The sequence below is a fragment of the Heterocephalus glaber genome, unplaced genomic scaffold (assembly GCF_053883595.1).
Source record: "Heterocephalus glaber isolate CG9 unplaced genomic scaffold, H.glaber_assembly_v1.0 deba00001553, whole genome shotgun sequence".
Taxonomy (NCBI): Eukaryota; Metazoa; Chordata; class Mammalia; order Rodentia; family Bathyergidae; genus Heterocephalus; species Heterocephalus glaber.
The window spans coordinates 16,931,885-17,451,944 of NW_028258344.1; the positions used below are offsets into that span (position 1 = coordinate 16,931,885).

General features: G+C 37.1%; 1 protein-coding gene and 3 pseudogenes across 2 annotated transcripts; 3 read left to right on the top strand and 1 right to left on the bottom strand.

Moving 5' to 3' along the window:
• Positions 1 to 21,803: 21,803 nt before the first annotated feature.
• On the top strand, positions 21,804 to 465,064 carry Kcnb2 (potassium voltage-gated channel subfamily B member 2). Its single transcript, XM_004842056.3, has 3 exons — positions 21,804 to 23,049; positions 49,063 to 49,733; positions 457,900 to 465,064. The coding sequence occupies exons 2-3, from the start codon at positions 49,155 to 49,157 to the stop codon at positions 460,054 to 460,056; spliced, it is 2,736 nt and encodes a 911-aa protein (XP_004842113.1). The 5' UTR covers positions 21,804 to 23,049; positions 49,063 to 49,154; the 3' UTR covers positions 460,057 to 465,064.
• On the top strand, positions 49,743 to 97,490 carry LOC147824149 (phosphatidylinositol N-acetylglucosaminyltransferase subunit C-like; annotated as a pseudogene). Its single transcript, XR_015442732.1, has one exon. The product of XR_015442732.1 is annotated as a phosphatidylinositol N-acetylglucosaminyltransferase subunit C-like (transcript).
• On the bottom strand, positions 162,975 to 167,711 carry LOC106009181 (small ribosomal subunit protein uS5 pseudogene; annotated as a pseudogene).
• A 49,690-nt stretch (positions 465,065 to 514,754) lies between the features above and the next one.
• On the top strand, positions 514,755 to 515,200 carry LOC101722390 (cAMP-responsive element modulator pseudogene; annotated as a pseudogene).
• The last annotated feature ends 4,860 nt before the right edge of the window (positions 515,201 to 520,060 follow it).

The following is a 520,060-nucleotide window of genomic DNA, read 5'->3' on the forward strand; positions in this document are numbered from 1 at the left end:
ATGTATATGGGGATGAATATGCTAAATATGTGATTTGATTATTATACAATGTATACAGGTATCAAAATATCATGTGTACCTCATAAGAGTGTACAATTGTGGTCCAATTAAAACAAATACAAAAGATCAATTAACTATTAGGATTCCAACAAGTCAAAAAGCGGGGAAAAGGCAATTGTCACTCTAAAATTTTCCACGGACAAAATAGCCATTGGCCCAGGACGATCTATACAGAAGCTTTAGGAGTTAAAATTTTTCTAACTCACAATTTGACCTCATATAATATTGCTATTTGGAGATATTTCATTAAATATCAAGAGTAGTCCAGAAGAGAAAAGAAATTATTCAAAGTTAAAGCTGGGGATTTAGCTCAGTGGTTCCACTGCCTGCCTTGCAAGCACAAGGCCCTGAGTTTTATCCCCAGTACAAAAAAAAAAAATACCCAACATGAATAGTGAGGGGAAAAAAGCAATCTCTCCAACTTAGGGTGACACTGACAGAAAGATGACACCTAATTTGTACATATACATGAACATCTGGTCTTTTAATACACAGCCTGTGGAAACCACCTGCAATTCAGATTAATCTGAATTCAAGAGCATACTCATCAAGTCGCAGCAGCCCCTTCTCACAGGCTGAGAGCAAAAAAACGTTTATCCTAACTTTCCACAATCTAATGTGGCCTCTGTGCTTACAGAACTGATAGTTATGTCCAATTATATCCAATCCCTTTTTATCCATTGGGAATTTATTCCAGAACCTCTCCGGGATACCAAAATCTGCAGATGCTCAAGGCCTGGATATAAATGTTGTAGCATTGGGGTATTACTTATACACATATCCCCATATGCTTTAAATCGTCTCTACTTATACTATCTAGTAAAAATTTAAATGCTATTATATGTAATACAATTTAATAAGCATAGTATTATTTTGGGAAAACTGACAAGAAATAAAAGTCTGTGAATGTTTAGTGGAGGCTCAGAGTTTTTCCTAATATTTTCAGTCAGGAATTGGTTGAATCCACACATGTGGAATTTGTGGTATAGAAGGCCCATATATTCTCAAAGTCTATCAAGTCTGTGAAGAACATAATGGCTTAGTAAGACTCAGTAGCATTTGGGAGATTAGAAGATGCATTGGGAATGGGAGAAAAGGGAAAGGAAGGAAGAATCACTTTTCAAAGGGCCAGAGCCTTAAAGTCAACTTCTTCATCTTTTTAGCAACAGCATTTCTACCACATGATTTAATAACCTATGTAAAAACAAAAAATACAGTGACACATGTTGAAATATCCCTCTTAATTTACTGTCAAATCTGTTTTAGGATACACCTTTCCCAAAGAAATAAAATTCATACACAAGTGCTAGTTTTTAACCTTTTGATTACAACTTACTTCTCAGTAAAGTCTGTCCTTTGGCCCCAATTTGACCATTCAAGCCCATCCAAAATTTAATCTCTATTTAACATGATGGTTCTTTAAATATTTAAAAACAGATTTTATATCCTTAATGTACTACTTATTGCTCTAAGTGGAAATAATGTGGAACTTGTTTATTAAAATAAAATATAACTAAGATACTGGTTTGCAAATACTAAAAGAATGTGTTTTTAATTTCTTTGTATACATTTTCCTGGCAACTATTCATTGGCGATGCCTCAGAGAAAGGGAGAAGAGAATGCCACCTAAAGAGAGGGAATGCTACAGAAGAGGAAATTGGAAATCTACACCTGGTTGCCAAGAGATTGCTGAAAGGAGAAAGGGACTAAAGTAGGAGAAGCTGGCCTGTGAGGCATACATGGTCTCATCCTGCCTTTCTGGCACCCACCCAGAATGTTCTAGAGTAGGAAAGAATTTTAGGTAGAGAAAAGCCCACCGCTGGGGAAGGCAGCCCTCATAATTTGGCTGACAGACTAAAGTGGCAGTGAGGGGGATATTCCTTGGCCACACTTTAACTGTATGTTTTTGTTTTTTTGGTTTTTTGGTACCGGGGATCAAACTCGGGACCTTGTGCTTTCCAGGCAGGCACATGAACCACTGAGCTAAATCCCCAGCCCACAGCTAAATCCGTGCCCCACACATTTTAACTGTATGTGAGAAGCAGCAGGCTATGACGATCTGCAGAACTTCCAATCCAGAGTCTGTGTGGCCAGAGGCTGTCACAGCAATGGGGAAAAATGATTCCACATTGGAGACTACAAGAGGTAAAGTCAAGTCTGGGACCAAAGTGACTCACAGCAAAACCTCAAGAGTCTGCAGCCCCAAGGAGGACCAACTTTGTGCCTAGCCCTCAAAGGGAGGCCCCTAGGCCCACATGAACCAGAAGTATAGAGTCTGAGCTCACCAGCCACGTGCATCAGCACCACCTCGCAGCTGAGACCTAAGGAGCTAAAGGACAATTATGAATATTTAATACTTACCGTGTTCCGGGTCTCGCACCAAATATTGCACATACAATTCATTTACTCTTGAGAACAGCTCCATGAGATAGATACCTTCTCCTAACATGCTCATTTTCCACATGAAGAAACTGAACTCAGAGAAGTTAAGCACTACAGCCTCTAAATTTAAACAACAGTTTATCATCTGAAATTACAATCTGGAGAACAGTGCTGTATTCACTTGGGGAAGGGTTAGATTAGCATTCTAAAGTATTCATTCCTCTGCATCTCGATAGGTGGAGGATAATCCTCTTCCCCCTTGCCTTTGGGTTTATCCAGGTCACTGTGGACAATGGAAGATTAGTGGACAGCCTATAACAAAAGATTCAAAATTACTATGACAAAAGATTCAAAAAGTGTTTATTTACCTGGGTTTACTCTTCTCAGCTTTTGCCTTTGCCATAAGAAGACAATCTCCAGAACCTGTCCAAGGAACACGCACGACACAAGTATCAGACATGCTGTGCCAACAGGAAGACTTTCTCCTGACTGTGCAATGTTTTTCTGCCAATACCTCTCCTTCGGGAAGTGATAAGAAGCTGGGAGTACATTTTAAAAGTCTGATCCATGTATCAGTGACTCTGAAATGCATATTAAGGAAATAATCACAAGAAAAATCAGTGTCCCAAATTAACTCCAATCTGAGAAAACAAATTGGAGGCCCAGTCAAAGTTCAATGCACAACCATTGTGCAACTTCAATGCAAAATAATATGTTTCTCAAGAAAAATAATCCCTATTAAGGATAAATTCACCTCCCAAATTATGAAATGTACAAGAAAATCATCTACCTTATGAAAATTAACTGAAATAAGGAACTGCCAAGTTAGACTTTTAGAATATTAGTACGTAAGAAATCAGAAAAATAATTCTATCTAGAGTGTTAAAGACTTTCTTAAAAATGGAAACACTACAGAAGAAAAAACTCAAGCCATTTTGAAAAAGAACAGAAAATTTTCTTAAATAATGAAAAAATAATAGCTATAAATAAAAATTGAATTATTTTGAATTTAGAATCTCAGTTGAACTTCAGATAAGACAAAGTAGAAAAAGAATTAGTGAACCAGAATATCAAAGAAAATTAATGTGGTAGAGCACAGTGAAAAAAATAGATGAAAATATAATTGATAAGATACAAGGAAGATAGCCGCACAATTTGTAATAGCTAAAACTTGAAAGCAGCCCAATTCCCCAGCAACTGGAGTCTGGATAAAGAAATTTTTTTTTAATAAAATGGAGTGCTAATCAGCCATAAAAAATGAGAAATAAGCGACATTTATAGCTAAATAGATGCACATTGAGGGGATACTCTTAAGTGAAATAGATAGGACATACATGTATAAATACCAAATAGTTTCTCTAGTGTGAGAAACTGAAAGTATAAATAAGGACTAAAAGGTATAATAGATAATATGAAATAGGAAGAAAAGGGGCAAAGGGGAAGGGGAAGTGGGAGGGTTAGGGGAAAGGAAAGAAGGGGATGGAATTAATATGAAAAAATGGAAACAAAAGTCTTTGTAAGTAGGGAGGGATGGACCGGGTGAAGGGAGAGCAGGGGAATGGGGAAAAATAAGAACCAAGAGAGATTATGCAAAGGTGCAAATTTCCAATGATGAATGTCCTTATATTGTATACCTAAAATGTACCAATAAAATTAATAAAAAAAGAGAGAAAAGGAAGAAAAAAGGAAGGTAAATTTATAAAAATAAGACTATTACAGGATAAGACTGATAAGTTTTCAGAGCTTACATTAAAAATTCTTTATATTATAAGAAAACTTCTTAGCCTAGTTAAGATAAATAAAAATAAATTCACACCTCAGATAATAATAGTAAAATTTTGATACACTGGTAACAGTGAGGAAATTGTGATAAACTACCTACAGATGAAAACTAAATCATTAACACAGGAAGCCTTGTGCTGATAGTTGTCTTCTCAATGACAGCAATAAAGGTAGAAGACAAGATGATATTAATCCAACTGCTGACAGAAGAGAATTGTCATCTTGAATTTTAAAAGTAAGCTCTTGCTTAAGAATTATACAAAAATACATTCTTAAATAAACATTTTTAAAATACTAACAGATGTACTTTAGGATTATGAAGTAAACAACATGAAAGGAAGAAGGAAGATGTGAGCAGCAGAGGTGAACAAAATAAATAGAAAACAGGGACTGGGGATTTAGCTCAGTAGTTTCACCGCCTGCTGCGCAAGCGCAAGGACCCGAGTTCGATCAACGGTACCAAAAAAAAAAAGAAAAAGAAATAGAAAACAGCCACATAAATCTAAACAAACATTGACTATAAACATGAGTAAAGACTAATTAGGAGAGAGAGAGCATTCAAAAATAAGGTGAAATCAAGATAACTCCTAGCCATGGCATGGAAGACAGAAGATAAGAAGAGGGATAATTTGAGTTCAAGTGTTCTAATTTGCTACTAATATTCAAAATGAAGTCAGACTTATTGAAAGTAATCAAAGTTCCCTAGGGTAAATCTATTAATTAGTCCTTTAGAGTTAAACACCCTTGTTAAAAATGTAAAGATAATCCCTAAACAAATAAAAACTATAGCTAAACTAGTTGACTGAGGATTAGAGCGGTGAGGAATAAATAAAACTTGACTAATCTAAGAACAATGCCCTGTAATCCACAATTCTGCTTCTAACTACCAAACCTGGAAAAACTGCAACATATTCCCATAACAAGATAAAGACAACAGTATTCATTGCATCATTCATTTCCATCAATAACGAGGTAAGATTATACGAATAGAACACAATAGGTAACTAAAATGAATTAATTACATTGACATGGACAATGCTAGCATAATGTTGAATACAAAAAACAGGTAGAAGAATGCTAGGTGAAAATGCTATCAATTATCTAAACTTGAAAAAAAGAGACCCCTGTTGCTGATGAATGCATATGTACACATACACAAATTATAAAATCATGCACAAAAGGATTCATCTTCATGTTAAGATAGCGGTTACCTCTGGGGAGAGTGGGAGGGAGATTGAGAACAGGGATGTGGGTGAATCAACTTTAGCTTTATCTGTGACACTTATTCCCTTTTAAAACAGGGAGTTGAAACAAATATATCAAAACGTTGATATTTGATGTATCTAACTGATAGATAGGTAGACAGGTGTTTTAGATGGTCTGTATTTTTTCATGTATTATACAGTTATTTATTTGAAAATATTTTTTTAAAATTCAAATAATTTACAAATATGTAAAACAAAATAAGTCCCCTCTCCTCTGGCAGTTTTTATGTTTCCATATTTCTTTTGTTCTTTAATATATATATATATATATATATATATATATGAATCAAAATATGAAGATAGATCAAGAAGAGTAGTTGTTGTATCTAAAGGAGAAAAGGGATGAGACTATATATATATATATATATATATATATGTCCTATATGTACACATAATATATAGGACATATATGTCATGACACATATTATCCTGTAATTTACTTTTTGACTCATTGTATTATAGAAGTTCTTCCAAGTCAATATACATAGATACACTCCATTCTTTGCATTTTTCCACAGTGTGGATGTGCCATAATTTTATACACTGATAACGCTTAGGTTTCTGAGAGTGTTTGTGTCCATTGTTTTGTGTGTTTGGGGAGAAATGCTGATGAAACAATTCTGTACTAAACAACCTTGCACATTTATATACTCTGAAGCTTTATTTCTGTCAGATAAAATCTCAGAAATGAGGTTTCTGGATCAAAGGTAATGACTATTACCAAATTTCTTGCAATAACAAATAAAATAATTTAGAGTTCCACCAATTGTGTATGAAAATTATAGTTTCATATATTTTGTATGAGGATGTCAATCTTCATCTTCATAATTCTTTATTTTTTGTGTATTTTATTTCATTTTCCCAACAACTTGTAAAGATGGGCATCTTTCTTATGTTAACTGGATATTTGTGTTTCCTCCTCTGAGAACTGCCTGTTAGTATTTTTTGCAATTATTAAATATAACTAAATGTCTAACTGAGTGTGGTGGTGCATGCCTTTAATCCCAGTACTCTAGGGGGCTAAGGCAGGAGGATCACAAGTTTGAGCCCAGCTTGGGAACTTATCAACCTTGTCTTGAAATAAAATACATTTTTTAAAAAACTTGATATTTGCTGCATGACACATTAATTTGTTCAATAAAAATTTATACAGCAGATAGTAGATGCCTTGGACTAACTTAAATACTGAATGGACAATAGCAACTGAGATTCAGAATGTACCTTCAAGGGGCTTGCATTCCAATAGAGACATGCAAATCTCAGTGATGTGTCAGGTGGTAAAAATTTTGTGTCTACACCAAGCATGATGAACTGCTTTTGGAGACCCAGAAAGGTCAGGGAAATCCTAATGCAGCCATGTGATGCCTTAGCTACTGGGTCTTGCAAATGAGTAGACATTTGCCAGGTGCTTTCTGCAGCTGAGGATTTGTACAAAAGGAAAAAAAAGGCAATTCAAGTAGAAGAAAGTGTGTATAAAACCATGAAGATACGGAAAATATAGATTAGCACTCAGGAATCAAAATGCAAGGATGGAAGATCAAGAAGAGTAGTTTTCACCTTTTTTTGGTACCAGGGATCGAACTTGGGACCTTGTGCTTGCGAGGCAGGCACTAGAACTACTGAGCTAAATCCCCAGAGTTTTCACTTCTAAAGGAGAAAAAAGATGAGGAATTTGAGAAACCTGTGGAATATCCAGCTGCAGACATTCTGTAGGCAGTTTGACAAATGTGTCTGGAGCAAGAAAGAACAGTCCTAGGAAGATTTGAGAGTCCTTAGCATGCAGAAGCAATTTGTCATTAATCACACCCATGTTGAACTGCATCAACTTTTAGGGCTTTCCAGAGTGTGGACAAGTTTGTCAGCAAACTAAATGGCCTCCAACTGCTTTCTTTTAAAACGCTTGTGCCTGCTTTGTTTTCTAATGTCTCTTCCCTTGCTTTTAGTAGTTATGTCTTGATGCTGTCAAGTACCTATTACACTCTCTCATTTTTTGAATGCTCTGTACATAAAAATTGGCTAACCAAAAATGTAGAAGGTTATGTGTAAGTAATATCAATAGCTATTAATATATCTTACAAGAAAGGGGTAGTAATCTGTTTTGGTAAAATACTGAGACATGAACTTTATCTCATTTAAAAAGTTTGTGATTTGTATTGATTCTGGTGTGTTTTTCAGGACAGGAGTCAAATCTTTAGTTCTAGCTCAATAAAACTTTTCTATGTAAAGACTCAGATGTAATCTCAGTATAAACTCAGACATAATTTCAGCATAATTATCTTCACTTTACAAATAAGCTACTTACAAACTGAAGTTTTAAAGAAAAACATTTAACCAAATGATTTCCACGTGGATTTCTGGAATACTCAAAGATGATTTTGCAGTAGCTCTATTTGGATGGAATGCACATAGTGCCTTCACTATTTAAGGAGACCCATCACTGCCTCCTGGCGAACTGAATAACATTGTGTAATCACATCCTTAACTCAAATTATTCTGATTTATGAATGCTAATCTGATCTTGTATTTTAATTTGTCCTTGCACTGTGTATTTTATTTTGCAATATGAAAACAAGATGTGCTTGAAAAAAATCCAACAGAAAGGCATGTAATGAAGTCTGTTTCTCCATCTTTCCAATCTACCAGTTTGCCCTTCATAGGGAACCCTTTAAAAATGTCTGCTACTAGTTACTTTGAGGTACTTCAACCATCCCTTAACTTGCTCATTAATGCTTATTACTTATTGGTGTTTGTGGTTTTGCAATTTTTTAGACCATGTATACTAACTTTCTACTATGATAGAAGAGGATATATCAAATCTATACCTCTTCACTTTGCCTTCTCTATTTCTTTACCTTTCTATGTTGTTTCAAAACAATTTATACTTCTATCAGATACTTTGCAATTTCAAATAATTTAGTTAATCTCTATTTCCTAGCCTAACAACCATAGCCAGTGTTTCTTGACATCCACTATAATAGACCTTCTTATCAAGGCAGATAATCTCTATATTCTTTATTATATTTCAGTTATGTCCGTGATTTGTCTGTGAGGTAATGAACAATTCAAAGTTTATAGAATTCTGAGTATGTAAATTCTGTCTCATGTATATTCAATGTCACAGTTTTTGTGCCACTCAAAGGAAATACTTCCAGTATTAAATTCAAATGGACACTGCTTTTCTTTGCTCCATCATGTCTTTACCATATTTATCAACAGAATCCCATTCTAGTCCTAAGACCTGTATTGAGATACCTCTGATTCCTTTCTCCAATTGGACTGATTGCCCTTTGGCATCAGGAAAATTACCATTCAGGGATTGTCTACCATTATTCTGGTTTGGTACTTCTGTCTCTTAAAGCTTACCTGATCTTTTTTCTTAGTTTCATTGGAACATTTCTTTAAGTAACTGTTTAAGAAATGATGAGCATCATAAGACAGACAAATAAATCAATGGAACAGAATAGAGATTCCAGAAGTAAAAACTCACATATAGAGTCAAACGATTTTTGACAAGGTTTGTAAGACCATTCATTGGTAAAAAGATAGTCTTTTCAATAAATGGTGCTAAGAAAATTGTACAACCACATGCTAAATAATGGAGTTGTATTCTTATATGATATGCAAAAATAGATTCAAAATGGCTCAAAGACTTAAATATAAGTTGAGACTATAAAAATATTTAGAAGAAAATACTAGGAAAATATTCAGGCGTTGAATTTAACAATAATTTTTCTTGGCTAAGTCACCAAAATATAGGCAGCAGAATAAAAAAATAAATAAATTAGACTTCATTAAAATCTGAAACTCTACTTCAGTCATGGCAAACCTATGGCACTCAAACTGCAGCAGGCACTCAGAGCCCTCTCTGTTAGCATGCAAGCCAAGTTACCGTAGCAACTAAAGCATCTGATAACAGTTGTTTTTTCTAAACTAAAACTTAAGTGTTCAGGTTTAATTGCAGTGTTGGTACTTTGCAATAAACAAGTGGGATTGGGGTTACAGTTACAGCACTCTATCCGTAAAAGGTTCACCATCATTACTTTCGACCATCAAAGGACTCTATCAAGAGATTGAAAAGATGACCCACAGAAAGGGAGAAACTGCATATTACATATCCAGTGAGGAACAATATATTAATATATAAAGAACTCCTACAACTCAACAATGGAAAAACAACCACTTTCTTTTAAAAAGGGCAAAGAATTTAAACATTTCTCTAAGAAAATGCCATGTGTATAAGATGATCAATACCACTAATCATTAGGGAAATGTAGATCAAAACCATAAAATGATATCACTTTACATCTGTTAAGATTGCTACTGTAGGAGGAAAAATAAAACCAAAGTAATACATGTTGATGAGGATGTAGGGAAACTGGAGCCCTTGGGTAGTGCTGGTCAAAATGCAAAATAATGCAACTACTGTGAAAAATGGTATGGAAATTCCTAAAAAATTGAACATAAATACCATATGATCCAGTTTTTCCATCCCTGAGTATATACCGAAAAGAATTCAAAGAACTAGAATAAATATTTATACACCAAGGTTCAGAGTAATGTAATTCACAGCCAAAAGAAATAAAACAAACGTCCATTGATGGATGAGTGGATAAATACAATCTAGTACTATATATACATACAAAGGAATATTTGTGGCTATAAAAGAATGCAGTTTGATACATGTTGCAACATAAATGGGCCTTGAAAACATACTAACTGAAATAAGCCAAACACAGAAATTCAAATATTTTCTGATTCCACTTACATGAGGTACCTAAAAGAGTCAAATTTGTAGAAACAGAAAGGTAAATGGTGGACTAACCTGGGCTACAAGGAGGGGAATGATAGGTGGCTATTGTTTAATGTATATGGAAGTTTTGTTTGGGATGATAAAATCATTCTGGCAGTGGTGTTGGAAATATAAATAATGCTACTGAAGTGTACACTTAAAAATGGTTAAAATGGTAAATTTGATTATATATATATATATATATTTTTTTTTTTTTTAAAACCACAGTAACATTTACAGGAATATGGAGGACTAAATTAAACTATTTGGAATATATTTTTATTTTTATTTTTCTATTTTTTTGGAATATATTTTTAAATGATGAAAGGAAGAAAATGTTTTGTTTTTGAAAGTCCAAAACTCTCTTTAATTTTTTGTCAGACTTTATTTATAGCTCAGGTTGGAATTGTTTTTACTCAGATACCTAAAGACTCTGTCTTCTCAAATCTGATGACAGTTTGATTTTTTTTTTCATTTCTCTTCAAAGTTCCTAGGATTTGAGCATATTTTCTAGAGGAACACATGCCTCCAAAACACCTAAAATATTAAAGGGGACTTTTATCTTATATTTTCAACAAAAGATAAAACCTCAAACTTAACTTACAGATATTTAATCTATTAGGAAATACAAAGACCAGTTCTGGTATTTAAAAATAATTCAACTCCATAAACTTCAGATCTCTACAGCTAATTGGCCATGCATAGTGAATTAAGATAGGATTTTCCATCTCTATTCCAGTAAGGAGTTTAAGTCTTATATGGACATTTTTCTCCCTTTTTATGCTAGGCTTAGAAAAACTTACAAAAAATAAAATCCTAGCTCCTAATCAACCACTATAGATCCTAATATAAGAAATAGCATGGAAAATCATTAAATTAATCATTAACTTCAAAGACAAGAGCACTGTTGGGACCTATTTTATCAGGGGAGACTGCTCAATACCTTTTGATATTAGAGTTTTAATTAACAGTGATATGTGTTTCGATTTTTCATTTCCTTCCCTTGAATGAGAAGACTGCCAAGCCTGAAGGCTTAAATACTAAGCAGAAATAATTAAAATATATAATAAAGGCTATACATTTTTCTAAACTTTTTTTCACGTATGTCCTTATGCTGAGTTCATTTTCAGTAGCTAGTGATATTAACTTCACTGAATTGTCCTCTAAGTAGTGCATATACAGAATAGACATTACAACCTTGACATCTATAGCTTACTTCTTCATACAATATGTTTTTATGTTATTTATTGTTACCAGACAAACACATTCTTCTTCCTGCAACTAGAAAGTCAATGTTAAATGCTCCTCAAATAGTATCAAGGAATACTATAAGCAACATTAATGATTATTACTTGCTTCTTAATTCAGTTTACAATTTTCTGGGCTGATTTCTGAATTTGAATTGAATTATCTTTGTTCTTTCAAACCAGGCAAGATCTGGGAGCTAATTACCTTTGTATCCAGCATCACAGAAGCACAGATAGCTAGGGTGCTGCCTAACAGTTCTTGTACCTAAATATACAAACATAAGTTTCCACAGGGAAGCTTCATCACTACCATTCCCTTATTGGTCTTTAGGGCTTAAAACAAAATACATGCTTTTGTTTTGCAACATTCTATTGAATTTTCCACCTACTGGATTGAGTTTAACTTGACGTAATGCTATTACTTTTTTCCAGTAGTCGATGTTGTCTTATACATTTAGTAAGCAGTTAAATTACATTATTTTGTTTTATGGAGTTTCAGCTTGCTTTTGAAATCCTGCAGCAGTAATACAAGAAAAAGACAAATAACAGTTGAATGAATCCATGTTACAGTGATCATTGCCTTTGGTACTGTTATTTTCCTCAGAGCTATAGCTGTCCTCTGAAATGAGTCAATTCCATCATTACTCCATTGTTAAGCTCCCATTGCACCATAAACAAAGAACTGCCTCTCAATTATCATTATAAAGTTATAAACCGTCCAGTATATCTCACCAAATCTAACTCTAATAATACTACAATCTATGAAACAGGACACATTATTTTTAATATTCCACATTCGTGTATTTTGTGTCTTATGGATTGTATTCTGTATATTTAATATCGCTGAATCCTCAAAGAAATTATATAAGAAGGGAATTGTGAGTCATATTTTATAGATGAGAAAATAAAAGTTCAGGGGTTATAGGTATTTGCCTGTGATCACACACTCATTGCCTAGGCCAGGAGAGTATTGCAGTCTTCTGAAACCAAATCCAAGTACTTACTCTTGTTGTTTTCCACATATTGCCAATGGAACAAATTAAAATGAGAGCAGCAATTCACACGATTCTTTCTTCAGGTGTTTCAGTGTGTCTTTCTTCAGATTAAGTGAACAAAATAGTGTTAACAGTCAAGGTCTCTTCAGTTTGCATCAACCTACATTTTTAACCCTTTTTCTCTCTACTCTCCTATAGGTGCTTTTGATGGAGTGAGGCTGAACAAAGCATTTTCTAAGAAATAGAATTTCAACCAAGTTCCCATGTGAGTGAGCCACTTAAAGTACACAAAGGAAAAGAATTCACCTTTTATGGTTGGTATCTTTACATAAGTTATTTTAATGAACATTGAAGATAAACTTTTCAAGTGAGTGTTTCCTTATCCTTTTTACTAGAATCTGAGACTTCCCCATTCTCACTGCAATATTTTTAGCTGATTTTGAGGTCTAAAGATGGTTGCGATTTCAAAGCCAGTGTTTTTCAATATTTTCTCCACCAAATTTCTGTCAAAATATTGATCATTTAGAGAAACAGATGACACTCGAAAGTATAACAATAATTATGAGATCATATTTAATGTGTATTATATAATATACAATAGAAAAGATAATTCTAACCATTATCATTTACTGAACTAAATCAATAGCATATAATGTGTTATAGTTTAGGAATGAAGAAAAACTCTTTTGCCTATAACAGTCAAGGAAGCCTTTAGGAAGTAAGTGAAATTTAAATTGATCTTTTCAGAATTTTGACTGATGAAGAATGAAAGAAAGGGTATTTCAAGGTAAATGCACAGGGCTATTGAAATTATCTGAGGGATGAGAACTACAGGAATATGTGTAGATGATGGGGGTGAAAACATGGGCTAGAGTCGAAATCATGGAAACATTTGAACCTCAGACTAACAGATTGGGGATTTATCCAAGGTGCAATAGGGAATCATTCTTAAATTCAGCCAAGTTGTTCTTAAAACACTTAGTAATATTTTGTTGGGGTGAGATGAAGAGAGTTCCTATAGAGGGAACCATGGGTATAAGGCAATGTAAGAGACTGTGTATGCGTGTGTACCTGTATGCACATGTAGACATATATGTACACATGTGCATGCATGCAAGCATATGTTAACAGGCATTATGAAAGAAAAATCAAGACCTAGTAAGTAACTGAATACGTGTAGGAGCAAATGCTGGGTTAAGACAAGCTGCCAAAAGTGTAATACTGGGGAATGGACAAAGAGTAGTATATGACTATCGAGAGAAGGAACTATTTCAGAGGAATTAATTTGAGGTGATGGCATAATATTGGAGTGGAAGAATCCAACAGACTGTTGGAAATATAGCACTAATTACAATTATGAAGGGTCAGAAGATATGACTTTGGAATTCATCTCCATGTAGATAAAAATTCTAGGAGATGCGATGGTCACCAAGGTAGAAAAGGTGGAGACATCAGGGAAGAGACTATGGTTATCACTCTTCTGGCTTTCCTAATTTTATCATTTCCATGCAACTTTTCAAGGAGCAACCCAACTTGTGGCAGAATTGATTACATGCTTTTTAGCTACTAAAGCTGCAACTCTATCTGTGATAGATTTAAATTGTTCAAGTGTGGTTGTGTGAAGGAAATGGAAAAAATATCAAAAAGGAAAGCTGAAAACTGCTAAGTCCACAAATTTCTTAGGGAAAAATGCAGCGCTTTGTACAGAAAACATTTACTGAGGTAGCCTAATGAATTTCCACTTTGACATAAAACTTACTAGACTTTTAATTCTTTAAATTATAAATTATTAAAGGATATGGTAATTGGTATCCTTGTATTTAATATTACTATATTACATAACTATACATATTGAAAATAAAAGAGGTCCCAAGATATACAATATGCCTTATTATTTAAATAAGGAAAATATCACATTTCTCAGCTGCTCCTTATATTGGCAGATAAGATCCGGAAAAATTATAATAAATTGATTTTTCTTGACAGTATGAGGAAATAATTCTTTACTATAAGTTACCTTAACTTTTTTGTTTTGTTTTAAAAGGGGTTATAATATTTGATTATCTGGAGAAGAAAAATATTTTACAATAACTTTTCATATCTTGAAGAGTGGATGTTTTAAAATTAGAAGGTTTATGGGGTTTATAGGTGTTGAGAATATATACTTAAGCATGCACAAGGCCCTAGGTTCAATCCCCGTCCCTCAAAATTAAGTTTAGTTACTTTTAATGTTTATTATATTTATTTTAAGGTACTGAATATTATCTTTATATTACATCCATATACACATCATTCTTTGGGCAGTGTATTTCTACATTCTCTTTTCCATTTATTCTAGTAGTACAATTTTAATATTCCTCTTCCTGTTTTTCTCTTTAATTGTTTGTGTTATTGTTTTCCAACTCTTTCGAATCTGGTCACATTCCTCTGGTAATAAAGTTCACAGTGTCAACTGTAATTTTCCAGGTCAAATCTAAACAGAGTCATTTAAATGTCAACAGCCACATTTTTCCAATGGGAATGTCAAGGGTATTTTATAGCTCTACAAGCCAAACAATAATATCATCTATGGTCACTCAAATCTCATGCTTCAGGGAATAAACTGGAGAATTTGTAAAGAGAGGTCTTTCTTCTTTCCTCAGCATTCACTATTTAACTAATTCAATTTAACCACTCTGCTTTTTAGTTAAATTTTTTTTGCATTAGTTTCTAGATCTATAGCTATTGGCAATTGCCACAGGCAATATAGAAAATTACATAAACCAATAACCTGGCACTGTATTAAAAGTCTTGTGCCTGGGTATTCTCTTGAGCTTATAAGTATTAATGAGTAAATTTCATTTTGTTATTTTATAGAGGTAATTTTTTCCAAACAATAATTTTATGATATATAGTGCCCTTCAAATTTCCAAATGAATTTTGTGCAAAATACTGAACTTTAAAGATTTCTCACAGGAATACAAGTATTAGACATTTTAAATTAATGCAACTTACAATAAAGTATATGGAAGGATTATATTAGCCTTTTGTGTCATCTGTTAATGAAGTCATTATGATTATTGCATTCAAAAATTTTAAAGCCATCTAAGAGAGTGACACACTTTTGTATGCACTACAGGTAGCCACACCTACTGGACCAGTGATGCCCATTCCCAGATACCATATCAAGTTCTAATTTGGTAGTAAAATAGGTAGTTCAAGAGGGACAAGAGAAATCCTCCAATTCAAGTGAGATTTCATCTTCATACTCCAATTAGCATTAACTGCAGCAGGACGTGTTTTTGACATTCGTTGCTGTTCTCTGGAGAGGTTAATTTTCTGTTGCGCTTTCTCATGCCAAAGAATGGAATGTGATGGAATGAGCCATGGCTGACCTAGAGCTCATGAAGATTTGCTTCTTTAATGAGACAAGTAACTCTGTCAACACAGTACCACGTGACCTGATCTACTGCTGGCGCAGTTGGAGAACTTCTTCCATAGCAGCAGCAGAAAGTCAAATTAGATGGCTTTCATGCTAATTAAATTCATTTAACAGGCCGCCTTTCCATATTTGATTTTCTTCAATGTCTTAGTATCTCTATAAGCAATGTGATTAGCTAAATCAAATATGAAATGTACAGATGTGAAAGTCTGGTTGGTCTTGTTCAGCCCTGCATAAAGTAGAAGAGGTGATGGTGGGGTAAAATAGTTATTTACAGATCTTTTTTAAAAGTTTTTTTTTTTTATTTCGGTATTTTAAACTTCAGACAAAATCACTTGTTCTTGTATGCTAAAATTTGTCTGTTGAAACAAATCTTCATTTTTAAATTAAAAAGTACTAGACTATTTTACTTCAAATAATACATACAATACACAACACAGTAATATACATGAAATAAAATGTTGAATAGTAGTGCCATTATGGGGATATATATTAAATTCCATAAATTGAAAATGTTAGGAGTAATGAAGCAACCTAACCAGTGATTTTAAAAGCAACTATTTCACTTGTGGTAGGGTTGTACTTGCACTACTGTTGGAGATAATTCTATTCCCTTCTTCTCCTGAGCACATTAAGTGCTTTAAATTTACTTTTTCTAAGAGCCTCAGGTTTCTGATCCATTGTGCTGATGGTATGTTGATTGTCTCAAGTTAGTATTCTGAGTGGACCATGATTTATTCAGATACCTTTCCTATGGAAGCCTGAAAGCGTCATCCTAGTCCATGCCAGCGTGCCTCTTCCCCCAGTCTTGTCGTACCAAATCTACAGAGGATAGCCATGCAGTCAACTGATGAGTCATGTGGAGAGATCAGCATCAATCTACCTGTTAGAAAACAAGAAGCTCATATCCTACTTCCACCCCCTTTAGGATCAGCAACAAATTCTTTTCTTGAAGTAGCTTGTGTTTCAAAACTCCTACATTTATTGTAACTAGATTACATTCCGAAAAATTAAAAATATTTTATACATTTACCACATTAACTTGGAGTAATCTAGTGAAACATCCATAAAGATGTCATCAATATGGAGTGAAGGGGGGAATACAGCTCTAGGTCAAATTCCAATTCTGTCATTTAACAGTATGATCTTGGGCTAGTAATTTAAATTCTCTAGTTGTTACCTCCATTATTAACTGAATAATAACCATAGTGACTACTTTAAACATCTATGATAGGGATTAAATTAGTCAACAGCTATGAGAGGGATTAGTCAACATCTGAAAAGAATTTAGACCAAGTCTCACATGTAATAAGGCTTGGGTAAAATTTGACTGTTACTACACAGCATAAATACATAACAGAAATAAAATTCAAATCTGACTAAGAATTTATGCTCTACCTTGCTCCTAAGTGGTACATTTTGAAAATTTCCAGTTCACTGGCCCCTAGAAATTCCTCACCCTAAGCAAGATCCCCAAATAAATCTGACTATTAGACACAGTCTGGAAGTAGATGTAAGGGTGAATTCAAACTATTACAGGGCAGGAAAATGTGTTTAAGCATCTGGTATTTTGTTTTTTCAAAAAAGTTCATGCTCAGAACAAGAATGTGTTAAAACAACAACAAATAAGTACTGTCAATCTGAAATGTATCTCTCCCTTTAAATCTTCAAAGGACAGTCAAAACTCAATCAATGAGGTAGTACTTATCTCCTCAATGAAACACACAGAAGGTGCATTCATTTTTCAAGCCTTTATTGAAATGTGTGAGTGTGGGATTTCAGAGGCTGCTGAGATTCTGTGAGTTGCTCAGAACTGCCCATGTTTTCCGACATTTTTATTTAGAAGAGCAGAAGAGTAAAAGAAAGCAAATTAGGTCTAAGAATATGGTTAATTCTAATTATTCTTCAGTGGCTGCTTTCTTGTATAACAATAAAAGCCATAGTAGTATTTGCCCTTATGTTTTTAAAAATTGTAGTCACGATCTATTTATAAACTGGTTTATGATTAAGTAGTATTCTCATGTTTGAAGAGGATTAATAGCCACTCATCTTTTGGTATAACTAGATTAAACCAAATAAAACAAAGCTTAACTTCTAACTTAGAGATAACTCTTTTCAATATATACCCTTCCAGAATTTAGACACATGCACAGGTGCACAAGTGCACACACATACACACACACACACACATACACCTCATATGTTTGTATATTTTCCCCTTTAGTGGGGCTCACATCATTTATAAATATTCTTCTTTTAGAATTTGCTTTTGTTTTTGCTTTGTTTTATTCAATGTCTTACACTTTCTTCCATGTGATTTTTTAAAAATTAAATTAAGTTCTTTATTAGCCAAAACTTGTAATTACCCTGATGCTTTTAAAATTTTAAAAATGTTACTCCTCCAGCCTTCACTACTTTATTCTAATCTATACAAACTCTGTAAGTCAGTTTGTCAATACAAATTCTAATGATAAAGTGTAGCCCATAATATTACTGAGATTATACTAAATGTTTTCAAATACTACATTAAACAACAAAAAAGCCAATAACTTTTTATGCTTTATGTTGTGTACATATACACATTCTTGTATATTCCTATATATCAGCATTATGATGTAGGAGGAAATACGTTTTTATTTAAATTATATTTACTGATATGCATAAGGTTATTTCAGGTTAAACTCATATTAGTTATTTATCTTACTAAGCTTTATAAGGGAAGCATTTTGATACACTAAGCAGGCATTTCTCTGCCTTAATATGATTTCATCATATCACAAGATAAATCTGAGAAATTAAAAGCAAAAAGAACATTTCTATAAATTTCAATAAAAGTTTAAAAAAGACGAGTTAAGGAGCAATCTGAAAACACGTCTGATTTTAGCTACATCCTTTTAATTCATCCTTGAAGAAGTGAAGAAAATCCAAATTGTATCTACTAAAGAGGTGAAGCCATATAATAAGAAACAACTGCTATTCAGAATTAAAGCTGTGCGTATAAAGAACTCTGCTATTCCAAACAATCTATATACAATGGGTTATTCTAACTCATTTGGACCATGAGTAACTTAGCAAAATTAGATTTTTTTCCCCCAGAGATTTTTTTCTTATAATTGGATGCTCAGGGACACTTCTCTGGCTGGAGGGATAACTTACTCCTAGCCCCCTGCCTGCCAGAAATGGAGATGGTATTTTACCCAATAGATAAATTACTCTCTTGACTAATGACCACTTATATAGTTGGTAAATGGATTCAGATTTCTCAAATCTAGTTGAGATTTAAGGTAAAACTTTAAAAACAAATATTTATCAAATAATTAAATTCTTACCAAGGTGACCAGTAATATTAATGTTGGGCTAATAAAGTAAGCAGATTTTTACCATCCCTAAATTTATGAAAGATCATGATACCATTTAAATATAGGCATATCTAAAACAAATTCTAAGACATCTTTTTAGACTTATGAGTATTTTATCAATTCTGTTCAATTAGCAAATATAGAGTGCCAGACCAAATCTACAAAATAAATGTTTATTGACTGGGTGAATACCATATTTCCCTGAAAAATAAGACCTAAATGGAAAATAAGACTTAGACTGATTTTTCGGGTATAAGCCCCACCTCCCCAAATTAGCCCCAGTTAATACCTTCCACTAGACAGGCACATTTAGTGTGCCTGTTGCAATACACTGCAGATGTATTGAATTATAAAACTATAATATTAACATATAATTAAATATAAGTAATATTGTTGACATTAATACTTAAATGATGATATAAATTATAATTAAGCACTTGTAAATACCCAAACAGGTGGAAGAGAGGTAAACACCTATGTAAACAGATGAACTGCAGACCTATTGCTGAATGACCAATCAGAGTACAGACACAACACAGGAACAATGGGCACAACTGATAACTAACAGATGTAGCTGGGTCTCATATGAATTTTCATAATTCAATACATTGTGTTATAATGGACATACTTAATGCACTCATGTGAAATAAAGAAGCATTTTCTTAATTTTGGTGCCTGCAATTTTTCATCGCTTTTATGTGGCTCAGCATTCTTAACTGTCATCGTTTTTGTTGCCAGTCCTGTCTTGTAAGTCTTTAATCAACACCTGATTTTATAGAAACTTTGCAAAGCCTAGTCTCCAAGAGATTGTGACTTGGGTGAAGTATTCACAGGATAAAATCACTTACAGCTGTGTTGCCAATGCACTATGAGCAGGCTACATAGACAAGAAGTGCTCTTTTAAGGACAGCTCTACTGCTACACATGAGAGATTGAGACCAATGATTCTACAGGAAATGGAGTTGCAAGAAATTCAGGATGAAATTCAGGGTTCAGTGTTGTGACAATGTTCCAGAAGAAGATGACATGACTATATTTGAATAAATGTAGAATTTTGTACATAAATAAATGTATATTTTTGTACATGAAAATAAATCCTATTGCATCTTTAGGAGCAAAAATTAAGTAAGTTCTGGTCTTATTTGGGGGGAAACATGGTAGATATCTCTCTGGAGTCCTATGTGTGGCTTTGGGTTAGATGAAAAATCCAAATGATAAAGGAATATGATATCAGCCTTCAAGGACCTTATAATTTAAAATGGTAAGATATGTACATAGGAAGTATGTATATGCTATAAGAAGGTGATAGGTATCTTTTAAGAGAACAGAGACAATGTGCTGTGGATGTCAAAGGAGAGAACTCACAGAAGAGGTAGAGTTTCAAGTGGGCCTGGAAGAGGGTACAATGATTTGAATCTGAACCCAGAAAGGAACCTGTAAGAACAGACACAGGTATGCGATGGCACAGAGGCGTGCAGATGCTGATTGATGGGAAATGGGAAGTCAAGAAATATTTCAGAATAGAGAAACAATAACTTCAGGGTTGTGGTTGGGGGCAGAGCCAACTGTAGTGTATGAACTGCACTGGAGGATGGAGGGACTAGGGACAAGGGAGTGGTCTTCCTACTGATTTTTGGAAATGTGGAGCCTGGAGCTGGGAACAGGCTAGATTGTAATAAAGGCTTGAGATCCTGGACTTTTCTTCCTAGTGTTCATACCTGAGAAGCCCTAAGAAGAGAAGAGCACCAGAGGGCCAAAGCAGTTTCTGTTGGAGAACTTCCTGTAACAGAAAGGCCAATTCCATACTAAACATCCCCTCAATGCCTGAACCCAAAAAAGACCGCTCAGGACAAAGTAGGGCCCACAAGGAGGCAGGAAGTTAAGGTGTGGAGAATCTGAAGGAACAGTGCATCCCTGTATGCATCAAGATTAAAACAAAAGCAATTATTAAGTGGAGTACATTTAAAACCGAATGTATCTGAACCCTCTTTAACTGCCATATTTCTTGGTCTAAAGAAATTCTGGGGCCCTAGGTTTAAATATTATCATGGCCTGTTCTTTCCTTTCTTTTTCTTTTCCTTCCTTCCTTTCTTTCTTTCTTTCTTCCTTCCTTTCTTTTTTTTTCTTTTTGAAGTTTTAAAATATTTTGTTTCCCTAAAGCCCTGTAGCTGTGCAGGCTATTTCCACCTGTCTAGGAGCACCAAACCCAGAAGTTGTAAGGCCCAATGACAGCTCAAGTTCAGCGTCTTTACTGCACCCTGAATTTGAGGAAGGAGTTAGGTGTCCATCCTAAAGGCTCCACTAAACAAATATTTTGCATAGGTGAAGCTGCTAAGATGGCCAAAGAAAGCAAGCCAGGGTTTTAATAGCGCCCCCCATGGGAAGCACGAGTTAAGGCGGCCGCCGACCCTGCTTCACCCTCAAACCTAGAAAAGCGAGGTTACTCTGGGCTAGAGATGGCCCCCAAGTGGAGCTAGAGGTGCCAGGAAGAAAGTCTGATCTTATCTGCGCTCTAGTTATCCCCAAAGCTCCTTCTCCGGGAACACATGTCTGGGCCCATCATTCAGGGCCATCTGTCTTCACCCCAGTTTTCCGGAATCCAGCAGCGAGCGCTGGGTCACGGCCGTGTAGGGGCCAGACGGAGGGAGAGCCCTGAAGCGGGGAGCAGAAGGCGGAGGGAATCCCGCGAAGCCTCCGGCGCGCGTCCCGGGGCTTTCCCCGACGTCGGAAGCGTGGCGGCCGGGTGCGAGCAGGTTGAGCCACAGAGCGAAGCAGGTGGGTGTGGAGCCGGGCCGCGGCGGCAGGGAGCGGCGGGCGCGCTGGAGCAGAGAGGGAGGCGCCCGTGAGGTGTGGGAGGTGCGCGCCCGGCCGCGCCCTGAGCTCCGGGGCTACCTCCGGCGGAAGGCTGAGCTCCAGCGCCGCGAGGCCGAGTCCGGGGGTCCCCTCAGGTGCCTGCCAGCTACACTGCCCGTCACCCCACCAGGCCGCCCACCTCGAAAGCTGCGAGCGCCGAGAAGGAGGCGGAAGAGGAGGAGGAGGAGGAGCAGAGAAAGAGGAGGCGCCGACCGCCTCTCCTGGGCGCGCGAGGTGCGGCCGAAGGCTGGGGTGACCGCGGGCGAGTGTGCGCGCGGGGTCGGAGAGCCGCGGGGCGGGGGACGGCGCCCGTGAGCGCCCCGCCTCGCCTCCGGCGCGCAGCCTCTCGCGGCTCCTCACAGACACACACACCCACCGGGCACCCACCGCCGCCCCCGCCCGCTGCGGCCGCCGCGCCTCGGGCTGCCGAGCAAGCGGCAACTCCCGGGCCAGCGAGGCGCGCCTTTCCGGCTCCTTCGGCGCGGCGAGCTCAGCCCCGCTCGATTTTTCCTGCTCTCTTCCAACGCTCTCCTGTCTGAGTGACGGCGGCGGCAGGGAGATGGGGGCCCCGCGCGGGGAAGGGGGTGAAGATCGATGAAGATTATTGTTCTTTTAGAGGATGCCTTAGCTTCTTCCCGCCGCCTCTCCTTTGAGCTTTGCTCCTAGAGACTGTGCACCAGAGTCAGGGATGTAAGGAGAGGGGGAAAAACAAACGCCAGGAGCTCCAGCCAGCCTGGGAGACCCTCCTCTCGGTGGAGGGGAGGGGGATTTCCAGCGACAGATCATTGGCGAAGGGACCGTCGCAGGGAGAGCAGCCTTGGAGGGAGCGGGGAATCCCACATCCCTTTGTGGCACCCGAGCCAGTGCCGCCGCTGAGCGGGGTCTCTGGGAGCTAGGTAAGTGGCGGGGAGCTTTGCTGCTCTCCGAAGGGGCTTCCTATAATGTAAGGACGATTCACCGCGGCAGCCTAGCCAGACTGGAGTTGCTGAAGGAATTGGAAACTGCCATATGGCGCTGAGTGGACTTACACACAAAGCGGACTTAACCCTGACAAGGTTATTAATGTAAGGCTCCCTCTCGGTGCGGAGCACTCGAGTGTTAGCCCCCCGAAAAGATTCCCAGCAGCCTGACTGGGAAGGGATGGGAAATGCTTATTTCTAGGAGAGGAGCTCGTTGCCTTCTGTTTATTTGTTGGTAAATGCCACACTCACATGCACACACTTGTGGGACTGGATTTAGGGAGTGTGATGTCTCCAGTGCTTGTAGAGTCCTCAGAACACAAACATGCATGCGTTTTATTCTTCAAGAGGTGCGCGGTTTTGGTTCTGTAGCATGGTTCCTGAGAGAGAAGAGCAGGTCTCTAAGGAAAGCTTCATGGCTGTTTCCAACACACTCTGCTGGGGGACTTGGGAATAGTTGCCCTGAATGGCTCCAAAAGACACCTAGCATTTGCCTCATCATTTGCTCCCAACGCTTAATGACCTTTTCCAAAATATTATGCTGCTGTCAGTTTTGTCAAATTATGAGCATTTATTTATGGGTATCCATTCATAAAAATTGTGGGAGTGCAGCATGCACAAACATGGCATTAATGCAACATTTATGACTGCATGAATGTTTTGAAAATAAGTAATAATAAAGACAAGATTATACTGGAAAAATGTAGCAGGCATAGATATACACTGGATTAATTTCATGCAGGTCCACCATTCCCTTTAATCAAGTTATGCAATGATTTTAATATTTTAAATAGCTTTTCACATTTCTAATTTTGCATTAAGTGGCATCTGGATTTTATGGGGAATCTTTCTTTTTAAACCCCAGCTCAAAAGAAAAGCATTTTAGTGTTACTATCTTTAAATGTGTAGTATTGTATGGGACAGAGGCCTCTTGGTTTATTTACCAGTCAACATCAATCAAGATATATTACATTTCATAGGACAAGTGCAAGATTTCTGTCAAAGATCTAGTCTGACCTGTCAGTGTTGAATAACTTACAGGAAAAATTTTGAAAGAGAGTAACAATTTAAAAACTGGATAGATAGATAGAACTATGTACACACATATATAAAGTTTTATCTGTTTCACTCTAGGTATGTGTGGGTGTGTGGGTGTATGTGTGCATGCATATCAATGAAGTTGTCCAAAGTTTAACTTGTGATACTTGAATAAAACCTTAGACATCTAGAGAGTTCTTTGACCTTGAATTAACTAAAACTTCACCCAGAAGTTGGCACATTATGCATGTGTATGTGCATTTCATTGCTGTCTGAGCTGGTGTTTTTAATGTAGAGTGTGAATAAAGTGCTTATTGGTGTGGCTACATGGACTTTCTGAGAATATTGAAGACCCAGTGTAACTTTTCCTCTCAATACATGTGGAAGTGTTCTTGTCACCCAAAAGTTAATATGCCCCCCCAAAGCAAATCCTATAATCCCCTCTCTCATTGGGTTGCACAGGGGTCAGACCAATTGTTTGTCACAAATAGGATTCTGTCTAATGCACTCTTCTCCCTTGTCTGGCACTCTTCAGGCTTTTGGAAAAAGGAGTGAATCATTTGGCAGTTCTCTTTGCTTCCTTCCTTCCTTAACCTTCACTTTTCCCTCCCCATGTTAGTGTTCCCAAATATACCTCATACACAAACACATACTCTGACTCCAGAAAATAACTCTCCTGCCTGCCGCTTTGAGAGTTCTCATTCTCACTCCTTATTTTCAATATTGCCTCCTTTTTCTCCTGTTATTCTGAGAGAATCAGTGCATGAGTCAGTTGAAACTATTTCCAAATTCACTTTTGCCTAAATCCCAAAGTTCAGTTTTTCAGGCATACTTGTCTACTAAATATTCAGATGAGATTGGTAGAAATTATTATTTTCTCCGATGCATTTTATTTTGCTTTTAAAACTTTCTTGTTGATGCCATAAGGTAATTGTGACTATGAGCCTGCCTTTATGATTTTCAGTATGATAATAAAAGTAAGAATGCTAGCAGAAAAGAAATGGCAGGATATGGTTTTGGTCACATTTCTTGGCAATTTAAAAGCACATCTGAGCAGATTTTTTTTTTTTTTTCCGTACTGGGGATCAAACTCGGGACCTTGCGCTTTCGAGGCAGGCGGCGGAACCACTGAGCTAAATCCCCAGCCCATGAGCAGATTTTTGATATACCTAACTGTGTATTTGTAAATGTGTGTTTGTGGAGCATTGAAAAAATATTTTTTCTTCAATGAGTTTTGTGACACTTTGAAATGATGTTCTAGAAAGACTAGTGTGTATATGTGTGTGTGTGTGTGTGTGTATATCTATATATATATATATATATAGAGAGAGAGAGAGAGAGAGAGAGAGAGAAAACGTATTATGAAGATCAAATGCTGGTAAAATCTATGAAACTTATGCTTCATTCTGCCCTAATGCATATTTTCCTTGATAAGGAAATAATTAGTTCCTGAAAATGTGCTATCTCTTAGAGATTAATTCCTAAGGAAAATCCTTAAAGTTGAAAATAAATCTTCTTGTGTGCATTTAAATATATAATATTAAGATATTGCTTATTTCTGAACATGATATCATTTAAGTTTTGCTTATATTCATCAAGTGGAATTTGCATAAAAGTATGAGGCTTGTTATTTTCACAAGGGCTTCAGAGGACTGGAGAGTACAAGTGGGTTATATGTGAGGGTTTTTTTTTTTAAAGTTCTGAGTATTTTTTTAAGGTTTAGTCTTTATGGCCTTGTTACTCCCAAAGTGATAAATTTTGTAGAGCAGAGCAGTCTTAAATTTTTTTGGTCCAGCCTAGAAGTATCTTCATAGTCCAGATCTATAGCCCATTCTCTTTTATTGCTTATTCCCTCCCTGTGCCTCTTAGATATATGTCCCGCAGCTCTTAGAAAATAAGTATATGAGACCCTTGACCAGTACAAGCCAAAACCTCCTGTATTGTCTTGAAAAATGACCATTCCTAAAGGTTGAATTGTACCTGTCTCTATTATCTGATTTAATGCATGGAGCCACTCACAAATTCATTCACTAATTTATTTATCAGTTATTAAATAGGCATAAGAAGAATGCTGGAAGGTACAGAAGACAGTCCTTTCCCTCAAGGATTTTTCTATAGTGTAGACAGTCAGAAACACTTTGAATTACTAAGTGAAAAATTGTGGTTACAGTTCAAAATGAGAGTTCTCTTTCATACAGAAACACATTTAACAATTTTATATTGAATAAATTAATTAAGATAAATTCATGGAGAGGATGATGGAAATTTGTTCCAGATTATACATTTAGGGATTGTTAGAAAGATCAACAACAACCATAGTACTCCATTTTACTAAAATATTTAATTTTAGATTTAAGATAAATTAGAATATTATAAATCAAAATATTTATATTATTTTATTTACATAATATTATAGCCAACACTTCAGACAAGTACTATTTTAAGCATTTTTTTCAAATAGTACTTTTATTTGCACAACCACTCTGATACAATAAATATACCTTTATTATATAGATATGAAAAATAATGTTCAGAGACATTTGTTATTTTCTCTAAGATCACATAGGAAGTAAGTGGTAAGAGGAAGTAAGTGGAAGTAAGTGAACCCAGGTGTTCTGGCTGCGCTTGAATCACTGTGATATCAAGAAGTATTAGGAAGCATGAGCCTAAGCACAAGAAGAAAAGATGTTTGCAGTTCCTAGATTTACTTGGGAGTTACATTTTCTTGCTAAAGGAGGCCGTGTTTATCACTACAGGGGCTTGCTTGGGAATGCCCAAAAGGAGTTACTTTTTTTTTTTTTTTTTGGTACCAGCGATCCAGCTTGGGACCTTGCAGGTACAAGGCAGGCGGGGCAGAACCACTGAGCTAAATCCCCAGCACAGGAATTACTTTTTTTAAGTAGGAGAAAACCCCCAAGTTTTCAACATGAATTTAAAATAAGAAGGTAGTTTAGAGACTGGTTTTTTGGGGGCTTTTTTTGGTACTGGGGATCGAACTCGGGTCCTTGCACTGAGACTAATTTTTAAAATGTGGGATTTCATCAGAATTCTAACACATTAGAGAATTACTATCCTTACTTCGACCCTACGAATGAGGCTGTCTGACTCAGATGACCTGACTGGTAAATTTCTGATGCTAGTTTTCTTCAGTTACGGTTTTTGTTTTAAGTTTTTTGAAATATAGTGTAGTATTAGAAATATTATAGAATTATATGTCTTATTTTAGAAGAAAATTATTAGATTTGGAATTTAGTTTTCTTTTATTCATGTCCTCATTCTTTAACTGTAAAATATAATCCCAGTGTTTTAGTGGAAATTGAAATATAGTCACTTAGATTTACTTTCTTGTATACTTTTAGAATGCATTTAATTTATAAAGTAGCAAATAACTAATAAAATCATGAAAGCATAAATCAAATCATATATGGAGATTTTCATCAAGAAAATTCTATATAATATTTGAAGTAAAGCTTTTTCTGAACAGCTACTGCTTCTGTTTATGTGAAAAATACCATCTGAATTATTGCCTACAGAATGCCATAGAATTAAATGCTTAAGACACATTGTCATGATCAGTTGATATTTTTGTTTTTCACACAGATATTAGTTCTCATCGACTTAGTGACATTGTATGCCAACTTTCAACCTACACTTGGCTTGTAGTATAAAAGTTCACTTTAAAGCTTGCATATATTTCCTTATAAAAACAGGGCTTTAAATGGTATTTAGTTCCTCAGACTAATCAACCGAGGCCCTTTTAATCAATAATATACTTGTTGTACTGTTAATACTTTTAAAAAAAGACCACTGTGTCTACTAATATTCCTTGGGAATCATTTGATCTAAATGTTTTTTAACTCCCTCTGGGCGAGTCTCATGGGATGCATAGGTGGATGCAATACTTCCTAGGTCCACAAGGAGGACAGGAAATAGGGAGAGTCACACACAAGTAACTCAAATGTTAGGCAGAATGAAGAAAACTTCGTAAGACTGTTATAGGCAAAATGTTGAATAATTGATTCAGAGTTCTATCCTGAGAGTCAGGGACTGCATATTCCCTACTTAGGATTCTCATTTGATATTTCATCTTAAAGGAATCTACTGAGCTCCTCTGTGCCAAGCCCAACGATACTTGTTAGGGACATAAATATGAGTAAGACATTGTGTACTCACAGCCTATAGATGTGGACAGAAATGCTAATACAATACTATAAATGTTTTTGGTGGGGTGGCATGACTAGTCAGCTGAGTAGCTGCATGACAGAAGGATCCCAAGACAAAAATACATTTGTTTTGAGTTCCTGGTTTATGTAAAACCATGATTCTATAATCAGTCAGACCCAATGTCCCCTTTTTATAAGTGATGTTTTGAAATTGCTTACCTGAAATGACATTTATAGATAATATCACTGAATTACACATATAATATTTTAAAGATTGTTAATTCTTTAATTGAAATAAAACAAATAAAAGAAAAGTAGCTTCAGAGAAAATAATAGGTATATCAACATGAATATGCTAAGTTATAACTATACTATATGACATAAAATAGATGCTTGCTCCTGAAAATTCATAAGTTTGGATAAGAAGATAATTTAGGATAAGATAAAAATATATATTTGGATAAGAAGATTATATTCTATTGAAAATTGGTGATACTTTTGTATACTTGGCATTTTGAAATAAGAGTAAAATGACTATATTCACTGAGTGTGACATCTATAACTGCAAGGCGTGGGTCTACTGTAGTAGTGAATCAGTTAATATAAACAGTATTACAGAGTGACATCATTTTCCAAAATGATGAACAAATCTTGGTGAAATTCCAACTATGGTAGTTACATCACTAGAAAATTCCTATATAAAAATATGCTATGTACAATATGGTTAAGATCTAACTGCAGATAGTAGAAGCAAGTTCTTCATATACACAAGTGTCTTATGAAAAGTATAAAAATTACGGCAGGCTTTTTCGCTTTTCTGGGTCTTGCCTTTAAAATACTTGACACGTTTAGAAAACTCACTATTCAAAAAAAGACTATATTAATTGTATTCAGCATCACTGATGATAGCTATATTTTCCCATTAAAGAAATCCATCCAATTCTAATACATGACTGACTGATTCTTTTTAAACAAAGCAATATTCTCTAGGTTTTTTTCTTTATTCTCTAAGTTTTTAGTGAGAGAGTAAGTTTAGTAGCTGACTAACAAAACAAATTGCAAGAAAATCAAACCATGTAGATTGCTAAACATTGGAGACATCCTAATAGTAGACACAGTATATAAAGCTGGCTGATAGAGGTAATCTGATCATAAACTGTCAGTGTTTCCTTTTGTGCGTGGGAGTGTCAGACAAGACTTCACAGATGAAGTGATCATCTTAAACTCATTTTTAAAAGATGAGTATGCATTTTCCAGTCCGAAAGGGAGGCAGATGGAGTATACTCTCTCTGAGGGAACAGCATTTCCAAAGTAGTATTGTAAAAAGGGCCAAGCTGGTGATTGGGACTCAGCTTTGCCAGTTGTAGGAAAGTGATGGAAGATGAAGCTGGAGAAGAAGATTGAGGATTAGATTTGAAAGGTGTTGTATGCCACCCTAAATCATTTGGACTTTGTTCTGTAGGTCAGGCAGTCAGGGGTCAACTACAGTTCTACAAAGTGACATAGTTCACTTCAATCTTGAAGACAAATTTCTGTGCTAACATGAGGAGCATGGACTACAAGAAGGGGGGAAATTGGTGCCTAGGGACCTAATTAAGAGTCTGTTGTAGAATACAGGAATAAGGTCCAGAGCTTAACCTTAAATAGGGCTGGTGAAGTCAGAGAGGAGATTTGGGTTCCTGATGGCAGACTCTTGCAATCCAAGTGTCTCCAGGTATTGCAGCTTTCAACACAGGTCATAATAGTAGGTATTCACTTTTCTCTTATTTCTTTCAAAATTATTGTATTAGAGGTAATCTGAGCTGTGATGGACCTTCCTGTTTCAATGGTCAATAGAATAGTCCATCATTTTTCACTTGCATGAGACTGCAATGTGTGTATTCAATACACTGATTTAGGGACCCAGACTTTTTGTATCTATACTAGAAACATGGAGCTCTCTGCATGTAACTGGTAGTTGTGGAAGAGACTGAATATAGAGAAGGCATACCCAGTAGGTGACACACCTTGCTTCAATTTTCATTCTTTTGGTGAGATAATCACATTGGTCACCTGCGTACAGAGGCGTGGAATATGCAACTCCAAGCTGAGCAGCCACTTTCAGCAACATTTCCATATCAAGGAAGCAGAAATACATTTTTTAAATAGCTATTTCTGCCATATCTGCCTCTTTGGCTACATGTAAGAAAACCTCAGCTTTACTACGCCTTGCCATTAAGTCTGGATAGGATCCTTCATTGGCCAGAAATCTTTGGACTAAAGTCAGGTAGTTGGCCTCCTCATAAACAATGATAGATCAGGTTTGGAATAATTGCTTTCAAAGTTCTCATTTGGAAAAAGAAAGAATGAACAGTTATTGGCCTATACTCTGGAAGAAATCCTAGCAGATGTTGTTAAAGAACTCCTGATCCATCCAGCAGTGGAGGAAGTTCCTTTATTAGACCCTGGATTCCCTGTCTTGGAAGAACCTTGTCATTGTTTTCTGTAGTCCTGGGTCTTTATTATCCATTTATCTCCCTGGCCATATCCAATATGGGTGTTGGGAAGTATGCCCTTCCTGGACTTACATTATCAGTCTGATATTTCTTGATTTATGTCTGGATGCTTGGAAGATGTTTTATAGTCACTGTTTCCCCTCCCTCCCTCCGTCCCTCCTTCCCTCCCTCTCTCCCTGCCTCCCTCCTTCCTTTCCTCTTCCTTCTCTTCCTCCCCCCACCCCGCTTTGATTCTTAATACCTATGACAATACAATTTCCTCAAAAATCTTCATTGTTACTCATCTATTTGTCCTTGTTAGTGGTGTTAACTACAAGGAAAGCTTTTTTCTAGTCATATATCTTGATCTTAATTAATTTCTTTGCTTATTTCTCAATCATATCTCAAGTGGTTACTTTTGGGTAATCTGAAAAATAGCCTTGGGGTGTTAGATAACTTCATTAGTCAGATATTTACAGTAGGGGTAAGTCACTTTGTCAAGTAGGAAATCATAATGGGCATCAGTTACTCAAAGTTGTTTTTCCTTGTTGTTTCTCACCTTTATTGTCCTTGAAACAGTGAGCTGTTCCAGTATGAGGTCTTAAAGTTCTAAATGTTGGCTACTCCCCATTGTCTCTCTTTTCAAACTACCAATACTTTCCTAAGGTTATCAATTCTTTTTTAATGACTTGCTGTAGGTAGTAAGGTGCAACTCTCATACATTAACATTTCCAGCCACTTCCGCTAGCACTTGAAGTTAATGCCCTTTTGTAAGGGGATAATAAGGTTCTAAGTTTCCTGACTTCTATATCTGTTTCCTGGCTGATGGCCATTGTTACATGTTTAAATTATTATAAAGGCAGGACTCCTTCAAGGTATCACTTTTTCAGAATAAGTTAGGATCATGCTAACTGCTGCAATTAACCCTAGAATATTAGCAATTTGACATAGAAAAATATATTTGCCAACCACATAATCCAATGAAGAGAGCAAGAGCACAGAAAAGGCAAAACCACTTTGACATCTTGGCTCAGATAGCAAAAGCACCTCTACTTATATTCCACTGGTGAGTGAAATATAGTTCAGTTTAACTTATAGGCCCACCTAGATGCAGGGGAATTGAGAAATGGAATCCCTAGTTCAACAGGAACTTCTCAGTGACAGTTCTCCTAATTAAAGTAAGTCATAAATTTAGATAGACAATTAACCATCCCTGATATAGTAATCTTCTTTTAAAATAAATAAGGGGGCTGGGGGAAAGGATGTGAGTTAAATTCACTTACTAGTTAACCCATGCTATAGATGGCATCTTCCCCACCTCACTCCTGTCTTTTCTTTGGCTTTCTTCCCAGACCTCTGGGACTTACTCCTCTCAGACACATCTTCCTTCATTCTCTGAAGTATCACTATTGTAAGGCTTATGTATATAACAGACCCTTTAAGAGTGCTTTAAGATACAGGATGGTAATTATGGCACAGTCAAGAAACTAATTCGCATTAAATGCTAGATGCCACTGCTCCTGGAATGTATTCACCATTTTTCACCACAAGGTTTTCTTTCCTGCTTATTTCTCACTGGGTTCCAAATAGCCGGCCATCTGTTAGACCTCTCCTTCCTCTAGAACTGTCTCCCATTTCTTCATCCAGAACTTTCAAGATGTCCTTGGGGAGGGTTCAGGGTGACAGGGGATGAATCCAAAAGTCAAAGGTAGTTCCTTTTGCAGAAGTGTTTAACTCGTTTGTCTCTGACTTCAAGAGCACTTGCCTGTAATAGCCAAATAGTCCATTATAGTGTTTTGTTGTTTTTTTCTGAAACAAGCAATTCTTATAACTTCACATTGTCTAACTGGTTTGAAATTGTAGCCAGCTTTTTAGAGACATGCACTCAGCAAATATTCATTAAGCTCTTTTCAGATGTAAAGCATTTTGCTGGGTCAAGAGGTTAAATAAGCTTAGTCCTTACCCTCATGGGGCTTATAGTCTATCTGAAAGCAAATATGGAACACCCAGGTCTCCTCTAGTGCTAGTGCAGTGAGTCTGCCCTGGGTCCAAAGTACTGACAGTTCTTTAGTATTTTGAAAGGAAAGGTAAGGAGCTGCATGTGGGCTGTACTGTGCTAAACTGGCAGAGTTGAGACATTCTGCCATTCTTTCTCAGATATAATTTTTTATTCTGATACCTGCTTTATTTTTTTCCAGACACTATAGGACTTATGCTATTTTTTTAAATACTCTCCTTATTTTTCTAACAGTATAAGCTGATCCTTAAAGGAGATAAGCCAGTAGATCATGACATCTGGAAAGAATGAAGCACATGTCAAATGGCTGTCCACATAGGCAGGAAGTTAGATTAAGGGATACTGGAGCATGCCCTACCTGAACATAGGAAAGGGTGTCTGTGAGCCGGCATATTGGAGATTCACCCAGGGTTAAAATGGCGTGGCCTTGTAAGTTCAGAATGCCATGGTTTGTGAAGACTTAGAATTGAAGAGGTCTATCCTAAGTATCTAGCAAGGGTGAACCCATTTATATCTCCATTCTCAGAAGAATCAGATGATGACTATTACTCCTTTTACTAACGGACATTCAGGTACAATGAGAAGGACCATTTCTTATACCATCACCCATCTTTCCTGGACTTCCGCTGCAGCTCCTTAACAGAGCTTTCAGTTTGTTTTCTTGTCCTTTTAAATAATTTGGCATTTTCCTTTTTTTCTTTTAACAAAAGGCAAATCTGATCATGCTATTCTGCTGCTTAAAATTCTTACATGATTTCTGATTTTTCTTTTCTTTTTTGTTCTTTTTCCCTGCGATGTTTATACTCAAATGCTCTACATTCCTCTTGACAAGGGCCAAGATGTTCTAGGGTCAGGAGCCACAAGAACCTGCAGATAGAGGCCCAGGTTCTTCCACTGGTGGGAATGGAGATGTTTACTATATAGAAATATAGATAAGACAAAATATAGTACATCTAGTAAATTGTCTTCTCGTCTTTATTAAGGACAGAACTTATTTCTTATTTAAGAACAGGAAGGTTTCCAGCAGAACTTGATGTGATGATGAAAATGTTTTATAACCTGTACTCTCCAATATAGTAACCACTAGCTACAAAAGCTATTGAACACACCTTGAATATGATTTTTGACACAGAAATTTAGTTTTATATTTATATATATAAAGTTGATTTAAATTTAAGTAGCCACATATGACTATTGGTTATTATACTAGAGATAATGCAGGTCAGAACTATTATTAGCATGAACTAATAAAGGAAACCATAAATTTCAAAAGCAGTATGGTATGGTTTAAATTCTAGAAGTAGCCATTTACATCAGTATTGGCCTCCAATATGTAAATTTGTCAGCAGTCTCTGTCACCCAATGCCTACACTGACTCTGATGAATGTCCTCCAGGTACATTATGCTAAAGGGACTTGAATGCACTGTCTCATGTTTCTGTCCATAGAAGTTGTTCTTTATTGGTGACATTTCTTTTTTTATATGAGCTGCACAAAACATAAAGCATTATACAAACGTAGAGCATTATCTTTGTAATATAACCTTATATGCTTTCTCATTCCCACTTGTCCTGAACAGAACTTTTCTACTCTCCACTCTCCCTCCTTTCTCTATTTTCAGTTCCTTTCTAACCTTTAAAATGACACAGACACACCAGTGTCCTTTAACAAGTTCCTTTTGTTTTGCATATCGATTTCTTTTTCTTTGTGCCTATTTACAAAAGCTGTTTTATCAGTTCAGTTCAATAAAAAAGAATAACAAAATGAAATGGACACTCCAAAAAAATTTAGATTTAAATCATTAACACACATGCACAGAAAATTTCTGAATTGATGGTAACCCTTGGAGGCCAATTAATACATTTTGATGTGCATATTAGATATATTATTTCAATATGAATTATATGAAGAATGTGAGGTACAGTACTGACCTGGAATTTTCCCATTTATCACCTAGATAATATTATAGTTCCTTTTGATCCTTTCAAAGTGCCCATTTGACTGACTGTTGAATTCTTTTTCCTGCTCCTCACCTATACAAAGCTTTCCAGTGAAGGAATCATGGAATGAGAATGTGGTGTTTAGACGGGAAAATTCTGAAATATGATAGTAAAGTAACACTTACAAAAAGATAATCTATCTTGACTTCTTTTTCCCTAGTCTGAATAGCTCAGAACACGTGGGTCCAGGGGCTTTCATGCTAAATGTCTCCAGTTCATAAAATCATGATTATTAATCAGACTATCATTAAATATTAACTTATTTTTGAGATAAATGTCACTTTAAATTTGGAATCCTAGGTTTTTCTAAATCTAAGGAGAGCATTTTCATTAGGCCTTATAGAAAGAGTGCACATAAAAATCTTAAAGCTGTTAAAAAGCTACTTCTTACACTTGGCTTCTGGTTTGATTCAGACCCAGTAAAATACTTGCTTTCCAGTATAATAAATATAGTTTGTAATCATATTTACTAAAGTAGAATACTATAGTAGGAGTTTTTGCTATTTCTTTTTAATCCAGGGAGCCATTTTCTTCAAGTATTTTATAACATTTGGAACACAGTACTTTATAGGTAGTGGTTGCTCAACAAATCCTTGTTGAATGAGCTAACAAATTAATACAAACTCAAAGTGTTTTTAAAATTTTAAACTGTGATTTAGGCTATAATTCCCATAAATTAAGATTATACTCCACAAAGACTCACAAATGAAAATATTAGTATCATTTGCTGAAATTTTATATTAGCTCCCCTTCTTTTGAAACAATATATTTAAATCAGGTAGAAAACTTAAACTAGGTGCTAAATAAATATTCAGATCTATATTATCCAGACCCAAAGAATATATGCTAAAAATACAACTACAAAAATTTCTGTAATACTGTTTGTAGTAATCCTTTGGGTTTCTTGAGTGCAGTGATACGTTACCCAATTTTGTCTCCTTTGTATTTAATATATAGTCATAGTCAAGCAACATATGTTTTGCAAGGAAAAGAAATTAGAAAAGAATAATGCATCTAAACCTGTATTTCTTATTTATATGTTATGCTCTTTTCCATTCTATTACTGGAATAGTAGAAATTATAGGTATACAGTGTAGCCAGGAATCATCAATAATTAGATTCAGCTTGTCAGTGTTTATAGTTTTAGCTGTATATGAGATAGATTACTCTTCATGTTTTTTTCTCTTTACTGTTTTAATTTTATGTTTATTTTTGATTCTCTGAGGTAATGAAGTCTAATAAAAAGAATTTGGGCCCAGGAGCCTTGGGTACTGAATAAATCCTAGAAAGATTAAGTCCACTGGTGTTCTCCCAGTCAGAGTGGGCCCCTTCCAAATACAGTGACTTTATTTTTAACATTTAAAAAATATTTATGAGAGTTGATAGAGAGTTGGTCATAAATCTTGAATACTAAGACTAATAGTGTTACTTCTGAAATTTACATACTACAATAGATTTAGTTTTTAACATTTATATAAAATATAAAAACACATGCCGATCTTCTTTTCTCTATCCACAAGAAAATTGTAACATTATGGAGTCTATACATGCTAGTTAGGCTGGGAGTAGTAGGAATTGTGTGGTATCCTCTCCTTCTGTACCATGTTAGGGAGTACTGCTTAGTATCGATCTTGTATTTCCATTTATTTATCATTCTGAAACATTTAGACTCCTGCCATTTATGGAAAATTCACAGTGTCTAATAAAGGGAAATATGTGGTTGGGGTTTAGATAATGCTAAGTTGGAATCCTGGTGCCAACGTTTCCCAGTTGTGTCACTGTGGACCAGAAGCTTGCTTTTCTGAGCCTCAATATATCCATAAATAAAAGATACACAAACCTACCCCATGGTCGTCTGAGAAATAATTAAAAAATCTTATTATCAGAAATAAATGGAATAGGTACAATGACTGCATGAAATAATTACACAGATTTTGGTAGATGATGAAAATGATACTCATTAACAAAGTTTCACAAAGCAAATGAAATCATAACGTTGGCTATCCTTCAGATACAAATCCAAGAATATCCCTATCTCCTAGGAAGTGTAAATTCTCCTTGTGGACATTTCAATCATAAGCAGGAATAAAATCTAAATTGTATATCTGGATCCTATTGCAGTAGCTTATTTTACAGTGACACTGTCTTGCATTATAATCCTGTTCTACATGAGACTTGCACAGGTGAAGAGTGTTTCAAAGAACACCATATTTAAATCTAGGAAAATCAATTTTTTCCTTAAGTAAAAAGAGAAAATAATTTGGCAATAATAAAGAATTTAAGACAGAAAAATATTCCACAGTTTCACCAGCCTTAACCACACTACCCCTTTCCATGGGAACCCTAGCTATCATTTATTTCTGAATGTTCTCTCCCTTGGTTCAAAGTAAAATTTCCTATTTTACTGTTGCAACCATAATTTTTGTGATGTTTTTCCACACTATTTTTTTCAAATTATTTATTTCAAGACTGTATCATCTGGTACAAATCACATGAACTCTAGGCTTCGTCAGTCCATCTGTAGTCCCTAATTTTCACATTTTTATTTTAGAAACTGTTGATGGAAATTGATGAGTTCATTTTTCTCATCAAGTGCTTTGATATTATCTTATCAGATTGTGCCAAACTGTGTTATTGGCAGTAAATTTAACATCCCAAAATTCATAGATGCTAGTGGGTCACCTCATCCATCTGCCTTATGTTCATACCATTAATTATATAAATTGTTATAGATCCCTAGCTTTCTGCACAACAGAGACACATGGTAGAGTTAAGAGAGAGAGCAGGGGCAAGGGGAGGGATATTTATATAGTGCCACACACAGATGGATGCTTAAAAATGCTGCTTAATGATCCTCACTGATGACAAGGGTGGATGGGAAATAGTATTGACAAGTGATGATGGTGCCGACAGCTGAGGGAATCACTTCCCTTTTCTGCTTAAAAAAATCAAGCAGATATTTGTGATAATTTCTTATATTAAAATCAGTTTCATTAATACTATTGATTTGTTGCATTTTTATGCTAAAATCTAAAATACATCATTTAAATATATTCTTTCAGCCAGAAAGAAAGCATATGGCCACCTATCCATTATACATAAGGAAAGATATTCTACATTGTTCCTTAAATTATTTTTCCAAATCAGATACTTTTCTGGATCTTTCTGCTATTATAGGGTTATTCTTTTGAGTCTTCACTCATTACATTAAATTATTTTAAAAGGATCATTGTTAAAGAGGATAGGCTTATCTTTTGAAAAATATCAGAGTCAGTATCTTTGATACTTTCTTTTATTTTTCCTTATTCTTGTATTCATGGAAAGTTCATCATATTGAGGTTCTTTTTCTGGCCTGAATGTCTTTTCTACAAATGGGTGAGTGTAAGCTGTGAAATAGAACATTCACTTTCATAAAACTTTAAACTTAAGCAATTAGTCAAAGAACTTTTTTTCCATTCCTCAAATGTCCAGTGGAAAATGTAGATGAGAAGTATGCACACAGAAATCTCATAGAACCATAGCATCTCCATGATAGAAGGGACTTTGGAGGCCATCCTTCTTGTCAACCTCACCATGAGGTAAGAGTTTGACCTATGCATCCATGACCAGTGGTCACCTGGGGTCTGGATGAACATTGCCAGGTAATGGGCCCTATATTTCCTGAAATAGCACATTCTATTGTTGATCAGCTTATTAGAGAGTAATTGTTGGAGAGTCTTAGTTATTTATAATTTATTCTCTACCTAGTTCTGGAAAATCTAGCCTGCTCCTTGAACCCATATCTTATTAGAATTGGCAAATCAGCAGAATTCTCAAATAAATTGAAAGTTATTATAATAAACTACTTTTAATGTTATTCAAAACATTTGATCAAAACAAAAAAATCCCCTAAACACACACACATATACACAAGATAATCATGGTTGAAATTCATTATTTACCCATTTATTCATTCTTTGAGTGGTCCACAAACATTTGTTAAGCACTCTTATCAGGTGACACACTAGCTAGGTAGCCAAGATGCAAATATTGTAAAAGATATCTGTCACTTTTAAGTAACTCACAATCAAAGTAGTATATTCAGTTATAAACTCACATGGTACCCTCCTCTTTATTGTACTTTTATCACAATTATAGTTAGTTGCTTACATATTTGTTTATGCAGTACTGCCTACCTGCACTAGAATGTAATTTCCATGATGGTAGACTGTGCCTTAAGCAGAGTAGGGCCTCATAAATATCAGAGGCTAAGAAATAATTCTAACTAAATAGCAATGATACAAACAAAGCATTATAATAGATAAAACAAATTGCTAACTCATTGAGGCAAGGGAGATTAATTTTTCTTGGAGGAGGTATTGCTATTGACCTTGAATAGTGAATAAGGGTTTCTCAGAGTGTGGAAAAAAGCATGTCATACACGGAAGTCATATTGGATTTGGGGAGTGGCAGGTAATATGAAATGGCTGGAATGAAGGAAGATGATTTATAAATAAATACAATTTATGAATCTGATCATTTACTTTTTCAGTCAACTAATATTTGTTGTATGACACTTAGAATACAAGGATTAATAAGATCAGACATGATCACGGGCCTCAAGGAAATTGGAGAGGATGGGTATTAGTCAAATAATTAATTATCCCAACAAATATGAAATTTAGTCTGACAAGTACTGCTGTGGATGAAAGTTACCTGATTCAAGAGATTTTAAAAATAAGATTATTGGAGAATTCGGAGGCCAGAGGGAGCTCAGACATGAACCTTGAGTTGATGTCTGAAGGTGAAGATGGGAAAGAAAAGATGTGTACTTCTGTGTGATAGAGGAAGATGTTTCATTAAAGGCAATGAAAGAAGATTCTAGAACCTACTAGGGAGACTAGAAGGCAGCAAGATACATGATAGAAGGGCAGAAATAAGCAGAGTTCAGGTGTTCTGATCTTTGTGTTGTGTCCCTTCTCTTTCTTGAGAGCTGGGGAGACATGGAAGTATCTTTTACAGGAAGTGACCCTGACCTGCTGGTGTGGGCTGGCAGTGTACAGAACCAGCAGGAGAGGTCCAGAGCAGATGGAGACAGTTACCATTAAAGCTAGTGCCAGGGAAGCAGGGGTAAGGAGAAGTTCTGTGGGATGCATCTCTCTTTATCAGCACAATCAAGCTTTCTCACTGCAGCCGTTACCCTTCACTGAAATGAACAATCTGTAGGAGATAACACAGCACAGCTTGGTGTAGTCTGAATCAATATTTTGATGGGGAGGGGGAGACAGAAATAAAAGTTTTTTAAAACTTCGACTGAAAGGTGAAAAGCAAAAAAAAAAAAATGAAGTAGGGTGTGATGGCAAGAGACTCATCTAGACACATACACACCTGGTTGTAGTTCAAGCTCAGCTAAGTGATGTCACTTGTCACATGACCTCATTGGATCTCAGTGTTAAAAGGTATAAATAAAGAAATTGGACCAGATCATAACCAAGCTCCCTTCTTCCACATTCTGTGATTTCAGTCTCAAAACATTGGAGTGCATAAAGCATGGTGTAATATTGTAGCCAAGCCAAGTGTGGTGGCTTATCATGTAGTCTCAGTACTCTAGAAGGCTGAGGTAGGAGGATCACAATTCAAGGCCAGCCTGGAAAACTTAGTGACTTAGCAAGACTCTATCTCAAAAAAAAAAAGATTTTGCTTGTGCAAAGGCCGTAGTTTCTATCTCTAATTCTCAGTATTTGAGCTTTTAAGAGAGCCATATTATCTATCCTATATTGTATTATGGAGAAATAGGAACAAGAAAATAATTTGGAGGTATGTTTTTCTACTAAATAGAGCCCAAATGAGGCACATCCCTTGTGCAAGAACCTTACCCCTAAACATTTCAGACTGATCATTACATCATCTATGACCTTAAATTACTAGAATAAACTTAATAGAATGTTTAACTCATCCAAAATTCATGGAAATTTTTTGATTTGGTTTCAGAGAGGCTACATCTGCCTTATGCCAAATGTCGAAATGGAATATGAAATTAAAGTCAGTTACTCAAAAAAGCTGATGATATTAACCATGCAGAACACCTGGTAGCAACTGAAGTTTGTGGTTCTTTTATTTTTGAGTTACTACAGTGATCTATTGTTTGCCATTCCTTTTAGTGGTATCAAGAGTTCTCTGTTGACAGTCTTGTGCCTTTTTCTTATCACCTTTCCTCTTTGCCCCATTTACTTCATTGTGAGTCTGGGAAGATGTTTGCAAAAGGAGACATTTAAAAGAACACATATCAGGCCCCAACAAAAATGGGTAACATCATAACCATAATAGAAAATCCACTACCTGAACGGCTGGATGCTCCAATATAAATTGAGCTCTTTTTTGCATTTGTTTTGAAACGGATTGAAATTCTCAGCCATGACTATACTTTTTAGCTTATAAAAGGTCTAAGATGCTTTGTAACTCACTATTTCATTTTTCAGAATAAGAATTTTTTTGGTCAACTATTCTTATAAAATTTTCTAAAAGAAAGCCCAGTATATTTTCTAGTAATAGTAAATATATATGTAAATATCTATATGTGGTCTAATTCTTTAAGTAATTATATATTCTGATGAAGAAAATGGTACCTAAATAGAATATTTATAAATTTAGTGACATCTATGATATTGAAAGATGCTCATATTACATATTCTTGTTACTTGTCTTTTCCTCTTCTTGCTGCAACACAATGCCTCCTTTGACCACTGAAAGCAAAGCTTTTAGGATTTCATTTGAGTGTATCTAAAAAAAGCATCGGTTATATCAAGGATGAAAGTCCTGGGTGTTTTTAAACTAAGGAGTAAATAGTTGTGCTAAAATTGAGGAATATATTGACATTAGCAGTCTTTGATTGCAGAAAAGAAATGCCACCATTTACTTTTCTGAGAATGAGGGCAATATTTCAGTTATTACCAGAACTTGACATTGAAAACCAATAGACAATATGAAATTCATGAATATTTCTAAATCCTAAAGCAATCCAAGTATGTTCAATTTCTTAGAATAGCTGAAAGTTTCCAGGAACTTTCTTTAAAGTATCATATCTACATAATAATACATTTGATTTGTTTTCACCTGTTATAACTTCATTGTTTTTCATTAGTATGTTTTGGAGCTCCTTTTTAAAATTTCAGGTGATGAAAACATTGATTACATTTTATCTGATAGTTGTGATTCCTTTGTCTTCCTCTATCAACTGCAAATCTCCGTGACTCTCTGAAACAGAAATAGCTCCTATAAAAATTTGTTACTAAATATCACACATGAAAACTTAAGATTTCATGATAGCAGCCATTCTTTCTGGGGTGAGGTGGAATCTCAGCATTGTTTTCATTTGCATCTCTCCAATGACCAGTGATGTTGAACATTTTTTCATGTATTTGTTTGCTATTTCTACTTCTTTGTCTGAGAAATGTCTGTTCATTTCAGACGCCCATTTTCTGATTGGATTTTAAATTTGGGAGGTCTGATCCTTTTAAGTTCTTTGTAGATTCGAGATAGTAGACCTTTGTCTGAGGAAAAGCAGGTGAAGATTTTTTCCCCCATTGTGGGTTGTCTCTTTACACTGCTGGTGGTTTCTCTTGCTGTGCAGAAGCCTTTTAACAAGAAGAGATCCCACTTGTTGATTGTTTGTGCTAGTTCACGGGCAACTGAGGTTTTTTTTCAAAAAATCTTTTCCTACACCGATGTCTTCAAGAGTTCTACCTAACCTCTGTTCCAACTGGTTCAGAGTTTCTATTTTAATATTTAGATCTTTAATCCATTTTGATTTTAGTTTAGTGCATGGCGAGAGATATAGGTCTAGTTTTAATCTTTGGGAAGTTGAAACCCAATTTTTCCAGCACCATTTAATAAAGAGGCTATGGGGAAAGAGAAACCCTGCTCCACTGCTGGTGGGAGTGTAGACTGGTGCAAGCACTGTGGAAATCAGTATGGAGATACCTCAAAGAACTAGGACTGGAAGTTCCATTTGACCCTGCTATTCCCCTGCTGGGGATCTTCCCCAAAGAATTAAAAGAATCATACTACAGTGATATATCTGCACCCATGTTCATAGCAGCACAGTTTGTGATAGCTAAAACTTGGAAACAGCCCAAATGCCCATCAACTGGAGACTGGATAAAGAAAATGTGGGTTTTTTTAAATAAAATGAAGTACTACTCAACCATAAAAAAATGAGAAATTAGAGACATTTATAGCTAAATGGATGCACATTGAGGCAATACTCTTAAGTGAAATAAATAGGACACATGTATAAATACTGAATAGTTTCTCTGGTGTGAGAAACTGAAAGTGTAAATAAGGACTAAAACGTATAATAAGTAATGTGAAATAGGAAGAAAAGGGGCAAAGGGGAAGGAAGTGAGAGAGGTAGGGAAAGGAAAGAAGGGAATGGAATTAATATGAGAAAATGGAACAATAGGAACGAAATCTTTGTAAATAGGGAGGAATGGAGGGGTTGAAGGGAGGGCAAGGAAAGGGGGAAAAATAAGAACCAAGAGAGATTATGTAAAGGTGAAAATTTCCAATGATGAGTGTCATTATATTGTATACCTAAAATGTACCAATGATTAGAATGAATAATCGATAATGCAAAATAGGAAGTAAAGGTCCAAAGGGGTAGGGGTAGTGGGAGGGGCAGGGGAAACGAAAGAAGGGAAAGGAAAAATGATGAGAAATGGAAAAAAATGGAAATAAAAGCTTTGTAAATAAGGAAGGGTGGAGGGGGTGAAGGGAGGACTAGGAATGGGGAAAAAATAAGATCCAAGATGCATCATGTAAAGGTACAAGTTCCCAATGAGAAATGTAAATGTGTTGTATACCTAAAATGTACCAATAAAACAATTTAAGGAAAAACAAACTTAAGGAAAAACAAACTTAAGAAAATGCTATGGAGCAATACCCAGAGTGATGTGAACTTAAAGGTCTCAGAGCAGCTTGTTTGCAAATGCCTGCTCAGTGTGTACTACCAACCCAAAAATGAAACATTAAACATCACTTAGACCTTTAGGAAAACTGGCTTTTTATCTTCACAGGATTGCACATGTGACACCCTGCTTGGCTACACTAAAGAAGTGCCAAGTGTCTGACATAATGCTAGTATTTTTGAGACTACAGTAAAAAAATTCACCCCCCTCCCCAACTCAGAGCCTGAAGCTGTAATTACGATGCTATGATCAGAAAGTTGTGTTTGTCAGGTTTGGTACTGAATGGGTGGCAGCATAATTCCACGCTGCTGGTAGAGGATCAGGGTGCAGCTGTGCAAAACTCAAATGTTTGTTGTTGTTTATTGTTTAAAAATCACTTTTATCTCTAACAGACTAAGGAAGGGATGGTTAGTACATTTGCACTGCCAACTGATTTGTTGCAGGCTTGACTTTCAGTTATACCAAGGGGGTGAAGTAAATCAACCAATTGGCAAGAGAAAATAGCCACTGAGATTTCACTCATTACATAAAATACATGTCTTTGGTTTGTAACTGGCCATATGTATGTATAAATTCTAACCAGCTGCATAGCATCTACACAGTTTGAGCATTGGGCTATTAAATTTTTATTATACTTACATACTAAATTGATATACTTATATACTAATATGATTAATTCTTATGGGGTAAAATGAGTGTGATAGACACAATTTCACTTATAAAATTATATATGAGAAAACATAGCATTGTATCCACTTTCATTACTAAAATTAAAAACATAAATTTTGCAAACACTGTGCAGTGGTAAAACACAATACCTAACCTAGAGGGAACCGACAGATTCATTGTTAGAAGTAAAATTAATATTGCAGAACAGAACATAGATTAAAAATGAAAAGTTACAGTATAAGAAAATCAACTAAACACTAAATAAAAGAAATGAAAATTGTATAATGTTCTGAAGGTAGCTGAAGATAGTCTGGTTCAAACCATGATAAAAATTAAAGGGCTCTTGAAGTGAAATATGAAAATCACTTTTTCTTAAGAATCTAGACATAAAAAATGCTTTCACTGTAAGTGAGGTAGTATATGTCTATGTCTATGTAAAATAAGGATGGTGATTGGAAGGAGTAGGGTGGTAAAGGCCACTTCATAACAGGAAGAAGTTAATCCAGTGTTACAAGAAATCAAATAATTGTAGACATGGAAATGTGATTGTTTAATGGGTGAGGAAATTAAAGTCAAGTCAGAAATGTGAAAGAGATGAAGAAATTCAACTGAACTACACCTAGGTATCCGGAGTTTTACACAACCTCCCTTAAAAAAAAACAACTGTCGTGGTTGATGCACATCATGGTCCCAGTTACTTGGGAGGCTGAGGCAGGAGAACTGCTTGAGCCCAAGAGTTTGAGACTAGCCTAGGCAGCAAAGTGAGACCACATCTCAAAAAAGAAAAAATAAAAGAAGTAATTGTTGGGGCTGAGTGTAGCTCAGTCGTAGATAATGTGCTTAGTATGTGAGAGGTCCTGGGTTCAACCTACAGCAACACGCAGTATCTTGTTCTAGATTTCTTTCTCTTCTTATGGAGGACTTTTATTTTCAGCTCAGGAGGATTTTATATTCAGATAGAATATAGGATATAGAAAACTTTAAGTATGTACAAGCTTCAAAATACATAATCTGGTTTTGTGGTTTATGCAACGTTTTAAGAATGGAAAGATCTAGAGAACAGAATGGGAAGAGAAGAAATGGCATAGCAGAAAGATACACAATGTGCAGGATAAGAGAGACAGGAAAGTATGAAAAATCCACAGAGGAAGAAAGAGAATGGAGAATAACAAGTGGGCAGAGAAAAAGCCTCAGTTTCAATGGCATAGTTGATCCAGGATTATGCTGCACAGTTTAGCTGAATTGTTTTATTCTGAAAGCTCAATTATAACTTTCTAAACACTCTTCACAGCTTTTCAACTACTCAAGAACTTACACCTTTGAACCTGCACTCTTTACTGAGTAATATGCAGGATGTTATGCCAAGGAAAAAATTAAAATTTTAACCACAGCAACAAATAATGAGAGTAGATAATTAAGTTACAGAAATCAAATTAACAGACCATTCTCTAACCCTGAATTTCTACTTTCCTGGATACTTAAAGGGGAGTAAATTTCAGTTTGTCTTTTATTGTGGGGTTTGTAATCAACACTGAATTTCCTATAATAGAAAGTTCTTGATCAGTGAAGAAGATATTTTGAAATTTAAGTCTTATGACCTCCCTTCATGAGACACATACCCTAAAAAAAAAGGGAAATCACTATACGTCATAGGTGTGAAATTATTTTAGACAAGTGGTGCCCTACCAGTGACTTTGGTGTGGCATTTGCTTTTAGTGATGACTTTTACATGATAGCGAGGCACACTATGCCCTTGGCCATAAACATGAGATATTTCTTTCATTTTGGAATTAGCTCTCTTTCTGGAAAATCTCATATCCAATGTCATAATCAAGTAAACAACTATTTACCTTCTTCACTTTTGTACAATGCATGGTTTTCCAAAAAAGTAAGTTCACTTTACACTTATATCCAGATTAAAAGTGAGTTGGTCTTACTGTCTCATTCATGTGGACTAATCACATAATCTAAACAGATTGTTGAGATATAAATGCACGTACAGCTAAGCTAGTAAGTGGAGACTAGACATTCAGATTCACCACTGGAATTGCCCATCTCTAATATTTTTAGCTTTTTTTTTTAGCTTTTTGCCTGATCTTGATATTGCTACTTAATGTTTTAAATATTTATAGTTCACTGTCAGCATGAATACAAAATTCAGACATGAACATCAATGACACCAAAATGTATGTTATGGGTGCCTATTATGTTGTGGGTACAATGCTTTGTAAAGAAAAAGTGGGTCCATGATTCCAAGTCCTATAGACATATAATCTTACCAGGGCATCCAGAAGATATGCAGAAGGAAAAAAATTGAAAGCTAAAACTTATTTAATAGACACAAAAATAGCATTTATTGTTCATTTTCTTTCAGTGGTTAGAAACCAAACTCCAGGGAGAAATATGAAGATTCTTATTCTCTTCAGAGATATCTTCTTGTAGTGAGATATTTTGCATAAACTCTTTTAATTGTTGAAACACTACCTATGAAGCAGATACTATTTCCCCATTTTGTAGATTAAGAAATTGAAGCTCAGAGAGTTTAAGTTACTTGATAAATCATTATATCTCCTCTTCATTTTTATAAAAATAGTCATTTTTTCATCTGTGAGGAAAGTGTATATGTATATGCCTAAAATATTCCTGTAACTACATAGTTGAAAAAAAATCCCAATTCAAATATATTTACTGGCCATATTTAAAATACTTCTTATATAGTCCATCTATATTTTTTCATAAACTTAACATATTCATTTGAGAGGATACTTGCCCTCCAGATGGAGAAATAAATTTAACTTTCAGGATAGAGAAACCAGAGGCATGCAGAAATTGGTGCGCATTTTTAAAAGATTGCTAATTATAAAGACTTCTCAAATCTAAAAGTTCTTTCCTTTGGTATAAGCCATTGACTTGTGAAACATGGTGTTTTACATTAAAGGTAGTGTTTTGGATGAATTGCTTGAAGCTCATGTTTTTCTGCAAAAGCATTTAAGGAGAAGATAAAAGATTCTTGCTGCTACAGATCAGAATAATAAATCAATAGAGGAGTACTAAAGCAATAATGTTTTAAATAATTAGCACATAGGAGAAAAAAACTTGGAAGCAAAAGAATAGAATGACACATACACACGTTGTGGTATACATTGTACGCACATAGCATATAAACATGGATTTTAGGCACATGATTCCAGTAACTCCACTTATGCATTTTCTTGGCATATATATTTAAAGAATTGATTTGCTATTTAACATCTATTAAACACATAAAGCATTGTTCTCCTTGATAGAGTCTTGGTCCTCAAGAGCTTCCTGGATGCTGTGGGAAAGATGTTATTGCAGTGGTGTGGTGAAATAGAAGAGACATTCACGGACAGTTTCATGCTCCCAGAGGGGATGTATCACGGAAGACTTGGAGGAGTGGAGCGTGTGACCTGAGTCATGAAGAGCAAGCAGCAGTTAGTCAAAAAGAAACAGAAGAAGTGGTCATTCTTCCAGGACATAACATGAACAAGCCAGACACTTGATACAATGATGTGTGTGGTATGGGATTGTTGGTGTGCAGAAGTCTCCCCTTAATGTGTTATACTTCCTGAGGTTTTACTTGCTCAAGGTCAAAAAGGTCCAAAAAAAATTAAATGGAAAGTTTCAGAAATTCATGAGTTAAATAATTTTTATTATAGTGTATATTATTACATGTAATTGTGCTAGTTTATTATTAGTCATTATTACTCTTTTACTGTGCCTAATTTATACAATAAACTATATCATAGTTATGCATGTACAAGAAAGAACATAACATTTACAGGGTTCAACACTCCCTGCACTTTCAAGTCTTGTGGTGTTACTGATGGTCAATGCCTTCTGTGAGGATAAGGGGGGATTATTACAGAATAAGGGAGAGATGAGAGGTGAGGGTACAGAGGCAGGTAGAGAGGTGCCTCTAAGATAGCTATAGAGTTTATAGTGAGATTTTATACTTACAGTAACAGTGAGTCTTCACTGGGTTTAAAGGACATGAGTGGCAATGTCAAACTTGTATCTTAGTAGACCATTTTAGTGCCTGTTTAGAAAATACTTTATAGATGGCCAAAACCAGAGTTGGATACCCCGTTAAGGGACTGTTGCAGAGATGTAGCTGAAAGGTGATGAGGGTATAAGTCAGTGCTTTGGATGGGAACTGGCTAATTTTGGTGGACTTAAGAATTGGTTAGGAGATATCATTGGTAAGACTTTGTGCTTGTTTGGATGTTGATGGATGGATCAGAATTTCTCAGACTTTGAGCCTGGGGTGGGAAAATCAATAATATGAGGTGTAGAATGAACAGGAACTGACCAAGTTGGTTGGAAGGATGGTCAGTTAAACCATTCATCAGCACACATGTATCATAGTCTGCAACTTGAGAAAGAGGTATCTGGTGACTTCTTTGAGAATTGTTAACTTACAGATACATAGGGCTGAATACACAGCGTCTGTGCAATAGTATGTTGTGTTGCCTCCTATGTCGTAAAGCAAAGACTTGTATCTCCAAAAAGAAAGCAGTCATTAATATTATACCTCCTGTTTTTAACAGCAGAATGATCCTATAGAACAGGAAGTGCTCTAGGAAAAAATGCAAGTAACCGAAGGATGGTTGTTTTCTTCCAGGGGTCAGTGGACATGCCTGCCTCAGAGAAATACGGCTACAGCTGACCACGTTATTTTAAGGGCCCTGGCTCTGCAGCTTCGTCCAGTTCAAAATGGCAGAAAAGGCTCCCCCGGGTTTAAATAGAAAGACTTCAAGGTCAACACTTTCCCTCCCTCCAGAACCTGTGGACATTATCAGAAGCAAGACGTGCTCCCGGAGAGTGAAGATCAATGTGGGGGGCCTCAACCACGAAGTGCTGTGGAGAACGCTGGACAGGCTGCCCAGGACACGCTTGGGGAAGCTGCGGGACTGCAACACGCACGAGAGCCTCCTGGAGGTGTGCGATGACTATAACCTCAGTGAGAACGAATACTTCTTTGATCGACATCCTGGAGCCTTCACGTCCATTTTAAATTTCTACCGGACAGGGAAGCTGCACATGATGGAAGAAATGTGTGCGCTCTCTTTTGGCCAAGAGCTTGATTATTGGGGGATTGATGAGATCTACTTAGAGTCCTGCTGCCAAGCCAGATACCATCAGAAGAAAGAACAGATGAATGAAGAACTGAGGCGAGAGGCAGAGACCATGCGCGAGCGAGAGGGAGAAGAGTTTGATAATACCTGCTGCCCCGAGAAACGGAAGAAACTTTGGGACTTGCTGGAGAAACCCAACTCATCAGTGGCCGCAAAGGTATGGAAATCGTGGTATTTCTGCATGGTAGGCAGAAAGGGTGATCCCTACATTCCAGAGGGTGTCGTTTTCTTCATTGTTTTCCTAAGGCAGAACCAAACGTGGCTGCACAGATGGTGAAAAAATCCTTTCCAAGATCCAATTTAGGCAAACGTAGCCATTCTTCCTGTGTGATGCCATAAAATGGTATTATGTTTGTAAATAAAATTATCTGTAGGAACAGGCCTGCACAACAAAGTACAGAAGAGAGTTCTGGTGCCATATGATGTTGGTGACTGATGTTGGGCTGGAGGGTGAGGAGAAAGCCCTAGCTCATGCTCATCAGGCACAGAGTCTTACAGAAGAGCTGGACCTGGGCACCATCTTGTGTAAAGGGAAAGTGCTGCCATTAGAAGCAGAGCAGGTGCTGCCTGGCATGGTTTATGGAAGTCCAGGGAAAGAGAGAAAAGCATTCCTCTCCCCAGTGGCTCAGAGGGTTGAGAAACCATGAGCACGGGGGAGGGTAGTCTAGTAAGTCAGAGTCCAGGATGCATTCGTTTATCTCTCCTTGTGAGGTATACTTTAACAATGATGTGTCCGATTGTTCATGCCTGTTTTTGATATCTGAAGCATTACCACATCCCAGAGTTCATAAAGTACTCTCTTGAAATGAAGGTAAATTCATATTTTTCCTTTGTGCCTGTATATATCTAAGTCTCAGACTAAAGTTTTGGCCACAAATTTCAATATTTAATTCAACCGCATGATTGTTTATCTAATTTTATCTAGAGCTTTGGGGATTAGTGCAAACTGATCTTCATTCCATATATTTAATTCTGTATTGCGGTATGAATGATAATTTAAAAAGTCAAAAGAGTCATCTTTTGCTGCAGGAGGCTTATATCGATGTTTTTTGCATAATAGAGGAAACGGTATATGGAATGGAAAAGAGAACAGTATGTCACCGTATGAATTCTTTTCATTGCTTACAGCTTTTTCAAATATTTTTTCCCTTATAACAATAATAGTTATAGAAATATAATAGACCATTTGAACCTTTTAACTAGAAATTAAGATTCTACATGATAATTCTGAACATAAATTATTGTGAGATGCAGATGATCATAAAACTGCTTCTTGCATTGTTTGATCTTTGGTTTTGTTGCTGGTTGACTTCTAAAGGCATTTTGCTTTCTGGCTAGGACATGTACCTAAATGAAATAAAATATCTTTCTCTTCTCCATAAAGAAGAAATATGTATTTGTGGCAATGGAAGATTTCAGCTAGGTTGTTTTGTAGTTATGAATCAATGCTTTTGTTTATATTTGTTTTACTGGTAAGAGAAATAGATGTGCAACATGTGGATTTTACCGGGGAGAGACTGTTGCTTTATTCTATGTCAAATGTTGACTTACATATTTGAGTTACTGCTAAAATTATAGAGTGAACTTCAAAAGTGAATGAGCTAGACTAGATTTAAGGGAGTATTGTGGGTAGTAAAGTAACTTTTTTAAGATTTGAGACAACTGAGGAATAAGTCATTGTTTAATTAGAAGTTCCAGAAGTACTTAACCAATGATGTAAAGATAAGCATCAAAATCAAATAAAGTTTGAAAGTTTAATGTGATGTATTTGTTTATAACAACATTATTAACATATATCTAAAGTCAAATACTGCCACATAAAAATGATTCAAATATATATGATTTTTTTCTGATGAATTTTCAGTAAAACTGGAATAAGGTCAATAATCTGATTTCCCATGTAGGGTAGTGTATTTAATCTCTAAATTTTAGAAGTAGCAGCCCTCCCTTGATCTCTAAGAATGTGATGTTGATAGTGACCTATTCTAATATACCATTATATAACCCTGTGCATCTCCAGATTATTTAAACTTGCTTCAAATTATGTATGTGTATATAGATAAGATTTCTGCCTATAAACAGCAGCTAAGGACACAAGTTTTGAAAATTTCTATGAAGTTATCAATAGTAAATTTGTCTCCCAATTCTTAATGAAGCTAAGTCTTCGTTACTTTAAGTAGATTCTTTATTAAATTTTCAGAATGTATTTATATTCGTTTATTTAAATGTCTATACTATCCTCTTTGAATGATGGAATATTATGGAAATTATTTTCCTTTGATTATATAGTAGATTAGTGAAAATATTGCACATTTGTGTGAGGTTTGGAGCCTTTTAAATTTGCTCTCTATGATGTTTTATATAAACTACTGCCTTTTCCTTCGTGCTTCTCAAATCATGTAACTTGTTACTTTTCTGGCGTAAATGTTGGTGAAGAGCGTGCTAATGCAGGTATGTGTGAATATAGTATTTTTTTAAAACTTAAAAATGAGTAAGTTTATTACTGCTGCTGTAAAATGATACTCCAGCCCTCACTGTGTACTTTACATTATGGGTACATCAGGCTCTTACATATGCATGAAGCTCTTGTGTAAGAATGTGGAATCTCTGTGTTCTTTCTTCCTGGCTTAGGAGGTGAAGTATCTTTGGAGGAAGATATCTGTTTACCTTACCTTTTCAAAGACCACTATTCAGTTTGGTTATTCAGCTGAACATATGTTGTGCATGTGCTATACAGTGTACACATGAAAGTAGATACTTAGGAAGACACTTAATTCTTCCCAGAATTTAAAAAATATTCTATTATCTTCAATAGGAATTTCATACCATTGCTAATATTTGTTTTTTCTCTTTTGGTTTTTCTATATTTTCTAATATACTTATAATATTTCTGCAATAAAGCAAAAAAAGTTTTTTCTTTTCCCCAGTACCAGGGATCAAACTCAGGAACTTGCACTTGCCAGTCAGGCATGGCACCACTAAGCTACATCCTGGCTCCTAAAAGTTATAAAACTATTGGTCAAATTCCTAATATAGAAGTAAAAACTTTTTCTATCAGATATTTTATAAGTATCTACTTATTGATATAGCTTATACTCAATAACTAGTTAAATAATAATTATATAGCTGATACCATGTGTATCCACTTTAATTATTGCACAAAATTATTGCAAGGCCTGTTGATCTGTCATACTCTGTCTTAGGATATGATCCTGACAACAACAGTTCAGTTGTAGAGAACTGGCTCCCTGGTGTCACAAAAAGAACCAATGTAATTAAATTTTCTGGTGAATTAATAACTGGAAAAAAAGCCAAAACAAGACTTAAGAAGGTGGCATATTTGAAATGTCTATATTTGACAAATTAATATTTATATACATACACAGAAGACTATGAAATATAATTGTACTTTTTACAAACTCTGATAAGACTAATGGAAATTGTTATTTCCTTGTTCTCATGGGTATGGTATAATCTCGTAATGGGACCCAAGTTCTGTCTGTAAGATAGATATTTGACTTCTTTCAGTCCCATCGGTGTTTCTTGGTGCTTATATACACTCTCATGTCAACAGTTCAAATGTGAGGCTGTTGTTAATATGTGACTCGGCAACATGGGCCTGGGGAATGGCTGGGACAAGACTCTGAATTACCACCGTGAGGGATTGCTTGCTGTGGTATCTTTCACAGGAAAGTGAAAGGCCAGGGGATCTGCTTAACTGGCTGCCATTTCCTAGGCAGTGACTTGGACTAAGACTTGATCCTGCATCTCTTCCAGGCCGGGGTCATTTAGTCAGTCTCTGGGTCTGAAATCATTTTTCTCTCTTTTCTTGGCCTCTTCCCAAAAGAACTGCAATAGCCATTCCCCTGTAACTACTGCATGCAGTGACTTCAGCCTGAGAGGTGTTTAAAAGCTTTGAAGGGAAATGGGTCCTGTGGCATGTGGTAATCACAGGCTTTGGATAAACGAGTTAGCAGGTAGTACAGCCCACCTGAGACCCGAGAGAAACTAGGCTCACCCGTGCCATACAGGCTCTCATTCTGGGCATTTGAAGGTCAAGGACTAAGGAAATCAGTGAGGCATAACTTAACCTGACAGCATGGATGGACAGAGTATGAAGACAGTTGCTGACAGCAGACTGATCTTGGGGCGGGAGTTGGTGGGGAAACTAGGTTCTAAGCAGCCTTTATTTGATGAGAACAACAGAAGGCAAAATCTTCAGAAACACATTTTTTGTTCATCAGAACCAGACAACAAAAGCCCTCTAGCACCTTTACTGGGCAGGATGTGGAGTCACACGGGACACTGTGTGCTGTCTCTGTTATGGGTTCTATCTAGATGCCCACCCCTCAAGCCTTGTGATCATAGGTGGCACTTTTGGGAGATGACTGGATTAGTGGATTAGTTAAGATTGGTCACTGGGGCCATTGCCTGGAAAGCTGTATCTCCCCGCCTTGACCACTCTCTATTTCCAACCCCCGTGCCATGAGCTATTTCTTCTCTGCCATGTGATCCTGCCCTGGAGCCAGCTGACTATGAGCTGAAACTTCTATAAACTGTGAGCCAAAATAAACTTTTCCTTCTTAGAGTTGTGGGTGTCAGGTATTGTCTCAGTGATAGAGAAGTAACTAAAACAATCTCCTTCTTTCTCTGTTTTCCCATGATTCCACAGCTGCCACTTCCTCTTAATTTTCTCCATTTTCCTCTTCCTTCCCTTTCTCTTTGTCTACCTTCTCTTCCTGTCATTGTCTGCTTCCTCTCTTGTTCCTTCTCCTCCTTCTTCCCCCTTTTCTTCTCACTCTTTCTCCTTTCTTCTTTATATCTTCAGGAAATGACTCCATTTTCCTGAATGGCTCTGCCTCCTCCTCCTCCTCCTCCCTACCTCATCCTGCTCTTTTTTTCTACCTTCTTCTCCTACTTCTTCTGTGCCCACTTCCATCTTTCATCCCCAGGAATCGGCTCTAGGCTAGCTTGATTGACTGGAAAAATGTTTCTCAGTTTATTTTTATTACTAAACCCTAAAGAGAAAAATTAAGTTAAATTTAAATTCTAATGAAAGAAGAGGAGCTAAATACTAAATAATAAGGTGGAATAAGATATTGTCAGGCAGAATAGAAGTAAAAGGGCCACAAATGGTTGTAATATTTGTTTGCTCACCCCTCTCCCTAGAACCAATAAATGGCACAGAGGTAAGGAGATGACCATGTGCCCCTGCCTCATCCCTCCACACATCTGCATGACCATCAGCATTGGTGTGGTGCACTATAGCACTAAGCGAGCTTGAGAAGGGACCAGGAGACCTCTGTCATCCCTGGATCCATGGAGGGTCTGGTGGTGGCAGAGGTACAGAGTCTGAACCTGGACCCCTCTCTCCCTGGAGAGCCAGGGGTCAAAGTCACCAGCTTTCCACACTTGGGTTGCCCTGCTGATGATAACTCCTTAAGAACCACACTCTGTCTTCCAACTAGAGTGTGAGCCTTTGAAGCCATGGAAATATTACAGAAAAATAAATCAGAATGAAATAAAAATGCCTGTGAGCTGACCAAGGAGGAAGAATGCATAACTCTCTAGTTCTTCTCTAGGGTTGGCAGTGGGCTAACCGGCATGCCAATCTTAATGTTTCGGCGTGGATTGTTAGCCTCTCTCCTTTCTTCTCCTTTCCCTCTTCATCCAAGCTGCACCGATTAAGCTGTTTGTGCTCCTCTGGTAACTGCAGAAGTTCAGGGTGCTAACAGCAATGAAATTTAAAAGAACTTGGCTAGTCTGTGGAGGTTGAGCTTGGAGATTTATTTTTTCCTTTTTAAAAATATATCATCCATGCAGATGGAGAGGCCAAAAGCATGGAAGAAATTAGGCATAGAAGAAAAATAGATAAGTTTCAAAACAAGATACAGCCAGTCCTGATTTTCAAGCAGCTTTCTATTTCTTTTGAAAAATTACTGGTTCCCACTAATATCAAGGGAAAACATTCAGATTTATTTCAAACTTGATTATTAAACCTCAGTAAGTAATTATCATTTTCAAAGTAAAGAAAAAAAACTGAGGAGATTTTTCTACATTACTTAATGTTATCACAAACCAAAGTACATTGACAGTGTTTAAATATTCTGGCTTTGAAAATCCTTGTACACTGCTTTGGCTAATAACAGATTTGTTTTCTTTATTTCAAGTGAGAGACTTTGTGAAGTGAATGATCTTCTATTTTAGGTAAGCCTAAGTATTATGAAGGAATGGTCACAATATTTAATACTCTTCATTTTGGTAGATGCTAGAAGGGTTTGAATATTGTTTTTGAGTAAGTGTTGTTATCTGAGTCCTATCTCCAATTAAAAAAGGAGGAAGAAAAATAAATACATTGTAAATGTTAAGAGTTTGTAAGAAAATTCTCATGGTACATGTGCCTTGACCTCTGATAGCTTCTTCATATTGTTTATTTTTTTCCCAGTTGAACTTTGCTCTTGAATGAAACTGCTTTGGTTTTTCTAGAATGTGATTGTTTCATCTACATTTATTTATATTGTTACCATGTGGCTCCCCCCCCACAACATGTTAGAATCCAGGTCATCCTTTATAAGGACTGATATATTAATATGTAATATATATTGATATACTGATACTGACCCTGTTGATCAGCACCATGATGTGGTGCAGATGTGACAGCTGGTTACATTGAAACTAAACATGGAAAGATACTGTCTTAAATGTTATTGATATTTCCCCTTAGTTTAGTCACTTTTATATTTTACTGAAATATTTGGCATATAGCAGAAAGTGAAATATCTTCCCTGAGGACCTGTTAATATGATTATTATTGCACTAGTTTTTTTATTGAATGTTACATATTATATATAAAATAATGAATATTTTATCAAGTGTTAAATATTGCATAAATTGAATCATCAAAAATAAAAAGTTTTGGATATCTTATTTATTTTTAATTCTTCTATCTTTCTATCTTTTTGCACAAAAGAGGCAGCCCATTGGAAACATATATACTAATTGATTGAATAAAATAACAGCAAAAAATCCAAAGCAAAAAATAGAACTGGCTGAAATATATTTTGAATTGCCATAGTAACACCAGGGAATGCTTAATTTTCTGTAAAATGTTTTAAATGATTTCAATTAAAAATGACAATCTTACAATTTTTAAATGGAGTTCAAAATTCATAAACAATATTTGTATTCATGATTAGGAAAACTGACTTCTGTGACCCTAGTGAACATTGTTAACTGACCCAAAATAAGAACTGTTCTTAACACAAAGACCTGTCTATGTACCCATTTGAATTGACCATTCTGATAAAGGAAGATATTTTCAAAATAATTAACAAAGTTGATTCTAAAAAAATTAGTTGAATAAAATTAATTGAATAAGTTAAGAATTAGTTGAATAAAATATTCTGTTGTAATCAAAATGTAGCTACATGGAAAAAGATAGCTGCTAAGATATAATTCATAAAGTAACCATAGGTTACAAAATAAAGTTTTCTTTTGGGTGCTGACTTAGCAATGGTGATTTTATCATATTTGAAAATCCCAGAGTTCTATGATATCTAATGATCTATAGTGTGCTGAGGAGCTGGGGAATTAGCTCAGTGGTTCTGGCGCTTGCCTGGCAAGCGCAAGGTCCCGAGTTCGATCCCCGGTACCAAAAAATAAAAATATTTATAGTGTGCTGAGGCATAATTCTGAATTATGTGTAATGTGAACATGGTCTGTAGAAGTTAATGACTTTGATAGTGAGTGAGCTTAGCTGGCAACCCAACATTGTCAGCTTAATCAAATTATTTTTTCCCTAATGGTTGCATATACTGTCATTAAATGTTACTATATTTTTAATAGGAGATCATATGTAATAGTAGATATTTATAAAGCTGTCATATCTCACTTCAGCTGTCCTAAGTATTCTAAAAGGTCATAGGAGCTCTTAAAGGAATATTCAGCCTGGCAATTATTTTTGCTCAACAGTAGCCTAGATTAAAGCCCTTCCTTACATCTGTAGTGGGACAGAGAAGAATGAAAGGTCTCCAAGCCATGACAGCAAGAATGTTCCACATAGCGTGTAGACATTGGAGGCAAGGCACACGTTTTGTATCTATCAGCAACATCCAGCCCCTATCCTTCCCTCCTCCCTTCTTAGACTACCATGGATGGTCATTTTATAATTTAAAATCAGAATTTTGAAGAACTTAAAGAGACTGATACTCCCTTGCAATTGCTACTCTACTTGTGTTAGATTTTCATCACTGTGACAAAATACTTGACATATTTAACATAAAATGAGGAAAGATTCATTTTGCTTTACAGTTTCAGAGGTTTCAGTCCATGGACAGGTGGCTCCATTGCTATGGACCTTGGTTTGGCAGAGCATCAGGGCAGAGAGTGCACAGTGGAGCAGAGCCACTCACCTCATGTAGCCTGAAAGCAGGGAGTCTGGGCTAGTGAGCACCCTCCTTCTACTTTTGTTCCATCTGGGCCCACAGCCTACTGGACGGTGCCACCACATTCAGGGTTGGTCTCTCCCTCAGTTTGCTGTCCCACATGCCAGTCATCGATGGAAGCATCTGTAGACACACTCAGAACTGTGTTTAATTAATTTATTTCCTAGGTATTTCTCAATACAATTAACTTGACAATTAAGATTAACCATTACACTAGCCTTAACCTTAACCCAGAAATAACCAATTTTGAATAAAGCAGCTAGACATGGACCTACAGAGAACAGAGAAGTGTAGTACCTGACTCAGAGAAATAATGGAAAAGTAGAAAAAGATGATGTTTGCTTTCATCTCTAAGGTTTTTCCAGGAGGAATTAAAAAGTAACACCAGAACCATATCATACTTAGTACTTATATACATATTATTTATTTTTGGCTATGTCTATATCTAAGTTTAATGCATAAAGCATATAGAATTTTTCATCTTTAAATCACCATTAGTGTCTTTATGAATCTTAAGTAAAAGAACTCCTCTATAAAAGAGTTACATGCTAAGAAACTTATTTAAACTCAGATACTGCAAGTAGAGAGATCCAACTGATGTTTGTATTTAAGTTTCTGTGTCTCAGGAAAGGAAACCAGGTGGCAGCAGCCCTCAGTGAATGGTACCTGAACTGTGCGCTTGTGTGTGTGTGTGCGTGTGTGTGTGTGTGTGTATTACACACTGCTGCCTCCCCATTAGAACATGTTATATTATGTACTTGCAGAAAAATATAATGAACTTCTACATACATTTGGTTATTTGGTGTAAATGGAACTTTGTCATTCAAGTAAGACAGCCCATTCAGAATATAAATTCTTCTGATAATTTGATCAGGTATGAAAATCCATGGGAAGTGTGCTAATGGTCCAAGAATAGAAGGAAGATGTATTTTTATCATTCTATCAGGATTTTGTTTCAGGACACTAGAGGTCATTGCCACCCTGACTGTCATATTTTAACTTCCCTCTCATTGAGTCACTCCTGACTCAACCACAAGTGTTAAATACCACTTTAAATAGATGCCTCAAGCCTATGCCCCAGCAGTGCCAAGGACAGCCAAGTGATCCCAGCACAGCTCTGGTAGGGGGTTGCTTGGATGCAGCATCCTTCACTGCAGTGAACCTCAGGTTATATAACCAAGTGGAAGAACTTGTGGCCTTCAAGTCATCGTTTTAGCTCTAATCAATATAAAACCTAGAGTACAATTTTGAGTATTGAACTACAGTTGTCTTACTGGCATTGTCTAAGTTAGGTAGTCAACTAAGTGGATTTTTCAAATACAGATTTCTGTTTAACATTCAAATGTTAGTTTATATCCTAGAGTTACATCTGCCTCTGGCAACATTTTGTATGGGATTACCTAAATTGCACATTGGTGTCATAACATGTAGTTTCAACTAGAATTTGGTTGAATTGAAAAATAAATCAGTGCCACTATCTATGATATACAGCAATAGATTTGTGCTATGACGTGTTACATGTGTTTCATTTGTGCAGTGGAAAAGTTCACTTTGGGAAACTAGCAGAGACCCTGGATAATAAATATCCTTGAGTTGAGCAACCTGTTTAACTTCAGTGAAGATTTTAGTTTAGAAGCAGAAAAACATGGGTAGGCAGTTTTGTTTTTTAAAAAGGTGATAATTTGCTATACTGCAGATGGAATGAAGTACATATGCAATAAAAGAAAATATGAAGTAGTAGACTAGAATCTAGGATAACATGAATTTGCCATTTCATATTTGCATTTTCAAAAGCTAGCACATTTTATTACATTTCTTAAATTCTGCAGATGTGAAAATTATTGTATTATATGAGTGAAGTAATGACATTACAAGTAATATTAAATTTCAAAGCAAAAATCCATTTTAAGCATTGGTCTTTATTTTTCAATCTAGTTCATATGCTGTTATAAATATTTTAAATCATGTAAAATGTTTACAAACACATGCACATGGACACATACACTTAAGTTTTATGTACAGAGTAGCAGACTTTCAGTAGGCCTAATTTAACAATATATCAGGTACAATTATTTGCTTAAAAAAAGGAAATGTTCTATTATGATGAAAGCATTGTCTTGGATTCTGAGTTTACCTGTTTTTGTAATTTAGAAGATGCCAAAGCCTTGGTAAACTTTTCTTTTCTGTGCATATTGCTGCATATATAAAAATCAGTGAGTCTGAAGATTGTATGACAAGCCTCTGCTCTTTATCAGACTTTCAGCCCTCCCTGGACTGGGGTGATCTCTTGGTGTTCTTTCACTGCAGAAGAGGTTGTTCAAGGCACCATATGCCACTCATGATTACTTGGAAAATATTGAGATGTCTTTCTCATTGCAGCTCAAATAAGGAAATTTCTTTATTACTTCCTTCAAGCTTTTATTTTCTCTCTGCCTGAGGAGACACAGCACATCTATATTTCTTCTCTGCCTACCTCAACTCTTTCACATAGGTCAAGCCTTCAGTAGAAACTCCAAAACAATATCCTGTCCTGCCCACTCCACATACAGCCCCACTTAGCTGAGCCTTGAAAGATCCCAGGACTGTTTGATTATACTTTATTGAGCAATTATTCATTCTCCATTTAATTTCTTCAGCTCCAGTTAGATGTGACATTTATGTTTAGTCTGTTCCTAAATCTTTTTGTGGGATGATGCCTCATTAAGTATCAATGACATTGAATATAGTGAAGATTCTAAATTAAAGAAGCTAGATAACACCCCCCCCATCTGGATTTTATTTTGTCCTTAACTACAAAGAAGTTTTTTAAAATCCTAAGACATCAGGGGCTGAGAACAGGTGGAGTTTTCTCTCCTTGACTCTTTGAAACCGGCACCTAAACAATTCTCTTCTTTTTCCTTTAAGAGGAAGAGATACTTCACTCACCCTGTACTTTCCCTTCATCCTTGAACTCTGTACAAATTAAGTTGGGTTTGCTTTCAACTCCTGTGTAGCTGCCGTTCTACTCAACCTTCCATTGTGATCAGAAGTTTAATCAGAGGGGTAGAGACTGTGGTTATTTCATACCAAAAAGTAACAGATGCTTTTCACAAAGGCATATTAGCTTCTGGTTTGGTTTTTTTTTTTAATCTTTATTGGTACATTTTAGGTATACAATACATTTACATTTATCACTGGGTGCTTGTACCTGTACATGATGTATCTTGGTTCTTATTTTTTCCCCCATTACCTGTGCGCCCTTCACCCCCTCCACCCTTCCCTATTTACATAGACTTTGTTTCCTTTTTTTTTCTCTCTCTCATAATTTTTCCTTTTGGAAACAGCCCAAGTGCCCATCAACTGGAAACTGGATAAAGAAGATGTGGGTTTTTTATAAAATGGAGTACTACTCAGCCATAAAGAACGAGAAACTAGAGTCATTTATAGCTAAATGGATGCATGTTGAGGCCATACTCTTAAGTGAAATAAATAGGACACACGTGTAAATACCGAATAGTTTCTCTAGTGTGAGTGTAAATAAGGATGAAAATGATTAAAATGAATGACTGATAATTTGAAATAGGAATAGCTTCTGTTTTTAATGTCTTCTGTGAGATATAGATACAACTTCCTGCTTCAGGTCATAGTAGCCTTGCAGCAATTACTCTGTCTTCTTACTCTGAGGATAGTTTCTGTCTCACAACCTGAGGAAGTGAACCTTGTTCCCTGCAGTCCAGGGTAATGAAGTGAAGGCCATGTTCTCTTGTTCCCTCAATAATCAGTATTATCTTCAGGAAAGAGCAGGAAGGAAGGAATTTATATAGAGCACCTGCTGTGTGCCATACCTGGAGATTGGGGATTTTTCATGTTGACGTTTGACATCAGAATAGGCAAATGTTTTCTGTGAAGGGCTAGATAGTCAACATTTGCAGCTCTCTGGCTGTGAGGTCTCTGTTGTGACTACTCAGTTCTGCCACTGTTGTGAGAAAGCAGCCATAGACAATATGTAAACAAATGGGCATCATGGGTGCCAATAAAACTTGACAAGCTGGCTAGATTTGCCCCTGGGTCATGTTTTGCCAACTGCTACTTTATGTCAGCACTATGAGAAGATATCACATATCCCATTATAGAGACTAGAGATGTGAAACTCAAAAATAGCAAATTCATGTTGTTGTAGTCAGGGTTTGCAAGGGAAATAGATTTAACACAGGACACATAATTTATAGGATTACTTTATAATATTCACCTAAAAAGTCAAATGAAGAGAGATCTAACTGTACACTAGAGACCCAAAGAATGCAGCCAAGGGCCTGGGTCCCACAGCAATGTCCCACACAAGTCCAGTTAAAGGCCTAAAGTCCTAGGTAATGTCCTCCCCTCCATGAGACCAGCCAGTGGCCTGGAGCCCACAACAGTGTCTCATGCTTGTCTGTATGTAGGATCTGCACTCGGAAGGCCCAAAGGCTGGTGGTGGAAGCTAGAAAACCTGTGCTGGTGGGTGAAGTATTTGTGGCACCAGGCTGAAGGATCTATACTGGAGCCAGAAAGATGCTCACAATGAAGATCAGAGCTCCCCTGAGGTAACAGCCATTCCCAGCAACAGAAAAGACCTGAGCACCTCCTCTGATGAAAACACCCAAGTTCACATCAGGAAAACCAACCGCAGCAAGCTTCTCCTAGAAAATGAACGGCCCTCAATCTTCCCCTCCAGTTCTCTTTTAATGCCATTAGCAACAGTCCTCAGGTGGGTCTTCCACGCTCAAACCATGCTGATTCAGTTCAGCAGGGCGTTCCAAGTTGAACATTAGTTAATCCACCACACATGTCTAACATCCCATACTAAATAGGTTATCAGCATTCATGTCCATCACCCACCCAAAGCCTGGTTTCCTCACAGTGCTTCTTTCTGTTCAGTTGTATTTTTCATCCCTTTCTTGTCATTGTCCAGTATCTTTGTCACTCCCCGATATCACTGAAAACATTAGTTCATGATTTAAAATTGTCTAGCCACTGTACCCCCTTGCTGTGCTGCAGTGCCCTACTCTCAGTGCTCCCCATGGATGAAACTGCTATACCTCTTGAACTCTGATTACACCACTGTGCCTTCCATGCCCTGCTAAATCATGCTTTGTCCCTACTGCATGCTCTTTTGCCTTTACTTGTCCCATTCATTTTCAGTGGGGACCACTGGAAGACACTACTGAGTCTAGGCATTGACTATCTCATACCTGAACTGTCATGGTAAATCATTAACTGAACATTCATACCGCACCCCTCAGTTATAATCCACTTTTCATTTAGCCAACAGAATTAGCTCTTTAAAACATGTCCCTGATCAATTCTAAAGGCTCCGCTACTAACCTTAAAAACTTCAGTGATTTCCCATTGCCCGCAGTCCAGTTCAAAGTCATCGGCATTCCATTGAAGATCTCTGCCACCTTCCTGTCCAGGTGCATGCCTTAGTCCTCCTAAAGTGCAGTGTTCCTGTAATCCCAGACTGCCAACCACATCTGAATACAGAGCTCTGATCAGGACAGATGTCCAGGCACTCAAAAAGCAGTGTTCCCACATGGCCGCTTCCATCCCGGGAGAGCAGCCTTTTTCTGTTTGCACAGGGGTGGTTGTACAGGAGCTGCAGCCTCTTCATACCTCTGCCACCACCGTTGCTTCCTAGGCCTGGAGCATTCTTGGCCATTTCTCTGTCTTTGCTCATCTGTCAGCTCATCATTTCTGTGACGTCCATCTACCTCTCTCCCTTTCTGTTTTCTCCTAATTCTCAGTTCTTGGAACCCAGAGATTCTCTGTGTTCTGTGCCTTTCTTCAACTAGGCTATGGCATGGGAGGGATCAGACCACCCCTCTTATCTTCCTTTTCCGATACTGCTCTAACTTCTGACAGAGAGGAAGCACTCACCTACTACTACCACGGCACTCAAGGACAGAAATAACAGCATGGCTACATGTTTCACAGCATTTCTATTTCCTCTGTAAAGGTGAAATAACAGATAGAGGTCGAATGCCTTATCCTAGTGATGAGTCCTGGGTATTACTGTGTTTGTTTCTGACAATTTAAGAAAGCTAGAAGTCTTATCGGTTTTAAATGGCTTTATGTTTTTAAAATAGGTGGAATGCCACAGATGTCTTGTACACAATTTTAACATTGTATAAATTCTCTGTCTAGAATAGCAATGTAGACTACTGTCTGTTCAAAGAAAGGATTCAGGTGCTGTTGAGAGGAGGTTTTCAGATGCTTTACCTTGCTAGGGTTGCTCATTTTGTTATCAGAACTGTAGGTTCTTGGGACTCTTGTCACAGGCAAAATGAAGACTTTGTGTAGATGGCAGGAGAGCTGGGACCAAAGATGGGCAGCCCTTCAGCGACATTAGAGAATAAGTAGATCATTTCTTTATATTTGATCACTCACGTTTTGAAGGACCTCAGGCCCAAGTGAAGTTTGTGAAGCCAGTTCAATATGCACCAGGGCCAATTTGTCTGAGTATGTTGAGGTAGAAAACAACAGGTTACATGGGACATATAGATTACTTATACGTAGACGGCAAAGTAGAGTAGAAGCCTGGAATTTGGGATGAACTGGTCCTCCAAGGCTCAGGAAAGCTGCCCAAGGTTCATGGAGTGCAAGTGCCTCCTTTGCTCCATAGCTGAGGGTACTGAGAAGGCAGCCTGCCTTTGGTTGCATAATCCCAAGGCCAAATTACTGAAGGACTTGTGTCTCTAGGGGACAGTGGACCAGAGCCTGTCTTGAGCTATTGTCTTGCTCATTCCACAGCTGAGAATCATAAGCAAGAAAAAAGGAAGTCTGGGTAGATCCAAGGCCACTCAGAACTATCCAGCAAGAGAAGTCACAAACATGGATAAATCCAGGATATGAAATGAGACAGTCCTCCACTCTGATGCCTTTTTGTGTGTATTTGAATAGTCAGAAAAATTCTTAATGGTACAGTGTGAAAAAGGAAGGGCAGGAGTCCTTATTTTTACTACACAGATTGAAACATCATAAGGTTAGAAGTTCAGGGAAACTGGCTTTTATTGTAATCCATCAGAAAAATTTTCTAGAAACATGTAGCTTGAATTTTTAAAATACAAATTAGACATTTCTCTTTATCTCAGAAATTTTTACTATTGGCATGCCACTTAGTCATCAAGTACATTCAAATATTATTCAGATATTTTCGGTAATGACAATGGGGTTTTCTTTTTTTATTAATTTTATTGGTACATTTTAGGTATACAGTATAATGACATTCATCATTGGAAATTTGCACCTTTACATAGTCTCTCTTGGTTCTTATTTTTTCCCCATTCCCCCACCCTCCTTTCAACCCCTCCAATCCCTCCCTATTTACAAAGACTTTGTTTCCATTTTTTCATTTTCTCATATTAATTCCATTCCCTTCTTTCCTTTCCCCTACCCCTCCCACTTCCCCTTCCCCTTTGCCCCTTTTCTTCCTATTTCACATTATCTATTATACGTTTGAGTCCTTATTTACACTTTCAGTTTCTCACTCTAGAGAAACTATTCAGTATTTACATGTGTGTCCTATTTATTTCACTTAAAGAGTATTGCCTCAGTGTGTATCCATTTAGCTATAAATGTCTCTAATTTCTCATTTGACTATGGGGTTTTCTAATTTAGCTTTATAGGAGAATCCTCAGTCAACTTCATTAAAAATTTCATCACTTAAGAAGTGATTTTGTCTAGTTTAATTTAATAATTCATAAAATTACTGTCTGAGAAGTTACTTTCTATGTAAGAAACACTTAAGCCTAAATATTTTCTAAGAATTTTAATGCAATAGTTGTCAAGAGTAAAATAATTTTTATTTGTTAAGACCTTTGACACATCATGTTTCAGTTTTTGAATTTTAGTAGCACCATATTATAATGTAATTATTAGAGAATTCTGCTACGAAAGTGACAAAAGTAAACTGTAGAGTTTGTTCCCAGTTTTGCTGTTAACAATTTGTTTACTGATCAAAGAAAAACAATCTTTGAAGAAATCACAAGCTTTTATGGGAGACAACATTGATAGATACAAAATGACTGAAATATGATCTTTATACAAAAACAAACTCAAATAGACCTCTATTTTGCATGGTATTTGGTGTTTCAGGGAAGGGATTCAATTATGTGAATTTTTACAGGCAGAGAAAGCTAAGTGCACAAGAAGAAGTCAAATAGGGACAACAAAATAATGTCTGGAGAAGTGGGAGAAAGTAAACACAAAGCAAGAGGAAAGGGATTCAGGTGCCGGATGAGTGCAAAGACATTAGGGAAACTGTCCGTAGTAGGGGGCAGATAGGCGGGCCAGGGAGGGCTGTCTGTGCACTGCCCTAACTTGAGCCTACCTGAGAGTCTGCAGTCCCACAAAAGGTCATCACTAGATGGGGTTCGTCCTTGTACATGTCAGCCACTGTTGGGAAGCTGGGAGGGAAGAGGACAATATGCTGGTTAAGGCCACAGGCTCAGGGATAAGGCACACTTGGAATGCAGGGCTGGCTCTGCTCCTCAGCCAGTGTGGTGACCTCGCCAAGCCTTAGATTCTTGAGTGAACATTAAAGAGGATGGTAATATTTACCAAAAACAGTTACTGTGAAGATGAAATGAGCTAGTTAGCAGAATCCCTAGTATACATATCAGCTAGAATATATTACTATTGTTGCTCAAAATAATCATCACAAAGAATTTTCTGTATTTAGTATTTCTGTTCCAATTTGAGAAATTTTATTAGACCATGAAAGACAACATCTGTGTATAAGTAATAAGCTATTTTCATCTTATTTTAGAACTAAACCCTTTAAGAGCAGCTAATTGAATTAGTGTTTATTGATTTGTCTAAATTTTCATGAAAATGAGACTTTAGATAAGTGGAACCTGGAATACAAATTAAAATTTAAATCTTGAACGTATTTTGTTTTTTTAAATTATTTTTTGAGTAAATAGATCATATTAATGGAAAAATATGAAAATAAAAAAAATGAACTGACCATCCAAAGTTTGATTGCAGTATAGCATTTGTATTCAGGTGTTCTGTTTCCCTGATGATCACCATCATGTTAATCACCAATATTAATATAACTGTCCGGAAGTTGGACAGCTATAAATAATTCTATTTTTGTTCACAAATAGTGCCTTTGCTTTGAGAGCAGTAAGTGATAAGTCTATCACTTTGCACTTTCTGCTTGGACTCTTTGGGTCATATTTCTTATCTAAATATCTGTTAGTAGGGGGTGATATTTAACACAGACCATTCACCTAAAACCTTGTCATTATGATACATTAACATTAATATGTTTTTATTGCAAATAATTATTTGACTAAGGAAGAATTGGATTTAGTGTAAACGTAGTCTCAGCCATAAAATTGTCTATGTTGAACCTCAAAACTCTTGAGTTTCTTCAGAAATACTATAATGATGGAGTATTTAGAACACTAGAAATTAGTTTTTGGTTTAGGTTTTCACACAGAACCACATTTTCTGAATTTAAGATTAAGATAGGTATTTGGCATAGCATTTGTTTCCTTATCCATAAATTTATTTAAATAAAACATTCAAAATATAAGATTTTAAAGTTTAGCATTTAATAAATCATCTTCTTGACTAAGAGCATGCATTACTGGGATTCATTTCCCCAAATTATTTAAAGCAGCTTACAGAGACATATAACATTATATATTGTGGATAAAGAAATAATACGTATAATAAATAAATTAGACAAAAAGATAGGGTAGATAGAAAGATTTACTAGAAAGATAGAAAAATGGATGAATAGATAGATAAAAGGGACACGTGGATAGCAAAGTAAAGAGAAAACTGGGGAGACCGGCATATAAAAATTCATGATGCAAGTGCCTCCCATAATTGGAAGACAACAGACTTTGAGCATTCTTAGTGCTAAAGCAAACAAGAAAAAACAAGTTAAAAAGAATAAAATTCTATAAAATCTGGACTTTTCTGGCAGGACTTATGGGCCCTTCCTAACTCAAGTCCTTTGGAAAGAGAGGAGAAATATGGTGTCAGCTCTTCAGATGACAGTTCATTTATTGAACAGATATTACTGAACACGTCCTGGGGATCTAGCTCAAATAAAACAGACAGAACTCAATATCACTATGAAAGGAGGAGACAAGTAATAAATGAACACATATGCAGTCAACCCATTATATCTGTGGGTTTCACCTCTGTGATTCAACCAACTATTGATCAAACATATTGGAAGAAAAATTGCATCTGTACTGCACATGCACAAGCTTTTTTTCCTTGTTATTTCCTAAAGAATACAGTGAAGCACATACTTACCTAACATTTATATTGTAGTAAGTATTATAAGTAAGCTAGAGATGATGTGGGAGATATGCACAAGTTATATGCAAATACTATGACATCATATAGGCGATTTGTTATTTAGAATTGCACAACTATGGATTTTGATATCCATAGTGGGTCCTGAACCAATTTATCAGCAATGCTGGGGGCAGACTATATAACATAGTAAAAAGAGATCAATGATATAGTGGAAAGTAAAGCAAGAAGCAGAGATGGGGAGTTTCATTTTAAACCAGCTTTGGAAAAAAACCTTCACTGAAAAGGTCATATTTCATCAAAATTCTAATGAAGTGAAGAAATCCTGTGATGTGGAAGAGAGGAGGTCCCAGAAAGGAATAAGAGCATGAGTGGCAGCTATGGTTCCAAATCAGGGTCATTTCCCACTTCAGGGAACATTTGCTGTAACAGGAGAAGCTTTTGGCTTTCAACTTTGAGGAAGGGATGTTACTGTCGTCTGGTGTGGGATGGTCAGGATGCCACCAAATTTTCCACAATGCACAGGAGACACCGCCACCCTCCCACACACACACACAAGAATTGCCTAGATGAAACTGTCAGTTCCAAAGTTGAAAGCCCAGGTCTACTGCGAAGTAAGCCTTGGAGACCATAGTATTCCAAGACCTCAAAGGGGTCCACATCCTATAGGACCCTAGAAGATCTTATCAGGGTCTTTGCTGTTGCCCCTAGGAAATCAGGGAGCAGTAGGCATGTTCTGAGCAGAAGTTACTTGCCTCTCACTGTAATCTTACACCACCTTCTATGTTGAAAGTAGACTTTAGCAAGGGGGAAAAAAATAAAGGGGGACACTATTGTATAATTCTGGAGAGATACTGAGTTACATTCAGTATAAAACCATACACAATGAGTAAGCATATTATTTATTCCATTAAAATCATTTAGAATATTTTCCTTTTCTCATATTAAGTCAATTCCCTTCTTTCCTTTCCCAAACCCCTCCCACTTCCCCTTTTGCCCCTTTTCTTCCTATTTCACAATATATATTATCCGTTTTGATCCTTATTTACACTTTCAGTTTCTCACACCAGAGAAACTATTCGGTATTTACACGTCTGTCCTATTTATTTCACTGAAGAGTATCACCTCAATGTGCAGCCATTCAGCTATAAATGTCTCTAATTTCTCATTCTTTAAGGCTGAATAGTACTCCATTTTAAAACACATTTTCTTTATCCAGATTCCAGTTGATGGACAATTGGACTGTTTCCAAGTTTTAGCTATTACAAACTGTGCCATTATGAACATGGGTCCACATATACTGCTGTGGTATGATTCTTTTAGTTATTTAGGGAAGATACCCAGTAAGGGAATAGCTTGGTCAAACGGGACCTCTAGTCCTAGTTCTTTGAGGTATGTCCATACTGATTTCCACAGTGGTTGCACCAGTCTACACTCCCACCAACAATGGAGAAGGGTTCCTTTTTCCCCACAGCCCCGCCATTGTTTGTTATTGGTTGATTTCATGATAGCAGCCATTCTTTCTGGGGTGAGGTGGAATCTCAGCTTTGCTTTCGTTTGGATCTTTTGAATGAGAAAAGGAAAAAAATGGAAACAAAGTCTTTGTAAATAGGGAGGGGTGGAGGGGTTGAAGAGAGGGCAGAGGAATGGGGAAAAAGATAAGAACCAAGATATATTATGTAAAGGTACAAATTTCCAGTGATGAACGTCATTATATTGTATACCCAAAATGTACCAATAAAACTAATTTATAAAAAAAAATTTAGAGTAGATTCTGTATTGTTAATCTTAAAATTGGCATGTATGGGGACAATGTCTTAGTTACCCATCTTTTAAACTATGGGTGAAAAGTGCTGTCGAAAGTTAGATTTTAATAGTTACAGCAAAGGAAAACCTCAAAAAAAAAAAAGCACCCTTTCATAGATATAAACCAGCTTAAGAATGCCACCAGTAGTAGATTTGTCTTCAGTAATCCTTTTAATTAGTTAACCTTGTTTAGTGCTTTCTAAAAAAAGGAACATCTAGAAAAATATAAAACCGAGCTTAGACAAATCCAAATATCTTTCTTAGTGAGATCTGAAGAGGATTGTTTTTGTTTTTTAAAGGTCTGTCGGAGAATACAAGTAGACAAATGTGAGTCCCCAAAAGACAAATCTAGTATGAATAAACATGAGGGACTCCATGAAAGCAGGAAACTCCAGTCAAGAAAATGTGTACCTTTATTTGGCTGTGGTGCCAGGAGAAAGGCTCAGAGCTGATGCTGATAAAGGCCTGTTTCCACCTCAGCTCCCTATAAACTAGTTTGATTTAAATGAAGGATGTGGTCCTTTTAGTTGTTGCTGAATCTGTAATATAATAATTTTTCCCTTACTTTTTTTATCCCCTTAACCATAAATGTCAGTAATGAGTTATGGGAAGAGAAAAATATTTCTAAAAATTTAGACCAAAATTCACTTAGTGATATTCTAAGCTACTACCCACCCCCTCTGCAGGAACAAGGATTGCCCCTCGGGAGGTATCTTTGTAATCATGATTCATTGAGCAAGTAATAAAACAGTGCTGTGTTTATTGTATGAGAAGACATGGTTTTATGCATTTATGATGTTTAAAATCATGGGAAACACTTTGGTATTTGCTTAGTAGTAATATGCTGCTGGCAAAAACTACCATCTGGAGCCTAGATTTGAAACTGTCAGAGATGGAAAAAACAAAAACAAACACCTTTTCTCCCTTCTCTATCCCCATCTCTCTTGACTCTCTGCTTCAGATTATTACAAGGAGTTTGAAGTGGTTAAAAGGGAGCCTCAAGGGCCTCGCCCCTGCCAATCATGGCTCCAGATCAGTGACAGACCTACTTCCTGTGCTTTTTGTTCCTCATCTCCAATGTGGAGTGGTTCAGTCCGTCTCATAGGCCTTATTGAGGATTGAGTTGGTTAATAGATGTATTTGGGCATACCATAATACTTGGAATGTAGTGAGCACTTTTAGATAAAGGGGTTTATTGTTAATATTATTATACTGTAAAGATTTATAATAATACCTGTCCCTGGCCAAGTGGCATAGTATAGGTAAGGGATGCAGTCAGCTTTGACTCATAAGGAACATGAAGAAAAATTTCAAGTATTTCCTTAAGAACTATTTATAATATATCAGTTAATAAAGTTTTCTTTTAAAAAATAATCATGCATTTATTTGCTTCCTTTTAAGTGTATTTTCTGTAAATGTTTTAATTTCCCCAGTTAAATCTTAAACTCCACCATTTCTATATTTTTCCCTTTTTCTAATACTCAGATGATTGTTGTATTTTTGTGTATAACTTTAAACATATGATCAGTAATACTTAGGCTTTGACTGTTTTCTTTAAAAACAGAAATTATCAATAGTGAAAAAGAGGAAAAATACCTTAAGCTTTTATGTATAAACATTTATGACAACATTTTTCTAAGCAGGTTTGGAAACTATCTTATTTCAGCCAAATAATGGCAGCTGACATTTGTTTGAGTTTGTCATTTGATTTTTTTAAATCTATATTTTCAAAAAAGAAAGGAAACTGACAGTTTGAAAAGGCATAGTTTGAGAAATTTCAAAGGGTATGGCATTTCTTTCTAGTCAGATCTTTTCCAAAAATTAATTGCTATTTCTTATGTTCTCTTTCGCTGTTAAAGGCTCCTATTAACCCACCAGCATTCCTGAAAAGTGACATAGTGATGTTTCTCCATGTGGAGGAGAAAAATGTCCACACTGCCAGATGCCTTAAACTCACCAGAAGGAACTCCTACATTGCCTTCCCGTAGTTCCCTACCTTCCAACTGCAGAAGAGAAAAACTTTTACAAAATGAACCATTTAGGAATATATGGAGCTCATTAGGAACGTGGAACCCATGGCTGTGAATTTCACTCTGCTATGAAACTGTGAAATTTTGAAACTGTGAATACTGAAAAGGTTCCACTAGTAGTTAGGTTAGGTTTGTTTGTTTGTTTGCAGTATTGAAGGATGGAATCGAGGGTGTTTTGCATGCTAGGAAAGCTATATCCCTCGTCCTTTTTATTTTATTTTTTTAAGACAGGGTCTCTCTCTCTCTGTGTACCACTTTTTTATTATTGAGGTTTTAGATGGAGTTTCTGGTGATAATTTAGTTAGGATTTCTCTCTTATATACACAATGCCTAAGATATTTGAACTAGTTCATCAAAGAGCCAATAAAATTTATCCATTGAATTTTTGGAAACCAATGTGTGGAATTTTTTGTAGTCTTCTAGTTACAGATGAAGAAAAACTCAATAGAAAAGAACTAAACAAATTGAGCAGCATAATATGATCACACAGAAGGCTGAGTTGTGTGAGGAGAGACAAGTGTTAATTGTCTACCATAGTATTTTCCATGTTATTCAGCCACACGGGAAACTGACAAGTTGAGTGCTCTTGTTTTGACTTTGGAGGATGAACATCTAGAGCTCAGAGGTTAAGTAACAAAACTAGGGGCACTTCCAAACTTCTTATTCTGCTTTGAGTAATTCCATCACCCATGCTGTCAAGACAGTATAAATAATCCCTGAAAAAGGAAGGCAAACTGCTGTCAACAGTCCAACCACATCATATTTATTAAAAGCCTCCTCAGTTCCTATGACTGGGGTCACTTCCAGCAGTCATTTATTTAATTTTCTGGCTGTCAGAAAATACCATTCTTAAGCTCTACAGAGTAGATAACATATATTATCTTTTCCAAGGTTGCTCAGTACTCTCCATCTTGGTTTTAGCATTCCTGAATTCTTTTTTAAAAATATGATCAGTAGAAAGCAAAGATGAAATCTTAAATTTCCTATTTGACTAGTATTATAGTGCATTGCTATCAAGAAGTAGTATACACAGACTAGACAATGGAGAAATAGAGAATCTTGACGTTGTAACCTTGAACACACTTCATCACAGCATGGGTGCCTTAGCTCCTTGCTTTCTTTCTTGACATGGCTTGTCACACTGACAAATCACATTGGGCTGCCTGTCTACCTAGAGACAGAAAGCTTCTTAAAGACAGAGAAAAGATCTCTTAGTCCACTGTTTACACCTTATAGTATAGTTATAAGAATGATAGGCTCTCTGTGAATAGTGTCTCAGTTTAAGAAAGAGTGAATGAATTTGTTGCATCTAGATACAGCTTTTAATATAAACCAATACTATAAATATTAAAAATATGTAACTTTTAGTGCATATATTGAAAATATAAACTCCATGAAGGGCAAAAAGGGTGAAACTTCATTCTTTAAGTAGCTTTCTATCTTTAAAGTTGTTACAACATTGTGGTTACATGAAGAAAAAGAGGGTTCCTTTTCATTGGGCATGTGTACATGAGCTAGAGCCAGAGTCAATGTTATTAAAGTAATTCACTGAAAAGCCAAAGGAGAATCAATTTAAGTATTATTATTGTGTGTTATCATATCATGCTCCTCAAGGAAAAAATATTAGTGTTGTGCTCTTCGTGCAGCTTTTTCATGGAACACATTTACTGAAAATTCATTTTCCTGGATTTTGGACTAAAACAGGATGGCTCTGGAAACATGGTCTTCCTAATAAGTTAGTTCAGACTTATTTATTTTAAGTTTCTAGATTTTTTTCTAAATTTTCTAAGACTGTTTTTTTTAACCTTAAAAGAGACTCTCCAATATCATTCCTGTATCAACTTGAACCCAGGATGAATGATAACAGCCAACACTTAGTGAGCACATATTCTACACTGGGCATTGTAAAGAATTTAATGGATTAACTCAGTCTTCACAATAGGTCTATGAGATTGGTATTTTTTTTCATCCCACTTTACAGTTGAGGAATCAGAGGCAGAGATAAATTAAGAAATATGCCCTGGATCACATAGCTGGTCAATAGCCAAGCTGGAGATTGAACCCATAGTCTGATTCTAGATCCTATGGATTGAATCACCATGAGCACTGTTTTACTTGAAAGGAGCACATGGTGAAGACACATACCCACAGGGAGAGGACACCAGCGCTGGAAAGGAGGGGGAGCTAAACTGAACGTTCACACAGGACCAGCACCAAGAGTTCATATCTCACAGTCCAAAACAATACTAGGTGAGTCCGGACTTGTGAGTGGAGGTTGACACTTCCTCAGAACCTACAGAACAGATGATGGCAAATAAATAAATTAGTTTGACTCATTCAGAAGGTTTATTTGTAGTTTTGGACTTCTGTCTATTGTCTGCCTTGAGTCAAAGTTTGTGTGTATGAGAGACATTTGAAATATATATGTTATATATATATATATATATGTATCTTTATATATGTGTATGTATATTTATGTATATAAGTATATATTTAGCCTTTCAACATTTGCTTTTCTTTCAGCCTTATACACAGGTTAGAACAGTGGTTCTCCATAGGGGTAGTGTCACTTTTTAAGGAAGCAGGGAGAGGAGAGGAAGGCTGCCTCCATGATTGTGACACACTGCTTCCTGTTGTGCGTGCAGCCATCCCACAGAGGAAGAGAGAATGTGGAAAAGCTTTTTAAATTCTCTGAGCCTAGAATTGAATTCTGTGGACATTGGGTTTTAAAACCCAGTCTTAATAAACACTGAATTTTTCTGGAATGCAACCGAAGTGATAATCAAAAGATGAATACATTTTATTTTGCTCTGAATTTTACAGGGTGTTTAACATTTCTGAAAGTCATGCATGGGTTGCAGCACTGCCCGTGGCATTTGAGTTATTAATAACACATATTTGCAAATACTAGATATTGCTTTCCTGGTGATGATCCAAGTAAGGGCAGGCATGTGACTACTTTATTCTCATCAGTCTGAGCATTTATTTTATGGACATACAGATTATTTTATGATGAATTATTTTCCTTTTACCACTTTTAGTTAGGCTTTTATAATGATTTTTAAAGTGTAAATGTAGATAAGTTACATTATCAATGAGTTTCATCTGGGTATAGTAGATGAGTCCACACAAAATGATATTTTTCAAAGAAGATGTTACTATTGATAGAATTGAGAGTCTCTAGACAAAATGCTATTTGGAGTAATAAAATTGGAGCCAGAATTATTAATTTTACTCTGTATAATTTTGCATCAGTTTAATCATTCATAATTTAATCACCTCAAAATTACTTCTTTCCTAGGTATCATGTGGTATAATTAAATTATATGTATGTATATTAGCTAGTTCAGTGATAATGAAACTTTTAGAGACTAGTGCCCAAACTGCAGCCAAAAACCCACTTATTTATTGCAAAGCCCCAACACTGCAATTAAACCTGAATACGGAGGTTTTAGTTTAGAAAAATCAACTCATAGAGTAACATTTTTTGTCTTAAAAGAAAAACAACATGCATGCCATAGGTTTGCCACCATTGATCTAGCTGCTTTATAATTTGTTTAAATTTCACTAAATCTAGAAGCAGTGTAAGAATGAAAGTGTTTTGCTGAAATGGTGTTCCTCATTTCCCAGCTTCTTTTATTTATACATTTTAGTTCTTCTCTGACAAAACATTGGAATAAGAAAGGAGCTAAAACATGGAGAAAAGGGCAGAGTTACTTCTTATAAAAGAAAAGCTCATTTTTCATCGTGATAACCAGCATATCACATGACATACATACCAGATGGCCCATGAAATATGAATTCTTTCAGAAATAAATTTCTATCAGAACATAATGAGAATTTCTGCTAGTGAAGAAAGAGCTACAATAAGATGACACCTTAGGTTGATTTGAGTCAGGTAATTCCTGAGAAATCTTGTAATGTTTTACTTGCAGTTTGCAAGAGATGACACTAACATTTCATTTTTTAAAACTTAATGAAAGTGAACTATATGCTCTGACTTCAAGGTAAATGCATCAAATTGAGCCCTAGAAATGGCACATTCCCACTTCCTGTGCATGTCAGGACCAAGGGAGGAAAATCCTAGGACTTGTTCAGTCTTCGTTCTGTTTCTTGGACTATGTATTTACAGTTGCTAATGTATTTAAGTTAAAACAAAAGCAAAAGTTAGAAAGGTAAAAACTTTGGTTCTGATTTTAACATATAATATTTGACAAACGACTAATAAAAGAAGGGAAGAGACCAGCCTCCTATAAAGTACTCTGCCTTACATCTTTGGAGAGGTCAAAATGAATACTGTGAAAGTTATTTCAACTCCTTTTAATATCCTTTACCCTTTTCACTTGGAAACAACTTTGTGCAGTCAGCATTTTTTAGCCAACTTCTCTGAAAGTCTCTTGTAATTGTTACTTCTGAGGTGTACTTTCTTAATGCCAGTCACTTTACATTCAGTGGCTCTCATTTCTTAGGCATTCAGATAATGAGCTGGCCTCTTAAGGCTTTATGAAGCTTCAGATCCCATGGCTCAAATAAGCACAGATTTTTATAGCCAGACATTGATCTGCTGCTTTTGGGGCATCCAAAGAGGTAGTTTACTAAGGGGATAGATTTGAGAGCTAAAAAGTTTCTTTATAAGTATATATTTCAATATATAAATAAATATTTATAAATACAAAATATATAAATCATCCTAATTTACTTTGATAGTCTGAGATTAATGTGGAATCTGACGAGTGCATAGAACAAGGTGGACTTCTAGAAGTAATTGAAAAATGTGTTACCTACTATGAGGGTGGAAATTATTTATTCTAATAATCCAATGGCAAAAATCATAGAATCTCATAATATGTTTAATTTTCAGTGAAAAGTCAGGAGTTATATTTCTACTTCTTAATCCCATTCTTCATCCTCCTCCAATTTTTCTGTTATATAGACCTTACTTCTCCGGACTTTAAGGAGAGGAGGTGTGTTAGCTACTTTTCTCATTGCTGAGATAAAATAACTGACACTCAAAGTTAGAGAAGAAAGGTTTATTTTGGCTCACAATTTGTAGAGGTTTCAGTTCATAGTTGGCTGGCTCCAAGGCAAGCTGGCATGGCAGAGGGGTATCACAGCGGAGAAACAGTTCATGGCAAGCAAAAGGTAGGAGGGCAGCAAAGCAGTGAAGTATCAGCAATAGCAGCAGCCTGCCTCTGCCTTTTATCCCTGTCAGTCTTCCTGCCCTTTGAGTGGTGACATTCACATGCAGGATGGGCCTTCCCAATATCTACACCCAGAACTATGTTAAACTAATCAGTAGACTAATTTAGTAATCACACACCTTTAATCCAAGCATCACACACACTAGAGCCAACCACCTCTGAAAAGCCCCACCTATGACTGCATAAGGCTTTGCAGGGACATAGAGACACAAGCCAGAACAGGAGGGAAGGAAGGTAAGATTCTTATGCATAACGGTGCAAGTTCACTGAAAGATAGTCAGGCCCAACTACTAGTGGACTGAAGATCATAGTCATAGCTCATTCAGTTTTGTATCCTTTGTAGACAACATGGGGCTTTGTGGAAACTCGAGATGTTTAGTGAATTTAAATTATTTTGATTATTATTTTATATAAAGCTTTTCATATTATGTTAGCCCTTTGAAGTATAAGAATGGCATTACTGAGAATAATCTTATGTAAGTTTATATAACTAAGAACTAGATAATCTCTTGAAATGAATATTTAGCTACATGAAGTATACATCTAAAACTTAAAGCATGAGAAATTTACATTTTGGCTTGGGAGATTCATATTATTACTGAATTATGCTATGTCCATCTGCTCAAGTACTGGATGTATTTAGGTTCCAGTGAGCCAAAATGAAAGATTCAATGGATTATTCATCTGCCTCATTCTCTGATACATAGAAACCTTCTGATTTGTAAATTTCAACCAAAAATCTCTTTATTTCATAAGAATATTGTGAAATTCATACATGTGTTAAAAATGACTTGATAATTTTCCTTTTCATCCTGAAAGAGAGAAAATAGAGTTAAATACACTAGACTAATTGCTTGTACTAGGACTAGATTTGAAAATGACATTTCTTTTTTTTTTGTGATATCTGAAACAACACATTACAATTTAATCGCATGTTGTTGAGAGTAGCTGAAAGCAATTAAGATGGGTTAAAAAAATGTGATTTACAGGGGAAATAATTATCAGTGTGTGTGTGTGTGTGTGTGTGTGTGTGTGTATGTATGTGTAAGTGGTTTATTTATGGGTGCAAACTCTCCCTAAAATTGTAGTAGTCATCATTAGAACAGCTCATAAATATTTCTGTCATACAAGGGTTGACCACAAGACTTGCACTGGCCAGTGAATGTGAACATTGTTGCTGCTGAAGCTTCTTATTAGGCACTTTAAAATTCATTGTTGGGCTGGGGATTTAGCTCAGTGGTTCCACCACCTGCCTCGCAAGTGCAAGGTCCTGAGTTTGATCCCCGGTACCAAAAAAAAAAAAAAAGAAAGATTCAGTGTGAAATTGTACGTTTGCTCTTTAATATCTTGCTGAATGTGAAAAAGTATGTTGAGGTTGGTCTTTTATCAGCCAGGGTTTCTTAGTGACTGTTGAACAGGACACCCTGATGTTATGTATTTATGCAGTGAGAATAAGAAAGATACTTTTGTGTATTAAGCTTATGACACTGGGATATTTTTGTGGTAGCAGCATAACCAAAAGTAGCCAAATGTACCTCTGCAAACCTAAATTACCCATACAGACCATTTGTCTTGTCTTCCTGAAAAGAAATGCAAATTTACCTGATGTAAGCACTTATAAGAGAATCTGGGGGAATAAAAATAAATAAAGGATTTTTGAATTTGAACTACTTTAAAATATGTAGACTTTTACCTTAAGGTTCTTTTGTAAAGTTATTAGAAGAGAATATTTAGTGAAAAAGTTTACTTTGATTACATATGGTATTTAGCGTGCTTGATAGTTGGTAGTTGAAATTGGAAACTAACAACACTGTACTGTAGTATTCATGATTGTTTATAGATACCTTAGGAAATTTATGTAGTATTTATATTTAGGATGATATATTAAGCCCTAAATCTCTATCTGAGGAGAAATACATTAAAGTGCAAAAAAATTTAAAAGAAATAAGACTTACATAAACAGTTTTATTAAATTCTTTATGTCCTTGAAATAATATGGGGTTGGAGGGACTGCAGACCCATTACCTTAAGATGTGTTCTATGGTTCTCTCTGGCACCTGTAGGTTCTTCAGCAACTAAAAATTCCTGCAATAAAAGAGAAGAAGACATGCTTTTAAAGAATGTGTCGCTGTAGGGAGGTGGATATTGGGGAAACTAGTATAAATGTTTTTCTCTCATTTCTGACTTACTTCTTAGGCAACTCCTGGGAGACAGTTTAGAACTCATGTGGTATCTGGGTAGGGCTCTGATGACCTTCTTATCTTGTGACCTTTCAGAAAGCTGAGTTGGATATGGTACAACAGAAATCAGGTCCACAAGAGGGTCTGGGTAAACTTTCAATAACCTCTTCCTGATCTAGGACCATAATCTGCCGCTATGGCTAAATTGATTTTGAGATGATCAATTGTTAAGACCACTGTTATGGCATCTGAAATTATTAGAAGTGCTGGGTTATGGTTAATTTCATAAATATTAAATGAGAGTGTCTGCCAAATGGCTTTGCTCTATTTATTGGGCTTATAGGAAACAAATAGGAATATGCTCTTTTTTGTTTAGATTGAAGGGAAAAGAAAACCTCTGTTTAGAATGTCAGTTAATACAAAAGCTCAGTAAGTTTCAGTGAGGGTTGCTTCATTTACCTCTACTCAACAGTAATTAATTTAGCACTGTATTGTGCTAGACACTGTAGGAAACAGAAAGATGAATAAAACTAGCTTTAATTTCAAGGAATTTAGAGTCTAACAGAGAAAATTATAACCTAGTTATATACTTCATCTGGATTTTGCATATGACTCAGCTTCATTGATATTTATGATGGCCTTTAAAGGATTTGAAAATGGAAATAGAATAAAACAAGTTTCTTATCATAAGAATTTAAGGCACTTAAATTTAACTCTAAAATTTTAAAAGTTAAAAATTCAACTCTACTGCATGAAATAAAGCAATTTGCTTCCCATCCACCCCTGCTGTCTGTCATCATTCAAGTGCATGTCTACTTATTTCTGTGGTCCAGGTCACTAAGAATATGTTTTCCAAGCAAAATACAGTCATGGAGGAGATTTTTATACGGCCTTGGTTTGTGATAAGTAGTCTTGGAGATGTGACTGAGTGGGAGAGGGGTGTAGATGGGAAGTGACATTTCGGATACACTTTGATAGTTATGGAAATAAGGAGGTAGACTTATTTATTTTGGTTGCTGTAGCCTAGGCTTTTTTTTTGGCAATGACCACAATTTTGGTAAAAAAGAGAGAAAGAAAGAAAGAAAGAAAGAAAGAAAGAAAGAAAGAAAGAAAGAAAGAAAGAAAGAAAGAAAGAAAGAAAGAAAGAAAGAGAAAGAAAGGGACAGCAAGCAAGCGACACGAATTTCAGCAATGTGTTCATAACACAGCAGTGCTTTTCTTTACCTGAGAGTCCTTGACTCAGTCATGAAACTCAGCTACTGAAAGAGTACAGACACCCTCCAGTCCTTCCCTGTTTCTTACTTATAAGAGAGTTTCCTTGGCCAATTTAATTACTCTTTTTCAAAAAACAAAATAAACAATTTGAATAGCTTTAGCTATTTAGTACATTAAAAGCACCAAGTTAGAAGATCAGAAAAAATGTTTCCTCAGTGTACTTACACCAGGCAGAAGTGATGTTTGACCCACATCTAGATGGCAGTGGATACACAAAAACTATGAAAAGCTGGTACAAGAACAAAAAGCTCAGCAACTTGGGACCAATTAGAATAAGGCTGTGTTCTTTCTGATTCAGAAGTCCCTGATGGTGCCACTGTTTTACAGAGCAGTGATGTGGTTTGATCCTACCACTCACCGGGGTATAATTAGCAAATTTCTCTGAGCATTATGTTAGTTAGCTTTCTGGCACTGTGACAAAATCCCTGAGATAAACAACTTAGAAGGAGAGAATGTTTATTTTGGTTCACAGTTTCAGAGGCTTCAGTCCATACTTCCTTGGCACTGTTGCTTTAGGTCTGTAGCTGTGCAGTACATCACAGTGGGAGCATGTGGGAGAGGAGACGGATTCACTTCCTTGCAGCCAATAAATACAAAGAGACAGGAAAGACTCTTCAAGGCAGGTCTACAGTGACCTGACCTTCTCAACTTGGCCCCATTTCCTAAAAGTTTCACCACCTTCAGGTAGCATCACAGCCCAGGGACCAGGCCTTCAACACATGAGCCTTTGGGGGCATTTAAGGTGAAAACCATAATGAGCATTAACTCCAAACTCCTTAACAGAGCTCTTCCTGTTCAGGCACCTGCTTATCCCACAGCTTCTTCCTGCCCACCATAGTTGTCCACTATGCTCCAGCCCTGAGCCTTTCATGAGGTCCCTTTCAGATGGGTTATGTACATCTCTGACCTTTGGGCCTTCTGGTTTCTTGTTCCTGAAATCTTTTTGATAATTCCTAGTTGTACTTGGATTGTCACTTCATATGTCACTAGCATTCAGAAGCCTTCTATGATCCTGCTAGTGAATAGGAAGAGCGGGGTCTGGGGATTTAGCTCAGTGGTTCCACCACCTGCCTCTCAAGCTCAAGGTCCCCAGTTTGATCCTTGGTACCGAAAAAAAAAAAAAAAAAGGAAGGGGTGGTGGGGAGGGTTGAAGGGAAAAAATAAGAACCAGGACATATCATGTACAGGTACAAATTCCCAATAATGAATGTTATATTGTGTACCTAAAATGTACCAATAAATTTAATGAATTTTTTAAAAAAGAAAAGCACCATGCTAGAGCTTACTGTTGCTACAATTTCCTGCCTTTAATCCATTACGCATGATGTAATTTCTTGCTTAATGGTCTTGAGAAGATATTGATCAGCTATGGCCCAAAGAGCAAATCTAGCACCTATTATTTCTGAAAATAAAGTTTCAGTGGAACATAGCTATGTCCATTTCTATGACTCCTTTTACACCATCCTGGCAGAGTTCAGTATTTGAGATTGAGACTTTATGTCCCACAAGACCAAAAATGTTTACCATCTAAGATTTTCTAGGATAAGTTTACTGATTCTGAGTCTTAAGAACAAACAATGTGGGTACAATGTTCACCACCAAATTTCATAGTGTTTGTACCATATAGATATTTCATGTATTTTGAAGAAATCAATTAAAGATAAATTCAATAGATTAATTTTAAAAACTGGTTAATATAATACTAAGATTATTATTTCGCATCTGTAATATGCTAAACAACATTGTAGGTACTATTGGGTATGCTTATGTAATCCTCACAGCAACCTATGATAAAAGTTTTACTATGTCCAGTTTACAATTGAGACACTGATGGGTAGAATGAATAAATGATTTTCTGAAACACTGTAAAGCAAGAAAAATGGCTTACCTGGAGTTTGAACTCAGATTTCCCTCTTAGTAAGACATAGAGACTATGTAATATACTGTGACTATGAAGAGCAGCACTTGACATTAGAATACAAGATTTAAGACTATTTGTAAATTACACTTTACCTAATTACGGCATAGGTTTTCAATGGTATTTTGCCTTTTGTTCTTTATATAAAGGTAAGAAAGTGGTTCTAGAAATAGCCATATTAAAAGCAACACAGAGTATTATATCTTACTTTTTGTGTTGGACTAAGGAAATCGTCTGTTTTTGCAATTGGCACGAACTATGCCTACTTCTGGGAGTTTTCCAGATGGAATATTCATGATGTCAAAATGTAGTTCTGCAATCAGCATTTTGTTTACTTCCTAAGGATTTTCTACTGGTGCTCTTTCCCTTGTTATTGGCCCCAACAATGCAGGAGCATAGTGATGCAGCCCATTAGTTTCTATTTCACACTGGCCAAAGCTGGCATATTTTCCATTTTATAAATGACAACATCAAACACTACATAAAGAAATGCAGAAATCTAGACTCTAATTATAGTGTAGGATTTTGAGTATTTGTTGTTGTCTTCAGTTACAACATCAGTATGTCATCAGGGAATCATTGAAAGTGTAATTAATTAAAAAATAAAAATATGCCTACTTGGTGAAAATATCTTTGTCCAGGCAATATAGAAATTGGCTCTGTAGTCTTGTTTCAAATCTGTTCAATTTCTGTTAAACCAGATAGAATAGCATACTACTTTCTTCTCACTGTTACAAGAATTAACTTTATTGAATAGATGAGTAGAGCTCATCCCTAATAAGATAGTTAAGATTGATTGTTCGTTCTGACCCCATTTGGGGATATTGTGTTATCAAGGATCCAAGGTTCTAAAATTCATCCCTAACTTTGTTACCATTAGTTACTAACCCAAAAATACTAAGAAAGAGAAATAAAAATAATATGTTCTAGTCATAGTAAATTCTATGTTTTGTCTTAAAATTATATTACCACTGATAAAAGTTATCAGCAAATTTGTTAATTATCCTTTGTCTATCTTAGCTGGCAAGTTAAGAGCATTTCATGTAATGGTGTCTTAATCATAATTTTAACTCTTAATAGGAGCTGATATACTTGAATTTCACCATTTGTGTCAAATACTATGGCTTTATATTTGCTAGCAAGAGATTATCCTTAATCACAATTTTTTTCATAAACTGATTTTGAAGATAAAACTTTAGCAATTAAATTGTTAATATATTTTCCAGTGGAGAATATGGAAACTACTGTCATCAGACACCTAGCTACTAGCATTTTGCTTCGTGTTACTTAGGGGCGAATCATGAGCCTTCTGAGTTTAGAAAAGGAGACAAAATTGGAGGTACAAAATTACTTCCAAGCAGTAATATAGAAGGTTCTGATTATGTACTTTGTTGGCTTCTTTCTAGCTATGATATATATGTGGCAAACTAACCTGTAAATGGAGAATCTAACCCTTTTTGTGTGGATGGTAGGTTAATTTGCTATAACTTGATTGATGGTTTAAATTCCACTGTTAAGTGTTTAAGGGAAAAATATTCAGGTACTTGTCACTGTGGTACTAGAAATACATCTATTTTCCTAGCAAGGTAAATCTTAACTCTTGAAATAAAAACTGATGCAGTTTCTTGACCTGAGTGGGCTGAAATGCCAGTTCAGTACAGGACATTCTTAACAGAAAACCAGTCTGTTGAGAATATCACTGAAACATTACTTTTAAATATCTAAATGATGTTGGCTGGCAACTAATGAGGACAAGAAGTTACAATGTAAAGCTCACAGATATGCACAGATTTATGGATATATTTGAACTTGCTTAAGTCCTCAGAATGCAACTCAAATTTGATCAGCGAGCAAGTAGTTGAAAGCCTATGCTTCTGTAAACATGTTCTATTTATTTTCACTGTGGTGAAGGGCAGAAGAGAAGGATGTAGGCTGCACCCTGGGAAATCTTTGTTATCATTCCTAGAAAGCAAAGTATTCTACTTACTTGGTGCTTGGTGCAGCTCCAGTGTTTTGAAAACTATTCAGAGAAATTGAACTTGAGTACTTAATTCTCAAAATATCACAGTTAGTGAGTGTTCTGTTCTGATTGTACCACGCTAAACTCGGGGACATGGCCTCAATTTTATCTTTACCCTTCTTCTTTTGAGTTACATAATACAAATAGAATTTTCCCACAGATATCCATACTGAATCATAACTTGAATTTTTAACTATCTTACTGAATTTTAATCAAAGGATGACTGTGTTTTTAAAACTATTTTAATTTTTATCACTCTGATCAATATTTGTTTTCTAAGCTTTACAAAATTTCTGAATAAAAGATTAAATGAATCATGCTGCCTCATTCTATGGGTGGGTTCCAGTTATTATTTGCATACTACCCAAAAATGTAATGGCTTCAGCAACAACCATTTTATTATGACTCACAATTTTCTGGGCTGGGAATTCATGCCAAGTGTACCTTGGCAGTTCTTCAGTTGACCTTCATCTGAGGTCAGTGGGTAGATTTCAGGCAACGGCTGCTGGGTCTTTGCTCATGAGCCTGGTACATTCGTGGGAGGAGCTGAAAAGATGAGCTTATACAGGTTCCTCTCTCTTTTCATATCATTTCCATGTCGTACCACATCATCTCTCTAGTAGGGTTTCTAGTTGGATTTCTTAAATGACAGCTCAGAATTCCCACAGGAAGCCTTCAAAGAAGCCCAGGTGGGAGCTTGAAGATTCTAGAGATTAAGCTCTAGAAGTGCCAGAACACCACGGAGACCCCACTTGAAACCAAGGAAAAGAGACATTGGTATTGCCTCTCTAGATGGAAGATAAGTCTAAGAATTCACGGTCATCTTTAATATGCCATGGTTGGGTCAACCAACTTAGTTTCCTTTGAGGTTGAGCACTCAAAAAAGAAACAACAGTTAAAAAAAAAGAAGAAGAGGAAGAGGACGGGGAAGGGGAACAAAAAGAGGAAGAAGAAAGGGAAGAGAATAAAGAAGAGGAAGAAGGAGGAGGAGGAGAAGGAGAAAAAGAAGGAGAAGAAGACCCAACATGCTAGTGGGTGAATACCAAGACATATCTCCTATAAAACTAATGTGTACTCCATCCTTTCTTTACTCCATACACCAAATTAAATTATACTGTTTTACCTCTCATTTTTAGCCTTGGTCATCCCTTGACTAGCTCCCTAAGTGGTATTCCTATTTGTTGTTTGTTATTTTTTTCTGAATACTTTACTCTAAAGCCAAAAGTAAACTAAAGCACATGTATGATGTGTCACTTGTCATTCATGCTCTTGATGATCTATAAAGCAACGTCCTAATACCTAATCCTGGTACTCAAGGCCCTCCATCCTTTGTTACCAGTTTTCTTTTTAAATATAGCACCCACCATTTCCTTTCCAACTCTCTCTCCATTCCTGTCCATCTTCCATGTTCTAGTATGCTTTGGCCACACAATTTCCTAATCACAGAATGCCTGCTAGTGACTACATACTAGCAACTCTTCTCCTTGAGTGCCCCCCACCCCATCTGCCTACTAAAAATGAATGTACCAATAATCTTTCAAGATTCCATTCAAATGTTACCTGCTGAGCACTGCCACTGCAGAAGCATATCACTCTTTTATAGATACTCATTTATTATGTGTCAGAGAAACACCAGAGCACCATGGTTAAGAGCACAGAGGTCAGAAGCCCCGACTGAGCCAGGCTGTACCAGAAGGAACCCCAGTTTCACTGCTTACTAATTGTATTGGGTTGATTAGCATCCTCTCAGAATTTGTGTTCTTCTGGAACCTCAAAAGGAAACATTATGTGGAAGTAAGGGCATTGCAGATGAAATTAATTAAATTAAAATTAGGCCATACTGAACTGGGGTGGGCTCCTAATCCAAAATGATGGTGTCCTTATAAGAAAAGAAGATGCAGAGACAGACAAGCACAAGGGGAGATGATGTGAAGAGACACATGGAGAATACTATATGACAGTGGAGGTAGAGATTGGAGCAAGGTTTGTATAAGCCAAGAAATGCCAAGGATTGTGGGAACACAAAAATCTAGGAGAAAGACACAGAATAAATTCTCCTCTCTTTCACAGAAGCCTCTGGCATCTTGGTTTTGGATTTCTAGCCTCCAGAAATGTGAGAGAATACATCTTGCTGTTTTAAGCCACCAAATTTGTGGTAATTTGTTATGGAAAACTTACAAAATTTATATACTAGCTGGATGACTATGAACAAATTATTTATCCTCACTGTGCCTCACTTTTCTCATCTGTGAAATTGTCATAGCAAGGGCATTTCATAGAGTTTTTGTGTGCTTTTGTGTGAATCAAGATGCAATAATGATCTCAAGTACCATCTGTGTACAATAAATGCTTCTGTCAATAAGCTGTCACTCAGATTTGTGTACGTCCTCTACTAGGGAAGAGATAAGATCCTGTCTCTTTGTTTTTTATGGGTTTTTTGGTTGTTTTGTTTTGTTTTGAGAAGCAGTGTGACATAGCCAAGAAAAACAAAAACCATGAGTTCAAGTTCCAGATATGCTATTTAAGAACCACTGTAATTCTGAGAAAATTGCTTAACCTTGGGCCTCAATCTCCTTATCTGTAGTATATTCAAGTAATGCATACTATATCAGGCTCTTTTGAAAATTAAAGTGAATATGTGCCAGACACAGAGCAGGTACTCAGATAATGAGAAATGTATTCTTTTTCTTACTTATTGCTCAAAAACTTGAGTGTATAAATCAGTCCCCTGGTACTTATTTAAACAAACTTTTGTGGAAATTAATTCTTTATGATTCCCAAGGTATTTTTGTAACTTTGAATTTTGTGTCCTTTGACTTAGATTCCAAAGGTTACCCCTCTCTTGGATTAGAATGCTGAATAGAAGCACATGGTCTTTCAAAAATGTATGTTTCATTATTTTATGAACTGTCTATCAATCATACCTTCTGCTGTGCTTTGTGAAGGAGAAAATGATTTTAATATTCCTTACAAGCTTTTCATGACTGAATTTTGATCCCAAGTTGGTTTTTTCTCATAACTTTGTCAGCAGCTTTGCTTAGAATATTGTATTTTGTTCCTGTTTTGCTGTCACTTTTGAGACAACCAGTCAGCCTAAGAATGGTTGACCATGGTGTGTGTCACTCATATATGCAATAAGAAAGTCGTTGTAGCACAGACCTAGAAGAAGAAGTTAATTAATAGAAGTGGGCTATAAAAAATAGCTCAGGAAAAATGCCATGAAGAAATGCGATGTCCCATTGCACACTGCTGCTATGCTTGTTACCAAGCCTGGGGTTGACAGTGGTATCACTGAGGCCATCTTGCTTCTTGGCAGCAGCTGGTTAGTGTCATGGCTACACTTGGGGCCCGCCAAAAGACATCATTAAGAGTTTTGTGGTTTTATCAGCTTTTGAATTTGTTCCTTGGGGCCATTTGTGTCATTACTACCAGTCTGTGGATGTGGAGATTTTTAACTATGGGGAAAATCATTGTGTGGCTTTAAAACATTTTCTTAGGAGAAGAAGATTTCAAGAGAACCATGTGGTTTTATAAGACAACTTTTTAAGTCATTATGAGAGAAAAGAAAAAAAGTCTTTCAACAGTTGGATGTATATATATAAAAAGGGATGTATTTAAGTAAATAGTTTTAAATATTGTGGAAAATGCTTCAAGAAGATTGTGGCAAGCCTTTGATGTTACACTAAAAATAATTTAGTTGCAGACCAATTTCATTAGAAAGAAAATGTTCCAAATGAGCCTTTTTTCACAATTTCAACTTTGTCTCTGTCAAGACATGTGACTCAATAAATTGCTAATAATGGCAGGAGAGCACACCATTATAGACAAAATGCTAATTTAGTGCATTTTATTTTTATAGAAATATAAAATCATATTTTAGATGAACTTTTCAATAGAAACTACAAAAATATGATGTTCTATTCTTATTATTTTCAGAAAAATGAGAGGAATACTACCCCAACAATTGAAATAAAAGGACAAATGGCAGGAGAAAATTTACAAATTGACCAAAGTAGTACTAAAGACATATGAATTAAAATAGTAACCTATTTTTCAAATTGTACAGTGGCAAAGATTATAAAGAGTTTTTTAAAACCTCAATGATGAGTGTACAATAAAGGAAATCTCCTAGAATAAGTCAAATTGGTATAATTTTTTGCAAAACATTTTAACAGCTTATTCGTATCCCTTGGCTTAGCAGTTATATTTTTCAAAGCCAACCGTAAGAAATGATAAGAAATATATTCAGTATTAAGTATAGTGTTGTGGAGATTGGGTCTGAGGCACCAGTTTTGGGGACTGAAGTGGGGTCATACAGCCAAGAGTGCAGATTTGTCTTGAGAAGAGACCTGGGTAAAATCAATTACAGAGCAATGCACCACATCCTGCATTGATGTAGGAAGGAAGCTGAAGAACTGGATACCTGCCTCAATCATTTGCTGGGTCTTTAATGAGACACTTCCAACACAATGTGGGAGGCATCATGTGCAGTGGTGATGCTACAGAGTGTGACAGAGGTCCAAAGAAACCAGAGGTGTGGAAAGAGGAATGAAGTTGTGGAACACGGATGAGGACCAGTGGAGGGGCTGGTGAGGAGTAAGGAGAAGGAAGGTGGGCTTCTTAATTTGGAAAAGACTACCTTTCTCAACAAGGGCTGCAAAGCTCTCCACGGATCCCTTACTTCAGAATGCAGTGATTTTAAGGAGAGAGACGGAGAGTGGGAACTTTAGCAATGTATTTATTGAAGACTGAGCTAGAGAATTTAATTGTATTACTGTTACAATGACTCATTTTCACTGCTACCTTCCCAGGCTGGCATGTCCTGACAAATGTAAACATATTGAAATGTATGAAGAATAATGACTATAAAACACTTAAGTGTTTCTCTATCTAGCACTAATATAGTGAGGTTTTGTGATTTATATTTTATGATTTATTTAGAAAATGATCAAGTTTTTTTAAACCTTCAGGTATAACTATAGAAAATTAATCTTCTTTAGTCTCTGAAGATTTTATTATTTTCACATTGGAACTTATGAGAGAAAGTTTATTTACTATGAAATAGAGAAGATCCATAGATACATTTCATTCAGGAATGAAACAAGCTTGGATGAAATATTAAATACTATAAATATAATTTAATATATCTCACCCATTTTGAACATTATGTATTTGTAAAATTATCATTGTGAAATAAGTGACAATTTAGATTGGATCAGTAAATAAAGTACAAGAATTCATTCATTCACTCCTTATTAAGTAAGCAATTGTCAAGGATGTGGTATATGTCAGGCAGTAGTCAAAGAACCATTGTTTCATTATAAAACGAGCCGACAAGATTCTAGGGTATATGTTCTCCTGGAGGCTAAGAGACAGTAGTCTGAACATTTCTCAGAGGGTAAGTAGCTCTTCAGAAGTTTTAGAGGAACGTGATGTGATAGAGACTTGCCAGTGATGACTGTAGTTCGTGGTTGTGAAGAGAGCCCTTTGGAGGAGGATCCTGCCTCCCTGTGCATGTTTACAGCAGGGTGGGATGGACCTCCTCAGGAGAGAGGGAGTGACTAGGTGGGATAGGAGTGTAAGGGTGATCAGAGATGTGCATGAGCCGGGGACAGATTAGTACTGGCCAGGGAAGAGGTGGTTGTACTTAGTTTTGATTGTTGGCCAGGCATTGGAGTGGATGGACAGAGAAGTGTGATGTGATCTGTGATCTAATGTATTTTTTTAAACTGCTCTGGTTTCTGTGTGGAAAGGGTTCTGAGGTAGCAAAAGAGGAAGCAGAGAGAATGTTAGAAAGCTGTTGAAATAGCCACGTGAGAAGTGGAGATGCCTTGGATGAGAGTAGTGCAACTGGAGGTTCAGAGCAAGAGGAGGTGAGTTAGAGTCTCCTGTTGGCGTCAACGTGGCAAGATGTACAAACAGATGATTTTACTCAACAGCTTAATAATTTGATGCCATTTTGTATAACAAGTCATTTTCTATGATGGAGTTATAACTTTGAATAAGAATGATATGGTGGAGAGCCGCAGTGACCACCTGGCTGCCCTGGACAGGGAAGGGGTGGGGTGACCGCCTTCACCCACCAATGCGCCCCTAGGAACTGGTGGGCAGGAACTTGGCTGTGTTGTCCTGCCACAGAGAATAAACCTATCTATTGCAAGCCTCCCCTAGGTTGCTGCCCTTGGTAGCTTTCCAAAGATGTCTTATTTCAAAACTTCATAAAGAACAAGAGCCACATGAACATTTTTGAGGGAGATTGACCTGGCCTAAGTTTGAGGGAAAGGATAAGATAATGTGTGACCAACCTGTAAGTAACACCAAGAAGCTCAAATGGCAAAAGGTGCTGTATAAGTGACAGCCCTTCCCTGATAACTATGTAGACCATTGGTTCCTGGAAGAGCTCCAGAAAAACATTTACGCCTGGAAATACCAGTACTGGGCTGTGGTATTTGAGTCTAGTGTGGTGATACAACAGCTGTGTAGCGTCTGTGTTTTTGTGGTTATCTGGTAGTATATGGCTGAGGGTCTTTTGGCCCCTCATTGACTTTTAGGGACTGTTCTGGCATCTTCATTGATTGGATATGTCCTATTGGATCTCACTGATGGAGGCGAAGGGCAAAGAAGAGTGTCTGGACCCACTGGGCTGACCTGAAGAGTGGACTTGTCTTCATTACTTTCACTTACAGTCTTTCATCAGTGCTGAAGACCCTGACCGAGTCTGTCAGGACAGACACCATCTATGCCATGTCAGTCTTCATGCTGTTAGACCACCTCTTCTCTGACTATGGTGTCAATGTTGCCATCGTAGACAGTACACTGTCCTTGAACTTGGCCATTTTTGCTTCTGTCTGCCTGGCTTCACGTCTTCCTCAGTCTCTGCATGCCTTCATTATGGAGATGTTTTCCATCCAGATTTTTGCCTTGTGGCCCATGTTACAGAAGAAACTGAAGGCATGTACTTCCCCACAGCTATATGGGGGTTACACTGCTTTTTGTGTTTTCAGCCTTTGGAGGCCTACTATCCATCAGCACTGTGGGAGCTATACTCTACCCTTCTGCTGGTTTTTATCTCATGTATCTGCTTTTTAAGGAAAACATTCATGGGCCTTGGGATGAAACTGAAATCAAAGAAGACTTGTCCAGGTTCCTCAGCTAATTTAGGAACTTCCACAATACTAGGGCAGGCTGATAGACCAGCATCCTGCCAGTATAAAATGTGAAGGTAGAGTTCCATTCTGGAAGCAGCAGGCTGATGTGGATGGGGGAATGGAGATCAGAAGAAAAACAAGTTAACAAAAGGCTTGTGTGGTGAAGATGCTTGTCCTTTTTGCTATTTTGAGGATGGAAAAGCTTTCTGGTTCCCTCTTAAATTACTGTCCCCAGTCATTTATTATTTGCAGCAACAAATGAAGTGATATGGTTTCTACATATTAGAAAAATAACACCACAAAAAAAAGAATGATATGGTGGAGAGTGAGAGAACTGTTTCATGGAGTATTAGAATGAAAAGAAAACTTATAGGTTATGTTCTAACACTCCCTTTATTTTATGAGGAAATTGAGACCCAGAACATTGAATAGAACTTGTTCAGTATCGTGTAGTAATTAATGAGAGTCAAAGCTAGAGCTATGGTTCGTGTTTCTTGGTCCAAGTATATAAACATGTTTACACATACACAGAAGTGCGTACAAACATGTGATCATACAGCACTAGGTGATAATTATTTGCTTTCCGAAATGACTTGAAAGAGTAATGCTGAAAAATAAACTCTTCTGGAGCATTTTTGAAGGTTACTTTGAGTTATAAAAAATCCAGTTAATATTCTTTTTCCAAGAAGTTCCTTTAAGGTGAAATGCATTACCATCTGAAAGGAAAAAAAAATATTTCTGAATAAAACATGTTAGCATTAGGGCTTTGAATTCTATTCTGTTTTTTTCTTAGGGACAAGATATTTTTCCTCAATAAATATTAATATTTTCTATTGTCCTTTCATTTGTGCTTGATCATAAACTGAAGTAAGTACATATAAAATCAGATTTGGAAAATACTATAGACTCTTGTATCAGGCATAAAGACCAAGAAAGACATATTTAATATTTTATGCTATCATGTCAATTAAGATCAATTTTGAGTAATTTTATTTGTGGTTCTTGGAATATCTGCAAAACATTTCAGGCCACTGAACATTATGCTGGAGTGTTCATGTGGCTAGAGTGTTCTTCATTATGGCCCCTAAATGAATGAACTGTATGATATGGATATCTTCAGTTCTGTCCCATTATGCAGCTCCAGAGTGCTGTTCCCACTGAACTCTGCTATCCACAGGAAGTATGTTCCTGGCTCTCCCTGGAGTTGTACAAAGTATAGCCTGGGATACTGTCTTTTCTTATGTAAAGGATTCTAAAACTTTAAAATTGCCTTTTCTTGACCCTAATAAAGTATAATAAACTAAGAATATTTGAAAAGGATTTGGTGACCTTTGGAACACAGTGTTGAGGTAAGACAGCAGGGAAAGATGAACACATCAGTGAACAGAAAAGGATTAGACCATCAATCAAGTTGAGGAGAGAAAAGATAATGACTCTTAAAGCACTTAAATCACATCTCTTGAAAAGTAGATGTGCTGAAATATAATCCCCTTAGCACCAAGGGTTTACTGTTCTAGTCTCCTGCTTAAATCAGTAGGATTTCTTTCTTTGACTGATGTGCATATAAACTGTATTCTTAGTTAGGAAAAAAGTTTAAAACAGAATCTATACTTTAAGCAATCTAATTTTTGTTGTTATAATGATTTACTTCATAACTTTTCTACTTATATTCAACAAATTCTATTTTTTAAATGTAGGTATGCAATGTTTGTCTATATCTGAAATTCCAGAGACAAATCATACCAAACAAAAGGATTTTGATATGATTTCCTGTTATGTACCCAATAAAAGTAACACTAATATGCTATCAACTGATAATCAAATAGTACTTCTATGGAAGGCACTGTTCTAAGTACTTTAAATTATATTAACTCATTAGTTTTTAACCAATCCTATGATGAAGGTTATATTATTGCCCTCATTATAAACGTGAGTGAGGAATTAAGATATCAATAATTTAAAAGTGGAACCATTCTTTTTTTTTTTGTACCAGCGATTGAACTCAGGACCTTGCACTTGTGAGGCATGTGCTGTGCCACTGAGCTAAATCCCGGGCCAAATATGGAATCATTCTAAAGGGAAATGAAGGCAAATCAGCCATTAGAGTGAATATGTTCAGAACTCAAGTAGTTTGCATAATACACAGGAAGTAGGTAATTAAAAACATGTAAGAATTAGAGGGCAGCTTATCTCATAGAAGGAGTAACAGGATGACTCAGGTCAAATACAATGAGACCAGATATATAAGAAAAATGATTTTGTCTCCAAATGACTTTGCAATTCTGACCTTGAGTTGAGGGACCATCTTCAGCATATAATCTTCATCACTGATTCTGATTAATAACAATTGTGCTTATTCAAGGAATCAAGAAATACATATTGAGATTATTCTAAATTCATAAATCCTTAAATTTATGGAGTAAGGAGTGAAGAAAATTGATAAAAGGGAAAATTTTTTTTTAGAACTCAGACATTTTAATTCTCAGAATACTTAACTGTTTGCTTGAAGATTCCTGAAAAGTGCACACATGGGCGATATTAAAACATCATTATTAAAGTTAATTGGTATTCCAAAATAAAGAGCTGTATTAATCATGTCAATATCTTTTATGAAAGGTCTGTTGTAATAAAAATTACATAAACAAGTCTTTTAAATGTGGATGATGTCACCCCATTTCCAGAGGTTCCCCTGGGATTACAGTTGGGCTCACTGCTTTTTCAAGCTTGCAACTCTTGGCGTTGTGAGATCCTGGCATACTGAAGACCCTCACAATTACATCTGTTGACAACTCCTTTGCTATTTTAACCACCTGTAATGTTATGCTGGGCAATATGGACTTTCAAAGATACATGTTTTCTATGATAAGGACTCCCTTACTAGAGAACTGTCCATGATCTGCTCGGGAGCACTGATACAGAAGCAGAGAGGATGTGTGTAGCAGCTGGCTTTGCTGCTTGCTGCGTGGCACACTGTGCTCCTGACAAAGTACTGTAGGAAGCAAGCAACACATAACTGTGGCATTGTTCTTCCAACTGCAACTTTTTCTTTTGTATTTGTATGAAATATTAGGCATTTGCTCACTCTGATTTGGCTGAAAATCCTAGATAGTCCACTTATTGCCTAATCTTGAGAAATCTTATTTTTTGTCATATCCTCACTTTCTTATTTGCAAATAAGGAGAATAGAATTGTGATAAGACTTAAAGAGTTATTAGTCAATTAATTAATACTTACGTCTGAAACATGTTAAAACTTTGCTAAATGTTAACTGTCATTTAAAGTAGAAAAAATGCCAGTTCACTTATAATTGAATTTAAATGAAATAGTGATTGTAGACTTTAAGAGCACTATGCAAACATCAGTTACTCTCAAATAGTATACCTATGCAATGTCAATATCAGCATATTACTTAAAATTTGATATTAATAAATTCTGTGACTTAGCAAGTCCAGCTATTCGACAACACTAACATTGTAAGCCTGATGCTTGCCATATTCCAACTTCTTTCACCTACAAACATAAATTTATGTATTGTTCCAAGATTGAAGGATTCGGTAATGCTGTGTTCTCATTGGAAAGGAGACTTAAACTACCTACAAGTGACTAGAAATTTGTTATACTTAAACTTTGGCAAACACAAATATCAACAGCTTAATATTTAAAAACACAAAGAAACAAAACCTAGTTGAAGGTTTGCTGGTGAATTTCTGGAACCCTGTGATCACTTCCAGTTCTTTGTCTTTCATACTGATGACATTCCTGCCCTATTTTCTCTTTCCCTTAAAATTTCCATCTCTTAAGGAAATTACATCATGGAAGAGGCTATGGGAATCAGAAATGCTTGCCCCAGAAAATCTGGTTCTACTTCAAATCTTTGTAGTAAAGCTTGACACACTGAAGCAGTGCTGAGAAAGCAGATATCAGGGCCAAAGTCTAGAGCAAAAAAGTAGAAACAGTTGCCTTGGGCACTGTGGAGTTAGAATGGGTGTCTGTCTCAATGCTACTGAATGAAATAATTGGTTTTTCCTGAGGCAAGTATGATTTCACTCCCCAGAACTCCTAAGGGTGCACAAGTCTTAACTTGCTAGGAAGGGTTTTTTTAATATAAAGTACAATAGGTGAAAATAAAATAGAATGTTCCTTTTGGTAGAGTTAGATTCTTTGTATTTAAACACTTTTTTGGAAAATGAAGCAAGGTGATATTGTTAGGAGATATGATTGCCCACTGAAATAATGTCTATATAGAGTTAGCATTATTTTATTCATAGCCATGTGCATGTGTGTGCACAGATGCGCGCACACACCCGTATGAGCTCACAAATAAATGTAGAGTAAAAGAAAACTAGAAAGCAGTGGATCAAGAATTGCTCCGTAGTTACATAAAGACTGATTTATTTCTGCCTAACTGTATCATTACAGTGTTTTCCACACTATGGCCAGAGAGAGTGAATCTGAATTTAGAAAGATAAAATGAAAACAGTGGATTTCAGTGCACAATTATCTTTCAGCTGAATTTGGTAATAACAAGCAAAAAACAAAACAAAAAAAAGGCTATCACATTTGGCTTCAATTCTCATGGAATCTGCAACTATGCTACTATCTCTAGGATAACTATAAATTTATGTTCCTCAAAAATAAAATTTCAAGTATTTTTCACACTATTATCCAATATCTATTAAGTTACTCACATACTCTGGAAGTTTGTGTTACAAAGTTATAAAAATATTTCTAATTAGTTCCATATTTCTGCAGCTTTTCACTTAGAAGAAAAATTACCTAAAAATAAGATCCCTTTTAAATTGAATCAATGTTTTTTGCCAGATATTAAGATCTGACCGTCTGTAGACTGCACCCAACTGGTGACACACCATTCTGCAGCCTAAGCTGTACTCTCAGAAGTAAACTTCAACCCATGTTGGCCTGTCCTAACCTTTCAGGGACATCTGATAACAGTATTCACACTTCTCATGTAGTCACACTGTAACTCCCTAATGTGGCTCAGCACTGGACTTAGTTGCTGTTGCTTGGAGCATTGAATTCTCAATTAGCAAACATTCCATTCCTCTGCTGGAAATTCAGAAGGGTTCCCATTTAAAATTCATCACCAGAAGGAAGTAATATGGAAGAGTGAATTTCTCAAGCTCTTGCAATTATTCAGATCGGGTCGGATCTGTTCTCAATATGCAGAGATTATGGGTTTAAACTCCCACACTGCAGCTGAGATAATGACACCAACTCAAAGCATAAATGTGGACGATCTAAATTTAGTCAGGTGGCAGTGGATTCTCCTGGAGAAATGCTGCCTGTCTTCCTGCTAGGAAGGATGGGGAAACATAGTCACACATTTGAGCAAACTGGTTTAGCTCTTGTTAAAAGTGTGTAATGTACAATCTGCATGAAGCAGCACTTGTTTCTGATAACATAGCGGGCTCTTCTTCCAGTGCTGATTTTTGGGTAGAAATAATTGTATTACATATTGACTAAATACCAAATAAGAAAGAAATACCTTTTAATTTTAAAGGCATTTTACACACATTAAGGGGGGGGAAATATATATATATATATATATATATATATATAGGTCCTGCCATTGAAGGATTTGATTTTGTTCTGATGGGCAAATGATGATGATAAATGTAAGATCAGGTAGGACTTGGGTTCTAAATCTGCTTCAGCACTGTAGTCCTGACAGGTTTCTTAGTTTGGAAACTTGAGTTCTTCTGTTGTTAGATAAATATCCCCCACTTGACTGTATAGTTCTTATAGCTAAACGAAAACACACAATAAAATGCAGAATGAGGCACCTGGTTAGGTGAAATGTTTGCTTCTGCTTTGAATGCTGGGGTGTGGCTATTTATAAAGATTCCTGCTCTTGTATGAATTGTGTGACTTTTCCAATGACAATTGCTTCATGATACTTAAAATTTGTCAGGATATAACTAGCTTCTCAGTCTTTGTCTTCACCTTTCTGAAAACATCTTCCTTCATTTTGCCTATAATTTCCTGTCCTTACTCCATCCTGATAGAAAAATTCGGAAGTGACCCACCAGAGACACTGTCACTTATTGATGTTCTAGGTCATTAGATGCTAAAATACTTTTGATAGATGAAACACATAAAGGATCAGGGGATATGTAGTATCACTGAGAGGCCCCCATGCCTGGCTAATAGAGGTGGCCAGGGAAACAGCCATACACGAGCCAGACCTCTCTCCATACAGCCCCAGCTGCCTGGCTAACCATTGCACAGCACGTTAGCAGCAAGTGGAGAGAAAAAAGTTCATTCATAAAACAGGAGCATGGAGCTTCTTGGAAGGCCGGAAATCAAGACTCAGTCTGCCTTTTACTCATTATGTCCAGAAGACACATCGTTTTTTCCCTCTGAATCTCAGCTTTCTTAGCTGCATTAGAAAAATCACAAGACTTGTTTCTTCTGCCTCCCTTATAAGGCAGTTGTGAGAATGAAATAAGATGTATGTGAAAGTAGTTAGCAATCTGTGGTCCTGTTTAATATCTTTAAATGGCTATGATGTCACGTACTGAGGAGCATATGAGGCTCAAAATGGAGCATACAACTCACCTTAATGCTGTGGAATTTGGATTCTCAGTCGTGTGCAAATTATTTGGATGCTGGTTTAAAGTGCAGTTTCAGAGCCTCATCCCACGAGTTTCTCATTTATTTGGTCCATGATGGAACCTGGTATCTGCCTGTTAACACACATACAATTGGTTGTTTGGAAAGAGCTGACCCTTGGCCAAAATACTGCTCTGTCCCCTGTGAGGCCAGATCATTGGGGATGGCTGTGTTTGGGGAACTTAACAAGGAACAATTGAGTGGAAGAGTATATAGTGTAGACTGTAAACTTTGATTCCTGTACTGAAAGTTTATAAAAAATTAACATGAAAAATAATCCTCTCAGCCTATAAATTGGCTTTTGTTTGCCCAAATGAGGCACAATTTTTAAACGTGAATGAAATGAATGGATAAAGAAAGTCAGATAAGCAGATTTACCATCAGAGTATGTACAATCGGTTACAAGGATCATAATTTGCTTTAATACGTTTATAAAATTGATAAGCAAATGACAATTTAAGTTTAAGCCATACAGACAATAATTTAGTGCTTTTGAAATATCACCTTCCCTGGGCAAGATTAGCCCAAAGAATTAACTATCCCAAGTTCATGAAACTCAAGGCTGCCTATTATGACAAAAGAAAAAAGCTTTTCTGAGCTTCCAAAGACATTCAGACTGTTCAGAATTCTAAACATACTGGCATGTTAATTTTTCCAAATTTTTCAATTAAAGGATTGTTTTTCAATTTATACATTTTGTTGAAACTAAGTAAAAGATATTTATTGTCATCTTCTAGTTCTTATCCACTGAATCTTTTATTTAGAATGGTTATAAAATCAATCCAGGATAATAACTACAGCTATGAGTTTTGTTGTATAAATGACATGTTTATGGAGAGTGGAAGTTAACAACAAAATAATGTTATGTTGAACCTCATGAGTGTTAAGAGTCACATACACAACAGACTTCTATGCCCACGTTTATAGAATTTTTTATACCAAAGTCAGATCTGTTCCACTATGTCTCAATGTGAAATGCTCTAGTTCTTGGGCCTTTTTGTTTCATTCACTTTTCAGTTCTAAGTATTGTTCATCTCAAACCACTCATATAAAGGAGCCTCTTCCTACTCTACCACATTTAGTTTCACTTTTACAGAATATAACCAGAAATTTTTTGAAATATTTCTGTCTATATATTTGTTTACTATCTTCTACTTCTAACTAGAATGGAGTTTATGAGAGCAAGGATTTATGTCTGTCTAGGCTGCCATTCTTTCTAGTTTCTCAAGCTATACCTGAGGTACAGAGAGAAAACTAATAAATATTTGTTGGAAACTAGTAAATACTTTCATATATATGTACATATATACATACACACACACACACACACACACACACACACACACATAGAGAGAGAGAGAGAAATAATGGGCAGTATTCCTCAGGGCTCTGCCTTCTGTCCTTTGCTTACCCATGAAATCTGATGGAGGAGGTTTGGAGGAGCTTGAAGGAGTCTTACAGTTCTTATGAATTCCTTAAGTAAATGGCCTCTAGAATTCCTCCTTTCATTACATTGTATTGACTTGGCTAGGTTTCTGCTATGTGATTTATACAGACCAGTTCAAAGTAGTCAGTCAGCTAGTGACAATAATTAAAGATCTGTTATAAAAATGTCAACTAATCAAGAGGAGCCATGATTCGCTGTCTGTTTTTGCATTTTATGACACTAGCTATATTAATCAAATAGACCAATTTCCATACTACTCTGACTAGGTGAGAACCAAATGGAAAATTCAGGACATGGAAACAGACTGTACTATTGAAAGAGTTGACTTTCTTGGGTCAGATGGAACAAGCAATATGCCTGATTTGGGCCCTAGACCCCTGCTTTCAAAAAATGATATTCCTCCCTTATGTTTCAAGCCCTGTCCTTGCCATCTTCCTCTTCCATCTCAAACATACATCACTGAATTCGTATGTTTATATTGATAACGGAAATAAGAGTTTTCTTCTGTAATGTTGTTCAGATGCCAGGGAGAAACCGTTATCTTGGAAAGCCTGTGGGGTTAGAGCAGTATTAGGTCATTAGATTACTGCCTGTCAGTTGACAAGTTGGTCAGTGGCTTAGTGAATGGAGCTTTATGCTAAGTCACAACTGGGCAGGGAGAAGAAAGGTTTGGAAAAGTTGGAAAACCAAGAGATATCTACAGAATTGATGCACAATAGGGTATACAGGTTGCATGCAGAAGGTGTCATAAGGACACCTCTTAAGGAAACTGGAGGAAAGGGAAGAGAGGGGAACAGACCTTTGCTTCTAGCCTCACAGAGGCTTTCAGAACCAGTCTTGCTTGTCTTGGTTGTCCATGTTATGTGCCTTCCCCTTCTAAATTCTTCATCTAGTGATTTTCCCAGGCACTAAATTTCTCCCCACCCCTCAAAAATAAATAAATAAGCAACAAATTAAAAATAGAGTGACTTCTGGCAAATGCTGTCTACAGACTATTTTAGAAAACACACACCATAACATTATCTAAGCAGCATCTCTGGCTCTTTAACGAAGGATATAAATATGTGGTGGAACAACTTCAGGGCTCCCGGTATTGAACATCAGCAGTGACATTTGGAGTCCTTCATTATGCAGTCGCTGGTGCAGTGCAGCCACCCACTCACCTTGGTACCTACACACACACTGCTGTTTCTCATACAGTCCTTGTGTTGCTGCATCTGGATGATGAAGAAGCTAAAAATACCTGTGGAGATGGTAGCGTAAACTGATGTTATCTTATAATCCTTGCAAGCTGCACAATGTGTTAAAAAAGTGATCCTAAAGACTTAGCTTCTCAAATGCCTCAAGTTTATGTGGGACCTAAAGACAGAAGTAGGTCCAAGATCAAAACCAGATCGTGCCTCCAGGTTATTTTTAGGTCATATGCCCTTAGAATCAGAGAAATTTTCCCTCATTTATCTTGCCAATCAGTTCACCCTAGTCCAAATATAAGAATTTTGTTGTGTTGTCAGGCTTCTTTCTCATTGATAAAACTAGAATATTTTAAAAGGCAATTCTAATAAACATAGTTTTTTATTATTTTTCAGGTAATATTGAGATAGAGTAGTAGTGGAAGGATTTTGTTTACTCACCTTCATTTTAAGAATTTAGTCTTCAAATTATCTTTCATCTAATCTTATTTTTTAAAAAAGACTTGTTATATATTTCATTGTGCACAGACATGGTCAGTTTTGAGCAATAACTAAAAATAGTCCTCAAAACTGCAAAAAATTGAGATGTAAACAAATTTTGAAACAACTTGGTTGATCTGATTTACTAAATGATGTAATTATCCTTTATTGAATGGATAGGGCCATGCTGTCTAATATGGTATTGAGCACTTCAAAAGTAACTGGTCTGAGCTGAGATGTGCCACAAGTGTAAAATACACACCAAATTTGTTTTGAAGACTAGAACAAAATAATTTTAAGAAGAATACAGAATATGCTATTCATACATTTTTCTATTGATTGCATACCTAAATAAAGATATTTTGGATATACCCTGGTAACAAACATGTATTATAAAAATTTCCATTTTTAAACTACAGCATAAATAAAAAGTAGTGTCTATTAATGTTGAGTTAGAGAAACTACATTTTCTAGTTACTTTACTGGAAAACAGCTAAAATAGTGCTGCCCAGCAATATCAAATGCAACAGGACATTTCAGTGTTCTTCCCAGGTAACCTCACTGGAAAGTTACCTTGGAAAGGAACAGGCGGTTTTATTGTCTGTACTAATTCAATCCTGGGTCCTCTTTGTAATCTCAACCAAAATCAATTAGTGGTATCTTGAGGGAGTTAATGGATCTTAAGTTACTGGAAAGAAGGGGTTCCAATAAATTAACATGGGCAGTAGAAGCATTTCAGTGCCCTTTTACATTTGTCTGTGTCCCTTTCTAGCCTAACCGTTTCTCTTAGAAGCCTTGTGATCTCAGGTGGCTGGGACTCCTGGTCCTACATTTTAGATACATTAATTCAAGGATGATGTTTTAAGCCCTTAGACACAGAAGTGATCATCATCTCTGGGTTTCTTTCAGAGATTTGTTTTTCCATAAAAGCTAACTATCTGTCACCTGAACATCCTAAAATATGAAATGATATATGTGATTCTGTTCAGACTAATCTTTTGACATGAGAAATAAAACTGCAAATTTACACAAATATATTTTTCAAAAAAATTTCAGGAGATATATACATTTGATCTCTTTGCCCTTTCTGACCTGAATTTGTAAAATTTGATCCCAGCACTTAATCCCAAATATGCTGGTAGCAACCTCTCATACATACCAAGGGGCTTCTGTCATCTGGTGGTGTACCTGGAGTTCATGGCCATCAAGATGCCCAACAGGATCAACTCACCCCATCTAGATCCCAGCTTCCAGATCTTTCTACTGGAAAAACTTGAAAGATGGAATGGACCATAATTACTTAATACTGATATCAGTTCAGCTAATGGCTCTTTCTGTTGCTTCCCAGGAAGCTTGTTTGTTTGCTTTGTCTTTTTGTTCCAACATTACTTAACTTATATATTTCCCTTCATTTATTCTAATGAGCAATAATATTTTTTAAACTATGGAAATAAGAAATAATTCACTAATAAGAAATAAGAAAATGTTCCACTAATTATATAAATAAGTACCTAATGAAATTTGTAGCACAATTTCATTGTCTTTTAAAATTTATTTTGTAAAGTTTTTTCCAGTTAATATATGGGAAGGGCTCATCATGCATCTAATGAATGTTCATATAAACCCAAGCATATACAAAGGCATTGATTCCCTTTTGAATGTTATTTCATCTGCTTTACTTAACCTTTAGGCAAATTATTTGTAGTTTGACTGTTTGCCTTTTAAAATATAAATTGGTATTCATTATCTATAAACTATTTTTCTCATTATTTTATGCATATTTTTTGAGTTTCTGCAATGTGCCATACCCTATGTGAATTATTTTGTTTCATGCACAAAATTATTTTAAAATATTCTATGAAACTTTCTTTCTGCACAATTACCTTCAGACTACATGTGTAAGGTATATGAATTTTGTGTTTAGACTGGGTTCCATACCCAAGTATCTCATTGTGCATATTCAAGTGTTCCAAAATAATTTTTAAAAAGCCCGAAACCAAAAATCTGAAATACTTCTGGTCCCAAGCATTTTGGATAAGGGAATTTCAACTTGGAATGTGATGTTAATGTCAGGATCTACTAGAAAATCTTACGGTAAATAATACCTTGATTGATTGAATAAACATCTTCCTAAACATGCAAAGTAAAATGGAGTTGAGAATTATTTTCTGTATATGATGCTTCCCTAAATGGTTGACTTATTAGAATGAATACATTTGACAGTTTTTTTGAAAAATACATAGGAACCTAATGAAGGGATGTTAATAGACTAGATAATTAAATTTTACTGTGCAAATTCTTTCAATTGGTCGTGGTTATGTCATAAGGACTATCTAAGCATCTGTAAAAATAACCCTAATGTTTTATTGCACTGCAATGTAAAGGGATGTTAACTAAGACGTAATTTATGTCCAGCAGAATTTGAAGTGGGTTCATCTTGGATTCCTATCTACTGAAGGGTTCAGTACATCCTCCTCATGTATAAGAGACCCTGCAACCAGACCGACAGCCCCAGGAAACCAGCACTTGAGTGGGATCCATTCCAGCTTATACTTGAACTGATCGTGTGAGCTTGTGACAGACACTTTATTTTCCTGAGTTTGAGTTCTCCCATCTATAAAACAAGAGGTGGCTTCGATCAGAATAGGATAAAAAGGCAACGGGAGGTTTGTCCATGTTATTTTTAGTTGTCTTCATTGACTGGACTGTTCATCATGAGGCCATTCGCTGCAGCATTTTTGGTGTAGACTTTTGTTCCAGTCAGCCAGAGTCAATCAATGTTGAGGTTAACTTTCTCTGGCTGTATTGATCTGGTGAAATAGTTATCCTCAAAGTCAGAAGAAAGAAAGAAATTCCTTCTCCCAGCTTAGAGCACAGAGATGCCTGAAACAATTAAAGGGCATTTCTCATCATTTGCCCTTTTGAAGTTGACATGATCCCAGTGGTACAGATACTCAGGTTTAGCTGAGGGTTTATAGATACTCAGGTTTAGATGGGGACAGGTGTGGCACTCTGGGCCTGAGGAAGAATTAAGTATCTAGAACTAAGTATCATTTTCAGAAAGAAGATGGAGACAGAAGAGGCAGGAAAGTCAAGGCTGTGATTGGAGAGCTCCAGTTTATGTTAATAGAGGACTTTGGAACCTGAACTACTTAGACACATTTCAGGAGACAATGAAGATCCAAAAAAAGAAAAAAAAAAGTTTATACATATACTAGAAGGAAAGTAGGTAAGTTGTCAGCAGAAAGATAGGAGACATGAACTTGTGAACTAGTTGAAAGGAACCAGGCTTCCAGCACACAAGAGATCTTTACAGGATTATAGGATTACAAAAATGTTACCACTCATAACATCTTAGCACATGGAGCCTACTTTGCCAAGCTGGTTTGCAAAGAAAAGGAAGAGGGCTTTTCATGATGTTCTGTTATCCCCTTCATATTACTTCTAAGTATATCAGAGTGAATTTATAAACATTTTCCTGTTTTTAATGTCTCTATGAAAGAAGCTATCTGGATCCATTATCAGTTAGACATGTTCAAATCTGTTCTGTAATACTAAATCTTACAGCCAACATTTGTCTTCCTGGCTACATTCTAAATCCTTTAGCTACATTAACATAATTCTCACAAACCTTGGAGGTGACTCTCCCACTACACCTGTTCAGTAGATGAGAAGATGGATTCACTGAAAAGTCATGTCCCCCCAATCTCAGCAGTGAACCATCTGATCCACCCTGGCTGGCCCCAGAGACTCATTATCATTTGCATCTAGAGGGCTCTCTAGCTGCAGCTTCCTTGGTTACCTCAGGATCACCCCTTCCTTTCATGGGCCCTACAAATATTTAATGGCTTCTTCATCAATACTTAAGGATATGTCCATTAGGCAAAGTAGCTATCCTGGTAAGTACATTATCTATAAATCATTAGTAGGCAAAAGACTAGAAACCATAGCTCTTTCATTTTTCTGTTCACTCTGCTCTGCTGTTTAAATCATCTAGTCCTCATGATATTTATATTAATAAATACATTCTAAATTTTTGAACGTCTTTATTTTGCCTGATGAGTGCTTGGCTTTCTGTGCTAGTGTCTCAATGAAAGCAAGTAGAGTTAGATAATTCTGAGGGAAATCCTCCCCACTTGCCTTGTGCCCAAAAAATCTGGGAAAACAGCCTAGAGGCAGCACTTATTAAGTGCCTTTTCCCTGACAGATTTTAGTCTGCTATAGGATGTCACTGCTTTATCTGTGTGGTTTTGCCATTGGTTTCTTCAATAAAAAAGATGATGTTACCCTTCACTATCTCTCCCAACAGTTTATAGGCCTGAGGTGCCTTTTAACAAGTCATTTTTGTCTGAGGTTTTTTTTAACCTAAAAATGGATTGAAAATCTACTAACTGTGGTTGAATAAAGGATTCAAAATTTAAACTTGCTCCATCTGATCATAGTAACAATATACTGCTATTCTGCATCTTATGTGGATGGCAGTGAGAGGATTCTTAGGGTGGTCCCCATGGCTCCTGCCCTCTAGTGTTCACTCCTTTGTCATCCTGTTTCCTTGAGTATGGGCAGGGCCTCTGATTTGCTTGTAAGCAACAGAACAAGACAAAAATGATAGGATGCATATGATTACACATACTCATATATGTGCATTATATAACATTGCAGCCCCCAGAAAGCTGCAGTCTTTCTCTCTCCTGACTGGCCATGTTGTGGGCTGCCTATGTTGGGAGCCTGGCAGCAAGGAGCTAAGGCTGTCCTCCGAGCTGAGCACACCCTCCATGGGATACTTACTAAGAAATAGAAGCCTCTAGCATCACAACCAGAAAGGGCTGAATTCTCCTAACAAATAGAGACAAACCAGTCAAACCTCAAACAAGACTGCAGCATCAGCCAAGAGGCAACCTTATTACAGCCTTGTGAGACCCTAACCAAAGATCCAGTCAAGCTATGTCCAGACTCTCCATCCACAGAAGCTGTGAAATGCCAAGTGTCTGCTGCATGGTGATTTGTTACACTGAATCAGGAAACTAACACAAGCATCTACAATATCCCAGACATGCTTTGAGGTGTTGTGGGTAGAGCAGTGGACAAGACAAAGCAGTTTTCCCCAGAGAGAGAGCAATTTTGCTCAGATACACCTAGAATACACACATTTTAGAATGTTAATTCATCTACATTATAATTTTAAAGGTAAAAATTTGAGTAGCCCTAAAATGGGAAAGAAAAGACAAAATTGCTTAACATCTTTATTTCTAATAATGTGATATTTCACATTTAAAGATTTTATTTCTGATCCAAAGAATGAAAAGAATATGTCGATCACATCACAGCACTGACCTAGCAGGTGATCTTATTTCAGGGAGAGAGGTAAGGGCAGCACTGCTGGCTGCAGAATAAGAGTTCTCCATGGCCTCTATCATCAAAATCAGAACTTTTCAGTGCCCTGCTTATGCGGTCACACATAAGATAGCTAAAAGTTTAAATATCTAATATCTCAAAGGTTCCAGGAAACAAAAACAATTTCAAAATAAGTCTTGCAATTCCATTCCTATAGGAAGCCTTCTTTAAAAGAGAACCTAGAACTTATTCTGCATCTTCAAAAGACTGTAGTCAAATTTATGAAGATGGAATGAATATACATTAGTCCTGGTGTCCAAATTGGAGAGCCCAGGCGGGCAATGTCTTGAACTGAATTTCTGTATAATCTTCCTGGCTTTAGGTGGAAACCCTGAATCCCTGGGCACACAGACCACAGCCTGCCCCTGGCCACATGTCCAGCGGTCTGAGCTGATACTCGTGGAGGGGACCAGCAGCATCTACATTATTCAGCACACAGCAAAGCTAAAGCTGCATTTTATGAGATAAGCTTTAGTGTTTCTTGAAATTTGTATGTAACCAGTTATATATTTGGGCAGCTTATCTGTGTAGTTGCATGCCATTAAATGAGTAACATTTCTGTTGTGATACACATAAGGTATCCATGTAACTTGTTCTTATTAATTTCCTATGTTATTAATAAACACGTATTGAGTATATCTAGACATTGTGCTGAGAACTTTGTCATTTATTTTATTTTCTTTAGAGGATAATCATTCCTATTGAATGGATGAAGAAACTGAACCTTAGAGAATCTGAGATACTTATCTAAGCTCCAAGGATGAGGAAGTGCAGGGCTGAGATTTTAATTTAGCCACTGTGACTGCTTCCCATTTACATGCTACCTCCTGTTGGCATGATGAGCATGGTGCCAGGCACAATGTCCTTTCATTTGTATCTCATAACAGTTCTCTGAAAGATATTTAAAGGTGCCAGGATAGGCCCTGAAAACCTCTTCCAAACAATGAGTTAACAAGGAACAAAATAAAAACACATGTTTTCTGATGCTACAACTATTCCTTACACAACCAGGATAAATGAGGACACTGAAAGTTCTAGTAAGTGACCATTGAGTGCTATTGTTTGTGAGCTATAGAAGATCATTTTATCTTCAGTAGCTCACCCATCAGTTTAATAGGGGCTAACATCCTAAAAGTTCATGCTGAATACCTTTACCATGTAGCTTTACTATAAAATTAATCCTAGTCATTTAACCTTATCAGTCTTGTATAGTTTAGTAAGAATATGTTCATCTCACTCTTTAGTGAAAGCAGATAGTTATGGAGAAAAGGATGCAAAACTAGGAGGATCCCAGGTGCTAAATCTTTTCCAGACAAGGAGGTTACTAAGGAAAACAGCAGAAGAGATTTAGTCTAATAGATATCAGACATTCTAAAGATAAACTTTCTGGAGGTTTTGAATTTAGATGTTTTTACATATCTAATTATATTTTTGGTCACAGACAACCTGATTTATAACCTAGAAATAATAAAAAAGTATATAGTCAACAAGCAAAGTACAATCTGTTCTGCTGTACATTCATTTTAAAATCCTGAAGTTGTTCCAACACAATTTTGATACATTAGAGGGCAATTTGAGCATAATGTAAATTTCTTGTTTTCTTATGCATGATTCTTGCCCTTGAAAAACATTAGGTGAACACAGAAAACTACACCCAGCTGAACAGAGCCATGTGGGAATGCACCAATGACACACTTGCATACACTTCAGTGGTCTGCCAGCTACCTTTGTTCACTGTGTGTTATTGCCATGTTATGAGCCACCTCCAATCATGTCATGTGTCACATCTTCCCTTCTGATTCCATATCATCCTCTTCCCTCCTCTTCACAATAACTCAGATGCCTTTCTGACATCCACTTCCGCAAGCAAACCCCAAGTCTTTTTCAAGATAAAGTGTATCTGCGCATGTCTGTAACTTTAGCTACTCTAGAGACTGACACAGGAGAATCACAAGTTTGGGCAGTTTAATGAGAACTTGAAATTAAAAAAAAAGAAAAAGAAAGGGGGCTGAGGATGTGGCTTAGTGGTAGATATACTGGATTATATCCCCAAGTACCAAACAAACAAACAAACATTAAATAAAATGTAATATTTACTGCAGAATTCATACTGTTTCTTAAAAATTTAGCATGGTAAAACACTGCTACAGTTTTTTTTTTTATTAGGTTTTGTTTTCTCTTAAATTCTTTTACTGGTACATTTTAGGTATACAACACAATTACATTTCTCATTGGGAACTTGTACCATTACATGATGCATCTTGGTTCTTATTTTTTCCCCATTCCTAGCCCTCCCTTCACCCCCTCCACCCTTCCCTATTTACAAAGACTTTATTTCCATTTTTTCCATTTCTCATCATTTTTCCTTTCCCTTCTTTCCTTTCCCCTGCCCCTCCCACTACCCCTACCCCTTTGGACCTTTTCTTCCTATTTTGCATTATCGATTATTCATTCTAATCATTGGTACATTTTAGGTATACAATATAATGACATTCATCATTGGAAATTTACACCTATACATAGACTCTCTTGGTTCTTATTTATCACCCTTGCCCAGCTCTCGCTTCAACCCCTCCAGTCCTCCCTATTGATAAAGAGTTTATTCCTATTTTTCCATTTTTTCATATTAAGCCCATTCCCTTCTATCCTTTCCCTTAACCCTCCCACTTCCTTCCCCTTTGCCCCTTTTCTTCCTATTTCACATTATGTATTAGACATTCAGTACTTATTTACACTTTCAGTTTCTCACACCAGAGAAACTATTCAGTATTTATACATGTGTGTCCTATTTATTTCACTTAAGAGTATCACCTCAATGTGCATCCATTTAGCTATAAATGTCTCTAATTTCTCATTTTTTATAGCGGACTAGTACTCCATTTTATAAAAAGAACACATTTTCTTTATCCAGTCTCCAGTTGATGGGCATTTGGGCTGTTTCCAAGTTTTAGCTATCACAAACTGTGCTGCTGTGAACATGGGTGCACATATATCACTGTGGTATGATTCTTTTAATTCTTTGGGGAAGATCCCCAGCAGTGGAATAGCAGGGTCAAATGGGACTTCCAGTCCTAGTTCTTTGAGGTATCTCCATACTGATTTCCACAGTGGTTGCACCAGTCTACACTCCCACCAGCTGTACAGCAGGGTTCCTCTTTCCCCAGAGCACCACCAGCATTTGTTATTGGTTGATTTCATGATAGCAGCCATTCTTTCTGGAGTGAGGTGGAAACTCAGCATTGTTTTCATTTGTGTCTCTCGAATGACCAGTGATGTTGAACATTTTTTCATGTATTTGTTTGCTATTTCTACTTCTTTGTCTGAGAAATGTCTGTTCATTTCACATGTCCATTTTCGGATTTGGTCTTTAAATTTGGGAGGTCTGATCTTTTTAAGTTCTTTATAGATTTGAGATAGTAGACCTTTGTCTGAGGAAAAGCAGGTGAAGATTTTTTTCCCACATTGTGGGTTGTCTCTTCACATTGCTGGTGGTTTCTCTTGCTGTGCAGAAGCTTTTTAATAAGAAGAGATCACACTTGTTTATTGTTTATGCTAGTTCATGGACAACTGAGGTTTTGTTCATAAAATCTTTTCCTACACTGATGTCTTCAAGAGTTTTACCTAACCTCTGTTCTAACTGGTTCAGTGTTTCTATTTTAATATTTAGATCTTTAATCCATTTTGATTTTAGTTTAGTGCATGGTGAGAGATATAGGTCTAGTTTTAATCTTTGGGAAGTTGAAACTAAATTTTTCCAGCACCATTTATTAAAGAGGCTATCTTTCCTCCAGTGACGGTGTTTGGCACCTTTATCGAAGATGAGATGGCTGAGTGTGTCTGGCGTTGTTCCTGCATCTTCTAATCTGTTCCACTGGTGCTCAGGTCTGTTTCTTTGCCAGTACCATGCTGTTTTTATCACAATAGCTTTGTAGTATAGTTGCAGGTTGGGGATTGTGATACCCCCTGCCATGTCTCTGTTACCTAGAATTGCTTTTGCTATTCTGGGTCTCTTCTTGTTCCAAGTGAATTTTTGGATTGTTTTCTCAAGGTCTATGAAGTATGCTGCTGGGATCTCAATTGGCATTGCATTGAATCTATATAGCAGTTTTGGAAGTATGGCCATTTTCACTATATTAATATTTCCTACCCAGGAGCAGGGGATGTCTGTCCATTTTCTGATATCATCTTCAATCTCTCTTTTCAGAGTGCTATAGTTTTCAGAGAAGAGGTCTTTGATTTCTTTCATTAGGATGATTCCTAGGTATTTCAGTTTTTTGGATGCTATTGTGAAAGGAATTGTTTGCCCTATTTCTCTCTCAGTGAGTCTGTTGTTCGTGTAGTGGAAAACTATTGATTTTTGTTTGTTGAGTTTGTAACCAGCGACTTGACTGAATTTGGTTATTAAGTCTAGAAGACTTTTGGTGGAGTTCTTGGGATCTTCTATATACAGTATCATGTCATCTGCAAATAATGACAATTTGACTTCTTCATTTCCTATCTTTATTCCTTTTATTTCTTTCTCTTGTCTAATTGCCGTGGCTAAAGTTTCCAAAACTATATTGAACAAGAGTGGTGATAGTGGACATCCTTGTTTTGTTTCTGATTTTAGTGTGAAGGATTTCACTTTTTAACCGTTTAGTATGATACTGGCTCATGGTTTTTCATAGATGGCTTCTATCAGTTTGAGGTAGAGACCATCTATTCCAATTTTTTGTTGGGTTTTTATAATAAATTCATGTTGGATTTTGTCAAATGCTTTTTCTGCATCTATGGAGATAATCATGTGGTTTTTGTCCTTGGCTCTATTGATATAGTGTATTACATTGATTGACTTGAGTGTGTTGAACGATCCCTGCATCCCTGGGATGAGTCCCACTTGATCAGGGTGGATGATCTTCTGCATTCTATTTGCCAGTATCTTATTAAGGATTTTTACATCTGTGTTCATCAGCGAGATTGGCCTATAGTTCTCCTTTTTGGTTGGGTCTTTCTCTGCTTTGGGGATCAAGGTGATGGTTGCTTTCAGGAATGAATTTGGGAGTATTGCTTCCCTTTCAATTTCATTGAAGAGTTTAAACAGTAGTGGCAGTAGTTTCTCTCTACATGTCTTGTACAATTCAGCAGTGATGCCATCAGGGCCCGGGCTTTTCTTAGTTGATAAGTTTTTAATTATGTTTTCAAGTTCATTGGTTGATATTAGGTTGTTTAGAATTTTTAGGTCTTCTTCGTTCAACTTTGGTAATTCATATGTATCTAGGAATCTGTCCATTTCTTCTGTGTTGTCCATCTTATTGGTGTATAGGTTCTGGAAGTAGGTATTGATGATCCTCTGGATTTCTGCTGGATCTGTTGTAATTTCACCCTTTTCATTCCTAATTGCATGGATTTGGGCCTTTTCTTTCCTTTTTCTGATAAGGTTGGCTAAGGGTTTGTCAATTTTGTTGATTCTTTCAAAGAACCGACTCTTGGCTTCATTGATTTTTTTGTATCATTTTCTTAGTCTCCATTGCATTGATTTCTCCTCTGATCTTTATAATTTCCTCCCCTGTAAGAACTCTGCTCTTCTTTTTCTAGAAGCTTGAGGTTGAGCATCAGGTTGTTTAATTGGGCTTGTTCTGTTTTCCTAATATGCGTATTCACTGCTATGAATTTCCCTTGTAAGACTGCTTTCATTGTGTCCCATAAATTCTGATATGTTGTATTGTCATTATCATTTAATTGAAGGAACTGTCTGATTTCTTCTTTAATTTCCTCTGTGACCCATTGATTATTCAGAAGTGTGTTGTTCCATTTCCATGTGTTTATGAAATTTTTTGAGTTTCTTTTGCTATGGATCTCCAATTTCATTTCACTATGGTCTGTTAATATACAGGGGATAACTTCAGTTCCTTTGCACTTACTTAAACATGTTCTGTATGTGAGTATGTGGTCTGTTTTGGAGAAGGACCCATGTGCAGCTGAAAAGAATGTGTGTTCTAGTTTTGTGGGTTGGAAGACTCTGTAAACACCTGTTAAGTTCATTTGTTCAAGAGTTTGATTGAGTTCTAGTATTTCCTTACTTATTTTTTGTCTAGTTGATCTATCTATTTGTGACAGTGGGGTGTTGAGGTCCCCCACTACAATTGTATTAGTGCATATATGACTTTTCATGTCCGTTAGTATTTGTTTTATATAGTTGGGTCCACTAGTGTTTGGTGCATAGATATTTATGATTGTCATCTCTTTCTCTTGGATTGTTCCCTTTACACGGATGTAGTGTCCTTCTTCATCTCTCTTAATCAGTGTTGGTTTAAAATCTATTTGATCTGCAAAGAGGATAGGTACTCCTCCCTTTTTTCGGGTTCCTGTCACATGGAGTATTGTTTTCCACCCTTTAACTTTCAGTCTGTGAGTTTCCTTTTGCATTAAGTGTGTTTCTTGTATGCAGCATATTGTTGGATTTTGCTTCTTGACCCATTCTGCCAGTCTATTTCTTTTGATTGGAGAATTGAGACCATTAATGTTGAAGGTTATAACTGAAACGTATTGACTTATCATTGCCATGACTTTTTCTTTTTGTTGGGTTCATTCTGCTTTGCTTCCTGAGGTTTTGATCCTCAATGTCTGTTCCTAGGATATTGTGTAAAAGTTTTTGGAGTGCTGGTTTGGTATTCACGACGTTCCTAAGGTGCTCTTTGTCATGAAAGTATCTTATCTCTCCATCCATTTTGAAAGATAGTTTTGAAGGATACATCAATCTGGGTTGGAGGCTGTTTTCTTTCAGAGCTTGGAATATGTCACTCCAAGCTCTTCTTTCCTTTAGGGTTTGCATGGAGAAGTCTGCTGTGATTCTGATGGGCTTTCCTTTGTATGTGATTTGTTTCTTTTCTCTAACTGCTTGTAGAACTTTGTTCCTCTGTTGAGTTTCTGGAATCTTAACAATTATATGCCTATGTGTAGATTTTTTTTTATCAAGGCTAGTTAGAGTCCTATATGCCTCACTTATCTGTATCTCAAGTTCTTTTTCCCTGCTTGGGAAGTTTTCTGCCATTATTTCTGTGAAGAGATTTTTTATGTCATCTCTGCTCTCTCCTGTTTCTTCATTGAGCCCAATCAGTCTTATGTTATTCTTCTTTGCATCACCTAGCAGCTGCTGGATTGATTTCTCATGTTCCCTTCTAATTTTGAAGCAATTTTTCTTTTCCTGGTCACTAATTGCAATCTTATCTTCTATATCTGAAATTCTGTCCTCACATTGGCTCATTCTGCTGTGTAGACTTTCAATGGAGTTTTTCATGTCCTGGAAATCTAGTCACATCTGTTTTATCGATTCCATTTGTTTCTTATGTTGGGATTCCATCATGTTCCTGAGCTCCTCTCTAGATTTATTAATCATGTCTTGCTCTAGGGGCACAATTTCTCCTGTTATCTGAGAAATTATTTCTGATTTCATTTTTTCCAGATCCCCTTTTGTTGCCAGTTCAGTGGGTCCAGGTGGTTGAGTATCAGAGCATTCCATCTCATTTCCCTTTGTGGTTGCTGTAGGTGATCTGGAAGTCTGTTTTTGAGACTTATTTACGTATTTTCTCATTTCGACTCAGGGGCAGGGGGAGTTCTGTTGGCACCCGCGGGGCTCACCTCCTCTGAGCTGGGAGAGGTGGGACGGGGTGGGAGTGGTGTTAGGAATGGTGGCCCAGAAGCCCCTTCCTCTGGGCCAGGAGTGGCGGGATGGATGGCAGCCCAAAAGCCCTTTCCTCTGGGCTGGGAGTGGCGGGAGGGATGGTGGCCGGGAAGCCCCTTCCTCTGTACCAGGAGCAGTGGGACAGCAGCTCAGAAGCCCCTACCTCTCGGCCAGGAGCAGCAGGACGGATGGTCTCGTTTTTTTTATTTTAATATTTCAGTGCTGAATTTTGTAGTGTCTATTTTTCCATTGAGACTTGTAGGGTTTATCGCAATTTTGCATTGCACAGTGACTTTCAAAAATGTGTGCAATGTTTTCACAGAATTAACTGTATTTTCCTTCACTGTGAAGACTGTGACCTTGTTGGGGTGTTATGTACATGTTGCATTTGGAGTTATGGCTGATAATTATTTGAAGTATTTCTTTTCATAGTGGTTTAGCAGGTTGGCCCACTTCTTCCATGAAAGAAGAGCTAACCAGGCTTCAATGTAATACTTTTTAGAAGAGTTCCTAGAAGAGTTCCCCCAGAATGATGTCCGCTGTGTCTTTCCTAGTGCATTATCAAGGTGGTGTCCAGATCGCAAGGTTCTCCTCCTTGCAACACCATTTATCCTTAAATATAGCTAATATTATGTGTTGGTAGATTTCAGTTAAGGTCACGCTTCAGGAACAGGCCTAGTCCTGCTCCCTGCACACATTTGCTCTTAAATAACATCCAAATGAGAGCCTTTTATGAGATAAAGCCTTGGCCGGGTGGCCATGCTGGTCTCTGCTTACCTTTGCAAATTTTTATATCTCTGTCTTCCTTTACAAAGCTTTAGTAGACTTGTACTTTTTTTTTTTTTTTTGGTTGTGGGGATCAAACTTGGGACCTTGCTCTTGCGAGGCAGGCAGCAGAACCACTGAGCTAAATCCTCGGCCCAGACATGTACTTTTTAACTATGCACATCCCCAGAATTTATTATACCTACCTATATAAAGAATTTACATTTTAGGCACTAAGTAAATGATGATGTAACTGAGAAGAGTCCAACCAATTGCCAATGAACTGATTTCAAGATAGTAACATTAGGGACAAAAATGAGTACATTTGATCCATTTGTGTCACACAACAGTTCTGACGTAATTCACGCTCAAAGAAATGCTGAAAATAAGACTCAGGTGTTACGAGTGGGAAGAATCCCATTAGCAGGAGGAATAGACTTGTGGTGGATGATAATTTCCTTGAGGACATTTCCTGAAATTAATCCCAATGCTATCCCCATCGGTCTTAGGCAAACTCCTGGTAGAGAGTTTAACGGCTTCCAGAAACTCCAAGTTCACAATTTGTCCTCTCAGCAATCCCAATAGAAAAAGCAAACTTTTCTTTTCTTATGTTATATTTCCCCAAAATAAAAATTATAGCTAATACCCAACATTGAACCTTGTTGGTCTCACTTGAGTCTTCTGCCAGCCCCTGAACCAGTTCAGATTCCCAGTATGGCACGAGAAATGAGCCTCTGATTGGCCAGTCTTGATTCACATGCTCACTTTGGAGCCAGGAAAAAAATCACTTTCCTTGAATCCTATGAATTGTGGGTGGAAGTTTAGTCATTTCTCAAGGAAAAGCAGGATGCTGTCATCAGAATCCATTCTGGACTCTGGACAGGCAAGAATACCAGGTCACCACCCTAAGAATTCCCTAAGAAGACTCCGACTAGGCTCTGGGCCTAATAGCAAGCAAAAGACCGAATCTGTGCTTTCCTTTAGTTCACAGTGTTTGGGGCATGGGTCCACTATACCTAGAAACTAAGGATCTGAAGCCTAGAGAAATAAAGTCACATTTTTCAATGACACACAGCTAATTAAAGGCAACATAGTGTCTAGAAACTATAGGATCCTTCCAATATCAAGATGTTACCTTGCCCTCTTTCTGTAGCAAGGTAACCTATGGAAGCATGATTGTCAGGCATACAGTTGTGTAAATTATTGTTGTTGTTTCCATGCTAGACCTGGCTGACCCCAGCTGCTGAGAAATTGTTATGCACATCTGTTCTCTACTAAGCAGTCAATGAACCATTGTTGGTGGCTTGAAATCAGTTATGACAGGGATATTTGCACCATAGAAATTGGCACATGTGACAGAGCAGAGTTCCCCCATCACCACCACCAAGAACTGGTTGTTGCACACGCATCAGATCAGCACACCAGTAGTTATCATAGTTACAAGAGTAACTCAAATTCACACAATTATTTATACAGATGAAGTGATATGAAAAACAGAAAGTTAAGGAAGAACCATAGAATTTTTTATTTTTCCTTCCATTCTACTCCAAATCTAAATCTTCAGTTTTATACAGTTAGTGTATATATATTTATACATTTAGTAAATATATATTTACATTGATTGCATGTTGATCAAACTGCTACTGTTAGCAAGGCATCTGTACGTAGTGTATGGATTTCTAGCTACAGACTTGAATTTACTAATATTGGTTTTAACATAACAGATAAAGAGGCTAGATATTAGATATGTTTTTCTTAAATGCCCAAACTGATAACAAATCTCCCACACCCTCATTTTTCAGATATTATATTCATTAGCATTTCCTCTTCTACCAGTATGCAGTTATTTTGGTCAAAGAGAGAAAGAAGATACAGATACCACTTTGTAGGCCTAACTTTAAAAGGGATAAAGGCATCTGTATTAGTTTCCTGTGGCTGCCATAACAAAATACTACAAATTGAGTGGCTTAAACAATGGAAAAATTTTGTCTCAGAGTTAGAGAAGCAAGAAGTGCTAGGTCAAGGTGCTGCCAGGGTTAGTTCCTTCTGAGGAATGTTGGGGAGAAATCTGTCCCACATCCTTTTCCAACTTCCAGTGCTTTGCTGGCCTCCTTGAAATTCTTTGGCTTCTGCTGCATCACTCTGGTTCTGCCTTCATCATCACATGGTGTTCTTTTTGTTTGTGTCTCTGCATCCAAATTTCTCCTTTTTATAAGAACATCAGTCATTGAATCAGAGCCCATGTTAATGACCTCATTTAAACTTAATTATATCTATCAAGATGTTATTTCCAAATAAAGTCACATTCTGAGGTACTGAGGATTAGGGCTTCCACATATCTTTTTTGGGGGGACATGATTTAATCTCTACCAGCATTGTCATTGAATTATTAAATGATCACACATTAATATCAGTATGTTAATGTCCTTTCTTAAGCTAGAGTTCAAACAAATAAATGTTTCTTTTGAAAAACAGGTGTTCCTACTGATTTCAATATTACTTGGAATATCTTGAAGTTTTTCCATTTACCCTGATCTATCCAATTGTATCTACATCTGTACTTTCACCCTGTATCTCCTTTGTACAAGTATGACAGGAGTCAGACAACTCAGCCCACTGCCTTTTTGGAGGGAGAGGGATAATTGCAATCATAGAATATTTTTTACATTTTAACGGTCAGAAAAATCAAAAGAATAATATCTCATGGCATGTAAAATTTATATGAAATTCAGGTTTCAGTGTCCAATAAGTAAAGTTTAATACCCACACATTCATTTATTCATTTGTATCTTGTCTACTCTGTCTGCTTTCCTACTGCATAAGCAGACTTGAGGAGTTGAAAAAGAGACCATTTGGTCTGCAAAGCATAAAATACTAACTACCCACCCACTTACAGGTAAGACTTGCCTATCTCTGTTTTAGGATTCTAATTTTTTAAACTATATCTCACTCACAGCTAATTGCTGCTGCTCTCAATGATTACATACAGCCCAGTAACCAAGCCAAATGAGTATGATGTTGACAGTCTCCCTGCTGTGAGGGAATGTCTTCATTCATAAATATTAACGTCCCCATGATTTGGTGTAATCTGTTAATATAAGAAGAATCATGCAGCTAGTTAGTAAGCACTTAATTAAAAAACTGCATCACTGCTCTTAATAGACAGCTTAATATTCCATTGATAAAATTAGCTGCTGGGATCAAAGGTTTGTGTTCACTACCTCTAGTCTTGGCCCAATGTAGCAGTGTTACAGTACTTTATATCTATTTGCTAAACATAACCTCCCTGTGTAACTTTCATCTTGTAGTAATTTGACTCACTTAAATTCAGTAGGTTTGCATTTGATCCTTTTTGTGTTAGTTTTCTATTGCTGTCAAAACAAATCACCTCATATTTAGTTGCGTGAGACACCCCAAATTTACTATCACAGAGTTCTGTAGGTTAGGGGTTCACATGACTTGGCCAGTTTTTCTGCGCCAGATCTCAACAGCTGAAATCAAGCAAGGCTACATCACTTTCTGGGAGCTCTAAGGAAGAACTTATTTCCTTGCTTTTTCACATTTTGGCAGAAATACTATCTTCTGGTGGTAGAGCTGAGGTCCCTGCTTCTGTGCTGGCTGTAAATGGGTGCCTCTCTTATGGCTGCCTGCATTACAGTGTCGTTGCTCCCTCCGTCCTTCAACCACAAAAAGCACATCAAATCCCTGTCATATTTTGAATTAGTCTTCTCCTTGTGCCTCATCTCTCCTGTCTCTTGCTGGAGAACACTGGTTGTTTTAAAGAGCTCATGTGATTAGATTCATCCCTTTCTGATAATTTAGGTTAGATTTAAGGTGCAAAATCTTCATCATTTCTTTGAAGTCTCATTTGCCACGTAATTTAACATGTTCAAGTTCTGGGAATTAAGGTATGGACCCTGCCTGCTCTCCTTTCTGTGGGTTCTTTTTGTGTTCTTCTTGGAACCCTAGGGCATCAGCCCTTGGCCTTGAGGGCTCCCTTTTCCATTTTTGGAGCCACTTTTGGTGGGTAATCTCTTTTGGCTACAGAGTCAGACTTTCATCTTTCATCTGTACATACATCACCATGTTATTCCCATGCAACAGTTAAACAGCTAAGTCACAATATCTCAGAACATTTATACTTTGTCACTTCATAGAGCCAGTTACAAAACCACAGCATACATAAACTGTGATGTGAACATGGCCCACTGGGGTTGTGCAATTCATAACTTGCTCAGCTTGGTGCTGTGACCCTAATTAAACATTCAAGCTACCCATACTTTCTCTCCTATAGTCAAATGCCAACAAATCAGATTGGAAAAATTGGTAGTCTTTGAAATTTGAAATATGGAATATATTTGAAATATATCCATTTATTTATTATTTATGATAATTTTGGGTAAATTATCATTTTGCTTTTGCTGTACAATCCGATGTTTCTGGTTACTCATCTAAATCTGGTTGATATCCAGATTTGGAATAATTCTTGAACTTAACCCAAGTGTTAAGCATTCTGGAAATGTGGACTCAATTATATTGCACTTAGTAAGTGACAGATAACTAGTAACTAAAGGGATTTCCCAGCTAAATGGAAGGGGAGATAGACTGGATCTTTCTGTTTATGGACTATTGTCACAGTGGTGGTAGACCGGGGCTTCCTAACCTCTAACAAGCTCATGAGTCACCATGACTCCCATTCAGATCTTCCTGTCATTTTCATACACTAATTATCTGGGTTTGACCTGTGAGCTTGGGTTTCACATTTCTAACCACCTCTCAGGTGACACAAACTCTGCAAGTCCATGGGCCACACTTTGAATTGTCAGTTTACACTATAAACGAAATGAAGGAGTTTCTTTTCCAAGGCCTATTGTTTTCATACTATTACTGGGAAGTTGAATAACTTAGCATCCCTTTCTTTCTGGTGTTGGGATTTAAGTAATATGTTAACGATGATGCTTTCAATAAGCTGGACGACTATGAAGAATGACATTAATTCTAATCAACTCAAATCTAATTAAAGAGAATGACAAGAGGATGTAAGAGAATACATTGAGTTAAAATTTGGACCCAAATAGAATCTTGTTGACAGGTTTAGCATAAGGAAGATAATTTCTGGGCCAGGGATTTAGTTCAGTGGCACAGCACCTGCCCGGTAAGCACAAGGTCCTGAGTTCGATCCCCAGTACCAAAAAAAAAAAAAGGATATTTTAAATATAATTCAAGAATGAGACAGTGTGGTCTAAAGATTTTCGTTGATGGGGAAACATTTAGGGTTTGAAGTAAATCTTCCCTTCCTACTTTCCTTCCTCTACATCTCTTTTGACCCATCTGGAATTCTTTGGGAAACCCAGAAAAGTTCTAGTTTCTGTCATGTTTGGAGCTGAACTGGGCAATCTAAATCCGAAATCTTAGTAGCATTTGTGTAACTGCCCCTGATCTGGTCTGAATTTACAGAGCAAGCTCCACTTCCAGATTTGGGAGCACACCGTCCCTCATGATGCTTTATGATTGAAGCTGGGTGTGAGGTCTAAGCATTCCTGGGTTGGAAGCTGCCTCAGTCACACCAATGCGTGTGTTTTGGCAAGGCTAAGTCTCAATAGAAGCCTTCTTCTCCCTTGGGGTGAATCACGAAGGGAGGCAGAGAAGGGCAACATCCTCGACGTGCGTATCTTGTCTTTCACTTGCAAAGATCAGCAAGTTTTAGAGTGCCGTTAAAGCAACACAGTCCGATTCATAGGAGATTCTGAATCATCAAGATTAGATCTGGCAACTGTAAAAATGGGGGAATTATCTTCTTAGGGTATTTTAAATCTTTTTACTTGGCTGAGTTTGCCTGATAGAAAAATCCCTAAAGAAACTCCATGTGATGCTTCTGTGGAATATGTAGCCCAGAATTGAGAGATGAATGTCCCTATCTCTGTCTGTGAGATCTCATTGTGTAATGAAAGAAAATGTTTCAGGCTTTGATTTTGTTTCCTCAAACTGAAAACCTGTAATCTGTGATTCAGAGAGGTTAAGAAATTTGCCTAAGATCATCCAGCTATTAAGAAGCAGAAGCAAGGCTGTTACTAGTTCTTTTTGACTCCAAAGACAATGGAATATCATATTTCAGTTTTAAAATAAGAAACAAAGTGGTCAAATGAGAGGAAAGAACAAGGAGCCACAAAAACCAGGAATTAGCCCATTTTTGCCACAACCATACTAGAAGACTGAATCACTGCCTTATGATTTCAGTCCTGAAATATCTGTTCCCCAAATCAAAGGAGGAGCATAGGGGCAATAGTGAGTTGAAAAGGAAGAGTGATAGTTGATGCTCTTGCCCTGAATGTAGAGTTGCTTAGCAAGCATATGGCTTGTATTAAGATACTACGCTTGTTGAAGTGGCTTGACATTTCTGAAAGAGACTATGGAAGCATTTCATAACCTTTACTGTCTAACACCCTGGACTCAGTTTCCACTAACAGTAACAAAAATGTGTGAGGGTGAAATACTTTACTGCATCGTGTGGCCTGTTTTAATCTGCTATTTAGTAGTATTGCTGAATTAAACCAAGCAACAGAGAACAGTCTTATTCTAAACTGTTTATTATGATGGCCTGGTTGGGAAATTTCATCTTATTTTTTGTGTGACACTTTGTATTATGGGATTTTGCAGTTTAGTTCATTGCTAAAGAGTGCTTTTGCTCTTCTTCCTAAATAGACTCTTTGGAGGGTAATTGGAGTTATTGATCTGTTTAGCCTGATGTGGTCATTTCAGCCCTTTCCATAAGATGATCCTTAGTAGAGAAGCATGAAGCATGCAAGTGAGCTGGGAGATAGGAGGGAGAAGAGAAGAATGTAGAATAAGACAATGTATGCGGCATTGCTGGTGATGCTAACACAGCAATGAGATGCCCCATTGCATACTGTCACTATTAGGCTCTCTCTGTCACAAAAGTAATTAATTCTTGGAAACCTTGGCAGAACTCTCTGATTCCCTTTTCTCTCATCTCTTTTCCATATAAATCTCATTTAACAGATGAGTTGCACTAATAAATATACTGTTGACTAGTGATTGTTAAACCCACAGTCACCAAAGATTTCCTGTCAAAGAATTACATAACCTCATATGAAAACCTGTGATGAGGCACAGTAGAGTAGGTGCCAGAAAGCCTTAGTGGCTACACTTGAGGCTAAGTTAAAGGAGAGAAAAATACATGAACAAGCTGTGGATTGAGAAGTAAATAGGGGGCAAAAACTAACAGGCCATATGTTGGTATTTCCTCACTCTTCCCCTTACCAACTCCGAGACTTAGACTAGCTCAGCCTTTGTATTCTCATCTGCAAAATGGGAAAATAACAATAATGCCAATCTCATATAATTGCAAAAATCAATTTTATCAAAGGCACTGGCTGCCAAACTTCATAACTGTTGCTAATTCTTTGACCTCTCTCAAAAATAACCAGTTTCCTTCACCACTCAGGCCACTCTAGAAAACCCCTAGCCTTTTATAGCTAGGAATAACTCAGAAGTCCTGTGATGCCACTTTCTCCATTTTATGGTTGAAGAAACTCTCTTTGAAAGGTTAGATAACCTGCTAAGACACCTAGTTATGCCAGAAAAGCCTGGAATCTTTCCTTCTACCCTGCATCCGTTCCCATCAACAAATGGAAAAGCTTCAAATAAAAACACCCTTCTTGCCTTTTAGAGGCTAAGTGCCTGAAGGAAGTGCTTCCAAGAACTCCAGACAACATTAAATCCATCACCTAGCTTCTGGAGACATTTTGGGACTTATTTCAATTCTCATTATTGGCTTCTATGTATGTTCACTGTACCTAAATCATCAGCTTTTAGAAAGCACCTTTTTCCTATTTCTAGTGATGGCATAAGCTGAAAATATAAACTGAGATTTAAATTGTTAGAAAATCTTTGTGGTTAATAAATACATCATAGTACTCAAGGAAGCTAGAATTGCCAGGGTAGTGTATCCCTAACATTTGAGGTACCTGAATGCATATGTCTTAGTTACTTTCTCATTGCTGGGACAAAATATCTGTCACTCACAAGTTAAAGGAGGAAAGGTTTATTTTAGCTCAGGCTTTGTAGAGGTTTAAGTCTTTACTCAGCTGGTTTCAAGGCAGAGCAGCATGGCAGAGGGGCATGGCAGAGGTGAAAGAGCTGTGGTATGGCAGGCAGGGAGCAGAGTGGGATGAAGGAAGTGGAAATATATACTGTTCCAGGCCATGCCCATGTGCTTCTCGACAGGCTCTACCTCCCAGCATCACACCCAGCTATATGATCATCAGTAGACTAATCCAGTATCACATACCCATGATCCAGTCACTTTCTGAAGGCCCCACCTATGGGTGCATGAAGCTTTGTGGACTTTGTGGGCCATTCTACCTTTGGCTCTCAAAAGACTGATGAACATCCTTTTATCCAAAATGTATTTAGTCCATCTCTGAGAGTTGCCAAAGTCCTGACAGTTTCAGCATTGCTGAAAAATCCAAGTCCAAACTCTTCTCTGAGATTTAAGGCAAACTCTTAGCTTCAAGCCTCTGTAAAAATGAAAAGAAAGTTAAACAGATCCAACATACAATGGCACAGGATAAACATTCCCATTCCAAAAGATAGAAATAGAAGGATAGAAAGGAATGCGACCAAAGCAAGACCAAAATCCAGCAGAGCAAGCATTAAATCTTGTAGTTCCATGTCCAGCACCTTGGGCAATCTGTGGAGAGATACGAACTCCAAAGGGCTTGGGGGCCCACCCCTATGCACTGCTGGTGGTTGTAGCCCTCATGGCCTCTCCTTCTCTCTTGAGCTCTCTCTTTGCTCCCTCCTCACAGCTTTCCTCAGATATTCCACATTCCTGGCTTCTCCAACATCCTTGGGTCTCCATTGCACTGGCTTCACCCTCACAACTTCACAAACTCTCTTCTCAGAAGCACATTATCTGGCCTCCCAGGCCTTCTTCTGAAATCTAGGAGGAAGCATTCCTAACCCCACAACTCTTGCATTCATGGTGTTGATTATTTAAGATCTGCTGCTGGAGCAGTAGCCAGGCTTCCTTCTCTCTTGGCTGTAGGGGTCTAATGCCTGGATGGCTGAGCACTATGAATCCAATCCTGGGGAACAAATTCCCTAGACCACTGCCATTCTGGAACATGGTGACCTGGGGCTTTCTTCTCAAAGCAAAGTTTTTCACCTTTGCAATTTTGAGCCTGCAAAATGTGAAGATCCACTGGTTCTTGTGATGCCTTCAGCCCATTTTTTGTATTGTCCTATTCCAAAATACTTGGCTTTTTGATGCTAATGTTTTCAACAACCAAGTTTTCTTCTGCTCTGTTTTTGTAGGCTGCAGCTTTTTGACCAAACTCAAAACTTGTTAAAACTTGTTAAATCATTCTACAGTGCCATTTACAATGTAGAGCTAGCTAAAGGCCCCCAGTAGTAACCATACCACTACCTCAACACTAGACTACCTCGAAACTTCTTCCACCAGATTAATTAGCCCACTGCACTTAATCTCAGCCTCCTGCAATGGCTCTGGACATGAGCAAAATGCAGACGGATTTTCTGCCAGAGCATAACAAACATGATATGGAGTCCAACTATCAATGCAGTACTTCTTCCAAACTGAAACCTCTTGAGCCTGGTCTTTTCCATTTGCATTTCTATCAGCATTCTGGTTATCTGAGCTCCAACCAGAATCTCCCATCAAGCTTGGCTTACAGCATCCTAGGACTGCTTCTCCAGCCATCATCTCCAAACTTTTCCAAGCTCCCCCAACTAGCCAGTTCTAAAGGCTTCTGAACCACATGATCGGGTAGCATCCCATCAATGACCCCACTTCTCTCTTACCAAAATCTGTATCAGTCAATGTTCAAATAGCCTCCTGCAGAGTCAGGTGTAGGAGATTGCAAAAGGGCCATCTGGGTGCTAGAGATCTGAAGGGTCCAGTCAGAAGTCAAAGGCCTGGAGCTCACTGTAAATTCCTGTGGGAGTCTCTGTCAGCAAGGCAAAGGGTCAGTGCCGCAAGGCTGAAGAGTGTGTGGTGGAAGACTGGAGATGGATGTTCAAAGGCTATGGTGAGGACTGGAGCTTTTCCCAAGAAACAGAAATGAGACTTCTTTCTTTCCCTTTATATTCCATTTAGGCTACAAGCCTATTGGTGCCACTCACACTCAGGGTGCACCTTCTCTCTTTAGTAAGTCCATCATTCAGTTACGCCCAGAAGTATACCAAGGCAATCAACTGGGTGTTTCTTATCCAAATAGACCTAGCAGTTAACTATCCCAATATACCCCTTGCCAATTTGACAACAGACACATTTCCTTAACATATTCATGACAGGGCTGTAATGCATATATCTACTGCCAGGCAACTTGAACCACCAGTGGTACATATATGACTCTCCCATTGGGCAACTTTTTAAAAGTTTTATTAGTAGAAAGGCTGGTAAAAGTGATTAGATCTGTTTGTACTAGCAATGGTATAAGCCACCTGATGTGACAATCATGCATGTACCACTTGTGGTTCAAGCTGGTGGGAACATATTAAACCATACTCAGTCTCCAGATACAAAGAGAAGTTCATAATTGTGCCTAATATGGTACAACTATCCTATGTACACATGGAAATTCACAAATTCCCTCCCTAGAATAGAAGCCAAGGTTTTCTTTGGGTAATGCTTACTCCTAACATTTCATAAATTAAATATTGTAACATAGGTTTAATAGCACTTAAGGGTCAATATTAAGTCTACCAACATATTATAAAGGAAACATATTAGGAGAGAACAATTACAGTCCTTGTTTCTATAAGTGATCAAGGGGTTGTAGCTGGTATTTATAACTACCTTCTGCTACCCATTCTGTATTCCCTTAGCCTTCAACAAGTACCTCAGTAGGTCTTGGTTCTTTCTTTGGTGGGGTAACCATACCTTCATTCTTGAAAGTGCTGGGCCATTTGTCATCCTGCCTCGATTGGGTTGTTGTAGTTTCCCACTGACCTTAGTAACAGGGTACGGTAATACTAGGAGGCACCCTACTTATTCTGAAGCCTTAGGTGCCAAACTTGGACAAAGAACCATACTTCCTGGATGTGCTGCTCAGACCTATATAAGAAAGAGCATACACTCCTCCTGAAAACTATTCAGTATTACATCTGGGTGGGAGGCAGGAAAGAGGCCAGAATAAGAAGACTCTGGAGGTAAAACAGTAACACAAAGCAACTTTCATAGCCAGAGGTAGAAAAGCCTAAAACCAATGAAAGAAGATGTGATACTACGAAGTTTAAAAATAAAAGAGGGCCAGGGATTTAGCTCAGTGGTACTGTGCCTGCCTCGCAAATGCAAGGTCCTGAGTTTGATCCTTGGTACTGAAAAAAAAAAGGAAAGAAAAGAGTGTATAGAGCTGACAATGTGTTACACGAAGTTACATGAAGAAGTTGTCCAAAAGACCATTGTTCCTACTTCTGGTATACTGCCTTCTATCTCCCAGAATGTACCTGAGGCCCCATGGGTATACCATATGGTCAGCTGACAGAGGAAGAGAAGGCTAGGGCCTGGTTTGTGGATGGTTCTGCATGTTATGCAGTCACCACCCATAAGTAGACAGCTGCAGGATTCCAGTCCCTTTCCATGAAGGATTGGAATGTACAATTGTGAGGGGAAATCTTCACAGTGGGCAGAACTGCTGGCAGTGCACCTGGTCATATATTTTGCCTGGAAGAAAAAATGGCCAGATATGCAACTCTGTATGGATTCACGGGGTATAGCCAATGGTCTGGCTGGATGATCAGGAACTTGGAAAAAACATGACTTGAAAATTGATGACAAATATATTTGGGGAAGAGATATGTGAATAGACTTCCTTTAATGGGTAAAGAATGTAAAGATTTTTGTGTCCCATGGAAATGCTCACCAGAAAGTCACCTCAGCAGAAGATTTTAATACTCAAGTGGGAAAGATGACCTGTTCTGTAGATACCAATCAACCTTTTTCCCTGTCATAGCCCAGTGGGCTCATGAACAAAGTGGCCACGGAAGAAGTGATGGAGGTTATATATGGGATCAGCAACATGGACTTTCACTCACCAAGGCTGATATGGCTATAGCCACTGGTGAATGCCCAATATGCCAGCAGCAGGAACCAATGCTGGGTCCTTGATATGGCACCATTCCCAGAGGCAGTCAGTCTGTGACCTGGTGGCAGGTTGATTACATTGAACCATTTCCATTATGGAAAGGGCAGTGCTTTGTCTTTACTGGCATAGACACTAATTCAGAATATGGATTTGCCTTCTCTACTTATAGATACCTATCCATTTTCTCACATCCCTAAAGTTCCATTTTACAAAGCACTTTCCAATAAAATGTATCTCTGTGTAACTATTTAGATAGGTTAAAATAAGTTCCTAACATAAATTCTATACTGTCCACTCATTGTGTGTTCTGTGTTGTACAAAAGAAATGGACATTTTAGATGCCCTTTCCTATAACTCCTTTCTTCCTTGCCTAGCTAATGTCTCATTATTAATATTTGCAGTGTTTTTAACCTTTGTTTTTATATCACATTAAATTAGAAACCAGCAAGATCAGAGACCTTTGGCATTCATTGGCACATCTGAAAACAGAATGTGTGTGATCGAGCACCAGAACTCTGTGACTAGACTGTCTGGCCTTGGATTTTGACACTGCTTCTTTTTTTCCCATTAAGTTTATTGGTACATTTTAGGTATAAAATACAGTTACATTCATCATTGGGATCTTGTACCATTACATGAGTCTCTTGCTTCTTTTTTTTTCCCCTTCCCTTGCTCTCCCTTCACCCCCTCCACCCTTCCCTATTTACAAAGACTTTGTTTCCATATTTTTCCTTTTCTCATATTTTTTCTTTTCCCTTTTTTCCTTTGCCCTACCCCTCCCACCTCCCCTGCTCCTTTAGACCTTTCTTCCTATTACACAATATCAATTATACATTTTTAAATTACAATATCAAGATCTAGGAGACATTACCACAGATTTTACAGAATTTCAAAGGATATAGAAAGCATATTACAAAAATCTGTTTTGAAATAAATTTGACAACTTCTAAGAAGTACCTTGGAAGACAAATTAATGAAACTAACTCTGGAGGAAATATAAAATTGGATAGCACCTATTAAGGAAAGTATATTCCTAGCTTGAAAACCTACCTGTATGACAACAGCAGGCTCATATACATTCTAACTGATAAATTATATCAAATAATTAAAGCAGAAAAAAGAAGGAACACTTCTCCCCTCATTTTAGGAACTCAACATTGTGCTAATCCTAAAACTGGATAAAGATAATAGAAGAAAAAAGTATGAACATAGATAGAAATTTGTTTAACAAAACAAGCTATTAGAAGTCAGATCTGGCAGTATGTAGAAAGTGGTTTTGTTATAGGAATGGCAGTGTTGGTTCAGCATTGGAAGATCCACTCCCAAAAGTCATCATTTAAACAGAGGAAAGGAAAAAGCCATGTGATCCTGTCACTAGTTGGAGAAAAAGTATTGGACTAAATTCTACAGCTGTCCATAGTAAAAGCTATCAGGAGACTAGAAGCAGAACAGAACCTTCTCAACAGATTAAAAACATGTACTCCATACTTCCAGCGAGAATGCCTTATATGAATGGAGAAGATACAATGCTTTCTCCTTAAGATGGGGAACTAGGGCAGATATGCTTACTCTTTATCTGTCCATTAAACTTTGAAACCTAGTCCCCACCAAAATAGTCTGGCAATAAAATGACACAACTAGGATAGGATTGGCATGGCAGAAGCAAAATCTTTATATGTAGATGAAATGATCATCTACAGAGAAAACAGTAAGAAATCTCTAGGAGCCCCTAGAACTTGTACTTGAATTTAGCATGATTAGAAAACACAAGGTATATATAAACATTTAGGTCTGTGTGTACTTGCTATAAATGAAGAACTGGATATTGAAATTTAAAAGTTATGTAGGAGTACAAAGGACCCAGAAAAGCCAAAGCCAAAAACAAAAACAAAAACAGTGTTGGAAGACATTTAGCACCCAATTTTAAGACTTCTTCTAAAGCTACGGTAATCAAGGCAGTGTTGGTGTAAGGAAAGACATATAGATCATTTGAATAAAACAGAGAATCTAGAAATAGAACCACACATATATGGTCCACTGAGTTTTGAAAGATTATTTAACATTAGCATTTTATAGAATATAAACTCAATTCAAGAGCCGAGGAAGAGATAGTGTCTTCAGCAAAAGGCACTAGAACACCTGGTATCCGAATATAAAAAATTAACCTCAACCCTTTATTTCCATACATGAAAATAACTTGAAGGGATCTATGAACCTAAATAAGGAAGCCTAAAAGTATAAAACTTTAAGAAGAAATTATAAGGGAAAATGTTTATGAATTCAGGGTAGGCAGGAAGTACCTAGGACACAAAAGACATGATGTATAAAAGAAAAAAAGTGATAAATGAGATTCCATCAAAATTTAGAACCTTAAATGACATCATTAAAATGAAAAGTAGTCCTTAAACAGACCATATTAACAATGCATATAACCTATGAGCAGAAAATATAAAGAATTCTTAGAGCTCATTAATAGACAACCCAATTAAAAAGTAGACATAAGAAGATGATAAATAGCCAGTATAGCACAAGGAAAGTTGTGAAACTCTAGAATCAGAAAAATACTAATCAGTACAATAACAAGATTGAATTATACACTCATTAGGGAGATGAAGTTAAAAGTTTTAAAAGCCTTGTCATGACTTTTTTTATTTTGTTGGATTCTCCCCCTTTGCATTTAATTTGTCACACCCAATGGATTCATTCTGCTGGGTTTCCTGGGGTTGTGATCCTCATTGTCTTTTCCTAGGGTATTGTCTAAAATTTTTTGGAGTGTCAGTTTGATATTCATGAAGTTCCTGAGGTGCTCTCTATCCTTAAAGTATCTTATTTCTCCATCAATTTTGAAAGATAGTTTTGCAGGGTACATCAATCTGTGTTGGAGGCTGTTTTCCTTTAGGGCTTGAAATACATCACTCCAAGCTCTTCTTGCCTTGATGGTTTGCATTGAGAAGTCAGCTGTGATTCTGATGGGCTTTCCTTTGTATGTGATTTATTTCTTTTCTCTCACTACTTGTAGAATTTTGTTCTGTTGGATTTCTGGAATCCTAACTATTATATGCCTATGTGTATATACTTTTTTTTAATCAAGGCTAGCTGGAGTCCTATATGCCACACTTATCTATATGTCAAGTTCTTTTCCCCTGCTTGGGAAGTTTTCTGCCATCACTTCTGTGAACAGTATTTTTATGTCATCTGCACTCTCTCCTCTTTCTTCATTGACTCCAATCAGTCTTATGTTATTCTTCTTTGCATTGTCTAGCAGCTGCTGGATTGATTTCTCATGGTCCTTTACAATTTTAAAGCAATTTTTCTTTTCCTGGTCACTAATTGCAGTCTTATCTTCTATATGTGAAATTCTATCCTCACATTGGCTCATTCTGCTGTGCAGACTTTCGATGGAGTTTTTAATCTCCTGTAAATCTGTTTCCATCTGTTTTATGGATTTCATTTGTTTCCTATGTTGGGCTTCCATCATGTTCCTCAGATCCTCTATTTTTTTATCTGTGTCCTCTCTAGATTTATTAATCATGTCTTGCACCATGAGCACAATCTTTGCTGTTATCTGAGTAATTATTTCCGATTTCATTTTTCCTGGATCCTCTTTTGTTGCTAGTTCAGAGAGTCCAGGTAGTAGTTGAGTATCAGATTGTCCCACCTTGTTTCCCTTTGGGGTTGCTGTAGGTGATCCGGAAGTCTGTTTTTGAGGCTTATTTACGTTTCTTCTCATTTCCACAGTGGGGGGGTGGGTGCTTCTGGTGCCCATGCGGCTCACCTTCTGTGCCCTAGGAGCTTGGGATGGCGGCGGGGGAGCTTCCTTCTGGGTGCTGGGACCGGCTCAGCTTCTTTGCCCTAGGAGCTTGGGATGGCGGCAGGGGAGCTTCCTTCTGGGTGCTGGGACTGGCTCACCTTCTCTGCCCTAGGAGCTTGGGATGGTGGCGGGGGAGCTTCCTTCTGGGTGCTGGGACCGGCTCAGCTTCTCTGCCCAAGGAGTGTGGAATGGTGGCTGGGGAGCTTCCTGACACTGCTTCTTATTAGCAGCATGGCCTTTGGCATACTACTTAACTAAGACTCAGTTTCCTCATCTATAAAATAAGTGTTATCATATTCCCTCACTAATAGGAAGTCATGAGGATTAATAAAATAATGTGTGTTCCTGGGACAAGTGTGCAGTGCTAACTGCAATGCTAGTTATTTCACATGACACCTACGAGCTATGCACACAGGGCTCTGCAAGCCAGAAACACTCATTCAGTGAATTGTCAACTACTTATTAATCACATCCTCTGAATACAGGTGTGTGTTAAGCTCAGGATTTGAACTGAGCCTTTGCCAAAGTAGGATTTACTTAAATAAGCAAAGAAAAAGGATTAGCTACACTGTCTTGTATGATAGCCTCTAGCTATATGTGGTTATTGAGCACTCAAAATGTGGCCAGTCTAAATTGAGATATCCTGTCACCTGAGTGAAACTTAGTGCACAAAAAGAAAATGTAAAATATCTCATTAATAATTTTATATAGATTATATGTTGAACTGATAATATTTTGGATAAACTGTGTAAAACAAGTACATTACAATCAATTTCACCTAGGACTTTTTAATCTTAAAATTTTTTTAAATAAAAATTTTTAAATTTCATATGTAGCTCATACTGTCTTTCCAGTAAACAGCACTGTTTTACAGAGCACAGTCCATCTTAAAAAGAAAACAGTGACCATAGTATATAGGTGCAAAGAACTTATAGTGTAGTTGTGCGAGACAGAACAAGAGCTCCTAAAACTTTATATGGCAGGGCTCATAACACTAGGGGCTTTAAGGTCACTCAATTATCTTCTATACAGAGCAATTGAAGGTGAGGGAATTTTAACTATTATCCACTGAAAACCCACCAAAATAACAGAGGGATTTTCCTAACCAGTTTTGAGATCTTAAAGGAATCCTGTTTGTCTTTGACAAAGTCAGATAGATATCAAAAGAGAAAAATGAAAGTAGCTCATTGGTGGTTGCAGTCTTCACAGCCTTTTTTTTTTTTTTTTAAGAAAAAAATTTTACATTGTTTTGTGTAGTATTTTGGTCAATAGAGCTGAGATATATTTTGTAGAGTATTTTGTTGAAATAATATAAGATGTGAAATAAGCCTGAGTGCAGAGGGTTTGAAACGAGAATAAAAAAGGCACATTTTGAAGCTTTTAGCCTTGTCAACAAATTGCTGTTTTGACTTTCAGAGAGATGGCTTTTGAGCTTGCCAAGTAAAAGAAATGAAATTTCAACTAGCCTACCAGAACTTTATTTTTCTTTTCATATATGCCAAATGTGAAGTGACTGTTCTGTCTTGTAGTTCCAGAGCATGCTTTGATGGTGTTTCTGGTGCCACACAATGGACACCCTCCAGGTGCCTTTTCCACACAAAACTCAACATAAAATGTCTTGCATATTAATTTTGGAAATAAAGAAAGGAAAGCTGGAAAGGAAGTGGCCGTTTTTGTTTTTGTTTGTTTTTTTTGTACCGGGGATCGACCTGGGGTCCTTGTGCTTGCGCAGCAGGCAGCAAAACTGCTGAGCTAAATCCCCGGCCAAAGTGGCCGTTTTTGAGCTACCCCTGTCTGTGAGGCACTGTCCTAGGCATTGTCAAGGGTAATGGAGGATGCATGGGGCAGGCCAGAACTCTGGCAAATAATTTATCCTGTGCTACTGGCAGCTTCCGGGTCATCCCAGAATATCAGTGGCAGCATGACACACCTCAAACCCTGCATCTATCCCTAATCTAACCTGAAACTATTTAATGTTTACCATAATTGCTTTCTGCCTGTTTTGTATGTGTGACTCAGAGTAGCCTGAAATACAAGATATGCCATGGGAGGTAGAGCACTTCACAGCATGAGGTATGGACATATTCTGCCTGTTGTGAGAATGCAGTGCTTCTGTTTGAGGCCAAATCACCTTTTCCTTCTGAACATGTACCACTTTTGATCATTGCTAGGTTTTCCCTTCTAGAAGATGCTTTTTAATGCTGTGAGTCCCTGATGGGAAGTATAAAATGCTTGAACATTTCTCATACAGATCCTTTTTTTTTTTGTGGTACCAGGGATTGAACTTGGGACCTTGTGCTTTCGAGGCAGGTGCCGGAACCACTGAGCTAAATCCCGGGCCCCAGATCCATTTTTTCGGTTTTTTTTTTTTTTTTTTTTTTTTTTGTACTGGGGGTCGAACTCCAGACCTTGCGCTTGTGAGGCAGGCGACAGCACCACTGAGCTAAATCCCTGGCCCAATTATTATTATTTTTTTTTTTTTGGTACCAGGGATCAAACTGCAGGTACTTGTGCTTGCACAGCAGGCGGTGAAACCACTGAGCTAAATCCCCAGCCCCAGATCCATTTTTTCAAAGATTAGTGGACTTAAGCATGAGCAAGGGAAAATAAACATCTAATGGACAGATTTCTCTTTGCTCTGAGTAGAAGCCCATGGAGAAAATTAAGGTGAAAAAGTAGTAACCTTAAAGAGATGTGCAAACAAGAGTTTAAGTAAATTTTTCTCAGATATTCCCAGTACTTTGAAAGTGACTTAAATGTAACAAATCAAAGGAAATAACTTTGCTAATCAAGAAGTGATAGTGCTTTGCAACATTTGGGGAAAGAAATACCCTTCATTTATTGAAATGAGTGTGTAATGAACAAGTAAAGATAACATTATGATCAGCAACCTAAATTTGTACATAAAATACCATGTTCTTTGAAAGTGGATTTTATACTGTACATGAACCAATTGTTTTCATACTCTGAAAACAATAATTCATACCAGAAACTTAATTACCCATGTGCACTGTAACTATGCCAACCACATTACATGTGATTTTTAAAGATCTCACACCCCCTACTCTTCAGATGAATGCTATCTGGAAATGAACCAGTGTTTTTTTGTTTTGTTTTGTTTAGTTTTGCCCTGAATTATGCTGCTTGATAGTGTTAACTACCAGACCTGATGATGTGATTTGGGTCTTTATAACGAAAAGAAAAAAAAGTTGAGTTTCATTCAACCTGCAGTGTAATGTGGTAGTGCCACATACTGGAACTCATAAGTAATGATAGCATTGCTCCTGAGGCATTAGGACAAGCTTTGCCAAATTGGAGCTGCTATATTAGAAAGCCTACACATTTTTCTATAGAGTGTAAACATATCCTCAAACTAATATATTACTTCTAGAACGATGGTTATCAAGTAGATAGTCATCACTTTAAATGCCATTTTAAATATGTTGAGTGTTTACTTGGGTCTCAGTTGTATTATCTTACCATTCAATTATGATCTCTGGAGTACTTTCCCATGGCAGGTACTCACTGAACTATTCATATACATTACCTCATTTAGTCCTTGCAGAAGCCTATGAGTTTATTCCTCTTGCATTACAAATAAAGAAATTGATATTTAAGACATTTTTAAAAATCAAAGGCAAGACCCAAATCTAGGTTGATCAACTCCAAGTCTGGTGATAGATGCATTGGTTTTTCAGTAGGCCAGGAGTCTGTGCCGAAACATAGAGAAAACAATGACCCAACTTCCAGGAGAGAAAATCAAACATTGCCAGAGTTTCCTATATGATCATCTTTTTGGAAATTAGAAAGCTTGTATTTGCAATTTCTGTGGAAAATAACTGAGTCATTGGTCCATGATATGTAATTGTAACTGAAAACTCAAAACCCTAACCAATAGCACAACAGCGATGACCACATTCACTATGCATTGATACAAAATGCTAAAGCTCATCTCATACCTAAGAACTGTATCCCACAGAGGTGAAAATTCACCCCCAGGACTTGGAATTTAGGTACTAGGTATATATACCAGATCCCTAGGCCATTTACTTTGTGGTTGGAATATATTGCATCTTGGTGTCAGGCTACTTTTATACTCTACATGAGCAGTCCATGTAGAACATGTTAACATGGATGGTAGTAGTCCATTATATGTTCTCAGGTGCATATAATTAGTGTGTGTATACACATAAATACAAATATAGTACACAAATATAAATGCATTATAATGTAATAGAAATTCACAAATTATATATATATATATATATATATATATTTATCACAGCCTTGTGTTTTAGCTAGGCATAGTAACAAAGCTGCTTTCTTCCCATGCTGCTGAAGGCAGCCCCAGGAAAGATATTATATAGTTCACTTTGATTCACTTGGCTCAGCTTTTACTGGTGTCAAAGCACCTAGGCTCTTATTTGAGAGTAACTTTTGGGTGTCTGTGTTCTGCTAGAGCTTTAGAGGGACTGCTCCAAAATCTGTTCACTAAAACTTCTTAGTGATCTCAAAAAGAAACTACATTATACTCCTTTCCTTCTAGTTGCCTGTCTTAAGCAGTCATGAATTAAATCACACCTACTTCAGAATGAAACTTCAAGTGGAAACATCAACACTTCTTCTGCCATTGTCAATTTTAGATACTGATCCTTTAATAATGCCACATTCTTGATAAGAATAGAGGGAATTAGTGAGTCCTTTTTGTCGTTGGTATTCAATACATGTTCCATTTCATAGATTGCAAATTGGTACCTTAGGTCACCTGCCACTGAAGTGTCTGTTGTTATGTTTTTCTTATCTTCAGTTTTTTCATTAATATTTGCAGCAGAATTTCTCACTTTTTATTTTAAAACGTGGATGAAAGATCTAGCATATTGACCTGGGGAGTGTTTGGGATGTGTCTCAATATTATATTTATTATTTTTCTTGAATACAAATTTACTACATATATGTATATATTCTGATATAAACATATCAGAAATCATATATATCTATATCAGAACATATACATATATGTAGTAAACTATTCAAATGTAGCATGTTAAATATATATAAGATTACCATTTGAATTATATATTACTTTGTGTGTTTGTGTTTATTGATATTTAATGCTCTATGTTTTATAGTTCAATATTATGAAAAATCTAGGTAAGAAATATATCTTTGCTAAAGTCTTTATTTCCTATGGGTGAATATAGTGATATTCTCTCAGAACAAAGCTCTTTAAAGAACTGAAGAATTACCTCAAAAATATTCCAGCATCTCTTTAGTTGTATAATGAAAACCCGAATGATAATATTCAGACAAGGACTATAAAATGGACCCTTGACTTACAAACTGAATCAGTTCCCAAGGGCTGGTTGCAACTCAAGTGGGTTGTAAGTCAATACAGCTGAGATCTGGGTACCTGGGTACATGCTATAGATAATAAGAGGCAGATGAATCTTCCATTAGCCTGATTAACCCAAATTGTTTGTATGTCAGGCCAGTCCTAACTTGAAGGTGCACTGTACTTCTGAAAAACTAGATTAAAAAGTAATTCTGTATTCAGTTTTAAGGAAGTTTGCCACACACACCTGTTAACAAGAATGAACCTTGAGAACAATATACTAATTGAAACAAGACAGACACAAAAGGACAAATATTGCATGGTTCAACTGCATTTATATGAGTTACATAGAGCAGGCAAATTCATAGAGATGGAATGTAGGATGGTGGTTACCAAGGGCTGGGAGGGAGGTGTGGAGGTTGAGTTGCTTAAGCAAAGGTGTCTGAGAAGATGAAAAAGTTCTGGAGATAGATAATGATGGGGATTGTACAGCTATGTGAGTGTGCTCAATACCACTGGATTATATACTTAGAAATAACTAAACCGATAAATTTTGTTATGTGTATTTTACCATCATTTAAAAAAATTAATCACTCCTATATGGCTTTCTTGAGAGTATGGTTCCCCAATTCTAAACCAAAGAGAGTGAATTTAAAGAATTTCAAGCACATATGTAGTAATCTTTGGTTTAGGGATATATCTTTTCATATGAGTGGGTGCAGAAGTAAAGCAAACAAACAAACAAAAATGATACCTTTTTCTATTTTCAACCACATCTCAACACTACCTACCAGGGGTTCTGAAATTCTGAGAGAGATCACAGAGATACAAAATAAGAAAAACAATTACGAGAAAGCATTTTTTACTGAAATCCTCTAAGGAAAGTTATGATTCTATTTTCTGGACAAAGTTCCAAAGTAGAGAGAGGTTAAGTAACCTCAAAAATCACTCAGTAGATAAATGGAAGGGCTAAAAATGGAGCTGAGGATTCCCCGACTCTCACCCTGTGTCTTGATAAACACACTCACATCCTTTCCTGTACCAGCGAGGTTGGCAGGAGACATGGGGGGCTGGCAGCCTGAAGAGAATCTTCCATTCCTTAAAATAGTTTTTGAATTCTAAGAACCTCTGATGGCACAGCAAACCTTGTTACAAATGCTGACTCCTCATCCCAGCCTCGGCACTATCTGCTAAGGGAAAAGAACTGGAGAAAATAGATTTCTTTCTCTTTGCTGCATTGTCATTGCCTGATGAATTCTTACTATTTACATATTTCTTTGGCTAATTTTTAGCCTTGTTTTTCCTCTTTTTAAAAAATAGTGCTCATCATTTTTGCTAGAACTCTTTTGGTTCCAGGGAAACTAACAGAAATTTTAAAATCATTTCAGCTTCATCATATATAGGTCTCTTCGATGTACTTTAGAAGTTATATACATTAATTGAAATTCTTTGGACATCTACCCAGATATATACATATAAAGTTATATTTCAGCGAGAAAGTGTGAGCTCAACACTCTCAAAGATAAACACAGGTGAACGTTAGATTTTATTTAGCCACTGACGGTAGGGGACAGAAGTGAGCTCTTTTCAGTTTGTGCAGAGGTGACTGAGCATTTCAAAAGGAGACTGAGGGAGAACAGAGGGGATGAGCAGGGGGATTCAAGCAATCAAGAAGTGACAAATTACAAAAACTGGTCAATGTAAATGTGATTAGTCCAGCCGTGTCTGCTACCTGAAAGTTATCTAAGTCAGGATTCTATCCTCCCACAGAAACTGGGAGACAGAGTCTCCAGGTGCTTGAGAAAGACACTCCAGAGTTTTAGGAGATACTTATAAATCTCCAAGGGACAGACAAGGATTCACTATTGTAAGTTCTTTTTCTTTCCTTTTCTTTTCTATTTTGTGTTTGTGGTAGGACTTGCTGGTGATGCACCCCCAGGCATCATGCATGTTAGGTGAGTGCTTGCTCCATCACTGACCTGCACGCCCAGCCTTTGTTAAGCCCTTTTTAGTAAATGCTCCTATAAAGCAAAGTCAGGGGCTATGTCAGGTATGGGCTAGAAAGAACAATAAATTTTTGAGTTTTTCCAAATAGAAACTCAAAGGGGCTGGGCCATCCCAAGAGGCAGCCTTAGGCTATTAGAAGCTGTGCCAAAGTTTAGTCAGGTCTTAGTGAATTGTGTGAAGGGAACATCCCTGAAAAGAGTTCTTTTGATTCTTAGTACTTGATGCTGTTTCTCTATAGAAAAGAAAATATTATCTAATTTGGAGATAGCAACCAGAAGCTTGATTTTAAGCTACCCTATAGTTTTTCTGTGGTATATTAGATATGAGAAAAAGATTTGACTTGTCTTTGATAAACACCTTGTCTGTGGTTGCCTGTCTTTGAGGAAAAAGTGTTAGTGGTTTACTTCAGGATGAAAGGAATGAGATTTAGCTTTTAAACTGTATAGTAATGTTTTTGTATCAAAATATATTAGAAGTCTCAATAAATGTATCCTTAATTTATATATTTTTCACTTTTGCAGAATAGAAATTCATAGTTTGAGTAAGTTTTAACAATGAATGGGTGTCTGTTAATATATTCAGTGTTCACCTAGTTTCAGCTTTTAAACTGAATTTTCCTGACTAAGTGGAATATGAGATTTGTTGATCTAGTTAGAGAAATCTATATAGAATAATCCATACCAGAAATGGAGGAGGAAATTACTGATTCAATAATGATACCCTAACTAAATAATTTTGTAAACAGATAGATTAGAGTTTTTACTAAGCCAGGTAGTAATATTTAAGGACTAATAGATGATACTTCTAAATTAGAAACTGTTTGAAAAAAATATTTGCTACTATATTTACGTTATCTCTCCTGTGAAATCTTATATGTGAAAGGAGGATTTTTTGAAATTTACTTCTTGCATTGCATACTTTTCTTGATTTTTACAGATCTGTGCAAAATACAAAACTATGCCTGCTATGTTTTTCTATTAAAGACATTTTTGTTGTCTACTTTTAAAAGAAGATATTTTCATTATGGCTGATAACCTAAGAAACTATTTTGTTCCTATTATTCCTTGTATTTTACAGAATGGAATAAATTGTGCTTTTAAAGTTCTTTTTCATATCTTCTCACTCATAGTTTCCCAAACTGTTCCACTTAGGATTAATGGATATGGGTTTCTGTTTTCAAGTTATGCATCAACCTATGTCCTGGTCTAAACTTCCCTGTGACAGATGCTAGACCACCACCTCCTGTTCACTTGAAGGATTCTCTGGCATTCAGTTTTCAAAGGGGAGATAGGAAGATGAGTCCTTTAAAGGTTGATTTTCCTATAATCATCCATGAGAATAGATGCTTTAGTAATGGAGACATGGGGTCAAAAGATCCAGCAGTGTACTCTAAAAATGTGTCAGGCCTCCATCTTAGCCTGGATTCTTTCAAGGTCTCATCAGACCTCTAAACATTATGATCTTTTCCTTCTTGAAGGGATTCTGAAAAGTTCTAAATATGACATGATCAAATGACGTGATTAATAGTAGAGCTACCTGGAATGACTACAACAGGGACAGTCATTAAATTATAACTAAAGGGATGACATTTGCATCTCACTAAACAGATGGTTCTTCTGTAGTGACTGGTCTCTTGGCAGTAAACCTGGAAAGCCCATCAAAAGAGGGACAAGATAAGGGTTGTAACTCACGTCGTGTTAACACAGATCATAAAGGAATAAACAACCGTTAAATGGAAAGACAATTATACCTAGAAACCTGTGTAGTCATATACATATTTAAACGTTTAAATTTAAAATAAAATATAGTCTTGTGGGGAAAATAGTTAAGTAACATCTTGTAGCTGCCCAGAAACAGTTTTTATATATAGACTGATTTTATTTTCACCAGTACATTCAACCAATTTGGATTTCTAAGATACCTTAGATGCTTTTCTAAATTTTCAGCCTGGGATTTTCAATCTGCTACAAAGCCCCAAATCCATTCTCTAGCTCACACTTTGTCACTGCCTTTTTCTCATCACTCTGTTTCTATTCACCTGCCCTTGCCTAGAACAAAAAGAGACAGGAAATGACCCCAGAAGAGGCTTGGTTTTGAGTGAGTCACTTTGCAAAGGAAAGATTCTCACAGTTGCTCTTCTCAACAATTTCCATTTTACTGATGAAGAAAATAAGGTTTAGAGAGGTTAAGTAATTTTCTCAAGATCATTTGGACAGTGGAACCAGATATTCACACCAGGTACCTTGGAAGCTACCTATACTCTTCTCATTCTGCATCCCACATTGCAGGATCTCTAAGCTGTGATAAAGAGATAAACATAAAGACATGGATATTGATAGAGATTCTTTCTTTAGTAAAAAATGACCCTTAGTCTCTTCATAGTTACTTTTATATTCACTATATGATAGCCAAGACCTATTTCGTAGACTGATACATTTGAGATCTTCCAGATAGCACTGAGTGTCAAAATTGACATTCTTTTTCTAAACCCTGGAATTACCATGCCACAAGGCTGTGGGAAGCTTTGGAGAAAATGGCTTCTCCTGTACTCTACAGCATTCATTGAGAAACCTCAGTAAAGAGAGACTAGGGAATGAAAAAAAGATAAAACTTACTCTAATACTTTTCTTTCAATATGAAAACATTTAGATTTTATGCACAAGGCATAGTTATATGTCATATTTAATTCTCTACAAGCCTTGTAAAATAATTACAGTAAAATTTTCTCATTTTATTAATATCCAATTTTACCTACAGTTGATTAAAGTCATTATTTCTATAAGTAAATAAGTCTCAGAGAGGCTATTTGGAAAAAAGAATAATAAATAATTTTCTCTTGGGAGTTCTTTAAAAAGCTGTGTTTCAATTAAGATGGTGTTGGATAACAAAAGGAGCTGAGGTGGAATTATGGATCTGAAGTATTTAGCATCTAACACTAAAACAACTCATTAAACCCCCACTGTTAAATATTACTTAATGTTAACATCCACAGAGACTTTCTGCCTCCCAAAGTCAATGAAGGCAGCACTGAGCCACACAAACCAGAGATAAAATGTTCAGCAATGAGCTGGCTAGAGGCCCAGATGTGGTTCTTCCACTGTAAATTTTACATGATAATCATAGTCAATGCTGAGCACCTTTTGGAAAATGCTTTTATTTGTTGTCTTTGAGCACTAGATCTACAGCCAGTTTACCTAATCAAACTTAGACCATTATCCAATGTAACTTCCATTTATTGCATTGTTTCTGGATATAATAATGCTGGAGAAGAACTTTTAAGAAATTAATTCCTAATTTGAGATACACAACCGTCTACTTGATCTCTTTACTTAGATGTTTAATGGGCATCTGAGAAGTAACAGGAAGAAGTAGAACCCTTGAGTCCATCTTTTCCTGCCTCCTGCATGAAATAATCAGTCCATCTGTGCCATCTTGTTAAATGATACACCACCAGTGGCTTAAGTGAAAAAAAGTAATGTTTCATCTTGACTCTTATCTCCATCATAATCTCTACAACAACATGTCTACTGATTCTACCTTTATAGTCAATTTTGAATTTGATCTTTTTTTCGATATCTTCTTACCATTTGTCCATAGTTTAAGTATCATTAGTCCATACAGGACCTTGGTGTAAATTTTTAAAGAGCATTCCTTTCTCAAAACATAACTATCAATTGAAGTATTGCTGTAATATGTTTTCCTGAAGGCACATCACTACCTGTCTGGTGGAAAGCTATTACCAAAAAAAATGTACAAGTCCATGATGTTCACACTCTGAGCTACACCCTGGGACTGTGTTGTGGAAGCCCTGAGCAGGACTATCATCCTCCAATGTCTTAAATACTGCAAGAGCTCTCTAATTTTCCTAATTCTTCTCTTTCTCTCTCACTATGGTCATTTTTTTCACAGAACTTTTAGAATAATCTTTTTGAAATCATACATCAAATCTGTCCTACCTTAATGCCTTCCAATGATATCCATTTGCAGTTAGAGTAGAACACAAACTCCCTTTTTAGGTCACAAATCTATATAAGATCTAGCCCTTGCCTATCTCTTCAGGCTTCTTTCTGACCTCTCAGGGCAATATTTAATCAATATGCATTGGGAAAAATTAATGACTAGGGTCTCTTCTGATTGGTGGGTACTCTTGCCATGTCTGCCTTTAAATATTTTAACCGTCTCAGCTGACTATCTGTTTTGGATCTGCCAATATGACTTATTTTGCTGTTACTAGAGCATTCCATGCTTATTTCCATCTGTATTAGTTTCCTACGGCTGCCTTAACAAATCATCACAATGTGAGTGGCTTAAAATAAACACTCTTGATGGTTCTATTTCTGTGAGGAAAAATTTATTCCCTCACAAGTGAAACCAGAAGTTTGAAATCAAGACATAGGTAGGATTGATTACTTTTGGAGGGAGAATCTATTCCATGCTTTCCCCTCCCTTCTGGGGGCTGTCAGCAATCCTTGGCGTTCCTTGGTTTGTAGCTGTGGGGAGCTGTCTGTCTTCATGTGGCCTTCTCCTCTCTTCTGTTTGTTTCCTCTTTTCTTTCGAGGGCTTGTCATTGGATTTAAGGCACATCCTAGTCCAGGATGATCTCATCTCAAGATCCTTAGCCTGATTTCATTTGCAAAGACTCTTAATTCCAAGTAGGATCATCTTCTAAATTTCCAGATGTATATATCATTTGGAGGGCTACTGTTCAACTCACTGCACTGTATAACAGCTTTTACTCCTGTAGATTCTACCCTAAATCTTTTCCACTTGGCAGGCTCAGCATCACTTCTTCACTTTATTCATTTCTTTTCAGTTACAGTACTAATTTCTCAGAGAGGCCATCCATTTGTTCCCTGTCTAAAATAGTGTCCTTCTCTCCTTTATTATTTTTTATTCTCCTATTCTGCTTTCTTTTTCTTCATGGAAATTTAATACCACTTGCCCGTTTCATTGAGTATTATTTTTCGTTTGTTTATTGACTGTTCTCCCCACTAGAACATGATAAGCTCCATGAAGCCAGAGAGTTTGTCTTCTTCATCGCAGTGTCAACTATAATAGGAGTCAGCAAACTACCCACTGGACAGATCTTACCTGTTACCTGTCAAATAAAAACATTATTGTGACATTTCATCCACCTAATTCACTGGATTTGGCACTGCAAGCTTCTAGCTCTTCCCCAAAATAAAAATGACCATAAAAGGTAAACATTTTGAATCAATTAAGGTCACTGAGGCAGCCCATGGAAGTGCAACTAAAAGCACTCACGAAAAAGGACTCCTAGAACTGTTTCACAGTTGGCAGAAATGATGAGATAAGTGTGTTTGAAGTGAGGGGGGAGTATTTTGAAGAAGATTAATGGCAATGTGTCTTTTACTATAATACATTTTTTTTTAGTACCGGGGATCGAACTTGGGACCTTGTGCTTGCGAGGCAGGCACCGGAACCACTTAGCTAAATACCTGGCCCTATAATACATTTTTTAAAAACCATTTATCATATAATTTGATCACACCTTGTAAGCATTATCTTACATTTCACTTTAAAAAGTAATGATTAAGGAGTGTCACTTCAGAGTATAAAGAATGCCATATAATCTTTTTATCTATACTACCTCAGGGAAAGTGTACCATAGTCACTGAGGCAGACAACCAATGCCTAATAAATGTAGTGGGATTCTGATACACAATACAAATAAAGTAAAATTCTATCTGAAAGTCGGAGGGACTTAAAATATTTTGTTATGATCTCAGATGCTCATTTAATGGATGAAGACAATAGGTACATGGATTTGTTAATAAATTTAGGTTCTTTGTGTTATTAACTTTTTTATGTTCTTGAAGCTTTTGCTTTAAAAAAGGAATGTGAAATGAAAAAGTAGTTTATATAAGCAAGGATATTTTAAAAAAACAATTAGTGAATTTTAAAAAATTCTCTTACAGCATGAAACAAAAAGATAAGACAGAAATCTATGAGAAAAAGATACGGAAAAAAGAGTATTATGGCTTATATATAAAATATCCCCCAAAGCCTCATGTGCTCCCAGGTAGGGTTTTGGGAGGTGACTGGATCATGGGTGTGTGATACTCATCACTACATTAGTCCACTGATGGGTTTATAGCTGGATGTGATGTTGGGAGGTGAACCCTGGTGGGAAGAGGCGGGTCACTGTGGGTGTGGCCTGGAGATATACATATCTGTATCTATCTATATCTGTATCTATATCTTTATGTCTATATCTTCTCCCTCAAGTGCTCACTACTTTCTCCTTGTCATGCTGTAGACTATTTCTCTTCTGTGCTGCCTCTCTGCCATGCCACCCTGCCTTGGAACCAACCCACTATGGACTGAAACCTTTGTAAACTGTGAGCCAAAATAAGCTTCTCCTCCTTTTACTTGTGTGTGTTGGGTGTTTTTTTCCCAGTAACAAGGAAGTAACCAAGACCAGGAGAGACAGGGAGATTCTATGTCTATATGAGAGTGTCAGGGAATGATAACATTAATGAATAAAGAAAAGATGTAGATAAGATGAATAATAAATAGCAAACAAACCAAGATACCTTGGGCTTTCTGCTTATATTTGTAAGTTTACTTAAGGTGTAAAAAGTACTCATCATCATGGTTAAGACAATGAATTGAACTGGGGATGATAATATGTCATATAATTCTGAAAGATAATGTTGCCTCAGACTCAGTCTTTTTTTTTTAATTTATCTGTCCACTACCTGTCGTTGCTAAGTGCTCAGAGCTAGACATGGTGATTCACAGCTGAGTAAGACACACTCCGTGCCCTTGGGAGTGTGTAGTCCAGTGGGAAGGTCAAGGGAGGCTTCTAAGTGGCAGCCTTAATTTAATTCTTGGAGTCATGATCTTTATAACACCTCTTTGTTCCAGCTTTCAATTTTGCATCGCTGGAACCTCAGAACCAACTATTGTTTAGGAAAATTGAAATCGCCCTTGACTTTTTTTTTATTTTCCCATATTTATTCTTTTCTCTTCTTTCCTTTCCCCTATGCCTCCCACTTCCCCTTCCCCAAATGGATGCACATTGAGGCTATACCCTTAAGTGAAATAAATAGGACACACGTGTAAATACCAAATAGTTTCTCTGGTGTGAGAAACTGAAAGGGTAAATAAGAATCAAAATATATAATAGATAATGTTAAATAGAAAGAAAAGGTCCCTTCACTTTTTTAATGATCTCCAAGTTATACAGCACACAAATTAAGGCAAAAGATTAGAAAGGATTAAGAGGTAAAAACACAAATATTTTAAAGATAAAGATATTCACCTTTAAGAGTTAGCTATCTTCAGAGTTGAGTATTTTAATGTGAAATTTTTTCAGTCTAATTCATGCAGAAAGCCCCATGGCAGAAACCACATTTGCAACTCTGTGCCATATGAAGTGCTGAAGTGGCTGTCAACGTTCAATTATAAATGGTTATAATGGCATACAAAAGCCAGGAAATGCAAAAGTAAAAGCTTTCACATAATGTAACCCATCCAATTATACTATATAACATCTCACGATATCTAAATACATTTTCTAGGGTTGTTTTCTTATATGAAAAATGTACAATATAGGTAAGTTACTATTATGATGAGACTCTTAGATTTTCTTAATTATACCCTTTTCCAAGCATTATGGTTTAAAACCTTCACATTGTATTAACAGGAAGTTTTATATTAAGAAATAAAAGACTATAGCATATTTATATATAACCCTTCTCTATTGTTTCCATAAGGAACCACTGTAGTTTTTCAATAGAGGTATAGGTTTCATAGATTACAGTCATACTTTCTCATCAGATCCAGTTTTACTCCAGAGTCTCCATCGCTTTTCTCATCACTGGGACAAAATACTCAACATCTGCAACTTAAAGGAGAACTTCTTTTTTAACTCACAGCTTCAAAAGGTTCAGTCCATGTTTGGCAGGCTCAAAAGCAGAAATGACACGGAGGAATGGGCTGGCAAGGAGGAAAGCTGTTCAGTCATGGCAACCAGGAAGCAGAGCGTGAAGGGAGGAGCTAGGCAGGAACATATACCCTTAAAGGTCATACCTCCAGTAACCTGTCCCTTCTGACCAGACCCAGTCTCCTAACAGCACACTCAGCCTGGTGCCCCCACAACCCCACCTCTGAATATATGAAGATATGGGAAGCATTCCAAATCTAAACCATACATACAGCAACTCATATTACTGAAACAGGCCCATTTTGCCTGCCATGCAGTGTGTCAATCACTGAAACAATGAGTTTTGTAAAAGAGAATTTATTCACAAAGTGGTTGAATGTATGGGTAGGAAATAAAGTCTAGGGATAGGGTTTGGAGATATTTATATAAGAAATAAAGAAGCAAGGTGGTTTAAGGTGCTGGGAAAGGTGACTGGAGGTGTAGTAATCAGTGATCTGCATATTCATAATCATGGCTCTTCATGGGAGACGTGTTCAGAAAATGGCAGTGATGGGCTGGGGATTTAGCTCAGTGGCACTGAGCCTGCCTTGCAAGCACAAGGTCCAGAGTTCGATCCCCAGTACCGCAATAAAAAAAAAAAAAAAAAAAAACAAGAAAGAAAGAAAAAAAGAAACAAACAAACAGAATGGCAGTGTTATCATGATCTGAGGGAGGCTGTCAGAAGGTGACCCATCAGGCACCAGCACAAGCTGAAGTGAAGTGAGTTTAAGCAGAAAAGGCCTTCATGTCTTGAAAAGTAACCTGGATAACGATTATCATCATAACCCCTACATCAGGGGTGTTATCAATAATAAAGTTAGTAAAAAACTAATGATATATAGCTCAGCTGTGTCATATCCAGAACTAGTGATTTTTAAAGCCAAAGAAAATAACTAAAGAAGAATGAGGGTTCAGAGTCAGACAGACAAAAAGTCTCAAGTGTTGGTAAATATAAAGGAGACTATAGGCCATTTGTATTTTTTGGCTGCTAATTATCAAAGTGCTGTTCTTCCATAGAGTCTTGCAGATCAGAGTCTTATTCCTTTACTGCTACATTCATGGGAATTGCTCATTAACATATGCTTCTGTACTGCAAAAGATACATGTTTATAACTGAAAGTACTTCTTTTAGTAAATGCCCAAAATGGTCCTGGCCCATCAAGCAAGGGCTTAGTTGTACTGGCTTTTTCCTTCTGATGATACAAGAGGGGAAAAATTTTGTTGTTTAAGACAAAAATGCTCATGGTCCATTTCTGTAAATACACATATGGAACAGAACCTCTGCCCTCTAACTTATCACTGGCTATGTGCACTTTTCAGTATGTTTTCAAATTCACTTCACTAAACACACAGTACTTTTATGTCAATTTAATCAATGTTTATTGGCTATCTCTGATATACAAATCTTCAAAACATATGCTAGGGACAGTTCAAAGTACATCCATGGAAATAGCCTCTCCTCTCACACCTAAAACATAATCTATAGGAATGGTGGATTATTGGAGAAGAATTTAGCAAAATAATGTATAAAGAAATGCAAAGTACTTTGACAGTTAATAGGCAGAAATTATAGGGAAAGATCAAAAAAAATTCCTAGAAATCACTAAAGGTAATATTTTAAAGATAGGCAGGATTTTTAAAACCAAAACACATTTGGTTAAATGTATTAATCTTAAGTAATTTTAGGCCAGTTACTCAGAAATAGAGTTTGAGTTTCAAATATCTCCAGTTGTGAGATTGTTCATATAAAACTCTGAACTGCTGCTCACATTGCAAGCGACTTACTAAACAGCAACAATTGAAATATCTTTAAACTGTCTAGCAAAAGAAGAAACATTTACTTATGAGGTTCACTTTTAAACAGCATGTATAAAACACTCGCCTAAGAATTATGATTCTATCTAGTTTCCATTAAACAATTTCTAATCACTTAACCATAAGGAGTGAAAGTAAATGAGAGAGATTTCAAAATTATTTTGGATGAGAAACAAACAAGTTTATGTTTGTAGAAGAGACTTGCTAAATAGTTATAATGTGACTAATAGACTATGTCAAAATCAAATAAGGTGTAAGCCACTTACTAAAATTCACTTATATAATATATACATTTATAAAATATTTTCATAGGAATGATAATCTTATTGCCATTCCATTTGAGTTCTTGTATAATCATTCAATAATATCAATAGAACCAAAAGAGAAAAAAATCAACATTATTTTAGGAGAAAGAAAAAAACACTGTGTTTCTGGATGATTTTGGTGGACTTGTTAACAACAAAAATACTATAATTATATTACCTACAAAGAGATTTAAATGGATATCATTAACCTGTCACATTTCAATAAGCTACAATTATACAACATTATCTTAAGAATTATAATTGTATCATGCCTCCATTTGAGGCATTATATAACCACTTTATGGCAATGAAACTAAGAGAGAAAACATCAAAATTATTTTAGTCTTGGGGGAAAAGCATCTTGCTACAGCTCTGGACTTTCAGAAGGAGGTTTTAAAAGCCTGGATTAACTTGGATACTGACTCACTTCAGTTTTCAGGTTGTGCGGAGGGAAAAACAAATCCAGAGCTTGGTGTAGAAATATTTCTTGTTGCCAGCAGAGGACATACTGGACTAGTGAAGTCCCTTGGTGGACAGAGAGAATCTTTGGGGCGATTTGTCTGCTTTCAAGTGAAGGAAAAGAATGGGCATTGCGTTTTTAAGGAATGCCTCCAGGAGCCCTCAATAACATCTGGTCTTTGGTTGGAGGTGGAGAGCCAGCTACCAGTGGCTCCCATTAAATTCAGAGAAGGTCCTCAGTGTCTAGCAGGGCATGAAGCCCCAGGGGAAGGTTTGGTTTGCCCCTGTGGTAGCTAAATGAAGAGATCCTGTCCTGGATCCTCTCTCCAGTTGTGGGGGGAGGGTGCGTTGGTTCACATGGCATGCTGGACATGGATCCTTTAGCTTTCACTACCACTCGCCCACTTCCTTGGGGATTTATTCCCCTGGAGATTCCCTGGGGTTCTGACAAGCCTATACCAAACACATTTCCAACAACAGAAGCACATAATTATGCCTTCAAACTGTTTAAATTATTCTGCAATAATTTTTTTCTGATGTATGAATTTTCTTAAGTTAAATGAGATTTCTCTCAGCCAAGTGAGCTCTCAAACTATTACCAGGAGCTTTTCTTCCAAGGGAAATAAACTGGATTTGATAATATGCAGTGATTTATTTGACTTTTTCTGAAAGAATTTGGCTTGTAGTTTTTACTTGGATGACTGATCTTGTCATCAGGTTTGGATAGATTCACCTCTATTTCTGTGGCTTAAACTAGTTCTAAATTGGATATTTGGTGAAAATTCATTTCTTTTTTATGCATCTGAGAAAGGCCATAAAGTTTCAAATGAAATTTTTCATCTCCCTTTTTAACTGCGTTTTTTTCTAACTGCATTTTTCTCACTACAGGGATGCTTTCTCAGATTGAAGACTTTTAATATGATCTTTAAACACATCAATTATTTTATGAAATAAACTGAAGAAATTAATTTAAGGTCCACTTAATGTCTATTTGACTCATCAATGTCACTTGATTCTTCAAAACTCCTTTTGGATTCCTATTCTAAGAGGCTGGCATTCTCTGATACATCAGTTATATCCAGTGTCACATTTCCACCATGCACTATGTCATCTTCATGAAAAGCAGCCTAGTCTCTAGTCTTTAGTCATCCAAAGTCTTCTTTGACTTTGTTATTTAAACTTGTTCCAAAGGTACTTTAACATTTTCTACTGTTTTATTCCATTTGGCATGTCTGTTCACTTTTCCTTTCCATTCTGTATTCTCCTATGAAAGCAGCTTCCTACTTCCTGAAGAGTGGAATTTTCATCCACATGCTCTTTTAGTGCTATCTGAAGTTGCTTCATGTTTTTCTAATGTATTTTGAAGACTGTTTTATTTGCGGCTACTTGAAACTGGATATGTGTCTATGCATCTTCTAAAAAATTAAATCTTTCTTGTAATGTCAAGCATCAGCTCTACTTGATCTAAATATTTAGATTTCTGTTCTCCATGTCCTTTTCTAAAATCTGTATTTTAGCTCAATTAAAGATCTAGTCTTACAGTTCTTTATTAAGAACATTCAGTTTTGTGTTTGGTTTTGTTGTATTTTCTGATACTCTGTTCTTGGGTCTGGCTTCCCTTAAAGTTGATTGAAGGCCTCCAGTTTAATTTTCAGTGATACCAAGCTTCTCAAGGATTTGATATCTCTGAAAGTCAGAAGTTCCAGTAAACTGTTATTTGCCTTACTTGCATAGAGTAGACTTCTGATGATTGAAAACTCCTACCCTGACCATCCTTCACTTTCACAGTGATGAATAGTGCTCAAGGCTTGATCTAAGGCCCCTGGCTGCGCTGCTACTTCCTGGCACCAGTCTGCAGGGCCAGTGCAGTTCAGAGCATTATGATCATGTACTTCTACTCCATGACCCCTGATAACTGACTTATGCTGAAACCAGCTTTCCAGGACTTGACAACCACACAGACTGAAGAGGACACTGGCCAGAAATTCTAGCGAGAACCAAACCAGTGCAGGACAACCTACACAGACTTCAGTGGAAATGGGGAAGAGAAAGAAGAACAGTGATTCTCACTTCCACACAGCATGAAATACATAATAACATCAAACGATGGGATTTTGAACTGAGGATTCTGGAGGTTATGGCTGATGAGTTAGGGCTCCAGGAACCCCAGGCCCTTCTTGACTGCCTTGAGGACTAAGGGCATCAATGTTGCCAGTTGGGTAATGCTGTAGTGGAGGATTTGCAGGCCCACAGCCCTGGCCAGTACTCCTCATTTTGCTTGAATAAACATCTTATTCTACAGTCCTGGTACCCTCTAAGGCCACAGAGGCCACAGGAAGCAATGCTGTTTGTTTTCCATCATTGGTTTGGTTCTGCCATGCGTTGAAAAGTTCAAGGAGGCCACAAGAGAGCTTATGGGGGGATTCTGGCTTTCCTCACTAAGTTCAGCTTTTAAAAGTAAGAAAGAACAAGGAAGTGGAATTTGTATAGTCACACATTTTAGGAATGCATATTCCAATTGTGATTATGGAAAGCCCAATTTTCAGCCCTTTTTCTCAAGGTACAATGTTTGGTGATGTGAAAGTCTTCAGAATGATCATTTTGGAGGCAGGAATAGGACTGCTGTGCCATCTGAGTTCCTTTCCAAGATGGAGGTTGTCTCTGGGCATGGGATAAGACCAACATTGTGGGACATTTCTATATTCTAGGTGGGGGTATCAATTTCTTTACATAGGTTAGCTCATAACAGCATTTTTTGAGTATTTCTATTTTAAGCTCTTACAGTTGGATTAACCAAGGTTCTTAGAGGTTCTATAACTTGTTAAAGGTTCACAGAATTAGTAGGCCCTTGATTATAACCCCAGTGTTTATGATATGAAACATGGAAGAATAATTTGGGAAATATTCCAAGTAACGATGAAGGTTAAGGTCAGTGGAGGGCAGGTTGAAATATATGTTAGATGTAGTATTAACAAATATTGGAAAGACAATTTGGAGTTGACTTTTGTGGAAGATCTTGAGTAGCAGAAGCAGAAAAAAGAAAAAGGAAAGAAAAGAGAAAAGTAAGGAAAAGAAAAGAAAAGTAAAGCAAAGCTACTTAAGGCTTCAGGCCAGAGTTTTTCAAACTGCTCAACTAAGCTCTAATATTTCTGAAAACATATGTGACTGTTGACAGAGTAGCATAAAGCAAATCAATTGGATTTCATATTCTCCAACCCATTTTTCTTAAAGCAGAACATTTCTACATTTATCTGTATTATAATTTAGTATAACACTTATTTTTTTAAATGGCTCTAATACTTAAATATAAAAATTTAACCATTGCTTTTACAAGAAAAATCACTGGAACAATTTGAGGAAGAAGTAACATGGATGAGGACAAGTTGTAATAAGATGACTATCTTTATATAAGTTGGATTGGAGTGGAGAAAAAGAGAGAGAGAGCAGAGTCCAAACAATGAGAAAAGATGACTTTTATACTGATAAAATAATAGCCTTATATTTCTGTATTTTTATTGTTCATTTTATAAACAAAAACCTTAATTATTTGAAGTATTACTTCCAAAAATCAACTGAAGTTCTGTGAGTTTGTTCATACAATGTCATTGCCTCCTCATGATTTTCTTTCCGTAAATAAATGGGCTTCCTTGGTGCTTCAAACAGAGCCCTGTTTTAAATGAAGCTCTCTTTGAATGCAGAGATTGGGTCATTTTAGCTTTGCAATATGCTCCAATTTTCTAATCTAGATGGAAGTTGAAAAAAAAAAAAAGAAAACAGATTCATTTTCACTGTGACTCACTGGGTCTTTCAAAGCTGTAAGTTCCCAAGCGATAAGAATGAGCCCTGCCACCTATCTCTGTTCAGTGGCCGCCTGTTCTGCCCTGTGTCAGCTCAATTCCTGTGTCTGTTACTGCCCATCTTCCTCCTAGTGGTCTGAATATGTTATTCTGTGCAGGGCTGGCACACATATTAGGTTGAGTGGCAATATCTGATGAAGGAAGAGTTCTAGCATGCTTTGTGCAAGGATGAATTTGATGTTAAACAAGCAGGCATTTGTTTGTGTGCGTGTGGATAAAGTGCCATAAGTGCATCCAGAGATAGCATCCATCTGACCTACACCTATTGCTTCTTCCATCTGCAGCTTTAACAGCTTCCATCATCTCGTTGGATTGCTAGGGTCAGCATAAAATGCTAACTCTATCACACACAACCTTTCCTATGACAGAGACCTCTTCTATAGAATTTATTTCAAAGGAAAGACTGTCCTTTCTGATTTGGAATATAGAAAGCATCTCACTCATGTAACACATATTTATTGCATACCTAGTATGTGCCAGACACTACTTTGGGTACTAAAGGTACAGCAGTTAGCAAAACAAAAGTCCCTATCCACCCAGCACTGCATTCCAGTGGGGAGAAATAGACAGATAAGTAAAATCATAATGTATTGGAAAGTGATAACTACGAAAAAAAAAACTAATGTGAGAAAACAGAATTGTTGGGAGATTGTAAGTTTATATAGGAAGATTGTGGCAACAAACCAGGCTGACATGGGTTGAGAAAATAGGAAAGACAAAACCCAGAAGCCGAGGAATGTCTTCAGTGTTCAGGAGATAGCAAATGGGCCAGAGAGGCTCAAAGGGGAAGGAAGACAGCAGAGGAGTCCAGACAGGCTGTAGGGGGAACAAATTTGGAAGAACCCTGTAGACCCTTGCATAGACTGGGCCCTTGCACGTGAACTGGGAAGTCACCAGAGGCAATTGACAAAGGGTGTATGTTTGCCACGATCTGACTTGTTTTTGAACATGATTGTGTGGATCGCTGTGCTGAGAACAGGAACAAAGAGAAGAGGAAGAAACAAGGAGATTGGTCAAGTGATGATTGTGATGACTCAAACTAGAGGACCATGGTCATTGCAGGAGAGCTGGTGAGAAATGAATGGATTCTGGTGCCTGACCAAGAGGAGACAAGGATAATCCATAGGGCTTCAGCTGAAATAACTGGGGAGATGGAGCCATTATCACTTGAGGTAAGGAAGCTATGGGGAACAGATTGGGAACAGAGAAACTGTAAAGTACGTACTTCTTGTCTTTATAGCATCTGAACAAAAGTGAAAGAAAACAATATAAAGCATATATTTGAAAAATCATATGAAATTTCTAGGTTGAAAATTTTAAATCAGCATTATACATAATATTATGGAGACAGATCATCAGATTATTTGGTGAGAACGCTCTTCCTCACCATTACAATTTTAGCACCCACAATGAGTATTCAGTAGATAATCATTTGACCAAGTTTACCACTGTGGAAACTAACATGTGCAAGTTCATTCTTAAATCATTCCTGCTTTTATAACCATTTATAAACTGTGGGATTGCATTTGTCCCATGCAAAAACTTAGTTTCATCCAGATGATTATGTTTTATTCAACTAGAAACCTAATCATTAACTTACCCCAAACAGACCAGTTGCTCCCCATCAAGCTAATCTTTAAATACAGTAAATCTTTCCCCTCATGACCAGCTGACATACTGTGAAAATAAACTGGTTACCAAATCAAATAAAGAAGGCAGAATGATGTACTCTTGGAAGGGAGAGAACTGAATCTGTGAGTCCTTGTGGAGAGGGATTAGGGTCCCTTGTCATTTTCTGGTGTGCCACAGCTTGACAACTGTGACCACATCTGGTTTTTCTTTTAAGTAAAACCAAAAAGATGTTCCTTTTTAACATTACTTTTTAAAAATTGTTTATGAACATTTTCAGCCTTTTGTTATTTACCAAAAAAATAATAGTAGTTCAGTTAATACAAGGAACTGATAGATGCTTCTGGCTAACCTCATTTTCTCTCTGAAGCACTCATCTGATACCATCTACCTGCAATAGAAAAATACATTTTAGATCTTTTCTTCATATTTATGTATATTAAAAATGGAACAAAAGCCATATTACTTTATTTCATATATCACCTAGAGAAATGTATTGCCCCTTTTCTAAAAACTTTAAGAGAACAATGACCAATATTTGTAATAATGTGTGAAGCACTTCTGAGAACACCAAGTGCAATTCTCATACCACCATCTTGATTTTATAAATGAGCAAATCAAGAGCTTAAATTGAATTCTAAATGAAAGTTTTAAGGAGAAATATTTTATGGTGTTATGTTTTATTTGGTAAGTTGCCTGAGATGTGGACAACTTTATATTTGTGACTTTCAAATAAGAAATGGAATGGTACTTATAGTTCAGTAATAATATTTTCTTGAGTTGTTCTCAAACCCTAAAATTATAGCTACTAGAAATTTCTTCAATTCTTATCTATTTGTGTTTGTTTTCTTGTTTGGGGGCTTTTATTTTTTCTTGGTATGTATGACATTGAAGAAAAGTAAAATAGAACATGGGTTTAGAGCCAGATGTTTGGATTCCAATTCTTCCATTTTAGTAAGTTGTAAGGGGTGTGTGTGTGTGTGTGTGTGTGAGAGAGAGAGAGAGAGAGAGAGAGAGGAAGAGAGAGAGAGACAGAGAGACAGAGAAAAACAAAACTTCAAGTAAGTTATCTAAATCCTCTGTCTCTATTTGATTATCTAAAGAATGAGAATAATAATTATATCCTGGATATTGTGAGAATGAGGTAGGTTAGTTCATGGAAAGCACAGAATACTGAGTCAGATGCATAGTAAGCCTCTTAATCTTCTTCCTGACCTCTGAATGTTAAAGGACCTCAGGAATTGCTTCTCAGCTCTTTGTCTCTTTTATCTGCGCACATTCTAAGTGGTCACAACCATTACTGGGACTTTAAATATTATGCATCTACTTTTACCTCTCAAATTTATCTTTGGTCCACTCATCTTCAGAGCATTTCATATGTTTTGGAGATTTCACATGTTTCAGAGCATTTCAAATTTAAGATGTGTAAATTTGAATTTTAATCTTTCCTTTATTCCATAAACTTTTCCTTTCTCCGGTCTTCTCTATTTCAGTGAATGACACTACCATATACCTAATTGGTTGTCAGAAACCTAGCAACTCTCTGTGGATTTTGTCTCCTTCCTTCCTGAAGTTCAACCCACTACTAAATTTTTCTTCCTGCATCTCAAATCTGCTGTGTTTCTTTCTGCTCCTCTGTGTCTGTCTGTCTGTGTCTCTCTGTCTGTTTGTGTCTCTCTGTCTTTCTGTGTCTCTGTCTGTCTGTCTCTCTGTCTGTCTCTGTCTCTGTCTCTCCCTCTCCCTCTCCCTCCCCAATCCCTCTGTCTTCCCTCACCCCATCCTCATCTAGGTCACCATGGCCTCCTCCTGGATAGCCTCCTGAATTCCCTGCTTGACCCTTACCCCCTTGAATCTCTACCCCCACCCCACAGCAGCCATGCAGATGTTTGGAAGATGTAAACCAGATGTCATTTCCTTACTTAAAAACCTTTAGTGGAGTCTTTTTTGCACTTAAAACCTAAACTCGATAATCTCTATAACCTTCCCATCAGAGAGTCCTCATGGTCACTGTTACGGTTTGTGTTTAGATGTCCCTCCCCCGAAAGCTTCATGAAGATGAGGTGGAACTTTCTTTTTCAGAAGGAGTTGAATGTGGAATGTGTGATTCTGGGGTTAAAGGCGTGTGATTACTAAACCACTGCATGTGAATGATTAGTTTGGCACCGCCCTAATCCCAGTAGTCTGAACAAGATAAAAGGGGCAGAAAGATGCTGTTAAGCTCCCTGTTGCCTTTGCTACTTTTGAATCCCATGTTGTTTCTCCTCTGCAATACTTGTTTGGCATCCCAGCCTCAGAGCCAGTTAATGGTCTGCAACCTCTATGAACTGTAAGCCAAATCCTTTCCCCTTTAACTTTTGGTGCTAGGTGTTTTGTCTCAGCAACGAGAGAAAGTAACACAGTCACAAACTCCTCACTCACTACCTTCTGCTCTCACTGACTGTGTTCAGATTCCCCAAGACCACTCTCAGGTTCAGTGATTCACTAAAAGAATTCACACAACTTAGAAAACCTGTCACATGCATGATTATGGCTTATTGTGATGAAAAGATACAGATTAAAATCAGCAAAGGAAAAAGGCATATAGATCAGAATCTGGGAGAAATCAGTCATGAGCTTTCAGTTGCCCAATAGTCATATGAATAGCACTTAACTCTCCTAGCAATGATGTATGTCACAACACGTACAGAGTACTGCCAACCAGGAAGCGCACTCAGACCTTGGTGTCCAAGGTTTTTATTAGGGATTAACCACATAGGCATGGGATATCCATGTGACTGACCTTAGCTATCCAGTCTCCAAGCTCTCCAGGACCAAACATACTACTTGGCTGACAGTCACTACCATAACTCATTGTTAGCATAAATTTTTTTGCTGTGGACTATAGCCCCAGCACACAAAGACATTTGCAGGCAAGGTATTCCAAGTGCTTAGATGTTATTCCTCAATAACATAAACCGGTCAAAGGCCATACTTTTTTTTTGAATGTGTAGGTTTGAACAACTTAAGACCTACTGAGTTAGTCCTTTATTGCACACTATTTGGAAGCTCCCAGAGCGGGCCAAGCCCTTTCCCTTCTTGGGCCTTTGTCTCTGGTGCTTCTTTATGATTTTTTTTGGATCTTATTTTAAATGCCATCTCATCAAAGAGCCATTTCCTGACTGCGTGGTACAAGTAGATCCATTCCCTTGTTATTCTCCATACAAAACTCTAAGTACCTTGATTATGTTTGTGTGTTCTTATTTACCTTTTATTGTCTATCTCCCTTATTAGATTTTAAGGTGCACAAGGACAAAGACAATGTGTGTTTTGCACCACCATGCACATTGTCTGAGATGTAGTTGTTACTCAAGACATTTATTGAATGATAGGAGCTGAGATTTTTATGTTGTATATTTGTCTCTTTGGATTTTGTTTGTAATTTTAATGAATGTGTTAGATACTCCAATTTGACAGTCAGTCAGAGTCGAGGATATTATGTTTGCTATATCTGTACCCTCTTGGGTTGGTTATGCTGGTCTGGGAGGTTAGACAATTTCGTTTTCCCCAGGGCTTCCCAGTGTGCCTTTGTGAAGCTGCACACTTTGGGAAAGAATGACAGGGTTAGGCAGAAAGCCTCTTGTTCCTTATAGCTCCCTACTAGAGCTAACACACATTTCAAAATACATTATAATTATTTGATCATGTCCTCATTTGCATTGTAAATTGCATGTACGTGACAATTACATTTTAACTGAACCAGAAGTGTTGGTTCAGTTTGTTTGGTAGCACTAATGTATCATAGCTCAGGAAGACTTTAAAAACTATATATATATATATATATATATATATATATATATATACATAATATATCAAAATATATTATATATAAAATATATGTATAATTTTGTTTTAAGTTTAACATATTCAACTAATAATGCTTCTGAAATAGCTGAATAAAAATATATTGTTCTCAGTTCAAAGAAGCTTGACACAGAAAGGAAAGAGAAAAATATATCCAAAAGATTCTGATTCACAGTTCTGTGTATAATTTTGGAAATGTCATTATACTAAACAGAAACTTCTGTCAGTTTTGAAGTTTTGAAAGAAAAAACTAATTGCCCATGGCAATTTTCAGGAAATTTATTCTTTCATAGTAATGAAGTCATATGATGTGCTTCTCATTCAGATTTTATACAAGAATTTGAGAGAATACAGTATTTTAAAATAAAACACAGTTGTAAAAGCCTGTGATTTCACATTTTCTATTTCAGTACAAAACTCTTGCCTTATCATTTGAGGTCCTAGAGAATTAGGAACAAGCTTATACTTACAACTTCATCTTCCAATCTTTAGAACTACTCCATATTGGCCTTATTGTATTACCTACTATTCCCTGCTCTCAAATTATCGTGTAGTCTAATTGAACACCCCCTGGTTGGAATGGTGCTTTAAATATGTGAACAGGCATGAGTGTGCCTAAATGCTCATTAACGTTATTCACAGACTACCAGCTGAGCATGAGGACAGCAGAGCTCTGGTCTCAGTCCCTCTTCTGATTAGCTGAATTGCTGGACTACAACTCCCTGAGCCTCTGTTTCCTCACTCATAGATGAGGATATTGAACAAGGTAATCTCTAAATTGCTTTCAGTTGTAAAAGCCTGGATTCATTCTTCCTTGTGCTGACAGTCCAGAGTACTTCGTTGCTTATCAGGAGATTAGATTATGCTCAATCATCCATGTGGGCAGTTCATGTTGATCAAAGATGAGTAACCAGTAAGTTGCTTCTAGTGAGTAGTCATGGTTTTTAGTGATAAATCAGTTTGAGCTTCTCATTACTTTAGGGGTACCTTCAAGGTTCATTACTGAGAGAAAGATTTCTGTCTTTGGTAAAACCTGGATTTGGAATAGATTCATTCTAATAAAAAATTGGGGCGGGGGGATGTTTGAGAACTACCATTTACTATAAAATCTAGGAAATTTCCAAGTACTTTGGTGTCCTGTGAAAAGGATTTAATGGACAAGATGCATGGCTATACCACCCTCGCCCACAGCACTCTCTTTTTCAGAGACTCTCCACTCTCACTGCCATCTTATTTTAGATCTTCACTACCTTTCACCTAGAAAGTTGCAAAATCTATGGATTTCCTGGCCCACCTCCTCTCGCTGCATGGGGCAGTTCTGTACCATCCTGTCAGATTACTTTCTAACACATAAAATAGGAATGTCTACACAAATAAGTGCAGGCTCTTCAGCTTGCTATTCAAGGCCATAAACATTACATATCTAACCTGTATATCTCCTACTGATTGCCCACGTTTACTGTTTGTGCCCACAAAATTGTATCACTGCTTGACTCTAATCACATCTAGTTTCTTCTACCTCTGCACCTTCACTTCCCTCATGTCTGTTAAAATCTTGCAAGTCACCTCTTCCAAAACGTCTCAAATGTGTTAGCTCTTTCATGAATACATAATTTTCCAATGCCAAAGAGATATGATCTCTTTTTCCTTTAATTTATTCTAGAGGCCTTTCCCGCTGGACTTATATTCTGCCTCCCATTAATTTGTACCTAAAACAATAAAGATGTGGAATTTCAGACCTAGACGAAACCTTACAGAGTGTCTTTGTTTAAAAGATCTTTTATGAACCCTATAGAATTCTAAATAGGGATATAGATTTTTTTTTATCTAGCCCCTTGCTTTCACATTCCTAAGCTTGTACCATAATGTTTTGCACAAAGGAGTTGTATATTTGTTGGATAAAGTAGATGCAGTCTTCTTAACGTGTAAAAATGAGTATACATGTAGAAATTCACAAAATATATACTCTCCTTATGAAAACGCAAGTGCGAGTTGTTATCAGGTTGAATACTACAACCTGCAAAATCTTTATTCTTTCTTCCACCGTTTATGTAATGTAGTTCATTCTTCCACCATATATTGAGAACAGCTACTCTCCATTGGTATTATGTTGGATTTTTATTGCCTTGTAATTCCCAGAGATGATGCAGCTGTTTGTTATAAGGCTTGCAGTTGGATTCTGTGTTTAAAAATAAATCCATCACAGCCTAAGTATAAGGGAGAGCATGGTAAACTGCTAGGGTTAATGGTTTCATCTTCCACCCCTCCATGTATGAGCTTCATTTTCATTAGGTCTTTGTAGTTCCTCCTTTTAGTAGGTGCATTATGTCTTGTTTCCCCTTGATTCTCAGTTAACTCATATGGTTTGCCTTCATCAGGGTAAGATTAGCAAGTGTGTCATAGACAGAGGCTTTAAAACACACTTGCCTGTCTCTGTGTTCTCTCTTCTGTCATTGACATGATCATAAGAATGTGCCTACTAGACTGCTAAAAGGTAAGACATTGCTGAGTTCCCTGTATCTTTTGTGTTGAGACTCAAATGTTACCTGACACCTGGACATCTGAGCAAGCCCAGCCCTACTCAGCAAAGCCCAGGCCAGTTCAGTCTCTGCAGACTCATGTGCTAAATAAATGGATGTGACATTCCACTGAAGTTGGTCCTTTGTTTTACAGAATTATTGTGGCGATAGATAACTGATACACTGAGAGAGAAGATAATCCTCAGTTCAGTACATCCCTTTGCAAGGAGGTGACAAATATTTCACATATAGTGTTTTCCTGTTTGCTTAAGAATAGGGCACACAGGTAATGGGGAAAAAAAAATAAGAACCAAGATACATCATGTACAGGTACAAGCACCCAATGATAAATGTAAACGTATTGTGTACCTAAAATGTACCAATAAAAGAATTTTTTTAAAAAGAATGGCTAGATCCAATATTTATAGAATAATCAAAGATATTCTGGAAAGTTTATTTTGCTATAAAATTATTATTTTTAATTGAGTTAAATGAATTAGAAAAACAATAAGAACAGTTTCAGATCCTGTACAATTTCTCTATTTAGAATCATAAAAAGATAATTCTCAACTAAACCATTTCCCTCAAATTCATTAACATAGATATTTCCCCCACAGTTGCAAATATTAACATGCTGCTCCTCCATACCACCAATTATCAACATGCTAACATATCCTGAATTATGGATGACATAATAAAATTTAACAATAGCACATTACTTTTGGAGAGTCGATTCTAGGGTCACCATAAACTTCTGTGAAATTGTGATTAATTAAAATAGTTATATTGCTGTCATAGTTGCTCTCATTACCATTCCCTGATATTATCTGTGATGAAAGATCAATTTGTGATGTGTCTTGAATTTAACAGAAAAGCTCTTTTTTGTTTTAATTTAGTGGCAATTATTTCTAAAACCTTCTGTTTGTTTTTATGCCTTTTTTTCTCAAATGTCTTGGTACTTTAGGAGTATAAATCTTAATAGCAAGTACAACCTCCCTCCCAGTTGCAGTGATCCTATGACCATTAAAAATACTTTACATTCTCATAACCCTTACTATATGTGCAATAATTCATACATTATGATTTTAAAAATAACTAATAGCATTATCAAGAGAAGAAGATAACAAGTCTTAGTGAAGGCTTGAAAAAATTGGAATACTTGTGCACTGATGATGAGAAATTAAAATAGTATAGCTGCTATGAAAAATAGTGTGGTGGTTCCACAAAAAATGTAAACATAGAATTACTACGTGATTCAGCAATCCTTCCTGTGGGTATATATCCAAAAGAATCAAAAGCATGGACTCAAACAGATATGTGTACGTTTATATTCATAACAGCATTATTCACAATCGCCAAAAGGTAGAAATGGCCCAAACGTTCGTTTACAAATGAATGATTGAACAAAATATGATGTATAATACAGTGGAATATTACATAAATTTAAAACATCATTAAATTCAGATACATGCTACAATATGGGTGAAACGTGAAAACGTGCAAAGTGAAATAATCCAAATACAAAAGGACAAATATTATGTAATTCCACTGATAGGAGGCCCATAGAATAGTCAAAGTCATAAAGGGAATAAAAGTAGTTACTGGGGTCTGGAAGGAGATGAGAATGGGGAATTATTTTAAGGAGTACAAAGTCTCAGTTTGGGAAAATAAAAGCGTTCTGGAATTAATGATGGTGAGTTCACAGATGTGAGTGTATTTAATACCACTGAATTATGCACCTAAAATCACTTGCATGGTGACTTGAATGATTTTTTGTGTTAGGGTATATTTTATCACAATAGAAAAAAATTGAAGAGACAAAGCTATTAATTAGTAGTTTTAAGTGGCATCAAATACTGGAGACCCCTGCAGTTAGATTCCAGTCCATTGCCCAGTATATGGCACAGGCCTGAGAAAAAAACCCTAAAAAACAGAACTAAGAGAGAACGTGGGGAGCCAGGACGATCAATGCCGGTGTAGCTGACAAGGGCCCTGGACAGTGCCAGGCACTGATTTTATTGCCAATCAACTGAGGTAAAGGCAAGCTATGTGCAGTTTCTGTGGAAATTAATGTAAACAAGACTCATAAAGAACAAGACAAAGCATTCTCAAATTAGGAACAGAATAGACAAAATATATGGTTGTAATTAGAACATTGTCCTTCTAGAAAGAAGGTTTTAGTTGTGGGAACGGAATTTGGGTGTGAGTTATACTCTCACCTCAGCACATAGACATCAGCCAGACTCGCTTCTCAAAACAAGCCAATCATGGCGTTAACTCTTCACAGTCTGCTTTGGGCATAATCAATATTAAGGTCTTCTGCAATCAGATACCTTCTGTTGTCATTCTGGGGGCATTTTTCCCTCCTCCTTCTCTACTGGAAGTGCTAGCATGTTGCAATGTCATAGTGATAGGGGCATAATCTAGAAAGCTGAGTGTATCTGAATCCCAAGCACCTCTCTTATGACTTTGGGGCAAGTTAATTAACCTTTGCTTACCCTTAATTTTTTCTTCTGTAAATGGTGATGATAACACCTACCTAGAACAAGGTTTTAAAAGCACTAACCATCCTAGAATTCAAAAGATTCAGTTCTTTTTCACTAACTCTTCTGATTTTCCTTTATTGAGTTTGCTGAATACCACTTCTGTTTGCAGAATTTTAAGTTATATGTTCTATCGAAGATCAAGGACACATCAAGGTCTGGTTAGGTTTTGTATGAGTATAATGGCTTTTTGAATCTAGTTACTTCCCATTTGCAACTTGATGTTCTTATATACTAATCGGGTATAAATTATTAGGCTTTTAAAAACATAATGCTACCATTCATCAGTACCTTTTGTTTACCCAAGTTCAATATAAATACAAGGATGCCTTACAAATATTATCATGATAAAGACTAATTCTCTTTTATAAATAAGAAAAATGAAAGCTGTATGCTTAAATCACTGCTGATAGATATATGCCATTTGTTTTGTAGCTGTAGCTTTTGGCATATATTAAGTATTTTATATATGTTTTGCATGGAAAGCCCTAGCTTCTGATTCCTCGAGAAGAATAGATTGAAAACTACTTGAGTGTTGCTACAAAACAGTGCTTGTAGCAGAAAAGCTTAAGAGAAAGACTGAATTGTTGAAAGAATTGTCAGAAAAGTTTATTTCTTGCTGCTACAGAGCATTGAATGGAGTCATATTAAATTTTTAAAAAGGGATTTTTCTGTGCAAAAATAAAAATATAATATTATGTAGGCTTAAGAAATAAAACATGTTTCTAAAACAACAAAAGTAACTGCTGTGGTTTTGCTTTGCTGGAGGGGTTGACTTCTATTTGCTCTTTTAGTCATTCCCTTTGCTTACATACAACTAAATGTAGAAATGACTAATGGGGGCTGCAACAGTGGTCAACACATATTGGAAAAGAACTATATGAAGGAAAATTGATTGTTTTTTATCACAAAGCAAGGTAGTATATCTGGATACATTTGGAGAAAAAAAATTACTAAGAAGTGTTTAAGTATCTTTGCCAAGAATTTTTTTTAAATCAAAGCTTTTATGTTTATGAGTTTTCTGATGGAAGCAATGAGTAGCAGACTTTGCACAATTTGTTTCAAAGCAATATTGAAAAAAAATGAACAAAATATGCAATAAGAAAAAATCTGCCAGTCCCCAGGGTAAGGACTAGCTGACAATATAATGGATGTTTGCTATTTCTCCGTATCTAGAGTTCTAGGTGGTTGCAAGCCATATATTACCCTCGGTCTACTCCCACCATTTTCACTGTTGTTAGTGGGAGGCCTGTTGCAGAAATAAGGTAATCTGAAGTCTTATTTCATTTATGAAATGAGATCATTTAATCTGGTGTAAGAGCTCATTGCTCCTGTTTACGTACTGAAGATGGACAAAAATGCTAATGGCAGTTAAGAATTAAGATTCAGAAATGTGTGCCTTTGAAAACATTCACTTTAAGACAATTGTTTTCAGTTAAATAACAGTAAACATTGAGAAGTGGTTGTGTTGTTCTGGTTCACATCATCTATCTCCTCTGCATCTCCAACCTGGTCTTTAAATAGGTGTCGAACTTCACATTTACAGGTGCAAATTGTGAAGAAATCACATTGCTTCTTTTGCCAAAAACTGCATTGCAAAATCAAGTGCAGTAATTGCTGAAAATGAAGAGCTTAAAACTAGTTCATTTAAATCAAAAAGTAAGTGAGTCCAGTGAGCAAGGTGCATTCACCTAAATTCCCATGCATAATAAAATTGCTATACCTCTATTCTGGGGTTATTAAAATCCACATCCAATATTCCATCTCTCTCAAAAACACAGAAGACTCTAACACAGATCTTATGGCTTGATGAGATTTTCTGTACCTGGTCTGCTCTTTTGTGCCTGTTTTCTTCCTCTCATTGTTTCCTCCTCCCATTGTCTCATGCCCACACATCCATTAATTTACCATCCTAGGTGGTAGATTATAAGAACTTTTGATCATAATTACTTAATAACAGATCATAATTCCGGTTAGATCTAAATGAACTGTGTATTTTTTTCTTGGTAGGTAGAATTCACATTTGAAAATAGTAGAATTTATTATTTGGCCAGTATTCAGCAGAGGTATAGGTTAGTTTAGCAAGCAAAGTTTAACTCGATGATGCTGTTATTGATGATTCTTGTATTCCACTCGGAATATAGAACCATTCAGAAGAGAACTTCCAGACCTCACCATCAGGTCTAACCAAACCCACTGTCTGCATTTGAATCCATGTACGTTCTATGACTCCCCCCCCCCCCGCCTTACAAACACGAGCCTTTCTACTTTCCACTGGATATTTTTACAGATTGCATTGTTTCTCCTTAAAATTCATATGTTGGAGTCCTAACCCTCCCAGGACTTCCCAACAGGAATATAATGGTGGCAGGTATAATAACTGGAGTAGGGTGGGGCTCTAATCCTGTATGACTGGTGTCCTTATAAGAAGTGGGAAATTTAAATACCGATGTGCATTCCGAGATAATACCTGTGAATATTGGAGTTATGCAGCTACAAACCGAGGAACTCCCAGAAGCTGTAGGGAAGGACTGGGACAGAGCCTTTCAGAGTATCTGAAGAGGTATATCCCTGTCTACACTTTGTTTTGTTTTGTTGCTTTTTTTTTTTGACAGATTTCATTCACTTTTCTTTTTTTTCATTAAGTTTATTGGTACATTTTAGGTATAAAATTTGATGATTCATCATTGGGAATTTGTACCTTTACATGATATATCTTGGTTCTTATTTTTTTCCCAATTCCCCTGCTCTCCCTCCAACCCCTCCACCCCTCCCTATTTACAAAGACTTTGTTTTGTTTTTTCCTTTTCTCTTATTTTTTCCTTTCCCTTCTTTCCTTTCCCCTACCTCTCCCACTTACTTTTCTTATGTAAAGTTGTAGCTGCCACTGGATTGTTGCTACCACTGGAGCTTGAGTCCTCTGGACGGAGACTTGTGTGGGTTTTCACAAGGTGGTCAGTGAATTCCTGGTAGGGAAACCTGATGAACATAGTCTGTTTCCTGAGGTCAGGGGTCAGATATCTGTAGGTCTTGGAGATGGCATCAAAGGTGGCCTTGGCAAAGTTGCCCAGAGTAGCAGTGCAGCCCCTGGCAGGGCTGTAACAGTCATCAGTCCCAGCCATCTGCAGCAGCTTCGTAGGCACAGGGGCTGAGACTATGCCAGTGCCTCTGAGGGCAGAGATCAGACACACTAACCCAGAGCCACAGCAGCCTGTCACCTTGCAAGGGACAGTGTGGGACTTGCCCATCTTATTCCCCCAGTAGCCTCTCTGCACAGGGATGATGGAGAGCTTGGCTAGAATGATGGCCCATTGTATAGCACTGGCTACCTCCTTAGAGTACTTGACACCCAGAACAATATGACCATTGTAGTCCCCAGTGGCAACAAATGCCTCAAAGTTGATCCGCTGCCTAGGATGAGTTTGCTTCTGCATGGACATGATTTTTCAGAATTTCATCCTTGAGGGTGTGCACAGAAAAAAGTTACCTCAGACTCCCTGGTGGACTCGATAAAGAGTTAAATTTCCTCCTTTGATTTAATCTTCATTTCCTTGACCAACTGGCCCAGCTTGGTGACCGGAAGCCACTCCTTGTCCTTGGCCTTACCACAGTGGGCTTTGAAGGCCACTGCGAGAGCCTCCTTGGAAGCCATCACAGCCTCCCTTACCTGGGCCCCCAAGGTCTCCAGATCCTTCCGCTGCACTGGCATTATTAGCCATTTGATTTTTCCTGAAGAAGAAGCCCCTTCTTCACATTTAGATCTCAGACTTCCAGACTGCAAGACTGTCAGACAGTAAGTTTCGGTTGTCACTTGGATTGTGATACTTTTGCTTTGGCAGTGCTGGGGACCTTATACAGGCACTTTCTTCCCTCACTACCAAGCCATTGTCCTCTCAACATTATGAAAATGTTCCCTTACATGGTTCATTCCCATCAGCACATAGGCATGCTTTTAGTTAGCTCCAGTTATGACTATTATTTTGCTCCTTATATAGCAAAACCATTGAAGAAATTGTCTCCATTTCTTATCTCTACTTCCTTTCCTTAACTCTCTCTCTGAAACTAACTCCAAGCAAGTTTTTATGAAAATTGCTCTTGATCTTCACATGTCAAATCCAGTACACATACCTCAGTGTTTATTTTACTCTGTCAGCAGCATTCATTTCACTTCTAGGACACCACCACTCTCTTGATTCTTAGAATTCACTGGCCACTCTTTCCCAATATCCTGTGCCAGTTCATCCCATTTTGTTGACTTAAATATGCGTGTTTCATTTATATCTCAGTAAAGCTTTTATATAAATGAACAGTGGAGTGCTGCATGTTTCACTTTCCAGATGTGTTAAGATGTTCTAAATCTATACTGATTTTTAGATGAACTCCTCCAACCCTTCTGGCTTTAGATAAAATACCGCTAAAATGCCAAGGCTTCCAAATTTGTCTCCAGTTTGGACCTTGCCCCTGAACTCAGTAACTGTTTAATAACTGCTAGACATCTTTATGTAGATGTAAGATTAGCATTACAAAGTAACCTGTCTGGTCCAAACCTGTTCTTCCTCAGTTTTTTAAATGACAACTCCTTTCTTTTTGATGTGTAACATTTTAGATATGTTCTTAACTATTCTCTTTTTTTTAATCTCCCATTGTGTGAGAAAATCTTGTTGGCCTTTACTTTGTAACTTTAAGAATCCAACCATTTTCACCACCTTCTCTGCCTGTTCAACCAAATCATCTCTTACCTTGTTTATTGCATGTAAGATCCTTCTCATTCAGGCTGTGGTTCATTAATAATTGATATGTAGTTTACTCTCCCAACAGCTGCCTGGGCAATCCTTTCAACACATAGGATAGAACATGTCACTACCTGTAGTGATTCCCATTTCATTTCTATCTCACTTCTATTCAAGGTCCTTATTGAGTACTCATAGAATCCTGTAGGTTCCATGTGATTTGTTCTTCAGTTATATTCCAGCTACCCTAGCCTCTTACTTTCCAGATTCCAGAAGCATCCCACACATGATCTTGCCACGGGATCTTTGAATTTGCAGTATTTTCTGCTGTTTTCTTGCCAAGTGGCTGTATGGCTCGTTTCTCCACTCCTTCAAGACTGTTTCAGTGATCTTATCAGAAAGCTTTCCATGGTAAAACCCATCCCAATCATTCTCTATCCCTCTTACCTTATTTTATAAACACTGAGAGATTCATGAAGTTTGTAACATGGGCCACTAAAACACATTCTGAAATACAAATAAATTGATAGAAATACTGAGTGATCCAGGGTCGCGCTGATAAGGTTAGACTGCCAAATAGTCAGATGATATTTCTGTCTTTTTTCAATGCTATGATATGCCCACCTTGGCCAATTATGTTCCTTGGTGTAAACTTTTGCTTCTTTTTACCTGCTTAGGATACTGCCAGGTGTGTATTCTTTTGTGACTTCTTTTGAGCAATTTTTAAAATATTTATTTTCTTAGTATCTAAATGAATGCTTATTACATGGTAAGTTATTTTGAATGAATAATTGTTGATGTTGATAGTGGATGTTTAGACCTTAGATTTTCAGTCGAGCTATAATCATGACCCAAACTGATTCTGCTATGACCTTATTTCATGGCAGATTTGTTTTGTAAGAATTTAAATTGCATGTCTTCCAAAATGTAATAGCTAAATCATGTTTGGAAAGATCCAAGGTACATGGTGAAACCTTAGTTAAATAAGCTAAAGCAGTGAAAGTAGCATCCAACTTTTAAGGCTTAGTGTGGACAATATTCTTATTTGTACACAGGCCCATATAAGGGAAGTATCAACTTTTTTATTTTATTTTTATTAATGGTTCATGCACTTTATGTCTGTCTAGAGCCTTTCGTTATATGATAACCAGATATCGTTCAATCTTGGTCCACATCCTTAGCACATTACATCAGCATTTCTCAAACTTTTCCACTGAAATACTTCTAATATCAGAGGAAAGCAACATGCAATCCCAGGGGTCTATCCATGTAAACCAAAGGAGTTAACTGCAATCTAAAAGTGCTTTGTGTCTTATTATTAAAACCATGGAATTTTCCATTATACTCCCTGAGTCCATGGATTTTTTTTTTTTTACTTTTTTTCAATGCTGAGGATTGAACCCATAGCTTTGTACAGGTAGCTACTGAGCTATACCTTTAGCTCCACTGATTTTTGTTTTGACATAGAATATTGTGTAATATTTCCAGTTAAATTATTTACATTTTTCCCCTAATCTTCAAAAGTAAACTAACATGAACCATGTCTATCCATGGCTTTGAGTAGTTTGTAGGAACTGACACGAGTTTAAAACCCTGATCTGAGACTCACTACACAGTCTCTGGAGAAAAGCAGAATTGAACATTCTTGTTAGATTGAACATTCTTGGCTTTGGCAACTGTTGAACTAAACTCCCTGCTTACAAAGACTGCTATCTGATTGTATGACTGCTCTTGGCAGCTGATAACTTCCTGTCTGATCCAATCCTCATCTTTAATGGAATGATGCATCACTATGTAATGAGTCCTGTTTTATTCATTCTGTTCTATTACACCAAGATCAATAATGCAACTAACATCCTGAAGGCTCAATTATACCCAAGTTTCACTGTGGTGTCCCCTACCTCAGCACGAGATTTAGTTTAATAATAATAAATTGCTAATAAGATTTTAATTACCTGAACTTCTAGAGCACTGTAACACAGTTTCAGCTCTAATTCATTTAGATGTTTTTCTAGGCAGTCTTCCAGGGAATGAACACTAAAAAGAAACCTAAAGGAAGACCTTACGAATAAGGGATAAGAGTAAAAGCATGAAGGATGAGCCTAAGGGTTGAGAGGATGGAGAACCTCCATACGAGGGAGCCATAGGAGGTGACATCATAAAAATAAGAGGTCAGATGATGGAGTAATGTCACATCTCACCTTCTTTCTGAGCCTTCAATGCCAGAGTAAGAGTTGAAATTCACTGGGTAAAAGCAACAGTGCTGTCAAAGACAAAGATGGGAAGATTTGACCCATAAAATGATGTGAAACAACTTCTGAAAACTAATTGGGAAGGCCTATCTGGAGTACTGTAGAATGGAGTAGCTGGTAAGATAGGGCTGAGGCTGTGCCCACAATCCAAGTGTGAGGCAATGAGACATTGCAGAGTAGAAAAGACCGTGGATTTGGGGACTACTTCCTGGCTATGAGACATCTCTAAAGTGAGAATGTGACCTTATTCACAGGTCATACCAATGAGTAATGAGATAAAATATAGCAATGCAGCACAGGGCCAAGCCAGGCTCTCAGAAATGCTACAGACAGATTGGCGAAGCTTGGGCTCTGGGGCCTGCTGCTTCATTTTATATCCTTTCTATGCTGATGGAACCTGCTGTACAATCCTCACCTTCTCTAAGGCTCACTCTCTTCACCTGGGATATGAGAATAGTAATGGAGCCTGCCTGAAAAGGTGATTGTGAAGATTAAATATACCAACAGCTCAATGTCTGCTTTTAATTGTATTCTTTCTGTCCCCTTGTGATAGCCTCCAATTTGGAGCCCCTCAAAAAGTAAAGGAACAGACACAGTAGATTGAAAATAAATGGAACTAGTAACTGTGTTTATATTAAGGGTGATGTGAAAAGGAAGTCAAAGATGACCTTCAAAACAGATTGACACAGAATGGGGAACCGGGAAATGGACTGAGTTTGGTTTGGAAGATAAGATTTTATAATGAAGAAAGTGATGTTGAACTTGAAGAAATGATAACTTTCCACTAGAAGTACTAATAGACCTTTTTTTTGTTAGGCCAATACCCAAATTCGAGCGATGAAGTTTTGTAATTTTTTTTTTTTTTACTCTCCATATGTCAAGAATTAAAGTTTGCTATTGCTCAAGTTTTCACCAAGGAGCATCCAGCCCAAGTTGCTGATCATACTTTCTGAGGGGCCAGGAAATTTCATAGATGTGACTACTGTAAAAATGAGAGAGGGCCAGGGATTTATCTAGTGGCAACGCACCTGTCTTGCAAGTGCAAGGCCCTGTGTTCGATCCCTGGTACCAAAAAATTAAAATTAAAAAAAAATGAGAAAGCAGGGAGAGAGAAAGAGAGAGAGAGAGAGAGAGAGAGAGAGGCTAAGTTTTCTAGCTGATTCAATGCCTTCATTCTTGGGCTGAGTAAATGGGGATTCAAAGGAGACAGGTAACTTGTTCAAAATTAAACATCTGCAGAGTAGACAAGCCAGGTGGGACCTGTATTCCCAGGTTCTCCTTGTTGCCACTAGGCATGACACCTTGCTGCCTTTCATACCCTGCCGAAGGGGTGAAAGACCAGATGTAAATCCCCAAATCACTCCACCGTGACCCACCCAAACATACCTAGAAGTGTGCCAAACCCAATCAAGTTGAAACTCTATCCTAACTGCCATATTGAGCAAGTCAATGACTTAGTGACTTCTCCAAATAGAAAGGAAGGAAGGACAAAGGGAAGGAAGGAGGGAGGGAAGGGAGGGAGGATAAGTGGGCTAGGGATATAGTTCAATGTGAAGGCCCTTGGATCAATTCTTAGTACTGGATTAAAAAAAAAAAATCTCTATTTGATATAAATGTAACTCCTCTCTTCATTGAAGTTGGGGATATTATTTGCCCTTGCTTTCCAAAAATCTCCCGCAATATTGCCCTTTTCTGTGGATCTTGAAGCCCAATTTCAGCCCCTAGAGAAATCCACCTGTATAGCCCCTAAGTAGCCTTGCAGAAGTACAGTTATGCCCATTCACTTGCAAAGGACACACATGCTCTAGCTTAAAAAGTCAAAAATGCATCTCACAGAGGATGGCAGCATTCTTATGTTGCAGATATTTGCCTGCATGAAGGAGTGTGGTGGAGTTGCATCATTTCCCAAAACATTAGCAAAATTGTACAAAGTTCAGCATGGTAGGAAGCAGTATCCCTGTTCCTATTTTAACTCAAGAGAAAACTGAGATGAAAGAATAATAATATGCCTGAATCCTTCAAAAAATGTTTTGTTGAAAACTATTTGCATCTAGGAGTTAAAATATATTTTCTAGTACTTATCTCTGTTTAACCAAGACAGGCTGTAACAAGGAAAGTTTCAATTTCTTTACTTTCTAGACATACACAGTTACTTTTCTAAGAAAACAATATTAACCTGTCTGACTATATGATTTTCTTTATGAAACCTAGTTTCTTTTAGATAATAACTGAAGATTAACTTTTTAAAATATATTGGCTTCCTGCCATAACAAATATTGCCTGGAGTGTGGCTACTCTACCTAACATAGCTGAGATGGTCTCCTGAGTTGCTCAAAGTGACTCATCGGTAGTTATAGACCAAGGCAAAGAATATCTTATACTTTTCTAAAGTGTATATGTTAATGATTATGCTGTGTTCTCTGAAATTTAGAAATCTTGCTGACTACTATTATAAAGGAGTTGCTAATTACAATATTAATATAATCATGTTGACACAGGAAGTTTTTTTATCTTCAAAATAATCCTAGTATATCCCAGAAAGTAGAACATCTGGGTATTTGGCTATAGCTCACCATGGTGCCAGACTCAGGCTCACAGTCTTTTTCAACAAAAATTATTGGATAGTCATGGGCACTAAAGTCAAATTCTAGTTGACACATGGGAAAATTTGATAAAATAACATCATTGAGATATGATTGCTTCCAAACACTAGATAAAGTTGTTATCTCATGATGATTTTGTGTTTATAATCTGTTATGTAGAGAGCATCAAAAGAATCACATGGTCTGAAACTGATAAACAATAAAGTGGATCCTTGTAATCAACATTTATTCAGACATAATGAAAAAGCTTTTATTCTTTCCTTTGTAATGTCAGAAAATATACAAATACCCTGCTGTCACCATTTAATAATGTTGGCCCTGTCCCTAAACCCTTTCCATTGCTTCTGACACTTTCTTTTTCCTGTTACACTTTGAAGGTTTTGATTATTCATGCATGCAAGCATTCATTCACTCATGCATTCATTAAATCAATAAATAAATATTTATTGGCATCTAGGCAATGTGCCAAGACAGAATAGAAAGAAAAATAAAATAATAAAATTAACAGCCAAGTTCATATCAGGAAAACCAACCACAGCAAGCTTCTCCAAGAAAATCAACAGCAAATGATCTTCCCCTCCAATTCTCCTTTTATGCTGTTGGCAGCAATCCTCAGGAGGGACTTCCATGCCCAGAACCATGCTGATTCAGTTCAGCTGGGCATTACAAGTTGACCATTACTTAATCCACCACAGGTACTAAGTTACAGCTGGATAGAAGTAAGAAGTTCTAGTGTGCTGTTGCACAGTAGAGTGATACAGGTAAACATAATGAAATACTGTGTATTTCAAAAAGCTAGAAGAAAGGAGTTTGTTTCCACTATAAAGAAATAACTATTTGAGGATATAAATATGTTTAACCTTATTTAAACATTACATAATACATATGTGTTTTGAAACATCACATGGTTCTCCATAAATATAAACAATTTTTGTTTTTACATGTTGATTTAAAAATTAATTTAAATTAAAAAATAATAACTAAGCAAACAATATAAATAAATCTCACAAAATATTGAAGAAAGCAAGCAGCTGCAAAAGACTTGATTGGTTCTGTTTATGAAATATTCAAAAACAAGCAAAAGTAATCCAGTCTGTCAAGAAAGCGAATAATACTTAGTGCTTATGGAGGAAGTGACTAGAAAAGAGAAAGGCGAAGGGGTAGGAGATTTGGTAATGTTTTGTGTCTTGATGATCACCAAATTATTCACTGATGACTTAGACACTTTAATTATGCTTCGATAAATAAGTAGAAAGAAGAAAAGAAACATAGGAGGGAAGGGGAAGGAAGGAAAGAAAAGAAAAAAGAAAGGGCAAAAAAGGGGAAGGACAAAAGGGAGGGAGGAATGAATTATTACTAGAAGGCTTTGAACTAGACTGACAGTTGAGAACTAGACTGGCTGACTTATGTTTAGCATATGCGAATTAGAAAGCCACTGAGTAATATGTGTGGGTTGTTTACCTTTCAATGAGATGTTCACACAAATGTATTCAAATTTATTTTATGAGGTCTGACCAACATAATTGTTTTTTAATTTTTTTCTGTCTTTGCTTTTTTGAGACACGTTCTCTCCATGTAGTCCAGGCTGGCCTTAAGCTCACAATGTAGTGCAGACTAGCCTTGAACTCATAATCATGTCTTCCAAGTGCAGGAATTCTAGGCTTGTGCCACCTTGCCTGGCCTACCCAACGTAATTTAAATGTCATCTTTATTGTGCTGCTACCCTATAAAAAGTCATCTTTATTCCTTTGCAACATTAATCCTTCATCTATAAATAATTCATATCAAAATAAATTTAGGTTTCTGAGTAATGAAAAAAATTGTAATTTCACGAAGGTCAGGAAAAGCAAAAATCAGTTCTCTGAAGTACAGTGGGATTTCATTGCTGTTCTGAGGTGCAAATGTTGGGCTTAATACACACAGTATCCTTCTTACAAGTCAGAACAACAATCTTCTGACATAAAACCAACTATATACTCAGAAAAGAATGGCATCAGGGAAATCACTTAAAATTGTCACTCCATATTCTAAGGTGTTTTCAACAGTCTCAATTATTTTTTTACAAGTTCTGAAAACATTATGTATAACGCATATGTTCATAAAGATTGGTGCAGTTTTAATGAGTCCATCGATGAATGGACATGCCATCTAATGAATCCTTATGTCACACATTGTCCTTGGAGTTAGCAGTACCAGGTTCAGTGGGAACAACATGCTTCCTGTTTTCGTGGCTTGCAGTCTATAGGGAAAGACCTTTTTGACTGAATTAAAACTGAGGAATGGAAGTACTGTGACATTGAAAGTGCAGGGAGACAAGGGAACAAGTATAAAGAACACCTAATTAAATGGAGAGGTAAAAGAAGTTATCCCAGGAGAAGAGAAGCTAAAGCTGAGACCTGAAGATGAGTGCCAGAGGGGTCACAGCAGTGTCAGAAAGACAAGGCAGAGGAAGGACAAAGTGAGTCTGTCAAGATGATGGGGAGAGCATGGCTCCCAGGCACAGTTGGGGCAACCAAAGTTGTAAATGCTTGAAGTACAGCATGGGAAAGGTAGAGTTCTGCTACCAGTCTTTTTTCTTAAGACATTTTTGTCTAAAAGATTACATTTTTGTCTAAAAGATTACATTTTTCCCACTTGAAACTCAAAATCTATCAATTTATTGGTGTGTCAAGATCTTGAGCTTTCATACAGAAAAATACTGTCTCTTCATTGGATTCTGCAGGATGAGCCTGTTGAAGCGTAGCCTCCCTTGGCCACATATGGCCTGAAACAAGTCTTATCAGGTCAATTTGGACTTCTCCAAGTTGGCAGTGTGTAATTATTCTTTTCTGCATATTTCTTATCTAAGAAACTTGAAAGAATGAGAAGCAAATCTACAAGGCAATAAGTTGATATAAAAAAGCAGTAAACCCCATCCCAGGCTCCTAGGGCAGTGAAGCTCAGCAGGTCCCAGCACCCGGAAGGAAGCTCCCCACCTCCATCCCAGGCTCCTAGGGCAGAGAAGCTCTGCCAGTCCCAGCACCCAGAAGGAAGCTCCCCCGCTGCCATCCTAAGCTCCTAGGGCAGAGAAGCTGAGCCACATGGGTGCCAGAAGACACATAAACAAGCCTCAAAAACAGACTTCCAGATCACCTACAGCAACCCTAAAGGGAAAAGAGATGGAACACTCTGATACTCAACCACCTGGACTCTCTGAACTGGCAACAAAAGAGGATCTGGGAAAAATGAAATCAGGAATAATTACTCAGATAACAGCAAAGATTTTGCTCATGGTGCAAGACATGATTAATAAATCTAGAGAGGACACAGAAAAAAAAATAGAGGATCTGAGGAACATGATGGAATCTCAACATAGCAAACAAATGGAATCCATAAAACAGATACAAACAGATTTCCAAGAGATTAAAAACTCCATCGAAAGTCTGAGCAGCAGAATGAACTAATGTGAGGGTAGAATTTCACATATAGAAGATAAGATTGCAATTAGTGAGGAGGAAAAGAAAAATTGCTTCAAAATTGTAAGGGACCATGAGAAATCAATCCAGCAGCTGCTAGACTATGCAAAGAAGAATAAAATAAGACTGATTGGAGTCAATGAAGAAAGAGGAGAGAGTGCAGATGACATAAAAAATAACTCTTCACAGAAGTGATGGCAGAAAACTTCCCAAGGAGGGGAAAAGAACTTGACATACAGATAAGTGAGGCATATAGGACTCCAGCTAGCCTTGATCAGAAAAAATCTACACATAGGCATATAATAGTTAGGAGTCCAGAAATCCAACAGAAGAATAAAATTCTACAAGCAGCAAGAGAAAAGAAACAAATCACATACAAAGGAAAGCCCATCAGAATCACAGCAGACTTCTCAATGCAAACCCTCAAGGCAAGAAGAGCTTGGAGTGATGTATTTCAAGCCCTAAAGGAAAACAGCGTCCAACCCAGATTGATGGGCCATGCAAAACTATCTTTCAAAATTGATGGAGGGATGAGATACTTTCATGATAAAGAGCACCTCAGGAACTTCATGAATACCAAACTGGCACTCCAAAAACTTTTAGACAATACCATAGGTATTGTGACAGTGAGGATCACAACCCCAGGAAACCCAGCAGAATGAATCCATTGGGCGTGACAAATTAAATGCAAAGGGGGAGAATCCAACAAAAAGAAAAAGTCATGACAAGGCTTTTAAAACTTTTAACTTCATCTCCCTAATGAGTGTATAATTCAATCTTATTATTGTACTGATTAGTAGTTTTCTGATTCTAGAGTTGCACACCATTCCTTGTGCTATACTGGCTATCATCTTCTTATGTCTACATTTTAATTGGGTTGTCTATTAATGAGATCTAAGAATTCTTTATATATTCTGGTCATAGGTTATATGCATTGTAAATATGGTCTGTTTAAGGACTACTTTTCATTTTAATGATGTCATTTAAAGTTCTAAATTTTGATGGAATCTCATTTATCAATTTTTTTTCTTTTATACATCATGTTTTTTGTATCCTAGGTAGTTCTTGCCTACCCTGAATTCATAAACATTTTCCCTTATAATTTCTTCTTAAAGTTTTATACTGTTAATCAATATATGTTTTTTTCATCCTCATAATTTTGTGAGCATTTTGGGGAAACAGAATTAGTAGTTTTACTCTTAGCTCTGTTGTCATCAGCCAGACCTGTGTGACAATAACAAAATTTAGTCTGTTTTCACGTTTGACCTGTCATCTTTCTCCCTTGTGGAGTAGTGAGAAAGCTGTCTAGGAGATTTATTCTCTCTCCTTCCTAGCAAGCTTGCAGCATTGGTATAGGCGTGTGATTTTTTTCAGTGGGGGAGGAGTTGCAACAATGGAACTCAAAAACAGTAGAACCACAGAATAAAAATACAAAAATAGACCTTATCTAAGTATTGTGCCATTAACACTAAGGTCATGAACTGTATTGCTCCAGGTAGTTAAAGAGTTAATTGGTTCTTTCAGACTACAATTTTATTTCACTAATTCATTTTGAACTTAGCAGAAGTTCGAAATGAAAAGTTAGGCAGTGATGGTTGAACAATATTATACTCTAGAAAGATGTAAACAGCTTTGGAAATGGAGACATTGATCTACATGTTTTACTTGAATATATCTTAAACAGGGACCTAGATCTGCCCTTCCATGGGTACCCAACAAGTGCTACTGTTGGGGAGCTGGGTTTCTCTTAGATATGATGGAAGGGAGGATTCCTACACAGGGCAGCTGGAGGAGCTTTGGAGGCAGAGGGAAGGATAGGCCAAAATCTGGGAGAAAAAGAATGGAAGGACCAGAAGCCCAAGGAAACCCTGGTGAGTGTGGGTGAAATCAAAGTCTGAACACATTGAGGCTACCCCGAGAGGTGGCCAAGAGCATTGCTCTATTAGAAGCTTCTATAGAAGGTATACCTGTCTGTCTTCCATATGGATACAGAAATGATCTTTGTAAAATACCCATCTGATTGTCTTTTACCATCTTGAAATCCTTTATGGGTCTATAACTTTCAGTTAAGAAAATAACCCAAAATGCTTAGTAAGATGCTTAGCTTTCTGACCTAATTTCTGTCCCCCTTTCTGTTCTTGTTTCCTGTTTATCTCTGAGGTGCACTCACCACTGTAGCCCCCAGAAGCTCTTCAGCTTCTGCTAGTGCATCATGCTCTCTCACACATCCACATTGTTCTTTTGGCAGGAATGTCCATCCTCCTTTATCCATCCTCTAGCCAATTCCTGCTTACAATTCTTGGAAAACCCAGCCCCCTCCTACCCACCACACACACACACACACACACACACACACACACACACACACAATATCCTACACCTACATTCTTTATAGTATTCACCGTGTTTTTTCCTAATTCTTTATTATTTGGGATCTCTCCACTACTCTGTAAACTTCTTGAGTGCACAGAGACCAGGGCTTATTTTACTTTGCATTTCAGTGACTAGAAAAGTACTTTGAAAAAATACTGAATAAATGAATGAGTGGACTACTTTAAGGTATAATTACTATAGTTAGTATACATTTTATACATTATACATTATGGTACATCATGTTCATAAACTTAACATTTTGAGGAGAGTTATATAGATATTAAGATTTAGAGAGATATATGGTATTTTAAAATTGATTTCATCTGTGTAATTGCTCATCAATAAATATATTCAGTGCATTGAACAACTGGTATATGGCAAGTACTGTGCTTGGCAGTATGAGGAGAAATTGATTTAGACATAGCCCTTGTCCTCCAAACTCATCCTTCTGGGGAAATGAACAGGTAGTTGTATGTAATAAGCATAACAGATTTGGGTAAGCACTATCCTCAGCAATATTCTTTGATTTTAACATTATTTATACTTTTAACATTCAACTTTACCGTGATAAAACATTTTCATACTGTAAGATTCACATTCATTTTAAGTATACATGTCAGTGATTTTTAGTATGTTTGCAGTTATACAACCAATACCATGTCCTAATTTTAATACATTTTCCTCACCCTAAGAAAGATCCTGCCCATTAGCAGATATTTCCCACCTCAAGGATCTACTTATCTGCTTTCTGACTATAAATCTGTCTTTTCTGGACATTTCCATAAACAAAATCATATAATATGTGATTTTTGTTTGAGTTCTTTCACTTGACATGAAGTCATTGAGATTATCAATGTTGTAACATGTATTAGTAGTTCATTCTTTTTTATTACTAAATAGCATTGTATTATATCAATATACCACATTTTGTTTAACCATTCACCAGTTGATTGACATTTGTGCTGTTTCTCATTTTTGGCTAAGAACTTAGGAATTTAAAATATAATTCTGGTTATAAGTTGGGCTTATGCTATGCATTGCCACCTATAAAATATGTAGGTTTTTTTGTATTTGGAAACCAGACTAGTACCCAACTTCTTTTATTTGTGACACTAAAACAATATTATTTTTCTGAAATTATTCTTTACATTAACAAGTTTGTATTAAAGCTTGCTTTAAGGCATGGAGGAAAATGTCCAACTTTTTAACCATATAAGTCAATGTAGCTGTAGTAAAATGTTGTGAGAGAATTTTTTCCTGAATCCTACGTTGAACTTTGAAAGCAGGAAGTATTTCATTTCCAATCTCCTGTGGATCATCTGCTCTGTAGAAAGAGCCATGAGTGAAACATCTTGGGACAAGATGGAATGCATGAAATGCTGCCCAATAAGAGCAACCATATGATTTGATAATTACTGTTTCTTTCTCTCCCCAGAAGCAAATTGCTGTCATTACCAACTGTCATCAATTAAATCAGCTATCATCTCAGTGTCTGTAGACCAGTGGAGAATCCCTTGTTTAAGGGAATAAAGCCAAAAATAAATGTTCTCATTTCTCAAAAAGTTATTCTGCTTTTTACATAGCCCCTATTTATGCCTGCATGTCTGATAGTAGTTGACACTTTCTATAATTCTTGTTTTGTCAGTCCTACTAGATTTGAAAGCTTCTTGAAGATGGTAACCATATCCTACACGGTTAGGCCATCATTTTTAGATATGCCAAATTTCAGACTTTGATAAACTTTAACCAATTTATAACTGGAAATTATATGACTATTTTATTGCACTGCATCATCAAATGCATAGCTGTATTTATTTCAATTAAAATAATAAAAGATATGATAATTATTTCTTTAATTCAGATGTCCATGAAGTATAAGTGTCTTTTAATGTAGTGGATACAAGAAGAATCTCATAAGTTCCTTCACATTTTGAAATGTGAAAGAGGTAGTTGACTTTCACCTTTGCAGAAGCCTCTGGTTCCATTCTCCTGAAACTAATGACAACAGAACGTGTCTTGAGGGCTGTGGATGCCCACTGTTAGAGGTATCCATGGCAAACCCTGAACTTCCTCCACCAGTGGAACTGAGTGTCAAGTACAGTTGGTGACTGTTTTTATATGACTGATGTTTTATATGTTTATGATGTTTTTATATGATGATCAGCTCCCCCAGGCTAAGAAGGATTTAATCTGTTTTCCCTCTGAATTAAGTGTTTCTATAACTTGACATTTTAATACATAGGCTTTGTCTTCCCCAGTGCCTGTCACTCTCTATAATACTCTGATTTGAACTCTGGCAGTAGACATCACCATGCTTTCCAGAGCAGCACCTAACTTTCTCACTGTGAGGACACTTATTACCATATTGGACTTAATACCGGTTGACTTAAATCTTCTCATAATAGTCAATGCCAAAGTTGTCATAAAAAGAAAGAAATCGTACACCCTTCAACTAATGCTATTTCAGGGCACAATGGGAAACTCTTTCCAACTGATAATTGGTTTTACATCCTGAAACCTCAGACGTTGTAAGCTTTATAATTATTTTAGTGAATGGAACCAGTAGTTTTTATTCATGCTTAAAAAGCTAATCTGTTTGCTGCAATAATATCCAACATCTGCAGATGTCACAGGTTAATTACATATTGCAGCTACAAGTACAGCAGCTCACTAATCAGTTGATATCCTCAAAATTCTTCATCCAGTGATTCTTATGGAGAGCCTGGAAGTTTCCTGACTTCCAAAGCTGATAGCCAAGGAAATTGAGTGGCAGCTTCATATACATAGTGTCATCATTTACCATTAATATTTACATTCCCAATCCTATTTCATTTCTATCCTTGCCTTTTTCCTTCTGTAATTTCAATATTTCCATATGATATGATTAAAGATCATCTTTCTTTCTATTCTAGTCAGTGGTTGATGATGAGATAAATACAGAAATCGAGGGGTAAATATTTACATGCAGCAGTTTGGCCATGCTACTGAATCTATTAATAAAAATTGGGGGCTTATACTTCCTACATCTTTGGGTTTTAAATTTTATTTTTCTATTAATTAATACTTATTTTATTTAACAAAAATATCTGTCAAGGATTGGAGATAAAATAGGGAAGTATATTCCTTACCACAGATAGCTTAAGAAGCAATTCTCTGCCCATTCTATAGACACTTGGTTGGTGTGAAGAATTGGCAGGTTGCTTTGTTTTCTATATAAAAATGTAGTTTGTTGTAAAAGTTAGTGTGAAAGCTCATCACCTCAACTGTTGTAAAAGTTATTATGAAGGTTCTTCACTTCCAATGGTCTGTTATATCTTCTGTCTGACATTAAGGACTGTTTTGGGCATAAAGATATTTAAATCTTGAATTCCAAGCTTGTACGCATGAAAATGCTTCCTGCACTAATATCATCCCTTCTCACACACATGATCTCATAAATTATATAATATAGCTTTCTATGTTTGGAATTATTATCTATATTACTGGTTTTATTTCTATTTTGGAGATTATTGGTACTAAATATTTTATTATTGAGTACATTTTAAAATAGATTAATGCCTTTCCTAATTTAGGATCTTTCTTTAAAAATGTGAGCTAGAAACAAAGCTTAAGTCAGAAAAAATTCTGAAGTCAAACAGTAGTACTGCTAGTGATGTGAGTTTCATGTTTTGCTAATGGTGAAATTATATAACTTGCTTTTGATAATGAAGAAACCGAATATTATGATTATCATAATTATTAGCTGTCTGTTATAAGTTATTAGTTATCCATTATTAGCTATCTGTTCTAATTTGAACAAATGAAGAACAATTGAGTACGCTATGCATTTCCTTCTTTCATTTGCAGCTGTCTGGTTTTCAGCCAGACATGGTGAGTGCTGTATGTGTGTCTGCATTTATGTGGGAAAAGTAACTGGGTTTAGGGTGATGGGCTTCCCGCATCACCTTCTTACCGCTGATTCGTCTCTGTGCTCTGCATATGGAGACCACTTTTTTGGCATCTGGATATACTTTTGCAAAAGCATTGCTGTGACACTACTTGTGTCTGAGAGGACATTTGCTTATGTGAAACATTGTCCTTTCTGTGTCCTTGTTATAAGGTTTCCCGGGACTTGTTGAGAGACCATGTTACACAGGGGGCATAAATACTATGTCTATCAACCTGCACGTCCACCAGACAGCCAGGGAGAGAGCAAGGTGTATGTTCTAAAAAAAAGCAACAACTCCCTGTACAAAATGTCACTCATTTGGCCTCAGGCTGGTCCCAGCCTCAGAAAAAAATATAGGCAGTTCGTAATATTCCAGAGATATTCTTGGAATGACTTAAAATTCGGCCAGTTTAACATTATTTGTGCAGGCCTGCTGTCTTGATAGTTGCAGAGTTCCAGTGTGGACTGGATGCGCCCAGAGAGAACAAGAAAGAAAAAGCGGAGAGAATAAGACCAAGAAGGGAGAGAGTGAGAATGTCCCTTGTCTCTGTTATCCCCTTTCATACCAGAAATACCAACTCTTATTACCTAAACAACAACAAATTATCTGAAATTTGGACTTCTCCCTCCCACAAAAACTGTGGTTCACAGTTCAGTATTCTGTCTTTCCCTTTCTTGAGTTAAGAGGAAAACTTGCATTCAAATTGATTATTTTTCAATCATAATGAAATGTTTATTCTGGGGGTAAAATATGTACACTGGGAAAGAAAATAGAAACTTAATGCCATCTGTTGTCCTCATGAGAGGAAGGAGAGTAATTAATTATATCATAACTATATTATGAACTATTGAAGGATATGGAAATATTTTAAGTCTAATTTAATTTTTGTTTGTTTACTTTACAAGGCCATTTCTTAAAATAATCCCCTTGCAGACATGCAAAGCCCTTTATTTTGCATAAAGTGGTTGGGAAGAAGATTGGCTTTTAGAGTCAAATCTGCAAGTTTGCATGTGTGACATGCCACATCTGTTCACTCACAAATATGTCTGTTTCCTTTTGTCTTTCCTATTGGAAGCCCTCCTCTGTATTCAGAAATACCAAGATTTATACATGGTGTGGATTTGTTACATTTGTGTATTTCTGCATTTTAAAGAGAAGCCTGCCTTAAGCAGTCATTCTGAAGAGCAAAAATAAATCCATCATGTAGCAGCATTTTTAAAATAACAATTTTTTAATTTGTATGAAAAAATTTGATCAAAATGTTCTAAAATATGAAGACTTCTATGTAGTTATAGACATTTTTTAAAAATAGTGTCCTTAAATCTTGCGAGAGATAAGAAAATAAAGGATATTAGAAAAAAATCATTGCTTAAAGTAGTATCTCATAACATTGGGTACAGTGTGTTACCTATACTATCAATCTGGATCAATCAATAAGTAGTAGAAGTGGCTGTTTTCAATAATAAATTTTATGACATTTTTACAATAAACTTTTTCTCCTTCAAAAGGTAAATACAGTTTTATTTTAAAAACAGAACAAATGTAGCTCAGTGATAGAATGCTTGCCTAGCATCCACAAGGGCCTAGGTTTGATCCCCAGCACCATAAAAACAAAAATAAATATAAATATTTATGTATTTGTTCAACTTATCCTGTTCTAGGTTTCAGGCTTTTCAGTTGATTCTTTTCCCCTAAAAACAAGGACCCCTAAAATTCCATCAAAATTAATTTATATCATTAAGTGTATTAAGCTGAATATAAAATTTCATGAAGGTACAACTTTATGAATCTATATTTTCTTATTTATAAAAATGGATTGAGAATATATCCAATTTATAAGAAACTTTTCATTGTTCATATGGTTATGTGACTATGGCAAATATTAACTAAGATTTTTAAATATTAATCAAGTAATCTAACAATATGAGTATTTAAAAATCCCGTGGTGCTGGAGATTGAGCCCAGGGCTCCTGCATGGGTGACAAATGCTCTACTACTGAGCTACACCCCCAGCAAAATAAGCATTTATAAAACTGGGAGTCTTCTTAATTTGTATTGAACTTCTGCTTTAATTCATTCATGCAATCATCTTATTTGAAGAGGTTTCTTTAGGCAAAAGGAGCTAGCCACAAATTATACAAGAACATTACCACTCTTTTTCTGGCATGATTTTTCTATTGTTGACTAATTCAAATCATCCAATGTGTTTCCTAGAACTCATTTTAGACACATTCGTATACTGTGTTCATAACCCCTGAATGAATCACTGAAAAAATTTTGGTCATTGTTTAAAACAGCCAATCATTCCAGCAATTTATTTATCCTAATTACTTAATATTTTCTGTGTCTGTTTTGTATTTTCCAAGACCTCCTGCAAATTAAGTATTTTCCAAGACCTCTTGCAAATTAAGTATTAGCTCTACAAGATGACATGTCAAATTAGAGACAAAGCTAAAAGGTAAATTTAATCAAATTGTGGCCCTAGGCTGCTGTAAAATAGAGAGAGAGAGAGAGAGAGGGAGAGAGAGAATGATTTCTAAAGTGATTGAGTGTCTGACACTTGCAGAGTCATCTATCGGAGGCAGTTTGGCATAACCTTGTCAGAAGACTCAGGGATAAATCTAATGGTTTTTGAAGTTTCCCTCCCTGTTCTGCTTCCTTTATTCTTTCTTTCCTTTAATAAATATTTATTAAGGATTTTCTTTGTGCTAAGTGCTTGGGCAGTAAGCCAGGGGTGATGTTCAGGGCAGAAATGGATCCTGCCCTGAAAACGTTTATAATCTAGCAGAGCAGTAAAACAGGAATGAGTAGGATGCATGTGCTAAGGGTCATGAAAGTTGTATGAAGAGATAGGGTTATTCACAAGAAAAACATAATTTCCACTTTGGAAATTAAGGAAATATTATCACATAGAGAACTTGATAAAGGTGATCTTCCTCCAGAAAAATATAGCTCCTACTATACATGTACATCTACCTTTCTCCAGAAAAATATACTTCCTATTATGTATATACATCTAATCTTGAAGAGTTCACACCATCACTGAAGAGGTGTGTGTGTGTGCGTGTGTGCGTGTGCATACATGCTCATGTATCTAAGCCTAGGTTAGGAATCCCTGACTTTGAGAATGAGTACCATACTTGACTTGAACTTTCAAGTTCAGGTAGGGTTTGGATGGGAAGGATACAACAGATGGACAGACCAGTGGACAGAAAAGCAGTGGGAGGGAATCGGGAGCCAGGAAAACATGAGGAACAGCCCCATTCTGATCTTAGAGCCTACTTTATTGTATTAGAAAAACGTTTTCTGTATAAATCATGTTATCTTAGGGACCTTTATGAGCCATTGACACATGAAAAGTTTCTCATTTTGATAAAATCTTTTCATCACTTATCTTTCTCGTGTACTGAAAATGGTTTATTTTTCTTACATATTAGTCAATGGGGAAAGCAAGTGAAAAGTGGTGGCTTTGTGTAATTAATTTTTTATCTTTCCTGCATACATCTAAAATGGTTATCTTCCAAAAAAACTATAACTGCCACTTTATATCATCCCAGTTATTCATATGCAAAACTAAAAAGTATTGATCTTAGCAAATAACTATTTAATTAATGTAAACATTGCTGCTGCCTTATTGTTAAAGACTATTACACTGTCCTTTGCCATTACTGGGAGTGTTTCAAGGACTGTATTCAAAATAAAAGGATTAGTACAGCAGATAATTAAATCGTTCCTTTTCCATAGCATGTGAAATATGCCAAGTTCTCATCTTGGAAAAAATTGCAGTGGATCCACCTTCTACAACTACAGTGCACGTTAACCAATCTCATACTTGTGAAATGCTTGTGAAAGTCCCAGATTCATAATAAACACTCAGTGAATGCTAGCTATCGTCGTTATCATCATCATTAATGTTTTATTTTTGTTTTGGATATTATCTATATCTTTTCAATACCTAATTGTTTTTAATTCAGAAGTCATCCACTTGAAATTGGATTCACATTAGAAATTGGATCTACTATTTCAGAAAATCCAATCCAATTTCAGAAAATTAAAATTTACCAAATAAGTAATTTAGGAATCAAAATTTAACATAAAAGTTATTTTTTCCTAATATGAAACAGTATTTGAATAAAGCAGTTTCTTTAAATAAATTTTTCTAAAGCTGTGGTTTTCAAAGTGTGATTCCTGCACTGGTAACATGAGAATCACCTGGCAATTGTCAAAAGTGCAAATACTCCAGCCCATCTCAGACCTTCTCTCCCACACTCTGGGGTGCAACTGAGCAAGCTCAAGTAAGCCCCACCTTCAGATGATTCTGATACATGGGAGTGTTTGAGAACCAGCACCCTAACACATTTCAGATTAAAACCAAACTTCACTGTTGGACAGGTAATGTTAGTTGCACATTAAAAATATTTTAACCATTTTCTTTAGATTCAGTATTTAAGAAATTAACCATTGCATAAAAGTGAGCACATTCAGTTGCAGACCAAGGTATCTGCTAGTAAAAACCTTACTATCCTTACTTCCCTATAGTCCAACCAGGTTGACACTGTACAGATGTAATGTGGACTATAGTATTTTACATTACATCTGTCCCTTTATGTACATCCTTTGTTTCTTTTAATTTCTCTCTGCTTCCATTTTTTTTCCTACTTCCTACACTAGGAAAGTGTTTAGGATAGTGTAGGGATCATTAACATTAAAGGGACCTTTTGATAGTATTTCTATGAATTGATCCTAAAGAAACAATCATGAGTGTGTTCATAGGTGCAGAGATTCAGCAACAGGTACATTAATTGAGGGTGGTTATCATAGCCAAAAATAGGAAACACCTGAATGTCTAATAGTTGGGAGAACAATAAACAATTTTAAGAACATACATAAAAGGAAAAACTATGCAATCATTTAAAATAATTTGGACATAACATAATTTATTAAGTGAAAAAACTTACAAAGTAATACTTTTCATAGAGAGTAGTTATATATAATATTGTACCTATAAATATCCTACACGTGAGCTTAAATGTTAACAGTGATTATTTCTGGATAGTAAGATCACAGGCAATTTTATTATCCTTTTTTCAATTATGGGTATTTTCTAAGTTTTCTTTTTTTTTTTTTTTTTTGGTACCAGGGATTGAACTCAGGACCTTGCGCTTGCAAGGCAGGTGGCGGAACCACTGAGCTAAATCCCCAGTCCCTTTTCTAAATTTTCTAAAGTGATTTTTCTAACTTGAGCAGCAAATACCTAGCAAAACAAAATGCATTGAGCAACTCTCCTCTCCACCTTTGTCACTGATAAAGAGGTCAAAACCCCACTCAGCCCCTATTTCTGTGAGAACATGATCTCATAAGTGGATGGACATGCCCCAAACATAAGTTAATTTGTGTTAATTGTGTTAACTTTGTGTCAACTCCTTTTTGAGGGTAGAGGGACTCACTCAACCCTGCCTTCCTTTGCAAATAAGTCAGCTTCTTCCCCACCCTCCAGCTTGCCATCTTCCAGGGGACTCCCCACTGGGACCAAGACAGATGGGAGTTTCTCAACAGGGCCAGAAAATGCATGCATCTTCAAATAACCAAACAAATTGTGCCAGCAGTACAGAGTCTGTACCTGTTCCTGTTCTTGGGATTCCAAATTTATGAGCAGGCTCTGTATGTGGCCTGGTTGCAGTTTTGTCTCAGTGAGAAGTCTGGTTTTGTTTTCATTTTGTGTTTTCTCCCTGAGAGACTGAAAATAGGACATGCAATCAATTACTTTGCTAGTGGCTGATCAGATACCTTGGACTCCCTGTGCATCACAGAGGAAGGGAGGACTGATGTTGCCATCTCGGGCTGCCACTCTTGGAAGGAAAAAAAGGATATGGAGAAATTGAACAATGATGTCCAATTCGTTTAATTCAAAAGCCAGCTTCTGCCAGGAATATTCTAGAAGAATAGTGAACCTGGGCTGTTAAATGTCCTGTTCTGTTAATGAGAGTCCGCTTAGCTTGATGGACAGGGCCCTGGCAGGGAGTCTGATAGAGAGCTGTTGTCTCTTAGAGACTAAGGAAGTAGCTAGGTCATCAGGTTTTAGGAGAAAAGTTTGGAAACAGGTTTCCCAGGGATCTGTTCCCAGAGCCATGTTGTTCTGTTGGCCTCTGTGGGGACTGGAGGGCTACCCTTCTGCGTGGTTCTTCCTAAGGAAGCTTGGAGGTTTGTTTCTCATCTTTCTGGAGCAAACAAGAACTCTTATGTAAATATCAATAAATACTTAATCAGAAGGCCAGTAAGGGGAGAATATGGAAATTAAATGCCTTTTCTTTTCCCAGCTGTACCATTTTATACACAATTCTAAACCTAATCATGGTGCTATTGGGAGACAAGAGCTTAACTATCTGCTTATGCAAGGACATTAAAAAATATTCCCTGTTGTCATGCTATAATGGTGTCAGGGTCCAGCTCCTGGGAAGTATCTCAGGGATGGAGACTATCAGGTGGGAATTTATCAGGAAGTGCCTCTGAACTCCTGACCTCTGGGTGAGCATGGAAGAACTTAGAGAGCTGATCTGGGCAAGAATGAGCTGCATTTCAATATCACCACCATAGCTTGCACTGGAGTTATGGTGACCCTTTAACCATGAGGTCAAGGGGAACTGATACCTCAAGGGGCCTTTATACCTCTACCCTGAGCAGTCCTTTGATACAGGCTGAGCCATGATCTTGGACAAAGTGTCTCGGTCTCAACTAAGAGGTACTGGCTTCTGATACTTCAGCATCTGAGATGATAAAGGCTTTGTGGTGGAGATAGGGTAGTAAAGAAGCTGGGCCATGCCCTAGTCTGTACTGTGAAGGATAGCTCCTCCCCCTGCCAAAATCTGCCTCTGATAAGTAGTTAAAATGTTTTATGGGGATAGCTGTAGGACAAAAGCTATAATGTCATTGAATGCCCCCCAAAAAAGCCATGAAAATGTTGTGTGATTAGAGAGGAACCATTGGATTTGTCATTCTTCTAGAATAAATAATTCTTCAAAGCATCATGCTATTAATATCTTTCTCAATAGCAGATTGCCTTTGATTCTATACTTATAAATTAAAAAATAATAAAGTGTCCAAAATGAAACCAAAGACTTTGTCTGCATTTGAATTCTCATTGTATGGCTGCCAGAGGGTAATTGTCCCCTATGTAAACCTTACAGCTCAAAAATCCATTCTTCAATAATGTCAGTGACCATGACAAACAGACCTTTGCTACTAGAGTTAATTGAGAGAGATCAGGTCCAAATTACTTTATCAGCCATTTAGTCAATGACATTTATTAAGCAAATAACCTTTTATATAAAGGTGGTAGGGCACTACCAAAATGGGATGGAGGTAATGACTACTAACATTTATCTCATTCTTCACAGTAGAATATTTTAGCATAATTTTATCTCATTTAATGAGTTATGTTAGTGCCCCCATCTTATAGATAGGAAAAGTGGAGTTCAGAAAACCAAGTAAATTGACCCAAACAGTTTATTATTACCTAAACATTTCCTAGGAATCCGAAGTCTGAAATGGTACAATTTATTATGAAATTATCAGAGAAATGTGTGCATATGTGTATAGGTGAGTGTATTGTGTGTATGTGCATTTACAAGATAGCTAATAATTTCTGGACTTGGGGAAGAAATAAAGTGATCACTGTGTCCCTGAAAGGACCTAAATCATTAGGAGCGCTCTCCTACCTAGCAATAAAGACATTGAGGAGGATTTCAAGATAAATCAACAACTAATCTTTTAGGCTGAGTTTGGGTGACACACACCTATAATCTCAGCTACTCACTTGGGGAGGATCGAAAGTTTTAGGCCAGTCTCAGCAACTTAGCCAGACTCTGTCTCAAAATTTAAAAATAAAAAACAAAAAAAACACAAGGATTGAGGTGTAGCACAGTAGTAGAGTGCCTGTCTGCCATGTGTGCAATCCCTAAAGCCGATATAAAAAATTAATCTTCTGAGTTCTCTCTCTAAAGATGAGGAATTTGAGTTATTCTGTCTTAGTTCATTTTGTGTGGCTACAATAGAATGTCTGAGATTGGCTAATTCATAAAAGACAGATTTATTTCTCATACTATGGAGGCTGGGAAGTCTAACACCAAGTTGCTGGCACATGATGAGGGCCTTTCTGCTGTATCATGACATGGTGGGAGGCTCACATAGTGAGGAAATGTGCATGCAACCCAAGTCTCTTTTCATCTTCTTCCAGTGTCACTAGTTCCATCTCATGACTTCATCTAACCTTAATTATCTCCCAAAGGCCTCATATCCAAACGTGGAGCTCATGAACACATAAATTTGAGGATTAAATTTCTAACTCATGAACTTTTGGAAGACATATTTAAGTAATAGCAGACTCCAAATATAAACATGTGGGAGGTAATAAAGCCAAAAGTGTTTTAAATCTTAGTTGGTTCAGAAGGACCCCCCCCCCTTTTTTTTATGTGTGTGAGTCCCTTGGCATCTTTCCTTAATTCATTATTTTTTTATCTAATTATCTCTGGAGACTGAAGCTTGAGCTATTTAGCAGTAAAGTGATTTAGTTGAAGAATTATTATCTCTGGAACTTCTTCTTTCGATGGCACCTCTGTTTCATACAGCCTTCCCAAGGTTATCCAAGCTCCACCTGGTTATCCTCCCACTAGATTTTATAAGTAGGGGCCCATTCTCCAACTCCATCAAGAAATTCCTGTACAGGGTCCAGTCTGGTTTACTTAATAGATTGCAGAAACAGAGACACTGCACTCATACCTGTGAAGAAAGACACCCTACTGGTAGGTCACTCTATGTCTATAAAGATGGACATGATGGATGCATTTCTCTTCTTTGCTTTGACATCAAACATGGTGGTAAAGCAGCTCAGTAAACAGTAGGAACCCACTAAAACTCAGTGTGTTTGAGGGTAGAGGAAGGCAATCAAGCCAAGTAGACCAAGTCATGTGAAGAACTTGAGTGTCTGTGGATAATTTAAGGAGCAGATGGGTGGGGAGGAGAGATCTTAGGAGCCAAAGGAATTGATTGGTCAGGCCTATAGAACCTGAGAATGAGATGCTTGTTCCCCAGGCATCTGTAAGCAGATCATGGCACTCTCAGAGCGGATGGGAGAAATTTGAGTGTAAAAAGAGGCAAAGTCTTGAAAGATTTGAGATGCTAACTAAGCAGTTTACTCAAGCAGATTTAGAGGGACAAGACCAGGACTCGGTTCTGAATTGTGGTGTACTCTGGGGACTTGGTGAGCAGACTGGAGCAAAAAGCCATTCCTGGAACTGGGGCTCCCTCATCAGCTGGAGCCATAGCAGGCCAGGCTCCAGAGAGGAGGATATGAAATAGACCTTCCAAGAGGAGGACTTTCCAGGGCCGGGGCAAAATGGAAAGACAGATTGTCGGATTCGTTCAAGGGAGGCTGAGGGAGAGTTGGGCTGGACAGATGCAGGGGCTGAAACATGGTCAGCTGCACACTGACCCTCCTGGGAATTGATGCAGAAGGGGTCACATAGAGAACTTTTGTTTGGGGAAAAGGTGAATACAGTGATGTCCCTGCTTCTATAGTGTGTCCCAAAGAGGACCGGTAAGGCCTTTCATACCATCCCAGCTGAGCTGAGTCATGGTGCACATGTCTGGTCAGCATGAAGTGGGGCATCTGTTGAAATAAGCCTAAACTCCTTCTGAAAACTTTGATATTTCTTTCACTCATCTAAAATGTTAAGTTTCCACAATTAAAAATAATATGTAGCACTGATCTGAGAGCTAAATATTGATACTTGGTTATGGATCTGTTGAAGAAAGTGCATCATGGGTTTTGGCTCAAAGTACTGATTTCAAACCACCAACCACATTATTTTCTTTAAAGTGAAAAATAAATAATTGTAACTCATGTTGAATAAAATGCTTTTTCTTTAAGCTGATTGTAAATTCTTCAGGAATCAGGGTTGATGTTTAATTTTCCCAGGGAGGTAAATTACCAACAACTGTCATGCTGCCAGGTTTTTCCTTATGTATACAGGCACGGGGATTTATAGCTTTTTGTAAACTATCCTCCAAATAATATTGTTTTCATCTGTGAACACTGATGTGATGAACACTTCATGAGTGAGAGAAAGGAATATAACGTGTATTTTCATTATTTCACACATAATAAAATTATAATTTTATATAGGATAAAACCACCTTTTCATGAAAGTGAGAATTATGGACAAAGGTACCAAAAGTTTATTGAAGTGTTTGATTACATTGTTTTGTAATCACATATTTCTCAAAACTTTTTAAAGAAATTAACCCGCCTCATTGTCTTCTTGCTCACAGCCCAATCTCTACCCATGAATCTATGTTTGATGCAAGTGTGTGTTATCCATTTATCTGGTTCTCTCCTGAATTGCTCTCTTGTTGTCCAGCCTGCTTCCCATGTTCAACTCTAGGGTTTCTTCTTTTAATATCAACCATGTACCCCATTCATCACATTATCTTGTAACCATTGGTGATTTCTGATTAGTACTTCAGGGCCTAAGAAGGAACTTTGAGAAGGTATTCAATCTCAAACCTTGCCTTCAGATAGTCAGAACTAAAGCATCCCAGAGAGGAAAGAACTTAAATTGCCAAGACCTCCAGAGAAAGTAGTTTCACAGCTTTCCTTTCTAGCCTTCTTCGGTGTTTTAAAAGATGATATCTTTCATAGACAGAAAGTGGCTCTGTTTTAAATCTCTGATTTAAACTCCTCATGCTACAATTTAAATTCCTCTTGTAAATCCAGAAAGGATGAGGAATGGTTGGTAGATGCCTTTGTATTTTGAAGAAGCCTCTTAATTAACCTTGAATTTCTTTTCTCTTTCTCCTTCACTTACAAGATCATTGATATTCAAGCATCGCTTTTTTGTTGAGTTGCTTTGATTTTAAGGGGTTTTTTCTCTCCATTTCACAGAACGCAAAAGCAAATAAGAGGAGGCATAAGGTATCAGTGATATGAGTTAGAGAGTATCAGAAAAAACAGGCCTCAACCCCTATAAGCACATGCTAATTAGTCTCCACAAGGCAGAAATTCTATCAGCATTCCACACTTCATAAAGAGGTTACCCAGAGCTAAAATACTCAAAATGGCACACCTCCTGAAGAAGAAACATAGAACATAAAAAATGTATAACATTTTTCCTATTCAAGTTGTTTTCCCTCCCATTTTTAAATCATCAAAATGTGGTCCAAGAAATATACTTTTTCATTTTCAAATGTCTTATCAATCAGTCACAGCCAGCAGGAAACAGACCATTTGGCACAGTTGAATAAGATTAATTTATGGAGAATATAAAAAAGGGTTGTTTTTTTTTTACCAAGATTGGCAGAATGAGGGGAAGCCTACGAGATGGTGATACTAGGGCTGTTTCTCCACCCCAAGATCAGAGGAGCTGAGGAAACCAGAACCCAGACACAGAGAGAACTATACAGAGAGACCCTGAAAGGAGTTTGGACATTGGGTAAGGAGTAAAACTAGACCATTGTGACTGCATAGCCCACTGCAGCCAGTCTTTTGCCGATGTGCTTACTGGCCAATCTCAACAGGAAGCTAAACACAAGGAAACTTCTGTAGTCCATTGCAGGCAGCCTGGCAGGACCCACAGCCAGAGGGGTAAGGGTGGAGAGTAGACCTGGAAGCAAATGAAGGATTTCTTTTTTTTTTAAATTTTTTAATAACAAAAAATTTATTGGTACATTTTAGGAGTACATAATGATAACACTCTCCATAGGAAATTTGCACTGGTCCATGGTATATCCCACCTCTTTTTTCCCGTTCCCCCCTCCCCTCTAGCCCCCTCCCCTTCCTATGTACAAAGCTTTGTTTCCATTTTTTCCTTCTATTTTCACCTTTTCTTTTCTTGTCCTTTCCTTCCTTTCTCCCTCCTTCCTCCCTTGTTCCCATTCCTATTTGAACATTTTCTTCCCATTTCCCAATATCTGTTATACATTTTAGTCCTAATTTCCACTTTTGGTTTCTCACACCAGAAAAACAATGTGGTATTTAAACATGTGTGTCTAATTTACTTCACTTAAGAGTATGGTCTCAGGGTTCATCCATTTAGCTAAAAATGTCTAAGTTAATCCTTCTTTATGGCATAGTACTCCATTGTATAAAAAACCACATCTTCTTTATTAATTTGTCAGTTGATGGGCATTTGGGCAGTTTCCAAGAATCAGCTATTACAAATTGTGCCACTATAAACATGGGTGCACATATATCACTGTGCTATGCTGCTTTTAATTCTTTCGGGAAGATACCAAGAAGAATAACTGGGTGGGCGGGCAATTTAGCTCAGTGGTGCTGCCGCCTGCCTCGAAAATGCAAGGTCCAGAGTTTGATCCCCAGTACCAAAAAAAAAAAAAAAAAAAAAAAAAGAATAGCTGGCTTAAATGGAACCTCTAGTTTTAGTTTTTTGAGAAATCTCCACACTGATTGCAGCAGTCTACACTCCCATTAACAATGGAGAAGGGTTCCTTTTTCCCTACAGCCCCCAGCATTTGTTATTGGTTGATTTTTTTCTTTAAATGTATTAAATTCTTTTATTGGTACATTGTAGGTATACAACACAATTACATTTCTCATTGGGAATTGTACCTTTACATAATGCATCTTGGTTCTTATTTTTTCCCCATTCCTAGCCCTCCCTTCATGCCCTCCACCCTTCCCTATTTACAAAGACTTTATTTCCATTTTTTCCATTTCTCAGCATTTTTTCCTTTCCCTTCTTTCCTTTCCCCTGCCCCTCCCACTACCCCTACCCCTTTGGACCTTTTCTTCTTATTTTGCATTATCTATTATTCATTCTAATCATTGGTACATTTTAGGTATACAATATAATGACATTCATCATTGGAAATTTGCACCTTTACATAGTCTCTCGTGGTTCTTATTTTTCACCCTTGCCCAGCCCTCCCTTCAACCCCTCCAGTCCTCCCTATTTACAAAGATTTTGTTCCTATTTTTCCATTTTCTCATATTAATCCCATTCCCTTCTGTCCTTTCCCCTAGCCCGCCCACCTCCTTCCCTTTTGCCCCTTTTCTTCCTATTTCATATTACCTATTATACATTTAGTCCTTATTTACACTTTCAGTTTCTCACAACAGAGAAACTATTTGGTATTTACACATGTGTGTCCTATTTATTTCACTTAAGAGTATTGCCTCAATGTGCATCTACTTAGCTATAAATGTCTCTAATTTCTCATTTTTGATGGCTGAGTAGTACTCCATTTTATTAAAAAACCACATTTTCTTTATCCAGTCTCCAGTTGATGGGCATTTGGGCTGTTTCCAAGTTTTAGCTATTACAAACTGTGCTGCTATGAACATGGGGGCACATATATCCCTGTGGTATGATTCTTTTAATCGTTTGGGGAAGATACCCAGCAGTGGAATAGCGGGGTCAAATGGAACTTCCATTCCTAGTTCTTTGAGGTATCTCCATCCTGATTTCCACAGTGGTTGCACCAGTCTACACTCCCACCAGCAGTGGAGCAGGGTTCCTCTTTCCCACAGCCCCACCAGCATTTGTTATTGGTTGATTTCATGATAGCAGCCATTCTTTCTGGAGTGAAGTGGAATCTCAGCGTTGTTTTCATTTGCATCTCTCCAATGACCAGTGATGTTGAGCATTTTTTCATGTATTTATTTGCTATTTCTACTTCTCTGTCTGAGAAATGTCTGTTCATTACAGATGCCCATTTTTGGATTGGGTCTTTAAATTTGGGAGGTCTGATCTTTTTAAGTTCTTTATAGATTCAATATAGTAGACCTTTGTTTGAGGAAGAGCAGGTGAAGATTTTTTCCCACATTGTGGGTTGTCTCTTCACACTGCTGGTGGCTTCTCTAGCTGTGCAGAAGCCTTTTAATAAGAAGAGATCCCATTTGTTGATTGTGCTAGTTCACAGGCAACTGAAGTTTTGTTCATAAAATCTTTTCCTACACCAATGTCTTCAAGGGTTCTACCTAACCTCTGTTCCAACTGGTTCAGAGGTTCTATTTTAATATTTAGATCTTTAATCCATTTTGATTTTAGTTTAGTGCATGGTGAGAGATACAGGTCTAGTTTTAATCTTTGGCAAGTTGAAGCCCAATTTTTCCAGCACCATTTGTTAAAGAGGCTATCTTTCCTCCAGTGAGGGTATTTGGCTCCTTTATCGAAGATGAGATGGCTGAGTGTGTCTGGTGTTGTTTCTGCATCTTCTAATCTGTTCCACTGGTCCTCAAGTCTGTTTCTTTGCCAGTACCATGCTATTTTTATCATAGTAGCTTTGTAGTAGAGTTTCAGGTTGGGAATTGTGATACTCCCTGGCATGTCTCTGTTACCTAGAATTGCTTTTGCTATTCTGGGTCTCTTCTTGTTCCAAATGAATTTTTGGATTGTTTTCTCAAGGTCTATGAAGTATGCTGCTGGGATCTCAATTGGAATTGCATTAAATCTATATAGCAGTTTTGGAAGTATGGCCATTTTCACTATATTAATCCTTCCTACCCAGGAGCAGGGGATGTCTGTCCATTTTCCGATATCATCTTCAATCTCTCTTTTCAGAGTGCCATAGTTTTCAGAGAAGAGGTCTTTGATTTCTTTCATTAGGTTGATTCCTAGGTATTTCAGTTTTTTGGATGCTATTGTGAAAGGAATTCTTTGCCCTATTTCTCTCTCAGTGAGTCTGACATTGGTGTAGAGGAAAGCTATTGACTTTTGTGTGTTGACCTTGTAACCAGCTACTTGACTGAATTTGGTTATTAAGTCTAGAAGACTTTTGGTGGAGTTCTTGGGGTCTTCTATATAGAGTATCATGTCATCTGCAAATAATGACAATTTGACTTCTTCATTACCTATCTTTGTTCCTTTATTTCTTTCTCTTGTCTAATTGCCGTGGCTAATGTTTCCAGAACTATATTGAACAAGAGTGGTGATAGTGGACATCCTTGTCTTGTTCCTGATTTTAGTGTGAAGGATTTCAGTTTTTGACCATTTAGTATGATATTGGCTGTTGGTATTTCGTAGAAGGCTTCTATCAGTTTGAGGTAGAGACCATCTATTCCAGTTTTTTATAGAGTTTTTATCATAAATGCATGTTGGATTTTGTCAAATACTTTTTCTGTGTCTATGGAGATAATCATATGGTTTTTGTCCTTGGCTCTATTGATATAGTGTATTACATTGATTGATTTTTGTATATTGAACCATCCCTGCATCCCTGGGATGAATCCCACTTGATCAGGGTGTATGATCTTCTTGATGATCTTGTGCATTCTGTTTGCCATTGTCTTATTAAGGATTTTTGCATCTATGTTCATTAGTGAGATTGGCCTATAGTTCTCTTTTTCAGTTGGGTCTTTCTCTGCTTTGGGGATTAAGGTGATGCTTGCTTCCAGGAATGAATTTGGGAGTATTGCTTCCCTTTCAATTTCATTGAAGAGTTTAAACAGTAGTGGCAGCAGTTCCTCTCTAAATGTCTTGTACAATTCAGCAGTGAAGCCATCAGGGCCTGGGCTTTTCTTAGTTGATAAGTTTTTAATTACATTTTCAATTTCATTAGTTGATAGTGGGTTGTTCAGAATTTTTAGGTCTTCTTCGTTCAACTTTAGTAATTCTTATGTATCTAGGAATCTGTCCATTACTTCTGTGTTGTCCATCTTATTGGCGTATAGTTTCTGGAAGTAGGTATTGATGATCCTCTGGATTTTTGCTGGGTCTGTTGTAATTTCACCCTTTTCATTCCTAATTTCATAGATTTGGGCCTTTTCTTTCCTTTTTCTAACAAGGTTGGCTAAAGGTTTATCAATTTTGTTGATTCTTTTGAAGAACCAACTCTTGGCTTCATTGATTTTTTGTATCATTCTCTTAGTTTCCATTGCATTGATTTCTCCTCTGATCTTTATAATTTTGTCCCTTGTATGAGCTCTGGGGTTGTCCTGTTCTTCTTTTTCTAGAAGCTTGAGGTTCAGCATCAGGTTGTTTAATTGGGATCATTCTGTTTTCCTAATATGAGTGTTCACTGCTATGAATTTCCCTCGTAAGATGGCTTTCATTGTGTCCCATAGATTCCCATATGTTGTATTGTCATTGTCATTTAATTGAAGGAACTGTCTGATTTCTTCTTTAATTTCCTCTGTGACCCATTGGTTATTCAGAAGTGTGTTGTTCAATTTCCTCATGTTTATGAAATTTTTCGAGTTTCTTTTGCTATGGATCTCCAATTTCATTGCACTATGGTCTGATAATATACAGGGGATAACTTCAATTCCTTTGCACTTACTTAAACATGTTCTATGTGTGAGTATGTGGTCTATTTTGGAGAAGGACCCATGTGCAGCTGAGAAGAATGTGTACTCTGATTTTGTGGGTGGAAGACTCTGTAAACATCTGTCAAGTTCATTTGTTCAAGAGTTCAATTGAGTTCTAGTATTTCATTACTTATTTTTAGTCTAGTTGATCTATCTATTTGAGACAGTGGGGTGTTGAGGTCCCCCACTACAATTGTATTAGTGCATATATGACTTTTCATGTCCCTTAGTATTTGTTTTATATAGTTGCGTGCACTAGTGTTTGGTACATAGATATTTATGATTGTCATCTCTTCCTCTTGGATTGTTCCCTTTACAAGGATGTAGTGTCCTTCTTCACCTCTCTTAATCAGTGTTGGTTGGAAATCTACTTGGTCTGCCAAGAGGATAGCTACTCCGGTTTTTTTTTTGGTTTCCTGTCACATGGAGTATTGTTTTCCACCCTTTAAGTTTCAGTCTATGAGTTTCCTTTTGAATTAAGTGTGTTTCTTGTATGCAGCATATTGTTTGATTTTGCTTCATGACCCATTCTGCCAGTCTATTTCTTTTGATTGGTGAATTGAGACCATTAACGTTGATGGTTATAACTGAAACATATTGACTTGTCATTGCCATGACTTTTTCTTTTTGTTGGGTTCTCCCCCTTTACATTTAATTTCTTGTCATGCCAAATGGGTTCATTCTGCTTTGCTTCCTGGGGTTGTGAACCTCAATGTCTGTTCCTAGGATATTGTGTAAAATTCTTTGGAGTGCTGGTTTGGTATTCACGAAGTTCCTAAGGTGCTCTTTGTCATGAAAGTATCTTATTTCTCCATCCATTTTGAAAGATAGTTTTGCAGGGTACATCAATCTGGCTTGGAGGCTGTTTTCTTTTAGGGCTTGGAATATGTCACTCCAAGCTCTTCTTGCCTTGATGGTTTGTGTTGAGAAGTCTGCTGTGATTCTGATGGGCTTTCCTTTGTATGTGATTTGTTTCTTTTCTCTGACTGCTTGGAGAACTTTGTTCTTCTGTTGTGTTTATGGAATCTTAACAATTATATGCCTATGTGTAGATTTTTTTTGATCAAGGCTATTTGGAGTCCTATATGCCTCACTTATCTGTATGTCAAGCTCTTTTCCCCTGCTTGGGAAGTTTTCTGCCATTATTTCTGTGAAGAGATTTTTTATGTCATCTCCACTCTCTCCTGTTTCTTCATTGAGCCCAATCAGTCTTATGTTATTCTTTTTTGCATCATCTAGCAGCTGCTGGATTGATTTCTCATGTTCCCTTCTAATTTTGAAGCAATTTTTCTTTTCCTGGTCACTAATTGCAATCTTATCTTCTATATCTGAAATTCTGTCCTCACATTGGCTCATTCTGCTGTGTAGACTTTCAGTGGAGTTTTTCATGTCCTGGAAATCTATTTGCATCTGTTTTATGGATTCCATTTTTTTCTTATGTTGGGCTTCCATCATGTTCCTGAGCTCCTCTCTAGATTTATTAATCATGTCTTGCACTAGGGGCACAATTTCTCCTGTTATCTGAGAAATTATTTCTGATTTCATTTTTTCCAGATCCCCTTTTGTTGCCAGTTCAGTGGGTCCAGGGGGTTGAGTATCAGAGGGTTCCATCTCATTTCCCTTTGTGGTTGCTGTAGGTGATCTGGAAGTCTGGTTTTGAGACTTATTTATGTGTTTTCTCATTTCCACTGGGGTGGGGCGCTGTTAGCACCTGCACGGATTACCTCCTCTGAGCTGGGTGAGGTGGGACAGGGGCCAGGAGCAGCAGTAGGGATGGTGACCCAAAAGCCCTTTCCTGTGGGCTGGGAGCAGCGGGAGGGATGGTGACCGGGAAGCCCCTTCCTCTGGACCAGGAGCAGTGGGATGGTGGCTGGGAAGCCCCTCCCTCTGGGCCGGAAGCAGTGGGACAGAAGGTGGCCCAACAGCCCTTTCCTCTGGGCTGGGAGCAGCGGGAGGGATGGTGACTGGGAAGCCCCTTCCTCTGGACCAGGAGCACTGGGACAATGGCTCAGAAGCCCCTACCTCTGGGCCGGGAACAGCGGGACTCAGTACCTTGGTCTGGTGGTCTGGTGTCCTCTGCGTCTTTGTAGTGTGGAACCAGGTAGCTGCCTGTCTGCAGCGGGGTGATTCGGTGTCTTCTGCGTGACTCAGGACCTCGGTAGGGCATGCACAGACCTTCCTGTGTGCAGCAGGCTGATTTGGCGTTTTCCACGTGACTGGGGACCTCGGTAGGGCATGGGCAGACCTGCCTGTCTGCAGCGGGGTAATTCAGCGTCTTCTGCGTCAAATGAAGGATTTCTAGTACAGATGGTGAGAAGAAATGTGGCTTTTAATGAAAGTGGAATGTATGTCATCTATTTGGTTTAGTCTTTTTCCTTTTATGGAAAGGACACTATTTGAAGTGTGGCTATAGGAAAAACAATGAAGTGCACGTGGAGGTGAAGCTACAGTTTTGTTCTAATTTGCTGAGATCATCTAAAATGACTTATCATGGCACCATAAAGAATCAATAGTGTAGTATGGACTGGAAGTTGCCATTGATTTCAGAGAACGTTATCTTCTGGTACATTATCTTAGCGTTAATGCTTCTCTCTCAAGGCTTGGAACAAGCATCAAATCTCTCTGCAGGCTTTTTTGCACCAGTGTTAATTATTCAGACATTTTACCCTTTGATACTGGAAAGAATGATTACTGTTCAGTCTTTGATTTTAGTATCTTCCAGGAGTCTTCTTTTCCCTCATTTCCCTCAGAGAAAAATACAGATTTTTGTGGCATCAGAGATATGTGATTGAATATTTTGCCTACTTCTTACTCAGAATACCTCATAGTAATACTTTTTGCCTCTATTTTTTCTTAATAACAGAAGTAATGTGCTACCAAAGTTTGACGTAATTTAAAGAATTTTTATCCCCATTTTATTTTTTTCTGCTTAAAGACATAAGAGATTTTAGAAATCAAACTGTCTCCCAGGATTGCCTTTCTACTTTCCAGATATCAGTAGACTAACATATAACTTGGTTATATAGCCTGCTAGGTAATTATGGAATGACTAATAAAAAATGGTAGGCACTGTGTAATGTGACACATCATTTTTCTGTGGGCAATTTTTTTTGAGACAGAGTCTCACTGTGTAGTTCAGGCTGGCTTTGAATTCACTATATAGCCCAGGCTGGCCTTGAACTTGCAGTGATCCACCTGCATCAGCCTCCAAGTGCTGGGATTAGAGGCATGTACCACCACCCTAGCTTTCATTTGACTAATATTGCTTTTTTTACTACTGACACTATTTACTTCCCCTTTATGTATTTTCATTGAGCAGCCAGGGTTTGATATTTATCTCTATGAATAAATATGTCAGAATTAAGGGTAGAATTGGGAATTTTTAACTGAAAGGGAGAAAAACTAAAAGAAATATCCTCCTGCTCTGTTTCTGTTGCTTCGACTGTGACACAAAATATTTAAATTTTTCATTTGTATGAAGTAAGGACAAAATTTTTTTGAAGCAACATATTTGCTTGAAATTTGCTTGATCTTTTGCCTAAGGAACCATATTCTTTCAGTCTTTCAGCCATCTTGTCAAGCATGGCTCTGTTTGATGATTGTAGAACCACTAAGTAAGTTACTAGGTGCCCAGAATGGACAAGTGTTTTTCCAGAGATGCTTCTGAAAATCAAACGTCTGTTCAGCCATGGGAAATCGACATTGATCCTAGATGGAGCACTGAAGTAGAAGCTGTTGACCTCATTGCTCTCTGCCCTTTCAATAACCCACACCAGAGATGTTCATGGTCTTCAATCTTGTATTTACCTGTTCAGAAAGGCTATTGAAACATCTCTTAACACCATAGCACATTTTATCCTGTGTGCATGTTCTCAGGATCATATTAGTTGGCAGATATTTTAGGTAATAAATTAATTTTAGTCCATTTGCATTTCAATTTACCTAAATTTCCTAAAGTTCTCCCAGACATAAGGGATGCTGGCAATTGGAGGGCAGTTATACCTTCTGGATCACTTCAAATCACATACCATGGTATGTGGCTAATACTTTGCAATTCTACTTTGGTTTTCATATATTTTCTCTTTCAAGTCTTATAATAATCCCCCAATAGGAAACCAACACTTAAAAATGATAAATGATTTATCCAAAATACTAGTTACACCCAATAATGAACAATTTTGGAAAATATGACCTCTAATATGTTCAAGTTCTACATATTTTGAACAACTAGTATAGGGAAAGTAGAGTAGGGGTGTGTGTGCATGTGTGTGTGTGTGTACATAAGGAAGGTAGAGCAGAAACTAAAGGAAAAATGCATGGGCAGCAGGGGCCCATCTATGCACAGTGAAACCAGAAGGCCTTTCAGTATTGCTAGTAACACTGTACTATGTCACCTTCCTGGTTAGATACAATTAAAATTTTTCTAACCAAGATGTTATTAAATGCACAAATGTATTTCTGGTCACTTCTAGAGATTTTAAGAAGTTAAACTTAAAGTATAGGCTTCCCTGAATGAGACACAGTTGATTCAAATACTTCTTTAGGCTATTTAAGCAGATAGAGTGGTCACAGTGCTATTTCTTCTTTATTCATCCATCGGTGGTACAACCTTCATGTACCAGGATGGGCCAATCAGAAACAATGCCCAAATCCCACTTGTCTGCAATGACAAGAATTTGTTTCTTCCCCTGTGTCCTTCATGGGTCAACTCAGGATTCAGCTTAGCACCATTCACTCAGATCATCATCACTGCAGAATCCAGAGTGATGGAACAGCCACTCTCAGGTTGCTCTATGATCAAGAGAAAGAGCTAGATAGAGTCTCATACTGACAGTTGACTGCTCTGGCCCAGAAGTAGTACCCTTCACTTCCACACAAATCTAATTAGCCAAAGCCACACACTCTGCACAGCCCAACCAGACCACCAGCAGGTCAGGAGTTTCCATCTTGTCACATATAACCAGGGGACAAAGAGCCAGGAATAGTCTCAGCAGTACTGATGATACCCATGCTGCCTGCCGGCATCAGGCTCCCTGCAAGGGGCAGGCTTACGGTCTCTCCCCTGGTGGCCTGCACACTCACACTGAAGAGTCAGGTACATAAACTGGCAAGTTCAATAATGTTTCCTAAAATCTGTGATGAGGAATGCACAAAAGCGTGCAGGAAGGGAACTGCAGGACATTCTTCCACAATCACAGGAGGCCTTTTAGAGGAAATGTTAAATTTATGATGTGACCCTAGGAAGGAATAGGCTCTAGCCAGAAAAAGACAGACTGTTTCACAGGGTGCCCAACAGAGGCACAGCATGTGCCAAGGCCAGTATTGGGCTCCTGCAGGGACGCTGTGACAAAGTAACTTGTCTTTTGTCTTCATTGTTTGTATAATATGTTACTTATATTATTCTCAATATCTGCTCAAATATCCTTTTAATATGCCTCTTTAATGTTGGCTACTGTCCATAAAAGGGAAAGCAAATAATGAATTATATATATTTCATTCTGTAGATTCATATAAGCAAGAACAATGTAAAAAAAGGAAGGGGAATGAGAAGTGAGAGGAGAAGCTCCCTTTCTTTCTTTCTTTCTTTCTTTCTTTCCTTCTTTCCTTCTTTCCTTCCTTCCTTCCTTCTTTTCTTCCTTCCTTCCTTTCTTTCTGTACTGGGGATTGAACCAAGGGCTTTAACACTAAAATACATCCCTGGCCCTTCTTTTTTATTTTTTATTTTGAGACAGAATCTAGTTAAGTCACTTAAGTTACATAGGCTGGACTCAAATTTGAGACCCTTGTGCCTCAGCTTCCCAGAGTGCTAAGCTTGCAGGCATTCTGAGAAGCACATTTTTTAAGGACATTCCAGGTGCCACACCAGGCTGTCTTGCTGTTGGAATGAACAATAGTGTTTTTTTCACTTACCTCTATTTAATTGACAGATTCTTGCCATTTTTCTCCTATTCCTTGCATTTTGTTTTGAAAATAGTTGGCCTGGCAGCTTAACTCAAAGGCCAAAGTCCTCCATGAATAGGTCCTGTGGCCTGGCCTAGCATTTAGTTGAATTATGTGATTTTCTTCTGCAACAATAATATAAAAACAGCTATCACTTACAGCGTGCTTATTATGTGCCACAAATGGTGTGCAAAGCTTTGCATGTACTATAGTCTATGTGCTTTAATATTCTAATGTTGAATAACCACTTAGTCAGAAAATTATTTATTATGACAACAGATTTATAGGGTAGGAATTGTTGTGGGGTTCCCTCCCCTGGGTTTTTGCAAATGAAAAATCAAAAACTCAGAGAATATGGAGGGAATAAACTGACACAGTCGTAAGTTGTGGTTTTCTCCCTTACCTTTCAGTAGCTCTAAATATATAGTATGTACCTCACATTTTAAGATAAGAATTGTGACAATAATAGTAATATGAGACATGAGATGTATGGCATGAGATGTCATTTTATTTGCTGGTATGTTAGACTTGGAATAATGTCTAAGATTGTGGAATAAATGGGATATTCTCAAATTATTGCTCTGGTCTCCTTATGAGTTGCCCCAGAGTTTTGCACAGCCCATGATATTAGCCATGTCCACAAGGAAGAAGTCAGCTTCCAACAATACTTATGCTCCTGTGGAAACAGTGGAAACACTGAAAGATGGCATATTTTAATCCCTGAAACTCAACTTTGTTGGGGACACCAAGCATAAACCATCTAATCTGTATATCCTTTAAAATACAGAGAATAACATTTTGTCATCTCATATCTCTTCTGCTGAAAATATGATGTTGTATTTATTACTAAATACATTTATTTAGCAATTAAATCTTTACTGGTTTGGTTTACAAAGTGGCTAGGGTTTTCCCAGCAAAATATATTTTCTTTTTAAAAAATGTGTAGATTGCCCCTTAATTCTCTTCCTGTGTAGGTCATGAGAAGTGTCCTTTTGCAGATTTAGTTTTAGTTGAATAATTGAAAAAAGTTCTTGGCCTGAGGATTGAATGCTTTCCTCCTCTGCTCTTCTCAGTCAGAATCTATAAGACAAAAACCATGAGTGGGTAGTGGCAGCCGGCTTTGTAGTATTTTAGTGGAAGAAAGGAAGGAAGGAGAAGAAGTAAGAAAGAAGGGAGAGAAGGAGGGAGGGAGAGAGGGAAGGAAGAAAGGAGAAAGAGAAGAGAAGAAAAAAGGAGAAAAAAGAAAATCAGGTTTAATTGAAAAACAATGAACCAAAAAGACAAAGGCAAAAACCTCGGAAAAGGAATCTTACTAGAAAATACAAGAGAAAGTGATTAAAGGAAGCAGGCAATAAGAAACTCAGGCTTTCCGGTTGGTAAGAAAACTCTCAGAGATTCTGAAGCACATCAGATGAAGGTTCTTGATGTCCAAAAAATGAAATCCAAAGCAGTTAGTGGATAAGTGTGGGCTGTTCATCTGTTTCATTTTGCCAGGTATTCCATAGTCTGGCCCTGAGACACTGTACCTTAAGCTGTATGATCTTTTGTTAAATACATTTGTCCCTCTATATCCACAGATTCTGCAGATTTAATTAAGTATGGATCAAAAAACTACATCTCCACTATGTACAGATTTTTTCTTGTCATCATTCCCTAAGCAATACAACTATTTACATAGTGTTTACATTTTTGTATTAAGTATTATAACTAATTTAGAGATGATTTAAATTATATGGGACATTATACATAGACTATTTGCAGATTCTGTGCAATTTTATAGAAGGGACTTGAGCATTCTTGGATTATTATATCCATGGAGGTCCTAGGACCAATCCCCCATGTATACTGATGGATTACTGTGTATTTATAATGCCCTTTTCCCCAGAAATGAGCTGTTGGTTACTGACCCTCCAGACACAAGTGTAAGTCCTAATTTATATCACATTATATCAACGTCTTGTGCTTGAAATGAGCTAGATTAGCTCCCCACCTCCTGAGATTCAGTCAGGAAGTGTCAAAGAGCAGGAGATAGTTTTTATGCATGGATGGCATTTATCTTTCTTCCTTTTTCTGCATTTGCTTTGGATAAAACCTCTCTGGGTCTTTGTTCTTGCTGTTTTGCTATAATTCTTACCTGGACATTGTTTCTCCTCATTTCCTTCAGAACATGCCTTCCCTAACTTCTTTAAACTCATCTTCAAAAGAAATATTCCTTTCAAAAGCCCTTCATGACCAAATTCATCTCTACAAAACTTTTCCTTACTCTCCACAGACTCAGGCCCTGTCATATTTGTTTCCCCTGCTGTATTCCCTACATGCTTATCTCACCCGTGACTGTCATCACACTGTATTATATTTTAATTGTCTGCACTTTCTCTTTCCTATGCAGTCATGAGTCTCCTTCATCTTCACATGCTCAGGAGCCCACCCAGCATACTGACTAGTACTTGTATTCACTTGATAAAAGGTGATCGAATGAGTGAATGAATATAGATTGAGTTTAGTCATTTAACATATATTTATTGTGCACCTGGTCTTCACCAAAGAATGCAGTCTCAAAAGTATATGGTCCACCCTAAACACTATAAATCATCACCTAATCTAAATACTTTTAATTATAAACCTCTCTTGACTTACCAAGTACTTTGGTTATAAATTTTCTAAAGAATTTTTTCTGTTTCTGTTAAGTCTTCACGTCTTGTTTTGTACCATATAAACATAGGAAAGCTAGTTATGGGGCCTTTTATAGAAGAAAAGAGAGGTGAAGAAGTTCTGTTTGATCTGGGTATCAAATTCATAAGGGATCCCAAATTTGGACAAGTGAGACTGTGCCTACATTAGAGATATATTGAAAGATTTAAAATTTAAAATTGAAATTGAAGAATCATCCAGCTGTAAATGTTTTCTCCCGTACTTGAGTTATACAACTTGTGGTGTGTATGCAGCTGTTTCTCATAGCATTTCTTCACTGTGTCTCCCTCAAGCCCTCACCACACTTTGTAAATTGGAGATTGCTGTCTTTGCCTATGAACTCTGCTGAATGGCTATAATGTGGGAATGCATTTTGCTATGGTATTTTTTCCTTTAAAACAGAAGTGCCTTGATGGCAAAAATGTTTTCTGTTTGTTCTAGCTACCTTCTTACTATCTAACCATGAGGTCCAGTAAGTACCATAATAGATCTTCAGTGTTGTTATGTCCTTGCTACCTAAACGAAGGTGAGAATAAAGTCATGGATGGCATAAATATCAAGAACAGAAGAAAAGTAAGATGTCAGAAGGAAGTGGAAAGTAGTGCTGGTCTCATGGTCAATGTACAGCAAGAGCCTTGTGCAGGACTCTACACTTTGCTGTGTACCTTCCTGTACGTGAAATCATCTTACTCAAGCTCCACCTTGAACCATCATTCTTAACACATGAAAATATTGAATGTGCATGTGGTAGAACTATGTCTGAGATTGGTCACATGGCTTGAAGTGCCCTGTTTTGCCAGCTTCTGCCATCAAAAGCAAACATATACCTTCCTGTCTGACATACCTGGGCAATAGAAACTTGAACCAGTGGCTTCTATGGGCCTTCTCTGAGCTCCAGACCTACAGACACATGACCACTGCTGACTGGACAAATCACTTTGAATGACCTATTAACAACCTGTCCAAGACCAAATACTTCTCTGAGACACCTGTTTCTCATAGGTGTCCATGCTTTCTCTTTTCTAAGATCTTCTGTCTTAGTGATAAGTGATTCCCCACAACTGGACCGTCTAAACATTTCAGGATCCAACCTCCCCTTACCAAGCATCTGGAATCTATCGTCAGATCTTGGTGATTTGCATCCTCATTGCTCCTCAAATCTGACTACATCTTCTCTACCATCATCGTTTATCTGAGCTACCTGGTGACCTTCCTTCTCACCAACATGCCTACATCTACTCCAGCCCCTCTTCCAGCCTAAACTGCACTCAGAAGGCAGTATGATCTTCAAAACTATAGATCTTACCTGCCATCCTCCTTGCATAGCTTCTTATTGTGTGTACAAATAAGACAATCCCCATGAGGCCTATAGGACCTGCTGCTCACCTCTTCCTCCATCCTTTGCACCTTAGGTCCACGTGACACACAGAGTTCTCCACTGTTCCAGACCTTTTCTCAGGCTGTGCCCTCTTCTATAGATGACCTGGCTACCACCTATTCAGTGTTCAGCAAGTCCCTCCTCTGTTGTATTTGTCATAGTTGCAGCTAATGGACATCAAGTCACTGTTTATAAACTCCATAATCCAGGAGCTGTGTCTTTCTCTGCTATCCCACACCCTTGGCACAGTTTCTGATACACAGTATGTGCTGACTAAATAAGGGAACAAAATTTTTTTAGGCACATATATGTTATGACAGACCTCGTGTTAGATATACTCCAAGAAGATCTGTTGTTTTAGAAGAGCTAAGAAGTTAAAATAAACAACCCGGAATATCTGTTGACTAAATCAGCTACATTACATACAGTATTATTAATCAACAAATTTAATAAACTCATTGAGTATTTGCTTGCTGTGGAGAATATCGGATATTGTACACCATGCCCTGTCCACACCCTTGTAGTCCAGGTGCCAGAAAACCTCATTCATTAGCAAGAGCTCCATCTTTTTCTCACCAGTCAGTCCTAAACACACATACCAAGAGTGCTGAGAAGAGTCAACCTTATTTCTTCTTTTGATATTAACAATATTGTAGAAACCACATGTCCTACATGGAGAATTAACATTTGTCTGAGAGAGCTGAGAAGCATTTGATTTGAATGCTTTATCTAGTAATGTAGATTTTTGCTTCTTATACTGTTTGATTATGAAATGATTAGTTAATTAAATTGCAATTGCACGGGGAGATGTGCAGAAGTGAAATTCCTATTCAATTATTCACCCTCCATGCCTCATTTTAAGTAGAGCATCAGAATGATTGCATTAGTGCATGTGGAGAGCATGCTTTGCATGAGGTGTTTATTGAACTAAAACATTTTTTATTCATTAAGTTTATTGGTAGATTTTAGGTATACGATATGATGACATTCTTCATTGGGAATTTGTACCTTTACATGATATATCTTGGTTATTTTTCTCCCATTGCCCTCCCTCCCTTCCACCTCTCCACCCATCCCTATTTACAAAGACTTTGTTTCCATTTTTTTTCTTTTCTCATATTTTTCCCTTCTTTCCTTTCCCCTACCCCCCTCCACTTCCCCTTCACCTTCCCCTTTGAAACTAAAACATATTTAAAATGGGTAACACAAGAACATAAGACTTAATGTTCACTCAGAAACCAAGCCTTGCTGTCCCACGTGAGCTAATGATTCTGATTTCTTCAGTGTCCTCTATAAAAACTATCCTTTTACAAACCTCAAACTATGTGCCCTCTCATAAGAAATGATTGTCATAGTGGTCTTAACCCAAGGGGCTCTCTCATTGCCGTGGTGGCTAGCTCAGCTTCTGGGTGTCCATCCCTCTACCTATTAGTTGGTACCCTGCCACACACTAAGCCTCACACACTGAAGGGATTGCTTCCTCATCCTCACAGGGCAGGTGCACAAAATGCAAAAGGCCCAACATTGTGGTTGTTTTTTCCAATCCAAAAGCATTTGGACAAATACTGTTTTGGAGAACCAAGAAATAATAGAATTTCATAAACTCACCCTGGGACAATCAATCATAGAATACTCTGAACTAGATTTCTTTTACTGGCAATTTTCTAAAGAGGCTAGCAGACTTAGCTGTGACTTGTTAAGTGGAGTCCTTTTTGTGCACACGTTCTACCAAGATCACTTCCTGTGTCAATTTACATAGGGAGGCTAGGGGTAGCTCCTCACCATGTGTTCCATTACAATGTTTTCATCTTATGTATGGGAAGTAGTATTCTTTTCTTCCTTCCCATTCAGATTCTAAGTCTTTTTCCCTCCTCATAAATTAAAGCATCTCATTTTCTTTTCCCAGTTGTTAGCCTTCTGCTCTTTTACTTGTTCTGTTTTACAGTGTTATGGTTGTATTTTATAATCTTACTTGAGGATATCATATGTCACTCTCTGCTTTGTATTTTATTGCATACCCTCAGTTCTGTAAATTAAATATGAGTGAGTGGTTATGGCCAAGAAAATCAATCTTTAAACAAATTAATATTTCAATGCCAGTTGTATAGCTATTTCTCCATTTAATGTGTGTCTTGGCGTAGAAATGCAAAACACTGAATGTATCATTTTGGAAAAACTTAAATCAAAGTGAAGACAAAGAAGGCAAGCCAAGTATGCCATAAGATTTTGAAGCTGACTGTTGGAATAGAGCTAATGCCTTAATTTGTAGAATCCAGATCTCTTAAGACAAACAGTAGAACCTTTATTTGATTTCTTTTCTGGCCATTTCATTTCCATGGTATGGAAATTAAATATGAATCACCATATCTGTGTAGAATTTCCAGAAAAAAATATAGGACATTCAGTTAAATTTGAATGTCAGATAAAAATGAATGTATATAACCAAATATTGCATAGGATTTACTTTTACAAAAATATTATTTGTTATGTATATGAAATTCAAATTTAACTTGGCACCCTATATTTTTATTTTAGATCTGGTACACCCTACCACATGAGGCAATTGTGAAAAATAAAAGCAATCTCCTGCAATAATGTAAGTGAAAAGATTTAGTATGATACCTGACACGTGATAAGCAGGTTGAGTTCTCCAATCCAAAAATCTGAAATCCCAAATCCAAACTGCCTGAGCACTGAGATGATGCCACAAGTGGAAAATTCCACACCTGACTCCATGGAACAGATTATAGCTAAAGTGCAGGTGTGATAAAAATGTTGTAAAACATTACCCTAGGCTGTGTGCATCAAGTGTATATGAAACATAAATCAATTTCGTGTCTAGTCTTCAGCCTCATCCCCAAATTACCTCGTTATGTTTGCGTAAATATTCCAGAAACAGACAAAATCTGAAACACTTCGGGTCCCAAGCATTTCAGATGAGGTGTATTCAATCTGTAGATTATTTTCCCTTTCCTTTGCTGGGAAGTCACAGGTTATCATTTTGACAGAAATTCTTTATTGTTCAAAAAGATGGTTTGAGTTTAAAAGCATTAGCTTCAAAGACATGTTATTTTTTTCTCTTTTTAACCCGAAAGATGTCACACTTACTTCCTCAAAATTCATCCAGATTTGGTTCTCCTAAAATTTTAGAAAAACCAATCACTTCCTGTTTCTATTTAAAAATGTATTTTAGAAAAGAAAATTGTATTTTTTGTTGCATCAGTGGCTATTTGTTTTCTCCCCCACCAGATTATCCCAAAATTAAAATGTAAGTAAGAAAATATTTAAATATATTAAAATATTTATTTCTTCATTACACCTCAGAATGGGGAGTTTGAGGTGAGCATACATATGGTATCTCCTTTCCTTGTCTAATAAAGGTTATTTCTTTAGCTGTTTGGAATAGTTCTAGGAACTGAGCCAGCAAATTGATCACTAACAATTTAAGAGAAGAGCAAGAGATTTTGTGATGGAGCCAAATAAAGGTCACATTCAGTCCAGTTCACTTTCAAAACTGAACTGACACTGAGGGAAGCTGGCCCTCTCTTTTGCTCATGGAAACATCATATACGTTCTAGAAGGCACATTAGCAATAAGTATAAAAAATAATAAAGTTATATATTATGCGGACTTAAGCCACCTCCACAGAGGGTAGAATAAAAGATGCATGCTTCCTCTCTGTTTCCTTATTTGATCCTTTCTACCACCTTCTCCTTTTGCCCAGACTGTGAAGCCTTTTGTAGCAAGAATTATCTAATATTTTCTCATATTCACAGTAACTTACACATATTTAGTGATTTTTTTTGTGAGCATAGTTAGTTTCTGGTAAGGATTCTTTTCCTGTTTTTTAGATAGCTACCTTCTACATCCAAAGGCTCTTGCAAGTGCTCTTGTAAGAAGATATGCCAGAGTGAGAGCGCTCTCTCTCTCTCTCTCTCTCTCTCTCTCTCTCTCTCTCTCTCTCTCTCTCTCTCTCTCTCTGTCTCTTTCTGTCTCCTCATAGATAAGACATAGTGAAAAGACACCTGCCTACAAACCAGGAAGGTTCCCTTGCCAGAGACCAAACATGTTGGCACTTTGATCTCAGACTTTAGTTTCCAGAACTATAAAAAGTAAATTTCCCTTCCCATTCTATGGCATTTTACTATGATCAATACCCAAGAGTAGGATACTGACTGAATAAATGATGACAAATTTATATGTATATTGTTGAGCAGTTATAGTTATTCTTTAACAGACATAGTATGGGAAAAATTTTCATTACATTTAAGTGAATAAGCAGACTATAAAAAAGCACTAAATATGGTACTATTCTTATAAGAATTAATGTATACACATATAGACACACACACATCATACCCAAATTCTTAAAAATCATAAGGTTATATATAAAAATGTGAATAAAGAATTATCTCTGAGTGGTTGAATTACAGATTATTTACCTTTCATTTTTCTTTGTGCTCTACCATATTTTATAATTTCTGAATTTTGAGTATTTTTTACTTTTATATCAGAATAATCAATTAAGAGACTTTTTGTTGTTGCTGATAATGGACTGATACCTACTTCAGGGAGTGACGCTGAAAATAAAGAGACAGTCCAGGAGATGTTGCCTCACACCCAAGTCTTGCCCTTGATGGCTGAGAGCTCCCAGCAATAACCGAAGCCTCTTGATGCACTAAGATGCAAAACTTCTATAGTGACATAAATCCTATTTAATGGAAATCCTCTCTAATTTCCTCTTTTTGCTTTTGATCTTATCACCATTCACTTACCAATTTTTCTGAGATTTTTCTCATTGAATAAAAAGATTAGTAACCTTAAAAAGAGACAAGAAATCTTTAACAAGTAGAAACAAAAAAAAAAATTAATGAGCTAAAGAGACCTTTAGAAACTGAAATGAAATGAAGAGAAATGTTGCAAATAAAAAAAGAGTTGTTTCTAAGGTACACCTTAGCTTCTTGTACTTCCCTCTAGATCTATTTTAAATCTCCAGGGCATTTATCCATTTTCTTAATCTCTGAAAAATTTGAGATTTGTCTAGCTATCAAATATTTTAGCAATAATACTGAAAACTCAGAAAAGGGGCATGCTAATTACCCAGATTTGTTCGTTACACAATGTACACACATCTCAAAATGTCACATTGTACCTCTGAATTATATACAATTATTATTTTTCAATTAAACATAAAATAATACTTTAGAAATATTTTTAAAAGAAATGGGGTTATTTCTTCCTTTGGTTATTTGCAGTGAACTCATCCAAGAGTTTTAATCTTTCTCTCATTCTTTTTGCCACAGAGTTCATTAGGGGAATATATATGTACCACTTTTCCACATGGTTGGAAAATGAAAGAAATTTTTTAGTTTACTTTCAAAAGGCTGCAATTCTCTTCATTTGCTGATGGCCTCCAATTCTTCGTAGATGAAATCCTTGTATCTGAGCTTCTTGTTTGAAATATTAGAAAGTCTGTATTCAGGTAGCAAGGTTGGGGTTGAAACTTACCATGGAGCTGTTATTTTTGCTCACTTTTACTGTCAAAAGTTATATGAAGTTTATTCTTTTAAAGAACCAACTCTTTGCTTCCTTAATTTTTTGTACCATTCTTTTAGGTCCCATTTGACCTGGTTATTTCCCTACTGGGTATCTTCCCAAAAGAATTAAACGAATCATGCCACAGTGATATATGTGCACCCATGTTCATAGCAGCACAGTTTGTGATAGCGAAAACTTAGAAACAGGCCAATTGCCCATCAACTGGAGACTGGATAAAGAAAATGTGCTTTTTTCATAAAATGCAATACTACTCAGATTAGAGACATTTAAATGCTAAATGGATGCACATTGAGGCAATACTCTTAAGTGAAATAAATAGGACTCACATGTGTAAATACCGAATAGTTTCTCTGGTGGTGAGAAACTGAAAGTGTAAATAACTATCAAAAGGTATAATAGATATTGTAAAATAGGAACAAAAGATCCAAAAGGAATGGAATTAACACGAGAAAATGGAAACAAAGTCTTTGTAAATAGGGAGGGGTGGAGGGGTTGAAGGGAGGGCAGGGAAATGGGGAAAAATAAGAACCAAGATACATCATGTAAAGGTACAAATTTCCAATGATGAATGTCATTATATTGTATACCTAAAATGTACCGATAAAATTAATTTTTTAAAAAAAGCTATATGAAGTGACCACGGCCAGAAGAAATGCCTGAATTACATGGAGTTCATGTGTCATGGCTAATGACATGCAAATTCATAGCAGAGTAAATCACAAAAAAGATCAGGGAAGAGATCATAGACAATGACTGAAAAAATAGATAGCAAAACATTGGAGATAGATTAAAATCACTCTATAAGAAGGAAGTAAACGTAAAGTAAAGTCATTATTCCAAGGAACTTATAACAGATTTTAACTAGTAATTTTAAAGCATAGCTTTATGTGGTATATATAAATAACCACTTGAGCAATATCTTTTTCCATTTTTAAGACTTTGAATACTAAGATTACGTATCTAAAGATTATATATCTAAGACTATATATCTAAAAGTGCAAAGAAAACCAATCTGGGAGGCATAGAAACCAGTCCAAAACTGCAGAAGCAGAATACAGTGTAATAGTTCCTTCACCTGAACAATCTGCAGTCGAACAACCATAAAAAGAAGAAATGTCAGCTCTTCCAATTCCGGAGCTCTTGAAAATGTCCCGTTCTTAATCTGATTCCATTCTGACACTTCTGCTTACTTGTTAAAATTGAAAGATAGGGGTGAAGAGGACCTATATATTGTTGACTAAATATATTGTTCAAAAGTCATGATTCATAAGGCTTTCATTTAGCCAGGTGGTATGGTACTTGGTTATGCTTCACAGAACTGATCAAATAGACATAAATGGCATTGCTTCTTGTTCTTGTTAATCCTGTTTTCTGATCTTGTCTCCTGGATCCAATTCCATACTATAGTAGCATTGTATGATGTTTTAAGAGCTGGATGAATGAATGATCATTTGAAACCAGTTAGAGAAAAGCAAACACTTGATTGGACAAAACTTCAGTGAAACTCTCCTGATCTACAATCAACCACCATTCCAAACATATTTCAGTAAGCATCTGTGATATTAGATTTACAGCATCTACCGGGGATGTAGCTCAGTGGTTCTGTCGCTTGCCTCACAAGCGCAAGAACCCGAGTTTGATCCCTGGTACCAAAAAAATTAAATAAATAAAATAGCCTTTGATACAATCTATATTAATTTGTATTAATTTCAAGTTAAGTTTATTTTTAAATTAATTTTATTGGTACATTTTAGGTTTACAATATAAGGACATTTATCATCAGGAATTTGTACCTTTACATAATCTCTCTTGGTTCTTATTTTTTCCCTGTTCCCTTGCCCTCCCTTCAACCCCTCCATCCCTCCCTATTTACAAAGACTTTGTTTCTATTTTTTCATTTTCTCATATTAATTCCATTCCATTCTTTCCTTTCCACAATCCCTCCCACTTGCCTTCCCCTTTGCCCCTTTCAAGTTAAGTTTCAATTTAGTACTAAACCCATATTTGTAAGAAAGAACAGAGTGTATAATGCTTATCTTAATGATTAAATTTTACCTGTGGTGAATGGCCTTTTTTAAATCTAGCGAAATCTTACTGAGTGTATAATCAGGCAGTAACTCATGAATGAATTCATTTATCCCAGTTTCTTCACAATCAATGTCATGTTTTTTTTCCATTTTCCATTTTCAATGAAAAGTGAAATTTGGAGGAAAAAGCAATTAGCTCTATTTTAGATATTTTTACTTTCAATACTGAATCTCCAAACATAAAATGACAGAGTTAAATCATCTACATAAAAATATAATATATGTGTAGAAAGAAAGAATATCGCATATAATCTATTTAAACATCAGAATCATAAGGTATAATTGAGGTCAAGGTTTAACTTCTAAAGACCAGCCAACTTTACCAACTTCTTATAATTTTATCTTCAAGAAATTTTTCAGATAACTCTCACCAAGACAGAGGATTACAAATGATTGTGAAATTTTATCCCAAAGAGATTCTCTTTTACAAAAACAGATATACCAAAATGGAGCTTTCCTGGTCAGGAACCAATTTTTCTCCCTTCTCCCCATTCCCTCCTTTCTGTTGTTTGTTATTTCACTTAGGACTAGGGAATGACTCCCAGAAGTCAGGTATGAGTCCATGACAATCCTGGTGAAAGAGTCAGAGACTCACTTTGAAGAACAGGATTACAGTGGTGGATTGGATGGATGGATGGATGGATGGATGGATGGGTGAGTGGGGGAAAAAGGGAACAAAGAAAAGGAAAACACCTTCCATCCTACATATATTATCCTACATTTTCAAGAAATGAAATGTTTTTGTTACTTGATTATTTCATTTGCAAGAAATTATCATATATATCAATGGTAAATTAGTTACTTAAGAATGGTGGCCATGCCTGTAATCCCAGCACTCAGGAGGCTGAGGCAGGAGAATTGCCAGAGTTCAAGGCCAGCCTGGAATACATAGTGAGTTCAAGGCCAGCCTGGGCTATATATAGTGAGACCCTGTCTTAAAGAAAACCAAAAAAAAAAAAAAAAAAGAAAAATACAGTGTGATACACTGAAGACAAAAATCATATTGGGTTTAATTTAATTTTTTATTTTTTTAATTCAGAAAGCATTTCTGAATCTGGTAACCCTCATTCTCAGCATCAATCATTATTGTATGTTAAACATGGAAGTATCTACTAAGAGAATTCTCCCATTAACCAAGTGTTACTATACTTTTAAAAATACTTCACAACAAAAAGACGGAAGTTTCACATAAAATGTACCAGATTAGAAGCTGTTTTGAGCATGACTTGGGAGTAAATATTGGGATGCAGTGTTGCACCTATTCACAGGAGAGAGTCAGTGCTCAATTTGAGTGTGAACATATCATTTAACCTTTCTCAGGCTCTGTTACCTTCAGATAATATAGGATAATAGGACAACTCTTCTCACAACAACTTTGAGAGATGAGCTAAGAAGAGGAGAGAAAAACACATTGTAAATCAATATGTGTCACAGGAATTCTAATAGAAAGTGTTCTGTGTTTGAACAGATCATTAATTTTAGCAACTCTGATTCTCTTACGTCACACCTGGTCAGCTGAATCTTTGCCTGGCAATTCTGTCTATCCCAGGCTACTTTGGCTTCCCAAAAACAGCTGCCTAGAGACTGCCTCTGCCAGATCTCCATGTGGCATCTGGTAGCACCTATGAGTTTAGCCAATCCATCTTCACAGAATGGAAGGCATTTCCCTGCAGTTAGATTTGAGTTCTCTGCTGAGTCTTTTTCCCCTTCAGATGCCAAGAGGGTGCCTCAGTTGGAATTCACTGTAGCCAAGTAGGTTCTCTCTGGTACAGGATGTTTTGTTCATTTTCTGCTGAAGATGTTGTCTTTTTTTTTTCTGTTGGACATGAAAGTTGACCCTCTGCCATTGGAGCTTCCTTAATTGCCTGTATAACTCTCTGTTACAGATAGCTTACTATGTGTCCACTGCATGTCTTTAGTTGGAAGGTGCTACACCTTAGCTAGAACCTCTGAACACTACAGTGTTCAGTCTGTCAACTCACACTCCACACTGTGCTGGGGAATGGAAGGCAGAGTGTACTTTGCAGGGTAAGCGGTGGTGGTGTAGCCATCTTCACCCTGACCTGCCTCCCTTGCTGGGAGGTGGTCCACAAGCTTCTAGGAAACATTTGGCAACATCATGCTTGACTCTCTCTACTCTTTGGACATTAAGACATTACAAGAAAGAATGACTAAAAGAAGTTAGATGCCTACTAGATAGATGGTTTTTGAAGATGTTTGACTGCAAAGATTGATTAGCAAGTAATACATGTTGAATATACCTAAGCCAAAAACCTAAGATCTAAAATGCTGCAAAATCTGATATTTTTGACTCCCATATGATGCCACAAGTAGACAGTTCCACATTAGATCTCATATATTTTCTAATGGTTGGGTATACCCAAATGTTGTTTCATGCACAGAATTATTTAAAATATTATATAAAATTACCTTATGCTATGTGTGTATGGTGTCTATGTAACATAAATGAATTTTGCATTAGAATGAGATTCCCCAGGACATCTCATTTTTATATACTGATATTCAAAATATGAAGAAAATCTGAAATCCAAAAGACTTCTGGCTCCAAGTATTTTGATTAAAAAATACTCAACCTGTACTTAGAACCTCTTAGCAAGCTTATATTTCCAATGTGTGAGGTGTTAAAGCTATTGCTAGTGATTCTTATACTTGAGGAAAGGAGTAAGTTGCATAAGTGTGACAGTCTGAGATTAATATTAAACATAAGGCATAATATTAAAAATACGATGTAAGAGCATTTTGAATTCTTTAAGGCTACCCAGCCTACCTGTTATAATGATACTCTGCTGATGTCCTTGTCTTAAGATATATCATCCTGTACTACTATCAGCAACTTTACCTCTTCCCAACTGAAATGTAAGCATTTTGAGAACATTAATTAATCTTTCATCTCAGGCACCTAGCATCTATGTTAAAGATGCTTAAAAAATAACAGAACTGATAATGCATGAATAAATAAATTAATGTATGAGAGAGAGTAGGAAGGAAAATTAGAGAGAAAGAGAAGTACGAAGAGGAGGAGGGAAGGCTGTGCAGATGTGAAAGTTACTATTATTTAGTATGAGCAGATGTGATGTGAAGAGTTTTATCTTCATCACCTTTAACCACGTGTTCTCTTGGTATGTTCAGTTTCTTTAAAAACCTGAAGTTGTAGCAAAGCAGTATCCTTTTCTTTTTTTGCTTTTCACTTATATTTTTTTTAATACAAGTCAGCTAGAATCAAGAATTTTGGTTTTGCTTTTGAAGTGAGAGGTTCGAATGTGGATAATTGGCATTCCCTTCTGAGAGGACACTTGGCCAGGATTTGTGATGAGGATTTATTTCATCCTTGAGCAGGCAGATGGCAGCTGGGCATAGTGGCTGAAAATATGTACAGCTTCTATGATCAGGTACGAGTCAGAATCTGCTCTGCCACTAATTAAATCTGTGCTCTTGAATATTTTATATGTCTGAGGCCTCACTCCTTCATCATGAAATTGGATCATGACGGTGATATAGGGATGTGGGAAGCAATGTATGTAAACTACTGTGTACCATCCCCATGTCTAATTGACACGCTCTACATGTTAGCATTACAGAACCAGCCTTTGCCAGGAAAGTGACCGGTAAGACAGCAAGGAAGAGTAGCATTCTTACCTGGCTGCCTCTCAGTGCAGCATCTGATACAGCCTCTCTTTCGGTGTGGAGGACACTAAAGTACCTGCTATGAACATCAAGTTCACCATGGGAATCATTTAAGGAGTTGAAGGTGGGGAAGGAGGCAAGGTGGTTGGAGGGAAGCCTGATATTGAAGTGAGCTAAATCTGTGCAAGTGGCTATTTTTATCAGCCCAGCCACAGTGGGTGTGTGATGGGGCATCTACTTTTGATCCAGTTCTTTTTATAGATGCTGTTTTTAAAGGCTATTCTCCATCCTTTCCCAGGCTGCTGAGCTGATTTAAGATTGCTTATGGAGTACTTATCATCTGCAATCTGGAAGAGAAAACATCGAGATTAGTAATTAGATACTCCTTTATAATGTAAAAACAGTGTCATCAACTCCAGCATAGATTTGACGTAACAGTATTTTATCCATAAAGCCTCCAAACACAGCATTACCATTTCAAAAGTCCTCAGCTTGTCAGCCGAGATTCAACCTGTACAGGCAGCATTGGTGAAATGAAAACCAACATCAATCCATCCCAGCAGCCTGTCTTCTATTCTTATAATGAAACCTTGACTTCAACCATTTTATAGCATGTCCCCATTATTATCACTCGGTCTGGTTCAATTAAAGTAATCTAGCTCTTTCCAAAGAGCGTGTATATAAAGTTACAAACTGTTGGATATAAAAGCAGGAAGACTGTGCCAATTGATGCCTTTTAAATGTTTTTTGAAGAATTGTCTGTACATTTCGTACCTGTATTGCCATACTGAAAAAATTATTTCAGTCCTAGTTCCTAGTAGGACTAACTTGACACTTGGCCCACAGAGTCCCTAATGCAGTGCCATATGTGTGTCCAGTGATCCTGGATAAATATTCCCTTTGAGAAGAAAGCTGAATGAGACTTGTCCTTTCCTACGAAAGTCTTCAGTACCAAGGAAGCAGACTGCACACTTTCTCTTTAAAGAGGAACTTAGTTAAAGGCATTCTCTAGGGGATTACCTGACTGCACGGTACATATTCATAATAACAAGGAAGATTTTCAGCAATTTCAGATAAAGGTCAGCCATTTTAGAAAAAGCTCAACTTTTTTCCTCCCTTGTTCTTCTCCCCACCCCATCCCCAACCCCGGAGCAAGGCAGGCAGTCCATGCAGGCCTGCGCTAATGAATTAGACAGCTTGTACTGTACAAAGTGCATTTTCATTACTAAGAACAAAACAGGCTGCAGGGGAAATTTGATAGGTGACTTCCACTCAAAGGACAAGATGCATTTATCTGAAGGCAATTCAGTAGTTTATAATGGACACCAGGGGTCCTTTGTCTCCTTGTCACAATCTTCCTGTGAGCATCACCATGATTCATAGTCAAATTATACTCACTTTATACCACCCTAGCTATTTAAATCACAGATTCTCCAATCCACTATCTCGCAATTTTATATAGCATCCAGGAGTGTAGTTCCATTTTTTAACACAATATTTTGAATTTGTACAAAAAGTATAGGTCACCAGGAAATGACTTTTTGATTATTTCTTGTGCTTTGCTACAGACAAGTACTGAGGTTTTTATAAAGCACTTGATTACAAGCAGTTGGAATCACATCGTTTCTCAGCAAGACTTATTTTACTCATGAAAGTCATTGTGTATCTTACCAAAAAATGGCAATAAATTTCCATTTCCAAAGGAATCTGTATGTCAAACTTGATACTCATGGTTTTGTGTGGGTAAAGTTCTCCCACACCAAAACAAATGAGGTTATATCGTAACAAGATATTGCCCTTAGTGATTTTTAAACTTTTTTGTATATTAAAGTCATCCCAAGTATTCAGCAAAAATTCAGACAGTAAAGCATATTTCTACTTTAGTGAGGCTGGGCCTTTGCGTTCTGTACTTTCTCTTCAGGTAGTGAGACATACTGTACTGCTTAATTTTACCTGTTAGTTTCTTAAGCAGTGGAACCATTCTTGACTCTCTTCTGGGACCAGTAATGGCATTGTTTGTCTAGGTATATGCACAGGGTATACACAGTATGCATAGTAGTCATTTTCTAAACCCACTGCCAGTCCCTGAGTCTCCTAGTTTGTTCAGATGCCAACAAGATTGTTGTTAATCTATATCATTAAGAAACATTACAGAAACTGGGCAGGTCTGGGCAAAGCTCTACTCTCATAGAAGTTGCAGCTTGCCAGTAAATCAAACTGTCTATTGATAGACAAGTAGTTTGGTCATTCTTCCTTCTTAGAGAATATGCTATCAAAATTTTTCCATACATCTATCACATGACTACAGTCCTTAAATTGTAATTCCCAGATCCCAATACCACTGAAAACTCAAAGATTTTCCAAGTTATATACCAAAATTCACTTGAGACAAAGCTTAGCCTGAGCTGATATGAAGCTACTTGTGTAATTATTGCACAATTACATAACTTAGCGTGAATGCTGAAATATTTCATTATAGATAAATATTAAAGATTTGGTTCCCTACTGGTAATATTATGCAATATTCATTACATTTACCCTTTTGCATTTCTGTCATTAGAAAAAGTTCTGAATTCTGAAATATACCTGTCCCAAGTTATTTGGATATGAAATTGTGGACTAGTAATATATTATTCCACAATGATGATGGAAAATGGCAGATTTGTCTATACCTTGCTCAGTCCTTAGAGTTGTTATCCTAAAATTCAGCAAGATATTAGAGTCATCCCAAGTATGACTTCTATTGAAGGTCTATTCATTGAAATTTGAGATAATTTTTTACCATAATAAGAAACCATGACAAATATTAATATTTGTTACTACTGAACCACGGATTTTCATTTTCATTTATTTCTTCCCATCCTGCCATCTTTCAGGCAACTCTTTTTTTTTTTTTTTTTTTTTTTTTTGCTACTGATGATCAAACTCAGGACCTTGTGCTTGGGAGGCAGGCGGTGGAACCACTAAGGTAAATCCCCGGCCCTTTCAGGCAACTGTTTCAGCAACCATGACTTCTATCTCTAATGAACAAAAGATAGGGATAATATTTTATTAGTCAACTTAGAGTTTATAACAGAAATTAGAAATTGAGATAAATATGATGGTCAAAAACTAGTTGCACTAACTTGCAGTGTGTGGTTAGTTATTTCTAATTAATGTCAAAAATCTCTACTTTAGGGGGCCTCAGCTGCTAAGTCCATCATCATTTCTGGTGTAGTAAATGTACAAATATTGTTCAAAAGATATGCCACTTGAAAGAACATTCATTTATTCTCTCTCTCTCTCTCTCTCTCTCTCTCTCTCTCACACACACACACACACACACACACACACACAGGCACAGGTTAAACATCTCTAATCTGAAAATGCAAAGTGCTCCAAAATCCAAAACTTTTTGATCATAAGCATTGTTTTGGGGACAGTGACTGCCAGCCTGTCAGATGAGCTGAGTTCCTAGTCTCAAAACAGCAAGGAATGAAGTAGAGAATCAAAGGAGGAAGTTAGGAGAGTTTTATTGGAAATAAGGAGAATAGCTCTGGATTTCCATTAGGATTTCGAGTGGGTGGCCACCTAAGCTCTTTGTCAGGGATCATTTATACAATGTGGGTACAACATGGGCCAAACTACAATCAACCTATAGAATGACAAGTATAGTCCCTTAGCTAATATTGCTCCAGTAGGAAAACAAGTCACAAAGCACAAGTATATGGAAAGAACAAAGGCATTTTTGGAAAGGGATGAGTCCAGATGTTCTGGTTATCCACCTATGCATTTGATACTTATCTAGGCTCACTGGACTAAATGGTGCTAATCACAGTATAATCTCAACTTGCTGTTTATCTCTAGGGAGGCTTGCAGGCCTGGCGATTGCATCTCCATCTCAAGGCTGACTCTCTTCACATTTGTCCCCAGCCACAATCTTTGTGTGTCTCATCTTCTCATCTTCTGTGGTGACTTTCTGCAGGGCATAATCCCTCTCTGACTGCATATTAATTTCTATCTAATTTAGCTATCTATAATAACATGACACAAGTGGAAAATTCCATACCATAAACTTTGTTTTCATGCACAAAATTACTAAAAATATTATCTAAAATTATCTTCATGATGCATGTTTAAGGTGGATATGAAACACACAAATTTTATATTTAGATTTGAGTCCTATCCCCAGATACCTCATTATGTATATGAAAAATTACAAAATCCAAAAAAATCCCAAATCTGAAAGAATTTTAAACCCAAGTATTTTGAATAAGGAATATATATATAATATTATATATACATATGTGACATGTATTATATATGTATACACAATATTTTCCTGTGTTTTTATATTTAAATTTACATAAATTCATGTTAACCTAAACAATTCGATTATGCTTCTCAGTTGTGTAATATTTGAAATAAAGTTTCTATTATTTTTTTGTTTTTTGTTATAGTTGTTAGTTTTTACTTGTAATCATTAGGCATTTAAGAATCCAAGATTACTGAAAATATACTCTATATTTAACTAAAAAAATGCATAAGATATTTAAGAGTAATACATGCTTAATGAAATAATCCAAAGATGTTTCCAACTAATTCCCATCAAGGTGGGGTTATAATGTACATAGTTGAGTATGCAAATAATTTCTAAACCAAATAAACAACAATGTACTTGCTTTACAAATAAGGACTATTAGTTGTGATTGATAATATCTGGATTTTTCCAACTATATTAAGTAATGAATGTTCCTTATGGGCAAAATTAATACCCTGTTCTGATTAAAATCTTGGCTCCAGTTCAAAATTACCATGGGACAAAGTTATATCACTTTAAGAGCTTGTAAACATGCCTACTTAACCAGTGTTAATTAATACAAATTATTTGAAGATGAATGCTCTTAATAGCAGTGTTTAAAGAGATATAGATCCTTTCGTGATGCTTTCTAACACATAACCAAATTCAATAGTTTTGACTATTGTAACTGCCAACTGCAGTTATCATGGAAGATGTGGTGACCTTAGTATTGAGTCATGAGTCCTCTGCAATAGGATGGGAAGATCACTAAAGCAATTAGTACAGGCTAGTAGCTGAACATGGCAGTGAGTGTGGGAACAGCTGAGGATGACTGTCCTACTTTAGGTTCAAGAACAAACAATATTCTAGATTCTCTTTCCTCAAAAGAATACACAAGTCTCGGTGTGATTGCTATAGAGCTATTAACTCAGCATTTGCTTTTCAAATTCCTTATTTTGGGTGATACTCTTTCTGCAGTATAGAAGCACTTCTACCAGGTACCACCAAGAAAAATCTGAGTAAAATGTGAAATTTCCTTGATTCTCAAAATGGCAGCCCTATTTCTACCACAGACTTGGGCCACACATGTATAATCAAGAGTTTCCAGATCATTTATCAAGTTGGCAAATTCTAAACAAACATAATTTTTAGAGATTCTTTAACAGATTCTCAGTCTGAGAGTATCTCTGAGAGATGGGGACAAGGAAGTCAGTGTTCTGTATGTGTGAGAATTAGCATTTCACCCAGAAGAGGATCCATGATGCCCACCAATTTCTCAGAGGCCCCATAATGCCCCAGAGAAGGTAAAGGGCCAACATCTTAGAGGAAATACCTACTTTAAATTCCTAAACTATAAACATGTAACTTTCTGTTTTTCTTAAATGCTTGTGCTGACCTTTACAGCTCTCTGAGCCCTCACTCTGGGCAGGAAGTCCCTCTGGGAGTTGATCATCCTATCAATTGCTCATTCAATCAAAAGCAACTTCTAGGATTGTTTCCTGTTGCTTAAAGGGTAACTGTTTAAGTTGTCTTCTAAGATACAATTGCCAGGCCTGAGCTTATTTCTTCTTTTGCAACATTTACGTCTCCATTTCAGAGGCGGCCTCTGGCCATGTATCTATCACTGGATATATACACTTACTATTGTGCAGAGTCACATCAAGTGCTGTGTGCCCCCACCAATCTCTAGGGAAAAACAAGTCATTCCTACCCCACCATTAAGATCTTGCTTTTATTGTTCACAGTCAGCACGTAGTGATTAAAATTTAGTTGCTCTGAGAAAATGCAACTTAGTAGCAGGACACAAAGCATCCCTGGCAAAATAATGAAATAATAATAATAATACCAAAAGTTAAGCCAAAGAGAATTTTATCACATTATATAACTTCTATGTTCTAGCCAGAGTTTTTCTTCTATAAGAGTATCTAGGAACATCATGTCATAAGATGTAGTATTCATCTTGACATCAAATTTAGAAAGGAAAGATTTAACTTTATTCTTTATAATCATCCTTGACTGTAATAAGTGTTTTTAAAAAATTTACACATTGCAACTAGACCACGCTGTCTTTTTTCCTTTTCTTTAAATTTGCCTTTCAAGTATCAAGTAATACTTGATACTTAAACACATTCTGAGATTCAGTAGATATGTTTTTCTCATTTATGTTCTACATGTTTTTATAGCCATCATCCCATAATCACTCTGCCCTATTGTGCTCTTACTCATAAATTCTTCTCCTATAGTCAAATATTTCAGCCCTCTGGAAGAAAATTTGCCGCCACCTTCCCCCCTATCCTGAGCTGAGATTCACTTAAATATTTGCGAACAACTGTTGGGTGCCTAGGCTTCACATTAGGCACTAGAGACAATACCATAAATGAGGTAAAGATCCTTGTTCCTACTTTAAAAGCTAAGGCAATGGGAATTAGACAAGCAATAAGAGATTTCAATATAATGTAAAATGGCATGAGGTTAAAGTCAGACATACAACTGAAACAAACATTTAGAGACTAGAGAAGACTTGTCAAAGGAGGAAACTTTTCAGTAGATGAGGAGGAATTAAGCAAAAGAGTGGGAACACATTTAAAGCTGAAATGTCACTAGAGGTACAAAAAAGGGATAAGAAATCTGGAAAATTGTGGGTAGTTTGGTACGGGTGGGCATTGCATTCCATGAAAAAAGATGCTAAAAGATGAGGCTGGAAAAATAAGCAGGAACCAAATCAAAAGGATTCCCTAAAAGATGATAGGAGATTTGGACTTTGTTCTGAAGATGAAAGAAATCTTTGGAAGAAATATAAATGATATTTAATCATCACTTCTATCCGTGTAACATAGTTCACTCCTTAATTTTTTCTCTGATGATTTATGAGTTCCTTATCTCCCCAACTAAGTAGAAGGGAGGAAGCACATCAAATTGTATGGTGTAATACTGTACAATGCAAAACATTCTAAAAGTAGCGATTGATTGATTGGTTGATTGATTGATATAGTATAACTGCATCTACATAAACTTTGGACCCATTTTAATGACTTTAGCTGTCAACTTTGGTTTCAGTTTACTGACTTTGTGAATATCTTTTTATAAATACTCATCTGAGTGTTTCAGAGTCTGCCTATTAAGAAAAAATGCTCCCTTACGAATTTATGGTTTTCATCCTCTATCTACATTTATTTGATTCTGATGTTGAGATTGGACATTCAATAGTGGTTAAATTTCAATCAAGTTGAAATGGCCATGTGATATTTGAAATTGTTTCACCTCAAAAAAGTACTGTTTTTAATAATACTGACCTAGAAGAGTAAACAAGGTAATACTCTGAAACATAGATTCAGAACCAAATTTATGGCAGGAGATACAACCAGAAACCTATGTGTTGAACACCAGGGCTCTTGAAATGCCCCTGATTAAGGTTCACCTCCCCGCCTACCCAGGTAATGCCTCAAGTTCTTCAGTTAGATATATAGACCACTGTTCCCCACAACAAAGTGAATATGGCAGATAGAGACAACCTAGTAAGCCTTTGTAATCATTCACATCTAACATGTATTGATAAAATCTTTGTGAAGAGAAAGTTCTCATGGGGGAAAATTCAGAGGCCAAAAAATGAGTGACTACCTGAAGGAAGGGGCCGAGCAGGAAAAGCCTCAGCTGGGGAAGCAGGAGCTTGGCTTTCTTCACAATGCTCTTGGCCAGTTCTGCATTCTCCTTTGAATTCTTCAACCTGAATTACCACCAAAGAAAACTCCTCAGCCTATCTTTAAATCCTAAATATCTGCCTTAATTCTCACAAATTCCTATATTTGTCAGCTCTTCCAACTAACCTCCAAATTTGGGGATTTATGTGACTCTTTTATTTTTTTATTAAATTTTTTATTGGTACATTGTAGGTATACAACACAATTACATTTCTCATTGGGAATTGTACCTTTACATAATGCATCTTGGTTCTTACGTTTTTCCCCATTCCTAGCTCTCCGTTCACGCCCTCCACCCTTCCCTATTTACAAAGACTTTATTTCCATTTTTTCCATGTCTCATCATTTTTCCTTTCCCTTCTTTCCTTTCCCTTGCCCCTCCCACTACCCCTACCCCTTTGGACCTTTTCTTCCTATTTTACATTATCATTTATTCATTCTAATCATTGGTACATTTTAGGTATACAATATAATGACATTCATCATTGGAAATTTGCACCTTTACATAGTCTCTCTTGGTTCTTATTTTTCACCCTTGCCCAGCCCTCCCTTCAACCCCTCCATTCTTTCCTATTTACAAAGATTTTGTTCCTATTTTTCCATTTTCTCATATTAATCCCATCCCCTTCTGTCCTTTCCCCTAGCCCTCCCACTTCCTTCCCCTTTGCCCCTTTTCTTCCTATTTCACATTACCTATTAGACATTTAGTCCTTATTTACACTTTCAGTTTCTCACACCAGAGAAACTATTCGGTATTTACACATGTGTGTCCTATTTATTTCATTTAAGAGTATCGCCTCAATGTGCATCTACTTAGCTATAAATGTCTCTAATTTCTCATTTTTTATGGCTGAGTAGTACTCCATTTTATTAAAAAACCACATTTTCTTTATCCAGTCTCCAGTTGATGGGCATTTGGGCTGTTTCCAAGTTTTAGCTATTACAAACTGTGCTGCTATGAACATGGGGGCACATATGTCACTGTGGTATGATTCTTTTAATTCTTTGGGGAAGATTCCCAGCAGTGGAATAGCGGGTCAAATGGGACTTTCAGTCCTAGTTCTTTGAGGTATCTCCATACTGATTTCCACAGTGGTTGCACCAGTCTACACTCCCACCAGCAGTGGAGCGGGGTTCCTCTTCCCCACAGCCCCACCAGCATTTGTTATTGGTTCATTTAATGATAGCAGCCATTCTTTCTGGAGTGAAGTGGAATCTCAGCATTGTTTTCATTTGCATCTCTCGAATGACCAGTGATGTTGAACATTTTTTCATGTATTTATTTGCTATTTCTACTTCTTTGTCTGAGAAATGTCTGTTCATTTCAGATGCCCATTTTCGGATTGGGTCTTTAAATTTGGGAGGTCTGATCTTTTTAAGTTCTTTATAGATTCAAGATAGTAGACCTTTGTCTGAGGAAAAGCAGGTGAAGATTTTTTCCCACATTGTGGGTTGTCTCTTCACACTGGTGGTGGTTTCTCTTGCTGTGCAGAAGCCTTTTAATAAGAAGAGATCCCATTTGTTGATTGTTTGTGCTAGTTCACAGGCAACTGAGGTTTTGTTCATAAAATCTTTTCCTACACCAATGTCTTCAAGGGTTCTACCTAACCTCTGTTCCAACTGGTTCAGAGATTCTATTTTAATATTTAGATCTTTAATCCATTTTGATTTTAGTTTAGTGCATGGTGAGAGATACAGGTCTAGTTTTAATCTTTGGCAAGTTGAAGCCCAGTTTTTCCAGCACCATTTATTAAAGAGGCTATCTTTCCTCCAGTGAGGCTGTTTGGCTCCTTTATCAAAGATGAGATGGCTGAGTGTGTCTGGCATTGTTTCTGCATCTAATCTGTTCCACTGGTCCACAAGTCTGTTTCTTTGCCAGTACCATGCTGTTTTTATCACAGTAGCTTTGTAGTAGAGTTTCAGGTTGGGGATTGTGATGCTCCCTGCTATGTCTCTGTTACCTAGAATTGCTTTTGCTATTCTGGGTCTCTTCTTGTTCCAAATGAATTTTTGGATTGTTTTCTCAAGGTCTATGAAGTATGCTGCTGGGATCTCAATTGGAATTGCATTAAATCTATATAGCAGTTTTGGAAGTATGGCCATTTTCACTATATTAATCCTTCCTACCCAGGAGCAGGGGATGTCTGTCCATTTTCCGATATCATCTTCAATCTCTCTTTTCAGAGTGCCATAGTTTTCAGAGAAGAGGTCTTTGATTTCTTTCATTAGGATGATTCCTAGGTATTTCAGTTTTTTGGATGCTATTGTGAAAGGAATTATTTGCTCTATTTCTCTCCTAGTGAGTCTGTCATTGGTGTAGAGGAAAGCTATTGACTTTTGTGTGTTGACCTTGTAACCAGCTACTTGACTGAATTTGGTTATTAAGTCTAGAAGACTTTTGGTGGAGTTCTTGGGGCCTTCTATATAAAGTATCATGTTATCTGCAAATAATGACAGTTTGACTTCTTCATTACCTATCTTTGTTCCTTTATTTCTTTCTCTTGTCTAATTGTCGTGGCTAATGTTTCCAGAACTATATTGAACAAGAGTGGTGATAGTGGACATCCTTGTCTTGTTCCTGATTTTAGTGTGAAGGATTTCAGTTTTTGACCATTTAGTATGATATTGGCTGTTGGTATTTCATAGATGGCTTCTATCAGTTTGAGGTAGAGACCATCTATTCCAATTTTTTGTAGGGTTTTTATCATAAATGCATGTTGGATTTTGTCAAGTGCTTTTCCTGCATCTATGGAGATAATCATATGGTTTTTGTCCTTGGCTCTATTGATATAGTGTATTACATTGATTGATTTGTGTATATTGAACCATCCCTGCATCCCTGGGATGAATCCCACTTGATCAGGGTGTATGATCTTCTTGATGATCTTGTGCATTCTGTTTGCCATTGTCTTATTAAGGATTTTTGCATCTATGTTCATTAGTGAGATTGGCCTATAGTTCTCCTTTTCTGTTGGGTCTTTCTCTGCTTTGGGGATTAAGGTGATGCTTGCTTCCAGGAATGAATTTGGGAGTATTGCTTCCCTTTCAATTTCATTGAAGAGTTTAAACAGTAGTGGCAGCAGTTCCTCTCTAAATGTCTTGTACAATTCAGCAGTGAAGCCATCAGGGCCCCAGCTTTTCTTAGTTGATAAGTTTTTAATTACATTTTCAATTTCATTGGTTGATATTAGGTTGTTCAGAATTTTTAGGTCTTCTTTGTTCAACTTTGGTAATTCATATTTATCTAGGAATCTGTCCATTTCTTCTGTGTTGTATGTGACTGTTTCTTAATCTACCCTGGTAGTATTTGGAGCAAGGGGAAACTGAATTCTAAGTTGTTCAATGGGCTATTGCCTCTTGCATATTGTAACTATACTCCCGGTGTTATAATGGGCCCTTCATTGTTTAAATTGACACATTTTTCTCATAGCAAATACATTTTCACTTTTCAGGCCCATTTTTAAATTGTGAACTGAAATACTTTTGATTACTAGAATAGAAATAGTTACATCAATAAACAAGAAGTTTTCTTACTGTTAAATAGCATTGCAGGTATAATAAACGATGGGATCTAGAGAAAAATTATCTCAGATCTTTGAAAATACTAAAATAACATTTAACATCTTGGGCCCCCCAAAAGTCCCCAAATTATGAGAATTGGTATTGTTATTTCTAACAATATGTTTTAATTACATGTATTCTTCTATATCTAATAACTTTGATTATAGTTTAACATTTTGTGCAAGTTGACCCTGATAATAGTTTGAGAAGAAGCCCAGATTCAGCACCTACCTTTCCAGCTTCTTATTTTGCTATTCCTCACAAACACTTTATTTATGAACTACTGTACAATTGCTAGAACATTCAATGTACATTCATACTTAGAATCTTGTTTATATTATATTGTTATACTTTCATTCAAGGCTTCTTAAATTTTTTGCCATACTTTAAAAAGTATTTGTTCACAGTTTATCTTTGAGTCCCATTCTTTCCTTTTAATGTTCAGCCTTCCATTCCTTGAAATACATTTTTTAATAATTCTTTCCAAGGGCTGAGGATTTAGCTCAGTGGTTTCGCCGCTTGCCTTGCAAGCTCAAGGACCCGAGTTCAATCCCTGGTACCAAAATAATAATAATAATAATAATAATAATAATAATAATTCTTTCCAATACAGGTCTATTGTAATTCTTGCAGTCTTCTTCTGAATTTTTTATAATTGTGCTCTCACATTTGAAAAACAGTTTAGGTAGAGATTGTCTTTGCATAGAAGTCCTAATATCATAGAGGTGATATAAAGTAGGAATTAATACCCATAGTTAGTTGGTGCATCTGTGGAATTTTTTTAATCACTGCAGAACTATTTATCCTCCCCTACCACATTCCTGAGCCACAGGCAGAAATAAGTTGGTCCGTTGCCTCTCTAGCTGGCTCAGCCCTCCCCTCAGTGGTGGGCACTCACATCTCTGCTGTCACTCACATTTTCTATCCTCATAGAAGTCCAAGGACAGTTCACAGGGGTCCTGTGCTTGGCTTGTAACTTTACCAGTTCATCAATAAACTTTTGGTTCTGTATTGTTCACAGTGGATGGTTCCATTTTAACAGCATTTGTAAATGTTTGCCTTTTGGGGTTGGGGTGACCTCTGCAATAGCTCAGTCCATGTGTTTCAGGGTTGGGGGGGACTTGTTATGGGCTACCCTTCCTCTGCCATAAGCACCTTATAGGCTGATGATGAGTCTTAATCATATTTTTCTTTTGATAAGGTAGTCTACATCAATAAATATCTGTGAATGAATGATTGCATGGGTTCCTGGTGAGAGCCAGAGTCGGTCACTTAACAGTATTAGATGAAGGCCTCAGTCTGCTGCTATGCACAGTGAGCATGCTGAGTAGCAGCTAAGCATTCTGAAGCCTCTTCTAGTTCCAGCATATTCTGATTGTAAGGAATATGAAGACACTTCCTTATTAAATAGTAGGCATTAATGTTGCCTTCCCGTGTAACTGTGGCAGTATTCACGACAGTTCTGGCCAGAAAGACATCACCAGTCTTTTGTGTATCATCTTTAACTATGACCTGTACCCTCTTTAATCTAGATTGAGCATGTTGTGATCTGTTTATCTAGAGAATAAATATTCAGATGGAATGACAATTACCCTTTAAAAGCACACTCTATTTCAAAGGATATTATTGGATGGCACTTAAAAAGGAATCACAGATGGTTAAATTTAGAGTGTTGAACAAATTCCAATCTAAGATTATTCCTTGGCACTGGGCCTAAGGCATTTTTATATTATGGTAAATTCAATAAATTTGAATTCACTTTAAGTTCTTTGCTTTCCGTATTTTTTCTTTGAGACAGACAACCAACCACTGGTATTTATTTTTTAACATTTCAATTAAACATGTTGTATACATACTATCAAATTCTCTATAAGTTTCATTTATTATTATACATTTATCTATATTTTGAAACATAACTCATCTAATAAAATTTCATCCTAATAATAATATGAAAAAATAATGGCACTGTCTTTTTCCTCTAATTAAAATATCCTTATGTTTCATAATATAACTTCAGTCAATTTGGGGTCTGTAAATCTTATTTTCTTGTATTCTTCTTTCTTTGGGACTCTATTCTTCCAGGTTAACTTATTTTGGTAATGGGGATCGAACTCGGGACCTTGCACTTGGGAGGCAGGCGCCAGATCCACTGAGTTACATCCCTGGCCTCCCAGGTTAACTTTTTAAAATAATAATCCAAATAAAGAAAAAGGCATTTTGCTATGTATTTTGTTGAAGTTGTAGGAAGTATCTTAGGAATAGGTTGTGTCTGGATTCTGTTGAAGTCTGAGAAGGAACAGATTCCTAAAGCCAGGGAGAAGAGGGACCACATCTTGAACATCTTCTAGAAAGCAGAAGGAACCACAGAAGTATCCTAAGTTCTCTCTCTCATATATACATGTGACTCAGTTCCCACAGTTCCTTTGGGGAAAAAAATGAATTTTAGACATTTCTTATAAGTCTCATACCATTATCCCAAGGAGCAACATATGATGAATACTTTTCTTCAGTCACTTATTCAGTAAAATTGCCAGTTACTATTCTGTGGGACAAGGGCATAATGCAAACTGGACATATATAACCCCTGTCATCACAGTACGTATGTTAAGAGTTATCTATGTATGTATCACATATGTGGGATAGGTAGAGTTAGGAAATACCTTTTAACAAAATAAACTAATACCTTTACAGCAATAAGTACTTTTAAAAAACTACTCCATGTCATAGCCTAGGAAAAAGCTCCAAGACAGGGCTAAAGGAGGAGTATTTTAGCACATATGGCTAGAAAGTCCCCTGGAAGAAATGTTATTGACACTAAACTAAAGTCATGGAGAAGGAACCCCAATGTGAGAAAACAAGTGAGAGGAAGCAAGTGCCAAGGAACTGAAGGAAGAACAAAGAACAATCTCAGAGGCGTTGAAGGCCAGGAGGAAGGCTGATATGGATAGACCACGGGGAACAATGACAGAAAAAACTGCAGAGGTAAGCCAGATCCTGAGGGCCCTGTGATTGGGAAAAGTTTTTTTGTTTTTGTTTTTTGGGGTTTTATTTTTACTGTTTTTGCAACAGCCTTATAACATTAACCCACTTGGTCCCACTAGTCTTACTTCCCCTGCTTCTTCAGCTGCTACCAACATTACACAGCTGCTTCATTCTACTGGACAGGGTCTGAAGAGGCTTGCATTATCTGCAGATAGATCTTAACACACTGCTTCCACAGCTTTATTTTCACCTTTGGAATTAGATATGTTTACTATTAGGACCCCTCACATTCCCTATTCCAGAGAGATCTAGTGCCAGCTACCTCCCCTGACTTAGGAAAAAGAATTATGCAAATCCCTGGCAAAATTCAAGTGATGTGAGCAAGCATGAAAGTTACACCAATAATATAAATCTACAGTAAGAAGTTTTCTATCCTAAAAATATGCACAGTGTTAATTAGAAAAAAGGGAATGAGAGAGAGAGAGAGAATTAATTTGAATATTTTCAGTGTAGGTGCATATTACCCTCATTGCCCGAGGGTAAGGACACAGTCCTCCACAGTCTATCCTCACTACAGACACCAGGGACGAGTTCAGGACACCATCCTCACTTCTGGACACCTGGTTAGAATTCAGCAATCCAACTACCCACCCATGTTTAATAATTGTTAGAAAGAACTCACTGGAAACACTGCTTGTGATTATAGTTCTAATGCAAAAACTAAACATTAAGAAGAGACACACAGGGTGAAATCTAAGAGGATTTCAAACATAAAATTTCCATCATCCTTAGGATACATTCACTTCTTAGTACATTTATGTGTGACAATATGCAAAGATTGTCACCTGAGTCAGAGATAGTCACCTGAGCCTCAGTATCCAGAGTTTTTATTGGCATTTCATAAAGTAGGCATGATTGACTCATAGGGCAGAAATTTAAATTCAGTCTCCACCCACTTCCCCTTCCCCTCCCCAGAGATGGGGCTGATCTCACTTGGTTGGTCTTTCTTACGTAACCAGACCTATCCCGAGCTGCTTCATTAGCTTTAGTTATCATATGTGGTACAAAAGAACCATCATTAATAACAGAGACATTTCTATCACTCTGAAAAGCCCAAGGCTACAGGCTACTTCCAAAAATCAAGGACAAAAGCCGGTCATATTCTTTATTATGTGTTAGAATTCATCAAATCAGACTTGTAATCAATGGCCTATTCTGTATACAATTCTTGACTACAATTCAGGTTGCTTGAGTCAGGAAGAGGCGGGGCTTGTTGCTTGAATTTCTTGGCAGACTAGAGCCAGGGAATTCAGCATCATTATAAAGGTATTACAAATTCCACTCATCCAGACTAGACATCACACAGCATTTCTGTGTGCTTCTTTCCTAACTGACAAGTGTCGCAATTCTACCCCTCCCTCATACCAAGTGCAACCTGGCTATTTGCCTTTGCTGGGTAATGTTATAGTAAGCAGATAGAATCAGTATTATGAAAAATGACGAGAGAAAGGCAACCATACATAGCTTGTTCTTTTATCCAGTTGAGAGTGGTCATAAATAGAACCTCAGTGTCCTTAACATTTAGAACCAGAAGCTGCTGTCAACTCTTCAAAATTTTCTTTGTCTACTATCAACAAAGAATAAAAAAGAAAAAAAAACCAAAATAATGGAAAAGAAGGCCTGGGTGACTCAATTGGAAGATTATGTAGAGAACTTCATGTCTTTCTGTCTGATGGGTGACTGGTTTTCCAGATGACCTTGAGCAATGCATAGAAACTGCTTCTCTACGTGCCGACGTATATACCGGCTGTGAAGTGTGGCCTCAGAATGATTGTGTCACTCTTTGAAGGGCTGCAATATATCTTTTTGTGATTGCTAGGTCTGCACTGACCCGAGGACCTGGGTGGGCGATGATGGCCACATGACAGCTGACTTCAGACAGAAAACTGAATTACAAAATGTTCTCAAGCATTCTGTAGACTCACCATCCAGAAAACTGAATTTTCTTCTGACAAAATTATATTGTCTTGGAGCCTTACTTTAATGTTCTTTTCTACCATTCCCATTCTCTCCAAGTGAAGGGGTTTTTTTAAATCTCAAGTTTCAGAAAAAAATTGACATCATCCTAACAGTTTTGGTGGGGTATTTTAAAGGGGTAGCAAGGATTTATTTAGTGAGTATGATAAGATACACAGACATTGAAATGCTTACTGTGAAAGTTTTTTATGCTCATAGATTCACCTATCAGGAGTCGTGGTGCACTAGTCCCAACCACATGGGAAAACACCAAGGTCTGTCAGAGAAACGAAAGGGAAAAATAGGGGCAAGAGCCTATGTCATAGTTTCTCCAGCAGGAAGGGACAAGATGGCATCAGCAGGTTTAGATCTGGCTAATTCCAGTAATCACAGCAGGCTCTGGGACATGGGGACTGCCCCTGGCCATCTGGTACCTGGCCCTGGAGTGAGTACAACATGGAATAGTACCAGTACTCCAGGTTAATTGGTTTGCATAGGAAAAGCAAGATCAGATGTCAGATATTTTTCCTCAGCAAGGAGAGAAAATTAACTAATACATGTACTAATTTTTTGACTGGTTGACCTAAGAGTGGAGGGTTGAAGTCACTCAATATGATTTTAATGGTATCTATTTGTCCTATGTCCAGTAGGGGTTTTTTTAATGCAGTTAAGTGTGCCAACATTCAGTTCACAGGTATTTACAGTTGTTATCTCATCCTTTTGAATTGTTTCCTTTACCAGTATGTAGTGTCCATCTTTGTCTCTTCTGATCAGTTTTGGCTTGACGTCTAAAAATGAGTAGGTATTCCTGCTTATTTTTGTGCCAATGTGCATGGAGTATTGTTTTCCATCCTCTCACTTTTAGTCTGAGAGATTCCTTTTGGATGAGGTGTGTCTTCTGTAGGCAATATATGGTTGCATTTTGTTTTTTGACCCAGTCTTCCAGTCTGTATATTTTGATTGGGGATTGAATACCACTGTCATTGAGAATTATTATTGTAAGATATTCACTGAATCCTGCCATTGTATTATTTTTCCAGTGCTGACTTCTTTGATTTTTTTCCCTCCTTTTGTTTGACCACTCTCCCAGTGTAGATGTATGCTTGTCTTTGGGCTCTTTGGTGCTGGGCCCTCCCTGTCTCTGTCTAGGATCCCCTTGAGTATTTTCCACACTGCCAGTTCAGTTGTCATATGCTTCTTTAGGATTTAATTTGTTATGAAAAGTCTTTACTTTTCTGTCAATTTTAAAAGCTAACTTTGCAGGATATAGAGGTCTTGGATGACAGTTGTTTTCTTGTAGGGCTTAATAAACTTCGCTCCAATTCTCCTGGCCTTTAAAGTTTGTGCTGAGAAAATCACTTCCATTCTGATGGGCTTGCCTTTATAAGTAACTTGCTGTTTTTCTCTAACAGCTTTTAATATTTTCTCCTTTTGTTAATTTCTGGAATTTTGATAATAATGGGTCATGGAGAGGTTCTTTTCTGGATGTGGTTATTTGGGATTCCATATTACCATTGTATTTTTATGGACTCTAAACATATTGTCATTTCCTTCCATCTCAGGACAAGAACAAGAAATATTTTCAGTATAAATTCAAATACAGGCCAAACTATTTCTTATATCTTAGAATTATTCAGTTAAAAGAAGTAACACTTTGTATCCAAAAATATCATGACATACCTTAAAAAGATTTTTCTACTGTGTAATATTTGGTATGTACAATAGAGTAATACATAGGTACATTTAAAAATATAATGAAGACCTGTGAACTCACCACACAACTGGAGTTCTAGTTCTCTGCCTCTACACATTCACAGATGTCCAGTGAGGTGAATTTTGTGTTTCTCTAAGCGCTTATCCATATCTAAATCCTTAAACCACATACTGGTTAGGTATGTGACTTAGCTTTCTATGACTTTCTTTTTGTTAATGTTATAAGTCAAAGAATCACCTATTTTTTTGCATGTCACTGAATTTCACTTATTTTTTCCTGTTGTGTCATATTCCCTCATGCAGACATACCAAATTTATTATTTAGCAGTGAAGATTTATTTGTGTTGTTTCCAGTCACTTAGGGTTATCTCCTAGTCCTCCTATATGAGAATCTCACTTACATAGCCGAAGCTCATTTTCTAGGGTGTGCTCCTGATCATCAACACAAGAGAATTTCAAATTGTTTATTAAGTGCCTATACTTTTTTTCTCAAAAATCCCACTGCCCTTTGAGTGTCAAACTTAGAACTCTATGGAGTAATCAATGTTGAATCACTGAAGTAATTTGAAATATTTGTTTCTGCAAGTTTTTTTCAACATTTCAAAGGGACCTCTGGAGGGACTAGAACATTGGGTTTTTCTGCTTAATTTTGGTTTAGTTTGCTTAAAGATACCTCCTCTAACCATGTTTTATGCCCTTAGTTCTTTCCTATTATAAATAGTTCCATCAACAGTATCTGCTTCTTGTTTTCTGAATAAATTCACATTACTGGCTACAAGTACTGCTTTGCTCATACAGACCCAATAACCTTTTGCTAACAACAGTAATACAGACTAACATTATTAAACTCAAAATGAATCAATCATTCACTTATCTTCTCCTTCAGTTTTCACCAGAAGCCAAATGAGAATTAAAGTATAATATTAGATTTCTGTTTGGAAAATTGCATTATGAAATATTGCAAAGCTTGACAGCAACTTTGTTTGACTTGTCCTCAGTAACTGGCAGAGAAGCTTAAGTAAGGAGCCGCCGCCTCCTTACTGTCTCCATGAAGGGTCAGGCCTTGATCTAGGAGTTATTACTTTGGAGCAAGAAGCTAAGAAAGAAATAATACTCAGCTCAAGGGCATGTAGGTAGAAGGTGGAAGACAGAGACAGGAGACAAAGATTTAGGTTTCCTGTATGTCAGTACAGCAACCCCAGCTGTGGAAAACATGGCTCACTGGAAGCCAGACTCACCCCAGACCTAGATCATCCCTATTCCTCAGTAGGAAATTAATTTGTGTTAAGCACTCCATATATATTATCCTATTTAACATGTATAATATCACTATGCATAGATATTGTTCCATTACTATACTATAGATGAAAAAACCACAATATTAAATAACAAATAATTTCATAGGTAAAAGTGATAGAGTTGAAATTTGAACTCATCTACTGACTCCAAAGCTTGAAACATTAGCCTCTTCTCTACACTGCTACTCCCTTTAACGAGAACCCTTGGGCAACACAATACCCCCATTCAACAAAGTAATTATAATAATATAAAGGCCCCTATGGTAAGTCATAGAGACAGCTTGGCTCCCCTAAAAATATTCATGTATAAGCAACCTTGACTTTGGGATTCTGAATTTGTCTTTGCAAACTAGCCTAGGAGTCATTTCACTTACACATTTTGATACTTAATTAAACACCCATGTGAGGCTTTCTATCCACCTGGCAGTATTTTGAGCACCATTTGAGCACCTGCACACACAAACACACGCACACACACACACACTCACTCATGTACACACACATGCATGCATATATAAACATAAAATAAAAGACATACTGCTTGCCCTAAAGGAACTTGAAATCTTATGGCTTCAGGAGGCTAGAAGGAGAAAATATTTCATTCAACACATTTAAATGCCTCTTATATTTCAGAGATAATCCTGTATTTTAGTAACTACAAATATAAAGGATGAGATGGATGCAAGAAATGCTGAGGAATTAGAAGCAAAAGGATTAGGTAACCAAGTGGATATGGGTATGACAGAAACAAATAGTGTGGTCTGGTGAACTCTCCACTTTCAGAATGGTATGACCAGGTGGTACTATTGCTGGGAAGGAGGTAAGTAGAGGAGGTACAGGTTTAAGGTAACCATGCTGAGTATAAGTAGATCAATGTGAAAGTGACTGTAAACTAAAGCCACTGTGAAAGATGATCATAGACCTGGGTAATTATCAGCAGAGAAGCAGCCACAGTTAATTTTATGTGTCAATATGACTGGATCAGAATGCCACATATGTGGTTAAACATTATTTCTGGGTGAGTCTTTGAGTCTGTGATCCATTATTTCTGGATGAGATTAGTATTTAAATCAGTGGACTCAATAAAGCCAACCCACCCAAAGTGAGTCAGAATTATCCAATGCACTGACGGCCTGCAGAGAACAAAAGGCAAAGGAAGAAGGTATCCATCCTTTGCTGCCTCCCTGCTTGAGCTTGGAAGTCTCTTCTGGTCTTCTGTGCTCAGACAGGGATTTGCACCATTGGTTTTCCTGGTTCTCAGGCCTTTGGGTTCATGCTGGACCTATGCCATCAGCTCACAGATGGCAGATCACGAGATTTCCTGACCTCCATCATCACATGAGGCGTTCTTCGTTTTATGTACAAATACTCCTTGCCCCAAGATGAGTTTACATCCTGATAAGCCATCATGAATTGAAAATGTCATAAGGAAAAAGTGCATTTAATCCACCTAGTTAGCCGAACATCTTAGCTTAGCAACACCGCACACTGTGGCATATGGACTGTTTCTCCTCTGTGATCATGTTGCCACCTGGGAGCTTCAGCTAACTGGTCTACCCAGCATCTCAATAAACTATTCCACATGAAAGTACAATATGTATGTATCTATCTACTTTCATGCCTCAAGATTATTCAATAAAGTTGCAAAGAAGTACATCAACCCATCAACAATAGACTGCCACAAAATTTTGGAAGATTTGGCACCCTCTCCTAATATTTACATATTTCAAATGACTATTTAATTGGTTATTTTATAACTTGATTAAATAACAAAGTATTTTATGAGTTCTTGGCCTTTTGCAAAATAATTATTGAGTTCTATAGTCTAGAGAATAAACTACTATACCTGTATATGGTTTATTTTGTAAACCTTTTGGAAAATCTTTTAAGAATGATGGTTTTCTAGGTACCTAACTTCTCCCTTGTTCAGTGTCAACATTTAACTAAATCTTTTACTATGTCATTAAAAGACAGCTGTTCATGTTCCTACAGGAGTTATCCAAATTGGATATTCAATTTGACTACTGAAATCTAGTGAATGTCAAGTATATGAATCCTAATTACAGATATACTAACTCAGAGGCCCAACAGGTCTTTGTAAAATAGCCTTTCGGCAGATGTTAGAAAATGTGTATGACAGAAGAACCAGATCTGGAAAGCATATGTGGGGAAGAATCCTTCAGTAAGCATTTGACGTTAGGGAGAAAAATGGCAGGTAGTTTCCATAACATCTAATTCAGAACATTAAAATTGAGATTTGAGTCAAATTTTCAGTTGGTTCTTATTTTGCCTATAGTTGGAGTTCTTAATGTACAGTGTCCAGGAAGCACACAGTTATAATACACAGTTAGAATGTGCTATAGACAAAGCAAATGATTTTATTTTTAAGGCAAATAATTTAACTGTAAACACAAACCTATAAACCAACAAATGTAAATATAAATCCTCAAGCAGAGTATTCTAAAGCTAAAGTGGATAGACACAAAATTAATAAAAGTTTTACAGTGTACCATCTGTAGTCAGTCAGATACAAAGTGAAACAAAAATCCTATTTATAATAGCAAACAAAACCATAAGATTGCTCTACACAGTGGCACATGCCTGTGGTCCTAGGTACTCTTGAGGCTGAGCAGAAGGATCAGGAATTTAAGGCCAGCCTGGGCAACTTAGTGAAATCTTATATTAAAAAGAAGAAGAAGAAGAAAGGAGTTAGGGATGTAACTCAGGGATACAGCACTTACCTAGCTTGTATAAGGTCTTGTATTCAATCCTCAGGATTGGGAGGACAAAAAACTGTTAACACTTAAAAATGAGAGATGCACTGTGTTCCTAGATGGAATAACTAAAGGTTGTGCAGACGACAGTTCATTAAATCTTAATCTATTGAAATCCCAATGATTGACAGATATGTCTACATAAAAATATAAAGCTGTATTCTGTGAAAACCACTATAAAGAAAAAAAGAAAAATTATTTGCCTCCAGAGTAATGATTAGAATGTTAAGATACAAAGTGCTCCTATGAATCAATTTGCAAAACGTAACTCGGTGGAAAAAGTGGACAAATAATATAAATAATAAATTCACAGAAGAAGAAATACTAAGCCTCTCTAGTGATTGGAGAATGTAACTTAAAGTGAAATATTTTTGTTCAAATTGTCATAAGTTAAAGAAACATTCTATATTTCTAAAAGCTAAAAGATGTGCAGAAATGGCAATTTTTAAAGGAGTATAAATTATAGGGCAATATTGAAAGTAAAGTTAACATTATCAAAACAAAATACATGTACGAGTCCATTTCTCAGTAGCTCAAAAAATACTGCAGATATTTCACATTATCTGGGGTTGAAGGGAGGGCAGGGGAATGGGGAAAAAACAAGAACCAAGATATATCATGTAAGGTTACAAATTCCCAATGATGAATGTCATATTGTATACCTAAAATGTACCAATAGACTTAATGAATAAAAAAATACTACAGATGTGTGCTAGATACATGTACGTAAGTTTTTGCAACACTGTAATTTTTAAAAAATGAAAAGAGCCTAAGTTTCTAAATTTAGGGGAATAATTAAAATATAATCTGTTCATACTTTGGCTATTACACAGGAGTTGAATAGAATGATTTTTGACATATGCTTTCAAGAGAAAGAAGCAAGTCATAATATATATTTATTATAAATCCACTTTTGTACAAAACTTTTTTGTATATAAATATGTGTATGTGTGCATGTATATGTACAAATACATAGAAATGATACATGCTGAATCAGGAATGGAAATGAGATCTGAGGAAGCGGGTGATAAACTGAGGACTTTTATTCTTGTTTACTCCAATTTTAAATATTGTTCATAGGTGTGGGAGTGTAGCTTAGTGGAGGGCTGGCCTAGCATGTGTGAAATCCTGGCTTCAATTGACAGCACCATCAAAAAAAGATAAATAGATAAATAAATATTGTTTATAGTAAGTCAACATACAATTTTAAATGATGTCTAAATACTAATGATTTTTAAATTAAAATTAATAATCAAATATTAGGAAATGATATGAGATATTCATGAAACTAATTCCCACATATGACATGAGTTATGTTTGCCATATTTGTTTAAAGACCCTTCTAAAAATTCATATTTTTGGGCTATGCTAGAGATCAAACCCAGGGCCTCATACTTGCTAGGCAAACATTCTACTGCTGAGCTGTACCCTTATCCCTAGATATAAAATCTCATAAAGATGAAGTACCAACCTTCTTTTTCTCCTCTCCAGGAATAATCACTTTTATAAATTTCTAGGCATCATTCACACACTTGTTTTTTACCTTTATCAAATGTGTATGTTTTAAAAAAATACTTTGTGGTATTTTGTGGTTCTAAAATGTAAATGAGTGGTGTTATGCCTTATGTATGCATCTGTTTATTATACATTAGATTTTGGAGATTTATCACCATTGTTGGATGAATAGCTATGTCTCTCACTTTTACATTTTATTCTATTATAAGAATAAATCAGTTTGTTTATCAAAAAAAGAAAGTATTGCATGGCATATGTCTAGTCCAAAGTAAAGTTCAAAATTCAAAGTACAATTTCTACTGAGTATCATTTTTATTCCATCATATAATGTAAAAAAAAATCCTTAAGTCAAATCATCATAAATCAGGAACTGTGTGTGTGTGTGTGTGTGTGTGTGTGTGTGTGTGTGTGTGTCCGTTGGTCTGTTTCTCTGGAGAACCCTAATCCAGAAGCTAATGCTTTATTAACAAAATGAATAACCATTACCCTAATTTCTAATCATTCTAAGATGCCACACACACTTTCTTATTTCCTAGACAGTGTGCATTTAACTCTCACATAGGCCACCTGAGCTCTCACGTGTTCCCACTTGTTTTCTTCTAGAATGTCATAAAATAAATGCTGACATTCAAATGGCATATTTCCATTTTATTCAGGCTCTGAGATCTCAGTCTATGAATCAAACTGTTAAGCACTGGAAGAGAGATTCTATCCTAAATGTGTCAAGCTGACAACCTACAGAAGAATATATTCTCTTAAGATTGCTGAATTTTCTTCTTTTAGGAATATCTTGATAGCAGATCTGAATTTTTGAATAAAATAATGGTAGGAATCCTGGTAAAAATGCATTATTTCCCCCAGAAAATTACCTTTTTTTGGTGCTAGGGATTGAACCAAGGACTAAGCATGATCACTGAGCTACATCCGCAACCTCCAGAAAATTAATTTTCACTAATATTTCCTTTGACTTAAAATCCTTTTTGATTCTGCTTACTAAAAACAAGCATATTTTGATGACCACAATCTATGTTTATGTGCCTATAAATAACATCATCTTCCATAAGGATCATTTAGCAGCATCACTCTTATAACACTGCCACTAAACAAATCTTAGCAACTCCAGTGCCCTGGCAATACAGTATAAATCAGGTAAATATGGTGCCTGCCTTCATGGAATTTATAGTCTAGTAAAGAAGAGTCATTTAACAAGTAGTTGCCATTGGGATGAAAGTTATTACGTGTTGAGAAGCACAGAATGTTGAGGGGATCTAGGAGAAGAGGATGTAACCCACTGAGAAGCTTGTCAGTTGCAAAGAGATTTTTATTGTATTCTCCTATCAACCCCGTATAGTAGACTATCCCATTTTACATTTAGGAAAAGAGGTTCAGTGAACTTTCCTGACTTGTCCCTATGCTTAGCAGTTTCCAGGACTAAAATCAAGCCTTCAGTTCCTATCTGCAAGCTGTTTCCATTAACATTGCAGAATACTCGAAACAAATTAGATGAAAGTAATCCTAGGTATGGATAAAAAGGAAGATTTTGCATCAACCTACCAAAATTATGCCTTAGAGATTCTTCCTAAGATTTATGGTCTTTAGTCACCCTGCAGAATACACACTATGAAAGGAATTCTCCATGCTTTTTGTTTCTGTGAGAACTAGAATCTAAACCCTGCAAATTTGCACTTGCTAAATGGAAGGAGGAGCTGACAGTTCTGGTGCTGCCCACGTCGAGCTTCTGGATGGAGCTGCCCTGGGAAAGGACAAAGACAAATCAGCCTCTGTCAAGAGATTTATATGGAATTCTCCACAAAATAATCCAGGCCTCCATGGAACTGAAGCTATCATACCCAGACAGAAAATGCATTGAAAATGAGCAAAGACAGAATTGACAAAATGTATGTAAATGGATCGTCCTCTAGGAGGAGTAACATTACTATCCGCTTTTTGAGTGGAGGTTGTGTGTAGTGTATGGACTTCCTTCCAAGGAGGACCATATGGAAAAATAAGGGAAAAGGAACTCCACAGTGGAGAAACACAAACACACCCTCAGCCTGGTGATCAGCAGAAAAATGTCATGTTGATAGTGTGTGCTTTTTATAAGATGTGATGGGAATGCCTTTTTTCTTCTCCAAAATGCATCCTGGACTAATCATGAGAAAAACATCTGGCAAATCCCATTGAGGGATATTATGCAAAATACCTGAAGAGTAGGCCTCAAAGATATTACAGTCATCAAAAACAAAAAAGTCTGAGAAAATATCACAGCAAAAGCATAGACTAAGGAGACCTGATGACAAATGTAATTTAGTATCCTGTCTCAAAAAAGGAGGGACATTTTATAAAAACTATGGAAATCTGAATTAAGTGTGCATTTTTAGTTGGTAATACCGTATAAACATTGCCTCAGTATTTTAACAACTGCACCATATTTGTATAACATGTTAATCACAGGAAGAACTGACTCCAGGGTGTAGGGAGATGTTATACTGTAAGAGCAAATTTCTAATAAATCTAATATTGTTCTAAAAACAAATGTTTATTTTTAAAATAACATTAATGGGCAAAAGAAATGGCAGAAGAGTTAAGCAGACACTACATCAAAAACGATATAAGCAAATAAGCACCTGAGAAGATACCCAGCTCTTTGTTCACTGGTGAAATGCAAATTAAAACCACAATTAGATATTATTACACAATAGCTGGCAGTACATAGTTCTAACAATACCAACTACTGCTAGGATACAGAGCAACCAGATTCTCATATGCTGCATGTGGGAATACAAACTGGCACAGCCATTCTGGAAACTTGGCAATTTTCTACAGTGGGTGAATAAATAAGCTGTGGCAGAGTCACTGCAATGGCATACTATTCACCCATAAAAACTAATAACCTTGCTGCACACAACTTAGATGAATCTCAAAAGCATGCCTTTGAGTTTTTTTAAGCAAGAATTCAAAGGTTGCATAGTTTATGATTCTATTTATGTGACATTTCTAGACAAAACTGTAATGATGGAAGTCAAATCAATGACTGCTAGTGGACAGGGGTTGGGAGAGCAATATGACTGTAAGCAAAGGGTTATTGGGGGGCAACGGAGCTTTTCTGTGTTCTAGTTGTGATTGTGGTTATATGAATATACACATCTTAAAACTTGTAGAAGTGTTCATTAAAGCAAAACAAAACTCATTTTACCATGTTTAATTTAAAATAAATAAAGAAACACTAGACAACCAGCCCATCTGTATAAAAAATAAGATTTCAGAAAATGCCCCTTCTGGACTCAGGAAAGTTTTAGCCTTCATCACACAGGGGAAGAGGTGGAACCTCCTTTCAGGGCCGATTCTGTGACACTGCTCTTCTGAAAGAGGCAGGGATACTTCAGGATTGTCAGTCACACTATGCGTGATTTTTTCTTGTGTTGGTATTTCAGTCAGTGAAATGCCTGAAAGAAAATTTGCAACTTTCAAATTTAAAGTAAAAATTGTGTAACCTTATGTTAGGATTACTCACCTAATAAATCAGAGTCCCTAGAAGTATGGTAATTAATCCCTCAAAGGAGTTTAATTTAGGCATTTTATAATTTTATGAAAATCTTACATCCTTTGAGCTTCTGTGAAAAAATTTCCATCTGTTTCTTAGAGATGTCTGTCCTGAATCTTGAATGAGATCTCCCCAGTATATGTGTTTGTCATGCTTATCTCAGGTCGATATTGGTGCTGAACATGTGTTACTGCCTGTAAATTACATTGCAAGCATCATATGGATTAAGTAGAAAAAGGAATAGATGTGAGTATGGCAACTATTCCCTAGGAATTTGGCATTATAGTATAAGGAAAAATATGCCTATACTTATTATTTGAATTATTTTAACTGCCTCAGCATCAAGACAAACTACAGACTCACTGGTCTGGACAGAAATTAAAACTTTAAATCTCTGTTTCAAAGAGTTTTTTGTTTTAGTAAACTGTAATTATGTCTTGGAAGATTTTTTATCCTTAGGATGAACATTATCCACAGGGTTTCAGTGAAGCAAAAGGAAGTTACCCAGATGGGCTCAGCCACACGACCCCTTGAAAGATGATGCCCTGTCCTCAGTGGAAGGAACAGAAACAATGGCACTGAAGTGAGTCAGAATGGCACATCTATCTCCTACGAGATTGTACCCATTAAGAATAGGGAAGATGAGGCCCCATGTTTCACACCTATAATCCCAGCTGCTCGGGAGGCCAAGTCAGGAAGATTCCAAGTTCAAGGCTGGCATGGACAACTTAGCAAAACCTTATCTCAAAATAAAATGAGGGGATATAGCTCAGTGATGGAATGCTTGCTTAGCATGCAAAAGCCTCTGGGTTTAATCTCCTGTGCTACAAAAAAATAAAAATAGATCATTTAAAAATAAAAAAACAACAAAGTCTCCTAGAAAATATCTGCAAATCATCAAATCTAGAAAAGGCTTTGCATCCAGAATATAGAGAGAATTATTAAAACTCAACAATAATTAACCACACCCAGTTAAAAAATAGATGAAATTGAGAGAGCTTGGGTCCCTTGGACCTACTGTAATAATGGGCACTTGAGAAATGGAGATTGGTCCTCTCTTAAGTGCTTTAAACCCTCTATTAAGTGCTTTATATCCAGAGTGGGATCACAGAGCTTTTGTTAAATCGAATAGCTGCAAGGGGGCCGCAGCTTGAGCAGAAAGCCTATGTTTAAAAGGTTGTAGTCACTGATTAGTTAGCAGAGATGCCCACTGAGTCCCCTGTTACTAATATCTGAAGAAAGTCTGCCCTGTGAACAACCTGAAGAGTTTACTATGCCCAGGAGACAGCAAGGTACAGTGAAACTGGCAAGCTCTCAGGGGCCAGCGTGACTTGGGCCTACCACTTAGTACTATCTATCCTGGCCATGTTATTGCTGCTTCTGAATCTCTGTACTCTAAAATAGAGGTAAAATTAACTATGGCATGGGGTTAATGTGCTAATTAAAGGTAATAATATATTTGTGGTCTTTTGCATGTAAGCCAGACATCAAATCGGTGTGAGGATTATTTATAAGCCAATAACCCTGTGTGCAGAGAGCAATGAGTAGACCATAGGATCCTAAACCCTGGACTTCTGCCCAAAAAATAGAAAAAGACCATAGGTGGGCTGAGAAGAATTGATCCCAATTCAGAGAAGTATTGGGAGAGGTTCAAATTGGTGCACAATACCCCTATCACTGAAGGTCCTTAGACTGGAATGGATCTCAGCACCTGTGCCTACTGTGATGGATAGAATTACCTGGGGCATGGGGGCACTGCAGTAGCAAAGTTCCACAAGCTATGTGACAAAAGAAAAATTATTGTTTCACATTTCTGGAGGCTGGAAATACAAATCAAGGTGTCAGCTGGGCCATGCTTCTTCTGAAACCTTGGAGAATCCTCCCTTACCTCTATCTAGTTCTGATGTTTGCCAGTAATCTTTGACATCCCTTGGCTTGTAGCTCCATCACTCCAGTTCTCCATTTTCACATGCCATTCTCTTTCAATAGCTTCACTTTTGTTTTCTTGCTTGTCTGTCTCTGTCCACATTTCCCCTTTTATAAATACAGTAGTCCTGCTGGATTAGGGCCCTCCCTAACAACTTCATTTCAATTTGATTATATCTATAAAAAACCTGTCTCCAAATAAGATCATGTTCTGGGGAACTGGCAGTTAAGATTTCAGCATACCTTTTGTTTGGAGGACGTAATTCACCTGTCACACCTAGTTACTACTAGGTAGAGGTCTTTATTGCTATTTTGTGTTTGATGTGCTTACAGGTAAAATTGCTGCTTATTTTATAAAACAAATATTCTGGATTTCTTTATCTAAAAGAAAATTCTAGAGAATGCAATGAGAAGGAAACTGTTCTTCCACCATGGCCAGGTCTTTCCTTACTATGGTGCCTTATATGTGCATAAGAAGAAGGCAGAGAGGTAGGGTATAGGAACAGGCAAATCTATATCCTGCAGAAGAAAGGAGGCAAGCTGAGGAAGCTGTATCCCAGAGTCCTTCCCAGCTGACTCCTGTGGCCCTCAGCAGCTATACATGTGATGCTTTCTGCAAGCCAAGACCACCAGAAAATTCTGGAACTTCGTACAGTGTCTCACCCCAGAAGTGGGCAATGCTGGGAATGGCTCAGTTCACCGCAAGTTACACTTTGTGGACTCTACAGTTAGTGGCAAACCTAAAGCATCTAGGAAGTGGAATACTGCATTGTAGGAAGCAAGAGCCTCATGGTACTGCATAGGCCAGGGAGTGGATGGGGTCAACGGCCCCCTCTCAATTCCTGTGATGGTTACTTTCTCCATTCCTGTAGCTTTCTCTCCTTTGCCACCCTGCCTCCCTCAGTTACCCTTCACTCTTTTACCTGTGTGATCACTTACGCAAGTATCCCACATCTTGCATATAAGCTGGCATTTTTCTGTCACAGAGCTGATGCAAAGCCAATTTCTGGACAATACTTTTTAAATCAGTATCAGAAAGAAAGAAGGAGGAAAGTAAATTATTTTGGTTTGGGGTGTGTTGAATGTCACATGCTTTTGGGGCTATCCAGGTGGCACTGTCAGGTGCTCAGAAGAGAAGTGGGCCAAAGAAACTGGCATAAAATGATACCTAAGATCTTGGCAGTCGATGATATTGTTTTATGGAAGCAGGTAGAACAATAAGAACAGAGCCCGAGGGAGCACCAGTTTGCTCAAAGTGGGGCAGAGGGAAGGGAGCCAGGAGTGAAGACTGAAAAGTTAGATGAATAGAAGAAGAACTATGAGTGATGTCACAAAGACAAAGGAGTAGACAGTTTCAGAAAGAGAACTAATCAGAATATGACATGCTGCCACTAGATCAAGTGTGGTGTCTATTGAATCTTGCCAGAGGTCATTGGTGTCTTTGTCCAAACCATTTTAGCAGTGTGGTAGATGGGAAAAGCCTGGGTAGAGTGAGGTTCAGGAGGAAAATAACCAAATGGAGACAGCAAGTGTGAATTATTCTTCTGAAAAAAAAATGGCCGTGAATGGAAAGATACTTGGTGTTAGCTGACAAAGAATGCAGAATTTAGGGAAGGATATTTTTCGGCATATTTATAAGATATAGGGAAGGAACCAGTACCAACAAAGAGACTGAAACTCTTAAGAGAGATATCAATAACTGATACATAGAGTGTCCTGAGTGGAAGGGAGGGGATGATATCCAGAGGTGATGGAATTTTGAAAACCAGGTACACTTTTGTTTTGCCTGTTTTGTGTGTGTGTGTGTGTGTGTGTGTGTGTGTGTGTTTACCTAAAGAAACAAGAAATGTTCTTCTAAGGAATATTATGGCATAAAACATTTTCATTTGAACCTTTTCTTGTAGGTATGGGTTGGTACAGTGAATCCCGATGTGGAAGTTTGGACACTAGTAAACAGAGGGAAAATGAGATATTCAGGAATAGAAGGAGCCAGGGAGAGAATATGAACTGAATCCCCCAAAATGCTGAGTTTCAAAGTAGAGGAAATCAAGAGAGGTCTTCAGTTTCAAAGCTTAAAATGGGTCCAAGACTAGCATAGCAACCCAAGGACAGGTGTCCTATGGGGTGCACATGTATGGAGGGAAGATCAAAGAGACTGTAAGAATAAGGATATTGCTGGAGGTTGATGGTGTATAACCAGTCACCTGGATCAGTCAGACCAGTCTGAAGGTAAACTTGGGGCAGAAAGTGGAGAAAATTAATTTGTCACTGCAGAGGTGCTCTTCCTCTCTCCTCTGAACAAAGCACGACTCATGATGTTATCAAAGGGGAGCAGGAGTTTGGTAAGAGGCTGGAGGAGAAGGTAAAGTTCTGGAATGGTCACTGAGGAACGGAAAAGAAAGCCAATCAAGGACAAGTAAAAAAGTGGTCTGATTGAAATTGGAGACTAGAAGTTTGCAGTGGTGCCTGTCCTCATGGTTGAGTTGCTGTTCCCATTTATGCTTGGCACCCCAGGTGTGGTAGCAAACAAACAGTGCTGTGAGATCGATGTCACCTGGCAGATATGGCCAAAGTCCAGAGCCCCAGGCAGTCAAGGAGGCTGGGGAAAAAGGAAAGCCAAAGACAGGCAAAAGAAATGTTTATAAACATGGATATAAATAGATCCGTACAATTATGTAGCTAAGTAATTGATTAAATGAAAATTAACCTAAGCCAGTTTTTCCATGGCACTTTCCCAATTTCTAAGTGAAATCTCCCAGTTCATTCCCCGAAGGTCATCTTGCTCCACCTTTTTTCCACAGATCTCTCAGTTTCCATTTCCCTCTTGAAAGGAGAATCGTTCTCTCTCTCTCTCTCTCTCTCTCCCTCTCTCTCTCTCTCTCTCTCTCCTCATTGCATAGTTAACAGATAGACAGAGAAGGAGCTGATGTTCTAGAGCTACTTTGCAGTGAGTATATAATATTTAAATACTGATTGACTTGGTAGACATTAAAAACTCAGGACCCACAATTCTATACTTTTTGAAGCAAATCAACTGATTATTTCCCGTGGGTATTCCATTAACAGAGAAGATGCAGAACTTCACAAACTAACCTAATTTGACATTTACTTTAAATATGCCAAATGCTATTTGTCCAGATTACCCTATTATATGCCCCGGATCTACTGGATAATTAAAGGGCTGCTGAAGAATGAGGATAAATCATGCCAATATTTTACAAGAACTCTCCTTTGTTTGATGAATAGTCTGAACTGATAAAAGTGTTATGTTGGGGCCAGGGAGATGGAGTGGGCGCATAGGGTAAGGATGAACTCCCTTTTGTTTAACAAAAACACAAACAAAAAACCATGTTTATTCTACTTGTTAAAAGAGTAGGAGGGATAGATGGAAGAATATGAATCTTTTCAGTTTTAATGGAATCAAATGATTCTTGGCTCATTTATTCTATTTTATGACATTATATTTCATCATAAAATAGGAAAAATTAATCTTACCCTGAGGAGAAAAGAATACTACTTCCCTATACTTATTAGAAATTAAGGCATAAACTATCTTAATGAGAATTTATGGGGGGAAACCTGGATAATCTGAGAATTCTCCAGATGATTGTGCTTTTTTGTAGACTCCCAATAAATACTAACAGACAGTCATCAGAATTTAAATTTGGTTCCCTACTCCAACTCTCTGCCTTCTCCCTCCTACTGCAGTTACCTAAAATTATGCAACCACAGTGTATAAAGCTTTGAACAGAACTTATGTTTCTGTCATTGTGTGGAATGAATTAATCAGTCTGCAACATGGCTGATCTAGAATCCTGTGATCTACAGCAAGCACTAAAAGTAACAAAAATCACTGTTCCTGTTGTGTGTGTGGAAGAAATGGTAATGAGACTTATTGAGGTTGTGATAGGGAGGATGAAATGGGGCACAAGGTTTGTCCCAGTTCTGAATGGCACCAATGTGGGTACATGGCAAAGCAGGCAGTTTTCATTTACGGAGGGATTCACCAGGAACCTTTTAGGATAAGCTTGTTCAAAGGCTAGGAATGATGCCTGTGTACATGAATGAAAGAGACCAGAGTCAAGGTATGGGGAGAAAAACTATCAGAATCCAGATAAGGCCACCAATGTCATTGACAGAAACAAGCACATTCACTATGACTGAGGGTATGATGTCTGGAATTTGAACATCGTCTTCCTGAAACAAATGAATCAATGGTCCACATAGTTAGCTCAAATGAATGGCTTTACTTACTTTTGCTTCTTCCTTCCCTTGGGCTTTAAAAGATACCTTTTACAAAAACAGACACAAGTTAAAAGTAAGGAAAGGCCAACGTGTCACAGGAAGTCTAAAGACCTATAGCCAGCCCACTCAGTTGAATCTCAGCCGCAGCATACCGCCGTTATGGACTTAAGCAAGTGAACTGACCTTGCTAGGCTTCCATTCTTCAGATTGGAAAGGGTGACGATAATACCCACTTGTTAGGCTTCTTCAAACACTAAATGAGATAATGTGTGAAGTATCTACCATAACTCTAGCATGTAACAGTTTCTCAATGTATTTGTGTTTCTCATTCATGACCAAACGTTCAAACAACCTAGGTATGATATACCTGTACTGAAATCCACCATGTTGTAAATGAGGTAAGTAGACAATATCCTTGATCATTGTCTCAAATGGGGTACTTAAATTTGGTCCCTGGACTGGTAACAATAGCAGCGCTTGGAACTTACACCCCATCCAGATCTAATGAATCAGAAACTGATGAGGTAGGGCTTTACCAAGCACTCCAGAATATTCTCACATACACTGTACTAGGATAAAGCAGATTAGTAACTCAGCATACAAGAGGCCTGGTGCCCTCAGGTAAACCATTTATTTGAAGACAATCTTATATTTACCTACCCTGATCCACCTTGTGTTGGCTGTACTTTTCTGTATAGTGTTGGCCTTAGTAGGGTCCATGTCCTGGACTTGGGGAATACAGCAATTTCCAAAATTTGTTCTACTGTCAGACCTTGTGTTTGTTCATGTATCCTAACAAGCCTGGAAAAGAAACAAAACCTATTATCTTCCTGTTGCATGTAATCAGTTCTTAGTAGATACCACCTCCTCTTCCGCTCTCCCCAACTGTATTTGGTAACTGAGTGTCCAAGAAGGCCATCAAGTAAATTGAGATGCTTTCAACTATCACAAAATCTCAGCATCTCAAAACCAGTTGTGACTATCAACAGCCAGAGATAACCTTTCAACTGTCCTTAGTAGGTTAACCTGAGGGTTGCAGGGAATAGCATCAGCTCACAACTTCTGACTTCTGTAGCCCGGAGTAGAAGTGGATCCATAGGAGAAGCTGACCTACGCTTTACCGCACACCTAATCATTTGTTCCCTGTGTTGGGTGCTGCCTCACCATGGACTTTGAAATGACTCATCAGCAGGTGTTCATCATGCTTTGGACTAACTGCACCTGTTCCTTCTCTCTTCTACTTCTGGTTTTTTGGGGGTTTTTTTTGGTACCGGGGATCGAACTCGGGTCCTTGTGCTTGTGAAGCAGGCAGTGAAACCACTGAGCTAAATCCCCAGCCCTCTCTTCTACTTCTTAAATGGAAGAGAAAAACAAAATACAGCCTTGAGCTTAAAACACATACATTCGCGAATGACCCCTTTTCAACAATGCTCAAGAAGATTCAGAAAACAAAACCAGTTCTTTCTGTCTTGTATACACAGTGGTCACCAAAGGATAAGCATTGTTCTGTCAAGGTCCAGTGCTTGATAGCATGATTGGTAGAACCTTCAGGGAAGAGAGATTGTGTTTATAATGAGAGGAAAATGGATTAATCAAAACTCTAGCCTTCAGCTGTCAGCACTAGAATACAATATGTCAATTGGAATATAAACTGGCTTTGACAAGAATACCATCTTGCTTGCTTTAGTCCTATTTGGAACAGCGTGATTTAAGTAATGATTTTCTCCACAGCACATGAATGCATACCAACAAAATCCATTAGCTATTAAAATTATGGCATTGATTTTAGAATAAAATGCTGTTGCAAAAGGAGGAAATCATATTCTAATATCTCCACTCCTGACAGCTCATACAAGTCTAAGGAAAAATTGCCTTGCAAAATTATATCCCCTTTATAAAGCCCAAGTAATTTACCTTTTTTAATAGGCAGCCTATAGATTCTAGTCTAAGATCATCAGAAGTTAAATTTAAAATAAGAATCTAAAAAAAAAATTTGTTCAAACTGGTATCAGTTTAGTGATATAACTCTCAGTTTACAGGTATTCATATTTGTGTAGGTTCTTTATAAAATACATTGTACTACCTACCAATGAATGTTCTGCATAACACTTCCCCCAACCCTAAAAAACATACAATCAAATCACCAGTTACATTTCAAAGTGCTGCCTGCTTCACAGCAGATGTACCTTTCCAACAGTTTTTTGTGATCAAGGGAGGGGCCTTGTGGATTGGAGCCCATAATTTGCAGACTTTCCAGGCATAAATGATATGTCGTCTGCACCTCTTCTAGCATAAGTATGTCACCAATCTAAACATGATCTGTTCATATGTTTGGACAAATTTTCTTCATATTATTCAAAGCCAAAATTGCATACACATTAGACCTTTACGGAATTCTACTTAGAATCTATCCCTTCAAAGTTCTCCTTCACACTTAGCATCCCTATTTTCCCCTAAGCACCTGTATCTTCACAACACTCTGTCTTTATTCTACCTAATAAAGGATGTTTCCTTCTGTTTCTGTTTATATAAAGTGAGGATATGTATGTTGTTTTGGTTTAGATCTTAAATTTCTCCAAAAAGCTCATATGTTGAAGATTTGGTTCCCAGTACAGCAGTGTTCAGAGGTGGGACTTTTGGGAAGTGATTGGATCATGAGGGCTCTGACATGGTAAATTGATTAATCTATTTATGGATTCATACTTTAATGTCCTATTTGGAGATAGTGGAAACTTTAGGAGGTGAGTCCTGGTTAGAAGAAGTAGGTCACTGGGGAAGTGTTTCCATCAGTCAAAATAAACCCTTCCTCCTGGAAGTTGATTTATCTCAGGTATTTTGTCACAGTAATGGAAAGCTTCCTTATATATTCAGATTCATAGAATTTTAGAGGGTTAAATGAAATAATGATGTATAAGGTGCTGAGCCTAAAAAAATGCTCAGTTAATATTAGTTCATATTATTATTATTCTGCATATGCTGACCTGATCTTGGAGGCCTAAGGGTAGAAATGTTTTGTTCATGCTTCTCCATTTCAGCACTGAAAAGTTGACTTTGTTTCCTGGCAGCTAAAGAAAAGAACAAAACAAAGCAAAAAGCAGTTCATATTAATATGTGCATATTTTGTGTATATAAGCATACATGGGTACAATGAGTGAATTTTTATTTGAAAGTCAGCTTAAATACATATGCAGGAAATCTTTCTTTGAATTGGGTTAAGTATGAAGTTATGCTTGGGAATCCCTGTATAAAGTTATAGAGATTGTAACAGTAAATGATATCTTCAGCAAGAGCTTTGCAAAGTAAAAGAAAAAAAAAACAAAGATAACTTTTAAATAAACTGGTCTTGGGATCTGATATCAGATAACTCTAAAAGAACTTTTCTTTTGGCGTTTTCTTACTGCCACATGTTAGCACCAGGATAGACCTGAAGACCGTAGAGTAGTTCATCTCAGAACACACCTTACCACATTGCTTGGGTACTGTGCTGACAATGGACACTCCTACACTCAACTGAATCTCAAGAAACCACAACTACCAGGGCAACCTCTGAGTCTCCTTTTTTAAATACACCACTCCCTAAGACAATTCTAACATACATTTAATAGCAAAATCATTAATTTATTTGCTACATCTAGCAATATGTTGACAAATGTGCCTTTCAAAAATCCAGTGCTAGGTGGGCATGGTAGCACATGCCTGTAGGCCAGCACTTGGAAGGCTGTGGCAGGAGGATCCTGAATTTGAAGCCAATCTGGGCTACATAGCAAGACTGTGTCTCAAAAAAACCCTAAAATTAACATCTATCCAATGCCCTAGATGGGCACTGGGCCAGGCCTAAATTCTCTACATCCAAGACCAGCCTTACAGGGCACTGGAACAGTGAATGGAATGGAGAGCCATATAGTTGGTCATGAAACCCAAGGAGAAAGGCGCCATTTCATTATGATTATTTGAAAACCAGCCCTCTGTTTCTCAAGAACAGATTATCATGGGCAAAGGAAGTTGGGTGTCTGCCAAGAAAACCAGAGTTTCCAGTGTTGAAGAAAAAAAAGAAGAATCTTAAGTGTTTACCCAAAGTGACATTCTATACTGTCCAGCACAATTTAGGTGCTCAGTACATTATATTAAATTATTAAGTACCAAGAATAATACATTGTGAGTTTAAACAATGAGTAGTATTATAAAAGAGTGTGCTCAGCACTTTTGAGAAACAGAAGCAGCAGGCTTCCCAGAGAATATGAGATCTAAGTGAGCCCTGAAAAAGGACTGAGGCGCCAGTAGGAGGCAAAAAAGAAGCAGTATTCCAGGCAGATCACACCAGTCACAAAAGCATAAACACAGGAGAGATCTTGTCTTGTTTAAGAATTCCAAATACTTCTATATGGCAGGAGTTCCAGAGTTCCACAGAGAAGAGCCACAGAGACCAACACCACTGACTCCAGGTCACTGAGATCCTGCAGGGTGATTTCAGAGGTGGTAGTGAAAAGAAAGACTATGACCTAGATGCCAAAGTGCAGTGTGAAAGAGGTACTGGGCCTTCGGAGTTGATAGAACACAGCAATGGTGAAAAACCAAGACAGACAGAATGAACATCCCTGCTAGGTGAAGGAGAACCAACATCTGCATTGAGATGATGTGGAAGAAATAAGGGGAAAGGGGCATTTCAAGGGAGAAAGTAAGTTGTCACTGCATGCAAAGAAATGATGGCAATATTCCCTGAGGAATTTTGAAGATATAGGGATTTGAATTCAAAAGGACAGGGTAGAAATTACCAAGAGGCAAGGCCCTAAGGGGTAGGAAGAGATGGAGGAAAGAGATAAACTGTACAAGGCTTGTAGTTCAACTAAGCAGTGTGCTGTTCTGGAGAACAGCAATGGGAGAGAGGCATTTCCATCCATTTAAGCTCCAACTCTATGTAGAAATTTTGTCCTGGGTCCCAATTGCCTATTGTTTGTTAGTGTACCTCTAGCTTAGGGGTAATCTACTCATTTTGGCCAACACACATAGTCCTATCTTCTATTTGTATTTGTTGTCTCTTAATTGAAAAACTAAGCAATACTAATCATCACAGAATAATCCCATACAATTCCTGATTGCTGCTTATGCACCATATTTAGGAAAGTATGTTCTCAAATTTATCAAGAAAAAAAGCACTAAAAGGCTGAACTGTTTTCATTATTTTCCTGCTTTACAAGAGAAGACTACAGTTAGTGTCTATTTTGGGGAAAATACATTTGCAAAATTCACTAAGATAAATTCCCTGACAAGGAATATCAGAGGTAGTCTCTCAGCACAGTTTGATCTTACTATGACAAATGTATTTCAGGGGAGGGCATTTTACCACTAGTGCAGTTAATAGACATTTTTAAGTTTATAAAAGGTAGTGATTTCTAGTTCAGAATGTCCACGAACCCATAAAATGAGAATGACGTGGCTCTGTATAGTTGAGGGAAGTTGTGTTTGCAGTCATTAGCAAACACTGTGTCTGTATCCCAGTTACCTAAGCCACATTGTGGAAAACAATGTCGTTATGCTTTCTCCTCTTATTGTCCCTGACAGCCAAACCCAGCCTCGACCATCAGGATAGATGCACTCAGGGTTATAGGTTGACAGTTTCATTCCATTAAGGAGACAATTACTGGAAAAAGTGCCAGGACTTACAAAGTTTTCAAATGGTATTATCTGATTTCCATTTGTGTAGTTTTACAACCACTGTTCCTTCTGGTGACTTTTATAAAACAAAAATATAATGGCAAGTTCTCTGCTTTCAGCCACCCTACTTTATGCTCAAACATAATTAAAGGCAGTATTTCCCTGAGTACCAGTGTGAATATAGTCATATCCAAATCTTTGTTCCTAAGACTTGTTTAATCTTGACTTCTTTCGTCTCTCAAAAATATCATAGTTCCAATTGTGTGTATTATTAGCAATTTAGGGAGGCCATTTTAAGACATCCTGGGACCACTATCTGTCTAAATACAGACAGGCTGGTTATTATATAATCAATAATACTGATCGTTTATTTAAAAGGCACTTGTAATTAATACTACACTTGATCCTGGGATTCTCAAACTTCAGTGTTCATCAGAGTTATACAGTTGAAAACATAAATTGTTGAGCTCCACCCCCAGATTCCCTCATTTTCTGGGCTGGGGTCCCCAAATTTAAAATTCTAATAAGTTCCGAGATGAGGTCTGGAATCTATACAGTGAGAATGAGTGGGATACATTCTGTCTGTTCAAATCAGAGTCCTTGTGTGGTGAATATGCTTCCTGGATTACACCCGTGAGCCTCTACAACAGGAACTCTCAAGCCTGGGCTTCATAGTGTAATCACTTCAAGAGCTTAAAGAACGTAGAATCTTGGGTCCCAACTTCAGAGACTGTGATTTGATTCATTTGAATGTACCCTGGGCAATGAAGGGTTTGAGAGTTCCTCGGAGATTCTAAAGTGTAGCCATAGCCCTAGAAGCATACACTGTGAATAAACTCTTCCTAGTTTTTCTTTTCTTAAACTGTGTTCCTTAAGGAAATCAATCCACCAGGTATTTTTAAGTATTTCTTCCAAATCTAATAGAGCCAATAAATACTTATTAAATATAGGAGCCTGTTTGATACCAAGATATTGTGGAGAAGTTATTATGTTCCTTCACACCACAGCTCTTCTATGTGTCATTTCTCAAATTATTCTACTAAGGAACACTTTATTAAAGAGCATTTTCTTAAATAGCTTTCCAAGAACTCTCTACAGCTGTATGGTATTATGTAATTGTATTGATTCATTTATTTTTTCTGGGAAGGAGACCTGTGACATTCATCAGATTTTTATGAATATGATCCATAGATATTTAAGAAATACCTAGAGTGGGGCTGGGGATTTAGCTCAGTGGTTCTGCTGCTTGCCTCCAAAGTGCAAAGTCCCGAGTTCAATCCCTGGTACCAAAAAAAGAAAGAAATACCTAGAGTGTCAGATACATTTTGGGGTGCTACAAAGGCTTGTAGGGAGCATATAATGAAACAGTTTTTTTTCCTGAGCTAAAATAAATACAGAATGTCCATTAGGCCATCTTTTCATGGATAGTTACTAAGTTTTCTTTCTTTAGTTTTTAACATCATTTTTTTTTTTTTTTTTGGTACCAGGGATCGAACTCAGGTCCTTGCACTTGCATAGGAGGCGGCGAAACCACTGAGCTAAATCCCCGGCCCCATTTTTAACATCCTTTAAAAAAACTATAATTCACATACTATAAAATTCACCTATTTAATGTATACAATTTAATGGCTTTGCTATTAAAAAGAGTTGTGTAACCCCAGGAAACCCAGCAGAATGAATCCATTGGGCGTGTCAAATTAAACCCAAAGGGGGAGAATCCAACAAAAAGAAAAAGTCATGACGAGGCTTTTAAAACTTTTAACTTCATCTCCCTAATGAGTGTATAATTCAATCTTGTTATTGTACTGATTAGTATTTTTCTGATTCTAGAGTTGCACACCTTTCCTTGTGCTATACTGGCTATTTATCATCTTCTTATGTCTACATTTTAATTGGGTTGTCTATTAATGAGCTCTAAGAATTCTTTATATTTTCTGCTCATAGGTTATATGCATTGTAAATATGGTCTGTTTAAGGACTACTTTTCATTTTAATGATGTCATTTAAAGTTCTAAATTTTGATTGAATCTCATTTATCACTTTTTTTCTTTTATACATCATGTCTTTTGTATCCTAGGTAGTTCTTGCCTACCCTGAATTCATAAATATTTTCCCCTAGAATTTCTTCTTAAAGTTTTATACTTTTAGGCTTTCACATTTAGGTTCGTACATCCCTTCAAGTTATTTTCATGTATGGAAAACAAGGGTTGAGGTTAATTTTTTATATACGGATACCAGGTGTTCTAGTGCTATTTGCTGAAAACACTATCTCTTCCTCGGCTCTTGAATTGAGTTTATATTCTATAAAATGCTAATGTTAAATAATCTTTCAAACCTCAGTGGACCATATATGTGTGGTTCTATTTTTAGATTCTCTGTTTTATTCAAATGATCTATATGTCTTTCCTTACACCAACACTGCCTTGATTACTGTAGCTTTAGAAGAAGTCTTAAAATTAGGTGCTAAATGTCTTCCAACACTGTTTTTGTTTTTGTTTTAACTTTTCTAGGTCCTTTGTACTCCTACATAACTTTTAAATTTCAATATCCAATTCTTCACTTATAGCAAGTATACACAGACCTGAATTGTTACATATACCTTGTGTTTTCTAATCATGCTAAATTCAAATACAAGTTCTAGGGGCTCCTAGAGATTTCTTACTATTTTCTCTGTAGATGATCATTTCATCTACATATAAAGATTTTGCTTCTACCTTGCCAATCCTATCCTAATTGTGTCATTTTATTGCCAGACTATTTTGGTGGGGACTAGGTTTCAAAGTTTAATGGACAGATAAAGAGTAGGCATATCTGCCCTTGTTACCCATCTTAAGGAGAAAGCATTGTATCTTCTCCATTCATATAAGGCATTATCGCTGGAAGTATGGGGTACATGTCTTTAATCTGTTGAGAAGGTTCTGTTCTACTTCTAGTCTCCTGATAGCTTTTACCATGGACAGCTGTAGAATTTAGTCCAATACTTTTTCTCCAACTAGTGACAGGATCACATGGCTTTTTCCTTTCCTCTGTTAAAATGATGACTTTTGGGGATGGATCTTCCAATGCTGAACCAACACTGCCATCCCTATAACAAAACCACTTTCTACATACTGCCAGATCTGGCTTCTAATAGCTTGTTTTGTTAAACAAATTTCTATCTATGTTCATACTTTTTTCTTCTATTATCTTTAACCAGTTTTGGAATTAGCACAATGTTGAGCTCCTAAAATGAGGGGAGAAGTGTTCCTTCTTTTTTCTGCTTTAATTGTTTGATATAATTTATCAGTTAAAATGTATTTAAGCCTGCTATTGTCATATAGGTAGGTTTTCAAGCTAGGAATATACTTTCTTTAATAGGTGCTATTCAAATTTTATATTTCCTCCAGAGTTAGTTTCATTAATTTGTCTTCCAAGTTACTTCTTAGAAGTTGTCAAGTTTATTTCAAAACAGATTTTTGTAATATGCTTTCTATATCCTTTGAAATTCTGTAAAATCTGTGGTAATGTCTCCTAGATCTTGATATTGTAATTTAAAAAATGTATAATTGATATTGTGTAATAGGAAGAAAAGGTCTAAAGAAGCAGGGGAAGTGGGAGGGGTAGGGAAAAGGAAAAAAAGGAAAAGAAAAAATATGAGAAAGGGAAAAAAATGGAAACAAAGTCTTTGTAAATAGGGAAGGGTGGAGGGGGTGAAGGGAGGGCAGGGGCAGGGGAAAAAAATAAGAACCAAGATACTCATGTAATAGTACAAGATCCCAGTGATGAATGTAACTATATTTTATACCTAAAATGTACCAATAAACTTAATGGAGGAAAAAAAAGGAGTTGTGTACTCATCAATACAGTCTGTTTACCTTTTTTTAAAATCTCATACTTTTATTAAAGTCACTCACCCACTACCTTTACCCTCTTCCTTCATCTATAGTCAACTATTAATCTGTTTTCTCTCTTTATTTCATATTAATGTAATCATACAATATGTGATCTTTTTTGATTCATTTCTTTCAGTTAGCATAATGACATTGATTCATCTGTGTGATAACATGTACTAGTACTTTATTTATTTTTATTGTTGAACAATGTTCTATTTTGTAGATATACCACGTTTATTTTATTTATTTATTTATTTATTGCTGTACCAAAGATATAACTCAGGACCTTGTGCTTGTGAGGCAGGCACGGTACCAATGAGCTAAATCCCCAGCCCAGATATACCACATTTAATTTATTCATTAATGTGTTAATGGGCATTTGAGTTGTTTCTATTTTTTCATGATACTGCTATGAACATTCATGTGCAAGGGTTTATTACAATAGCATGTGTTTTCAATTTTCTAGAATTGGAATTAAACTGCTAGATTATAAGGTAAATATGTGTTTAACATTTTGAGGAATTGCCAACTATTTTCCAAAGCAGCTGCACCATTTTACATTCCCATAGCAGTGTATAAGGGTTTCAATTTTCCACATTCACACTAATATTTATTATTATTATTATTTTATTATAGCCATTCTAATGTGTATGAAGTGATATCTCATTGTGAGTTTTAGTTGCATTTTCCTAGGGGTTAATCATATTAAGCATCTTTTTCATGTGTTTGTTTGCTATATATATGTCTTCTTTGGAGAAATGTCCATTCAAATCCCTTGCCTCTTTTTTATTGGGCTACTTAATTTTTTTTATTATTGGATTGTAAAGACTCTTTTTATACTCTGGATTCAAATCCCTTCCAAGATTTACAAATATTTCATCTATTTATGTGTTGTCTTTTCATTTTAATGAAATTTTTGGTGCTGTGTTATTTGGAACACAATTTTTAAAAAGAATTTTGATATAGTTGAATTTTTTCTTTTCTTGCTTGTGTTTACGGGTGTTGCATGTAAGAAATCATTACCTCATCTAAGCTCATGAAGATTTGTGCTTATTTTATTTTAGCCTATGATCTATTTTGAGTTAATTTTTATATATGGTATAAACAAGGGGGTTCAAATTCATTTTCTTGCATATGGATATGTTGTTGCTCCAGAACAATTTGTAGAGAAGACTGTTCTTTCCCCCACTGAATTTAGCACCCTACTCATTCTTTTGAAAATAAAATGGCATAAAAAAATAAGCTGGTAATATTTTCATAGATTAAAACCTTCACTGAGAGCCAGAAAAAAGTGACTATGTATGCTGGATATTGTTAATGTCCTGGAGCAATTCAAGAGCCTAAGTCAGCATCTACTGAACACTGATTAAGTACTTCCTATGTGCTGGATTCTAGGAGAGAAAGGTGAATTGACTAGCTTTTATCCAATCTTTCAGTCCATCTGGGAAAAATGGCAGGTAAATAACCAATAATCACACTCTGGTAAATATCCTGATACAGATATGGGCAAGATGAAATGGAAGCACAGTAGTGGGTGGAAGTGCTTAACTCCAGGATAAAAGCTGAGCCAAGTCCTGAAGTGACAAAAGCACCCCTTGAGGAAAGGAAAATGATCTGCAGGAAGTTCTGCAGTCTTGGGAGTGAATGTGGAAGGTGGAGAGTGACTAGAGATAACAAAGAAAGGCAATTAGATTGAAAGACATCTGTATGCCCCCTGTCAAGTATGAGCCACATTCTACTGGCAAGAGGGAGCCCCTAAAAGGCCTTAGGAATGGGACTTTTAATGAATTTCTGGGAAGATGCTGAGTCTTTGGAAGGAATCTGCCTTCGGTAAGAAGGTAGTCCCAGGTATAGCATCACTGACCAGTAATCAAAGGCCTCTCATTCTCTCCAAACCATGTTGTCTGTAATGTGTGCATTGCTCCTTAAATAGTAGGTTTTCCAACGTAGGGATCCCAATCACAGCTCAAGTTTCCTTCCTGTACTAGAACACTGGACCCAATAAAATGAAAGCCTGAGGAAAATAAAACAATAATTTCCCAGCAAAGCCCAACCAACTCTCATCAACTTGAGACTCAGAACCTGTATTAGTTTTCCTTTGGAGAAAGCCAGTGGCCCTTGAAGGGAGAAGAGCACTGTAGCTCCAGTAACCTTATAGCTTAGTCGCAGCAACTGAAAAATATTCCTTCATGAGCTGTCATAGGATAGCTCAAAAAACAGTAAAAGACATTTTTCTTACGTGAATGGTGTCAGGATACAGACACTTATCTGTAAAATCTCTCTCAACCCCAAAGACAGTCATGGTTGGAGAAGAGGATTCCTTCTATTAAGACAGGTTCCAAGTCTGTGCTTAAAGGAAAGGGCCTCTTAAGACAATCACATCTGATGCCCAAGTTGAGTACTAAGGAGGAAAGTCTGAGCACTACCATAAAAGAGAGCAAGAAAATGTTCCTTAATAAAATCTTTGTAATTAACAATAAGGGGGATAGATAGAAATTAAGTATTGGGATGTAGTCATGCTATCTAAATTTAAAGCTGTTATCTATCATTTACTATCTATGTGATCTGGGCCAATTTTCTTCTTGAAGTGTCAGTTTCATAATCTGTAAAGTAAAGATAACAATGACACCTACCTCAGACAGCCATTGTGGGAATCAAATGGGATAATCCATGTAAAAGGCTTTGCTACCCAGAACAAATTAAGTGCTCAATAAATGACCATTGTTATTATTACTAGGGCCAAAGGTGCTTTTTGTTTTCACTTCAGAAATCAATATAGATGCAGTACATCGAAAATAATCATGTGTGTTCACTGGGTATAAATGCTTCAGAGCTGACCCCTTGCCCAAACCTCACAGCTATACTTTTCCCTTTAACAATATTCATTAACTCCTCAGGAAATTATTCTGTTCTTCTCTTGGTCCAAATGATATTTTTTCAAACATTCCATCATAATAAGTACTCAGCCATATTTGTTTATGATGATACATATAATGTTGAAGGAAAAAGCTCCCAGCTATTAGCTGAGAGATATGACCAGAACTTGCTTTAGCTAAAGTTGTGGTTTCTCCAGAAAAATTATCAAAATTGCAATTACTACACAGGAGATGGACATATAATTAAAGAAAGGCTACATTAACAAAAAAGTTACAATGATGCAAAAGGGAAATATGATATGTAATTAACCTCTCTAACAGTTAATACTAGTGGTTACCTAAGAATCTTTTCATGAAATGGCTCATTTGAAAAGCATCCAGTTTTGCTGTGGCATTGTCTTAAATATTTAATTTACTTGCTAGCAGATAAAGTGATTTCCTCTCTTTTAATTTTTTCTTTGAGCTATAGCATTCTGCTGTTATCATTTCAACAATAAAAATGTATTTTAAATAAACTGATTTTTAAAGGAGCAGAATTTTCTCTGGATTCTTTAAATATAAACTGATATCTGATAAGTATTTATTATGGGGAGGTGAGCAAGCTTGAGATGGGAAATTTAGGTTCTGTGATAGCCAAATCTCAGTGAGTGGTAGGACAGGCCATACAGGAAACAAGCAGGCAGAGAGACCAGGGAAGCCTCTCAGATCAGGCAAGTAGGAACAGAGTGTGGTAAAAGGTCACTGGTTTGAAATATGAAGTATTCCAGGATCCAGGCAGAGCAGAGCACTCAATACCATATGAAGCAAACAGACCCCAAGCCCTGAAATCTAAGAGGAGAGCATGCCTGTGGATGCTCCAATGGCAGCAGTCCTCAGGAAGGCCCATGAGCAGAACAGTAAACAGACATCTGCAGCATGGCATGGCTGCTTTCAGAAAGACTCCATGGCAGGCCAGAATCTCAGCCTGAGAACAAGAGGGCAGGATTCAGGAAGAACTTGAAAGTCTCAGGAAGAAAGCTAATACCGTGTTCCTTCCTGATTTCCTTTCTGATTTCCTCAGGAAATTTGAGGAAGAGCTCAAGGATGTGGCGTAGGAAGAGAAGAGAGAGCCAAGCACTGGGGTTCAAGGGCAAAGTAGGCCAAGTTGCAAGGTTAGTGCTCCCTAGGCATTAAGGTACCAGCTAAAGGACCCTGACCAGGGCCAGCATTAACCCAAGTTTAGTCAGGTCACACCCCGAGGGAAGGGTTAAAGCAGGCTTTCTCAACCTCGGCACTATTGACATTTTAGACCTGATCATTCTTTGTCGTGGGACACTTTCCTGGCCTCGTAGGATGTTTAGCAGCATATTTGGGCTTTGGCCATTAACAAACAGCTATGACAATCAAAAATATCTTCATCCATAGATAAATGTCCCACAATGAGAGGGTTGGTCAAACTTTCCCCTAGATTAAGTAGGCATAGCTGCCCAAATTTGGGGGATATAAGATGAAAAGGCACACAGATGATTAGGTATTCAGAGCTTATACTTTGTTGTTGTTGCTTATTGAGTTTGCTTTCCCCATCCTCCCTATCCAGACTTCCCACGAGAACTTTCTTCTTATGCATCAAGTTCTCTCTGGTCATCTTTGTCATTTGTCTGGTCTCTTTCTAAATATGCTGGCAGGAAATATCTGCAATAGCCAGGGTATGCCCTAAAAACCGTTACATAGTTACATATTACCTACAATTCCATAGTTACAAGTGTGTTGGCCTGTCCATTTACCATAACTACCTGTATGAAATATATTCTGTTCAGAAGCACTGATGACACTGTCCAAATTACAAGTCTGATCTGTTGGGAAGTTCATCCTTGGTTAGGTGATACTGATTTCTGATTGGTGCCTATCTCTGAGATGTCAGCAAAGGCATTCTGAAAAGTCAATCAGTTCAAAAATACCCTTTTTCTTGAAATGGCCAAAGGTGAGGTGGCAATAGTGACAAACCTAATTCACTCTGCCTTTTAGGGGAATTTTTCATAACGTTCCTCTTTAGGCAATTCTCTCAATTGGCCATGATCAAAGAATGGAAAGACTGCTTTAAAATTATAATCTGGAAGGATACTATGTAAGATGTTAACATTAGCATCTAACCTGGCTAGGCATGTTCAAGGTAGCTCTATTTAACATCTGTCATGTGCATTATTTGATAGATGATGCCCATTCAGCTGCCACCCTGCTGAGATGAGCATCATGAACATTCAGCCCAATTTGTGTATACCAGGCGTGCCAAATACTCTTCTACATTCCCTTATGTTGAGAAAACAGGCTGAGTGGTATAAGAGTAGAAGAAAGTGTAATCTAACCCATGCATGCCAATACCTGGCATGAAATACCATTCCATGGTATTTCTTTTTTTTTTTTGGTACCAGGGATTGAACTCGGATCCTTGTGCTTGCAAGGCAAGCTGCAGAACCACTGAGCTAAATCTCCAGCCCCATTCCATGGTATTTCAGCAATACCATGGAAAGTCCTATTCTTATTAGTGTATGTTGCATAAGGGTAGCTCCAAAATTTCTTCACTGGGGTGGAGATAGTAGAGTTTCATATAGATTATTTATGGTATGAGATGGCTTTAAGGGTACTGATGGAAACTAAGGGGAAGAGTCTCAAGCTTGTCCAAGTCATTCTTTTTTTTTCCACAAATCAAGTACTAATTTTTTACTTTTTACTAGTATTCAGGTGGTGCGGCATTCATTTTCAAATACAAACACATAATTCTTAGAAATATTGACTGCAGAAAGTACTTTGTAGAAAATATTAGCATAGAAGTTCAATAAATGAAATTTTATACTTTTTCTGGATCAGTTTTATATTAGTATATATTTGTAATATATAATAAACACGTTCATCATGGGAAATTGGTACAAATGCATATTGCATCTTCATCTTTTTCACTCTCTCTTTCCCTTCCCAGCAGTATTAAATTTTATTACTGTTATCTGGGGTATTAGTTAAAATATTTCAATTCATCAAGTATTTTGATTTGATCAATTTTCATTTTTATTATCCTAGAGTTTATTTGCCCTAACAAGTAATTTTGAGACTTAAACTATGAAACTGTGTTGTTAAAATATGTTTTAGGCTAAATTACTTATATGTAACTATAAACCAAATCACTCATTCATTCCAAGACTTGAGCAGTGGTTGATATGAATAATAATAATTAGTGAGAAATTCGAGAATCAAGAGTGACACTTGTAAAGCTACTAAAATTCTTAAAAGAAGTGTCATTCAAAGTCATTTCAGTTATACTATATAAGAACAATAATAGCAACAATGTAAATCAAGGACTGGTTATATGCTACAGTGCCAAGGGCTTGTATTTCTCACTAAGTCCTTATAACTCTATGATATTGTTACTGTTTTTATCCCTATTTTATAGATAAGGAAACTGTGGCAGGAAAAATAATTTGCCTAATGTTTAGTCATGAAGTTAATTCAGCATTTAAGCCCAGGCAGACTATGAAGTCTGCTCTATCATGATTATACTATTTTATTTCTCTTGTAGGTGAACAAAAAGCTGTTTGTGTAGTTTTATTTTCCATTCTAATTTCACGTTTGTCACCTGTTGTAATTTTTATAAGTATAATATATGTAAATCATATTAATCACAACATATAAATAAGAGAATTATCATTTATTCCCTACTCTAAATTTGTATTTCCCTGAGTTATACTTTATATGTTCAGAACAATAACAAAGTACAAATAAAATATTGTAAGGATCTAGTATTAATTCCAGTGCCTCCTATTTAGAGACCTCCTGAAATTCTGTATCAAAATGGCCCAGTAAATCAGTTCTATACTGGGCTCTGGAGGCAGAGAGTAACCTAAACATGGTATTTGTTGCAAAGAGAAACTCGAGCAACCGATTCTCCACTGGTGGGAGCAGAAGTTTTTAAGTAGATGAGACTGTGTCATGCGAGAGCTGTCAAGGGACCCAGGAAGGCACCACTCATCCCTGATGTTGATGCCAAGGGAATTCTTAACACAGAACACACCTCACAGGCTTCTCACCTCACTTCAGTGCCTTTCCCATCTGACGGAGACAAAGGCCAGAGAGACCAGCTGTTCTCTGCTGGTCAGGGCTTTCCACCGCCTCTTTCTCTCCCTGGAACAATTTCTGAAAACTCAGTTCCCCACAGGCTGATTCCAGCCAACATCTGTGGAATAGTGGACCCTGTAGAGGAAGGAGCTGTATGCAGGTAATGTCATGAAAAAAAAAAAACAAAACCGAAATTCTAATTTGTAAAAATATTTTCTGAGGAGCAAGACCATCTGCAACAGATTGTGCCCCCAGGCTGCCAATTTTGAACATCCCTTATGGAGAAGGCTCAAGCAACTCTTTCAGAGCACCAGTTTGACCTAAGAGGAACTGTGGCTGTCCCTTAGATAACAAGATTTGTGCGTGTATTTTTAAAAGTATGTCCTTTATTCTCCCCTCTAAGTAAATATATATTTAAAAAACACAGATGCGTGACTTGACTTTGTGACTCACAGTAAACAATCCAATGGCAACACCCCTCAGCCTTGGAGCAAAAGCAAAGAAGCACTTTGCCTACCCACCCCCCACCAGCTTCCAGCCTTTTTTTTAATAATGGGGGGACAGTGGGATAAGTGGCTGTACAAATGAGTTTTTCAGAAAATGACCTACAGTTAAGAATAGGCTGGTCACATTTTAGATTACAGAATCCAGGCTGTGCCCTTCATTAAAAGCCATTTGATTATTTCCTGTGCTTTCAAAAGCTCATTGCTCTTTATTCATCCTCTTGTCCTTATTTACATATGTTTGGTTTGTGTGGGCCCTGGGAGCTCAGGAGGATGTTATCAACTCCACTGGTGAATATTTTTAGCTTTTTCAATGTAGGACTCCTTGTTCACAGGGTCTCATTTGTGTTTCTATGATTGCTTCTAACAAGTATCCTTTACAAACATCTGTGGGATGGGGATTTGAGGGTTGGGCCTGAGGCAGATAAATCTAACATGGCCAACAAAAGGGTAGTAATCATGACACACAGTTCAGAGACCAGCATGCATTAACACAGGTTCTGTAAATCAGTTATAGATCATATGCACATCTTCTTAACCACCTGCAGAGCAAGTCTTTAGAGAGAGGAGCCCTTGCTGTTTGCCAGGCCAGCTTAGGGACCTTGAATCTAATAAATTATCCAACCTCAACTGGACAATGGATGACCTGTTATGTTCCTTGGAGTTTTGATATTCTGTGACTCTGTGATTCATTATTCTTTGATCTAACACTATATGTGATTTAAATAGAATACACCCCAGAAAACTCACAGGAAAAGCAGGAATCATCTTAAAGCAAAGATGAATTTATCTTATTTAATCTACATTGCACTGGACCCTAAAGAATTTAGAATTAATATTAGGTCATTTAAACTGCATCTTCTTCCTTCCTGTTTTATTTATTTATTTATTTATTTATTTATTTTTCTGTAGTGACTGTTAGGCCAAAGAATCAAGTGCCTAGATTAGAAATAGCGCAGTATAAACATAAGCTCAACAGACTGGTGAATAATATACTTGTTGTTATTTTAGCCTAGCATATTTGTAAGGGCTAGTAGGTCATTTTATGAGCCACTTTAATGTAGCACTTAGTAAATGAGAGAATGAGACACAAGTTTTTGGAGGTGAGAGTTTTTAAACCTCTTTTGAATTGGAAATGGTGGAGCTGGCTACAGGATTGAGGTGCAGTTTCTCTTTTTTTTTTTTTGTGGTACCGGGGATCGAACTTGGGTCCTTGTGCTTGTGCAGCAGGCGGCGAAACCACTGAGCTAAATCCCGGCCCAAGGTGCAGTTTCTCAACCATCTGGGTCATCCCAGTTAGACCCTCAAGGCAGGAAGTCAATGTGAATTCTAAGAAAAGTCACCCACATTTAGGTATATCTAGTTCTTGGTTTTTAAAATTGGTGTAATAAAAAATATTGTCCTCATTGCTTGTCTGCCACCATGCTTTTTTCCAAAAATTTTCAGAATCCCAGATTTTTTAAAAGTGATAAATTAATGTATAATATGGTTGCAATATTAAAAACACTCTAAAATTCTATGTGTGCATGCATACACTTAAAACACCTGATTTACTTCTTATTCTTAGGTTCAGTGGCTTCTTTATAAATCAAAAAATGTGTATAGAAAACTATTCCAAACAATGAGCTGCTACAATAATTTTGGAATTTATACACTCATTAATTTCTTATAAAGTATGCAGTTTGTCACTCCTGAAGGAAAATTCAATGCTGAATGTTCATTTGAAGTCTCCTACACCAGAACTCCATTATTCCAAACATCTGAAATGAATTTGGCCTTTTTTCCTCATGATCCTTTTAAGCACAGCATATCAGAAATGCTGCAGTCTCATGCTTTGTACTAATAAACCAACATTAGACTGAAACTGAGTTGTCTAAAATAGCATCTGTGAGAGTTAATAGCTCCTGTGGGTGGGCCATATGATAACGCTACCATCACTTGCTGTGTGGTATTTATAATTAATACTCTCTCCTTTCCAGCCAACAGTTATACAGCTTAGTTTTCTAATTATGGAAACAAAGATTGAGTTTTCACACAGAAGTTTTATTGTTTTTGCTGCCCTGGAAAAGTGAAGATTTATGAAAAGAATAATTTTCATTGGCCCCTGGCTTCCTACCTATCCTTTCAGTTCAGCTGTTACCTCCTCTCACTTGAGGAAGATATTTAGAAAACATGTCTCTTTGTTTGAGAGATATTAAATGGTGTCTAGATTCAACATCATCTTTCTCTAGAAGTCACTCCGACTCAGTCAAGCTCCACATAACACAGTAATATATTCTAATCCCAGCCCAACTTTGTAGCCTAATTTCCTACTGGGTCGCTTGGAAAGCCAAGCATAGGGTTTGGCTGGCACCTCCCCCTTTAAACATAGCTACCAGTACTACCTACAGTGCAGGTGATGGTAAGAAGGCAGGTGGTACCTAAGCAGCCAATTTTTAAGAAGTTTGATTGCTGAGCTCTGTGGTGATTCCCTCTGCCCCAGTCAGCAAGTACACAAACTGCTGGAATGTAGCCAATGTCCTCCTGACTCATGGCTCAGTCACAGCTTAGCTTGTTGCTCTCTGAATAAATGCCAGTCAAGGCTTTAGTATAGGAAACTCAATCAGAGAATGCTGGACTGCACACTTAGCCTTCAAAGTAAAAGGTAATGTAGAATTTTTATCTCCATTAAATGAAGATATTGGTCTCTGTATTAGTGTGTTTTCTGTCACTATAACAAAGTACCTCGGGCTGGGTAACATATAAAGAGCATTTTTAGCTCACACTTTTAGAAGTTCAAGAGCAAGACTCTAATATCTGCTTGGCTCTGGTTAGGCTCCCCTGGTTGAATCACACGGTAGATGGCCTCACAGTGACAATCATATGGTGAGACTGGGACCAGAGGGCAACAGGAGGGCGGTCAGTCTTCCTCTTTTATAACAACCCTTTTGAGAATGAACAGCAGTCCCACGAGAAGCCTGATAACCTCTTCCCACAGCTGCAGCCTCAGCGACCTCATGACTGAGCACTATCCCCACACCATAGGGGTTCCACCACTCCCAGTGCTGCCACACTGAGGACCAGGCTTCCAGCACGTGAAGCCTTGGGGACACACTCAATCTTTATCCAAGCCAGAGCAGTCTCCCTTTGAAAGATTCCTTTTCAGCCTCCTCTGTACTGCCCATAGGGATAAAAGGTAAAATCCTGCCACACAGAGATTTGTATGCAGAACAGCTTCTGCGCAGTGTTCATGTTTCTCAGGCTGAATGGCCAGACTGGCTGACATCTTTAAGCTGAATTAAAACTAGACCACTTCCTGCCAGTAATCTCCCCGGGCATCACAATACTATACACTACCTGGTGCCTGAGCTCACCAATGAGAACAGGAAAAAAATGACAGTTTTTAAATGTATTTGACATGTTTCTCCAACTCTGACCCTATTAATTTTCATTTACCCCTTTTGGAATTCAGTTCACATGTTTAATTTAAAAAGTCTTCAGTTTTAGGGCTCATTGAAAACCTTCCCATCTGGCTGTGGAGCTTTTCATTTTTACAGTAAATTGTCAACTTCAGAATATAAAATTAAAGGTAAATAAAGAAAAGGTGACAGAACTGGGGGCCCTCCCTAGCAAGGCAGTGACACTTAGCTGGCTGCCAGGGGCTTGGGGACCAGACAGGCTAGCTAAGGACACCGCACCCCAGCATGCAAGGCCAGCCTGGTGCAGTTAAACTTCTGGCAAGGGAACAAACCCACCTGACCGACAGTGTAGCCGGTGACCGCTTGCACCCCACTTGGAGCAGCCACCCAATGCCATGCGAAGTAACAAACTGGTTTTGTTTTTTTCCTCCCCATTTTGATGTTATGTAATGTATTTAAGCCCTTATTTAAATAACACTTGTTTTCAGAAAAAAAAAAACAACTGATGACTGTATGATATAAAGGATAAAGTTGCTGAGCATTCTTCTCGGCTCAACACAAAATGAAATATATGAGAGCTGTATAGAAATGGACTGCTGCGTCTCAGTGACTCGGCATTTCAATATCCTCCACTACTTTTCCAGTTTATTCATTGAGTGTTACTGCGATTTATAGAGTTCCCTTCTTCCTGTCACTGTGGACATTACCTGGGAGACAGGATTGAGCTTCCTGTTTATCGGGGTCAGTAGCTCTGAATAAAACCGTGCTCTAAAATTGCTGTTTCACTATAAATCAAAGTCTCTATATCTGAAATGTCACTTAATAATGTTCAAAGCTGTAAGTAAAATACAGCGGTTACAACTCAAAGCTAAGAGCCAAATGCTTTGCGTTCCCCACTCAGCTCAGGAACTTTTACTTTATTGTATGACTTCCGACTGTCCTTATGATCAGAGGAAATTGAAAATTGTATAGCAATTTGACAAATAAAGACTAAAATACCTATAAGATCCTGATATTGAAATCATTTCATCTTAAATTATATGGCTAATGTATCCTTTCCACTTCATCTTGCATTATTCCTCTTCTATTTCTTTAAGAAAATGACTGCAAATATAATTTAGCTGTTGAAAAATGTTAATATTCTCAAGTAGAAAGATATCTATCTGTAACATTTAAAGCATTAAAGACTAAAGAACTTCCCAAAATTGGAACTACATTTTAAGCCTATTTCAATATTTAAATCAATTGCAAACTGCATAAATCTCAAATCATTAATAAATTCTCATTTGTTTTCCTTCAGCCCAGAGTTTCTTCATGATAATCCCTGTATTTAAATCACATTAGAGGAGGGGTAGGGGAAAGGAAAGAAGGGAAAGGAAAAATTATGAAAAAAGGAAAAAAATGGAAACAAAGTCTGTAAATAGGAAAGGGTGGAGGGGGTGAACAGAGGGCAGGGAATAGGGAAAAAATAAAAAACCAGGATACATCATGAAAAGGTACAAGTTCCCAATGAGAAATGTAAATGTGTTGTATATCTAAAATGTACCAATAAAAGAATTTAAGGGAAAAAAAAAAAAGTGAAGAGCATTGTCAGCATGGGGCTCTTTGTCCTCTAGAGGCAGAGAGACCCCTGGCCCTCCTCATCCAAATTGAAAAAAAAAAAAATTACGTTGGAGGGCCAGGGATTTAGCTCAGTGGCACTATACCTGCTTGATAAGTGCAAGGTCCTGAGTTCAATCCCCAGTACCCCCCCCTAAAAAAAATCACATTGGAAACATCTACCCTTTCCAAATAGTGTGTTGGTATGAGTTGTCAAGAAGTTTTTGGTAGCACTTTCTCCACCAGTAACTAATTCTTGCATAATGTTTACTAATAATTGAGAGTAATCCATTTAGTCAGCCATATACCACATAATGACATTTTGGTCATTGATAAACCACATACACAATGACGGTCCCAAAAAATTATAATGGAGGCCAAAAAATCTAACACCTGGTAACATGATAACTGCCTTATCATAGCACAATGCATTATTCACGTGTTTGTGATAATATTGATGTAAACAAACCTAATGCACTGTCAGTTGTATAAAAGTAAAGTGCATACAACTTATATACATTACATAATAGTTGATAATATATGAATATGTTACTGGTTTTTGTTTTTACTATTTTATAATAAACTTTTTATCACAATTTTAGAGTATACTCTCTACTTATAAAAAGAAATCTGCTGTAAAATGGTATTCTGTATTATGCTAGCAGCAGCCTCATATATCTCATGTTTACCTCATCTCTTATATCAAGAGGCCCAAACATCTAGGTTAGGGTGAGCATGCTCTGTGATGTTCATACAATGAAGGACTCATCCAACAACTCATTTCTCAGAACGTATCCCTGTTGTTTAGCAATGCATGGCTGTAGTTAGGATTGCTCAGAGATGATGACAGTATGCAAAAATGCTTTGTTGTTTCACTTTGATCACCAAAACCCTTGTGAGGACTCTAAGCCTGGAGTGCCTTGCTCCTACCACTCCTTTTCTGAGACAGCCATCTTCCAGCTCATCCTTCCTAAAAGACTCTTCCCGTCCACGTTTTCTGGATAACTCCTGGGTGAGACCTATTGCCATTCAAGTAATTTCCCCAATACTGTATTTGTCTTGCTGGCTAGGAATGAAGTTCAAATCGAAGTTCAATTCCCTTTTGAAAAATTTCTGTTGACCTTGGCAGAGTTCTTGAGGACAGTGTTTAGCTATTAAGTCTTTCTTCCTTTGGGTCTTTTTAAGAATTTTTCAAGCCATTATTATAAGAGATTGCTTTTATTATTCATAAAAATGGTCATGGATTCAGACCTAATTAGGGTTGTAAGGAATTTCAAAGTTTACCTTTTGCTCATTGTCTGATGCTTGAATCTACTTTGTATTATACACAGCTCTGATATTGTCCTTACAGAACCCTTCTTTGTAATAGTTCTTTGACTTTTACATATTATCTTAAGTGATTCATTTGTTTCCACTTTACAAAAAAATTCAAACCACTATTATCTTTAGCCTTCTACAAAGGGTTCCAGCTTCTATTTTCCTTCCCTCCCCATACAATTCCCCACACAGTAGCCATTGTGGACTTTTTAGAGCATAAGTCAGATTGCATCCTTAAAATGACTTCTTGTGAAATCCAAGCCTTACCCTGGACCACGAGACCTTGAAGAACCAGTCCCCTCTCCAAACTCCTTTCCTACCTTTCTACCTCTTCTCACTCTTCTACAATGGCTCATCAATTAGGCCTTGAGTATCCAGGTTTATTCCTTCCTTAAAGCCTTTCCAATTTCTGGTCACTCTGTATGGAAATCTCTTCTCTTGAGTTTTCACAGGGTTTAATGTGCAGTGCAATGTCACCTCCTCAGAAAAGCTCTTGCACTATCTAAAATGTTCATCTTCCCACACATTGCTAACTCTATCCCATAAACCATTTTTGTTTTCCTTGCAAAATCTATAACTTCAGAAGGCTCGTTTTCTTGCTTGCTGTCCTCCATGAAAAGTAAGCTCCATAAGAGCGGCGATCTGCCTCTTGGTCAGTGCATATACTACCATACACATAGGAGATTGGTCAAATGAGAAGTTACGCCCCAGGTGTTTTATAAAACTCCTGTCTCTATGTATGTGCCATGGTAACATTTCTGAGTCTATGACTTCATACACTGTCCTTTGCTTAAAAGGTTGTCCATCTTCTTCTAGTTAACCCTTATCACTCTTTTTTTTTTTGGTACCAGAGGTTGAACTCGGGTCCTTGCGCTTGCGCAGCAGGCGACGAAACCACTGAGCTAAATCCCCGGCCCCCTAACCTTATCACTCTTTAAATCCAGTCCAGTTGCTTATTGTATAGGAGGATAGGTCCCCTGACTGCCTCAGGCTGAGGTAGGTAACCAATGATAAGCATTCTAATTCTATATGCCCCCTGTAACCTCTCCCATTGAATTTACCACATTTTTATTTTAAATTCTTAATTTACAAAGATTGAATAGATTGAAAGTATACCATGTGATGATTTAGTATATATAGATATTATGTCATGATAACCACAATCAAATTAATCAACACATCCACCGCCACCCATGCTATACATCAGCACCCCTTAACTTGTTCTTCTTATAACTTAAAACTCGGATCCTCTGACCAACATCTCTCCCTACCCTCAACAACACCCAGCTTCTGGTAACCACCTTTCTACTCTTTGCTTCTGTGAGTTTGACTGTTTCAAATTCTACACTTAAGTGAGATTATACAGTATATGTCTTTTTGTGTCTGGTTTATTTCACTCAACATCTTGTTTTTATAATTATGTATTTGGTTCTGGGCTTTTCTAGAAGACCAAGGTCTACTACATGGAAGGGTTTGTTTGATCTTTATTTTCTGGCCCCAAGCTTTCTACCCAGCACCTGGACAATAAAAGTTTGCCAGAGGAGACCAGAACCTTAAACCTACAAATGTCTGACAGTACAGAAGTTTATTATATTGCCAAAACACAGCATGCATTCTCCAGGCGAAAATCATGAATATCTTAGTCTACATTCATTACTAGTAACTATTTAGTTAAATCCTCAAAGTTTTAAAAAAAAAGGTTTATAATCTAATCTCTCACAATTTAAACTATTTTTAGCATGAAGGGAATGTGGAGTATTGCTATAATTTTTTAAATAATTTGAATGGTTCCTAGGTATAACCTAAGTCCACAAATAATTCATAAACCTTGTTTTAGAAGTTAATTGCAAAAACATTTGATCGAAGCTACTAATCAGTACAAAACCCTTTTGATATGAATGTAGCCTCTGTACATTTCTCTTCCTAACAAAAATATGTGGGAGAAAGGAAGGAAAAGGGAATTATAAACAGCCCACATCCTGGATAATGAGCTCTTGAATAATTGAGAACTGCCTAAATTACTGTTAGTCATTTTTTGCATTTCCCTAGGATTATCAGCCCATCCTGGGGAGGTTGTGAAAGCCACTGAAAAACAGTAAAATATGATTTGCTACTTTTTCTCTATTCTCTGGAAAGAAAATAAAGTTAATCCAGTTAACAATTCAGATAGAATCAGAAAGAAAACTGGCATGGATTTAATAGAGTTCCTTAATTGAAACAAGTTTTTGCCCTACGGGAAGATGATGCTGTTTAATCAGGTATTTTTCTGACATTCTGTTTTATGTGATTATCGAAACCTGCTATAAATAATGTCATTTATTAGGTTTGTATATTTCCAAATTTCACGTATCTGGTCTGCTCAAACAAGATAACTTGGTTTTTTTGCAGTGGTTTAAACAGCTTCTGGAACTTGATGTAGAAGATGTGGTTCATTAGTTCAATAACTGTTGAGTGCCTACTGTGTGTCTGCTACTGTTTTAGATGTTGAGTGAGATACATTGTGAGGTTTATATTTAATGAGACCTTTCCCCATAATCAGCACACTAAAAAGGGCAATTCCATTTTTAAATTCGTATTTCTATATTGAAATGTGCCTCCAAGTTTTAGCTATTACAAACTGTGCTGCTATGAACATGGGCGCACATATATCACTGTGGCATGATTCTTTTAATTCTTTGGGGAAGATCCCCAGCAGTGCAATAGCGGAGTCAAATGGGACTTCCAGTCCTAGTTCTTTGAGGTTGCTCCATACTGATTTCCACAGTGGTTGCATCAGTCTACACTCCCACCAGCAGTGGAGCAAGGTTCCTCTTTCCCACAGCCCCACCAGCATTTCTTATTGGTTGATTTCATGATAGCAGCCATTCTTTCTGGAGTGAAGTGGAATCTCAGCGTTGTTTTCATTTGCATCTCTCGAATGACCAGTGATGTTGAACATTTTTTCATGTATTTATTTGCTATTTCTACTTGTTTGTCTGAGAAATGTCTGTTCATTTCAGATGCCCATTTTTGGATTGGGACTTTAAATTTGGAAACAGCCCAAATGCCCATCAACTGGAGACTGGATAAAGAAAATGTGGGGTTTTTATAAAATGGAGTACTACTCAGCCATAAAAAATGAGAAATTAGAGACATTTATAGCTAAGTGGATGCACATTGAGGCAATACTCTTAAGTGAAATAAACAGGACACACATGAATAAATTCTGAATAGTTTCTCTGGTGTGAGAAACTGAAAGTGTAAATAAGGACTAAATGTATAATAGGTAATGTGAAATAGGAAGAAAAGGGGCAAAGGGGAAGGAAGTGGGAGGGCTAGAGGAAAGGATAGAAGGGAATGGGATTAATATGAGAAAATGGAAAAATAGGAATAAAATCTTTGTAAATAGGGAGGAATGGAGGGGTTGAAGGGAGGACTGGGCAAGGGTGAAAAATAAGAACCAAGAGAGACTATGTAAAGGTGCAAATTTCCAATGATGAATGTCATTATATTGTATACCTAAAATGTACCAATGATTAGAATGAATAATCAAAAATGTAAAATAGGAAGAAAAGGGTCCAAAGGGGTAGGGGTAGTGGGAGGGGCAGGGGAAAGGAAAGAAGGGAAAGGAAAAATGATGAGAAATGGAAAAAATGGAAATAAAGTCTTTGTAAATAGGGAAGGGTGGAGGGGGTGAAGGGAGGGCTAGGAATGAGGAAAAAATAAGAACCAAGATGCATTATGTAAAGGTACAATTCCCAATGAGAAATGTAATTGTGTTGTATACCTACAATGCACCAATAAAAGAATTTAACTAAAAAAAAAAAAAGAAATGTGCCTCGAAGACACAAAAAGGCTACTAGTTTTCTACAAAAATTAAGTTGTTCATAACAAAAACTGAAGGGAAGGAAACACTAAAAAATGGAAAAAGTGCCTTAAGGCATTTTATGACAAATTTTTCATTAGCCACAAATTTAGCGTGAGTGATATATAATAAATGGATAATCAAAAGTTGTTCTATAAGTTTGAGACATTGTCAGGAAGAGAACTCATGCTTAATCATCTATCCAATGTCTTGCACATTAAACTTTTTCCTTCAATATCTGTTTAGTGTATGTTCAGACACTGTCCTGAAACTCTGTGTAGCACAAGATTGGCTACAACGTGGGATTCTTCTGGAACTATAGGATTTTCCATGAGTCATACTCCCCTCTTCCTCTACAACTAGATAAACTCACCTGCAGTTCAGCTGTGAGGCTGTGAATTACTACCAGACCATTGCTGTCATACTTCCTCTATTTGATTCATTGCACAGATTGTTTTACATGATTAGACAATTCACTTAAGCTTCTTCAGGCCAACAAGAACTTGAGCATATCTTCTAAGAGCCTAGATTTGCTTAATTCTGAATATTTTAAACTGACTATGTCTGTGCTAAAACGTCTTAAAGGCACTAATAAAAACATGAAAGAATAATACTTGATCATTTGAAAGAAAGACTCTTAAAAAAAGAATATGCACCTCATTTCCCATTGTTTTTCACTGTGTCTGCACAGTAATTCTTCTAAGGCTTAGAGATACTACTTTTGATATAAATCCACATGTAACATTGATGGTAAATCAATGCCTACAGCTTATATTTTACTGCTCCATGCTGGTAATTTCCACACTAATCATTTGCTAATTACAAACCATACCATTCCATTGATGAAGTACTCATCATTTTTTGCTTCTGATCCTAGTAGAATAACTTTCCATTGTCACATGGACTAAACCATGAAATGATAAGTGCCTTGCTTAAGAACAGGAAGTCACTTCATGAAAACACTGAGATTTAGGCCTAGAATATAATGTTTAAATGGATTTTATGTCATTTTGTAAAAAGTATTGGAGTATAACACTACAGCAGACTCTATCTAAATCTCTAAGTGGCCAATTTGCCAAGACTCTCCATTCCCTTCTGAAACACATTGATTATTCTTCTAACAGAGCCTACTGATCATTTAGGGTGAGAGAATAAGCACTTGCCTGCTCCTCCCCACAAATCCAGTGTTTTATTATGAGTAAGAGTATTTGTTTCTCAACCTATAGTACCAGTCAAGGTTGGTACTATAGTTACATAGCTTAATTCAATAGCCCATGAAATATAGTACAATAAAAATGGGTTGTTAGTTTCGTGAACACTAAAGTGAATTCTCTAGAGATATTCAGTCAGGGTACATGGCCAAAATAAAATTCTTTTGAATTAGATGCATGTATGGAAGCTTTAAAAGATTGAGGAGAGAACCCAGGAACAATGGCAAATGCCTGTAATCTCAGCTACTTGGGAGGCTGAAGTAATAGGATCACAAGTTTGATGCCAGCCTGGGCAAATTATTGAGACTCTGTCTCAAAATAAAATGGGCTGAGTGTGTAGCTCAGTAGTAGACCACTTGCCTAGCATGCATGAGGCACTGGATTCAATCCCTGCACAGTAAATAAATACATATGTAAATGCATACATACATACAAGATTGAGGTGAGGAAAGGGATAAAAATCTAGACAAATCGTCACACCAACGGCTTAGCAAGTAAGGACCCATTCCATTCTGAAGGAATTAACACTGTAGACTACAGATTATGCATTTCCCAGTATGGTTTATGGGAGAAAGGTAATTCAGAATTCTAAGGATACATATTAAAGAAATGAGCATTGAGTTTCCTCTTCTTCTTCTCCTCCACCCCAGCAAAATAAAGGTAAATTAATGTGCATTTAAGTGTTTTATATTAAAATGATATTGTTAAATCATTAATGTACTTCTTACTGCTTTTCTCACTTTAATTAATTTTAACCACTAATTACTTATGCCAGATAATGCCATTTTACTACCTAGCATTGTAGTTGAGTAGTAGACTCTGAAAATAGACATCCTGAATTCCAGATCTGATAATATTGCTGTTCGTGACCTGATGCAAGTTGTTTTACTGCTCTCATCTTGTTTCTTTATTTGCAAAATGATGATAAAAATATTTATTTCAGAAGTTTGTGAAGAGTATTAAATGAGATGATGGATATGAGAGACTGAAGATAGTGTCTGCTGACATAGTAACCCCTTGCTAAGGTTTGGATAAGTGAATGAGTAACTGTAGTGAAGTGGAAACATAGTACACACTTGTTTGATTTAAGAGAAAAAAAAGAGTAAATGCCACAAAAATGTAATACTCACTATGATATCCCAGTTATCAGCCCAAATGTTTTGTAGTCATTATTTCAGCTAATGCTCCCCAAAATATTTAAATAATCAACATTATAGGATTGTTACATAAATGTACTGCTATGATCAACATTTTATAGGGTTACAAAGATTAGGTGTCCTGTCCAAGGCTCACGGTTGTGAAGTGCTAGAGCTAAGTGAACTCAGTTGTGTCTGACTCTGGAGGGCTCTCATCACCATAATCTTCTCTGCCTCTGAGAGCACAATGGAGTATGTAAATCTTGCTAAGCCACAGAATACTTAATACAAGGAGTTACTGTTGAGCTGGCACCTGAAGGATGAGTAGAAGTTATCCAGATGAAAAAGAGGAAGTTGGCATGGAGGAAGGCCGGGAGACACAGAGGAATGCACTTACTCAGAAATGGACAGAAGACTTGTGTCAGGGAGTGGCCCATGTGAGTCCACTCTGAAGTCTCATGCTCAAAAACCCAATAAGCATCATGCTTTATCCTAAATACACAAAGAGACCTTGGATTTTTTTTGAGCAAGAAATAACATAAAACAAGATAAGCTTTCTGTTTTGATAGGTAGTCTGATGAAGATATGTATTACGGGATGAGCAGGGGCAGGATTTCAGCGTTGCGACATGAGAAAGAAGAAGAAAAGTTCATCTTTATAATAGTCCCAGCGAGAGATGATGTGGGTCTGAATTTAGGAAGTGGGAATAGGACTGTGGAGGGAGTGTTGAGAAGATATAGCTAAAAGACACAGCAGTAGTTTATAGTTAATATGATATGAGAAATCAAGTTAGGTGAAAAAGATAAGACTCCCAGGTTCCAAGCTCAAAGAATTGGATAAAATACAGTTCTCTGAAGCAAGAAAGGGAAATAAGGATGAGGAGTAAGTTCAGAGTGGATAATAAAGTTCTTTGAGTTGTTTTTAGGATAGCAAAGTTAATATTGCCTACACATACTGGAATTGCACTTACAGAGACCCAGGGAAGAGAAGTCTGGGCTGGCATGGTGATTTTCAGGCTGTCAGCCCTAGGCAGTAGGCCAAGGCAAGGTGGCAAATGGGAGTCTTCATGACAACATCTTCAGAAAGAGAGCCTTCCAAGGTCAGCAACTAGAAGAACCCAGAAGAGATGCCCTGTGGGTCATAAAGACAGGAGATAACCAAGACAGAGTAGCTTTATGGAAGCCAGGAGAAATTCATTAGGCTTACAGAATTCAAAGCCACAGAGGTCAAATAGGGATTTCTTAATATCTTAGTCATCAGGAGGGAGCCACTGGTGAATTAGTAATGGCTTTAGTGGAATGTAAGGATAAATGCCAAATTGTAGCAGCAGCCACTAGAAGGAAGCAATGGAAGCTTGAGTAAAGAATATGTTTTCAAGAAGTTTGGCACTCTGGGGAAGGGTTGTTTTGTGACTGGAGCCAGCAGAGAGCAAGGATCAAGGAAGAACTGTTCTTTTTTCCCCTATTAGGTCTAATGTTTCTAATAATTCTAAGTTTTAAGGATCAAAGAATATCCTAACTTTTCAGACCTTTGAAAAACACCTTACAGGCATTTCTTTCAAGTTTTCACTTCATTTGTTAGTGACAAATTAAATTTGTTTTTACTTGAAATTTCTATGAGACTTTTCCTATGCTTACTGTATGTCTAGCTACTATGAAAACCTCACTAAAACTATCTTTCCCAAGGAGTAGCAAACTCAGAATGCCTTTTCTATCAATGTCCATTTAAAATATTTTATAAATCTGTTCATATTGTTTATTTCTGCTATATGATCAGACTTAAGAAAACCTCTCATGTGACCATTTCCATGAATAAACAGACTAAGAGAGCAAAAAAGAGAACAAAATGACTCCTCTCAAAATTTGGAATGTCTAGGACACTGAAAGGAGGGACCCTTAAAATATGACTGAAACACCCTGATCAAGTAATATGAGGTGAGATGCTGGAGAATCAGATGGGTTTTCTAAGTTTCCCAAGTTTCAGGAAGGAGAGGCCTAGCATCCTGAGAAGGAACAAGAATGAGTCTTTTGTGTGTAGCACATTTGCCTGTCAGTGGGATGCTGAGTACCTGTAAAGAACCCTTGGGTCCCTGCTTCCCTTACTTCTTAGAGGAAACAATGGACTGGACTGTGAAGCCATCCTCAATGAAATGACACAGCCCCCTGTAGTGAAGCCTTCAGTAGGTAAAACCAAAAGGCCATTCCCCTTCTTCATGGCATGCCAGCTGATGCTTATTTTAACCACAGCTTTGCCTGTCTCCAGTTCACTCTTTTGGCATTATCTGTTTCAGAGTGCACAAATGTGATTCAAGTTCCTCCGCAACTGAAGGAAAGCAAAGACTTAGAGAAAGATGTTGAAAAGTCCGCCTTTAGGACTTCTTCCTTTAAATTAATACCATGTGAAAAAAAATATTAAAATAATAAAAATTGCAAGCACTTTTTAGCCTTCATTGTGTGCCAGGTATAATTTTACCAAGGACTATACCAGAAATGCAGAGAAAGTAAAGGAAGAGAGAGAACTACATCTCCAGGAGTGCCTGGCATTGCACATCCCTTGGCCCCTGGTTACTATAAAAATCCAATGAGGAAGATATCGTCATCACATTTTGTGTGAGCAATAAAGGAGGCTGAGAAAAGTTCACTAACTCACACAGGGTCACAGAACTGGCACATTAGCAGAGTGAGTGGCAAGAGAGGACCTGGGTCTAAGGTCTGGTCCCCACATTGCTCCAGGATGCTTTCATGAAGCCAGAGAGTTGAGCTAGCAAAACCGCTTTGTCTCTCACTCAATAAAAAGCACATCCTGCTTTCTCTGACTTAACTAGCATTTTAAAAATATTTCTTCCTCCCTCAAAAAAATTTATGTGTTTGCTTCTTTTGACCTCTAATAACATACATGACTTTGTAAGCTACAATGATGAAGTAAAAAATCAGTGTGTGTCAAGGTAAAAACTAAGCATCCCTATTGTTAAATGATGAATTTCTCCAGCTGGGGATATTTACCACCTGTATTAGCGAATTTAGTAGGTTTCCTCTCCTCTTGTCAGGCTAAATTCTGTTGATTGTCAGTGGCATTTTAACTGGCTATGAAGTACTTGGACACCTAGAGGGCAAAAACAAAAAAATACCTATGCAAAGAGACCCCCATATTCAGATGTCTATTTTAAATACCCTCTGATGTTTCCCCCCTTAAAAGTTCTAATGTGCAGCCAGGGTTGGAAAACACTGAGCCTGAAAATCTACCTGATAGTTCCACTGAACTCTAAGCTAAATAGTGTGTTTACAAGACATCCATGCATACTCACTTAAGTCCCCTCTACCAGCCAGATGATGGAAAATAGCACAGTGGAAGATCAGCAGCACTTATTGATAAAATCATAGGCTGCAGGATGTTTTTGATACTTCTGATTTAATGTCTTAAAATTTAAGTTGTTGGAACGTTTGAGAAAAATTAACAATATCATTTTCCTTCTACCCTCCTCAAACCAAAGAATGATGCTTTAAAACCTGAGACTGGCTACACAATTTTTACCCTCTTCCTCCTCCTCCTCCACTTCCTCCTCCTACTTCTTTTTTTCAGTGCTGAGGATGGAACCTGTGACACTGTGCATGTTAGGCAAGTTCTCTACCACTGAGCTACATACCAAGTGCTTGGCTACATAATTTTATTTGTTTGTTAAGCAACTAAAATGTCCTGGATTTTCCTGGACTATACATACCAATTTTAAATATTCTCTTATTTTCCCATAATTATATTGATTCACTTGTTATCAAATATTTGGTGAAACTTAGCATATTCTGCATATTGATTTCTATTTGCATTAAAATTACATTCATGAGCAGAAATGAACCAATTAATAATCCAGAAACAATCAGTGTTAGAAAGAAAAAGCAGGGCTGGGGATTTAGGTCAGTGGTTCCAGCTCCTGCCACACAAGCGCAAGGTCCTGATTTCTATCCCCAGTCCCAAAAAAAAGAAAAGAAAGAAAGAAAGAAAAAAGAAAGAAAGAAAGAAAGAAAGAAAGAAAGAAAGAAAGAAAGAAAGAAAGAAAGAGCAGGAATGTAATAGTTGACTAGTGGATGGTCAATTGAGATTTAGTGATTAGGGAAGGCTTCTTTGAGGAAGTAGCATTTGCACTAAGAAACAAATGACAAGAAGGAGCTAATGTTTCCAGGGCAGGAATGGGCATCATGTGTCTGATGCCGCTGTAGCTAGAGTATCAAGAAGGAAAACAAGAATCAGAGAAAGTGTATGTACAAATACTTACACAGCCAACCACATAGTCAATGTTTTCAATTCTAACTGCACATTCTGGAGCACTTAAAAGACACCAAATCTTCTTCCACTGCACACTATCAGTTCAGAGTATCTGGAGTTTCAGCATTAGTTTTCTCCAGGTGTTACTAATGTGCAGAATAGATTGAGGTTCACATGAAGGCCAAGGCAAAGGGGTAAGGAAACATAGTTGTACTCTACATATAATATAATGAGAAATAACTAAATGAATGGCATTAAGCAGGAAAGTGACCACATAGTGCTCCAGGGAAAATGGATTGCGTTGGATCTGCAAAATCAAAAGCAAGTCCTATTCTGAAATAAATAGAGAGAAGGGGTCAGATTAAGCATGTTAAACAGGAGCATATGGCATACTGTCAACCACACTTACTGTATTGGAGGTGAGATGACTCCTAAGTTTGAAGTTGAAAACAGTGGGGATGGTAATTTTTTAACAAGATAAGGATCAAATAAAGAGTAGAGTGAGTAAAATGTGAATATATAGGCCCTAAGAATTTGCCCTTCAACTTGTCTATTGGTCACCTAAGTGGCAGAATCAAGTAGGCAGTTGATCAGCACAAGAGTGAAGTTAGATACAAATTTAGAAGACTCTATTATGTAGAAACCATTCAAAGTCATCAAGACTGCTTAAGAGTATCTAAAGAGAAAAAAGCCAAATAGGGAAGTATTTTTAAAAAGGCCAGCTGTTTCAACTGCTGCTGAAGGTCTAATAGAGATAGAATCCCTGGAAAAAACTTTTCTCCAGTTTGGGGTTTGGAAAATATCGTCACCAAATGGAATGTAATTAATGACAATAAAATTCTTGCCATGAGTTAATGGATGCAATTGCCAAAATAGACCTAGACTGAAAGTATATAGGTAAAGATGTTAAAAGTGTGTGTGTGTGAGCACACACAAGTGTGCAAGATCAATACAAGGTCACTAAGTGATAAGATTTAGAGTTTTAATACCAACAAAGAAAAAATCATGTGGATCACTTTTCTTTCTAAAGTAGAATAAGTAGATGTATTACAAAGTAGACAAATACTCAATAAAGTTTACATATTTCCTACTTCTCTTTTCCTCTAAAAATTCTGTGTTCTTAATAAAGAACACAGGAGAGTTGATGTGTAAGAAATAATAGTTATGGCCTAGGCGAGAAATTGCCTAGTCTGGAACTAGGAGAACAGCTCCATGAAAGGCCCTTTAAATAAATGATCTGAATGTTTTCTGCTATGAGTGAGATTTCTATTGAAGTGATACGAATGGAATACTAACATATTTTCAAAGCAACTTTAATTTGTTAAAGGAAATTATGTTGCATGAACTAATCCAGGTGCCACACAAAAGGCTTAGCAGAAATCAGATTACAGTTACTTTTCATTTAGTTATTTATTCATCAGACAGCTTCATTTCCAAAGTTAAAAGCAAACAAACAAAAAAACCCTTGAACTAGAATTTTGCCCTCAAATATCCTAGGGTTAACTGTGAAAAAATTAAGTAATAAAATTGCAGAAAATGACTCTAAACACATATCAAACAAAGCCAAAGATGCTTGTGCAGTAATTACTCCTATTCACATTTTAAAAACAATGTATTTCTATTGTTTTCTATTTAGTAAACAAGCAAGAATCTCTCTCAGAGCAGTATATAAATATGTCTCAAAAACCAAACTACCTTGTATAATTTTCAAGAATATGAAAGTCTTTCATTCTTAATGACTGAGATATGAATAAAGCTGAGAAGTTATTGTTCAACTTGCACTGTAGTGTGTAACACTCAGGAAAAATAAATGTACTCAAAAAATATACCTCCCTCCTTGGAGAATAAAGGATTCATAGCAGTCATCCTTTTAAGGCTCCATCTGGCATGTCTTACATTAAGCAGCCACATTTATGATCCATGATATTTTATGTCACCAGGAAATATTTACTGAAGGAAATATTTGCTCAGGTTTGTTTGTCATGGGGTGGCCACCTGTTTGGAGCTGTTGCTATGCTCAGAGTTTGAATTATCATAGGTTCAAGTGATTTTTACAACAGAAATTTGTTGGAATTTCTCCTGTGTGCCTGGGTTTTCATCAGAAATACAGAAGGGCAAAATGAAAGTAATGGTCCTATTATAAAAGGATATAGAGAAAAATATCTCTGCTTCATTTTTATGGAGCCAAACAGCTGGCGAATGTTAATTGTACAGCCAGTAGTTAGGTAACTTTCCAAAGAGGAAAAAAACAGATTTATTTTGTCAGTATTCCTCTGACTTTAAGGCATTTTCAGAAAACTGAGTCATGTCAAATTTAAAAGTAATTGTGGTGTTTAATTTCTTGCTGGTGTGATGGGAGAATTTATAAATATGCAAGTCAATTATTGAGATAATAAGATTAAGATTAATATACCGATTCAATCTAATCAGACTTACTCTAGTACTGAAAATTATAAGATCAAAAGACCTAAAAATATTCCCCTGGAAATGAGACTAGGGAAATAGGTTTTGATTCATGGTACAGAATAAATAAGCCAAACAAAAATTTTCAGTCATATACAGTAATGGCTAAAGTAATTACATGGATTCATTACCAGAATGGATAACAACTAAATACTAAAATATATGCTTCTTAGGGCATGTGACTTATGTGGAGAATTCCAGTTGTACTTTTCAGTGTCAAAAAATTTAGTCTCTGACAATTTATGTGCAGAGAGCTTGCTAGATACTCTTGGAAATGTATTTCCATGACTCCAGTAGTCAATTAGGATCAAGTATAGCACATAAAAGTGCTTTGTAAGCTACAAATAGTTCTGCTTATTTGAGCAGCATATCCCCTCTAGGTTAATAATGATAGTATGATATGATATTTGATATGTGATGTAAGCAAGAACCTCAAATCCTAAGATATTCCGTTTCCTGATTTAGCTGATGCTGGAGATAACATTTATAATCTCTAAAGGAGAGTCCTTATTTTCCTGAATGTGCAGAGATAACTGTTAAAAGTATCTTTGAAGATTTTTCAAGATTCTATCAATGAAATCCTCACAAAAATATCAAAAAGAGGAGCTATATAAGTAGAATGGATCTTCCCATTTTGTCATATCAGAAACCTGAAGTTCTGGATTTCATGGCTAACTAATAAATATGTCTCTGCCAACAAGTCACCCCTAAAGCCCAAAAAGTAGTAAAAACAGAATCTCAATTACCATGGAGGTGGCCATGGCAGAACACCTCCAGTCCCTGTGCTCAGAGCAGGCCTCTGCAGGACCCTCAGTTGGAGTGGACAGCCCTTCCCACAGTAGAGAACGCAAGATTTAGCTTGCACTGTCTGTCAGTCTGGTCAGTTTATCCTTCTACTTATATTTTTATATTACCAAGAAAATGTGCTACAAATGAGAGTAGCTTAATAAAGTGAAAAGAAGTTTTTGAGATTCACCATCTAGCACCTACCAGGCTTAGAGCATTTTCTCATCCATCTGGGATAACCATGCTGACAGAGCTCAGCTCTGCAAAACCAGTTATCCACATCACCCACGGTACCATGGACTGAGCTAGGTTACAGTGATGACAACTGCTGTGAACACATGCCAATATGTAAGGGGTTGTTTTTAATGCCAGTGTAGCATATATTATGGATGTTTTTTTTAGAGAGTGAGGAAGAGAGTATGGGAACATAGCTAAAGAGAACTCTCACTGCAGTCCATTTTTAAATATGTTATAGGGCCAGGAATGTAGCTCAGTGGTGCTGCACCTGCCTGGTAAGTGCAAGGTCCTGAGTTCGATTCCTAGGACTGAAAATAAATAAATAAATAAATGTGTTATGATGGTCAAAACTTTCAAAAGTTTGCATCTGTGTCTAACCATGTCTTAGATCCCGTTTCCTACCCTACCTGCCCTTACAACATCATTTCCTAGTCCTTTCTTTTTCTTTCTCTCTTCCATTTTCAATGTGCATAATGTTGAACCTATTCCTTCAAAATATTTTCATCAGGATATTTTATGGTAAATAAAGGCTGAAAAACACCTAGCAATTCAGCATTTGCCTTTTTTACTTGAGAAGCAATTTATATCTTTTGCATATTACAAGTTTTAAGAAAATAGTCCCAGGCTTGAAACACTGCAGCCTCTCTAGATTAGTGATACCCATGGAAACTTTCTTAGCTCAGTCTTAAGACCAGTCTGAAAAGACAGAATTTTCCCCAAATTTCTGTGTCTCAATGATTTGGAAATCCAAAACCAACATGTTAATTCTTCAATGACCCAAGCAGAATGCCAGACACATCCACTGGGTCTTAAGCTCTTTTTGAGGCAGATCTTGTGCTCATTTTTTGTATCATCGTTACCATAACACTGAGTCTTACAAAGAAAATTCTCCAATAAGTGCTTGAGAAAGTGAACTTTTCTTTACTCTGCCTTTCTATTCCTGGAAACCCACAAATAACTAATTCTAAAGCCCAGCTTCCCCAACTGAGGAATCCTGGTAGTAAGTTATGCTCATAAATTGTGATTGCTTTTTGGTAGGAGAAAGAAGGTGAATTCTCCCTCTTTTCACTCCTACCTTCCCCTTCCTTTCCCCCAACACAAACACATCATCATTACATTTCTATTCCCTCAGTTCCTGCAACACCCAGTGTATTATGACTTCCCAACAGACAATAGATGATCTGCTACACGGTACAAGTTGGAGGTTTCTGGTGGCTAAATATGAAGGGCAAGATTCCTATGAGGACTAATTTTTATAGGTAAGAAGCATAGGATGAGCAAGTCCCCAGATGACTATCTGCTGGGTCAGGAAAATGAGAAATAAGCAAAGAGAATTTCTCACTTTCTTCTTCTTGCATCCCTTTGACTATAGAGCTTCTCCAGGACCATCTTTGCCAAAGCAGCACCATCGTTTCTGGGGACTTTATCAGTGTGAAGTGGCTCCATGGGACTCAAAACAGGCATTAGCTCCACATTCAGACACTCAAAGTTTACCCCCATGTGAAGACCCCAGGGTGTGGTCCATTACTGTCTTCTGAACTCTGAGCCCTTAGTTACATCATCACACTTGTTTTGTACAATTCAGAAAGCCAGATGAAAAGTACTTACTTTCTTTAGTTTCGGTCCGGTGCTCTTATCTTGAGCAAATCAACTTCAGCTTCCTGAACCATAAAATTAAAATAATACTTTCCTTTTTACCTGTTGTCTAAAAAACAAATCAGCATGTACTAAGGACTCACCTTTTTTTAACTGACCCTGTTGTTATTCATACATTTTAATAAAAAGAATTTACTGGCAACACTGATGAAATAAATTTCCTTGGGATCTTTCTAAATTTCTGGAAACTGTAAAACCACATTGTGGCTTGCAAGAAAGGAATCAGACCAGAGAATGACATCCATGGCTACAAGGTTAGATCTGTCAAGTATCTAAAATGATAGTGACATTTATACCCTGATTTTGCAATCAGGAAATAAAGAAGTCACTTAAGAAACAGCAACTTTGTGTTCAGTACTCACGGACTAAGCAGTCTGCTGAGTGCTGAAGCAGGAAGGTCTCTAAAGACATGGACGTACAAAACATCATTGAATGAGAAATTCATTGCTGTGGAGGGGACCAAGATTAATCTGAGTCAGAAGGGCCTCTTGGAAAAGGCTGCATTCAATACAAGCTTTGATGACTCATAAAATCTCAGTAAGTGAAGCTATAAATATTACATGGTCAACACAGAAAATTGTATATGTCAGGTGCTTCCCAAGAAGGCTGTAGTCTGCTGGGTACCAAAGAAGAATAAAGGGAATTGGTCTAGCTGGTGGAGGTCAGAGCACAGTGGACTTGGAATCCAAGTTGGTGAATTTGGATTTTATCTGTAGACCCAAACTGTGAAGGGTTTTGAAGATAGAAATGAAATAATCAGAGCTCTCTGAGTTGAAGTATAAGAGCAACCGTTTATTAAAGTGCCCATAGAATACTTTGAAGAGTGTTGAAAGGGTAGCATGTGTATAAACCCAGGCACACTCACAGTTATGTGAGAATACATTTTATTTTGCTTTTTGAAATGTCTTCATAGGCTTAAAAGGATAAGAAGAAAAAAAAACTTGGAAACTTGCCACTGGAATAGTCCTTCAAGAAAGCAGTCCATTTTATTCCGTGGAAAATACAATATGCTTTATTTCTGTAATTTATTCTACTATAAGTCATGAATGCTTCCAAAATTCAGCCTCTAACTATGGAACACTACGTCTCTAGGGCAACAATTTGTTATTGTTATTGTTTGAATTTTGTGTAATAAAAATATTCCTGAGGTAGATTGCTCTTCAAAAAAAAAGTTTCTGTACATTATAAGAATCCCCAGTGAGACCAGCAGCTTCCTGGAGTTTTTGCCCCTTGATCCCTGAGACTCTATGAGAAATATAAATATTGCCTTAGACCACTATCCAAGGTCCAATTCCTAATTTGTCTGTTGGGATTCAGTCTGTTGCCAATGACTATTTTTATAAACTTATACTATTTTTATAAACTTTTTTGATCCCTAAACCTGTCAAGGGCAAGGAGACAGTTGCCTGTACTGTAGTTGTGTTTCTTATAACAGATAGAATTTCAGATTTGCTTCCCAAGTGACACTGTAGAGTGATGTTTCTCTTATAATACCTAAAAATAAAGACTGCTCCTCAGGTGCTGAAGTTTGCCATCCAGTAAGAAGAATCCCATCGGAGTAAATACCTTCAGGTTCAGAGTCTTCCAGGAGAGTTAAACTTTTATTCCAACTTACGTTGTTTTCAGTAGCTCTTTTTAAACCTGTTTCTCATTCCATTAACTCTGCTTCTTATATGAGATGGTTCATAGGTGGCTCAGAATATGAAGGGAAAGAGCATGATCTGAAGTCTGTGTTTCTCTGGTTCCTCTTAAGGAAACCAATGCAAACCAAATCTGTGTTAGACCTCAAGGGGGTAGGACCAATACCAAATCCTGCAAGTCTTTTGACTCACAAAGATACCACTGTGTGGTTGAAATAGTATTATATAGCATATTGGATAATCAATCATTATGACCCCTTTCTAAATACTTGTCTCAAAAAACATGATATCTTTATTGATAGCAGTGTCCCTTTTGTTTATATTTTGTAAAAAGAATTGAACATATTCACCAATCTCCCCTGAACTCTTTTGGTGATTACTCTGGGGAAAATGGGTATCATACTGACTAAAGCAAACTTTAATCCTTTAAACATCAGATAGTATGTTGTAATTTGCTAGCGCATTCTGTTGTCTTTATATTTTCCAGTGTCCCTAGTTGTTTCTTCTGTGGAGCAATGATTGATTATGAAACATATTTATCAGGCAAGAATTGAGACACTGGATGTAGAAAAGTGAATTATGTAGCCCCTGCCCTCAAGTCTAGTGAGAGACAAGGATTGAATAAACCGTTCACTATAATATAGTATCCTGAGGGCTGTGGTAGAGGTGGGATCAGGTGCAAAAAAAAACCATCAAGGAGAGAGTTCTTTATCTGAGTATATCAGGTAAAATATGTAAGAAGCAGTTGTTTGTAGAGACTTGGAGTAGATGTTTCCCAGATGGACTGAATGAGGGTTCTCGGGCAGAGTAAAAAAAGCAGCAATATGTCCTCATTTTCCATTTTACACATTTGCTAAAACAAATGCATAAACATTTCAGCCACTTCCCCCAGCCTCCAAGGAGGGAAAAATTTAACATTGAAAAGAAAAATTAAGTAACTGATTTCCTTATTAAATCTCTGTAAAAGATGAGTTTATTATTAGTCCTGTTAGTCTGCCCAGATCTCAATTTGGATAATTACATTCCTCCTACCTAATTTATCCCTGTAGTTTGAATTGGTTTCAGAATTTGACTTTACTTCTTTTCAATTGTTATGTAGTGTTGTTATTTGGTATTAAACAGCTGTTATGTTCTTTCACAGAGCTGCATATTTTTCAGCAACTGATGCAGTGATTTCAGCTCTATAGGGCAAATACAATCAGTTACAGGGGCTTTGGCACGACAAATAATCCTTAAATGCATAGATGTGCAGTGTTAATTATTGATAGCAATGGTTATCAACAATATATCATTGCATTTAGAATAGTACAAAGTACTGTCTTTGGTCTGCTAATTCATATATACAGAAAAACCTTCGTTTCTTGAGTCTGTATTGGTACAAACTCATAAGTCTTGATGTTCTTTCTTCTACTTTGGTGAGATCATATTGATCTTAATTAAATATATGCTGCAATGTACTAAGAACAGATGTTCATTTTGTTTTTTCATCAACTTAGAGGAAGTTTGGTAGGTCATTTATGTGTTTGGCAATGTGCTATGTAGCCATTCCCCTTTTATCACTCATTTGTTTATACCTTACTGGGGATGACAAAGATTGAAAGTTTGCAACTAAAAGCTGCTCTAAAGTCCAACTTCAGTGCATTTATGAATTCATTACTACTTTTAGCCAGCCACATTATTGCTGCTGCTGTTATTAAGGGGCATGTTTGACACCCTAATGAGACCATCTTTCTCTCCCAACCATTACCATTTTTCCTTTTTGTTAGCGTTCAGTCCCAGGCTAAGTAAAAATGACCTAGCTAATAGAAATTTTTTTCCATCTTTCCACATCAAAAAAAGTTTTTCTTTGCTATCTGGATGGATGCTGCAGAAAAACTGTAATACCTTTATCTGAAAACTGATGCTTAGTAAAAGATTCATGTCTATCTAAATGTCCTTAAATTTTATTATTCCAGTCTTTGAAAAGGCATCAGACCTAGAAAAATGTGATCAACATCACGAGGTACATGCTTACTGGTGAAAACTGTAGTTTTGTGTCCAAGGTCTCAACCTTTTAAGAAAAAAAGCAAAAACCTTTTCATATACTTGGGGAGGATGTATATCAAGCAAGTACAGAACAGCTATAACAGTATCCCCATTAAAGAGGTCACAGACATTACTGGCCTAGTCTGGCGCTACCAAAAGATGGCTAACTCCCTGCTCTCTGGGCCTCTTGGACATAGCAGTCTGCCCGCCACACCGTTCTCTGTATTGCCTGCTGCTCTCACCCCAGACCTGCTTCACATGCCCATGTCTTGTTTTGTGGCCACAGCATCTCACCAACATTTTTCCCAAATTTTCCTAATGCCTGAAAAAATCCCAAAAGCCATGGCAATCACTCTAGGTAATTAGGAACTATGCTTCCACCAATATTGCATTTATAAAGCAAGCATAATAGCTGTTTCACATACCTATGAAAATTGAAAGGTATAGAAAGGGTCAGAAAACTTTGGGCACATAGTAAAGATCAATTGCCTCCCTTCACTGTATTCTAATCTTGTGAGTTCACAGGTCTGAAAAAGGGGAACAAATGCTAAGTGCTGCAGAAAGTGTCATAAGAATTGAGTATCCCAAGGATCACTTTGTTCTGAGGACAGGTGGATCCATTTCTGAGAGAAATGTAAATGGGAGCGGGGTACTGAATGATGATGGTAACGTCCGACAAAGGAAGAGACAAGGTGCAAGCACAATGAGGAATCACAAATTATGCTCCCCCACCCTGTCCGCTGCTGAGATAATGAAGCTGAAGGAGCAGAGCAAGCAGGAATGAGGAGCTGAGCAGGCCTGAGTTTGAGCCTTCCCGCCAGATAGAGACGGATGTAGGTGCAAGCAGGAAGGCATTTTGCAAAGGTCGCTAAGAGTGGCAAGTTCCAGAAAAACCAGTGGGTGGTTGTAGCCACTGTGAAGACAGGTAAATGGACATGGTGAGGAGGGGCCTAGAAAGGAGGTGGAGTCTTGTGAGGATTTTTGGGCCATGTAGGAATTGCCCTTAACCCTGTGGCAATGGGAGCCAATGAGGTACTTAAATAGAAAGATGATAGGATCAAATATATGGACATAGACATGGAAGGAAGGAAGGAAGAAAGGAAGGAAGGAAGGAAGGAAGGAAGGAAGGAAGGAAGGAAGGAAGGAAGGAAGGAAGGAAGGAAGGAAGAAGGACTTTTTAATAGTTCATTGAGGGCAGCAGCTAACAAAAGCAAGTATAGCTGCCTTCCTGTTCTTGGAGGGGACTGTTGCCTTCCTTTTTTTAAAAGACCTACATGTTACTGTAATATTGTTCTCGTTGCTCATTGCTGTGATGGACAATAGGGACTCAAAAATCTAGTCTGGTTTTGCATTGTAAAGTATCACCAGAATATACAAAATGTTAACGGTCATTGGAAAGTAAGACCAACTGGGAAAGATTGAACACTTAGAAACAGCAAAAACAAAAATTAAATTAAATTAAATTAAAAGTTTCTGCTGATAAAGATTAGTGCTGGTACTTATACTCTCATAAAAGGTTTTCCAAATCAAAAGTTTTAATCAATATTTCCTTCCTTTTATATTTCCTTGCTCTCCACATCACCCCTTCCCCAAAGGTTAAGCCAAATTAACTGCTAATTAAAAAATAACATTTGAAAATGACTTGTGGGGCTTTGCTATGTAATTAATGAAATGAAAGAAATGGCAATTAGTTCTGAAAACTCATTCACTCATTGAACAAACATTCTTTGAATACCTGTTATCAGTTTTTGTCAGCTACTGCACTACTGGGAACACTGAGATGGGAAACACTGTTCCTCCTTCTTCAATTTAGGGCAGAGGCATGCAAGAGTACTGAAAAGGAAATGCTGGACCCCAATAAGCACGGCAGAATTAGGTAATTTTGTTCCCTAGAGTAAATGCATTAGTTTAAAGATAAGAAATTGCAGTGGTTCTGCTGCTGGGAACTGGGGCCACATTACCTGAGTTTGAATCTCAGCTCCATACTTACAATTCAGTTTCCTGTGCAGTAAGATGGCCTCTTTATCTCATCAGAATATTATATCACACAGGTTAATATAGATGAGCTCAGAACAGTGCCTTGCATGTTGTGGCTGCTCAGTGAGTGTTAGCCATCATCATTATTATGAGAATCAGTAGTCAATCAATTAAAAATAGCAAAGTGGAAAAATAAACTTAAGATGAAATATCAAAGGATAGATGTCTTTCTCAAATCTGCCCTTCATCTACAGAAATAAATTTTTGCTCTTTGGCCATAGTTCTAATCAGAAAGCCATCCTCTCTGAAATCAGACAGCCATCAGAAAGAGGTTGCTCCAGAATTCTGCTTTGCCTCCTCCTGAGCAACTGTGCCATGTGAAGTGTAGATCTCTTAAGAGAATTAGAAGATAGAATTTATGAATATTATCTTAGACTACAAATCTGTCTCCCTACATACAGCTATGTTCTCAAGTGTTATTTCTGCTGCAAATAAATATCGTTAGGAAACAGTGATGCATTGAGTTAACCCAGTTGATTGACCCAGTGGTGTTTTAAATTAGCCCTTTTTATAAACCCTCATTAACCAGATTAATTCATCTTCTTCTCATTTTCAACTTTGTTCTTTGAATAACATAACCCAGCAAAATCCTAGTAATTGCCTTTCAAGGTATATGACTCTACCAACATCATGACACCCCTTTGAGCTTACTACATACTTCATAAAATCATTCTCTTCTGTCTGTATGTACAAAATTTGCAAAGTTAACCTTTCTGCAAACTACTGTCCTCTATTAGCAATCTAGGGTGTGATAGGAAGGGTCTATGTGGATGAGGTAGATACTTAGCTGTAGTCCTAGCCATGAACTTGAGTAAACCACAATTTCTGTACTTTAATGTCTTCGTCTGCAAAATGGCAGAAACAGACTATGTGAACTCTACTGTTTTGTTTGATTTCATGTTCCTAGTTAATTAAAAGTAATGAATATTTTAATCAAAGACATAAATGAGTGAAATCCATTCAAGTATGTATTCATTGAACACTTAGTAGGTACCTGCACTTGGTACACTGCTGTGGTGGACAAGGATGGGTCCCTACCCTCATGGAGTATATATTCCAATGATGAGATAGACAGTAAACAAAAAGTAGTGAAATAACTTCAGATCGCTATATATTCTTTCAAAGAAATAGCTAACTGATGAAAGAGATATCATGCCCCAAAACTATGGTTCTCTCTCTCTCATATACATAATATACATAATATCATATATATGATATGTATAGGTGGAATATACATGTGTGTGTGTATATATATATATATATATATATCCCTAGTGGATGTAGCTCGTTGTGATGAGGATGATAAAAAGGAAAAAATGTAAATGGAGTCTGGTGCAAAATAAAAAGTAGAGAGGTCCCCTAGAGAGGGTACTGCTCATTGCAAAACTCCCAAGGAAGAAAAAGTTGGAGATTTTTAACATAACTAAGAGACCTAAATATGCACACATTAACATCCAGTGGGAGATTTATGGCTATGTTGGGAAGCTGCAGAGATATGGTTTTACAGCATGCAGACCATGTCGGTTATGTCCTATATTTCTTCTGCTCCCAGAAGAGCTCTTAAGATGAAGTATATGAGCTGTATACTCTGTGCAAGCCAATCTGAGCAAGCTGTTTTCTGGGATCCGAGGTTGTTGTGAGAACTATATGGAAAACTCCTATGTGAGTAAGCCCTTGTAAACTTGCCAACACTGCAGATATAAGTTATTACTGTACTTTCTGTTAATACAGACTTTATTCATGGCTTCCACAAGCTTCATTCCCTTCTACACACTCAGTTTGGTTCTGTGGGCAGTTTTGTTCCTTCCTGCTTTTGTCTTTCTCTGTGTTTATCAGATTAACTTTGATTTAAGAAGGTTAGGTCTAACCTTTCACTATTTTGTGTGTGTCTCTTGATTTTTTTCTTTTGATTTTATGAAAAAATAAAACATTTTCATAACCAAATAAAGGAATAATGATAGTTATTACACTATCCTTATCATTATCTTCAAAGTAGTTATGCAGAACAAGTCATAAACCAAAAAGATCCTTACGAAGAAAACCAATAATGACACAAACTTTCTCTTCAACAGACTAAGATAAACTTTTAGTATAAATGAAAAAATTAGCATATATATTGAAATATTTTTAAAATAACAGAATATGTAATTTGGGGAAGTATTTGAGTGTCTCCCTACTACCTATATTTCACCCACTCATTGTGTGGAGGGAAACTGTTCAGCAGCATGAATTGGAAAACACCATATAGACAGCATCTGGACAGGGGAAAGAAAGCAACTTCTATGTCACACAAATGTGAGACAAGAATAAATCTATGTCATTACCTGGGTCATATGATTCTTCAGGAAATAATATATGAACGAAAGAAACCAGGGTAAAATGAATGTACATGCACAAGAAAACAACTGAACTGCTAGGTTAGTGAAAGGACTTTCAGAGAAATGAAACGGAACGGCAAACTCATTAAAGCTGAAGTTTAAAAACTGAAGGGGATCGAAGGGAGAAAGAAATGAAGGCAAAGGAAAGGTAAGAATAATCAAAGTATGTTATGTGCATGTATGAATATACCAGAATGAGACTCATTTTTCTGTGTAACCAATATCCACTAATAAAAACTGAAATTTTACCAAAATATCTTACTTTTATGATAATTTTTCTCATGCTAACATTCTAACAGTTTCAATACAAGATACACATGAACCAAATATCTTCATGTTGCAGTTTCTTGGTTGACCAAATACAACCTTCTGTGTGATCTAACTGAATCTCATGAAGCAAGAGATTAGTTCTGCCCAGAAACATAATCTACATTTAATATGTTCTCCAATGCCATAGAATAAATTGAATTTCAAAAACTCAGCAATTTCTCACACATCATGGATATATATTTACAATATATGCTTTAATCATAAATGCATCCAAATCTATTTAATAATAATCTCATAATGTTTTTGAAGCTTCATAAGGTACTAAGATAAAAGTTTAAAATATGGCGGAGCTACTGAACAGTCTGTTTCATGACATAACTTCTTAAAACACCTAATATGGTGTTATGGCTAATGTCTAGGTGTTCCTCCAAATCCTCATGCAGTCATAGGTGGGGCTTTTCAGAGGTGGCTGGATCTAGAGTATGTGATTCTGGGATGAAGTGTGTAATGTTGGGATTAAGGGTGTGTGATTACTAAATTAGTTCACTGATTGGTTTGGCATAGTTCTGGGTGTGGATAATGGGAAGGCCCACTCAGGTTGTGATATCTGCCTTGAGAACATGTAGCCTGGATAGAATATAAGGGACAGAAAGAGGGCTGCTGCCATTGCTGCTTCCTGCCTCCCACCTTCCACACTATGAACTGTTTTTTCTCTTCTGTGATGCCTTTCTGCCATGCCCTCCTGCCTTGGAGCCAGCGATTATGGACTGAAACCTCTACAAACTATGAGCCAAAATAAACCTTTCCTCCTTTAACTTTAGGTGTTGAGTATTTTGTCTCAGCCAGGAGAAAAGTAACCATGACATATGGTGCCTGGCATTTAGTGGGCAACTCAATACATGTTTCTAGAATGAAAACTATCAAACAGTCCTTGTAATCTAATCCCTATACTAACCTTCAGTGTGATCTAGAATCCATGATTCATTTATGAGGTGGAAAAAATTTCAAATGATGCTTGCATTTAGAAAATATTACAACACTTTTAGTGTCTTTGAACAAAACTTTGTCCAAAGTTAGAGAATTAGATCATTTAGTTGGAAAATAGATGGTGATCCATGTACTTGACATAATGACCCAATGCACCCCCGAGCCAGAGCTTTACCTAGAGAATTCCTACTTAGCCTCCTAACCTAGCATCATGTCCAAGGGAACCTTCCTGACCCTAAGTCTGCATCAGATCTTTTATAATCTCATAACACCATGTGGCCCTCATAGCACTAACTTTGCAGAGTATTCTACTAAGACCACATACTTTAAGTGTTCACACAATTGTAATTTTGCATATACTTAGTTCATTTCTCTTTGCATCCTAGATTATAAGGTCTTGGAGGACAGAACATAAGAAATGAGGGTTCTCATTCTGGTATGGTGTCTGGGCAAAACTGAGTGTTCAAACATTTGTTGAGTAAATGTTAGATAAAGTGGTTGTGTCCCAAACTTGTATAGCCCATTAAGTTATCTTAGCAATCAAAAAAACAATTTTTATATCTGGTAAGTTAAATTTTTGTTTTTATTGCAATGCCCAGCTCTATGTGATGGTATGGGGATGGTACCCCAGTCTATTTAGAATCTATCATATATTCTTTCTCTTTTCCAAGACAAGTTCCTCTGCCAACATATAGAAATTAGTTATCTTATAAATCTCATTTGCCCAATGACATGTGGCATTTACAAATTAAAATTAAATTCAAATTCAAATGATCAAAAAGGAACTGCTGAGGAACCCAATGCAACAAGCTTTCATAACCCTAGAGAACGGAAGGGAAGTAAGGTTGATTAGTCCAGGGACATTGGTCTTAGGGATAAATTAAGACTAACTTTATTAGATAAATATTTTCTTAAATGAATTCACAGTACTAATATTGCCCTCAACTATACTTGCTATCATTTCTCTGGCAAAGTCTATCAATATGCAAGATTGCCTCTAAGGAACCTCAAAGATCCCAGGACTTACCAGCCCAAAAAGATATCAGTATTTACCACTGCTGGAATCACAACTTCTATCTCAAAATTTAGAAGGAAATGTCAGTTTTGAATTACAAAAGAATACTTGCTTAGGGGATTTTGCAAAGGTATTAACCTTTGCTTCTTATTTTCCTTAAATTCTTTTATTGGTACATTTTAGGTATACAGTACATTTACATTTATCATTGGAAACTTGTACCTTTACATAATGTATCTTGGTTCTTATTTTTTCCCTATTCTCCTGTCCTCCCTTCATCCACTCCACCCTTTCCTATTTACAAAGACTTTGTTTCCATTTTTTTCTTTTCTCATAATTTTTCCTTTCCCTTCTTTCCTTTCCCTTACCCATCCCACTTCCTCTACCCCTTTTCACCTTTTCTTCCTATTTCACATTATTAATTATTCATTTTAATCCTTATTTACACTTTCAGTTTCTCACACCTAATAGAGAAACTATTAGGTATTTACACATGTGTGTCCTATTTATTTCACTTAAGAGTATGGCCTCAATGTGCATCCATTTAGATATAAATGTCTCTAGTTTCTCATTCTTTGTGGCTGAGTAGTATTCCATTTCATTTTAAAAAACCACATTTTCTTTATCCAGTTTCCAGTTGATGGGCACTTGTGCTGTTTCCAAGTTTTAGCTATTAGAAACTGTGCCGCTATAAACATGAGTGCACATATATCACTATGGCATGATTCTTTTAATTCTTTGGGGAAGATACCCAAGAGGAGAACAGCTGGGTCAAATGGGGCCTCTAGTCCTAGTTCTTTGAGCTATCTCCATACTGATTTCCACAGTGGTTGCACCAGTCTGCACTCCCACCAACAATGGAGAAGAGTTCCTTTCTCCCCACAAACCTGCCAACATTTGCTATGGGTTGATTTCTTGATAGCAGCCATTTTTTCTGGGGTAAGGTGGAATCTCAGTGTTGTTTTCATCAGCATCTCTCAAATAATCAGTGATGTTGAGCATTTTGTCATATGTTTATTTGCTGTTTTTACTTCTTTGTCTGAGAAATGTCTGTTCATTTCAGATGCCCATTTTTGAATTGGGTCTTTAAATTTGGAGAGGTCTGATTTTTTTCAGTTCTTTATATATTCTAGATAGTAGTCCTTTGTCTGAGGTACACCTGGTAACAATTTTTTCCCACATTGTAGGTTTTCTCTTAACTCTTGTTGGTGGTTTCTCTTGAAGTGCAGAAGCTTTTCAATAAGATGAGATTCCAGTTGTTGATCCTTTGTGCTAGTTCCCATGCTACTGAGGTTTTGTTCATAAAGTCTTTTCCTATACCAAGGTTTTCAAGACTTGTACCTAATTTATCTTCCAGCAAGTTTAGTGTTTCTGTTTTAATATTTAGATCTTTAATCCACTTTGATCTTAGTTTAGTGTATGGTGATAGATATGGGTTTACTTTTAATCTTTGACAGGTTGAAATCCAGCTTTTCCAACACTATTTATTAATGAGGCTACCTTTTCTCTAGTGAGGATGGTTGGCTCCTTTGTCAAAGATGAGGTAACTAAGTATGTCTGGAGTTGTTTCTGTATCTTTTAGTCTATTCCACTGATCCTCGTCTGTTTCTTTGCCAGTACCATGCTGTTTTTATCACAGTGGCTTTGTAGTATAGTTTCAAGTTGGGGATTGTGATACCCCCTGCCATGTCTCTATTGCCTAGAATTGATTTTGCTATTCTAGGTCTCTTCTTGTTCCAAATAAATTTTTGGATTGTTTTCTTGAGTTCTATGAAATATACTATTGGAATTTCAATTGGGATTGCATTGAATCTGTATAGCAGTTTTGGAAGTATGGCCATTTTCATTGGTCCTTCCTACCTAGGAATAAGGGATGTCTTCCCATTTTCTTATGTCCGCTTCAATGTCTTTTTTCTGAGTGCTGTAGTTTTCAGTGTAGAGGTCTTTTGCTTCCTTCCTTAGATTGATTCCTAAATATTTCATTTTTTGGATGCTATTGTAAAAGGGATTGTTTCCCTAATTTCTCTCACAGTGAGTCTGTTATTTGTGTACAAGAAGGCTATCGTTTTTTGAGTGTTCACCTTGTATCCAGCTACTCTACTGAATCTGTCAATTAAGTCTAGAAATCTTTTGGCGCAGTTTTTTGGGTCTTCTATGTAGAGTATCATGTCATCAGCAAATAATGACAGTTTAACTTCTTTCTTTCCTATCTTTATTCCTTTTATTTCTTTCTCTTTTCTAATTTCTGTGGCTAATGTTTCCAGAACTATGTTGAACAGGAGTGGTGATAGTGGATATCCTTGTCTTGCTCCTGATTTTAGTGTAAAACTTTTCAGTTTTTGACCATTTAGTATGATGTTGGCTGTTGGTTTTTCATAGATAGCCTTGATCAGGTTAAGATAGAGACTTGTATTCAAATTTTCAGTAGGGTTTTTATCATGAATGGGTGTTGGATTTTGTCAAATGCTTTTTCTGCATCTATTGAGATGATCATATGGTTTTTGTCCTTGGCTCTGTTAATATAGTGTATTACATTTATTCATTTACTTATGTTGAACCATCCTTGCATCCCTGGGATAAATCCAACTTGGTCAGGGTGTATGATCTTCTTGATGACACTCTGTATTCTGTTTGACATTATCTTGTTGTGGATTTTTGCATCTATGTTCATTAGGGAGATTGGCATATAGTTCTCTTTTTTGGATGAGACTTTCCCTGGTTTTGGAATCAAAATAATACTTGCTTCCAGGAATGAATTTGGAAGTGTTGCTTTCCTTTCAATTTCATTGAAGTGTTTAAAGAGTAATGGTGATAGTTCTTCTCTAAATGTCTTGAAAAATTCAGCAGTGAAGCCATTAGGACCTGGGCTTTTCTTTGTTGGTAAATTTTTAATTATGTTTTCAATTTCACTAATTGATATTGGAGTGTTTAGAATTTTTATATTCTTTTCATTTCACTTTGGCAATTCATGTGTATCTAGGAATCTGTCCATTTCTTCTGTGTTTTCCATTTTATTAGAGTACAGATTCTTGAAGTAGGTATTGATGATCCTCTGGATTTCTGCTGGATCTGTTGTGATTTCACCTTTTTTGTTCTTAATTGCATGGATTTGAACCTTTTCTTTCCTTTTCTTGTTAAGATTGGCTGAGGGTTTATCAGTTTTTATATTCTTTCAAAAAGCCAACTCTTCATTCTATTTTCCTTTTTTTTCAGTTTTCAGTTTTATCATAGTACCCATTACTCTAACAATTAATACCTTATTCTTTTATGTACTTTTAGGGGACCAAAACACTAAAAATTCATTGGTTTTTTTATCCTTCTTACTTTGACTCCTTCTGGAATGCTTTTTGCTTGTGTAATCAAGCTGTCCCCAGTCTAGAGTCTAGGAGGTGTGGTGGATGCTTCATTTGTATTTGAGATGGGGGAAGGGTGCCTTGGGAAGATGCCATCCAAAAGTCACAACAGCTCATCCAATTGGTCTGAAGGAATGTAGGTAGCACAGAGGGTTCAGGGCCAAGGAGACAGAGAAGAAAAAGCAGGTGAGACAGAGAAGGTTGTAAGGTTAGCGGAAGGATGTCCATGTAATTTATCATTCATTTCATTCTGAGAATGAAGGGTGCTATAAATAATAAGAGACATCATCCTGAACTGCCCTTGACAAACAAGGAGTCCATCTGGTTATTACAATGGGAAAGAAATCAAAAGCACTTCCACAGGCACTGCTGGGGTAGAGACTTTGTCTCACTGTCCTTCTTTGTACAGGTGACCATTATTGACCATCTCTCCTTCAATGGCAAATTCCTTCCCTTGTTTAGAGGAGGAAATACTTTGAATAAGATAGGGTCAAGTTTTATCTTTGCATTGCCAGTGACTTTAATGTGATGCTCATAGATCCCTGCTGGAACCAATTATATGTTTTTTTTATAATAGAGCTATTAGAAGAGAGTAGACTTATGTCCTTTACTCTCAAGAGGTTTTGGGTTTTTGTTGTTGTTGTTGTTCTGTCTTCAGATTTTTTTTTTTTTAGCAGTGGGGATCAAATCATGAAGGCCTTGTGCATGCTAGGCAAGTACTATCCCTGGGATCTCCATGCAGCTGTCCAAGTTTTTTAAAGAGATTCTCCATCCTCTAATAGTTGCTCCAACAGTTTTGTGCATCGGTGAGAAGGAATTCTATAAACAAGCAATGTTATTTCTCAAACTTTTCATGTTTGACAGCTCAGTTTTAGCACTAAGAAGAGAGAATGCGTGAGGTACTCACTTTCAGCCCGACCTAAAGTTCACAAGTCTCTGAGTGAATAGAGAATCAGTCAGAGGGTATGGCTGTGTCATTGTGATAACATAAGTCTTTGCCCAATTTTTTGCCTATCTGTCGCAACTGTTAAGCTAAAACATAAAAGAGAAGCAATGTACATCATCTTCTTATGAGAAGAGACCTGTCCAAACCATATTTATGTTATCTATTATCCTTTCTCAACCATTTCTTTCACAGCTGACATCTTACTTAAAGGAATAAGTTTCAGTTATCTGGAATAAGTCACATATTGCCAGATCCAAAAGGGATCTACTTGTCTTTTCTTTCTAAGCTTCCAGATTTTGAGTCAAAATTTAAAATGGCTTTCCCAAACGGAAGTTATAAAGACTTTTTTTCCCCTTTCTTCTCAAGCTTTCATGGATTCATTTAAAGAAAATACTTAAACTTTGGTCCATTTGGAATTTATTTTGAGATAAAAGGTGGATCCAACTCTTTATCTAGATAGCTCACCCCTTATCTAAAAGGCACTATATTTCTTACAGGAGAACTCTAAGTGATGGCTCTACTTTTTTTTTTAATGTTCCACTGATCTCTCTGTTCATGAACTCTTACCACATTTACTTAATTTTTAAAGTTTTATAATTTTTTTAACATCTCTCTTCTTTCTCAGAATTTCCCTACATATTCTTGCTGAGTGGTTTTTTATATAAACTTTAGAATCATCTAGTTTAGTTCCTCAAGAACTCACTGAGATTTTATTAGGATTATGTAAATTAGTTCTCTTAGGGACAATTGACAGCTTTCTATAGCTGACAGCTTTTTGGCCCCAAAATATGACGTCTTTTCATTTGTTCAGGTCTTACTTGGTGTTCTTCAGAAGTGTCTTAAAGTTGCATTAGTTTCCACATTTCTCATTAACTTTTATATTTGGAGATACCATCCTCAGTGAGGTCTTTTCCCCACTATATTTTTTAACATTTATTTATACACAAGGACTATTAACTTATAACATTCATTGTTGTAACTTACTGAATTCTCTCATTGTGTGCATTTTCTGCTGATTCCCTTGGGTTTTCCAGGTAAACATTCTTATTTAAGGCAGTAATAGATTTACCTCCTCTTTTCTAATTTTTATATTCTGGTTCTTTTTCTGTCTAGTTTGTAAAATAGTAGTGCTGATAGTGAGTAACCTTCTTCATTCTATTTTCCTTTTTTTCAGTATTCAGTTTTATCATAGTACCCATTATGCTAACAATTAATACCTTACTCTTTTGAAGATAGTGACAACTGTGACATTACAAGAATACTGTTTTCTTTACCCAGTAATTTTATTGCCAGTGTGGGGCTGACATGAATACATAGATAGATGGATAGATGGATGGATGAGATATTTTTTATTATTTCAAGGAATATCTATCAATTCTATTAATTCTTACTTTAGGGTTTTTAAAATTTGAAATAGTTGCTGAATTTAGACAACTACTGGGTCAATATATATGATTCTGTGCTTTTCCACGTGTCTGTAAATAGATCATATTAATTGATAGCCTAGTGCCAATCCTCCTTGTATTTCTGGGGTAATCCTTACTGAGTTCTGAAATGTATTACTCTACTATGTGGTTAGATTCTGGTTCTTACTATTTTATAAAGAATTTTTATATTGATACATGTGAGTTCTACAGGGCTATAGTTTTCTGTTTCGTGCAGTACTGTTCCGATTTTTGTCAATGTTGGGTAGAAACCATGTAAGAAATTTGGAAAATTTCCTTGTTCCTCTGTGTCTCAGAGAAGAATACATTTCATAGGAACTAGATCTTTTTAATGATAGGTTAAAATTCCCAAAAGGCTTTATTGACTGTCTACCCTGTCAGACACTGTGCTAGGTCACTGCAGGCACAGAAATGAATAAGAAATGGTCTCTGCCTTGAAGGAACTCCTGGTTTAATTGAGGGGATATGCAAGTCAACAACATGCTAAATAATGGGGCCACAGGTTTCTACGGTAAAACTCTCAGGAAAGGCTATGAGGATCCAAGGAATGATTTCATAAAGGAAACAATGAACTATGCTCAACCAATATTGGTATTTCTCATGAGAAATAAGCAGAAGGCCAGAGAGTGTGGTTTCAGAAGTCCTGTCCCCTAAGCCTGCTTCTAGTTGCTGAAGTTTCTTTAATAGGAGATGAAAGATTTCTTTTTTTACATTACAAACACTTGAAGGCTTAAAATTCAGATGCCCCTGGGAGATGTAAAACTCCCACTTAAGTTTATAGCCTAAAGTAATGATTTAGGGACATCTGCTCCTGAACATAATTTTCATACAGAAAAAGAATAAGATTGTAAGATCCCCAGGTTTATGAAAATGAGACCAATGAAGAAGTCTCAAAAAGGAAATAAAGGACTGTCAAGATAAATTTTTGGGACCGGGGATTTAGCTCAGTGGTTTCACCGCCTGCCTTGCAAGCTCAAGGACCCGAGTTCGATCCCTGGTACCAAAAATAAAACAAAAAACAAAGCAAAAAAAAAAAGATATATTTTGTTAAATTTATTTATTGTATTTATTTGTCTGGATCTACCCAGAATGTAATCAATGAGTTAGTGAGTAAATTAGCTTATCTCTTACAAGAATCCTTCTCTCTCTCTCCTTATAAAATTTTATTGAATAATTATACACATACATAGAAGTAAAAAAACACAAAAAAGAAGTGGATAGCTTAACTAATTTTCACAAATGAAACACATTCATCTAACCATCATCCACCCTTAACCACCCTCCAACGGACACTCTCCTGACTTCTTTCATCATGAATTTGCCTTTTTTTGAGCTTTATGCAAATAAAGCCACACAAGTGAATGCTTTTTTTGTATCTGCTTTCTTTTATTCAATATTATGTTTGTACAATCTTCATGTTGGTACATGTCATTCAGTTCTCTTTGCCGTATAATTTTATATTGTACAAATATACCACCATGTATTCATTCTAATACTAATGAGATTTAGGTAGTTTCTAGTATGGAGCTACTATGAATTCTTGTGCCACTGTTAGCTTTCTTCTCCATGATTTTTCACTGTCCTTCCTGAAGGATATGTACCTAGGAGTGGAACTATATAGGTATATGTTCAGGAACCCCTAAAGGTGTCACTAAACCATTTCGAAAGCAGATGTTGTTATTTACTTCCCTCCAGAAATATATGAGAACTGTTTGCTCTGTGTCTTCATCCATACTTGTTAACTCTCATCCTAATCATTTTAGCTATTCTGTGCAGGCCACAAATTAACATTAGTTTCAGGTTTTTGTTCATTTTGATTAAAGGACTCATTTTCAAAAAACTAAAATTCAGAGGAATAGGAAATTCTTGAGTTGCCAAAAGTATCATCCATTCAGAGTATAAAATCATCCTACTCAGGACAATTTTCATTTAGATTGATAGCAAAATCCTAACATTAACAGGACTGGCTCTTCTAGATTTTTACTTTTTTCCTATTCTAATTTTCCACTTTATTTGGCACACTATAGATCTACTAAATAATATTTTCAAGCGTATGGAATCATAATTGTCCCACATAAATATTGCAAGATAATGAGCTAAAGAATATTATGTAAATTATAGCTAAAACAGTGGGCTAAGCTACAGCAATTACTAGAAAAATTGAAGTGAGTCAGAAGGTCAATAATTGGTAAAAAAGAAACCAAAACAGACAAAGGAAACTTTGAAGTTGGATGATTCTTTGTAAACTGAAAGGTGATGAAGTTCCAAAAATGTGCTTTTTAAATTATACGATATTCCCAACCATAGATCTCCATCATAGATCACAATCTCTTTAACAAACACTCAAAAAGTGATAGTAATACTCAAAGCATATACTGAGGACATCCTCCTTTAAAACTAAGGAAGAAAGGAAATGGAAATGAAAGAAGAAGGGACAGAGAAGCTGAAACATTCCCAAATGGTTTCTGGGAACCTACTTACTCTCATGAGATGAATAATTTGTGAATGTTTTAATTTTGTAGTGCAGACTCCACCTAGACATAGGTTTTAAAGAAGGCTGTTTTATCCCTTCCTATTAATAAATACTTAAAGATAAATTTTTAAATACAATATTATAACATGTACTATCTCCTTTAGTAGCCCTTCTCAGTGTCACAACTGACTTTTTCTCCTTTTATCTAACAAAATATGCACTCAGGCAAAGCAGGGACTTTTGACTATGGTTCTCTGTTATTTTTTATTGTTTAACCTAGCACCTAAACTACTTAATAAATATTTATTGGATAAATGAATAAATAAACAAATGAATCTGGACTGACCCTAGGTTAACATTTTCCTTTGCCTTTCATTGACCAATCCTCAGGTCATTTTTTCTTGAATAAAAGGCAAATGGTTGTGATCTGGTCCCATTATCCCAAATTTTTTATCCAAGAAGAAAATTTAGTGTGGAATGTTCCATACAGTGAGAGAGAGAGAGAATGAGAAGGGCAAGAATATTTTTGGGAAAGTCAAGGAAGTGCAAGAAGAATTCCCTAAAACCCAGCAAACAAACGCCAAAATTGAAACCTTAATATGAAAAGTTTGTAAGAACTAAGGAAGGGTATGGAGAAACAGTGACATAATATGAAAAAAATTAAATATACTTATTTCAAATGAACTGTGAAAAAGGAAGGAAGAGAGAAAACAATGGAAATTAAAGATTTTGTAATGAAGTCACTTAAAATTACACCAGTATACGTAGGACAAATTCGAGAGTGTTTTATAAAGAGGAAAAAACTTGAAATCAGCAATGCTCAAAATCAAGAAAAGAAGCTGGGGTGAGATGGATCCTACTAAAATGAAAATAGATCTCCTTCAACAGGGAATATTGAACAGATTTTTGCAAAATTCAATGAATAGTAATGCTCATCACTGAGAACTTAGTGACAATAAGCTTCTTGAATTGAACTAAATCCCTGGACCCAGGTCCTTCGCAAACTGCACAGCTGCCAGTGTACCAGCTGGGTTTTATTTTAACAACATTTACCATTTCCCTTTCAGTTAATGCAAGGCTGAGGGACCATCTGAACAGATAATGAAATAACTGTGAAAGTTCAGAGCATGCTGAACAAAACAAAATATGTTTTGCTTGCTTTATGCAAACTAAACATATTGTCAAGGTTTTGAAGCAATCAGTCCAAAATATGCACAAAATACAGCCATTTCTCAAGTAGCCTGGCAGCAGATGAATTAAATGGAAATGTTTCTCTGAAACAGTTTAAACAGACCATATAGATGTGCTGAACATTTTGATATTTTCATGGTATGAATTCACGAATAATGTCTTTTCCTTAAGGACTACCCTACAAGTTTACCCTAAAACCACAACTTTTGTCCCCTATTATTGGAGTTCTTCCATTAGGGATCCTAGGAGGATTATTATAAAACCTCTGTTAAAAAAAAATAAATGAAATTCATTGCTTATTCCTTCCCCCATTGTGAAGAAACCAGGTCAATGATGGGCCTCCACTACTGTTTTTTCCACACTGACTCATCCCGGGGCCTCCAGCTGTGGAATTTCCAAAGCCAACTGGTAGAAACAGCTCTTTGATGTCTGACCCAGAGAACATGCAAGTCTTTGTATGTCTGTGGAGGGCTTTTCTACCCTGATGCACAGCTGCAGTGAAAAGATCAATGAATTCTGCAAATATCCAAAGTTAGAGAACTCTGAAACTCAACTTTCACACATCCTGATAGGCTAGGTCCTGAAAAAGGACACAGCCTATAGAAAAATAACCTCCCAAGGTCAAAGAAAAATATTGTCCTTGGAGAAAACTTTAAAGGGTTTTGAATGAATCAAAGAGTTTCTGCTTATGACATCTTCTCAATGGTTTTATATTTCTGAAGGAGGAAATTATGATTCATAAGGCAAAACCTTGTTAAGGCTGTGGCAAGTTGTGCTTTAAAAAGACTTGCCCTCTTATTGCCCTACACTCTCCTTCCCAAGAGATTTTATTCAGAACCTTGCTTGCAGACCTACTGTACCTACCATCCAAAGTGGATTCCTTGGTAACTGCTGTAAATGTGGGCAACTAGAATACCTTCCAATTCTCTCCTCATAGAAAGTGTTCCATTTTCGCAAAATGGCATGTTTTTATACACATTCTCAATTATTTCTAAATTTGAATTTACTTTATAAAGTAAAATAAATAAATAATTTATAATAAACTATGTACTAATAAAATGTTTTCTAAGCTAGGGCACAATCACACACATCTGTAGTCCCAGTTACTTGAGTGGCTGAGGCAGAAGGATCGCAAGTTCAGTGCCAGCCTGAGTAAATTAATGAAACCCTGTCTCAAAATTAAAAACAAAAAAAAATAATAATATTTAAAAGGAGTGAGGATATAGCTCTGTGGTAGAGAGCTTGCTGCATGAGGTCTTGGGTTTAATCCTAAGTATCATCAAAAGAATTTTTCTGTCTGCTATCAAATGGAAAATGTGAGTTGGGGAGAAAGGGTTAGCTAATAATATTGTTACTGTATAATTAAAGAATGTGTCATAGGAAGGATTTAACAGCTGTATATAGGCTTACTCAGAATCAAGGGCCCATAGTTTGATGCCTTTGGATTTCATTCTTAAAATATCTACTCATTTCTAACTCAAAGTAGGAAAGAAAAAAAAAAGCAGTCATTCTATTTGTAGCAAGGAAAATTTATTATCTTCCAAGATCAACAGAGTTCTTTTGAAAAATATCATAGTCTATCACCCTGTTATGTACAAAAATATTATATAACCTATTTGGGAATGTCAAGATTATTTTTCTGATACTCAAACAACTTTCTAAATTTGTATCTAGTATTCCTACTAAAACGCATCCAAATCCAATACTCTGTACCTGAGAAGAAATTTTGACTTGGAATAATTATGTAATAGGCAGCAAACAAAACCAGTGCAATCCTAGTTCCACTATGAACCTGTTCTAAGACCTTGAGAATTTCACTTCTATTTCTGAGGCCTCCACTGGAAAATGCACAGTCATACCTCCTTCACACAGCACTATTTTAAGGACTAAGTAATGTGAACTAACATAGTGCCATTACCAGGTGGGTGTGAAAATCTTTGGGGTAAAAATGAGGTAAGTCTTAAAATCAGTTGATATTGAATTAATATATTTTAGGATGGTATTTTTAAAACTATCTAGATTTACTTTATTAATTATATGCTAATATTCAGGCTCTGTATTTCCCTTCAGCAAGCTAAAATAAAATTCTTCCTCTTCCCTCCCAATTCCTCCTTGGTACACCTACAGGGTACAAGATACATTCCATTCAGTGACTTCCCTCTCATTCTTCACAGCTAATTAATCCCCAAGTCTTTTCAGTCCTTTCATCCACAGCTCCTTTCCTTTCTGCTCCATCTCCAGTTTACAGAGATTTCCCAACCTCATGCTATGGACCATTCTTCTTTGTTCTCAGATTCATTATTTGTAGCATAGTGAGAGAGTAATACCTAGGGTTGAGAAAGGAGACTCATCCTGCCAACAATCAGGCCATGAAGAAAAGTAAATAAGGTCAGAGAGAAAGCCAACACAATACACTAATCATCTGCCAAAGTCATGCCAAAACCACAAAATGTCTGAATTTTCTCTGTGAAATAATAACTTCCCCAACCTTGCCTTGTTCCTCTGCTTCCTGAAAAAAAAAAATTACTGAGATATACAAGTGCTAGATTACCCTCATTTTAGGGCAACAACTTGCCCTAAGCTAATCCCCATTTCTCCTAAACCTACCTCAGCAACAGTTCTAATCCAGAGATGATCCCCACTGCCCTTAGCTCCTCCTCCTCAGAATTATGTATTCAGCCAAACCCAAGACATACAACAGCCCTCTTCTCAAGACACTCCAGGATCTCTTAGATCTGGGCTCCCTGGTATAGGTAACTGACTAATCTTATCTTTGTGGAACTACAGGTATGGTCCTAATTGTTTGTACTGAATGAGATAATAATATCAATAAGACTAACATAATTGTTATAGAAATAATAATATAATTTCCTTAAGGATGCTGAGAGAATGCAATGGGCTCCTATATATGTAGTCCCTCAGCATGTACAAGAGACTGGTTTCAGGACCTCTGAAAATACGAAAGTCACAGCTGTTCAAGTCCCTCATATAAAATAGTCTAGTATTTGCCTATAACCTACACATATCCTCCCATACACTTTAAATCATCTCTAGCTTGTTTATAAAACCTAATCCAACGTAGTGCTATGTAAATTGAGATATCATTTAGGGAATACTGACCAAAAGAAAAGGTCTATATATGTTCAGTATAGATGCCATCACCGTAGGCCTAAAGTACATGGGACATGAAGGAGACTCGAGGTGTACAATGCTCAACAATAAGTGCTGGAGAAGGGCGAGGATCTGTGAGATGGAGGGGAGCTACAGCAGGGTGTAGATTACTTCATGCAGGTGGATTTAGTATAATGCTTGCCATGGAATGGTCAAGTTACGCTGTGGGGAAATTTCTGAAATTTTCCAATATTTTCAGTCTTCCGTTGATTGAATCTATAGATGCAAGAACCTATGGATACAGAAAGCCAACCATAAAGCATTTAGAGTGACAGGTCAAATGTGGTAAGTGTTTTGCAAATACTATCTGCTTTTTTATCATTGTTATTATCACTGTTATTGTCATTATCATTGTTAACACCCTCATTATTGATATATACCACCAGTCTCATCCCTGCCAAGCCACAATCTTGGGGTTATATATTTTCATATCTATTTATTCCCATATTCAAATTTTTCATTGGCCCTTTCTTTGCTATCAAAGTCCAAACTCACTCTAAGACCAAACACCTGCTATATTGATTACAATTACCTAAACCTACTGCCAACATCATGTTAAATAGGGAACAACTGAAAACTTTCCCTCTAAAATCAGGAACAAGACAAAGATATCTGTGGTCACCATTCCTGTTCAACACAGTACTTGAAAAGTTAGCTGGCCGTGGTGGCACACACCCATAATCTCAGCACTTGGGAGATTGAGGCAGGAGGATCACCGCATACTTGAGGCCAGTCTGGGCTACATAGTGAGATCTGTATCAAAAAAAGAAAGAGGAAGAAAAGTAACATTAGCCAGAGCAATGAGGCAAGAAAAAGAAATAAAAGGGATATGTATATGAAGGAAATCAAATTATCATTACTTGCAGATGACATGATCTTCTACTAGAAGACCCCAGAAATCAACCAAAAGCCTCTTAGAATAATCAAATTTAATAATGTAGTGGGATACAAAATCAACAAACAAAAATCAACAGCATTCCTGTACAATAATAATGAACTCACTGAGAAAGAAATTAGGAAAAAATACCATTCACAATAGCACCAAAAAAATTAAATACTTAGGAATTAACCTAATTAAAGAAGTGAAAGACCTCTACAATGAAAACTAAAGCTTTCTTTAAAAAGGAAATCAAGGAGAACACCAGAAAATGAAAAGATATCCCGTTTCTGAATTGGCAGAACCAACATAGTCAAATTGTCCTACTTCCAAAATTGATATACAAATTTAATGCAATCCTAATCAAAATTCCAATAGCATTCTTCACAGAGCTAGAGAAAACAATCCTATAATTTATATGGAATCAAAAGCAACTCATAATAGTTAAAAACAGTCATGGGTTAAAAGAACAAAGCAGGAACCATCACAGTCCTAGACCAGAGGTTATATTACAAAGCTACTGTGATAAAAAATAAAAACAGCATGGTACTGACAAAAAACAGACACAAGGATCAATGGAACAGAACAGAGAATGGAAAAGTAATCCCATCCACATCAGAAGACTGAATCTAAACTCATATCTCTCACCATATACTAAATTAAAATGAGTCAAAGAACTAAATATTAGAAACACCTAACCTGCTCAAAAACCTAAGTCAAAAATAGGTAAAACTCTTGAAGGTATAGGCATAGGCATGGACTTTCTGAACAGAACCCTGGTTGCACAGGAAATAGTTCCAAAACTCAACAAATAAGGATCATATCAAATTAAAAAGCTTCTACACAACAAAAGAAACAACCAATAGAGTGAAAGACAACCTACAGAATGGGGAAAAATTTTGCCGGCCGTCATTTCTCAAAGGACTCATCTAGTATGTGTGTGTATATATATATGTGTGTGTGTGTGTGTGTGTGTGTGTGTGTGTGTGTATGTGTGTGTATGTGTATATATGTGTGTGTATATATATATATATATATATAAAACACTGAAAAATGTTAGACCCTCTCCAAAATAAAAGTCCCAATCAAAACATGAGCAAGGAAAGTGAATAGACACTTCACAGAAGAAGTATAAAGAGCTAATAAATACATGAAGAAATGCTCATCACTGGTCATTACAGAAATGCAAATGAAAACACTCAGATTCCATCTTACCCTACAAAGAATAGCTATCATCAAGAAATCAAATAATAACAAATACTAGAGGGGTTGTGGGGGTGGGGGAGACCCTTCTACACTGTTGATGGGAATGTAAACTAATACAACCACTTTGGAAATCAGGATGGATATTCCTCAAAACACTGAGACCAGATATTTCATTTGTTCTAGCTATTCCCCTTCTAGGTATCTTCCCAATAGAGTTAAAGACATCATAGTATAGCAATACATGCATACCCATGTTTATAGCAGCACAATTCATAACTACTAAACCTTGGAAGTGGTCGTTATGTCCATCAACAGATGAATGGATAAAGAAAATGTGGTATTTACACACAGTGGAGTACTACTCTGCCATGAAGATAAATGTGAGTCATTTGTAGGGAAATGGATGCACCTTTAGACCATAATGTAAGTGAAGTAAATCAGACACACAAGTTTAAATATCACATGATTTCTCTTATAGGAGAAACCCAAAGTATAAATAAAGATAAAATAAAAGATAGGCAATGCAAAGTACAGAGATAGATCTTTCTCAAAGGAAGAAGAAGAGAGATGGAAAGAGGAGGAAGAAGAACAATAGGAGATGGAAAAAGGAATTAAGTTGTGTTATATAGATGTGCCACTCCACACAAGGGATGTAAACATTATATACTACAAACATGTACAAAAAAAAATCAAAAGGGATCAACAGGTGAAGAGGGAGATGAAAAAAGGGAATTAAGATGTGTTCTGTATATGTATCAACATCCCACAAGGAATGTAAGAATTGTGCACTACAAACGCATACCAATAAATAAAGAAATAAAATAAATGAAAAAATACCTTTGTCTTTATAGTCCCCTATGGGATCCCTCCATCTCAGCTGGCCATTTCATTTCTGGCTTCCAGAGCTTCCATCTACCTTGTATATAGTACTTTTACTTAAATAGCCCCTGACCTTTCCAGCTCTTCAAATACTAATCTGTGGGTCAGGAATTTAGCTCAGTGGTTCCACCGCCTGCCTTGCAAGTTCAAGGTCCCAAGTTCGATCCCCAGTACCAAAACAAACAAATAAACAAACAAATACTAATCTGTCAGCTCACTGCAATGTCCTCCTCCTACAGAAAGTTTCTTCATCCACCAGACATCCCTTCTGAGCCACATCAAGCCTCATTGCTTATTTTCCTCATTTAGCATGAAATTATGTGCATGTTACTGTTCTCATAAATACATTTTTATTCCAATTGTAAACCCCTAGCTAATCCTGGGTCTCATACCTCTTTTTATCACACGTAATTTTTTTTATAAATTCATGGTGTCTTCTAAATGAATAATTTCACAAACCAATCTTTTCATTTACCTAAATAGTGTATTTATTCCAGGAACCCTTTCCAGTTCATTCGTACAGTGGGTTTTTCTAAACATATGTGACTTTCAGGATGGCCTTCTGAAACATGTTAAAGTGAGATTTTAATATATCTGGATATACCTGTGTATGTCTGACCTGTGGATTTTATTTTCCTCTCTAATAGTTCTCCTTTCAACTTTCCATTTTTTCACTTTGTGAAGTAGCATCATAATGAATTTTGTGGTTGTCCTATTCTAATTATGCTCCCCTAAATAAATTAATACTATTTTCTTCAGCTCTTGAAATTTTCAAAACTTCTTAACTTATCCCTATATTTAAATTACTCTAGTTTTCATCCCCTCTGTCAGATCATTTTATAAAAATTTTCTTTTCACCTATTCTGATTTTTTCAGGCAGAATCATCCTGTTTTCCTTAAGTTCATTGGTTTTCCTTATTTGTTTCCAACATTATCTCTTTCCTCTGAGACTCTCCTGCTGCAAAGTCCAAGCCAAATATCTCTTTCTCCTCCTTTTCCACTTATTTTTATTCTAATTTTAATTCTAATTCTTATTCTTCTTTTAAACTGGGGGTTGAACCCAGAGCCTTCACACTGTGCTATATCCCCAGCCATCTATTTTTATTTTTTATTTTTAGACAGAATCTCACCAGATGGTTAAATTGCCCAGGCTGGGCTTGAATTTGTAATCCTTCTGCCTCAGACTTCCAGAGTGCTGGGATTATAGGCATGCACCATCATACCTGGCCCATATTTCCATTCTTATTCATTCTTTCCATATAAGTCAAATATATTTTTTTGTGGTCTCCTTGAAAATAAGTATAATCTACTAAGGTTTTATTGTGGTATTTCTTTTATTATGGTATTTCTAGCATTCTTTTTTATAAATTTAAATACCCCAACACATGAATTAAGATAAGATTGCATTTTCTACTTTAATTTTTATTTCTTATGAGAAAATATTACCGAATGGACAAAACTGAGACTGGTGAACTTGATCTGTTGCGGCTTGCTTTTACCCTGGGTTCATGACTGATCTTACTTGTAAACATGATCACTGGGCACCAAATATCATTGGTCTGGTCCCTGTGCCCCCAGGAAAGTGTTCGAAGGATCTATAAAGACTTCTGCCCTATTTTCTAAGCTATTAAATAAATACAGTACTTGTTAATATGTCTAATTATTAGCTTGTTATTGCTTTTACTTCTGTTTATATTCAAACAATGGGTTGAAGAAGACCTATATGGGAGCAGGACAGGGAGGGGAGCACTAAATTCAAGTACAATGATCTAAATTCAAGTCCAAGCTGTAATCCTTTAGGGTTAGATGACTTTGAATGGATGACCCTTAGATGCTAGAAACCTGTTTCCATGATAAAGTGAGGTAATCATAACTAATAGAGTTATAAGTTAGGAGTTTTACCGAATGTAAAATATAATCATTAGACTTTATTCAAGAATTTGGAGCTAATGATTTGTTTTCTGGTAGATTTATTCCCTGTAAGTTCTTACTTTACACTTTAACTAATTATTTAGTTAAAACACACATGTGTTTACATATACATGTATCCAGCCCCCATATATTGAGTGCTGACTGTGTAAAATGATAAAAATTAGTAATAAAATGTTGTACCATTCAATTTACCATCTAGGAACAATCACAGATAAAGTAAAAAGGGATTTTCTGTTTGTTTACTTTATTTATGGAAAAAAGTGGAGGGAGAGAGAAGAAGGAAAAGGAAGGAAGGGAAACAAAGAGAAGGCAAAGGAAAGGAGGGGACAGGAGGAGACAGGGTTAGGGTAAGGAGAGGAGGGCGGGAGGGAATGAAAGATAGGAAGTCTGCAATCCTCCCTTCCTTGGGCTTCTCCCCAGCCCACCCCACCCCAACACTTGTGGTCAATTACCAGACTCAGTGTTTTCCACCTCCCTGATGTGTCTTACACTCATCCTCTGGCTCATGTTTGTCCTCATTACTGCCACCAGTATCTCATCCTATTGCTCCACCCACCAGCTAACCAGTCTCTCTCTGACATTTTCACCCCACTTCAACCTACTTGCTAATCATGTCACCATCCTGCTTGACACCTCTGGTGGCTTCACAAGTCATTTCAAAGAGCCTTTCTTCAAGCTGTGTAGTCTGAGGATGCTGCCCTCTCATTCAAAAAGACCAATGCATTTGCCTTTAGGGCACTTGCTGAATTCTGTATTGTTTGCTGGTAAAATGTGTATTTGCTTACACTCCCTTTCTTGTGGTAAATTCCTGGGTGGGGAAGACCATGCCACACACAAAGCAAGTGCTTGGTATCTCTGGACTGAATGACAGGGCAACCTAGTTGTAAAGACAAGACAGAGTTGTAAAGGTGAGAGGAAGTTTGGGGAAGCACTCAGGGACAATGTGCTGTAGGCCACATACCTCAGCACCAAGTGAGATATTCCTACCTTTCCTGGAAATAAGCAAGCACAGTCAGCATCTCTTACCTCTCTCCTCTCCACCTCTGCCGCTCTATTCCAAGCAGTGTGATTTATCATTCAGACAATTCAGTCTCTTTCTGCTTGGCTCTCACCTCTTACCCGGTTCAATCTCCAACAGCAGCTGCAATTACCTTTTTTAAGTGACTATAAATCACATTACATCACTCCCCTGTTTAAAATTCTGTAATGATTTTCTACCAAATTTAGAAAAAAAATCCAAATTTAGGAGAGGCTCCTCCAGATCCAGACACCTTCCTAGTTCTCTGACCTCTGACTCTTCTGTGTGGCTAGAATCCTCTTTGCTGGGATCTTCTCAAAGCCTAGATCATTTCTGTCATATCTTAAATCATAGCTTAAGTGCCACCACCTCATCCTCTTGACTACCCAAAGACTAACCTTCATGACAGTTGTGCTGTAGGATGATTTCTGGCTTCTTAATATGAGTATATGTGTCCATGGCCTGTCTCCCTTGTGGCCCTCCACCTCAGGCCTGGCCCTCTCATCCTGCTGAGAGTAAGACAGATGTCACCATGGCTCACCACTGCTTTCCCAGCACCCAGCCTTTCTTGGCTTCTAAGGAATAGGAAAGAAATATTTGCTGAATTAATGAACACTCCATCATGTCCTGAGCATGTCATTTTATAAATCCTTCATCTCTGCTTTCATGAACATGCTCTCTACCTGGTACAAGATCTCTGTGTCTTAAGAACCTCTTTAAGACCATATGTTTGCTCACCATTTATGACCCAGCAGATACCAAAAAGAGAAAGCCACCATGAGTCATGCTGTGCAATTTCAAATACCTTGAGAGCAGGTGATATTTTTCACAGTGTCAGCTGCAGGGCTCTGCAAGTGCTTCCCTGTTGCCATGGTAAAGACTTTATGAAGCAAATTCAGCCCCAGGAAGTAGGTTCTCCTGCTTCTAGAGTCTCTGCACTGACACTGTCTCCCAAATGGGCCTAACCAAGGGCATTGCTCAGGGAAGACCCTCCACTAATCTTGATGTGAATTAATTTGAGCTGGGACTTTGATATCTGTAACACGCCACTTCCAAGCTCCTCATCAAATGCCAATTTCTGGGATCTCCAATAGAAGACTCATGATGTTTTTTGTTGAAAACTAAACTCTCAAGAGGCAAACACTTGTACTTTTCATACTCAGAATTAAAACTATAACCGAAATGTATTAAGCACTTACTTTTATTGTATCATGTAAACCTAAGAACCATCTAGGTGGCAGATATCATAATTAGCTCCATTTTACCAATGAAGAAGCCAAGAAAGAGGTTAAATAATTGCAGATGACACAGGAAACGCTAAGTGGTAGATCTGAGACCAAACCAAAACCCAAGTATCCTCCTGGGGTCAACAGACTTTATTTTCACCTGTAAGAATTTTCTGTGAAAGCGTATACCAATTCTTCAAGAACTCGAGAACCCCATCTTGTAGCTAGTATGTTCAACAAACATGGCATGTGCTTGGTGGTCAAAATGTGACTTTATTTTTGTTTCTTCCATCCCTTTGAACTGTATATGGCCTAAGCAATTTCCTCTTCTCCACAGACCCATAATTTTTTTGCTCAGTCGGAGTTAGCCATTTCATGCAGTAAAGACAGTCTTGATTCAGACATCAGAATTGACTAAGGTACTAGTCAAAACTTGGAACTCGATACCAAATCTCTGCTGTCTCAGCTTGGCTCATTTTGGGGCCCCTGTATTCCACCCCTTGCTTATGTATGTCTCAGGGGAAGGGAAACAAGGGAACAAGATGGCTCTTACTTGAACTAGAAGCCCTATAAGCTAGTTTTGCGTCCACTTGCCTGGCAAGTTTCTAAAAAGCTGACTCTCTGTGTGATTTGTCCCTGCTGGATCGTGCACCTTCAGTTCCCTGGCTCTCCTGCAGTGGTCTTCCTTCATCCTGCAGGCTTCCTGAGTTGTTTCCAGACTGTTTCTGCTGAGATCCTCTTGCCCCTGACAAGCCTCTTCCATGGTATCCATGAAAATCTGACAGCTCTCCTCTGACTGGCCCACAGACACCCTCAGGTTCCTTGCCCCCCGCCAAACTCTACAAGAACAAGCCCATCCCAAAGCTACAGTTCTGTGGTCAGGAAACCAAAGCAAAGAGTTTGCTCTTCTCTACGTACAGTGGTTCATGGGGTCAAGTTACAGGGTTAAGGCTCACTGGTTGTCTCACATTTGTTCTCCTCCACCACCATGGCCAGCAGCACCAGACCTGAAAAGGAAAATGGGTGGGCCCCCCTGCAAAGTCTTCCTCTAGAGTGCCTCTCACAATCCTCATTCCTCTACATTCTGGCTTGATTTTTATTTTATTGTGGTAGAATATACACAACATGAAGTTTGCTGTCTTTTCCACTGTTAGGTGTACAGTTCACATTGATGTGCAGCCCTTACCCCACCCATCTCCAAAACCTGTCATCTCCCAAACTGAAATTCTGAACCCATTAAGTACTAACTTCTCACACCCACCAGCCTCTGGAAGCCCCCATTCCATTTTCTGTCTCTGTGATTTTGACTACTCTATGTGCTTCATACCTAGTAGAATCATACGTTATTTGTTCTTTTGTGACTGGTTTATTTCACTAAATATAATGCCTGCAGGGTTGATTCATGTGGAGGCATGTGTCCATGTGTCAGATTTCCTTCCATTTTAAGGCTGAATAATTTTCCATTATGTATATGTATCACACTTTGTTTATGCATTCATCCATCTGTGGTTATTTGGGATGTTTCCACCTTCTGGCTATTGTGAATAATGCTATGACCATGAGTCACAGATATCTCCTTGTCATTCATTCTTTTGTTGAATATATATCCAGAAGTTGAATTGCTGGATCATACGGTTATTCTACGTTTAATTATTTGAGGAATTGTCATCCCATTTTCCACAGCAGCTGTAACATTTTATGTTCCCACTAACAATACACAGAGTTCCAATTTCTCTACATTCTTCCTAGCATACACTTGTTATTTTCTGATTTTTTGATACTAGCCATCTTAATGGGCATAAATTGGAATTCTGTTATATTAATTTTAATTTGTATATCCTAATATCTAGTGAGGACTGGTGATGTTGAACAACTTCTTATGTACTTCTTGGCCATTTTTCTATCTTTTTTAGAGAAATGTGTATCCAAATTATTTTCCCATTTTTTTTCAATTGGGTTGTTTGTGTGTGTTTATTCTGGATATGAATTCCTTATCAGATTTATAATTTCCACCTACTTTGTCCCATTTGTGTGTTGTCTCTCACTCTTTCGATAGTGCTTTTGATGTCATATCCAAGACACTATTGTCATATTTATCCATATTATTATCCAGGGTGATATCCACATATTATCCAGTGTGACAAAAGCTTTCCCTTGTGTTTTCTTCTAACCATTTTATAGTTCTTACTTTTATGTCTTGATCCATTTGAGCTAATTTCTTTATACGGTATAAAGTATTCTAGTCCCTTTTTAAAGTCTTGACCTGCATCCTAAGATAATGGTTTTTCTTTGGAAATTCCATATGTAAATTTATTTTACACCTACTTTTGTATTCATTACCTATCATATTAGTACCTCAGAGAAGAAGAATGTAATTCTAACATTGATATGATAGGAATACAAGAAATAGGAACTACAAACAATCAACTCTTTCCCAACTGGATCCTACAGAACACAAATCCTACTGGAGTAGCTTGTCTACATCTTGAAGTTTCCCTTTCTAACAAAAATGAATTAACAGCAAAAATTTTATATCTGTAAACAATAAAGAAAGGAAAGAAGCATATCCAACTTACAGAAGAGAAGGCTGAGGTGTGACAAGAATAGTTTGCGAGCATATGATGAAGATTATGGACAGCTGTTCCCTTACTTCAATGAGGAAAAAAATAAAAGGAAATAGGTTTACATTTTAGCATGAGGGATTAATTTAGATATTTCCTGAGAATGTGTATCTAGGTTAGCAAGGATGGCAAATCTCTTTCTTTAGAGATTTTTCTTCTTAAACAAAATAAAAGTGGGGATGAGGTGAAGTAATTGACTTCTTAAAGTCTCTTCTCTATTGGAAAATGATATTACAGAAGAAAATTTATATTTTTAAAGAAATCAATTTCTTTACCTAACTAGTTAAAACTTTTGAACACTAAAAATCAAAACTGAAAGCACTTTTAGGTTTAAATTCTATATATATTGCTATTTACTCCCTTTTTACAATTTCTATGCCATTTATGATAGCTAAATGTAAGCAACAATAATAGTTACATAGTATCTTTGTATTACTTTTGCTTCTTGTTTCTATGCTATTTTTAGTACTTAAATGCTGCAGGGAAATGATCAAACAGTGTTAGGCCTGACCACCTTTTGGCTGGCCACTATATTGAAAAGGTTTTTGGCTTGAGTATCTGTAACATCAAATAATCCAAGAATTAACTTCTGTTTGGTTTTAGAATGTATCGCCTGATTTAGCAAAGAGAGATAGACCTTCTTATGTTGGTTGAGGAAGAGGAAAGCTGGCTGTTAGTAAAATTAATTTTTATCCTCTGAGCACATGCCAAATGCTCAGGAGAAGAAAGAAAAGGGAGAAGTAACTTGGATATAGACAGGGAAGTCAATTCGACATTGAGATGTTTTTACACAAGTAATCTATTAAATCTATCCATGTGTGAGCTGACCTAATAACGTTATAAATTCCAGGCTTCTTTTTCTTTTCCAGAGATTTCATAGCATCTTCATTTATCCTTGGCATGTTTGCCTTCCCTGTCTATGGACACCTCTGTCACTGTGTTATCATGACTTCTTTTTTTTTTTTTTGGTAGCAGGGATCGAATTCAGGATCTTGCGCTTGCTAGGCAGGTGTGGTGCCACTGAGCTAAATCCCCAGCCTAGTGACTTCTTAACAAATGCAGAAAGTGCTCCTCCCAGGCATTACAGTTTCACTTGGCTTTTCTCCTGCAGCTCACCTTTGGCCAACTTTTGTTTACCTGTGTGGCCACATCTTCTACCACATCCTCCCATGTCTCAGCCCAAATCCTTTCCCAGGTCTCTAAGTCCCCTATTCTAGTGACACCTCATTGAATATTTCCTTTTTGGACACACCATCCTTTCTCCTACGGTCATTCTTTTGCCCTTTCAGGCAGTGACTTTATCCTTCAGTTCTCCAGAAAGTCTTCCTGCTTCTTGTACTTAACTCTTGACAGAGTGACATTATTTTCACAGCATCAAAGGCATCCCCGTCATAGAACTCAGCACTGTGCAGTTATCTATGTGTTAGTCCTAACCTTCTCTCCACTCTCTGAGCTTCTCAAAGGAAAGGATGGGATGTGTTCATTCCTGAGGGCCCTGTACCTATCGATCTTGCAAATGTTTGTGGGGCTAAGGGAATAAATTAGTAGTAACAAACACTTCCAAACTATTTAAACAAGTATTTATGGTTGTATTTTTAAGTAAGGAGACAAAAATATATTTTATTTTATTTGAGATGGGGGTCTCACTATATTGCCCAGGCTGTTCTCAAACTCATGGCCTCAAGTGATCCTCCTGCTTCAGCCTTCTGGGTACTGAGCTCCTATGAATGTATTTTAAAATACATTCATTTGAGAACTTTTACTCTGATATGCTCTACTATGGTGAAAAATTCCAACCAAACTTACAAACACTTAACCATAACTTTTTTTTTAAATGAGTGAATAAAGGACAAATGAAAACACTGCTTTAATTGCTACATCAGTGCTCAAAACTTGTAAAAATATCCTGCCCTCCAACTCTCGTTCGTTCATTCATTAATTCATTCAGCACGTATTTGTAAATGCTTACTTGCTGATAAACAGGTTATAGGTCATTGCTGGAGGTATAAGCTTCGGGAAAGGCTTTATCTCTTCCCTAGGAAAGCTCACTTTCTATTCTATACCTTCAAATCCAAGTAATAATTTTTAATGAAATGTCTTTTTGATTGCAACTGCATAGAAGAAGAAAGCTGATGTAAAAAATAATATGAAATATATGAGAGTAGAATAAAGTTGAAAATTACAAGTTTATTTTAACCAATTCTCTCATGAGGACTCACTTTAAGAGTTACTTATTTGGAAAACAGTATCAAATCATATTCATAGCCTCATGTTATTGTAGTCGTGTTAGATAATGTGATGAAAGGCTATGGGAAAATAACAGTTTTTACAATATTTCAGTAGGATTCTCAATGTGGTCTAATATGCTGACTGCTTGGGTTGTTTCCATAACAAGCATCCTAGAAGTATTTATGTATATTTTCATTAATAAAAAATGGGTTAATATCCATGCACTGAGGCCATTTATCATATGGTCCTAGCAGAGAAGTTGGCAGAGGTTCCTGGATTTTTAATGTGCATATTTGGTTAGAGCAGCCCTCATAATCTCATAGGATTTTGTTTGAGAAAGGACAGATTTGTGGCTGTAGGGTTTCAGTGTTTATCCAGTTTAAAACCCTGGACATGTTACAAAACAGCACATGGGCTTCCATCTGTTTGCTCTTTCTGTGGATCTATTTTTTGAATGGATTGAAAAGATTTATTATGCTAAAAATATATCCTATTCTATAGTTTTCAAGCCAAGCCAAGATCATTCATTTTCCAAACCCTCTAAGAATGAGGATGCTATATTCACCCATTCTTTAATACTTTAAGCTTAGAAAGTCCCTAGTACTACTTAACCATAATTCCCTAAGTAAAATATACCCTAGTAATAAAGCTGGTGACTTTTCCCTTCTAGCACTCAGAGAAAGCTGAACATTTTGGATAGCTTGAAAATAGCCTCTTGTATTTCTTGTTCTGCTGTATTCAGACTACCACAATAAAATCTTCTGAAACACAAATGCATGGGTGCTGTACCCGCAAACATTCATGACCTTCTGGTTGACGTTAGTCTTCCTCTGTTCCACTCTACCTTGGAGGCTCCTTGAGATACCCCTTATTCCATGAGTCATTGCAATTTCATCTGCCTTGTCGTGGCTCTGCCCAGGGAAAGAGTCTGAAGATCAGCTCCCAAGGACAAAATTCCATCTGTTGAAAACTGAAATGAAGAGCCGAGTCCATAATTAAATTTTAGATATTTCCCAAAACTCTTTCCCCAAATTTCAGGATGTTGGAAGCCTGACTTATCATTTCTGAAGACACTGTTTTACAATACTGTGTACATGGAGATGCTCATGAAATACAGCACACTGAGAAGAATCCAATTATCTAGCTCTCCATATCACTTTGGAGAGCAGTGCAGACTAAAGAAAGGCGTTTATCAGTAAATGACAGACACTCTAGACCCAATAAAATCTTCAGAATGAGTGGAAAGTTTTTAGTATTGTCAGAAAGTTGTTCTTTGATGCAGTGATAAGACAGCTTCTGTGTAGAAAGTATATGGAATGGTAGTGAAGGGAAATCAGACCTTGCAACGGCTCTTTATAGATTTGAGAATTTTTTTAGTACTTTTCATGAATCCTCACCACAGTTCCTGTTTTTATTACTTTATGGATGTTGTGGATGGGGAAAGGGGAATTGCTGAAACAAGGTGACTTGCCTTAGATCACATTACAATTAGTAATGGATTGAACTCCCACTCAGGTTTGGTGCTTCAAATTCTTTCTGCTATGGTACATTTCAAATGTTACCTTTCAATGTATTGTTATATTTCATTTTTCCCCAAGATTTGATAATTTAAAATGACCAAAGTAGAACTAATGTGTCTGAAATTAAAATTTCCAAATGACTCTCTTTCATGTAACTAGCCTTTGAAGCCACTGATACAGGTGGGCACTCTTATTGAATACTGAGACAGCAACTGACAAATTGGATCTGTAATTCTTATTCTTTGTTGAGACAGAAAGATAGTAGAAAGGAGCAAAACGATGGAAAAAATACTGCTTTAAAAAAAAACTAGCTATTTCATATTTGGTCACTAAAAATACCTACTATTTGTCAACTGAGAATATCCAGTGTTCTTCAAAATTATATTTCTTCTGCTCTTCACTACTTCTGCTTTTAGTGTAACACAACCCACTTTATCATGGTCTCCTTGCCTTCAAATGGCATACTCCCATGCATGTTGCTGTAAAAGCAGAAATTCTTAGAGCTGAAAAAGTCTTCATAGATATTTGGCAAAAAAGAAGAGATAGGAGGGAGGAGGACAAGCAGGGAAGGAGATTTTAACTTCCCTGTTCATAAGGTAACCAAAACCATAAATTAATGTGGAAGTATCCTCATTCACGCACAGGTCCTACTCACCAAGATTTACTAATCCAAAGAGAACTAAATAAAGCAACCCAGAACCTATCATAGTGCTAATTTACACTGAGAAAAAGGATTTCTGCCATGTTAAATAACAAATAGACCAAGCCATCTAACTCCTTGTCCATGTAAGAACTGCTTGTCAGATTCTCATTACTACCCATCCCACCCATTCCAGAATTAACTTTCTTCATTTATTCTCCTACACGAGGATGCACAAAACTTTACATTTATGTCTCTACAGATTCTTTTGCATGTATTATGGAATGCTTTCCAGTCCTTATGGGCACTGGAGCAGCATCTGGCCAGTCAGCAGCAGATGTGCATGCCCTGTCTACCAGATCTAATCATCAGCACCTGCTCTCCCTACTCATACTTCAGATGCCCCTTTATCCTTAATCAGATGATGTCTTTTATTTCTGTGGCACTTTGAAGCCCCAGGCAGAGGAAAGCAATGAAAATTTAAGTGACATTGTGAAATTCAGGACCTGATCATCTAATCTTCATTTAGAGTGAGCCTGAGGGTGAGCTATCCTATGACTTCATATAAAATCCCACGCTTGGCAAAGCTCTCACTCATCCTGAGCCATTTATGTTTTAATTTCCAGCAATTCCTGCTTGGTTTTCCTTCTTATAGATCAATGCTATTAACTAAGATTAATTTACATCCATCAGAAGCCATCTTAACCTTCTCCTTTACCAGCTCATCAGATTGGGCAATGCTCTTTCCTTCTCCACAGTCACACAGATTAAGGCCCATGGCAAGCTAAGTGCTCAGGTCTTGGGCTGCTCCAGTATGGCCTTGTGCTGATACCCCAACACCAAGAGCTGTGTGCTACTGAGGACAAGCTACGTTTGCTTCCAAATCAGTTAACCTCATTTATACTTGTATTACAAGTATGTCACCCATTAATTGAGTATGAATGCGCAAAGAGAAAGAGTTGTTTCTATTAAAACTAAAATGAATGCCTTAGGAAGAAGGCATTTAAAAACTCATCACCAAACAAATGTAAATTGCCAAAGATTATAAAAAAAAGAATGTAAAACTCTAGAAGGAAGTTGAACTTAGGTTGTTCACAAGTTTTCAAGCCATTTTAAGAAAGCCAAAGTGGAAATTGGAGAGTATACTTTATGGACGTAGTGTAATCAGAGACACAGAACACCAATTGACAGGCAGATGTGGATATTTAAGAGGCCTTTGCCTATATCAAAAGATTATTAAAATTTGAATGTACATTTATATGTTTTAATTAAAATAAAATATTGCAGATATATTCATATCAGTTTCCATGCTTTCTAAGTTACCCAACAATTTTTGGTTTCAACTATTTGAAAAACTTTCGATGACCCATAACAAAGATACATCATAGTGGCAAATAACTATCCCTACTTTGTCTGGGAAAGGGTAGAAAGTGATATGCAGACCTGATAGGTTACCTAAGGGACTCAAAGGAACTGTATTTCAAACAATCAGATTGAGCTACAAATTATCATTTTAAAATATTGTTTCCAATCTTTAAAGAAACACATTTTAAAGCTACGTTCTAATAAAACTGTACAGGTTAAGGAAAAGGACTGAGAAAAAACTTCGAAGGGAAGCATTACTTAGCTGATCTTTAAGGGCTTAAGAGAGATAGTAAAGACAGTTCCAATCGGAAGAGCTAATATGGAAATATATTCTCATGGGAATATGCAAAGCATGGTACAGGAAGAAGAGATATAATCCATGCTGTCTGGGGAAAGGAAGACATGAGAAAGAAACTTACAAGTCATAAAAGGATGGCCTGCAATGTCAGTCTAAATAGTCTGGACATAATTCTGCAGAAAATAAAGTTATTAAAGCATCTTAACAGAATGTAATATCATCGAGGTCATGCTTTCATATGATGAGGACTCAGAAAAACTAATACCCTTAATTTGGCAATTGGAAAGTCACTAATTCCTTCCAAAGAACAGTTTTAGTATAGGAATGGATGTAATGAGTACATTGTAAGGGAATTCTGGAAAACCATGTAGACTTCACTTTTGAGAAGTTGAACAGTGAATGTGAGAGAAATAGGATCAAAATTAAGCAGTAACAGAAGTGAGGGATAATTTTTATTAAAGATTTGGAAGAATTACATAACTTTTTCAAGAACAAGGGGTCTGAGATTTAACCCATTTCCAAGCTAAAAAATGAGCATGCCACAGATGCTGGCAGAAGATACAAGACCACTGAATCAGAGACAAAGGTCATGGTTACTCACAGCAGTAGCAGTAGCCAGAATATTAGTGTTTTTTCATGCTGGTCCCTATGTCCCAGTTCCCACAAAGCAACACAGAGAAGGCCAGGTGACACTTGTATCAACAAGAAAGGAGCCCTCATTGTAAAGATCTCAATTCTTTTATAATGGACAGTAAGAGAACTTACCCTTGGCTCTGGAAGGAGATACTATCTCTATCTTGCAAGGGTACTTGCTATTCAAACATCCTTGGGATAATAGTCATACCTCTCCTCAAAGACTTCCAAACCTCAAGAGACTAATAAAGAATTATTTCCCGAAAGAGTAGAAATGAAATCATCAGTGGAAATACTATCTATCAAAAAGATGAATAATTAACGAGTAAATTTCTAAAAGGAGTTGGAAGAGCTAGAATCATGAGCATTGAAATTACTGTAAGTTTTGGAAAGCAGGGAGGACTACATTTATCTAGAATAGAAGATAAGAAAATAATGGGCATGGTACAGTAAAATTTTAGAGGATAGAAATAGGAAGCTGCAGAAACTTTGATGAGAAAGAAGAGATGAAGCCACTTGTGAAGTTCTGTCAGGATACTCAAGTGTGGTGCAGGAGAAGGTGAGAGAGACAAAACATGAACAATTTTGAGTTTCTCATACCTACTGTGAGCAGTGTGACATGCTGTCAACGAGGACTGCAGGTAACAGCAAGGCTCCGGTTTAGGAGAGATACACTGTGTGACTTCTTGGGCTGATCAGAACAGTTCCGTGACTTTAACAAGTCTCCCTATGCTCTATGAAAGTTGAAACAAGGGAAGCAAGTGATAGGAACCATTCATAGTGGGAGACAGCGGAAGTCTAGAAGGTGAGGAATTCCAGCCTGTGGGCATTTTAGGAGAAAAAGCGGAAGATTATTATTAAATCAAAACGTGTAGAAGGCAAGGAGCTGTCCAGAAGTGTGGCAAGACGAATGACAGGAGGGAGACATTGGGGTTTGCAGAGGAAATATGAACTTTTGACAGAAAAGCAGATTGAGATGACAAGTGGCCTTAGCATTGCCTGGCGGAAGCAGAGTTCCTATGGCACCCAGTAGAAAAGTTAGAAACATGCAGCCAGGAGTAGAAGGAGAACCATGGCCCAAGAAGACAGTGTGGGCAACAAAAGGATCCATCACCCCTTCTTCTTCATTGTGTTTCTCTTCACGACTCTCATTTGGCCCTCGTTATTTTGTCACATCAGCAAATCTACATTAGCAAATTATATTTATCTCAGTAATACCAGTTACACATTTGACATAGGCCACAAACTTTTTTTTTACTAAAAAGCGTTTTTTTTCTACAGGGCTTTTAAATTAATACTTAATGCAGAATGGCCTATTCATAATTTTGTAGATAATTCAGTTTCCCATGTAAATTTGTTGTTTCTAATGATCTACTTATTTATGCAGCCATGTGAGACATCCTTTAACCTGCTCAGGAGCCAAGTATTCTAAATTTCAGCTCTGTGGCCACCATACATCATAATACCAATAAGGAAGTAAGTACAGTGGGAAGCATCTGACCCTCAGATTTCAGGTTATGAAATGACTTGACATTCATATAGATTATGTTTGGAGAATCATTCCTCCAGAAAGAAAAGTAGTTCATGGAAGAAGACATGTATGAACTAAGCAGTGGATAAATTTGGAAAAGGCCTGGAGAGATCTGAGGACCAGTCTTGACTTAAGGCCCTGAGATGACACTGTTTCCAAGGACTCCTTACCAGGCCGAACTGACAAGAACAATCTAAATAATTTAAAATTGTTAGTGTGAAGTACAGTAGAACCAAACCAAAATCCCTTACTGGGAACCCTCAGGCACAAATGCTGAGCCAGGCCTGGGACAGTCTTCCAAAGAGCTGTGATTCTCATGGGCCAACTTCCGCCCACTGTTTGGGCCAATAGTAGCGGAGCAATTTTAGTGTCCGTGATACTAGCAGATACCAAGGATGCACCCAATCTAATCATGCCTTTCTACAAAAGAAAAGGGGGAATGGTCTGCTTGTACATGGTGCTATTTCAGGAAAATAACTACTGACTGTTTGTAGGGAAAAAAAGCTAATCTGCATCTTTGAATAGAGAAACATTACAGAAATACATATCGCATTTCCTTCTTGATGCTGTCACTTTACTTCAAGCCCAGCAAAAAGGGGCAATTGATTCTTCCAAATGGTACCAGTGCTAATGAGTGAAAAACTGGCAGGAAAAAGGGAATCCGTCCAGTTCTTGAGTGAGTTTTCCTCTAGTGAGACACATTCCTCATGTTCCAATAGCAACTTTACCTTGGATGAGTAATTCACACTACTGAGGGGAAAGAAATTAAGTGGATGAAGTGTGCCTGGCTGACAGAAGCTACCCCAGCCAAACGCTGACTAAAACTTACTTTGTTCATAATATTTCAAATAAGTAGTCTGCTGAAACTTCACATTACTGCGATGTAGTAGTTTAAGGGCTATGATTTACAAGTAATGTGTTTTATTATAGAAAGAATGCCTCGTCACCACCAAATTAAGCTGAAACTAGGTACTGTATAGTTATGTGGGTTATGGTTGCTTTGCCTTACCAGGAAAGAGAAAGAATAGAGAAAATAGGTAAGTTCCAAGATACTCAAAGAAAGATGGATAGTGCCCAGGGCACAGAGTTCTGGGAATCGTGTTTGCTTTAATATGACTCTGGCAGGATAACCTATAATAAACTAATTGCTTCTGTCTTTTAAGGCTGCCATTGAAGGTTACAGAAACTGGACTTGACAGTACTTACAGTACTTCAAAATAAAAACCTGCACTTATTCTGAAGTTTTCTGTGCAAAGAGTTCCCAGATGTGTGATTTGCAAGACCCCAGAGGCATGAGTGAACTGGAGAAGTACAAATCACACATGGCACAAGTTGAAAACTCTCAAGTGGCTGATTAATGAGGTCGTGAGGAGAGCCAAACCAGATAAATCAAATCAAAATCCTCCCTAACCATTGCAAATCTACTTCTACAAAATATCTACTCCTTCACATGCCCATTCACTCCTTTGGCAATTCTGCTGATGCGCACCATAGTCAGAGGGTGCTGGGCTAACTGTGAACTTGAACAGATCTCAGAATACACAGGTATCAACTGATGCCTTTCCTAGGGAGTGTCGTCTTCATTTGACTGCCTTTTTCTTTGTTTATAACAATTCATATTTAATATCTCATCCTTTACTTCTTTGGAGTAGAACAGCCAATTTTCAACTGTGACATTTTGCTCAAAGAATTCTTCAGATTGCAAAATTGGGGTGAGGATGTGGTTCACTGGGACAGTACTTGCTTAGCATTCGCTTAGCCCTGGGTTAAATCCCCAAGAACCCAACCACCTCCCCCCAAAAAAACAATAGATCAATTTCACTTCTAGTTACATACCACTGTTTTTCTTCTCTTGAATTTGCCAAGTACTTATGACAAGGCTATCAGAAACCAGGCTTCAAAAAAGATTGACAAGAGAGATTTTATTCAAAATTTTCTCATTGCTGCTATAAATTTGTTTTTATGTCAAATGACTACAATTTCCAAGGTAAATTTATTTCTTTGTTATTTACTTACTTAATTTGTTTTTCGGAGTTAGGGTCTCACTATGTAGTCCAGGCCCCCCTTGAACTCATGTAGCCCAGGCTGGCCTCAAAATTGCAATCCTCCTACCTCAGCTTCCCAAGTGCCAGGATTTCAGGTGTGCACCACATGCCTGGCTTGCATGGTGAATTTAAAACAAGCTTATTTTCTCATCAACTTATAGTAAGTGAGACACTGGTGACAGTAAAAAGCTACAGATATGTTGGGGGGAAAGTATCCAATGAACTGCATAGAAACCAGAAGCATTATTGTTTTTAGAACAATGACATGCCTGTGACTGTGACCCAGGAGTAGACAGATGCTTATTGCAAGCCTAAGGTGAGTCCTTATTCTTGGAATTCTCATTGTTTCCTAGAAATTTTATAAGCTAAGGAATTCCATTCAGAAATGAGTATCCCTGCCAAGGACACCATACTTCATTGCCTGTTAATCTCCTTATTTTATTTTCCAATCATTGTCAGCATTATAAGTAGCTTTTTCATATTTTTTTTCTTTTGGGGAGAAGAGTTGAGATATAGTTCATGCTAGGCTTGAACTTACTGTAGCCTTGAACTTGAAGTGATGCTCCTGCCTCAGCCTTCTAAGTGCTGAAACTACAGGCATGCACCACCACGCACAGCTCTTGCTGTCTTTCAAATTCAAGATGGACTTCACTAATACACTTCTCTGTAATGGAAGGTCTGAACCTTTTTCCAGGTGGTGGTTTCTAATTTTATAAAAATAAGTGTGAACCCTACTTTACCAATACATTTAGAATTGTACATGGCTACTATGCTTGGAACCAGAGAGCTATTTACCAATAACTACTCTCTGGAGTGCAGCTGTGAAAAACACCATATATCTGTCCTTTATTCATGATCAAAAGAACCACCAAAGGACTGTGGCTCCTTCTCAGAGCAGCACCATGCTTTCCACTTACTGGATGCCTCTGGAGGACTTCCTGCCTCTGGAAACTGTGTGACTCCCCTCATTGACTAGAAAATCATTACACCTAAAATGACCACAGTGTAATGTGGATCCTCTTGGTTTCCAAAGATCCTTCTTGGAATCCTGGGTTTTAACAATTATGGACACTTTTCTAAATAAGAACCCTCCAGTCCCTTTACAGGTTCTTAAACCAGACAAATTGGCACTAACCTTTGAAGTTATGGGATAGCATCTTTATTGATCAGATCATTTCTTAGTCTTCTCTGAACATGGGTTGAGGGAAAACAAATAATTATATAGAGTGAAATCTGTTTACTTCAAAATCCCACCAACTTATAAACCTGGTTTTCAGAAAATAAAGACATTTAACCATATAAGCACTAATACAATAGTAGTGGGGACCTCAATACCCCATTGTCACAAATAGATAGATCAACTAGACAAAAAGCAAGCAGTGAAATACTAGAACTCAATCAAACTATTGAAGATATGAACCTAACAGATGTTTACACAGTGTTCTGCCCCACAAAATCAGAATACACATTATTTTCAGTGGCACGTGGGTCATTCTCCAAAATAGACCACATACTCACACATAGAACATATTTAGGTAAGTGCAAAGGAATTGAAGTTACTCCTCTATATTACAGACCATAGTGTGATGAAATTGGAGATCAACAGCAAAAGAAACTGCAAAAACTTCATAAACACATGGAAATTGAACAACACACTTCTGAATAACCAATGAGTCACAGAGGAAATTAAAGAAGGAATCAGACAGTTCCTTCAATTAAATGACAACGACAATATAACGTATTGGAATCTATGGGACACAGTGAAAGCAGTCTTACGAGGGAAATTCATAGGAGTGAATAATCATATTAGGAAAATAGAGCATGCCCAATTAAACAACCTGATGCTGAACCTCAAGCTTCTAGAAAGAGAAGATCATGACAAACCCAAAGCTCATACAAGGGAGGAAATTACAAAGATTAGGGCAGAAATCAATGCAATGGTGACTAAGAAAACAATACAAAAAAATCAATGAAGCCAAGAGTTGGTTCTTCAAAAGAATAAACAAAATTGACAAACCCTTACCAACCTTATCAGAAAAAGGAAAGAAAAGGCCCAAATCCATGCAATTAGGAATGAAAAGGGTGAAATTACAACAGACCCAGCAGAAATCCAGAGGATCATGAATACCTACTTGAAGAACCTATATGCCAATAAAATGGACAACACAGAAGAAATGGACAGATTTCTAGACACGTATGAATTACCAAAGTTGAATGAAGAAGACCTAAATATTCTAAACAACCCAATATCAATCAATGAAATTGAAAATGTAATTAAAAATTTATCAACTAAGAAAAGCCCAGGCCCTGATGGCTTCACTGCTGAATTGTACAAGACATTTAGAGAGGAACTGCTGCCACTACTGTTTAAACTCTTCAATGAAATTGAAAGGGAAGCAATACTCCCAAATTCATTCCTGGAAGCAAGCATCTCCTTGATCCCCAAAGCAGAGAAAGACCCAACTGAAAAAGAGGACTATAGGCCAATCTCACTAATGAGCATAGATGCAAAAATCCTCAATAAAATACTGGCAAACAGAATGCAGAAGATCATCAAGAAGATCATACATGCTGAGCAAGTGGGATTCATCCCAGGGATGCAGGGATAGTTCAACATATGCAAATCAATCAATGTAATACACTGTATCAACAGAGCCGGGGACAAAAACCATATGATCATCTCAATAGATGCAGAAAAAGCATTTGACAAAATCCAACATGCATTTATGATAAAAACCCTACAAAAATTTGGAATAGACAGTCTCTACCTCAATTTGATAAAAGCCATCTATGAAAAACCAACAGCCAATATTATACTAAATGGTCAAAAACTGAAATCCTTCACACTAAAATCAGGAACAAGACAAGGATGTCCACTATCACCACTCTTGTTCAATATAGTTCTAGAAACATTAACCATGGCAATTAGAAAGAGAAAGAAATAAAAGGAATAAAGGTAGGAAATGAAGTCAAATTGCCATTATTTGCAGATGACATGATACTGTATATAGAAGACCCCAAGAACTCCACCAAAAGTCTTCTAGACTTAATAACCAAATTCAGTAAAGTAGCTGGATAAAAGGTCAACACAAAAAAATCAATAGCTTTCCTCTACAGGAACAACAGACTCACTGAGAGAGAAATAGGGCAAACAATTCCTTTCACAATAGGATCCAAGAAGCTGAAATAACTAGGAATCAACCTAACAAAAGAAATCAAAGACCTCTTCTCTGAAAATTATAACACTTTGAAAAATGATATTGAAGGGGATATCAAAAAATGGAAAGACATCCCTCGCTCCTGGGTAGGAATGATCAACAGTGAAAATGGCTATACTTCCAAAATTGCTATATAGATTCAATGCATTCCCAATTGAAATCCCAGCAGCGTACTTCATGGACCTTGAGAAAACAATCCGAAAATTCATTTGGAACAAGAAGAGACCCAGAATAGCAAAAGCAATTATAAGTAACAGATACATGGCAAGGGGTGTCACAATCCCCAACTTGAAACTATACTACAAAGCTACTGTGATAAAAACAGCATGGTACTGGCAAAGAAAAAGACATGAAGACCAGTGGAACAGGTTAGAAGATGCAGAAACAACTCCAGAAACACTCAGCCACCTCATCTTTGACAAAGGAGCCAAACACTCTCACTCCAGGAAAGATAGCCTCTTTAATAAATGGTTCTGGAGAAACTGGGTTTCAACTTGCCAAAGACTAAAACTAGACCTATATCTTTCACCAGGCACTAATCTAAAATCGAAATGGATTAAAGATCTAGATATAAAAACAGAAACACTGAACCAGCTGGAACAGAGGTTAGGTAGAACTCTTCAAGACATTGGGGTAGGAAAAGTCTTTATGAACAAAACCTCAGTTGCCCATGAACTAGTACAAACAATCAACAAGTGGGATCTCTTTTTACTAAAAAGCTTCTGCACAGCAAGAGAAACCACCAGCAGTGTGAAGAGACAACTCACAATGTGGGAAAATATTTTCACCAGCAGTCCCTCAGACAAAGGTCTACTATCTCGAATCTATGAAGAACTTTAAAATCAGACCTCCCAAATTTAAAGACTCAATCCAAAAATGGGCAGCTGAAATGAGCAGACATTTCTCACACAAAGAAGTAGACATGGCAAATAAACATATGACAAAATGTTCAACATCACTGATCATTCGAGAGATGCAAATGCAAACAACATTGAGATTCCACCTCACCCCAGAAAGAATGGCTGCTATCATGAAATCAACTAACAGCAAATGCTGGCGGGGCTGTGGGGAAAGAGGAACCCTGCTCCACTGCTGGTGGGAGTGTAGACTGATGCAACCACTGTGGAAATCAGTATGGAGATACCTCAAAGAACTAGGACTGGAAGTCCCGTTTGACCCCACTATTCCACTGCTGGGGATCTTCCTCAAAGAATTCAAGGAATCATACCACAGTGATATATGTACACCCATGTTCGTAGCAGCACAACTTGTAATAGCTAAAACTTGGAAACAGCCCAAATGCCCATCAACTGGAGACTGGATCAAGAAAATGTGGGTTTTTTTATAAATGGAGTACTACTCAGCCATCAAAAAGGAGAAATTAGAGGCATTTATTGCTAAATGAATGCACATTGAGACAATACTCTTAAGTGAAATAAACAGGACACATATGTGTAAATACCGAATAGTTTCTCTAGTGTGAGAAACTGAATGTGTAAATAAGGACTAAAAGGTATAATAGATAATGTGAAATAGGAAGAAAAGGGGCAAAGGGGAAGTGGGAGGGGTAGGGGAAAGGAAAGAGGGGAATGGAATTAATATGAGAAAACGAAAAAATGGAAACAAAGTCTTTGTAAATAGGGAGGGATGGAGGAGTTGAAGGGAGGGTAGGGGAAAGGGGAAAAATAAGAACCAAGAGAGTATGTAAAGGTGCATATATCTCCAATGATGAATGTCATTATGTTGTACACCGAAAATGTACCAATAAAAGGATATACAAAAAAAAGAAAATAAAGACATTTAAAGTTTAAAATTTTTATCCTCTCATTACCTAGTCAATAAAATTTTTTTGAGCCAGGTAACAGCAGAACATGATCTACTAATCCCATTGCAAGGGGAAATGTCACAGACTCTGGAAAACAAATATTTTCATGCACTTTAAAGCAGTTCCTAAGCTAATTTCACACCTTTTTTATTTCTAAATTATTTACTAAAACATTAACTTACTAAAAACCAACCAAGACTGTAAAATATTTGGCTAGCAAAGTTTAGATTTGGGTATGTAAGCAACACAGTTATATTTCTGTAGAATTATTTCTAAGATTTGATTCATAAAATCATACTGGTCTGACTTCCTTAAATTATACTAATTATATTTTATAGTATTAATATTATTATCTTTTTAAAATAATTTTTCCATGAAGTTTATTGGTACATTTTAAAAATAAACTACAGTTACATTCATCATTGGGACCTTGTACCTTTATATGACGTATCTTGGTTCTTATTTTTTCCCCATTCCCCTGCCCTCCCTTCACCCCCACTACCCTTCCCTATTTACAAAGACTTTGTTTCCATTTTTTTCTTTTTCTCATATTTTTTCTTTTCCCTTCTTTCCTTTCCCCAACCCCTCCCACTTCCCCTACTCCTTTAGACCTTTTCTTCCTATTACACAATATCAATTATACATTTTTAATTACAATATCAAGATTTAGAGGACATTACAACAGATTTTACACAACTTAATAGGATATAGAAAGCATATTACAAAAATTTTTTTTGAAATAAATTTGACAACTTCTATGAAGTACCTTGGAAGATAAATTAATGAAACACTCTGGAAGAAATATAAAATTTGAATAACACCTATTAAAGAAAGTATATTCCTACCTTGAAAAACCTACCTATATGACAACAACAGGCTCATATACATTTTAATTGATAAATTATATCAAACATTTAAAATAGAAAAAAGAAGGAACACTTCTCCCCTCATTTTAGGAAATCAACATTGTGCTAATACTAAAACTGGATAAAGATAATAGAAGAAAAAAGTAGATAAAAATTTGTTTAACAAAACAAACTATTAGAAGTCAGCTCTGGCTGTATACGAAAAGTGGTTTTATTATAGGGATGGCAGTGTTGGTTCAGCATTGGAAAATCCACCCCCGAAGTCATCATTTTAACAGAGGAAAGGAAAAAGCCATATCATCCTATCAGTAGTTGCAGAAAAAGTATTGGACTAAATGCTACAGCTGTTCATAGTAAAAGCTATCAGGAGACTAGAAGTAGAACAGAACCTTCTCAACAGATAAAAGACATGTACTCTATACTTTCAGCAAAAATGCCTTATATGAGTGGAAAAGATACAATGCTTTCTCCCTAAGGTGGGGAACAGGGCAGATATGCCTACTCTTCCTCTGTCCATTAAACTTTGAAACATAGGCCCAAACCAAAATAGTCTGGCAATAAAAAGAAACAAATAGCATAGGATTGGCAAGGTAGAAGTAAAATCTTTATATGTAGATGAAATGATCATCTGCAGAGAAAATACTAAGAAATCTCTAGGAGCTCTTAGAACTTGTATTTGAATTTAGCAGGACTAGAAAACACAAGGTGTATATATATATATATATTATATATATATATATATATATAATATATATAAATTCAGGTCTATGTACACTCGCTATAAATGAAAAATTGGATATTGAAATTTAAAAGTTATGTAGGAGTACAAAGGACCTAAGAAGTAAAAGGAAAAAAAAATAGTGTTAGACGAGATTTATTACCTAATTGTGAGACTTCTAAACCTACAGTAATCAAGCCAGTGTTGGTATAAGGAAAGACATATAGATCAGTGGAATAAAACAGAGAATCTAGAACTAGAACCACACATAATAATGGTCCACTGAGTTTTGAAAGATTATTTAACATTAACATTTTATAGAACATATACTCAACTCAAGAGTAAAGGAAAAGATAGTGTTTTCAACAAATGGTACTAGAATTACCTGGTATCCATATTTAAAAAATTAACCTCAACCCTTTATTTCCATACATAAAAATAACTTGAAAGGATCTATGAACCTAAATATGAAAGACTGAAATTATAAAACTTTAAGAATAAATTATAAGGGAAAATTTCATGAATTTAGAGTAAGCAAGAATTTCCTAGGATACAAATAACATTATGTATAAAAGAAAAAATTGATAAATGAGATTCCATCAAAATTTAGAACTTTAAAAGACATCATTAAGAAAATGAAAATTATTAAACAGAACATATTTATAATACATATAACCTATGATCAGAATATATAAAGAACTCTTACAGCTCGTTAATAGACAACCCAATTAAAAAGTAGACACAAGAAGATGATAAATAGCCAGTTTCTGCACAAGGAAAAGTGTGCAACACTAGAATCAGAAAAATAATAATCAGTACAATAACAAGATTGTATTATACACACTCATTAGGGAGATTAAGTTAAAAGGTTTAAAAGGACAAATGTCAGCTTAGGTGTGAACCAGTTAGAACTTTCTAATACTGCTAATGTGAATGTAGAATGATAAACCATTTTGGAAAACAATGTAGAAATTTCTTGTGTTACTGATAAGAGCCAACAGTTTTGTTCTTAAGATTTTACTTAAGAGGAATGAAAACACATGTTCATGACAGATTTGTACATACAAGTTGACTATCCCTTATCTAAAATTCTTGGGACCGGAAGTGTTTCAGATTTTGGTTTGAAATCCACTTGATCTGCAAAGAGGATAGCTACTCCTCCTTTTTTTCGGGTTCCTGTCACATGGAATATTGTTTTCCACCCTTGCACTGTCAGTCTATGAGTTTCTTTTTGAATTAAGTGTGTTTTTTGTATGTAGCATATTGTTGGATCTTGCTTCTTGACCAATTCTGCCAGTCTATTTCTTTTTATTGGTGAGTTGAGACCATTAACATTGATGGTTATAACTGATACGTATTGACTTACCATTGCCTTGACTTTTTCTTTTTGTTGGATTCTCCCCATTTGCATTCAATTTCTTGCTGTGCCTGATGGATTCATTTTTCTGGGTTTCCTGGGGTTGCGATCCTCATTGTCTTTTCCTAGGATATTGTCTAAAATTTTTTTGAGTGCTGGTTTGGTATTCATGAAGTTCCTAAGGTGCTCCTTGTCATGAAAGTATCTTATTTCTCCAGTGGTGAAACCACTGAGCTAAATCCCTAACCCCATCAATTTTGAAAGATAGTTTTGCAGCATACCTCAATCTGGATTGGAGGCTGTTTTCCTTTGGGGCTTGAAATACTTCACTCCAAGCTCTTCTTGCCTTGAGGGTTTGCATTGAGAAGTCTGCTGTAATTCTCATGGGCTTTCCTTTGTACGTGATTTGTTTCTTTTCTCTAACTGCGTATAGAATTTTGTTCTTCTGTTGAGTTTCTGAAATCTTAACTACTATATGCTTATGTGTAGATTTTTTTTTTTTTTATCACAGCTAGTTGGACTCCTATATGCTTCACTTATCTGTATGTCAAGTTCTTTTCCCCTGCTTGGGAAGTTTTCTGCCATTACTTCTGTGAAGAGTTTTTTATATTTTCTGCACTCTCTCCTGTTTCTTCATTGACTCCAATCAGCCTTATGTTATTCTTCTTTGCCTTGTCTAGTAACTGCTGGATTGATTTCTTGTGGTCCCTTACTATTTTAAAGAAATTTTTCTTTTCTTGGTCACTAATTGCAATCTTATCTTCTATATTGGAAATTCTGTCCTCACATTGACTCATTCTGCTATGTAAAGTTTCAATGGAGTTTTTAATCTCCTGGAAATCTGTTTACATCTGTTTTATGGATTCCACTTGTTTCCTATGTTGGGATTCCATCATGTTCCTCAGCTCCTCTATTTTTTATCTGTGTCTGCTCTAGGTTTATTAATCATGTCTTGCACTATGGGTAAAATCTCTGATGTTATCTGAAAAATTATTTATGATTTCATTTTTCCCAGATCCTCTTTTGTTGTCAGTTCAATGAGTCTAGGTGTTTGAGTATCAGATTGTTCCATCTCATTTCCCTTTGGGGCTGCCTTAGGTGATCTCATAGTCTGTTTTTGAGACTTGTTTACATGTCTTCTCATTTCAACAGATGCAGGCTGCTGTGCCTTTGTTGAAGCAACTCTTTGCTCACCCAGTGGTCTTCAATTCTCAGCAAGCCACCAAGCAGCCTTTTCTCTGCTGCTCACCAGTATACCAATTCCTGGGTTCAGAATGGTGGCCTTCTGGATCCCTGAGCTGACCTGTCATCTGGGTGGGATTCTGGTTGGGGCCTGTGCACACTTGGGATGTTATCTAGGTGTGCCTCTGCCTAGGACCCCTATGTAGCTGTTGTCTGGGAGGAACTTTGGCTGGGGGCTGTGCACCCAGTTCCTGTTGTGTGAGCAAGCTTCTGGCTAAGGTCTTGTGCACTTACTGATGGTATCAGGGCATACCTCTGGCTATTGCTTGTGTGCCTGTGCAGCTCTTTTCCAGGTGGGCCCTTGCCTTGGGCTGGTGTGCTGGGGTGGAGCCCTGGCTGGGATCTGCTTGCAGCCACGCAACTCTGGTCCATTTTGCTGCCCTCCCCCAACTAAGGTGGTCTGGTGTGCCTTTATTGCAGAGATTTTCTTCACTTTTCTAGTGGGCTTTAATTTTCATTAAGGAGCCTCAGAGAGGCCCTCTTTCTGTTGTTCACTTCTGCTCTATCTTCTGGAGCTCAGAACAATGTCCTTTATGACCCCTGCAACTCTGCAGTATGGATCCAGGTAATAATAGCTCAGCACAGCCATGGGCAGGGGGGGTGCCTGTGCAGCTCACCTCCTTGGTGCTGGGGGGGGGGGGGCTGCTCCTCAGCACTCTACGGCAGTGGAACAGTGACCCAGGAGGCTCACCTCCTCGGCGCTGGGGGGGTTGGCTCTCTTAATATTATTATCTTTAGGAAATGTATTCACCTTGTATACTGTCCCCAAATATTCATTAATTGAGTGTTCAGAGTAAATTCTATAGATATAGCTATTTTCTGTATATATAACTGTTTTCTAAAATTCCTGAATCTAAATTATAATATGCATCTCGACAGTTACAGTAAATGTCTGCGTATACAGTAACATGAATAATATGTAAAATGAATAAGTTTTTATTTATGTAATTTTTCTGAAACTTGGTCAAAGGAAAAAATTTGAGTCACAAAATGTTTAGGTTTTTTAAATGAATGTGAATTTGGTATATTGAATGAGCAAGACAATCCTCTTCCTACCTGTTTTGGGAGGGCTTATTTTAACTTTTTTCTAAAATAACATTAGCCACAAATCATTTTACAATTAATTAAACTTATTTTCAGCATTATCCTGGAATTTTAAATTTTTTTATTCAAAAAGTAATCAAAAAAATTAATCAAATATAATGAACTACTTTAAGTAAATAATAACAAAGATCACTCATTACAATAAGATGCTCATTATCCAAACACAAATATTTTTTATTTTGCACAATTCCTTATCCTTTTATCATTACAAAATTTATATATTTTCTAGTTAAGTCATAATTTACATAGTACTTTCTCTAGCTCCTATAGGTATTTCCTACACTGCTACAGTTATTTTATTTTTAATATTAAATGATTAAATATGTAAGTGGAAAAGACAGTAGTTGCACAAGACACATTTGTTTCATAGAAAATTTGATGCCATTTCAATTCAGCAAATGTCTTATGAATACCAATTGTGTGCCTAGTCACATTAGGCATTATAATAGAAGGATGAATGAGACACCTTCTCTATCCTGAAGAAATTAGAATCTAATAAGAAAAAGCAAAATCACACTGAAAACATGTTAATTCCTGCAGGTGCTATAATGTGTATTGCAGTTTGGGAGGAGAAAGGTAGAAAAGTAAAGAGAAGTGATTCCTGAGCAGAATTTTGAAAGTCTCCCTTAACATGTGGGATCACTCCCTGAGTTAGATTAAGAATTCACTCAAGAAACAAAAGACCGGCTCCAGCCGCACACGCCTGTAGTCACAGCAGTCTTAGAAGCTGATACAGGAGACTCGAAAGTTTGGGCACAGCCTGGGCAAATTAGCAATTTAGCAAGATTGTCTCAAAATAAAACTTTTAAAAGGGCTGGATGTAGCTCAGTGTAAAGGCCCTGGATTCAATACCAGTGCAGAATAAAATAAAATAAGCTTTCTCAGGAATGTTTGAGATTGAACTGGCTATGTACTGTGGTGGAGCCCACACCCACATGTGCTGCCATTCATAACGCCCCCCCCCCCAAACACACACACACCGTGGTCTTCCAGCTTCGGCCTAAGCACAGGTCCTCCAAGGCTGCCAACCTGCCAGCCATCTTCGAATCTAGGCCCTAGGTGGCAGGCAGAGCTTCTACAAAGAAGTTTCTTTATATCACCCAGCCCTTGGTTGCTATTTTACCTGGTTGGTTTCTAAGATATTTCTTAACACAGTCAAAAATCAAGTATTCTTGCATCATGCTTACATATTTCCTTTGATGTCTACACAACCAATCAAGGGTAGGAGATCACCTCAAATACATAAAGAATTTTCACTTCATTTGATCAAATCTTCTGCTGCTGCCAACCTAGGAGTCCCTGCTTCTTGAAAAGTCTATGGGGTCGATCGGGAATTTATCTCAGTGGTGCCACCACTTGCCTCACAACCATAAGGTCCCAAATTCAATACCCAGTACCAGGAAAAAAAAAAAAAAGATTGTCAAAATAAAGGGAGACAAAGAACACCAAAGAGCCTGCGAATATATTCTGAATATTCTAAGCAGATGCTTGCTTGCAAGAATCAGTAGATGAATGTTTTCCCCACGAAACCCAAGTAGTCACCTCAGCTCTCCAATTCACAACAAATATACAGTGTCTCTTGAATTGAGGTCTACTTCAGCAAGAGAGCTCAGGGAGCACAGAGGTCTCTGTGGGAAGTATATTAGATTCTCTCTGCCCTCATGGTAAATCACAAGCCAGATCTGCCCTTTTGTATAAAGCTTTCCCTTTCCATTTATTTCCTGTGTGAGCTTCTTTCTGCATTACATTTTCTTCTGACATGAACCCTGAATATTGCTGCTGCTAAGGAGGCTGTTATTTACACCAGTGAGGCACAATTTGCATTTGGAATATGGAAAAATAGCCACATACTTTCTGTTTTCATTGTATCAATAAGAACAGGTCATAAAATCAAACCCTTAACTAGAAAATGTATCTGTTTTCCAACTATAAAATGGCGTCGAGCTTTGGTTCCAATAATCACAGCCTTTAGTGACTTCTTGAATTACTGAGTTTGGTTTCATTATCAGTAAAATGAGAATTATAGTACATAATTAAAGCAGTATTTTTAAAACTCTCTAATGAAGCCACAGTTTCTACTTTCTACTTTCTGTTTTTGTTTTGTTTTGTTTCCATTTGTTATGAACTGATACTTTTGTAAACAATAATAAAAAATAAATTAGAATAAACATAATGATGCTTTTAGCTATTGTGGCATTGTCAAATTGCTTAAAATTCTAAATGCTAACTTTCCATTTCTGTGCTAATCGTGTCATGGATTATTGACAATTTGCAGAACATTTGGTCAGAGAGCACACACTGAGAGGTCCTGGCTAAGAAAAGTCTGTGACTGCAGATGGAAAATACTTGAAACAAAGCAAGGTATAATACATCATAGGCCTAAAGAATGCCAGTTTCCTGTTCTTTCTCCAAAAATATACTATTCAAATTATTTTATTATATCACCCATCTATTCATTTAACAAATATATCCTTATAACATGCTAAAATTTAGGTACTACTAAGTGCTGGGGATACAGTAATGAAAAGAACTCAGTTTCTATCCTCAAAGAGCTACTAGAATTTTTTTCACTCCAATAGGCCCCCAAAAAATTAAAAATCTAATATTACAGAATTATTAGACTTTTTAACTTATGTCTACTATTTTTTACTTTTCAGTATTTTTATCGTCTTTTTAAAATTTATATATTAATTGGTACATTTTAGGTATACAATACATTTACATTTATCATTGGGTGTTTGTACCTGAACATGATGTATCTTAGTTCTTATTTTTCCCCCATTACCTATGTGCCCTTCAGCCCCACCACCCTTCCCTTTTTACATAGACTTTGTTTCCTTTTTTTTCTTTCTTTCTCATAATTTTTCCTTTCCTTTCTTCTCTTTCCTCTTCCCCTCACGCCACCCCTACTGCTTTGGACCTTTTCCTATTTCAAATTATCAATTATTCATTTTAATCATTTTCATCCTTATTTACACTTTCAGTTTCTCACACTAGAGATACTATCTGGTATTTACACATGTGTGTCCTATTTATTTCACTTAAGAGCATGGCCTCAATATGCATCCATTTAGCTCTAAATGACTCTAGTTTTTCGTTCTTTATGGCTGAGTAGAATGCCATTTTATTCAAAAACCACATCTTCTTTATCCAGTTTCCAGTTGATGGGCACTTGGGGTGTTTCCAAACCTTAGCTATTACAAACTGTGCCGCTATAAATATAGGTGCATATATATTACTGTGGTATAATTCTTTTAATTCTTTGAGGAAGATACCCAGTAGGGGAATAGATGGGTCAAATGGGACCTCTAGTCCTAGTTCTCTGAGGTATCTCCATACGGATTTCCACAGTGGTTGCACCAGTCTGCACTCCCACCAACAATGGAGAAGGGTTCCTTCCTCTCCACACCCCTGCCAGCATTTGTTATTGGTTGATTTCTTGATAGCAGCCATTCTTTGTGGGGTGAGGTGGAATCTCAGTGCTGTTTTCATCTGCATCTCTCAAATGACCAGTGATGTTGAATATTTTTTCATATTTTTTTTTTGCTGTTTTTACTTCTTTGTCTGAGAAATGTCTGTTCATTTCAGATGCCCATTTTTGAATTGGGTCTTTGAATTTGGGGGGGGTCTGATTTTTTTTTTTCAGTTCTTTATATGTTCTAGATAGTAGTCCTTTGTCTGAGGTACAACCACTAAAAATTTCTTCCCGTATTGTAGGTTGTCTCTTAGCTCTGTTGGTAGTTTCTCTTGCAGTGCAGAAGCTTTTTAATAAGATGAGATCCCAGTTGTTGATTCTTTGTGTTAGCTCCCATGCTACTGAAGTTTTGTTCATAAAGTCTTTTTTATGCCAATGTCATTGAGAGTTCTACCTAACTTATCTTCCAGCAAGTTTACTGTTTCTGTCTTGATATTTAGCTCTTTAATCCACTTCAATCTTAGTTTAGTGCACGGTGATAGGTATGGGTCTAGTTTTAGTCTTTGGCAGGTTGAAATCCAGTTTGTCCGACACCATTTATTGAACAGGCTATCTTTTCTCCAATGAGGATGATTGGCTCCTTTGTCAAAGATGAGGTGGCTGAGTATGTCTGGAGTTGTTTCTGCATCTTCTAATCTATTCCACTGATCTTCAGGTCTGTTTCTTTGCCAGTACCATGCAGTTTTTATCACAGTAGCTTTGTAGTACAGTTTCAAGTTGGGGATTGTGATACCCCCAGCCATGTCTCTGTTGCCTAGAATTGCTTTTGCTATGCTAGGTTTCTTCTGCTTCCAAATGAATTTTTGGATTGTTTTCTCTAGTTCTGTGAAGTATAATATGGGAATTTCAATCGGTATTGCATTAAATCTATATAGTAGTTTTGGAAGTATGGCCATTTTCACTATACTGATTCTTCCAACCTAGGAGCAAGGGATATATTTCCATTTTCTTATATCCTCTTTTATCTCCTTCTTCAGAGTGCTGTAGTTTTCAGTGTAGAGGTCTTTTGCTTCCTTTGTTAGGTTGATTCCTAGATATTTCATTTTCTTAGACGCTATTGTAAAAGGAATTATTTCCCAAATTTCTCTCTCAATTAGGTCTGCTATTTGCATATAAGAAGGCTATTGTTTTTTGAGTGTTGACCTTATATCCAGCTACTCTACTGAATCTGTCAATTATCTCTAGAAGACTTTTGACTGAGTTTTTTGGGTCCTCTATGTAAAGTATCATATCATCAGCAAATAATGACAGTTTCACATTTTCCTTTTCTATCTTTATTCCTTTTATTTCTTTCTCTTTTCTAATTGCTGTGGCTAGTGTTTCCAGAAAAATATTGAACAGGAGTGGAGATAGTGGGCATCCTTGTCTTGTTCCTGATTTTAGCATGAAAGTTTTCAGTTTTTAACCATTTAGTATGATGTTGGCTGTTGGTTTTTCATAGATAGCCTCAATCAGGTTGAGAGAAAGACCTTCTATTCCAATGTTTTGTAGCATTTTTATCATGAATGGATGCTGGATTTTGTCAAATGCCCTTTCTGCATCTATTGAGATGATCATATGGTTTTTGTCCTTGACTCTGTTAATGTAGTGTATTATATTTATTGATTTTTGGAAGTTGAACCATTCTTGCATCCTGGGATAAATCCAACTTGGTCAGGGTGCATGATCTTCTTGATGACACTCCGTATTCTGTTGGCCAGTATCTTGTTGAGGATTTTTGTATCTATGTTCATTAGGGAAATTGGTCTGTAGTTCTCTTCTTGGGTTGGGTCTTTCCCTGGTTTTGGAATCAAAGTAACTCTTGCTTCCAGGAAAGAATTTGGAAGCCTTTTTTCCCTTTCAATTTCCTTGATGAGTTTAAAGAGTAATGGCGATAGTTCTTTAAATGTCTTGTAGAATTCAGCAGTGAACCCATCAGGACCTGGGCTTTTCTTTGTTGGTAAATTTTTTATTACATTTTCAATTTCACTCATTGTTATTGGAGTGTTTAGAATTTCTATGTCTTCTTCATTTAACTTTGGCAATTTGTATGTATCTAGGAATCTGTCCATTTCTTCTGTGTTTTCCATTTTATTAGACTACAGGTTCTCAAAGTAAGTATTGATGATCCTCTGAATTTCTGCTGGATCTGTTGTGCCTTCACCTTTTTCAATCTTAATTGCATGGATTTGAGCCTTTTCTTTCCTTTCTTTGATAAGGTTAGCTACAGGTTTATCAATTTTATTTATTCTTTCAAAAACTCAGCTCTTCAATTCATTGATTTTTTTGTATCATTCTCTTAGTCTCCATTGCATTGATTTTGGCTCGAATCTTTATAATTTTCTTTCTTGTATGAGCTTTGGGTTTGTTATGCTCTTCTTTTTCTAGGAGCTTGAGTTTCTGCATTAGGTTGTTTAACTGAGTTCTCTCTGTTGTCCTAATATGGGCATTCACTGCTATGAATTTCCCATGTAGAACTGCTTTCATTGTGTCCCACAGATTCCTGTATGTTTTACTGGCATTATCATTTACTTGTAGAAACTGTCTAATTTCTTCTTTAATTTCCTCTGTGACCCATTGGTTGTTCAGGAGAGTGTTATTCAATTTCCATGTGTTTGTGGGTGTTCTGCAGTTTCTTATATTATTGATCTCCAATTTTATTGCATTATGGTCTGATAATAAACAGGGGATAACTTGAATTCTTTTACATTTACTTAGATTTGCCCTATGAGCTACCATGTGATCTATTTTTGAGAATGACCCATGTGCACCTGAAAAGAATGTGTATTCTGATTTTGTGGAGTGGAACACTCTATAAACATCTATTAAGTTCATTTGTTCAATAGCTTGGTTCAGTTCTAGAATTTCATTGTTAATTTTTTTCCTAGATGATCTGTCTATTTGTGATAGAGGGGTGTTGAGGTCCCCCACTACAATTGCATTATTGTTTATTTGGTTTTTCATGTCCATTAATATTTGTTTTGTATAGTTGGGGGCATTCATATTTGGTGCATAAATATTTAGGATTGTCATCTCTTCCTCTTGGATTGTTCCCTTCACAAGGATGTAGTGACCATCTTTGTCTCTCTGAATTAGTTTTGGTTTGAAATCTACTTTGTCTGCAAATAAGATTGCTACCCCTGCTTTTTTCTGGGTTCCTGTGATGTGGAGAACTGTTTTCCATCCTTTTACTTTCAGTCTGTGAATTTCCTTTTGAGTTAGGTGTGTTTCTTGTATACAGCATATTGCTGGGTTTTGCTTCTTAATCCATTCTGTCAGTCTGTTTCTTTTGATTGGTGAATTGAGGCCACTAACATTGATAGTTATAATTGAGAGATATTGACTCATTCTTGCCATGATGTTTTATTGTTGTTGGCTCTTTTCTTATTTTTCACCCTTTCCCTTTAGTGCCTTACCTTGTGTAGTGTCTTCTCTCTGTTGGCCCCCATGGAGTTGTGACCTTCGTCTTTTTCTAGGATATTGCATAAAATTGTTTGGAGTGCTGGCTTGGTGTTCATGAAATTTCTCAGGTGTTCTTTGTCGTGAAAGTATCTAATTTCCCCATCGATTTTGAAAGATAATTTTGCCAGATACAATAGTCTAGATTGGAAGTTATTTTCTTTTAGGGCTTGAAATACTTCACTCCAGGCTCTCCTTAATTTGAGGGTTTGTGTTGAGAAATCTGCCATGATTCTGATGGGCTTTCCTTTGTAGGTGATTTGTTTCTTTTCTCTAACTGCCTGTAGGATTTTGTTCTTCTGTTGGGTTTCTGGGATCTTGACTATTATATGTCTAGGTGTAGATTTTTTTGTCGTGGCTGGGTGGAGTCCTATATGCCTCACCTATCTGTGTGTCCAATTCTCCACCTCTGTCTGGGAAGTTTTTTACTATTACTTCTGTGAACAGTTTTTTTATGTCAATTGTACTTTCTCCTGTTTTTTCATGGACTCCTATCAGTCTTACGTTATTCTTCTTTGCATCATCTAGCAGCTGTTGGATTGATTTCTCATGGTCCCTTACTATCTTTAAGAAACATCTGTTTTCATGGTCCTTAACTGCAATCCTGTCTTCTATATCTGATATTCTGTCTTCAGATTCTCTTAGTCTGCTCTGTATGCATTCAGTGGAGTTTTTAATCTCCTGAATATGTGTTTGAATCTGTTTCATGGATTCCATTTCTTTCTTATGTTGGGTGATCATGGATTCCATTTCTTTCGTATGCTGGGCATTCATGGCTTCCAGCATGTTTCTGATCTCATCTATTTTCTTATCTATTTCTGCTCTAGAGCCTCTAATCATGTCTTTCACTGTAATCACCATCTCTCTATTTATCTGGGAGATTATTTCTGCTTTGAATTTTTCTAGAGCCCCATGTATCTGCTTTGTTACTTCCTGTGCTATTAGTTCAGGGTGTCCAGGTGGTTGCTTATCAGACTTTTCTGCCTCATTCCCCCCAGAATTTCCTTTTTGTGGTGTGGAAGCCTGTGTTTGTGCCTTGCTTAAATTTCTTCTCATTTTTGTTTTTGGTACTGTCCTTGGTTTAATTCCTGGGTCTATATTTCAAAATTGCTTAATGCAGGTATCTTTGTTCCTTGTGTTTAAAACCCTTGTGGAATGATTGCTTTTCAGAGGTGTCTTCCAGATATGGCTTGTGTTTGAGTTTTGAGTCTCTAATGACTCTGAGGCCATTTTATTTTTCTTATACCAGGAAGGAAAACTGATTAGATCAATCACAACATGTTAGGCCAAATGTTACAATCAGCAATACCATAGCATCAAGTGCAGTTTAGAAAATGACAATTTGTGGTAGTTATTAATCTAACACATTTAACTATGTGAAGTATAATCCCCTGTGGCTCTGTAATGAGGGACCAGGTAGCAGAAGAGCTGGAAGTTGGGGGGGGGGATGAAATTGGGCCTTGCAGGTGCCCAAGTGGCTAAGTGGAGCACCAGATGAAGGCAGGGCTCCAAGCCGCTCCCAGGACCTCACTGTGCCATGGGCAGGAACCGGAACACAGCTGAGGAGCTCCACACTGCCCAGCCAACCCACAGAGAGGAGCACTGGATGAAGGTGGGGCTCCAAGCCACTCCTGGGACCTCACCATGCTGTGGGCAGGAACCGGAACACAGCTGAGGAGCTTCACACTGCTTGGCTGACCCGTGGAGAGGAGCACCTGATGAAGGCAGGGCTCCAAGCCACTCGGGGGACCTCACTGTGCTGTGGGCAGGAACTGGAACCTATTTTTATCATCTTTGACATAAATATTATATATATGATCTCTTCTAAGGACCAGCTTAATATTTATTATTCTCATTCCTTACCTACAAAAACAAGTTTTTGCCTTCACTAGTCTTGTTTATTTCACAACATATAAGTCATAGTTCTTCTTGTAAGACCATGGGCCTCACCAAACACTCTGAGGAGCTGACTACAGCGAAGATCACCCGGGAGGGAACACACTGGACAAGTTGTGAAAGTAAAACAGGCCTTTATTAGTCTGGCCAGATGGCACCCTCCAAGCACCAAGCTTAGAGAGGCGCCCAGCTCAGGGACTGAGGTCTTTTTATAGGGGTCGCAAGAGGGAACTTGACAAGCAAAAGTACAGAAGTGAGACATTGGCAGTTGGGGTAGTGTAGCAACCAATCTTTAGATAACAGGCATAAGGCTAACTTGCAGTTTCCTTGGAACAGCAATAAGTACATTCTGGGAATTGGACAACCCCATGGTGAAGTGTAACAGAAGCAGACAAATGGGGCCTTATTACAAAATGGAGTAACTTTTGTTCAGTCTCACACTTCTCAGTTTCATCTTTAGCCGCATCTGAAGCATTAGGATTAGTTCTACCAATCTTCTTTCTAATGCACATATATTCTATGACTATAAAATTCATTTTTCCTACATACAAACTATTTTAATCTGTCAGCCATCATTTAACATAGATAATATAAGTTAACATTCTGCTTACTTTTTAGAAATTTCCCCTCCTTTGAAAAAGTGTAGACTTTTAAATTGAGAAGCTTAAGTATTTTTATTGCTCTGGAGAAGAGCTAGACAAAAATGTGTCTTCAAAGCAGAAGCTCAGCTGGTATCTGTGTTTCAATCTCTCTTCAACAGTGTGAGACACCTTTGTTTTCCCATTGTCAGTGCCATGAAATGTAAGGCTTGGGAGGCAGACTTTGAAAAAACTCAGACTTCAAATCCAAAACTTAACATCCAACAATGCTGTGCATGCAAATAATTAATGTCCTGCTGTTGAGGTACACTGAAAGCTAGTTATTTTCAACACTTCTCCTTTGTCAGACAGAATATATGCACCCTGAGGGGCAGGACCATACCTAGGATGACTTTGACACACTCATACCTGTGGCACTGTTCTGACCTGAAAAGTGCTCAAGCAAATGTTTGCTGAGTGACAACTCAGCAAATGACAACAAATATGCAATGACAACAAATTTTTCAGGGATGACTATGTATAGACCTCATTTTACATACTATAGGGGCTACTGGCATTGAGGATTATTCTTGCCATTTAGATTAATATATTGCAAAAAAGCCTCTCTGCTCTGGGGAGCCAGATGAGTAGTTATGATGCAAGACTCAGATTCTGCCTTATAAAAAGAAATTATTGGATGGAGAATTTTACAGGGTACAATAATCTCCACATAATCCTATAAATTCCAAACTCCAGTTTATGTGAGTGCAAGAGGAGAAAATTTAATGGAATAGTTTTATAACCTGGCTGAATGGGCTACAGAAGGTTAACAAATGGCATAAATTGGAAAGAATAAATATTCCTATCCCTTCTCATTTGTGTGTTTGGGGGGATACCATTATCACAAAAGACAGGACTTTTGTGAGTGTCATTCTTGCAAGTTTCCTTTTAACCATTTTAATTGTAGATTGGAAATCTAGTATTTGGGGCTCTAATTCTGTGTAGCACACAGCACTTCTCATCCTCCAGTATGTGTCTACAATGCATAACTTTCCACTGTGACTGGTAAGACCTGTTACAAGGCAGTCAGACACACATATTGAAGTACATCCCATAGGAACACTTGATGTTCCCAAACTTTATTATCTTCCTAGAAATTAAAGGTAATACAGCAAAGCCTATAAGCTTTACAAACACTGTCTCTTTCTACGGAATGAGGAAGAACATCTCCAAAAGCAAATCACAGAAAATTTCACCTCTTCTTATGTAAACATTGGAAATTCTCAGCATCAGTGTTTTAAAGTACTCCTCCTACTGCTTAGCCCTGAGACCTGGACCCAAAGGCACAATGGAAGTCACAATGAAATTTAGTTAAATGTAGTTTCCATAGCATGGTGCCTCATACAGTGAAGTCTGGTTAGAAGAGACAAAGGTGAACCATCAGAAACCATTAGCAACAGAACAGTAAATGATAATGTATCGGCATTGTATGATTTAGCACTGGATTACATTTTCCACATTTGTTTTGCATTATTCTTATCAATTGAAGTTAAGGAATTTTGATATGGAGAATTCAAAATGATCTTAAATTTTTCCAAAGAACTGGATGAGGATACCAGAAACAGAGCCTTCCTCTAAAAGCTATATTCAGTGTGTCTCTCAAATGAGCTTCCATTCCTTTCCAGTGAGTGGCATAATGCCTTCCAGAGCAAGTAAATAGACTTCCATCCCAGGGCTCCCTCTGAGCAGCTGCCTGCCAGTCTAAAGTGTGAGGGAGCTCCATGGAAGGAAAGCAAAGAGTCCAATGTTACTGTTGGCTCCAATTGTTTCTGGAGCACTTGCCTTCCAGGAAATTCCTTTGGAGAAAGCTGATCTTACCTAAATTAAGCAAAGGGTCCTTCCTTACTTACTTCTTCCCTTCCTTCCTCCCTCCTGCCTTCCTCCTTCTCCTCCTTGTTTTAAATGTAGGAAAAACACAGGCTGCTGAGTTCCAGGATTTTTCTCAGTTTTAAAGCTTCTGATAAGATATGAGAAAATCTGGAGTGTATGTATACAAGGATTAAAAAAAAATGTAAGAAGGCAGGCATAGAGGAACACACCTTTAATCCCATCACTCTGGGAAGCTGAGGGAGAAGGATCACAAATTCGAGACAGCCTGAGCAACTCAGCAGTTTAGCAAGACCCTATTTCAAAATAAAAAGTAAAAAGGACTAAGCACAGTGGACCCTTGACTTATGAACTCAATTCATTCATGAGGGCTGGTTGTAACTCAAGTTGGTCAATTAAAGCCACAAGCTCCTCTACATAGCCTTCAAAATCTATATAATTTTAGGCCCCACTTTTTTCCAGGCAGATCTCAGCCCAGAATTTCTCAATACCATAGGGGAAAGGATGTTGTAATATTCCTTCCAGAACTCTTTAAGGGTTAAATTTGTATCTGAGACCATCTGGAAGCACAAACAGCCAGCATTTGGGTCATAACTCAAGACTTTGTTCATAAGTTAAAACTTAAATTCTGGTAACCAAAGTTGTTTGTATGTCAGGCCGGTCATAACTTGAGGGTTCACTGAGTGTAGCTTAGTATGAAGGTCCTAGGGTTAAGCTCCAGTACTGCCAAAAGATAAAAAAGGAGGAAAGGGAATAAAGAACTCATTTTCCACTTGTAGAAAAGGAGAATAGTGATCTCTTGGGCTTAATTCCAATGCATCGTGCTTCTGTTCTCTGTCATCCAATGCAACAGTCACTACCTACATTGCTATTGAGCACTTGAAATGTGTTGTCCCTACTGAGATGTACTGGAAAGGTAAAATATATGTCAGAATTTGAGGACATAATGGGAAAAGTGAGAGGGTTAAAAATCCCTTTAATAAATTTTATATTGATTATATGTTTAAGTGCTGATATTTTAAATATATTGGGTTAAATAAAATTTACTATTGTAATTAATTTTACCTATTTTTATATGACTATTAGAATTTTTAAATTATACCTATGGCTTGCATTACATTCACTTGGACAGTGCCACCTTAGAAAACATAAATTAAAATTCATTCCAGAAGGTCTTTACCTTCTCTAAATCTCTTCCTTTGTTGGAATGCTGTCAGGGAAAGGATAAGTAAAAATATTAAGTTTATCAACAAAGCTTACTGCTTACCATACACACACCTTAAAATCTTGTTCTGAAAATAACCTTTTGTTTGTTCCTTAATAACTAAATGAAAGATCCACATCTTGTTTAACATTTGCCAGTATAATAATATTAATTGAATCATACTAACTTCAAAGTTTTAATTTGCTAATAATAATAGTGCAGTTATAATTTAAAGACTTTTAAAAATATTTTTGGAGTTTTTCTTCCCAGATATGAATTTTAGAAATAGTTCACTATTGCATCATGCTCTTCATAACTATTTCTACTACTTTTCCACTAATCTAAAAAGATATTTATATTCTCAGCAGTGTTATGTGTTTTATTTTATTTGCTGCTTTGTTTTTTACTTGTACTATTATGATGCAAACTATGTTGCAATATTGCAGGCTCTGTAGTTCTATTACATTAATCTTAGTTTTATAGCAGAACATATTATTAAATATTTATGTGGTCTGCAAAAGCAATCAATATTCTACAGTGGGTGATCTACAACTGAATAGGTTCAAATGTATTCATTTTCTGCATGCAATGATGGAGTTATGCCAGTAGAATTTGATGGCTAAAGTCTCAGTCTTATTTCTCTATATAAAAGTGTTCCATCGATGAATGTACAACAATGAGCAAGTACTAACAAAGTACTTAGTTATCCATCAGTATAGAAGTTTCCCCACTTGTAATTTATAATATTGAGCCTTTATATTTATTGTGTACTTTTTTGGTAATATAAATTATTCACTTCAGGATTTCACATACTTAAAACTCAGAAAATAAATCTAGATCTTAATGCATTCTCATTAACGCAATGTAAGCAGTAGCATCATGTTACTATTTGGAAAGTATTTGCATTGGTGTATGATTAACAAATTCTGCTTCTGCAGACAACAATAGCCTATCTTGGCGGGGAGGGGTTCAGGGGGATCATTGGTTTCTATTGATTTATGTTGAAAAGAGCACTAGACTTGCCACCAGTAGGTTTGGGTCCATAGCTTATACTAACTACCTGAGTTATCTTGCACAGCCATTTAAAATAAGACCTATTAGTTTCTCAACGTGATCCCATTTGCCAGGCCAGTGTATCTATCCACTCCCCTGTGCTCTGAATGCTGACTGCTAACAGAACAGAGCTCTGCACTTCGCTGGATGTAGGTTCATGGAAGGTCAAGACAGAGCTCTCTTGCCCAAAAATCACACACTAGCAGCCAATGACTGAGCTGATACAGTGCACAGAAGGCCAGTTCTCTTGCCCACAGATGGGACCCACTCTGTGGGGCAGTTACCACAGAGCTCTCTGAGAGGTCAGGCTGACCCAGTCTCCAGCACATGCCATGTTCTTGAATTGTTCTTTTCCTCTGTACTGCTCTGCTTTCCTCATGTTCCTTCCCCTAAAATCACTCATCCAGTACATCATCAAATAAGAATCCCTCTCTTGGGCTCTGTCTCTGGGAACCCAACCTGTGATAATATCTAACATTTAAATTTCAGTTTCTTTATCTGTAAAATAATACTAATAGCTAACCTATGGGATTATTGTGAGAACTAAGTGATAAATTATTACATGAAAGTTTTTTGTAACCTGAACAGAATTCAGCAAAAGTAAGCTATTGCCATCTCTTATATTGCTACTAGAACCAATAGCAGTAGCTAATTCTTTTTTTTTTAATGTTTTCCCTTTATTAGAACATGTTTGCAGTACATGATGTTTACATTCATCTTGGGGAGTGGGTACATCATAATACAGCATGTTTCTTTTTTTTAGTTCCACTCCACTTTGTTCTCCCCCCCCCACCTCTAAATACTCTTTCCCCATATTCATTCCGGTCATTATTCTTAGCTCATGTCTATGACATGTAATGTTTATATTCTTGAGGTTATTAGATGGTTATTAGATGTTATTACATGGCATATCTTACTTTCCTTTCCCCTCCCCGTCTCCCCTCTGCCTCAGTCTCCTGGATCCCTTCCCATTTGCAATAGATCTTCCCCTTGTTTTCTTCTAGCCATCCTTTATTATTCTCTTTGTTTGTACTTTGCCTTATTCAAATGAGAGATACCATATGGTATTTAAGCTCATGCATCTGAATTATTTCACTCAACATTATACAGTATTTTCCAGATCCATCCATTTTCCTACAAATGTCTCGCATTTATCCTTCTTTGTAGCCAAGTAGTATTTCACTATGTATAGATAGCACATTTTCTTCTCCATTCATCTGTTGATGGGCATACTGGCTGTTTCCAGAATTTAGCCATTACAATCCACACTGCTATAAACATTGATATGCATGTATCACTGTAGTATGATGTCTTTGGCTCTTTGGGGAAGATATCTAGAAGGGGAATAACTGGATCATATGGAGTTTCTAATTTTAGCCCTATGAAAAAATCTCCAAACTGATTTTCATAATGGTTGTACTAGTTTATATTCCCACCAATAATGTAAGAGGGTTCCTTTTTCATCATGTCCACTATGGCAGCATTTGTTATTCTTTGACATCTTGATGATTGTCATTCCTTCTGGTGTGAGAAGGAATTTTAGTGTTGTTTAAATTTACATTTATCTAGTGGCTGGAGCTGTTGGACATTTTTTCAGATATTTGTTGGCAATTTGCACTTTTTCCTCTGGGAGGTGTCTGTTCATTTCACTTGCCCATTTCTTGATTGGGTCTTTTACTTTAGGTGGTCTAATTTTTTTGAGCTCCTTATATATTCTAGATATTAGTCCTCTGTCTCAGGAATAGTGGCCAAAAATTTTTGCCAATTCTGTAGGTTGTCTCTTCATTCAACTAATTGCTTTCTTTGCTATGAAGAAGCTTTTTAATTTGATGTCATCGTATTTATTGATTCTTACTGTTATTTCTTAGTATTTGGGGTGCTATTGAAAAAATTTCCTACACCTATGGCTTCAAGTGTTTTACCTATTTTATCTTCTAGTAGGTTCAATGTTTCTCTTTTAATGACACTAGCTGATTCATATATTTCTCTGGAGTTACCATTTCTACTCCCTCAAAGTGTGCAACACATATGCTATTGAGGTGAATATCCAAAGTGGCAAACCTTTCTTCGCATCTTCACATAAGCATAACTTCAGTGGGAAATTTCCAAATTCTATCTGATTTAAAATTCTAAATGATGTTTTCTATGCAAGTACATAAGTATTGCTGCAATATTCAGCTTTCTTGTCTAACACTCCTGACTATCTATGAGGTATTATTTTCTTGTGAATGTAAACAAAACCATTGACAGCAACTCATCTGTAAGTCTAAGACATTTCCTCCTAATTGAATTAGAACCATTTAGAGCTACTTTCCTTCCATTCTTTCTGAGGTACTTATTTAGTTATTTATGGGCTATTTATTTACTTATTTAGAGCATATAATTGCTTGCTAGAGTAGTTAGTCTTAATCATGAAAGCTATTATGGCATTCCCAAAACTGGATTTTACTGCCTTCCAAACACTGTGCCCTTTTCCTAAGCAGGCAGAATAAAATCATAATGAGTAAAATCTCTTGTTCTTGCACACACATGGCAGATACATCTGAGGTAATACGTAGATGCCAATTATGTTCTTAAGTGTTTGAAAACTATTTAAAATTTAGCTTTGGGTGTTCATTTTCAGCCAATACTAATCCTGGATAATTACGTATTTCAGATATTTACAGTCCCTTAAAGAAACACAATCACTTATTCACTCAATCATTTAACAAATGATTAACAAGGACCTATTATGTGCTGAATATTGTGCTAAGGATATGGGGACACAATGGTGAGAAACATAAAGGACACTTGCTGTCTTAAATTGCAGCATAGACAGTGGGAGTGACTTTAATCCGAGAATATGTAACTGTGACAGGCACTATCAGTGTAGTGGAAGTTGAATAATCCCAAGGTCTCAGAGAAGGCTTCCCAAAGAAATGATTGTTAAGCTGACACTGGAGAAAAAGTAGGAAACAATAGAGGCAGGAAGAATATTCCAAGGAGAGAGCCACTCATATGCAAAGCCACTGTGACAAAAAAGAACATGAACAAATGTTACGGGCCTAAGATAAAAAGAGAAGCGTTAAAGCTAAGAGCAGTAATCTAGAGAAGCTATGAGCAGAATTTAAAAATAAGAGGTCGTGTAATTAGAAGGAAGCTTGGTCCAATCCAAATGTATTTTGTGTCCGCTGTGTGCAAGGGACTGTACTCGCTTTAGCTGTAGGAAGCCTTCCCGGCGGGGGACCCCCCAACGCCTCTCAGGTCCATTGCACTCCTCTCTCCACCACATTTGCCTCTCAAAGATCGCTCTGCACACCTTGAATTACCCTGACACCATGGTTACTGAAAGCAGTTCAACCTTGTATTTTAGATGTAAGATATAATATAATCTCCATTATAGAGAGCTAATTGGATTTACGAGTAAATCTATCCTCCACTGTAGCTTCCTAGGTTATATGTCTGATATGGTAGTGCTTTAAATCTCTAGAAACTAACCCTGCTTGTAAGATAAAATTTTGGTTTTGCATCTAGTGCCCTTTAATACTGGATGGTCTCCCCACCCCCACTTCTCATTTCTCCCCATATCAAAATTCTGACAACTCCAGATTGCTTCTGATTTCACAAAATAATATTATCAAAATTGGCACATACCATGATGCTTCAAGCTTCTGGCCTTTCCAATATTTCAACACTTAGCTCAAACAACCCTTCTACAAGAAGTCTTTTCCTAACCTGACTATGAATTCCACGAAGTCAAGTACATTTGCTTCCATATCCCCCAGAACTAGTATAGCTTCTGGGAAAGAAAATTACAATTGAACAAAACTGAGGAGACAGTGAGTCTGTTTTTCAGACCCTATAAATTAACTGTCCAGGAATCTAAACCAGCACTTTCAAGTGGAAATCTAATAAGACAAGCCACATTTTTAATTTCTAAGTAGCCACATCAAATAACAATAGCTCAGGGCCAGGGATTTAGCTCAGTGGTTCTGCCACCTGCCTTGCAAGTACAAGGTCCCAAGTTCAATCCCCAGTACCAAAATATAAGTTAATAATAATAATAATAATAATAATAATAATAATAATAGCCTGGCATGATGACACAGGCCTATAATCCTAATATTTTGGGAGGCAGAGATAGGAGTATCACAAGTTGTAACATAGCCTGGGCAACTTAGTAATTTAGTGAGACCCTATTCTCAAAATAAAAAATGGGCTGGGCCTAGTGGTACATGCTGTCATCCCAGCACTGAGGGAGGCTGAGGCAGAAGGATCATAAGTTCAAGTTCCTCTTGGGCAACTTAATGAGACTCTGTCTCAAAATAAAAAGGACTGGGGATATAAGGGTATAGATCAGTGAAAAAGCCTATGTTCAATCCTCAGCAAAAAAACCAGTAAAAATAAACAGGTGAAATTAACAGTAATATTTTATTGTATTTAACCTGATATAGTCAATAAATTACCCTTTCAACATGTAATCAACATAAAAATTATTAAAATTTTACATTTTTTATGCTAAATATTAAAAATCTAGTGTATATTTGGCACTTACAGCAGATCTCAAGTTGGAATCATCCCATTTGGAGTCCACATCACATATGTAGATAGTTAGCATCCAGATAAGGCCAGCTAGAAAAACCATACAAAACAAAACAAACAAGCAAAAAAAACCCACGTTTTTCTGTGTTGGTGAAATAAATTGTTTCCACCAGTTTCTACATATCTGGAGATGGTTTAAGTATTGTTATCACTTAAAAAAGTAAGTATTTCTTCAGTTCTTTGGTCACTTTTCTTTGTTCTAAAACTACAGATGTATATGAGATAATTGGATACAGGAAATTCAAGAACACTCTAAGATGATTTTTAAGTTTTTGAAAAAATAGTATTTATATTTCAGGAGAAAAAAAAATACAACTAGAATATGGTTGCCTAGCAACATTTCTCCCCTTGCCCCCAGAAAAAGTTTTTCTCATTTAATCAATTTATATAAAAATTATTATCACTTGAGTGAATGAGATTAGACAGGTATCCTGAATTCAAGTTTCTCTCCCTGTCCCAAGAAGCTGGGAAACACAGATGTAAACTATATGGATCTAAAACTTTAATATGCCTATTTTTCTTTTACAACTAATTCAAGTTCTGACATGTATTTATTGAGAAATATAGTCTTATTTTACTCATTCTTTTACTTGCTTTTTCAATGAATATTTATTGATCATGTATTATATGCCAGACCTTTTGCTGGGCTCAGGGACTATACAATCATTGTCTTCAAGGGGCATGCAGCCTCTTGAGGAAGTCAGGCATTGAACATCTTTGTGGTATACACAGTGAAAAGTAGAAGAGGTTTTAGAAGCAGCCTGAAACCTGGACCGAGAATTCAAAGAAGGCCTTCCTGAAGAAGAAGCATTAAGGTGAAAACAGAAGAAGGAGTAGAATTCCAGGGGCAGAGCATTCCAGCAAAAGAAAGAGCCTGTGGAAAACTCTAATCTAGTGTTGCATCTGATGGTATTGACTTCCAGAAGTTTGACTTTGCAGAAACTAGAAGTCCATTATGAGGGGAGGTTAGACCTGAAGGTGATATGGTTGTTAATGAAGCTGAAGAAGCAGCTCAGGGTCAGTTCACAAAGAGCAAAGTAATGTTCAATGCCAAGGTGCCTATGAGATGGTTGGTTGCAATGGGTTAAAAAGAGTGACAGATTGTTGGCCTAGAGATGGAGGTGGGTTAATTAAATGGAAGCAAAGACAGGACAACAAGACAGTCAGCAGACAGATAAAAGGGAGAAAAAGAATGAAGAGTCATGGAAAAAAGTAGAGGACTTCATTAATCATAATAGAAGATCAAGAGTGTATTTTGACCATTTTATCAAGATGCAATCAACTTGGAAAGGAGATTCATTCAATGGAAAGGATAGGCCCTATGCGTATCTTATCTTTTTAAATTCTCTCATCAGTATAATTTGCAATAAAGAAACTGAAGCCAAGTGGTTTGGTAAATTGCCCACTATTATCTGTTAGTTAAGTGGTGTGTAAGAGATATAAACTCAGATATATCTTTGCAGCACTAACACTCTTTCCACTCAGCCAGTCACAAAAGAGAATCTTATCTGAGGCGTGAAATATAACTTTTAGGGCTGAAGATGTAGCTTAGTGGTAGAGTGCTTGCTAGTAATGCCTGAACCCCTGGGTTCCATTCCTAGCACCACACAAAAAAAGTAATTTATAGTGTGCAGTCTCTGATATTGAGTTATTTAGGGAAAGTTGGTAAACCTTACTCTATTTGGCCTGAATGATAATAGTGAGATTTTTCTAGTTCTATTTCCTTGTACATGCTAAGTATTCGTAGGCAATATATGTACAGTGCCTTGAGAGCAGAAAGAATGGTGACACATATAAATCCATGTGTTTGTTACATCGCTAATTCATGTAGCTCCCATTTTTTAAAAATGATAATATATTAAAATCTTTAAGAAGACTAGCCAAATTAAATAGCTTTGTTCCAATAATATTTTATTTTATGAGAGTTAAATGATAGTTTTAAGGGCTGGAATTTAGCTCAGTGGTTCCAGCACCTGCCTTGCAAGTGCAAGGTCCCAAGTTCGATCCCTGGTGCCCCCCCACCAAAAAAAGTATTCAAGTTTTAAGATATATCTTAAGAGGAAACTATAACCAAATTCCTTAAAACAGCAGCACTATTTTAATTTTTTAAAGAATTCTTTTGCAAGAAAAAAAAGTTATGCTTTGATCAGGGAGTAACTTTACTTTTCTAATATGCAATTTAGGCATTTTATACTGAAGTTAAGTAATTTTTCATAACTGCATTTGCAATTCATTAAGGCATAAAAACTAAGCATTTTTCCCACTTTGCAGAGCTAAACCGGCAGCACAAATTTGCTTTTCTCCACAGTTTAACACTGTGGTTATAGCCCTCTCAGAAGAAAGAAGTACATTTAGAAAAGATTTGGAAACAGGTGGGTAATATGTGAGGTCTCAAGAGCGTTATCACTGTAAATCTCTATTGGAACGCATGGAAAGTGGCTGCAGAATAGGGCCACCTGAGATGCCTGGCTTTTGTTATTGCTTTCTCGCCTCAATATTTGTTGTCATATACCATATGAATCGCTCCTCTCCTTGGTAACTTTCCTTGAATAAATGCAGCTCTCCCAGGGGAGCAAGGTTCTCTATTTTCTGTGCCTTTTATATCAAGTAAATTAATCTTGGCTCAAGAATGGGGCTTTTAATCTTGCTTGTCTCCATCACAGAGATAGGATTACACAAATGCTAAAATGATTGCTCCTACAACCAGCTGGCCCTATAAACCTTTGATGGTCACAATTAATGACTTCAATTGTTAAAGCATGAGTCTCCTAAAGAGAAAAACATGTTACTATGAACCTGGGACACAAGTGTTTAGTCTCACCAGGTCCCTGTGAGGAAGAAAAAGTGTAGAGTGGTTTGCCATGGTTATTGGCATCTTACAGATAGGGAAGAATCAAAAAGGACTGATTTGAGACTCCTCTGGGATAGCAAGCAATGGTAAGAATTCTAGGGCTGAGGATACAACTCAAGAGTGTAGCATTTATATGCCCAAGGCTCTGGACTCAATCTCCAAGTTGAGAGTAGGAAATCATCCTAGTATTATTCTAGGGCAGGATTAATATCATGCTAGTGCTGTTTCTTTATGAGTTATTCATGCATTTTGATAGCTTTTTAAAATAACAGCTTTATTGCTATATAATTCACATTCCATACAATTCACCTATTCATTTAAAAGTACAAGAGAGTATCTTTTAATACAAAATTGTACGTATATTATCACAGTCAAGTATAGAACATTTTCTTAACCCAAAAAGAAATTCTGTATCCCTTGGCTGTTACCCCCACCATTTCCCAATCCCCTCACCCCACCCTAGACAACCACTAATCTATTTTCTGTCTCTGTAGATTTGCTTATTCTGGACATGTTTTGTATAAATAGAATCATAGAAAATTTGTTCCTCTGTAACTTCTTTCACATCACATAATGATTTCAAGGTCATCCATGCTGTAACATGTATCAATACTTCATTTTACTTCAAATAATATACTTTTGAATGGATATAGAACATTTCATTTATTTATTCATTAAATCATTGGCATTTGGGTTGTTTTCACCTTTTAGCTATTGAGAATAGTTTCATGATGAACAATCACAAGTTTTTATGCAGGTACTATATATGTTATGATTTCCGTTGGGTATATGAAGTAGAATTTCAAAGTTATGTGTTTAGAATTACCTTTTGAGGAATCATTAGATGATCTTCCAAGAAGCCTTCACCCTTTTACATTCCCACCATCATACGTGAAGAGTTCCAGTTTCTTCACATTCTTGTTAGCACTTGTTATTATCTGTCTGTTTTTATTCTCGCCATCCTGGTGGATGTGAACAAGCATCTCAGTGTGGGGTTTTTTCTAAATATTATATTAAAAATTATAGTCATGTATATTTTGGAGCTACAAAGTAGTACAATTTTCATATAATGTGGGATGCTAAATCAAGCTAGTAGCACATTCATCACCTCTAATTTTTAATATTTTTGTAATTAGAATATTTGAAATTCATTCAGCAATATTGAAATGTCCTGTACTTAATTATTAGCTATATTCACCACACTGTGCAATTGATCTTTTAAAAAATCAAACTTATTTCTTCTGTTTGAGGCTTTGACCCTTTTCACTGTCATCTCCCCATTCCTCTCCATACTTCAGGCACTGGTAACCAACCACCAATCTACTTTCTGTTTCAATAAATTTGATTGTTTAAGATTCCACATGTAAGTGAGAATGTTCACTATTTGTCTTTTGGAGTTTGACTTATTTCACGTAGAATAATATTTTCCAATTCTATCCCTGTTTGCCACATATGACAGAATTTCTTCCTCTTTTAAGACTATTATTCCATTTTGTATATGTACTGTATCTTCTTTATCCATTCATCCCTTTTTTTTTTTCTACTCATTTCTTTTTCAGACACTTAGATTGATTCTATAAATTATCTATTGTGAATACTGCTTCAGTGAGCATTGGAGGGCAGGCATTTCTCCAACATACTGATTTTAGATCTGGAAAAATATCCAGAAGTATGATCATGTGATCATGTGATAATTCTATTTTTATGGTCTTTTGAGAAAACTTCCTATTGTTTTTATGACTGTACTAATTTGCATTCCTACCAACAGTATACAAGGGTTCTCTTTTCTTTTTTCACTTATTTTTTGTCTTTTTATAATACCATTCTGTGTGTCTATGTATGAACCTGTGTGCATGCGTGTGTGTGTGTGTGCATGCGTGTGTGTGTGTGTGTAGTGCTGGAGTTTGAACCAAAGGACTTTTGCATACTAGGCAAACATAGTAACAGCCATTCTAACAAGTGTGAGGGAATATCTGATTGTGGTTTTAATTTGCACTTCCCTAATGATTGATGATGGTGGATATTTTTTCATGTACCTATTATATGTCTTCTGAGACATGTCTATTGAAGTCCTTGTCCACTTCTTAATCAGATTACTTATTTTCTTTCTATAGAGTTTAGTTCTTTATATATTTCAGATATTAAACTCTTAATAATGTATGATTTGCAAATATTTTCCCAATCCATTAGTCATCTCTTCATCCTGTTAAATGCTTTCTTTATTTTGCAGAAGTTTTTATTTTTGATGCAATCCCATTTGTCTATTTTTATTGTGTTGCACATGTGTAATTGGTACTGGTTTTTGGTTAGTGGTAGTAAATTTGGGGATTTTTTTGTTTTGCTTTGTTTTGTTTTTAAATCATTCTCTGATAAAATCAGTAGACTAATATAAGAACTTTCATGCATTCTAACATAGTTATTGCTATGATATTAGCTTATCCATATTGTCTATAATTATTCCTTAGTTGGTTTTTGCCATATAATATATATACACATATATGAATATATGTATGTATATTTACATATATATGTGTATAAACTACTCCAAATGAAGAGCTGTGTCTTATTCTTTTAATTACTCTATGCACATTATAAAATGTTGAGTAGTATTTGTAAATGAATTGTCTACTTTTTAAAAATTCACACATTAAATCCATCTCAAAATGCAGAATGACCCTGGAAGATTCTTTTCTCTTTGCTCATTTATTTGTTCTTGAAATAGTAAGATCCACAAAGAGGAGAGTGACTTTTCTTGTGTTTCACTTTAAGTGCTTGTCTTGCCTGAACAAAGTCCATTTATAAATGTTGAGCTCCTGAACATTTGCTAATGTCCCTGGTGGAAACAAATCAAAATGATCAAATTCACAAATTGTGATTTTTCTGCATATGTCTAACCTCAAGCCATTATGTCATTTGCTATAATGCAATTTTGGTAAAAATAAGAATTTGATTTTATCCATGCAATTTAAAGCCAAGAAATGCTTTCCTCACTCTTCTTCCTTGACAGCCTTTCAGAGGTAATTACAGTGCTGCGCCCCAGGGACTGTCCTGAAAAATAAAAGCTCGTGGAGAAGCCTGATAACTCTGGGGCAGGCAGCACCACCCACTACAAAGCTCTCCCATTGAGACTGGGCTATGTAGTGCTTGTGCTGTCTTTGTGCAGTGGAATATAGGAGGGTCTGGTCTTTGCACTGACACCATATGCCTCAGTGGGTACCTTTCTCAGCTACATCTGGACTGAACTGGACGTCCCCTCTCAAAAGGAAAATCTCAGTTTGCATGACCTGAAAGCAAAGCAAATAAAACTAATTCACAGAGGTCCATGGGCCTTGTTAAAGATAAATGCTGGGCTTAAAGTTTGCTACTGTTAACTAAGGTGACTTCTTAATGTACCATGAATGCTCTGTAAAAGAGGGATAGTTTATGTCTCCTGTGACCAAAGACTGTCCTTGTCCGAGATGTTCCCAAATTAAAATGTGTACTTGGGCCTTGATTTCACTGAAAAACACTAGAAATTTGAAATTCAAAGAAGCTTGCAAAATGGCCACCATTTTTAATTTCTACAAGTCGAGAGACAAGCAAATGCAATTAGTCAAACAAATAGTTTTCAGATATAAATGAATAATATAACAATTAATTTTCAGATTAAAAAAGAAATAAAAGTCATGACCTTACCAATATTTTTTGCTCTGGCCATTCATTAAAAGTAATCAAATTTTTAATGTTTTTAAACTTCAGAATATTTTCCAAGATATTTACATTAAAGACATGTCGTGATTTTCAAGATCCTGCTTTTTATTGGGGACCTTTTTCTTTTCTGAATCTAAGTCATTGCATTTAACACTGAAGTCATAAAGGGTGAGAGTTTCCATGGTTTAATCATTTCTGAAAAGGAGATTCAGTAGTGATAGTTTATACTCAGTAATTGAAAACTGTTGTTGTTTTATTGGGCTTTTCTGTTATCATTGTTTGGGGGGTTATTTTTGTTTTTGCAGTACTGATCTATACCTCCGGTCCTATTTTTGTTTTTATTTTGAGGCAAAGTCTTTCTTCTAAGCCACTAAATTGCCCAGTTGGAGCTTGAACCTGCCCCCCTCCTGCCCCTGTCTCCCAAAGTGCTGGGGTTACAAACAGGCATGTGCTGGCTGAAAGCTGTTATTGTTATTATTACTATAGTTAATCAAGTTACCATTCATCATTAAACAGGTCACCATTCTTGTTTATATTCTCTCCAATGAGTTTCTATTGTGTTTATGCAGATATTATATTGACTTCTCAAATCCAAAGGCTACATAGGTAGAAACACTAATGAACCCTGCAGTGTGATTAGCTGTACCTGTAACTGTCGTGTCTTCACAATAACCTACAAGCATATCATTTTCACTTTACCTGTGACAAAACTATGGTAAAGTTTAAGCCTCCCATGCACCCAATGTCTTAAGGACGATTAACCAAAAAAGCTGTAATCGAAATCCAGAATTTTTTATTGCAAAGCCCATGTTTTTTGTACTATTCCAAGTAATTTTCTTTTCAATTACAATAGAATATTAAGAAGTATACATTTTCTCTCTCAAAAAATGTAGTAACTCAAATTAAGCTAACTCAATGTTGCCTAGTAGGGATCTGATTTAATTAATAAATTCTAATGGTTTATAAGCAGCATGTCATTTGTTTCTATGTAAACAGCACTCCTACAGGGCTTGTCAGTGCTGAAAACAATTTGTCCTTTAAGTATTTTAAACATTCCCTCTGCAATCTGGTTTGCACTATTAATTTTACACTACTAAGAATGCGTTTACCAAGCAAAAGTAAGCCAACCCAGCTTGGGCCTGTCAAAATGATAACAACTTTTAAGTTAGTGGAATTTTTATTAGATTTTTTTTTACTATTTTAATGGATTTCAGAATTCACACCAGATAATTATCAAAAATTTCAAGCCAGCTAACAGATCCTTTGAAAAGGAAAGGAAAGGATGATGGAAGGAGAAAGGGAGAGGAAGAGGGTCGAAAAGAGAAAGAAAAGGAGGGAGGGATGGAGGAAGAGGAGGGAAGGGAAGGGAAGGAAAAGGAGAGAAAGAGAGAGAAAGAAACATTTGTATCAGCTTCCCTATCAGTTTAGCATCCTTTGAGCTGCCATCCCACAAGGGCCCTCTCCATCACACTGTCATTAGTGGTCAATGATCTGAGAGTTAGCATCTGTACACAGAGGCCCTTCCTTATGGGCCTCCAACAACGGAGAGTGCAGCCTGCCCACTTCTGAAAGTGTGACTTGGTGTGTACAAAGGGCATAATCCTTTTCTGCATACTTACCCAGGTGGCAGAGTAGAGAAAATTCTTGTTTCCAAAACCACGACTCCAAACTGCTTCATCCATAATTGCTCCATTTGCCTCAATTGATCCCTGATCCTGATTCAAACCAATTACTCTTCCTAGGTCGAATAGCTTTCAATGACACAGAAGTCATTAAATGTATGATAACAGCATATTGAAGAGTCCAGTGCCCCTGTATCCACCCGATGGCCAATGGCAGTCCTTTTCTGCTTCTTATTAAGGAAAACAAGCTCTAAGTCGATCTATAAAAATACAAAACTGATTTGCTCTAAAGTTTGGCTTTTTTATCATTAAAAGTATGTCTTTTAGGACCAGGGATTTAGCTCAGTCATTCTGCCACCTGCCTCGCAAGCACAAGGTCCCAAGTTTGACCCCTGGTACCAAAGAAAGAAAAAAAGTATGTTTTATTCTGAAGACATTTTCTTATCTCTCTTCTGGTTCTTAGAAACAAAAACAAAACCCAGAGCAAAAATCCCTCTGTTCATTCCCTTAGTCAATACCCTCTGCCTGCTATAGAGGAGGCATAAATAATTTATTGAGTTTCCATTAAGGTCAACCAGAGTATATTTCATATAGCATGCATGTGGTAGAGGAGGGTTTGCTCAGAGCTAATGATGAAGCATCAAGGTAAAAGATGAGGCTGTTGCATTCTGTAAATTCAGATGAATCCTAACATGTAAATCACTGAAATGGATGTGAAAAATAACACAAAGACAGAAGGTAACTGTAATAGGATTCTACAGACAGCATGTTACACACAGCCATTCCCAACACTTACTCTTCTTTCCTTGCACAGCTTAATTAACCATCTGATGTTTCCACAGGAGCGTTTTTGAGGGAATAGGAACTGCTGCCGGCCAGTTCCTATCAGAACCCTGGCTAATTAAATCCCTCACAAGAGATTCTGTTTGCTTTAATGAAACGTGTGTGAGAAGGAATCAAAACTAGCATGAACTACTTACAAAATGTGTGTGTCCTGCTGACACCTCAAATTCAGTCTCTAACAGAACTCATCATCTCCCCAAACCTCCTGCCCTGATGAGTTTGCCCCCATGTTTCATCTGTGTCTCTTCCCCACCCGTGGTCTCCCTCCTGGCAAAGACCTTCAGAGTCTCTTCCCAGAATTTCTGTAACAGGCCCCCAGCTCACCGCTGAAGACTATTCTGGGGCTCTCTTTCCCTTCATTTCATCCTGCTGTGGGCTGAATTATAGCCATAAAACAGTTAAACAGGACTGGCCTCTGCTGGGAAATGTCTGAGGGCCCTTCACCACTCCCATCTCCATTGCCTGTCCTTATAGCCACTGGGACACCCATTGGGACCCCTAAGGCTGGGGTCATATTGTCTGAGTCAGGCACCATATGCCCCTCTGCTATTATAGAAACACTCCACTCCAGACCTCCCAAGTCCTAGGTCTGTGCCTCAGTTTCCATTTTGCTCTGCTTAATTTTTCTCAATCCTCTTTCAGAGGGGCTGAAATGTTCCTGAAACTCGTAGGGCATATTTTGTTGTGTAGATTTTATGAGGAAATTTCTTTTGAGTACATATAGCATAGTTCTTAGCACTTCATAAATTATTAATAAACAATGATAATGATAATCATTATCAAATCACTCAGAATATACTCATAATAATTGCTAATAAATGTTGGTCTTCTCCCCTCTTTAGCTGTTTACATGTAACAGTCATTCATAGAACTCTAAACTATAAAAGGTTTTTCTCCTTAAAAGCTTGTGACCTTCAGCATTCCCAAAACACTAAACTCTGTCATGCCTTCCACATATTTGGCTTCGTTTGTGTGGAATACTTGTCTTGCTGCTCCTCCTTCTGCAGCCTCTTACTTGTCTGTGTGGTCCTTGTGAGTGTCACCTCATCAGCAAAGTACTTCCCTGCCACCCCAAGAAAGCCACCTCCCATCCTCTCTAATTTCACTTTCCTCTTTCCTTGGTAGTGCTTCATGTCACGTATAATAATCTGTCTGTATGCAGTAGTTTATGGAATAACATCCACCTCTTACCTTTTACTTTTAGGCCCTTGAAGGCACAGGCCTTGATGTTCTGTTCACCACCAGGACCCCAGCTCCTGGCGCAAGACCTGCCTCATTGTGGTCACTCAAAAAATATTTGTTGAATTAATGATGCATTTCAATCCTTTAAATATTTACATTCATAAATAAGGACTCCAAAGTGTTAGCAGTAATGGGAAAGGGCCACAAAAACATTTGAGTATGCTGAATTTATGGTTTTTGCAAAAATAGCTGGCATTGTGAAACCTGTGCCATATTACTGCTGCAACATGATTTCACTGCTCTTCCTGTCCTTCCCAGTTCCACTTAATATGAAGAGCATTCTCCTGGAAACAAACTTTTACTTGCTCCAAAGATTGGAGGGCTGCACATTCCCCAAAATTATGAGGCATCCATCCCAGTACTTGACTTTGAGTGTTTAAAAAGCCTAAAATTCTTATTGTGGTTGCACTGTTGAATGCACATTGCAAAGAGCAATCCTTTAGAGGGTACAGTTTTGATGGGGCAACTTCTTGGGACCTCTCAGGAGCCACATACACTGACACTCAGAGGAAGAGGTGTGCTTCCTAAAGTTACTGCTACCAACACCTCTCATTTTATGAATTACTTTAAAAAAAAAATCAAAGTTCATTGAATCAAGTGGGAAGGTGGTATTTTTTTAATGGGACTCCTATTTAAATTCATTTCCTGTCAAGTTGATTGAAAGTTAAATTGATTTAGTTCATGTCATCTTTCCAGAAAGCCATGCCAGACATGTAGCATATGCTTTGTGCCTTTTTTTTTCATGTTCTCACACCATCAATTAGCCAATGGCTTGGAGATGTGTTAGTCATTTGCTCATTTATAACCCTCTTAATTTCCCTCTGTTTCAGAAATCATCCTGTCTACACAAATAACACATCATTAATATATCACTAAATAGCATATTGTGAAGCATACGGCTTGATATGAGAAATCAGGTAGCCTCAGATGTGAATATTTACTCAGTTACAAGATGTTCTTACCTTTGTTCTGTGCATTAAGTCCTGTGTTGTGCATGTCTTATAGCAGTGAACTAGAGATTTTTTTGTTAATAATAAATCTGATAAATCTTGGCTCTTGTTTAAATTTAGTTAAGTGAATCTACCCCAGAGTGATGTAACTACATTTGTCATGAATCTACTAGAGATTTGGCACACATTTTTTGCTCTTCTTTGTTACAGTTTTGATAAGATATGCTCTATAAATCCACTCATATTTAAAGTGAGGCTACAATAGACATGGTGTACCCATCCAGTGGCAGCATCTCTGACTCAAAATCTTTCTCTTTGTATCAAATGAAGGTAACATCACCGAGGTCATTTTCTAGATTGGATCAGTAGACCACTTGCTATGGGTAGTTTAACATTGCTTAACTATTTTTTCCTTTTTACTTTTACCATACAAGATTGGCATGCAAATTCACAGGAAATGGTATTTCAGTTCTTTAAAATTCCTTAAAATATTCAACCCTAAAAAACAAATACCATAAACATGGCAGAAACTCATGTCATTAATCAGTGAAATAATGTCTACCAGCTGATGTAGGTTGGTTTTATTTTTAGTTTTATTTTTAAAATTTATTGTACATTCATATTTTTCAGTTCTGATAAGGACCTTTACTATAGCCCTTAAAAGCTTGTCTACTTTAAATAAACATTTTTAAAAATCCTACTTTAGATTCCTGAGCCACATCCCAAGATGATATAAAATAGGACATTCTGGCCCCTTTTACCAAGATGCTACCAAAGGTGAAGAAGGAAGCTCTTGCCCCTCCCAAAGCCAAAGAAAAAGCAAAAGTTCTGAAGGCCAAGAAGACAGTGCTGAAAGGTATCCACAGCCACAAAAAGATCTGCTGTCACCCACTTTCCACCGGTCCAAGACACTGCTGTGCTAGAGGCAGCCTAAATACCTCAGAGGAGCACCCCGAGGAGAAACAAGCCTGACCTCTATACCATCAAGTTTCCCTGACCACAGAGTCAGCCATGAAGAAGACAGAGGCAGTTCATTGTGGATGTCAAGGCCAAAAAGCACCAGATCCAACAAGCTGTGAAGGAGCTCTATGTCATTAATGTGGCCAAGGTCAATACCCTGATCAGGCCTGGTGGAGAAAAGAAGGCATGTGTTCAACTGGCACCTAATTACAATGCTTTACATGTTATCAATAAAGTTGGGATCATTTAAACTGAGTACAGCTGGTTAAGTCTAAATACATTTTATTAAGAAAAAAAAATGACATTCTGAATTGATTTGGTCAAAAAAGTGGAGCCTCTATAAATAGAGGAACCTGGTGAAATATCAGGAGTGCACATCTGGATAGAAGGCTCCATCCAGCTCCTTAAAGATTGAAATATGGCACCTCTCACAGTCCAACATCACTACCATCCATCACTAACCAGACCACTCTTTAGTGGGACAGTGTTACCTTCTTCTTCCAAAATCCTCATTTATCAAAATCAGAACCAGGTCAGTAGCCAGAATTGGGTAGAAGTAGTAGTTGGTGGAAGAAATTGGGGCCAGTGCCCAGGAAGGTGACCCAAATCAGCACCAGTTCTCTCACTACTATGGAGAGGAAAGGCATCTGGCTCAGGAAGCACCTGAAAGGTAAGAACAGGCTATGATTCAGTTGCCTGCCTCATGGAAAATGACGGCAACAGCTTAAATGGACTTAGGAAGCAAGGAGAAATGAGTATGAGCCTCCAGGCCAGACACAGGGGTTTGGAGGAAAAAGCAAACAAAAAAAAAAACTTGGACTTCTTCAAGACTTTATATACATTAGGAAGGAAACAAAGGAACAGGGCTACATAATGACCTTCATGGGTCTTAGGCACTTTTACCTTTGTGGGCTTCTTCCTTTATTAAAAAATTTGCAAATCATATACCTGTTCCAAAGCATATAAAGAACTCCTACAACTAAATAGTGATAAATTAATTAATTAATTAAATGGGCAAAATAAATAGTACTGCAAAGAAGACATCTAAATGACCAACAACTATATGAAAAGATACTCAACATCACTAATCATCAGAGAAAGGCAAATCAAAACCACTATGAGATATTACCTCTCCTCTGTGAGGATGGCCACTATCAAAAAACAAAGATAGCAAGGATTAACAAGGATGTGGAGAAATTGGATCCTTGTACACTTTTGGTTGGAATTTAAATTAATACAGCCACTATGTAAATCAGTATGGAAGTTCCCAGAATGTTGAAAGTAGAACTACATATGATCAACCGGTCTCATTTTTAAGGATATATCCAAAAGAAATCCAGGTGTCAAAGTGATATTTTCCCACCCATGTTCACTGCAGCATTACTCACAATAGTCAAGGCATGGAAAACACCTAAATATCCTTCAATAGATGACTGGGTAGAGAAAATTAATACAGGGCTGGGGATTTAGCTTAGTGGCACTGTGCTTGCCTCATGAGCGCAAGGTCCTGAGTTCAATCCCCGGTACTCCAAAAAAAGAAAATCTAATCATATAGTGGAATATTATTCAATCTCAAAAAAGAAAAACCTGCCAGATATAATAATATGGATGCAACTGGAGAACATTATGCTTAGTGAAAAAGCCCAGTCACAGAAGGACAAATACTATATGGTTTCACTTATATGAAGTTGTAGAATAGTCACATTCATAGAGACATGACACAGAATGGTGGCTGCCAGTTGCTGAAGTGAGAGAAATGAGGGTGGGGGTGTTGTTGTTCAGCAGGTATAAAATTTTCATTTGTACAAGATGAACATTGTGCCAATAGATCTCAAATAAAGTGTTCTTACAACAATAAATTTTAAATATATTAAATTATATTTATGACTACACTGAGATAATGATGAATATAATCCAGTCTGGGTTAATTATTGTGTATTAGTTGTTACATTCATTATTTTCTTCTGGTTCTAAATGAACTTAAGTTCATTGAGGAGAACCTGAACATTCCTGATACTACATTTTCATCCAGAAGATAACAGGGTGACCCATAATGGGTGACAGAATAATGACTCAAATTTCACTTCCATCATCTATGTATGACCTTGGACTAATTAATGTATCTGAGTATTAGCTTCATCATAAGTTGTATTATTAGGACTTAAATGAGATAATGTACACAAAATACTTTGCCTACTGCCTATTACAAAGCAATAAATAAATGGTAACTGTTAATAGTAAAAGCAATTTTGAAGCATATCAAAAAATATTTGAAATGGAGTCAAAAGAGGTGGCTTCAAATTCTGGGGTTTTTTCCATAATAGCTGTGTGACCTTGAGCTAAGCACTTAACCTTTCTGAGTCTTAGTTTCATTATCTGTAATAATATCTGCCCTGGCCACCCCACAGGATTACTGAAAGGTTCAAATGAGGTTACAGATGTAGAAGCATGTTTATTTTAACTAAAAGCATTACATAATAAGAATTATTACTAAAGAGGTTGAAAATTATATAGAGGAAAATATACAGTGCCTGGCACACCAGAGCTATTCAGTGTATGTTTATTGAATTAATGAATTAGTACCTCACAAAGCTCTCAACAGTTGAAATATTAAAATCTTGACTAGTATACTTCATTGTGAAAAAAAAATCATTGCAAAGGCAGCCCAAGACAAAGACAACAAAGAATTCCTATGAGGATAGTACAACTAATAATTCTTAACTCTTTTATCAGCATCAAAATGTTTAGGTTGCAAGCTTCTGAAAGATATACATGACTTATACTCACCAGATACTTTGAAATTGAATTTAATTTTCCAGTAGGACTGTTGCTCTTGTAGCCTATTGTAATGTGTCTTCATACCAAAACATTCTTAATTCTGTTATTTCCTTCAACTTCTTTCTTTCCTATTTGTTCAGTAAGGCTCTCAAATTAAAAAGGGCTTATCATACATCCAATTTAAATGAATAAATTGTTCTCTGTGTTATTTTAAATTTGTGATATTCACCATATACTCAGCAGCTGCTTGAGAAATCTACTTTGTATTATAGGAGATACACTGGCTTATTTCATAGTGCAGCAAATACCATAGACATGCTTTGCAATTTGGCAGAAAATTATGACCAAATCTAGGAGCTCTTCACTGACAGACCAGGCCTGATCATTTCTCAGCTTAGGAGGGTGGCTTCTCAATGTTTAAGAACGGTGCACTCAAATGTAAGGAGATCTCATGCTGGCTTTTCATCATTACACAGCCTGTTGAATCACTGAAGCTGTGACCACTTGCTTGTTGCAATGGAAAGTGTCTTTGGAGAATTAGCATGTGGCACATTTTGTGGAAATTTCTCCTTTTGGCAGCATCTAAGTATGAATTGGCATCTCAGCAGTGCAGCTGTGACTATAATTGACTGAAGTTCTCAGCAGAAGGGCACTGACCATCTCTCCCAGGCAAAGAGCTCTATCAGAAGAATCCCATTCATTCCCACATTTCCCAACCTGCTTCTAAATTGCTCATCTCTTTAACTGGATTTATTGATGCCTCTTCTACAGTTTTCTCCTTTCCCCCATCAGTTCTAATGTGGCACTGTGTGTACAGTGGAAGAGTCCCTAGATAGTAGTTTGGATATTAATCAATTTTCATTCTGGGAGGAAAAATATAGAAAAGAATCTTTAGATTTCACTTATAAAGTTTCTGTGACTCTACTCTCTGTCCTGAAAATAACTATCACTAGTAAATTGTCATGAGTGACACATAATAGTTAATAATAGCAAGATTATCTACATGGAAAAGAGAGCAGCTTCCATGAAAGAAGAGAATAAAGTTAGAAGTGTGGTCTTCATTCCTTGCCTATCCGTCTCTTATGAGGATAAAGCAAAGCATTTATCAAGCAGAGAAGTCATTCTGGCACACAAATCTAAAAACCTGTTAGCTCATCTGCCTAGCACAACTTTTACATTTCTCTATGGGACCCAGCTCTGTCCTGAATCTTTTTTAAGGGTTGTATCTTCTCCAAACAGTGGCTCTGCCTATGATTCCTCATTAAATTCCCAGCGTCTCTCTATGTCTGAATCATAGTAGGATCTCAATAAATTTTTATGGTTTGGTGATTAACATAGCCTCAGTTTTGTACATGAAAGCAGCAACCCCAACAGTTGCCCCAGAACAAAATTATATTTTCTTCCCAGACTCCCTAGCTACTGCCATGCCCTATTATAGCGCAACTAAGTGTGTCAGTGATGGCATTTTGCTATCAAAAGCCTCACATGTTGAATTCTAACCTTGAAAGTAAGCCAGAATATCCCACCTTTGGTATACTCATTTTCTCCTACTCTACAGAGAGGAGACCACATGTCATGAACTACTTCATTTATTTGTTAACTAATAGTATTATGGCTTGTTCCCCCCATAGCCTCATGCTGTCATAGGTGGTGCTTTTTCAGAGGTGGCTGGAACTAGAATGTGTGATTGATTCATGGTGCAATGCTAGGATTAAAGGTGCTAGGATTAAGGGTAGGTGATTATAAATCAGTCCACTGATTGGTTTGGCACCACCCTAATCCTGGTAGCATGGATACAATATAAGGGAAAGAAAGAGGCTTGTCTTTTTCCCTCTTGCTTGCTTTGCTACCTTCTGCATGCAATGGACTGTTTCTCCTCTGCAATGCCCATTTGCCATGCTACCCTGCCTTGGAGCCAGCTGATTATAGACTGAAACCTCTACAAACTGTGAACTAAATAAGCCTTTCCCCCTTTAACATTGAGTGTCTGTATTTTGTCTAAACAAAGAAAGAAAAGTAACTAAGATAGAATTTGGTACCAGAGAAGTGGGGTCGTTACTGTGACCGAACCTGACCATGTGGTTCAGGAAACTTTGGGACTGGCTTGTGGGAAGAATTCAGAAATGCCAGCTGAAAAAGTAGAGCTGGAACACCTTAGGCTGTACTTGATGGGAGATTCTGGTCAGAGCTCAGAAGACCAGAAAGCTGATAGAAATCCTGCTACTAAAGAGTAGGCTCAGGAGGTTTCTGCTGGGAAGAAGGACTGCATTAGACTGTTGGACTCTGAACAATGTGCATTATACCTTGATAGGAAGTCTGTCTGCAAGTTTTCTCATGCCCAGACATTTTGCCTGAGACTAAGATTAAGAGCAGCAGACTAATTAATCTTGCAGAAGAAATTTCAAGGCAGTCTAATGTTGAGGCAGTGGTATGGCTACTGTTGGGGTTTTTAGCCAGATTTATGTTGAGAATCAAGAGCAAAGAGCCCAGCAGAATGATTCAAAATGTAAGTTTGGCCAGAAAGAAACCTTGAATAGAGTTGTGGCCTGCAAAAATGGAACAGAGAAGAAATTGGTCGCTGAAAAGAGCAGCAAGAAAAAGCCAAGTCTTTTAGAATAAGACAAAAGATGGCCTGAGGACATCACAAAAACCAACAGAACTCTAGCCTTTTAGCCTCAGAGTTACAAAAGTGATAGACTGCTTTGAGAAGAGAGCCCCAGAGCACCATGTTCGAGAATGGCAGCAGCCTACAGAAGTTGTTCCTCAATATTTGGTTCATACCACTCAACCCCTACAGCCAGGAGAGCAGGAAGCCTGACTACTGCTGCAGCTGGCAGCAGACATTGGCATCATCCACAGGTGCCAGTTTCAGGTACATGCAGAATGCAAAAATTGTAGTGTCAGGAAGGCTTCCACCCAGATTTTAGAAGACCTGGGAGGCCAAGCAGTGTGCCTCTGAGAGGGCAGTGTGTGAAGCTGTGAGAGTGAAGCCAAAAGTACAGTGGAGACTCCAGAAGTTTCGATAAGGCAGGAACATGGATCATCTGAGGGAAACTGCAAGGAGGAAACAGAGCTGGCCCAAGAGAGAAGCTATGGGAGCTACAACCACTGGTAGTGCCATGGGGGCAGGGTCATGCAAGCCCTTTGGAGTTCACATCTTGCCACAGATTGCCAGGGATGCTGAACATGGAACTACAGGATTTAGGGTTTGTCCTGGTGGATTTTGGACTTTCTTTACCCCCATTCCTTTGTATCCCCTTATTTGTACCTTTTGGCTAATGTCTATCTTGTGCCATTTATGTTGGAAGTGTTTAACTTTCTTTTCATTTGTACAGGGGCTCACAGCTCAGAGTGCGCCTTACATCTCAGAGGAGCCTTTGGACTTGGACTTTTCAGTGATGCTGAAACTGCTAAGACTTTAGCAACTCTTAGAGATGGACTAATTGCTTTTTGAGTAAAGGAATATACATGAATCTTTGGGAGGCTGGGGGTGGAATTTTGTGGTTTGTGACTAGATGTCCCCCCAAAGCCTCATACAGTCATAGGTGGGGCTTTTTCATAGGTGGCTGGATCTAGAGTGTGTGAGGCTGGGATTAATTCATGGTGCAATGCTAGGCTCAAGGGCACTAGGATTAAAAGTGTAAGTGATACCCACCCTAAGCAGCCTGTATAAGATATAAAAGATAGGAAGAGCTGTGGTTGTCCCTTGCTTGCTTTGCTACCTTCTGCATGTCATGAACTGTTTCTCCTCTGCAGTGCCTGTCTGCCATTTCACCCTGCCTTGGAGCCAGCTAATTATGGACTAAAACCTCTACAAACTGTGAGCCAAATAAACCTTCTCTCCTTCAACGTTGGGTGTAGGGTATTTTGTCTCAGCAATACAAAAGTAATTAAGACAAATAGAAAGGACACAGTCTTAGAATTATTGGCTCTTGTGCCAGTTGGGGGCTAATATTTTTTTAATTTGGTAGGACATCATTCTAATTTTTAAAAAATATCTTTCCCATATTCCAAAATTACATTGCCTAAACATGATTTTGAAACCTAGTTTTAACATATGCCATACAACCTTCTATTTTAAAGGCAACAACAAAAACCTAAACAAGAGTTTTGACTCTTTCATAATTGGAATAATAGATGCAATGCTATCTACCACATTGGGGTGATCTTAGGTGAGATAACATACATGAAAGTGTCTGGTGCAAAGTAGCTTTTCAACAAATGTCCACTGCTACCCATAAAGGGTCTCTGGAAGGGCCAAAGTGATGAACATTTGAACAAAAACCTGTATCTATAGATGAGAAGACCACAGCAAGACAGTAGGCACAATATGACCTCTGTTTGGGTGGCAGCAATAGGGAAAAAGCTGAGGACACAGATCCATTGTGCTACTCAATGAGGGAAGATGCCTGCTTGCAAATGTCTTTCCCTTGAGAATTAAGAAAAATTCACAGCTTGTGCTAAAAGTCAGCTTGGGTACAGCTCGGGGTTGGACAGTGTGAAGCTGGCAGCAGAATCTATCCCCAAAATACCTATTAGCCCAGATCCCTGTAGGTGAGCTGGAGCCTCTCCTCTTTTCCTAGAAAAAGCATTTCCTCAAACTCCTGTTTTCTGATAGCAGATCAAGTGCTGCTTATGGTTGTGACAGCTTTGGCATTCCATGAAATACATGTAGTGTAGTGTTTTCCTCATTTCCAGAAGACATATCAAGAGTCAAGGGAAGACTCAACTATTCCTGCTCATTCAGATTTTCATTTTAAAGTGAATTAGAATTTGCTCTTTCGCCAGTTGGGGGCTATTCTTTTTCTTTCAGTTTTTTTTTAAATTTTAATTTTAATTTTAATTTTAATTTTAATTCTAATTTTTTAAATTTTATTTTATTGGTACAATTTAGGTATACAATACAATGACATTCATCATTGGAAATTTGCATCTTTACATAACCTCTCTTGGTTTATTTTTCCCCCTTTCCCTGCCCTCCCTTCAATCCCTTCATCCCTTCCTATTTACAAAGACTTTGCTTCCATTTTTTTCATTTTCTCATATTAATTCCATTCCCTTCTTTCCTTTCCCCTACCCCTCCCACTTCCCCTTCCCCTTTGCCTCCTATTTCACATTATCTATTATACCATTTAGTCCTTATTTACACTTTCAGTTTCTCACATTAGAGAAACTAATAGATATTTACACATGTATGTACTGTTCATTTCACTTAAGAGTATCGCCTCAATGTGCATTCATTCAGCTTTAAATATCTCTAGTTTTTCCTTTTTTATAGCTGAGTAGTACTCCATTTTATTTTTTAAAAACATATTTTCTTTGTCCAGTCTCCAGTTGATGGGCATTTGGGCTGTTTCCCAGTTTTAGCTATTACAAATTGTGCTGCTATGAACATGGATACACATATATCACTGTGGTATGATTCTTTTCATTCTTTTGGGAAGATGTCCAACGGGAATAGCTGGATCAAATGGGACTTCCAGTCGTAGTTCTCTGACATATCTACATGCTGATTTCCACAGTGGTTGCACAAGTCTACACTCCCACCAACAATGGAGAAGGGTTCCTCTTTCCCCACCACCCTGGCAGCATTTATTATTGGTTGATTTCATGATAGCAGCCATTCTTTCTGGAGTAAGGTGGAATCTCAGCATTGTTTTCATTTTCATTTCTTGAATGACCAGTGATGATGAAAACATTTCATATGTTTATTTGCTATTTCTACTTCTTTGAGAAATGTCTGTTCATTTCAGAAGACCATTTTCAGATTGAGTCTTTAAATTTGGGAGGTCTGATTTTTTAAGTTCTTTATAGATTTGAGATAGTAGACCTTTGTCTGAGGAACAGCAGGTGAAGATTTTTTCCCACATAGTGGGTTGTCTCTTCACACTGATGGTGGTTTCTCTGGCTGTGCAGAAGCTTTTTAATAAGAAGAGATCCCACTTGTTGATTGTTTATGCTAGTTCATAGGCAACTGAGGTTTTGTTCATAAAATCTTTTCCTACACCAATGTCTTCAAGAGTTCTACCTAACCTCTGCTCCAGGCGATTGACAGTTTTTGTTTTAATATTTAGATCCTTAATCCTTTTCAATTTTACTTTAGTACATGGTGAGAGATATAGGTCTGCTTTTAATCTTTGGCAAGTTGAAACCCAATTTCTCCAGCACCATTTATTAAAGGGGCCATCTTTCCTCCAGTGAGGGTGTTTGGCTCCTTTAGCAAAGATGAGATCACTGACTGTGTCTGAAGTTGTTTCTGCATCTTCTAATCTGTTCCACTGGTCCTCAGGTCTGTTTCTTTGCCAGTACCATGCTGTTTTTATCACAGTAGCTTTGTAGTATAGTTTCAAGTTGGGAGTTGTGATACCACTTGCCATGTCTCTGTTACCTAGAATTGCTTTTGCTATTCTGGGTCTCTTCTTGTTCCAAATGAATTTTTGGATTGTTTTCTCAAGGTCCGTGAAGAATGCTGCTGGGGTTTCAATTGGGATTGCATTGTATCTATATAGAAGCTTTGGAAGTATGGCCATTTTCACTATGTTGATCCTTCCTACCCAGGAGCAGGGGATGTCTTTCCATTTTCTGTTATCACCTTCAATCTCTCTTTTCAGAGTGCTATAGTTTTCAGAGAAGGGGTGTTTGATTTCTTTTGTTAGGTTGATTCCTAGGTATTTCAGTTCCTTGAATGCTATTGTGAAAGGAATTGTTTGCCCTATTTCTCTCTCAGTGAGTCTATTGTTTGTGTAGAGGAAAGCTATTTGATTTCCAGCTACTCTACTGAATTTAGTTATTAGGTCTAGAAGACTTTTGGTGGAGTTCTTGGGGTCTTCCATATAAAGTATCATGTCATCTGCAAATAATGACAGTTTGATTTCTTCATTTCCTATCTTTATTCCTTTTATTTCTTTCTCTTGTCTAATTGCTGTGGCTGATGTTTCCAAAACTATATTGAACAAGAGTGGTGATAGTGGACATCCTTGTCGTTTTCCTGATTTAGTGTGAAGGATTTCAGTTTTTGACCATTTAGTATGATATTGGCTGTTGGTTTTTCATAGATGGCTTTTATCAGATTGAGGTAGAGACCATCTATTCTAATTTTTTGTAGGGTTTTTATCATAAATGCGTGTTGGATTTTGTCAAATGCTTTTTCTGCATCTATTGAGATGATCATATGGTTTTTGTCCTTGGTTCTATTGATAGAGTGTATTACATTGACTGATTTACATATGTTGAACCATCCCTGCATCCCTGGGATGAATGCCACTTGGTCAGGGTGTATGATCTTCTTGATGATCTTCTGCATTCTATTTGCCAGTTCTTATTAAGGATTTTTGCATCTATGTTCATTAGTGATATTGGCCTAAAGTTCTCTTTTTCAGTTGGGTCTTTTCTTTGCTTTGGGGATCAAGGTGATGCTTTCTTCCAGGAATGAATTTGGGAGTATTGCTCCCCTTTCAATTTCATTGAAGAGTTTAAACAGTAGTGGCAGCAGTTCCTCTCTAAATGTCTTGTGGAATTCAGCAGTGAAGCCATTGGGACCTGGGCTTTTCTTAATTGGTAAGTTTTTAATTACATTTTCAATTTCATTGGTTGATATTGAGTTGTTTAGAATTTTAAGGTCTTCTTTGTTCAACTTTGGTAATTCATACATATCTAGGAATCTGTCCATTTCTTCTGTGTTTGCCATATTATTGGCATATAAGTTCTTGAAGGAGATATTGATGATCCTCTGGATTTTTGCTGGGTCTGTTGTAATTTCACACTTTTCATTCTTAATTGCATGGATTTGGGCCTTTTCTTTCCTTTTTCTGATAAGGTTGGCTAACAGTTTGCCAATTTTGTTTATTCTTTTGAAGAACCAACTCTTGGTTTTACTGATTTTTTGTAACATTCTCTTAGTCTCCATTGCATTGATTTCTGCTCTGATCTTTATAATTTCCTCCCTTGTATGAGCTTTGGGTTTGTCCTGCTCTTCTTTTTCTAGAAGCTTGAGGTTCAGCATCAGGTTGTTTAACTGGGCTCATTCTGTTTTCCTAATATGTGTCTTCACTGCTATGAATTTTCCTCATAATACTGCTTTCATTGTGTCTGATAGATTCAGATATGTTATATTGTTATTGTCATTGAATTGTAGGAACTGTCTGATTTCTTCTTTAATTTTCTCTGTGACCCATTGGTTATTCAGAAGTGTGTTGTTCAATTTCCATGTGTTTATGTAATTTTTGCAGTTTCTTTTGCTATTGATATCCAATTTCATCACACTATGTTCTGATAGTATACAGGGTATAATGTCAATTTCTTTGCACTTGCTTAACCATGTTCTATGAGCAAGTATGTGGTCTGTTTTGGAGAATAACCCATGTGCATCTGAAAAGAATGTGTATTCTGATTTTGTGGGGTGGAACACTCTCTATATATCTGTTAAGCTCATTTGTTCAAGATATCAATTCAGTTCTAGTATTTCATTATTTATTCTTTGTGTAGTTGATCTATCTTTTTGTGACAGTGGGGTATTGAGGTCCCCCACTACTATTATATTAGTGTATATAGGACTTTTCATGTCTGTTAGTATTTGTTTTATATAGTTGGGTGCACTAGTGTTTGGTGCATAGGTATTTATGATTGTCATCTCTTCCTTTTGGATTGATCCCTTTACAAGGATGTAGTATCCTTCTTTGTCTCTCTTAATCAGTGTTGATTTGAAATCCACTTGATCTGCAAAGAAGATAGCTACTCCTGCTTTTTTTCAGGTTCCTGTCCCATGGAGTATTGTTTTCCACCCTTTTACTTTCAATATATGAGTTTCTTTTTGAATAAAGTGAGTTTCTTGTATGCAGCATATTGTTGGATTTTGCTTTTTGATCCATTCTACCAATCTATTTCTTTTGATTGGTGAGTTGAGACCATTAACATTGATGGTTTTAACAGAAACATATTGACTTATCATTGTCATGACTTTTTCTTTTTTTTGGATTCTCCCCCTTTGCTTTTAATTTCTTGTCATGCCCAACAGAGTCATTCTGCTGTACTTCCTGGGATTATGATCCTCATTGTCTTTTCTTAGGGTATTGTCTAAATTTTTTTGGAGTGCTGGTTTGGTATTCATGAAGTTCCTAAGGTGGTCTTTGTCATGAAAGTATCTTATTTCTCCATCAATTTTGAAAGATAGTTTTGCAGGGTACATCAATCTGGGCTAGAGGCTGTTTTCTTTTAGGGCTTGGAATATGTCACTCCAAGCTCTTCTTGCCTTGATGGTTTGCGTTGAGAAGTCTGCTGTGATTCTGATGGGATTTCCTTTGTATCTGATTTGTTTCTTTTCTCTGCTTGTAGAAGTTGGTTCTTTTGTTGAGTTTCTGGAATCTTCACAATTATATGCCTATGTGTAGGGGTTTTTTTGACCAAGGCTAGTTGGAGTCCTATATGCCTCACTTATCCGTATGTCAAGTTCTCTTCCCCTGCTTGGGAAGTTTTCTGCCATTACTTCTTTGTACAGTTTATGTTATCTGCACTCTTTCCTGTTTCTTTGTTGTCTCCAATCAGTCTTATGTTATTCTTCTTTGCATCATCTAGCAGCTGCTAGATTGATTTTTCATGGTCCCTTACAATTCTGAAGCAATTTTTCTTTTCCTGGTCACTAATTGCAATTTTATCTTCTATATCTGAAATTCTGTCCTTACATTGGCTCATTCTGCTGTGTAGACTTTCAATGGAGTTTTTAATCTCCAGGACATCTGTTTTTATCTGTTTCATGGATTCCATTTATTTCTTATATTGGGATTCCATCATGTTCCTCAGCTCCTCTATTTTTTTTAATCTGTGTCCTCTCTAGATTTATTAATCATGTCTTGCACTATGGGCACAATCTCTGCTGTTATCTTAGAAATTATTTCTGATTTATTTCCATATCCTCTTTTGCTGCCAGTTCAGGGAGTCCAGGTGGTTGAGTATTAGAGTGTTCCATCTCCTTTCCCTTTGGGGTTGCTGTAGGTGATCTGGAAGTCTGGTTTTGAGACTTGTTTACATGTCTTCTCATTTCAATGGGGGGTGGGTGTGCTGTTGGTGCCTTCATGGCTCATCTCCTCTGCTCTGGGAGTGGTAGAACAGTGACCTGGAAGCTCCTACCTCTGGGCTGGGAGTGGTGGAAAGGTGGCCCAGAAGCCCCTTCCTCTTGGCTGGGAGCAGTGGAATGGTGGTCCGGAAGCCCCTTTCTCTGGGCTGGGAGTGGTGGAACTCATTCTAATTTTTTTAAATATCTTTAGCATCATCCAAAATTATTTAAAAACCTGAAGTATGGTTGCTTTGCCCTAGAGACTCATCTGAATTAGTTGGAGACATTCCAGAATTTTAAAAAATATCTTAAATTGAGAACCTTGTGCTCCATTTTTTTCCCAGCCATGATGAACACTGGCATGCCAAAGCCTCTCTCAGTGGGTGTGAGGGTGACAGTAAGTGGAATTCACAAACTAGGGTGTCCTGACTGTCAGTGAATCTAGGGTCTTGTCCAACTGTGCAGAAACAGCAGCTCTGGGAGTGCACCCTTGCCCAGCCATGGCTCAGTGGCTCAGCACAGACTAGTGTGTTAAAACACTAGAGGAAGACAGTTGTTCAAAGGCAGAGCAGTGAGAACTGGCTGAGCAGATGAAATGTTTACATAGCAGGGAAGGCTCTTGCTCAGCTGCTGGAACCAAACAACATCTGTTGCAGTCCTGCAGGGCCCCTAAGGTTCTCATCACCTCCATGTCAGAAATAGGAGGGGACCTGTCATGTGACACCATCTGTGTGCCAGGGACTTGGGCCAAATGGCCTGGCACTCAAGACTTAATTTCACTCCATCTAGTCTGCACCACAAAAAATCTTGGAACAGACTAATAGCATTCTCCGCCTCTCTCTCATTTACCTAATCTGCCACAACCTCAAAGAAAACACACAACTGATAATCTGTAGCTTTCAGGAGTCCATGGAACTTCTTTCTACCAACACCTCTGATCTGCTGCTCACCTCCTCCAGCTTTCAACTGCTGCAGTTTTGGAAGCCCAGAAAATATTTTTCAGGAAAGCTGAAGAGCCGAAACTGCTGCTCAGGGAACAATGACTGCTGGCACAGTTGTCTTCTCTCACAGGGGAACACAAATGTAACTTACCCAACAAGGCTCATGTGATGGATGGGTTCTTGTCCTGGGCAAGGAGAGAAAAGGCATATCCAAAGAGTGAAGAAAGGGAAACTGTCTTCTTCCCACACTTTATCTCTTATCCTCACCCTCCCTTGCTCCTGTGGGTGCAGCCCATGAACAGCAACCTCAGCATCACCTGGGAACTGACTAGCAGCCTCTCAGACCCTTCTACCCCCACAGTATCAGAATCTGCATTATAAACATCCCTAGGTGATTTGTTTGCCTGTTGAAGTTTGAAAAGCTCTGATCCAAGTCTTAAGGAGGAGTGGAAGGAGATTGCTGCTCAAAGAGAAAGGAAGGAAGGCATCAAGGATCTGGAGATACAAGAGTGCTACACCAAAGTTACTTGTTAATATTAGCAATATTGCCCAGAGGTCTGGCTGCCTTTTCCCTGCCTGTACAGGCTCAGAGACAGGAGAAAAGAACAGGCTATTTGTTAACAATGGCATGTTGACAATGCAAAGGGAGTGTTTCCTCTACCTATCTGTCTACCCTTCTGAGCAGTGGGAGGCCCTGGACCTTAAATCCACCTTTTCCTGAAGCCAGAAAAGAGGCAGTGAAAACCAATTGGAACTTCCCTATGACTCCAAGGCCATTAAATTTTTACAAGATGAAAAGTACTTTTTCCAAAAATAAAACCCAGAGTTATCATTTCAGTAGGCTGGGGAAATGTACAGTTCCTTTTATAACTGTGAATAAGAGCAGTTCTGTAACAATTCTAAATTTCTTGTTCTGATTCTACAATTTTCTCTCCTTAGCAGGAAAAAAAACATAGTAAAATGATCAGGTATTATTTAGAGTTTCAATCCACACCTGGGCCCAACAATACAGTCATCAGATTGCCAAGGTGCTGTCACCACATCCTCAGCAGGGACAGTTTCTCAGATGTCACAGTGCAGTGTTACAACTCTGACCATCAGTGTCCCCATATGTAATAAGCTCTTCTATAGGAACAAGAAACTCAGCACCCTCATAGGCTACCCATGGAAGGAAAGCAAGTAAGGGTGTGTGGGAGGGAGTCTTCAGAAAAGGGAGAGTGTGAATTGAGGCCATAGTTCATCACCAGGTGATATCCACAGCTCCTTCCAGCTCGTTCAGTGCTCCTGTTTGGATTTCACAAAGCTGACATTTGTTTTGACCATGCCAACAGTGGAAGGTGGATTGTGTGTGTTCATTACTCCTCTGCACTTGAAGTTCCTCAGCATCCACGCCAGTAGTGAGACTGGTCATGGGACCCCAGCAGCCCATGCTTTCTCTGTCAATCCAAAACAAGATTGATGATCTGCAAGCAGAAATCCTCAAGGACAGGTTTGCTTGGGTTTTTTTTTGTTGTTGTTCTGCATATTGTTTTAAGAAATTTAAATTACTTGAAACATTTAAAATCAGAAAATTTCACATTTTTAAAGAAGATTCTGGCTTTTAAAAATATGCCAGATTTCTAGCTTCTTTTGAATTGAAAAATCTGATGACATGCTCATTTCCATGGGACAATTAGTTTAAATTGTGGCTGCTTCCCTCTTTACATTTCCTCTCTAGATCCCACTGTCCTCTCCACTCCACAAAGCCTTGCACCTGCCCACTCTATGCTCCTGATTATTTATTCACCTGGTCTCTCAGAAGGCACTTAGGTTTTCAGCCTCTTTTTACAATCTGATGTGAAGATGGTTTCCAATTAGAACTACTCTCTCCTTGAGTCCAGATGATTCAAAATATGGCTGGAGGAGGGTCCACCTCACTTGATTTACCAAGCACAAAGATGTTTCTTTCTCCCAGAACATCAGATAAAAATAAAAGGAAATGCAATGAGAAGAAAAATTAAAAATTAATTTAAAAACCTATGCATTGATTATTTAACAGGATTCCAGCATCAGCAAACATCTACTTGTGTAACTAGCAGTCTCTCTGCGTAGCTTTGTATTGTCTGTCCTCCTCTGGACCTCTCTCTGCTTCCTCCCACTCCTCAGGAACATCCTGCTTTCTATTGCTCTGTATTACCTGGGTGCAGTGCCTTTTATGCCTCTGATTGGGTACAAGGATACTCTCCTGTGTGTTTACTCCAAGTGTCCTTGTGCCACATTTCACTTTTCTTATATAAAACCAACTTCTCTCTTGCTGTTCCTTTGTTTCTATTTTTATTATGAATTAATTTAGATTTACAGAAAATAGTCCAGTACCTCCTGACTTTATTGAAACCTCACACTTTGCCACATTCCCCAAGTTTATTTTTGCCTGAGACATAAAACAGTGTGTGTGTGGTGAAAAGCTCCCTTAGTATTTTGACCCTATCCATTCTCTTGTCTAAGCTTCTAGAGGTAGCAGCAGCCTAAATATTACTCTTCTCTTGCATTACAGTATTTTAAACACACTTTTACATGTAACCATTAGATGCAGGTTCATTTTTAAGTGTTATGCCACTGGAAAATACATCATGATTGATTTTAATGTTTGCTTTTCTTGACAGACATGTAAATTATGTCTATTTTTTACCATTCCCAGCAAAGCCACAATGAGTGTTCTGTATCTGTCTCCTTACACATATGTTCACAATTCTCCTTTATACCACATTAGCAGAACTTTGGGGTTTAAGGCAACACTTTTTTTACCTTTATTTAATTGCCAATTCTTCTCCAAAATAATATTGTTAAAGTTCCCTCTGAAGCAATTTATGAGCACTTACATTCTTCTTCATCTTTCCCAGTGCTTGGTATTGTTAAGGCTTTTAATTGGGATCAAAATGAGAGTGAAATGACATCTTGACATTGCTTACATTTTTGGTTTTTGATCACTGGTTTGATTTGAGTATATTTTCACGTTTATGAACCATGGAGATTTCCCGAAACTTAAGTTGCCTATTCACTTATTTTGTTATCTTTTCTCCATTGGTTTTTCCTCTGTATGTTGATCTATAATCATCCTTTTTCAACAAAATTCTAGTAACAATCATTTGAAAGTTATATGCATCACAAATGTCTTCTCCTAGTGTGTAGATGTGTTTATGAGAGGTCCCTTGTTTTACAGAGTTTGGGTTTTAATGTTTTCCAGTTTGTTAATACTTTCCTTTATGACTTATCCTTTCTATGTCTTGTTTAAGAAATACTTCTGTACTTTGAAGTCATAAATATACTGTCCTATGTTGCTTCTTAAAAGTCTTCAAATTTTACTTTACTCGTTTACATTATTTATCCCTTTTGAATTTGCATATGTTGGGAAGTAGGTATGTACTACTTTCCATCTTTATTGAAGACTATTTTTCCATACTAATCTGCTATATTACCTCTGTCATATGTGTATTTTTATGCATATTTAGAGCTCTTTCTGTGGTCTTTATTCTGTTTTATTGTTCCTTTTTAATCTGTCCCACACCAGTTTCATGTGTTTATAGTAGAGTCCATTACTTTCTGTATTTCAAATTACGTTAGCTCTTCTTAACCATTTGCTGTTCTGTGTGACTTAAAATCAGCTTGTTTTGTATCATGAGGATCTTTATTGGGATTTCAATTAGAATTACATTGTTACAGATTGATTCATAATTTCACTTTGAAGATATATCTTCCATCAGGTTAAGGAAGTTTCTATCTGTAGTTTGAGAAGAATTCTTAATCCTAAATGAGTGTTGAATTTTGTCAAATACTTTTTATCCATCTGTTATTACAGTCATATAGTTTATGACATAACCACCTGTAATCTGTTTAAAATAGTTTATTTTATTAATAAAGTTTTAAATATTAAACTATGCTTACATTCCTTGAATAAATATTTCTTGGGTATACACAATGCAGAACAAACTTACTGTTTATAATTAAATGGTAGTAAGATTCAGTAGTGAGATTAATCTGTAATGAGTAGTGAGATTCAGTGGTAAGATTAATCTGCAATTTTCTTATACTTTCCTGTTTTTGTTGTTGTTGTTTTTTTATTTTGGTGGTGGGGATCAAACTCAGGACCTTGTGCTTGCGAGGCAGGCTGCGGCACAACTTAACTAAATCCACGGCCCTACTTCCCTGTTTACTTTTAGTTATCAGCCAATTTGAGTTAGGTAGCTTTCTCTTTTATTTTCTATTTATATAATAAAGGAATAATTTGTTCCTTGACAATTTCTGATACATGATTTATAAAACCATTCAGGCATTGATTTCTTTTGTTAGGTTGATTCCTAGTTATTTCAGTTTTTTAGTACAATAGATAATGTGAAATAGGAAGAAAAGGGGGAAAGGGGAAAGAGAAGTGGGAGGGGTAGGGGAAAGAAAAGAAGGGAATGGAATTAATATGAGAAAATGAAAAAATGGAAACAAAGTCTTTGTAAATGGGGAGGGATGGAGGGGTTGAAGGGAGGGTGGGGGAAGTGGGAAAAATAAAAACTAAAAAAAAAAATTGTTTTAAAAATTTCAAGCATTGTGTATTTGGGTAAAGGATACCTTTTTTCCCTTAAATTCTTTTATTGGTACATTTTAGGTATACAGTACACTTACATTTCTCACCGGATGCTTGTACCTGTACGTGATGCATCTTGGTTCTTATTTTTTCCCCTTTCCCTGTCCTCTCTTCACCCCCTCCACCCTTCCCTATTTACAAAGACTTTGTTTCCATTTTTTCCCTTTCTTATAATTTTCCCTTTCCCTTCTTTCCTTTCCCCTTCCCCTCACACTTCCCCTTTTCTTCCTATTTCAAATTATCAATTATTCATTTTAATCATTTTAACCCTTGTTTACACTTTCAGTTTCTCACATCAGAGAAACTATTCAGTATTTACACATGTGTGTCCTATTTATTTCACTTAAGAGTATGGCCTCAAAATAGGACGCATGTGTAAATACTGAATAGTTTCTCTAGAGTGAGAAACTGATAGTGTAAACAAGAGTTAAAATTATTAAAATGAATAATTGATAATTTGAAATAGGAGGAAAAGGTCCAAAGACAAAGGAGTGAAGGTAGGGGAAGGGGAAAGGAAAAGAGAGAAAGGAAAAACTATGAGAAAAGAAAAAAAATAGAAATGAAATCTATGTAAATAGGGAAGGGTGGAGGGGGTGAAGGCACAGGTAACTGGAAAAAAAATAAGAACTAAGATACATCATGTACAGGTACAAAAACCCAATGATAAATGTAAACAAATTGTATACCTAAAATGTACCAATAAAATTAATTTTAAAATTTTTTTAAAAAGACTATGGCCTCAATATGCATCCATTTAGCTATAAATGTCTCCAGTTAATTGTTCCTTATGGCTGAGTAGTATTACATTTTATTAAAAAAAACACACACACACATTTTCTTTATCCAGCTTCCAATTGATGGGCACTTGGGCTGTTTTCAAGCTTTACCTATTACAAACTGTACCGCTGTAAACATGGGTGCACATATATCACTGTGGTATGATTCTTTTAATTCTTTGGGGAAGATACCCAGAAGGGGAATAGCTGGATCAAATGGTACCTCTAGTCCTAGTTCTTTGAGCTATCTCCATTCTGATTTCCACAGTGGTTGCACCAGTCTGCACTCCCACCAATAATGGAGAAGGGTTCCTTTCTCCCCACACCCACACCAACATTTGTTATTGGTTGATTTCTTGATAGCACCCATTCTTTGTGGGGTGAGGTGGAATCTCAGTGTTGTTTTCATCTGCATCTCTCAAATGACCAGTGATGTGAACATTTTTTCATATGTTTATTTGCTGCTTTTATTTCTTTGTCTGAGAAATGTCTGTTCATTTCAGTTGCCCATTTTTGAATTGGGTCTTTATATTTGGGGGGGGGTCTGATTTTTTTAAGTTCTTTATATATTCTAGATAGTAGACTTTTGTCTGAGGAACAGCTGGTAGCAATGTTTTCCCACATTTTAGATTGTCTCTTAGTTCTGTTGGTGGTTTCTCTTGCAGTGCAGAAGCTTTTTAATAAGATGAGATCCCACTTGTTGATTGTTTGTGCTAGTTCACGGGCAACTGAGGTTTTGTTCATAAAATCTTTTCCTATGCCAATGTCTTCAAGAGTTCTACCTAACTTATCTTCCACGACGTTTAGTGTTTCTGTTTCAATATTTAAATCTTTAATCCACTTTGATCTTCATTTATTGCATGGTGATAGATATGGGTCTAGTTTTAATCTTTGACAAGTTGAAATCCAGTTTTTCCAACACCAATTATTAATTAGGCTAACTTTCCTCCAGTGAGGGTGGTTGGCTCTTTGTCAAAGATGAGGTAGCTGAGTATGTCTGTTGTTTCTGCATCTTCCAATCTATTCCACTGATTCTCAGGTCGTTTTCTTTGCCAGTACCATGCTGTTTTTATCACAATAACTTTGTAGTTTTGTTTCAAGTGGGGGATTGTGATACCCCCTGCCATGTCTCTGTTGCCTAGAATTGCTTTTGCTATTCTAGGTCTCTTCTAGTTCCAAATGAATTTTTGGATTGTTTTCTCTAGTTCTATGAGATATATTGTTGAATTTCAACTGGCACTTCATTAAATCTATATAGCAGTTTTGGAAGTATGGCCATTTTCACTATGTTGATTCATCTTACCCAGGAACAAGAGATGCCTTTCCATTTTCTTGTATCCTCTTCGATCTCTTTTTTCAGAGTGCTGTGGTTTTCAGTGTAGAGGTCTTTTGCTTCCTTTTTTAGATTGATTCCTAGATATTTCAATTTTTTTGGATGCTATTGTAAAAGGAATTGTTTCTCTCAGTGAGTCTGTTATTTGTGTGCAAGAAGGCTATTGTTTTTTGAGTGTTCACCTTGTATCCAGCTACTCTACTGAATCTGTCAATTAAGTCTAGAAGTCTTTGGGTGGAGTTTTTTGTCTTCTATGTAGAGTATCATATCATCAGCAAATAATGACAGTTTAACTTCCTCCTTTCCTATCTTTATTCCTTTTATTTCTTTCTCTTTTCTAATTGCTGTGGCTAATGTTTCCAGAACTGTGTTGAACAGCAGTGGTGATAGTGGACATCCTTGTCTTGTTCCTGATTTTGGCATGAAAGTTTTCAGTTTTTGACCATTTAGCATGATGTTGGCTGTTGGTTTTTCATAGACAGACTTAATCAGGTTGAGATAAAGACCTTGTATTCCAATTTTCTGTAGGGTTTTTATCATGAATGGGTGTTGGATTTTGTTGAATGCTTTTTCTGCATCTATTGAGATGATCATATGGTTTTTGTCCTTGACTCTGTTAATATAGTGTACTACATTTATTGATTTACGAATGTTGAACCATCCTTGCATCCCTGGGATAAATCTGACTTGGTCAGGGTGTATGATCTTCTTGAAGATCCTCTGTATTCTGTTTTTCAGTATCTTGTTGAGGATTTTTGCATCTATATTCATTATGGAGATTAGCCTGTAGTTCTCCTTTTTGGTTGGGTCTTTCCCTGGTTTTGGAATCAAAGTGACACTTGCTTCCAGGAATGAATTTGGAGTTATTGCTTCCCTTTCATTTTCATTGATGAGTTTAAACAGTAGTGGCAGTAGTTCCTCTCTAAATGTCATGTAGAATTCAGCAGTGAAGCCATCAGGACCTGGGCTTTTCTTTGTTGGTAAATTTTTAATTACATTTTCAACTTCACTCATTGTAATTCGGGTATTTAGAATTTTTATATCTTCTTCATTTAACTTTGGCAATTAGTATATATCTAGGAATCTGTTCATTTCTTCTGTGTTTTCCATTTTATTAGAGTACAGATTCTTGAAGTAGGTATTGATGATCCTCTGGATTTCTGCTGGATCTTTTGTGACTTCACCTTTTTCATTCTGAATTGCTTGGATTTGAACCTTTTCTTTCCTTTTTTTGATAAGGTTGGCTAAGGGTTTATTGATTTTATTTATTTTTTCAAAAAACCAACTCTGATTCATTGATTTTTTTATATCATTCACTTAGTCTACATTGCACTGATTTATGCTCTGATATTTATAATTTTCTCTCGTACAAGCTATGGGTTTGTCATGCTCTTCTTTTCTAGGAGCTTGAGGTTCTTCATTAGGTTGTTTATTTGAGCTCTCTCTGTTTTCCTAATATGGGCATTCACTGCTATGAATTTCCCTCACTGAACTGCTTTCATTGTGTCCCATAGCTTCCTATATGTTGTATTGGCATTATCATTTACTTGTAGATACTGTCTAATTTCTTCTTTAATTTCCTCTGTGACCCATTGGTTGTTTAAGAGAGTGTTATTCAATTTTCATGTGTTTGTGGGGGTTTTGTGGTTTCTTATGCTATTAATCTCTAATTTTATTGTACTATGGTCTGATAATATATAGGGGGTAACTTCAATTCTTTTACATTTACTTAAACATGTCCCATGAGCAAGCATGTGGTTTATTTTGGAGAATGACCCATATGCAGCCAAAAAGAATGTCTATTCTGATTTTGTGTAGTGGAACACTGTCAACATATATTAAGTTCATTTGTTCAATACCTTGGTTCAGTTCTAGTATTTCATCGTTGATTTTTTGTCTAGACAATCTATTTCTGATAGTGCAGTATTGAGGTCCCCAATTCAACTGTATTAGTGCTTATTTGGTTTTTCATGTCCATTAATATTTGTTTTGTATAGTTGGAGGCATTCATATTTGGTGCATATGTATTTATGATTGTCATCTCTTCCTATTGGATTGTTCCTGTCACAAGGATGTAGTTACCATCTTTGTCTTTCTTAATTAGTTTTGGTTTGAAATCTCCTTTATCTGTAAATAAGATTGCTACCCCTGCTTTTTTCCAGGTTCCTGTCACATGAAGAACTGTTTTCCATCCTTTTACTTTCAGTCTATGAATTTCTTTTTGAGTTAGATGTGTTTTTTGTATACAGCATATTGTTAGATTTTGCTTCTAAATCCATTCTGCCAGTATATTTCTTTTGATTGGTGAATTGAGGCCATTAACATTGATGGTTATAATTGATAGATATTGACTCATCCTTGTCATGTTGTTTTACTGTTATTGGCTCTTTTATTTTTTATTTTTCCCCTTTTCCCTTTAGTTTCTTGCCTTGCCTGGTGGCTTCACTCTGTTGGGCCTCCTGGAGTTGTGAACTTTATTGTCTTTTTCTAGGATATTGTTTAGAATTGTCTGGAGTGCTTGTTTGGTGTTCATGAAATTTCTCAGGTGTTCTTTGTCATGGAAGTATCTAATTTTCCCATCAATTTTGAAAGATAGTTTTATAGGGTTCATCAATCTGGGTTGGAGGCTGTTTTCCTTTAGGGCTTGAAATACATCACTCCAAGCTCTCCTTGCCTTGAGGGTTTGCATTGAGAAGTCTGCTGTGATTCTGATGGGCTTTCCTTTGTAGGTGATTTGTTTCTTTTCTCTAACTGCTTGTAGGATTTTACTCTTCTGTTGGGTTTCTGGGGTCTTGACTATTACATGTCTAGGTGTAGTTTTTTTTGATCGTGGCTAGTTGGAGTTCTACATGCCTCACTTATCTCTATGTCCAATTCTCTACCTCTGTTTGGGAAGTTTTCTACTATTACTTTTGTGAACAGTTTTTTTTTAATGTCAATTGTACTTTCTCCTGCTTTTTCATGGAGTCCTATCAGTCTTATGTTATTCTTCTTTGCATCATCTAGCAGCTGCTGGATTGCTTTCTCATGGTCTCTTACTATTTTGAAGAAATCTCTGTTTTCATGGTCACTAACCACAATCCTGTCTTATATATCTGATACTCTATCCACATTTGCTCCATCTGCTGTGAATACTTTCAATGGAGTTTTTAATCTCCTGGATATCTGTTTGAATCTATTTCATGAATTCCATTTCTTTCCTGTGTTGGGCGATCATGGTTTCCATTTCTTTCTTATGCTGGGCATTCATGGCTTCCAGCATGGTTCTGAGCTCATCTATTTTTTTTTATCTTTTTCTGTTCTAGAACCTCTAATCATGTCTTTCACTCTCTTCACCATCTCTGTAGTTATCTGGGAAATTATTTCTGTTTTTAATTATTCTAGCACCTCATTCATCTGTTTTGTTAATTCTTGTGCTATCAGTTCAAGGTGTCCAGGTGATTGATTATCAGGTTTCCACCTCATTTACTCCAGAGTTTGTCCTTGGTGGGGTGGAAGTCTGTGTTTGTGCCTTGCTTACATGTCTCTCATTTTTGGTTTTGGTACTGTCCTTGGTTTAATTCCTGGGCTGATACCTTGAAATTGCTTATTGTAAGTATCTTTGTTGCTTGTATTTAGAACCCTTATGGAATGATTGCTTCTCAGAGGTATCTTCCAGATATAGCTAGTCTTTAAATTTTGAATTTCTAATGACTCTAGGGCTATCTCATTTTCATTATACCAGGAAGGACAACTGATTAGATCAATCACAACACCTTAGCCCAAGTGATACAGTAAGCAACACCATGGCATCAAGCACAGCTTAGAGAATGACAATTTGTAGTAGTTATTAATCTATCACCTTTAACTGTGTGAATTAAATCAAAATCGAGGACCAGCCCAACATATGTTTATACTGAATAAATTCTTCAATATAGCAACTTTACCCTTTGGAATGGGGAGTTAGAAGAAGTTGGGGAGGGAGAGATAAATAGGTAGAAGGATAGGAAAAGGTTAACAGTGAGGCCAGAGGACACAGGAAGATCATGCAAACTTTAAGAAACTGTTAAAGACAAGAGGAAAAGACATAATGAAAGAACAAAGATGAGAACAGAACAACCTAACAGCAATAGGGAGGCTAGAAACTGTACTTTCCTTTAAAGCTAATGACAATCAAGAAAAGGAAAAAGAGAAGAAAAGAAAAATAAAGAAAAAATCTGAATTAGTGCCAAAACAGGAACAAAAAGGGAGATAAAGAACAATGTGAACCAGTGAGAGAATGAGAGTGAGAGAAGGAAAAGTGAAAAGAAGAAGAAAAATGAAGAAAAGAAAAATTTGAAAAGAGTAGAAAAAATAAAAATTAAAAATAATTTTGAAAATAACAAATAAAAATGAAGGGCCTTCTTCAGGTATGTTTCTGCTGTCACGATAGACAACGTGGACAGCAGTGTGCAGATGTAAGTCACTGAGTCTTAGCAAGCCAGTAGCAGACCCATGAGATTCAGGCAGGTTTCTGGCTGCAAGTCCCAAGTTGAGCTCCCTGTCCTCCTGCAGGGTTGAACTCTGCAAGATTCTACTGCAGGTTCTAGCTGCCCTTCCCCTGAAGATAGATGAGGTTCCGATGGGAAGTGATGATCTCTCCAACTTACCAAGCACAGTGGTCTGGTGTGCCTTTATTGCAGAGATTCTCTTCACTTTTCCAGTGGGCTTCAGTTTTCATCAAGGATCCTGAGAGAGGCTCTCTTTCTGTTGTTCACTTCTGCTCTAATACTGGAGCTCAGGATAATGGCCTCTATGACCCCCTGTTCCTCTGTAGTGTGGATCCAGGGATTCCCCACTCCACACCACCAAGGTCCTCACCATCTGCTTGTGGGTTGCTTGGGGGCAAGGCTTCAAGGATACCTTTTTGATTACTGATTCAATTTCTTTAATTGTTCCTGGAATATTTATACTCTCACTATCTCCTTGACACATCTTATTAATTCATTGCTGCCTAGAAAATATTGTCTAGTTCATCTTTATATTCAATAATATCAGCATAAAGATGTATATCATAATATATTATAATTTTTTAAATTTTAACAGCATTGGTAGCTATATCCTCTTTTTAATTTCTATATTTTATTACTATTTCTTCTTCTCCATTTCTTTTCTCCACCTTTTCTTTTGTATGCTTTTTTTCATTTACACATATCATCACAAAGCTTAGCTCTGAATAGTAATTTTTCTGCTGTAACTTTGAAATTATAATTGATTTCTGAGCTGTATGTGGGGCTATTTCTAAAAACCCATGATCTTAGATGGGATATGCTGTCAGACTGTCTCCAGGTACTTTACTCTCCTATTTTCCATATTTTCTCTTTCTTTTCTTCTTTCCTTCTTTTCTTGAAGTATTGGGGATTGAACTCAAGGTCCTCACACTGAGCTACAACCTGGTTCTTTTTTATTTGAAACAGGGTCTCACTAAATTGCTGGGTTCAAATTTGCTGTCTTCATTCCTTGGCCTCCCAGAGTGCTGGGATTACAGGCATGTGCTGCCACAACCAACTCCATAACATTTTTCTAATTCTGACTAAAAACATTGATGTTACAAATTTGAGTACAGTCAATCCTCGCCCATGCCCAGAAATTCAAAACTAGCCTCCTCAAGAATACAAAATCTAAAACTTTAGCCTTCCCTGCCTTCATATCATACGGTTCATCTTTTCCTATGTCAGAAATAATTTTAATTGCTCACTATTATATATTTAAAGATTATGTTTAGGTCAAAATTATTAAAGGAAAAATATATACCTTTATAGATATTCTTCTATGTACATTCTCCTGTGCTTAACTTTTCCAAGAAAGTCCATGCATTTCTCATCATCTTCTAATCTAGCCATGGACACTCTAATCTGCCTCTTCTTTGCCTATCTGAGAACTGCTACCTTGTATAGCCCATGAATACTGTTCTATTTTCCTAAAGGTTGTTTGTTGTATCTTATCCACTCTGTTTCCCAGATACAATAGGAAAAAAACAAACAGAAAGAGGGGGACACAAAAAGCCCACAGAATTTCTTTACAGTCCTCTGGTTCTAAGCCAAAAGTTTTACCTTACAAGTTCTCCTCTTTCTTACATGGACATCATGTCTTTCCTAAGGAGTTAGGCTATCAAGTATCTTTCTATGTAGGAAACATCAATTTTCACCGTCTACTTTTCCCTGGTCTGAAAGAGGTATTTTTCCCCCAAAGCAGGTTCCTTCAGGAAGGGAGCAGAGCTGTCTGGACCCCTGAGTGTGTTTGGCTTCGTACCCACCTAGGTAGCACTCTCCTTTAAACTGTCTTTCCCTGACATTGCTCCTGGCAGTGATGCTCACAGACAGCCTCAGAAAGTTTGAAGCAGCTCAGACTCTTTCAGCCAAGCAAAATAGCAGCAATTTAAACAGATTATCAGCCACTTTGATCACAATGGCAGCTGGGATATTGTGAACATTTAGTAAATATTAAACAATTGGTATCCAGTGACACTGAATGGAAACAAAGGCAGAATCAGATGGCTTAACCAAGGCCACATTAAACAGTCACCGAGCCCCAATCTTACAGGAATTGTACATATCCCCCCGGCAAGAATGACTTGTACCAGGAGAATTTGCCTGATGCCAAAAGCATTTCACATCCACATGCCAAGCTTTCTGGTAGAAGGATGTTTTGCTTATGTCTGAGCTATATTAGTGAAAGATGATTACTAAGGATTCCCTAAGCCAGGGTGGTAAGAATTTTCCAAAACTGTTTACTGAGCCATCAAGTGAGAGAGCTATGTTACAACCTGACAATGGACCTTGAAATAAAACCACAGCATTGGCAACTGCCTCATTCCACCCCCAAATGGCCTATCTGTCTAGTACAAATGCAATTCAATATCCCATCTTACACAGTTTCCAATACTTCAAAGTTGGTCATTGTGGGATGGTTCTTGACTACTTAGTGAACAACCATCCAAAAATTAAAACAAAACAGAAAATATTTTAAAATACAGAGTGAAGGAACTTGGCCAAAATACATAGTAGGTATAGTTTACTGGTTCCATAGGTGAAGGCATGATAGGATTCCTGATTTGCTTGGATGCCCAATTTCAGATAGTCATGGCAAGAGCTCTTTAGAAGATGGGCCCAATATCTAGCCAGGAATGGAAACAGAGCTACCATCTGAACTGGCTTAGTGAATTCATCCTGGGCCCTAGAACACAGGAGGAGCTGCAGTGCCCTGTAAAAGGCTTCCTTCCAAAACAAACTGGCTCCCAGTGCTATTTCAAGGATCTAGTTTTCAAACTGTTTCACTGTTCTTATCCCTCTCGGATTTTTATTCATCTTAATCAGAAATGCCCAAAAGCAGGACCCAATCCAGTTCTGCCTCAGCTGCCCTCTCTACACAAACCCAACTCAACCCCAAACTGAGATCAGGGCCCTAAATTATTCTCTCTTCCCAGAAAGGGAAGTTGAATGTGAACAGGCCTGGGGAAGACACCCTCAGAATTCTAACCAGCCTGTTCCCTGGCTCCCCAAAGGGTGCCTGTGGAAGACACACACTAGGCATGGGCTGCCTTATGTCACAATGTGCCTTGTTTTCCTGAGCTAGGAAGGGGATTGGGGAACAGGTTTAACACTTGTTTTGCACATAGTGGTTTACTGATAAAGATTTCCAGGTTGATTTCCAGTTGGTTAATGTTCTAATCTACCATAATCACAGTCATGAGTATAAAAGATACTTTTTGAAAAGCAGCTATTAAAACTGCTTTTGATACATAGATGTCATGGAGAACTAAGGCAGAATGAACTAAGGCATAATGATTTTTTAAGCCTTTGATCAAGCTGACTATTGCTCTTAACACATCACTTCATTTTAAAATAAGAAAACATTCCATAAATATAAAGGTAAATTATACCTAGCACCTGGCCCTCACTAAAGCCTCAGACTTGAAAAAACAACAAAATTAAGCCCCTGGTTCTTCAGTAATAGAGACTTATATTATGATTCCTCAGTAAGACTGTAGAACATAAACTGCTGCCTCTAAGCAGACAGGAACATAAGCTAGTCTTTCGTCTTCATAATTATTTCATTTAGAAGGCATAGAAGATACATATAGAAAAATAGTAGTATAAAAAGTACAGGGAGAACTTGTTTCTTGGAGTGGATTTTAAATGAATTAGAAATGTATTTTTTGCCATCTGCTGCTGCTACTGCTCTTATGAAATTTGGGATTCACAAATTGCAGTTTGTATAACACTAACTCTGGGACTCAGAAAATCTACTGCAGGAGCTGTAACCCGAAGAAAATGTTCTGAATTACTTCTGAAAGCTCCTCCACACTGTGTAGAGCCTGCTTCCTGTAGGGCTTCCCCAACATCTGACAGGCATGACCACATGCTTCCCAGGGGAGAGGGAGGATGAGAGCTGCTTCCACCAAGCAAGGTACCACATGCCATATTTGAAGAACCCTTCACAACACTTTGCTGCTGCTACTCACAGCACCACTGAGTGTAGAAATCTTCATTACACAGCTAAAATGACATACATACTAAGATCAAATAAAATAGGATCCTGGACACCATGGAATAAGGTAGGAATTTAAACAAAAGGTATATTTTCACACAGCTGCACTCAATGAGGAACAAAAGTCAGTTCCCTAATCAAAAAGAAAAAAAAAGACGCAAACAATAAAACAGCGATAAATGCAAAACTCTGAGCACACAAGCGAGCCTCATTATTTTTTTATCTTTCTTTCTAGGCTTGGGAAGGGGATGGTGAAAGGGGACAAAGGGTACCTTCTCAAATCATCTGTCAGAGAGTCAGATTCAGATTCTCTGTAGTAAAGTGACCATAAGTGATCCATCTACCTAAATGCAAATGCCCAAAAGTGATTCCACTTATTCATCCAACTGGGCACTAAAACTAGAAAGATGAAAGGATGAGGCACTGAAGGGAGCTTCAAGGGTCATGGAGAGGCCACTTCGACTGACCATGACATTTAATGGAAGGGAGACCATGTGAGAGGCAGAGAGGAATGTGCTGCTTTGCATAGGAGAATGACTCAGCCCACAGTCCAGTGCTCTTCAGACCTTGGAAGCTCGGGTCCTCTCCCTGTCCTCTCACACTGACCTGAAAACCACCTGCCTCACCTGCTCCCACCAGTCACCATGAGAATGAGCAGCACTGACCTAATGGATGAAAAAGTGGATCTGCATGAACTGTAAACACCTATTCTTTATAGGGGACGTTATTTTATTTAATCCTTACCAACTCCATTTTCCAGATGACAACACTTGAGCAACAGAGAAGTAATACTAACATCAGACAGCAAGAAGGAGCCACCTCTACCCCAAATTCTGTGTTCTTTCCATCACATTTCACTGCTACTGCTGCTTTTGCCCCCAAATAATTGTTGTAAGCAACAATGATGGAGGCAATCCTGTTGCTGTCTCCTCCAAATGAGACTCCTTAGTAGAAATTGTAATCCGTGACAGAATTTAACTCACAACAATGGCAGCTCTTGATGGGTACTTTAGATTGCACTGGAAAAGAATCCTCATATAGTATATGCCAAATGTATTTCTCTCATTTCAAGAACCTGGCATAAACCCCATTATCCTCAGGACCAGTGAACCTATGCAAGAGAAGACTGGACCTGTATGACTCTTAGTTTAACAGTGACCAGGATAATTACTTCCCTTCTATAGTATCATCTATGAAAAATGATTGAAGTGGAACAAGTTTCTTGTCTTGATACAGAAATCTCTGTGGTGCTGCTTTCCTTTTTTTAATGCAAAATAAACCGTGGCCCTATGTCATCAGGAGGCAGCAATGGGAGAAGTGGGTCCCAGGAATGCAGATGGAGAGCTGAAGATGATCACCCTTAACTGTTTAAATGTGTGTAAATGTAGAATGGATTCTATGCCCTGTATAAAGTTCCACAACTGTCTTCAAAATTATTATACATGATTATGTAGCAAGAATTAAGAGAAGGAATATTAATAGTACATAGATATGCTAATATAATTAATAAGGACAAGATGCATGCGATGCAATTATCTAAAAACTATCCACATTAAATTATATAAGAACCACCTTTTGTCAGTGTGTGTATCAAGAAAGCCAACACTAAAAATTCAGATAATCTGAGGTCTTGTGATCTATTTCTGCACTTACATACAATACAGACAGTATTTTAATGAATAAATGACTGTTTAAATGCGTGATTTCTTATGGTTCACATATCTTTGTGCCATCTGACATTTCACTAAAGCTGGCCCCAATTCAAACAGAGGAGGTGCTATTTCAGCCTAATCTAAAGCATGCACTGGCCAAAAATATCAAGGGTTTTTTTTCTTTTAAGGAACAATAATACCTCAGCAATTAACACATCATACTCTCTATCAATCATTCTTCCTTAGTGTGTAATTAAATTGTATGTCATCCTTCTAGTGGATAACTGATCAAATGGAAGTTTTGATGGGCTCCAAGTGGAGAGAAGAGAATTTGGGAAGGTGGTGAGTCTGAAGGTCTGAGAATGGTCACAGATTGGAGAAACTAGAGTAGCTTGAAACAGAAGATGGATTAGAAGATGGGGAAAAGCCAAAGACATAATTTTGACAGCCCCACTTTTGTTTCATTCCATTGGCACTGATACAGAAAATAACAGCAGAAAAGGAAATCTAAAGCTGATCCTTGATCTTTATTAGGTTATCTATATCAAACTCCTCTCCCATTAGAGATTATTCAAAATTAATATTTTTCTTCTACCAAGCTCTTACTGTTTGGTAGCTGAGAGGTGACACACTCACTGTGATTCCCTGGTCAGAAGGGAGAAAGAAATGACTGGTTGTGAGCAGCAGCTTCCAGAAGCAGTGACCACTGGGCAGGGGTCCAAGTCATGGAGAGCAGCAAGAAGGAGCTTCCAGTTGGGCCACAATCCATGGAAGGTCAAGAATGACCTCTTCAACAAATTCAAAAGCCTTGCTACAAAGTCTAAGCCCACTGCATTTTTGTTTTTCTAGTATTGCATAAGAAAACTGATTCCTCTCAGTTAATCCAGACTATTTCCAGGTACCCAGCATTGGCACATGTTTCACCTTATTGAGCCCCCCAAGAGCCTGAAAAGTTGACGGGTCATTCCTATTGTATGTGTAGATGAAGCCACCATGGCTTCCAAGGGTTTTCCAGGGTTTATGTCATTTCAAAGTGGTTTGAACCCATCTGGGAGACCCCCTAAGCCTGCATCCTTTTCCCTTTTCCCATACGGCTTCTTATCTTAATTCTACACCTCACTCAGTTCTTCTTTCTCTTTACTAAATCCTGAATGAAAATTGTTGCCTATGAAAATTTTTTTCCACCATCTTGTAGCTATAAACATACAGTCCTTAGATTGTAAATTAATTTTAATTACTATTCAAAAAATAAGTATGTCAAATTATCTTTAAAAGCAACAAATGTTCTTAAGGAACTGGCTGTGAGAATATTTCACTTCTGAAACTATTAGCTTTTCAGTGCCAGCTGATCAACCCTGGGGAATACTTAATGATTTTGTCCTGGACTACTGCACAGCCAGAAAATTTGGTTTGACCTTAGGATGATGAATATGTGTGATTTAGATCTGCAGACTGATAAAAGAAAGGAGGTTTATGCAAGTTGACAAAAAGCAAGATAGCCATACCTTGGTTTGATTTGCTATTTATAGAGATTCTGTTTGCTTTTGTGATAGATTTATCTGTCCTGACATTTATTCTGCTTATTAAAAAATTTCACACTAGGGCCGGGGATTTAGCTCAGTGGTTCCACCACCTGCCTTGCAAGCACAAGGACCCGAGTTTGATCCCCAGTACCAAAAAAAAAAAATTAAAATTCACACTCATCAGTTCACTCTCAGGGCATGGTAAATACATTTCACATCTCACTTCCTATTATACTACATTTATTTTTTCATTGCTGCATCTTTGATTTGTTCTTTTCAATTTTTTGAGTGCTTTTATCACCTAGGTTTTATGCATTTCATACTTTTAGATATTTCACTTAAATTTCTGGGACTTCTATCTACTTTAACGTACACACAAAAGAACCCTACAGTATTACTAAGTACATTTCAGACCTAAAAATTAATCATTTCTCTCACAAAATAATAGTATTGCCAAATGAGACATGTAAAGTAACATATATGTGCACATACATATAATATATATCACCTTACTCGATCTTATCAAAATTAGTTGAAACAACTAAGATTACAGAAACTCATCATTATCTTCCCACCTTTTTTAGTCCACTTAGCAGGTAACACAGGAAAAAACATTGAGGCTTAGGTAGTGTCTATACACACTTAAAATTCCTAGTCAGATCCTTTTTCCAATCCAGATGTTTGTTGATATGCGCACTCAAAAGCCTAATGGTTTGTCAAATTTATTTGCTACACTAATATTGAACAGAAATGTTCAAAGAACAGAGTAATTTCATGACATTGTAAAATCAGTTTTAAATTCAAAGCTATGCCAACCCAAATGACACTGTAGTAAAATCAAACCCATTCTTTCCTATCATTCTTAATTGTTAAGCACCTCCCCTCCCCCTTGCACTGTCCTGGATAGGTATAGAGGTTACAGTAGTGCCCCATACTGACACTTCTTCCCTTGTTCTCTTGGCACTAATTAACTAATTACAAGAAAAATCTGAGGGATAAGTGCTATGCCAAGAATTGAGTCAAATATAGGATAAGGGTGGGCAAATGATGTTTATCACTTGAACATTTGACCTATGTTCTGCATGACGAGAAGGAGATAGTAATATGACAATCTCCAGAAGAACACTGCAGGTATAGAGACAAGCAAAGGCAAAGACTCTAAAGATGAGAAGGAGGTTGACAAGAGGGTTGTGTGGCTAGTGGACACAGGTCAAGGTGGGGACTGGAACTTCACAGGCCTGAATGAAGACTTTTGTCTTTTATTCTAAATGTGTGAGGAAGCCATTGAAGGATTTTAAGAGGAGGCCAAGATCTGATTTACATTTTTTAAAGTTTTAAAAATTTGTTAGAACTTTGTATGAATAGTTTAAGTTAGACTATGGACTAATTCTTAAAACAATGAATCAATTATACATTAATTATATCAGATGGTATGACATCACATCACCTCCTTGCTTCACTTTCCCCCTCCTAACATGACCATAAGGGTGCCACATTTGACAACAGTATCTTTCCAAGACCTTTCTTGTGAGGCACCCGCAGCAGTAGCATCCTCACCAGTTCATCTTGTTTAGATATTGACTTATCTAAACTCCCTTTGCCAATAGCCTACGTGATTCAAAAAATTCTCCAAAACTTTCTAAAAATTCATGAAATTCTAATTCTTTCTGAAAAATTTCTGTGTTGCTCTATGGTGGGTTTGTGTTGCATAATTTTAGATTATCTGGACACAGTGCAGACATAGGCAGGATGTGCTTGGATAGGCCACCCCTTCGAGAGAGAGGAGGGATTTTGTGAAATGTTTTAAGTGCTCAGGTGAGTATTTTATTGTTTTGTTTCCCTAGACACCTCAAGTACAGGGAATAAGATGGTAAATAGTCCTATGATCCACTAGACACTACCATTTAGAAGAGGTGAGGAAAATGGGCCAGTGATCATGAAAAAAATCAGTGGACACAGCAGAATAATACTTCTCCATCCTAATGATAAATATGACAGACAGAAGAAGGACCCCCCCAAGATATTCCTATCTTAAAACCCCAAACTTGTCAATGTGTTATGTTCTATTATATTCCAAAAGGGAAAGGTGATTGCAGATGAAATTCAGGTTGCTAATCAGCTGGCCTTTAAATAGGCAGATTATCCTGGATTATGCAAATGGGTCCCATGTAATCACAAGGGTCCTTAATGTGACAAAGGGAGTTAGAAGAGGGTCACAGAAAGTCATGATGATAAAATAAAGGCATGGAAAGAATCAACGTTACTGGCTTTGAAGATGAAAGAAGGAATTAACACTCAAAAAAGCTGGAAAGAGCAAGGAAATAGACTGTTTTACAGAGCTTCATTCTCAAAGAAACACAGCCAGGTCAACACATCTTGATTTTAGCTCATTGAAACTCATCAGACTTTTGAACTACAGAATTGTCAGATAAATTTATATTGTGTAAATCACTAGATTGGTGGTAATTTGTCACAGCAGCAACAGAAAACTAGTGCAACAGAATAAAGAATAAAGTTGGGAAGCATAAGAGGTGAAGATAGGAGAAAGGAATATAGAATCACAGGCTCAGGTTTCACCTAAGAGGTAAATATTTGCTCATAAAACCTGCGATGGAAATCTTGTAGAAGGTAATATAAAGCAAAGCTTTCAATGTCTTTGCTTCATGTACTAAATTAGTTCACTACATGGTACAGGAATATATTTGATTGATTTCTTTATAAGTTTTAAATTATCTAAGGTAATTAATACAGCTGCTGATTAGAGATAGATTTTGTTCCTAATTTTACAAGTCTACATTTCATAAACATTTAAGTTGTCATTTATAACTCATATGATTAGCAGGGCAAAATATCCTTGAGCTATTATTGTTTTCAAATTTCCAAAATAAGTTTCTGTAAATTTCCTTGGATCTTTGAGAGGAGTTATGATGAAGCATAAGCTATACCCTGGCAGTTTTGTTTTGCTTAATGTTCCAGACTAAGAGAAAGTTAGCTCAGGATAACCTCTTAAATGGCTATTGATATTTAATAAGCCTGACTCTGATGACAAGTTTCAGCCAGTACCTCCTCCAGAAGGTCAGTGTTGTGCCCATTTGTCCATTATATAAACCAGCTAAGGGAGGATACCATTACCTGTGTTCCTTATTCTGGCAGTTATTGTGGGTTCAGTGTTTGCCTGCCTCAAAATTTTCTTCTCCATTTGGACAGATGCAGCATATATCTTTTACCTTTGTTTTCACCCCACTGTGAGCTCAGTATCTTTCATCAAATCAACACTAAATGATACTGCATGAATGAATAAATGAAGCAGTATAATTATAGCAGAAGAACTGAGAAAGTGGCTTTTTCAGATTCATAATTATGAATCTTCATACTTATGTATTGTGTAGATGTGTGTGTGTAAGTTACAAAGATCATCCTAATATATTTGTTTGTCAGCAGCAAATATCGGATTGTTGAGCACTAAATTATTAGATCAGATACATTGTTTTCTTTTTCCTTTCTTTTTTTTGGTGCCTGGGATCGAATTCGGGAAATTGCGCTTGTGAGGCAGGCAGTGGAACCACTGAGCTAAACCCCAGGCCCCAGATACATTACTTTCAATAACCCAGAAAATGTCTCAAAAGAAAGTATCGTATTTAAATACTAGAAATTCCCTTTATAGATATACTTTTTCAGAATGACTGATTTTCATATAGTGTATTAATTGAGGGTTCTTCTACATCTAGGGCTCTGTCCCTAGGAAAAAAAGTCAAGATACGCGTCATTCAGAGAAATTTAAATTTTCAGCTTGATGTCTGTTTCAAGACCAGAAATTTTTTTTTCTTTCATTGTCAGTAACTATTTGCCCCAATCAGCATTTTAAAATTGTTTTTGCTATTGTTCTGGACTGCTAGGGAACTGGAATATCCTTATGGAAAATATAGACTATGGTTGTCCTACAAATGCAGAGGCTTTTGTAATATAAATGCATTGTCCGGATTTTAACAATTCTAGACCACAATTTCTCATTACATCATTATACTCTAGGAAGTGCCTTGATCTTTCCTATACATGCCCCTATGTGGTGACAGAGACCATACTTTGTTAATTTTATATATAATTCCTTATACCAAAAATATAGTGGCTACTCAAAATTTGTGTTGAATTTCACTTTGTATATGATAGAAAACTAATAATACAAAATAAAGTGAAAATAAAAAATTATCAAATTAATTTTACCTGCTTGATGTAGGCAATAAAACTGGATTCTTAGAGCTAGAGATGTAGTTCCCTGATATAGCATTTGCCTAGTGTATGTGAAGCCTTGACTGCCAACAATAAAAAACCAGTAGACCAACAATAATAACAAAAAAACCTAGATAATTAAGGCCTCCAAGTCCTAGCTTACTCAGTTTGGAAGTATAGTAGGTATAACAAAAAATTACCTGAAAATCAAATTTAGAAAGCCAACTTCTACCACTATCAAGATATTTAAAATATTTCATCTTCATATTTCTTGAATTATCCACAAAATATTCCCATCATCTCCCTTTGTTTTGCATGTGTAATCATAGTTCAAGATTAAGTGCTTTAAGAACCTGTTTAGCAGACAGTAGTAGTTAATCATTAACTTGTGACCACAGCAACACTGCCAAGGTCCTAATGACCCAGATTGATTGCCTACCTGTCTCAACTTCATTTATTCACAACTCCTATTTCCAGAACTTCCCCTAATTTGTGCTGTCTTAATCACACCCTTGAAAGCATTATTGCTTGAGGAAGAAAGGATGGGTGTTTTAAATGAATCCTAAATATGGGGGATCAATATAAAATTCCAACAGGAAAAGAAATTCTTGTACATTATTCAAATTTTTCTATTTATCCCACTAATGTCCTTTTTCTGGCCCAAGATTCAATCCAACTTCACACATTGTGTTAGTTGTCAGGTCTCCTTATCATCCTGTGCATTTGTAATAGTATCTTTTTAATTTTTTAATTTATTTATTTTATTAGTACATATTGGCCATACATAATGATCACATTCATCATAGAGAATTTGTACCTATACATAATATATCTTAATTCTTTTTTCCCATTGCCCTCCTCTCCCTTCAACTCCTCTTCCCATCCCATTTACAAAAACTTTTTTCCATTTCTTCTTCCATTCTCTTTTTTTAATCCCTTTTCCCTTCCTTCCCTCTCCCCTCCCCTCTTCCTTGTTTCCCTTCCCATTTGAACATGTTCTTCTACTTCTCAATATCTGTCTTCCATTTTGCTCCTTATTTACCATTTGGGTTTCTTACACAAGGGAAACAATGCAATATTGAAACTTGTGCATCTGATTTATTTCACTTAAAATTATGGTCTTGAGGTGCATCCATTTACCTAAAACTGATCCAAGTTTATCCTTCTTTACAGTAGAGTAGTATTTCATTATATATAAATACATTTCCTTTAACCATTCATCTGTTGATGAGGACATGGGCTGTTTCCAAGATTTAGCTACTACAAACTGTGCCACTATAAACATGGGTATGAATATATCACTGTATTATGCTTTTAACCCCTGTAGGAAGATACCTTGAAGGGAAACTGCTGGGTCAAATGGCTCCTCTAGTTTTAGTTTTTTGAGGAATCTCAATACTGATTTCCATATTGATTGTACCAGTTTACACTCCCACCAACAATGGAGGATGGTTCTTTTTTCCCCACTACTTCACTAGCATTTGTTATTGATTGATTCCTTGATAATGATTATTTTTTCTGAGTAAAATGGAATCTCAGTGTCCTTTTAATTTGAATTTCTTAAATGACCAGTTATATTGAACATTTTTTAATATATTTGTTTTCCATTTGTACTTCTTCATTTGATAAGTGTCTATTCATTTCAGATGCCCATTTTTGGATTGGGTCTTTAAATTTAGGGAGGCTAGGGTTTTTTTAGTTCTTTTTATATGCTTGTTGTTAGTCCTTTGTCTGAGAAGTAACTGGTAAAATTTTTTTTCCATTTTGTGGGTTGAGTCTTTACTGGTAGTTTCTTTTGCTGTGCAAAAGCTTTTTAATTTGATATGATCTCAGTTATTGATTTTTTATAATATTGCCTGTTTGACTGGAGTTTTGTTTATAAAGTCTTTGCCAATACCCATGTCTTCAAGAGTTTTAACCTATTCTATCTTCCAGCAGATTAAGTGTTCCTGTTTTTATATTTAGATCTTTGATCCATTTCTATTTTAGTTCAGTGCATGGTGAGAGATATGGGTCAAGGTTTAATCTTTGGCATGTGGAAAGCCAGTTTTCCTGGCAACATTTATTAAAGAGGCTATTTTTCTTCCAGTAAAGGTGTTTGCCCCTTTGAAAAACACAAATCTTTGAGAACCACAGAGAGCCGGGGAAGAAAGAGGGCAAGCTGGAATCCAGCACAAAAGGTGTACACAATGGCTGCATGGGATAACTCTAGCTCTACAGTAAGGAGGTGGAGGTAGAATATTCCAGCACAATGGCAATGCCTGACACATTTTAGCAAGAAACAGTAAGAGAGCTACAAAAGAAGAGATAGCACCCTGCAATATTTGATGTGTAATTGTCAGGGAGCCATACATTTTTTTCCATTAAGTTTATTGGTACATTTTAAGTATACAATACAGTCACATTCATCATTGGGAACTTGTACCTTTACATGATGTATCTTGGTTCTTATTTTTTCACCATTCCCCTGCCCTCCCTTCAACCCCTCCACCCCTCCCTATTTACAAAGACTTTGTTTCCATTTTTTCCTTTCCCTTCTTTCCTTTCCCTTACCCCTCCCACTTCCCCTACCCCTTTAGGTCTTTTCTTCCTTTTCACATTATCAATTATGCATTTTGATCCTTATTTACACTTTTAGTTTCTCACACCAGAGAAACTATTCATTTTTAAATATAAGCAAAAATGTATAGATTTATATGATCACTTTTTATGCCAACATAATATAGCTTTCTTCTGTGCCTTACTTTTCTCGCTTAATCCACATTATCACTCCAGTAGAAATTCTGAAGATCTTCCTCACTTCTTTATTAAAGTGTCACAGTACTCCATTGTAGATGTGCTGTAGTTTATGGTACTGAGGGACCATTAGGTTGTTTTCAATCCTTTCTTCTTGCAAACAGTGCTAATATTAATAGCTTGTGCACTTTGTATTTTTGCTATTTCATCTTTGAGACAGAGTCCTAGAAGTGGGTTTGCTGAGTCAAGGTATATGCACTTTTGCTGGGTACTACTAAATTCCCTTCTGTAGATGTTATGGGATGTTGTATTTGTACCAACAGTGGAAGTCAAGTGCACATAATATTATGTTGAAGAGGCAGGTAGGGATATGATGTACTTTCAGCCTGATGCTTCTATTTTCTGTTAAAACAGAAAACAAAGTCATTGGTATAGGAGCCTTGTGTGAGTTGGTGTCCTGAAGGGAGCATGTAAGTTTTAGAATCGCCACAGAGACAACTAAGCAATAATTAGGATGAAACCATTCAGTAATGTTAAGGGCTCAGCAAAGACTCTGGTCTTTGAGTTTCTCCTAGAAGCAATTACTGGAATAGGATGGTTTTTCCAGAATGGCTCATAGTTCAAGTATAAAACTTTTAAAAGAGAAGTAGTTAGATTAATCTGTGGGAGAAAGGAGTGGCAAATGGACAAGGAAGAAATGAAATCGACGGTGTTGGCATATAGTGCATGCTAGATGACCTGGAGAAGGAAATGAAGCTAAAATGGCCCAAATAGAAAACAGGAGAATAGAATGCCATGATAAAAAGAGTCAAAGATAGGTGCCATAGGGTAGAGTAATGGGAAAGCAAGAAGGATATAAGACTGTGATCAGAGATTGAAATTTTAGATTTTGAGATCTCCAATGTGGACTAGGGCCAAGTGAGATAGCAAGATACTGGTGAGGCAATGGAAGTAGACAGATGAATTGGAAAAGAAATGAAGTTAAGAAGGTTAAGAAGCTTAGGGGGGAAAACATTAGAAGGCTATGTTACATGGACATTGATGTCCCCTGTGAATAGAGGTGGAGTTGTTCAAATTATTTAATAGTTCCACAAAGTCTACTATTATTTCACTTTGATGGGGCCTATTGCCTAACGTATAGCTGAAGTTATAAAATAAATGCAAAATAAACAACTGAATAAATAAACCAATTACTGCAGAAAAGACTTACTCAGGTTTTGGGTTTCCTGAAGCTGGTATTTTATTTTTTAAAAAAGGTTTGTTTAGCTCACAAGTTCAAAGGCCTGGTGCTAGTTCTGGTGAGGGGCTCCCTAGCCACATTACATCATGGCAGATGGCACTATGATAGGAGTGTTGCCATACTGAGGACCAAGCTTCCAACACATGCACCTTAGGTAGACAAATCACATCTCAACCCTAGTGTATGCCTTAGGGATATTAGTGATATTCACTTGTAGCATTTGAGATAGTGTTACTGTCTTGTTCTGATTTGGTCTCTGGAGGCTGACTAGTAAGGTAAGTTAGAGTATTTCTGTGCCTGTATTTTTTTCCTCCATTGGTGCAAAAAATATATAGTAGAAAAAAGTCTAAAATATTGAGCTGAGAAGTTAGCATTTTGGTCCCAGTGTCACTGCTCACTATAACGGTGGTTCTGGATAACTTCTTCATTTACTCCTAAAGCTAAACTTCATGTTTCTATGACCATGGAATTTGGTATAACTCAGAAAGTTTAAAAAAATCAGAACATGGCATGGTGGCATATGACTGTAATTCCAGTACTCAAGAGGCTGAGGTAATAGTGAAGCAGAGAGAGAGAGAGAGAGAGAGAGAGAGAGAGAGAGAGAGTTTAAAAATCTGATTATATTTACCCATCCAGTCTGAAATTCTTTGGTTAGAAATTGCTTTGATCCTGGGCATGGTAGTCCATGCCTATAGTCCCAGCTACTTCAGAGGCTGAGGCAAAAGGATTATTTAAGCTCAGGCCAACCTTGGCAACATAATGAGCGCCATCTCTTAAAAAAATAAAATTGTTTTGAAGGCAATCATTGAAACTCTCAAGTTGACCTCTAAAGCGACTTATAGGAAATTATGCCAGTTCTTTACAAATAGAAGAAGATTAAGAAGATTAAAGTAGATGAAAATACTTCGCAAATATTCCTTGACCCTAAATCAATCTCTGAAAAGATTATCTTCCACATGAAAACCAGACATCTAAGAAGCTGGGTACCTCAATCTTGGTCAGTTAAATAATGTATAAATTTCCCTTTCTATTTACTCAAGTTTTAGAAGAAAAAAAATATTTCTTTATTTTAAAAAAACTCAATTTTAAGTAGTACTTGGATGGATAAGACATGGCTCTTTGCCCATAGTGAGACTACATGCTAACAGATGAGATAAAACCATGCAGAAATATAAACAAATAACCTCAGTCCAAATAGCCTAACTCCTCTATGAAGGGTATGAGTAAAATTAGACCACTAAGTTACTTTTAAAGGTGTTGTAGGAATAGAAAGTATTTGAAATATTCCAATTTTTCATTTTTTAATTTTTTTCTTCTTTTTGCATCTTCAACTTTATCAAAATGATTTGTTTTTATATAAAGAAGATATCTATATCACCAATGACTTTTGTATACTGATGTAGTTATAGATAAGTACAGCAATAAAACACATAACTATCATGCTGTATTTAAGTGTGTACAGATAGTTTTAGACTTTTTGAAATTCAGTTATTCAAAGTGGGTACTTTTCTGTACAATATTCACTTCACCTCATTTTTCTTTTGCACTTTGAAACAGTCTTGGACACACTAAAATTCTTTAACAATTGGAAAGAGAGGGAAAACAATAATAGAAATTAAATTAACTTAGCTTGTTGCTTCTAATTAGCTTTGGTACAGCAATCTTTATTAATACTCCCATAGCACTTAATATACACTTATACTTGAAAATTTATCACTTCATGTTATAAACTTTTGCTTTAAAGCCCTCCTTTTTCTCTCCCCTTCTCTTCTTCTTCTATCCTTCTTTTCCTTCCTCTTTTCTTCATAATACAGCATGAAGGAGGCAGAAACCTTGTCTTATTCACTGTTATATTTCATGTACCTTATACAGAGTAGATGCATGGATGGATGGATGGATGGATGACAGATAGCTACAACTGAACTCTTCCACAAGATCAGGAGAACCAATCATGATTATCTTTTAGCTTTGAAACACACCTGCCAAATGTTACCCTTATTTTCAATGGGTTTTTGACTTCTAATTATCAAATTGTTTAAATTGCCCAAGAACCAGTTTTAAAAGTTTCTCAAACTCTCTTAAAAACTAAGCTTGTTTTCTAAAAATGAAGATAATTGAATATATTTAAAGCTCACTGCAGGCTGATAAAATGCATTTATAGGCTGAATTAGCAGTTTTATCAAAGATTCTCTCCTGTCCTTCCCCATTTCCTGCCCCTACAATGTCCCCAATTCATAGGGTCTTACAGTTCTTGTTCTCTACTTCACTGTGGCCATTCTGAAGAACTTAAGGAAAAATACTGGGAAATGTAATTGCAAGAAAGAAAGAACTTTAGTGAAATATTTATGTTCTAAAATTATAAGAGGGTTAAGAAGTTAAGTGAACTTTAAAAGTGGGAAGCATTTGTATAAGAAAACTTTCAGCAAAACAAGATATATGGAATGTACCACTGCTCACAGCACAGAGGAGGAGGCTTCCGGACCAATGTACCACTACGTCCAGCACAGAGGAGGTGAGCCCAGTGGACATCAGCAGCAACTCCCCCACCAACGAAATGAGAAGACAGGTAAACAAGCCTCAAAACCAGACCTCCAGATTACCTACAGCAACCCAAAAGGGAAACAAGATGGAACACTCTGATACTCAAGCACCTGGACTCCCTGAACTGACAACAAAAGAGGATCTGGAAAAAATGAAATCAGAAATAATTTCTCAGATAACAGCAGAGATTGTGTCCATACTACAAGATATGATTGATAAATCTAGAGAGGAAATGAAGAACATGATGGAATCCCAACATAGGAAATAAATGGAATCCATAAGACAGATGCAAACAGATTTCCAGAAGATTAAAAACTCCACTGAAAGTCTACACAGCAGAATAAGCCAATGTGAGGATAGAATTTCAGAAATAGAAGATAAGATTGCAATTAGTGACCAGGAAAAGAAAAATTGCTTCACAACTGTAAGGGACCATGAGAAATCAGTCCAGCAGCTGCTAGATGATGATGCAAAGAAGAATAACATAAGACTGATTGGAGTCCATGAAGAAACATGAGAGAGTGCAGATGACGTAAAAAAACTATTCACAGAAGTGATGGCAGAAAACTTCACAAGCAAGAGAAAAGAACTTGACATAGAGATAAGAGAGGCATATAAGACTCCAAGTAGCCTTTATCAAAAAAAAAAAACTACACCTAGGCATATAATTGCTGAGATTCCCAAAACCCAACAGAAGATCAAACTTCTACAAGCAGTTAGAGAAAAGAAACAAATCACATACAAAGGAAAGCCCATCAGAATCACAGCAGACTTCTCCACACAAACCCTCAAGGCAAGAAGGACTTGGAGAGACATCTTTCAAGCCCTAAAGAAAAACACCCTCCAATCCAGATTGACGTATGCTGCAAAATTATCTTTCAAAATTGATGGAGAAATAAGATACTTTCATGACAAAGAGCACCAAACAAAACCAGCACTCCAAAAAATTTTAGACAATATCCTAGGAATAGACAATGAGGATCACAACACCAGGAAGGCCAGCAAAATGAATCCATTGGGCATAACAATAAATTGAATGCAAAGGGGGAGATTCCAACAAGAAGAAAAAGTTATGACAATGATAAATCAATATGTATCAGTTATAACCATCAATGTTAAGGCCTCAACTCACCAATCAAAAGAAATAAACTGGCAGAATGGGTCAAGAAGCAAGAAACAACAATATGCTGCATACAAGAAACACACTTAATTCAAAAAGAAACTCATAGATTGAAAGTTAAAGGGTGGAAAACAATACCACATGTGACAAGAACCCCCAAAAAAGCAGGAGTAGCTATTCTCTTCACAGATCAAGTGGATTTCAAACCAACACTGATTAAGAGAGACAAAGAAGGACACTAAAGCCTTGTAAAAGGGAACAATCCAAGAGGAAGAGAGGACAATCATAAATATATCTACACCAAACACTAGTGCACCCAACTATATAAAACAAATATTAACAGACATAAAAAATCAAATAAGCACTAATACAATAGTAGTGGGGGACCTCAATACCCCACTGTCACAAATAGATCAACTAGACAAAAAATAAACAACAAAGTACTAGAACTCAATCAAACTCTTGAACAAATGGACTTAACAGATGTTGACAGAGTGTTCCACCCCACAAAATCAGAATACACATTCTTTTCAGCTGCACAAGGGTCATTCTCCAAAATAGACCACACACTTGCTCATAGAACATGTTTAAGTAAATGGAAAGGAATTGAAGTCATCCCCTGTATATTATCAGACCATAGTGCTATGAAATTGGACATGAATAGCAAAAGAAACAAAAAATCAATGAAGCCAAGAGTTGGTTCTTTGAAAGAATAAACAAAATTGACAAACCCTTAGCCAACCTCATCAGAAAAAGGAAAGAAAAGGCCCAAATCCATGCAATTAGGAATGAAAAGGATGAAATTACAACAGACCCAGCAGAAATCCAGAGGATCATCAATACCTACTTCAAAAACCTATGCACCAACAAGATGGAAAACACGGAAGAAATAAGTAGATTCCTAGATACATATGAATTACCAAAGTTGAATGAAGAAGACCTTAAAATTCTAAGCAACCCAATATCAACCAATGAAATTGAAAACACAATTAAAACCTTACCAACTAAGAAAAGCCCGTGTCCTGATGGCTTCACTGCTGAATTGTACAAGACATTTAGAGAGGAACTGCTGCCACTACTGTTGAAACTCTTCAATGAAATTGAAAGGGAAACAATACTCCCAAATTCGTTGCTGGAAACAAGCATCACCTTGATCCCCAAAGCAGAGAAAGACCCAACCGAAAAAGAGAAGAACAGGCCAATCTCACTAATGAAACATGGATGCAAAAATCCTTAATAAGATACTGGCAAATAGAATACAGAAGATCATCAAGAAGTTCATACCCCCTGACCAAGTGGGATTCATCCCAGGGATGCAGGGATGGTTCAGCATATGCAAATCAATAAATGTAATACAGTATATCAATAGAGCCAAGGAAAGAACCATGCAATCATCTCAATAGCTGCAGAAAAAGCATTTGACAAAATCCAACATGCATTTATGATAAAAACCCTACAAAAAATTGGAGTAGACGGTCTCTACCTCAATTTGATAAAAGCCATCTATGAAAAGCCAACAGCCAATATCATGCTAAATGGCCAAAAAGTGAAATCCTTCACACTAAAATCAGGAACAAGACAAGGATGTCCACTATCACTACTCCTGTTCAATATAGTTTTGGAAACAGCCATGGCAATTAGACAACAGAAAGAAATAAAAGGAATAAAGATAGGAAATGAAGAAGTCGAATTGTCATTATTTGCAGATGACATGATACTGTATATAGAAGACCCCAAGAACTCCACCAAAAGTCTTCTAGACTTAATAACCAAATTCAGTAAAGTAGCTGGATACAAGGTCAACACACAAAAGTCCATAGCTTTTCTGTACACAAACAATATACTCACTGAGAGTGAAATAGGGCAAACAATTCCTTTCACAATAGCATCCAAGAAACTGAAATACCTAGGAATCACCCTAACAAAATAAATCAAAGACCTCTTCTCTGAAAACTATAGAACCCTGAAAAGAGAGATTGAAGATGATATCAGAAAATGGAAAGATATCCCCTGCCCCTAGGTAGGAAGGCTCAACATAGAGAAAATGGCCATACTTCCAAAACTGCTTTATAGATTCAATGCAATCCCAATTGAAATCCCAGTAGCCTACTTCATGGACCTTGAGAAAACAATCCAAAAATTCATTTTGAACAAGAAGAGACCCAGAATAGCAAGAGCAATTCTAGGCAACAGAGGTATGGCAGGCCGTATCACAACCCCCAACTTGAAACTATACTACAAAGCTACTGTGATAAAAACAGCATGGTACTGGCAAAGAAACACACCTGAGGACCAGTGGAACAGATTAGAAAATGCAGTAACAACTCCAGAGACACTCACCCACCTCATCTTTGACAAAGGAGCCAAACACCCTCACTGGAGGAAAGATAGCCTCTTTAATAAATGGTGCTGGAAAAATTGGGTTTCAATTTGCCAAAGATTAAAACTATATTATATCTCTCACCATGCACTCAACTAAAATTGAAATAGATTAAAGATCTAAATATTAAAATAGAAATGCTGAACCAGCTGGAGCAAAGGTTAGGTAGAATTCTTGAAGACATTGGTGTAGGAAAAGATTTTATAAACAAAACCTCAGTTGCCTGTGAACTAGCACAAGTGATCAACAAGTGGGATCTCTTCTTACTAAAAAGCTTCTGCACAGCAAGAGAAACCACTAACAGTGCTAAGAGACAACCTACAATGTGGGAAAAAATTTTCACCAGCGGTCCCTCAGACAAAGGTCTACTATCTAGAATCTATAAAGAACTCAAAAAAATCAGACCTCCCAAATTTAAAGACCCAATCCGAAAATGGGCATCTGAAATGAACAGACATTTCTCAGACAAAGAAGTAGAAATAGCAAATAAACATATGACAAAATGTTCAACATCACTGGTCATTTGAGAGATGCAAATGAAAACAATGCTGAGATTTCACCTCACCCCAGAAAGAATGGCTGCTATCATGAAATCAACCAATAACAAATGCTGGCGGGGCTGTGAGGAAAGAGGAACCCTGTTCCACTGCTGGTGAGAGTGTAGACTGGTGCAACCACTGTGGAAATCAGTATGGAGATACCTCAAAGAACTAGGACTGGAAGTCCCATTTGACCCAGATATTCCCCTGCTGGGTATCTTCCCCAAAGAATTAAAAGAATCATACCACCTGCACCCATGTTCATACCAGCACAGGTTTTAGTAGCTAAAACTTGGAAACAGCCCAAATGCTCATCAAATGGAGACTGGATAAAGAAAATGTGTTTTTTTCTTATAAAATAGAGTACTACTCAGTCATAAAAAATGAAAAATTAGAGACATTTATAGCTAAATGGATGCACAGTGAGGCGATACTCTTAAGTGAAATAAATAGGACATATGTGTAAATACCAAATAGTTTCTCTAGTGTGAGAAACTGAAAGTGTAAATAAGGACTAAAAGGTGTAATAGATAATGTGAAATAGGAAGAAAAGAGGCAAAGAGGAAAGGGAAGTGGAGGGATAGGGGAAAGGAAAGAAGGGAATGGGATTAATATGAGAAAATGAAAAAATAGAAACAAAGTCTTTGTAAATAGGGAGGGATGGAGGGGTTGAAGCGAGGGCAGTGGAAAGGGGAAAAAAGAACCAAGAGAGATTATGTAAGGGTGCAAATTCCAATAATGAATATCATTATATTGTATACCTAAAATGTACCAATAAAATAAAATTTTATAAAAAACAATATATGGAGAGTGGAGGGACTGCTCTGTGCAGTAATCTGATGTCCTCTGCTGTGGGTATTGGCTTCTGATTCCCCAAGAGCATAAGTATTCCAATGCTATTGAATGTCCATTATGCAACAGAACATTTCAACTACCGTGTGTGTTTGTGTGTGTATGTGTGTGTGTGTGTGTGTGTGTCTAGGTGTGTTTATGCCTGTATGTGGCAAGTTTGCTTCTAGCCAAAAGGCCATGGCCATCAGTCAGATGCCTGAGTCTGGTCGAATAACACAACTTTAACCCTGAACCCACCAAAAATATTGCGAAGACTGATTATTCAGCCAAAGCCACTAGAGTCTCAGTAATTGCTATCAGATCTTTAGGCTGCAGATAAAGGGATATTAAGGAGTATGAAATCTGACCTGGCCACTACTTACAGTAGGAATAATTCCAGCCCAAATCCATAGAATTCCCCTTAAGCCAAACCTTTCTTGTCTATCATCTGAAATAAGCCGCTGTTCCATTGTCTCTCTTCTTCCTTTCAAGTCATTGGTTAAATTGTCCAGCAGTCCTGAGCCTGCTATTTGCCTTCTAAATAAATACCTTTCACTTCATTTCTGAATTTAAGTAAAGCTGTCTGGTGTGAATACAAGGAAGCCTTAGGAGAGTAGCGGAAATACAAAGCAAAGTGAGAACTTGGCATTGTGCCTTTTGCTCTTTCTTTTCCACTAAAAAAAAAAAAGAAGAAATTCATTTTGATGCCTTAATTTCTTAATCCTTTTAGTTTTTCAGCTAAATCTACTATTTTAAGAAGCCAATGAATCTTTAGCTTTTTATTCCCCTATACATCTTATGACTATAGCTAATACCGAAAACATTTCCAGGAAGATATTTGGATCATCTTCATTAATCCTAGGATTAGGTCAAGTTAAACAAGATCATTTATAACTTAGAAAAATTATGTTTCTGTTTTTTACAACCAAAATATTCAATTGTTTGAAAGATACTCTATAAAATTTAACTATACAGTGAAAGAAAGCTACTTTGCAATTTTATGTGAAAATTATTTCCTCTCTTAGAGTGGAAGTTGGTTTGCAAATTAATGAGGTGGAGCCGAAGTAGAGAATTGCATTGTAAGAGAGTGACTCACAATGTTTTGACTTTTTAAAATATATCTTTCTCGACAGCAGCCACTGCCTTGTCATTTGATTGCTTTCTAATTAATGTTAAGTTTTCCATTATAAATATCAGACTTTTGCCACCAGAGCTACCATTTGTGACCTCATATTACCTGTCCTTGAAGGATACACAGGACAATTATAGTCGTGTGTGTCTATGATTACAAAGATGTATCCCCTATATTCTAACCCTAGATGTGGTACAGTCAGTATCGCCATAGAATGTTGCCTTTAATAGCAGGCAAGCAAATCAATGTTTGTTTGCTTAGCAGTAAAAATAGGTACTTGCTGGTAAGTATGTGTTCCTTGCTACTTTTATTTACAAAGAATTAACCAACCATGAAGCATCCTTGATAAATAAAACCAAGATGCAATCTTTAAAAACTATTTAAAAGTATATATATATAATTTATATATATATATTTAAAAAATATATATTTTAAAAGCTGTACATTACAGAGTAGAAGACAGATTGAGCACTCAGTCCAAGGCACGTGAAATGCCTAGCAGGGCAGACCCTGTCTGTGCCTGGAGCCTTCATGCAGCCTAAAAGAAGAATTTTACCTGGAAGAACACAAAGACATATTTAGATCTCTCAGCACAAAAACATTTGCAAATAGAAATCAAAGCTTTATTTTAAAAGATCTTAAGTCAGGCTGTTACCAGCATTTTCAATGGAAGCCTCTGCTTTGGGAGTCCCAGCAGACTAAGCTCAGTTTGGTCATCCATCCCAAAATGCCAAGCAAGAAGACATGCAGCAATGAAAGGCAGGAAGAAAGCTTTAATCAGTCTGTCCACATAGAGAAAGACAGATAAAGAGGTTCAAGATCTGTCTTCAAGGGGCTGTTGAGAAATTTGAGATTTTATAGAAAGAGGGAACAAAGGCAAGGGTTGGGGGTTTGAATAGCTGACAGAATAGGTAATCCTGGTCAAGTCAGGGTCTTGTTGATGTCTCAGAGCTGGTTCTGTGAGGTGGCTGCAGAGAAGTCTTTCAAGCTTGAGAGGGCAATGCATTTCCCACAAGATGATTGATCCCGCTTGGAGGGGGAGCCTTGATTCCATAATGGGGTAATTCCTCCCACTGAAGGATGGATAACCTCATCATGGAGTCATCTGCCTGTGAGGTTTTCCTTTTTCCTGGAAACCCAGGTAGCCACGGGTTTAAGGTAAAGACTGGAAACTTCTGGGCACCATTCCAGGTGGTCTGGAAGAGGTCATTGTATAAGATGGCAATTGAATATTCCTGCAAATCTTGAAAATACCTTAGTTATTTTTATGTTGATGTCCTCAGTCCTGAAGAAAGATGAGACAGGCTAGGTAAATTTAGGGCAAATAAACCTTTTATTGCCAGTTTTTACTCCCTACGTGATTAACATGCTGACCTGCAGAATTCAATAGGGATCTGACCCAAAGTTTTAAGGTAATAAAGCAGACAGATAACAAAAATGAAGACAGAGACAACAAATTTCATCCTGCTTTTAGTTACCAATTGGGCTCTGCAGTTCTATCCTCTAAGTCCCTGTTATAAGACCATGCCAAAGATGAGCCCTCAAAGCACTTGATCTCTTAATATCTCTCTCTCTCTCTCTCTCTCTCTCTCTCTCTCTCTCTCTCTCTCTCTCTCCCTCTCTCTCTCCTGTACAGTGTTTCAGAAGAGGCTGAGCCTGGCCCCCTACTGTCTGTGAACCCAATGGAAAACGGCAAAACTTTATCCTTAGTCTCCCCAGAATTTTATATCATAAAGTTTACAACCTGAATTGAACAGTTCTTACAGTAAGCTTTCAATTTATTTTCCCTTTTTATTTGATTTAAGGAAAAAAGCGATCTTTTCCCTAGCTTCCTAAGATATCAGTAGTTGCACACCTGTCTATAGGAACTGTCATCCTCCACTTGAACAAAGACTGTTCATCTCTTTTCCTGACACATTCTGGAAACTCTTGAGTCTTTGATTTACACTGTGTGTATAACTCAATTAGTCATCATTAGTCAGTGTAGGCAAAGACTACACTGACTTTTTCTTAAGTATTTTCCCCACCTTTCCTGATTCATTCTGTATCTATTGAGCACCTCTTCTGTACACTGAAGGAGAGCTTTGAACAGTAAAGGAATTACAAACTTTTCTCTCCCTTCTACATGTTTTTAATTCCTTCATCTCAAGCATCATTTCCTTGGAGAAGCATTCTTGAACCCTACTGTAAGGCCATTATTTTTGTTGCCTAGCACCTCAGTCTTTCCTTCATAGATCTAATTTCAATTGTAAATTATTGATTATTTGATTAATTCTTGTCTCCCAAACTTGAGAACAGGAACTATGTCTGAATTTGCTCAGCAGTTTATTCCAGTACTAAGTACACCATACCACTCAGTTAATTGATGGATTGATTGGTGAGTAATGAATGGATGGATTGATGGAGGAAGCAGTTTCTTCCCTCTAAGAGCTCATGGAATATTGTGACAAAATAAGTATTACTTGACATGCAAAGCAGATGATACTGGAAAGGTAAATTTGGGATAAAATTATAAACAGCCTTGCTAAAGCATTTCAACATTATCTTGTAGACAACAAGAAGCTAACAGATTCAAAACAACAATGATCATGTTAGAATTTTAGAAATCTCACTGAGGTGGCAGATTGGAGGGAAGCTTGCAGATGGAAGAGTCAGAGGCAGGAAGAGTAGGGTTGTGCTGCTGTGGCCTGGACCAGATGATGAAGTTCAGACAAAGATAACAGCTGCAGAACAGCAGGGGCAGGGGGCTGAGTCATAGAACCTACAACATCCTGGCCTTGTTAGAAGATTAATAAGGGTTGCAAGGAATATGCTTTAGAGGTTTATCTCTTTTCCCATAGAGAGAATGGGGACTAGCATGCACAAATTCCCTGACCCAGGAGACCCACACCATCATCAAATCAGAAAGGAAGTGAAGGTTTCACAGAGAGAAAAATAGCCTTGAGCTTGGGGACTGAATCACATGTGGATTTGACACATGTAGCAATATCAGAAGAATGACAAATTGCTGTTTTTCTTCCTGGTTATTTTTTAGGCAGCCTCAAGAAGGTTGAAACTGCAGGTTTAGTCAGAAAAACAGTCAACCAATATTTAGTAATCACTGGCCATGTACCATGTCCTGGGGATAGAAGGACTGAAAAAGTGGATGTTGGTATGGCTACTGTCCTTGCAAAGCTTAGAAACTGATAAGCCAAACAGCAACAGATAAGCAAGCACAGCTCAGTGTGGTAAATGTTTTGACAAGAAAGGCAAGGACAGCTGCAAGCACACGTTGGAGCTGCACCCAGCCTGGTCCCAGGGCACATGTGGTCCCAGAAGACGTGTAATCTCACTTGCAAACCAGAAAGAGGCATTAATGAGGAAAGGCATTAATGAAAGAAAAGGGAGAACTTAACAGACTCAGGTATCCACATGTACAAAGACTCACAGGCAAGAGAGAACATCATATGTGATTATAAAATGAGGAAATAACATTACCTGCTTCATAAGATACTGGGATAAATAAGTGAAATAATGCTTGTAAAGCACTTAGCTTCAATAAATCTTTAGTAGTAGTTGTAGTAGTAGTCATCATCATAGTAGTAGTAGTAATAATATAATCAGCTACTCCAGAAATGTAGATTTGAGGACCACCCGTGTATAGACATCAGTGGCAAGAGTTGATGAGAAGAGTATATCAAAGAACACCAGCATCAAAGGGATACACAAAGGGTCTACATGCTAAAGGTTGAGAAGTAGCCAGGAAGGTAAGAGAAAAGTGAAGAGAGTGCAGCACCAGGATGAAATCAAAGAGAAAGTGAAGGTTTCATGAAGAGGAAGTGGTCATTAGAATAAAAGTCTATGGGAGGTCAAAAAAGATAAAGACTGTGAAATGTCATTGTACTCAAGGGCAAGTAAGGACCAGTGACCCTGAGACAAGAGTTTCAGGGCAAAGGCAGGGACAAAAGCAAAATCACAGCAGGTAGAAAGAAGTTGCCAGATCACTACTTCATATACAGACTTTTTATTGAAAAAAAAACAAGTGAAGTTGGGGCATAAGAACAAAGTAAAAATGTGTTTTGACTATAGAAATGCAATTTTACCTCAGTGCTCTGGTTCAGTGTGTAACAAAAAAACCTCCAGGGCCTGGATTTGGATGTCCCATTCTAATGTTTTATCATGCATTGTCAGGCGCTGGCAAGGGAAAGGGAAAATAATAATTCTAAAGTTAGTTCATATGGAGGAGACTTCTTGAATACACCATCCAAGCATAATGTGTTTATTCTGTTCTCAAGGCTTTTTTGAAAAGGAATTAAACTCTATATAGCATCAGTAGCAGTTTTCTGCATTGCATGTGTATTTACTTAGAGAATTCATTTTCCCATTTAGAGCATTAAAAGATCTCTACTGAACAGAAGCTCTGATGGCAGTCTACATCTCCAGACCCCATTTCAGGGTCCTCTCAATGATTTGTGGATTCTAAAACAACATTGCCTTCTCTCCAACCAAAGAGAACACATAGATTTGGAATCAGCACTTACCCTTCTGTGGACATTTTATGTAATCATAATTCAAGCCAGTTTATTCCCACCAAACACACATAGGCACACACACACACACACACACACACACACCAAAGTCTTTCACCTGGTAACAGCATTGGAGAGATAAAAGGACTGAGCACCAAATGATTTGCTTTTAGTCCAGAGTGTACTACAACGTCCCTGATCAGACTACAGCCAGGTCCCCAGCTGAGCACTCTTCCCTTACCAAGACTGCCTGTTTAGCCAAGATTTCTCGGAAGTCAACATCATCTCAATGGGATGACCTGCAGCAGGTAATTCTCACTGTACAATTTTAAGTTTGAGGACCGCTGTGTAAATGCCTTGTTTATCAAGGACATCTTTAGAAAGGGGCTGGCTGGGTTCAAATCCCAACTCTGCCACTTACTAGCTATGGACAACTTACTTAAAAAAAATATCTCTATGCCTCAGTTTCCTACCTTGAATAATGAGGACAGCAGTAGAAGTTGTCAAGGCAGTGGTGAACTCAATGTCAATTAGCATATGTGCCTTACCATAGCACTGTACCAGGTATTTAATTATTCGTCTTTCTATTTCGCTGACTGCAGACAATGATATCTACCTTACAATGTGCTTAAGAGACTGGCATGAGCACATAAGTGCATGTCACTGTTAGGTATCTCTCTCTACTTATTTTATAATTTTATATCCTAATCAAGTTTATTTAGAAAAAAGGAAATAGATCCTGAGCTATGTCATGAAAATATGTGTGTATCTTCATGGCTGGTTCTTTTTCCATGATTTAGTCCCTATTTACTTCACTTTCCTCCCTTTTTAACACAGTTTTGCTAAGTCACTAAATTGACCAACCTGGACTCAAATTTGTGTTTGTAGCAACCCAAGCACGTAAGCCACCTCCATGTGGAAGGGAGTTTCCTGGATTGTATTGGGTGGAAAATCTCCCCAAGGTGCTCAGAAGATAACAGGTGGCCTCCCTGTATGAAAATGCATGAAGTGGGCAAAATAACTGACTCCACGGAAAACCCCACAGACAGTGTCATTACTCCGGTATCCATAGCTTTCATGAGACAAGCCACAAGGTACTAAGTGTACATATGCCCTATGGTTACCTATTGCCTCAGTTCAGATATGTCAAAGTGGTAACAGGATGGAGATATATATCCACTTGTATATATCTTGTGTATGTAAAAGATGCATATAGCCTATTACATGACATGCAGTGAGCTGAGCACTTTAGATACTAAGATATTTAATCTCTACAGCTTTATCATCGAATAATAGTGTTATTGTAATCATCATTTATACATGAGGAAACTAAAGCACAAAATGAATAAGTAGCTCAAAGAAGATCGAGCAGGGAATGAGAGCCAAAGCCAGGCTTTGTACCCAAATAGTTTGAGACTAGGGGCTGCATCCTTTACTGTTATGGATGCCATTGCCCAATAATTAACACTTAAGATAAATACCTGCATAGCCCAGAGGATGCTTAACCCAGGGCTTCATTTTATCAGCAAGGAAATAAATGCTTTGGAGAAAGACTCTGACCTTTTGAGCAGTCTCACTAGAAACTTATTTATTGCTATTTTTCTCAGAAATGCACCACTGATCCAACAGAGAGAAAGCTTAGCAACAAAGCTAATTTAAGTACCAAAGACTGAAAAGAGAGTTTATCTTGAAAACCCCCTCCAACATTTTCAGCAACCAGTGCTGTGAAGTGAGGCCAAATTCAGAGATAAAGTGAATATAAATAAAAAGAAAAGTCATTTTATATTTTCTCTTTAAAGTATACAATTTCTAAAGAAAAGATGCCTTTTATGTAACAGATGTACTTCCAGGAGAAACCTGGGCCAATTTGGGACACAGCATGATGGAACAGAGACACCTACTGGTGAGAACAAACCTCACTTCATAGTTTTCAGTTATAACTGATTTGGAAGATGCTGTTTCTCATTATTATTTAATATGTACTTAGATATGGACAGTGTGATGGTAAGACACAGAATCTTCCCTTTGGGAGATTACATTTTAAAAAGAAAAAAATCAGATGTATCCAGCTATTTAGATACTAACTTAAGTACAGGATTTCTATTCTCCCTGATATACCAAGCTACTTTATAACATCCTGCATCAACTAACTCTGGTTGGGCGAGGCAGACACCAGGTTGGTGTCTGATGTCAGATGCTTGTTCCTGTCCTGTCATTTTGACCCAACAGCCATTGATTGAACACCTGCATTCCAAGGAAGGTGAATCAGAGTGTCACAGGTTCTCTCATCTCAGAAGCCAGAAACCAAGATCCTCATCATTCATGATTTCCCAAGTGGCTCTCAACAGGTGCTTCCCATCTGGTGTGGCCCTCTCAGGAATCAAACCTGGTCTTACTAAGTCAAAGGGGTTTTTTTGTTTGTTTGTTTGAGACAGGATCTTGCTGTATAGTCTAGGCTAGTTTTGAATTCACTATGAGGTCTAGGCTGGCCTCAAACTCCTTCCTCAGCCTCTGAAGTACTGAGATTACAGGTATGTATCACCACCTCTGGCAGATCAGAGGTTCTTGTCTCTTCTGGAACACATGTGTTACTTTGTTTCCACAGAGATGGTACTTTCCATCCAAAATGTCATGAATGTGAAATCATTCGAAGTCTCAACTCTGCTATTTCAGTTGGTTGATGTTAGGATTGTGCTTTGAAAAGTGTTACTTTCCAAAGTTTTGATTAGAAGAAATATTTCAGGAAGGAGAAGTAGGGGAAAGGATGTGTTCTAGTTTGTTCAGGCTGCTATAACAAAATAATAAACATTGAGTGGCTTATAAACAACAGAAACTTATTTCTCACAGTTCTGGAAGTTGCGAAACCCCAGATCAAGGCATTGGCAAACTCCATGTCTGATGAGGACTCATTTTTAGGTTCATAGATGCTGTCTCATGGCATCCTCATGTGGGATCTCCTCAGGCCTCTTTGATAAAGACGCAAAACCCCTTCAGGAGGGCTCCACCTTCATCACCTGATCACCTCCTGAGGGCCCCCTCTCCTAACACCATCACCTTGAGGGTTAGAATTTCAACATATGAATTTGAGGGGGCACATTCAAGTTATAGCAGGATGAAAGAACATGAATTTTATAAGAGGAGGAAACTTTGTAGGGAGATAGCAATACTACTCTTTTGTTTGTTTCTGTTAGTTTAAAACACTTTGAATTCTCTGTTTAAACTTTCTAAACTCCCTAGCCATGACCATGTATAATTGAAAATCTTCATGCCTTTAGAAGTAATAGTTCTCTGTTGGGTTGTGTGGATGCAATAGTTTATGTTGTGTGGTTTTAGTTTCTATGTGGGATCTGGAGTTAAAGTAAGAGAATTTGCCTACCTGAAAGGGCAATTCAATGATACAAAAGTGATTAAGACATCCAGTGATTTAAACAGGGTAATTTGATATATGGGGGATAAAAGAACTTTAAGCAAGTTAATAAGAGACATTTACATTGAAATTGTGGAATTAGCTGACTTTGAGACTTTGTAAATAAATTCGTAAGTACTATCGATTAAATTTTGTTCATTATGCATCTAAGTGTAAGCATTGTGTTACAAGTTAAAGAAAATAGATTTCAAGCAGTATGTCACTGAGGAGTTGTAATCCAGCAGAAGAGATGAGACAAGTGCTTAGTCACTGAATAATAGGAAAAAACTACAGGGAAAGTGAAACAGAAGCAATGGAAAGCATACTCTGCTCCTCAAATTCCCTCTTCTCTGCATCCATTCCATCCCCAGAAATAATATGGGCAAACTAGAAACAGCTCCAATTGGAAGTTAATGTAGTTGTTTAGGGATGAGTTAACAGTAGGAGAGGTGGGAAGGAAGAAAGATGGATTGGAAAGCAAATATTCAAGGATGAAAATTACTAAAATTTGGGAACTTGGATGGGAAGCTTAAGGAAGAGTTACGCATAAGCGTAGATAGCAACACAGAATATTAGAATCAGATAAAAACTCCAATTCCCAGGCTGGAAGTATGAATAAAAGCAGTACTTTCAATAGACACAGAAAATCTGGGAGGATGCATTAAAATGAGATGGGTTGGTGGACAATATTATTAGCTTCCTTTTTCGACTCTTTAAGACTGGAAGGACCAATAGCTGTGTAAGTGGAAATAGCCTAGAGGAGGTAGAAATGTGGAACTGATCTCAGGGAACTCATTCTAAATCAGGAGATCAATGCAGAGAACCCGTGAGATACTGGGAGCCCCCTGAAATCTTGGGCAAAGAAATGCTATTAATTTACTTACATGAGGGGTTAATTTGAAACCACTTTCACTACCATATACTTTTATGGAAGGTTGGTTAAATATAAAAGATTGTTGATTATAAAGGAAGTTTATAGACATCAACCACAGTAAATCATTAAGCTGAGAAGTAGTAAAGCTGAGAAAAGAATTACAATTTGGAAAGTGAATAAATCAAATGAAATATACTCATCTGTGGCTAAGAGAAACTAAAAATCAAAAGGTTGAAGTTAGCACCAAATATACCCTCAGTGAAATGAGAAGGAATAAATACTATAATCAGTTGACTAAAAGCAGTCATTAATATGCAATATATCACCCTTATTGTAATGTTCAGATAACAAAGAAAGCCAAAATGAGACAATATAAAAGATAGAGGATTTATTTATGCTCTTCTTAAATGAGCATATGGTCATTTTATTGAAAATTAGAATAAATTCCAGAGCTAAAAGCCTGAGTCCTGGTCAATAAATCGACTCTATTTAAAAAGACCTCCACTGACAATTGTTTGAGGAATAAATGAAGCCAAGTGTTCAGGTTTCAGTTCAAATAAAATTCTGTTCTGTCAATGAGATTGAAATTGGGAGAAGAAGAAAATTATTTATACCACTGACATACATGGTAAATGGTTAAAAGAATAACTGTTGTTCCAAAGCATATTTCTCCAGAAATATCAGCCTTACAATTAGTAGGCATAACAGTTAAATATTTTGTGGCACAGTTTAAAAGTTCCACTACTCAACTATGTCTCCATTGCCTGGCATTGAATTTCTTGATAAAGATAGACTTTCTGGGTCAAGATTTTATCCACAATGATATCAGGATGATTAGACTGGAGTTGGAGGCAAAAGTTGTTAAGAAGAAATTTCAATGCAGAAGAGAAAGAACATGAGAAGAAAAGGATAGAAATGACAGTGCTGTGTTAGAAAGCCTTAAGCGGGCCCCAGAGGGGCTGAGAACTTGGCCCCACCCATAAAGGACAGGAAGGGAAGGGAAGAGAAGGTAGGCAAAGGAAGAAAACAGGTGCATGAAAGATGTAAAGGGGAAAGGGGGAAGCATGCTGAAAAGTAACTACACAGAACTTCCCCTGTGGTGTTTCCCAGGCTGGCCAGGAATGCCAATGTGCAATTGGGCAACTATGTTAGCATTTTCAACCTATCTAGTCATGGTTTTATAGAGAACAAATTAGTTCTTTTCAGCCTGTTCCTACTGTGAATTTTGGTGTTCTTTGTTTATCTGCCAAATCTATGGTACCTGACAATCTCCCAACCATATCATTAGGATGAGAACTTAAAAGCAAGAAGATCAAGCAGCATAAAAGTTGTGTCTTTTGCAGCAGCACTAACTCATCATCTGTCTCTGCTTTGTTCTCTGATCTACTTAAACTTTCAGAAGCAAATATTTACTCTTATGCAACAAGAGGCTGGAGATTGGGATGACAGCATGTTTTTTTCCAACTGTTATTATGTTAACTCTTTTGTTTATAGAGAAAGCTTTGATTTGTCTTCCTCACCTTATTGTTTTAGATAATAGTTAAGAAAGTCTAAGGGCCACAGATGATGTTCAATGAATTTGCACATGAATAGAAATTTGATGAAAATAATATATATTTAATAGGTATACTTTGGGTTGAATACTTAGTGCTGGACAAAATCCTAAACCTCTTTTTTAAGGAATTCTAAGCCAGTTTGTAAATAATGCACAGAATGAACTTTATTATGTTTACCTAATTACCTAAAATTATAAAATATTACTTCTATAGGAGAAAGCCAGTGACTCAGACTTTCCTGATGTCCAAATCTTTTAGCCTCGCAGAGGCCATTTAATGGGGTGCAGCTGGCCTGCAGCAGCCAAGGCTTGGTAGATTCCAGTTTTATGTTCTATCTTAATATAATGTGTTTAGTCAAGTCCTCTGCCTGTTTGGTGATGTTAAATTTTAGCATCTTGGCAAATACAAAACTGGCCTGGCATTTAGAAGGCCTACAAGTTTAAAAGACAGAGCTACACTCAGTAACTCTGCAAACAACAGCTGTGACCACAAATAGCATCTTTTTGTGAGTAAATAGTGTGCAAAAGGCTTTTAATCACACACAGTTCCACCACAGCTAGGAACATTTATCAGTATTATAATCGCCAAAGAAGATATTCATGTATTTGTATACATGTGTGTATTTTATATTCATGTGTGTATACAAATGTTTTATTTGTATGTATGCATACGTTATAGCATCAAAATAAGATGCTACTACGAAAAAAGTTCACTGAACCCTTTAGACATCTTCAGCACCACCTAGAAGGACAGCTCCCTCTGGTTTAGGGATGGGGATCCTAGGGGTCCTGTAGCCCTGTCCACTAAGTCTTTTCCTTCTCTCAGCAGTGGCTTCTAAGGCACACCCCAAAAATCCCAGACCTCCAGAAAACCATTTTGAAAATCACAGGAGGTAATGATTCACACGATTGATCTCAAGAAAAAAATAGTGGGTGAAGTGGTAGCTTTCTTAAACAGGGCTTGTTTCAAAATAGTTGTGTACCACACAGAACACAGACACTCTAAAAAGACACTCCTTCCCAGCATTAGAAGGAAACGGATACATGGTACCCTTCGGACATGACCCTCCATCTCCCTTTTGCAATCAGCTTTTCAGTTGTTGACCTGCTCATGTTCACCTTGTCACAGCCTATGGCCATACCTCATTTCCTGTGGGTCAGCAACTGACAAACTAATGCATTTGATCAGATGAGGATCCCAGCTTGAAATTTCAGGAATATTTTAAACTTCTGCTTAAAATGTAAGTAATTCAAACATGAAATATTTATACTATATGAAGATCGTCTGGACATTATCATGATACACTCTGTAGACTATATATTTTGTTGCTTGAATTTGTCCTGCTGATATAACTGACTTTTACAGCTTCTGAGCCCCATGTTCTAACTTGTCTTAGGATGCTACTTAGAATGCAGGTGTTAATTACCTACTTAACAAATCCTAGATATTTACTTCTAACAGTAAATACAACTTAGTTTCTCCTAATTAAACCTGTTTTCCTTCTGACTAGGGTTCCAAACCTCTAAGCCTTTTCCAATGACATTAAATTTACTTTTGAAGTGAATATACATGACAACTTTTAGTCTTATTCTTATTCTCTCTCTCATTAAAGACTAGACCCTCCCATTAAATAATACAGCCTGACTATTCATTTCCTCAGGCTTCTATAAAAAAATCTACTTCAAATATGTTGCCAAAAATAACAACAGAGAGAAATGAATTCTCTCACAGTTAAGGAGGCTAGAAATCCGATCAAGCTGTCAGCAGGGCCTTGCTCCTTCTGCAGATGCAAGAGAAGAGTCCTTCCTTGCCTCTTCTAGCTTCAATTCTTGGTGTCCCTTGGTTTGCTGCTGCCCTACCTCCATTCTCTGCCTCTGTTATCCCACAGCCATCTTCCTTTTGTGTGTCTCTCTTGGCCTTCATCGAAACCAACATCAGACACTGGGTGAGGACTCCCTCTAATGCAACATGAACCCAACTGATTACATCTGCAAAGAGCCTATTTCCAAATAAGGTCACATTCTTGGTTCTGGGTATACATGAATTTTGGAGAAACACTATTTTTCTTAGTCCATTTCTACCACTGTAACAAAATAAATTTATAAACAACAGAAATTCATTTTCCACAGTTCTGCAGGCTAAGAAGTAAAAGATCAAGGTGCCAGCAGATTCTGATCCTATCTGCTTAAAAGCTGGTGCCTGATCACATATCCTCACATGGTGGAAAAAGCAAGGATGCTGCTTTCAGCCTTTTTTATGAGGGTACTAATCCCATTTATGAGGGTGGATCCCTTTATGAAGGAATCACTTCCTCTTAATATTATTGCATTGTGTTTTCAGTTTTAATATATTAACTTTGGAAAACCACATTCAGACCATACAGTCTTTTCCCCAATGTGCTGTTTTCCAAAGGGACTAGATATGTATCTCCACCAAACTTATTTAAATCACCCAGCAATATTCACAGAAATGGGTTAAAAATTCATGACATAAGAAAGACTGCACTAACATCAAACAGGAAGTCATATAAGAAAGTTATTCTAACCCTAACATTATATACTAGTCAGTATTTTTATCCAAACTCTATAGCACATGTAAAAAATATATTTAATTATCATAAAAATATTGGCAATTTCTGTAGAAATGTATAACTTCCAAACTACTTCCCTATGCATTACCTAATTTCATCACTACAATACTGTAATATTAATGAAATAATCATGTTTTGCCCCAGTATATAGATGGAAAAACAGGCTCCATGTCCTAACTCAGATAATGCAATTAACTCAGTAAGGGAAATGGAGTATCAGGACACAAGTCAGAGCACCTAACTCAAAACCCAGTATTCTTTCCACTGCCAAGTTGTATTATGTTGTGTAAAATTGTTTAAACCTGTAGCTGTCAACTACAGGATGGGAGAGGAGACCAAGGTGGAATTAGAGATCACCTCAGCATCATCTTCAAGGCCTTTCTTTTCTAGCTAACTACACCCACCGACCCCAGAACCTCTGAGTAATTTTTAAAGCTCCACAGGTTAATAATCCACCCCCACCAGAACTCAGACCAACTTGTTAAAAATGTGTAGAAGAGCCTCAAATTCTGTTATTTTTTTTCTTAAATGACACGCATTTGTGTCTAAGGCCAGTGCCTCTCAAATTTAAATGCACAAAGGAATTTCTGGGGGATCTTGATAAAATGCAAATTCAAATTCAGTGGGCTTGGGATAGGGCTGAGATTCTGCATTTCTAATCTGTTCCCAGGCCCTCCTTGTTTGAGGACCATATTTTGAGTATGAAGACCTTACATAGCCTTCAAAATAGAACCAGAATGAGTCTATGTAATTGTAGAAAATGTCTACATCATACAGCTGCAAAAAGCAGAACCCCTCTGCCCAATAAACACCTCCTCAGTCCCTAGCAAGTACAGAAGCACTGGCATCTATGAGTAGTCAATTGTTGGCACCAAAGAAGCCAATGAGGACTCAGTGAAAGGCCCTTGTTTGTGATGCTCAGATTTATGCCAAGAAGGACATGGGTCCCTCTTGCTATAGAAGCATTTATGAAGTACCATTGTTCCTGTGGCCCTGGGACAGCACAGAAGCCTTCTTCTAGCAGCAAATATAAAGGGAAACAGGCAAGTTTTCTGCAGTCCCAGCTAGATTTGGCTCTCACCTCCCCTCTCCCTTGGCAGTGCTATACCTTTCACCATGACCCTCGCGTGTCTTCTGTTTTCTGGCATCCTATCATGTGATCTTAATGACATTGACCCCCGAAAGTACTTTGACTTCTGAAGTACGTTGACTTCTGAAAGTACTTTTCAGAAGAAGTTTGCTGCAGAGGTTCATTAAAAGGAAAACTGATTGCATTATGGCTTTTGTTTTTCCTTTCTTTGAAGCTGCTGGGATGTGGTCTTGAGATATGGGGATAATGATGGAAATAAATCCTTAAAATGTTCTGTTAATGGTGATTGATGAGCTGATGAGGCTGACTAGGTATCCAGGGAACAAAGCCAGTTTCTAATGGCACTTTAATTCTGGAAATTTAGAAGACTTCCTTGCAGAAAGTGGACGTCAGAACGGGTGAGAAATAATTCAACAAATGAGCCTGCATTGAGGAAACAGCAAGTATAAATAGGTCCTTAAACTAGTCTTTCCCCTGTGTGATTTCAGAATATGCACTTAAAATAAAAATTTTATAAAAGAAAACAGTTCTGGAAAATCATATAGTGCTCATGGTATCTTATAATTTATTCCTGTGCCAATACACTGTTGTTTAACTCTGAGAGAAATTTCTCTATTTCAAAGCCTGAAGCTCTGATTAAATTTTTTTAATATGGAAAAATACTATTTCCCAAGACAAGTGAGGATTTAGATCAAGGATCACCCTGACTCTTCTATTCCTGAGATAATAATGGATATTTGTCAGAGCCACTCAACCTTCCTGGGACCTTAGTCATAAGCATGAGAGAGACCCAGGCTCTTCAATCACAAGTAAGGTTGAAATTCCACCTGTCAAATATTTTTATAGCCTACTCCACCACTACCATGTTCCCCTTTGCTACTGTCATTCGAGCAGTAGCAGTCTCTCTTCTTGTCTTCAGGTCTCCTCCCTACAAGTCAGTCTTGTGCATCACAGCCAGGGATCTTTCTAAGATGCAAATCTAAACATACCATTGCCTTGCCTAAAGTCTTTTCATGGCTTTTCTCCTTATATCAGCCTCCTTAACCTTTGGCAAGCAACAGAATCACCTGGAAAACTTGTTAAAACATGGATTTCTGGGCCTCTTCCCACAGTTTTGCCCCAATAGATATGGAGTAAGGTCTGGGAATTTGCCTTTGTAACAACTTATCACATCATGCTAATGATGTTGCTGGTCTGGGGACCACACTTGGAGGAAAACTGGTCTATAGAAGAAAGCCCACCAAACTCCTTATTACATCAAGTGGTCTTCAGAATTTCTCCATTGTTTAATTCCCCAGAAGTATCCTGCTCCATTCTTCCTAGTGCCTTCACCTGAATCCAGTCACAACATGCTCGGTTCCCTGGAATGAAGGCTATCAAAGTTGGTTGTGTAAGCTGTGCACTGCACTTATGAAAGCATCGTTGACATTAGAATATCTTGAATGGTACCCTCTAGAGTTAATCAGTTCACATCCTATATGCACTATCCTTATATGTAGCAGCTTTGAAATCATTGTGAGCCCTTCCATACTGGGACTCTTCATGGGTGCTGCAGTCATACAAAATTACTTGGATTTTCTGAGGAAACAATAATTTGAGGGATTTCAAAGCCATTGCCCAGCCTCTTCTCTCAGCCCGTAATGTACTTTATCCCCTCTTCTGAGTGGAAATGTTTACCGGTCCTTTAAGGCTTCTCTCTCATAAAGATAATTTATGACTAGAATTGTTTTTAAATCAAAGAAAACATAGTTGTGACAGAAAAAGGAAGAATATTACAGAATCTAGATAGAGCTGTAAATAGTCTAAGTGTTCTAAACACTGCTAAAAATCTGTCTTTTCTCCCTCAGGATTTCTTGAATTTTCTTTTTGAAGAACTAGAAACCTCATCAGGAGAAAAGTGAGGGAAGCTTCTGTTCATTTTTTTAAATTTTGCTTTAGTTCTCCAAATATCTAAGATGATTTATTTATGTGGATGTGGTTTAACGAATTACATTTGCAAATATACGTTTATGAAATAAAATATGAAGCACTCAAGTTAACACTAGTATGAAATGTATTACTTTTCTGTGGGGTTTTGATTACATGGAACCTACATAGATAGATAGATAGATAGATAGATAGATAGATAGATAGATACTTTTAATGGATAATTTATACTATTAATTCTTCTTAGGACCTTAGCCTTTTTTCACAAATCTTCATATAGAACTATCACTTCATTAACTAATTGGATTAACTGCGAATGCCAAATTATACTCAACAAAATACATGATACAGCATTTTTTTAAAAGAAAACCTATCTTCTGTGAAGGTGAACCCCAAAGCCAATGTATAGCCAAAAACAGGTTTCCCAATGAATAAGGATTTAAAGAATGGTGGGAGGGAGAGGCAATCTGTTCAGTGTAATGAAAAAAAAGGATTAATAAAAGTATAGAGCTTAAAGCTAGGAAAGGTTATGTTGTTCAATTTGTAAAGCCATTCTGTTATCTCAAAAGAGTAATACAAATTTCTATTTTTAAAAATTTCTATATCTAGTTAACACTTTTAGGCTGACATTGTTCTATGTGGAAGCAACCAAAAGTAAATCTGTTGTATTTTTCTTTCATGGTTAGAAAATATTAAGTTTCTTCAAGGTCCATTCTCATTTTCTCCAGTTCTGCGGACCTCTTCCTTCTCTTCACAGTTATTAATTTATTCAAAAGAGATTTGTGAAGAGCCTGCTCTCTTAGGCACTATAAGAAATCCTATAGAAAATATGTTCATTGGCTTCCATAACACTAAAATCTTGTTTGAGAAACAAAACTTTGTGCTATGAAAGTGTCATGTGCTAATTCAAGGAGTTTGTAACAAAACACAATTGAAACTCTGGCTAACTTCAGCTCAGGGAGGGAAGGCCAGAAAAACTTACTGGAAGATATGATTAGAAGGCAGAAACCAACAGTCTCCAGAATACAAATGTGTTGTTCCTCCTTCCAGAGCTGTATCATTAATGTAATTCCAGAAACTCTTCATCTCCAAGTGTCTCAGTTCAAACTTCCCTAGATCTGAGCATCATGGAGCAGGAATTTCCCCCTGTATGAACATGTCAAGGATAATGTTGTCTGACCAGATACAGGATACCTCATTAAATTTTATTTTCGATAAAAATCAAATACTTTTTAGTATATCTCACACAAACATTTGATTCAAACATAACTGAGCATCCTATTATTTTCACTTCCTAAATCTTGCAAAACACAGCACTCTGAGTACAAGCAAGGCTGCAAAGAGAGTCTTCCTGAGTCCAAGTATGTGCAACAAATGTCCATGCACCTCTTGTGTATGGTGGACACAGGAAATCAATGCTGCAAACTGAATATTCTCTCGATTACTGATCTTGCTTCAGGTCAGCTAAGTGAAAGAGGAGACATTTTAGGAGGTTGGCAGCTATTAGGAAAAGTCTAACTTCAGCCATTCTTAGTTCATTTTCACCAAGTAACTGAGAGCCTGCTGTTCTGGTTCTCCTAATTATGCCCTCCACTTGGATGTGCTCCCTCTGTCAGATACTGAAAGCACTGCCATGGTTTAACAGGAATTCATATACGATTAGGGAAATTCTCAAATAAGTAAAATAATTAACAATGTTACCACTTTACAGTTTGCAATGTGCCATCATACATTTTGTTTCATTTGTCCTCAAAGCAAATACATATTTTCCACATTTTGTATATGGGACTACTGAGTCCCAAAAAGCCAATTACGGTGTCCATGGCCACAAAGCTTAAAAAGTATGTTAGAATTTGGATTCAAACTCAGATTTTTTGACTGAATCTTACATTACTACCACTCCTCCCCACTTCCTTAGACTCCCTTAATCTTAGTTTCTGTTCTTATCAAATGAAAAAGGAAGTATTCTAATATTTCCCCTGCTTGACTTGTACAGTTTATTACACTAAGCTATCCAGTTAAATGAAAACTTGTTCAAAGGATGCAGTTCAGTCATTCTCTTCTTGCATCTTTTCCCCAAACTCTATCATTCGCACATCAAAGAGAAGGGTCTAAACATTTACATTATCCTCTCCCTGAAAGGAAGCCAAGTGGTGTATGGAAGAGGAAAGCCTTGGTCCCTCCCCACAGGCAGTCAGTAGAGGAAGTGATATCTGTGTTCTGTCATGCTTGGCTTTGCTCCATTTTCACTCTAGAACTCCTGAAGACTTCCCTGAGAACCAGTTACCAAGGAAGGGATTGCTTAATCATGGGAGTGGCTATAAAAGTCATTATCTCCACCTCCCTGTTGCTCCTTTCTTTGCAGAGTAAATGGGAATCATGTTAAAGTTTCCTTCACCAGCCTTCACCTAATGACCTGCTACTAAAATACAGAAATATATCACAGATGGTGAAACGAAGCTTATTTCAGAAGATACCAAGAAAATATCAGAATAGTATCTGTCGTCATAAAATAAGCCAAAATTCCTCCAAATAAAGATTTTGTACGTGAAAATAAGACAGAAATTGTCCAATAACATATGAAATTGGGTTGCTTCTCATATCCCACTTCTCCCACATGGGAGGCATTGTGGGGGCAGACAGCTGACATCAGCTTGCTCATCAACTCATTCAGTAATCCACAAACTAGGCAAGAATTGAATTCTTTGGTCTCTCTTATCCCCAAGGCCAAAATAATTTTTAAAACAACTGAGTCTTATAGAGATGCATATTCTTGGCATTTGGTGGTGTAGTATTTATTACCACATAAAGGGGCTTGCTGCAAATGCAGATCAGCTGAGAAATATAAGCATGGAGCCTCTTTTGTTCTGGGAGGGCCAAAGAAACATTTGGGAGAAGAAGGGACTAGCAGCCAACTGGTAGCTCAACTTAGAAAGGAGAGCACCATGTGGTTCAAGGAATATGAGAAACTAGAACTAAAAACAATCATAGATGGTTTTTCCTTTGGTGGAAACCAAAGGAATTACTTTTAGGTTTGCTACATCCAATAATCTGGGAAAGAGCTGGAAATAGGAGATGAAATCATGAAATTCTTACCAAATCCTCCCCTTTTCCCTCAACAGTGGGTTGCCATTTGGCTTATAGGCTCCGAAATGCCAACAAGTTATATCCTTATTCTGAAAGTAGAAAGTCATGCTTCTAAGAATGCTTGGCACGACCTTTTTCTTCCTATAAACTTAAAGAAATTAGTCTTATTCTGAAAATTCTTATCATTATGTTTTTCCAGGTTGTAGTCCATTTCTGATCAGATTTGAAAAAATATATACTATATCCCACTGGGAGGATAAATCAGGAGTGCTTTATAGCAGTTAAGAACTTTTAATTCACATTCTGACATCCCCCAGCATATGTGTATGAAAGGTACGAAGGTGAGATTAAGAGAGAGGGACAGAGAAAATGCAACTTGGAAGCTGCTGTACGAGGCACAGATGTTTCCATGTCTTTTTGTGGAAACTTGAATGCCAGTAAATATACAGCAGATTATAATACATCAGGATAGAAATACTTCTGTATATTTTTATTAGTATATGTTTGTAGTACATAATCTCTACAGTCCTGTGGAGAGTTAGTACATGTACACAATACATCTTAATTGCTTTTTTATCCTCTTTCCCTTCCTTTTCTCCTCCCTCCCCCTCTCAATCCCCTTCCCTTTTTCTTGTTTTTTGGTACATATTTGCTGTTAATTTTAAAACATAAGCATGTGAAGATAAAAGAAAGAAATTGTCCAATAGTATATGAAACTGGGTTGCTTCTCACATCCCACTTTAACCTTAGTCCAATTCTTTAATAATATTGCCAAACTAAATGGCTTGTTCCAAAGGAAAATAAGATACATTTGTCTGGTGTCTCATGCAAACCATTGCTTAAGTGAAATAACATATTTGAAAGCATTAAAAACATGAATAGATCTGGAATTGTATTTAAATAAGAGATAGTTTAAGTATTTTTATTCTCTCCCAATGCTACTCAACGGTTTTTTTTTTTAAATACATGTCCAACATTTCTTATACTTATCATACTTTACATTTTACAGGATACTTTCATGTGTATGATCCTGTTTGATCCTTAATCCTCTGAGGCAGCGAGGCCAATGTGAGGTGCCGCATTTTGAGATAAGGAAATTGAAGCTTGGGGAGAGAACTGGCTTGTCTGCATGGCCAGCAGAGGGAGAGCCATGTGTTTTAATTCCTTGTCCAGTGTCTCTTCCCATCACAAAAATCTCCACCATCTTCAAAGGATTAAAATCGAGAAGTTGGTACAATAGAGGCAAGTCTCAGGCTGCCTTACTTCCTCTCACAAACATAAATCCATGCAACCAACTTTGAATACCTACTCATGTGAGTGTTGGGAGCCCTGATCTTAACTCCATGTGAGTCTGTGAGTCTGTGTCTAAGTGCAGAACTGAGGGACACCTATGTTACTCAAGAAGAGAAAATGTTTTATCCAGAAAGAATATCTGTTCCCACCAATACAATGCTTGAAACATACATGATGTGGTCTCTTTCAAAGCCTTCTCTTTTGAATGTTTTCTGTTCCTGAAGCAACAAAGATTTTATTTGGGGGACCAGGGATTTAGTTCAATGGTTCTGCTGCCTGCCTCACAAGCGTAAGTTCCCAAGTTCGATCCCAAGTACCGAAAAAAAAAAAAAATCAAACATTTTATTTTGTCCATTCAACCAAAATGTTGGGGTCATTTGTGACTTGTCCTTGGTTTGGTTTACAGACATGAGTGGAATCCATAAAATGTATTAATTTGAACCACCAAAGGCTAGAGGTAAAAGAACCTTGAAGATGACCTAATCCAAATCTCCAACAGATAAGTGCTTAGACTCTCTATTCCCTTACCATGTATAAACATGTCTGTTTGCTAAAGCTGAGAGAGGAAGTTCCATTCCTGCCAGCTCTAGAGGCCAGTTGTAAGTGGTGACAGAGACTCAAAATCTGAGTCAATCATGTCCTAACGTGTGCATAATTATGCAAATGAAGCAACATTTCAGTGCCATAAAAGTGGTACTGATGTCAAAATTCATGTTTAGAAGTTCATCCATAGAGCAAAATTTCATTTATTTTATTTAATGTGTTTCAAAGAAAAAAAAACTCCAATAAGACAATACACCAGCATCTGTCTTATTGTTCTATACCTCACCTTTGGTACATATTAAATAATTTGTCTAAAGTGCTGTCTTTCTGGGACAACTCCAAACCTGTGGTTTTTCTTAACAAGAATGTGGGATTGTAAAGGGCTTTAGTGTTTAGTTTTTCCTTCAGTAAATTCTGCCTCAAGAATGTATTCCAGGGCAGAGGATTTAGCTCAGTTGTTCCACTGCCTGCCTTGCAAGCACAAGGACCTGAGTTCAATCCCCAGTACCAAAAAAAAAAAAGAACATATTCCAAGTCATTTTGTACGTATGTTAAATTTAAATATGTTAAAAGTAGCCATATTTGTTAAATTGCAATCAGCTAGACTATATGTTGCATTAACTAATATTAATTAGTGTTTAACCTATTCCCAAAATCAGCTGAAGAAATAAAATGGCCTACAAATCTATCTTTGATTGTGAAGTCATGGAAAACTGAAGACCCGCGTTAGAACTTCCATTTTGTTCTTTGTCCAAAGGTTGGAAAATGAGGGCTCGGGCTGTGGCTCAGTGGTAGAGGATTTGTCTAGCATGCATGGAGTCCTAGCTTAGATCCCCAGCCCTACAAAAATAATAATAATAATAATAATAATAATAATAATAGAATGGATTCATTTGCATTTCTGCTCCTTTCCTTTCCCTTTGAAGTGATAATATCAGTAAAATGCATCCAAAATGAGCAGAAAAATACATTATATGTGGAAAATCTTGAATGTGGATATCAGCATAAAAATGATGGCAGAAATTCCAATTCTTCAACTTCATTTTTTTTTCCTTTACCAGGGATCAAACTCATGACCTTGAGATTTCAAGTCAGACACAGCACCACTGAGCTAAATCCCCAGCTCAGAAAGTTCAATACTTAAATTGTCCTAAGGTGTATTAGCAACAGTGTGATCTCCTAGAAAGTAACAGCAAGACCTGGTTCCTTATGGTAACAGCTTGAAAATAAATGGGATCCAACCAGTGCTTCCTCAGGAATACTTTATTGATGAATACTGGAGGTGTTGCCCTCCCACTGGCCTCTGAGGGAAGAGACTCAAATGACTTTAATAAACCACCTGAATCTGTTATCCATGGGCTTATATAAATAACCTTCCTGAGAGTTTCTAAGGTCAGCCTTCACCATCTTTTAGAGTAGATAAAGACGAACTTTTGCTATTGTGTTTCACTGCTCTTTTTTTTTTTTGGTACTGGGGTCGAACTCAGGTCCTTGTGCTTGTGCAGCAGGTGACGAAATCACTGAGCTAAATCCCAGGCCCTCTGTCTTTTGAGAAGAAATTCTGAGGTACACTCAGCAAAAATACCTAGCTCTAAGGAAAAAAATACAATACACTAGTAATAAACCACTGTTGTTTAAGTTACAGAGCTATAAATCTCAGCACATTCTGAAATACATTATACTGTTGTTTTCTTTATAGCACTTTAACATATTTTGAAATACATTATACTGTGGTTTTCTTTATAACACTTTAAGAGGAAAGATGGGAGCTAAAAGAACAGGAGGGAAAAACAATAAAAGATATAAAGAAGGAATAAGGGCTAGGAGTGCTGTTCTGTGGTAGAGCACTTATATAGCATGTGCAAGGCTCCAGGTTCAGTCCCCATCACCACAAAAATTAATTAAGTAAGTAATTAAGAAAAAGGAGGAGGAGAAAGAGAATAACTCAGAAGTAGAGAAACTTAGAGAAATAAAAAGTACAGGGGTTGATACCACATGAGATATTTTGAGCCAGAGATGGTAGAATGAGACTGGGCCAAATATTGTCCACACACACACACACACACACACACACACACACACACACTTGCACAGCAAAGCTTTATTGGGAGGGGGGAGAGGGCTTCAGCCAAATCAGGGCTTTGGCTGAAGGAAGTGAGGAATCGGTCAAGAGAGTGATCAAGATGCTGTACTTAGAAAAGAAAGAAGAAGGTTCTTATTAATTTGCTGGGGTGGGCTAAAGTCCAGTGGTTTCCAATACCCAGAGACATGGTTTCAGATGATGTTTCTTCTTTGGATGGACTTGGGACCAGAACCCCATACTGCGGTCACTGTGAACTTGCCCCACCACCACCACCACCATCATGGTCCACTTGTCCTAGCAGCTGTTGAATTTCCATGTACTACATCAGGTGCCATCATCCTGTGCAAAGCATCCTGGCCTTGAATTTGGTGGGCTAACAGATGGTCAACTTCACACAGGACTGGCTTAATTACTCTTGCAGCTGGTGTCATCATCTTGCATGAACGTTCTGGCCTTATAATAGGGTTGAAGGACTTTCAGTGCTTGAGCTGCTGTATCACAGCCTGGGAAGAAAAAAATCTTTTAAATGATCGACATATCTACATATAAAAGTGAGTAGAATCTGATTCCAGGGTAAGAAAGCAAAGGAGACAGACAGACTCTGAAGACAGAGATACAGAGCCTTTATGCCATTTCAGTCACCCATCACTTGCGGGCCTAAGTGAAAAGTCAGTGTCTTCAGCTCATGTGCCCTTTAGGTCCTGCGGAAGTAACCCAGGCAATTGTCCTCAAAAAACCAAAGTCAGAGGTGGGAAAATGATAATGTATTGCCCAGATGTATGATTCCCAATTTAGTGATGTTAGGTTGACTTAGACAGATGAAGCTAGAGAGCTTATTTAGGATTTTTTTCATTATTTTTTTGTCTTATTGGTACATTTTAGATATCCATAATGATAACATTCATCATAGAGAATGTGCACCTGTACATGATCTATCTTGCCTCTTCTTTTTTTCCCATTCCCCTCCAATCCCTTTGACCCCTCTTCCCCTCCTTATTTACAAAAGCCTTGTTTCCATTTTTCCTTTTATTATCTTTTTTTTCTCGTCCTTTCTTTCCTTTCCCCCTCTCCCCTCCTGTGTTCTCCTTCTCATTTGAATATTTTGGTTCCCATTTCCCAACATCTATTATACATTTTGGTCCTTCTTTACACTTTCAGTTTCTCACACCAAAGAAACAATGTGGTATTTAAATATGTGTGTCTGATTTATCTCACTAAAACCTATAGTCTCGGGGTATATCCATTTAGCTAGAAATGTCTCAACCTTATCCTTCTTTATGGCAGAGTAGTACTCCATGGTATAAAAAAACACATCTTCTTTATCCATTTGTGAGTTGATGGGCATTTGGGCTATTTCCAAGATTTAGCTATTACAAACTATTCCCCTATAAACATGGATGTGCATATTTCACTGTGATGTGAGGTTTTTAATTCTTTCAAGAAGATACCAAGAAGGGGAATAGCTGAGTTGAATGGAACCTCTAGTTTTAGATTTTTAAAGAAATATCCACACGGATTTCCACAGTGATTGCACCAGTCTACACTCCGACTAACAGTTGAAAAGGATTCCTTTTTCCCCACGGCCCTGCTAGCATTTGTTATTAGTTGATTTCTTGAAAACAGCCTTTCTTTCTGGAGTGACATAGAATCTCAGCATAGTTGTAATTTGCATCTCTCAAATGATCAGTGATGTTGAACATTTTTTCATATGTTTATTTGCTGTTTCTATTTCTTTGTCTGAGAAATGTCTGTTCATTTCAGATGCCCGTTTTTGGATTGGGTCTTTAAATGTGAGAGGTCTGATTTTTTTGAGTTCTTTATATATTCTAGATATTAGTTCTTTGTCTGAGGAACACTTGCAATTTTTCCCATACTGCAGCTGTCTCTTCACTCTGTTGGTGGTTTCTTTTGCTGTGCACAAGCTTTTTAATAGGATGAGATCCCAATTGTTGATTCTTTGTGATATTTCTTGTGCAATCAGGGTTTGCCTACACCAACGTCTTCAAGAGTTCTACCTATTTTATCTTTCAGCAGATTTAGTGTTTCTGTTTTAATATTTAGATCTTTGACCCATTTTGATTTTAGTTTAATGCACGGTGAAAGATACAGGTCTAGTTTTCATCTTCGACATGTGGAAAGCCAGTTTCTCCAGCACCATTTTCTAAAGAGGCTGTCTTTCTTCCAGTAAAGATGTTTGGCTCCTTTGTGAACAATAAGTTGGCTGAATATGTCGGGAGTTGTTTCTGCATCTTCTAATTTGTTTCCTTGATCCTCAGGTATGTTTTTTGGCCAGTACCATGCTGTTTGTATCACAGTAGCTTTGTAGCATAATTTCAAGTCAGGGATTGTGATCCCCTCTGCCTTGCTTTTGTTGCCTAGAATTGCTTTTGTTATTCTAGGTCTCCTCTGTTTCCAAATGAATTTTAGGATTGTTTTCACTAACTCTGTGAGATATGCTGTTAGTATTTTGATCCAGATCACATTAAATCTGTATAACAATTTTGGAAGCATGTCCATTTTCACTATATTGGTTCTTCCTACCTAAGTACAAGGGATAGCCTTCCATTTTCTGATATCTCTTTGATCTTCATTGTCAGAGTACTATAGTTTTCAGTGTAAAGGTCTTTTGCTTCCTTTTTTAGATTGATTCCTAGGGGAGTTTTTTTTGGGGGGGGATGCTATTGTGAAAGGTATTGTTTCCCTAATTTATCTCTCGTGAGTTTGTTATTTGTGTACAGGAATGCTATCAATTTTTGACTATTGATTTTGTATCCAGCTATACTATTGAATTTGGTTATTAAATCTAGAAGTCTTTGGTGGAATTTTTTGTATCTTCTATGTAAAGTATCATGTCATCTCCAAATAATGATGATTCAACTTCTTCTACTATTCTTATTCCTTTTATTTCTTTCTCTTGTCTAATTGCTCTGTCTGTTCCAGAACTATATAAAATAAGAGTGACGACAGTGGATATCCTTGTCTTGTTCCTGATTTTAGAGTGAAAACTTACAGTGTTTGTCCATTTAGTATGATGTTGTCTATTGGTTTGTCATAGATGGCTTATATCAGATTGAGAGAAGGACCATATATTCCAATTTTCTGCAGGGTTTTTTTTTTTTATCATGAATGGGTGTTGGACTTTGTCAAATGCTTTTCCTGCATCTATTGAGATGATAATATAGTTTTTTACCTTAGGTATTACCTTTATTGATTTCTGTATGTTGAACCATCCCTGCATCCCTGGCATGAATCCTACTTGGTAATGGTGTATAATCTTCTTAATGATTTGCTGCATTCTGTTTGCCAATATCTTATTGAGGATTTTTGTGTCTGTGTTCATTAGGGAGACTGGCCTGTAGTTCTTTTTGTGGTTGGATCCTTCTCTAGTTCTGGTATCAGGGTAATGATACAGGAATGAGTTTGGGAGTATTGCCTCCTTTTCAATTTCATTAACGTTTGAGAAGTAGCAGCATTAGGTCTTCTCTAAGTTTCTTGTAGAATTCAGCAGGGAATCTATCATGGCCTGGGATTTTCCTTGTTGGTAGGTTTTAAATTATATCTTTAATTTCATTGGCTGATATTGATTTATTTAAAATTTTAATATCTTCTTGATTCAGCAAGGGCAACTCATGTATCTAGGAATCTATTCATTTCTTCTGTGTTAGAATACACAGGCTCTTTTAGTAGACTTTGATGATCTTCTGTTGTGATTTCACCCTTTCCATTCTTAATTGCATGAATTTGAGTCTTTCCTTTCCTTCTCTTGATAAGGTTGGCTAAGGTTTGCCAATTTTATTTAATGTTTCAGAGAACCAACTCTTCAATTCATTGATTCTTTGTATTGTTTTCTTAGTCACTATTGCAATACTTTCTGCTCTGATCTGTATATTTTCCTTGCTCATATGAGCTTTGGGCTTGACTTGCTCTTATTTTTTCTAGAAGCTTTGAGGTTCAACATTAGGTTGTTTATTTGAGCTCGCTCTGTTTTTCTAGTATGGGAATTCACTGCTATAAATTTCCCTTGTAGGACTGCTTTCATTGTGTCCCATAAGTTCTGATATGTTCTATTGGCATTATCATTTAATTGTAGAAACTCTAATTTCTACTTTAATTTCATTGTGACCATTGGTTGTTCAGGAAGGTGTTATTTAATGTCGATGTGTTATGAAGTTCTTGTGGTTTCTTTTGCCATTGATTTCCAATTTCATTGCACTATGGTCTGATAATATGCATGGGAAAATTCAATTCCTTTGCATTTACTTTTGCATGTTCTATGAGCTAGTATGTGGTCTATTTTGGAGAATGTCCCACGTGCACCTGAAAAAAGTGTGTATTCTGATGTTATGGGGTGGAATACTCTGTAGACATCTACTAAATTCATTTGTTCAAAAGTTTGCTTCAGTTATGATATTTCTTTGTTCATTTTTTACTGAATTAATCTGTCTATTTGTGACAGTGGGGTATTGAGTTTCCCCCACTACAATTATATAAGTGCTTATTTAATTTTTCCTGTCCATTAATATTTGTTTTATGTAGTTGGCTGTGCTGGTATTTGGTGCATTTAAATTTGTGCTTGTTATCACTTCCTCTTGGATTTTTCCCTTTACAAAAATGTAGTGATCTTCTTTGTCTCTCTTAATCTGTCTTGCCTTGAAATCCACTTTGTCTGCAAATAGAATAGCTACCCCTGCTTTTTTCCAGGTTCCTGTCACATGGAGTATTGTTTTCCATTCTTTGACTTTCAATCTATGAATTTCTTTTTGAATTAAATGTGTTTCTTATATGCAGCATATTGTTGGCTCTTACTTCTTGATCCATTCTGCCAATCTATTTCTTTTGATTGGTGAATTGAGACCATTTACATTGATGGTTATAACTGATATGTATTGACTTATCTTTGTCACATTATTTTCCTGTTGTTGGTTGCTTTTTCCCTCTGTTGCTTTCCTTGCCTGGGGGGTTCATTCTTTGGGATTTATGGAGTTTAGTCCTTATTATCTCTTTCTAGAATGTTCTTTAGAACATTTTGGAGTGCTAGTTTGGTGGTCATGAATTTCTTCAGGTGTTCTTTGTCATGGAAGCATGTTATTTCTCCCTCAATCTCGAAAGATAGTTTTGTGGGGTACATCAATCTGGATTGTAGGTTGTTTGCTTTTAGGGCTTGAAATACTTTACTCCAAGCTCTCCTTGACTTGAGGGTTTGTGTTCCAAAGTCTGCTGTGATTCTTCCTTTATAGGTGATTTGTTTCCTTTCTCTAACACCTTTTTATATTCTGTTTTTGTGTTTAATTTCTGGAATCTTGACTATTACATGCCTTGTTGTAGATTTTTTTACTGTGGCTAATTGGAGTTCTATATGCCTCACTTATCTGTATTTCAAATTCTCTTTCCCTGCTTGGGAAATTTTCTGCCATTACTTCTGTGAACAGGTTTTTTATGTAGTTTGCTGTATCTCCTGCTTTTTTCATTGACTCTGATCAATCTTATGTTATTCTTCTTTTTTGTTTTTTCCTGTCACTGGGGATCAAGCTTAGGACCTTGCACTTGCGAGGCAGGCACAGTGCCACTGAGCTAAATCTCTGGCCCAATCTTATGTTATTCTTCTTTGAATCATCTAGCAGCTGTTGGATTTATTTTTCATGGTCCCTTGCAATTTTTAAGAAATCTCACTTTTCATGTTCACTAACCACAATCCTGTGTTCTATATCTGATATTCTGTCCTCACATTGGCTCATTCTGCTGCGTATACTTTCAGTGAAATTTTCAATCGTGGATTCCATTTCTTTCCTATGTTGGGCATTCATGGTTTCCATCACTTTCCTAAGCTCCTGTTTTTTGGTTGGTTGGTTTGTTTGTTTTTTATCTGAATCTGCTCTAGAGTCATTATGTCTTTCATTATGGTCACCATTTCTATAGTTATCTGAGAAACTATTTTTGATTTGATTTTTTCTAGAGCTTCATTCATTTGCTTTGTTACTTCTGTTGCTACCACTTCAGAGAGTCTAGGTGGGTTGCTTTTGAATTGTTCCACCTCATTGCCCCCTGAATTTGCTTTTGGTGAGCTGAAAGTTTTGGGTTGCATCTTGCCTAAGTGTCTTCTCATTTTCTTTCTTTTTTTTTTTAGTTTATTTCCTGGGTTGATGCTTGTAAATTTTTTTATGGCAAATAGTTTTATTGCTAGTATTTAGAACCCTTAGGAAATGACTACTTCTCAGAGATGTCTTCCAGGTTTAGCTGGCTTTTGAGTTTTGAGTCTATTGCAAGATCCTACTTTTTCAATTTATTGTGGATTAGAAGTTGCTGCCTATTTGGCCTAGCCCCTGGTTCTTTGGCACTGGCCTATTGTATTGTTTATGACCCTTAGGCAATCTCAGTCTTGGTGTACCAGGAAGATCAACTGATTAGAACAATTATGTCACCTTGGCTAAGGTAGTACAAGCAGCAATAATAATAGCATCAAACACACCCTAGAAAATTACAGGCTGTGGTAACTATTAATTTGCCACTTTTATCCATGTGAACTAGATTTTTGGTTATACAACAAAATCTAAAACCAGAAAAGTGTATACAGTAAATATTCCCTCAATATGGAAGTTTTACCCTCAGGGACAAAAATTTAAAAGGGGTTAAAAGGGGAAAAAATAAAGAGATAGAAGAGGAAGAGATTAGAGGCAAGGCTAGAGGACAAAGGAAGATTACACAAAGTTTGGGAAACTGTTGAAGAAGATAGAAGAGAAAGAGAGAAGGAAGAAATAAATCAAGAACAGAAGAACAATAATAAAACATGTTCACATTCATATAAAAACAAAAACATACAAGAAACAAAACAAAAATATAGAAAAGGGAAAAAAGAATATAAGGAAAAACATTATTGATTCAAGGTGTGTCTCTGCTGTCACTGGTAGACAAAGTGGGCAGACAGAGTCCAGATCCATATTCATTAATCCCAGCAAACCAGCTGTAGATTTACAGTGGGGTAGTGGATAATCCCAGCAAGCCTGTATCTTTAGTTCTGAAGCTCAGGCTGGTTTCTGGCTGTGAGGATGGAACCCAATTTGTTCAGCCAGCAACACTTCATGTGCCTCCTGCTGACTTGAACTTGGCTCCTTCACCTCATGCAGACCTGAACTCAGTTCTGCCTTACCCTGATGGAGCCAACCCACAGCTGGTCTAAATTCTGAGCTCAGTTGGCCCCTTTACAAGATGGCTACCAGCCAATTGCATTCCCCTGGAGGACAACTGAGCCTGAATAACTCACCAGTCACTATAGTCTGATGCATCAACTGCTGTGTTCCACTGGTGCATTTCTCAGTAGAGGCCTCTGGGATTGCCAGTAGTCACTATATGTCTTCAGGTTCGAGCCACCCCTCCTACACAGTGAGTCAGGGCTCAAGGAGAAAGCACTGCTTGCCCCCCCCCCTTATTCTTCATTGAACTCTCTCTCTCTTCACTCTCCTCATGGGCTTCAATTCTCACTTCACATGCTTGCTGGGTCCAGAGACCCACTTCCCTCCTTCTTCTCTTCTTCACATTGTTATATTCCAGTGTCTGCACACCAAATCTCAGAGGCTATTTCTCTACTGTTCATTACGCTGCCATCTTCCCAGAAGTCTAGGCTTTTTTCTTTCTTGTCATCAATTTATTTCATATAAATATCCTACTTCAGGGGTTTCATCAGAGTTTCATGATGGGTCTGTTGAAATATGCATTGCTTTAAAGAGTAATAATTTGCTACACCAAGGAGTTTATTTTGTCATCTGAGCCCTTTGTCCCATCACTATTCCACCATGGTGGTCCCTAACTGTCTTAAGGGAAAGAAATCAGAAGTCCTGATGATGTAAAATAATTTTTTTCACAGTCCAATGTTTACTATGCTATAGCCTCAGGACACTTAATCATTACCCTTTAAAGTGTCTACTAGACACTGAATCTCTAAATAAAACAGTCATTGTCAGAATATTTTTTCGGAGCTACATATAATAACTGAGACCAATGACACCTAGCAAGGTCACAGGGAAGTCAGATGAAACCAAGCCAGATCTAACCTAGGTAAGAGAGGTTTCTTACTCCACAAAGAATTGTGCATTCCAAATCAGCACAGTCTTTACTAAGCAAAAATGTACTTTGTTTTGCTCTCAAGCCATAATCTTCCCATTCTGTCCCATAAATTTAGAACTGGGTAACAGTGAGGAAGTCCCTTCTTCCACTCTCTATATCTTGCAAGCTTTTACAGATTTCCCACATATCTGTTCTTTCTCTTTGTCTTCCTAAGTCCTAGACCATTTCAGCCTCTAACCAAGTAGGCATCTTTCACTTATTTAGCAATGTCTGTGCACTGTGTAATTTTTTTTTTGTACCAAGGATTAAACTCAGGACCTTGCACTTACGAGGTAGAGGATGGTACCACTGAGCTAAATTGCCGGCCCTGCACTGTGCAATTTCTATAGCAACCATGAAGTAGCTATGATTGTTGTCTTCTTCCACCGGATTTGTAAACTGAGACACAGAGAAGTTAAATAATGTGCCCAAGATCACACAGCAAGTGGTAAAGCCAGGGTCAGAGCTCAGACTACCTCATTCCAAAACCCAGTCACTTGTCCTCTTATTTCTTTCTGAGCTCTGTCTGCCCCTTTCCTTCCAAGCCTGACATTGTGCTGCTATTTCTTCTGCCTAGAATGTCTGCCCTGCACTGAGATCACCATGGTCATTCTTCAAGCTCTTCTTTGTGAAACCTACCTTGCCTGAGCAAAGTTAGTGCATATCCTTCTTATTCTGCATGATGCTGGCCAAGCGTCCACACATCCCAGGACAAATGTTATGCTGACTTGGTTCCAATCTCAGTACTCACCACACAAATAAGCACTTGTCTGAGGAGAAACGTTGTATTGAGTGCCATATTCTCTTTCCACATTTGTGTTCTTAATGGGACAATAAAACTTCCAGCAATCATGAATTCTGTCTAGCTTACACAACATGTAAGACAATTCCCTTAAGGAAACACAAGCTGGGTGGTTAAGAGAGAAAAATTACAGATAGCTCTGAAAGAAGAGATGATTACTCCCCAAAAAGCTATTGCAGCCATATGGAGACCTCATCCAAATGGTGAAAACCCACACAAATGTATCTAAGAACAATGGCTGAGGAGGGGCAAATCAATTTTTTTTTCAAATTGCTTAGTTCCTAGAATTTAAATATATGCCAGGCTTTTAAGTGAAATGAACTCGTAAGAGTGAATGTATTTGTATTCATTAGAGAATTTTAGGTTGTAAAGTTACCTTCTTTAAAACTTTCTTAAAATAACTTGGAGCATTCCATATCATTTAAAGAGTCAGTGATCCATATGTCACCCAGCTGCCTATGCAACTAAAAGGATTTGCTAACTTGGCTTTCTTCTCTTTTCCAGATCTTGGCCATCGTGTCTATTCTGTTCATCGTACTTTCCACCATTGCTTTGTCTCTCAACACCCTCCCAGAGCTGCAGGAAATGGATGAATTTGGACAGCCCAATGACAACCCCCAACTAGCACATGTGGAAGCTGTGTGTATTGCTTGGTTTACCATGGAGTACCTTCTACGGTTCCTATCCTCACCAAATAAATGGAAGTTCTTTAAAGGGCCACTAAATGTCATTGACTTGCTGGCCATCTTACCATACTATGTCACCATTTTCCTCACAGAGTCCAACAAGAGTGTTCTGCAGTTTCAAAATGTGAGACGTGTGGTCCAGATTTTCCGGATCATGCGCATCCTCAGGATCCTGAAACTCGCAAGACATTCGACAGGCCTGCAGTCTTTGGGGTTCACCCTCAGGCGGAGTTACAATGAATTGGGCCTATTGATATTGTTTCTGGCCATGGGGATAATGATATTTTCCAGCTTGGTATTTTTTGCTGAGAAGGATGAAGATGCTACCAAGTTTACCAGTATCCCTGCATCATTTTGGTGGGCCACCATCACCATGACCACTGTGGGCTACGGTGACATTTACCCTAAAACATTGTTAGGGAAAATTGTAGGAGGCCTCTGCTGTATTGCTGGGGTTCTGGTAATTGCCCTTCCTATCCCAATAATTGTGAACAATTTTTCTGAGTTTTACAAGGAGCAGAAACGCCAGGAGAAGGCAATTAAAAGGAGAGAGGCTCTTGAGCGGGCCAAAAGGAATGGAAGCATTGTTTCTATGAACTTAAAAGATGCTTTTGCTCGAAGTATGGAACTGATCGACGTGGCTGTCGAGAAGGCTGGAGAGTCAGCCAATACAAAGGACTCGAATGATGATAATCACCTGTCACCAAGCCGGTGGAAGTGGGCCAGGAAGGCTCTGTCGGAAACAAGCTCCAACAAGTCTTACGAAAATAAGTACCAGGAGGTTAGCCAAAAAGACTCCCACGAGCAGCTGAACAACACTTCTTCCTCCAGCCCACAGCACCTGAGTGCCCAGAAACTGGAGATGCTGTATAATGAAATCACCAAGACACAGCCTCATTCTCACCTGAAACTGGACTGCCAAGAACAGCCTGAGAGGCCATCTGTGTATGAAGAAGAGATAGAAATGGAAGAAGTAGTCTGCCCACAGGAGCAGCTGGCCGTGGCACAGACAGAGGTCATTGTGGACATGAAAAGCACCTCTAGCATAGACAGCTTCACCAGCTGTGCCACAGACTTCACAGAGACAGAGCGATCACCCCTGCCACCACCCTCTGCATCCCACTTGCAGATGAAGTTCCCCACTGACTTCCCAGGGACAGAAGAGCACCAAAGAGCCAGGGCCCCTCCATTTCTTACACTAAGCAGAGAGAAAGGGCGGGATGCCAGGGATGCCACTCTAGAATATTCCCCAGTAGACATAACTGTGAACCTTGATGCCAGTGGTACCCAATGTGGGCTACATGGTCCTTTGCAGTCTGACAGTGCCACTGACAGCCCTAAGAGCTCGCTGAAAGGGAGCAACCCACTAAAGTCCAGATCCCTCAAAGTAAACTTTCAGGAAAACAGAGGCAGTGCACCCCAGACCCCACCCAGCACAGCCAGGCCACTGCCAGTAACAACGGCTGACTTTTCTCTCACCACTCCGCAGCACATCAGTACCATCCTCCTGGAAGAAACTTTCCCCCATGGAGATAGACCCTTGCTGGGCACTGAAGTTTCAGCACACTGCCAGGGACCTTCCAAAGGGCTGTCCCCTCGGTTTCCCAAGCAGAAACTGTTCACTTTCTCTTCAAGAGAGAGGAGGAGCTTCACTGAAATAGATACTGGTGAAGATGAAGACTTCTTGGAGCTCCAAGGGGCAAGGCCAGACAAGCAGGCGGACTCCAGCCCTAACTGCTTTGCAGATAAACCCAGTGAAGTGAGAGACCCTTTAAGAGAAGAGGGCTGTGTGGGCTCTTCCTCCCCCCAGAATACAGGTCACAATTGTAGACAAGACATTTACCATGCTGTGGGTGAAGTCAAAAAGGACAGTAGTCAAGAAGGGTGCCAGATGGAAAACCACTTGTTTGCTCCAGAAATTCATTCCAACCCAGGAGACACAGGTTATTGTCCTACACGTGAAACCAGCATGTGACTAGTTACAAAAGCAATAATAATAATAATAAAACTTGTTTCTTAAAATGTGATCAATAATGCCTGTGAACTAAAACATGGGAAGCCCCTCCCCCCACAAAAAATGCATAAAATGTTATTTTTGCATGGCATGAACAGTTTAGTTTAAGTACTGTTTAAATAAAGAGTCAAGACTGCATTTTGTAACAAACAAAAACAACTGAAGAACAGTGAACCAATAAAGAGAGCTCTATTAGGAACCAGTGCTCTGCAATGTCTGACATTTTTGATCCTTTCATTTCAAGTTGTAGGCAGATCTTCAAGTTTTAGCGTTTCTATTGCAATGAATTTTAGAATTTGCACATGAAAGGATGAAATGTCATTGCATGCATTTATAATTATGAGGAGTAAGGTGCTTTTGAGCTTGCAAAATGCATAACTGTAAATAATGGGACCTGGATGGAAAAGTGTCAAGAACGTGTGGAAACAAGTTTCTGAGACACAGGTATATCCTTCACAGCTACTGCCTGGAGGAGCTGTACAGACTTCTTGTTGCAAAATTGCAACTTCTTCTTAAAACATCTCACATATTTTGCTCTGGGTTATAAAGCTCTTATAAAAACATTTGTTTAAAGGAATACAGTATTTTTATTCATTTGTGATATAACTCATAGGGTACATGTTTCTTTTTTGCTTCTACTTAGTTGTCGCATTTGTGATTTTACTTATAAATCATGGAAATTAGCAAGATTTAATGACCAGATATCACAATATTTGGAATTTAAGCTTGAAGTTTTGCCAATAAATTGTATGTCATTCCACAGCCTATTATAGTAATTGTATTTTTTAAAACCTGAAAATATATAAAAGGTTATATCATACTAAAAAGCTTTTTTTTAAAATGATACTCTATATTTGCAAATTCATTCTTTTTTTAAATAATTGTATTTTGGCTCTCTAAATACAAAAATATTCTCCTCTTATATTCCACATAAACTTTTCTAACTAAAGGAATAAGAATGCAGATATGCCAAAACAAGAATTCCATAATGTGGCTTTTGACAAACTAAACTGAAAGCAGGGCCTTTTAAATTAGACTACTACCACCCTTCATCAATAGAATTGGCTCTGACATTAATGACCATGAAAACAGCCCAGGCCTGGTAACAGGTCACTCAGTATTTCTCCATAAAGGATAGGAGGATGGGAAGATACTGTCATTTGCTGAAAGAAGTTGCTCCTTTTGCAGGTGAATTTTGCCCATGCCATCAATGGCTATAGCACCCTCAATAATTGCAGCAAATAAAAGCACCCTCTTAGGTTTCTACGCCCATCCTTCCCTGCAAATGATCAGGACTATGCTTATTGAAAGCTTTTTCCAGCATTTTCTACTGAGAACACTGAAATGCAGAGGAGCTAAGGCAGCACTAGCTGGAATTGCCCTATCAATGAAGTCTGGACTGGAACCTGGGTCTTCAAATCGACCTTGCTTCTCAGGAACCAAGACTATGCTTGCATAGGTGCAAGCTAGTAGATGTGTGATACTGGAGAAGCCTCTACAGCTCCTTATGGTCTCAATTTCACCCAAATAAAAACCAAAACAAAATTATCTCCTAAGCTCCCTTTAGAACTTCCAGTTAAGGCAATTCCTCATTTCCCAGGAATATCCAGGCGTTGCCTCTGGGCCTCCTAGTAATGTGTTTTTACACCATTGTGCATACAATTCAGGAAACAGGAAAATGCAGGGCCATATTAAAAGCACAGCTTCTTGTGTAAAAGAAAACTATTCTAATTTTTATTCTATTTTTTAAAAAATAGGAAAACTAGTTCTAATATTTAAAATGAATCTAACTTAAGGCTTTAACATTCCTTTATTAACAGAATCTGGTCATTAAATCTCAAGATAAGCAAATGAGCTTTGATCTTAGTTGAACTCCAAGCAGCCTTGCTGCTAAAAATAATTTAAAACATTTCTTTTTTTTTTTCACTGGGCTAAGTATTTAATGGTTGTTGTGTTTGTTTCAAAACATAACCTTTAAGAGTTTATGGTCATTAATCATTAATATTTACATTACTTGTACTTATTTTAGTGTCTAAAACTAAATGTTGATCAGTTCTGTAAATCTTGAGTGTTTTGTATTTTCTACGTACAGTTTTTCAAAGACAAGCAGGTATGTTGGCTGTTAGATGAATAGCAAATAATTTATGAAAATCATTTCTTTACATAGCCTCATGAAGCAGTTATTTTCTGTTTCTTATAGCTGAATCTCAATTTTTAAAATTCATTTGGCTGCATAAGCAGACTTATTGCCCTCACAACTGACTCATACCCACCTTTCATGTGTCTGTTAGGCCCTCTACTGAAAATTGTGCTCCAGAATATCAACAACCTTGTCCAGTCAAGGACCCCTTCACATTCCTCTCTGGAAGCATTCTCCCTAAAATTATTCCCCCTTCTATCTAAGGTTTTGGTTTTTTTGTTTTGAGGTTTTAAAGAATTTTCAGATATTCTATGGAAAGATAATCCAATTCTTCTTAGTTCCTGTGGGCCAAAACCTTCAGCTAGGGAAGAAAGAAAGGGAGGGAGGGAGGGGGAAAGAAGGAAGAAAGGAAGCAAGGAAGGAAGGAAGGGGAAGTTTTCTTTAAAAAATCTTTGGCTCTGGTATTTCATGGGGAGGTAGTTTGGGGACCAGGGTCTCCCAGCATGCACTTCTGCAGTGCTTTCCAAACCTTTCCAATGAACTGCACATAACTCTGAGGATAAGCGTGCATGCCTAGAAAGATTGGGAAACAATACCTACCAAGCACACAGTTCTTTTAAAGTTTTGTTTTACATTAAAAATTTGTATCAATACTGCATTTTACTCTATGATATATCTGTTGTCAATTTTTAAATGTTTATATTACTTACCAACTAGTAAAATGGATACTCTTATAACTTCAAATACCTCTTTGGTACCCCCTGAAAAATGCATCCATAGTTTGAGAATCCTTACCTTAATAGCAGGAACATAGAGGTTGGTGCCTTGAGATTTCCACAAGTTTTCGCTGCTGAGAAAATTCATTCATCATTACCTAGCTCAATGTCCAGGGACAAATGTCAACAAGTAAAGACTATCTGAATGACCTCAAAATCACATCATCCAAAGAATAGCTAATCTGAATAGCCAGTCTTTTGGCTTTCTTAACAACCAGTGCAAATTGCCACAAGATTGTTTGAGCACAAAGATTGAGATCAATCATAAGAGGACTAACATGAGTGCATCAGAGTGTATCTCAGAGAAGATCCACACACCCAAGCATGACATACTAAGTAGGTCCCTGAACTTAACTTCATTAATCTCTAAACATTTCATGAAAAATTTCTTCACTCTGGCACAACCAACTGCTTTGAAGTGAACATGTGATCAAGCATTATCCTGATGTGACTAGATTTAGTAATAAAGAAAATATGTGCCAAGTGTTTGTTCCTATTAAATTTTTGTTAACAATCTCACTGTCATGTAGACACTTGCCAAGAAAACTTTGAAAGTTCAACTACTCACTCTTGTTATTTGAAGAGAGAAAAACCATATATATGTAGAGTACTTTAGGCTTTCTTTTCTCACAATGGTATTCTGAGTTATTAATAAAGAACAAAAGTTTTGTTCTTTGCTCAAGTTGACACAGATCACTCGTGCACAGTGGAATGTGGCCTCACCCATGTCATCTGGCTTAAAGTCTTCCATCCCAATATATTACTGGAAAGTATGTTTAATTAAATGGTTTTATTCTATTATTATCTGAAATTATGTAAATAAAACAGGAGGTACATTTATAGCCATGTACTTTGTATAAAGCAGCAATAAGTCATGCCAAATGAAAATGAATTGAGATCATTGGCATGGGCCATGTTTAGCACATGTGTTTGCCAAGTCAGAATTCTGGCCAGAAGCTATACATCTCTTGGCTTGGCTAAAGAGAAGAATTTATCATTCATGATGTGATATGACATACAACATTAGGCAGGGAGCTGCAGCAAGCCATGTGATCTTCTGAAACAAAAGCAAATAGAACTTTAGAAGTACATCTAAGTTCAAACATATTTTCTAATTGGATTTTATCATCATTTCACTGTTCATTCAGCAAATACTAGTTCTTCTATTCAATACTAGACACTGTTACTTAGTGCTAGGTTACAACTCTTCTGGCCTCATGGAGCTTACTGCATAGCAGCCCATTAATACTAAACTGAGGATTGTTTGGGTTACTGGAAAATGTCACTTTTAAGGATGGAAAAATCACTCAATGACCAAACCAGGGGTGCATATGACAGGCTCAAATGATATTTTCCAAAGAACCATTTTTCCTAAAAAATAGATGAATGGTATAAAGCCCGATATGTAATTAATTTAGAATCACAGTTTAATTTTCATGTTTGAAATAGTAAATGGTTAATTTGATTGAGTGAGGTTATGAGTAGTCTTTCTTTATTATCTGATAAATTCAGTAATTTTTCAGGGCTAGGAATGTAGCTCAGTGGTAGAGCACTTGCCTAGAATGCAGAAGGTTGTGAATTCCATCTCTAGCACCAGAAACAAAAAAAACAAATCAAACAAAAAAACCTCTTCAAAGATATATAGCTTGTCAGAATAGCTAATAATAGTCTATCACAAATAACTAGAGTAAATAATACTAATGGAGAAGTCTACAAGTATTTTTGCAATTTTGATAGTTAAATGATTACAACTGAAGCATTTTAGTGTTTTTTCTTACTTTTTGTTTATAAGCAATACTTTAGGGATGTATCATTATCTTCTGCTTAGATCTTCAATATCCAAAAATCAGTTAGCTTGACTCAAGGGATTTATTCACTAGGTCTCTATGGAATGGAAAAAATACATATATACATATGTGTGTAAATGTCTATATATATGTCTATATATGTGTGTGTGTGTGTATATATATATATATATATATAGAGAGAGAGAGAGAGAGAGAGAGAGAGAGAGAGAGAGAGAGACATATACATATATAGAGCCAGGGGGAGGTCCACTAAAAAGAAATGTATGTACACTGCAGGAAAAGAAAAATGATGTTTTTTTCAACAGATGGGGTCACCCTCATACGGGGGACCCTAGAGGGTGTCATATATTGCAGAAGACCCACTACACTGCCGACCCTTAGAAAGAAGTTGAAAATGCATATGCAGCAATCTCAAGGACCAAGGTTAACCAAGCAGCAGTTTGCCATACTAATAAATGTCTAGAAGCTAATGGCCACCACTTGAGTACCTCCTATAATTGTAGAGGCCAAAAGTAACTTGTATTAATCTCATGATGTCTCAATAAATTTGTTATTAAAATATTTATACAAGTTTTTCTTTTCCTGAAATGTGTATACATTTTTGGCATATATATATATATATATATATATATATATATATATGTCATCGCAATATCTTCCTCCAACCCAAGGAGAGAGAAACAAACAAAACAAAAAACTACAGTGTCTAAATAGAAATGAAAATATTTAAAGGACAATCCCTGCTAAGAAGAAAAGGTCCCACTCCAAAATTTTGGTGAATATCCTGTATATTTTCTAATTTACCATTTACTGTGATATATTGCTATTCTTTAGAAGAAATAAACATTTCTTCTACCTGCCTTTTTAAAACTGCCTGACTGAATTCCATAAATCCATTTTTACCGTTGCCATTAATGCATAATCTCTTCCTTATTAAGTCTAAAAGGGTTTTAACCTATAAATGTACATATAAATACAGGAAGGTATAATAAGTCATCTCAAAACCAGCAAAAAATACAAGTACAAAGAAAGAGAGAAAGACTAAGAAAAATTTAAGTAAATTAGTGTATTTTTTAAAGAGAAATTTGTATTAGGTAAACATATATGCTTGTATAAAATGTAGGCTAAATACTTATTCACATAGAAATTAGAATTGAGGCCATAATTCCAACTTTATTTTCTCTCTTAAAGGAATTACTTATCGGGCCAGGGATTTAGCTCAGTGATTCTGCTGCCTGCCTTGCAAGCACAAGGACCCAAGTTCGATCCCTGGTACCAAAAAAAAAAAAAAAAAAAACCAAAGAAATTACTTATCATCATACAGTTATTTTCAGATTGCTATTGATGAACAATAAAATTTGAGTGTTTGCTATGTACTAGAAATTAACTTATGTGTAGTTGATTCCCTCAAGTTCAGAGTCTAGTAGAGTTTTTATAATTGATTTTTGTATTCCCTAGTGAATTCCACAGGATGAGCTAGAAATAATATTACAGTATGCCTGAGTTTGTTATCTGAGAATTTCTACAATCCTCTTTTCTTTTCGGAGACCCAAGTTGCTTATTTTCATTCCTTAATCTACATTCTGAATTTCTAGCATATAACTTCTGAACAGGGAGCCTCAAAATGACAGTAACTGTCTGGAATTCAGTGACAATGTATTTCAATGAGGACATTGCCCACTTCAGCAAAAGAAAATAAGATTCTAGCCAAAAATTATATATGTAATAATTATTTTTAACAGCTTTGTTTGATTTTTTTTAAATCCTACCCTGTGTGCTGTGATCGAAGCCATCACAATCTGCTCATCAAATAAAAGCTGAAAATTAATTTGAGCAATGCAGTTTATGTGGGTAATTCTGGGAAATGATATGACTGAGTCATTATTCCTTTAGTTATTTTTTCTGCATTTAAACAAAAAGCAGCTACAACGTGGGCATTTTTTTCAGTAATCTCACCTCAGTTTTCTTTTTCTTATTCCCAAATGCCTGATCAAACTGTGGCTATACTCTGCATTGCACTTTCAGTATACTCTTAGCAGTTGTCTCTAAATCCAAACAAAATCACAAATTTAACTAAGTATTTAGCAGTGCCCTGGTCTGCACTCTAGATACATAGTTACTTTGACGTTTCTGCCATTAGTTGGAAGTTCGAATAGATAAGTGGTGGGTTTTGTTTTGTTTTGTTTTAATGAGAAACCTGTGAAAACCAAACTATTGAGTTGATACACTCAGGAACCCACAGTTTCCATTCTACTGAAAAATTACAAGTAGTGCCTAAAGTATCCCTGAATTGACCCTGGTGAAAAAACAGAATTGACCTGTGGATGCTGGACAGAAATTCTGCTATAGCCAGATTTCTAGCTCATCTCTAAAAGATCCTTCTAACATTCTTATTTGCAGCATATGAGTTAGGCTGTTTTTAACCTACAAAGTATACTCAAATCATGATATTTAATTGAAATTAGGATGACTTTTTTCAAGGAAAACAAATACACAAAATGCAATATATACAAATATTGCCCACATTACTTATTATACAAAATGTTATCATCAGAATTAACACAAATGTATGTTATAAAAGTCTCACTAAAGAATTTGCTAAAATCTTCCTATTTAGTTCAAAAATGAAAGAAAGAAAAAACAGCAAATTACAAAACATTAGGTTTGTCACAAAAGCCAAGATCCAAACTTATGCAATTTTAAAGAGGTATGATATTAAACCATAAAAAATTTAAGTGAATGGATAAAAAGGTTTATTAAGCAAATATGAGGTACCATTAGCACACTCAAGCATTTTAATAACCTTTAATTTAACTACAAAATAGGTATGTGTGCTTTTAGCACCTTGTTTTCAATCCAAACTTTATATTTTATACTATTGGCATATTTGCTTGCTTGCTCTATTTTGTTTGAAGAAATGAGAGTAAGTGAAAGACTTTAAGGGAGAAAATTATTGAGAAATTTATTAACATTACTTAGTGCAACCTGAAGAATAACGGAAATGTGGACATTAGTTGACCTTCTCACTCCCTTGTACCTCCTCAATTTTTACCCTCTTGGTTTTTAAACAGATTCTTGTAATCAACTATCAGATCCTACACATTCAGATTCTTTAGTTTTCTTCCAGAAATCCTTCCCTAAGGTCTGCTGCTTAGGATACATCAGATACCAAATCAAAGACAGAGTTAACTAGGCAAAGCCCAAAGCCAAAGGAAAGATGTCCAGGAGGCCAGAAAATACATAGATACCCAAAGAAAAAGAAGAAAAAGAACTGTCTCAATACAGTTTAATAACATGATTTGACCAACAACACAATGACCCAATATTTTCCTTCATGGTTAACAGAAAAAAGATAGTTTTATTGTTTTTGTTTTGTGTTGGCGGTTCTAGGGATCAAACCCAGGACCTCCTAAATGCTAAGCACACATTCTACTACTGAGCTACACCTAAAAACTCAGCCTAAAAACACAGTATTATTTAAGCCTGTCTTAAGTTCTTGAACTTCAAAGGTAAATAGTTGAGTTGATGAAAAATATGGTACCTAACTCACTAATTTATCACAAATCATCATCCTAAATACAAGCTTTCTACTAAATGAGTGTGTAACCAATTAGTGTGTCTGTTTTCAGAGCAGTACACTAAAAGAAAAATACCAATATTACCCTTTTCATTTTCAGTGGTAACAAATATTTTAATCAGAGAAACTATTTCATTAGTTTTTATATGGTTCTGGGCCAAAGTTTAATAGCCATTTAAACAAAACTTTAGGAAAAGAGAGAAAGCCATACTGAAAAAATCATACTTTGCTATATGTTTAAGTGTAAATAATTCATATTTGGATTAGAATTTTTAAATTATTTTATGTAAAAATGTTTTACGTGACCATTAGAAATTAATATTTCTCATTTTATTATGAGTACTTTTAAAAGGACTATTATCACTTAAATGAAATGGTGTAAAAGAAATCAGCTAGTACAATGCCTTACAAATAGCAGATATGTATTTTAAATATCAAAGAAGTATTCCAAAAGAAACATTTTAACTTACATTTGTGTTCTAATTACTTAGTCTTCTCAAATTCTTCTGTGGCTTCCTAACTAATACACACATTAAAAAAAATTAATGTGTGTATGAATATAGCCTATCATTATATAAAATAGAGGGCATTTTATTTACATATATATATATATGTGTATATATATATATATATATATATGTCCCTATGTGGCTTTGAAGAGAATATTATTTTAACAACATACTACCAAAAAGTGAGGTAGTGTAATTTTTTACCTAATTGCCTTAAGCTTTTAATGTTTAATAGACAAATACCAATTTGTTCAAGAGGAAAATAGCTTCCTACAATTCCTAAGACTTTAGATATATTATCTATTTGAAGAGTCTTTTACACCCTCAGATGTAAATATTCACATATTTAAATATTCATCATTATGTGAATAATCAACATACTGGTCCGTATTTTGCTTTAAACATTTGTATTACTATGGATACATTTTATAAAGTAATTCATAACAAATTTGGTTCCAGATTTACCATAATTGACTATTTTCCAGAATAAACTGCAATATGAGAATAAAAGATTTTGGTGTTAAAAGTATTTTCTTTTTGATTTGAAAATCTAAAATATAGACTATCATCAGTATGGACTTCATCAGAGACTATTTATTTTACTTTGTTTTAATATTAATTGTATTGCTCAAGAAAGGTAATAATGATGAAGCTCATTTTTAATTTCAACTTATTTAAAATGCCAGGTCATACAATTTAGATGGAGCCCTTTTGTCCTATGAGAGCAGGGTAGCTGCGTAATGACCAAGGGCTACTCCAGCCAAAGCAGGTGGCACTGTGGAGTGGGGTGGGAGGTGAACGCTGATATTAAGGACAGAAATTCTTCCACTGACTCTACAAAGGAATTTCCATGATATATTAAAATTTCACCTTCAAGAGATCCAGTAGTGATCACTGGCAAACTGAAAATAATACTTTAACTTTAATGAAGTTTTTGGTTAGTTATTTTGGGGTTCTTTGGATGGGTGTTCTATTGTTTTGTTTTGTTGGGGCAAACTGCATTGAAATTTTATGAAAACTTGAGTATAACACATTACTTAGTTTGGGTTTTCAATCAGTTTATTATGATGCTTAAAGAACGATCTGTGTTCTAAATCATAATTGCATGACAGTTGAAATCTTATTACTATTTAGTTATAGCCTAATAAATACTGTATTCCTCTGTTTTCTCAAAACAATAAAGTTTCTAGTTTATTAAATAGTATTCTGAAAAAGAAGTATGCTGCCCAACCAGCTTACTAAATGTATTTATATGTCTCTGTGTAGCTCATATGAAAACTCGATGTCAACTGTCCTATGTCTGCTGCATTTAAAAGCTGCCGTCATAATTGTCTCATCTTACCATGCCAACACCTTATGTTACGGTGTCATATACATAGACCATGGTACAAAGATGACTGTAAACTGCTTCCTTGATATCTAGACCTAAGGCGATGCAATAATGCTTTTAGTTAATATGGCTCACCATGTGAATCATTTCAATCTGTGCTTTCTTTGCCATAAATACTGAAGTAGTGTTTTTAAACTGGTTTTTCAGGCTTATCATAAAATTCTCTATATCATATCTACATATCAAAATATATTAAGTAATTCAGTTTAAAAGTGTTGCCTACTAACAAACTAAAGAGAAATATGTGCTGATTTTCTCATATGTTTTAAATTTTCTGTTGCCAATGAAGGCCTGCCTTGTAGTTTTTTCCACCACGATTTGGTGTAAAATAAAGAAGAGATAACGTGGTGAATTTTTATGTGTCTGGCATTAGCTGTTTTCACTAGTCAAATGAGAGACATTCCTCAGAAGTGAACTATCTATTAAGATCCAGTATTTTAAAATATATTTACTTTTTTTGGCGTCCAGAAGTTAAAGTTGGGGCTGAGGGTGTAGCTCAGCGGTAGAGCCTTGCCCAGCATGTGTGAAGCCCTGCGCTCAATTCCCAGCACTGAAAAAAAAAAAATTGACTTTCCGCAAAATTAACATATACAGACTTTCAAAGTGGAAGGAGAGAGGGAGAAATGGAGGGAGGGGAAGAAGAAAGAAGGGGAGAGAGAGAGAGAGATGGGAAAGGAAGGGAAAAGAAAAGGAAGGGAAGGTAGAGGAGAGGAAAGCAGAATGACAGAATTTATAGTGTACATTTTTTGAAAGTCAGTTGACTTTGTGGAAGCCATATGTGTTTATGTGTGTACAGGTGGTCATGTGTGTGCTTAGGATCAGGAGGGGGAGCCTGAATTACCTACTGCTCTTTCTGTTTGTTTACCAGAATGATATTTTTGAAAATTTCTCAGACTTTACAAACTCACTAATTCAACATTTAATGCTAGAATTATAAGGTTATTGTTAAACTCAGGACAGTTCTATGAAGATTCACAGAGTAATTTTCTGGAAATTTATAGTGAAGGTATTCAGTAGTATCAGTAATTAATGCATACAAGAAACCTTGTTGGGAATAATCCTGGATGATTTCTTAATAAAGCAGATTAATATGCAACCTATTCTTTTTCCTCAAGTTGTATAGATTTATTTTCTATTAAGTTCCTAGAATCTCTGAAATTAAAAATACTCGAAACTGTTTTTAAAACCTAAGGAATAATCAGAAATTAAACACTAAACAAATAGTTCTTAAAATTGCACTACATAGATAGACATACATTATATAAAACAGCTTAATTTTCTAAGTTATACATGGTGTTAGGTTCATAGGTACAGTGGCATGAAGCATCATTCACTTTTATTAACTTCAGTGTTTTAGAGGGTTTTCATACTAATCTATGAGTGCTCTAAATGCTGCAGGGATAAAGAAGCACAATTAGTGTTTTTTTTTTTTAAGGTTTTTCTGTTGAGTTATCCTACCTTCTCTACACACATAATAGCATCACCCTTTCATCTTATATTATGTTGAAATCCATTTAATACAGATTCTTAATATAGGCATATGCATAAGTGGTTGAGTATTGTCTAATCTCATTCATCTGCTTCCACTTGCTTTTTTATTATATTTCCAAACAAAATGTTTTGATTTAAGTTCTGTAAAAAGGATATAATTTAGCATACTCTGTTTGTTTAACTGTCCATTCTGCGCCATTAATACAATGAATGCCTTTCTCATTTAATGGTGTCTGTATCAGTGTCCCCATATCTGCTGCATTTTAATTCCATTAAAAGAAAACGTGATTTCATATTAGTAGTTCTGTTGATCAACTCAATATTGCTGCACCAATCAACATACTGATATGCATGTAGTAGTCTGTACAATTGTTCAACATCAAAATACTTGTTTACATCAAAATGTCTATAAAATTTCTGGCATTGTTCTCCATTTCAGTCTGGCAGAATAAGTGAGATAGAAAATAAATGTGTAAATGAATCATCTGTGTCATTTCAGTTCTCCGCATGAAGCCACTGTAACATTAAGCATGGCATACACACCATCACCCAACAACTCGTGGTTTCTTGACACCTCGTTACTGACTCTATGCAGGTGGCTTTTGGAGAAAGTGCAAGATAAAACTGCCAAGTCTGGGGAAGGGAATAAAACTTGGATCGATTGCCTTTCAAAGAAAAGAAAGACTCTGCTCCCTGTTTCAAAGGAACCTTTGTCAACAGCTGACATATATACATATATGTCACTTGGTTTATATATTTTTAAATTCATTGCAGACCACCTTGCCATACTCTGGGGTGAGATAATCAAAGAGCTTTAAGATAGCCTCCCACTGCCATTCCTGGAACCAGCCCAGCACAGTCCTTGTGGGCAAATCAAGTCCTATTCCTGCCCTCAGGACCAGCTTCATAGGCGTGCCGTGCACGATTGCACACATCAGACACTTGGAGGGCCCCACGTTTAATTTATGCCCTGCTGTGGCCATCTCAAAATTCTTGGAGCTTTTTGAAGGAAGGACCTTCTATTTTCATTTTATGTTAGGCTCCATGCATTATATCCCATCCTTCCTGACCTGGGTGATAAAGGAAAGACTACTTATCAATTCAGACTGTCCAAGGCAAGAAACTGACAGATAATCAGAGGAGAGGCTTATTTATTTTACAAATTCATATAGCACTTACCATGTGACAAGTCCAGTACATTTATTCTCATTTAATTCTCATAATGCTAGCATTGTTATCATTCCCATTTTACACAAGAGGAAGTCACAACCCAGAATAGTTAAGTAGTTTGCTTAAGATCACAGTGAGTAAAGCCAGGATCTGAACATGTCTTGGTCAGAGAATCTGGGCACCTGACTATTTAGGCCATGCTGTCTCTTCCTTTGCTATGTTGCCTTTCCACCAAAAGAAAAGTACTTCATTTGGTTTATTAATAAATCACTGGCAACATGTATTACAGTTTTAGCTTAAAGACTGTTGCTTAGTCTACAAGTTTCAAGGATGATACCTTCTGAGAAATTGTAACTTTCCACCGCAAGATTTTCTGCCATTTTTTTCCCAAATAAACAAAAAGAAACATAAAAAAGCAAGAGTCACCGCTTATTAACTTAACAGATGTTTCTAAATATTAAGTGGAACACTGAATTCATGGCCCGACGCAAACCTGAGTGCAGAGAGCCTGATCTGTAAGCCGCATTTTGCACCACACTCGGGGGAAAGAAGTGACACTGAGGAAGGGCTGGCCTTGGGCTTGATGACACTTAGCTCCACGACCCTCTTTGCCTTCTTAATTCAGATAATACCACATATATTCCTAAAACAAGAAGGACCAGGATGCAGGAAGAAATGTCACCATAGTTGTCACTTCATTTAAAAAAGAAAAATTATGCCGGGGATTTACCCCAGTGGCACTGTGCCTGCCTCGCAAGTGCAAGGGCCTGGGTTCCATCCCCGGTACCGAAGAAAAATTACATAGAAGATGCATTTTTACGAACATAAGAAGTCAGGGTTGGTGATGTAGAGTAACTGAGTCCTGGATTCTGAGAAGTAGACAAGAAGCTACGCGCCCTCTGCTCATTCAGTCTCCAAGAGCCCTTCTGCTCTGAGCTAATGCTCATGACCAGAGTCATAGACGAGGGAAGAAGGATCTTCAAAGAGCCCACCGTTCTGGATTTACCATACTGCCCAGGAGCAGCCTATCCAGTCAAGAGAGTGATAGGATTCTCCACTCATCCAACATAATCGGCAGCACCCAGGAGAAAGGCAATCTGTTCTCATAGGGAAATATAAATTTCCCAAATGAACTCCTCTGTTCTATCCACCACAGTCATCTACATAATCCTCCTTCTCTGAGAAATCAGGTTAAAAACAAACTAATAGAAAAATAATTGGGAAAAGTCAGACCGAAGTCATCTATTCCAAAATTCCATCTAACCTAAGAGAAATGGAATAAAGCCCTGCTGACCTCATTATATGCAAAATTTTCACCCCAAGATATGCTCCCTTCTTTCCATTCCTGCCCTCCCTCTTCATCTTCTTCCCTCAGTTTAGAAAAATAAATCTTACAGTGCATGATTTGGGCAACAAAAAAGTTGGAAGTGGAAGGGAGAATAATAGCATGGCATCTACTCAAAGAGAACTTAAAAAAGATTTTTTCCCTCCTTTCTCCACCTTCTCCCATATTCATCCTGATGTAAACAGATGGGTTTACCAGTGTGACTCAGATGGCTGCAGAATAGGGGAGGCTGCTGGAGCCAAAACCAAGCATGTTTCTTACTTCATCCCCAGGGTTTTCTTTTCTCAGCCCTTATGACTCTTCTGACAGTCTTCTGAGAGCTCAAGATTACCAAGTCCTCTAGCAAGCACTGCAGAGCTCAACTAGGAAAGCAGTCAGTGACCCTTATCAAGGCAAAATGCTGTGTGGGGTCTCTGATCGGTTGTGTGAACCAACACCTCCCATGACTTTGATCTTTGCCATTCATCACATAAGAAGCCAGTGTGGTTCCAGGAAGCATCAGTAGGGAGCATGAAATATCAGAACCCATCACAATGCTCAAGGTTGTTACAAGACGAGAGGTTTACTTATGGTTTTTGTAGCTCACAAATAGCCTGGATGAACTTCCAAGTTCTCCACCTTCAGAGGAGACTCACAGTGACTTCTGTGGGCAAATAAAAGAGAATGAGAAAGGTGAAAAAGAAAAGATTGACCTGAGAAATAGCAGTAGTTCAAGGACAAATTTTTTAAAATTATACCACCGTACTAGAAGACAGCAACAACATTTGTTTGATAACTTATAAATATTTTGTTGAGTGGTATTTTTTGTAGTACTAGGGATTGAAACCAGGATCTTCACACTGAGCTACAGCCCCAGCACCGCCCGCCCTCCTTTTATTTAATTTTGAGACAGGTTCTCACTAAGTTACTAAGTTGCAAACTTTTGATCCTGTTGCCTCAGTGCCTCAGGGTGCTGGAATTATAGGCATGCACCACCAAGCCTGGCTTTAGTGAGTTTTTTTTGAATAATCAACATTCAGTTATTCAATACATCTTTTATCTTTCTGTGCTAGACACTGTACTAAGGACTAGAGACCCCAGTATAGTAAGACAAGGTCCCTTCCCTCAAAGAGCTTACAATTAATAATACAAGGATGGCAAAAGTTGGCACAAATGTATCATTCCTTTCATGTTCCCTACCCTCTTTCATTTCAACCACTGATCATGCATTTCTTTCCACTGACCCTGGATGCAGCCTCAGCACGCGACACCCAAATCAACTACCACCAGACAGTAAGAGCTGCTAATCCTGAAATTATGTTTTAATCACCAGATAGACAAAGAACTTATTATATCTCTTTATAATAATGGTCATGATAATTATTATGATGGCAGCTGATGTACACTGAGAGAACTTTATGTGCCAGACTGTTCTAAGAGCTTTTTTTAGGTGCTACAATCTCCTTCAATCCGGTTTCTCTAAAGGGGTTGGTTAACAGAAATCTTTTGTGTCACCAATGAAGGCTCATTTAAAGGAAATAGGAATAAACTCCACTATGAGGAAATTAAATGTCCTTCAGACAAATTTTCCACACATGATGGATATTTCACATTAGTGATAACATAACAAGACACACTAGTGAGATCTTCTTCCCAAGATGCCTTTAGAATTAGGACGGATTTTTCACCCAGCTGTAATGAGCAAGGCAAACCTGTCCGAATGAAGAAGGACATGCCAGATGGCCTTTCTGTGTCCTTTTTGTTTCAAAGATTCTATAATTTGTGATGTTCCAGAATCAAATTTATTTTTTGTCTAAGTCTGTGGTAAATTGTCTTCATTAAATTGTCTCCACATCCACTTAGTACTGATGATAAATTAGCCAATGAAGGGAGACAAGCAATTTGCAAAAACATATTTTTTTAAACTTCTAATAATCTCATATCTACATTTTGTGCCAGAGCACAATCTTGTTTAGAGAATTACTCTCAAAAGTATCTCAAAGCCAGTTCTAGACATGATGCAAGAGTTAAATCCTAGAAATTCAAGCAAACAAATCACTGTAACTTATATGAATAAGTTCACTTGTCCTGCTGTGCCTTGTGTGAGGATGAGTATAATTTTATGAGCATTTATTACTTGTAGAAACAAACTGATTCTGAAATGATAATGACTTAAAAAAGAAATAAAAACAACAGAAATATTAAACAGTTTTTTAATTCCAATTTTTCTCTACCCAGGATTCAGAAAATCGTTATTTATGATTTTAACAAGAAACTTCCTATACTAATCAGCTTTTTGTTACTGTGACCAAATAGCTTACATAAACAATTTAAAGGAAGAAATGGGGAATGGAAAGGAAGGGCCTGGGATATAATGTCAAGGGTATGCCCCAGTGACCTACATCCTCCAACTAGGTCCCACCTCCTAGAGTTTCCATCACCTCCCAATAGCCCATTAAGCTACAAATTCATCATTAGATTTATGAGCTGATGAGGTGATAAAGTCCTCATTACCTGATCACCTCCCAAATGTCCCACCTCTAAACACTGCATTTGGAACCAATCCTTCAACATATGAGTTTGGGGATACACGTCATATGAAACCATTCACAGAGTCAAACATAGGATCTGGATACTCAATGAGATTAACCAGGAACTGAGTGAATATGGCATATTGCTAGCCCAAAGGGCCACCACCAGTCCTGCAATAATGCTATAAAACACCTTAGACAATTTTAGTGGCTAAAATTACAAACTTTTTTCCGGTCATGGGTCCACAGGTGAATTGGGATGACTGACTCAGGAAATGTCTCTACATTCAGATTTGCTCTACATAGGTCTTATTCTAGAGCTAGTGGTTCCCCAACTTATTCTTACCATAGTGGATGGCAGAAGTATAAGACCCCAAACCATGTCAATACATTAAAACTCAAGTGCCACACACTATATTTTTTCCCGTATTATGGTTGAAGGCAAGACATATAACCAACCCAAAAGTCAGCTGGGGAAGAAGGTTGTTATGGTTTAGATCTGAAGTGTCCGCCAAAAGCCTCATATGTTTGGAAGGTATTATACTCATCAGTAGATTCATCCACTATAAGTGAAGTGGCTAAATGCACCTTAGGAGATGGGCCTGGTCAGAACCCGGAAGAATATACATCCCTCTCCAGTTCTTCCATCACTGTCTGCTTCCTGGCTGCCATGATGTGAGCAGCTCTCCTCCACTGGCCCCTTTTACCATGCCTTTCCGGCCTCGGAGCCAGCCAACCATGGGCTAAAAGCATAAGCCAAAATAAACCTCTCCCTTTAAGTTGTGGATGTTGGATATTTTGTCCCAGTGACAAGAAAGTGGCTAAGATAAAGGTGTACTCTGCCCAAGGTGAATCATAGCAAAAGAAGGTAAAGAATTATGAAACAAAAACACAACAAAACAGATTTCTTTCTCTTGGTCATGAATGATTCATTCATATTTATTCATGAATCACTCCTTCTGTTAGTTAGCTTTCCATTGCTGTTACCAAAATACCTGAGTATAACAATTTAAAGGAGGAAAGATTTATTTTGACTCATGGTTTTAGAGGTATTACCCATGGCCAGCTGGTTCCATTGCTTTCAGCCTGTGGTGAGGCAAAAACATTATAGTGGAAGGGCATCATGGAGAAAACCTGCTCACCTCATGGCAGCTAGGAAGTAAATAGAGGAAAAGAACCAGAAAACCTGAGAGGAATGGGCCAGGGACCAGATATAGTACTCAAGGTCACACCTCACATGATCCATTCCCTTCAATTAAGCCCCTCCTTATAAATTTCCATTACTGTAGGGAACAGGGAAAGGGGATGCTTCTAGAACTTCTGCAGTAAGTCCTAGTCTCCTGCAAGCCACAGCAGCACAAGGCGAATTACAGGAAAGGTAGAAAAATGAAACTGAGAAGAAGCTAAGCTTTGGGTCTGATCAGTGCAGCTCTGGGTGGCAAAGACAGAAATCCCCAGCTTACTGCACCTTTTATTCAGTACATCGGGAGAAACAAATGTAACAAATGACTTGGGACAGAGAGTTCAGTACATCAGCGTAAACAAGATGTAACAGTCCAAGAACAATGAGGAACTGAGTAGATGAAGATTTTGTTCCTCCCAGGATGTCTCCAGCTAGTGTAATCTTGTCCTGGAGAATCACAGCATCACCGGATCATTGAAGTCTCAGTTTTGACCCGAGGCCAAAATGGAATTATGTCTCCGAATGCCATAGCTGGGCTGTAGGCAGGAGAACTAGGCTAACCAAATGATTTTTCCCTAAAATTATGTAACATTGCTCCTGACACATTACTTCCCAATAATTCCATCAAATTATAATATCATCAATGGATTAATCCACTGATGACATTAGATTACTTCATGTCCCAATCATCGGCCAAAACTCTACCTCTAAACCTGTGAGACTTTTGGAGAACAATTTACATCTAAACCATAACATTCCCTAACCAAAATACCCCCAAACTCTCATCCAAACATTGTATTGGGTCTATAATCTCACGATATACATCAGATCCTACTGCTGCTCTGCTTGATTTGAGGTGCATGCACTAAACAGCAAGTTATCTTCACTAGTGTCTCCACCTTCTAGTGACAGAACATGGATAGAATAACTACAGTAAACACTGCCATTCATAAGGGGTAAGAATGGAAGGTATGTAGAGTTGCTATTCCACAGAAATGTTGAAATACTTTTGGGCAGTGTCTTCACATTCTCTCTACTCTAGTGATAGGATGTATTATTTGATTATTTCTTGGTTCCATTCTAGGGGCATAACTCTCTATAACTCTTTACGCTGCTCTTAACTCTCTACTCTAAGACGTATTTGTTTTCCATTTTCTTGGCCACAACTGAAGACAGCATTGGAGAATATGATCTCCTATGATAGCATTAGCACCCTTGTAAGAAAAGGAAGGAAGACTGGAGCGACTATGCTTGCTGTGCCTCACTGTGTGCCCTCTGCCATGTGTCGATGCAGTAAAGAGGTCCTTACCAGATACTGAGAAGATGTTGGTGCCGAATTCTTTGACTGCCAATCCTCTGGAAATATGAGTTAAGTAAACTTCTATTTACAAATTATCCAGTCTCAAATATTTTATTACAGCTACAGAAAACAGGCTGATGCCTCCCAAGAATAATGGCCTCTCCTCACTCCTACCTTCTAAACTTTATATAGTTCCTCTCACTAGCAAACTTAAACCAAGGACCACATAGGGAAGAAGATTCTAGGGAGTTTAGTTCTTGAAAGAGGAGGCTTTAGAAAGGATGGTGGTGCTACTGTGTAGAAAACAGCCAGTCTAGCACAGAGTGGTCCCTACCTTGAAGCAGCACTCCATGTCTTTGGAGTATGGCCAAGGCAGTAGCATCCTTCCTAAGACCCTGATGGAGGAAACATTACATCCATGCACATAAAGGGCTCTAAGATTTGTTTTGTGAACTTCTTGGTAAAATAATCTCTTCAGATTTACAGCCTTTGTCATTACAGAGCTCACTGTCAAAGAGTTTTGTAAGTGGTATTAGGTATCAGTCAAGCATATCTCGTGATATGAGGGGGGAATAATGAAATCCAAAACAGAATTAAATGTTGAAAATGCTATAAAATGATGCACTTGGACAACTAGAGGATCATCAAGCAATAAATGAAAACAGAAGAAAATATTGAAAAGAAATAGATATGAATACCATATTTAAACACACAAATAACCATTTCTCATCTCTGTTCTAGATTTGAGGCCCACTAAGCCCTATCTTTCTCTATCTACACCAGGGTGGCATTCTCACTTTTTTACTTTTGGGGTGGGGCTTATTTGGGGAATAGGAAGAAATCCGATGATTGTAGCATGTTTAGCAGCATTGCTGGTCTCAACCACTAGGTGGTAGTAACAGCCGCCATTGGTAACAAAACTAGTCAAGCGATTGCAGTCCACTGATGTAGGCTGTAGACTAATAAGTAAAATTCAGAATGATAACACTGAGTCTCTGACATATCTTGAACCTCTTTCAAGATTAAACAAGCTCCTCTTTAGGAAGAATCTTAACTTAGAAAGTTAACAAAGTTCAGAATAATTTTCAATTTACAAGGATCAACACTAAATATTTTCTTCTTGACAGTCATTTGATAAATTAACTACACTACTCAAAAAGATTATAAACAATTCTAGTTAATCGAGAATTTACTACTTTCCTGGGTAGGAATTCAAAGGTCTGACTCTTCAGTTTACTAAGAAACCTCTTGCATGTAATCTTCCTCTCGCCTTAAATCTTTTCTGGTACCAGATAGGATTTAAATAAATCATTAAACTAAATAAGAATACAAAAAAAAGATTTTTAAAAAAAATATAACAAATTTGAAATTAACAAATTCTATTTCTGGGCATAGTAAAAAACCATTATGTTAGATCATTCATTAAATAAACACGGAACATATCTATTGTCAAATAAAGTTTACAATGGGCCGCCGTTGGTTTGGTTAAAGAGAATGGCCAAGGTCCATTTACAAGTAAAAGGGAATGGCTTGGGCTTATTGTGTCTTTAAGGACCTTACAAAATTGGACTGTGTTTGTGTCCTGAACCTGTAGTTTTTGTTAAAAACAAGTTTTAAATTACTATCTTCCTTTTCTCCTTTCTGTTCATCTTATTTTTTCTATCCTGCCTCAGGGTGGGGCAGTGGGGGAGCATTTTGGCCTATCTTCTCTTGCTTTTCTTTAGTACTGATCATAGCCCATCTTATTACTGTATTTATCATTGTCTCTGGTTTGGAAAATAAGACTCAGAGGAAAAATTCCCAAACTAAGATGGGAAGAAGACTGGGACAGGAATGTCCATGAAGTCTGTGCCATGGTAAGTGCTGACCCTGGACTGGCTGTCCAGAATCCCAGGGGCTGTTTCCACCTTTCCAGACATGCCTACTGAGAGTGTTCAGCCTCTAAGAGCATTTCCTGAGAACATTTTTGGAGACCTTGTACTTTCTCTTAAATTTGCTTGAAATTACCCTGGGTAGTTTCCAGATATTGAGGCAGTGAAAGAAATTTCATAAACAGCCTAGAAATTCTTTGTGGAAATGGAAAACTTTGCACTCATTGAAGAAGTAATCAACTGTAATTCTCCGAAGAGCCATTTTCTCTTTGTAAGCATGAAAGCCCATTTTAGAGTCTTCCTAAATATAACTGCTTTATAAATGAGCCATCAGCAGGACCACTCCGCCATTAAAGAAAGAAGCAACAAGCCAGGGAATGAGGGCCTTGGAAGTAGAGGAACCATTCCTTTGCCTCTGAGAAATTGTCTGCATTGCCATTTAGCTGTAATTATTTTTTAGGCTGGGGACTGAACCCAGAACCTTTTGTATGCTAAGTATGTGCCGTATCACTGAACCCTCACCCTAGGTCACAATCTTAAAGATGCTGAGCAATTCCAAATCCAAAGTATTAAAAAAAAATGCTGATTTAAATTTATGAGGACAAATGTTGCTTTAACAAGATTAAAGCACAAATTTTATTCAGATGAACCAAGACACAAAGAATTAAAATGATGATAGCATTTTGCAAAAACAAAAGCAATTCAATAAATAGCTGTAGAGTTATTGGAGAAATCTAGAGTATTTAATCTAGTCCCTATTAAAAGCAGGTGGTACAATCCTCAACACCACAAAAATAAATTACTAAATAAATAAATAAATGCAAGTAGTAATAATTTTACATATTTTTAACCCAGAGATATGTTTTGGAATCTAATGAAAATGTAGAATACTATAAACATAAATCCAATCAATATCTATTGTATAATATGGTGACAGCTAAAAGACCTTAAATGCTATCATGACAAGAAATTTTAAGTTGATAAGGTAATGTATATGTTAATTAGCTTGATTTAACTATTTTGCAATGTAGACATACATCAAAACATCATGTTGTAGGGCTGGGTATTTTTCTCAGTGGTTCTGCCACCTGCCTTACAAACCCAAAGCCCCAAGTTCAATCCGTGGTACCAAAAAAAAAAAACTTATCATGTTGTACAGTATAAATACATATATATAATTTTTATTTGTTAATTATATTCTAATAAAATAAATGAATCTTTAAAAGTATTATAATCCAAATTAGATGCCCTGAGTTCAAATTCCTTTGTACTTTAGTCAATTTTCAAGCCTCAAATTTCTCTTCTAGGTATTAAAGTGGTAATAGTAACTAATTAATGGGAGCTGTTATGAAAAACAAAATGAGATAGCTCATAAATGATGCTTATAGTAGTGCTTGGCACTTACAAAGCACCAAACAAATATTACCTGTAATTACAATCATGATGACTCAGACTGATAGGCAAAGAGATCAAAGAATAAGAAAAAAGACAAAACTAAAGCTGAAATCCAAAAGCTGTGGAACTATTTGAGAAACTGCAACCTGAGTAGTTGGAATATCTGAAAGAGAAGAAAATAGAGAGCAAAACAAAAGAATCACTTGAAGTAATAATAATAATTTTCCAAAATTAATGGCAGGCTGGGGATTTAGCTCAGTGGTGCTGCCGCCTGCCTCACAAGCTCAAGATCTGGAGTTTGATCCCTGGTATTAATTAATTAATTAGTTAATTAATGGCATACACCAAACCACAAATCCAGGAATCTCAGCAAACACCAAGCAAGATCAATACCAAAAACTCTATACCTGGGCATATCATAGTCAAATTGGAAAAAAAAGACAATTTGCAAAGAAGCCAGAGGGGGGTTAAAAAAACCATACCTGCAGAAGAAAAAGGACAAAAGTTACAAGGAAGAAAGGGAAATTTTGGCAAAGCTGGAGCCATTAGGATTGTTAGTTACAAAGGTATTCACCTTTGACAAAATTTCTGACACTGTTCCTTAAAGTGGTAATATTTTATGTAAATTAATACATCTATAAAGTTTGTTTTTTAAATCTACCAGAATTGGTTACTATTAAAGGGCCAGAAGTTTCAAAAAATGGGTAGAGTCCTTATTTCTCATATTTTAAAAAGTATAAGAGACAGTCACAGGGTGGGAAGAATACAGTAACTAGTGCATGCAGAGAGTGGCCTAAGAGCAATATGAACAAGGCAGTAGGGGGTGCAAAAGGATAGGCCTCAGCAGCTCTCCGCAAGGCCAGGGAAGGTCTTTAGAGGAAGTGACACTTGACCTAAGGCTTAGAGAATCAGTGGGAACTAACAAATGTCTTTCTATTGCCATTAATACTTTTGTCTCCAATTATCATCATGCATCAAACCCATGTAAGATGGCAGAGGCATCATAGCTTCCTAAGTAGGTGGCCTGTTCAGGTGCAGAGAGTCCTAAATTCCCTTGCTGATTCAGTTTGAGAAAAGTCTACCAGGCTGAGTGCTGCTTTGTAATCTATGCTTTCCATCCTCTAGATTTTGCCCTTTCTTTCACTTTAAATTTGAAGCTATAATAAATATCCAGAATGTAGTCAAATTGCATTTTATAATATTTTATGGTGACTTGACTTAGATTTCTTTTTTTTAAAAGAATAAAATTATATGTAGAAAAAATTCAGATATGAGAAAGACAGATTTTGCACTTTGTCCAAGTTTTGTGCCCAGGCATGAAGTAAGCTCTGTTGCCTATTGTTTTTTTAACTTTATATATCCTTTTATTGGTACATTTTAGGTATACAATATAATGACATGCATCATTGGAAATTTTCACCTTTACATAATCTCTCTTGGTTCATATTTTTCCCCCTTCCTCTGCCCTCCCTTCAACCCTCCATCTGTCCCTATTTGCAGAGACTTTCTTCCCTTTTTTTCATTTTCTCATATTAATTCCATTCCCTTCTTTCATTTGCCCTACCCCTCCCACTTCCACTTCCACTTTACCACTTTTCTTCCTATTTCACTTTATCTATTGTACCTTTTAGTCTTTATTTACACATTCAGTTTCTCACACTAAAGAAACTATTTAGTATTTACACATGTGTGTTCTATTTATTTCACTTAAGAGTATGGCCTCAATATGCATCCATTTAGCAATAAATGTCTCTAATTTCTCAATTTTTATGGCTAAATAGTACTCCGTTTTATTTTTAAAAGCCTGCATTTTCTTTATCCAGTCTTCACTTGATGGGCATTTGGGCTGTTTCCAAGTTTTACCTATTACAAACTGTGCTGCTATGAATATGGGAGCACATATATCACTGTGGTATGATTCTTTTAATTCTTTGGGGAAGATACCCAGCAGGGGAATAGCTGGGTAAAATGGGACTTTCAGTCCTAGTTCTTTGAGGTATCTCCATACTGATTCCCACAGTGCTTGCACCAGTCTACACTCCCACCAGCAGTGGAGCAGGGTTCCTCTTTCTGTACAGCCCCACCAGAATTTGTTGTTGGTTGATTTCTTGACTGCAGCCATTCTTTCTCGGGTGATGTGGAATCTCAGTGTTGTTTGCATTTCCATCTCTCAAACGACCAGTGATGTTGAACATTTTTTCACATGTTTATTTGCTACTTCTACTTCTCTGTCTGAGAAATGTCTGTTCATTTCAGATGCCCATTTTTGGATTGGGTCTTTAAATATAGGAGGTCTGATTTTTTTAAGTTCTTTATAGATTTGATATACTAGACCTTTGTCTGAGGGACCGCTGGTGAAAATTTTTTCCCACATTATGGGTTGTCTCTTCACACTGCTGGTGGTTGCTCTTGCTGTGCAGAAGCTTTTTAGCAAGAAGAGATCCCACTTGTTGATTGTTAGTGCCAGTTCACAGACAAGTGAGGTTTTGTTCATAAAATATTTTCCTACACCAATGTCTTCAAGAGTTCTACCTAAATTCTGTTTCAGCCAATTCATCTTTTCTGTTTTAATATTTAGATCTTTAATCCATTTCAATTTTAGTTGAGTGCATGGTGAGAGATATAGGTCTAGTGTTAGTCTTTGGCAAGTTGAAACCCAATTTCTCCAGCACCATTTATTAAAGAGGCTATCTTTCCTGCAGTGAGAGTGTTTGGCTCCTTTGTCAAAGATGAGGTGGCTGAGTGTTTCTGGAGTTGTTTCTCCATCTTCTAACCTGTTCCCTGGTCCTCATGTCTGTTTCTTTGCCAGTACCATGCTGCTTTTATCACAGTAGCTTTGTAGTATAGTTTCAAATTGGGGGTTGTGATACCCTCTGCCATGTATCTGTTAGTTAGAATTGCTTTTGCTATTCTGGGTCTCTCCTTGTTCCAAATGAATTTTTGGATTGTTTCCTCAAGGTCCATGAAGTATGCTGCTGGGATTTCAATTGGGAATGCATTGAATCTATATAGCAGTTTTGGAAGTATGATCATTTTCACTATGTTGATCCTTCCTACCCAGGAGCAAGGGATGTCTGTCCATTTTCTGATACCATCTTCAATCTCTTTTCAAAGTGCTATAGTTTTCAAAGAAGAGGTCTTTGATTTCTTTCATTAGGTTGATTCCTAGGTATTTCAGTTTTTTGGATGTTATTGTGAAAGGAATTGTTTGCCCTACTTCTCTCTCACTGAGTCTGTTGTTCATGTAGAGGAAAGCTATTGATTTTTCTGTGTTGACCTTGTATCCAGCTACTTTACTGAATTTGGTTATTAAGTCTAGAAGACTTTTGATGGAGTTCTTGGAGTCTTCTATATACAGTATCATGTCATCTGCAAATAATGACAATTCGACTTCTTCATTTTCTATCTTTATTCCTTTTATATCTTTCCCTTGTCTGAATGCTGTGGCTAATGTTTGCAAACCTATATTGAACAAGAGTAAGTGATAGTGGACATCCTTGTCTTGTTCCTGATTTTAGTGTGAAGGGTTTCAATTTTTAACCATTTAGTATAATGTTGGCTGTTGGTTTTTCATAGATGACTTTTATCAGATTGAGGTAGAGACCGTCTATTCCAATTTTTGTAGGGTTTTTATGATAAATGAGTGTTGGATGTTGTCAAATGCTTTTTCAGAATCTATTGAGATGATCATATGGTTTTTGTCCTTGGCTCTATTGATGTAGTGTATTATATTGGTTGATTTGCATATGTTGAACCATCCCTGATCCCTGGGATGAATCCCACTTGGTCAGGGTATATGATCTTCTTGATGATCTTCTGCATTCTATTTGCCAGTATCTTATTAAGGATTTTTGCATCTATCTTCATTAGTGATATTGGCCTATAGTTCTCCTTTTTGGTTGGATCTTTCTCTGCTTTGGGGATCAAGGTGATGCTTTCTTCCAGTAATGAATTCAGGAGTATTGCTTCCCTTTCAATTTCATTGAAGAGTTTAAACAGTAGTGGCAGCAGTTCCTCTCTAAATGTCTTGTGGAATTCAGCAGTGAAGCCATTGAGACCTGGGCTTTTCTTAATTGGTAAGTTTTTAATTACATTTTCAATTTCATTCATTGATATTGGGTTGTTTAGAATCTTTAGGTCTTCTTCGTTCAACTCTGGTAATTCATACGTATGTAGGAATCTGTCCATTTCTTCTGTGGTTTTCATCTTATTGGTGTATAGGTTCTGGAAGTAGGTATTGATGATCCTCTGGTTTTCTGCTGGGCCCATTGTAATTTCATCCTTTTCATTCCTAATTGCATGTATTTGGGCCTTTTCTTTCCTTTTTCTGACAAGGTTGGCTAAGGGTTTGTCAATTTTGTTTATTCTATCAAAGAACCAACTCTTGGCTTTATTGATTTTTTGGTGTCATTCTCTTAGTCTCCACTGCATTGATTTCTGCTCTGATCTTTATAAATCACTCCTTTCTATGGGCTTTGGGTTAGTCCTGCTCTTCTTTTTCTAGAAGCTTGAGGTTCAGCATCAGATTGTTTAATTGGGCTCGCTCTGTTTTCCTAACATGAGTATTCACTGCTATGAATTTCCCTTGTAACACTGCTTTCATTGTGTCCCATAGATTCCGATATGTTGTATTGTCATTGTCATTTAATTGAAGAAACTGTCTGATTTCTTCTTTAATTTCCTCTGTGATCCATTGGTTATTCAGAAGTGTGTTGTTCAATTTCCATGTGTTTATGAAATTTTTCCAGTTTCTTTTGCTATTGATCTCCAATTTCATCACACTATGGTCTGATAATATACAGGGGATAACTTCAATACCTTTGCACTTACCTAAATATGTTCTATGAGTGAGTTTATGGTCTATTTTGGAGAATGACCTGTGTGCAGCTGAAAAGAATGTGTATTCTGATTTTGTGGGGTGGAACACTCTGTAAACATCTGTTAAGTTCATTTGTTCAAAAGTTTGAGTTCTAGTATTTCATTACTTATTTTTTGTCTAGTTGATCTATCTATTTGTGATAGTGGAACACTGAGGTCCCCCACTACTATTGTATTAGTGCTTATGTGATTTTTCAGGTCCATTAGTATTTGTTTTATATAGTTGGGTGCACTAGTGTTTGGTTCATAGGTTTTTATGATTGTCATGTCTTCCTCTTGGATTGTTCCTTTACAAGGATGTAGTATCCTTCTTTGTCTCTCTTAATCACTGTGGATTTGAAATCCACTTGTTCTGCAAAGAGGATAGCTACTCCTGCTTTTTTTCGGGTTCCTGTCACATGGAATATTGTTTTCCACCCTTTAACTTTCAGTCTATGAGTTTCTTTTTGAATTAATTGTGTTTCTTGTATGCAGCATATTGTTGGATCTTGCTTCTTGACCCATTCTGCCAGTCTATTTCTTTTGATTGATGAGTTGAGACCATTAACGTTGATGGTTATAACTGATACATATTGAGTTATCATTGTCATGACTTTTTCTTTTTGTTGGATTCTCCCCCTTAGCTTTTAATTTCCTGTCATGCCCCATGGATTCATTCTGCTGGGCTTCCTGGGGTTGTGATCCTCATTGTCTTCTCCGAGGATTTTGTCTAAAATTTTTTGGAATGCTGGTTTGGTATTCATGAAGCTCCTAAGGTGCTCTTTGTCATGAAAGTATCTTATTTCACCATCAGTTTTGAAAGATAATTTTGCAGGGTACATCAATCTGGGTTGGAGGCTGTTTTCCTTTAGGGCTTAAAATACATCACTCCAAGCTCTTCTTGCCTTGAGGGTTTGCATTGAGAAGTCTGCTGTGATTGTGATGGGACTTCCTTTGTATGTGATTTGTTTCTTTTCTCTAACTGCTTGTAGGACTTTGTTCTGCTGTTGAGTTTCTGGAATCTTAACAATTATATGCCTTTGTGTAGATTTTTTTTTGATCAAGGCTAGTTGGAATCCTATATGCCTCACTTATCCGTATGTCAAGTTCTTTTCCCCTGCTTGGGAAGTTTTCTCCCATCACTTCTGTGAACAGTTTTTTTATGTCATCTGCACTCTCCTCTGTTTCTTCATTGACTCCAATCAGTCTTATGTTATTCTTCTTTGCATCATCTAGCAGCTGCTGGATTGATTTCTCATGGTCCCTTACAATTTTAAAGAAATTTTTCTTTTCCTGGTCATTAATTGCAATCTTATCTTCTATATCTGAAATTCTGTCTTCACATTGGCTCATTCTGCTGCATAGACTTTCAATGGAGTTTTTAATCTCCTGGAAATCTGTTTTCATCTGTTTTATGGATTCCATTTGTTTCCTATGTTGGGATTCCATCATGTTCCTCAGCTCCTCTATTTTTTTATCTGTGTCCTCTCTAGATTTATTAATCATGTCTTGCACTTTGGGAACAATCCCTGCTGTTATGTGACAAATTATTTCTGATTTCATTTTTTCCAGATCCTCTTTCGTTGCTAGTTCACAGAGTCCAGGTGGTTGAGTATCAGAGTGTTCCATCTCTCTTCCCTTTGGGGTTGCTGTAGGTGATCTGGAAATCTGGTTCTGAGGCTTGTTTATGTGTCTTCTCGTTTCAACAGGAGGAGCAGGGGATGGGGTGGCAGGGTGCTGGTGGCGCCTGTGTAGCTCACCTCCTCTGCACTGGGAACTGTGGCATGCCGACCCAGAAGCCTCCTCTGCCCTGTGAGCTGTTGCCTACTGTTTTATACATGCTGTTCTACACCTGTCCAATCAAGGCTATGATTAAAAATTGGGAAATTAAGTCTTTTTCTTTGCATTGAATTTATTTTTTTAATCCATCATCCCAATTTTTCTTCTTTTTAAAAAATTTTTATTTTTTTTAATACATGCCTGTAGTACGTAATGATTACATTCATCGGAGGGAATTGGTATGGGTACATAACACAACTCAATTCTTCCCCTCCACACCCTTTTTAAAGTTTTTTTTTTTTTAACCAGGATCAGATTCATTTATTTATTTTATAAGTCCCTATCAAGTTAATTGTCATAAATGCAGATTAACAGCCAGACTAACAGGCCAGAAAACAAAAGACATATAAAGCAATTATACTCAATCAAGGTACACTTTTGGATATATTATCTTTACTGGATTACAAAAACATCTTTTCTCTCTCTTTTATTCCTATTGACTGTTTTTTATTTTGTACTTTATTTATATATTGGGCTTCTCATATAAAAAAAACTATGTGATATTTAAGCCTGTGTGACTGATTTACTTCACTTAACATTATGATCTCATAGTGCATCCATTTTCTTACAAATGACTCCAATTTATCCTTCTTTATGCAAAATAGTACTATATTGTGTATAAACACCACATTTTCTTTATCCAGTCATCTGTTGATGGACTTATAGGTTGCTTTCAAGATCTAGCTATTATAAATTGTGCTCCTATAAACATGTGTGTGCGTACATCACTATAATACGATATCTTCAACTCTTTCAGGAAGATACATAGAAAGGAACAGCTAGGTCAAATGGAATTTCTAGTTTTGGTTTTTTTAGGAATCTTCATACTTACTTTCATAATGGTTGTATGAATTTATACTCCCACCAATAATGGGCTCGGGTTTTTTTTTTGCCAATATTATTCTGTTTTTACCTCTATAACTTTGTGGTATAACTTGAAGTCCAGGATTGTGATGCCCCCTGCCTTGCCGTTGTTGCCCAGAATTGCTTTCACTATTCTGGATCTTTTCTGGTTCCATATGAATTTTAGAATTGCTTTCTCTTGTTCTGTGAGGAATGCTATTGATATTTTGATTAGGATTGTGTTAAATCTGTATAATAGTTTTGGAAATATAGCCATTTTTACTATATTGGGTCTGCCTATCCAGGAACAGGGGATATCTTTCCATTTTCTGACATCCTCTTCAAACTCCTTTTTCAGAGTATTGTAGTTTTTATTGCAGAAGTTTTGCACTTCCCTGGTTACATTAATTCCTAACTATTTCATTTTTCTTGATGCTATTTTGAAGAGCATTGCTTTCCTAATTTCTTTCTTGGTGAGTTTGTTATTGGTGTACAGGAACTCTGCTGATTTTTGAGTGTTGACTTTGTATCCTGCTATGCTTCAGGATTTGATTATTAATTCTAGGAGTCTTTTGGTGCAGTTTTTGGGGCCTACTATGTAAAGAACCATGCCATCTGCACTTAATAATTTAATTTCTTCCTTCGCAGTCCATGTCCCCTTTATTTCCTTGTCTTAACTAAATGCTCTGGCTAATGTTTCAAGAACTATGTTGAACAAGAGTGGTGATAGCAGACATTCCTGTCTTGTTCCTGATTTTAGAGGGAAAACTTTCAGTTTCTCTCCATTTAGTATGATGTGGTTACTGGTTTGTCATAGATGGGTTCCATCCGGTTGAGATAAAGACCTTCTGTATCTTTTTTTCAGGGTTTTTGTCAGGGATGGATGCTGGATTTTTGTCAAATGCTTTTTCTGCAGCTATTGAGATGATCGTATGACTTGTCCTTGCTTCTGTTTATGGGATGTGTTACATGTATTGATTTACGTACATCAATCCATCCCTGGCATCCTTGGAATGAGTCCTACTTGATCATGATGTATGATCTTTTTTTATAATTTGCTACAGTCTGCTAGCCAGTATCTTATTGAGGTTTTTAGCATATATGTTCATTAAAGAGATTGGCTTGTAGCTTTTTTTTTTTTTTTGGTTGGGTCTTTTTCTGGTTTTAGAAAGTGTTTATCAGTATAATGCTTGGTTTATCAATGTAATGCTTGCTTCCAGGAATGATATTGGGAGTACTGCTTCCCTTTCAATTTCATTAAAGAATTCAGGGAGTAATGGTATTAGATCTTCTCTAAAGTTCTTACAGAATTTGTCAGTGAATACATCTGGTAGTTGGTGAGGGGGGTTTATTACTTCAATTTCATTGACTGATATTGAATTATTCCAGTTTTTATATCTTCTTGGTTCAACTTTGGTAGTTCATATCTACCCATTTCTTCTGAGTTTTCCATTTTATTAGAGTACAGGTTCTCAAAATAGTTATCAATGATTTTCTGGATTTCAGAAGAATCTGTTGTGATTTTGCCATATCCATTTCTAATTGCATGGATTTGAGTCTTTTCTTTTTTATTTTGGTAGGATTAGCTAAGAGTGTGTTTATTTTGTTTATTCTTTCAAAGAACCAACTCTTTGATTCATTGATTTTTTGTATTGCTTTTTTAGTCTCAATTTCATTAATTTCTGCTCTAATATTTATAATTTCCTTCCTTGTACTGGGTTTCAGTTTGGATTGTTCTTGAGACCTTGAGGTGTATCATTAGATTATTTACTTGAGTTCGATCTGTTTTTCTGATTTGGGAATTCACCGCTATAAATTTTCCTCTTTGGACTGCTTTCATTGTGTCCCACAGGCTCCAGTAGGTTGTACTGGCATTATCATTTGATTATAGGAACTTTAATTTTTCTGTAATTTCATCTGTGACCCATTGATTATTCAAGAGAGTATTGTTTAACTTCTGTGTGTTGCCATAGTTTCTGTGGTTTATTTTCCTATTAGTTTCTAGTTTCACGGTGCTATGATCTGCCATACATATGGGATTAATTTGATTCTTTTGCATTTACTTGAAGCATGCTTTATGGGTTAATATGAGGTACATTTTGAAAATAATGTGTATTCTGTTGTTCTTGGATGGAACACTCTATAGATATCTATTAAGTCCATTTGTTTGAAGGTTTGGTTCAACTTTGATATTTCTTTGTTGATCTTTTTGTCTTGTTGATATGTCCATTGTGACAGTGGGATATTGAGGTCCTTCATTACCACTGTATTGTTTATTTGATTTTTCATGTCCATTAGTGTTTGTTTTAGAAGTTGGATGTGCCAGGTGTGGTGGCACAAGCAGACTGAGGGAGGAGGATCACTGCGAGTTTGAGGGCAGCCTGGACTAAATAAATAGTGAGACCCTGTCTTTAAAAAAAGAAGTTGGATGTGTCAGTATTTGGTGAGTACATGTTTATAATTGTTATATCTTCCTGTTGAATTGTTTCCTTAACCAATAAGTAATGACCTTCTTTGTCTCTTCTGATTAGTCTTAGCTTGAAATCCATGTTGTCTGAAATTAGTATAGCTACTCCTGCTTTTTTCCAGGTTCCTGTTGCATGGAATATTATTTTCCATTCTTTGATTTTTTTAATCTGTGAGTTTCTTTATGAATTAAAGATTTTTCTTGTATACTGCATATACTGTTTTGTTTCTTGATCTATTCTGCCAATCTGTTTCTTTTGATTGAGGAACTGAGATCATTATCATTCACATTGAGAGTTATTCCTAAGAGATATTGACTTACTTCTGTCATTGCATTATTTTCCTATTGCTAATTTCCTCATTTGCTTAGCTGTTAATCCTGCCAGGTGTATTCATTCTTTTTTACTTCATTGTCTCTTTCCAGGTTATCCTTAAAAATATTTTGTAATCCTGGTTTGGTGGCCATGAATTTCTTGATTTGCTCCTTGACATGGAAATACCTTATTTCTCCATCAATTTTGAAGGAGAAGTTTGCAGGATTGGAAGTTGTCATCTTTCAGGGCTTGAAAACCATCAGTCCAAGCCCTCTTGGTTTGGGTAGAAAAGTCTGCTATGATTCTAATGGGTTTACCTTTATGTGTCATTCTTTGCCTTTCTCCAACAGCTTTTGTCCCTGTGATGGAATTCTGATACTTTGAGTGAATGTGGCATGAGGAGGTTCTCTTTTGGTCATGACTATTTGGGGTTCTATATGTCTCACTTATCTGTATGTTTATTTCTTTCACTCTATTTGGGAAATTTTCTGACATTATTTCTGTGAACAGGTTTTTATGCTATTTGTGTTGTCATCTGATTTTTCACTTTCCAATTATTCTTGGTCTTCTTTGCATCATCTAGCAGCTGTTGGATCAATTTTTCCTGTTCTGTTACTGCTTTGAAGGCATCACTGAAGGCACCATTGTCTTCTAGTGACACTGGTTGTTTTTGTTGCCCATGCTTTCAATATAATTTTAAATCCCCTGAATTTCTGACTGAAACTCCTTCATGGGCTCCAATTCTTTGCTAAATTGGTCATTCATATTTTGTATCATTTTGTTTAGCTCATCTAGCTTTTTATTAGTGTCTTCTGAAAGCTCTGTGTCATTTTGGTTATTACTTCCATTGTGTGTTTAGTTATATTTTCTGTGATCCTGCTGAGGACCTCCTTGATCTGTTTTGCTATTGTCTTTTTGAGTAATTAGGGGGTGTGGTTTATGTGATTCTGCCCCTCAGTGCCCTCTGGATTGGGTTTGGAGGAGTTGGAGGTTTTGGGAGGCATTTTGTTGACTTGCCTTCTCATTTTTAAGTTGTTTAGTTTGGTTTTTGCTTTGTTTTGTGCTGACATTTGTAGACCTTTATAATGTAAAGACTGCTTTTGGTATAGATATTTCATAGATATCTCTTTAGTGTTTTCCAGTGATGTACCTTGGGCATGGCTAACAATAATCCTTTGCCTCAGCCCCAAGATCTGACCACATTCAGGGGAGGAGGCTGCAGTGTAATTAGCCCAACAGCTAACTTCTCTGGGAATGTACTCTAGTATTGCTAATGTGACAAAGACTTGGCTTACAGAGAAATAGTGACAATTTTGGAACCCTGGTAATACCAAGCAAATTAGCTACAATAGTATCATTTAAGACAAGTTGGATATTAATACACCATAAGAACCAATTATATACCACCCTTAACACTAGAGAAGAAATCCACAATTATGGTGCAAATATTAAGACAACCTAGGCATTGACTTACAGATAATATGCACTAAATGGAACAGCTATATCACCACTAATGGTAGAAAAGAATTCAACAGTAATTTTATGGAGTTAACTATCAAAAAATTACCAAAGCTTCATGATTATATTATTAAAGATATAGGACTTGGGAATGGGAGAATGCAAAAGAAAAATTTAAAACCTTAAACTTATATGATATGAGGAGAGAGAAGTGGTGTAAAGGATTGTTTTTGGGAGCAGAAGGATGTTTATGGAATTCGGTAAAGGTAAGAGAAAAAACTGACAAGAAATAGAAGATAAAAGAAAAAGAGGGAGGGAAATAAAATTATGTAGGGAGTAAAATAAGACAGAAAAAATGAAATGCAAAAAATTAAAAGAGGAAAGAAGAAAAAATAAAGAAAGAAGAAAGAAGTAAGAAAAAGAAATAAACAAGGAAGGATGAAGAAAAATTCCCCAAGGTCCAATAACTGATGAAGAAGAAAGGAGAAAAGGAAAAAAAATAAAAACAATGAACACAAAAACAAAAATGAAAGCAACACCAAAAACAAAAACAAAAAAGCAAAAGCAAAAAGGAAAGAAAGAAAGAAAGAAGGAAAGAAAGAAAGAAAGAAAGAAAGAAAGCAAGCAAGCAAGCAAGCTCACTCTCTCTCTGGTTTCTAAAGTGTGATTTTCTTCCAGGATCTATAATCCTACAATTCAATTTCAGGGCAGTGTGTAAGTTAAGACATGTTCCTGCTCACACTGGTAGATAAAGAAGGCAGTCAGACCCCAGATCTGTGCTGGATGCAGTCACCAGGAGGCAGTAGGATTACAGCGAGCAAAGGCACCAATGCTGTGACTTTCAAATCCAGAACAATTCAGGCTGAGCCTGGCTTTCCGTCATGTGGGTAGAACCTGTGTCCTTTAGCTTAAACTCCTCAGAGGGTCTCTTTCCAGCCTGACCCTGGCTCCCTGACCACAGCTACTATGGCTGTCTCTTACTCAGTCACTGCAGGAATGTAACACTGGGGGCCCTGAATTGAAGCTGTCCCTGTGGCTGCTCTCAGTCCCAGGTTTAAGCAATCAACCTTTCCCTGGAATGGTGTCTGACCAAGCACTCTCTCCAGGGGATATGGTGGGCCCTTGGACTGGAGTCACCCATCTGCTGTTGCCTGTTGAAAGATTCACATGGAAAATGAATCCTGCTCTCTCCCTGCAGCTTACAGCACCCACCAGTCCATTCCACCACTGCATTTCTTCCTGAAGCCCTTTGGGGTCCCCAGCTTTCATTTTGTCTCTGCAGCTTCAGTCTCCCTTTCCCACAAGCCATTATCCAGGATCTGGGGAAAAACTGTTGATTATCTCTTCCTTTCTCTGTGTTATATTCTGTCTCTTCAATTTCTCTATAGATTTTAATTTTCCTGTCAGATCCTTCCCAGTTCCCAGGGATATCTTTCTCTCTCTCTCTCTCTCTCTCTCTCTCTCTCTCTCTCTCTCTCTCTCTCTCTCCTCAGAGTTGTTATTTTCCAGTGTCTGGATTCCAAATCTTGAAGAAACTGAGATGTTGCTTACCACTCTGCCATTTTCCCAAAAGTTTTCCTGGAAAAGTAAAGTTAAAAACACATAATGAGGTCAACTATTAAAAGAAAAGGCAAATTTCCAGTGATTATTTCCTATCTATTCCTCTCTGCCCAGCTCATGTAGCCCAAGGACAACTCAATCCTTATGAAACTAGCACAGCTTTAGCTTCAAGGCAGCTTACACAACAGGGGGACAGCTTCAGGCCCCACAAAATCTGAATCTTCCCTCCGCCTATTTCAGGTGACACTAACATTCTGCAATCTGAGGGTCATTGGGCCATTCTCTGCAGCCATTCCTTGGCCTATCCAGAGGGGATCCTTAGGAAAGGGAAGATCCAGTTTCTTCTCTCTGGTTGCCCTATGTAACAGTGAGCTTTCTATCACTATAACAAATACTTAATTTATAAAGAAACATTTTTGTTTGCCTCACAGTTTAAGTACCAGTTCATGACCATTTGGCCATTTGCTTCTGGGCCTGTGGCATGGCAACACATTAAGGCAGGAGCACATGGCAGAGAAAAACTGCTCACCTCATGGATGAAACTAAAAGAGAGAGAGCCGGGGATTTGGCTCAGTGGTTCTGCCAACTGCCTCACAAGCACAAGGACCCGAGTTCAATTCCTGGTACCAAACAAACAACAAAAAAAGAAAATTCATCTTCAGGGCCAGGTTTTTAGCTCAGTGTTGGACCACCTGCCTCACAAGCGCAAGGTCCTGAGTTCGATCCCTAGTACCAAAAAAAAAAAAAAAAAAGCAGAAGAGAGGAAGAGAGAGGCCCTGGGTCCTACTACCCCCTTCCAAGTCACATCCCCAGTGATCTAAAAGTCTCCCACTTAGCCCTACCTTCTCAAGATTCCACATCTCTTAATAGTGCTACGCTAAGTACCAGGGCTCTGACACATAAGCCTTTGGAGGACGTTTAACATCCAAACTCTAGTACCCTATGAATGAACCTAGGGGCACTTGTTCTTATCCAAACTTAATAATCCTTGAACACACAATATTAAGCCTAATTAAACCAATAACACCTCTACTTCTCATTTTGTGTGTTAATGAGGACACACACAGGAACATACACAGGAACTGCTACAAGTAATGACTTTCATTAGAAGAAGAATAAAATTAGCATTTATGGATTCTAATTAAATTTTGTCTTCCAGATATGATTTTTTTGCTTTTCACTAAAAATAGTAAACATTGAAACTAGAGAACAGAATAATAAAATGCCAAAATAATTACAAGAAAATTGATGCAAGAATGGTACCATTTTACATTTCAAAGTTTCTGATTCTTCTAAGCCTATTCAGAGTAACTTGAGCCATAGAAAACCCAGATGTACCAGTGAGACAGAATAAGATAAAAATAAATAATAAATGTGACTATGCTATGAAAAAGGTAACTGTTTTCTTTTAAATATCAGTTGTTTATTACTATTACTGTTGTCACTGTCATAACAACAACCCTTGGAACTAGAGTCTGGGAAGCCCAGAATAATATTAAAGGCATAAAACTGAAAATTTTGGCACCTTCAATTCTGTCAGAGTCATGAATATCAGAAGTTTTTTGAAGCCTTTAAAAAGCAAAATAAAAACTATTTCTGTTTGGGATGGATGGTTAAACAGTTAAAGAGGTTCTGGATGTAGAGCTCAGATGTAGAGAGCTTGCCTAGCATGCAGGAGGCCCTGGGTTTGATTTCTGGTACCATAAAAATAAATAAACAAGCAAATAATAAAAGGCTCTGAGAGCAGTAGAATTTCACCTGGATCTTTTCTAGCATACTCAAGCAAAAAATACAGCTTTCTTTTCCTCTAAAACACTGAAAAATACCTACAAATGTTTAGTTGCTGCTTAGAAAAGATGCCTCCTTCTATTTTAGTGGCCCTGCAGCTTTTTCTCCTTAATTAGAGTCTCCATATTGTCTGGCCATCTGCCTCTGGGTCCTGCCCAAGTTATGGTGATAGAAAGGGGTATTTTATGATCTCATGCATTTAGTGGGAGGATAAATTCCACATTTGTCTGATCAAGACAGAACACTTTTAGAGAAGACACATGGACCCCCATGGTGCTTCTTATGAAACAGCTTTCCCCTGACTGCAGAGGTTCCAGGTTTCCCTTACAACCAGCTAACATGAAGATGCCCTATGCAGAACATATTCCTCCTACTTCCTATGGCTGTCCTTATACTGTCTCCTTCTACTTGATTTGTTACTTGAGAGAAATCTTTGCATTTTTCCCATGTATATCCTCCTGCTTTTACATTCATTTTGGCTATTAGCTAAAACTCTGTTTGGGTAGTCATTAACATAGACTAACTCTTTGACCAACTTCTCATTTTTTTCCACATTTGTCATATATTCTGGTACAGTCTACAAAGATGGCCTTCAACATTCACTCTCATCTCCACATATGCATGTTCCTCCTCCTATGAAGAGGTGAACGAACTGTGTAATCTAAGATGGCCTTATGGCTTGCTTTGAACAAAAAGCCAAGGAGGAAGTAACCCTGTGCTGTTCTGGGTCTGTGTCGCCAGATATCTGGGGTGTCAGTTTCTAATATTTTGGAGACTGGCTACCACAGAAAGAATTCCATGCCTATTCTATTTAAGAGACAGCCTATAAAGACAGATTCTGGAGTATACATCATGTAGATGAAAAGGGGCCCCAGCAAGAAGAAAGAGGACCCCAACATATGCAAGAGCCCACCCAACACCATAAGAAAGGAGAGCAGGCTATAGTGTTTTCAGCCATCAGTACTGTTACCAGATCCATGACTGAGACCACCTTAGGTCCTCCAAACCCAGTTCGCTGCTCCAACCACAACCATGTAGAACACAGAAACACTACTGTGGTTCCTCAGTTCACAAACTTAATAATTTCCCACTTCTGGGTGCAAACCAAATTGGACAAGAACCAAATCAAATTCAATAGTTAGGTTCAATATTGACCTTATGGGAAATTTGATTCGGTTCTCATCCAATTTTGTTTGTGACCAGAATTGTGGAAAGAATTAAGTTTGTGATCCAAGGTACTGCTGTATTTTCATCAAGACACACCTGAGTTCCTGATCTACAAATGTGTAAGCAAAGAAATGGTTACTCTAAGTGCCTAAGTTTAAGAGTAGATTATTATACAGCAATATATAGCAAACAAAAATACTCCAATAAACCATTTTAATAATGGCCTCAAATTGATGTCACCCTGTGCCTATGTCCCCTTGCAACTGATATTACCACACTTCCCATCAAGAGGTGGGAACTTGCACTTTCTTTGACCAAAATAATGTGGGAGAAGAAACTTAATGCAAGTAAGTCCAAGAGCCTAGGTCACAAAAGATCTTGCATCTTCAACTCTCAGACTTCTGGAACCTGAATACCATCAATGCTGAAAGAATCCCAGTGTAAATTAGTGGTGGGTAAGAGGCCATACAGAAGAGAGTCAAGATACCCCAGCTGACAGCTAGTTCCATTTAACAGACATGTGTGTGAGACCATCTTAAAACCTCTGCTAGCAGAGGTGGACACACAAGTAAGCCCAGGCAAGATCACTCAGACCACTGACCATGAAAACTAACTATTGTGTTAAGCCACTAAGTGCTGGAGTGGTATTTTGTGCAGCAAAAGGTAATAGGGAATAAATGCTACCTACCTGGCTCCTGGCTAGTTCATCTGGTCTGGCTCACTCAGGCTCCCCAACCCAAACATGAGTCCAAGTAAACAATAAGTCTGAACAACACAGACAAACTTCTGGCTCCATTTGACTATTGGAGGAATAGAGCAATGGTCAGGTCCACAGGCACTAAAATTGCAATCCCTTGAGTTAATTAGGGCTCTATAACTGACAAGATGAGCTACTCAATGCAAGTTTCCCTTTTGCAAAGTAGGGATAATAATAGTAAGTTCCTCACTGGATGGTGAGCATTCAATGAAATAATCCACATAATATATGCTCAGTAAATGTTAGGCTTATTTTTCAAAGGCATAGGATAGATTTCTATGGAAAGTCTTTACAAGTTTTTAAATGAAGTCATCCTTCAAAGATCTTTTTATAAAATGAAACTGAGAATCAAAAGCATTCCATAGCCCTCCAAACCATCTTCAGGGAGTTGTCATGGTAGTACTGGAAGGATTATGGAGAAAATGATATAGGGCATTTTTTATGGGATAGATCTGTAGGAGGGAATAGTTCTAAGTGATAATTTAAAATAGTTTTGGGAGAAGCTTAAAGCTCTGCTTTAAGAAAGTAAATTGCTACTTCCAATTACTTCTTAAACTATAATTCTTAAAACTTCCTCAGACTTCCTCTATATATGAAGATAGGCCCCTCAATACCTGCCTTATATTGATGTTACACAACAGAGACATTGATAAACTAGAGAAAGTACATGAAAATAGCACTGGCGTTAAGTTCTACAGATAGAGTGAGATGATCCATTTAGGTGATATAGCAGGAGAAGTATAAAAAGGGAATTAAGCAGCTCCCTTAATCATTGAAAGGAAAATAAGAAAATAATTATTGAAAATTGAAATTTTAATGAATAGATATTATGTCTATGCATCATGAATCTGTACACTGGGGATAATAAGGTAAATGGCTTGATTTCTTTAATTATAATGCAAATAATTTATTTTAATTGGTTAGGCATTTCACCTAGAGAATTGATTCATACAATTGAAATATAAAAATTGTCAAGATGTTGGATTCAGAGTGAAGCATTCTTTTTAATAAGAACAAATAATATGAGAATTCTCTAGAATCATACCACAATTCTGGAATATTTTAATTTTTTTTATATTTCTTAGTACATGTTTGTAGCACATAATGATTGCATTCATCGTGGGGAGTTGGTGCATGTACATACATCTGAATTCTTTTTACTTCTCCTTCTCTTCCCATCCCTCCCCACTTCTTCTTTCCTCCCTCTGCCCTTCTTCCATCTCTTAGTCTCCTTCCCATTTGCAAAATATCTATCTCCCTGTTTCCTATTATGTATCTTTTATTTTACTCTTTACATAATTTATACTTTGGATTTCTCATGTAAGACAAACCATAAAGCTTGTATGCCTGTTTAATTTCACTGAACATTATTGTCTTGAAGTACATCCATTTTCCTACAAATGACCCAAATGTGTGCCTCGTTATTGCAGAGCACCACTTCATTGTGAATAAATACTACGTTTCTTTATCCATTTACCTATTGATAGACATATAGGATGCTTCCAAGACTTATTTATTATGAGTTATGCTGCTAAAAACATGGATATGTATGTCTTCAATTCTTTTCCAAAGATACCTAGAAGGAGAATGGCTGGAATGGAAACATAGAATGGAGTTTCTATTTTTAGTTTTTTGAGACATCTCTATACTGATTTCCATAATGATTTACTAATTCATATTCCCACCAACAATGTAAAAGTTTCTGTTTTTCCCATAGCCTCACCAGAATTTGTTATTATTTGATTTCTTGATGATGGTCGTTCTTTCTGGAGTAAGATGGAATCTCAGTGTTGTTTTTATTTGCATGTCTCTCATGGCTGAGGATATGGAACATTTTTTCATGCATTTATTGGCCACTTCTGCTTCGTCTGAGAAATGTTCATTTCAGTTGCCCATTTCTTGATTGAGTTTTATATTTGGGAGACCTAACTTTTTTAATACTTTATATAGTCCAGATATTAGTCCTGTGCTGGAATATTTTTAATAATCAGCACAGAAAATTCTAAGCAAAGAAATGTATACCTTTATGTAGTTGTTCTGATTTATATCTAGATGTCCCCCCTATGCCTCATGTGATCATAAGTAGACTTTTTGAAAGGTGATTGGCTTATGGGGGCTTATAGCTGACTTGCTGTCAGGAATTGAGGCCTGGTCAGAAGGGATGAGTTACTAGGATTGTGGCCTGGAAGGGTTTGTCTCCCTCTCCTTCCTTCTCTGCTTCCCTGCCACCATGACATGAGCAGCTTCTCCTTTACCATGCCCTTCTGCCATTCCATTATGCCTTGGACCTAGATGGCTATGGACTGAAATATGTACCAAAATAAAGCTCTCTTCTCTTAAATTATGAGTGATGGATATTGTCTTTCAGTCTCCAGATAGTAGCATAGATTGAGTGAGTGTCTTATACAATAGAAATTTATTTCTCACGGTTGTGGAGCCTGGGAACTCCAAGATCAAGATGCCAGTACTATATATCTAATTCCTGGTGAGGGCTCACTTTCTGGTTTCAAAATGGACACCTCTGCTAGGTACCGTGACACATGCCCATAATCACAGCACTCTGAGAGGCTGAGGCAGGAGAATTGCAAGTTCAAGCCCAGCCCAGGCAATTTAACAACTTAGCAAGACCCTGTCTCAAAATAAAACATATAAAAGTCTCGGAATGTAGCTCCATGTGAAGGCCTTGAGTTCAATTCCCCAGTACTACCAAAAGAATGAGAGGGAGGAAGGGAGAAAGAAGGATAGAAAGAAGAAAGGAAAGAAGGAAGTTAGAAAGGAAAGAAAACAGATACCTTCTTGTGAATCTTTACATGAGGGGTGTGTTTGTGTGTATGAGTGCGTTTGTGTGTGAGTGTGTGCACAGAGAGAGAAAGAGAGAATAAAAGAGAAACAGAAAGCAATATGAAGCAAGCCCTCATTTGTCTCTTCTCATCATGTCACTAAACCTATCATGAGGACTTCACCCTCAAGACTTAATTACCTTTCAAAGGCCCCATCTCCAAGTACAATCACATTTGGGGATTACAATTCCAACATGTGAATTTGAGAGGACAGAAGCCTTCAACCGTAGCATTGCTTAAAGTGTTATCACGGTAGATCGTATTTTCCACAAGTGGTCAAAACACCATCTCTTGCCCCACATTCTCTTCCAGAACCCGCCATTCTTCTTGAACCTGAGAAGGTCTTTGTGATTATATCACATAGTCGAGTACCAGTTTTCATCCAGGGGAATTTTCCCCACTAGGGAGCTTTGACAACTTCTAGAGACATTTTCTGGCTATTGCTAGCAGGGAGAGTGCTACTTCTGCTGCACATCCTACAAGCACAATGTCCATAGTGTAAAAGAGTACGGTGGAAGTGATGCTTTGTGACTACTTAAGCCAAGTCATAAAGGGTAATACAACTTATGCCAAGCAGCACTTCAGGATTATTCATCCTTGTTTGTTTTTTTATATTAATTAGTACATTTTAGGTATACAATACATTTACATTTATCATTGGGTGTTTGTACCTGAACATGATGTACCTTAGTTCTTATTTTTTTCCCCATTACCTATGTGCCCTTCACCCCCACCAACCTTCCCTATTTACAAAGACTTTGTTTCCTTTTTTTTTTTTTCTCATAATTTTTCCTTTCCTTTCTTCCCTTTCCCCTTCCCCTCCCGCCACCCCTCCACCTTTGGACTTTTTCTTATTTCAAATTATCAATTATTCATTTTAATCATTTTCATCCTTATTTACACTTTCAGTTTCTCACACTAGAGATACTATTCGGTATTTACACGTGTCTCCTATTTATTTCACTTAAGAGCATGGCCTCAATATGCATCCATTTAGCTATAAATGAATCTAGTTTCTCGTTCTTTATGGCTGAGTAGTACTCCATTTTATAAAAAAAACCCACATCTTCTTTATCCAGTTTCCAGTTGATAGGAACTTGGGTTGTTTCCAAACCTTAGCTATTATGAATTGTGCTGCTATAAACATAGGTGCACATATATCGCTGTGGTATGATTCTTTTAATTCTTTGGGGAAGATTCCCAGTAGGGGAATAGCTGGGTCAAATGGGGCCTCTAGTCCTAGTTCTTTGAGGTATCTCCATACTGATTTCCACAGTGGTTACACCAATCTGCATTCCCACCAGCAGTGGAGTGTTCCTCTTTCCCTACAGCCCAGCCAGCATTTGTTATTGGTTGATGTCTTGATAGCTAGCAGCCATTCTTTGTGGGGTGAGGTGGAATCTCAGTGTTGTTTTCATCTGCATCTCTCGAATGACCAGTGATGTTGAACATTTTTTCATATATTTATTTGCTGTTTTTACTTCTTTGTCTGAGAAATGTCTGTTCATTTTGGATGCCCATTTTTGAATTGGGTCTTTGAATTTGGGGGATTTGATTTTTTTCAATTCTTTATATATTCTAGATAGTAGACCTTTGTCTGAGGTACAGCTGCTAAAAATTTCTTCCCATTTTGTAGGTTGTCTCTTAGCCCTGTTGGTAGTTTCTCTTGCAGTGCAGAAGCTTTTTAATAAGATGAGATCCCAGTTGTTGATTCTTTGTGCTAGTTCCCGTGGTACTGAAGTTTTGTTCATAAAGTCTTTTCCTATGCCAATGTCAGAGTTCTACCTAACTTATTTTCCAGCAAGTTCACTGTTTCTGTCTTGATATTTAGCTCTTTAATCCACTTCGATCTTAGTTTAGTGCACCGTGATAGGTATGGGTCTGAGTCAAGGATGAAAACTATATGATCATCTCAATAGATGCAGAAGAGGCATTTGATAAAATCCAGCACTCATTCATGATAAAAACTCTACAGAAAGTTGGAATAGAAGGTCTTTATCTCAACCTGATTAAGGCTTTCTATGAAAAACCAACAGCCAACATCATACTAAATGGTCAAAAACTGAAAACTTTGATGCTAAAATCAGGAACAAGACAAGGATGCCCACTATCACCACTCCTGTTCAGTATTGTTCTGGAAACATTAACCATAGCAATTAGAAAAGAGAAAGAAATAAAAGGAATAAAGATAGGAAAGGAAGAAGTGAAACTGTCATTATTTGCTGGAATTATTCACCTTTGGAACTCAGCCACCATGCAATGAAAAACTCAAGCCAGGCTGGGGATTTAGCTCAGTGGTGCCACCACCTGCCTCACCAGCGCAAGGTCCTAAATTTGATCCCCAGTACCAAAAAAAAAAAAATCAAGCCACACGGAGATCCACATCCAGAAGAACCATAACCCTGACTCTTAGCTCCTCCTGAGGTTCAGGAACCAGTAATAATTTCAACCAGCTATATGAGGGCATTCTATCCTCCAGCTCATGGTTAAGCCACCCAGCTGATGTGTGGAGTAGGAATGAGCCATCCCCATGAAACTATTAAAAATAACAAATTCATGAAAAAAACAAATGGTTATTGTTTTTTAATTTACTAAGTTTGGAAATGGTTTCCTATACCAAAATAGAAAACTGTCACCTGTCTATCCATCTATCCATCTTCCACCCATAATCCATCCATCTAATATCGTGAGTTGTAGTGATTCATACCTTTATAGTGGTATTAGATTATTGAAAAAACATTTATATATTTCATTTTCAAATAGCTTGTTATCTAATAAAAACAATAGACTTTGGGATCTTTGAGCAGCAATGTACCCTTCCTGGAGACCTTTAGTCACAGTGTGTTACTAGCCACCTGCAGAAATACCTGTGACTCTGACATGAAGAATATCTACAGTTCATACACCAGCAAAAATAACACAATAAAAATAAACTGGAATTCTAAAATCGTATAGCAAGAACATGAAAGAACATAGTTATTGATCTTTCCATAATACTTCTGAAATAAATATAAGGTTCATATGCATTCAGCAGGGTAAAGCTATTATTTTTGAAGAAGCAATACATGTATTATACAGCTATAATGTTTTTTTTAATGTTTTTTTTATAGGAAAAAAATTCAAGTACAAAATTGTCCTCAGGAAAACTAGTGAAATAAATTTAGATAATGGCTTTTCTTCCTATTCAAAATTTCTGTAATACATTCCAAAAATTATACTAAAATCTTTAACCAGGCCATTGACATACTAAAAAAATAATGGTGGCAACTGAAATGTTTGACAACATGAGTTGGTATCTTAGAACTTTTCTGAATAATCTAGTTAAGATCCTCACCCTTGTAGTTCTGTTTTGAGATAGAGAGATAGAGGGATAGAGAGAGAGAGAGAGAGAGAGAGAGAGAGAGAGAGAGAGAGATGATTTTTCTGGCTTGTATCTAGATGTCCCTCCTAAACCTCATGCACTCATAGGTGAGGCATTTCAGAGCTGGCTGGATCTAAGCTGTGTGATTAGGGCTGGGATTAGAGTATATGGTACGAAATTAGTCTACAGATTGGAATTAGCATAGTTCTGAGTATGGATATTGAGAAGGACCACCTGGGTGCAAGTGGCACCAAGCATAAGGTTTGGAACCTGGATGGGATAAAAGGGGATTGCAGGCTCACTGCTGGCTGCTGCCTGCCTGGTCTGTCAGGAGCTGTTTCTCCTCTGCGAGGCCCCTCTGCCATACCACCCTGCCTTGGAGCCAGCCAACTACAGATTGAAACCTCTACAAACTGTGAGCTGAAATAAACCTTTCCTTCTTTAACTTTGGGTGTTGGGTATTTTGTCTCAGCAATGAGAAAGTAGCTAAGACAATAATTAATACTTTTTGCTAACAGTTCCAGGTGAACATTGTTTAAAAATCAAAACGTCAAAGTAAAGAATACCATCTCTTCTTCACCTCGTGCTTATAAAAACATTAAACATCTTATTTTTGTTGTGCTTTGTGGAATAAAATTGGATGAATGAATGGGTAGATGGATGGATGATGGGTAGATGAATGGATAGGTGGATGAGGGGACAAACTGATATATAGCTGACAGATCAGTAGATAGGTAAGTAGGTGGTAGGTAGATTATTAAAAAGATATGCTCTACCATGGCAGCAGAATTCAATGAAGATTTTTAATCATTACAATTTTCTAGGTAAAATTTATCACTGAAAATCTGATAATATGCCCCCAGTCTCTGCCTGAAAAGAATTGCTTTTTCTTTCCTCACACTGGCTGCTCAATGCACTGTTCCCACATACCTTTACCTACTAGCCTGCATCATGATAGACAGGGTACTGGCTTTTGACTTCATAGGTACTTTTATAAACATAATCCAGGCCTTGTAATAGTTGTCTCTCAGTGTAGTTGTCCTGAACCAAACCCATAAATCTCCTGACATCTCTTCCCCTTGGTATGTGACCACCTATCCTGTTTCTACAAATATATGTTAGTCAGCTGTCCATCGCTACAGCAAATACCAAGCTAATCAAATTATAGAGACAGAAAGGTTATTTTGGCTCATAGCTGTAGAAGTTTCAGTCCATTATCAATTGTCCCTGTTGCTTTTAGGCCTGGGGTGAAGCAACACAACATGCAAGGAGTGCATGGTAGAGCAAAACCACTTACCTCACAGCTGAGAAGGGAAAGGGAAAGAAGCTGCAGTCCTGTTATCTCCTTTGAGGGCAAGCCCCTCAAAGACTTAAAGACACCCCACTAGGCCTTATGTCTTATAGTGCCCTGCTGGGAACTGAGTTTTTACCACATGATATTTTGGGGGAATACTTTAGATCCAAACTATAAGGTCTGGGGATATAGTTCAATAACAGAGTACTTGCCTCACATGCACAGGCTGGGTGTGCTCCTGAGAACTACACTAAAAAAAACCAAAAAACAACTCCAATTTAAGTCTGGGGTGTAGCTCCGTGGTAAAGTATGTGCTTAGCATGCACAAGCCTGGGTTAAATCCCCAAAACCACCACACAAACAAAGCAGATCCAAACTAGGCTGTGTGTGTGTTCTCTTGTTTTCTGACTGGTCTTGGGAAAGTCTTCCACAGCTACCTGCACACACATTTCTCACTCCTTATCCAGCCCATCCACATTCTTACCCTTCCCACAGACAAAGCTCCATCCCTTTCTCCTCACATTACCATCTACAGTCTTAAACTCTACAGTGATGGCATGAAAGCCCTGAAACATAGCTCCTTGCAACCAGAAAATATAACAATCTTTAAAAATCTTTCAGAAATAGTAGCATAGATTAATTTTTGAACTGGCTTAATTGCTCTGTATAAGTCATTTTAGAACAGTGCTCAAACAATCTGTGGTGAAGGATCAGTTTCTTTTTTTTATTTCCAATCTCTGCTACGCATGACAAATCTGCAGGTCTCACCATATGTGCACATGAGACTCATCATATTCAGTTCAATAACACTCGAACTTGCCTAGACCTTTGTTCAACAAGACAAGTCCACTGATTATATGCTTGGATTTCTCAGCAATATTTAGTTATTATTAAAGTTTTTAAACACTTAATCTCAGCTTTGTACTTTGTGGACTAGTAATCAATAGTTCACAGACTGGCACAAATTGCGAACCACATTCTGAGCAGCCCTGGGCTAGAAAATTCAATTAGTGTGAATGCTTCCTTCCTGAGAGTATCACTTACCGAAGATATGAAGTGTAGAAAATTTAGAGTCTTGTGGCTGGAATATTTTATTTGTATTTGTCTTACATTCCAAAAAGTCATTATAAGAGTGAAAAGAATAGAAGTTTGACATCAGTACACTGGACTCCAATCCTAGCTTCACGGCTTACTAGCCACATGGCTTTGGGCAGGTTAACTTTCTAAGCCTCAATTGTCCTGATCTGGATAGTGGGCCCTAAAGTTACAACCAGCCTGACATACAAACAACTTGGGTTAACTAGGTAAGATTCATCTGCCTCTTGTTAACTATAGGTAAATATCCAGATCTCAGGTGTATTGACTTACAACCCACTTGAGTTACAACCGGCCTTTAGGAACCAATCAAGTTCATAAGTCAAGGGCATGTATATGGACAGCATATGTGACCACTCTCAACTTGAAAGGATTGAGTAACTCCTAGGAGATTACGATAGCATGTCTGGGTGTGTCTGTGAGGGTGTTTTCAAAGAAAATTGAACTGCGTCATCAAACTGAGGAGTAAAGCCTTGAATGTGGGAACCACTGCTCAGTATGCTGGCAGCCTGGGTAAAATAAAAGCAGAAGAAGGAGAAAACCCTCCAGCACTTGCAAGCTCAATTCTCTTTGAGCAGGCATATCTGTTGCTGCCATTGCCTGTGGACATCAGACTGTACTTCCTCAGCCTTTCAAAACAGGCTCACACCAGCAACTCCTCAGGGAGCTTCCAGGTATTCAGCTTCAGAGTGTGCCTGCATCCTTGGTCCCTGAGGGTTCCAGTTTCTTGGGCTGAGCTGCTACTGAATTCTCTAGCTCTCCAGCATGCAGATAGCTATTGAGGAACTACCTATAAACCAACTAAATTATACTAAGAACATAGGGCTGATTTAGGTCAACCACAGCTTAACGAAAGCAGCTAGGAAGCCTCAGAGTTCTACAGTGCTCATTCCAAGCTTCTTACAAAGACATAGAGACATGTATTATAACTGGAATTGGCCTCACTACTTAAACACATATTTTCCTGCTCACTGTCTTTCTGATTTTGTCTCCTTTCATTTGACTATAGGAAATAACATGACTGGAAAATAGTGATTGTCCTAGTTGGTATGGATGGTTAGCCAAGCTACTGAAAACTGAAATCACATGCTTTAAGTCAAAAATGCCTCTAATCAGTTCATCTGTATAATTCAGCTGACTTGTTTGGCTTGTCCAAAGTACATTCATATATGGCCTTATACACATGTAATTGTTGGGAAAGGCCATCTCCATTGGCTCTGAGCACTGTTACATGTTCTCACTGATTATGTCAGGAATGTAAAGGCTCCAATAGCTCCTCATCTGGGCCATTTCTTAGGTGTGTTTGTTATGAAAAGCCTTGAGATAAAGCTTCCCCCCATATAAGAGAGGGCTTTTGTATCGCTCACTATAAAAGCAATAGGTTCCTCAAGCTGTGTCTCTGAACTTGCACAGCTGCTTAGAAACATTAAGATAACCAGTAGACCTTCTGTGTCACTCCAGTGGGGCTAGGGAGAAGGGAAGAACAATTAAATACTATTCTAATCCTTACTCTGTTGTAATAAAAATCTTGTCTCTGATCCAGGATTACCATGCCTTCTGCCTGCGTCTCTTAGCAGTAACAGGCTAACTTGTAAGCAGTGTAACATTTCAGATTCTTTTTGTTTGTTTGTTTTTTGTTTTTTGAGGTAGGGTCTCCCTTTGTAGTTCAGGCTGGCCCTGAATTCACTATATAGCCCAGGCTGACCTTGAACTCCTGGTGATCCTTCTGCCTCAGCCTCCTGAGTGCTGGGATTACAGGCACGTGCCACCATGCCCAGCTGACATCTCAGATTCTTTAAAGCTGCTTTTTTTTCAGTATAATAAACTAAAATAGTGGCTAAAACTAAAGCAAGGAATAGGGTAGCGAGGTAGAATATGCCTGAAACACAAAAACTAGTTCTATGTATCACTTAAGTATCTCTTTATATCAATTCCAGCTGGGTATGGTGGTGTACTCCTATAATCCTAGCACTCAGGAGGCTGAGGTAGGAAGATCATTGCAAGTTTGAGGCCAACCTGGGCTACACAGTGGATGCAAGGCGGGGCATAGTGGCCCATGCCTATAATTCCAGCCCTTGGGAGGCTGAGGCAGGAGGACAGCTGCAAGTTCAAGGCCAGCCTGGACTATACAGTGAGTTCAAGGCCAGCCTGAATGACTATACAGCAAGACCATCACAAAAGAATATCTATATTTTTTCTGAAACATTAAAGGGAATTTTCTGGCACCAAGCCTCTTAGCAGATGGTGCAGGGTTTGCGCAACTCAATTAGTTTCTCTAACTGTCTGTTGTTGTCAAGATATGTGGAAAGATCTGAGTAGTGAAAGCAGTCCATCAAAGCCTATTGTGTGAAGGCCTTCAAAACGTAGCAAATTTCTTTGAAAAAAGAAAAGCTGGGGGCCACACCTGAAATCTCAGCAACCTGGGAGGCTGAGGCAGGAAAATCCCAAGTTCAAGCCCTGCCTGGGCATCTTAGCAAGATCCTGTCTCAAAACTAAGACAGAACACATAAAAAGGGCTGAGGATGGAGCTCAGTGTGAAGGCTCTGGGTCCAATCTCTGCTACTGAAAAAAAAGCAAACAAAAATCTAAGGACTATCCAAAACTCTGTCAGTGTTTTAGATCAATATGAGACAAATTTTCCATAAGAAGACTATAAACTCAATTAAGGACAAGAGCAATCACAAGAGTTGAATTGTAGCTATGTCCTACTTTTAAAGGCATATGCTGAACACAGCATTGTGTACCTGTAGTCCGCAGCTACTTGGAAAGCTGAGACAGGAGGATTGTTTGAGCCCAGGAGTTCAAGGCCAGCCTAGGCAACATAGCAAGACCCCATCTTAAAAAGTAAATAAATAAAAAGCATATGTATAACTAGCCAGATTTATAAAACAAATAAATTAGATGATTACTTGATTCATAAAAACTCTTAGAAAAGGATTACTTTAAGTCAGTGGTCCTCAACTGGGGGCAATCTCCCCTACTCTTCCCCCTGGGGACATTTGGCAATATTTGGAGATTTATTTAGTTGTAACACCCAGGTAGGACCATGCCATTAACTTGTGGAGTCTCTGACATTAAGTCCAGGTGATGGTTAGTATCAGAATTGTGTTGTAATACACACTACTTGGGTTTTTACCAGAATATCCTCCAATAGTACTTTGGTCCCTTGATAAATTAGATGTTTCCACCAATGATGGCTCCTCACCACAGCTTCTACAGGCTTCGGGGCATTCCCTTTCATCTCTTCTTGCTGTTGGACTACCTCTACCATTCAAGGCAGCCTTGGTGTTTGGATCTAAGACCACCCCATACTGACTCTCTTGGGCGCTGCCCACAAAGGTCAATGGGAAGAATCATACTCCTCTTCCGCAATGAATTCCCAACACAGCTGTGCTTTTTAGCTACAACTCCACTCCCCACCTCCACCTCATGCCTTCCCACCACAGTAAGAGCTCTTCCCCTTGCTCTCAACATTGCCTGAGCAGGATTTAAACTCTAGCCTACTGTTGGGTCACAAACTAAAGTTCCTTGCATAAGAAACTTCACCGGGTCTCTATCCAAGCTTCATTAGATATGATGTGGAGAAAACAGAAATGACTCTTCCAGAGCTCTCCCAAGGAAGAAGGCAGTCTCATAATATCACAGCTGTGTGCATGGACATTTTAAAACCTCTTTTCCATTCTCTCCAGACCTTTCTGTAAGTGTAAAGCAGTGAGATCATTAGAATAGGTTCTTAGCCATTTCATCAAAAAATTTGGAAACCCACAGAAATTTGGACCCTCACGTTGGAATCTCACATTGATTACTCTTTGGTGGCACATTACTTGGAATTTTAACTTTTGTTAGATATTTAATTTAAGTTTACAGATAAAGCTGAAAACCAGGAGTTGTTGTTGTTGTTGTTGTTGATTTTGTGGTGCTGGGGATCTAACCCAAGACCTCTTACATCCTTAGCCCCAAGAAAATAGAAGTTTAAAACCAAAAATATAGAATTCCTCGCTTACCAAAAACCAATTAGCAATTAAGACAACATAATCTAGAGTTAATCAGTCAACAATAAAAGCATTAAACTAATACAAATGGTTAACACTTTCTGCAAACCAACATGTGCCTTGATCTGTTTAAAATGTTTAACGGTATGCATTCTAGTGGGTAATTTCCAAGCAATCCCTGCTTTGACAGTTTTCTGTAAGAGTGAGGGAAGGCAAAGTAGAAAATAGGTCCTGCAGTTCACAACATGACCAAAAGGCTTCCCAGAAGCTACACAGCTCACAACTATGAGACATGATTCACATCTCTATATTGTCCTGTACTGCGAATATTTGTAACACCACCTTCTATCCTATATAAGGCAGGTACTTAAGAGTATAAGTTATGTTAGTTTCTTTGAAACTCAATAGCTTGAGTAAGATATTTAACCTCTCTCAGTTTTAATTTTTCTTATACATGGTACAGTATAAGACAAAAACAAAAATGCTACTCAAGACCCAAGTGTAGCGGTGCACACCTATAATCTTAGCTACTAAAGAGGCTGAGGCAGATTAGTTGAGCCCAAGAGTTCACAGCCAGCAAAACTAAACAAAACAAAAGTCAAAAAAACAAAAACTCATTGAAACAATTCAGGTTAAAAATGGTGGTCGAACACATTTTTATTTCCTTTCTGAAAGTACCCTAATATGAAGGTAAGTGATTAAATAAAATGACAAGTTGTTGGAAACAGAATAGATGAGTTGACAACAAAGGAGTACAGAATTCTGAAAATAGACTTGTTAGTGATCATTAACTCAGCATAACACAGACATCTGAAACTTGAGTCTGGGATGAGGAGACTCTTTAGAACTCTAGAAATCCTAAAAATAAAAATGAATATACTTGGTTCTTCTGTGGGCCAAAGTGCAGTATGAGGCTAAAAAGATGCAGATAAATAAATCCCAGAGACCCTGACTTTCTACCTTAGTCCACTTTCAGTTGCTATAACAAAATATTGACCCTGGATAATTTATAAAGGAGGGCTTTTTGTTTGCTTGTTTGTTTTGCTAATGGTTCTGAAAGCAGGGAAGTGAAAGACCATTGCACTGGCATTGGGTCAGCATCTGGCAAAGGCATTCTTGCTGTGCCTCAATGTGACTGGGTATCTATCACGAGATGAGACAGCAGGCGTGTAAGTCTGGATCTCGCTTCCTGTTTCTGTAAAGCCACTAATGCCATCCAGGAGGCCTCACCTAACAATGTCTCATTCTTAATTATCTCTCAAAGGCCCACCTCTAAGTACCATTAACACATAAATTTAAGGATTAAGTTTCCAACACATGAGGGTTTGGGAGATACATTCAAACCATAGCACCAAATCCAGCATCAGCCACACAATCAGTCACATGGGCCCCACTGAGATTGGATAAGGTACTGTGCTGAAAACAGGGACTGCATGAAAAGCCAATATTCTAACTATAACATCTGAGCTGTTTCCCTGAGTTCAGCTCCTAGACCCTAAGTACTCCAGCTGAAATTAGAGGATTCTTTCTGGAGAAACTATCCAGCCCAAGAGAACAGATGCCAAGAATTGGCATACTATACTATAGATACCAATAGATATAGATACTATAAGTACTTAAAATTGGAATAAATTAGGGGCCCAGGGAAAATTTCAGCTATCCCACAAACACTCTACAGTGTGACCTACAATGAGCATGCCCTACCAAAATACACTGCTTCCTAGTAGCTTTTTAGTGTTCCATTTTAAGTATGCACAAGAGTTATGAGACATTTGAGGAAAGCATTTAATACTAGAGAAAGAAACCAAAACAACCAACCAAAGAATTCAGAGAAGAAATCAGGATAATGGCTGTAAGACATACCAAGAGAAAGATGAAAGATAGAACATCTGTAAAACAAGAAGAGTGGGCAACTACTAAAGGAATATTCATAGAGAAAGAGTTCTTGAGTATTAAAAAAATAAGGTAGTTGAAAGAAGAATTTTCAAAATAAATAAATTGAAACTATTTCTGAGAGAGTAAAAACAAGTCAAGAACAGGGTTTTTAAAACATGTGCTTAGCCAGAGAACCTTTTCCTAACTATTAAGAGATGCTGAAAGAGAGAAGAAAAAAAGAGAAGAAATTGCCAGAAATAATACTATTTATGAGATATATGAAATAGAACTAAAGAACATGACTTTCCAAACTCAAAATAATTGCCAAGGATCCAGCACAATAAATAAAAATAAAACTATCAAATAACAATATCATGACATTTCAGATAAAGAGAAACTTGTAAAAAGCTCCCAGGTTGGGAAAAAAAAGCTTCCAAACAGGAGTAAAAACTGTAATTCCACCAGATCTCTCTGCAGTATTACTGGGAGTTAAAAGACAATGAAGTCATATCTCCCAGCAATTTCTAATGGTAAATCCAGTACTCTATCAATAGGAAGGAAGAATTAATACATTCTAAGGCAAGAATATTTATCTCTCAGACATAGAAAAAGGTAAGCTTACACATCATAGGACAAATAAAGAAGAAAGTGGAGAAGAAGCAAAGAAATGATTGCAAATGTCTTAATAATGAGCAAATGTGGCAGAAAAAAGTATGTTAAGACAAATATAAGACAAATGGCCCTCGAAACCGTGGTCTCCCAGCAGGATGGACGTGTAACGGATTCCGTAGCAGGGAGCAGATGTGCTCATCTGCAGACTCGGTCTGGGCGAACCGTAGTCCCTGCTTTAGCTCAGGTAGCAACAATTACAGAGACAGGTGAGTCTGCAGATTCCGAAGGTGTAATTGATTCTCATAAGCGTAGAGAAATCCTTTCACGAAGACCCTCTTACAGAAGTATACTGAATGAACTTTCCTCTGATGTGCCTGGTGTTCCCAAGATTGGAGAAGAGAAGTCAGAGGAAGGAGGAAGGCCCCCTGGTATCACCACCAGTTGGCAGTGCCAACTAGCATATATCGGACTAGCATGGGGCAATACAGTATGTATGCGGCAGCTCACTGTGATACAGCCTAGCATTGTCTTCCCCAGTTACACTGAAGCAACTCGGGTGTTAGAGTTCACTGTTCCATTTTAAAATGATCCCCATCACCTAAACTGTGTATCACAGAATGGAAGTTACTTGTGAAAGCTGACAGCTATGATACCCTTTTGAAAAGTAAAAATTGTTACTGATGATTATATAAGAACATTTGGAAGTAAAAATAAAAGGAAAATGTTTCCAATTATATGTTTATAGTCATTGCAAGTAACAGTTTAGGTTTTCTGTTGTCTTTATGCTGCACACAAACATATATTTGTCCTTCATTCTTGTTGGCATTTGTTACCAACATATTACTAATCTAAAATAGGTACATATGTTTTCTAAATTATGTTTTAAACCAAATTCTGTTTTTACTACCCTCTACTGTATTAATATGTGCTGCACTTTTTCCTAAAACAGAATGAAAAACATGATTTAATTTTTAAAATTTTAGCAACTGAATAGATTTTATTTGAAATTGTATGCACTGAAAGCTCTAAATAAACAGATACATTCAAAAAAAAAAAGAAAAAGAAAAAGGTAAGCTTTGCCAGATGTGAATCAGACCTTGTAGAAAAGGTACTGTTGGTTGATTTCTTCCTTCTCAGTTCTCTTGTAGGACAAAGCCTGATCCTCCACACCTCCACCAACACACACACACACACACACAAACACACACACACACACACACACACACACACACACTAACCACAGCCACATGCTCCTGGGAATCTGAACTGTTCCCCAGCTCCAAAAGTAAATTAAGACTGGTCTCTGAGTCAATCATAGTAATTCCATTCCTCTTGAGGCAGAGTTAAGGAAGGCATAAGCATGTGACCTTCCTGGTCAGTGGGAGGTAGGATAGTCTGCTGGAGTGCTGCTGTGACTTTCTGTTGGAATTAAAGATATATATGTGTATACTCAATGGTAGAGTGCTTACCTAGAGTTCCTGGGTTCATCCTCAGCACTGGAAATGTAAAAAGACTTCAATAAGAGTTAGCACTGACCTGGGAATTCATGTGCAAATGGAAGTGACCCAAAGAGTTGCCAGAGAGACAGTGTTGCGGGGGGTGGGGGACAAGCAGGGGTGCCTACACCTGAGCCTGCAGAATTCTAGAGTGTCAATTTTACCGCTGAGTGGCCTTACGGGAGAAGGGAGCTGGACTTTACACTGCTGCACCACCAGTATCTGGGCCAGGGCCTCCCAGGAGGAGAACACCCTGAGTATATCTCTCTGCTCTTATTGGCAAAGATACTGTACTTGTACAAGGCAGTTCTCCTGAGAAAGCCATAGATGCTGAGTGTTAAAAACAAAAGGTACAGGCACGAAGATGGCTAAAGGCGGAGGGCTGGGCCTGTAGCTGGGTGACAGAGTACCTGCCTAGCATGCCAGGAGGTCTTGAGTTCAATTCCAGGAACACAACAAAAAGAATTTTTTAAATGGAAGGAAGGAAGGGAAGGATTCAGAGGATCTGGTAGAGCACTAATACTATCTTCTACAAAATATAAATTACTCTTCTCTCTGGTGGATAGTATCTGCAGCAACTTACAGGGAGGCTATCAAAAAGAAAAGAGAGAAAGGATCCACAGAGCAGGTTAGAGAGATTAAAAGAATCAGTGATGATGGTGTTGAGCCAAAGACTGACCGACCTTAGCAATGACCCAAACCCAGACATTTTGTAGGACATAATACATTCTGCTTGTAATTTAAGCTATTTTAAATGGCGTATTTCTGTTATTTGTAATCAAAAGCATGCAAAATGGTCCAGAGAGAAAGGTAAATTATCTATGGTTGAATGGAGAATTGTAGGGAGAAACAAAAGCAGTCCTGATACAGAGTGAGCATACCAAGATGTTTCTAGTGCTGCAACCTCAACATGCAGGTATAGGTGCCACCTTGGCCTGTTTTACCTTTCTGAGGTACTTTAGTTAAGTGGTTCCATACTCCTCAGCTTCCTAACTCTCATGGCCTCAATTCCAAAAGTACCATGTTGGTGCTTTGTAGGGATCAGAGAAAGGAAACCTAGACTTGGAAATTATAAAAAGTTGTTAAGGCCAGAAGAGCAAACATGGTGAGCCACGTTTACAAAAGTTATTTGTACTTGTGAATTAGCTTTCTAACCAACTTCTGGGATCTGTAGCCCTTATGCACCTGTGTTAGCAATTTTTCATATTGGCTTATAAGTGAGCTTGCAAGAAAGAATTTCACAGATTAAAGAAAAAAATTGAAAAATCTTTGCATAAAAGGCATTTTATTATGTAGTAGTTTGTTGTTTCGTCAAATATTTCATTGCATGGTGACCTCTACTGGCCAAATAAATGTACCACTAGGGCTGACAAGCTCACTTAGTCTGATCTGTCAAGAAACTGCTTAACATAGAAAGATAATGCTAGCTAAATATTATTTGGCCAAAATATTGGGTATGTGCTGCATGATTGAGGTTTGGTTTGGTTTGGTTTGGTTTTGAGACAGGATCTTACTTATGGTCTAGGCTGACCTCTAACTCACTATGTAGCTCAGGCTGGCCGGAAACTCATAATCCTTCTGCCTTAGCCTCCCATGTGTTTGGGATCACAAAAGTACAGCAATATGACAGGTTTTTAAATTATAAATTAATGAAGTAAAAAAATATAAAAATTATGAAATTTATGCTTCCTGATGATTGAATTGACCTGTTATTGAAATAATGCCTCCCTTCCCTGGGGGGAGAAAAACAAAACCCTGAGATTTAAACTAGTGAGGAAAACATCACCCTTCAAAGAAAGTTAAGATAAAGTTATCAAAGAGCTTCTGTACAAAAATGTTTGAAAAGCAGAATAAAAGGGGAAATAGGGGGTAGCTGATATTACTGAGGACATATGCCAGAGACTGTACTAAGTGCTCTCTTGCTTTTAAATCATGTAATCCTCATAGCAACCCTGTTAGATGACTTCCATGATGACTTCCACTTACAAAGAAGGAAAGAAACCAAGGCACAGAAAGGCTACCTAGTTTGCCTGAGGCCAGAAAGCTCACAGCCAGTAGGCTAACGCAGTCAGGCTCCCTTGTCTGATCTGTGATGTGCAGGTGAGATCCTGTCAAGAGTTCCAGAGGCCACAGGAGCACCTTCCACACCCCTCACCTGCTGATAAAGCTGTACCTGAACCTGACTGATCTACCACATGCAGTTTCTGAGCCTCCTAGCCAGACCCAAAGGCTGCCACTGACAGTGGCCCTCTTAAAGATTTAATTGACCAGAACTTGAGAATCCAGGCTCTTGGCATGAGAAAACTAAATTGGCTCCAGCAACTATTTTTTAACAATAAATTAAAAACAATAATTTCTCCAGATCAATTAACCTGCTCTTAAACAAGACAAAATATTATTCTTCTCTATCTGAAATCATCTTACTGTGAGGAAGAATCATTTCATTGCCATGACACCGTAAGTCATTAAATGGGAGGCTCTGGCAACCCTACTCCCCACACCCACGCACTAATCTGCAAACGTTGATACATATGGGAGCTTTGGGCTTTCATGCTTTAGCAGAAGGAAAGAGGAGGTGGATTTTGAGGACTGAAGAAAAGAGACAAGGAAAATGGACTCTGGCTTGCATCTGCTCCCTGGGACTTATAACAAGAAAAAGGAATAGTGTGAAGTCAGAGTGTCTGGTTTAGATGCTGGGTCCCCAACTTACAAACTGTCTAACTCACCAGTCTCAGGTGAATTAATAACATTCTCTTTCTGCAGGTTCCTCCTCTATAAAGCCATAGGATAGCCAGGCACGGTAGCCCTGTCATCCCAGCACCAAGGGAGGCTGAGGCAGGAGAATTGCAAATTCAAGTCCCACCTGGTCAATTTAGCAACAGTTCAGTGATAGAGTGTCCCCAGGTTTAATCCTCAGTACAGAAAAAATAGTAATAGTATTTATTTATTAAACTGGCTGTGAAGCTTAAATAAGCTAATACATAAAATGCACTTAGCAAAATTCCTGAAGACTATTACACCTGCTGTAAATGTTACCTGTGTGCTGTGTGTGGTTTGAACTTCGGTCCACCACTACCACCACCACAGTCCATATATTGGTGCCTAATATTCAAGGTAGTAAGAGGTAGAATCTTTCCCGAAGTTAAATCACAAGGGATTTACCTCATGAATGGGATTAGTACCCTTATAAAACAGATGATAGAAGTAGCTTTGGCTATAAGCCACAGAAGGACATAGTAACAAAGCACTATCTTTGAAAAAGAAACCTTACCACGCACTAAATCAAGCGCCAGGCAATGCCTTGATTATAAACTTCCCAGACTCCAGAACTGTGAGCAATAAATCTCTACTATTTACATTTATAATCTGAAGTATTTTCTTACAGTGACCCAAATAGACTTAGTGTTCTGTAGGATCGTTATGATTACCATCAGCATTATCTGGCTTCGAAGACTTGTTCTGATGTCCTATATATAAAGGGACAGAAAGAGAATTGGAAGGATTTATTTCTTTTCGTGGGCAAACATGGAAAATTTTAAAGTACTCTTTAGTTGTTTTGTTTGTTTTTGTGGGACTGGGGATTGAGCCCAAGAATACTCTACCACTGAGCTATGTATGCCCCTAGCTCTTTTTATCTTTTATTTTGAGACAAGGTCTTGCTAAGTTACCCAGACTGCCCTTGAACTTGCAGTCTTCCTGCCTCAGCCTCCCTAATAGTGGGATTACATGTATGGGTCACCACTTCATGCTGACATGTTTTTATGTAAAACATTTCAGGCTGGGTATGTGGCTCCATGCTAAACCAGTTGCCTAGCATGTATGAGACCCTGGGTTTGTCCCTCAAACCCACAAATAAATAAAATAATAAAATATCTCAATTTTTATA

What these genes read in the sequence shown, in the direction of transcription:
- Kcnb2 (XM_004842056.3), top strand. Translation starts at nt 49,155, where the DNA reads ATGGCAGAAAAGGCTCCCCCGGGTTTAAATAGAAAGACTTCAAGGTCA. An exon ending in ACTCATCAGTGGCCGCAAAG is followed by an intron (nt 49,734 to 457,899) that starts GTATGGAAATCG and finishes TCTCTTTTCCAG; the next exon opens with ATCTTGGCCATCGTGTCTAT.